Raw genomic sequence first — 576,716 nt, forward strand, 5'->3', positions numbered from 1 at the left:
CTTACCTACTCTCTGACAGAGGATCAAGAGTCATTTATGATCCTATCCCCACATCAGGCATCAAGGAGGGCTTTTCACAGAGCCTGAGACCTAGATTACCAGTGATGCTGGGGTAGGGGTGTGGCTGTCTTTCAACATTAAATAACAACAAGCTCCCCCAGAATCCCAATTCCACTTAGATTCAAAGTTCAAAGCAGAGCCTCTCCCATCAAGAGCAGACTGTGCTCTTGTTCAGGGGAATGCAATCCTATGATATAAGGCAAAAGATCCACTTCCTTATTTCCTGTTGCCTCTGTCAACAGGATCAAGAGGGAGCTTCAAGCACCCAATTGTTCCTGCCCAAAATACTCAGGCTGCTACCATTTTCTGCCTTGAATTATATAATAAGGGTGAATCTCACTATAGCCTTTAGCCTTGTATATGTTATCTCTACAGCCCCAGATGGCTAGGTACACCGTCATCTCCTACCTTTGAAACCCCATAAGGTTCTGCTAGCTCCTCATCTAGTCTCTTCTCCCAACCCTCCAGGAATCTTTTTACTAACTAGAGTTTTAGGACTCTATTATTGGCACGATCCCAAACATCCCCAGCCCCTTCTCTGATTCTCTCTCTTATCTTTTTACTCTAAAGGAAACCTGGCATTGTCCTAGGCTTCCCCTGTGGCTCAGCATTAAAGAATCCATCTGCCAATGCAAGAGCCACAGGAGACGCAGGTTCCGTCTCTAAGTCAGGAAGAGTCCCTGGAGGAGGAAATGGCAACCCCCTCCAGTATTCTTACCTGGAGAATTCCATGGACAGAGGAGCCTGGCAGGCTACAGCCCATGGGGGGTCACAAAGAGTTGGACACAACTGAGCACGCACACACACAGCACAGTCAGCACTGCCCTAAAGGCATTGCTTCCTGCAGAGCCCTTTGTCATGACTGCACAGGAAAAAACTGAGTCCTTATGTCCCTGAGCATGGGACTGAGGTGGATAGCCTCTCTGTTGCTTATTCCTTCCTCACTTCCATCTAAAAACCTTCAGCTGTATGTTTCATGACGTCAGATTATATTATCTCCTACCCCTCAATTCTGCTCTGTCTACAGATCTTCCACTACATTATTCACTCTTGTATCTCAAAGACTTTCACATCTGATTCATTGTCCTTCTCTCCAGACTATACCTTTCTTAATTTTTGGAGAGTTCAACATACATGTAGATAATCTTTTCAAGTCCCAAGCTTCTCAGTTCCCCGAACCTCTATCCTCTGGTGATACTGTTTTCCACATTATTCTAGCCATCTACTTCCATAGATTTTATTATTTTAAAACATAACGTAATAACATAGATGTTATTATAACTTTAGCCTCTCCATATTCATTATTTCATCTGTTTTACTATTGGATAACCACCTTCTTTTGTTCTTTTCACTTGATCTGCTCACAAACTGCAACAATCCGTTGGCCCCTCTAGGACTCCAGCCTTATCAGTTTCCACTGTATTTCACCTAATTGTTATTTCTCTCTCTTCTTTAACTAGCTTTACTTTCATAATCCTTAGGTCTCTCGTCCTTCTCCTTCATCATTATAAATACTTAGGAAATGTCTAAACCTGGTTAAATCTAACCTTTCAACCACCACATGTCTGCACCTCTGCAGCTAGATATGGCTTTTTAAAAAACCCACATAACTACCTCGATTGGCATCACTTTGAATTCATGATCATGAACCTCAAACAATCCCCTAATGCTCTCTTACTATCATCCTACACTTCTATAGCCTATTCATTTTCTACTCTACTAGAAATTCATTTTACTTTTTCTCATTTCTCCTCAAACTCCCAACATCTCCTGCATCCTCGTGCTTGATTATAATTTTGCTTCCAACTTCACAATGAAAATCAGGACAACATTTGCAAATTTCTACTACCACATTTTCCCAACTGCCAGTCTTGCATATGTCACCTGTTACCACAGCAGCTTTCTGACTTTCACAAGGAAATAGCTCAAGATAAAATGGACAGTTCAAATCCATTAAAAATTAACAAAAATCATGAAGATAAGTCCAAGAAGAAATTAAAACATTATTTAACGTAGTCCATGATTACTGGTTATTTTGATTTTATAGAGTTACTTTCCTAAATGTGACCAAGGCCTAATAATTTCAGAAATAAATTGCTTCAAATTTCTAAGAAATAAAATTCCTATTTTAGCTACATTGGAGTGCAGTAGGAAAAAAAGAGAAATGCTTCCCAGATCATTTATAAATTTAGATAGCACTGCTACTGTAATCATACAAAGATATCTTTAAAAAAGAAAATATAGGTTAATCCCACTTATCTAGTTATAGCCATTCCAGAAGGGCAGGAATGGATCAATATTAAGAATTCTATTAATAATATTCACCATACACTCATCTAGTGAGTGAGTGAAAATTGTTCAGTCGTGTCTGACTCTTTGTACAGTCCATGGAATTCTCTAGGCCAGAATACTGGAGCGGGTAGCCTTTCCCTTCTCCAGGGGATCTTCCCAACCTAGGGATCGAACCCAGGTTTCCCACATTCCAGGCAGATTATTTACCAGCTAAGCCACGAGGGAAGCCCTTATCTAAGTAAATAGCAAAAAGGCATTGAATATAATTTAATTATTTATAAAAGTTGGATTTAAATCAATTGCTTTTTATATTAAAAAATTTCAATAAAGTAAACATTCATAGTTAATTAATTAACATGATACACATACAATTCAAAAGACAGAATTATGCTTAATTTAGGTACTAGAAATAGAAATATTAAAGTAAGCAGCAGGGTGAAAAGATGCCTAACATTACCACAACAACTGTACTTTGCACTGGAAAAACACTGAAAACAGAGCACTGGACTAAGATTCAACAATAGAAAAAAAAAAGGCAAGTCATTACTATTTACAGGTATTTGTCTCTCTGGAAAGTAAAAGGGAAGCAACTTTAAAAGTACTAGCAGGAAACAAAATATTCAGCATAGAGCTGGATTAAAAATTAATATACAAAAATCAATAATTTGATATATTCTTATAAAACATAATGAAAATATGTATAATAGAAACAAAAAATACAAAATATCCTGGGAATATTGATCAGAAATACATAGTCCCTGTGAGAAAAAGTTAAATAAGCAGGGTGACAATATACAGCCTTGCTGTACTCCTTTCCCAATTTGGAACCAGTTTGTTGTTTCATGTCCATTCTAAATGTTGCGTCTTGACCTGGATACTCAGAAGGCCGGTCAGGTGGTCTGGTATTCCCATCTCTTTCAGAATTTTCCACAGTTTGTTGTGATCCACACAGTCAAAGGCTTTGGCATAGTCAATAAAGCAGAAGTAGATGTTTTTCTGGAACACTTGCTCTTTTGATGATCCAACGGATGTTGGCAATTTGATCTCTAGTTCCTCTGCCTTTTCTAAAACCAGCTTGAACATCTTGAAGTTCACGGTTTCACATATTGTTGAAGCCTGTTTTGGAGAATTTTAAACATTACTTTGCTAGCATGTGAGATGAGTGCAATTACACGGTAGTTTGAGCATTCTTTGGCATTGCCTTTCTTTGGGATTGCAATGAAAACTGACCTTGTCCAGTCCTGTGGCCACTGCTGAGTTTTCCAAATTTGCTGGCATATTGAGTGCAGCACTTTCACAGCATCATCTTTCAGGATTTTAAATAGCTCAACTGGAATTCCATCACCTCCACTAGCTTTGTTTGTAGTGATGGTTCCTAAGGCCCACTTGACTTCACATTCCAGGATGTCTGGCTCTAGGTGAGTGATCACACTGCTGTGATTATCTGGGTCATGAAGATCTTTTTTGTATAGTTCTTCTGTGTGTTCTTGCCACCTCTTCTTAATATCTTCTGCTTCTGTTAGGTCCATACCATTTCTGTCCTTTATTGAGCCCATCTTTGCATGACATGTTCCCTTGGTATCTCTAATTTTCTTGAAGAGATCTCTAGTCTTTCCCATTCCATTGTTTTCCTCTATTTCTTTGCATTGATCACTGAGGAAGGCTTTCTTGTCTCTCCTTGCTATTCTTCAGAACTCTGCATTCAAATGGGTATATTTTTCCTTTACTCTTTTGCTTTTCACTTCTCTTCTTTTCATAGCTGTTTGTAAGGCCTCCTCAGACAACCATTTTGCCTTTTTGCATTTCTTTTTCTTAGGGAAGGTCTTGATTACTGCCTCCTGAACAATGTCATGAACCTCCGTCCATAGTTCTTCAGGCACTCTGTCTATCAGATCTAATCCCTTGAATCTATTTATCACTCCCCCCGAATAATCGTAAGGGATTTGATTTAGGTCATATCTGAATGGTCTAGTGGTTTTCCCTACTTTCTTCAATTTAAGTCTAAATTTGGCAATAAGGAGTTCATGATCTGAGCCACAGTCAGCTCCTGGTCTTGTTTTTGCTGACTGTATAGAGCTTCTCTATCTTTGGCTGCAAAGAATATAATCAATCTGATTTTGTTGTCGACCATCTGGTGATGTCCATGTGTAGAGTCTTCTTTTGTGTTGGAAGAGGGTGTTTGCCATGACCAATGCATTCTCTTGGCAAAACTCTGTTAGCCTTTGCTCTGCTTCATTCTGTACACCAAGGACAATTTGCAAATTACTCCAGGTATTTCTTGACTTCCTACCTCTGCATTCCAGTCTCCTATAATGAAAGGACACCCTTTTTTGGATGTTAGTCCTAGAAGGTCTCGTAAGTCTTCACAGACCCATTCAACTTCAGCTTCTTCAGCATTATTGGTCAGGGCATAGACTCGGATTATTGTGATATTGAATGGTTTGCCTTGGAAACGAACAGAGATCATTCTGTCATTTTTGAGACTGCATCCAAGTACTGCATTTCAGACTGTTTTGTTGATTATGATGGCTACTCCATTTCTTCTAAGGAATTCTTGAGCACAGTAGTGGATATAATGGTCATCTGAGTTAAATTCACCCATTCCAGTCCATTTAAGTTTGCAGATTCCTAAAATATCAATGTTTCACTCTTGCCATCTCCTGTTTGACCACTTTCAATTTACCTTGATTCATGGACCATGAATTACAGGTTCCCATGCAGTATCGCTTTATAGCATCAGACTTTACTTCCATCACCAGTCATCCATCAGTTCAGTTCAGTTCAGTTCAGTTGCTCAGCCATTCCGACTCTTTGCAACCCCATGAATCGCAGCAGTGTTTTTACTTTGGCTCCATCTTTTCATTCTTTCTGCAGTTAGTTCTCCCCTGATCTCCAGTAGCGTATTGGGCACCTACTGTCCGGGGGAGTTCATCTTTCAGTGTCCTATCCTTTTGCCTTTTCATACCATTCATGGAGTTCTCAAAGCAAGAATATTGAAGGGGTTTGCCATTCCCTTCTCCACTGGACCATGTTTTGTCAGACCTCTCCACCATGACCTGTCCATTTTGGGTGGTCCTACACAGCATGGCTCATTGTTTCATTGAGTTAGACAAGGCTGTCCATGTGATCAGATTGGTTAGTTTTCTGTGATTGTGGTTTTCAGTCTGTCTGCCCTCTGATGGAGAAGGCTAAGAGGCTTATAGAAGTTTCCTGATGGGATAAACTGACTGAGGAGGAAATTGAGTCTTGTTCTGATGGGTAGGGCCATGTTCAGTAAATCATTAATCCAATTTTCTATTGGATTTTTCTGGATTTTCTGGATGAAGCACAAACTGGAATCAAGATTGCTGGGGGAAATATCAATAACCTCAGATATGCAGATGATACCATACTTATGGGAGAAAGTAAAGAAGAACTAAAGAGCCTCTTGAAAGTGAAAGAGGACAGTGAAAAAATTGGCTTAAAACTCAACGTTCAGAAAACTAAAATCATGGCATCTGGTCCCATCACTTCATGGCAAATAGATGGGGAAACAGTGGAAACAGTGACAGAATTTATTTTGGGGAGCTCCAAAATCACTGCAGATGTTGACTGCAGCTGTGAAATAAAAAGACACTTACTCCTTGGAAGAAAAGTTATTACCAACCTAGACAGCATATTAAAAAGCAGAGACATTATTTTGCCAACAAAGGTCAGTCTAGTCAAAACTATAGCTTTTCCAGGAGTCATGTATGGATGTGAGAGTTGGACTATAAAGAAAGCTGAGCACTGAAGAGTTGATGCTTTTGAAGAGAAGATTCTTGAGTGTCCCTTGGACTGCAAGGAGATCCAACCAGTCCATCCTAAAGGAAATCAGTCCTGAATGTTTATTGGAAGGAGTGATGTTGAAGCTGAAACTCCAATACTTTGCCTACCTGATGGGAAGAGCTAACTAATTTGAAAAGACCCTGATACTGGGAAAGATTGAGGGCAGGAGAAGAAGGGGACGACAGAGGATGAGATGGTTGGATGGCATCACTGACTCAGTGGACATGAGTTTGAGTAAACTCCGGGAGTTGGTGATGGACGGGGGGCCTGGCATGCTATAGTCCATGGAGTCACAGAGAGTCAGACATGACTGAGCAACTGAACTGAACTGAACTGATGAGAAAAACAGTATAAAATTCCAATGAAGGCCATAAAATAAGACTTGAAAAATGAGTTGCATTTTGTTTGGGGGTTAAAAGATTTGCTTACTTAAAGGTATCGTTTTTATCAGAGTGAAGTGAAGTGAAGTGAAGTCGCTCAGTCGTGTCCGACTCTTTGCAACCCCATGGACTATAGCCTACCAGGCTCCTCCCTCCATGGGATTCTCCAGGCAAGAGTGCTGGAGTGGGTTGCCATTTCCTTCTCCAAGGGATCTTCCCGACCCAGGGATCGAACCTGGGTCTCCAGCATTCCAGGCAGATGCTTTAACCTCTGAGCCACCAGGGATAAATCAGTGTTATAAAAATCAATATTGCAATTGTACTTTTAAATTTGGGTCTATAACTTGAACAAAAGAAAGTGGAAGGCCCTTTAAATATTCAAATATATTCAAGCTACAATAATAAAACATCCCAGGATTGCCGGGAGCCAGCGTGAGGAATTCCACCCGTGACAAGGTCATGCGGCAGAGCTCTGATGGCAAGGCTAATCAGACCTCAGGTTTTCCCCCTGGAATTTCCTGAGCATCCACCCTCCAAAAATAAGAATCTGCCTGCTTTTCCACTCTTCTGACATTCTCTGGAAAAAGTCAATTCAGGGCTTTAGTCTTCTGCATTTGAAAGAGTGTTTCAATCCAAAAACCCCTCTGATGACTTTCTAGCCTGCCTGCAGGACTGTACAGCTGCGCATGTGATTGTTTGAGGCCTCCTGACCGCAGGAGGCTCAGGAAGCTTAAAACATCCTAGGAATGTAGGGGCTTCCGAGGAGTCAAAATCATTAGAATAGGACTGATTAAAAGTTTCATTTGTTGAGCCAATACTTGCTGCCAAATTTTCATATCCTTTATTTTTAGATATAGTTGGTATATAGAAAAACAGGTAGTAGACCTTGTATTAGCAACATTAGATCTTTGAGTTAAGTACCTTCTTTGTTATAACCCACTGCACCTTTGTTCTATAGAGATGTAACTTTAATGCTTTAAGGAGATGCAGATTAAAGAAAAACACTTCAGGGGAAAAGAAATTAACATTCATTAAGGAAAAGAGCCAAAAAGTGTTAACAAGCCTCTTGGCCAGAAGATAATGTAAATCACCTGAGACCTTTTGTATACAAAAAGATATACAGAAAGAGTCTGGGCTGCGAACGCTACATAATTTTGTATTACCCACTGATCTCTATGTATAATCAAAAGTATAAAAGGCCTTGAAGGACAACAGAAGGAGAGCCAGTGGCTGGACTGGTTTCCCCCGTGTCTCCTCCTTACTCTGATTTCAGGCTGAATTCCCATCTGGGGCGTGGAGGCTCTCTATGTCTACCTACTTGTCCTGGCTTTTAAGATCCGTAAGAGAGAGAGCCCAAGGCGGGGCACTCTCCAATATTCAAATGGGCGCCGGTGGCCTAACGTAGATGGTGCAAGCTCCTTGTCTAGAACTTCATTGGTTTTCCACGTAACCCAAGTTAATCAGCCTCTTCTCTCCACTTAATTTTCCTACTACACTATTTCTTCCTAATCTAATCTTATATTAATAAATAAATAAGTTTTTCTCACGCCAACGCCGTCCCCACTTCGAATTCCCTGGATCCACCGGGGCTGGACCCTGGCACAGGATCAGCACAGAAATAGACAGAATAAAAGAAAATAGACTCAAGTATATGTAAATGTATTTGATAAGGATGGTATTTCAAATTAGTGGAGAGAAAAATGGACTACTGAAAGAAGAGGCTTGTACAATTATCCAGTCATCTGGAAAAGGACAGCAAATTGGAAAAGTGAATCCATGACTTATATCCATAATTTACACACAAGGCAAAAAAGTAAATTCACAAAAAACTAAAGGAAGCAATGGCTAATATGTGTCATAAACTTAGAATTCAGGAGGTATTTCCAAGCATGATATGATATCTAGAAGCAATAAAATAATAGACACATTTCACATGAAAATTTGAAACTTCTGCAAGGCAAAATATACCATAACAAAATAAAGAAGACAGAGTGATCAGAGAAAAGTACAGACAACACACAGAAAAGACAAAAGTCTAACATCTCTAATATATATTAATATATGTAACATATTTATATATCATATATATCATATATTAACAGATTAATATGATATATATTATATATTATATAATAATATATTTGTTAATATATTAATTAATATATATTATATATTATATAATAATATATTTGTTAATATATTAATTAATATATATATATTGTGTGCTCAGTCTTGTCAGACTCTTTGCAACCCCATGGACTGTAGCCCACCAGGTTCCTTTGTCTATGGAGTTTTGCAGGCAAGATTACTGGAATGGGTTGCCATTCCCTACTCCAGGGGATCTTCCTGACCCAGGGATTGAATCTGTGTCTCTTGTGTTGCCTACACTGGCAGGCAGATTCTTTACCACTAGCGCCACCTAGGAAGCCTATTAACATTATATAGAAGTCTGTATTTAAAAAGACAAATAACCAAATAGGGAAAAGATACATATCAACAGGCAACTTGTAGAAAAAATTCTGTGGGCCAATAAACTTATAAAAAGGAGCTGAACCTAACAATTAAAGAAATTTAAAGTAAAATGGAATTAACAAAGATTAATAAGGACCAATGATAGATTATAGACAGTATTAATGAATACAACTTTACTTGGCAGAGTAATTAATAATATATCAATTAGAAAAACATTTACTGACAATCTACTAAAATTCTGAAAGTTCAGAATCTTTGAACCAGCAATATTACAGGTATTAATTCAGAGGACAGAAAGAAAAGAAGAGTGGGGAATGAGAATGGGGGATATAGGGAAGAGGAGAATGAAGCGGAGGAGGAAGAGGAGGAGGAGAGGAGGACATCAGAGGAGAGGGAAGAGGAACAAGAGGAGAAGAATCTGATAAAAATAAAAACTAAATTCTGGAAGAGTATAAAGAATATAGACAAACTATTAATGGCACTTACTCCTGAAGGATGAGGTGGTACGGGAATTTCACTTACTGTTAAATGTTTGCATAGCACTTAATTTTTTAATAATAAGAAAATATTATTTTTGAAATCTAATATTTCAAAAGTGAAATGAAATTGCAAGCAAGCTTAGAAAGATGGCATTTCCTTTATATTGATTTTGTTGCTAGCTTTTTCTCATCAAGTTCATATCTAGAGCTCCTATAGATAAAATTTCCAATTTCCACCCTAGTAGTGACCATTCCACTCTCTCTGTTCATGCACTGTAAAAATACAGAATGGAATGGTCTTCATCAAAGCTTAATCCCTCAACACACAACAATGACACAATTTCTCCCCAAATTGCTCAGATTGTTGACTTTAAGAACCATTAGGCAAGAAATGCTGGAAAGCTAGCACAGAATTATATAAATAATGATCTGAAAGTAATGAAAATGATTGTACTTTGCCAAGTCAGAAATCTAAGAATTCTGTTGGGAAGCAAAAGAAAGTTGTTTTCATCAAGATAGTTTGTGATGTTTCCAATACAACTAAAAATCAAAGAACTTACTTGGACGGGCCTGCTCCTTAATTAACACTTTGGAAATGTCTTATCACCAAAAGGTTTCCTAGGAATCAGTATCCCTGCTCAGTGGAATGAAGAGGAGGATTTTCAACTTTTGACCTAAAATTTTTCAATCTTTCCAAGCATTGATTCAGTACCAAAAAATCCAATTTAGTATTGACTTTTACATAATAAACAACATATTAAATAGATTTATACATATTAATCTTCATGTCCCTTCATATTAATATTTTCACAGCCTAGGCAATAATAAAAATGATGAAAGGAACTTGGAATAATACAGTAACCAATTTTCCCAATCAATACACAAATTATTTCAGAGACAGAGTCAAAGTTCCCTGAGGATCTAATTTTCTTCATACTGAGAAGCACAGTGATGACTCAAAGAAACTGAAGTTAGCAACGACCCATTTTCTGTAATTTGGAGATCGTTTTGGGGTGTGCATAAGGGGCTTCCAAGGTGGTGCGGTGGTAAAGAATTTACCTGCCAATGAACCGACACAGGAGTTGTGGGTTCCATCCCTAGGTTGGGAATATCCTCTGGAGAAGGAAATGGCAACCCACACCAGTATTCTTGCCTGGAAAATTCCATGGAAAGAGGAACCTGGTGGGCTGCAGTCATGAGGCCATAAAAAGAGTCAGACATGATTGAGCATGCATCTCCTCCCCTCCTCCTCCTCCTCCTCCTAGGGGTGTGTGTATTGAATGCATACTTTGGATGGTCCTCTGTGTCTTCTATGAAGAAGAGCAACATGTGGCATCTCTAAATCATTCTCATCTTCTGGGTGACATCTCTCATAGTTGCTAGATTACTGTACTTCACAGTCATTTTCATTCAAACCTCATTTATGTGTTTAGAGTAAAGGAGTCCTTGTCTTTTGTAGTCTGTTTCAAGTTTAGTCTTCAAGTTGAAGTATGTGATCATCTTAAGACAGATTGAGAATTTAGGATGCTCTCTGAATAAAGATCCACCATAGCTGACCTGGGAAGAAAGAAATTTGGTACCAGGTGTTAAAGGGTTAAGATACGAGGCTGAGTATCCAAAGAGAATGTAAAAAAAAAAAAAAAAAAGATGGCAATTCACAAGATGTCTTGATCTCCTGCAACACAAGAGAACCTCATACTTTGATAGACATTATCAATGATCACTAGTATCCAGGTCTTCCTCCTGGACACATAATACTGTACCTCCAGGCATACTTGGGATTCAGTTCAGTTCAGTTGCTCAGTTGTGTCTGACTCTTTGCAACCCATGGACTGCTGCACACCAGGCTTCCCTGTCTGTCTCCAACTTCTGGAGCTTACTCAAACTCATGTCCATCGAGTCAGGCAGGGTCTAAAAACTAATTCTAGACAAAGTTATAAGTGGAAGTATTCATGCCTTTTTCCAGGCAGGCATATTTAATTATTGGCACAAGGCCCTTCAGAGTTCTCCACCTGCTATGCTGACTAGATAAACACATTATGAAATGAAAGTAGCATGAGATGGTAGTGCAGTCTTTACTTTGGAGCCATGAATAACTGTGAGGAGCAGAGGTCTACTGCTGGGCCTCATTGCGTGTATTCCTGTTTTAAGCCACTGAGATTGGAGCAATCTGGTACCAGCTGCATAACCCAACTTATCTTGAGAAATATATATACTTAAGCAATCATCATGGTAACAGATGAAAGATCTTTTGATGTCATCATTATGGTCAACAAAGATGAGCTGGGGTAAAGTGTTATCATTTCAATACTAGAATAAGTTCATGACATAGTTGGCTATGCACATAAATTAGCATGTATATAAATTGGTGGATAAAAAGATCTTTAAAATTTTCACAAACTAATATTTGGGTTTTCTGAATTTACCTTTTATTTCCAAATACCTTGGTTAATTTTTTAATGAATAATATTTGAAGGAGAGAGAAGATGGGGCTAAAAATATAAATTCACCCTCATCTATTAATAGTTAACAGCCAAGTATACAGGTAAGAAGAGTGATTTCTGTTTCAGTAGTGGGAAGATATATTGTTAAATCAACATGACATATTTATAAGCCACAAGTTCAAGTTTAGCCTGAGACAGTTCTATCCAATGAGACAAATAGTATACTGGTTATTTTATATTTGTTTAATATGGGCACCTTATCTCTCCTTTCACCCTAGTCTTACCCCACGAGCACTCATACATTTTGTGTTCAGCCAGTAAGGATGCTCAAGCAGAAAATGAAAAGAGAAGACAATATGGTCAGGATATTGCGTCCCTAATTCTCTCCTTGGAAAATCACCTCAACTTGTCTGTGGCCCTCAAAAGAAAGTCACTGGTTCTCTCAAGGAAGTATTAATACCCTCTCTCCCCCCGCCACCAACACACACACCCTGCTAATGTAGCTTCCAGCCTAGGGATGGGAACAGCTCCACTATTCCTAGCTTCAGGCTCCTGCGCTACTCTTGACAACTTACATAATTCTATAATAGAACAGACTTAATGAAAGAAACATTTAGGCATTGGTTCTTACTGGCTATTGAACCGGGGAATAAATAATTTAACGTTATCCTTTCCACTGAATCACAACACTTGATTTTAAAGACAGAAGAATAACATAACATATTGTTCATGAAAGAATCCAATTTGTTATTTTACTAGGGCTATCATTTCATGTTTATATAGTAAACTACTTTTGTAAAGAATCTTCAAGTAAAAAGAGCAATCAACTAGATGGGAGAACAAGACAACTTTGCAACAAAACCACAAAAAAGACCCCCACAAAAGACCCCCACATCCCTAAATAAAGCAGTAACAATAAAGTGACAGCATCCACAAGATCTGCATGTCATCAGTGTCTGTGTGGGAGAAGACAGAGAGAAGAAATGGGGTGTCTGTGGGTCTAAAAAATCAAAGAGCAAAACAGTGTACAGGTATCCCCTGGGGAGCAGGACCCACCAATTTGAAAACAGCACCCAAAACTGGAAGCTTTTTGACCAACTCAACAGTGGATGGGAACTTCCCTGGTGGTGCAGCGGTTCTGCCTTTCAATAAGGATCTGGCTTCCAATACAGAGGATGCAGGTTCTATCCCTGGTCGGGGACTAAGATCCCACATGCCGTGGGGCAACTAAGCCCAGGTGCTACAACAAAGATACAGTGCAGTGTAAAAACAAAAACAAAAACAAAACTATAAATGGCTGATGACTGCTGCAAGAGACCCTACAGTCAAGTCTGAAAAAGACTGAAGCAGTTTGGGTCACATGCATTGTCAAGATCAAACAGCCAGAATTTCCCTCTGAAAGTCCCACAGTAGGCAGAAACTTCTTGGAATAAAGTAAAAATTCAGTAAAAATTTGCGCACTGTAGAAACATGGAAGAGAGGACCCAGGTAAGTAGGGAAAGGGAAACAGAGCCAGGAAACCTCAAAGAGCAAGTGAGTATATGCCCTCAGATTCCCAAAACACAAAACTAAAGGGCAAGTGAGTATATGCCCTAACACCCCAAAACAGAAAACTAAAGAGCAAGTGAGTATATGCCCTAACACCCCAAAACAGAAAACTAAAGAGCAAGTGAGTATATGCCCTAACACCCCAAAACAGAAAACTAAAGGGAGCACTAAAAATTAAGAAAACTACCTTGAGTAATAGAGCCATAACTTCTAAACGCTTAGGAAAATTAGTTTCACATAAATATGAGCAACAGGTAAAGATCTAGGTCAAATCCAATACAAAGCTATTGAGGGGAAAAAGAGAAAAAGTAGATAATACTACCCTTTGGGACACTGAAAACATACTAGGAGACATAAGCACAAAACAGATCTAACTGTGACCTCCCAGAGCAAATAAAGCTGCTAAGAAAACTATATAACTTAAAAGAAGAACATTAATCAGAATTATAACTCAGAGTGTTAAGGGTTGATATACTTAAACAGAGCTATCGGGGCTCTGTAATCCCCAGTTAGCCACCCCCCACCACCTTCCTTCCACCAGTCTATGGGGGAAGGTGAGGACCACAGGGACGCGGCACTGGGGTCAAGAGGCTCCACGGGCTCCAGCACAGGCCTCCAGCACAGCATGTGGGAAGGAGCTTGTGAGAGAACCTGGCTATCCTCCGCAGAACCAGGGGTTCAGAGCTGGGATGACCACTCTCATCTGAGGACGTCAGCTGGCCCCTACTGAGGGTGAGCAAAGCCGCTGAGGGCAGCAGGCACACATACACCAGTGGCGGCAGGTGCTATACCAAAAGGAGCCTGCAGAGGACCCCCAAGGACTGGACCTGGGGGGAACCTAAAGGTATGAGCGAGAAAACCTGCCCCCCTGCACCAAGGAAGTGCAGAGGGAAGATCCCCTGCGGTGAGCCTTCCGAAGAACTCCCCAGGGGGAAGAGAGAGGAGGAGCAGCTCTGGCCCTTCAGATTCCGTGTCCATTCCCATCCACCCCCTCACAGGGGAGAAAGCACAAACAGCCTTGAGGACAGGGATAAACCTGTGGAAAGCTGAGGAAGCATAACCTTATTGGTCAAACTGTGCTCCCCTTGCCTACTATAGGTTTCACAAGAGCAAGCTGTGAAAGGGGAAACTTTTTAATTGAGAGATTGTTGTTCAGTCGCTCAGTCATGTCCCATCTCTTTGCGACTCCACGGACTGCAGCACACCAGGCTTCCCTGTCCTGCACTGTCTCCCAGAGTTTACTCAAACTCATGTCCATCGAGTCGATCACGCCATCCAACATCTCATCCTCTGTTGCCCCTTCTCTTCCTGCCCTCAATCTTTCCTAGCATTAAGGTCTTTTCCCGAGTCAGCTCTTTGCATCACGTGACCAAAGAATTGAAGCTTCAGCTTCAGCATCAGTCCTTCTAATGAACACTTAGGACTGATTTCCTTTAGAATGGACTGGTTGGACCTCCTTGCAGTCCAAGGGACTCTCAAGAGTCTTCTCCAACACCACAGTTCAAAAGCATCAATTCTTCAGCGCTCAGCTTTCTTTATCGTCCAACTCTCACATCCATACATGACTACTGGAAAAACCACAGCTTTGACTAGATGGACCTTTGTTGGCAAAGTAATGTCTCTGCTTTGTAATATGTTGTCTAGGTTTGTCATAGTTTTTCTTCCAAAGAGCAAGTGTCTTTAAATTTCATGGCTGCAGCCACCATCTGCAGTGATTTTGGAGCCCAAGAAAGTAAAGTCTGTCACTGTTTCCATTGTTTCCCCATCTATTTGCCATGAAGTGATTGGACCGGATGCCATGATCTTAGTTTTCTGAATATTGAGTTTTAAGCCAGCTTTTTCACATTCCTCTTTGATCTTCGGTTCTCTGGTGGCTCAGAGGATAAAGCGTCTGCCTGCAGTGCAGGAGACCTGGGTTCAATTCCTGGGTTGGGAAGATCTCCTGGAGAAGGAAATGGCAACCCACTCCAGTATTCTTGCTGGGAGAATCCCATGGACAGAGGAGCCTAGCGGGCTACAGTTCACAGGGTCGCAAAGAGTCGGACACTACTGAGTGACTTCACTTTCTTTTGATCTTCATCAAGAGGCTCTTTAGTCCTCTTTGTTTTCTGCCAGGGTGGTGTCATCTGCATACCTGAGGTTACTGATATGTTTCCCAGCAATCTTGATTCCAGCTTATGCTTCGTCCAGCTCAGAATTTTTCATGCTGTACTCTGTATATGTTAAATAAGCAGGGTGACAATATACAGCCTTGATGTATTCCTTTCTCAATTTGGAGCCAGTCCATTGTTCCATGTCCAGTTCTAACTGTTGCTTCTTGACCTGCATACAAGTTTCTCAGAGTGAGAGACAGATGTTTGCATTTATACAAGATTGGACTTTCTAATGGCTGAAAATGAGACTGTCTCTAATGTCTGAATGCAAATGATGAGATCTGTCCTAGGCAGTTTCCTGGAGTAGAAAAGGGAGGTAAGACACAAAGGGCAGGAGGACAAGGTGAAAATACATAATGAAATGAAGTTGCTTCTGCTGTTATCCTACCAATGAAATGGTTGAATGGTAACATTTCTGGAACCAGCACAGAAGAGCTACACTCTCTGGGAATGGAGGAATTAATAGATGGTGAGGACTGACAGCACTTTCACCCAATGTGTGCCCTTTGTCCTTAAAACCTAATGATTCAGTATGACTCACACATTCTAAATCTTACAGGTAAAGAAACTGAGACTGAGAAACTTTACATAAATGGCCCAAGGATAGAGCTGGTACAAGCATGTCTAGGACATTTGCTAAGTAGGCTGCTCCAGCTCTGTGGTGTGTTTTATACACATTTCTCATTTAATCCAAACAACTCCTTACAGGCTAGCTTCTATTTTTATGCCCAGATCAGGAAGTCAAATTAGTCTTTGGTGCCTCCTCCTGCTTCACTACCTTGGGCAGTAGGGGGATTTTAGGAATCCCAAGAAAAGCTTAGTGCAGTGTATCCTTTAGTGAGGAAAAGGTCCCACTGGCACCCTCAGAGCCAAAGAAAATATGTTCCAGATTTACTGCCCACTTTTCATGTCAGGTGCAGGTAGTTTCAACAAAATTATAGAACAGATTTTATTCACTATCCATTTGTATCCCAGAATTACTCGATTCATACCAATAGTTGCTGGGCTGTTTTAAAAATACTCCTTTTCTCTATTTAAAGCTGTCACACACAAACTCTTGGGATGCAGCCTGATGTAAAATTAACTACCAAGCATATTTCAACTGCCAAGAAAAAAAGCTCAGAACCATAAAATGTCAGTGGTTTACTGTGCTATAGTTGACTTTATAGTTAGCATTATTAGTTTTCTTCCTAAGGAAGAGCACAGCATGAGGCTTTAAGGACATACTGCTGTGTGCCAGACAGTCACAGAGAAATCTATTTCCTTCCAGGAGCCATTGAAACTGTACTGGCTGGAGAGAAAGGATAGATAATTACAGTAGACAAATATACAAATTACACGAGTCAGAAGGACAATGGAACAGACAGGAAGATGAGAATCCTGGTTTCCTTGGGGCAATATAGAATGTGGCGTTTGTAAATCTTAGTTACGATGGCACTGAAATCGACAAAGACACCCTCAGTCATCACCTCATTCCTTTTTTATTTTTAGCTACCAACCGAGGTTACGTTCTGCTCAGTTTCAGTAAGAAATGGGTTTTGTTTTACATTTTCTAGGCTCTGCTTTAATTAAGAAATCTTACTACACAGAGACTTGATTTCTACATATTAATTTGATAGCCAAATCTGTGAGCCCTCTGCCCTTTGGTTGAGCTTGTTTTTAGTAAAATGTATTCTGTAACCAACATCTTTTGTTCCTTTGCTATATCATGATTTGTTTTCTGGGTTCTTAGTACATAAGACATATACAAACTTGCTGCCATAGAATTGGTTTTCAAAGTGGACAAAGAAAAATAAAGAATTACAAAAAGGAGCCAAGAAACTTCATCAGATTTCTTAAATACTTTCAACTTCTTGGAATTTGTTCATGGTATCATCTCATTTCTTTCCCCCTTGTGATGACTAGTTCTTAAACCATTAAAATAAAAAGATCCTGTGTTCTGTCTTTGGGTATAGAAAGCAAAGGAGTTCTCAAAGAGCTGCATCTGAATCCTCAGCCAGGATCGTGGAAAGAGGAAAGACACACACACATACACACAAGAAGTGTATAGTAGCATCATCCAACCAGGAAGGTTTCCAGGTTCACTTAAAAAGAAACACCTTCAAGAAAGAACACCAGAGCCCTGGGTGCAGATCTGAGCCAGGCTGACAAGACCAAAAGACACTAAAGGATTTGCATTTAGGTAAAGCGCCATGTCACAGCTAGTATACCTAACCTAGCAAGGTCATGTCACACAAAAATCTTTCTCCATATTTTAATGGAGATATGGCCAGACCACTTCTCCCAACTAAGATGGAGTAGCGATATCATTGCATTTATTCTTCTCTGGTATTGCATGCCTACCAAGCCAAACTAAAAGCTCCCTTAAACTAAAGAGCTAAAGTAATTCTCCACAACTTGATGTGTTGAACAGTCTCAAAATCAAAAGAGCATGGATACCAGAATTGGAAAGTGAATAGGAGAAATGATAACTGAGAAGTTTCCCCTAATAGAAGTTTTCTTTAATAGCCCTCCCAAAAGCAAGCCTTCATGGAGAAAAGGAAAAAAAAACTTGTGTACTTTGCACATATTTGGATAGTCATATTTTGAACAGCTTTTGAAAAATCTCAACCAAATTACCACAGAAACCTGGATAAACTCTGGTAATATTTAAGATAATGACTGCTCCCTTCCAAACCAATCTCAGAAGCAACAAAATATGGTACTGCAAGGAATAATTCAGCAGTCCATAAAAACAATTCTGCTTAATGAAAGTGAGTGATTCGCAAGTATTGTGAGAAACAGGAAACATTCTCAGGAAGCATTTATGGTTCATGTGTTAGTATTTATACTAACCTGGATTATTCCCTCTTTAATTTCAGGCAATATAGTGCTTTGCAGGTGGCTCAGTGATAAAGAATCCGCCTGCCAGTGCAGGAGACACAGGTTTGATCCCTGGATTAGGAAGGTCCCCTGGAGGAGGAAATGACAACCCACTCCAGTATTCTTGCCTGGAAAATCCTGGAAAATGGACAGAGGAGCCTGCCGGGCTACTATCCATGGGGTCGCAGAGTCGGACACAACTGGGCCACTGAGCATGTGCACGAGTGCTATCTAAATTTAGGTCTCTTTTTTTCTTTGTCGCATTTTTCTTATGGCACATGTGCTTTTAGGTCAACATTAATGGTGCAGCCCAAAAGCACACATGCTGACAATTATGTTTTCCTTACTGTGCATCTCTGTTGTGGGTTAACTCTTATGATCTTTCTCATGAAAGCCAAGCAAATCAGATTTACATTCATGGAACTATAACAAAACTTTTGGGAATGTTGGTAATGGGTCCCACATGTTCTGTTTGCTTAGATTCATAAAGCTGGAAAGGGAATTTCAAGAGATCATGTGGGGATTTTAGAAACTGAATTTTATATGATCTGATATCATTTACTAATTTTCCAGAAGGACAGATTTCTGAGCAAATGGGTAGTTTCTGTTAGGCCCCTTGAGTTCTCACTTGTAAGACTGAACCCACTTTTGTGTGAGAGAATACACTGCTAACAGATAAAGGGAATTCTGATGTCACCCCTATGAAGACAGTAGGAGGCAAGTGGCAGAAACCACAGAACACCTTAAACAATTCTGGTACCAAGATAGATATATGACACCAGAATTCCAACCAATTAAAAGCATAAAAATATCTATGAAGCATGTATAAGTAGCCATTATTATTTCCTAAATGTACTAGTGATGCAACATGCAATATAAAATAAAATAATGTTTCAACGTATTTCTGCACTGCTGAATCTTCAAGGGATAATCCTGCTCAGTTACTCTTCAATCAGGAGATTCTTATATTAGTTGGTCTCTCAAATAGTTTGCCTTCAGGAAACTGAAAAATTTCAGTCATTTTGGCCAGCTCTCTGCTGCTGGTATCTATATTTAAATCACTCAGAATAGGTGGTTGCTTATCCAGTTTTTAAACCCTTTCTGAAACAGGGATCTCATAACCTTCTCATTACACCAAAATGCCTCCTACATGTAAATCTGCTCTTTGGGTCACCACTAAACTCACTATAATGAGTAGACCTTAACATAGCAGTAGATGGACTTCATAAATTGGTAAAGAATTAGTAATGCATGTAGGGAGCAGAATCAGCTGTAGGAAATAAAGAGCACGGCGGGGACTAGCTCACAGGCACAGGGTGCATGGCAGCAGTTCTCAAACTGCGGCCTGCATCAGAGTTACCTGGAGGGCTCACTCAACAGATTACTGGACTAGTACTTCTAATTCAGTAAGTCTAGTGTAATCTAATGTCTGAAAATGTTTTATTTCTAAAACATTTCCCAGTGAGGCTGATGTTGCTGGTCCAGGGACCACATTTTGAGAACCACTGGTCTACAGTATATATTCTTGCAAATAGCTCCAACTTCCTGAGATACAGGAATGTATACAAAATAAAGACAGAAAAATCTTAGAAAGAAAAAATTGCTTTCATTTCTCCTAGAAACATTTTTCACATAGATCTGCAACTATTTGTCTCCCTAATGATGGAGTTAACTTGTCTGTACCAAAAAGACCCCAAATGGTTACTGCCCAGCATAGAGTGTTACCTTCTGAGGTATTTAAATGTCAAGGAGGAATGAGCCCCCAAACTTGGAGATACTTCTTGGGTGGTAAAAGCCAAGAACACAGGGCATTCTGGCTCCTGGAGAGATTTTATTTATAAACGAAAGAGCTGAAGTAAGGATTTAGGCCCATTATGTTTCCAAGGAGACATTTTCAGGAGAGGAGGGGGATAGCTGTCTCCTTCCCTCTTACAAGCAGAGAAAAATCATTTTCCCTGTCTCTCACCTATGGAGTGTTCAGCCACTCAAGCAGTACACTTGTCCTTACTTTTATTACATCACACCAGAGGTAAGTTCTGGGACAACAGGAGTCGATGTGCTTAAAAACTCTCTCTCATACCCACAATACTTTATGTATGTATTTAGGATAAAATTTATAAAACTCGTATTAAAAACCTAACAGCATCCAACCTTAAATCAGTTCCACTGTGATTAGGGCACCTTGAAATTCCTGATAAAGGTTAAGACTGTACCCAACTGATTCTGTAAAAGGACTATTAAGAAATTTTATCCAAATTATTTCTTCCCGGTAGAAAAAATAACTCATATGTTTATTGCCTTTTAGACCATTAACCAGTTTCCAACTGCACTCACCATTCTCATTCTAAGATTCTCCTACTGGATTTCCTATAAATGCCGACTTTCTCAAAGCGTTGTTGTAATCAAGTTTTCATCTTACTGGTTCCTTCATTATTTGATAAGTTAAGTGAAATTGTGGGCAAGTTACCTCTATTTCTATAAGTTACACTTTTAAATTCAAAAACTGTGTTTACAGGAAGTTCCAACAGCCATCACTCTAACAAAGCCTGTAGCAACGGGGCTTGCCGCTCATCTGCGCTGCTGTCCCACCTTCACTACCGATTCATGGAAGTGCTGCCTTCTCTCTTGACAAAACAGGACTCAGTTTACTTAGACAAGCGCCATCATTCCTCGCTTGACATCCATGTGCCTTACGGTTTAGTCGCTAAGTCGTGTCTGACTCTTGAGACCCCAGGCTCCTCTGTCCATGGGATTCTCCAGGCAAGAATACTGGAGTGGGTTGCCATTTCCTTCTCCAATGTGCTTTATAACCTGCTTGAAATAGAGAAAAGCATTAACCTTTACACCCACTCTTTCTTTGACAAAGGTCCTCCTAGCGCGTCTAAGTAGCACAACTGGACGTGATTCACACAACCTCCATTTAGATGAGGCCATGCCCTATGGAGTTGTGCAATATGGTGGCTCTGGACCAGCAGGTCTTTTCTTGGGAGCATAAGATGGATCATAAAAATTATTTATATTTTATCCATACTCTATGAGCCACTCATCCAGAGGAAAAAGACTCCAGTCTAGTCCACATCTGGAATTATATAACTAATGAAGAAGAAAGAGGAAGTTCTAGGTTGCTTAAATGTATATAATGAGCATTTTCCATTTTTCTTCCTCTTATGCAGAAAGTCATTCCTTCTCCATGTAAGTAAATACATTTAGTTCCTTCGTCACTCTTAAGCACCGAAGAAGCCCAGATGGCCACAAAAGCAGAGCAGGCTCATCTGTCTCTACATCTTTCTTTCCAGAGCACAGTGGCTTCAGAAGCAGATTCTGGTTCTTCTATCTAGTTGTATACATGGTTTACAGTGTAACAGCTATTGGTAGGAGCGATTTTGCTGAACTGCTGTTGGATATGAAGCCACTGATAATTAACAACCCTGAGAAATGTATCAGAGTACCACAGAACTCTGCTGAGAATATCATTCATTACATCACAAGATGCCATCTCCATTAAAACTTCTCCTGCCTGTCCCCAACCTCAAGGATATATCTGTACCTCTGGAGCCACAAATGTTTGCATCTTATGTACAACTGGCCTCTTTTCTGAATAGCTTTTAAAATATCAGACATAAATATAACAGCCTTTGCAGACCTTTCTGGTTGACTTTTTAAATTATTATTATTATTAATGTTATTTCTTGCTCCATTTTAATATCCGTGCTTTTGTGTTGCTCACTTCTCATTTCCTTTAAACTTGTATCATTTTGCTTTCTCTTGTTCTCATTTCTCCCCAACTCTTTCTCTCTCTCCATCCCCTCCCCCACAACTATCATACAGTCATACACACACAGAGAGAACTATTTGGAAACATAAAATCTCTCTGTAACAAGTAGACAGTAGAAGAAAGAAACCCTGGATTCTCTAAGTCAAGGATTCAGTACTCTCCTCCTCCTTCTAAGTCGCTTCAGTCATGTCCGACTCTGTGCGACCCCATAGACGGCAGCCCACCAGGCTCCCCCGTCCCTGGGATTCTCCAGGCAAGAACACTGGAGAGGGTTGCCATTTGCTCTCCAATGCAAGAAAGTGAAAAGTGAAAGTGAAGATGCTCAATCATGTCCGACTCTTAGCAACCCCATGGACTGCAGCCTACCAGGCTCCTCCGTCTAGTCGTCTGTTAACATATGCCCTCATTACTCCACACACTATTCAACCGTGATCCCCTCAATCCTGAAGTTTCGATCTTTCTTCCCTTCTTTCATCAGGAACACTATCCAGCTTATCCAATGTTTGGTAAGTTTTCAAACAATGCAGTTTTTGATATTAGGTAGTTCTTTGAATGTTGTTATGGTAAGTTTTCAAACAGTGCAGTTATTGATATTAGGTAGTTCTTTGAATGTTGTTAAGAAACTGGGACATGTTAGTTAAGGGGAGTCATTTGTTTGGGGGAAGCAGTTTTTTTAAATTACTAGGCAGTATTTTCTATATTTCAGATAATACTAACAGAAGCAGAAGATATTAAGAGGTGGCAAGAATACACAGAAGAACTATACAAAAAATATCTTCATGGCCCAGGTAACCATGATGGTGTGATCACCCACCTAGAGCCAGACATCCTGAAATGTGAAGTCAAGTGGGCCTTAGGAAGGCCCACTACAAACAAAGCTAGTGGAGGTGATGAAATTCCAGTTGAGCTATTTCAAATCCTAAAAGATGACGCTGTGAAAATGCTGCACTCAAGGTGCCAGCAAATTTGGAAAACTCAGCAGTGGACACAGGACTGGAAAAGGTCAGTTTTCATTGCAATCCCAAAGAAAGGCAATGCCAAAGAATGCTCAAACTACTGCACAATTGCACTCATCTCACATGCTAGCAAAGTAATGATTAAAATTCTCCAAGCCAGGCTTCAGAAGTATGTGAAACCATGAACTTCCAGATGTTCAAGCTGGATTTAGAAAAGGCAGAGGAACCAGAGATCAAATTGCCAACATCCATTAGATCATCGAAAAAGCAAGAGAGTTCCAGAAAAACATCTATTTCCGCATTTATTGACTACAGCAAATCCTTTGACTGTGTGGAACAACAAACTGTGGAAAATTCTTCAAGAGATGGGAATACAAGACCACCTGACCTGCCTCCTGAGAAATCTGTACACAGGTCAGGAAGCAACAGTTAGAACTGGACATGGAACAACAGACTGGTTCCAAATTGGGAAAGGAGTACTTCAAGGCTGTATATTGTCACCCTGATTATTTATGTGCAGAGCACATTACGCAAAATGCCAGGATGGACGAAGCACAAGCTGGAATCAAGATTGCTGGGAGAAGTATCAATAACCTCAGGTATGTAGATGACACCACCCTTATGCCAGGAAGCAAAGAAGAACTAAAGAGCCTGTTGATGAAAGTGAAAGAGGACAGTGAAAAAGCTGGCTTAAATCTCAATATTCAGAAAACTAAGATCATGGCATCTGGTCCCATCACTTCATGGGAAATAGATGGGGAAACAATGGAAACAGTGACAGACTTTATATTCTTGGGCTCCAAAATCACTGCAGATGGTGACTGCAGCTCTGAAATGAAGACATTTGCTCTTTGGAAGAAAAGTTATGACCAACCTAGGCAGCATATTAAAAAGCAGAGACATTACTTTGCCAACAAAGGTGGGTCTAGTCAAAGCTATGGTTTTTCCAGTAGTCATGCATAGATATGAGAATTGGAGTATAAAGAAAGCTGAGTGCCGAAGAATTGATATTTTTGAACTGTGGTGCTGGAGAGGACTCTTGAGAGTCCCTTGGACTGCAAGGGGATCAAACCAGTCCATCCTAAAATAAATCAGTCCTGAATATTCATTGAAAGGACTGATGCTGAAGCTGAAACTCCAATACTTTGGCCACCTGATGCAAAGAACTGACTCATTGGAAAAGACCTTGATGCTGGGAAAGATTGAAGGCAGGAGGAGAAGGGGACAACAGAGGACGAGATGGTTGGATGGCATCACTGACTCTGTGGACATGAGTTTGACCAAACTTTAGGACATGGTGAAGGACACGGAAGTTTGGAGTCCTACAGTCCATGGGGTCGCAAAGAGTCAGACACAACTAAGCAAATGAGTTGACTGACTATCTGTATTTATGTCTCTGTACAGCAAAAATAAACTTTATTACTGCAGAATATGTCTCTGATTATTTTAAACTTTCACTGACCACCAACAGCATTTGAAGTATCAGAAAAAAACAGCATTAAACCTAATTACAGCCCAGTGGGCATACTGCCTAAAATGGTCATGTTCGAGCTTCTGTCTAATATAATTCTGTTTATTTGGCTTACTCTGTCAATTTAGGTTTTATTTGTCATCTTTTATTCATCATTATTCTTTAAAGACCTATATCTATCACTAAAAATTCCCAAGCAATTCTAATCATGTGAAGAAAAGAAAAATCTAATTTGTACAAATATCTGAGTCCCAACTTTGTTATAAATTCTGAGATTTATTTCTTTAATAATGTATCAAAACAATTTGAATAACAGTCTTTTCATAGGTTTTAATGTTGTAAATTCTGGATGCTAAAGTTTTTGCTTTCTCATTATGTCCAGAAACTCAAGTAATTTGGAAAATACTCCTTCAGGTACCTACCATACTAATGCATTACATTATGTATTATGATGACCCAAGTAAAATAAGAGCCAAGGATAAGGTGAAGGTACTATTTGCTTCCAAAGAGGCTGTTTTATTGAGATTTTTATACTTTGTGAGTGCTACCTAAATACTTGTTGACTGTGAAAAGAAGATACCCCTTCCACATCCATTTTTCAGTCCCTTCACTGACCTCAGGATGCTTACACTCTGCTGTTACAACTCTCACCTCCCCTAATGACTATTCCCTTTCAGTTTTCCGTGCTGTTTGGCTCATATGCAGACAAGGTAATGGGAAGCATCATTAACATCAAATACAGGGGAAAGTGAGGAAGCTGCGATCCCTTTCTTTATTTAAACTATATAAAGACTCACAAGGTAGTCACATAGAAAGAAGTAATATGTTTCAATGGAGAGTTGTAAAAGTTCTCACATCCAGGCAACAGAAAATGTGAAAAGTAATTCATTCCCCTACTCCAACCTGATTATATTCCAAAGGCGTCCTAGTTCTAGGGCTGGATCAAGAATTCACGCCTGTTGTTGGCTATTTTTAAAATCCCAGATACGTTACAGTCACTTGGATGTGCTTCCTTTCTTGAGAATCCAAAAAACAAGTGACTGAAATCTAAGGCCCAACTCCCAACCTTACCCCCTGGAGGCAGCTGAGTCATTCCAAAACATCAGAAAGTTATCTAGTCTGGCAAAATTTCAGTCCTCCCCTGCTTGCTTCATCATTATGGCAGTTGGAAACTTATTGCAGAGCTTCTGGTTATAGCTGAAGACCACATGCATTTACCTAGCCTAACTTGCAAAATCCCATTAAAATGGCATCAGTTCAGTTCAGTCACTCAGTTGTGTCTGACTCTTTGTGATCCCATGGACTGCAGCACACAGGCCTCCCTGTCCATTACCAACTCCTGGAGCTTACTCAAACCCACGTCCATGAGTTGGTGACGCCATCCAACCATCTCATCCTGAGAGAGTCAATTCCTAGGTAGGTTGATAAGAAGTCTGGGGGTCCCCAAGGAAGAGAAAGGGGTCTGGGGCTCTCAAAGTGGAGATTGGGGTCTGGAATTCTCAAGGAGGAGAAAAGGACAATTTTTTTTTTCCTCTGCATTCCTTAGTCTTAGTCAATTACACAACTCAGTTTAAACTCTGTACTAGGGATTATACAACAACAATGTATCTGGCTAGAGGACCGTTTCTCCTTCCTGAAAACCTTTTGACGAATCCTGATATCTTAGAATGTATATTATGGGAGTGGGTCTGGAGGATCTTTCTACTGTTAAATTTTAATCTCCTTATCCTAAAATGTAAACTGTGAGAGTGGGTCTGGTAAAATTTTCACAAACTTGAGACATTCTTTTGATTCATTGTAATAACTAATTAAAAGTATATAATTTCATTGCTAACACTAGCAAGGGGGTACTCTTTCTGGTCCTTTCTGATGTCAATGTCAGAAGCGTTCTCTATCCTTTTATACTTTAATAAAACTCTATTGCACAAAAGCTCTGAGCGATCAAGCCTTGTCTCTGGCCCTGGATTGAATTCTTCTCCTCCGGAGGCCAAGAATCCAGGCCTCTTTTGTGGCTCAGCAACAACCTTTCAATCCTCTGCTGTCCCCTTCTCCTCCTGCCTTCAATCTTTTCCAGCATCAGAGTCTTTTCCAAAGAGTCAGTTCTTTGCATCAGGTGGCCAAAGTATTGGAGTTTCAGCTTCAGCATCAGTCCTTCCAAAGAAATCCCAGGGTTGATCTCCTTCAGAATGGACTGCTTGGATCTCCTTGCAGTCCAAGGCACTCTCAAGAGTCTCCTCCAACACCACAATTCAAAAGCATCAATTCTTCGGCGCTCAGCTTTCTTCACAGTCCAACTCTCACATCCATACATGACTACTGGAGAAACCATACCTTTGACTAGATGGACATTTGTTGGCAAAGTAATGTCTCTGCTTTTTATTATGCTGTCTAGGTTTGTCATAGGTTTTTTTTTTTTTTCCAAGAAGCGTCTTTTCATTTCATGGCTGCAGTCACCATCTGCAGTGATTTTGGAGCCCAAGAAAATAAAGTCTGTCACTGTTTCCACTGTTTCCCCATCTATTTGCCATGAAGTGAGGGACTGGATGCCATGATCTTAGTTTTCTGAATGTTGAGTCTTAAGCCAACTTAAACAACTATGTCTTATGTTAGCCTCCTGAAGCTGCAATAACAAACTACCACAAACTCAGTGACTTAAAAGAAATGGACTCCCTTATGATTCTAGAATCTAGAGATATGAAATCAGTATCACTGGGTAGAAATCAGGGTGTTGGCACAGCCTCTGGAAACCCTAGAGAAGAAGCTCTTCCTGCCTCCTCCAGTTTGGATGGCTGCCACAATTCCTTAGCTTACGGCTGCATCATTTTAATTTCTGCCCCATAATCACATCCCCTTCTCCTGTCTGTAACAAATCTCACTCTGCCTCGTTCTTAAATGGACATTTGTGGTTATATTTAGGGCCCACCTGGATATCCAGGATGGTCTCCCATTTCAAGATTTTTAACTTAACCACACCTGCAAAGTCTTTACCATGTAAGGGAACACTCAGAGTTTCCAGAGACTAGGACATGGATATCTTTTGAGGGGGCCATTATTTACCCTACTATATGCCTAAAAAGATATGAGGAGAGGGATCAACAGCATCTAAGAAAGGACTTTTTTGATTATTAAAGTAGATGACGCAGCTCAACATTGCTAATCATCAGAGAAATGCAAATCAAAACTACAATCAGCTATCACCTCACATGTCAAAATGGCTATCATTAAAAAGAACACAATAACCACAAATAACAAATGTTCATGAGGATGCAGGGAAAAGGGAACATTTTCACACTGTTGGTGGGAATGTAAAGTGATCCAGTCACTGTGGAAAACCTTAAGGAAGAAAGAATATTAACAAAAAGTGATTTATCACTGCATTTATCTACTGTCTTTCTCCCAACCTGACGGGACAGCAGAGGTTATTCTCTGGAGAAATAAAGCCAAAAAGGCCTCACAGTTAAGGCCACCAAACAGAATGGAGGAGAGGAGTGTGGCATAGGATAAAACCAGAGGATGACAAGGTACGCTAGTGAACCAAGGGATATGCACCCCCCTTTCTCTGACCCACTCCCAAAATGCCACCATATGGCCCAAAGTCAAAGAAATAAGGAATTCCTCTCTGGGAGAAAATGAACCATTTCAGCAAAATGCATCTACAAGTAATAACATTTAGGAGCATTCCAAAGAAAAGACCAGGTCTTCCTTCTAAGACCTGTGGTAGCACATCTCAAATTCTGGTGCCTGTACCTCCTTATAGTCACAAAAATTACTGATAGCTTCAAATAATGCAAATTACAGGTATCAAATTGTGACATTTAAAAAGTAAATTGGGAATTTTAAAATATTTATTAATTTATTTCAAAATAACAATAACAAATCTACCATATAACATAAGTAAAATTTTTAATGAAAAATAATTATTTAAAACAAAAAATATTTAGTGGAAGAGTGGTAGTTTGAACAATCTTTTAAAGTCTGTTGTAATAAAATACATCTGGGCTCTCATATCTGCTCCTGCATTTAACCTGTTGCAACATTCTGGTAGAAGTATATGAAGAAACTGTAACCTCACACTAATATATATAGGTGGAAAATGGAAAAAGTATTTGAGTACCCTTTTTGGATAAGTGTAGACTGAAACTCCACCAAAACTTGAAAATCAGTAGTTTCTAAAGGTTATCTTTAGGCAGAATCTGAAATTATACCAGTGAACTTTTTGTATTCTGTTCCATTAAAGTCCATTGGTCTATCTCGCACTTTGAACATATCTTTTGATTTTGTAACATCATGCATTTATCATTTAGAAAAATCTTTGCTCACTGAGTTATAGAGGTCTTCCAAATGTTGACACATTTCATTATACAATATCCAAAAAAATCACATTTGTTAATATTACCACAGATATCATCAGAAAACTCTATAAGTATTGGTAAGCTGTCAAGTTCCTTATGGCCAATTTAAGTGTTTCAAACTTTTATATTTCTTGAAAGCTTGAATTTTATCATTGGCAAAAAGTATTGTGAGTTGTTTTCCTTAAAGTGACATGCTCACTTTATTGATTTTTAAGAAAATGTCTGGTAGGTATCTGATTATAGCTTTTCTATCATTCATTCTTGTAAATAAAAATGGTTTTCATGAAAAAAAAATCACTTCAACTTTCAACTCAGACAAGGGCAGTAATGCTTTTCCTTGAGACAGCTACTGTATACAGTATGTAGCAGAAATGTCCTCTGCAGACTTGCCATTTTCTTACACAGAATGTTAAAAAATGTGTACTCAATTCATAAATTTTACTATTTCACCAAGGTTAACCTTCAGTGAAACTAGCATGTTATACAATAGCTTGTGGTGGTGAATAATACTGGTATGGCTTGGTGCCATTACCTTTATTCATGGCAAGAGGTTTCAGCAGTTTCATCCACCAGTGCTTTGCACCATCTGTGTGAAAGTTAACACAGTGAAAAAGCAAACAGCTGTCTGATATTTAATATGAAAATAATTTTGACCTCATGAACTTCTTGCAAGTTTCTCTGAGATCTCAGGAGTCCTTGAACAACACTTTGAGAACCACTAATTTTTTTTTCTTTTTTTTTAATTTTTATTTTTACTTCATTTTGCTTTACAATACTGTATTGGTTTTGCCATACATGGACATGAATCAGCCATGGGTGTATATGAGAACCACTACTTTATAACCAAATGAACAAACCTGTCTTTATGATCTGAGAACTCTTTGGGCATTTTAGTCACTTACTGAAAAATATGCAGAGTTAAGTAAGAATCACTTTTGTGCTGGGGTTTTCTAGGACGACCCTCAGGCTCAGTGATTCACTAGAGGGACTTAGAGTACTAGAAAAGCTGTTATAGCTATATTTTATTACAAGAACAAAGATTAAATTCAGTAAAGAGAAAAGGTACATGAGGTAAAACCCAAGAAAAGCCAGGTATAAGTTTCCAGGCTTCCCATCCCAGTAGAGTCATACAGGGATACAGCTAATTCTCCCAGCAATGATCTGTGGCACGTGTAAAATTGTGCCAATAGGGAAGCTCGCTGGAGCCTGGGTACCCAGGGTTTTTACTGGGAATCAGTCATGTAGGCAAGCAGAACCTGCGTGAATAACCTCAGCTACTGAGCTTTCAGTCTCCCTTCCCCAGTACAAAACCAGGCAGTCAACATAAATCACTGTTTTAGCACAAACCATTGGATCACATTGGTTCAGTGTGGCCCAAGGTCTCAAGCATACAATATCAATTTTATCAAGTAGAATATTCCAAGGGCTCAGAATTTAGCCTCCAAGAGCCAGCCACGAGACAGTTCTGAAGGTAGGACTTTCTGTGAAATGTGTTGGGTTTACCTCAGGTGTGCTAAGTCAATCCTTTCCTGATCAGCTGAGGGTGGCTCAGTGGGGAATCCGCCTGCCAATGCATGAGACACGGGTTGGGTTCCAGGAGGACCCCACGTGCAGCAGAGCCATAGGCCCATGCACCACAACTATTTGAGTCCACGCTCTAGAGCCCAGGAAACCGCACCAACTGAGCCCTCGCATGGCAACTACTGAAGCCCAAGTGCCTAAGGCCCGTGCTCTGCAGCAGGAGAGGCCACCTCAGTGAGAGGCCCACGTGCCACACCTGGAGAGTGGCCCTGCTCTCCACAAGGAGAGAAAAGCCCATGCATCAGCAAAGACCCAGCACGGCCAAAAATAAATAAACTATAAAAAAAAAAAAAAGCTGAAAGGAAAAACAGAAGAGACAGGCAAGCCAGATGCAGAGCAAAATTCAAATAAGTTATAAATAATATCCCCAGTGACATAATACAAGATATTGCACTCATAAAACAATATGAGTAGCCTACACAATGATCAGAGGGTAAGAAAGAGCTCTTGGGAATTAGCCGTCATAAAATATCCAAAATAAATAGTTGAAAGTTAAAATAGAAGGAATCACCAAGAAGCCAGAATAAAAAACTAAAAAGTCAGAAAATACAAAAACAATGGTTAGAAAGAACCCACAAAAATCCTCTTTGAGTTGATCTAGGATGCCAGTGAATGAAAGGAGAATGAAAATGAGGGAGCAGAGACAATGGAGAGAAACAGCTCAAAGAAGGAACATAAGACACTGTTCCAGAATTATAAGGCAAAAATCTGTAGTTTGAAAGAGTCTGCTGAGTGACTAGAGCAATGAAAGAATATGCATCATTTCAAAATTTCAGAATGCCAGAGATAATGAGAAGAAGTTTCCAGAGAGAGAAAGCCTGTCAACATAAAGGAATGAAAATGAGAATGATATCAAATTTCACAACAGCAGTACTGAATGCTAATGACAGTGGAGTAGGGTGATGTTTCAAAATCTAAGGGATAATATTTTTTTACTTAAAATTTCGTCCAAGCCAAACTATAAAGGAAATGTGAAAATTAAAAATAGACTCAGTTTAGACTTTAAAAGTTTTTTAATGAATGTCTCATGCACCTTTTCGAAGGATATGCTTCAGCAAAAAAGGGGAGTCAGTCAAGAAAGCAAAACCTGTTCATTGTAAGCTCCAACAAAGTGACTGCATCAAAGGAGAGTAAGAGTGTCAAAGAAAGGTACAGAATTATTCCATCATCACTCTGTTTTTCCATACAAATAGGATGACTTCACAATAAACTGTGGAAAATTCTGAAAGAGATGGGAATACCAGACCACCTAACCTGCCTCTTGAGAAATCTATATGCAGATCAGGAAGCAACAGTCAGAACTGGACATGGAACAACAGACTGGTTCCAAATAGGAAAAGGAGTACGTCAAGGCTGTATACTGTCACCCTGCTTATTTAACTTATATGCAGAGTACATCATGAGAAACGCTGGACTGGAAGAAACAGAAGCTGGAATCAAGATTGCCGGGAGAAATATCAATAACCTCAGATACGCAGATGACACCACCCTTATGGCAGAAAGTGAAGAGGAGCTAAAAAGCCTCTTGATGAAAGTGAAAGAGGAGAGCGAAAAAGTGGCTTAAAGCTCAACATTCAGAAAACGAAGATCATGGCGTCCGGTCCCCTCACTTCATGGGAAATAGATGGGGAAACAGTAGAAACAGTGACAGACTTTATTATTTTGGGCTCTAAAATCACTGCAGATGGTGACTGCAGCCATGAAATTAAAAGATGCTTACTCCTTGGAAGAAAAGTTATGACCAACCTAGACAGTATATTCAAAAGCAGAGACATTACTTTGCCGACTAAGGTCCGTCTAGTCAAGGCTATGGTTTTTCCTGTGGTCATGTATGGATGTGAGAGCTGGCCTGTGAAGAAGGCTGAGTACTGAAGAATTGATGCTTTTGAACTGTGGTGTTGGAGAAGACTCTTGAGAGTCCCTTGGACTGCAAGGAGATCCAACCAGTCCATTCTGAAGGAGATCAACCCTGGGATTTCTTTGGAAGGACTGATGCTAAAGCTGAAACTCCAGTACTTTGGCCACCTCATGCGAAGAGTTGACTCATTAGAAAAGACTTTGATGCTGGGACGGATTGGGGTAGGAGGAGAAGGGGACGACCGAGGATGAGATGGCTGGATGGCATCACCGACTCAATGGACATGAGTCTGAGTGAACTCCGGGAGATGGTGATGGACAGGGAGGCCTGGCGTGCTGCGATTCATGCGGTCGCAAAAAGTCGGACACGACTGAGCGACTGAACTGAACTGAACTGAGGACGACTGTACAGCCTCTGTTTGTTGACAGTACCAGTTTATACAAGTTGGTCATAAAACCTCCTTTAACTCTCAGAAATGTCCAGGTTTGACAATAAATCATATAGTCACTTTAATTAAAAGCCATTGTATCAAACAGCTTAGCTAAGTTATTCTATGATAACAAATGGCCCTAAAATCTCACTGGTGGGCAACAACATGAATAGAATTACTTCTTTTTCATGGTCACTATGGGTATCTCTTCTCATCTTCATTACAAGATCAAGGCTGAAGATCAGACTCTAGCTGAGACATAAGAATTTTGTAGTAGAAGGAAAGAATAATGGCAGAACCACATTATGGCTCTTACAGTCTCTGCTGAGAAGTGGCACCTATCACTTGCACTCACATTATTGGCTAAAGCATGTTACATGGCCAAGTCTGAAACCACTGAGTTGAGAATTAAAAACCTTCTGTAGTGTGATTCTCAGTATGGAAAGGATCAGTTGGGGTTGATGTAAGCAAATTATTTCTGGAAAGTAATTTACATTATCACAGGTATGTAGAATTTAGTTTTAGAACTGCATATTTCAATTCAATCAAGATAAAGATTGACTTTAAAGTAGCAATTCATGAAAAAGCCTGATTCTTATCTAGACAGCAATCACTAGGAAAGGTGTGTATTAAATAATGGTATTCCTCAATATACCTAATGTTGATTTAGGAGTTAAAGTAGCATCAGAGCTTTCCAAGTGAACAGCACAAACTACTAGGTAAGACTCAAGTCACTCTTGACTTACTATGTCACCGGCATAAACTTTCTTCAGAGACACGTGGTGCCAAACTGACTTGTCTGCCCATTCATTCATTCCTACACACAGCACACATGTACTGAGCATTAGAAATCCAAATTCCGCTATTGAGCTACATAAGTTGTTCGTTTATTTTAGAAATTAATCCTTTGTCAGTTGTTTCATTTGCTATTATTTTCTCCCATCCTGAGGGCAGTCGTTTCACCTGTTTACAGTTTTCTGTGCTGTGGACATTATGTATACCTATGGCTGATTCATGCTGATGTATGGCAGAAACCAACGCAACATTGTACAGCAGTCATCCTCCAATTAAAAACCAGGTCTGTGTGTGTGTTAGTCACTCAGTCGTGTCTGACTCTTTGCCCTAGGCTCCTTTGTCCATGGAATTCTCCAGGCAAAAGAAAACTAAAAATGACATTTAAAAAATAGAAATCCAAATTCAAATAAGTTCTATAGTTTCCTACAAGGAGCCCTCAATCTTAAGGAATTGTGAAAATACTGATAATACGATGGGATATGTACTTTATGCTTTTACTAAAGTGCTTTGTGAGCACTTTATTACTCTTGGGTTGATCTTGTTCACTGGTCTGAATTTCACTGTCTCCCTCCTGCTGTGGCCTAGCTGAGGCACTTAGAAATATTTGTAAATTTTTAAACTATAAGGTATTTTCATAAAGTGGTTAAATATCCAAATATCCTACAATGACACACTTTTCCTTAAGCTCCATGCTAAGTAATTATCTCAGGCTATCTACACAAAGCATCTTTCTCTGGATTGATAGTCACTGCCTATAGTGTAAAGGAAATGACAAAAACACAGAGGCATTATTGTAGAAGATGATATTTCCCAAAGAAGATCTGATTCCAATTACGACCATTCACGTAAGAATTCTGATTAAGGGAACCTACAATTTCACAGTTGTAAAATCCTTAATTACCAGCTAACATGTAAACTTTCAGGAGTAAGGAAAAAAAAAAAACAGCAAAGTACAGTTGACCTTGAACAAAATGAGTTTGAATTGCACAAGTCCACTCATACACAGATTTTCGTCAACAGTAAATACTACAGTACTACATGATTCAGTGGTTGCATCTGCAGATGTGGGTCTGCAGATACAGAAGAATGACTGTAAAGTTTTACATAGATTTTTGACTGGTTCTGGGGGCTCCATGCCCCTAACCTCCACATTCTTCAAGGGTCAACTGTTGAACGAAAGCGTAGAGCATCTTAAATCAAGGCAGAAGGTGAACCAGATAAGAACCAGAATAGGGGAAATGTCAGGCTCACATTGATGCTGTTTCCCTAAAGGTAACTCCCTCCTCATGAATCCATATATTCCTTTACTGGGTTGAATATTCCTAGCGTTGTAATACATCTCTTCCATTTTTCCCTTAACATCTCCTCACTTTACAAGACTGTACAAGCCCGCTGCTCCTAAGAATCAAGTAGATGTCAGGCTCCATCTCCGTGATCTGGGAAGAAGGTATTTCCTTCCATTTTCCCAAAGCTAAGATCACTTAAGAGTAGAAAAAAATAAAGTGTCAGCAAAAACCTTCTGAGAGCTGTGCCTTATTGCCCACTGGAAATAGCTAAGTGCTTTGCACCCAACATCTCATTTTATCTTCTCATGAGACCCATGAGAACTTTTAAAAAATATCCATCTTACTGATAAAAAGAAATTGTGTAACAGAAAAGTTGATACTTTGTCCAATGTCACATTACTAACAACTGGCGGAGCTAGGATATGAGCCCCTCCAGGCTTCAGAGTCAATGCCTTAATTATATACTATACTATACCCACTCCATGGCCGCAAATGTGGAAAAGACTATAGTGACAGAAACTAAAAAGCAGCAAATACCTTGAATATGTGCCAGTCCAACAATCTGCAGATAGATCCCATGGAATTAGTTAGAAACTTCTGTACTATTTTATGTGGAACATCCACCTTTCCTATCAAGCAACCCCAGATAGAACAACAACTTGCCAAATCGCTTGAATGCAATAAGTGTAACCGAAAAATCTTAACAAGAACTTTTACAAAACTCATTTCACAATACATTAAATCGAGTTATCACTTGATATTGTCTTCAACTTATATAGTGATATATATCAATTGCTTCTCAATAAAACTAGAGAAAAAAGAAAAAAACTCTTAAAATCTGCAATGTTTTCATAGCTACTTCATAGAGTTAGTACAGCAGCTTGATTTTTAGTCAGCAATTTGTTATCTGTGGAAAAAAGAAATTATCATATACTAGGTTTCACATGCATAGTCACTCCAAGTTAGTATGAATTTTGAGCATAAGCACTGTGGGAGAAAACAGTCTTAACTTTACTTGCTTAGTATTTAATTTTAAAATATTTCATTTCTATTCACGTTGTAATTTGAACAACATATGCTGCTAAATATTAAAACAAAAATTGTCCTAATTTTTAACCATATTTTATAGAAAAAGTTTTTATTTATAGTTTTAACCTATTATCAATAAGGAAGAAGACATACAACAACACACATGATTTTTCACCAGAGATCAAAAGATTTGTATTTCAAATGTCATATATACTCCAAATTTCTAAGCCTGCTTGTATTTATTCTTTAAAAGCAAAAAGAAAGCAAAAAAGGTCAAATTCTAATTTCAAAGAATATTACTGTGTACTTTGAAAGTACTGATTTCGTCTCTGACAGAGTTATTTCACTCCATTAGAAAATTATGGCTTAGAGGTTACTAGAAGCTGTCTCCCTCATAAACAGAATTGAAGACTGTAAAAATAAGTTGCAAATAGAAAGCTCACTTTGCCATTAATAGACATTTATGTGTTTCAATTATATCTATGTTTTTCAAATATAAAAGCTTAAATATTACACGAGAACATCATGAAAATTATGTTGGAAGAAAAATATGGTCACCGCTTATCACACTGCATGTGGATCAACTGAAAACTAAATTTATAATGTTGCTTAAAAAGAGACCAAAAGGATGTCCTAAAGTAGGGACTCTGGTTGGTGGTATTATAAGCATCATTCATTTTTTCTTTATTTACTAATTTCATAATTTTATACTGCTAAAATGTAAAACATTTGAGATGAAATAAGGTTTACCATGTGTTTAGTCGCTCAGTCATGTCCTACTCTTTGCAACGCCACCGACTGTAGCCTGCCAGGCTCCTCTGTCCATGGGAATTCTCCAGGCAAGAACATTGCAGCTGGTCGCCATGCCCTTCTACAGGGAATCTTCCCAGCCCAGGGATCGAACCCAGGTCTCCCACCTTGCAAGCAGATTCTTTATCAGCTGAGCCACCAGGGAAGTCCCAAGGTTTATTAAATCTAATGTGGAAAGATAAAGGGAATATATGCTGATTTCAAAGCTACAGTAATTAAAATATGATATTGGCACAAGAATAGACATATAAATCAATGGAACAGAATTGAGAAACTAGAATAGGCCCTTAAATTTACGTTCAATTGGTTTCAACAAAGGTACCAGGACAATTCAGTGGGGTTTTTCAACAAATGATGCTGGGATAACCAAATATCTATATACAAAAGATGAAGGTGGACTCTATCTCATACCACATACAAAGATTAACTTAAATGTGAAAGTTAAAACTATAAAGTTTTTAGAAGAAAACCTAGGTATAAGTCTTTGGAACTTTAAAATTGTTTTGGAGACTTGGAATTAAGAAATCTTTGGCTTCTTACATGTAACACTAAAAGTATAAGCAATAAAAAAATAGATAAGTTGGACTGTATTAAAATTTTAAATGTTTATGCTTCAAAGGACACCATCAAGAAAGTGAAATGCCAACCCACAGAATGAGAGAAAACATTTTCAAATTATATGACTGATTAGGGATTTGTTTCCAGAAAATATATATAATATATATAAAGAATTCTTGCAACTCAACAATAAAAAGCAAATGTCAAATTTTAAAACGTGAGAAGAGTTTGAATATACTGTCTTTCTTCAGATATATGAATGACCAATAAGCACACGGAAAAGTGCTCAACATCATTAGTCATTTGGGAAATAACACAGTGAGATACCAGTTCAAAGATATACAATCATAAGTGTTGGCAAGGAGCTGAAGAAACTGAACTCCCATACATTGCTAATAGGAATATAAAATGATACCAGCATTCTCAAAACAGTCTGGCAGTACCTCAAGTTATGATACATAGAGTTACCATATAACCCAGTAATTTCACTCCTAGGTGTCTACATGTGAAACTTATGAAAGATTATGTCCCCATAAAAACTTGTACACAAATAGCAGAAACCCAAATATCCATCAACTGAGGAAAAGACAGACAAAATGTGGTCTGTCCAATGCAGCAACAGGATGAAGTACTGACACATACAGTAAGGATGAATATTGAAAACAAATGTGTTAAATGAAGGAAGTCAAACACAAAAGGTCACATATCACATGATTCTATTTACATGAAATGTCCAGAATAGGCAAATCTATAGAAATAGAAAGCAAATTGATTAGTAGTTTCCAGGCACTGAGGGAGAGGTGAGGTGGGGGTGGGAAGTGACTATTAATAGGTACAGGGTTTCTATCTAACATGATGAAATGTTCTAAAATTAAATTTTAGTGAGACTTTCAAGTAAGTTCAGTTCAGTCGCTCAGTCGTGTCCGACTCTTTGCGACCCTATGAATTGCAGCACGCCAGGCATCCCTGTCCATCAACAACTCCCGGAGTTCACTCAGACTCACGTCCATCAAGTCCGTGATGCCATCCAGCCATCTCATCCTCGGTCGTCTCCTTCTCCTCCTGCCCCCAATCCCTCCCAGCATCAGAGTCTTTTCCAATGAGTCAACTCTTCGCATGAGGTGGCCAAAGTACTGGAGCTTCAGCTTTAGCATCATTCCTTCCAAAGAAATCCCAGGGTTGATTCCTTCAGAATGGACTGGTTGGATCTCCTTGCAGTCCAAGGGACTCTCAAGAGTCTTCTCCAACACCACAGTTCAAACGCATCAATTCTTTGGCACTCAGCCTTCTTCACAGTCCAGCTCTCACATCCATACATGACCACAGGAAAAACCATAGCCTTGACTAGACGGACCTTAGTCAACAAAGTAATGTCTCTGCTTTTGAATATACTATCTAGGTTGGTCATAACTTTTCTTCCAAGGAGTAAGCGTCTTTCAATTTCATGGCTGCAGTCACCATCTGCAGTGATTTTAGAGCCCAAAATAATAAAGTCTAACACTGTTTCTACTGTTTCCCCATCTATTTCCCATGAAGTGATGGGACCAGATGCCATGATCTTCGTTTTCTGAATGTTGAACTTTAAGCCAACTTTTTCACTCTCCTCTTTCACTTTCATCAAGAGGCTTTTTAGCTCCTCTTCACTTTCTGCCATAAGGGTGGTGTCATCTGCATATCTGAGGTTATTGATATTTCTCCCGGCAATCTTGATTCCAGCTTCTGTTTCTTCCAGTCCAGCGTTTCTCATGATGTCCTCTGCATATTAGTTAAATAAGCAGGGTGACAATATACAGCCTTGACGTACTCCTTTTCCTATTTGGAACCAGTCTGTTGTTTCATGTCCAGTTCTGACTGTTGCTTCCTGATCTGCATATAGATTTCTCAAGAGGCAGGTTAGGTGGTCTGGTATTCCCATCTCTTTCAGTTCAGACTCAAATTGAAGAAAGTAGGGAAAACCGCTAGACCATTCAGGTATGACCTAAATCAAATCCCTTATGAATGTACAGTGGAAGTGAGAAATAGATTTAAGGGCCTAGATCTGATAGATAGAGTGCCTGATGAACTACAGAATGAGGTTCGTGACATTGTACAGGAGACAGGAATCAAGACCATCCCCATGGAAAAGAAATGCAAAAAAGCAAAATGGCTGTCTGGGGAGGCCTTACAAACAGCTGTGAAAAGAAGAGAGGTGGAAAGCAAAGGAGAAAAGGAAAGATATAAGCATCTGAATACAGAGTTCCAAAGAATAGCAAGAAGAGATAAGAAAGCCTTCTTCAGCAATCAATGCAAAGAAATAGAGGAAAACAACAGAATGGGAAAGACTAGAGATCTCTTCAAGAACATTAGAGATACCAAGGGAACATTTCATGCAAAGATGGGCTCGATGAAGGACAGAAATGGTATGGACCTAACAGAAGCAGAAGATATTAAGAAGAGGTGGCAAGAATACACGGAAGAACTGTACAAAAAAGATCTTCACAACCCAGATAATCATGATGATGTGACCACTAATCTAGAGCCAGACATCTTGGAATGTGAAGTCAAGTGGGCCTTAGAAAGCATCACTATGAACAAAGCTAGTGGAGGTGATGGAATTCCAGTTGAGCGGTTTCAAATCCTGAAAGATGATGCTGTAAAAGTGCTGCACTTAATATGCCAGCGAATTTGGAAAACTCAGCAGTGGACACAGGACTGGAAAAGGTCAGTTCTCATTCCAATTCCAAAGAAAGGCAATGCCAAAGAATGCTCAAACTACTGCACAATTGCACTCATCTCACATGCTAGTAAAGTAATGCTCCAAATTCTCCAAGCCAGGCTTCAGCAATACGTGAACCGTGAACTCCCTGATGTTCAAGCTGGTTTTAGAAAAGGCAGAAGAACCTGAGATCAAATTGCCAACATCCGCTGGATCATGGAAAAAGCAAGAGAGTGAGACTTTCACAATTTTATAAATATAATAAAAACGACTAAACTGTATATACACTTTAAATGAGTGAATTTTATGGTATTTATACACTAATAAATATTTTTTAAATAGTCATAGCAATAGTGTTTGTAACAATACATTATTTTGACAATAATCCAAATTTCAATCAACAGTAGAATAGGTGAATAAACTTGAATATTTTCACTCTGCCATGCCTATGGCAATGGAAAAAAGTGAGGTATATGCTGCTGCTGCTGCTGCTGCTAAGTCGCTTCAGTTGTGTCCAACTCTGTGTGATCCCATAGACCTCAGCCCCCCAGGCTCCCTCGTCCCTGGGATTCTCCAGGCAAGAACACTGGAGTGGGTTGCCATTTCCTTCTCCAATGCATGAAAGTGAAAAGGGAAAGGGAAGTCGCTCAGTCGTTTCCGACTCTTCGCGACCCAGTGGACTGCAGCCTACCAGGCTCCTCCACCCATGGGATTTTCCAGGCAAGAGTACTGGAGTGGGGTGCCATTGCCTTCTCCAGAGGTATATATTAGGGGATAAATAAAGAAGAATTTCAAAACCCTATCACTGAACAGTAAAAGGAAGGTACAGAAATACATAAAATGATTACATGTATAGAATTCAAAAACTAAACAAAATATCTTTTCTAATCTAATTACTCACTTAGAGGGGAAAAAAAATCAATGTTATGGTTAACAATTTGTCCATACTATAAAATCTTAAATTTTTAAACTTTAAGATTATTTTGCTGTGAAAGAAGCCCTCTCCTCTAAAAATAGATATCAATATCTTTATCTTCATTCTGCACTTTATTTTACCAAAATCTTATTCAAAGAAACTTCAAAGTTAAAAAAAAATTCTTGATACAAATGTCAACATAAAGGGTGCAAAAATACTAAACATTACAAAAACATCCACTGAACATCATAAACAAAAGGGTAAGTCTATATTTTATCCTGTGGTGATTGATGGCAGTCTTATGAGACTGCAATTGAGGACAACAGCATTTTTATTCCAATTAGTCATGAAGGATTTCATAGAACCTCATGACATGTTAAGATCTTCTGTTTCAAATAGGAAGAGGTGATGAAGTTGAAAACCTTTAAAACTAAACTGTCTTTTCTTAAGGCCATTTTCTCATTTTACAATTCTCTGCTCATATATTTAAAAGTCCAGTAAAATGAGAAATAAAGGTACAGTATCCCCATACTTACCACTTTACTATGTGGTTTATAAGATGATTTAGGTAGTACCATTTCTGAAAGAGTAGTGAGGGACAAGATTATTGGGTTCCTGGAGATTCTGATTCAAAATTGAATATTTGAATATAAACATCTGAATACTTTTAAAGGAACTATAAGAAATTTTAAGGGAACCCCTGAATTAGAAACTTCTTAAAGTCCCAATTCCAATTTTACACTGCAAAATACAACAACTATATAAGCAACTAGTTAGCAAAAATAGAATGGTACAAGACTAGTCAAGTTATCAAATCACAAACCTTGGAATATAAACACACTGCTTTGTGACAAGCAGAGCAGCTGTTTAATCAGGTAAGTAAAACTGAAATCACATCTCCTAGGAAGGCCTGATAGATACTGAACACAAAATCAGTAAACAGAATTCATTATTTTAATAATACACATTCTTCAAAGCACTTAAACTCACAAGGAAAATGGGAAAATACATGATAAGAAGTTCTAATCATCTAGATGTATGGTAATATTTTTCTTTTAAATATATGTAAACAATCTGTAATTAGATCTCAATTTTTACCCAAAGGTTTTCATATCTTTCAGCAAAAATGGATATTAGGAATCAAGAGAAAATTATTAAGATTCAGATTTCTCTAGTTCTTTAATTTGGCAATGAAGGAGTGGCATGGTATGTCAAAAACATCTAGAACTAAAGAATAAATTTAACTCTGCATACCTTATCCATCTGAGATTATAGTCATCTACAGCCTTCACAGAAACTTTAGAAGTCATCTGATTTTTATTAATGATTGTCTCATAATGTTCTTAAGTTCCTTTCAAAGGCAAATTCTCTCTTGGATTTCCAGGTTATGTCCTTTTTCTGCAAACACATGTCACTGAAAGCCAATGGTATTACCTAAATAGGACAGAGAGAGGGCCAACACAGCAGTCCAGGCCTGCGTCAGAATGGAGCTGTTTCTGCTTCTGCCAGTTCCCATTGCCACTCCCACCAGGAGCCCATTGCAGCATACACGACAGGTCTGCCTGTGGCTGATCACACATCATCAAGACAGAGCTTCTTTTTATTTCTACCTTGAGTTGACTTATTAGCTCAATTTCTCTAATCTTCTTTGGAAAAGAAGTTATATAAATAAGAACTTTCTTCTGGTTAGGACATTTGACTAGAACAAAGTTACCTTTGGTTCCTAATATATTTTGAAAGAATAAATACCAACAATTAAACATCAAACATCAATATGCCTTTTGTTTTTTACTCTTTTAAGAAGAAGAAAAATAATACAAGAATAAGAAAACAAACTACTAAAATATGGTCCAGGACATTAACAAACACCTCACCGAAGGAGATATACAGATGAAAAACAAGCATATGAAAAAATGCCCTACGTCATAAGCCATCAGGAAAAGCAAATTAAAACAACAGTGAGATTCAACTACATACCTATTAGAACGACCAAACTCTGGAACACTGACAGCATCAGATGCTGGTAAGAATGTGGGGCATTGGGAACTCTTGTTCATTGTTGACAAGAATGCAAAATAGTACAGATATTTTGAAAGACACTTTGGCTATTTCTTACAACACTAAACAAACTTTTAGCACTTGGCCCAGCTGTTGTGTCCCTTAATATTTAACCAAAGGAACTAAAAACCTATGTCCACACAAAAACATCCACGTCGTGCACATGGATGTTTATAGCAGCTTTTTTCTAATTACCAAAACTTGGAATGGATAAACCTGAATGGATAAACTCTGGAACATTCAGGCAATGGAATATTATTCAGTATTAAAAGAAAAGTGATATTCAGCTATAAAAAGACATGGAAGAAAGTTAAATACATATTACAAAGTGAGTAAGGACAATATGAGAAGCTCTTACAGTATGATTCCAACTTTATGACATTCTAGAAAAAGAAAAGTATGGAGATAGCAAAAATATCTGTGGTTCTTGGTGTTGAGGGGTGAATAAGCAGAGAACAGAAGATTTTTAGGGCAGTAAAAATATTCCATGTGACATTATTTACATGTATATATGCATTTGTCCAAACCCATAGGATGTTCAAGGCCAAAGGTGAACCCTAAGATAAACTATCAACTTAGGGCCAATTGAGGTGGGTCAATGCAGTCATGTCCAACTGTTTGCAACCCCATGGACTGCAGCACACCAGGCCACCCTGTCCATCACCAACTCCAGGAGTTTACTTAAATTCATGTCCGTTGAGTCGGTGATGCCATCCAACCATCTCATCCTCTGTTGTCCCCTGCTCCTCCTGCCTTCAATCTTTCCCAGCATCAGGGTCTTTTCAAATAAGTCAGCCCTTCACATCAGGTGGCCAAAGTATTAGAGTTTCAGCTTTAGCATCAGTCCTTCCAATGAATATTTAGGACTGATTTCCTTTAGGATGGACGGGTTTGATCTCCTAGCAGTCCAAGGGACTCTCAAGAGTCTTCTTCAATACCACAGTTCAAAAGCATCAATTTTTTGGCACTCAATTCCTTTATAGTCCAGTTCTCCCATCCATACATGACTACTGGAAAAACCATAGTCTTGACTAGATGGACATTTGTTGGCAAAGTAATGTCTCTGCTTTTTAATATACTATCTAGGTTGGTCATGACTTTTCATCCAAGGTGTAAGCGTCTTTTAATTTCATGGCTGCAATCACCATCTGCAGTGATTTTGGAGACCCCAAAAATAAAGTCTGACACTGTTTCTAACGTTTCCCCATTGATTTGCCATGAAGTGATGGGATCAGATGCCATGATCTTCATTTTTGAATGTTGAGCTTTAAGCCAACTTTTTCACTCTCCTCCTTCACTTTCATCAACAGGCTCTTTAGTTCTTCTTCACTTTCTGTCTTAGGGTGGTATCATTTGCATATCTGAGGTTATTGTTATTTCTCCTGGCAATCTTGATTCCAGCTTGTGCTTCATCCAGCTCAGCATTTCTCATGATGTACTCTGTATATAAGTTATATAAGCAGGGTGACAATATACAGCCTTGATGTACTCCTTTCCCTATTTGGAACCAGTTCAATGTCCAGTTCTAACTGTTGCTTCCTGACCTGCATACAGATTTCTCAAGAGGCAGGTCAGGTGGTCTGGTGTTCCCATCTCTAAGAATTTTCCAGAGTTTGTTGTGATCCACACAGTCAAAGGCTTTGGCATAGTCAATAAGCAGAAATAGATGTTTTTCTGGAACTCTCTTGCTTTATTTATGATTGAATGGATGTTGGCAATTTACTCTCTGGTTCCTCTGCCTTTTCTAAATCCAGCTTGAACATCTGGAAGTTCATGGTTCATGTATTGTTGAAGTCTGGCTTGGAGAATTTTGAGCATTACTTAATTAGTGTGTGAGATGAGTGCAATTGTGCAGTAGTTTGAGCATTCTCTGGCATTGCCTTTCTTTGGGATTGGAAGGAAAACTGACCTTTTCCAGTCCTGTGGCCACTGCTGAGTCTTCCAAATTTGCTGGCATATTGAGTGCAGCACTTTCACAGCATCATCTTTCAGGATTTGAAACAGCTCAACTGGAATTCCATTACCTCCACTAGCTTTGTTCGTAATGATGCTTCCTAAAGCCCACTTGACATTGCATTCCAGAATGTCTGGCTCTACGTGAGTGATCACACCATCGTGATTATCTGGGTCATGAAGATCCTTTTTGTATAGTTCTTCTGTGTATTCTTGCTACCTCTTCTTAATATCTTCTGCTTCTGTTAGATCCATACCACTTCTGTCCTTTATTGAGCCCATCCTTGCATGCAATGTTCCCTTGGTATCTCTAACTTTCTTGAAGAGCTCTCGTCTTTCCCATTCTGTTGTTTTCCTCTATTTCTTTGCATTGATCACTGAGGAAGACTTTCTTATCTCTCCTTGCTATTCTTTGGAATTCTGCAGTCAAATGGGTATATCTTTCCTTTTCTCCTTTGCCTTTCACTTCTCTTTTCACAGCTATTTGTAAGGCCTCCTCAGACAGACATTTGCTTTTTTGCATTTCCCTTCCTTAGGGATGGTCTTGATCCCTGTCTCCTGTACAATGTCACAAACCTCCATCCATAGTTTAATAGGCACTCTGCTATCAGATCTAATCCCTTGAATCTATTTGTCACTTCCACTGTATAATCATAAGGGATTTGATTTAGGTTATACCTGAATGGTCTAGTGGTTTTCCATACTTTCTTCAATTTAAGTCTGAATTTGGCAATAAGGAGTTCATGATCTGAACCACAGTCCGCTCCCAGTCTTGTTTTTGCTGACTGTATAGAGCTTCTCTATCTTTCGCTGCAAAGAATATAATCAATCTGATTTTGGTATTGACCATCTAGTGATGTCCATGTGTAGAGTCTTCTCTTGTGTTGTTGGAAGAGGGTGTTGGCTATGACCAGTGCATTCTCTTGGCAAAACGCTATTAGTCTTTGCCCTGCTTCATTCTGTACTCCAAGGCCAAATTTGCCTGTTACTCCAGGTGTTTCTTGACTCCCTACTTTAGCATTCCAGTCCCCTATTATGTAGGGTTATACTTGGTGAAAAAAAAAAAAAGTGTACCATTCTAGTGAATAATATTGATACTGGTGGAAGCTATACATGTGTGTGGTAAGTGAGTATAATGGGTAATTTTCTAACCTTTGTCTCAATTTTATTTAAAACTAACATTACTCAAAAAATAATAAGTTCTTAAATAAAAATATTAATAATAAAGAGGCTGAATAATTTATCTAAATATCAGTATGTGTTTTTTTATTCTCCCATCCACAGGTATTTTCCTCTCTCCATCCCAAGGAGGTTTTCTAAGCTTATTTGTTCCCTTGCCTTGACGCAAATGTTCTTGTGTCCAAATATAAAACAGAAGCTTGGGCATCCAGAAAATAACACCTCCTCTTGGATTTTATATGCAAAATCAAACTTATAAAGGGAATAATTGAAGAGAAAGTTGAGGACTTTGAGGTAGGGGGAGGAATAAGTAGGAGAGCTTCTCTTAAAGAGTTGGGGGACCACAGTTCACCTCCACATATATGATCCAAGCATCCTCTTTCTGAGGAATCTTAAAGGCAACTTGTGAATCATGTCCATGGAAACTTTGGGGAAAGGTCTTATGCCCAGTCTTGGCACAGAAGTGACAATGCTATTATGTAGCTTAGGACATGAGTCAGTTCAGTTCAGTTAGTTCAGTCGCTCAGTCATGTCCGACTCTTTGTGACCCCATGAACTGCAGCACACCAGGCCTCCCTGTCCATCACCAACTCCCGAAGTTCACTTAGACTCACGTCGATCGAGTCAGTGATGCCATCCAGCCATCTCACCCTCTGTCGTCCCCTTCTCCTCCTGCCCCCAATCCCTCCCAGCATCAGAGTCTTTTCCAATGAGTCAACTCTTCACATGAGGTGGCCAAAGTACTGGAGTTTCAGCTTTAGCATCAGTCCTTCCAATGAACACCCAGGACTGGTCTCCTTTAGGATGGACTGGTTAGATCTCCTTGCAGTCCAAGGGACTAGTAGTGGGCCTTAGAAAGCATCACTACAAACAAAGCTAATGGAGGTGACAGAATTTCAGTTGAGCTATTTCAAATCTTAAAAGATGATGCTGTGAAAGTGCTGCACTCAATATGCCAGCAAATTTGGAAAACTCAGCAGTGGCCACAGGACTGGAAAACGTCAGTTCTCATTCCAATCCCAAAGAAAGGCAATGCCAAAGAATGCTCAAACTACCGCACAATTGCACTTATCTCACACACTAGTAAAGTAATGCTCAAAATTCTCCAAGCCAGGCTTCAGCAGTACATGATCCGTGAATTCCAGATGTTCAGGCTGGTTTTAGAAAAGGCAGAGGAACCAGAGATCAACTTGCCAACATCTGCTGGATCATGGAAAAAGCAAGAGAGTTCCAGAAAAACATCTATTTCTGCTTGATTGACTATGCGAAAGTCTTTGACTGTGTGGATCACAATAAACTGTGGAAAATTCTGAAAGAGATGGGAATACCAGACCAGCTCACCTGCCTCTTGAGAAATCTATATGCAGGTCAGGACATGAGTAGTTGAGGCTAAAGATTGAGGTCTATAAAAAGAATGAAATAATGCTATCTGTAGCAACATGGATGGATCTAGAGAGTGTCATACTAAGTGAACTAAGTCAGACAAAAATAAATATCACATGAGATCACATATGTGAAATCTAAAAAAAAAATTATACAAATGAACTTTTTTGCAAAACAGAAACAGACTCCCAGACTTCAAAAGCAAGTTTATGGTTACCAAAGAGGAAATGTGTCAGGGGAAGATAAATTAGGAGTTTGGGATTAACATATGCACACTCCTGGTAGCATAGTGGTAAAGAACCCACCTGCCAAAGCAGGAGGCATGAGATGTGTGTTCGATCTCTGGGTTGGGATGATCCCCTGAAGGAGGGCATGGCAACCCACTCCAGTATTCTTGCCTGGAGAATCTCATGGACAGAGGAGCCTGGTGGGCTACAGAGTGAGATGTGTGCCAACACTATGGCAACACCATAGTGTTGCCAAGAATGAGACACAACTGAAGCAACTTAGCATGCACACACACATGTGAAAATGAGAGTGTTAGTCATTCAGTCATGTCAGATTCTGTGTGACCCCATGGACTGTAGCCCATCAGGTTCCTCTGTCCATGGGATTTTCCAGGCAAGAATACTGGTGTGGGTTGTCATTTCCTTCTCCAGGAGATCTTCCCAATCCAGGGATCGAACTCAGGTCTCTCGCATTGCAGGCAGACTCTTTACCGTCTGAGCCACTCAGTGAAAAAGTGAAAGTGAAAGTCGCTCAGTCATGTCTGACTCTGCAACCCCATGGACTGTAGCCCATCAGGCTTCTCTGTCCATGGGATTTTCCGGGCCAGAATACTGGAGTAGGTAGCCATTCCCTTCTTCAGGAAATCTTCCCAACCCAGGGATCGAACTCAGGTCTTCTTTACCAGCTGAGCTACCAGGGAAGCACACATATATAAAAGAGATAATCAACAAGGACCTACTGTATGGCACAGGTAACTCTACCCAATATTCTTTAAAAACCTATATGGGACACCTTATCTTTGACAAAGGAGGCAAAAATAAACAATGGAGAAAAGACAATGTCTTTAACAAGTGGTGCCGGAAAAACTAGTCAACCACTATTAAAAGAATGAAACTAGAACACTTTCTAACACCATACACAAAAATAAACTTAAAATGGATTAAAGATCTAAATGCAATATCAGAAACTATAAAACTCCTAGAGGAAAACATAGGCAAAACACTCTCTGACATAAATCATAGTAGGATTCTCTACGACTCACCTCCCAGAGTAATGGAAATAAAATCAAAAATAAACAAATGGGACCTAATTAAACTTAAAAGCTTTTGTACAACGAAGGAAACTATAAGGAAAGTGAAAAGACAGCCTTCAGAATGGGAGAAAATAATAGCAAATGAAGCAACTGACAAAGAATTAATCTCAAATATATACAAGCAACTCCTGCAGCTCAATGCCAGAAAAATAAGCGACCCAATCAAAAAATGGGTCAAAGAACTAAACAGACATTTCTCCAAAGAAGACATACAGATGGCTGACAAATACATGAAAAGATGCTCAACATTACTCATTATCAGAGAAATGCAAATCAAAACCACCATGAGGTACCATCTCACCCTGGTCAGAATGGCTGCTATCAGAAAGTGTACAAACAATAAATGCTGGGGAGGGTGTGGAGAAAAGGGAGCCCTCTTACACTGTTGGTGGGAATGCAAACTAGTAGAGCCACTATGAAGAACAGTGTGGAGATTCCTTAAAAATCTGGAAATAAAACTGTCATATGACCCAACAATCCCACTTCTGGGCATACACACTGAGGAAACTAGAATCGAAAGAGACATGTGTACCCCAGTGTTCATCACAGCACTGTTTACAATAGCCAGGACATGGAAGCAACCTAGATGTTCATTGGCAGATGAATAGACAAAAAAGCTGTGGTACGTATGTATACACAAGGGAATGTTATGTAGCTATTAAAAAGAATGCATCCACCTTCTAATGAGGTGGATGAAACTGGAGCCTATTATACAGAGCAAAGTCAGAAAGAAAAACACCAATACAGTATATTAACACATATATATGAAATTTAGAAAGATGGTAATGATGACCCTATATGCAAGACAGCAAAAGAGACATAGATGTATAGAACAGACTGTTGGACTCTGGGGGAGAGGGAGACGGTGGGATGATTTGAGAGAAGAGCACTGAAAAGCATATTATCATACATGAAATAGATCGCCAGTCCAGGTTTGATGCATGAGGCAGGGCGCTCAGGGCTGGTGCACTGGGATGACCCTGAGGGATGGGATGGGGAGGGAGGTGGGAGAGGGGTTCAGGATGGGGAACACAGGTACACCCATGGCTGATTCATGTGAATGTATGGCAAAACCCACCACAGTATTGTAAAGTAATTAGCCTCCAATTAAAATTTTTTTAAAAACCTATATGGGAAAAGAATCTGAAAAAGAATGGATAAATGTATATGCATAACTAGACCACTTTGCTATATACTTGAAACTAACACAACATTGTAAATCAACTATATTCCAATATAAAATAAAAAGGAAATTTAAAAAGACTACAGACTGAGGAATGAGGCTTCCCTGGCTCATTGGTTAAAAATCTGTCTGCAGTGAAGGAGACACAAGAGACGTGCATTCAGTTCCTGGGTCTGGAAGATCCCCTGGAGGAGGGCATGGCAACCCACTCCAGTATTCTTGCCTGGAGAATCCCATGGACAGAAGAGCCCATCAGGCTCCAGTCCATAGGGTCACAAAGAGTTGGACACAACTGAACCAACTGAGCATGCACACGTGCAAAGACTGAGGAATATAATGTTCTGAACTGTAAAGAACTCTTAAAACCTTTGGGTGAACGAGGTGGCAGGGAAAGAACCTTAGTAATGACTGAGATTTAGTTTCTTGGCAGTGCATCAGGGTGGGAGACTATCTGACCCGGAAAAATGGAGGGAATACAACATTTTATTATTGCCTGATGTCATAGAATAAATACTGAATTTTCTACAGTTTGGAAACATTCCTTGTATATACACCATACCTTTCCACCTCAAGGTTAGATGACCAGTCAGAATGCTTCCAGAAAACCACTAATCAGTTTTTTCAATTTAAGAAAAGTCTTCTATATAACCATCAGGATATCTGATGCACCAGCCAAGCAGAACCGTCTTGTATATGCAATGGAGAGAAAAAAGTAAAGCAGATTTCTCTGAGAAACACGTGAAGGCCAATTACTTCTTCTCACTCAGTGGGACAAAATGAGAAAGAAATGAACTATAAGAATGCCAAACTTCCAGAAGTATGTCATTTTGTTCTTCTCACATGAATGGAAATATCTAAACTTTTGAAGGGTAAACTCAGTTTTTTGTACTAATATTGATTAATAGGCTATAGTTTTTAGACATAATCTGAGTGAGAATTTATCTATATCTAATTTTAAAGTAGACATTTTCAAATTCACTCGACCACCTTTATAGGAATACTACAATATAGAAGGTAATCTTATAGGAACTTCAGTTCAGTTCAGTTTAGTTGCTCAGTCATGTCCAACTCTTTGCGACCCCATGGATTGCAGCATGCCAGGCCTCCCTGTCCATCACCAACTCCTAGAACTTACTCAAACTCATGTCCATTGAATCGGTGATGCCATCCAACCATCTCATCCTCTGTCGTCCCCTTCTCCTCCCACCTTCAATCTTGCCCAGCATCAGGGTCTTTTCCAATCAGTCAGTTCTTTGCATCAGATGTCCAAAGATTTAGAATTTCAGCCTCAACGTTGGTCCTTCCAATGAATATTCAGGACTGATTTCCTTTAGGACGGACTGGTTGAATCTCTTTGCAGTCCAAGGGACTCTCAAGAGTCTTCTCCAACACCACAGTTCAAAAGCATCAATTCTTCGGCGCTCAGCTTTCTTCATAGTCCAACTCTCACATCCATACATGACCACTGGAAAAACCATACCTTTGACTAGACGGACCTTTGTTGGCTAAGTAATGTCTCTGCTTTTTAATATGCTGCCTAGGTTGGTCACAACTTTTCTTCCAGGGAGTAAGTGTCTTTTAATTTCATGGCTGCAGTCACCATCTGCAGTGATTTTTGGAGCTCCAAAAAATAAAGTCTGACACTGTTTCCATTGTTTCCCCATCTATTTGCCATGAACCAATAGGACCGGATGCCATGATCTTAGTTTTCTGAATGTTGAGTTTTAAGCCAACATTTTCACTGTCCTCTTTCACTTTCATCAACAGGCTCTTTAGTTCTTCACTTTCTGCCATAAGGGTGGTGTCATCTGCATATTTGAGGTTATTGATCTTTTTCCCGGCAATCTTGATTCCGGCTGTGCTTCATCCAGCCCAGAGTTTCTCATGATGTACTCTGCATAGAAGTTAAATAAGCAAGGTGACAATATACAGCCTTGAAATACTGCTTTCCCTATTTGGAACCAGTCTGTTGTTCCATGTCCAGTTCTAACTGTTGCTTCTTGACCTGCATGAGATTTCTCAAGAGGCAGGTCAGGTGGTCTGGTATTTCATCTCTTTAAGAGTTTTTCACAGTTTGTTGTTCCACACAGTCAAAGGCTTTGGCATAGTTAATAAAGCAGAAACAGATATTTTTCTGGAACTCTCTTGCTTTTTTGATGATCCAACTGATGTTGGCAATGTGATCTCTGTTTCCTCTGCCTTTTCTAAATCCAGCTTAAACATCTGGAAGTTCATGGTTCACATACTGTTGAAACCTGGCTTGGAGAATTTTGAGCATTACTTTGCTACCGTGTGAGATAAGTGCAATTTTGTGGTGCTTTGAGCATTCTTTGGCACTGCCTTTCTTTGGGATTGGAATGAAAACTGACCTTTTCCAGTCCTGTGGCCATTGCTGAGTTTTCCAAATTAGCTGGCAAAATGAGTGCAGCACTTTCACAGCATCATCTTTTAGGATTTGAAAGCTCAACTGGAATTCCATAACCTCCACTAGCTCTGTTTGTAGTGATGCTTCCGACTCTTTGTGACCCCAGGGACTGGCCTAGTGGGTTGCCATTTCCTTCTCCAGAGGATCTTCCCAGTCCAGGGATCGAACCAGGGTCTCCTGCATTGTAGGCAGACACTTTACCATCTGAGCCACCAGGGAATGCCCTAAAGAGTTTATAACTTACCAAATCTGAAACTAGAGGCCAATCTCAGGAATAGATATACTGCTTGTATGTTTAGTTAATTCTTATGCCGTGCACTTCTCAAAGGCAATGGATCATTTACATTGTAACCCCATTTTCCCTAGAATATTGCCTTGAACATAGCAGGTGTTCAGTAAGTATGTTTTGAATTGAATTTAACTCTTTCCTCAAACTTCAGGTTCCTGCCCCAAAGTAAACAGTAATAGATGTTGTGGGTGCCTCTCATAAATTCCTTGATTAATATTCCCATCTCTAAACTTCTGAAATTGCTATTGCTAACAGTTTACACTTGTGACCTTATACCTCATTGGATGGGTATTAGGGAAGAGGATAGTGGAAGATTAAATAAATGAAGTGAAGAAAAACTACTTCTGCAGAGCATTGCCTCAGCAGGAGATGTCCTGGAAATTAAATCATAATCACCCCAATATATCCACCCCAGAGGATGGCCAAGGATTGGTCAGTATGGGGTTCAGAGCCTGGCCCTCTTGCGTCAAGGCAGGACAGCTCTAGGCTGAACCTAGATTCAGAGCACCCTATGAATCAGACTAAGGCGAGACTTTACCCAAGATGTCATCACTGCTCAATTTCTGCTTCTTTATCCTGCTTCCTTTACTTTGTCCTGAAAAGCACTTCCTCATCAACTGACACACACCTCAGTCTCTGAATTGGACTCTTCTTTTAACAATTGTGATCTAACACAGTAATTCTCGGCTCTCATCCTCTGCTTCTGTCTGTTTCTCTCCATAAGCATGCATCACTCCACTAATACAACCATGCCTTCCATAAATTCACTTTAGGTTTACTTCTGCTTAACTTTGTTTAGTAAATAGTGACCGCTGCCTGGACTTCACCAAACAAAGAAAAAGCAGAGCTTCTTGAAAAGGCCAAGGGCCCCAAATAGGCCTGAGATCTCTGTTGGTCAAGAGAGAATCTTGACATTTATTTGCTCCTGCAGTATGAAGACTATTGGAAAATGTAGTTGGCAATTCTGAATACAACCAAAAGCAAAATTCAACTAAAGTCAACTATTCAACACCAGAATATTACACTTCTGGTGTTACTGAAACGCAAGTTCCTATGCCCAACACACAGTGAGGCCACGCAACACCAAAATGTCAGAGTTTGGAACAGAGATTTATTGCAGGGCCATGCAACAAACCAGGAGGCTCATGCCTTAAAACCCCCAAACTTCTGGAAAGCTTTTTGGCAACGCCCTTTTCTAGGAAAGGTGAAGGAGGGGGTGTAATCAGTTGTTGCAAGCTCTTTGATGTCAGATCCTTTGTTCCAGAGGTTGGGTCTTGGTCAGGTAAGGACGTTCCTGTAAATCTCTGCCAACGTAGTGTTATTTTCACAAGTCTCTCTCTGTTTTGGGGATGTGTTGATACAACGGGGGAAGGAGAGGGTGGAACAAATTGAGAGAGTAGCGCTGAAACATATACATTACCATATGTGAAACAGATCAAGCTGGAAACGACTGAGCAACTGAACAACAAACAAAAGAGCAGAGCTAGCTAGTGGGAAGTCGCTGTAGAGCACAGAGAGCTCGACTTGGAGGCGTGGGATGGGGACGGGGGAGGGAGGCCCGCGAGTGAAGGGATCTATACACTCACGGCTGCTTCACACTGCTGTACGGCAGAAAACAACACAACAGTATAAGGCCATTACTCCTTCAATAAAAAATAAATTTAAAAACGAGAGTCATCCTCTGTCCAGACAAGAAAGGGTGAGGTCCCGAGGGATAAGTTTCCCTTCTGAGGTCCCGGTGCTGGCTAAAAGACAGGTCTCAGCTGGCGGCTCCCTCAGGGCCAGTCCCCAGGCCCTGCCCAGCTGTCGTTCCCGAGGGAGCCAGGTGCCCAGGACCCAGCGGCCCTCGGGCTCCTCAGGCTGCAGGGGTGGTGGGACCAGGTTCGCAGGCTGCGTCTCATGCAGACGGGCCACCACCATCAGGCTGCAGAGGCAGGTGGGCACGAGAGGGAGGTTCAGGGCCGCCTCACCGGCCTGAGTCCAGTCGGTGGGAGGCCTTGGCGAGGGCTCTGGAGCCCTGCAGGACACCACCCCCAGCCTGCTCCCTGCCCCCCGTTCACCTGCTGGCTGAGGCCTGGTGAACTGGAGAGCCCCCAGCAGAAGACCAGGATCCCTCTCTCACCTCACTCCCTGTCTCACCTCACTCCTTCTCTGCCTGAGGACCACCACTCTGCCCACCGCAGGCTGAATAGACCCACTAACGTCCCTCCTTGACAGCTGGCTGCTGGGGGAGAGGCCCAGGGCAATGCCCACGAGTGGCTGAGCAGGACCGCCGCCTGCAGTAACTGTGGGAGCCAAGGGCTGAGAGCTGGCCCCGCTGCGCTGTATTACACCGCCTCTGTAGGAGAGCGCTTCCCTGGTGGCTCAAGTGGTAAAGAATCTGCCTACAATGCAGGAGACCTGGGTTCAATGCCTGGATTGGGAAGATCCTCTGGAGGAGGGCATGGCAACCCACCCCAGTAGCCAAAGGCCTAGGTTACCCACCCCAGTATTTCTGGGCTTCCCTAGTGGCTCAGACAGTAAAGCATCCACCTGCAATGCGCGAGACCCCCTGGAGGAGGGCATGGCACCCCCCTCCAGTCTTCTTGCCTGGAGAATCCCCCTGGACAGAGGAGCCTGGCGGGCTACAGTCCATGGGGCCGCCAAAAGTTGAACACAACTGAGCAACTAAGCAGAGCACAGCACGGCACACTGCCTCTGTAGGAAAGTTCACACTAAAATGATTTATTACTAGTTATGACTTACAATTGTACAGTGACTGGAAAGACCACTAAGATAAGAATCTGGTAACCTGATCACCAATAAATATTTAGTTGGATTATTGTGTGAAAATTTATAGTAAACTTATATGTCAATACTATGCTGCTGCTGCTGCTGCTGCTGCTGCTGCTGCTGCTAAGTCGCTTCAGTCGTGTCCAACTCTGTGCAACCCCATAGACGGCAGCCCACCAGGCTCCCCCGTCCCTGGGATTCTCCAGGCAAGAACACTGGAGTGGGTTGCCATTTCCTTCTCCAATGCATGAAAGTGAAAAGTGAAAGTGAAGTCGCTCAGTCATGTCCGACTCTTAGCGACCCCATGGACTGCAGCCTACCAGGCTCCTCCATCCATGGGATTTATACTTACATGTAAAATTTGATATTTCAGTTAATATAATCTAGTGCTTTTTTATGAACATCTAAAAAACAGAAGAGCTGAGGTATAGTTTTTTATCAACAATAAGAATGATAAAATATATGACTACCTTCAAGAGCCAACTCAATCAGCAGCTTACACTTCCAGCTCTCAGTGTTGATAGATAACTTTAAGCTGCATCTCTATAGTTCTCTTGTTCTTCATGGTCTCACAATAAATACAGAAGCTCCAAATATCACATTTCCACCTCATTTTCAAAGACAAAAAGCATGGGGAAGGGTAGCTTTCTCTCACTGGAGAAGGATTCTTTCCCAGGAGCCCCCAACACATGTCCTCTGGCCAAAACTAGGTCTCATGACCTCTCTTAAGCCAAAGGATGGGCCTATTTTGCCTGAAACTCATTTCCTCTACCTCAAAGCTGAATAAAATTGGAGGAAATGATGCGAAAAATGTTTGGGGCCAGGCAACAGTTCTGCTAGAGTCAACATAAAAATCTCCTTTAGTAAACCTCTTTCTGAGTCTCCTCAAAGTTACAGAGTCATTTAACCGAACTCAAGGCTTTTTGATCTCAGACAAGATGTATTTGCATATTCTACACCGCTAGTTATAAGAGAGAGAGAGATTCATTATAATTCAAAGGTGTAGACAGTAACATCCTATAGCTTTTCTCAAATAGGGAAAAAGGCCTAAAAACAGAATTGCTTTCCTCTGTTCACTTGATAATAGTACATAATTGTCTACATATAACAGCCACTCAGTTCATGTTGTCCACTAGAAGGGGGCATGGGTATACAGTTAGAAGCAGAGAGCCAGATGGATGTGAATTCAATATAACCTCCTTCACTTACCAGCAATGGACCTTGGGTCAGACATTTTGCCTCTGTGTGCCTCAGTTTCACTATCCGCAAAAGGGCCCCATCAATCCTTACCTAGCTCTTTTGAAGATGAAGATTACTTTAAAAAAAAAAAAAAGCACAATTTCTGGGCCACACTAAGTAGTCAATATGTGAAAACTATTATTGTTAGTTCAAGAGTCTAAAAACTGAAATGATGGCAGTCACCTAGCCAATTCCCATTCTCCTCCTCAACTAGAGAAAAAAAGTATAAACAAGGATCAGCTTCATCCCTTTCCAATGTAAAGGTTTCTGAGAAGTAATGACCTACTGGTAAAAATTTACAGGTATGAATGTTCCCTTCAGAGAGATTTCCTAAAGCATACCTCTAGAACACTTCTGATTCACTAGATTTTGTTTCTATCATTCCCATGAATTGTAGTATGGAAATTTAAAAGGGGCCAATCTCATTTCAGTTCATTTTTTATTTTTCACTAATCGCTTTCTCATATCTTGGTCTGAGTGGTAGGTCTTATGTATCTGTTGTTTCAAATGTAAAATAACTGCATGATTAAAACAAACATAATTTTGATACTATAAGCCTCCTAGACAGCATCAGTTACCCATACTGAGAAGGAAACTCAATATTTGAAATGCCTTCCTACATTTCAGAAACACTGTCATGTGTGGTACAAGATATGTTTTTATTAGTAAAATTTTTCTATATGCTTTTTTCTCTGCAAAGGTACACCAACCACACATCACAATGAATGGCTTTTCTAACCGTACTAGTAATTTTATAATACAGTCTTAAACTTCTCTTTGCTTTTCTGATTCTTATACCAAGTAAACTATGTCATGAATTAACAATACTTGAGATATTTAAGTATTTAATTAAAGAATTATATGAGACAATCCTCACCTCCTAACTCATAACTATCCTTTTATTTGTATGGGTCCATTGGTAGAAGGAATCACAATGCACCTAGCATTAAATACCTGCTTTTGGGAACAAATATTTTCGGTTTACAGAAATAAAATACCATGATATAAAGACAATAGTTTCCAGAGACATTATGAAAAATATATCAAGTAAAGAAATTTAAATCTCTCTCATAAAAAAAAATGAATGAAAATGCATGACTACTTAACCACATGGAACGATATAGATGAATACACTGCATGCTTTTATACCTAGTAAAATATACAGTAAAAATATATGTCAGTTTCTGCTGCCTAGAAAACAACTACAAAATCTCAGCAATAAACAAAAATGGCACTTATTGCTTGCTCACTTGTCTGCAGGGTTATCTGGGCTTCAGCTAAAGGCCCAGCAAGGCCAGGCTTGATACAAAGCTGTGTGATTTCAAGTCCATTCTAGATTCTAAGTCTGTGCTTTTCCTTGTCCTGGGCTGGGCAGATTACCCAGGGCATGCTCTCATGGACATGGCAAAAGAGCAAAAAAACAAGTCTAATATATATAATACGAAACCATTCATGTAAAATTTTTAATAAACACAAAGCAAAACCATGTATTCTTTATAATAAAGAATAAAAATATGAATGGAAGTGGAACAATTTTAAAATAGTGGAATGGAAGGAGAAGAGATAAGCCTGGAGTTTTAGCTATGACCATAAACCCTAATTAAAAAGAAAAAGAGAGTCTACAAAAAAATATGCAAAATATGAACATCTCTTAAATCTCAGTGTGTGGTTAGTAAATATATGACTATTATAATTACTTGTATATTCAAAATAATAATTAGAAATTATGAATGATTGTATTTTTTTGAAAAGCAGCATAAAAACTAACCAATTGCCCATATTGTTTCTGGAAAATATTGTTTCATGGGAATCATCGATTCAGCCTGAAGAGTTTACAAATACCCTCAGTGACTTATCCATACATTAATAACTCTCACTATCTAAGACTTCCTCTCCTTTCACAACAGTCAGGGGCTTTGTTCAAAACACTTCCATAATTTGTGAGAAACCTTGATGTTTGATGGCAACTTTGTGCAGATGACCACACATGCTGAACAATCTGGTATTTTATGGGTTTTGTCATACTTTTAACTCCCCAGCGATATTTTCAATATATGGAGATTGAAAGTAGCTAATAGAATGACAGCCAAATCTGATCATCTTCTTTGTTTGAAGGACAGCTCTTACCAGGTTGCAAATAGAGACTGAATTAAAATCTGGATGTGCCTACAAAAAGAGAACATTCTAACCTGAAAATGGGGGTGTTCCACCAAATTTCAGCTGAGGAAAGAGAGTTACAAATATGAACACTGAGTATATATGTCAGGCATTTGTTTTACATGCATTTTCCTACATAATCTTTGTGGGCAGAGTATCTCTTCCCAGTCTCAGTTGAAATTACCCTTGCTGTGGTCTCAGCAAAGTGTCATGAAAACAATTTTAAACACTGAAAAGACTGATTTATACTAATATGTAACCAGTGTACACAGCCCTGGAAGCAAGTGTAAACGCAAAGTTATTATACCATGACTCAAAGTGAAGACTAGCTATAATTTCCTTCAAAAGACCTAAATAAAATATTAATAATGCTACAGTGTATAGATACATGGAGATAGTCTACAGAAATTCTATTTAATAAATAAATCAATTAAGCATATTACATTTATTTAGAAAATGATTACAATTGGATAGAATTCATGGATAGAATTAGTGAATTTGGAATTACTGCATCTTAGAAAAAATACAGCCAACCAGACAATTCAGGTATTCCTTGCCCTAGAGAAGCCAAATGAAGACACCAAGAGAGAACAATGGCCCCACAAGAGCAGAATCTCTAAATGACAACATTTTATGTAAGAATGGGCAAACGTATATTATTGGGCAGGAAGTTCTATTTCCCCTGCAGGAGGAATCCATTGAAGTCCCTAGACTAATGTATTCACCCAATTTCTCACTTTAAGCCCCAGAAGATATCAGCAAGTCTTCTTATCCCAAAGAAGAAATTAATATTTTCCCTTCTATGTAGGCCTATGAAAGTGAAAGTGTTACTCAGTCCTGGCAGACTCTTTGCAACCCCATGAACTGTAGCCTGCCAGGCTCTTCTGTCCATGGGGTTTCCAGGCAAGAATACTGGAGTGGGTTGCTATGCCCTCCTCCAGAGAATCTTCCCAACCCAGGGATCAAACCCAGGTCTGCCACATTCCAGGCAGATTCTTTACCATCTGAGCCACCATGGAAGCCCCACTGTAGGCCTATGCTGCTAAGTCGCTTCAGTCGTGTCCGACTCTGTGCGACCCCATAGACGGCAGCCCACCAGGCTCCCCTGTCCCTGGGATTCTCCAGGCAAGAACACTGGAGAGGGTTGCCATTTCCTTCTCCAGTGCATGAAAGTGAAAAGTGAAAGTGTAGTCGCTCAGTCATGTCCGACTCTTAGCGACCCCATGGACTGCAGCCTACCAGGCTCCTCCGTCCGTGGGATTTTCCAGGCAAGAGTACTGGAGTGGGGTGCCATTGCCTTCTCCGACGTAGGCCTATACCAACTACCTAAATAATACAACAAACTAGAGGAGTCATCTATCCATAATAGGATGGATTTTAAAAGCCTTCTAAGGCAAATAAGCCCCTTCTGCTAAGAAAACAAAGCTAAAGTCTATGGCAATACATATATGACTGAGTGGGGTTCCCTACTCAGGTTATGGACTCCAGTATTCTTGCCTTAAGAATTCCATTGACAGAGGAGCCTGGCAGGCTACAGTCAATGGGTTCCAAAGAGTCAGACACAACTGAGTGACTACCACTTTCCTTTTCTATATGACTGAGTACTCTATGGGCATTCAATAAGTATTTACTGAGTATCTACTATGTGCCAGACATAACACTAGACCCTGAGGATACAGCTGATGGTAGGCAGTCTCTTAGCTTATCCAGAATCCCTACTCCCTGTTATCCATCCTGTGTAACCCACTTCCCTTGAGTCACGAGACCTAGTGACTTCCTTCTAATGACTAAAAAGGGTAAAAGAGATTGGGTGTCACTTCCAAAATTAAATTATGAAAATACTGTAGCTTCTGTTTTGGGTTCATTCATATTCTCCTCTGTCTCTCTCTCCTACCAGTCTCCTACCAGGGAAAGTCAGCTTGCCATGTAAGGGAGGTGGCCCTGGTCTACATGAATTAGCTGAGAAGTAGATCATCTGGGCCTACCAACAGCCATAGGAGTGAGCTCAAGAGCAAACCCTTCAGCCCAACCTCAAGAGAGATCTTGAGCAAGAAGCCCTCATCTCTACCACCCCCGGATAAATCCTGACTTACAGAAATTATAACATAATAAATGTGTGCTGTTTTAAGCTGCTAGCTGTGGGGGTAATTTGTTAAGCAACAATAGAAAACTATTATTAATACATGATGGTTTATAACGCAAATGAAGAACTTGTCTAAGTGCAGCTTACAAATAAGTGGGCAGACACAGAAAATAAACAGATATATATAATATAATTTTCTATAATTATAAATGCTATGGGGGAAGTAAAACAAAGTAATGGGATATAGGGTGATTACCCAGGTGGGTGGAGAAAGAAGACTCCTCTGCAGAGACCGGAATGAAGTGGACCTGAGCAATGGATATGTGCTACTGTAATAATTTAAACGAAAAAGTAGATATGAGAACTAAGCCATCTTCTGTTAAGCCAAACATTAAAGAAATTTGCAAAAATGTAAAGCAATGCCACTCTTTCCAATAATTTTTTGTTTTGAAAAAGCTATTTTCATTAAAGATATGATATGTACTATTGGGTATTATTACTGTTTTTAAATAAACATTTTTCCATTTTTGATTTTGTTTTTATTTCTAATATAATAAATCTAAATAGCTATAACTCACACAGACAAAGACATTTGAGGATCCCCAATAATATTTAAGAGTGCAAAGGGATCCCAAGACCAAAATAAAGGTCATGGTATGAAGTATATATCTTATTCCAAGTTGAACAGGACTAAAATCCATTGAAGGATTTTTCAGCAAATGACATGACCTGAAGTAACTTTTTAAAAAGTTTATTTGGGGTTCCACAGGAGAATGGACTATGTGGGAGAGAAGCATGGACACCTGTCAGAACTTGGCAAACAATTACCCATGATGCTTTCAAGTGGACCTGAGAATAGCCATAAAGTTAGGCTTATATTTTAATGTAACATTTTCATGTTATCCCACATGAAAACAACATATCTCTGTTTTGCATCCAAATATTTGCTAGTGTCATATTAATAAAATGTTCGCTAGTATCATTATTAATAAAGGAGTAAATGAATCCTGGTGAGTTAGATTAGAACATGGAATTTCCTTTTCACTTGTTCCTCAGACCCCAGTGATTTGTTCCAAGCCTTTATGGTATGCTCTGTGGACTTTACCCAGGCACACCATATAATTTCTAAGCAAAACAGCAAATTTATACTTTGGTGACATTTCCTGCAAGATGAAACAATCAGAAAACAGGGCTACCTTCTGGCTACCTTCAGCTCTGCTTCTGCCATTATGAAATTCATGCTTCTATAAACTGGCAGTAATAGGATTTCACCTGTCTTATAAATAGCGCTTTTAGAGATGGATTAAATGTTCTCTCTAATAGCAGTATGACACAGAAATAGAATTCAAACAGACCAAATCAAAACACTTTAATTTTTGCATTGTTGAATGAAATGTGGTGGGGGTTTTTCTGCCAAATATTAACCTACAGAAACAACAGGATCTAATCAGAAGTTCTAAAATGTAAAAATTTCAAAGAAACTGAATTAGTATAGGTCTTTAAGGTATCTTTCCTGAATTTTTCTGCCAACACTAAGGAATATCTGGTGCTATTGATGACTAGTAATTCCTAGCTTGATTCTTCTCCCACAAGTAATACTTCAGGAAATATACTTAAAATGCTAGAAAAAAACAAAAATCATACATCTTTCTGAATTAAGTGAGTTTCTGATCTTGCTCATATCCTCCTTTGTGAATCAAGTCAAGCATCAAGGTAGGTACCTACCTAATGTGGTATAAATACAGTACTGCATGTTTCTCATTACCCTCACTAATTTCCCTTCCTCACAGGGAAATTTTAAAAAGGGGTGGGGGAAGAAAAGAAAAACCTTTATTAAGTTTTTTCCTGAAGATCAGAGACAAAATTGGACGGCATCAAAGAATAAAACGTAACAGCACAAAGAGAAGTGAAAATCTGCTATGGATTTGGTGCAGTATGCCTGATTTGGGCTACAGAGTACACTTCAAGCATAAACTGCTCATCCTGACTTTCAACAGAAACTCAAGCAAAAGAAAGATCAGATTTTTTCTCTTTGAGCCAGCTTCAGGAAAACAGTTTTAATATAACTATTGACTGATGGAAGGAAAGAAATTATTTGATATGTGATTATAAAATCAAATGTGGAATAAATTTAAAAAGTTGATACTTAAAAAGTACAGCTTCTATGAAATTAAAGTGTAATTATGTTTTACACATTCTTTGTAACTCAGTGGAATATACTAGAGCAAATTTTAAACAGTATGTTGGAAATAGCACTTCATTTGCAGAAATTCATTTATGCAAATTTTCAAAGGTATATTTAAAGGAAAGCACATCAGGTTTATTAAATTATTTCCCTGAAAGCTAGAACAAGGAAACCTTGGAAGTCAGTTTAATTTCCTTCTGTTTCTCTCCAACCAATATCCTTTTCCTTCACTCTTATTTGCAAGGTCTCAAGACCTGACTGTCCCTGCTCTGTAGGGTGGTAATTGCCATATGAAGCAGGAAGATGTAAACAGAAGAGGCATTAAGTATGCCAGCTTACATGTGGCAGCTGCCAGCAATAGGTAGTTTTAAAAGTTGCAAAAGCCTTACCTACCCCCTTGACTAATTTTTGCCCACTGACTTCTAACTTAGAGCCAGAAATTTCTAAAGGTTCTATTCTTTGACCCACGGAAGTAGGGACTTTTGCCTAAATGCCAATATTATGTAAGAGAAATAGACTAGCAAGATTTAAGTGGAAGGGAAAAGAACTGTGAGCTTGGCACATCAGTGTGAGACTGCAAAATCTAAATTTATTAGTCAAAATTTCATCTAGAATAAATTTGTATGAGTGAAATGAGGCAGGTGCAAGGTCACTAGGCTAGAACCTTGGTAGATAAGTAACATAGTGAGTACAGGTACTTACTGAGGAAAAATACTCTTCCCCTATTAAAAAGCAGAGACATTACTTTGCCAACAAAGTTCCGTCTAGTCAAGGCTATGTTTTTTCCAGTGGTCATGTATGGATGTGAGAGTTGGACTATAAAGAAAGCTGAATGCCAAAGAACTAATGCTTTTGAACTGTGGTGTTGGAGAAGACTCTTGAGAGTCCCTTGGACTGCAAGGAGATCCAACCAGTCCATCCTAAAGGAGATCAGTCCTGGGTGTTCATTGGAAGGACTGATGTTGAAGCTGAAACTCCAGTACTTTGGCCATCTGATGTGAAGAGCTGACTCATTGGAAAAGACCCTGATGCTGGGAAAGATTGAGGACAGGAGGAAAAGGGGATGACAGAGGATGAGATGGTTGGATGGTATTATCAACTCGATGGACATGGGTTTGGGCGGACTCCAGGAACTGGTGATGGACAGGGAGGCCTGGTGTGCTGTGGTTCATGGGGTCGTAGAGTCGGACACGACTGAGTGACTGAACTGAACTGAACTGATTGGACCAAAAATCCAGTCTTGAAGCAAAGGTGATTCAGGAACTACAGAGAAAGCCAGACTCCTAAAAAGCAAATCAGGGATAAGTCAGAGGATTTCTGCTCTGTGGGTGCATTAAAAGCATCATGCAACTTTCTGGCTGATAAAAAAAGAAGATGATCAGCTTTGTACAAAAACATGGCATGGAAAGGAAGTGGACTGTCCAGCAGGTTGGCACTAAGGGCCAGTAACTTAAGAAAGAATACTGGATTGGTCATTTAAATTCAAAGAATGATCCACAGAAAACTGATGGAAGACTGTGAAGAAGCAACATCACTAGCAAAATACATTAAAGAAAGTAGGACAGAGAGCACAGCTATGAAGATTAGGAGCAGGCACTGAACTAAAAAAGGGGCAAGAGAAGGGATTTAGGGATGAAAAGAGGAACCAGAAGGGTGTAGATAACTAAAGAGAGGAAAGAATTTAAAGAGAAAAAACATCTGTGAACAACAGTGACAGCAGAAAGAGAACAAACATGGTTATCAGGAAGGGTGGGAGGAAGGGATAGTCGGTGAGTTTGTGGCTGACACTTATACACTGCTATATTTAAAATGGATAACCCATCTGCAATGCAGGAGAAGTGGTTTCCATCCCTGGATTGGCAAGATCCCCTGGAGAAGGAAAAGGAAACCCACTCCAGTATTCTTGCCTAGGAAATCCCATGGACAGAGCATCCTGTGGTCTCAAAGAGTTGATCAAGACTGAGTGACTGAACTGAAGTGAACTGAACTGAGCAACTAAGACTTTAACCTTGGGTCTTGTCTACCTTTTCTCAAGGTCAGTTCAGTCACTCAGTCATGTCTGACTCTTTGTAACACCGTGGACAGCAGTATGCCAGGCTTCCATGACCATCACCAACTCCCAGAGCTTGCTCAAACACAAGTCTATTGAGTCAGTGATGCCATCAAATCATCTCATTCTCTGTCACCCCATTCTCCTCCTGCCTTCAGTCTTTCACAGTATCAGGGTCTTTCCAATATCTCAGTCCTCTGCATCAGGTGGCCAAAGTATTGGATTTTCAGCTTCACCATCAGTCCTTCCAATGAATATTCAGGACTGATTTCCTTTAACATTGACTGGTTTGAGCTCCTTGCAGTCCAAGGGACTCTCAAGAGTCTTCTCCAACACCACAGTTCAAAAGCATCAATTCTTTAGCGCTCACTTTATTTAGTGTCCAACTCTCACATCTGTACATGACCACTGGAAAAACGATAGCCTTGACTGCTGCTGCTAAGTCACTTCAGTCGTGTCTAACTCTGTGCGACCGCATAGATGGCAGCCCACCAGGCTCCCCCATCCCTGGGATTCTCCAGGCAAGAACACTGGAGTGAGTTGCCATTTCTTTCTCCAATACATGAAAGTGAAAAGTGAAAATGAAGTCTCTCAGTCGTGTCCGACTCTGTGTGACCCCATGGACTGTAGCCTACCAGGCTCCTCCACCCATGGGATTTTCCAGGCAAGAGTACTGGTGTGGGGTGCCATTGCCTTCTCCGACAGAGATTTATTGGCAAAGTAATGTCTCTGCTCTTGAATATGCTGTCTAGGTTGGTCATGGCTTTTCTCCCAAGGAGCAAGCATCTTTTAATTTCATGGCTGCAGTCACCATCTGCAGTGATTTTGGAGCCCAAAAAATAAAGTCTGTCAACTATGTCCATTGTTTCACCGTCTATTTGCCATGAAGTGATGGAACCAGATGCCATGATCTTAGTTTATTGAATGTTGAGTTTTAAGCCAACTTTTTCACTCTCTTTTTAAACTTTCATCAAGAGGATCCTTAGTTCCACTTCACTTTCTGCCATAAGGGTAGTATCATCTGCATATCTGAGGTTATTGATCTTTCTCCCAGGATTCTTGATCCCAGCTTGTACTTCCTCCATCCCAGCGTGTCTCATGATGTACTCTGAATATAAGTTAAATCAGTAAGGTGACTATATACAGCCATGACGTAGTCCTTTCCCAATGTGGAATGAGTCTGTTGTTCTATGTCCAGTTCTAACTGTCGCTTCTTGACCTGCATACAGATTTCTCAATAGGCAGGTAAGGTGGTCTGGTATTCCCATCTCTTGAAGAATTTTTCAGTTTGTTGTGATCCACACAGCCAAAGGCTTTGGTGTAATCAATAAACCAGAAGTATATGTTTTTCTGGAACTCTCTTGGTTTATCTATGATGCAACTGATGTTGGCAATTTGATCTCTGGCTCCTCTGCCTTTTCTAAATCCAGTTTGAACACGTGGAAGTTCATGATTTGCATACTGTTGAAGCCTGGTTTGGAGAATTTTGAGCATTACTTTACTAGCGTGTGAGATGAGTGCAATTGTGCAGTAGTTTGAGCATTCTTTCGCATTGCCTTTCTTTGGGATTGGAATGAAAACTGACCTTTTCCAGTCTGGTGGCCACTGCTGAATTTTCAAAATTTGCTGGCATACTGAGTGCAGCACTTTCACAGCATCATCTTTTAGGATTTCAAATAGCTCAACTGGAATTCCATCACTTCCACTAGCTTTGTTCGTAGTGATGCTTCCTAAGGCCCACTTGACTTCACATTCCAGGATGTCTGGCTCTAGGTGAGTGATCATACCATTGTGGTTATCTAGGTCGTGAAGATCTTTTTTGTACAGTTCTTCTGTGTATTCTTGCCACCTCTACTTAATATCTTCTGCTTCTGTTTGGACCATACCATTTCTGTTCTTTATAGTGCCCATCTTTGCATGAAATGTTCCCTTTGTATCTCTAATTTTCTTGAAAAGTTCTCTAGTCTTTCCCATTCCATTGTTTTCCTCTGTTTCTTTGCATTGATCACTGAGGAAGGCTTTCTTATCTTTCCTTGCTATTCTTTGGAACTCTGCATTCAGATGGGTATATCTTTCCTTTTCTCCTTTGCCGTTAAGCTTCTATTCTTTTCTGTCTATTTGTAGGGCCTCCTCAGACAACCATTATGCCTTTTTGCATCTCTTTTTCTTGAGTATGGTCTTGATTACTGCCTCCTGTATAATGTCCCAAACCTCTGTCCATAGTACTTCCCACACTCTGTCAATCAGATCTAACCCCTTGAATCTATTCGTCACTTCCACTGTATGATCATAAGGGATTTGACTTAGATCATATCTGAATGGTCTAGTGATTTTCCCTACTTTCTTCAATTTAACTGTGAATTTAATAATAAGGAGTTCATGATCTGAGCCACATTCAGCTCCCACGCAGTTTTTGCTGACTGTATAGAGCTTCTCCATCTTTGGCTTCAAAGAATAGAATCAATCTGATTTCAGTATTGACCATCTGCTCATGTCCATGTGTAGAGTTTTCTCTTGTGTTGCTGGAAGAGGGTGTTTACAATGACCAGTGCATTCTCTTGGCAAAACTCTATTAGAATTTGGCCTGCTTCATTTTGCACTCCAAGGCCAAACTTTCCTATTACTCCAGGTATCTCTTGATTCCCTACTTTGGCATTCCAGTCCCCTAAAATGAAAAGAAAATCTTTTTTGGATGTTAGTTCGAGAAGGTCTTATAGGTGTTAGGTGTAGAAGGTGTTGTAGGTCTTCATCAAGGTAGATGAGATCTAAAAGAGATGGTTTATCTTTATAGGGAACTGGAAAGCAAAAGTAGGGAGTCAAGAAACACCTGGAGTAACAGGCAAATTTGGCCTTGGAGTGCAGAAAGAAGCAAAGCAAAGGCTAATAGAGTTTTGCCAAGAGAACACACTGGTCATAGCAAACACCCTCTTCCAACAACACAAGAGAAGACTCTACACATGGACATCACCAGATGGTCAACACCGAAATCAGATTGATTATATTCTTTGCAGCCAAAGATGGAGAAGCTCGATACAGTCAGCAAAAATAAGACTGGGAGTGGACTGTGGTTCAGATCATGAACTCCTTATTGCAAAATACAGACTTAAAGTGAAGAAAGTGGGGAAAACCACTAGACCATTCAGGTATGACCTAAATCAAATCCCTTACAGTTATACAGTGGAAGTGACAAATAGATTCAAGGGATTAGATCTGATAGACAGAGTGCCTGAAGAACTATGGACGGAGGTTCATGACATTGTACAGGTCACTTCATGCAAGAAAAAGATGTGCGAAAAGGCAAAATGGTAGCCTGAGGAGGCCTTACAAATTGACAAGAAAAGAATAGAAGCTAACGGCAAAGGAGAAAAGGAAAGATATACCATCTGAACGCAGAGTTCCAAAGAATAGCAAGGAAAGATAAGAAAGCCTTCCTCAGTGATCAATGCAAAGAAACAGAGGAAAACAATAGAATGGGAAAGACTAGAGATCTCTTCAAGAAAATTAGAGATACCAAGGGAACATTTCATGCAAAGATGGGCTTGATAAAGGACAGAAATGGTACAGTCCAAACAGAAGCAGAAGATATTAAGAAGAGGTGGTAAGAATACACAGAAGGACTATACAAAACATATCTTCACAACCCAGATAGTCATGATGGTGTGATCACTCATATAGAGCCAGACATTCTGGAATGCAACGTCAAGTGGGCCTTAGGAAGCATCACTACGAATAAAGCTAGTGGAGGTGATGGAATTCCAGTTGAGCTATTTCAAATCCTGGAATATGATGCTGTGAAAGTGCTGCACTCAATATGCCAGCGAATTTGGAAAACTCAGCAGTGGACACAGGACTGGAAAAGGTTAGTTTTCATTCCAATCCCAAAGAAAGGCAATGCCAAAGAATGCTCAAAGTACCACAAAATTGCACTCATCTCACACACCAGTAAAGTAATGCTCAAAACTCTCCAAGCCAGACTTCAACAATACATGAACCATGAACTTCCAGATTTTCAAGCTGGATTTATAAAAGGCAGAGGAACCAGAGAGTAAATTGCCAACATCTGTTGGATCTTTGAAAAAGCAAGAGAGCACCAGAAAAATATTACTTCTGCTTTATTGACTATGCCAAAGTCTTTGTCTGTGTGGATCACACAAACTCTGGAAAATTCTTAGAGATGGGAATACCAGACCACCTGACCTGCCTCCTGAGAAATCTGTATGCAGGTCAGGAAGCAACAGTTAGAACTGGACATGGAACAACAGACTGGTTCCAAATAGGGAAAGGCACACGTCAAGGCTGTACATTGTCACCCTGCTTATTTAATTTGTAGGCAGATTACATCATGATAAACGCTGGGCTGGAAGAAGCACAAGCTGGAATCAAGATTTCCAGGAGAAATATCAATAACCTCAGGCATGTAGATGACACCACCCTTATGGCAGAAAGCAAAGAAAAACTAAAGAGCCTGTTCATTAAAGTGTAAGAGAAGAGTGATAAAGTTGGCTTAAAGCTCAACATTCGAAAAATGAAGATCATGGCATCTGGTCCCATCACTTCATAGCAAATAGATGGGGAAACAGTGGCTGACTTTCTTTTTCTGGGCTCCAAAATCACTGCAGATGGTGACTGCAGTCATGAAATTAAAAGACACTTACTCCTTGGAAGCAAAGTTATGACCAATCTGGATAGCATATTAAAAAGCAGAGACATTACTTTGCCAACAAAGGTCAGTATTGTCAAAGCTATGGTTTTTCCAGTAATCATGTATGGATGTGAAAACTGTACTATAAAGAAAGCTGAGTGCCAAAGAATTGATGCTTTTAAATTGTGGTGTTGGAGAAGACTCTTGAGAGTCCCTTGGACTGCAAGGAGATCCAACCAGTCCATCCTAAAGGAAGTAGTCCTGAATATTCATTGGAAGGACTGATGCTGAAGCTGAAACTCCAATATTTTGGTCACCTGATGCAAAGATCTGACTCATTAGAAAAGACCCTGATGCTGGGAAAGACTGAATGCAGGAGGAGAAGAGGACGACAGAGGATGAGATGGTTGCATGGCACCACCAACACAATGAACATGAGTTTGAGTAAACTCAGGTAGTTGGTAATGGACAGGAAGGCCTGGCATGATGCAGTCCATAGGATCACAAAGAATCAGACATGACTGAGCAACTGAACTGAACTGAAGTGAAAAGATATGGTAGATCTTATCTCCTTCTGGTTCTGAAGACAGTTAAAAGCGAGCATAAATATGCAAGAAGTGTTCTGACCACAGATCCCTCCGGAAATGGAACCAAGAGAAAATTAACTCCCTCTCTAAAGTAACAGATATTGGCTTCTCCTTTCGATACTTTAGTTAAGGAAAAGACGTTCCTCCAAATATACCCCACTCCATTCCATCCTTTCCCCCATCCACCCTGGGGACACTGTTTGCTTTCTAGCAGTTTCCCACCCACAGGGTCTCAGCTCACTCCTTTTCTGTACCAGGCCTCGTGGTAAGATTCACTGCTCATGCTTTTCTCTCTCTCTCTCTTTTTTTTGGCTGTGGCGGGTCTTCACTACTGTTCAGGCTTCTCTCTAGTTTTGGGGAGTGGGAGTTATTGTTCACTGTGGTGCAGAGACTTCTCATTTTGGTGGCTTCTCTGGTTCCAGGGCACAGGCTTCAGCTGCTGTGGTTCCTAGGCAATAGAGCAGAGGCTCAATAGTTGGGGCACTCGGGCTTGAATGCTCCGCGGCACGTGGTAATTTCCTGGGCCAGGGATGGAACCCGTGTCTCCTGCAGGGAGGCAGATTCTTTACCACTGAGCCACCAGGGAAATCCCCACCCTGTTTTCAGCTAAATCATCTACTTGCCTCTAGATGAAGGTTTCTTAACCTCTGTTCTACTGTCATGCTGAATCCAATAATTTCTGGAAGGGGTATGGATTAGGGGATCCTGTGCACTGTAGGATATTTAGTTGCATCTCTGGCCTCTCCCTAAGAGATGGCAGTACCATGCTCTCCTACAGTCCTAACAATCAAAAATGTCTCCAGATAATGCTAAATGTTCTTCTTGGGGCAAAATACCTCACTCCCACACTGAGAATCACTGCCATAGACACCTCTGTCCCCAGATTCCCCCTGAAGCCCAATGCAGACAACTTCTCCCATCCCAGTTCTCCCATACTGCCTGTCTCTGAAACAAGCAAATGACATTTCTTTCTTTGCAACAGTTTTTCTCTACAGATAAAAACTGATGAGGCTTAACAAATATAATCATGAAAAAAATCCCAGTTTCAAGAATGCTAACAAAGTGGCCATGCTCCCATATTCCACAGAAGCATGATGGGAATAACAGCTGCAGTTTACATGCCCCCTTCCTAGACCTCCTCCTTGGCTAAGCATGGGATATAGCTGCATCCCAACCAATCATGGTGAGACTGGATGCTGGACCCACGTCCAGGGTCACAGTCCTAATGGACATAGACCTAATGGACCACTTTCACTTGTACTTTCTAGAATTCTGAAGTGTCTTTTCATTGTATGTTCCAGGAATGTATACATAATATTAGCAACCTATGCCAATATTAATAAAGTACTACAAATGCCTCATTTGCTTAGAAGAAATAATCCAAATTGGTAGGAAAACGGTTGATTGTAGATATTTTACCTTAAAAAAAATGAAAGTATTTTTGAAAGACAAGAATCTTAATATGCCTCTCTGAGTACCTCTCTTTTACACAGGGAAAAACACCCCACAGATTCATACAATATGACATAAACTTATACAAAAATCAAGAAATTGTGTGTTCAGAAATTTTAAGAAAACTTCCAAGTGCCATCCACTCACTTATATACTGTAGAAAATAGATTTTAAAATATGAATTTTCTCTACAATCTTGAGACAAATTGATTCTACTTCTAGACAGGTTTATTATTAACACTGTTTTCTGATAGTAAGTATAGGTTTTAATTTTTCTTTCAAAAATCAATAGATGTATTCTCATTCATAAAAATAAATGTCATGGCCAGCTAAGGCGCCCCGGATAACGAGTTGCTTCGCGTACCTGTGCCTCCCTCCCTCCGCACTCCAGCCTGGGGCTCGTGGCTTCCACGTCTCCCTCAACACTTGGGACAAGCTTTCTTTCCCCTTTTGTTACCGGTATTTTTCTTCTCACGTGACGCGGGGCCGGCCCCCGCCTGCGGCGGAGGTTACTGAGAAGCTCCCGCCCTTCGACCCCTGCGGGCCCGGGTTGCGGGGGAGCGTCTCAGACCCCTTTTTCCTTCTCTGGGCTGCGTGCTTGCTTTGGGTGCGCTCCTCAGATACTGTCTGCGAAGGGGCAGTTCCTTTCCTGTGTTTCAACAGGGGATCTTCCTGACTCAGGGATTGAAACTGCAGCTTCTGCGTGTCTCCTGCATTGCAGGTGGATTCTTTACTGCTGAGCCATCAGGGAAGCCCTCATAGGCAATCAATCTCATCAGTCTCTGGATTACCCTCTCGGTGTTGTTTTCGCCCAGGAGAGGCTGCTGTCTATCAGAAGGGAACTTTTGTACCATTTGCCTCAGATGCAGCCTGTCTGCACGTTCTAGAGTTTTATTATTCAAAAAATAAATGCCACTTATTTGATGCACATGTATGCTACTGAGCTGAAGGATATTGGCATTTCTTAGTTTTGTCTGCTTCTAAGTAGACCAGTGAGAATAAGAATGCTCTTAATAGTCCAGTAAAACAAAGGCAGTTGTTTTATTAATATGCAAAGAAGTGATTCTAAATCTAAGCCCTTGAAGGGGTTCCTGTCTGAAGCGTTGAGCTGGAGGCCTCTGCTCGCGGCACCCTTTAAACAAGTGAAACTAGACTAAGCACAGAAGAAAAGTGAACCTCTTTGAGTGTCCCTCAATGTGGAGAGACTTTTCATCTTTAACCTAGATGTTTTATCATCGGTGCTGTATAGATGGAGAAGTCTAGAGGCTACTGTAAAAACTGAAGACCAGAAGCAGGAGGCTTAAATACAAAGCTTGAAAACATTAGAGAACTCTTGAATTCAGGGAACATTAAGCAATAGGAGCTCATCAAATGCCTTCATACTTACACTGAAACCAAGCTCCACCCAAGGGCCAACAAGTTCCAAAACAAGACATATCACTCAAATTCTCCAGCAACACAGGAACACTCCCCTGAGCTTGAATATACAGGCAGCTCAAAATTATTCCAAAACCTTTGATGTCTCATAACCCATCACTGGTCACTCCACTGCACTCCAGAGAGAAGAAACCCAGCTCCACCCACCAGAACTCCAACACAAGCCTCCCTAACCAGGAAACCTTGACAAGCCACTGATAGAACCCCACCCACAGTGAGGAAGCTCCATAATAAAGAGAACTCCACAAATTCCCAGAATATAAAAAGACCACCCCAAACGCAGCAATATAACCAAGATGAAGAGACAGAGGAATACTCAGCAGGTAAAGGAACAGGAGAGTTGCCCACCAAACCAAACAAAAGAGGAAGAAGTAGGGAATCTACCTGAGAAGGAATTCCGAATATTGATAGTGAAAATGATCCAAAATCTTGAAATCAAAATGGAATCACAGATAAATAGCCTAGAGACAAGGATTGAGAAGATGCAAGAAAGGTTTAACAAGGACCTAGAAGAAATAAAAAAGAGTCAAAATATAATGAATAATGCAATAAATGAGATCAGAAACACTCTGGAGGCAACAAATAGTAGAATAACGGAGGCAGAAGATAGGATTAGTGAAATAGAAGATAGAATGGTAGAAATAAATGAATCAGAGAGGAAACAAGAAAAACGAATTAAAAGAAACGAGGACAATCTCAGAGACCTCCAGGACAATATGAAACGCTCCAACATTCGAATTATAGGAGTCCCAGAAGAAGAAGACAGAAAGAAAGATCATGAGAAAATCCTTGAGGAGATAATAGTTGAAAACTTCCCTAAAATGGGGAAGGAAATAATCACCCAAGTCCAAGAAACACAGAGAGTTCCAAATAGGATAAACCCAAGGCGAAACACCCCAAGACACATATTAATTAAATTAACAAAGGTCAAACACAAAGAACAAATATTAAAAGCAGCAAGGGAAAAACAACAAATAACACACAAGGGGATTCCCGTAAGGATAACAGCTGATCTTTCAATAGAAACTCTTCAGGCCAGGAGGGAATGGCAAGACATACTTAAAGTGATGAAAGACAATAACCTACAGCCCAGATTACTGTACCCAGCAAGGATCTCATTCAAATACGAAGGAGAAATCAAAAGCTTTACAGACAAGCAAAAGCTGAGAGAATTCAGCACCACCAAACCAGCTCTCCAACAAATTCTAAAGGATATTCTCTAGACAGGAAACCGAAAAGGGTGTATAAACCCGAACCCAAAACAATAAAGTAAATGGTAACGGGATCATACTTATCAATAATTACCTTAAACGTAAATGGGTTGAACGCCCCAACCAAAAGGCAAAGACTGGCCGAATGGATACAAAAACAAGACCCCTCTATATGCTGCTTACAAGAGACCCACCTCAAAACAAGGGACACATATAGACTGAAAGTGAAGGGCTGGAATAAGATATACCACGCAAATAGAGACCAAAAGAAAGCAGGAGTGGCAATACTCATATCTGATAAAATAGACTTTAAAACAAAGGCTGTGAAAAGAGACAAAGAAGGCCACTACATAATGATCAAAGGATCAATCCAAGAAGAAGATATAACAATTATAAATATATATGCACCCAATATAGGAGCACCGCAATATGTAAGACAAATGCTAACAAGTATGAAAGGGGAAATCAACAATAACACAATAATAGTGGGAGACTTTAATACCCCACTCACACCTATGGACAGATCAACTAAACAGAAAATTAACAAAGAAACGCAAACTTTAAATGATACATTAGATCAATTAGACCTAATTGATATCTATAGGACATTTCACCCCAAAACAATGAATTTCACCTTTTTTTCAAGTGCTCATGGAACCTTCTCCAGGATAGATCACATCCTGGGCCATAAATCTAAACTTGATAAATTCAAAAAAATCGAAATCATTCCAAGCATCTTTTCTGACCATAATGCATTAAGATTAGATCTCAATTACAGGAGAAAAACTACTAAAAATTCCAACATATGGAGATTGAACAACACACTTCTGAATAACCAACAAATCACAGAAGAAATCAAAAAAGAAATCAAAATATGCATAGAAACTAATGAAAATGAAAACACAACAACCCAAAACCTGTGGGACACTATAAAAGCAGTGCTAAGAGGAAAGTTCATAGCAATACAGGCATACCTCAAGAAACAAGAAAAAAGTCAAATAAATAACCTAACTCTACAACTAAAGCAACTAGAAAAGGAAGAATTGGAGAACCCCAGAGTTAGTAGAAGGAAAGAAATCTTAAAAATTAGGGCAGAAATAAATGCTAAAGAAACAAAAGAGACCATAGCAAAAATCAACAAGGCCAAAAGCTGGTTCTTTGAAAGGATAAATAAAATTGACAGACCACTAGCCAGACTCATCAAGAAGCAAAGAGAGAAAAATCAAATCAATAAAATTAGAAATGAAAATGGAGAGATCACAACAGACAACACAGAAATACAAAAGATCATAAGAGACTACTATCAGCAGTTGTATGCCAATAAAATGGACAATGTGGAAGAAATGGACAAATTCTTAGAAAAGTACAATTTTCCAAAACTGAACCAGGAAGAAATAGAAAATCTTAACAGACCCATCACCAGCATGGAAATTGAAACTGTAATCAGAAATCTTCCAGCAAACAAAAGCCCAGGTCCAGACGGCTTCACAGCTGAATTCTACCAAAAATTTCGAGAAGAGCTAACACCTATCCTACTCAAACTCTTCCAGAAAATTGCAGAGGAAGGTAAACTTCCAAACTCATTCTATGAGGCCACCATCACCCTAATACCAAAACCTGACAAAGATGTCACAAAAAAAGAAAACTACAGGCCAATATCACTGATGAACATAGATGCAAAAATCCTCAACAAAATTCTAGCAATCAGAATCCAACAACATATTAAAGAGATCATACACCATAACCAAGTGGGCTTTATCCCAGGGATGCAAGGATTCTTCAATATCCGCAAATCAATCAATGTAATTCACCACATTAACAAATTGAAAAATAAAAACCACATGATTATCTCAATAGATGCAGAGAAGGCCTTTGACAAAATTCAACATCCATTTATGATAAAAACTCTCCAGAAAGCAGGAATAGAAGGAACATACCTCAACATAATAAAAGCTATATATGACAAACCCACAGCAAACATTATCCTTAATGGTGAAAAATTGAAAGCATTTCCCCTAAAGTCAGGAACAAGACAAGGGTGTCCACTTTCACCGCTACTATTCAACATAGTTCTGGAAGTTTTGGCCACAGCAATCAGAGCAGAAAAAGAAATAAAAGGAATCCAAATTGGAAAAGAAGAAGTAAAACTCTCACTGTTTGCAGATGACATGATCCTCTACATGGAAAACCCTAAAGACTCCACCAGAAAATTACTAGAGCTCATCAATGAATATAGTAAAGTTGCAGGATATAAAATCAACACACAGAAATCCCTTGCATTCCTATACACTAATAATGAGAAAGTAGAAAAAGAAATTAAGGAAACAATTCCATTCACCATTGCAACAAAAAGAATAAAATACTTAGGAATATATCTACCCAAAGAAACTAAAGACCTATATATAGAAAACTATAAAACACTGATGAAAGAAATCAAAGAGGACACTAATAGATGGAGAAATATACCATGTTCATGGATTGGAAGAATCAATATAGTGAAAATGAGTATACTACCCAAAGCAATTTACAAATTCAACTCAATCCCTATCAAGCTACCAGCCATATTTTTCACAGAACTAGAACAAATAATTTCAAGATTTGTATGGAAATACAAAAAACCTCGAATAGCCAAAGCAATCTTGAGAAAGAAGAATGGAACTGGAGGAATCAACTTGCCTGACTTCAGGCTCTACTACAAAGCCACAGTCATCAAAACAGTATGGTACTGGCACAAAGACAGACATATAGATCAATGGAACAAAATAGAAAGCCCAGAGATAAATCCACACACATATGGACACCTTATCTTTGACAAAGGAGGCAAGAATATACAATGGAGTAAAGACAATCTCTTTAACAAGTGGTGCTGGGAAAACTGGTCAACCACTTGTAAAAGAATGAAACTAGATCACTTTCTAACACCGCACACAAAAATAAACTCAAAATGGATTAAAGATCTAAATGTAAGACCAGAAACTATAAAACTCCTAGAGGAGAATATAGGCAAAACACTCTCTGACATAAATCACAGCAGGATCCTCTATGATCCACCTCCCAGAATTCTGGAAATAAAAGCAAAAATAAACAAATGGGATCTAATTAAAATTAAAAGCTTCTGCACAACAAAGGAAAATATACGCAAGGTGAAAAGACAGCCTTCTGAATGGGAGAAAATAATAGCAAATGAAGCAACTGACAAACAACTAATCTCAAAAATATACAAGCAACTTATGCAGCTCAATTCCAGAAAAATAAACGACCCAATCAAAAAATGGGCCAAAGAACTAAATAGACATTTCTCCAAAGAAGACATACGGATGGCTAACAAACACATGAAAAGATGCTCAACATCACTCATTATCAGAGAAATGCAAATCAAAACCACAATGAGGTACCACTTCACACCAGTCAGAATGGCTGCGATCCAAAAATCTGCAAGCAATAAATGCTGGAGAGGGTGTGGAGAAAAGGGAACCCTCCTACACTGTTGGTGGGAATGCAAACTAGTACAGCCGCTATGGAGAACAGTGTGGAGATTCCTTAAAAAATTGCAAATAGAACTACCTTATGACCCAGCAATCCCACTGCTGGGTATACACACCGAGGAAACCAGAATTGAAAGAGACACATGTACCCCAATGTTCATCGCAGCACTGTTTATAATAGCCAGGACATGGAAACAACCTAGATGTCCATCAGCAGATGAATGGATAAGAAAGCTTTGGTACATGTACACAATGGAGTATTACTCAGCCGTTAAAAAGAATTCATTTGAATCAGTTCTGATGAGATGGATGAAACTGGAGCCGATTATACAGAGTGAAGTAAGCCAGAAAGAAAAACACCAATACAGTATACTAACACATATATATGGAATTTAGAAAGATGGCAATGACGACCCTGTATGCAAGACAGGAAAAAAGACACAGCTGTGTATAACGGACTTTTGGACTCAGAGAGAGAGGGAGAGGGTGGGATGATTTGGGAGAATGGCATTCTATCATGTATACTATCATGTAAGAATTGAATCGCCAGTCTATGTCTGACGCAGGATACAGCATGCTTGGGGCTGGTGCATGGGGATGACCCAGAGAGATGTTATGGGGAGGGAGGTGGGAGGGGGTTTCATGTTTGGGAACACATGTAAGAATTAAAGATTTTAAAATTTAATAAAAAAAAAAAAGAATAAAAAATAAAAAAAAAAAAAAAAAAAAAAATAAATGTCATGACCTTGAAATATTTTTATACAGCTTTTTGTCCCTCTGATATAACTTTTTTTCTTTAAACTCCTTGAGCATGCAATGTTAAAGCTTCAAGATACTTTTTGCCCAGTTCCAATTAAAGATTCATTAGGTCATCATACCAGTAAATTTGAGCTGCAGTAGGCGTTTTTGTATTTATTACCAAGAAGCCTGTTGCTGATGGACAATTCACTAATCCACTTAAAGGGAGGAGAGACGGAGGGAAAGAGGAAAAGGGGGAAGAGGAGGCAAGAGAGGAGAGGGCAAGACAAAACACAAGAGGAAAGAGGAGAGAGGAATGGACCTATAAGAAAAGCATGTGCTAAAAAGAAAAGCATGAAGCACGTGCTAAATTCAATTCACAGTGAAATCAACCTCCTCTCAGATCATAGGGTGCTTCCTTTTGACCCATATTTATCCTTATGTGAGTCTTTACTGCTCTGTCAATTTGTACCTTTTATTGGATTAAACAGATCTTTTTATATTTGTAAGCACTTTGCGAAACTGGCATGACTAAATAGGCATATTTATATGTTTGCAGTTAAACACCTGTTCTTAAGTATGGATTGTTGTATAACAAAAGAATTATAGATGTTAAAAACATCTATTCATTTCAGAAAGAACATTTTCTGTGCATCTATTTATTGAAGAGTATCTTTTCTCTTTATGAGTTTCAGTTCCCATCACTCACCTTTGAATGTCTTTAAATATGTTTCTCAAACCCCCTTCTGTTGTGCAACTTTTCTCTGTGGCAGTCTCCTGTCTGCAAAGGTCATTTACTATCAAGTTTACTGTATATGTTTAATTTTATATTGTGCAATAAATCTTCAATAGCTCCTACATATGATAAGTCTGAAGGTTCAATCAGAGGTTGGATGTATCAATGTTTAACGCATTTCTCAATTAGAAAATTAGTATATGTTAACAAAAGGAAAGATGTATTGTCTCCTGTCTTCCTCATGTTTTTATCATCTTGAGGATGGTTACCATTGATTAAAAACAATTTATCCTTACCAACGCTTTCCATTCATTCCCAGATCAATCAACATGCCTGTAAATATTTTCCTTTCAGCCCTCTGCCCTCACATAAGCATCCAGAGGAATAAATGCCAATTTTTCCAACCACCTTCTGGCTAACACATTTAGTCCCTGCTCTAATAAATAAGCAGATACTTTCCTAAGGCTTTCATGAAAAGACCTTTCCAAATACTACTGATTCTCCTCTCCAACTATATAGCTTAACACAGCCACTGACTCTAGAATATGCCTAACTTGCTTCTAAAAAGAAAAGAAAAGGAAAAAAGGCTTCAAAAAGTCAATACAAGAGTCCAAGATATTCACCACGTAACCAAGAACTGAAGACACACTTGCAGAGGAAGCTCGGGTCCTTCTCTGAGCGAAGACGCTTGAGAATCTGAAGAATATACGCAGTGAATTGATCTCTTCACATCATGGATAAAACTGACAGGAGAGAGCCTTCAGGTTCTTCTACTCCATAACCTGCAAGATGAAGAGTTATCATGTACAATCATAATCTTTTCCCATTACTGAAAACTCAGTAAATATCAGTAAATACAACTCTTGGTTTGTACCAAAACTTTTTTATTTAACTGACCTAGGAAGGTTGATTAAAATTCCATTTGGTGTTATAATTTAAAACACAAGTGAGATGACACCTCTAAGAATATGTGTGTGTATATATGTGTGTGTATATTTTGAGTTGCGTGGAAGGATTATAGAAATAAATGAAATGCACAACAAAAACCATGGAAGTGAGACTCAGTCCCTGTGGGTGTACAGGGATTGAGTATAAGAGAGGAAGTGATAAACTAGGAAAGGAGAACAGGATGCATTTCTCTTCAGGATACAAAAATTAAAACAGGAAATCAGGGAAGAGTTCAGGGAGGGTTTTCTTCTACTTCTTTCCTCCTGCAGGAAATCACTAATACTTTCTGAGAAAAGAGATAAGCCAACCAATTTTTACCTATTAGTGAAATTTCTCAGTTTAGGCGTATTAGTGATTACTGTCCTTTATAATAGCTCAAGAAAATTCCGCTTAGAAAATACTTGACAGTAATCCCCATTGTTTCTAAAGTAAATTCACCATTTTAAGTGAAACCAAAAATGTGACTTTATCTAAAGAACACCAAGCAGATTAATAAAAGAAATGCTAAGATCCTGTTAAAACATCCAATGTAATATAATCCATATCCAGAACCAACTGAAGCAAAATGGTCAGTATGCAGAAAAGTATACTTTTCAGGAAACATTTTAAATTTGCCTATATGACATGCCAGCCTTTCTGAGAACCTTTCATAGAAGCAGCTAAGTGGAACCGTTGGTGTCCCCATCTCCTTCCTTGTATCCTCCTCTGTGACCACTATAGAAGCAGGTTCATCCTACTGGTCTGGCTTTCTTAATCCAGAGTGATCCTTTAAGAGACCTGGTCAGTTTTCATGAAGGATGAGGCTGGGACATCCCCCTTCCACCCTTCCCTTCTCCCATTCAGCACACTCCCTGAGCTGTCCCCAAAATTAACCTGGAAGACCAGCAATCATAGCAATAGATTTGATTGAGTCAAAATCCCCAGGATCAACCCCCAGGCTAACTTCCATTTCTAGAATTTCAGCACCCACCAGGGTTCCCTTAAGTCATTTCACTGGTCATGATGGAAAACAGTTCCGATCTCTAGTACAATCACAACTTCTAATTCAGAGGAGGAGATCATGGCATTAAAAATCCAAACTATTAAGAGTCTCATCTCATCTGCATAACAACTTCAAAGAAATAGGTTTGGTCTGTTTGACCATTTATAATGCGTTAGAGAGCTCTTGCTACATGTAAAGACTTGAAAAAATAGAGAAATTACATTGTTGACTCCCACATGGTAGCATATATTCAATATAATACTGTGCTGAAATGCTGTGATGGGCGAGAGCTGGTTTACATGAATGTGTTGTAATCTGAATTAAAATGCCTCTACATTATTAAAAAGAGTAACTTTCACTACCATTTGGTATGTAAGGCTCTGGAGGCTCTCCTTCCCCATTTCTGTTTTAGGATCTCTACTTTCCACACATTTGCTAACTCTACTTGCATTGTTTTCTTGACAAGCATGGGGGTAAACATCAAGGTTAGCTTTCTGACTGCTAGAAAACTAATATCACTATGCAGCATATCCATATGTTTCTCGTCTGATCATTCACATCTGTATTTTTAGATCCAAAGAATCTCAATATCCCAGAAATGCCACGTGACATCGAATATTTCTGTGTTCTTCTTTCACACTGTTATGGACTGAATTGTGTCCCTCCAAAATTCATATATTGAAGTCCTAACCTCAGAATGTGACCATATTTGGAGATAGGGTCTTTATAAAGGTAATTAAGTTAAAATAAGGTCATGACAGTAGGCCCCCATTCAATATGATCAGTGTCCTTACAAGAGGAGGGAACGTGGATACACATACAGAGGGAATATGAGGTAGAGACACAGGGAGATGATAGCCGTCCACAAGCTGAGGAGAAAGGCCTCGAACAAATCCTTTCCTCACGGTCATCAGAAGGGAGCAGTTTCGCTGACACCTTGATCTTGTACTTCAAGACTCCAAAGCTGTGAAAGTCCTTCATTTGTGTCCAACTCTTTGCTACCCCATGGACTACACAGTCCACGGAATTCTCCAGGCCAGAATACTGGCGTGGGTAGACATTTCATTCTCCAGGGGATCTTCCCAACCCAGGGATTGAACCCAGGTCCCCCACAAGGGAAGCCACAGTACTGGAGTGGGCAGCCAATCCCTTCTCCAGGGGATCTTCCCAACCCAGGAATCCAACTGGGGTTTCCTGCATTGCAGGTGGATTCCTTATCAACTGAGCTACCAGGGAAGCCCAACACTGTAAGACAATTAATTTCTGCTGCTTGAGGCACTTAATCTGTGGTACTTTGCTATGGCAACCCAAGCAAACTAATATGCTTACCAAAGGAAGAAGGGTGCAGGAAGTTTTAAGATGCCAAAGGGACAGATTGTAAAACAGTAGGAAATGGGGAAGTTCATTAAGATGACAAGTGGGAGCCAACAGGTTACATAAGAGTACAACTGTTAGGCATTCCCAGCAAAGGAAAGAATTAATTTAGGTCCTGCTGGACAATTCAAAAGGTGTAAATTAAAGAAAATTATCTGTTCCTAAGTTTAAAGAAAAAAACATAGAAAAACACTGAAATACACGAAGATGCAAAGTAGCAAAAAGAGATCCGCCATGTTGAAAATATATTAGGATACTGAGTTAAAATAAATAGTCCTAACATTTTAATACATAAGACATAATACAAAGACGTAAGTCTTTGAAGCTGCTTGGCAAACTCTAAGACTCCTTTCTAAGGCTTAAAAAAGTCTCTCACTAACCAATTTATTCACTGGAAAATGGCAATAGAAACAGTCCTAAGGTATTTATAGCACACTGCAACTTGGGCTGAGAAGTAGATTTCAGTTAAACCTATAGAATAATTGATAATAGATTTTTCCAATATTAATTTTTAATACATATGTTTACTTTTAATAAATGAGAAATAAAAGGCAACCTGAGGTATATTAATAATCAATTTTGGCTGTTTCCCCATTTATTAAAAATGGGAAATATGTAGTTTATAGCTCTATAAATATCTGACATAGTCAGACTGAACATTTTATCTTCCTGGAGAGGAGCTATCAGAGGTGGCTCAAGAAAAGGGCCATATACTATATTATAATTGACTTTATTTTTGTTCTCATCATTTCATTATAACATCTCATCCACTCAAGTAGAGAAAGAGACCATCTAATGTTTCACAAAAGATAAAGCATTTTCCATCTTTCATGTTGTGAAGAAGGCTGAATTCTCTTAATCTCACATTGTATTTTTTGTCTTAAGCATCAAGCCTCTCCTCGGTTTTCTGCCCACAAGCCAGAATATTGGGTGGATTATCATCCTTCAAGCACACTCTTTGCCAAGGTCTACCATTATTTTTCATTAGTTTTAATTCTGGAGAAAAGGAGCTGGAGCCTATACAGGTGATATATGGGGTTAAGGGCCCAAGGACTAACAGGATTGTGTAAGAAGCTACTGCTGGGTGATATATGGCCATATTGGAGCAACACACGCTAAAAGTGAGGAGGCAGCATGGAGCAGTTGGCAGGACAACAGGAAGCCTAAATTACATCATTCATTTAATAGGTCTAACATATGGCAGCTATTACATCTTCAAAACAAACGCAAGACTAACCAATACTCTCACAGAAAAGGAGCTTCCACTCTTATTTTAGATTATAAAAGTCCTCAGTCTGAGTTGCTGACAATCCAACACAATAACATGTTTCTAAAGGCAATAATAGTATAGATCGTGCCACGAAACGGTTTCTCCTGATAACGTACAGAATGTTAAATGTTCTTGCTTTCATCTTATACATTTTTTGAGAAGCTCTATAGTAACTCAAATGTATAATTTAATGGTTTTAAACAACAATTCAGTAACATATAAATCAGCTCATAATTGTTTTCAGAATGAACGATACAAATACTCTATATCAAAGCTGGTCTTTGCTCAAAGCAAGTGAAATATGTCTTCAATTTTTTCATTTTCTAATTAATCTCATTTTTGTGTTGCAAAAAAAAAAAAATGCAGGAAAAAGCTCCAGTGATCTTTGAGGACCTAATTTTGCCCTTGTTTTGCATGGTTTTCTAGTAGTCACCCTAATTAGGAGAAAGAGAGACAGTAAAAGAGTAAGGTAAAAGCATTATAACCTACTAATAATCATTGGAATTTCTTTTATCCTGCTTAAGGAAAACCATCCATCTAAATTCCAGCTCTTCTGGCGAGATACCCTTTAAGTCTCAGGCCCTCTGGAAACACTCCAGGAGGGAAATGGCTTAGGACTGACAGAGAAATACGAAACAACTTTGCACCAAAATTCAAACAGGGACCCATTAGTTCATTCCTCATTGCCTATGTCTGAACTCTATGCTTTATCCATGTCACTCCTAGGCATGACCCAAGATGCAATTCCTCCTACTTTCTTGAACTTAAACCCATTAGGTATAGTCCCCTGCTTCTTTGATTGGCTTCTTCCCATCCTACTTCCCTTTCACCAACTGTCTGAAGCTTTACAACAGAACATCATTCTTCTACCTAGAAATTTCCAACATTTTAAAGGTTTTTAAGAATGCCAATTTTCAGGACCTCCCTGGTGATCCACTGAATAAAACTCCACACTTCTAATGCAGGGGGCTTAGCTTCAACCCTGGTCAGGGAACTAGATTCCACATGTCAACAAGAGTTTGCATCTGCAATTAAAAAATCCTGCATGCCACAACTAAGACCCAGAGTAGTCAAACAAATCAATAAAATTTAGGGATTTCCCTGGTGGTACAGTGGATAAGAATCCACCCGCCAATGCAGGGGACACGGTTTTGACCCCGGGTCTGGGAAGATTCCATATTCCCCAGGGCAACTAAGCCCATGTGCCAAGACTACTGAGCCTGTACTCTGGAGCCCAGCAGCCACAACTGCTGAGCCCAGGAGCCACAGGTACTGAGCCCAGGAGCCACAACTGCTGATCCCAGGGGCCACAAGTATTGAGCCCAGGAGCCACAGGTACTGAGCCCAGGAGCCACAAGTACTGAGCCCAGGAGCCACAACTGCCAAGCCCAGGAGCCACAAGTACTGAGCCTATACTCTAGAGCCCAGGAGCCACAGGTACTGAGCCTAGGAGCCACAACTGCCAAGCCCAGGAGCCACAACTACTGAGCCCAGGAGCCATGACTACTGAGCCCAGGAGCCACAGGTACTGAGCCCAGGAGCCATGACTACTGAGCCCACATGCCCCAGAGCCCATGCTCCATAACAAGAGAAGTCACTGCAATGAGAAGTCCACACACCACAACTGGAGAGCAGCCCCCACTCCCCACAACTAGAGAAAAAGCCCATGCAGCAACAAAGACCCAGCACAGTCAAAGGATAAATAAACAAAACTACTTTAAAAAATAAATACTATTTTTAAAAAAGAATGTCATTTCTCTACCCTAGTATCCATTCACCTTTTTCTAGATTGCATTATCAATGTTTTCCTCTGAGAGACCAACTTCCTCCTCATTCTGTCTTCTTACAGACAGAACAGGTAGAGTTAACTCTACCCCTGACTCTAGAATTAAAATACAAAATTAAAACATAATCAATCAAAGAACTGCATTCTACTCTTACCATCCATTCCACTTTGTGGTGATGATGAGCTTAGAATGAGTATGTGAACCAACAAGGTCCAATGAGAAACCCAAGATGTTCTGAACTGCCAACAAGGACGAACTCTATTCCACTGGGCACCACCCGGGAGGACGTGACCTGGAGCACTAGCAGACATATTTCTAATGCATGAGCCCCAAGAATGAAGCCACAGTGAGTGACCCCAAACCAAGAAATGGCACAAGAGAACTGGAGACCTTTACACTGTCTTTCCCTTCTTAGCTGCTATTATCTCAGGAGCAGAACTGTGCACCCCTTGAGATCAAGCTCTTGGTTATTTCTTTATACTATTAACCACATCCAACAATGTCTGTACTTTTTCTACCAAGAGAGAGAATTATAATAAATGTAGCAAATAATGTGTACATCTTTGCCCCCATTTCATTTACAGCCCAAATTAAGATTAATCTGAGACGTAAAGTGCTCTTCCCTTAATTTACTTCTCATAGTGTGAGCACCACATTGAACATGATTACGGAATTTAAAGAAACTTTTAAAGTACACCACTGTCCCTAAAGACGGGTCATCTACTTCACATGAAGCTCAACTGAAGATTTGAGAAAGTTTCACGGTAGTTGTCATTGTCAATTATTGCTTTAAATGTTGATTTTACGACCAAACCAAAGTAATATGTGACTTTCCTTTGTGTGTTGTGTGACAAGGCTGGTGCAGACCATGGTCATACTAAGTCCAGAAGAAGGAGTGATGTGGAGCTTGGTAATGCCGTATCTTGATACACTGTAGGAAAAAACCTGTCTGTCTCAGAACCAGAACTCTTTACCTCCAAAAACTCCGTTGCACTGCTCAAAGAGCTGTTACTGTGAAAAAATTCAAGTTGACCACAAAGATAGGTACCTGGAGACCTCTGATCATAATTCACTGTCATGAATCCATGGGCTTGGGGGTGGGGGTGACTCAGAGAATTCCCAATATAAGTAAGAGAACACGGACACTGTATTCCCATAAAACATTTTTTCCCCCTTTTAGCAAGCTCTCATGCTTCTCTGAGGCTTACTGAGGTTTCTGCAGAGGAAAGCTGATGAGGAAGAACCCAAGAACCTGAAGGTCCCAGCACCGGGTTATCAGAGTGAGTAAGACCTCAGAGAGGTTTCAGGGTCTCAAATAGAGATTGACCTTGAGAAACACTGAGGAAGGTGGGACATGACTGCCCCCAACAGACATCTGTATCTAGCATGGTACACAAGCCACTCGTCTAGCCTGGCAGAGAGAAAAACTCAAGCGAGCACTACCTCAACCACGAGGGGCTGTGAAACTGCTCAGTGTAAATAATGGAGAGAATGCAGAGACCACATGGACAGACGACTGCAGGACAAGAAGGACAAGGTGTGGGCCCACAGGTGAGAAACTGTCTGCTGCTTCAAGGCTCCCTGGTGCGCAGGAACACATGGGAGGCTGTTTTGGTCCCACTCGCCGGGCATCCCATGACCACTCCTCCAGAACTGTACTAAGGCACCAGGGCTTGGGGCCCCTCTCTGAGGCTCAACCGGTTCCCCTTCTGCCCTCCAGCTGAGGGAATCTCTCTTTAATCTCAGGGGAAGACTGCTCTCTTCCTCCTGCTAAGTCACTTCAGTCGTGTCCGACTCTGTGCAGCCCCATGGACTGCAGCCTTCCCGGCTCCTCTGTCCATGGGATTTTCCAGGCCAGAGTACTGGAGTGGGGTGCCATTGCCTTCTCCACTCTCTTCCTCCTACAGCTCCTAAATATCTTGTCGATACCCCCAAATACTCTTATTTCCCTAAGGATTTAGGGTTTGGGAACACAGCTCTAGAGAGGTTCTTCCTACACTGTCACTTCCCTTCCTGGGGTGATGAGCTCAGAGCTGGCCATCTGCTCCAATGGGAAAAGGAAAGATGTGCCAGAAGAAATAAACTAATAAATCTCCACAGTATTATTCCACCATCTCCTCCTCCTGAATTAAATATTTACATCCCTGCAAAGCAAATTTATTCCATATGCAGGCATCACTCCTCACCCTCACCAAAAGCCCCCTTCAAACACACACACATGTGTGCATGTGCATGCATACACACACACACACACACACACACACACACACACACACATCCCACAGGCTCAGATCTGGGTCCAAATCCCAGAAGGATGAAAACTGCTGTGGACAAGTGGCCCGTGACCACAGGAGTAATATTTTCTCTGAGTTCCCAAAGGTGGTGGTGTTGTTATTTAGTCACTAAGTCATATCTGACTCTTCTGCAACCCCACCAGGCTCCTCTTCATGGGATTATTCAGGCAAGAATACTGGAGTGGGTTACCATTTCTTTCTCTAGGGGATCTTCCCAACCCAGGTATTGAACCCGCATCTCAATCACATTGGCAGGCAGATTCTTTACCACTGAGCCACCAGGCAAGCCCAAAGGTGAAGTAGGTAAAAATGTGCCCCGGGTGAGTTTTTCTCCTTTATAATTCTCCTTATCTGAGGTCATCCATAAAATTCTCCCATCTCCCATCAATAATCCCTTTGCCATCTGCCCCCCAAACCAACCCATTATTTCTACTGAATTAAGAAGCCCACTTACCCAAGAAGTGAAAAGCTGTTGACATCGTTGGTGACAGGTGTGTGATCAGACTCCTCAACCTCAATTCCCATTACCTCATTCCCAAAATCTCTGTTACAAGATCTCTGGACTCCAGAGGTCTGGAGAAAGGAGAGTAATAGGGGTTTACTGAGCCTAGACTCTCTTTTGTTTTTATTTAGTTTACTTATTTGGCCACTCTGTCCGGCCTGTGGGATCTTAGTTCCCCAGTTCAATTCAGTTCAGTTGCTCAGTTGTGTCTGACTCTTTGCAAACCCATGGACTGCAGCACTCCAGGCTTCCTTGTCCATCACTAACTCCCAGAGCTTGCTCAAACTCATGTCCATCGAGTCGGTGATGCCATCCAACCATCTCATCCTCTGTCATCCCCTTCTCCTACCTTCAATCTTTCCCAGCATCAGGGTCTTCTCCAGAGCCAGGTCTTCACATCAAGTGGCCAAAGTATTTGAACTTCAGCATCAGGCCTTCCAATGAATATTTGGGACTGACTTCCTTTAGGATGGACTGGTTGGATCTCCTTGCAGTCCAAGGGACTCTCAAGAGTGTTCTTCAACATCACAGTTCAAAAGCATAAATTCTTCTGCACTCAGGTATCTTTATGGTCCAACTCTCACATCCATATATGACTACTGGAAAAAACGTAGCTATTTTTAGTTCCCCAAACAGGAAATCAAGTCTGCATCCTCTGCACTGAAAAGTGACAGTGAAAGTCGCTCAGTCATGTCAGTCCTTTGCGACCCATGGACTGTACAGTCCCTGGAATTCTCCTGGCCAGAATACTGGAGTGGGTAGCCATTCTGTTCTCCAGGGAATCTCAGCAATCCAAAGATCAAACTCAGGTCTCCCGCATTGCAGCCAGATTCTTTACCAGCTGAGCCACCAGGGAAGCCCAAGAATACTGAAGTGGGTAGCCTATTCCTTCTCCAGCGGATCTTCCCAACCCAGGAATCGAACCAGAGTCTCCTGCATTGCAGGTGGATTCTTTACCAGCTGAACTACCAGGGGATCTTAACCATTGGACCACCAGGGAAGTCCCCAGACTCTTTCCTGAAGATAGAAAATGGCCCTACTCTTTGGTCCTGTCACTTTTCTGAGACCCTTTCCTCTTACCCTCACCAAGCAGACCTTACCTTCAGTATTAATGACCGAGGGTTTCCTTTAAGGCAAAGTCATTATTAAAATGGTCCTTTTTTCTGGCAAACAAAATAGCGGTGTTTGTGCTTCACTAGTCTTAGAAACATTCTCCAATGTAGAGCTGTGCCCTCTGGAGGCTTGTTAAGAAGTCCTATCTCCTTTCCTAAGACAGTATCTGACTCTGGCCCTGGCCATTGCATCAGTGCATTAAGCAGAGTAACAGGATCCTTCTGCCTTGCAAGCTATCTTACAAACAGCCTAGGTAAGGGCCTCCCAAAAGAGCTGCTGTGGTAAATACCCATCTACGCCATCTGGCAGGGTGAGAGCTCGTGTTGCTTGGAATCATTCCTTTCTCCTTACAGTCCACTCTTTACATCCAGAGTCTGAGTCTGAGAAGACGCCTTGAGAAGACGCCATGCTCCTTCCTTTGTCACTACCTTCCTGACACTTACAGAGCTCAAATTCGCCCGTTTATAAGGTTACATTTGTCCTCTCTTCTGCCCACCAGCCCTCACGTTGCCCCCCAATTTTAAAGTATTTTTGTAAAACTCTTGCAAACTTGATCTCACTACAGTCCACAGTTTTCTGATCATTGGTGTTTCTGGAGCACTTACCTTATCTCTGCATGGGTTCAGGAGTATTGCCCCCAAAGGGACTTTGACCCTATTTCTGGAAGGTATCTGCGATCTGTAGTCCAGAAATATGCTGCCTGAGGAATCACAGACATTCCAGGTCCCCATGGGTATCAGATGCAAGTCCTACCATCTCAAAACAGGTGTGCCATCAACATAGCTCTTCTCCGTGCTTCAGTCTACCTTTCAAGTTCCACGTCCCCAGATGGGTTAAAATTTAATCTGTTGGTTTGGCATTCTTCCTTTCATACTTTTCCTTTCCTGGGTCATATCTAAGTCTCCAGGGATCTACAGCGTCATGCCATTGGTTACTTTCTAAGGCATCTGATGTCCTGTCTGGTCCTCTCTCACCACATTAGGCCTCCCACACTTCTGTCCGCAGGGCCCTGGGGAGTTCAGTGACTCTTCCCTCTGCTTCTGAGCCCTGCCTGAGGGATCCAGGAACCTCTGTGAGGCCATCTGTGGCTGGCTGCCAAAATATACCGTGTGGCAGCTCCACTCGGGAGCTGATTCCTTCCCCATGGCCTCTCCTGGAAAGTGGGCATACAGCTAGCTATTCTTGGCCCCCACAAACCTATCTGAAATTGCATATCCTCCAGAATATCTGGAATTAAATCTCAGAAACACTAGTCATTCTCCATTGCATGCCTGGTCTGAAAAATTCTGTAGAATGGCCATTTTCCATCCAGGCATGGAGAAGCAAAAAAGTTTGCATGAAAAAAAGAATGAGGCAAGCTCCCATACAGAAGCAGAGAAATAAAGAACAAGATCCAGAAAACTACTACTTGAATCCTAATGGATTTTTGGTCATAGTCCAGTCCCTTGTGAGACAAGAATGAACCTTTTGCTTTCAAACTGTATCTTTCCATTTTGAGTAGGTATCTGTTAAAACAGATTCACATATTACTTCTAGGTTTGATTTTAAAGTCAGTTAAGTGAAGAAAATCATATACAGTATCATGTTTCCTTAAAATACTTTACACTGCTAAAAAGTATAGTGTGCATTTTTTACAGCTCTGTAAGATGCTTTACTGGCTCCCTAACCGATTTCCTATACATGTTCCACCACTGATATCAATTAATTCTTCATCTAAACAATACACTTCTGTCCATTGTCAGTGATAAAAATAATTTTTAAATGAGATCATTTTTGCATTACTTCCATAGGTTTTGTTTGACCAACCTGCACTGACCACTGATTATTTAAGTCTCCTGAATTATGTAATGGCTTCCCAGGTGGCGCTAGTGGTAAAGAACATGCCTGCCAGCACAGGAGACCTGAAATGCAAGTAGGATCCCCGGGTCGGGAAGATCCCCTGGAGAAGGGAATGGCAACCCACTCCAGTATTCTTGCCTGGAGAATCCCATAGACTCTTTCTCCCTCTTACTCTCTGGCTCTCACTCTTGAACTGGAGAAATTCTGAAGTTGAGTAAGTTAATTACGCATACGATAAAATTCTATTATACATGCAAACAAGGAGAGGACATAGGAGACCATACATTTAGGAGTACTCCTATATTTTGCCCACACAGAAACAAAGGCCCAGAGCACGCATGCTCACTTCAAAAGTATGGAGTAATGATTAAGAACATAACCTCTGAAATCAGCTAACTTCCTTTGGCTTTTCTTCATTTTCAGGTGTTCTGCAGGGAGCATGAATTACTTTTTTTTTTAATTAGAAGACACAAATAAACAATTTTATTTAATGATTAAGGACCTAAATGTGAACTGAATTCAAATGGAAGACTTAACTGGTGTTATTGTCAGTAATTCTTCATAATTCCCTAGGTTCATTATGAAATTTTTAATGAATTCAATGTGAACAACTTAAAGTTTAGTTTCGATTTACAATTAGCTTTGACTTAGCTTCGATTACAGTTAATAATTGTTCTACTTCTGCTCACATGTCAGCTGCTAGAAGCGGCACTATAGTGTTTGGGCTTAAATGACCTACAAGTGCACAGGTGCTATCTAGTTAAGAAATAAAGACTTTCCAAAGATTTTAGGTAGACCACATCTGGGGGTCAGAAATGTCACACGCCACACTGCATTTTCATGAGTTGCTGCTGCTGCTGCTGCTAAGTCGCTTCAGTCGTGTCTGACTCTGTGCGACCCCAGAGACGGCAGCCCACCAGACTCCCCTATCCCTCTGATTCTCCAGGCAAGAACACTGGAGGGGGTTGCCATTTCCTTCGATGTTATATACTCCTTAATGAATGAATAAACAAATATGCAAATGAATAATTATGAGATAGATATCATGTAGTATGTGATGCAATGTCAAAAGTTATTGCAAACAAAACATTTAATCCAGTGGGGTTTTGCTTTTCAAAGATTCCCCCTTCTCTTCTGCTTCTGTCCATCCTAGAGAAGTAAAGTGAGCAACTACAGTAGCAGAATTCTGGGTGTGGTAGGCAGCCTTTAAAATGGGCTCCAGTGATCCCGCCTCCCTTCATTCAGGCCATTCTATTGTCCCCTCCCCTTGAATGTGAGCAAAGGTGACAGGCTGCTACTTGTAAGATTAGGTTATAAGAAATCCTACAGTTTCCATCTGGGGCACCCCTCCCCCTGCCCACCCTGCTCTGAGGGAAGCTAGGTGCTGTGCTGTGCGCAGCCTATGACTGCTCCTTGCCTATGTCTGCATGCAATAGCTAGCAAGGACCTGAGGGTTATAAACAACATGCGTGTCAGCCTCTTCAGTCAAGGCTTCAGAAGATCACAGCTCCACCTGACCCCCTGACTGCACACTTGTGAGGGATCAGAGGCACTCAGTTAAGTCACAACCAGACTGCTGACCCATAGAAACCCTGAGATAATAATGTTTGTTGTTTTAAGCAACTAAGCTTAGGGGTAATTTGTTATGCAACAATAGTCCAGGGAACAAAAAGAAAGCTTAAATCAATACCATATAATGTAATAAAAAAAATAGTAACAATAAGACCCAGGAAAGCTAGAACAATTTGGGCAAAAAAATAAATAAATAATGTTGTTGTATTAGAGCATAACGTAGAACTGGATGATAAAGTAAATAGAAGTACATTTATACTGATATGCAGACTTCCCAGGTGGCGCTAGTGGTAAAGAACCCACCCGCCGATGCAGGAGACATAAGAGGTGCAGGTCCAACCCCAGGTCAGGAAGATCCCCTGCAGGAGGCCATGGCAACCCACTCCAGGATTCTGGCCTGGAGAATCCCAGAGACCGAGGAGCTTGGCAGGCTATAGTCCACAGGGCCACAAAGAGCTGGACATGCTTGAGTGACTAAATGCACATACATACTGATATAAATAAATGACTGAAGACAGGGAAGACAGAAGGGAGGCATACTTCTTACAGAAAAATTCCACATAATACCTACCATCCTCTCCCTGTTCCAAGCAGGTATAGCTTAATCTCCCCGCTACTTGAGTGTGGGCTGGACTTAAAGACTTACTTCCAAAGAACAGAGAATAGAAAGGGAAACTAGTAACTTCACAATGGAGAAACCTGGAAAACTCTACCACATTTAAATGATAAGATTAACATCAGCAGGGGCAAGTCATGCGGATATATACGCCCTTTAGGAAGTAATAATGAATGTGCCTCTTTCCTTCTCGGCAGGAAAGCTATGACAAACCTAGACAGTGTATTGAAAAGCAAAGACGTCACTTTGCTGACAAAGGTCCGTATAATCTTTCCCGTGGTCATGTACGGTTGTGAGAGTTGGGCCGTAAAGAAGACAGAGTGCTGAAGAATCGATGCCTTTGAACTGTGGTGCTTGAGAAAACTCCTGAGAGTCCCTCGGACAGCGATGAGATCAAACCAGTCAATCTTAAAGGAAATCAACGCTGAATATTCATTGGTAGGACTGATGCTACACCTGAAGTTCCAGCATTTGGGTCACCTGATGCAAACAGCCGACTCCTTGGAGAAGACCCTGATGCTGGGAAAGACTGAGGGCAGGAGGAGAAGGGGACGACGGAGCATGAGACGGCTGGACAGCATCACTGATGCAGTGGACATGAACTTAGGCAAACTAAGGGACACGGTGAGGGACAGAGAAGCCTGGTGTGCTGCAGTCCACGGGGTCACAAAGAGTTGGACCCGTCTGGGCGACTGAACAACATGATGTAACGAAAGAAGCACTGCAGCTTCATGGTACTCGTTCACAGAACTCACAATCCAGTCTAATCACGAAAAGAAAGAGGAGACAAACCCAGGGTGGGGGATACTCTACACAATATCCAACCAGCGCTGCCAAAACCATCAAGGTCAAGAAAAACAAACAATGGCTAGGAAACTGTCCCAGAACAAAGACTGTAGAGGCCTGACAAGCAGCACCATTTGATATCCTGGATAGGATCCTAGGTCAGAAAGGGAATATCAGTGAAAAAATGAGCCTTGCCCTCTTCTCCCTGTGTGTCCCTCCTCTTTGTGTCTTTTATAAGGACCTCTGTCACTGGATTTAAGGCCCCCTCAGATAATCCAGAACAATCTCATCTTGAAATGCTCCATTACATCAGCAAAGATTCTTCAAATAAGGGCACGTTCACAGATTCTTGGCTTTAGGATGTGGACGTGGATTCTGCAGGCCACCATTCCACCCACTTACGATGGCAAACATTAGGGAAAGATAGGTGAAGTGTATGTGAGAACTTGCTACACTTTTTTCGTAAATTTTCTGTGCATATAAAATTATTCCAAAATAAAAAGTGTACTCAAAAAATATTTAAGCAAAGTTGGCTTATGACATAAATATTCAGAGACTGAAACCATAAAAAGAAGCATCTACAGACAGATGCCCCTTTGCTGACAGCAAAACTGGTGGCAGCAGTTATCTATAACTTTGTAAAGAATAACATGTATATTAATAATAATATAGGAGATTATATAATCTAGAAGATTACATTGGTTTTTTGAAAGCATGTCCAAAACACCAGAGATGGAAAACCATCCTGATCTTTCAAATACCTTCAACCAGAACTTGAAAGTAAAGAATGCAAAATTGCTTTCATGTTTGGTTGCTTTTCCTTCCCTTTTTAATTACAGATTTAGAAGAAAGGTCAAACACTGCAAAATACACATGTAATACAAATTCAACAGCTCTTTGATTTCATCACATCACAGAAGAATTCCAAACTCTAAAATTTGCTCTAATTTACTCAGTGCTTTGAACAAATGCAAGATAAATGGTTCCAGTGGCTGATCTTTCCTCTGTATTTACCAACAAAGACATTCCTACAGCTCAAACTTGTGATTTAAAAGCTTAAAATGATTATATGGAGTTGGCCTACCTGAACTTAAAAAAAAATTTAGTCTTTTTTCTGAGACACTCCTACATGGCCATGGATCTGCTTTCTTTTAATTTCCTTGGGTTATTTTTCCTTTAACATAAAATGTAGTCTATTGTCTCAAATGGTTCATGCTGAAAACTGACTTCAGGCTTACACATAATTCTCACCCTCATGGTTAGACCCCTGCACCTTTTTGCTGAGGGGAAAGAGGCTACAGTCAGATGACTATAGATACAGACAAAGTCTCAGATGTGGAGTACAGGCATGTCAGGCCCCACAGCCCTGAGATCCAGCCTTGACTGCAGGCCAGATTTCTCTGATGGAGGCAGTCACCCAGTGCCAGAATGCAGACCAACAGACAAGAGGGAAAACAGATTCTCCGTTCAAAGTTTCTCTGTGTTTCTAAACACAGAATGCACAAACCTTAAATCACTTAGGAAAATTGTCAGGGAGAGTGTAATCCCTGTTTTGTTTCCTCCAAGGAGAACACATTATAGTTCTTTTGCTACCCTGTCTTTTCCTGACCACCAGATTTCAAAATCAGAACCTATTCTGGTATGAGATTGGCATCTTATCAAAGTAATGAAAAGAAGGTGAAGGTATAAGCTAATATGATGTTTAAAAATTATACATATGGCCTTTACCCCTACTAACCAATTTATAAGTCATAAAGCCATCTGCTTTCTCACCAATCCAAAGATGTCCTCTTACCTGTCCTCCTTCCCCTTCTCCTGTCTCATGTGAAACATTTGAACACTCCCTTTCTTATGCCCGTATCCCAGGGGTGAGTTCCAGTCATCCTGCATTGAACCAAATGAACTCCAAAATGTTTGCAAGCATTCAGTTCTACTCACTAGTGTTCCCTCCGAGAGAAGCCCTTATTTCAATTGCAGAAAGTTTCTAACAGTTGTTTTCTTTCATTTTTCACTGTTTGTTTCAGTACCTTGTTTGTTTCTATACAGTTTGTTTCTATACCTTCCTAATCTTCCTTCCTTCACAGCAATCATGCCTTTTAATCATTAAATTTCATGAGGTAAAGTTGCCTGTGTGGCCATCCCTTTCCATCAACACCCTTAGGACTGCTCTAGAGGAAGAATTATAGCACCCAGACTTTTAATGTAGGCGTCCACAGAGGGTTTGAGCTAATTATTTTGGTAGAGGCACAATATGGGACAGCGAGTCTTATAGCGCAACACCAGGCTCTTTGTACTCCATCCTTGAGAGAAGCCCTGGAGAGAGCTGCCTCTGGAATATGCATGGGGCCTTTCACACCAAGCTGCAAGATTCCCAGGTAGCTCAGATGGTAAAGAATCTGCCTGCAATACTAGATATCTGGGTAGGAAAGATTCCTGGGTCGGAAAGATCCCCTGGAGAAGGGCATGGCAACCCACTCCAGTATTCTTGCTGGGAGAATTCCATGGACAGAGGAGCCTGGCAGGCTACAGTCCATGGAGTCGCTAAGATTCGGACACGACTGTGCAACTAACGCTTTCACTTTTCACTGTTAAGATTCCTCAGCTTAAAGGACAACCACTACCACTTCTACCCTCTTCAGAATCCTCCAGGATTGAGGCTCACTGTCTCTCCTTTCCGCTTGACAGCCTTCTCTCTGAACAGCCCTCGTCAACTTCCAGTTTCCCACTTGCCTGAACTAAGTGTTCCCCCTCTATCAATCCAGGTCTCCCGCATTGCAGGCAGATTTTTTACCATCTGAGCCACCAGGGAAGCACTTATTATCTCTAAGTGTTACTATATTGTTCTTATTGTTTAGTCACTAAGTCCTGTCGCATTCTTTGCAACCCACCAGGGGCTCCTCTGTCCTCCACTCCTCTCCTGGAGTTTGTCAAATTCATGTCCATTGAGTTGGTAATGCTATCTAGCCATCCCATCCTCTGCTGCCCTCTTCTCCTGCCCTCAGTCTTTCCCAGCATCAGGGTCTTTTCCAGTGAATCAGCTTTTCGTATCAGGTGCCCAAAGTATTGGAGTTTCAGCTTCAGCATCAGTCCTTCCAATGAATATTCAGGACTGATTTCCTTTAGGATGGACTGGTTGGATCTCCTTGCCATCCAAGGGACACTCAAGAGTCTTCTAGAGCATCACAATTTGAAAGCATAAATTCTTTGATGCTCAGTCTCCCTTATGATCTGACTCTCAAATCCGGACATGACTACTGGAAAAACTACAGCCTTGACTATACGGACCTTTGTTGACAATGTCTCTGCTTTTTAATATGCTGTCTAGGGTGGTCATAGCTTTTCTTCCAAGGAGCAAGTGTCTTTTAATTTCATGGCTGCAGTCACCATCTGCTGTGATTTCGGAGCCCCCCAAAATAAAGTCTGCCACTGCTTCCATTTTTTTCCCATCTATTTTCCATGAGGTGATGGGACCAGATGCCATGATCTTAGTTTTTTGAATGTTGAGTTTCAAGCCAGCATTTTCACTCTCCTCTTTTATACTCATCAAGAGGACCTTTAGTTCCTCTTTGCTTTCTGCCATAAGGGTGGTGTCATCTGCATATCTGAGGCTGTTGATTTTTCTCCTGGCAATCTTTTGATTCCCGCTTGTGATTCATCCAGCCTCGCATTTTGCATGATGTACTCTGCATATAAGTTAAATAAGCAGGGTGATAATATACAGCTTTGTCGTAGTCCTTTCCCAATTTGGAACCAGTCAGTTGTTCTGTGTCTGGTTCTAACTGTTGCTTCCTGTCCTGCATACGGTTTCTCAGGAGACAGGGAAGATGATCTGGTACTCCCATCTGTTTAAGAATTTTCCAGTTTGATGTGATCCACAGTCAATGGCTTTAGCATAGTCAATGAAGCAGAAGTATGTATCTGTTTTTCTGGAATTCCTCTGCTTTTTCCATAATCCAGTGAATGTCGGCAATTTGATCTCTGGTTCTGCTGCCTTTTCTAAACCCAAATTGTACATCTGGAAGTTCTCAGTTCACGTATTGCTGAAGCCTAGCTTGAAGGATTTTGAACATAATCTTGCTAACGTGAAATGAGCGCAACTGTATGGTAGTTTGAACACTCTTTGGCATTGGAATGAAAACTGATTTTCTCCAGTCAGGGGGCACCACTGAGTTTTCCAAATTTGCTGACATATTGAGGGCAGTACTTGAACAGCATCATTTTTTAGGATGTGAAATAGCTCAGCTGGAATTCCATGACCTTCACTAGCTTTGTTCATAGTAATGCTTCCTAAGGCCCACTTGACTTCACACTCCAGGATGTCTGGCTCCAGATGAGTGACCACATCATATAGTTATCCAGGTCATTAGGACCTTTTCTTGTAGAGTTTTTCTGTATCTTCTTGCCACCTCTTCTTAATCTCTTCTGTTTCTGTTAGATCCTTTGAATTTTTGTCCTTTACCATACTCATCCTTGCATGAAATGTCCCATTGGCATCTCCAATTTTCTTGAGGAGACCTCTGGTCTTTTCCATTTCATTGTTTTCCTCTGTTTCTTTGCATTGTTCACTTAAGAAGTAAACAATCTCTCCTAGCCATTCTCTGGAACTCTGCGTTTGGTTGGGTATCTTTCCCTTTCTCCCTTGCCTTTAGCGTCTCTTCTTTCCTCAGCTATTTGTAAAGCCTCCTCAGAAACCACTTTCCCTTCTTGCATTTTTTTTTTTCCTTTAGAATGGTTTTGGTCACTGTCTCCTGTACAGTGTTACAAACCTCCATCCATAGTTGTTCAGACACTCTGTCTACCAGATCTAATTCCTTGAATCTATTCGTCACCTCCATTGTATAAGCATAACAGATTTTGTTTAGGTCATACCTGAATGGCCTAGTGGTTTCCCCCATTTTTTTCAATATAAGCCTGAATTTTGCAATAAAGAGTTCATGATCTGTGCCATAGTCAGCTCCAGGTCTTGTTTTCGCTGACTGTATAGAGCTTCCCCATTTTTGACTGCAAAGAACATAATCAACCTGATTTTGGTACTGACATCTGGTGATGTCCATGTGTAGAGCGGTCTCGGGCTGTTGGAGAGGGTGTTTGCTATGATTGGCATGTTCTCTTGACAAACAATTAGGCTTTGCCTTGCCTCATTTTGTACTCCAAGGTCAAACTTCCTGTACACTACAAGTTATTTTGTCTATTCTCCAAAAATAACACTTGGTATTTGAAATGATAGCTGTGATGCAAGTTGAAAATATGAACTCCCTTTTCTTGTGGATACAAATATGGATAATATGCTTGTAAGTATGGCTCAAGAAGACCTATTCATAGAAAATTAATACCTTTACTATAATAAGGAACTTGTCATAATAAGTTACAAGTCATTCAAAAGTGATCTAAGAATAGGACTCTAGAAACTATTAGTAATTAAGTTGTGACATCTGGACTGCATGGATCAATCAGCAAGACTAAAGAGAAACACTGAAACAGCAAGATTTTCAGTCAGAAGATTAAGGCTCAAATCCTGTCTCTAATGCTTATTAGCCATGTGACCTTGAGGAAATTTCTAAACTTTTGTAACGCACATAACCATTTTTTAGTAAATTAGCTGTGCTCCCATTTTTCCATGCCTGCCTATGCTCATGCCCTTTGGCTTCCAACTCCTCTCATTAAAAGCAGAGACTATTTCCTCATTGTCTGAGTCAGGGCTGGCCCTGTGCTTTGGCCAGTAGGAGGCAGCAGACGTAGAGAAGTGCCAGGGCCTGGTCTGGGCCTCGAGAGGACTTCACGCACCACTCACTCTCTGGGAAACCTGCAACGTCCATGTGAGCAAGCCTGCCTGATGTAGACACAGATACCCTTCCAGCTTCAGGAACACAGAAGTAAGAGCAATTTTCCTTACTGACTGCACTATAGGACAGCCTCCTAGACAAGGGCTCTTATTGGCCTTGTTCAGGTCATGTGTCGTATCTGAACCAACCACATAGACAGGTGAATGGAGCTCTAAGACTCTATTAGCTCTTGTGCTGATCCCTATATGAAGACAGGAAGTAGAATCTGCACTAAAGGAATAGAAAAGGAGAGGAAATATGCTGGGTTGCAGAAATAATAGTGCCAGAAGCCTGGAATAGTACTGCCACCCTACAACTTATTACATATACAATTGTCCCACACTATCACTGGACTACATCTTTAGACTGGGAGGCCATAGTCTAATACGGCAGAAAGCAGATACCCTGATCTCAGAAATAGAATTCAGTGCTCTTATTTCTCTCTATATAATCACTCTTTACAGTCCCTTAACCACCACAAATATGGAGCAGTTCTGGGAACATCAACTCAGATCAGTTCAGTCGCTCAGTTGTGTTCAACTCTTTGTGACCCCATGGATTGTAGCACACCAGGCTTTCCTGTCCATCACCAACTCCTGAACTTGCGCAAATTCATGTCCATCAAGTCAGTGATGCCATCCAACCATCTCATCCTCTGTCATCCCCTTCTCCTACTGCCTTCAACCTTTCCCAACATCAGAGTCTTTTCCAATGAGTCAGTTCTTCGCATCCAGTGGACAAAGTATTGGAGTTTCAGCTTCAGCATCAGTCCTTCCAATGAATTTTAGGACTGATTTCACCTCCTTGCAGTCCCAGGGACTCTCAAGAGTCTTTTCCAACACCACAGTTCAAAAGCATCAGTTCTTTAGTGCCCAGATTACTTTACGGTCCAACTCTGACATACATACATGACTACTGGAAAAACCATACCTTTGACTAGATGGACCTTTGTCAGCAAATTAATGTCTCTGCTTTTTAATATGCTGTCTAAGTTGGTCATAGCTTTTCTTCCAAGGAGGAAGCGTCTTCTAACTTCATGATTGCAGTCACCATCTGTAGTGATTCCGGAGGCCAAGAAAATAAAGTCTATCAACTGTTTCCATTGTTTCTCCATCTATTTGCCAAGAAGTAATGGTACCGGATGCCATAATCTTAGTTTGAGTTTTAAGCCAACTTTTTCACTGCCCTCTTTCACTTTCCTCTTTCACTTTTATCAACGGGCTCTTTAGTTCCTCTTTGCTTTCTGCATATCTGAGGTTACTGATATTTCTCCCTGAAATCCTGATTCTAGCTTGTGCTTCATACAGTCTGGCATTTCTCATGATGTACTCTGCATATATGTTAAATAAGCAAGGTGACAATATACAACTTTAACATACCCTTTTCCCAATTTGGAACGAGTCTGTTGTTCAATGTCTGGGTGCTACTGTTGCTTCTCCACCTGCATACAGATTTCTTAAGAGGCAGGTCAGGTGGTCTGGTATTCCCATCTCTTGAAGAATTTTCCACAGTTTGTTGTGATCCACACAGTCAAAAGTTTTAGCATAGCCAATGAAGCAGAAGTAGATGTTTTTCTGGAACTCTCTTGCTTTTCTGATGATCCAACAGATGTTGGCAATTTGACCTCTAGTTCCTCTGCCTTTTCTAAATCCAGCTTGAATATCTGGAAGTTCATGGTTCACATACTGTTGAGGCCTGGCTTGGAGAATTTTGAGTATTACTTTGTTAGCGTGTGAGATGAATGCATTTGTGTGGTAGTTTGAACATTCTTTGGCATTGCACTTCTTTAGGATGGTAATGAAAACTGACCTTTTCCAGTCCTGTGGCCACTGCTGAGTTTTCCAAATTTGCTGGCACATTGAGTGCAGTACTTTCACAGCATCATCTTTTAGGATGTGAACTAGCTCAGCTGGAATTCCATCACCTCCACTAGCTTTGTTCATAGTGATGTTTCCTAAAGCCCACTTGACTTCTCACTCCAGGATGTCTGGCTCTAGGTGAGTGATCACACCATTGTAGCTATCTGGGTCATGAAGATCTTTTTTGTACAGCTCTTCTGTGTATTCGTGCCACCTCTTCTCAATATTTTCTGCTTCTGTTAGGTCCCTACCGTTTTGGTCCTTTATTGTGCCCATTTTGCAGGAAATGTTCCCTTGGTGTCTCTCATTTTCTTGAAGAGATCTTTAATCTTTCCCATACTATTGTTCTCCTCTACTTCTTTGCACTGATCGTAGAAGGCGGCTTTCTTATCTCTCCTTGCTATTCTTTGGAACTCTGCATTCAAATGGGTATATCTTTCCTTTTCTCCTTTGCTTTTCACTTCTCGTCTTTTCTTTGCTATTTGTAAGGCCTCCTCAGACAACCATTTTGCCTTTTTGTGTTTCTTCTTCTTGGGGATGGTTTTGATCACTGCCTCCTGTACAATATCACGAACCTCTGTCCATAGTTCTTCAGACACCCTATCTATCAGGTCTAATCCCTTGAATCTATTTGTCACTTCCATTGTATAACTGTAAGGGATTTGATTTAGGTCATACCTGAATGCTTTAGTGGTTTCCCCTACTTTCTTCAATTTAAGTCTGCATTTGGCAATAAGGAGTTCATGATCTGAGCCAGAGTCAGCTCCTGGTCTTGTTTTTGCTGACCGTATAGAGCTTCTCCATCTTTGGCTGCAAAGAATATAATCAATCTGATTTGGGGATTGACTGTCTACTGATGTCCATGGGTAGAGTTGTTGCTTTTGTTGTTGGAAGAGAGTGGTTGCTATGACCAGTGCATTCTCTTTGGAAAACTCTGTTAGCCTTTGTTCTGCTTCATTTTGTACTCCAAGGCCATATTTGCCTGTTACTCCAGCTATCAGTATCTCTTGACTTCCTAGTTCTGTATTCCAGTCCTCTATAATGAAAAGGATATCTTTTTTGAGTGTTATTTCTAGAAGGTCTTTTAGGTTTAGAACCGTTCAACTTCAGCTTCTTCAGCATTAGTGGCTGGGGCAAAGACTTGGATTACTGTGATAATTGAATGGTTTGCCTTGGAAATGAATAGAGATCATTCTGTCATTTTTGAGACTGCACCCAAGTACTGCATTTCAGACTCTTGTTGACTATGAGGGAACAAAAAGGAAATTAAATGAACATACATGTATCTTCTAAAGAAAGGTACTTTATTATACTTAACTTTCCATTCTCTCTCAGCAACATACAAATATTCTCATGGCATTCTTACAGGGTTTTTGATGCTCTAAATACTGAGATTTTAGAGGCTTAAGCTGCCATGGCTGAATTTATACCTAGGATTTAAAGATGATGTCTCTTGAGCTGAATCAAAAGACTGTGGATACAGAAGAAAACTCAGCAATCACTTAAATCTAAATTGGACACAAACAGCAAAGACATTTCAGGTTACAGGCTTTACGCCATAAATGGGGCGATCGGTGGCATTAGGAGTTCCAGCAAAGAACTGAGTAGATTAAGATGTATGCTGCCCACTCATTCTCACTACTTTATGATGTTCTAATCAGTGTCTCATTTTCATTTGAACTGAAATGTACACCTTACTGCATAATTTTAAATAGCCCAACTAGTTAGAGAAATGATTTGTTTGTGCCAACCCTTTTCAGGGCCTGTCAGAGACTCTGACAGGAATTTACAGATAATTCCATCACCTTAGACAGCAGCTGTGCTCTGAAGAGACTTAAAATCCAAGGGCAAACAAGCCTAGTTGTTCTGCACACATGAGTAAGAAATGCAGAACTATCTCATCAATTCCAAGAGATCTGAGGGATTCTTTAATATTTAATTGCCCATTCCTTTTACATCCTTGAATGTAGTTTGCCTGTGCCTTTTCATCGACAAGATGTAAAAATCACAGGTAGACTGCATCAGCAGAATTAATATGGGTAAGACACTTCAAATGCATGTGCTCACAATGCCACATCTTACTAAAGCTTATCTATACTAAGTTTAACAGAGAGGAAAACTACTGGACAAACCAGAAACACAGAAGATAATCTTACCAACTACATTTAGGCACAAAACACAGTCAGCATGCCAACAGGGAAAAAACATCAAAGTTCAGTTAATTAAATCTTTTCTAGAAAAACTTCTGGATATAAATATTTATAAATACTAAATTAGATAGACAGACACACAGATACCAAAACTTGGTTGTGAAGTAAAATTGAAACAGCACTATAAAGCTAAAAGGAACTGGAGATCTTCTACAGGTGAAGAAATTTAGGAGCCAGAGACATAGGGTGACCTGTTATTGACACTGCTCTTTGGTGACAAAACCACAGAGAGAATCTAGCTGGTGTTTCCCGTCACTGCTGTAGCCAGCTCATCTGTTTATTAAGCTGCTCTGTTCAAGACGCACACAGAGAACAGCTTTATCCTCTCTTCCACTCTCTTCATACCTGCTTTCTGGACCCCTTTGCTCCCTTTGAATGGGAACTTAGGAAGGTCCCACAGTTCTCTAATCTAAGTTGCAAGAGTGGTCTTACTTGGGTATTTTATTTTATTTTATTTTTTATTTATTTTTGCTGTGCTTTTATTTTATTTTTTAAATTTTTATTTTTACTTTATTTTACTTTACAGTACTGTATTGGTTTTGCCATACATTGACATGGATCTACCACGGGTGTACATGAGTTCCCAATCATGAACCCCCCTCCCACCTCCCAGCCCATATCATCTCTCTGGATCATCCCCGTGCACCAGCCCCAAGCATCCTGTATCCTGTATCGAACATAGACTGGCGATTCTTTCCTTACATGATAGTATACATGTTTCAATGCCATTATCCCAAAACATCCCACCCTCTCCCTCTCCCTGAGTCCAAAAGTCCGTTCTACACATCTGTGTCTCTTTTGCTGTCTTGCATACAGGGTCATCATTACCATCTTTATAAATTCCATATATATGTGTTAGTATACTGTATTGGTGTTTTTCTTTCTGGCTTACTTCACTCTGTATAATCGGCTCCAGTTTCATCCATCTCATTAGAACTGATTCAAATGTATTCTTTTTAATGGCTGAGTAATACTCCATTGTGTATATGTACCACAGCTTTCTTATCCATTCATCTGCTGATGGAAATCTAGGTTGTTTCCATATCCTTACTTGGGTATTTTTAAAGCCTCTTTCATTTACTGTCCAAATTCCAAAATCTTTTCTGATGTAAATTGGCTCCTATCTTCCTAAGACTCGGGCTGGCAGGCGCATGGGGTTAGGTTCTTCTACCTTTCTTGCTCCACCTCTGCCCATGATCACACAGCAAATAAGTAGCAGGGCCCAGCTTTGAACCTAGTGGCCCGGCTCTCTAGGCAGTGAATCTCCTCTCACTGACTTCTTGTCAGTCTCCTCCACCAGCTCTTTATGGTAGTCCACCCTCCAGGCAACCTTTTAAAATGAACAGGCACGTTTGCCACACCTGCTGCATGATGGTGGAGCTGCTTCCACCAAATCGCGCTCGTCTGAGCCACTGCAGGCAGGGGCAGCTCCAGCCACGGTCTTTCTTAGCATCACAGTCCTCGAGTCTCCCAAACTTCCATACACACCAGGTTCTCCCAGCAGTTCCCCAGGTGGGGACAGTATTATACAGCAGGCCAATGACTCTAACAGTTTTCATCACCAGTGCTTAAGCTCCAACCCTAGAGGTTAGCAATGGGCCAATACAGGCTGAACTGGTTGCCCAACCATATAATACAATCTGCTCAGGTGATCTCTTTAGGATTTGGAGTACTTGGCACCTACTGTGTTTATCTTGCCATTGGAGTTTTGACCTTATCTCCTGGTGGCTCAGACAGTAAAGCATCTGTCTACAATGCGGGAGACCTGGGTTCGATCCCTGGAGGAGGAAATGGCAACCCATTCCAGTATTCTTGCCTAGAAAATCCCATGGACGAAGGAGCCTGGTGTCCATGGAGTCGCAAAGAGTCGGACACGACTGAGCGACTTCACTTTTTTTCTTTCTTTCTTTCTGAGATAAGAGGAATAAAAGTCACATTTAAAATCCTGATACTGTCTCTGCTGACTAAGACATTAAAAAGAAAAAATAACACATATTAGGATTATTGGGATAAATTAATATTGTTCAGTCTTTCAAGATGCCTTTTCTTAAGGAGTCTTGCTAGCTTAAGAAAAATATGCATTAAGAAAATAACCATAAACTCTCAGAATTGAAAGGAATTTTTTTAAGGCCGTACCATGTGGCATGCAGGAACTTAGTTCCTTGACCAGGGATCAAACCCGTGTCCTCTACATTGGGAACGTGGAGTCTCAACCATTGGACCACCTTGGAAGGGATTTTTAAATGTATTTAACTGTCTATCAGTTGCTAAGATATTTCTAAGCTGTTACCCATCCACGCTTGAACAGCCTCACGATGAAGAAATCACCATCTCTTCAACGGTGTGCTCCCATCTGGGCTTGCTTTCAACCATAAGAAAGTCATTATATGAAACTCAAAACTGCCTCTTTAAGGTTTCCACCCCTTGATTTTAACTTGATCCCTTGGGATGCCTCAGAACAAGTCTAACCCCCTCTCACAGGGCAGACTTCCAAAGACGTGAAGCCAGTGTCACTCACTGCACCTTCTAGTCCCCAGTTCCTTCAGCCACTTCCTTTATAGCACAGCCTCTAGTGCTCTTGTTACCTGGGTGGTCTTTTTCGTGAAGAGTCCTGAGCCTGCCTATGATGCACCTGAGGGACAGCACCTAGAACTGAAGACAGGATGGTGCAGCCTGGGGAAGAAGGAGCATCTCTCCTTTGCCATGGCACACTTTTTGATTAATAAAACCTAAGTTTACATTTACACTGCGGATTGCCATGGTACAAATGGATTTATATTATATTCACTGCCAACAAATTCCCACAAGTCTTTTCTAGGCATGCTACAGCTAAGTTACGACTTATCCTATATACATGCTGTTGATTTTAGGGCACAAGTAGTGGACTTTACATATATCCTCTTCAAAATCATTCTTTTAACACTCACCAAGTTCAACGCACCTAAGATTTTAGGATTCGGACTATTTAATTTATCCTCTTTAACTTTATATCTTCTCAAATTTTATAAGGGTGCTTCAACATCTTCATACAGACCAACAATAAAAAAGATTAAAGGAAAAGGCCAAGGGCATTCCTAGAAACATCCCTCCACTGAACACCAACCTGTTAAACAACATCCCCTTGGTAGCTATTAAATTACTTATCAACATACACAATGACAGAGGTACATAATAAGGGACTTAGTTGTGTCTTATTTAAATTCAGGTTGCTAGGTTCTTCTACCCAGCTCTTGAGGTCTGGAAACCTTACTAAAAAGAGAAATTTCAACTGATGGGTGTTAAACTCATTCTGGTTTCTCATAAGTAAGTGATGCAGCTTTTAAGGACTCACACCAATCACTTATTAGTACATTACGGAATTGTAACCACGCTAGTTATTATAGATCAGAGTTTATTGAAATTACTTCTTAACTTTTTGAAAGTTTGAAGGATCAGAACCCTCAAACTCCTCCCATCCTTCAGCTCCTCCTGGGCTCACCATGATGTTTCACAGATTCCTGAGGTTTTGTGTGATCAATTTCAAGCTGAGCCTCAGTACTCAGGGATTTAATTTATTCAGCTGTGAGACTTCAAATCTCTAATCGAGCAGCTAGGAATTCTCTTTCAGTGGCTAAAACAAACATTAACATTAATGCAACTAAAGCCACTCATTAGAAACCCAGGTTTGGGGGTTTGTGCTGTTGGAACTGTTCCGTGCCTCACAGGTGCACTCGTCTCACAGAGGACCTTCCAATGCTGTCTGCTACACCAAAGAAAGACTCTAGCACCACCAAAGAGGAAAGTTACTAATATGGAAACAGATGTTCCTATGAATACCCTTGGAAATGTATGGATATGAAACACATGCCACATATATTTAGTTACAAAAATTAAAAATCCTATTTTTATCTAGCAACTATATATTTCCAGAAAGTGACTAAGCACTGCAATCAAGTCATACCTGACTTAAACAAATTAAGACAGACTGAGCTGTCTAACCCACAAAAGAAGTATCTATTAATAATTCAACTCCAATTGCTATGTATATTTCCTGGCAGTCTGGATCCTGACTAAAAGCACCAGCTTTATTTTCCTAGTTGGCTTAAGACATACACTTCTGTGTCACAGGGAATTTTACCACTGAAAGATGTTTCATTTGTGTCCAGACTGGAATACATAAGATGTTCTTTTGAATTACTCAAAGTAGCGTATTAAAGCAGGTTTTTCTATGCAACTTGACCAGATATTAAAAAAAAAAAAAAAATGAAGTATCACCTCTGAAAAACATGTATAAAAACCCAGGTTTTAAAAACACCTCGAGAAGAGGGTGATTCTACTCCAATGTGGATATTTGATTGCTAATTTCATTCCAATTAAAGTATAACAACTGAGAATGCGTCTGTAAATCACAGTGAAGCTTTTGTGCTTGGCTTGTACTGCCACCTGGCGGCTTACTGCCTGTACTAATGTCAGACTTGCTTAAGGAATTTGATTTAACAGTCTCTGCAGTAGCACGAGACTTCCCAGGCGGTACTAGTCCTAAAGGATCCACCTGCCGATGCAGGAGAGGCAAGAGTCGCAGGTTCGATCATGGAGTGGGGAAAATCCCCTGGAGTAGGAAATACCAACACTCCACTATTCTTGCCTGCAAAATTCCATGGGCAGAAGAGGCTGGGTGGACTACAGGCTATGGAGCCACAAAGAATTGGACAGTTCTGAGCGACAAATCACTACTACTTGCAACATCACTGTCACCAACAAACAAAACATTTCTGTAAGATCTCTAAAATGGTGATGCAGAAGAGATTTCACATACAGGCTCTGGTAACCAAGTTAAGATAAACCACATCATTTGAACACAGTAAGCAAAATGATTAGTCAATTAATAATAAAAAATCCGTCAGGAAAAAAAGTTAGACCTAATCACACCCTAAAATAAGAACAAAATGAAAGAGACAAAGCTTCTCTAAACATAGACATACCTAGCTTTTAGTTAAAAAAATGAACATATGAAAATAAAACCGGGAATTTAGTTTACATGTATACAAATGAATAGGGTTACAAAAATATTTTTCAAAAAAAAATTCCTTACGGTATTAACACTTCTCGATATGTTTCAGAATCCATGCTTCTCCTTTGTGAAACATCTTTTCTTGGTTTAGGTCCTACTGGGTTATCAGCATTTATATGGGTTAACATGAATACTTTATTAAGTATTATATTTGTTAAAGTATATCTATTGTAAGAATCTGGCCTGCAGATACAAGGAATTTTCCCTTTAATATTTAAGATGTGTCTGCATGCTTAGTTGCTCAGTCGTGTCTGACTCTGCAACCCTTTGGACTGTAGCCCACTAGGTTCCTTAGTCAATGGGATTCTCCAGGCAAAAATACTGGAGTGGGTTTTCATGCCCTCCTCCAGGGGGTCTCCCCAACCCAGGAATCAAACGCACCTCCCTTATGTCTCCTGCACCGGCAGGTGGGTTCTTTATCCGCTGAGCCATTGGAGAAACCCTTAATTGTGTAAGATAAAGAGTTCCAAATTTTGCCAAATCAAATTATTTTCTTACTCCTTTCATTTATTTATTTTTAAAATAAAGATTATTATTTTGAAAGGTAATACTTCCTCACGGTCAAAAAGTAAGGAAAGTCTATGTCGCTATTCGTTGTAATCAGTTTCTTCCAGAAACAGCCATTAGCCTAAGGTTAAGTTTAGTAAGTCCTTTCTTCAGTCAAACATTTTCACTTAGCCTTTCTATTATTTGTTTTTTTCCCATTTAATTCTTTAAACTATGCAGGACTTATTTTGATTTATATCAGGTAATATTCTTTTTATTTCCAAAATGACAAATTACTCCTATCAGTGACATGCGTGGGTTGAAGCCCTCCCATCTCTGCTGATTTGTGATGTCTGCTTTAAGATACATTAAAATTTAGCATACATAACAAATGTTTATGAGTTATACCTTCCATTTCATTGATAGGTGAGTGCCTGTGCCAAACCCTTAATTATCTTATGAAATTGAGAATGTTGTAATATTTAATGTTGGAATATATATTAATATTTAGAGTTAGGTAAGGAGTTAGCCCTCCATCATTACTCTTCTTTTTCTAAATTTTTCTGGCTATTCTCATTAGTTTCTTGCTCTAAATGACCTTCAGAATAATTGTGTGAAGTTGCAAAAAAATTTAACCAAGTTACTTTAATAAAAAGACTGTGAGAATTGCTCTAAATTATAAATTATTTTGGGAAGAGTTATTACCTTTACAGATAGGTTGTTAGTAGAAAAAGCAGGATTAGTGATAAGCCTTCTGACACTCTTAAGCTGGATGGCTTTTCAAGGACCAAACTGATGAAGAAATGCAAATTCTTCTGTACCTGCAATGTGGCAGGAGATATGCAGAGAAGTCCCCTAATTCCAAAAATTTAAAATGCTGGATAAAATATTTTAACATATCTTTCTAAATGCATGGCTGAGTTGGCTAAAAAATAAGGGAAGTCCTCAGAGGCCACACATAAAAGATAGCATGAATCCAAAGTAAGTTCTGGAGCTGGTATGTGCCTGGGACATCTACCGACCTATCCCTGGTGGCTTACAGCTTAAGCTTCACAGGGTCAGTTGGAAGTTAGGAGACAGGACGCAAGGCCTGAGCAAGCGGGAAACAGAACTATGCATCCATATGTTAAGTGAACGAGGCAGGGTGGTAGGGAGTGAATCACCCTACAGAGAGAAATAGTGGAGACAGTTATCCCACTTTTTATTAGGAAGGATAAAACGGGGGAAATGTCTCCCTACAGAATGGCTAGCACCAGCTCTCCCTCATGCAGGAGGGCGCACAGCTGGTTCTCTGTGGAGCGGGTGGGACGGCCTGGCAGCGCCTCCTGAGCGGTAGTGGTGGCAGTGGATTAGTCCCTAAGTCACATCCGACCCTCGTGACCCTGTGGACTGGGGCCCGCCAGGCTCCTCCGTCCATGGGATTTCCCAGGCAAGAATACCAGAGTGGGTTGCCATTTCCTCCTCCAAGGGATCTTCCCAACCCAGGTCTCCTGCATTATAGGTGGATTCTTTACCAACGGAGCCAGCAGGGAAGCCCAGATAAAAGTACCCTAAATCCCCAGCAACACCACAAATAAATTTTTTCTAGAGGAACACACCCAAAAGATTACCACAGCTTAGTTTCCAAAGAACATATGCTTACAGTTAAAAAAAAAAAACCTATAAGAAAACATATAACATATGACAGTGAGTTGAAACAGACAACTTTAATTTCTAACCTTGAGAATATTGAACGAGTGTGTTTATATTTAAATATAAATCTCACATATATTTTTGAGAAATAAAAGGGGGTACATAACAAAGGAACAAAAGATATCATAAGTAACCTACATCTCTGAAAAAGAACCAAAGAGAAATGCTAGAAAAATAATTTCTAATAATTGACATCAGAAACTTAGTCTCAGCATCTGGCTCAAAACGGCAACGTAAGAGGCTCTCTGACCTCACCCTCCCAGAGACACACTGAATCAACAGCTGGACACAAGACAATTTCCTCTGAAGAAAATCCAAAAAATACTAGACTCCTACTCACTGGGCAAATGAGAGAAAACTCACATCAAACCAAGGAGAAGCTGAGAAACAATCTTGCCATAATCCCCAGCCCTGGTGCAGCAACACCTAACTAGGAGGGAACTCACACCTTTCAGCTTCTCCCTAAGGAGTGAAGGATTGAAACAGCCAATCTGATGCTAATTTTTAAGACCTCCACCTGAGAGATGAGTACCTAAAACATCTAGCTTTGAAAACCAGTGGGACTTGCATCCATGAGCTACACAACGCCACAGGGCTCTAAAAGACAGTCCCTAAAGGGCTCACACAGACTTAGCATGGCTAACCCCCAAGCCCAGCACAGAAGCAGCAGGCTGAAACCTGCCCAGTCTTTCCGTAAAAGAGGCCTATTTGCATATTTTGGTAACAATGATCTGAGGGGTAACTTCTAATTTAACAGATATCCAAGGGCTGACTTCATTTTTACCCCCCTTCTCTGGTGACTCAGACAGTAAAGCGTCTGTCTACAATGTGGGAGACCTGGGTTCGATCCCTGGGTCGGGAAGTTCCCTGGAGAAAGAAATGGCAACCCACTTCAGTACTCTTGCCTAGAAAATCCCATGGACGGAGGAGCCTGGTGTCCATGGGGTCACAAAGAGTTGGATACGACTGAGCGACTTCACTTTCACTTCACTTTCCCCTATAATTACTGTTTTTGACATCATATCTCACATCTTTTTGGTTGTGTATCCCTTAACTACTCATTGTGGATTAGATGATTTTACTACTTGTATTTTAACTTCCCTATGAGTTTTTCACATAGTTGGTTTACTATGTTTATGGTATATTTGCCTTTACCTATTTTTCCTATTGCAATAATTGTGTTTCTAGTTGTGGACTTTTGTTTTTCCCTTAGAGAAACCTCTTCATCATTTCTTGTAAAGCTGGTTTGGTGGTGCTGAATTCTGTAAGCTTCTGCTTATCCTTGCAATTTTTCATGTCTCCATCAAATGTGAATGTAAGCCTTGCTAGGTAGAGTACTCTTGGTTGTAGATTTTTCCTTTTCATCACTTTAAAATATATTGTGGCATTCCCTTCCGGCCCGCAGAGTCTCTGCTGAAAAGTCATCTAGCGCTTTAGGTGAGTTCCCTCGTATGTAACTTGTTGCTTTCTCCTTGCTGCTTTTACTATCTCCTCTTTATCTTTACTTTTTGCCATTTTAATAAAAAATGTGTCCTGGTGTAATCATCTCTAGTTTGATTTTGTTTGGGTCTATGTTTCCTGGATCAACCAATTTCAAATCACAGCAGAACGGAGGCAGAATGGATACACTCCTCAGAAGGAGGACTTAACGAAACTGACTAAAGAAGAAAAAACTTGAGTGGTTCAATCATTAAAGAAACTGACTCAGTAGTTTGAAATGTTCCTACAAAAAAATTCTAGGTCCAGATAATTCTTAAAATGAGGTTTATTTTTTACTTAAAAAACTTCTGACTTTATGTTAAATTCTTCAGAGAAGACAAAAAGAGGAAAAAGTCTCCAAGTAATTTTATAAAGCCAGTACTGTATAAGCATACTCCACAGAACATTTTCCTGATTAACGTTTTCCCAATAAATTAACTCTTGTATTTAATACTCCAATATCATATAACACATATATCATTCAAAACAACAGCAGAATGAAGTCAGAAAGAGAAACAAATAAATATTGTATATTAACGCATATAGATGGAAGCTAGAAAAATGGTACTGACCAGCCTGTTCACAGGGCAGGTATGGAGAACAGACTTGCGGACACAGCAGGGGAAGGAGCGGGAGGGCCATCCTGCGAGAGGAGCATGGAAACACAGACAGCACCGTATGCAGAACAGACAGCAGTGGGAAGGTTTAATTACACGGCAAAACACAAGGTGCTCAATCCTGCGCTCTGTGACAACCTAGAGGGGTGGGACCGGGGTGCTATGAGGGGGCTCAAGAGGGAGCGGCCACATGTGCGCTTATGGCTGGTTCATGTTGAATGGCAGAAACCAACATCTACAACAACATTGTAAAGCAATTACCCTCCAGTTAAAAATAAATCCTAAAAATTGAAAAAACTGACTATATACAAATATTATATTTAGGACCCAAAACACATTTTTACCAACAACAACAAAGGTATAGGGAATGCCCTGAGTTGCATTACAAACGCAACTGGAAAAATGTTCCCAGCTTCATCTGTCAGCAAATCACAAAGCATACTGAATTTCAATGAAAGGGGTATTCCACATAGACACCATTGGTGATGGAAGAAGCACTAGAGTACCATACCATCTTCAGTGTGTGTCATTTTCTGCCACATTTCCACACTGCTTTTCATATTTCATATTGCTTTTTTTTTCCCCCTAGTTTTGTATTCTGAGAAACAAAAAAGCTGAGGAAATGTTAAAGATTAATGGAGAAAGAAGCAAACCAAGCAGAAAAGCAGTAACAATAAAAGAGATTATGTTACTGCTGACAAAGCAACTATTTGCTCATAGCTATATAGTTTGGTGATCAGGAAGGAAAGTCGTGGATGTTACAGCCTATTGTTACAGTTTTTATTTCATAGAGCTTTGTTTAATATATTTTAGTTATATTTTATGAAACTAGTTTGGGTTAAGGACTAACTCATTATAATTGTACCATTTAAAACGAAGGAAATAGGCTCCCAGAAAATGTTTTTGCATAGAATATCTGTAATTTGTTCAGAGACAAGTTACTAATATTAAGTAGATATCTAGGAGGTTCCCAGCTAGAGCAATGGGAAAGAATCCAGCAGCCAATGCCAGAGTCAAGGAATCGATCCCTGGCTTGGGAAAATCCCCTGGAGGAGGAAAGGGTAACCTGCCCAGTAGTCTTGCCTGGGAAATTCCATGGACAAAGGAGACTGGCGGGCTATAGCCCATGGGACTGGGAAGAGTCGGACACAGCTGAGCAACTGAGCACACTGACAAGAAGAACTATCTGTATGAGTGAGCGAAGTCGCTCAGTCGTGTCTGACTCTTTGCGACCCCATGGACTGTCGCCTACCAGGCTCCTCAGTCCATGGAATTTCCCAGGCAAGAGTACTGCAGTGGGTTACCATTCCCTCCTCCAGGGGATCCTCCCGACCCAGGGACCGAACCTGGGTCTCCCACATTGCAGGCAGACACTTTCCTGTCTAAGCCACCAGGGAAGCCCCAAACTATCTATATAATTCGAGCCAAAACTATCAAAGAGGGGCTTTCCTGGTGGTCCAGTGGTTAGGAACCTGCCTTTCACTGCAGGAAACACCAGTTCAACCCCTGGTCTGGGAAGATCCCACATGACACAGAGCAGCTAAAGCCCCGTGCCACAACTACTGAAGCCTGTAAACCTGAGTCTGTGCTCTGCAGCAGAAGCTACTGCAGCAAGGAGCCTGAGCACCAGAGCTGCAGGGCAGCCCCTGCTCGTCACTACTAGAGAAGCCCCCGAGCACGGCAGCGAAGACCCAGCGTGGCCAAAAATAAATGCACAGGTGTCTAAACACAGAGATAAAAAAACCATCAAAGACGGTATGAGAAAGAGAAACACAATCCCCTCTTGTTCATACATATAAATGCAGTCATTCCAAACAGAACAGTTTTTGAAATTCCAAGTTTGGTTTCTCCCAGAAATGTAAGGCTGGTTCAACAATAGCAAATGTATTCACGCAATTCACCTCATTAACACATTATAAGAAAAAAACCTTGTGTTCATCTCAATAGAGGCAGAAAAAAAAATTTAATAAAATTCAATATCCACTCATGATATATTAAAAAAACTATTAGCAAACTAAAAATAGGACACTTCTCTAACCCAATAAACGATAAAATGCATTAAAATGTCATACGTCATACATACATGTTGAAACTTTACGAGCATTCCTTTAAAGCTGTGAACAAGACAAGGATGTCTATTATCATTCTATTCCACAATATCCTACATGTCCCAGTCTGGGCATGCATGCACACACACACACACACACACACACACACACACACACACAGTATAAGTAGAAAGGAAAAACACTTCCATAGATAATATGATTGTTTAAAGAGAAAATCCAAGAAAATTACAAATGATTTTAAATTGAGTATTCAAATTATTTAATATCTTTTGGATTTTATATCAGATCCCTAACTCCCAACATGAAGAAAATGTCAATCCTCTGGATTAAGCACTTCACAATGAAATGTGCATAGCTTATCTGCAAAATTTTACTGTGCTCCTGATGAGAAAATTGAAGCAGGACGAGGAGCAGGGGAAGAAAAACAGCCCACTTCTCCCTCTCCACCCTTACAGGGTTTATTAGTTTTCTTTTGCCACCGTAACAAATTAACACAAATTTAGCAGCTTCGAACAACACAAATTTATTATCACAGCTCTGTAGGCAGGAAGTCTGGCATGAGTTTCAGTGGACTAAAATCAAGGCATCAGCACGGCTGCGTTCTTTTCTGGAGACTCCAGGGGAGAATCTGCTTTCATGCGCACGCGGGTGGCTGGCAGATTCAGTGCACACAGCTGTAGACAGGAAGTCCGTGTTTGCTGGCTGGCTGTCAGATGAGGGCCATTCCCAGATTCTAGATGCTGGCCATCCAAAGATCTTCCTCCTCCATCTTCAAAGCTAGCAACGGAAGGTTGAGTCCTTCTCCTGGCTTCTCTTCTGCCACATCTCTCTGACTTTTTCTCTGCATTTTTTATCTCCTCATTGCACGATCCCTCATATTAATCACATCTGCAAAGCCCCCTCTTTACTACATAATGGAACATATTTACGGGCTCTGGGAATTAGGATGTGGACACCTTTGAGGGACCATTATTCTGCCTACCAATCAGAACAAGGAAACTGGGTTTGTTCCACGCTTGCATTAACACTGTAAGTAGCTTGTACATCTTTCCATAATGCCTCCACTCCAACAGCACAGGAAATACTCCCTCTCTTTTTCTCACGTCCTTTCTGCTTGTGTTGGCTGAATTATCAGGCTTTCCTTCCTAGGCAATGTGAGGTCGAAGCAGACGGGGAAGATGAAGAATTTAGAATTAATTTCCTGACACTAACATTAATCCAGTATTTGAAACAAATGCCTTCTATTCTTGAACTATCCAGTTTAGGGATGATTTACAAGGGGCAGATGAGAAAGAATGAGGTGGGAAGAAAATGTCAAGACACTAAAAGAAAAGTAGCAGCATAGTACCCGCCTTCCTTAAGACGTCAACCCAAGAAGTTTCCATACTTGGGATGGCAGCAAACAAGGAGAGTACAGCTCATCAGAGTCATTAATTGGGTATCACTATGTACTGTACAGCGTTAACTCATTCAACAAACCTTGCTTAAATCTTTAATCTACGTGGTCCATAGCAAACTCTGGGACACAGTGAAGGACAGGGATGCCTGGCATGCTGCAGCCCATGGGCTGCAGAGTCGGACACGACTTACGACTGAACAACAACAACGTGGCACGTGGGCTTCCCAGGTGGTGCAGTGGTCAAGAGTCTGCCTGCCAGTGCAGGAGACACAAGAGATGTGGGTTCAATCCCTGAGTCAGGAGGATCCCGTTGAGGAGGAAATGGCAACCCGCTCCAGAATTCGTGCCTGGACAGTTTCATAGAGGAGCCTGGTGAGCTACAGTCCACAGGATCACAAAGAGTGGACGTGACTGAGCAATGGAGCAGGCACCCATGCACGCATGTGGTACCCACGTAAAGGTATTATCCCATAAAACAGAACCCTGGGCTTAGAGAGGTGTCATTTACCCAAAAGCACTAAAGTCAAAGCAAGAAAGAAAGTCAAGTCGCTTAGTTGTGTCTGACTCTTTGCAACCCAGCGGACTGTAGCCCGCCAGACTCCTCCGTCCACGGGATTTTCCAGGCAAGAATACTGGAGTGGGTTCCCATTTCTTCCTCCAGGGGAGCTTCCTGATTCAGGGGTTGAACCTGGGTTTCCGTCTACTGCAGGTAGACTCTTCAACGTCCGCCCACCGGGGAAGCCAAAGGTCAAAGAGCTGGACAGGAACCTGGGTCGGCTGGCTCCTCAGCCAAAGGAAATATCCTCTCACTGACTTTCCCGAGCAAGAAGGCAAGATTGAAAGTTACCATAATCCCCAAACTGTACCCTTCAGAGTCTTCAAATAACACTCTTTGAGGAGACCTTCTCCTTCTCCAACCTTTCTCTCCCCAGATGTTCCAGAGACTTCCTCATGAAGGTCTTAGATTTATTTACCTTTTCATGGTCATTACACATTTACTTCCGTATGGTCCCTGCCCCTGTTGTCCCAGTGGTGATGTTATCATTCAGGCTAGTCCTTGTGGGATGACCACTGGACTACAGGCATTAAATTATCCGTTTCTTTTCTTCTTCCTTCCTTTCCTTCTTCTCTTTCCTCTTTCTGTTTCTTTTCTCTTTCCTCGCTTCTCTCTTCCCTCTTTCCCTTTCATTCCTTCCTTCCTTCGCTCCCTCCGCTCTCTCTTTCTTCCTGCAATAAGCTTCAAAGAAACAAAGGAAGGTGCTGGGCTGAAGTCTCTGGTGCTTCTCTACTAGAACTCGGAGGCGCAAGGAAACCACACAGTCCAAATTGCTACAGGCTTCATCCCTCCCATGTTATGGCCATCAGCAAGAAACCAATGAACCACCTCTACTTTCTTTCAGTGCTAAAAATCAATTTTAAAATTTCAGCATAAAATCCCAACACCTTACCACAGATAAAAGCCTAAAATCAATTTTAAAATTTCAGCATAAAATCCCAACACCTTACCACAGATAAAAGCCCCGTATGATTCGTTCCTGCCTGTCTCTTCCACTGCATCTGATGTCAGCCTGCACTTCTGCGGCTCTAGCCACGCTGACCAGGGCCTGCTTCTGAGTGCCAGAAACATGACTCGTCTGAATTGAAATGTACTAGAAATAAATACACTGGATTTCGAAGACTTCATAGGAATAAAAGAATGCAGTGTATATCATTAATAATTGTATAGTAACTACATGTTTAAATGATAATACTTAGCACAGGTTGCAACTCTGAATTTAATTTGTTCCTTTTTTTTTAACTTAAAAAAGGTTTTATTGAGATATAATTGACATCATACAATGCACCCATTTAAAGTATGTGATTCAGTGGTTTTTAGACATATTCACAGATACATGCAACCATCACCATTCAGAACATTTTCATCTCAAAAAGAAACCCCGTATCTTTAAGCTGTCACCTCCCTAGCCATCCATTCCCAGCCCCTCAGTTCTATGCTGCTGCTGCTAAGTCGCATCAGTCGTGTCCGACTCTGTGCGACCCTGTAGACAGAAGCCCACCAGGCTCCTCTGTCCCTGGGATTCTCCAGGCAAGAATACTGGATTGGGTTGCCATTTCCTTCTCCAATGCATGCATGCACGCATGCTAAGTCGCATCAGTCGTGTCCGGCTCTGTGCGACCCCATAGACGGCAGCCCACCAGGCTCCTCTGTCGCTGGGATTCTCTAGGCAAGAATACTGGAGTGGGGTGCCATTTCCTTCTCCTAACTTGTTCTTTTAACGTGCATTTCTAAGATTTAAGACATTCGTGGTTCGCACTCGATTCCTACCGGACTGCGAGGCTCTATGACATTTTCGCCTCCTTTGTTTCCGTCTTGGCACTTAACACTGATGAACTTACGGGGTGCACGTTACCTGTTTCGTGTCTTTCTCACAGAAACAGACTGTAAGACAGGAATTCTGTCTCATTCACACCTGGTTCTCAGGCATTTAGAATAGAGCGTGAAGCATAGTATATATGCAATAAATATTTCTGGAATTAACGACCTTACTCTTCCTCAGCTGGAGACGGTGAGCTCTGCCTCTCCTCGTCAGAACACGAAGTCTCCGGTCCTCTGGACTACACCCGCAGCTCAGCGCTGACCGCGTGCTCTTGACACTGGGAGGAGGGGTGGTTGAGTATCCACACTGGGAAAGAACTGCCCTCCCGCAGAAAGAGCCGCTCGCTGGGCTCCACCGGCGGGCGCCCGGGGAGAGCAGCCGCGCCCCTCACAACTCTGCCCGTGCCGCCCCGCCCCTCTGCCAATCACGGGGCAATTCGCCCTCCGGCCACACGGCGGCGTCTGGCGAGGGCGCGGATGTCGATGGTGCGGTCCGTGCTCCTCGCACCCCTCCAGCAGTGGGTCCTTCCAGTCGTAGAAAAGCATTGTGGGAAGGCGGCGCATCCTTTCTGGCCTCGGCTCGCGGTGGGGGTGTTCTTAGCTAGAGGTTCGGATGGCTCGGGTCGTCCCGCAGCCAGCCCTCTGAGGGCCCGGGCGCCGGGCAGGACCCTGCGGCCTCCCTGAGTCTTGGGAGGCTGCTGCCGCAAGCGGGCCGGGCAAGATGCTCCCGGCACCTGAACGCGTGGAGGGCAGCGGCCTGCTTTGGCCTCCGCCACGTTGTCGTTGAGACCTCAGGAGGCTCCAAGCGGCCCCGAGTCTGCTTTTCCATGCCAGGAGACGGGGCGATGGGGGTGGGGGCTTTTGAGTTCATCGACTGTGTGTCAGGGAATATCCAATGAGGGGATTTTGTGCGTGTGAAAGGGAAAGGCTTCATCGTGTAACAGCACGTATGCCGACCCTGTGGTGTGAAATCGGGTCAACGCGAGAGTGTCATTTCAGGTGTAGATCTTGATAACTATGTCATGGTGCAGAATTTGGCGGAAATGAGCAGCACCATCCTTGCAGGTGAGTTTTCATGTTCTTACAGAAAGGATCAGTTGCCTCGAGATTTTAATATTTTAGCCATCTAGTAGAGTAATTAAGCGTTCCTTATCCAGTTGGATTCTGAGTCGTAGAAGAAAATGTACAACTGGGCTTAGTTCCCCTCAGAACAGTGAATCTCGGCCCTTTTGTCTTAGGGTTAGCACCTCGGCGCCACGCAGCATTCCTTATGCGGTTTTCTAGCCTTTGTGTTGCCCATTCACTTTTGGAAACTAGTGGATGTGGTGTCAAAAAAGGCGTACACAAAACACTTTCGCAGCTTTTTTTCCTGCCCTTGTATTTGATGTCTTTGGTGTAGGAGCTGCGTAAGTAACATACACTCATAGTATTTACACATGTAGTTTTGATTCTGCAAAGTTAAGTGTACCTTTCTCTTAACCGGTTTTAATTTTTGTTCAGGTGAAAGATGGACGCTGAAGCATAGACTGCTGCCAGCTGAATACTTAACTATCTGGAAGCGTGAAGATGACCTAAGGTAGGGTGATAGTTTTGAATTATTGATAGTTGTCATAACAGCAGTTAACAGTAATGTGAATTTTATCTTTCTAGATGGGGGTCCTTCTCTGGTGGGTATTAGTTTATAATTGTTACTAGTTCATTAATATTAGTACTGCTGTAAACAGATTGTTAACTGCAAATGGGATACCCTCATCCCATTTATCATGAAATCTTCACATGGTTTTATGCGTAGTAGCTAAAATTTGAAAAACCACTTGGCCAGCTCTCAAGCATGTTTTCTGTTGATGTATGAAGTCCAGAAGTGCATGACTTAATCCAGGAAAGAAGCATACTGAGTTTATAAGTCTTGAAGTAAATGTTCACTTGTCAAATTGAGCGCCTTATTTTTTCTTTTAGGCTGTCCTTGGTGAGGAATTTGACAACTTGATCTTCAGGAGCTGCTTAGAGTATTTAAAATTTCCAGGATTGTTTAAAAAAAAAAAAGTGCTTTTGGACAGCCCATAAATGTACATATAAAACAGTGGGACTGTAAATAAAATAATGTGTTTCTTGGAGGTTTGTGTCTTATGATTTAACTGCTAGAACATAGCATTCTTTCACTGAAAGATCAAAAAGGGGCAGATCACTTAAGGCTCTGTTTAAAGCAAGGGAAAGCCATGATGGAAATGTACATTTGCAAGAAAAGCAGTGCCGTGGGCCAACTGGAGGCTACTACTGTATGCCATATTCTGTCTGTGCCAGAGCTGACCACCTTGGAGAAGGGTGGTGGTAAAGTTAGGAAAGAGGGAGAGTTAAAACTATAGCAGCCAGGAGTTAGTAATGAAGGATATGTCCGTAATGATGATGGTAATGATTGCTAGGTGTGCAGTCTTGTACATTCACAAGATGAGCTAGGGGAGCAGCTTTTTGAGCTAGTCTATTTCAATTGCCTTAGAAATCTAAGTGACTCCTTGATACTACACTGGTCTGTAGTCTGAAAGAAAGTGAAAGTCACTCACTTGTGTCCAACTCTTTGTGACCCCATGGCCTGTACAGTTCATGAAATTCTCCAGGCCAGAATATTGGAGTGAGTAGCCTTTCCCTTCTCCAGCAGATCTTCCCAACCCAGGAGTCAAACTTGGGTCTCCCGCATTGTAGGCAGACTGAGCCACGAGGGAAGTCTGTAGTCTAAGCTATGTGAATAAAACTTGGCCACGGGAATAAGTGTGGTCCATGAGGGTCTAGATTTTAGAGACTCAATTACTGATGTAGAATAGGGGGAGCTGGAAAGGACAGAATGGCAGGAGCAGTGAGAAATGCATTAAAGTAAAAAATACTGCAGGATAGCTTGAAAGTTAACCTTGTGATTTGGTGACGTGAAAGTCATGTCTGAGGTCTGCTTTAGTGGAACAGTGGGGAAGAATCCATATTTGAGATGGTTGGAGATAGCACATTAGGAGATCAGTTGAGCACATGTAACTGGAGAAGGGTCTGGTTGTGAGATTTGGCTGTCTTTACTAGCTGACAGGAAGAGGTTAAATACATGAGGCAGCAGGGATGAGAAGGCTGAGGGAGCTGGGCTCCAGGGCATGTCAGGTAGAGTGACAGGAGAAAAGGAAGGACATGGGTTGATGGCAGCCATGACGAGGTCTGTCTTTTGTATCAGCGGAAGATGAAAGCTCCTGTAGGAACATGTCTTCCCTGTAGACTGCAGTCATCTGCCAAGAGAAAGGTCTGAAATAGTGTTTTGGAAGAGTTAGCCAGGCAGACCTTTCAGGATGAAGGTCATGAATTCATAAGCTGAGGTCAAGTGAAATCCGCACATAACTTCTGACAGCACCAGACAAGGACACTAGAAATTAAAAGCAGCACTTTTTTTTTTTAACATTTGCAAATAGCCAATGAAACTTAATGCCACAAAATACAGTATTACAAAGAACATTAATGTGAATAAAAATATCTGCAGTGTGAAAGTGATCTCTAAGTCACACATTTGTGCACAGGCAGAGATCTACCTAGAGCAGGGAAGAATCTTTTCATTCCCCTTAGTGCACTGCTGCATAGCTACCTGGCCACAGTCCAGGCTTCCAGAACTTTGATCTGAAGCCTCTGGTCTTGATGGTGGCAGACAAGATGCTTGGGAGTTTCCAGGAAGGTAAACATGGCATCAAATGAAAAAGGTTTTATAAGACTACTATCTTTCCAGTTACCAAATAAAAAGGCCCTTAGGCACAAATATACTGTAATTAAACCTTTAAAAGACGCAATAGACTCCATTACTTTCTTCTGAAGAAACATTTCTGCAGGTCCAAGATATTTCAATAATTATAATTCACAGTTTCAAAGTAAAGGTGGCACACATACCCTCCCCACCCCCATCCCAAGCCCAGTGGGATTAAGTCTCTATCTTGAGGCGTGAAGCTTGGATAGTTTTTATTGTTTTTGCTGTGTGTTTTCCAGCCATATTGCTTGTAGATGTCTGAGATTTTTCTTCAATCAGGCTATCTTTAGACCCGTTTCTTCTCTGGAAAACAATATTTGAAAAAAGAGTAAGATTCAGAGAAGAAACTACAGCCAAGTAAATTTAATTAACACATTAGAAATAACTAAGTCATCAAGTTATATTTAGGAAAAGTGTGTGATACCAGGCTGTACCAATATTCCCTTTATTTAAATAATTAGGATAAATGTGTTTAAATCTTAAAAAGTTATATGTGCATAACAAATTTTGTTTAAGAAAGTTAGTAATAAATCTCAATCCATTTCCCCCAATTAAGTGTCTTTTCTACTGAGAGGCTAACCCAGCCTCTCAGGCCTCTCTTCAGAGGAGAGGCAGAGAGATGAAGAGAAAGGGGAGTTTGGGATAATTTTTAATCTTCCCTGATTATATTTTCAGTAGTCACTGAAGAAACTCCTCCAACACAATGCCCTGGGTGTCCTCATCCCTGAGGGCTGGAGCTCCCTGGCGGCTGGGGCGGGGGGCCCCTCAAGGAGAAGCGGGAGTGAGGACTGAGCGCCACACCCAGGGCTGCCGCTCGAGGCTCGCGTGCGCCCCCCACAGCCGCGGGGAGGCCGCAGTGGCCCCTGCCTAACAAGCCGGCCTACTCGTGCCTTCTGGGCTGCTGCTGCTGCTAAGCCGCTTCAGTCGTGTCCGACTCTGTGCGACCCCATAGACGACAGCCCACCAGGCTCCCCCGTCCCGGGGATTCTCCAGGCAAGAACACTGGAGTGGGTTGCCATTTCCTTCTCCAGTGGGTGAAAGGGAAAAGTGAAAGTGAAGTCGCTCGGTTGTGTCCGACCCTTTGCGACCCCATGGACTGCAGGCCACCAGGCTCCTCCGTCCATGGGATTTTCCAGGCAAGAGGACTGGAGTGGGGTGCCGTTGCCTTATAGATGGCCTAAGCTGTCAGTAGATCTGCGCTAAACAAGCATATTTACTTCCCCAAAAGTATCTCCCCACACATAATGAGCTACACTCCAGAATTCTATTATTCTGGGATTCCTCTGGACTGAAGCCACCCTCTAAAAAAGTTGTCTTTTATCTGTTGCGGGACTGGCTTAATTTTACTCATATTCAAAGCACTGATGGAATGATTTTGCTGAGCATAGGGAGTACAAATCAAGCTAATTTTGGAGCCAAACACCTGTTTGGGATAGCAGAGTTTTAGATAACCAGAGGGGTAGGAGGAGGACACCAGAGCATGAGTCAGGGCAAGGGAATATAGCGTTAAGACAGCAGAAGAATCACTACCGTTTAAGTTTGTTAGGCATTGAACCCCTCTCTTCTGCCTGCAAACCTTAAGGGAAATGAATCAAAGTTCCAAATCCATCCCACTTTAACCAGCCTTCATAAAAAGTGAGATGAGATGTAGGCTGGCCAGGCCACTGGCAGAACTCTGGCATCATCGTGGAACTTAGGAAATGCAACTTTCCCAGTTCCCCATGTCACCTGCATCCTTTTTCCACATGGCAACCAGATCAGCAATTTCCTTTTGGCACAAAGAATGATACAGAACGAAATCCAAACACACTCTTTTCCCACGGCATCTAAGGCTCTGTGTTATCTGCCCTCCTTCCCCTTCACTGGGCTCAGACCTCAAACACCCAGGCCCTTCCCAGCCTCAGCATGTTTTACCATGCTCTTCCTTCTGCTTCCATCAGCCTTCCACGAGTACTCACATGGTTGGCTCCTTCTCACCTGCGAGTTTCAATTTTCCAGGTTACTTTCTGAGATGGCCATATCTATCTAAAGTGAGGTCACCTGTCTATTTTCTAACTCAGACCTTTGTTTCTTCATAATGCTTACCTAGTTTTTGGTTTTGTTTCACCTGTTTACTGTTATGTGTCAAGGCCAAGAGTCACCATCTTCTATCAAGGGCAAGGTCATAGACTCCGCCTGTCTCTGGTGCATACTGTTTTTCCCTCCCTGCAAACAACCCTTTAAAAACAAAAGCAATTAGCTCCTGGACTGTACAGAAGCAGCTGCTACACTAAGTCGCTTCAGTTGCAGCCCATCAGGGTCCCCCGTCCCTGGGATTCTCCAGGCAAGAACACTGGAGTGGGTTGCCATTTCCTTCTCCAATGCATGAAAGTGAAAGTGAAGTTCTAAGTCGTGCCCGACTCTTAGCGACCCCATGGACTGCAGCCTACCAGGCTCCTCCGTCCATGGGATTTTCCAGGCAAGAGTACTGGAGTGGGGTGCCATTGCCAGCTGCAAACTAAATTTATGCTATGGGCTGTAGTTTGCTGACTGCTCCAGTGAGTGCCTTGTCATTCCTTAGATGTGCTCCCTAGATACTTATTGAATTCAGTATCAAAGGTGTCCCAGAGACAACCTTAGATTCAGTGCCATTGATCAGAAGATGCATATGAGTTGTTCCTGTGTGCAGCAAAGTGATAGCTATTCTTTCAACATTTCCTGTAAGTTTCTTGAGATTCCTAAGTGGTGATTGGGGGCTTCCTTTATAGCTCAGTTGGTGAAGAATTCGCCTATAATGCAGGAGACCCCGGTTCAATTCCTGGGTCAGGAAGATCCCCTGGAGAAGGGACAGGTTATCCATTTCAGTATTCTAGGGCTTCCCTGGTGGTCAGCTGGCGAAGAATCCGCCTGCAATGTGGGAGACCGGGGTTTGACTCCTGGGTTGTGAAGATGCCCTGGAGAAGGGAAAGGCTACCCACTCCAGTATTCTGGCCTAGAGAATTCCATGGACTGTATAGACCATGGGGTTGCAAAGAGTCAGACACGACTGAGTGACTTAGAGAGTCTAGTTGACAAAGCAGAAATACAATGAAATTCTCATTTGTATTGAAGCCAACTTAAATTTAAGACAAAAAAAAAAAAGCTCTGAAAAATAACAGTGCTTATTAATCCTCCTAGCAACTTCAAGAAGTAGTTATCATCCATATTCCAAAGAAATTTAGTTTAGAAGTTTAACAACGTTCAAAGCCACACAAGTGGTGTGTGGAGAAAAAAGAGACACCAGCGCAGGTCCTGTCTGAAGGTGAAGTCTAAACTACTAGTCATGAATGTCATTTTTTTTAATTGCTATTGACTTAAATTGTTTGGACAACCTATTAGCTCTCCCAGATTAATCAAAAATTATGCAGATTTTAGTGGAAGCTGTGGTTAACCACGCAGATCTCTATTTCAGACTGAGGCAGTCATTCCCCAGCAGCTTGAAGAGACAGCTGCCATACAGCTCAAAACTGAGCCCCACCCTGGGCTGAGAAGGCCACCTCATCCATGGTCAGGACCCCCTCCCAGGGCGCCCTTTATCCAGTCACTTGCTACATGGTGAGTGTTTAAGGTTCAGCCCCCTCATCTCCAGGTGGGAGGATCAGAAGGGCCATCTTGGCTCCAGAACTCCCCATGGGACCATCTGATGCCTTTACTGGGGCTTGTACCACTCAGTTCAACTCTTGCCTATCTTTTATACCCCAACAAGTATTGATCCTAAAAGCACTTTCCAATTAACTTCCCGAATGCAAACCTCCATCACAGAATCTCTTCCTAGGGAACCTAACCTAAATTGGCACAGGCTTTTACTGTCCTTGCTCAGTTCAGTTCAGTTCAATTCAATCACTCAGTCATCTCTGACTCTTTGCGACCCCATGGACTGCAGCACGCCAGGCTATCCTGTCCATCACCAACTCCCAGAGTTTACCCAAACTCATGTTCATCGAGTTGGTGATGCCACCCAACCATCTCATCCTCTGTTGTCCCCTTCTCCCACCTTCAATCTTTCCCATTCCAACACCACGGTTCAAAAGCATCAATTCTTCGGCACTCAGCTTCCTTTATAGTCCAACTCTCACATCCATACATGACTACTGGAAAAACCATACCTTTGACTAGACAGACCTTTACTGGCAAAGTAATGTCTCTGCTTTTTAACACGCTGTCTAGGTTGGTCATAGCTTTTCTTCCAAGGAGCAAGTGTCTTTTAATTTCATGACTGCAGTCACCATCTGCAGTGATTTTGGAGCCCAAAAAAATAAAGTCTCTCACTGTTTCCATTGTTTCCCCATCTATTTGCCATGAAGTGATGGGACCAGATGCCATGATCTTAGTTTTCTGAATGTGGAGTTTTAAGCCAACTTTTTCACTCTCACTTTCATCAAGAGGCTCTTTAGTCTTCTCTGCTTTCTGCCATAAGGGTGGTGTCATCTACATACCTGAGGTTATTGATATTTCTCCTGGCAATCTTGTTTCCAGCTTGTGCATCCTCCAGCCCAGCGTTTCACATGATGTACTCTGCATATAAGTTAAATAAGCAGGGTGACAATATACAGCCTTGACGTACTCCTTTTCCTATTTGGAACCAGTCTTTTCCCATGTCCAGTTCTAACTGTTGCTTCTTGACAACAGATTTTTAGGAGGCAGGTCAGGTGGTCTGATCAAAGACTTTGGCATATAAAATAAAGCAGAAGTAGATATTTTTCTGGAACTCTCTTGCTTTTTCGATGATCCAGCAAAAGTTGGCAATTTGATCTCTGGTTCCTCTGCCTTTTCTAAATTCAGCTTGAACATCTGGAAGTTCACGGTTCACATACTGTTGAAGTCTGGTCTGGATAATTTTGAGCATTACTTTACCTGTGTGTGAGATGAGTGCAACTGTGCAATAGTTTGAACATTCCTGGGCATTGCCTTTCTTTGGAGGCGGAATGAAAACTGACCTTTTCCAGTCCTGTGACCACTGCTGAGTTTTCCAAATTTGCTGGCATATTTGAATGCAACAGTTTAACAGCTTTGTCAGCATCAACAGAAAACTGGTCCTTGCTCAAGTCATCAACAAAAATGAATCAAGTTAAGCACAGTGAATGACAGATACACTGAAGTCAGGGTTCTTAAGATTGTCCATGAACTTCCTGAATCGTATGCTTATGTGCTTGAAATACACGCTTACACACATTTTTATGGGGAAAAGATAGTAGTTATAATTGCCTTTCAAAGGGATCCATGATCCAAACAATCCACTGCGAACAACAAGCTGATACTGATCCATTATAAACATCACAGATACAAATCTATCCAGTAAGCTTATATAGCCTCCATTTTTTTCTATCTTGTTAAATATACAGTGAGAGATGATGTCAAACACTTTGTTTGCTACAGCGTTCCTCTGGTATAGCTATCTAATTCAGCCGAGTGTTAAATTGATTTTGTTAAGGAAGCTAGATGCTTTGCAATGTCCTTGAATTCCTCTTTGACCACATTTTTAATACATCTCCAGAACAAGTGTAACTCTCCTTGACTGAGAAGACAGAAATAAAATGGCAATAAAACAGGACTTCAGTAATTCTGCCTGCTATCAGTTAACAACAGAACACGGGTCCCCTTATCCTTATTTCTCTGACTCAAAAAAAAAAACAACTTCCAATCTTTGTTTTCATTGGCTTTGCCCCAATTCTCACTTTAGAGTTTACACTACCTCTAGCTGTCACTTTGAACTTTCCAGGTTGTGCCTTGTCTTGACCACACACCCTTCCTTCCTTCTCCTTCCACGTTTTATACATGCTATTTTTTTTAAACGTGGAACCTCGTCATCAATACAATACCCACTTAAAACCTGATTATTTCCTACCTGATGAACTGTGGAACCACCAGAACCCTGAGCATCTGAAGAACGGGTCACAGGAAGTGGAGGTACAAGGTCGGTTTTTGAACTGCAGAGAGTGAGTTTTAGAATTAATGACTGAGACAGTACCTAGAAGGACAATTTGAGTTGGAAAAAGGCTATAGCAAAATAAACAGGTTTTACATATCTTGCGTTCCTTATAGTTACTACTACAGTGCTTTACACAGTGAGGCATTTAATAAATGTTTTTGAATTAAGTTCAATGGGTTAAGTAACTTACCTCAAATCACAGCAAATAAATAGAAAAACCAAGAATAAATTTTAAGTACTGTGATGTGTGTATAAATGGCTTTTTGATTTGTTCCTAAAGAAATACTTATTGGCCATGTATTCTTTTTCATTAAAAAAAAAAAACAAAAAAAAAACAGCTGTGGAGCTATGGACAGCAATGTTCTATATTTTACAAGCAAACAAAAAATTAAAAAAACAAAAACCTAACCTATATCTTTCTCCGATGGGCTAGTCTATCCCCAATTTATTAATGTTTATTTTAGTTTTGAGCCTTAATTCTGAGTTTAATGGTTAACATTTCTACCCTGCAATATCAAGTACATGAATTTCCATGGGGCTCCCTGGTGGCTCGGTGGTAAAGAATCTGCTTGCAGTGCAGGAGACCCAGATTCAATCCCTGGGTTTGGAAGATCCCCTGGAGGAGGAAATGACAACACACTCCATTATTCTTGCCTGGACAATTCCATGGACAGAGGAGCCTGACGGGCTACAGACCATGATATCATAAAGAGTCAGACATGACTGAGTGACTAACACACAGACAGCACTTTCATAAATGGATGAGTAATTATTTTGTTCACACATTCATTTAAAATATAGCACTTATTGTGTTAAGCTGAAATACGGATACTTTTCTCAAAAGAAACACTAAAGAACACAAAGAAACAAACTACTGTAACACGTAATATTTGCTATAGTAAAAGAAAAGATAAAATGCCATTGATTCAAAAAGAAACTGTTATGCCAGTTTCTCTCTAATATGGATGCATTTATTATTCAAAATAGAATAGCTCGTGCATTTTTTCTGCCTTCTAAAAGCTTCAGTGCATAGCTTGGAAGGGCAATGCATGCATGCTAAGTCACTTCATTCGTGTGCGACTTTATGCGACCCTATGGACTGTAGCCGGCCAGGCTCTGCTGTCCATGGGGTTCTCCAGGCAAGAATACTGGAGTGGGTTCCCATACCCTCCTCCAGGGAATCTTCCCGACCCAGGGATCAAACCTGTGTTTCTTATATCCCCTGCATTGGCAGGCAGGTTGTGTTTGTTTGTTTGACCACTAGAGCCAGCTGGGAAGCCCTTGGAAGGCCATAATTCAGTGTAATTATAGTCTACGTCTGTGCTATCCAATATGGTTGCCACCAGCCACACATTGCTGCTTAAGTTTAAATTAATTAAAATTACAAATATTAGGTTTCTAGTTTCTAGGTCACATAAGCCACATTCCAAATACTCCATGTCCACAGACACAGAACATTCCTATCACTGCAGACAGTTCTGTGCTCTGCTCCCTGGAGCTGTGATGGTGACGGCGTACTCACGCCTGCCCACTTACTTCACTTCTGAGAGCACGGACCGCTCTCCATCTGAGCACTGGGACCTGCGATGCTGGCGGTGGCTTCTCGGTGAATGAGAATGCCGGATGCGGACTGGGTCACCTTGAGTCCTGAACAAGCAGACAAACCACGGAGACAAACACGCCAGAAGTCAGAATGGGACTGAGCTGGGGTTTTCTTTAATATTGTAACTGTGAAGGAATATAACTGAGAGTTTTAAAAACTTGATCTCTCTGAGCTTGGAAAGCCTAAATGGCTTTCATTTCACAAGTTAACAAAAGAAAACTACCTCCATCATAACATGCAAATAAAACTTTATCATACAGTTGACCCTTGACTAATGCTTGCTTAGGGATACCAACCCTGAGCGAAGCTGAAAATCCCCATACCCCTTTACAGTCTATAGCACAGAGAGTGACCTCAGTGTAGAATGACAATAATTAATTATAATACACCCTTTTCTACTAAAGTTATTTTTACTTTTAGTTAAAATGTTAAGACAAAGCACTGAAAGGAACACCTCTGGAGAGTAAGAATGGATTACTCATTTACAAATATTAATAAAACTTTTTAAGAAAGGTTTTCAAAGACATACTCTATCTTAGTGTATGGAATCTCTTTTAATTGTTCTTCTGACAGTCCAGATGGATCCACAAGCTCCTTTCTAGAAGGGAATGAGCAAGAGAATGAAAGTTTTCACATAAATACGAACACCATTTACAGTTGGCAGGTGAGTTTTCACCTTTCTAATCTTGTCTCAGCTTTCTTTAAGAAAAAGAAAACCCTTCTTTTCTAAAGAAATCCGAGCACCAAAGAATTGATGCTTTTCAACTGTGGTGCTGGAGAAGACTGGAGAGCCCCTTGGACTGCAAGGAGATAGTCCATCCTAAAGGAGATCAGTCCTGAGTGTTCACTGGAAGGACGGATGCTGAAGCTGAAACTCCAATACTTTGGTCACCTGATGCAAAGAACTGACTCACTGGAAAAGACCCTGATGCTGGGAAACACTGGAGGCAGGAGGAGAAGGGGACGACAGAGGATGAGATGTTTGGATGGCATCACCGACTCGATGGACATGAGTTTGAGTAAGCTCCGGGAGTTGGTGATGAACAGGGAGGCCTGGCGTGCTGCGGTTCATGGAGTAGCAAAGAGTCAGACACAACCAAGCGACTGAGCTGAACTGAATCTTGTCTTATAACACAGTGTTAATACAACTAATAGAGATATAAGCCAGGAATGAAGAGTAAGAAAACTGGTGTCCATTTGGGACTTCCTTGACAGTGTTGGGAAGGGACTCTGCCTTCTAATGATGGGGTATGAGTTCAATCCCTGGTCAGGGAACTAAGATTCCACATGCTGCAGCCAAAAACTAAAACATAGACATAAATAAAACTTAAAAAAAAAATACTAGTATGTTTTTAAGGGGGAAATGGGAGGAAAACCTTTTCAGTAGCTCTTCTACCCTCTTGCAGTTTTTCTTTATTCAGGATACAGATGACTCGCCAGCATCTCCTATCTCCCTAAAAAGATCTGCTTCTCTCTCCTGTAGCAGATGTCTTTTCCTTGGTATTTATTTACACAGTGTTGGCCTCTCTGAGGCTCATTTACAGGCAAGGCTGACTGGCCTCAGGAGAGATGGTGGGGCTGCCTGCTGAGGCACCACCGCTGGGTGCCAGGCTCCACACAGTGACGGCAGTGAAGACCACCTCGCAGGCTTCAGCCCTAGGCTGCCTCTCTGTGTCCTTATATGCGCCTTCAAACCACGTGAGTTTTAAAAACAGTACTCACTGGATATGCTTCCATAGCTCTTCTTTTGCTTGGATATCGGGACTTCTCCTATAAATAGAAAGAACATCACTCATCTCAGCACACATGCTTCATCCAACGATCTAACCTCTAACTTCAGCAGAGCCACAATATTACCAGTTTCCAGACTGTGAAGTTCTTATCTGCCCGCTGATACCAGACAAGGAAAGGCTGAACAGGGAGAGCTAATGTGGGATGGTTAGCACAAAGATAGCAGACAATTTATCTGCTAGTCCACTAAAAAAAAAAGACAAGACATAAAAATCAGCCACAACCAGGGCTCCATCTAACGAAGAGCTTAGCAGTAGCGGGGCAAATCTACAGTCTCCAGTGGTGGTTTTACAACGAAGACTGATCTGAGGCTTCTGTTTCTGGTCCTTCTAACTACTTCTCAGTTAAATCAAAAGAATTAACCTTAATGTATTAATATGGAGAAGTCCCAGTGCGAGCTGTGATCACGCAGTAGAAGCAACACCACAAGGGGAAGGAAAAAGGTGGGGCAGCCAGGCTGGCAGACCGTGTGCCGCTGACTCGCTGTCCTTTCTCGCTGCATCTGACCTTGCATTTCTGGGCGAAGACCTGGGTTCACAAGGACTGGAGCATGTCTGTGGCCCATGCTGCCACCTTCCCATATGCCCGTCCCCACCCCGTCTATAGACGGTACAAATTTCTCCTCTAAGAACTACTTGAATAGAAACTGTACCACTATGTCTAACTTTCTAGAATGAGGAATTCAAAGCCAGCATTCGGGTGTTCGGGGTCCCCATAATAGCAGGGAGAACTAGAAATCTATGATCACAGCAACTGTTGCCACAGAATGATTTTTTTCCCCTACTGAGAAAACGATAAGCTTTCATCCAGTCCTTTCAAGAGAACCAAGTTCTAACAAAGGCCCAAAGAAAAGACCTAAACCCCAACAATTAAAATGCCTGCAGTTAAACAAAGCCACTGATATGCTCTCCTGTGGAATTTTAAATTTATAATCTTTATCAGCATTTCTGGGCTCAATATCACTTTCACCATATGATATTATCATCACTTTCATTTTTCTCAGTTAATAAGGGTACCACTGAGACATTCTGGTAGGTCTTTCTGGGCCCACAGAATATAATAAACAACTTTCTCACAACTGAATTGACTAAATAGTTTTTTCCTTTGTAGAGAAAGAAAAAAAAAAATCTGTAGACCTTTTAATCCACTCAAAAGGAGTCAAAACACAGAAGGTAAGGGAAATGGAATGCAGCCTTGGTCTCAGACATATAAAATACGGTATTGTTAAAGGCAGAGTTTGTTACCAAAAAGAAAACTGTAGGCTTGAAAAACTTAAAATGCTTCTTTGGAAGAATCTCCTGTATGGGATCTGCCTTTCCTACATGTGGCTGATCTAGTTCACTAGACAATACATTAGCCCAGTGAACTATACTGCCAGAGAGAAGGTACTAACATTGAAAAGCACTAAACTATTATTCTGTTTATATACAAAAAGATGAAAGGTGGTTCCACTGTAATTATACACCAGCATCTGATTCTCACAGGAAGTCACCCAAAATCCTCAGTATTACATAGCATCTAGGTTAGGAAGCGATTCTGCTGGGAATCACGCTTGTTTCAGGACGGTGCAGTGCTGAGGCTGTCCTAAGGACAGCATATGTTGCCCCCCCACTGCTGACTCTGGGGTCAGATGTCATCCGTGGTTGCTGGGGGCTGTCTTGACCACTGTAGGACGATTAGTACCTATGGACAGGGAGGCCTGGCACACTGCGGTCCATGGGGTTGCAAAGAGTCGGACACGACTGAGCAACTGGACTGAACTGAACAGCCTTAACACCTAGATGCCAGTAACACCTCCAGTGAGGCAACCAAAAACATCTCCAGACTTCACCAAATGTCCTCTGGGAGGAAAGACTATCCCAGGGTAAAAACCACTGGTCAAAGGTATGATACCATAGTACAACAGCCAAAGTCTGGTGACGGAAGGAAGAGGGCAAATGATCGTAAAGCTCCATTATGTGGGTGCTGAATAACGCTAGAGAGAATGACACTGAGACAGGAACTAGTTAAATCTTAGAAGAATGAAGGCAATGGCATAATTTGATAGCACAAGGGAGGAGGCGAGGAGAATGACAAAATGAGGGGCAAGGAGGACACATTCCCCAAGGCTGCCAACCCCAGGCCTAGTGGTAGATGTGAGCAAAATACAAACAGCTGATAACAACAGATATTCCTGAGTGTTGGAATTGCACCTAATTTTATTTTCTTATTTACATTTTCCTATATTGTCTGATTTTTTTTTCTTTTAGCCAAGAGAATTTCTTACCTTAATTATCAGAAAAGAAAAAAAAAAATAAGGTTATTTCCATGTTTTATACTTATGGGTGATTCAGATTGTTGTACAGTAGAAACCAACACAAAAATTGTAAAGCAATTATCATCCAGTTAAAAATTTAAAAATATTACTATTGGGGGGAGGAATAAATTAAGAGCTTGAGATTAATACACACATACTGCTATCAATAAAATAAACAAGGACCTGCTGCACAGCACAGGGAACTATATTCAGTGTCTTGTAACAACCTATAAGGGACAAGAATCTGAAACAGCACACATGTTACTGAATCACTTTGCTGTACACCTGAAACCAACACAACACTGAAATCAATGACACTTCAATTTTTTTAAAAAGGTATTAATGCTGCAATTCCACAAGAAACGTCTTTCATTCACATCTCAGAAAAACTGGAAAAACGTTATCTTAAAAGAGGGCTTCCCCGGTGGCTCAGCGGGAAAGAATTCACTTGTAATGCAGGAGACTCAGGTTCTATCCCTGGGTTGGGAGGATCCCCTAGAGGAGGATATGACAACCTATCCCGGTATTCTTGCCTGGAAAACCATAGGAATAGAGGAGCCTGGTGGGCTACAGTCCGTCCGTAGGGTCATAAAGAGTCAGGCACAACTGAGCTACTGAGCACTTATCTTTAAAGAACATTATGTCCTTCCAGACATAAATACTGGTCCTAAAAGACTCAGAAATTTAGTCTGCATGTTTAAATGCTATGGCACCATAACAGTCATGTATTTAACCAAACTGAGTTCTGAAATGCCAGCAGTTTCAAAAAACATTAAGTCAGGGAAACGTCCCAAAGCTAAAAGAAAAAAAATGCTAATTTCCTCCAGTTGCTAGACAACCTGTGATTTAATAAATGTAAACACAGGTTACATGCTAATGAGAACTGTATAATTTTTATGCTGACATCTGCATGCATTTCATCAATAATTTAGGATGATCTCATGATGTGCAACTCAACATTGATTTGTGGATTCTGAAAGCTGTGGAATTTCAACAGCCATTTTTCTTAACTTAAAGGCCCTTAATTATGCAGGTGTTTTACTTGAACTCACCAAATAAATTTCCAAGAAAATAGAACCATGAGTTTCCACAGGTACAATGTATATAAAACACATACATGCAGTCCAATATTAGCCCAATATTTTTCAAAAAACATCCCTCATACACACCTTATACCAATAACTCAAATTAATATTTACCTTTCAGAGAGATTTCTTTGATAAGACATCATAGAAATAATTTTTCTTTTTTCCATATAGTCTTCTTCTACATCCCCCAAACACTCTAATTATATTATCTAGAAAATAGTATAACATATAATAGGTGCTATATATTATAGTAGAGTGTTATTCACTCAGCTGTGTCTGACTCTCCGTGACCCCGTTATAACCCACCAGGCTCCCCTGTCCATGGAATTCTCCAGGCAAGAATACTGGAGTGAGCTGCCATTCCCTTCTCCAGGGAGCCAGAGACTGAACCCGGCTCTCCCACACTGCAGGTGAATTCTTCACCATCTGAGCCACCAGGGAAGCCCATATTATAGGCGATAATCTACTATATTTTGTGTACTGTATTATGCTGAAAAAAATACATCTGACAGCATTTGACTTATTTTTGTGATCACTGCCATAGAAGGAAATTTAGAGCTGAAAGTGTGTTACTAAAACAATCAATTTTATAAAATATCTTTATTTAAAACATTCAGAGCACTTAACTCAGTAATTGCTTATCAAATTCCTGAGTGGTCAGAATAGGTATGATTATGCAGTGTCTTAAATCTTCTCCTCCTTCCCTCTCCCCCTCTTGGAATTAGAGAAAGATTAGAAAACCACAGAGCCCAGAAACCTAGCTGCTGAAGATCACTCAGGAGTCACTTCCAGGGACTTCATGCTAAATCTTTATCTAAGGCATCAGACTTCCGTTTTACATCATTCCACCCTGACAACCTCATCTTTCAGTTTCTCGTAGAAGTAGTAAGACATTATTGCCACCAGAGGGAGCCTGAGCCTTCATGCACACACAAGTTGAACCTGTGAGAACTTACTGTTTCAACTTCCATGTCTTTTCCAAATATCCCAGTGAATAAAAAAATTCACCCATGTAGAAAAGAAATTTCATTTAAGTTTCCCAATGATATGTAATATCAATGTCTTGGCAATGAAGCTGAAAAATAAACTAGATAGGACCATTCCCACATTCAAGTAAATTCTATCCAATCATATTTCAGTTCATGTGTTTTAAGAGAGAGGATTTTGTATTTTCTACAACTGTGTATCTCTGGTATTAAATAGTGAACACAATTTTCTAGTTTTTCATTGGAGATTTAAAAAAACAATGAGTGAATCATGTGTGAATGATGTATCATAACATTCTAAATCCTCAGTGGATACCTCCATATGGGCAATTGACGCACACGACCACAGGAATTCAAGAATAGGGGAGTAACTGACAGATATGCGATTTACTAAATATCTTAAATGCTAAATATACGTACAAACATTGATACATTTAAAGAACAATTTTAATTACTTTCTTCAGATGCTGCTCTACGTTTTCACTTAAAAGAAAAAACAAAAGCTGTAGTGGTTGCTGCTGATGCTGCTGCTAAGTCGCGTCAGTCGTGTCCGACTCTGTGTGACCCCACAGACGTCAGCCCACCAGGCTCCCCTGTCCCTGGGATTCTCCAGGCAAGAACACTGGAGTGGGGTGCCATTTCCTTCTCCAATGTGTGAAAGTGAAAATTGTAAGTGAGGTCGCTCGGTCGTGTCTGACTCTTCGCGACCCCATGGACTGCAGCCCACCAGGCTCCTCCGTCCACGGGATTTTCCAGGCAAGAGAACTGGAGTGGGGTGCCCTTGCCTTCTCCGGTAGTGGTTCCTAGAGATTCCTAAATTCTCAAATTCTAGTTTTAATGTGAGTGACCTCAACCTGCTCTCTTTTCTCAGCTGTTCCCCATTTCAAGGGGAAAGAAATAAAGTAACTTATTTATATGGATACACTGAGACCTGGAGAATTTACTAATTATAGTAATTGCAATTGTGAGTATTTATGCTGTCACTTGACATATATGATTTGACTTAATGTTCAGCAAAATCTCTTCAGGATGGTATCATCCATGTTGTATACATGACACTAAGAAGTTCATGGAGATGAGGTAATAAGCTAACATTCAGAGGCCCAGAATGCAGACATAGGTCTGTTCTTAACAGCACCAATCAGATATTTTCTTAATTGTCAACAAACCTTGGGTTTTTGATGTCATGATCAAATAGCAGACAGAGCCCAGTCTGTCCTAAATAAAGTAATGAACAGTCTTGTAGAATTCTAACACTTCTATCTAGCAGCCTGCCTGACATTTCCATTTGCCAACTTGGTTTTTCAAACCTAATGAAACAGAAACCTTAACACTTCCCACAGATACCAGACCATCTCTCTCCACCTCATGGATGAAGTATGTAAAAAGCCATGGCTACTCACTTAATATGTCAACTCCAAAGTTCATCCACACTGTCTCTCACACTATGAACCCGTTAGCTCTCCTTCCAAAATGTGTATTCATCCATCACTTCCACTACCACAATCTTTTCTGAGTTAAAACCACCTCACACTTGGACCACTGAAAAATTTTTTAAATTGCTCTTCCTGCTTCCTTTCCTTTCTCAATCTGCTTTTAACTCAGCAGCCAGAGCAACTTCTGAAAGAATTACTCTTCAAATTGGTATTTTTTTTTGTTAACTGTACTTTGGCCATATCAGCTATACAGTCAAATAATCAAGTTCAATTAGAAAGTCATGCCACAAACATTTGCTAAGTCTTTTTCTGGTTTGTTTTAAAAACTAAATTCCAGAAAGGTATATATCATACTATTAACAGGATTCTCTCATACAATTGCATTGTTCTGAGATAACCCTCTCTCTGGTCTGATATTTTTATCATGTAAGTAAGATTTAAAAGAAAGTTTAAATCCCAAATATTAATAATTATAGGACCCATAAGTATCCTAAACACTCAATTTAAGTTATAGACGGTCAGACTAGATTTTAAAAAAATTTTTAAGACAAATTACTGCAATCTACAAGAGATCAAGAGATGGGCTTTAATCATAAAGATATACTTAGGCCTAAAATAAAAGTCACTTCAGTCATGTCCGACTCTTTGTGAGATGTCTATGTGACCCTGTGACCCACAGCTTCTCTGTCTATGGGATTCTCCAGGCCAGAATCCTGGAGTGGGCTGCTATTTCCTCCTCCAGGGGATCTTCCTGACCTGGGACTGAACCTGCGTCTCTTATGTCTCCTGCATGGGCAGGTGGGTTCGTTACCACTAGCGCCACCTGGGAAGCAGTAGCTCAGCTGGTAAAGAATCCGCCTGCAGTGTGGGATACCTGGGTTTGATCCCTGGGTCAGGAGGATCCCCTGGTTAGAGAATGGTTACTGACTCCAGTATTCTTGCCTGGAGAATTCCATGGACAGAGGTTACAGTCCACAGGGTCACAAAGAGTTGGACACAACTGAGTGACTTTCACTTTCATATACCATGTAAAAAGTGAGCATGAAGAAAGTATAATGGCTATATCTAAGTGCACACATACATATACACACACAAGTTTGTGGGTAAAATGGACATAGAGAAAGGAATATTACCAGAACAAAGGACATGTCACAATGATAAAAAGGTCAATTTATCAGGTAGGCCAAAAAAACACTTTTTCTCCCCCACAAATATGTGTGTACCTAATGGCAGAGCTTCAAACTAAGCTGAAATAAGAACTGACAGAACTAAAGGGTGAAACAGAAACATCCACAATTACTAGAAAGTTTAACATCTCTCTCAGCGACTGATTGAAAAGTAGACAAAGAAATCAGTAAAGTCACAGAGCATCCAAACAACTCTCAGTTAACTAGATTTTCCTGACATTTGTAGACTATACCCAACAACGGAGAGTGACTCTTTTCAAGTCCGTCAGATCATTCATCGCTAAAGATTACATGCTAGCTCTTAAGACAGAGCTCACTAAATTTGAAATGATTGAAATCTTACAGATTTTAACCAGAATACAGCAAATTAGAAATTAACAGTAATTTGATATGTAGAAAATCTCCAAATACTTGGAAATTAAATAACACACTACTGAAAAAAAAAAACACAAGGTCAAAGAAATCACGGATTTCAGTGTCCCCTTAAGATAAAAAAGAAAGAGCAAATAAAAGACAAAATACATAGAAGAAAGTAATAAAGAGTAGAAATCAATGAGTGGTTAACAGACAAAGAAAATCAACAAAACCCAGAATTGGTTCTTTGAAAAATCAGAAAACACAATTAAGGAGAAAATTAAAAGAAGAAACAATGTATTCACATCAGGAATGAAAGAGGTAATATCACAACAGATGTTCAAAAGACACTAAAAGAATTATTATAAACAATTTTTTTATTAAAAGATGACAACTTAGATAAAAGGAACAAATTGTTTTAAAAACACATACTACCAAAACCTACACATAACAAGTGGACACAATCTTAACAGCCCAGTATCTGTTAAAGAATTTCAGTTTGTACTTTAAGACTTACCACAAAGAAAGTTCATGGAAGGGTTGGTTTCCTGGGTAAATTATATCAATATTTATGGAAAGAATACTGTTAATTTTACCCTCTCAGAAAATAGAGAAAATAAGGGAAAGTAGGAATCCCTCAGAAGAAATGGAGTAGCCATCATAGTCAACAAAAGAGTCTGAAATGCAATACGTGGATGCAATCTCAAAAACGACAGAATGATCTCTGTTCATCTCCAAGGCAAACCATTCAATATCACAGTTATCCAAGTCTATGCCCCAACCAGTAACGCTGAAGAAACTGAAGTTGAATGGTTTATGAAGACCTACAAGACCTTTAAGAACTAACACCCAAAAAAAGATGTCCTTTTCATTATAGGGGACTGGAATGCAAAAGTAAGAAGTCAAGAAACACCTGGAGTAACAGGCAAATTTGGCCTTGGAATGTGGAATGAAGCAGGGCAAAGACTAATAGAGTCTTGCCACGAAAATGCACTGGTCATAGCAAACACCCTCTTCCAACAACACAAGAGAAGACTCTACACATGGACATCACCAGATGGTCAACACCGAAATCAGACTGATTATATTCTTTGCAGCCAAAGATGGAGAAGCGCTATACAGTCAACAAAAACAAGACCAGGAGCTGACTGTGGCTCAGATCATGAACTCCTTATTGCCAAATTCAGACTCAAATTGAAGAAAGTAGGGAAAACCACTAGACCATTCAGGTATGACCTAAAATCAAATCCCTTATGACTATACAGTGGAAGTGAGAAATAGATTTAAGGGCCTAGATCTGATAGATAGAGTGCCTGATGAACTATGGAATGAGGTTCGTGACATTGTACAGGAGACAGGGAGCAAGACCATCCCCATGGAAAAGAAATGCAAAAGAGCAAAATGGCTGTCTGGGGAGGCCTTACCAATAGCTGAGAAAAGAAGAGAGGTGAAAAGCAGAGGAGAAAAGGAAAGATATACGCATCTGAATGCAGAGTTCCAAAGAATAGCAAGAAGAGATAAGAAAGCCTTCCTCAGCGATCAATGCAAAGAAATAGAGGAAAACAACAGAATGGGAAAGACTAGAGATCTCTTCAAGAAAATTAGAGATACCAAGGGAACATTTCATGCAAAGATGGGCTTGATAAAGGACAGAAATGGTATGGACCTAACAGAAGCAGAAGATATTAAGAAGAGGTGGCAAGAATACATGGAAGAACTGTACAAAAAAGATCTTCACAACCCAGATAATCATGATGATGTGATCACTAATCTAGAGCCAGACATCTTGGAATGTGAAGTCAAGAGGGCCTTAGAAAGCATCACTACGAACAAAGCTAGTGGAGGTGATGGAATTCCAGTGGAGCTGTTTCAAATCCTGAAAGATGATGCTGTGGAAGTGCTGCACTCAATATGGCAGCACATTTGGAAAACTCAGCAGTGGCCACAGGACTGGAAAAGGTCAGTTCTCATTCCAATTCCAAAGAAAGGCAATGCCAAAGAATGCTCAAACTACTGCACAATTGCACTCATCTCACATGCTAGTGAAGTAATGCTCAAAATTCTCCAAGCCAGGCTTCAGCAATACGTGAACCGTGAACTTCCTGATGTTCAAGCTGGTTTTAGAAAAGGCAGAGGAACCAGAGATCAAATTGCCAACATCCGCGGCATCATGGAAAAAGCAAGAGAGTTCCAGAAAAACATCTATTTCTGCTTTATTGACTATGCCAAAGCCTTTGACTGTGTGCATCACAATAAACTGTGGAAAATTCTGAAAGAGATGGGAATACCAGACCACCTGACCTGCCTCTTGAGAAATCTGTATGCAGGTCAGGAAGCAACAGTTAGAACTGGACATGGAACAACTGACTGGTTCCAAATAGGAAAAGGAGTATGTCAAGGCTGTATATTGTCACCCTGCTTATTTAACTTCTATGCAGAGTACATCATGAGAAACACTGGACTGGAAGAAACACAAGCTGGAATCAAGACTGCTGGGAGAAATATCAATAACCTCAGATATGCAGATGACACCACCCTTATGGCAGAAAGTGAAGAGGAGCTAAGGAGCCTCTTGATGAAAGTGAAAGAGGAGAGCGAAAAAGTTGGCTTAAAGCTCAACATTCAGAAAATGAAGATCATGGCATCTGGTCCCATCACTTCACGGGAAATAGATGGAGAAACAGTGGAAACAGTGTCAGACTTTATTTTGGGGGGCTCCAAAATCACTGCAGATGGTGATTGCAGCCATGAAATTAAAAGACTCTTACTCCTTGGAAGAAAAGTTATGACCAACCTAGATAGTATATTCAAAAGCAGAGACATTACTTTGTCGACTAAGGTCCGTCTAGTCAAGGCTATGGTTTTTCCTGTGGTCATGTATGGATGTGAGAGTTGGACTGTGAAGAAGGCTGAGTGCTGAAGAATTGATGCTTTTGAACTGTGGTGTTGGAGAAGACTCTTGAGAGTCCCTTGGACTGCAAGGAGATCCAACCAGTCCATTCGGAAGGAGATCAACCCTGGGATTTCTTTGGAAGGAATGATGCTAAAGCTGAAGCTCCAGTACTTTGGCCACTCATGCGAAGAGTTGACTCACTGGAAAAGACTCTGATGCTGGGAGGGATTGAGGGCAGGAGGAGAAGGGGACAACAGAGGATGAGATGGCTGGATGGCATCACGGACTCAATGGACGTGAGTCTGAGTGAACTCCGGGAGTTGGTGATGGACAGGGGGAGGCCTGGCGTGCTGCGATTCATGGGGTCGCAAAGAGTCAGACACGACTGAGCGACTGAACTGAGCTGAACTGAAGGGAAAGTTCCTAAACTATGTTAAATGACCAGCATACCCTTGTTTAAAAAAAAAAAAAAAACTGACACAAATATTACAAGAAAATTGTAATCCAGAATCTCTCATGAACATATGGAAAACAATCTTAACAAAATATTAAATAGAAACCGGCAATATATGGAAACGATAGTAGGTTTATTGGGCATTTATCCCAGGAATGCAAGGATGTATCACTCAAAGCTCAGCCAGTGTGATTCCTCCACTGATGGAATAAAGAAAACCCACACCTGGGACACCATCTCTCCTTCTACAGGTAGGCAACACGAGGCATCCTACCACCCAGGATCATAAAGGGATATAGGTAGTTAGTCCTAGCTCACTTTTCATTTAAAAAATGTATGCTTTGGAGCTTCCCTGGGATGGTTCAGCTCTAAAGAATCCATCTGGCCATGCAGCAGGAGACACACGTTGGATCCCCGGTCCAGGAAGGTCCCGCATGTGGTGCAGCCATCAGGCCTGTGCACCACCACTCCCGAGCCTGTGCTCCAGGGCGCATGAGCCAGAAGCACGGAGGCCGACGTGCCCTACAGGCCACGCCCCACGGGAAGGGACGCTGTGCAATGAGAAGCCCGCTGCCTGCACCTGGAGTGCAGCCCCCACTCGCCACAGCCGGAGAAAAGCCTGCGCAGCAACAAAGACCCGCTACAGCCAAACAAACGATAAAGTTTAAAAGTACGCATTCTTTAAAAAGGCGTGATTGGGGGCCACTCTCACCTTTTAAAACGGGTCACAGTCTCTCTATGGAACATGCCCATCTCCCGGGGCCTCTCACCTTCTGGGGTGGCCCATCCTCAGTCTATGAAGTGTGTATCCAAGGCAGAACACATAAAGCTGCTTTCCCTCTTAGTTCCTGGGGCACAGTCCCCTTGTCTGCCCGCTTGTGTCTCTCATAAGTGCCCTATATTAATAAATCTACTTCTTGCTCATCAAAAAAAGAAAGAGATGCTCTGGAGCAAGAGGTGGGAGTGGGGAGTCTAAATCTGGATGATGCAATTTTTTTTTTAAGTATAAACATTATCAGTTCAAAAGAAAATTGATCTGGGGGACTGGCAATCTCATCATCATGGGATAACTGTGCTCACATCTGGCATTGCCTAGCTACAAAAGGAGCAGGCTGATCTCAAGACTGGGACGAAATGAATCACTCATTGAGAACTGCTCACAAATGGTAATCTGACGGGAAGTTAGTCATAGCTAGTCCAACTTGGACCAAGGCTTCAGAGGAGAGAAGCAGCAGGTATTTCAACAGTCTGGCTCCAGAACAAAGGAGGCTTCCTACTTACTCAGCTGAATATACACTTTTGTTTAAAAACAGAATAAAACATGATTGTGACAGCCTTGTGCTTATGACATTTTGCTTTGGCTCTGCTCCAACTTCTACCCCTTCAGATATAGTTGATGAGTGTCACAATAAAACAAAATAAATATGGCAAACAAATACTAGTATGATCATGATAGACCTGAACCACCATAGAAGACCTCAAAAGAGACAGCCCAATGTGCCCCAGAATCCACATGCTACCAAAAGTTCTGAGTTTTTCAATTCAGGCATAAAGAGGGAGCACATACGAGCGAGATCTGTGTCTGGATCGTCTATTGTTCGGGTCCGCCTGGTTTTTCTCCTTTTGTCTCCTTAATACAGCTTCCCACTGTGGCGCCGAATCAACCATATCATTCTCCTGCCGTATTCTGAAAAAAACAAGGTCCACCTAAAGTTAACACCCACACGTGTGTTACCTTTATCAGTTCATCCTAAATGTGCTGTCAAAAGTATTAAAGTTATCAAAAAGGTCAAAGGTGTCAAAGGTATCAAAAAGTTATTAAATAAGCTATTTAGAAGTTATTAAGAAATGAAATGCAGATGACACCACCCTTATGGCAGAAAGTGAGGAACTAGACAGCCTCTTGATGAAAGTGAGAGAGGAGAGTGAAAAAGTGGCTTAAAGCTCAACATTCAGAAAACTAAGATCATGGCATCTGGTCCCATCTCTTCATGGGAAATAGATGGGGAAACAGTGGAAACAGTGGCTGACTTTATTTTGGGGGGCTCCAAAATCACTGCAGATGGTGATTGCAGCCATGAAATTAAAAGACACTTACTCCTTGGAATGAAAGTTATGACCGACCTAGACAGCATATTCAAAAGCAGAGACAATACTTTGTTAACAAAGGTCCATCTAGTCAAGGCTATGATTTTTCCAGCGGTCATGTATGAAAGCTAGAAATTCAAACACTTAAATATGGTGGCATAATGCCTCGGCAGCGGGGTAGGCACAGAACATTCTGGTTACGCTGCTAGTGTGTTTAAGAGAGAATGAGGGCTGAGCACTCAGTGTGGCCAGGGTCCTGGCAGGGAAAACAAAATGAGGGAAAGCGAAGCTGAGGGGAGAGGGGGCTGGGGGTACAGGCACTTGTCATGTGAGGTCAGGGGACAATATTATCAATCCTGCCTGTTTTCGAAAGATAATCTACTAATCTGGATTTTTTTTTAATGAACTCTTTTATTTTTTAAGTAATGGCAATCAATTCTGAGTGTGAAGATACTGAATGGGCCTAGCAAAAACCATCATGGACCACACTCAGTCTGCAGATACATCAAGCCTTTCTAAAAACAAGGGTGAAGAGTTATAGGGGAGAGAGGGAAACAAGTACTAAATTAAAGCAAGTGCATACTTGATGTGTAAATAATGTCTAGAATGCACTGATGCTGTAGAGCCATGAGTATTTTTTGAAAAAATCAAAGAACTGTTATCTGAATCTTTAACTTTGAATCTATGTAAGTTCTCGAGGGAGCCACTCCAGGGTGTTTCTTTCACACTGCTGCTCCCAGGACATGGGAGAGCAGCGCGGCATCACACGGTAATCATCCCAGGACTGGGATTGCATGAGCATAACTGTTTCAAAACAAGTGAAAAGAATAGACCAGTCTGGAGTCCTCTCTTTCACTGATCAGATGTCTTCCGGTTGCCCTGTTACAGCACCGTGGCATGGCTATCTGGATTTGCTTATAATGCAGATCAGTGGACAGTGGCAAACATTCATTTCACCTCAACAGAGACAAAGGAAAGCAAATTCAAGCCAAAAAAAAAACTAAAATAAAGTAGCTTAAAAGGAAAAAGCTATTTAAATCTCTCTACATTAAAGAGGAATTGTGTTAAGTAAAAAATTATCTGTAACACACTTCAAGTCTTTGTATGTATTTCCTCACTAAAGCTTTCATTTCTATTATTTGAATATTAACAGGATACAGTCAAGGTATTTTTCACAAATTCAAGAACGTAGTTCCCTCTCTCATGATACATGCAAAGAAATTAAAATTGAACATATGTGGTTATGAATTTGAACATTAGAAATAGCTAAAGAAAAATATGAGAAGATACATGAATATTAGAAATAGCTAAAGAAAAAATGATATACGATTCAAAGTCATATGATTATTAATAATTCTTTGAAACAAAGTTATTTTTTATATTTTGACTACATATACAAACACATATGTATATGGATTTTCATAGCCAAGACCTACACCTCCGAGCCATTCGCTGTATCATGTAACAGCCAGTGACCAACCAGACCTGCTGGGGGAGAGCTGTCCTGTACACCCCCAGGACTGAGGAGCCCAAAGTTAGGAAGAGATGGTCAGTGGGAAGGTGCCAGGCTGGCAAGGAGATAGCTCCCTTCTCACAGGAACCCACACCTTGCAAAGCCCGGGGATACACATAAAACCAAGTCCATGCACCTCTCAAGCCTGGAGTCTTTTAGATGCAGCTTCCATTCTGAACTAAATCACTGCGTAGTTCATGGACAGGACTAAATTTCACTAATTTTATTTTTAATCAGTTAAGTCAGAACCTTTAACCATTTTTGAGGGGTCAGGTGTACCAGCAAGGGTGAAACCTGACTGAGGCAAACATACTTTTGCTAGAAGAACATTCCCTGGACAATTCACAGGAAGCACGAGGAGTACATGCTCATTCTTCTCTTGTGGACTTCAGCTAGCTGCCTTCATGCTGGGAACAGAAATGAAAACTCCTACCTCCAGTACCTTGCTAGTAATAAGAACTGTATCAGAAAGAATTCCGACCATGGCCTGTACATTTAACTTCTATCTTCCTAATCCAACAGTTGAAAGTGAGGGCAATGAAACCCTATCAGTTAATATCCTTGGGACCCACATATTCCAGAAACAGATGCCCTCTACCGGTGATGCAGCTTCATAAATATTCTAACAAGGTGCATTAAAAATGTAAGGCTCATTGCAGAGTCACAACAGAAGCACATTTTCCTGGGTAATGGGCGGTGTGGCTGCCTTAGTCTGTAATGAAGTTTGAAATTACACCCTTACAAAAGGCCTCTGGTTAATGGTACCTCATTACAAGAGTGAAAGTGTCATTTCTTCCATCACTGACCTACTCCAGAAAATACAGATGCTACTTGGAAAGGAAAAATCTTACCCTTAAAGGCAAGAATACTGTAATACTCAGTCCTTAGGAGGCAGAAATTAACTGTTTTGTTTATGCATAAGTAACTAAAGAAATCTTTATATGTACAACATGTATCCTATAATGGTTCTGTCTTGTGAGTCCCATTTCTCCTGAGACGGTGAGACACGCTAAGTATTGGGTTTTGCTTCTTTCCTGATAGATTTTAATTTTAATGCAGGAATTTAAATTATGAAGAATAAAAACACTGTAAGCATTATATTGATATAGGGCCTTTTGAAAAGTCAAAATGTTTTATATTTTGACTTTTTACAGTCATTAAAGTGTTAAGGGGGGAAAGAGTCCGTTGCATTTTTTACTGGGAATATATTCATTTTCAAATGTTATATTTAAAGTTGAACCTCAAAAATGCTAAACATTTCTTTCCTGTATCCACTAAGGCAATAACTCTACATATCATATTTTGTCTATTTCCTCAGTACAGCTAAGAAGACTTAACAGCTAGACCAAGAAGCCTAACCATACGGAGGCTTTTTTTTTTTTTTTTTAATTCTCCATCATTTTATTTTATGTTTTTTTGGCTACGCCACATAGCATGTGGGATCTTAGTTCCACAACAGGGATGGAACCCACAGCTCCTGCGGTGGGAGTGCAGAGTCCCAACCACTGGACCACCAAGGAAGTCTCAGCTTCTGTGTTTCGGTTAATGTATAAGAAGAGAGTTGTTCTAGACCAGAGCGTTTTCCAGTAATGTTTCAGAATAAGAGAGTTCTCATATCCTTCCTTCATATCTCACCAAACTTCAACACCCTACTTTTCCAGGCTATCCATGCAATTTAGATTTTAACTGCATCTGACACTTAATTAAAGTTTGTAAAAGATTGTGATGATGAAATGCCATATAATCATTTGCTAACAATAATGAAGATAATGACTATTCTTGGTCTCTTCTTTCCATCTTCCCAAAATAGTTCTGCTTCTTCTGCAAAATTCTTCACATTACCCAATGAATTCTTATACAAATCTCTGTGCATTTCACTCTGTCCTCTACCCTTACCGGGGCAGTTTCATTCCTAACAGGACATCCCTTTAGACCCGTTCCTAATTCATTTCTCCTTCACTGAGATAAAACACCATGTTTAATACAAAACCTGAGCAATCGTACAGAGCAAATGTAAAATGACACTTTGGATGATAAGGAGCAATACCCGTTGCTCCTGAGTTCAGCCTAGTTCCAGCTCTGTTGTTATCCAACTCAGAGATCCCTGGGCAAAACGTTTAACCTTCTTTGGTAAGTCTGTTTCTTCATCTACTGAATTTCTGTGAAGATCCTTTCCAGATTAAAAACTCTATGTTTTTCTCTTTGTGCTTCACTTACAAGGCAGCCAGACTCTTTGAAACAAACCTCCACTCTTCAGCCACAGCACAACTCTCCAGACAATTGCTTCATATGGCTACTCCATCGCTAACAGTAACTCTGTAGTTCCCAACCAATTGTGGACTTGTGTTTCTCAACAACAGCTCTCATTCTGGGATCACCTGCTATAAACCAACCTTCTTTTTTTTCAGTAGTTTTTCTTCCCTAGGGAAATTTCTATCAGTTCCAGGCATCTGTCAACATACTCCCTGAAGATCAGCAAGCAAAAAATTCATTTGCTTTTCCCATCTTCCCCCACCATCAATAAATTAATCTTATTTGCTCCTAAAGGTACTTCAGTCTCTTCCACTTACACCTTATGCTCTCCCTCCTAAAATGGGCTACCCTTGGCACAATTTCCTCTCCCCAACTCTGCTTCTGTTTTTGTAATCGTTCAACCTGCCTCGAGTTTAGCCCTCTGAGAACATTTCTCTGTTGCTGTAGCTTTGTGCTTCCATAGTCGTCTCTATCAATTTGGATTATGCTCTGGAATTCCTAAATTATCCATATCAAATGTTTAAATCTTAATACAACTTAATAAAGTAGAAATCAGAACCCTGTGCCATAGGTGTAGCACAGTGAGCATCCCTTCCAGTGGCTCTGTACAGACTACCCACTCCAGACCAGCAATTTGTACCTGGTTTGCAGCCCAAACACTTCTGTCAGGAACAGGAACCAGGCAGGAAGGCATGCTTGAGAGGCAACAGTTATCTATTTTCAGGCCATGTGGAATAAACACGCTTGGGTTTAAGTTTGCCATCATCCAAAACACATTCTCCCCTTAAGGCACAGGGACAGTAATGTTTTATTTTGTTTTATGACTCTAACAACAAGACCCTACCAAGGCCGTGACCTAGACCTGCCTGCCTCAGCCATATCATCCCTGTTAGCTGCAGCGCCACAGAGGATGGTTTCTTACTTTTCTCAGAAAAATAATATAAAAGACTTTGTGGAACCCATGTAAAATACTTCAAACCATCTTAATCCATTATTCAGATACAGATTCTAAGAGACACCTAAAAAGCAGGAGGAAACTCTAACATTTGTGGCAGGATAAACTCACAGGTTAGAAACACTGGCCTCTTTGTTGTTAAAAGGAGCGGCCCCCACTCTGTAGATACAATGGGGACTTCAGGTAACACTGAGCAGCACTGAGCATTCTCATCAGTCGAATGCAGGGCTCTTTTGCTTTCAAAGCACATCCATTATCTCAGATCTTCACAAACCTCATGAGGTAGGCAGGGCCGGGATGATCCCATTTAGCATGTAAGAAAATTAAAACTCGAGAGGGTAAAGGAACCAGCTTTTAGGCACGGAGCTCTTCAAAGCAGGGACAGATTCATAATGCACGGTCCCTGCTTCTTTGTTCCGTGCTCTATTTCACCCACACGCATGCACACATGTGCATACATATCGCCTCATGTACATAATTCATGTGATTATGAGGCAAACGGCTCAGAATGAAATTTGGGAAAGGTCCAAATGGCCCCCTGTTGCCAATTTATTCTAGTCCTGTTCTTACCCCCAGCTTCTCTCATTTCTCTTACTCTTTTAATTTTCGCCAGGCTCCAGAGTTACTTCCACTTTTATGCTTATGCAAAAAACACCAGACTGGTTCTCTGCCTCACTGCCCCCGACCTCCTCCAAATCTCCCACTTCAAATCCTAAAAGCCTAGCAACACATCAAAGCTGATGACTGAGTAATCCACAGATCCCAGTGAATGCCTAAAGGAGAGCTGATTTTCATCAACAGCACAAAGGATATTTTGCAGACCAGTTCCTTTGAATGTGAAGGATATTTTATTAAGCTCAAGGTATTTTCAGAGAAAGCTGGCTTAAGAAAGGCTTCACTGTGATAGATCTACTTCTTAGGTCCTCCTTCAACATACTCTGTGGGCAAGTCCCAAGCACGGCCCAGGGGTTCAAATCCACAAGGGAGGAGCCAACTGACCCTTCTGATTTTACGTGCAAGATTCAAAATTCTAACTAGTGAAAACTAATGCGATCTAATACTCACAAAGATCATTAATTTAACGCTTCTCTGTACTTGGTAGGTTTCTAATTTGATTAATTTAATTGAACCAATTTTTTCACAAATCGGTATAGAAAAGTTAGTAATCTCAAAAGAAATTTGCAGCCTTTTAGATTTCAACCTCACCAGTGAACTAAAATACTAACTCCATTTCACAGTATCAATCTGTCTCTCACTATTTAGATCATAATGACCACTTTCTAACTTTTTGGAGATCAGATACCCTCTTAAGAATCTGATTAAATCTACAGACTCTTATCACCAGAAAATCGTATGCTTGCAAACAGAGAATTTTACATTAAATTGCTTAAGATTATGATACCCCTAAAACCTACCCATCAATTAAAGGATAAAAAAGCCTGGTCTGAAAATACAAATGTGTAGATAGGGAAGATGGGGAAATGGAGGACAAAGTGAAAAGAAAAGTGGAAAAGGTTAGAAAGAGGGTGTAGGAGAGGTCGGGACAGCCAAAGAAGAGGCAGCGACACCAACATTAGATATCCAGCTCGGTCTGCCACAGTGCTCTCACCTCTTACAGCTCAGTTAGTCTCTGCAGTAAGTCAAGAAAACAGATCAGGCAGTACACACAGCATTTTAAGGATGAGAAAGCTAAGTTTAAATTGATTAAATGGTTGCCCGAGGTCAAACAGCAGGACATGGCAGAATCAAAACCCTGACCCACTCCCTTAGGGTTTTATTTTTGCTTTTCCTTTTTTTTTTTTTGGACATTTTATCACTGGTTCCTAAACAGAGACAGATGTCAGAGAGGAAAAGAAAGAAAGAGTGAGAAAGAAGCTAAGAAAAGAAAAGAATAGGGGGGACTTGGGTGAGGGAAAATAATGTGATTGAGTAAAAAAGGCAGAGAAGAGGAGAGATGGAGGCAAAGGTGTGCGTAGACACACCACCAGGCTTCCCCGGTGGCTCAGGCGGTAAAGCGTCTGCCTACAACGCGGGAGGCCCGGGTTCGACCTCTGGGTCGGGAAGATCCCCTGGAGAAGGAAATGGCGACCCACTCCAGTACTCTTGCCTGGAAAATCCCATGGACAGAGGAGCCAGGCAGGCTACAGTCCATGGGGTCACAAACAGTCAGACACGACTGAGCGACTTCACTCACTAGGGACACTGAGAGGAAAATAAGGACTCTATCATCTTAGATGTTATAACAAGAAACTGTTCCAACTTCCAGCTAATTATACAGAGGAAAAAAAAAAACAACTGCTTTCTCAAACCTCAAAATCTGGAAAACTGTAGGTACCCATGCAGATTATGAAAACAGTAAGAAGACCACTAAAGTAAAAGAGGATTAAGAAATATATAAACAATTTCCCAGACAAAGGAGGCTTAAGCCTCTGCTGTTGCAAATTCTGTGGAATGATACCCTGCAGTTACTGCCCAGTACTCACCCATCTGGCCTCACTAGCTCTCGACCCAAAGCTAACAGAGGAAGTTGCTTATCTACAGTCATGTTTTTCTAAAATTGAATCTAAACAACATCCTTGTTTCTAATACTAGCCTTCTCGAGTCAGTGTGGATTATGATTTTTTCCATGTTTGTTCAAAGCCACAACAACTGCCTTGAATAAAGCTGATTTGTAACACTGTCTTGTTAACTTGTGCGACTCTTCACACAAAATGAGAGAGACTGAAAGTGTTATCTATGGGAGCAGCAAAGCAGCTTGAGCTCCCAACAGGTAGACACTGTGACAAAACAGTATTGACACAGCATTGTCTTGAACCTAATGTGAGAGACTCTCCTTATGTTAAAAAAGCAAACACAGAAACAAACAAAAACAACAAAAATTGCAACAACAGCAAGAAGCACTGGCAGAGGAAATAACATCCTGAAGACCACAGGCAGTCTCCAGAACGTCTCTCCGGAGAGAGTCTCTCCAGAGCTCCACTGGACACATCATGGGCTTCAAAACGGTGCTTGAAAAGCTAATGTGCACAGTCTTTGTCCTTCTGCCCCATGGGGAGAGAGGAAAACGGGGTGTCTCGGGTGCAGGCTCTGACTTCCAAAGTGAGAAAGCATCGGAGCTGAATTTAGAGACCTTGCTGGCAGGAAGAAGAAAATCAGTGTGTTCAAGACTCACTTTGCCCCCACAGAGTCGGACACGACTGAAGCGACTTAGCAGCAGCAGCAGGGTTACCAGAATCCTTTAATAAAAGCACAAAGGATGCTGGTGAGAGCTTGGCTGGGTCACTCTGCTGATGGAAATAAGGAAAGGCAACTGAGGCTGAAGAGATTCATTCTCTCCCCCAAAGTTGATAGTCAGACATTGTTAGATAACCCTTCATTACAGACACAAGACATATTGGGACTATTAGCAGGGCCACAGTATAAATATTCAGACCCACATATCCCAAGGTAGAGTGAGTGGGTTCTGGCAAGATTTTAAAGGCTGATAATGGGATGGAGTGGGTAGTGGCAGCACTGTGTCATGGGGCCGTGGCCCCTGGGGCAGAGTGCTGTGCAGCACCACCCCGCACGCTGAGCCTCCAGCAGGATTCTCAGGCATGGGATTAGCCCTGCAAGACCTGCTGCTTCCTTCGCCCACTTTCGCTGTGCCTGAGAGCCAGACTCCAGACCTCATCGTCTACAGACACAGCAACCCTGTGTAAGCCCAGGGCAGTATCTCTACAGGCAGAGGAAATTATTTTTGCAAGTCTTTGTGTCAGTGTGCTTTGAAAGCAATTTCTCATTAATAGCCTTATAAAGTACTTTAGCACTTAAACATTCAGAACCTCCATCATTCTAAAATATACTATTTATACAGTACAAAAAAAGCCAATCTGAAAAATTGTTGATGAAACTGAGGTAGAGGCAGAAAACACCTATTAGGAATATGAAAGCCAGTGCTTCTAGATCAGTAATGAGCTATTTAGGAATTTGCTGGCAACCTTTAAATAGTGTTTCATTGTAACAGCAAATGTCAAGTTAGCACTTCTGGCTCAAAAAGACACTGTTCTTAAATAGGCTGGCTCTGAGAAGCTGAGAATAGCGCACCAGGCCCTGGTCCATAGGGTCACAAAGAGAGGGGCTAAAGCGACCTCGCATGCACAAACTCAGAATACACCCAGCAAAACAGAAATATATTTGTTAAGACACTGGCTTGATAAGTAGGTCCATAGAGATGGGGGGGAGGGGGTGTTTTTCAGTTTGATTTGTGTTGTCTGTGCAGAAATACTAGATTTTAGAGTGGGAAGAGGGTACCTGAGGGAAAGCTACCGTCCACACGTAGGTTTTTACAGATGAAGAAATTGGGATCATTTCCTTGAGAAAACTGTCCTAACACATTGAGATCTCACCTCTATCAAGAAGGCTCGACACAGAGTTTTCCTAAGAAAGTGGTCCTCTCTCACAGTGCTGGCTGAGCAGCTATTACACAGGTGTTGTAGTTAGAGAGGGATGATTCAGTGCATGCCACGCACAGGGGCTCTGAGCACGGAACAAGGACCCTGGGGATGGTCTCACGCAGCTTCCTCAGCAGGAGACAGCCCAGAAGAAGCAGCCCCGCCAGAGTCTACATCAGAGGGGCACGAGTTTCCTAAGAAAGTGGTCCACTCTCACAGTGCTGTCTGGGTGGTTATTACATAGGTGTTGTAGTTAGGGAGGCCGATTCAGTGCATGCTGCGCACAGGGGCTCTGAGCACGGAACAAGGACCCTGGAGATGGTCTCACGCAGCTTCCTCAGCAGGAGACAGCCCAGAAGAAGCAGCCCCGCCAGAGTCCACGTCAGAGGGGCACAGGTGTCCCCATGGTGGTGCCGTGGTGTTTGGGGGCCAGGTGCCCCATTGTGGCGTGCTGCTGTGCACGCTGTAGGGAGTTCAGCAGCAGCCCTAGTCAGCAGCAATCCCCCAGCGTGACAGCCAGAAGCTTCCCAAAACAGTGCCAGATGTCCTCAGGGAAGAGAGGGAAAACAAACTGTCCCCAGCTGGGAACCACTGGATTAGAAACTGGCATAACCAACAACTAGATCCCTCAGCTCCCCAACCTGGCGTTCTCTCATCATGGATTACTTGTTTTCAAATAAATCTTTCAGAATTAGGAAGAACTGATTAAATCAATGCATTGTCATCATTTATATTGATTACATGTCAAATCATGTTACTAACAAGCTCTTAAGACTAAGTCCTAAAAATACGAATTAATTACATTTACCCATCTAATTGTGTGTGCCTGGCACAAGTATAAACACATTTGCATTTACATACACATAAGACTAAAAGTATGCAACTATGAGTGTCTTGGGTTTTGGTTGGGCAAAGAATAATGATGTCATGTTAAAAGACACTTTAGGGAGAAATCTCTGTACAAATGATAACATTTCTTACCACTCTTAGGCAAATTCACTACATGTTGTACCTAAATATAGATCATTGCTTTTTTTTTTTTTTAATTAACAAGAAGGAACATCACTGTCAAACTGTTTAATCATCTTATTATAAAGATAAGAAACTCAGTTCAAAGAGCTGAGGTTCCTAAAATAGTACTTCAGAATCATTCCAGATTTCTTCTTAAATACAGCTGAAAAAAATCAGGTGTAAAAATTCATAGGACACACAGGTTCTACAATCAGTGGCAGCTGCTGATTTCAGCGGCTGATTTCCTGCTAACTATCATATTCCAACATTACCTGTTTCTCTTTTTCCGGTGCTCTCTGTTAGAATTTTCTGATTCACTACCACTGCTTGTGTTACAGCGTGAGCGTGACCTGAAAAGAAAGTAAGAGGAAAAAAAACCATAGTTATGACAAATGAAAAATTCCAGAAAGGTTCATGTAGATTCTTTAGAATTAATTTTGCAATAAAATTACCAATTCAAACATAAGTAGTTGTCATAGCCCTCTCCCAATCAGTTTCTCAGTTCAGCTAGCCATCTGAATGTCTACAGAAATGTGGAAGCAGACTAAAGTAAATGTCACCATGCTCCTAGAAAGGACCACAGAATCAAGTGCTTTCAACAGAACTCTGAGGTAGAAAAGCTATAAGTCCCTGGGGTGGACGAAATATGGACTCAAAGTCCTGTCAAACCCCTACCCCCACGAAGAGAGGGAGAGCTTATTTCCACTCCCCTTGAATTTGTGCTGATCCTACGACTGATTTTTCCAACAGAAGGAGGTGGAAGGGATACTCTGCTAGTTCCAGGACTATCTCTTAACAGAGCTGGTAGCTTCTGCTTCTTCCCAGCCGCCTAGGTTAACCGGGTGCAGAGATCATGGAGAGAGAGAGTTCCCAGGCAGACAGCCATTCTGCCAGGGACCAGTTAAACTAGCTAACAAACTGCTGTTCAATCAATAGAATCATATAAGATATATACGGTTGTTGTTATATCCAACCACCCAGGTCTGGATGGTTTTACTGTAGCCAGAGATAAGCGAGGGACTTCCCTGACAGCCCAGTGGTCAAGACTCCATGCTTCCACTGCAGGGGGAAATGGGTTCGATCCCTGGTCAGGGAACTAAGATCCCAAGTGCCACTGTGTGGTGTGGCCAAAAAGAAAAACTGAAAGAAAGAGAATAGAAAAGAAAAAAAGAAAGAGAGATAATGGAGAAAGCTCCTCTAAGACAAAAAGGAGCAGGAAAAAAAAAGAGAGAGAGAAACTCCTAAAGATGTTAAGGAATGGAAGACTGAGAACCAGTTGCAGCCAAAATTGTTATTTCAAAGTTTAAAAAATTACAATATCCTTGAAGCAGTGACTAATAAAACCAAACATTTCCCACACTCTCGCCTCAGGTCTGAGCTGCGCTGGCCTGCTAAGCCCTTTCCCTCTCCCTTGACCCTCCTTCCCTCTTGGCTTTTTTACCTCCGCCTTTGCTTTAGGTCTGAATCTTCACCACTGTTATGGGCCTTCCTATGGGGGGGGGGGGGGCGGTAAGAAAAAAGAATTCATTCAGGAGAACAGAAAATCATCAACTGGCTAAGGAAAGCATACCAGAATGAGTTTGACTTCAGTTAATGCACATTACACAGTCATCCATTCACGTCAGTCACCAAACACATGAGTCACACATACAGGCCCAGCTCTACAACAGACCCCAGAAACGATACCAACTGGCCTCAAGAAGCCAACAGGCTAGCAGGGGCTACAAACAGTCCATAAGTAATTATGCACACTTATCTGTGTCTGTAATTATCTATTAAGTAATTAACAGATGTAACAGTAATTATCTGTTAAGTTCCACTCATCCAATAACAGAGTCCAACTGCAGATCAGAGCACTAACCTACTTAGGCCCACCAAATCTAACCTGTCTCACTTGCTTTTAGTTGACTTTAAACTAACCACTCCCCAGCTTCCTTATGGATAACACCTCCGATGTATGGGTCACTATAGTAATGGTTGCTTACACTGTTTTTCAGGAATGTGGAGTTAGTTCTTGCCCAGTTCAAACTGGTTGAAACCACTGACCATTCAACCGGCCCTGCGTGAGTATCAGACGGATGATCTTTTGATGCTAGAGGGCCAAAACCTCTACCCTCAGAACACACTAACTCTGCCGTTTTCTGAACAGTTGCCATGAAGAACCATGAAGCTCGACCACTCTTGCAGAAACCACCGAGCACCTCCGTCTTCTTACCTCAGTCACCTCTCCCCACGCTTCATAGACCCTGCCTCTTTATCCTATAAATATCCCTAAGTCTGATCTTCAGGGAGACAAGTTTTAGATTTGTTCTCCCATCAACTTGCTTGATTATCTTGTGAATAAATGATTTCCCTGCTGCAAACCTTGGCATTTCAATGTCTGGCTTGCTGCAAGTAAGGCAAACAAACCCAATTCCATAACACAATCCACCAAGCCAAGTTCTGCCATAATCTGATGTCAGCTCTCATCTGAATGCCCTTTCCAACATCCCAGCCTATACGTCCCTTGTCATCTTCCCTAAGGACCTCTTTACTGCAACTCAGCAACTCCATCAGGGTCACCTTTGGACTTCATTATCTGTAACCACCTGCAAAAACCTTGTTCTCTAACCTCAATCTCCTCTCCTTCCTGAATACCACTTCCTATTTACCTTCAAACAGCTTCAGGGGGGCACCCTGTTAAATGTGTGAGTTCTGTAGTCCTGAATGTGAATCCCGTCCCATCTGATGATAAGCAGTGTGATTTAAACACAAGACTTCTCTCCTGAGCCTCAGTTTGAATAGTACTTCCCACACAGGGTTGTTACGGCTTCCCTGGTGGCTCAGGGGTTAGAGCATCTGCCTGCAATGCGGGAGACCTGGGTTCAATTCCTGGGTCGGGAAGGTCCCCTGGAGAAGGAAATGGCAACCCACTCCAGTGTTCTTGCCTGGAGAATCCCATGGACAGGGGAGCCTGGTGGGCTACAGTCCACGGGGTTGCAAAGAGTCGGACATGACTGAGCAACTTCACTTCACTTCACTTCAATTCACACAGGGTTGTTACGAGGATAAAATGAATCAATATATTTAAAATGCACACAGTAGGGCCTGGCCCACTCTAAGCACTCAATAAATGTTGGCTACTACCATTGTTGCTTCTTCAATGACTTCCATTCTACCTTTCTGTGACCTCAGTAGTACTGTCTGTCTATCAACCTTGCAACTTTCTGTCAGCTAACTTTTATTTCCTCCCTGACTCAGTTTGGATTTTCATCATCACAATAAGATGTATGCCAATACTTGAAACTTCCTCTGATCATGTTTTTTGTTCAGTCTTTATGACAAAACTCCAAAGTGGGTGAATCCAACTCTCCATGTTCTTTGGGCCAGCCCTCAAAAGCTGGCAAGCAGTGCTAGATGAGGTTACATAAAAAGGCATGTTAACTACACCACAAATCCATGTGCATACTCTCAGATCTACAACATGGCCCAGCAATCCTACCACCCTTCTCTGATCTAAGAACTCTCAGGTTCTTCAAAGTGCTTTCAACCTCCTTTCACCTGGCAGCGCTCTGACTCACTGCACCGCGGCTGCAGCAAATGACTGTGTGTTCTCCTTCCAAAGCAAAAAGGAGCGAGCCATTAGATGGGAACTCTTTCCTTCTCCTGTTACCCCAAATAGAACTCACCCACGTCACCCTCTCTTTTGCGGAAGTGTCCCTACAACTAAGGTCAACCCGCTCAGCTGTGCTGTGCGCCCCCGCTGCCTTTTAACCTCCTCGGTGACTGCCATTAACCACGTCTTGTCTCTCACATATGTTCACCGTGTCCTCAGAGCCGAGTCTCTTTCCCAGCCTTTCACATTCCCAACTCTCTCCTACTCAAACATACACACACCTACTTTGACTCCACATCCCCCGCGACTTTGTGCCCAGTCTCTCTCCTCTCCTTAAAGCCACACTTCTTGAGCGAGGCCTCTTTCTTGCTTTTGGGCTCCATGTCCTTATCCTTTGTTACGTGTGCCTTTCCGATCTAGGCAGGGCAGACGTGACTCTTTTAATGCCACATCCACAACTTTCATTCTCCCACCTTCCCAACATAATTATATCAAATAACATAATGGTGATAGAATTGTTCACTGTAAACACAATTACATAACTATTGTTCACAGATGACTGATCTAAACAGTGTTTTAGGAATACAATTTCTTGTATAGGTTTAAATTTTTCTTAGAGATGATAACTGCCTAGTTTTCTACTTAAGTTACTTGCTTAGTTTTCCTCGTACTTCTCACTAATACTTTATTCCGTCTCTGAGAGAGCTGCACAACTCGTCCTGAGATGGATAAATACACAGTATTGGCAAGTTCCATGTAAATCCCTCCTGGAGCACTCTGCCCTCCTACTCGCATTGGACAGTTTGCTGTCTAGCACTGCTGCATAGATGTCCCTTCACCCTGAGCCATGGAATTTCTTCTGCACCTTTGATGAATCCCATAGTCTTAGGTCTCATGGCCTCTTGTCATGACAGCTATATATTCATACACACACACACACACACACACACATACATATATACATACTCATATTTAAGTCACTTCAGTCATGTCTGACTCTTTGCAACACTATGTACTGTAGCCTGCCAGGCTCCTCTGTTCATGGGATTCTCTAGGCAAGAATACCAAAGTGGGTCACCACGCCCTCCTCCAGGGGACATTCCTGACCTAGGGACTGAACCCATGTCTCTTACGTCTCCTGCATTGGCAGGTGAGTTCTTTACCACTAGCGCCACCTGGGAAGCCCATACACACTATATATATATCTCAGTTCAGTTCAGTCGCTCAGTCGTGTCCAGCTCTTTGCAACCACATGAACTGCAGCACACCAGGCCTCCCTGGCCATCACCAACTCACAGAGTTTACTCAAACTCATTTCCATTGGGTCAGTGATGCCATCCAACCATCTCATCCTCTGTCGTCCCCTTCTCCTCCCACCTTCAATCTTTCCCAGCATCAGGGTCTTTTCCAATCAGTCAGCTCTTCGCATCAGGTAGCCAAAGTACTGGAGTTTCAGCTTCAGCATCAGTCCTTCCAATGAACACCCAGGACTGATCTCCTTCAGGACGGACTGGTTGGGTCTCCTTGCAGTCCAAGGGACTCTCAAGAATCTTTTCCAACACCACAGTTCGAAAGCATCTGTTCTTCGGTGCTCAGCTTTCTTTATAGTCCAACTCTCACATCCATACATGACTACTAGAAAAACCATAGCCTTGCCTAGGTGGACCTTTGTTGGCAAAGTAATGTCTCTGCTTTTGAATATGCTATCTAGGTTGGTCATAACTTTCCTTCCAAGGAGTAAGCGTCTTTTAATTTCATGGCTGCAGTCACCATTCTGCAGTGATTTTGGAGCCCAAAAAAATAAAGTCTGTTACTGTCTCCACTGTTTCCTCATCTATTTGCCATGAAGTGATGGGACCAGATGCCAGGATCTTAGTTTTCTGAGTACTGAGCTTTAAGCCAACTTTTTCATTCTCCTCTTTCACTTTCATCAAGAGGCTCTTTAGTTTTTCTTTGCTTTCTGCCATAAAGGTGGTGTCATCTGTGTATCTGAGGTTATTGATATTTCCCCCAGCAATCTTGATTCCAGCTTGTGCTTCATCCAGCCCAGCGTTTCTCATGATGTGCTCTGCATAGAGGTTAAATAAGTAGAGTGACAATACACAGCCCTGACGCACTCCTTTTCCTATTTGGAACCAGTCTGTTGTTCCATGTCCAGTTCTAACTGTTGCTTCCTGACCTGCATACAGATTTCTCAAGAGGCAGGTCAGGTGGTCTGGTATTCCCATCTCTTTGAGAATTTTCCACAGTTTGTTGTGATTCACACAGTCAAAGGCTTTGGTGTAGTCAATAAAGCAGAAATAGATGTTTTTCTGGAACTCTCTTGCTTTTTCAATGATCCAGCGGATGTTGGTAATTGATCTCTGGTTCCTCTGCCTTTTCTAAAACCAGCTTGAACATCTGGAAGTTGACGGTTCACGTATTGTTGAAGTCTGGCTTGGAGAATTTTAAGCATTACTTTACTAGCGTGTGAGATGAGTACAATTGTGCAGTAGTTTGAGCTATGTGTGTGTATATATATGCACATATATATGTATGTGTGTATACACTAAATATACACAATATATTATATCTGTGCACAAATATATGTATATTTATTTTTGAGAATGAAATTTCTGACCATGTCTTCTTTATACACATATAATTTGGTTTATCTGGGCACAGAATCCTAAATTGAAACTAATCTTCCTTCAGCATTTGGAGGCTATGACTCATTATCTTCTTTCCCTGCTTTTGCTGTGAAGCAGTCCAAGTCCATGATATTTATTTGTCATGATCTGTGTTTTTTCCTCTCACATTTTCCTTCCTGATGCCAATTTTTAAAAATTCTCTCTTGGTCTATAATGTTTTAATGATCTTGGTATGGATCTTACTTTTCAATTTACTATGCCAAATGCTCAGCGGGTTCTGTCTATCTATAAAGTTAAACCATTCCAACCTGGGATATTTTCTTATATTGTTTCTTTAATAGTTTCCTTTCTTGTAATTGTTTTTTCCTCAGAAATTTCATTAGTCAAATGACTGATATTCAGGTTTGATCATAATAATCCTTATTTCCATGGATTTGTTTTGGTTCTACTTTGGGGAAGATTTCCTTAATTTATCTTCCAATTCTTTAAAGTTCTACCCCACAAATTTAAAAGCTAAAAACTCTTATTCACTCTTTCAATACCACAGTTTCTACTTTTCTAAAGGTAATAAGTATATATTTTTTAGAAAATTTTGTTTCTTATACTGTCTCTATTTCCTGCGAGTTCCCCCCATACATACTCCTAATTCTTGGCTCAGTCTCTGTCTTTCCAAAGAGAAGCTATCCCCAAATGCTGGGTGATTATGGCTCTTTTCATATTCAGACACTGAAAAGACTGGACCCCTCTGGATGGTGCAGTGCATGGTAACAGACAGCCTCACTGCACTGCAGAGCTAATATGGGAAGTCTCGCCATTTCACTGGAGAATCTTTTGAAAGTTCCTATCAGTAGACCTTTTCCCTAATATCTTTCCATATCTTATAAGGAGAGTCTCTACTCTCATGCCTAGGAGATAGAAGCCTGGCTTCTAGCATTCTGGGAATGAGGACTTCAGTTCAGTTCAGTCACACAGTAGTGTCTGATTATTTGCGATCCCATCAATTGCAGCATGCCAGGCTTCCCTATCCACCTCACCAACTCCTGGAGCCTGCTCAAACTCATGCCCATCGAGTCAGTGATGCCATCCAACCATCTCATCCTCTGTCATCCCCTTCTCCTCCTGCTTTCAATCATTCCCAACATCAGGGCCTTTTCCAATAAGTCAGTTCTTCCTATTAGGTGGCCAACGTATCGGAGTTTCAGCTTCAGCATCAGTCCTTCCAATGAACATTCATGACTGATCTCCTTTAAGATGGACTGGTTGGATCTCCTTGCAGTCCAAGGGACTCTTTGCCAACACCACAGTTCAAAAGCATCAATTCTTCAGTGCTCAGCTTTCTTTATAGTCCAGTTCTCACATCCATACATGACTACTGGAAAAACCATAGCTTTGACTAGACGGATCTTTGTTGGCAAAGTAATGTCTCTGCTTTTTAATATGCTATCTAGGTTGGTCATAACTTTTCCTCCAAGGAGCAAGCATCTTTCAGTTTCATGGTTGCAGTCACGATCTTCAGTGATTTTGGAGCCCAAGAAAATAAAGTCTGTCATTGTTTCCATTGTTTCCCCATCTATTTGCCATGGAGTGATGGGACTGGATGCCATGATCTTTAGTTTTCTGACTGCTGAGTTTTAAGCCAATGTTTTCCCTCTCCTCTTTCACTTTCATCAAGAGGCTCTTTAGTTCCTCTTCACTTTCTGCCATAAAGGTGGTGTCATCTGTGTATCTGAGGTTACTGATATTTCTCCCAGCAATCTTGATTCCAGATCATGCTTCATCCAGCATCTCGCAAGATGTACTCTGGATAGAAATTAAATAAGCAGGGTGATAATACACAGCCTTGAAGTACTCCTTTCCCAATTTTGCGCCAGTATGTTGTTCCACGATTTTTCACGTAGATATAATATCTCTGTCTCTTTTACAAGTTAACCCTCTTCAACTAAGGCAAACAAATGCTGAAGTTTCCCACAGCTCTGTCATTGCCTTGCCTTTGCACTCTATCTACAGTTATCTATCTAGACAACCTCAACTCCATTTCATATTTCAACTAACATCTGTAAGAAATCTATATTTCAGTCCAGATAGCCAATCTAGCTCCTGACTTATATCAAACAATCCATGTAAATCCCTCACTTGGACTTCTCAATGGTACAACAAATTCAACTTATCAACAACCAAACTCAGTTTTCCTTTTTAAGCCTGTGATATCCAGGCATCACACCTCCATCCATGAAATTATACAAGTCTGGCTTTCATCTTGACACCTGTCATTCCTTCGCCCCCTCATTTTGATGCTTCTTGTCCCACACTTTTACCTCTTAAAGGGTCTTAAAACCATCTACTTCCTCCTATCTCCACATCGCCACCTTGGCACAAGTTCCCATCCTCTTTCTCCAGGACCTTGCTGTCTGGCCTATGTCCACCACCACCTTTCCCCCAGAGGCAGCAAGGACCATCTTTACCCAGTAAAAACGCAACTGTGTTATCACTCCCTTAGAAAAACTACCAGAATAATGACTGAAATCCTCAACAAAAGCCAGGTGTCCTATGAGGTCTGACTTCTCTCTCTTCCTTTCTCTCTTTCTCTCCAGGCTCATCTCTAACACATTTCTGTCCTCTCAGTGCTTGACAACACTGACCTTTCAGCCTTTCTATGAATACTCCCCATCTCCATTCCATCCCAAGGCCCCTACAGGGACTTTCTCTAGTGCTGATGAACACATGCCTTGCATAGAGACGTCCCCAATAAGCATTTTTGAGTGTGAAAATGGACTAGGGTAAAAATAAACTTGTATTGGCCAGGAAGTATAGAAGCTTTTCTGTTCTAAAACAGGACTGCTTAAACAAGCAGGCTTCAGGGTCTCCATGAACGTTGAAAAATTCTATGAAAATTTATGTAGTGGTGGTTTAGTTGCTAAATTATGTCCGATTCTTGTGACCCCATGGACTGTAGCCTGCAGGCTCCTCTGTCCATGGGATTCTCCAGGCAAGAATACTGGAGTAGTTTGCCATTTCCTCCTCCAGGGGATGTTCACGATCCAGGAATTGAACCCAGGTCTCCTGCATTGTAGGCAGATTCTTTACCAATTGAGCTGCAAAGGAAAATTTACACATGTATTTAATTAAGTACGTCCCCCTCCTCTGGAATGAATCCAACATTCCATCAGGCTCTCAGAGTTTCATCAACCCAAAAGGTTAAGGACCAGGGTTCTAGGCTCCACTCGAATTTGATAGATTTATCCATTTAATGACAGACAACTAGCAAAAATACAAAATTTTGATACGTTTTGCAAAAGATGTTATTCTGGCCATGCATTGCAAAGTAGAGTTTTCCACTATTAAATTTAAGCCTACAATATTCCTGCATGCTGACAGCAAATATTCAGTTTTCAATGTCAGAGTTGATTCAGCTATGCAGGGATTTGTGCTCAAGAGCAAGGTAAATACATGTGAAGATACAAGACTGAGAAGGACAGGGACAATTACAGGGTATTTAGAGTGGAAAGAAACAAAGAATGAGCTCTAGCTCTTGATGCCAACAGCCAGCAATGTCTAGTCTCCTCAAAACACACATGCCCAGTAAGAGACCTTTCCAGTACCACACAGAACCAGACAGAGGCCCCGATGCTCAGACAAAAAGATCCTCTACTCCATGAAATCAAAAGGGTCTTTCCTCTGGATGGTGCCCATGAAAGGATCCTGTGTCCACTCACCACAATTACGCCTCTGTATTGCACAGGAAGCCAGCAGAAACTGTATCCAATATGAACATTATTAAGTCTGGATTTGGGAATGTGTGTGCTCCCAACTATTTCCAGCAATTAGTTTAGGGGAAAAAATACAACAAATTCTGATATGTAATGTAAAAACTTGATAAATTCACTTCTAAACATTAAAATCAAAATGACCATCTGTTCAGTGTGTGTATTTTATTTAGGGACTGCTGAAAAAGTACACTAATAATTTAGGGTGAGAACCTATAAAAACCTATCTATTAACAATAACCACAGCATCACAGATTCTTAAAATATTTAGTAATTCCCACTCCCCACAACTCCTCAAGACACATATACAAACAAACGCACTTTATAGTGTTTCCCAGTGATGTTGACTTGTTTTTTAAGTGTTCTCCAAGTTGAACCAATTGTTGGAAGGGAAAGGAGAGCAGAAAATCTATTCCCCTGCCTGTTTTAAATGATGACTCATTAGCCCTGCCTTTTTCAGACATACAGACGTGGACCCAAATTCTGGATGTGTGCAAGGAATAGTTACTCTTTTCTCCTCAAGCCTGTTTTCTCATCTATAAAGTGAGATAATAATGCTGGGCCAGGTATTTTTCCATTGGTACTCAGTCCCATCCAAACCTAGTTGTAGTCTCCCATGTATTGCCAAGACGAGAGACCTGAAAATTACATCTTCCTAGGCTTCTTCACCACTTAGGTGCTCAGGTGAGACTTGAAGGCAGGAGAAAAAAGGAGGCAATTTTGCTTCTGGCAGCACCTGCAGCACTTACTGTTGCATTCCCCAAAAGTGAGGCTTCCACAGCATTAGACTTGGTGGTACCTTCTAAAGCAGCTGCAGCAAGTCTTTCCTACAGTGGTGGTGCCCCAGCGCCAAGCACAGGCTCCCAGGGGCCAGCTCCAAGGCAGAAGCAGCTTTGAATCTTTGGGTGACTTCCCCATCTCTCCCGCTATGCCTGCAGCCCAGGGGCAGCACAGCATCCAGGCCACAGACTCTTGGTCTTTTTGTTCCTTCAGTCCAGCTCACACCTGTGCACTGATCCCTGCCTTAATCCCTCTCTGCTGGAAAGGCCTAGTGACTGAGAGATACATTATGTCAACTTCTGTAGGGTACCATAAGGTTGAAACGAGATAATGCATAGCTAGTAAACTGCTCAGTACTTGGAACATGGTACATGCCAGCTATTTTTCCATTATTCTGTCTAATCATCATGGCTCCCCCTTCTCAGTCCTGCTGGGTGAAGATGACGGCCTTTCTTTTCTTAACTTTCAAAGAATTTTGGTGAAGTGGACCTGGTTTGAGAAAGTTATGGATGAAGACTCTAGGAAACTGGCAGAAGCAGAAGGAATCAAGCAGGGATGGACCAGCAAGTGAGTATGAACAAAGGGCAGAAAAAAGAGTTGCACCTCTGCTTTCTAAATCCACAGCACATACAAAAAGAATCTTGATGGTTATCTGAAAACATGACTGGAACATCTCATAATGTGGTTATTGTCATTGTTATTCAGTTGCTAAATTGTGTCCGACTCTTCATGATCCCATGGACTGCAACACACCAGGCTCCTCTGTCCTCCACTACCTCCTGGAGCTTGCTTGAATTCATGTCCACTTAGTTGGTGATGCTATGTATTCATCTCATAATTATAAGTCACATAAAATACCACTCATGTAGGCACCCAAAGTAAAAGAGTCCTCATCAGATAAAAATAAAGTGAATTTCACTAGTAAGTGATTTCTAGGTCTTCCTCTCTTGAACCTGTCATATTGCTCAGCCTGCTTTGCAGAGAGGGTTCAAAACCGCTATATAGGAATTTTTCTTTTTTTTATTAAGCACAAACACACAAGTATATTTATATGAACAATCTGACCTGCTGGGTAAAATGTAACAAGACTCATTTTCTTTCTTATTGAAAGGGGTTTTACTGAAGTTTAAGCAACAATATCAGTCTTGAGAGCCAATAATTCAGCCTCACCTAAGAGATATCTCTCTAAACATGATCTTGTCTTCCCAGTTCAGTTCAGTCGCTCAGATGTGTCCGACTCTTCGCAACCCCATGGACTGCAGTATGCCAGGCTTCCCTGTCCATCACCAACTCCCAGAGCTTGCTCAAACTCACGTCCATCAAATTAGTGATGCCATCCAACAATCTCATCCTCTGTCATCCCCGTCTACTCCCACTTTCGATCCTTCCCAGCATCAGGGTCTTTTCCAAGGAGTCAGTTCTTCGCATCAGGTGGCCAAAGTGTTGGCGTTTCAGCTTCATCATCAGTCCTACCTATGAATATTCAGGCCTGACTTCCTTTAGGATGGACTGGTTGGATCTCCTTGCAGTCCAAGGGACTCTCAAAGGGCTTCTCCAACACCACAGTTCAAAAGCATCAATTCTTCGGTGCTCAGCTTCCTTTAGAGTCCAACTCTCATATCCATACATGATTACCGGAAAAACCATAGCTTTGACTAGACGGACCTTTGTTGGCAATGTCTCCAACATTAAATGCTTAAATATTAAATGCTTTTTCATATGCTGTCTAAGTTGGTCACAGCTTTTCTTCCAAAGAACAAGCATCTTTTAATTTCATGGTTATAGTCACCATCTGCAGTGATTTTGGAGATCAAAAAAATAAAGTCTGTTACTGTCTCCACTGTTTCCCCATCTATTTGCCATGAAGTGATGGGACTGGATGCCATGATCTTAGTTTTCTGAATGTTGAGCTTTAAGCCAACTTTTTCACTCTCCTCTTTCACTTTCATCAAGAGGCTCTTTAGTTCTTCTTCGCTTTCTGCCATAAAGGTGGTATTATCTGTGTATCTGAGGTTATTGATGTTTCTCCCGGCAATCTTGATTCCAGCTTGTGCTTCATCCAGCCCAGCATTTCGCATGATGTACTCTGCATATAAGTTAAAAAAGCAGGGTGACAATATACAACATTGACATACTCCTTTTCCTATTTGGGACCAGTCTGTTCCATGTCCAGTTCTAACTGTTGCTTCTTGACCTGCATACAGATTTCTCAGGAGGCAGGTCAGGTGGTCTGGTATTCCCATCTCTTTGAGAATTTTCCACGGTTTGTTGTGATCCACACAGTCAAAGGCTTTGGTATAGTCAATAAAGCAGAAACAGATGTTTTTCTGGAACTCTTTTGCTTTTTTGATGATCCAGCGGATGTTGGCAATTTGATCTCTGGTTCCTCTGCCTTTTCTAAATCCAGCTTGAACATTTGGAAGTTCACAGTTCACGTACTGTTGAAACCTGGCTTGGAGAATTTTGATAAATTTTTTACTTTGCTAGCATGTGAGATGAGTGCAATTGTGCAGTAGTTTTAGCATTTTTTGGCATTGCCCTTCTTTGGGATTGGAATGAAAACTGACCTTTTCCAGTCCTGTGGCCACTGCTGTTTTCCAAATTTGCTGGCATATTGAATGTAGCACTTTCACAGCATCATCTTTTAGGATTTGAAATAGCTCAACTGGAATTCTATTACCTCCACTAGCTTTGTTTGTAGTGATGCTTCCTAAGGCCCACTTGACTTCACATTCCAGGATGTCTGGCTCTAGGTGAGTGATCACACCATTGTGGCTACCTGGGTCATGAAGATGTTTTGGGGGTCATTAAGATCTTGTCTTCTCAGGTAAAAACATTTAAATCTTTTACATATTAATGTATATCATTAATCCAATACATATCACATATACATATTATACATACAATATATTTTCAAAATATTATACATATTTTTAAAATTTTAGTCTTATCTACAATACAGAGAGTAAGTTCCCATCAATATTTTATGAAATCATCCTCTGAAACGCTGGCTTTTTAAGAGAAATACTTCAGGACCTCTAGCTTATTTCATCTCAAAGAAACAAAAAAACAACAACAACAAAACTCAGAAGCTCTCTGTTATTGTGAGGGGACAAACAGTCATGACACTATGAGAGTAACCTGGTTAAACTGCGCCTGGGACCTGGAACTGCTGCTGAAAATTTAAAACCGACGGCTGTTCTGCTTACCTCCTCCTGGTGGGCTGCACAGAGTCATTGTCGCTCCCACACGAGGGGTTTCGGCGGCGTGTGTAAGGGAACTTGGGGGATTTCGTGCGGTCGTTGGGGGAGTTATAGAGTCCGCTGGAGTGGAAGAGGAACGGTCAAGGATGTCTGCAGAGGGCCGGGAGGAGCAATACCCTAAGCTGGAGCCAGGGAAGGGCTCACAACTGCCCATTCTCTACTTTCAGGGGAATACTGGGTCTTGGGCACATGCTTCTCTTTCCTGACAAGATGTATTGAAAGGAGAGTAAGATCTAGTAAAATAAATCATGACAGTCTTCACTGTGCAGGAATGGGCTTGTCTCACTGGACTTCAAAAGAAATGAGCACACACAAATGACGGCAACAGTAACAACAATCTGCGTTTACGGTGAATCTACACATGCTAGCTGAGGGCTTTATACACATTATCCCAGTTTATCTCCAGGTCAACCCTAGTCACTGAAGTACAGTTATTAGACTCATTTAACAGAAAAGAAAACAGAAATACAGAATATTTAGTTAAGCAGCCAAGTACCCGGGAAAGAGGCAGAGTTAGAATCTGAACCATCGTGTGGTCAGACCTGGAACGATCATTCAACTTATCAATTAATTATGAAGCAGATCTGTCCCTGGTATGGTAATTGTGAACAAAATTAACTAAATATTTATTTATTTCTAGGAATAAAGGTCCTCTAAACGCACTATTCATCAACGGTAGTTTTCAACTTAAGTTTTAACAAGAATGGTGCAATTGGGGAAATTATCATTAATATGTCATTTCAAGTATCCAAATGACCACCTAAGCCATCCTCACCACCTTTCAGGCAGTTTCTTAGTATATGCAAGTTTTCCTTTCTGTCTTTCCAGGAGCAAGTTTCATGTTAGGACACATCCTGTTGACTTCTACTTCAGAAGTTCTCAGTCATGCTGATTTAGGAATCTGACTGCTTGTCCACAGTTAGTCATCACCAGCCACAAAGCAAATTCCATCGTTTAACAAGCTGCAATTGCCAACCCCATTTATACTGTTCTCCTTTATAAAAACAAGGATTCTCTTTACCTCTGGGGGCCGTTTTCTTCCCACGGTGCATGAGATTTACTTCTCTGGGTATCAGGGCTGTTTTCATTCTTTGCTTTCTTAAAGCTTTAATTTAAAAAAACAAACAAACAAAAAAGAGTGGAAAATAAATTAACTAGAAAATAAAAGAACATTAACTCACATACTTATTTCTTCAGTAAAATTATTTAACAAACGTTTTAAAATATGTGTTTTTATTCATACCTGTGACTCATTCCAGAAAAAAATGTAAAGTGGCTGCCTAAAAAATAATAATAATAATAAACTTTCCAGCTGTACCTTGGGGGTCTCTTTGCCCCTTCTTTCTTTCTTGTTTTACTGCTATAAGTCACCCAAATGCCAAGTCATCAATTGTTAAAAGAAACTTTCTGAAGTCAACCTCCAGTATGAGAAGGGGCTTCCCTGATAGCTCAGTTGGTAAGGAATCCACCTGCAATGCAGGAGACCCCGGTGCAATTCCTGGGTTGGGAAGATTTGCTGGAGAAGGGGTAGGCTACCCACTCCAGTATTCTTGGGCTGCCCTTGTGGCTCAGCTGGTAAAGAAGCCACCTGCAATGAGGGAGACCTGGGTTCAATCCCTGGGTTGGGAGGATCCCCTGGAGAAGGGAAAGGCTATCCACACTGGTATTCTGGACTGGAGAATTCTGGCAGGATGAGAAATAGGGGGAACCAGCAAGCCCAAAACACAAGGCTGATAAGAAAGTAAAGTTGAGTATTCTGGTTCATGTGGCTGGCTCCCTCTCTCAGCAGTGGTCAGAGACTGCTGGCTTTGGATCTGGGTCTGAATTTGTGCAGGCCGGTCAGCTCTGGGCAGGTTCAGGCCGCCCAAACTGACCTTCTCTGCCCCCAGCTTCCGCCATATCTTGGCTTCATCCTTCCAAATCAGAATGACTTTCAAATCTTATTTCCTGACCTAGTATCATCTTTCTGTCCTAAGAATATAAATATAACTGAGTTGTTACTCAACCTCAATAAATTATTTTAGAAACACTGGGAGACACAAGGCAGGGGCTCATCAAAAGCCTCCCATCACCAGGGGAGGAGAGAAAGTATGCCACCTCTCACTTCCCTGGGAGCCTCCACTTCAGAAAAAGATAGAGCTACTTAACTCCTAATCCATGTTTAACCCCAGCTTTCGGAGGAATCCTCTATTTAATTGTCCTGGAATATAGTCATAGCAGAGTTCTTTGTAACAGCAAAGAAAGAGGAGAGAAAAAATGGCAAGGTTATTTCAAAAACTGAAAATAAACTTGTACCCTGGTATATGATATTCATCTAGGGAGTTATAAAGCCTAAAATATTAGATATTTGACAGAGGCATGTTAAAGAGCACTAGTATTGATAGACGGTAGGTATATTTTATTTACGTTCTCCCTGAAAAGATTAAAAAACATTTGGAAGATCAAATTTCTAAAGTAAAACTTTAATTCTGAAAGGAGGAAAAGTAATAAATATGGTATGTAGAAAGATCCAGTAGAAAGTTTGGGTGTGTTTAGTAAATCAGAGAGAAAAGAGAGAAGGGAGACTGAGCAGTGCAGTAGGGAGATGAAAGAGGGACTGAGAGAGCAGCAGGAGAATAATGAAATCTCAGGGGGAAAATTAACTGAATGCAGTCTCTGAGCTGGTTCTCATCTGGAGCTTGAGTGGGCAAATTTGGCAGTCCTTCAGGTATCAGTCCTATCAGCAAGAATGCAGTTGTGGAGTGGACTGCACTCCTTCCATACACTCTAAAAAGGCTTGGGATCTGAACTTCATGCAAGATGAAGTCTTATGTCAGACTTACCATCAGCATACCCTGTACATACAGATTCAGCTGACTCTCTAGCCACAGCGACAAGGCTAAGGGAAGCACAGTACACGAAAGTGCATGCCACGCTAATATAAAATAGAGAGTGGAAAGCTGCTATAACACGGGGAGCCCAGGCCAGCGCCCTGTGCCAACCTAGAGGGACGGGGTGGCGGGGAGCGGGAGGAAGGCCCACGGGGAGGGGGTATACTTACGGCTGGTTCTTGCTGTTGTACCGCAGAAACCAGCACAACATTGTAAAGCAATTACCAACCAATCAAAACAAGAATGCAAAAAGAGAAAAGAGGAAGAAAGTGTACGTGAAAGCAAAGAACTTATCATTCCAAAAAGAGAATCTGTACAGGGAGCATCCTGTACCTACACAAAAGAAAATGAAGGCAAAACCTTGAGGGAAACACTGCAACTCTGAGAAATTTCATAACTTAGAATTATTTTGCTGAGAAATCATACACTATATTTCTCCAAGTAGCAACAATCCAATGGAATGAAAACACCATTATTTACTAACAACAGATGGAGTAGATGATCTCAGAAGTTTCTCAAGGGCACATATTTCCGACTGCTTGGACTTCTCTACAATGCGTATGGAGTACTCTCTCTAGAGAGCTCACTGCATGTGCGACATCCTGTTCCATTGAACATAATTGGAGACAGGAAAAAGTGACGCTGGAACCGTGTCTGCACAGAGAACAATGCTGATCTTTCAGGGCAACAATCCACATAATATATTAAGAGAAGGGCCTTCCACTGGGGGATGCTTCAGGGAAAACTGATGCAAAAGACCATGACAGTTCTTCATACATATGCAATCACTGCCTTCTGAAACCCTGCACCTCTGAACGCCATCAAACCTCCTTCCAGGGCCACAGTTGAGTGCACTGCTATAATGAACGTGGCACATTAAGCATGAATACTATCTGCTTTACTTCCCAGGTCCCTCTGAGTTAGTCCATTATATCACACCATTTAAAAAAATCACATGGGATTTTCACTGTGTTGTGGAGAAGGCAGACCACAGACTATCTATAACTTCATCATGCTATGACAGCAGGAGCATTTCCTTCAAATGAGAGGGACATGTCCTGATTCTTTACATTTTACTGGCATTTTAAAGTATTCTTTGGCCCACAGACTATTTTCATTAAAAGTACTAGTTAATTACCAGAGTGCTTCTTAACCTTGACAAAAGATTAAAAACATTTCTGTGACAGCAGATAGCAGCGTGTCCTTTCAGTTAACTAACTGACCTTTTTATTGGTGAAGGTGCGATAATTTTAGTTGTTCCTTCATTTTCTCCATTTTCCATATTCGCAGTTACCCGGTTCATGCTGTTTGATCCTAGTAGCAAAGCAGAGGAAAGAAAGAGACAGTGGAGAAGGAAAAAAAAAAAAAAGGAGGCAGTGGTCAGAAAAACACAGAAGAAATGGAAAAAAAATTTTAATGTAAACTTAGGGACATCATGACATATTGTATTGGTAAAACAGAATTCTAAATACATAATGAATTGCTCAATAAATCTGAGATAATATTTTCTGAAATGTACTAAACCCTGAATATAACAATGTCCAATGTCTAGGTTATGGCACCCTTTGAAAATAGGATGTTTTAAAACTTCAGTGTTTACAAAGTTCCCACATCATGGACATTCTTTAAACCATTAAATAAGAATCTAAGATATTTAGTACTATTATACTGGAATGTAAGCCATTCCAATCGGTTTTTGACAACTGTGTTGTGAAAAAATTACTGTTTCTTGGAATGCCGTTGACAGCCCTCATTCTCAATCAAACCTACCCCAAATATTTCAGACCTGAAAATACTCCAACTCATAATGCAAATAGTAAAAATAGACTAATATAGATATGATTTGTATTACATTAAAAAAAAAAGTTTCCAAGTGTGCTTTTTAATGTAAACATCCCTAAAAGGCTAAAACTAACTTTTTAAAAGCTGTTATTCCCCAGATTCGCACACATGCTAGATGGACCAGCAGAGGGCACCCCCAGCAGACACAATGATGGAAACTGTGATTAAATTAGCCCAGCAGCCAAGCCCATCCAGGAAATCTGGATCCCATTCTTGGGAAAGAGGCTGATAAGCCTGTAGGGGTGAGATGTGCAGGCACTGATGGCTAGTCTCCTCTCTAGTGGCACGCCCCCCACTCTGGGAGGATGGACGCCTGCACTCCTCGTTCAATCATGTGGCAAGCAGGCGTGTCCTCCTCAGAAAGCCATCTTGTATGTCCATGGGTCAAGTCCTTCAATCCAAAGTATAATCACAGCTAACAGTTTCCAAATTCTAAGCCAAGTCTGTAATACTAGTAAGAGCTGATACCTGTTGAGCACTTACTATGTGGTGGGTGCTGTCCCAAGTGAAAGTCGCTCAGTTGTCTCGGATTCCTTGAGACTCCATGGACCCTCTGTCTATGGGATTCTCCAGGCAAGAATACTGGAGTGGGTTGCCATTCCCTTCTCCAGGGATCAAACCCAGGTCTCCTGCATTGTAGGTAGATTCTTTACCATCTGAGCCACTGTCCTAAGTACTTCTGGTCTATTTACTTATATAATCCTCAAAATAATCCTCTAATATGGATACTAATATTTCCCCATTTTAAAGATAAGAAAAACAGGACTTTGCCAAGGTCCCACAGCTCATGAGTGAGGGCCCAGCTTTTAAACCCACCAGTCTGGCTCCTGAGAATTAGCTCGAGACCACCACGACGCACAGCCTCCCATGGCCATCTGTGCCTCATCCTCAGGAGCCAGTCTAAATTAAGGGTACACTGCGAGAAACAGACTCTTTGGAAGATAAGTGAAAAGAACGACCAATGAGAACATTTAATCGTCAGCTAAGAGAAGAACTCTCTGTCAAGGGCAACCAACCTTGAGAGATAACAAGAGGAACATGTGAGCACCCTGAAGTTGGCAATTCCCTCCAGGACATTGGGAGGCAGCCTTGGCTACTGATCAGGAATGATAAACATGAATGAATACACCTTAGACACAGAAAGCAAACAGGGGTTTCAAATAAGCACTCCATAAACTATTATTATGAGCAATTTGACATGCATTCAATACCTGAATTTTGTTCCAGTTTTGGAATCCTGAAGTGAAAAGGTGAATCTGAAGATATGTGGCATTAAACGCACGCTCATATGGGAGCAACATTCAGAATTCAGGCATTATAAAAGAGCATGGTTGGATGAATGGGACACAACCAACTCCCCCTGAACAACCCCCAATGCTATCAGACACTGTAGTGGCCAGTCACTGTCTACTTTGCCATAACCCTTAATAAAAATCACAAGGGCATATTCCCAAAATTGTAGGTGCAGATTTAAGAAGGAGCTACTTCTCAAAAGTGGGAATTCTGTGTGATATGGCCCTGGGACAGTGACAAGAGGGATTAATTCATTTGTGCCCCAGACAGCTGATGTGTCCCCATATAAATATTTTTAATAGTTTTAAATACATGTTTTTTAAATGCAGCATTGTTCCAAGCTGGTATTGCTAATTTATAATATAATGGAAATTCACATACCCAGGGCTATTTTCCAGGCTGGGGGAAAAAGGGGGCACAGCAGGGAATCCAGCCCAAGTGCCCAGTGGCAATAACAGCAGTGGAAGAAGCACCGAGTGAAAGCAAGCATCACTTAAGCTGAAGTCCTGTGCAGCTAGCTGGTGGATACACCTGGGTTTACCTCAAGTCTTATCACTTGTGACTGAGCTGCTGCTGCTGCTGCTGCTACGCTGCTTCAGTTGTGTCTGACTCAGTCCCCGTGGACTGCAGCCCACCAGGCTCCTCCATCCATGGGATTCTCCAGGCAAGGGTACTGGAGTGGGATGCCATCGCCTTCTCCGTTTGACTGAGCCGTCAGTCCCTTCTTAGCTTTTTGCGGGGGGCGGGGTGGATGTTGGTGTTTTGTTGTTTGTTTTGTGTTATTGTTTGTTTGATTTTAAAATTTTTATTAGAGTATAGTTGATTTACAATGTTGTGTCACTTTCTGCTGTACAGCAAAGTGAATCAGTTATACATACATACACCCACTCTTGGATTCTTTTCTCATGAAGGTCATTTCAGGGTACTGAGTAGAGTTCCTTGTGCTACACAGCAGTTCCCTATTATTTATTTATTTTACACACAGTAGTGTGTATGTGTCCATCTCAATCTCCCAATTTATCCCAGTCTTCCTCTCCCTAGCCCTGGTAACCGAGATACTGCTGAGCAGTCTTTTCTTAGTCTAACAGCTTTGGGGAAAGAGAGGCGGCTTGATCACTTTCTCCGAGTCTCTTTCCCAAGCTTGCAAAAGCTTAATGAACAGGCAGGCCAAAAACCGAGGAATATTTTCAAATAGAAAAATTTCAAACTATATATGTATATGTACTTCCTTAAAGAAACGAACACTTGGTTATTCACAATACCTAAGTCATAATTTTTAAGGTCAAACACTAGATCTATGGTTTTCTCAAAGAATTTCAGGGGAAAAAAATCACATACAAGTTCTCTCAGACAATCTCAAATAGGCAAATGTCTTCAAAATAAACTGCTTCACTGACAAGATTATTTTACTAACATAACAGTCAGATAACACACTCAAACACATAACTAGATAGGGTAATCCAATTTAATTTATGGTTCTTTATATTCAAAACAGCATACTACTAACCAAAAAAAATCTATTTATATGCATTCCCCTCTTCTGTAAGTATGTGAACTGGACAAGCCTGAAGTGTAAAAGACATACTAGGAAAACTAACTGTAAGAAAAAAAGTTACATATTAGCCTTGACTTAACTGGGAGAGTCTCTGCAGTATCCATTCATGTAATATTCATACCTTAATTATAAGTTACTCTTTTTATTCATGAATGTAGGGTTCTTTAAAAACTCTAAGTAGGCAATACTTATCAGCTTTATGTTAGTAAATATGCACTTAAAAGTAATAACTATACTTTAAAAATACTATATTTTAACCATTGTCCTAATTACGTCAAATGAGTGAGGTTTTTTTTTTTAATCATCTATCATTTAAAAAGAAAGCTAAGCAATTAAATATTGCTTACTGAAATCTGCAAAGGTGAGAGAGATGGTTATGCATCCTTTAGGCTTACCGATTTTCCATTTTGCTGACATGCACTAACTGCTTTCCTTTTCAAAACTCTTCCTCCCCTCGTTATCCTACCTTCCAGAACCAGCCCTCCTACATAAGCTCAGAGTCTTGAACTACAGAGAAGTGGTGATCTGACAAACCAACCACACTAAAGGGCTCACGTCTTCATGTATTAACTGGTCACAAAAGAGTTGCATTTTAAAGACAAAAAGGAGAAGATAAGTACTAACTAAAATAAATAATTGATAACAATGGAATTTTAGGCATTATTCTAGAAGAAATTTTGAGGCTGGAGAAATTGTTTTCAACATTCTTTTTTCATTGAAAATTATAACAGACCACCAGAAAAGAATATAACATACAAATGTAAACTGTTTAACAAACTATTATAAAGTGAATAGCTATTAAACTACTTCTCATGTTGAGAAATAAAACATTAAGGGCAGTTTCCTACACTATAGAAATCACTCCACGTGGGGCAACTCTTTCTTTTAGAGAAGGGCAAACAGTTGTTTTCCATCTAAAATATCCAGAAATACAAACGGCCACATATATATTTCAAAAAATATGTATAATATACACAATAAAATTATTAATAAAAGTGAATAAGGCCTCAAAATCTTAATAAAGTGAAGGGCGTATCACTGAGGCCCCATGATTTCCAGCACAGTGTTTTATACATGGCGAGTATTCAGTGAAGGTCTGTTATTATAGAGGATGTCTTTCTGTTTCTACTAGTTTTTCCCACTAGAAGGGAAAATTGAGGATAATAATGTTACGTTTAAAAAGTGTCAAAACTAAGACCAAAAAAAATCTGGATGTGGCAGTATGGAAAATCCAGGAGGTAAGGTGACATGCAGCCACATCCTACAAGCCCAGGCTACTTCTCAGGGCTTTACGGCAGCCTTCCGCTGTAGCATGCTCCTCCTTTCTAGTCTTTTAAATGAAAGCAGCAGATGACCTACAGCAAAAGTCGGTTATCCACATATGATTACCAAGCCTCCTAAGTAAATCTGTATTTTGCTTTACATGACATATTAACTCTAGCAAGGTCATTTAGAATTAGAAGCATACAGTTCAACTTACGTATCATTCACAGAAAAAGGCAAAGGCCTGGGATTTCCCTGGAGGTCCGGTTAAGACTCTGTCCTCCCACTGCAGGGGGCATGGATTCCATTCCTGGTCAGGGACCTGAGATCCCGCATGCCACATGGTGTGGTAACCCCCCTCCCCCAAAAGACAAGGGGCTTTACTCATGAGACTGGTCACAGGTAGAAGACTAAGTGTATCAGGAGACTGCTATAGTTTATTAAGGAGCCAGATCCAGCTCACGGTCTGCGATTATTTCCGCCTCTGGACTGGTAAACACCACAGCGTGGCAGGGGCCCGACAGTTCCCTGTGGGATAGGCAGCACCGCAGCGCCAGTGTTCAGCATTCCACGGTCTCCGTTCATTTTTTAACACCCCATATGCAAATGATCTCAGCCCGTGTGCAGCGGACTGTGACCACGCTATTGTGCAGTCTGGCTCTGCTCACAGTTCAGTGCCTTTATCTTAAGTGACCCTCGCCTTCCATTCAGGAAGAGTGGCTGTCAGAACCAACTTCCCCAGGATCTGTTTAGCCGCTTGACCTGGGGGAGATTCTTAAAAGTCATCCCTGTGATGTCCAGATTTCAAGATGCGGTACTGAATTCACATGGATGCTCAATTACAAAAACACTGAGCCTCACAAGGTCCCTCATAGCTCAGTCGAGAGAGAATCTGCCTGCAATACAGGAGACCTGAGTTCGATACCTGCGTTGGGAAGATACCCTGGAGAAGGAAATGGCAACCCACTCTAGTATTCTTGCCTGGAGAATCCCCGTGGACAGAGGAGCCTGACAGGCTACTGTCCATGAGGTCACAAGAGTCAGACAGGACTTAGCAACTAAAACCCCACCACCAAAGTTCATAGCTCAATTTGACACCTGTCAACCTTAGTTTAAATGTCTGATGTTACTTAAATGTTGCCACTGCTTTGAATTTAGAGTGGGCATGGAGGATGAACATGTGACATTAAAAGAAAAAAATATATATATATATATACATATTTATCAGAGTAATTTGACTTATTCTGTTTAATGGGGAAAAAGACAAATAGCCAGTAAGTAAAGTGAGACTATCATATATACATGATTTCATTTTTAAAACTCTCAAATATGATACATTTGTAAACTTTTAGGCTAAATTTTATCCCACTTATTCACATTTTCTTTTCTGATCTATATTTTTAAAAGCTACATCTAATGCTTGAGACAAATAATCAGGACAGAATAGATTTTAGCAGATTATTAGGTTTCATTAAAGACAGCCTAAGTTCATAGTATCTGACCTAGAATGACTTACAGAAGAAATATTATATTCATGAATTAAGAATGAGCTAGTAACTGGAAATATATTTTAGCTCTAGTTCTCACACTGATAGTACAGAATCACCTTGCCTTGGTTTTTCAACTTTATAAACTGGGTACTATGGGAAGAAATGGCAGATGACAGAACAACTTGGCAAAATATATTTTTCTAACATCACAAATTACAACAGTAAAATGGCCATGGAAACTTTATATATATATTTTCCTATCATCATAAAGGTTTTATATTTGCTAAAACTGATATTCATTAAATTAAGTATAATTTAATTAAATTTCAAAACACATGATTTGGAAAATAAAAAGTGTTTTAGTGTACAGTGGCTAATTCTTTAAAGTTCAAATGCCTGACCTCAGCCCATGCATCCCAAAGAGGTAGCCAGACCTCTGCCTTTCTGTTTCTCCATTCAAAACTCCTAAGAGTGGTATTTAAACACAGTTACCTCTTTACTACAAACATACAGACTTTTAAGACTGATTTTGCTACATGTCAACTGCAAGATCAAACAAAGCATTCTGCTAGGAAGCTGGAGGGTAGGTCATAAAGAGTGGGTGTGGATGAGAAAGATGCTAGGAAAATATGTCTATGCATGAAAGATCCCTTCCCTGGTTGGTCTGCTTCCAGTGTCTTCTTCCTTGACCCAGCACTCTCCTGGATCCCTCTGCTTTTCTCGTGACCAACATGGTCAACTTGGGACAAGAAGAGATGAAGGCATTTCACCCTCTGCCCAAGCTACCGAGGTACACACACCAAAAAGTAGGCACCAACACCCTTCTTCGTAGGTCAGAATACTGGTTCAAAACCAAAAAAAGGCACGTCCAAGCATTTGTTTTCTTCCCTAGGCCCCCAGAGTAGAACAAAGGGGCTGTGCTATCTGAAGGGCCTGCGATCCACACCTGTGCATGCTGGCGGGGCTGCCAGCCACGCTAACAGTAGAGGGGGCCTGTCTTTCCTCCCAGCCGTCCCAGGCCCAGAGCCAGCGTGGCTCTGTGAATGGCGGTCTGGAAGCAAGAGGTGTGGCAAGTCTCTTAGTCTCCAAGTTTTTCTTCCTGTGATATGAGAACACAGTATGACGGGGGAGAACTGAATCACATCCTATCCCTGCGCTGCTCTCCCGCTCCCGCTGCCCCGCGGCCCCCCATCAACAGGGCCACACAGTTCAGAGCAACCTTACAGCAAACCTTCTCCAGCCATCTTTTCTCAGGCCCCACATTTATGCTCAGCTGGTCCAGGGCAGGTGAACAGTTCCACACCAGACACAAAGTTGGTTCTGTTCCAGAAGAGTGTGCTAGACCACTGCTGAGCAGGTTTTATCTGATGTAATGACAGTGGTATATAAAGGGTGTGTGTGCTAAGTCACGTCTGACTCCTTGTAACCTCATAGACTATAGCCCACCAAGTTCTTCTGTCCATGGAGTTTGCCAGGCAAGAATACTAGAGTAGGTTGCCATTTCCTATCCCGGGGCTCTTCCCAACCCAGGGAGAGAACCCGCTTCCCCTGTGTCTCCTGCATTGACAGGTGGATTCTTTACAACCGTGCCACTTGGGAAGCCCCATATAAACTATATATAAACACAAAATACATATAATTGTATGTAAAGATCACATTAAAAAGGTTTATTTTGCTAAGGCAAAATTGAGAATATTTTTGGTTTTTCTGATTTTTCCATAGTTGAGCTCATATCTAGGAGGCCCTAACTCAGTGTTCTTTAAACTTTTTACACAAGTACTCACTCAAAGAATTTGGAAAGTGATTCACCTCAGAGCATGTTTCTAAGATATCTAACATCTTGCATCAGAAGTTTAAAGAGTATCAAAAGGATGTCATTTGCAACATACAGTAAATACTGACATTTTAAGTAACTATTTTTACATACACTTATGGCTGATTCATGTTGATATATGGCAGAAACTAACACAATATTAAATTAAAAACAAACAGTGTCTTGAATAATTTTTTAATATAAATTTATTTTAATTTGAAGTTAATTACTTTACAATATTGTATTGGTTTTGCCATACATCAACATGAATCTGCCACAGGTATACACGTGTTCCCCATCCTGAACCCCCCACCCTCCTCCATCCCCATAAAAAGATGTAACTGTTTTGAATCTTTTTATTCACAGAGAATAGACTGGTGGCTGCCGGGAAGGGGGTTGGGGAGGTATGAGGTAGGAGAGGTTAGGGTTAGCAGATGCAAACTTTGACACACAAATGAGTAAACAAGGTCCTATTGTATAGTAGAGAATAGTATTCAGTATCCTATGATAAACCATTATGGAAAAGAATATTTTTAAAAAGAACACACACACAACGGAATCACTTTGCTGTAAGTACAAATTAACACAACATTGTGAATCAACAGTACTTCATAAAAAATATTAAAACAAAAAATTAATTAAATGAAACTGCTTCATGACTCTCTTAAATATATCCAGTGTAATAGAATACCATAGAACTTTGATATCCACAGTCATTCATTTTAAAAACACATGAAATGACCTAGAGGGGTGGATGGGGGGTGTAGCAGGGAGGTACAACATGGAGGGGATATATGTATATATATAGCTGATTCACATTGTTGCACAACAGAAACTAATACTACATTGCAAATTAATCATACTCCAATTAAAAAAAATTTAATTATAAAAATAAGCAAACAAAAATACATGAAATGAGTTTATCAGTTGAAAATTTCACAGCAATCTTTCATTCTCCTTGTAGTTGCAATTCAATTTCATCTCCTCTGCAAAAATGTATCCCAAAGTAATGTTTTATGCTTGGAAGTATTTATTCATCACTATATCTTATTTTTGTGTTAGAAAAATAGAAATAAAGTAAAAGGTTTATTTCCCATGACCATAAAGCTCGACGTGGTAAAATTTTTTTCTAAAGTTATCATTACAATTACTAACAGCATGTTATTAGTATATCACATCAATGCTGATAAGTAATTATTAAATGTAAAAAGTACAATTATATTGAAAAGTAATTCTTAATAAGATAAACAGGATAGTCTTGTTTTCTCCATGATTAACCTAGATCATATCCATTCAAGAATATTATTTTGTGTTAAAATGAAACAGCTTAGCAACAATTCTATTCTTATTTTTATTTGAATAGATTTTCTTCTTCACATTAAGTAGAGGTTTATATTATTCTGTTAAGTATTCTGTTATAAGGACATCATCAGTGTCCCAAAGAACTTCCAAGTTACATGTATACCTATAACTCTACAAGTAGTGATATATTATCTAAAAGTATTTCAAATTTTCTATTAGGTGGCAAATCAATCGGGTCCTTCATCAATTCTGCTGAAAGTCAAAGTGAGAAAATGACATACAAGGAAGTGTCACTTGATAATCAAGGTCATTTTACTTTTCCAGCATCAGTCCAGGAGGTTGAACATTAAAACACAAAACAGTATAACAGATTCTGAGTGGGAAAAAATGACTACTTTTCTTTTGGAAAATAGGAAAAAGTCCTTTGGGAAGGGGCAAGCCTACTATTACAGGCAGGCTCCTTCCAGGAAAGAGAATCTGGAAATCTAGTCTATCAAAACTGCCTGGGTCTATAGAACCCTGAGAAAACCCTCCAGCATCCCCTCCTCACCAGTGGCTGGAATCTTCTGTCCTAGGCCACCAGTCATTGAGAATTTGCTTCCTTCACAACAGCATCATAGAACATACCATTAGTCAAGCAAACTACCTTCCTGGACACTTACAACAGAAAGTGCTCCACTCCACAATGCCTGACACATGTACCTGATTTCGGTAGGTCTTTTATCTCTTTGGTCTGACAAAGTGGTTAAGTATACAAGTCTTACAAACCCAGATTCGTTTCTAGCTATGCAAATTTACCCACTGTGTGATCTTCGACAAGTTATTATATCTCTTTGCATCTCAGTTTTTTCATCTATAAAATGAAGATATAATGAACTCCTTATATAGTGGATATGAGGATTACATCAGATAATTTCTCAGTTCAGTTCAGTTCGCTCACCTCAGTCATGTCCGACTCTTTCCAACCCCATGAACTGCAGCACACCAGGCTTCCTTGTCCATCAACAACTCCTGGAGTTTACTCAAACTCATGTCCATTGAGTTGGTGATGCCATCCAACCATCTCATCCTCTGTTGTCCCCTTCTCCTCCCACCTTCAATCTTTCCCAGCATCAGGGTCTTTTCAAATGAGTCAGCTCTTCACATCAGGTGGCCTAAGTATTGGAGTTTCAGCTTCAGCATCAGTCCTTCCAATGAATATTCAGGACTGATCTCCTTTAGGATGGACTGGTTGGATCTCCTTGCAATCCAAAGGGCTCTCAAGAGTCTTCTCCAACACAACAGTTCAAAAGCATCAATTCTTCAGCACTCAGCTTTCTTTATAGTCCAACTCTCACATCCATACATGACTACTAGAAAAACCATAGCCTTGACTAGACAGACCTTTGTTGGCAAAGTAATGTCTCTGCTTTTGAATATGCTGTCTAGGTTGGTCACAGCTTTTCTTCCAAGGAGCAAGTGTCTTTTAATTTCATGGCTGCAGTCACCATCTGCAGTGATTTGGGAGCCCCCCCAAAAAAATAGTCTGCCACTGTTTCCACTGTTTCTCCATCTATTTGCCATGAAGTGATGGGACCAGGTGCCATGATCTTCGTTTTCTGAATGTTGAGCTTTAAGCCAACTTTTTCACTCTCTTCTTTCACTTTCATCAAGAGACTCTTTAGTTCTTCACTTTCTGCCATAAGGGTGGTGTCATCTGCATCTCTGAGGTTATTGGTATTTCTCCCAGCAATCTGGATTCCAGCTTGTGCTTCATCCAACCCAGCATTTCCCATAATGTACTTTGCATATAAGTTAAGTAAGTAGGGTGACAATATACAGCCTTGACATACTCCTTTCCCAATTTGGAATCAGTCTGTTGTTCCATGTCCAGTTCTAACTGTTGCTTACTGACCTGTATACAGATTTCTCAGGAGGCAGGTCAGGTGGTCTGGTATTCCCATCTCTTTCACAATTTTCCACAGTTTCTTGTGATCCACACAGTCAAAGGCTTTGGCATAGCCAACGAAGCAGAAATAGATGTTTTTCTGGAACTCTGTTGCTTTTTTGATGATCCAGCGGATGTTGGCAATTTGATCTCTGGCTCCTCTGCCTTTTCTAAAACCAGTTTGAACATCTGGAAGTTCACAGTTCATGTATTGTTGAAGCCTGGCTTGGAGAATTTTGAGCATTACTGCACAGCGCTGAAGTGGCGAGCGGCCAAGGGGAAATACCCCACGGCCGAGGTCAGGAGCGGTGCCTGCACTTTGCTGAAGCAGCCGTGAGTAGATACCCCACGTCCAAGGTCAGACATGGCAGCTGCGCTTCGCTGGACCAGCGGTCTGGAGATGCCCCACATCCAAGGTCAGAGAAACCCCCGTAAGACAGTAGGCGCTGGAGCCAATGTGAGGAGATACCCCAAGTCCAAGGGCAAAGGAGAAGCCCCAGCAAGACGGTAGGAAGAGCAAATTCGCATTTAGAATCAAACCCCATTCCCGCCAGAGACGCTCAGAAGGCTCAAACAAACCTTATGCACAGCAGGACCCAGGGACCCCACAGAGACTGGGACAGAACTGTGTTTGAGCATCTCCTGCGGAGGTACAGGTTGGCAGTGGTCTGCTGCAGGGACAGGGGCTCTGGGTGTGGGTATGGCGTAAGCCCTTTTGGAGGAGGTCACCATTAACCCTACCACAGAGCTGCCAGAACGTACACAGGACTGGGAGATAGACTCTTGGAGGGCACAACAGAGCCTTGTGCACTAGGACTAGCAAGTGCTAAATAACTATTATATCCTTTTTATACAATGAAGTTCATCTAGATCAGGGGCAAGACTTGCTCCATGGGACAGGGTCTGCACTGGGTGTTGTTTCCAACACGATCAAGTAATTCTTCAGTTTTCAGCAGACACTGACTGGGTATCCTGAAATTCAGCTCTGTCCCGATACTATCTACCTGGGTAGCATCAGATCAAACAGGTTAAGGGCTCAGCTCCATAAGACTGCCCTCTTCTTTATTTTTAATTGGATGATAACTGCTTTACAACGTTGTATTGGTTTATGTCTTATATCAATATGAATCAGCCATAGGTATAACATCTGTCTCCTCCCTCTTGAACCTCCTTCCCACCTCCCATCCCATCGCAGGCTGCTAGGTTGTCACAGAGGACGAGGTGGAGCTCTCTGTGTTATATAGCAAATTCCCACTGTCTACCTATTTTACATATGGTTCAGCAATATGTGAACCGTGAACTTCCTGATGTTCAAGCTGGTTTTAGAAAAGGCAGAGGAACCAGAGATCAAATTGCCAACATCCACTGGATCATCGAAAAAGCAACAGAGTTCCAGAAAAACATCTATTTCTGCTTTATTGACTATGCCAAAGCCTTTGACTGTGTGCATCACAAGAAACTGTGGAAAATTCTGAAAGAGATGGGAATACCAGACCACTTAACCTGCCTCTTGAGAAATCTGTATATAGGTCAGGAAGCAACAGTTAGAACTGGACATGGAATAACAGACTGGTTCCAAACAGGAAAAGGAGTAGGTCAAGGCTGTATATTGTCACCCTGCTTATTTAACTTCTACGCAGAGTACATCATGAGAAACGCTGGACTGGAAGAAACACAAGCTGGAATCAAGATTGCTGGGAGAAATATCAATAACCTCAGAGATGCAGATGACACCACCCTTATGGCAGAAAGTGAAGAGGAACTAAAAAGCCTCTTGATGAAAGTGAAAGAGGAGAATGAAAAAGTTGGCTTAAAGCTCAACATTCAGAAAACGAAGATCATGGCATCTGGTCCCATCACTTCATGGGAAATAGATGGAGAAACAGTGGAAACAGTGTCAGACTTTATTTTTGGGGGCTCCCAAATCACTGCAGATGGTGACTGCAGCCATGAAATTAAAAGATGCTTACTCCTTGAAGAAAAGTTATGACCAACCTAGATAGCATATTCAAAAGCAGAGACTTTGCCCACTAAGGTCCATCTAGTCAAGGCTACAGTTTTTCCAGTAGTCATGTATGGATGTGAGAGTTGGACTGTGAAGAAAGCTGAGTGCAGAAGAATTGATGCTTTTGAACCGTGGTATTGGAGAAGACTCTTGAGAGTCCCTTGGACTGCAAGGAGATCAACAGTCCATTCTGAAGGAGATTAGCCCTGGGATTTCTTTGGAAGGAATGATGCTAAAGCTGAAACTCCAGTACTTTGACCACCTCATGCAAAGAGTTGACTCATTGGAAAAGACTCTGATGCTGGGAGGGATTGGGGGCAGGAGGAGAAGGGGACGACAGAGGATGAGATGTCTGGATGGCATCACTGACTTGATGAATGCGAGTCTGAGTGAACTCCAGGAGTTGGTGATAGACAGGGAGGCCTGGCGTGCTGCGATTCATGGGGTCGCAAAGAGTCGGACACAACTAAGCGACTGAACTGAACTGAACTGAATGTATATGCACCTGTGTGGAGCCGGAGTGACAGTGAGGAGATTCCCCACATCTAAGGGCAAAGGAGAAGCCCCAGCACGGTGGTAGGAGGGGTGAAATCACATTTAGAATCAAACCACATACCCAACAGAGACTCTTGGAGGGCTCAAACATACTTTGTGCTCACCAGGACCCAGAGACTCCACAGAGACTGAGAGAGAACTGTGTCTGGGTGTCTCCTGAGGAGGTACGGGTCAGCAGTGGACTGCTCCAGGAGCAGGGGCTCTGGGTGCAGTAGACCTGGGTATGGCATAAGCCATCTAGGAGGAGGTCACCATGAACCCAACACAGAGCCGCCAGAACTTACACAGAACTGGGGAAACAGACTCTCAGTTCAGTTCAGTCGCTCAGTCATGTCCGACTCTTTGTGACCCCACGAATCGCAGCACGCCAGGCCTCCCTGTCCATCACCAACTCCCGGAGTTCACTCAGACTCACGTCCATCGAGTCCATGATGCCATCCAGCCATCTCATCCTCTGTCGTCCCCTTCTCCTCCTGCCCCTAATCCCTCCCAGCATCAGAGTCTTTTCCAATGAGTCAACTCTTCACATAAAGTGGTCAAAGTACTGGAGTTTCAGCTTTAGCATCATTTCTTCCAAAGAAATCCCAGGGCTGATCTCCTTCAGAATGGACTGGTTGGATCTCCTTGCAGTCCAAGGGACTCTCAAGAGTCTTCTCCAACACCACAGTTCAAAAGCATCAATTCTTCAGTGCTCAGCTTTCTTCACAGTCCAACTCTCACATCCATACATGACCAACGGAAAAACCATAGCCTTGATTAGATGGACCTTTGTTGGCAAAGTAATGTCTCTGCTTTTGAATACGCGATCTAGGTTGGTCATAACTTTTCTTCCAAGGAGTAAGCGTCTTTTAATTTCATGGCTGCAGTCACCATCTGCAGTGATTTTGGAGCCCCCAAAAATAAAGTCTGACACTGTTTCCACTGTTTCTCCATCTATTTCCCATGAAGTGATGGGACCAGATGCCATGATCTTCGTTTTCTGAGTGTTGAGCTTTAAGTCAACTTTTTCATTCTCCTCTTTCACTTTCATCAAGAGGCTTTTTAGTTCCTCTTCACTTTCTGCCATAAGGGTGGTGTCATCTGCATATCTGAGGTTATTGACATTTCTCCCAGCAATCTTGATTCCAGCTTGTGCTTCTTCCAGCCCACGGTTTCTCATGATGTACTCTGCGTAGAAGTTAAATAAGCAGGGTGACAATATACAGCCTTGACGTATTCCTTTTCCTGTTTGGAACCAGTCTGTTGTTCCATGTCCAGTTCTAACTGTTGCTTCCTGTTTCTCAAGAGGCAGGTCAGGTGGTCTGGTATTCCCATCTCTTTCAGAATTTTCCACAGTTTCTTGTGATGCTCACAGTCAAAGGCTTTGGCATAGTCAATAAAGCAGAAATAGATGTTTTTCTGGAACTCTCTTGCTTTGGAGGGCACAAATAGAACCTCTGCACACAAGGACCCAGGAGAAAGGAGCAGTGACCCCACAAGAGACTGACGCAGACTTGCCCATGAGTGTGCAGGAGTCTCTGGTGGAGGCATGGGTCAGTGGTGGCCTGCTGCAGGTTCAGGGGCTCTGAGTGTAGCAGTGCATGCATGGGACCTTTTGAAGGAGGTCATCATTATCTTCATTACCTCCACCATAGTTTGGCCTCAGGTCAAATAACAGTGAGGAAACAGCCCCACCCTTCAACAGAAAATTGGATTAAAGCTTTACTGAGTAAGTGAGTGAGTGAAATTGCTCAGTCATGTCTGACTCTTTGAGACCTCATGGACTGTAGCCAACCAGGCTCCTCCATCCATGGGATTTACCAGGCAAGAATACTGGAGTGGGTTGCCATTTTCTTCTCCAGGAGATCTTCCCTACTGAGGGATTGGACCCAGGTCTCCCACACTGTAAACAGACGCTTTAACTTCTGAGCCACCAGGAGCCCTGCCCATCAGAACAAGACCCAGTTTCCCCCTGTTAGTCTCTCCCATCAGGAAGCTTCCATAAGCCTCTTATCCTTCTCCATGAATCAAGGTCCATGAATCAAGGCAAACTGTGGTCAAACAGGAGATGGCAGGAGTAAACATCGACATTTTAGGAATCAGCGAACTACAACGGACTGGAATGGGTGAATTTAACATAGATGACCATTGTATCTAATACTTTGGGCAAGAGTCCCTTCGAAGAAATGGAGTAACCATCATAGTCAACAAAAGAGTCCAAAATACAGTACTTGGATGCAATCTCAAAAGCGACAGAATGATCTCTGTTCATTTCCAAGGCAAACCATTCAATATCACAGTAATCCAAGTCTATGCCTCGACGAATAATGCTGAAGAAGCTGAAGTTGAACAGTTCTATGAAGACCTACAAGATCTTCTAGAACTAACACCCCAAAAAGATGTCCTTTTCATTATAGGGGACTGGAATGCAAAAGTAGGAAGTCAAGAAACACCTGGAGTAACAGGAAATTTTGACCTTGGAGTACAGAATGAAGCAGGACAAAGGCTAATAGAGTTTTGCCAAGAGAACACACTGGTCATAACAACCCTCTTCCAACAACACAAGAGAAGACTCTACACATGGACATCACCAGATGGTCAACACCAAAATCAGACTGATTATATTCTTTGCAGCCAAAGATGAAGAAGCGCTATACAGTCAACAAAAACAAGACAGGGAGCTGACTATGGCTCAGATCATGAACTCTTTATTGCCAAATTCAGACTTAAATTGAAGAAAATAGGGAAAACCACTAGGCCATTCAGGTATGACCTCAATCATATCCCTTATAACTATGCAATGGAAGTGACAAATAGATTCAAGGCCGTAGACTGTCACCCTGCTTATTTAAGTTATATGCAGAGTATGTCATGAGAAATGCTGGACTGGATGAAATATCAATAACCTCAGATATGCAAATGACACCATCCTTATGGCAGAAAGCAAAGAAAAACTAAAAAGCTTCTTGATGAAAGTGAGAGAGGAGAGTGAAAATGTTGGCTTAAAACTCAACATTCTGAAAACTAAGATCATGGCATCTGGTCCCATCACTTCATGGCAAATAGATGGAGAAACAGTAGAAAGAGTTGCAGACCTTATTTTCTTGGGCTCCAAAATCACTGCAGATGGTGACTGAAGCCATGAAATTAAAAGATGCCTGCTCCTTGGAAGAAAAGCTATTACCAACCTAGACAGCATATTAAAAAGCAGAGACATTACTTTGCCAACAAAAGTCCATCTAGTCAAAGCTATAGTTTTTCCAGTACTCATATATGGATGTGAGAGTTGGACTATAAAGAAAGCTGAGTGCCAAAGAATTGAAGATTTTGAACTGTGGCTGGAGTTGATTTCTGGTTGGAGAAGTTGACTTGTGGTTGGAGAAGACTCTTGAGGGTCCCTTGGACTGCAAAGAGATCCAACCAGTCCATCCTAAAGGAGATCAGTCCTGAATATTCATTGGAAGGACTGATGCTGAAGCTGAAACTCCAATACTTTGGCCACCTGATGTGAAGAGCTGACTCATTTGAAAAGACTCTGATGCTGGGAAAGATTGAAGGTGGGAGAAGAAGGGGTCGACAGAGGATGAGATGGCTGGATCACATCACCGACTCAATGGACATGAGTTTGATTAAACTCCGGGAGTTGGTGATGGACAGGGTGGTCTGGCGTGCTGCAGTCCATGGGGTCGCAGAGAGTCAGACACGACTGAGCGACTGAACTGAACTGAATGTATGTGTGTCAATGCTCTCTGTTTGTCCTACTCTCTCTTTCTCCTGCTGTGTCCACAAGTCTGTTCTCCACGTCTGTGTCTCTACTGCTGCCCTGCGTATAGGTTAGTCAGTTCCATCGTTCTAGATTCCATATGTATGTGTTAATATGCAAAGTTTGTTTTTCTTCTTCTGTCTTACTTCACTCGGTATAACAGGCTCTAGGTTCTTGCCTTCACTTTACATGCCTGTTGCAAGTCTAGGTAGCCATCTGTGCTCTGACCAACAGGCTACAGGTCAGAGATTCCCAAGACCCCTTTCTAAGATTAATCTGCTAAATTAGCTCACAGAACTCTGACCTCAGTTACTTACTAGATTGCTGGTTTATTAACCATAAAAGGATATAACTCAAAAACAGTCAGATGAAGAGAGACACAGGGCAAAGATGCATGGAGAGAGACAGAGACCTTCCATGCTGTAAGCACACCACTCTTCCCCCAGCTACATCTACATGTTCACCAGCCCCTCAGAAGCCTATCCTTTCTAGGTTTGGGAGGCTTCATTAATAGGCATGATTGATGAAATTACTAGCCACTGAGGACTGATTAAACCTGCAGCATCTCTTCCCTCCCCAGACATCACCAGATGAGATGGAATTTCTGAACCTCTGTTCAAGTTTAGTTCCCCTGGCAGTTAGCATCCCCTCCTTGTTTGGGGCTTTCCAGAAGTCATCTCATCACCATAAGCTCAGATGTGGTTAAAAGGAGCTTGTTATGAGTAACAAATGATGTTCCTTTCACGTTCTTACCACTTAGGAAATTCCAAGTGTTTAAAGAGCTCTGTGCCAGAAATGGGGATGAAGGCCAAATGATTAATTATTATTAATTACAACATCACAAGTCTTATGACAAACAAGTGTTCAATGAATTCTTGTTGAATGAGAAAGTAAGGGAAGAAAAATGTCATTTATGGTAACTCACTAAAGCTATGGTATTTAACTGGAATATACAATAGGCCTTTAGCCTTGGTTGCTTTTTTAATTTTGATAGCTATGCATGGAATGCTAAACACTCCCACAAAGAGTGGAAACATTAACTTTTTAGAGAAAATATAACCAGTCTGCCATATATTAAGACATTTTTTATAGAATGAAAATAAACATTAGCTTCAAGGCAGAATAGAAAAGGGTGTCAACAAAGGAAGACAGCCTTGAACAAACATACCCCAGACTCTGGGACCTAAAGCTCCTTGCAATTAACAGAGTTACTGTCATTTCCCCTCTTTGCTAGGCAAAATGTCCCAAAGAACTTAAATATTTTCTGTAAACAATTTGATGGTATAAAAAACAGAATGATTTGCTGCTACTCTATAAATGTACTATCTTCAAAAATACCTGCAGAAACAGCAGATCTAGTGAAGTAAAGAAATGATACGATAGTGAAAAAATAGAGGATGTATACTTATTTTCAAATTACTTTTCACTTTTTTTGTTTTTCATTTACTTTCCAAGGATGTGCCTTAATATTTCAAAAACTTCAGTTCAAATTCTGCTGCTGCTCTTACTATCTGTGTAACTCTGAATAAATGTTCAACGTTTTTGAGCTACAGTTTCCTTATGTGTAAGATGAGGATAACACCCACCTTCCTCACAGCTTTACCAAAATAATTGCTTCACTTCAGGGACAATGAGATGAAAGCTCAGCCATGCTGAATGATGTGTTACAAGTCAGAGTCCAGTTAGACCAGGAATTCAAGTCGACTCATATCAGATACTTTTTTTTTTTTTTTTTCCTGCCACTGTCCCACATGCCTTCTCAATGCAAGGGCTTATATCATCAGCTGCAGGAATTCTTAGGGTGAAGAGAAAGTGGGCTCACAGATTTGGACCACACCTCAATAGATGACCTAATTCCGATTTACCAGTTTGAAGCAGGAAAGTCATAGTCACACTTTCTCTAAAACAAAGTTAACACTCTCCTAAATTTTCTAGAAATCATCTCCAAAACTACCCACATAGTTGTTACACTCTTGGTTAGAATGCTTTTTCTAATGTCCTTATATGAGAATTTCTACTGTCTTCCCTTCCTGTCTTCAGCTGACCTAGAGAGAACAAACATGCAAAAACTTCACAATGCCTGTTAAGTGCACAATAGGTGTGAGAGCTATTTTCATCAATTTTCTCAATCTTTTCCCAGACAGTGCCTACTGATTCTCATCCAGATAACCTCCAGGTTCCAGAACTTGCTACACTTGCAAATCATTTCACCTCTTGGCCTTAGCCAGTGACTATCCTCTATTTCATCTAATCCAAAAACACATGTGGGGCCTACATAAGTCTTCCTCCTTTGACTTGATGATCTACAGTGCAATATCCTATACTTTAAGGCTTACATTTAAATGCACCGACATGAGTGTGTCTAATGTCTTTGCCTTGAAGACTTGGGCTGCATCTGTTACGGCACAGTAGAAATCCTAATATTTGAACTTGGATGGTCCATCTTGTATTGTTCTATTACATCTTTCATAAATGATCACGCACACATCCTAGCACATCAGTGTCCTCATCTGAGCTTTTCAGGAATCTATCTGCTGAAAACTTGAATGGACACTTGAAATTACTCTGTGAACTTAGGACACTCATGACAATTACCTGAAGGGCTTTTTTAAAGTACAACATGGTAAAAATGCAAATACTATTAAAGAATACAGAGTAAACATATCTCTCTCCCATTTCTGATTTTCTATTTTTGATCATATATCTATGCAATGGGAGTATATTGCCTGCTGCTACCCACTACTCCTGCCCTTTTTTCCCCCCTTGCTTATACTGTATCTTGGAAATCATTTCATATCGATGCCAATTTATCACTTTCTTTTTTGTTCCCTCTCCACAGTGACCTGGTTCATATCCAGCTCCGGGGTGCTGGACAAGTCCTTGCCTCTGACTTTTGACCTGTACACTGTGAGTCAGAGCATCTTCCAAAAGAAATGAGGGCAATACTACTTGCAGGGTGCCCAGTACACTGTAAGGCATACAGCGATGCTTAATGACTATTAGTTATTAACAATCCTCTGCCTGGGGAACTCCTCAGGGGATCTGACCTTTTGCAGCAGACGTGGAGGGACTACAGAGTCGGCCAACACAAATTCAAATCTTGCCCTCAGATTTCTTCTAAAGACACATGGTATTTCCCAAGGGTACACATCTATTATTTTATTAGGTCAGTTCCCTACTAGCGGACATTTAGGTAGTTTCCAGTCTCTCGTGACAACAAACATAGACACGGGCCTGCTCATATGGCAGAAGTGAGGTTGCTGCTGATCTAACAATATGTTGAGGGTGTGACTTGACTTATCAAATCACATATCCACAGCCATGACTGCTATTTCCTCTTCACTCAATAACTCTGATTCCCTCTCTGAGCCCTTTCAGCTTTGCACTTTATCTTCTGTTTCTATTGTCTGCTCAATGTGAAAAATGCACTTGGGTAGGCCTAGTGCCTAATTAGGAGAAGGCAATGGCAACCCACTCCAGTACTCTTGCCTGGAAAATCCCAAGGATGGAGGAGCCTGATGGGCTGCAGTCCATGGGGTCACTAAGAATCGGACACAACGGAGCGACTTCACTTTCACTTTTCACTTTCATGCATTGGAGAAGGAAATGGCAACCCACTCCAGTGTTCTTGCCTGGAGAATCCCAGGGACAGAGAAGCCTAGTGGGCTGCCGTCTATGGGATCGTACAGAGTCGGACACAACTGAAGCAACTTAGCAGCAGCAGCAGCAGCAGTGCCTAATTACCTCACATAGGGAAAACCACCTTACACAGATGAAATGATTAACTATGTGAACCTTAAAACCAGCATACAATCTCATCATTATTATGGGTTCACTATAAGGAGCACTGAAGAATTGATGCTTTTGAACTGTGGTGTTGGAGAAGACTCTTGAGAGTCCCTTGGACTGCAAGGAGATCCAACCAGTCCATTCTGAAGGAGATCAACCCTGGGATTTCTTTGGAAGGAATGATGCTGAAGCTGAAACTCCAGTACTTTGACTACCTCATGTGAAGAGTTGACTCATTGGAAAAGACTCTGATGCTGGGAGGGATTGGGGGCAGGAGGAGAAGGGGACGACAGAGGATGAGATGGCTGGATGGCATCACTGACTCGATGGATGTGGGTCTGGGTGAACTCCGGGAGTTGGTGATGGACAGGAATGCCTGGCGTGCTGTGATTCATGGGGTTGCAAAGAGTCGGAGACAACTGAGCAACTGAACTGAACTGAACTGAACTGATAAGGAGTTTGTTATTCTCAACTCACAGCCACAGACTATCCGGGGTGGGGGTGGGGGGCGGTTAGAGAGCCTGGAGAATGGTGAGCATGGAGTAGGGGCTAAAAATAAGTGGAGAAAAGTGATTACTCTGAGGAGTAGGAGCAGGGTAAGCAGGACAACCCCTAGCTCTGGGCTCCTAATACTGCCTGACAACAGCTGCCCTTGGGTGCCCAGGGATCTTTGGGCAGGCAAGGGAAGAAGGACGCAATACACTTGCCCCCAAAGGGGGCACTTTGACCTGCCCAATTCCTTCATATTGTTTATACCTAATCTTCTAGAATAAATCGGTACCAATCCAGTGGTAACCAGTTTCTTTCTGAAGCCCATTCACTGGACTTCAATGACTCTGTCCACGCATCACTCCCAAAAGGCCATGCCTCTTCCACGTGATAGTAACCGTTATATGTGAAACTGATGCTATATGATAAATATAATTCAAAGACTGCCAGGTGGACTCACAGATTGGTCCCCACTATGTATAGAAAGACTCCTTTTGATTTAGGAGAAAGAAACCAAAGAGAAGTTTGAAAGAGAAACTAAAGAATGTGGAAAGCACTCTTCCACATTCCCAACATGATGCTGTGTCCCATGACAACAACCTGTGAGGCAGGAGGTAAGACCACCACTGGACACACAAAGAAACTGAGGCTCAGGATGGTTAAGTGACTTCATAACATCGCACAACTAGTCCAGGAATCACTGAGGCTGAACCCAGATTTGGAAGATGGAGCTAAGTCTGATAACGCCAGTCTTTACTCACATAGCTGGTTTTTAGACTGCCTTAAAAAAAATTATTTAAAATATATTTTTGACCACAAGTCAAGCTGGGCTTCTGCTGACCTCACATCTGGCACATGTCAACCAGAGCAAGGGCTCAGTGAGTGACTATTACTTTCCTGACATCACCACTTCCCGGCAGCCCAGGGAGTCTTACTGCACCAAACTGGTAAAGGTGTTCTTCACTGTCTCTCCTGCTCGGGCTGCTCTCCTGCATTTCTCGGTCTCTCCTGCTCCGGCCTGCACCAGCTCAGGGCACCTGTAAGCGTCAGTCAGCTTCCCCCATGTGAATCATTTGCTAGGAGCTCCAGAGCTGTGTGGCACCATCAACCCCTGGAGCTGGCCAACTCACCTACCAGCTATAAAGCGCTCCTGCTGGGAGTCATGGGCTGTAGAATCTGATTTAGGGACCCTACAGGAGATGCTGCAGAAACCACAGAGACCCCAGGGCAGGTGGGCCAGTCATTCATACCAACTCTGTCAATCAGGTTCTGAAGAGGCAGCCCTCAAGCCATAGTGGCCCTTTAGGAATGTTTCATTTGGCACACAGAGACTTTCTTCAAAATGAAATTAATTGCCAATACTTAAAACTCTGGAAAGTTTCTATAAATACCCAGATTCCATGCTTTCCTTAAAACAGTGGAAGATTTGGCAGCACTGAGTCCTCTTTCCTGCACAGAAACACTGGCTTGGCCTAAGCAGGAGCTGTCTGCTTCCAGACCGTCCTCAATCACAAGTCCTTTTCACGAGCCCTCTTGCACTGTGTCGGCAGCGTCTTCTAGAATGCCAAAATGTCACCTGAACCAGCTTTTCAACTGCCTGAAGGACTACACTGCAACTATTTATTTCTCTGTTCATCAGTATGATATTCTTAAAAACTCAAAATGCTGCACCAGACAATCACAGCATTGTTTATCCACTGTAAATGGTTTCACCCATTACTTTTCAAATAGCTAATTACAGATTATAGCTAAACATTCTGTCTTTAAGGCCCTTCTTACAGCAGGAGCTCTTCTATGACATGAACCCACTTACACGAGGTGCCAAGAACTTGTCAGAGAAAGGGCTGGACAAACATGCACTTTTCCTTCCTGCCATCTGGCCTCTTGCTTTACCCAGAACGCCTCTGCCAGGGCAGAGCTGCAGGAATGCTCTGGATGCCTGCCCTGGCGCTGAACTCCCCTGGGTGGGGCAGCAGGCAGGCCGGGTGCAGGGCTCTTGACTCTGGAATGCACTTCCTCATAGAGGTGCCAAGGCCTAATCTCAGTGGATTCTAATCACAATGGCTTTTGAGCTACCAGGGCATTTATTATTCCTGATCAAGAAAAGAACAAACAGACTTTTAAAAATTATCAGAGAACTCAGACACAAGTTAAGAGGAATGGTGACTGAAATTGACTGAGTTACTTCAGAAGAAATAAAAGAATGTCTCCTGCAGTTCCAAGTCATGCAGTATAAATTAATGATATAAACTAACAAAAAGCCAAAGTTCCCTTTCTGTCTTGTTTTTTAGTGCCTATAAAATGTTAAATAAGAGTTAAAAATGTATGCCAATAACTCTTGGAACTGTAGTTCTAAAGTTTTATTTTAGAGAGAATACCAGAATTCAATTTATGAAAATTCAGAGCTGGTCTTAAAGAGTTTTGTCTTTTTTTTTAATCTATCTTCCCTTTAACCCACAGCTCCATTTTTGTGAAACGCAGTACAATCTAATAAAATAAACGTTCTCTATGCTTTAAAATAAGCTTTCTACCCTTTTAATTGTCAAATTTTTCAAATTAAAATTAAAGCAATTGTGACAAGAATTAAGGTAATACTTTTCCTTTTCTTCGGTTAGTTAAAATAATAATAATAATAATAATAATAATAAAAACCTACTGTTTTGAGCAATTGTTCCTTTCCTGCCCGGCCACCCATGAATGAGTCTCAGGAACAGGGAGCTTTGGAGGAGGCAGCTCTGGAGCTGGGAGTATGGAAATCAGAAGTGACAGGCCTAGGAGAGCTGCCTGGAGCAGTAGAGAAGGCTTGGTGGGGAAGGAGGTGGAGGCTGGAGGGCTGGGTGACCTAGTGACCTGCAGGCTACCCCCTCACAGCAGCCTCCCCTCCACCCCTCTCAGCAGCAGAGCCTTAAAGGGCAGGCTTGACTCTCAGCCTAGGAGGCTTCCAGCTCACCCATGACTTCTCGCCTCTCTACACACAGGGACCCAGATTCACACAGAAGTGCCCTGCTTCAAAGGACCTGGTGGATAGGATAAGGAGCAGAAAGTGACTGAAAACGAAGACAAGAGCGCCCTCTTAAAATGTTCTGCTCCAAGGCCGAACCCCACCATGACCTTAGACATCAGGTCTCGACCAGCTGGGTTCAATTGAGGCTCAAAGTAGAGCACATTTGAATTAGAGGAAAAAGAATATACAACGTTCAAAAACACGTACAACAACATCATCCCTGCCCCCAGAATAGTCTTCGTTTGTGCGTGACGGCAACTAAAGTAACACTGCATCACTGGCATTGCTAAATGGTCCTTTTCCACTCAGGCAGTCATGGTCTCAAGGGCAGGGTCACCTCTGGGTTCCCAGAACACATCAGTTTTGCAGCATACGGGATTGAAAAGCAACACTGATAGGTATATACAGTCACTCTTTTTTTTTGAATAGGCTTCCCTTGTGGCTCAGCTGGTAAAGAATCCATCTGCAATGTGGGAGACCTAAGTTCGACCCCTCGGTTGGGAAGATCTCCTGGAGAAGGGAAAGGCTACCCACTCCAGTATTCTGGGCCTGGAGAATTCCATGGACTGTACAGTCCATGGGGGTCGCAAAGAATCGGACATGACTGAGTGACTTTCACTTTTTTTTTTTAATAAAAAGATGCCACTTTTATAAAACTAGCATGAATACTTAGAGAGATCACCTCGAAGATATTCACTTTAGTTATATTTATATTCTTCAAGTTTTGAAACAGCTTAAATATCCAAAAACTAAAGACTAATTGAATAAATTATGTCACGTCCATGCACCTGTGTAGCAGGAAATCACAGGGTCATTAAAATGGTACTGTGTGAGAACATTTAACACTTGTTAGAATATTTTCACGACACAGTATTAAATAAAACGTAGGTTGTAAAACAATTCTATATCATTTTTGCAGAAAAGATATACAAATGACCAGAAGCCTATATAAAATAGTCTCAGCACTAGCAGATGCTGAAGCTGGGTAAGATGGAAGCCAAAAGGAGAAGGGGGAAGCAGAGGATGAGACGGTTAGAGAGCATCACTGACTCAATGGACATGAACTTGAGCAAATTCCGGGAGATAGCAGAGGACAGAGGAGACTGGTTTGCTACAGTCCATGGGGTCACAAAGAGTCAGACACGACTTAGTGACTGAACATTCAGAGAATGGAACTGAGTATGAAAGATTTTTTTTGAATGGGGAGGTTTGGAAGTTCCTAAATTTTCTAAAGCAAGCATGTACTTTTATAATAATAAAAGCGTAACAAGTGCAACCTTTGGAGAAGATGCTTGGCCTGACGTTGAGAGGCTGTCCCAGAGCACCCTGGGCTGTGTGCGGCCACCTCCTCAGCCCCTCCCCAGCTCGTGCTCCTTCTCAGTTGCTAGGTCCTGTCTGACTCTTTTGTGACCGCATGGTGCCTACCGTGCTCCTCGATCCATGGGATTTCCTAGGCAAGAATACTGGAGTGGGTTGCCATTTCCTTCTCCAGGAGATCTTCCCAACCCAAGGATCAAACCCCGTCTCTGCTTGGCAGGAGGATTCTTCACCTCTCCACCGCTGAGCCTGGGAAGCCCTCACCCTAGAAGGAATGTGTTTTAATGCAACACTACGCAGGAAGGGAGAAAACATGAGGCTCAATACAGTTTCAGGCAGGTTTGTCAAAATTGCACTTGGTTGGATTCTACATAAGCCAGCAAAGAAACAAACAAACAAAACCTCTGTCCCTAAAATAATCAGCTTTTGGAATTTAGGCTTACAAGGAGAGACAGACAGAAAGACAGAGTGCTATACAGGCAGATATTTTTCTAAGAGCATATGAAGAGAGGAAAAGAAGCAACCTGAGCAGGTTTGTGTAAAAAGCATGTGTGATTCCAGCATCTCAAGTGGAATGAAATGTTGATTTGACACAAGGAATGCTTTTGATATTCTCAGTTAGTCTCAGAATAAGTTCATGAGGCCTGGTGTTTCAGAAATGCCTGATGATATGAAAGTTTGCCTATCAATTATACCACACTGCACTTGATCCAAAGGATTAATACTGATCAGATACAAAGATAATCACAAAATATTAAGATAAAGATTAAATTTCAAGGTGAAAATTTCTGTCCTAAGTCACCTGCCTATTATGTAATCTTGGCTAAATTACCTTTATAATCTTAGTTTCCTCAACAGCTAAATGAGGATAATGATATTACTTATGTGGCACAGTAATCTATTGTAAAATTAAATCATGTCTAATTTTTGCCACTGTAGAAACATCAGAAAGAATTTAATTTCTGCTCAGCCCAGTGAGAGGAGGGGACCTACAATCAGATTTAATTTCACTCTAGAAACGCTAAATAAGTCAGGTGATATTCTCACAGCCAGCAGCAGTGGAGCAAACTTAAACATGTTCCTCATAGCCTTGGTATGAGGATTAAAAGAAACAACGGCTGTCATAATGCTTTGCCAGCTGTCATGCAATGTTCAGATGTTAATTACTGTTATTAAAAATTCCATTCATTTCATACAATATGGCAAAAAGACCCAGGAGGTCTGGGCTCTCATCCCAGCCTCACTCCTGTCTAGCTACTGAGACCATGTCTTTGTCATCTGTAAAATGAAAACACAGACTTTGCCATGCCCTCCCTTCCAGGATTACTGTGAGGCTCAAGTGAAATAATATATGTGAAAATCCTGTGAAAAGTGTTAGACAAGGGTGATCTGTAAGAAACAACAAACCAATGTTAGTACTATCACTTTAGAGTAAAATCTGTGAGCTCTGAGCATTGAACATAGGTTAAAACTGATGGATTAGGCGGCTTTATTAAAGAAGTGGTGTGCATTAAAAACAGAAAACCTGAATAACCCAATGTACATCAACAGTAGAATGGATAAAGAAGCTGTCATACAACAGAAAACTCACTGCAAGGAAAATGAATGCACTTTAAAAGAACACCCTTCCTGATTCATTTATACTACACTTCAAAAACAGGCAAAATAAACTACTTTGTTCAGAGAAGGCTACATAAGCAGTAAAATTATAGTGAAAGTAAGGAAATAATTATCACAAAGTCAGATGGGGGTTTTTGCCAGTTGGGAGAAGAGGAGATGGTGAGGCTGTGATCAAGCAAATAGCAGGGACTTCTGGGGCTACAGGCTATGTTACATTGTGTGTGTGTGTGCACGAGTACGCATATATATACATATATATACACACATGTGGGGACTCCCTGGTAGCTCAGCTGGTAAAGAATCCACCTGCAATGCAGGAGATTCCAGTTCTATTCCTGGGTTGGGAAGATCCCCTGGAGAAGGGATAGGCTACCCACTCCAGTATTCTTGGGCTTCCCTGGTGGCTCAGCTGGTAAAGAATCCGCCTATAATGTGGGAGACCTGGGTTCAATCCCTGGATTGGGAAGATCCCCTGGAGAAGGTAACGGCTACCCACTCCAGCATTCTAACCTAGAGAATTCCATGGACTATATAGTCTGAAAGTGAAAGTGAAGTCGCTCAGTCGCGTCCGACTCTTTGTGACCCCGTGGACTGTAGCCGACTGGGCTTCTCCATCCATGGGATTTTCCAGGCAAGAGTACTGGAGTGGGTTGCCATTTCCTTCTCCAGGGGATCTTCCTGACCCAGGGATTGAACCCAGGTCTCCTGCATTGTAAGCAGATGCTTTACCGTCTGAGCCACCAGGGAAGTGTATAGTCTATGGGGTCGCAAAGATTCGGACATGACTGAGTGATTTTCAGTTTCACACACATATGTATGTGTAATGCTCAGTCATACCTGACTCTTTGCGACCCCATGGACTGCAGCCTGCCAGGTCCCTCTGTATGTGGCATTTTCCAGGCTAGAATACTGGAATGGGTTGCTATTTCCTCCTCCAAGGGATCTTCCCAACCCAAGGACAGAACCGGCATCTCCTGAGTCTCCTGCATTGCCAGGTGGATTCTTGACCACTGAACTAGCTGGGAAGCCCTCAAACATAACACATTTATGTTTATGTGCATAGGTATATATGTTTGTATATTTTATGCACTTTATTATACTGCACAATGAAACAAAGTCCAACAACAATAAAAAACCAATTAAATTGTTCACAGACTATTACGCCAGCAGTAATTTTTTTAATGAGTTTTGCTAAGACTTTGTTTTAATTCTAATCTCAGCTACACCAAACTAAGAAATTGCTCAGTTGTGATTTTATTTAACCTCTTCAAAAAATGAATTATTAAGTATAGTCATTAAGCAAGTTACAGTGATTCAAATTGATTACCTGTCAACTTATGAATAATTTCTGATTGCTTGGACATTTTCTGGGTCAAATTGAAAACTCTAGTGTTAACAGTCAAAACCTTTCAAGGCTACAGTCACCACTTAAGTATATGCCATACCAACAGCCTAAAAGGAAATGCAAGGTTACACTGATGAGTTGGGGGCTCTGTGACTTACCAGCTGGCTGTGTTTGTGCTATTCTCTTAGGGTAAGTCTTGCTTCGACTTCTTGACACATTCTGATCAGGCCGGGGAAGTTGAATAGAAAGATCTCGACTCATCTGTAGTGCTGTCCTGCCACTTGAAAATACAACATTTTGAGTAACACAGGTAAGACCACACAGCCACAAAATTAAAGCACAGCTCATAAAGAATATCTGCAGTGTATGGAGAGAAAGAAAAAAACAAACAAACCCGACTCACGTAGATTATATAGGAGCTTCAAATGATTCTCATTGCAGTGTTAAGCAGGGAAGTAACAAAGTCCAACAGGAAAGGTTTGGTTGAGATATAAGTGCCAGCTGAAGAATGTCACCCATCATCTGGTTCTGCAAGAATGAAGCCACTAGCCACTAAGTTGCTGACCTTCGACATACTCTGAAAGGGATTCGGGACAGAGATTGGGACTGAGGCACTCTGTGCTCTGGGAAAAAGTGGCAAAACAGGCCTTCAGACAGACGTTTTCAGAATATTTTACGAGCTTGATCTCTTGCATCTTCTCATACTAGAGGAGCACTGCAATCACTAATGGAGACATCTGCTCCTGGCGACTAGCAGCAACCTTCTACAGAGGTGTGTGTTTGATTGCACACATTCCCTTAGGGGCAGGTCCTCAGAGCTATCTGAAAGACCATCTCTCAGCCTCTAGTCCTCTCTCTACAAGCACCAGTAAAGCTTGACTCACAGCTCTCATGTTGCACTTTTTTTTCCCCCTCAGCTGACATAAGGAAGATTTTTCAGAGAGAGAACCAAGAAAAAATTTATTAAAGGAGGAATCAGGTTTGGATTTAAGTAGAATGATAGGCTAGAAACTGAGGATGCTCATGTTGTCAGCTCCACAACTTAGTAATGAAACCGTGCTGGGCTGAAGTACTGAGGGCAAAGATTCCACATGAGTCGACATGTCCTCGTGCTGTACTTACAAGGCAAGTCATAGAGCCTCTGCCAGTGGGCCACTTGGTGAGACTGTACTCTGAACCCTGTGACACAATCAGCCCCTGATTCCGCACACCCCACCTGTGCCAGCAAGTACCCAGGAAGATTCAGAGCACCAGAATCCCCCGGCACAGCAGCACTTCCTTATGAGTCTATGAGGCAACAGGGTGAGCTTTCCCTGAGGAGAAACTAAACTTCTCAAGAACCATGTAACTTAATTTGCTGAATTTCAGTCAACATTCATTCTACTAAAAATTTATTCCACAGCTGCTGAATCCGAACCAATAAATGACTCTTGGATTTTAAGGAAAGTGTCATTTAGGTACAGAGAAAAGGAATTTCTCAGTGACTACTTTGATTCGCTATGAGAAGCTCCATCTAATGGGAAAAAGGTCTTTTAATGGCCTCAACCTATTTGCCCTCCATTTACAAGATACATACTGGTGGCTCTTTCCCCAAAAGAGATCAAATGAGACGGAAAAAGCCGAATTTACTTCCTACATACTTCTGTGGAAACTCCCCTCCTTACTTACTACCCCATTCATTTTCACAAGAAACAGAGGCCTGAAACATTCATAACAAGCAATTTCTCATCGGGCTAACTGGGGATACGACTTACTATGTGGAATGAAAATGACAGTTTCTATCCATGAGTGTACATACTCCACATTCAAGACTTCATGAAAACCAGGGGGAGGGCAGGGGGGTGGGGGGCACAGAGTGACAGGCTTGCTTCCACTTGAAATGTAACTATTTCCCCTCATATACAGTGAAAATGTATCATATAGAAATCTAATAACATGATAAGAAAATTGCCATTTATCAACTTTCATTTTGCTGTTTTCACATATTAGTATATTGTTAATAAGAAGCTCTGGACACTGGACTCAAATTTCAGCTATGTCATATCCTAGCTCTCTGACTCCGGGAAACATTACTCAAACTGTCTGTATCTCAGCTTCCTCATTACTAAAGCAACAATAATACCAATGAACACTTTATAGGCTTATTATGAATGTTAAGTATGAATGTTTCTAAATTTTCCACAACAATGCCAAGCACATAAAATGTTACATAATTATTAACTAAATACAAATAAACACATTTAAAAAATTATTAATTTGAGAACTTTCAACAGTTTTAGCTATTCTAAAGGTAGTACATAAGGTAATACAAATAGCAACATGTCTCCCCTGAAAATCTTTTTAAAATTCTATACAGACAGCAAAATTCCATTATTATAAATTATTTGAAGTATGAAGATAAGATCTCCTTGCAACAGACTTAATCTAAGACTTGGATAGTCTGTACTTCATTGCATGGAGGAAAAAATTTTTGGCCTAAAAACATAACCTAATATGTGGACTACTGAGGCATTTGATAATGAGATTTTATTTTATTATTCAACTTTTCCTCATGGCTTGTTTCTCAGGAATAAAGAAGAAATGAGAAAATCATATCACAAGACTAATAAAACTGAAGTCCAGGGACATAAGCTGACCTGGCAGAGGCTACACAGGACCCAGGACCGGAAGAAGCTTTCTATCCTCCAGCTGGCCGGGGTGGCACAGCCTGGCAGCCCAGGAGAAGAAACAGTGCACACAGCCATGTACTTTAAAGCTACAAGCCTGGCTCAAAGCTCAGCTCTAGCAGAAATGCGTGGTCTTCAGTAGGTTATTTTTTTAATCTCCTAGCACCTTATTCTCCTCGTCTGCATTTCCATTGTTCATATTATTTCCCAGCAGAAATACTCCTCTGTGGTGTTCTTAGTACTTCCTTGTAACAGAAAAGCACGGGGCCAATGCAGAGATTCTCAGTGTTGGTGTAAGCGCTCCTACACGCCTAGTGGCTCTTCACAGTGGCAGGATAGAGCTTTGTCCCCATGTCACCCACTTGCCCACCCCTCACCCTGTGGCACACATACTCCCATTCCATGCTGGGAGGCCCCGCCAGCAGCCCTTCTTCAGCTCCAAAGTGAGGCTACAAATAGCCATTGGTTGGGTAGAGGGAAGAGAACAAGACACCTAGGTTCAGATCTCAACTCTGCTGCTTACTAGCTAAAGGTCTGGTTCAATTACCTTAGACTTGGCGGGGGGCAGGGCGGGGGGGCTCAAATATCTTGTCTATACAAATGAGGATAAGGCCCCTTTGATGGGTCACTGAATGTATTTAACAAAGTAATACACATGAAAGCACTTGAGACAAAGTAAGTTCTCAGGAGGACTGGATCTCTTTCACACTTCAAGAAATGTGGCAACAAGGCTATCAGGGTTCTGCAGGCGAGAGGTGGTTCTCAGGTCGAAGTCTCATTGCTAGAGTATAAGCTCTACACAACTCATTCATTCATCCAAACCAAGAGTCCTCTACAAACTTAACAACAGGTAGAGGCAAGGTTAGTTTTTAAGGGGCTCAGAGGAAGAGAGAGCAGTGTATAACAAAATATTTAACCAAAGACTTAATCAGTCTCTATTTCAGATTACTGGTATCTGATAATAAACCAATAAATGACTTTGACTGTCACATTTCAGCTCTATCTTTTCCCAAAAATTTAATTTTGAATTTCTGAAAGGATTGCCTGTCACATACCACTAAAATTAAGTTTTCTCCTCTAAAGTAATGACTAGTTTTTTCTTAAAGATGTTGGAATCTCCTTGGTATTCTGCAAGCCCTAAGATGCAAAAGAGAAAGTAAAGACTAGAACTGTCTTTCTCTATCACACACTCCTACATACACATACTCCACTGTAAACACATGTAGAGTTATACACACAGACAACCACACTCACACACCACAGCCACTGGTTATGCCGTTCACTATCTCCCACGCTCTAAAAGCCTACAGGGTAAAGGAAGGAGCTTTCTGTTTCCAGAGTTCTTCCATCCTTCCTGCTTGTCTCCAGAATGTCTCAAAATAAAGGAACAGACGTACGATGTTTTTTAAAGATTGGCGGTTATTACTCTTGACAATTAACAGTCGTGTACTGGTGACCACCCAGTAGTCAGAGACCCATCCCTGCCTAAGCCTGGCTCTGGGTAGTGGGATGAAACATCCTTCTTCCAGGAATTGCATAATGTTAGTGCTTCCTACATACAGACATTGAGACTCGAATTTCATTAAGATTTACTAAGCAGTTAACACCACCCACAAAATTAGAACAGATTTAGCAGAGCTTCCAATTTGCAAAGGTTACCTTTAATTACTTTTGTGGAAGAAATTATACTTAATATGCAAAATCCAATAACTTCCTAATAATAATTCCCAGAGCGACAGCATTTGCATTTCAATAAATTTGAAAAATCAGGTATGGTAAATTTGTGGAAACCAGCTACAGTGTATGTTAAACAGCATAATTACAAATTTCGCATTATGAATATTAAGACAGATGCTTTTTCACTAGCTTCATTTCAGTGACAAAGAGACAGGTTTACACATTCACTCTATAACCCTTGAAATGTGTTACGTCCCAATGGGAAGAAGAGCCCAAATACTCACTATGAGCTGTTTTCTTTACTATAAAAGTAAATACTCTCACTATCTAGGGGAAAACCTTGATAACAAAGTTTAAATCTTTGGATTTCAATAAACACTTTCCTACAAATACCAAGAACATCTATAATATAATAATACTTAAGTGTTAAGTCAGCAAATGAGGAAACATCCAAGTGAATATGTAAAGATTAATGTACTGAACATTTAATATTAATCACTCCTTTACTGATTATCCCTGGTTTCAAAGCAAGATTTTAAAAAGTGGTTCATGAAAGAAAGGAATTAAAACCTGGCATATTATTATCTTGCAAACGCTTGACCTGGTTTGATTTTTAAGTCTCCTAAGTAAGCATTTCACTTGGAGATGTCTCAAATAGACTGACAGAACAGTGTCCTGCCTTCAAAGTGCCATTTCTGCACCCTGCTTCAGTTTTATAGGGCCTGGGACCATCTCACTGCTCTGTCATTGCTCACTGAATAATACTGTAGCTCTCTGAAGGCAGAGGTGTTAGTTGCTCAGTCGTGTCCGACTCTTTGCGACCCCATGGACTGTAGCCCGCCAGTCTACAGTCTCTGTCCATGGGATTCTCCAGGCAAGAATACTGGAGTGGGTTGCCATGCCCTTCTCCAGGGGTTCTTCCCAACCCAGGTATCAAATCCAGGTCTCCCACATTGCAGGCAGATTCTTTACGTCTGAGCCACTAGGGAAGCCGAAGGCAAAGGTGGTGAAATCTTATTCTATCTCTGGGCACCTATTATACTGTCTTCAACATCACAGGTTCTCCAGTTAACAGAATGAATTGAAACAAAACAAATTATTTTTCAAAACATAGAAACTTTCCATTTTCACAAGCACCTGCCTGGCTGCTTGACAATCAAGCTTTCCTCGCAACATGCGACAGTCTGACTAACCGGTAAGACACAGGCTCTGTCTGGAGTTAGACTGCCAGACAGTGGGCCCAACATCAACATTTCCTGGTTGGTTTCTCTGAAAAGTGACTTGTCTCTGAGCCTCAGTTTCCTCACATGGTATGAGGATAACATCAATAAGACTGCAATGATTAAAGAAGCGATATTGGGACACATTTAGCACAATATATGGCACTGGGTACTGCTCCATAAAGTTAACATATACTTGCTAGCATTACTATGTTGTAAGCATTATACTACAGAAAACATTTGACCCATGATGCTGCAACAGAGAATTAACTGAATATCCTAAGAATACCAATAGACTACTATTCAGAATATCTACTCTGTTTCATAATCACCACATAATTGGAGATAACTGATAATTGGACCAAAATGAATTTCTGAAGATAGTAAGCTCTACTACATTCTAAAAACTCTGTAGTTAATCAAGCTAATGTACTCTTTAAAGATCATTAAACCTAGAAAATCATTTTCGTCAAGAAAGTTTAATAAACTGTTATTGCCTATCAAAATAACTGGCATTATGAAAAAAAAAAAATCAAAAAAAAATGAGATCACAAACTTTAATATGCATGCATGCATCTGGATGGTTAGATTAAATATGCATTCATACACACATCCACACACCCCAAAGGAAAAGAATGCCATTTACCTATACCGGTGCTTATAACTCATGGATCCAAACTTGCTGAGTTTTCTTGACAATGAATTTGATTCATTTTCTGGCATTCTAATGAATTTGTAAAAGAAAATTAGAGAAAGACTTACAAATATACTTATGTAACATGAGCAAAAACTATGCAGAAATATGTAATAGTGCAATACTGCTTAACACATAGTTGAAATATTTTACTCAGTCTACATATTGGCAAAAAAAAATCATTGATTATTTTAAAGCTAATATTTAAAACAACAACCACATTCTACTATTTTATACAAGTATGATATCAAAATACTCATACTTCCTGAAGACTATTAAATATATCATCACCCTTACAAGGAAGATTTTGTTGTGAATAAATTTAATTTCTCTACTTAAATTCTCTTGGGAACTTTGCCACTGTGTTGATTAAGCCAAGCCAAGGTTCTCATGGCAGTTCATCATATCTAATGCTATGGTTCACTCTTCCTCATATTCCATTCTATGGTACATTCAACACACAGCTCCAAGTGGAGTTTCTTGGCCCCGCCCCACTGATGGAGAGGTAATGTCTCAGACATTTTGGGCTACATCCCTTTCTGGATACAAACTCCTCAAAAGATGTGGATCATTTTATACTACTACTCCTCTAGCATCATACTATTTGGAAAAAATGTTCTGTGTAAATCAAAAAGGAAAAAGGGGAAGGATTAATCTAAATTTGAAAACCAAAAACAGTTTAATGTATAACATTACCTGATAAAATTTAATCTTTACACTATAAGAATGTCAAACAAGCAGTACCCACACAACCCAACGGTCAGTGCTCTGCCTACATCTTTGCGACCTCCCAGGAGCACACAAGGCAGATGCCAGCTCCTCACTCGTCACAGCATCTGCCGCCCTTACTTCCCACTCCCCACGCTCCCGTCCTCTAAGCGCTGGGAGGGTCCCACAGCGCAGTCCCTTTCCTCTCTTTACTGTTTCCATAGGCGACTGTCTGCCTACTGCCTGCCTTATTACCTACAAAATTTACATGACCAACCTTGGTCTTTTCTGTAAGCTTTGCATACCTAGCCACCCATTCCATATTTCGAGGCTAGGCATTTCAATTTTAGTGTGTTCACAGCAGAACACTTAACTCCCACCAATACCAAAGCTATACTTTTACATAAACCCAAAAAGCAATCATCCTTGATCCTTTCCTATAGCATGAGCAAACAAACAAAAAATCTACATACATATGCATGTAAAGAAGTTAATAAAAGAGAAACACTTATAAATTTCTTCTAAGAATAGAATTCTTGTTATAAAAGCAAACACAATTTTCATTTATTAGGCAAAGGAACATACCTAAAAAATGTGTGATATTCTACACTACATTTCCAAAGATGCTTGCAAGCAGTTTTACTTCGAGCTTCAAAAAAGAATGAGGTTTCACTGCACTAAGAGAGAAAAAAAATGTGAGAATATAAATTACAGACCATAAGATTTTTCAGACAGCCACCTTCTAGGTACCAAAAATTCAAGCAAGCAGAGAAATCATTGTAAACACATTAAAAAAGAAAAAAAAGAACAATTATCTCTTGATAGAATTACAAAATGTAAGTGCCATGAAATTTTAACACCATCACCTCTACTACCTTTTTCTACATCACCCCATGACTGCAAATAATCACAGTGATGGCGTGGAAGCACTGAAAACTCTTCTGCCAACAACGTGCACCGGAACAGGAAAAATACTGACCACGTGGAAATCAAACCCCCCAAAAAAGAAGACACTCATAAATCCAGTTCTTAACTGTATTTTTTTCAGGGATGTACAGGCCACACTTAAATGAAAGAATCTCAAGAGGGGCTGCTAGGCGGGGCAACACCATCACAGCAGTGTAATCTGGGCAAGTTACCGAGTTTCTCCATTCTGCATCAAGTTATTGGGTGAAAGAAATTAAATGACATGACAGATGTAAACTGCCATATACTAGGTATGCAATTAATTTTCACCATTATTTTAATCTGGTAGTTCCTCATCTATTTTATACATATGCAATATCTATTTTATAGTTATATAGTTTAATACATAAGAAACAGAGGCAATATTAGATATAATTTGAATTTTACAGGAAAAGATACTATTTTTTAAAGTGACTTAATAGAAAACCAAGCAAAATACAGTATCTATACAAAAATAATAGTAAGCCACAAGCTCTGTGAAGTTACATAATTGCTAATTTAGTTTCAAATAAAAATCAAACTCAAGTCACAAATGCAGAAATGCCTGTGGAATAAGGTTCCCATGGCTTCATACACACAAAATCGCCAATGCAGAAGAATAATTGAGTGATTCCTCTCCCTTTACACATCCTTTTAGCAAGGACAGAACATTTACATGCAGGAGGTTTCTTCCCAAGTCCATCTAGAATGAAGCTGCCCAATTTAGGAGTTTATTTGCAAAATGAAATGGTGTGATGGAAACAGAGCCAACATATGCATGTTATAGCAAGACAACCTGTAATTCCAAACTTCGTGAGGTGGAGGAAGGAACTTGGGCAAGTCTAGGTTTCTGAGCTGGGTGCAGCAAAGTACTAAAATATAGCAAGTGGAAAAACCTGGGGACTTGGATGGCAGAGGAATGGACAATAGCTCACACTGTTTTGATTTTGAGGCGCCCATAGAATTGGGAACTCCACATGCCTAGCGGGCCGGTAAATATGCATGGGCAGGCTGAGGAGAGAGGTCGTGTCTGCTGGTATAGGTGATTTTACCCGAGAATCTAAAACAGTTTGCTCAGACAGAGAGTACAGATAATGATGGGATCACAGTGGAGATGCTCACGAAGGTGGAGTAAGACAGGCCAACATGGACCAGGAGGCAATGGTGTCAGGGAGGATGGGGGAGAGGGCAAGTCTCCAGTGACCCAGAAAGGTCACAGGGCTTGAAAAGAGGTCACTGCATTTCATGGGGAGAAATCTTCAGTGGCTTTCATGAAAGGGGTAAGGATTTAAAAGGTAGGGATGAGTAAGAAAAGGCAATGAATTCAGAATGTGTCTTCCTCAAAAGCAAAAGAAACCAGGGGGAGCAGTGGAAATCACCGAAGACCCTTGGAGGCAAAAGGAGACCAAGCATCCTGTCAGGAGATGGGGATGCTTAGAGGGGAATTTTTCTTCTTTCACTTTTCCTTTTTAAATACATACACGTGGTAAAAACACCAAAAGTTACCGAAGTGGTTACACAATGAGAACTAAACCTCCCTCTCACCATTGTCTCCAATTCCCCTCCCCAGAGGCAACCACTATTAAGAGCTTCTTACATAACATGCCAGTGTTTTGAGGTCACTGGATTATCCAACACATAATGCACAGGCCATAAATTGTAAAATACTGAGTCTCTGGCTGTGTATCAGGATAAATAAGATAAAGTCAGTATATGAGACTTCCCTGGTGGTCCCGTGGGTAAGACCCTGTGCTTCCACTGCAGGAGGTGTGTGTTCTATCCCCAGTTGGAGAAGTAAGATGCAGCATGGCTTGTTAAAAAAAAAAAAAAAAAATAGCCAGTATAAGACAGGGTCCCCCTGGTGTTTTAGTCACTAAGTCGTGTCCGACTCTCGCAAACCTGTGGACTGCAGCCTGCCAGGCTCCTCAGTCTATGGGATTCTCCAGGCAAGAATACTGGAGTGGGTTGCCATTTCCTTCTCCAGGGGATCCTCCCCACCCAGGGATCCAATCAGGTGGATTCTTTTCCAGCTGAGCTATCTGGGAAGCCCCAGGCTCCTCCCCTACTCCCCCAACTATCACCTTTCTCAATATCTCTCTCTGTCAGCAACTGAAGCACTAAGAGATGGTGGCTGCTGATGACTACTCTGTGACAGAGACACCTTCATGTTCTATCAAGAACATCCAAAACTAACGTGGAATTGACATATTAAATCGAATTTTCACAAAGTGATTTAATTACATATATTACCTAGATTTCCAAAAATGCAGGAAAAAAATTTTTTTAACTTGAAAATAAAATAAATCTCCTCAAACTTTTCTTGGACTGGTATTCACTCTATTCTTTAATAAACATCTGCATTCTTTTACTTTTCATATAGACACAAACTACCATCACCTAATGATCCAACCAGAATTTTAGGATCCAACCAGAATTGGGTTTTCCCAAGTTTCCTTGAGGATAAGGCAATGGCAACCTACTCCAGTACTCTCACCTGGAAAATCCCATGGACAGAGGAGCCTGGTGGGCTGCAGTCCATGGAGTCTCAAAGAGTCAGACATGACTGAGCAACTTCACTTTCACGCGTTGGAAAAGGAAATGGCAACCCACTCCAGTGTTCTTGCCTGGAGAATCCCAGGGACAGGGGAGCCTGGTGGGCTGCTGTCTGACTGAAGCGACTTAGCAGCAGCAGCAGCAAATTTCCTTGGGTACAAATTTATTAAAGGAACAAAAGAGTTTCCCGCAGCCCCCCTAATTACTTCTGCCCCATGCAATGACAAGTATAAACTCATTCCCCCATTCAAACAGGGCTTTAACACTAGCTGCCTGGACTTTGTCCCACTGTTAGCAGAATGATCCAAATACTAAAAGGTGAGTTGATACAAATAAATTTCTAAAAAAAGAGCCAGGCACTCTGAATAAATTCTATATATTTTTGCCACTTAAAATAACTGCTGACATTAATGTAACTGACGTGATATTTAAATGTCTTGCCTTCCCTTGTGGCTCAGCTAGTAAAGAATCCGCCTGCAGTGCGGGAGACCTGGGTTCGATTCCTGCCTGGGTTGGGAAGGTCCCCTGGAGCAGGGAAAGGCTGCCCACTCCAGTATTCTGGCCTGGAGTATTCCATGGGCTGTACAGTCCGTGGGGTCACAAAGAGCCGGGCACAACTGAGCGACTTTCACTTCTTTAGGGACTTTCCTGGTGGCTCAGACAGTAAAGCGTCTGCCTGCAATACGGGAGACCCAGGTTCGATCCCTGAGTCGGGAAGATCCCCTGGAGAGGAAATGGCAACCTACTCCAGTACTCTTGCCTGGAAAATTCCATGGACAGAGGAGCCTTATGGGCTACAGCCCATGGGGTCACAAAGAGTCGGACACGACTGAGCAACTTCACTCACTCACTACCTGCTAAACCTTTTCCAAAAGGACATGGACAATTAGCACCTTTCCATTCGTTCATATAAACACAAGCAGCTGCTTAACTTCAGAAGTTCATTACAACCAATTGCTAAAATACTTTATCCAAGAATCCAATGCATGCTTTTGGCAAAATTTTTCAAATACCTTCATAACTTCAGCCATTTCATGCCAGACGCAAAGCTATAGTCTCAATCTACTTTTTTTTATTTTATAAACAGACCAAGCTTAAGTCACCTCTAACTGAGATAACACATGGGGGTTCATCATACTGTGGCTCTCTAAGGAAACGGGGCTCAAAGTCCCAATCCCATCATTTGTAAGAATTCAGGACCCAGATCAAATGGATGAATTCCCAACCTAACTCCCTCTGTTTTTCTCACTCTTTTCCCATCTTTGCTGGCTGTTTCGCTTTGCAGCTTTGAAGAAATCAATCTGTTTTGAGCCTGACTTCTCTGAAGGGCCTTGAGTTTACTGACAGGGTCACGGAGGTGCTCACACTGCAAGATGCTCGGCAGTTTCCTCTCCCTGGGTCCCAGCTTCACTGCCTTTCCCGTGCCCAACAGCCTCGCCACACAAAGCCCTTCTCTAGCTGGTCCCTCACTGCGGCCTCGGACAGTTTGCCTTCCCCAGCTTCCCTAGAAGTGCGGCGATAAACATCTTCTCAATCCTGTCATTACATATTCATCCCATCTCCAAGGTCAATTGAAGTAACCTAAGGGACACTGCAAAGGTCAAATACTTGAAAGAGATGAGTACTTCTAACAATGGTAAAATGCAACCATTACACAAATATTGGAAAGGCCTACAGCAGAGAGGTTCCTTATCAATGATCCACAGAGACAGAGAAGAGGCTAAAAAGAAGTGCAAAGATTACAAGACTACAGTATTATGGGACCTTTTTTAAACATTTGATTTCTACAAGATTTATATGTACTTGGCAATTGTGAACTTACTCTAGCCACCAGACGAAATAAAAATCAGGGGACTAACAGCAAGTCACAAAGAACTTAAGTACTGATAAAGAAAAGGAAGGCAAATGGTAGAATGGAAAAAACTTTATTCTTGAACTAAAAATAAATACCAAAGAAATATCACAAAATTTTAGGTATTTTGAGAAATTTATCTTTATAAATGGTGAGTCTAAATGTAAAATTAAATTACATTTGTGTATGTCAGACAGTGGGCACAATATTTTAATCACTTTCCCCATATCTTCCACTGTTTTCTCATTCCAAGTGCAAAGCCATATAAAGAATTCAAGTAAGTTCTGCAATAAAAAAAACTATCAATCTTCCTATTAGTTGGAAAGGCAAGTTAGCATGGAATTTGAAAACACTGAATAAAATGTTATCTTGTTCTTTTAACATCTTGTTTTTTTCTTTACAGAGTGCTCTCTAAAAAGTGACTCTTAAATATTAATGTCTCGTGATATTGGCATAAAAAGAGTTCTACAGTAAAGTAAATTTGGGAAACATCGGGTTAAATGCTCAGACCTTTTAATGAGCCTATTTTACACTGTGACTCTCGAAGAGCTGCTAAGGTAGCTGGTCTTTCCTTGATTTATAAGAGCAAAACCTTTATTTCTAGAACTCTGGCTTTTATACACTACATATAAACACCCCTACACACACGTCAGTTATTTTTAAAATTCTTTCTGAAATGCACATAATATGGTTTGAATTAAAAATCACTGTGCATTTCAACAGAGCACTGGAAAAATAACATTAATTTCCATTCCAACATATATGTTGTATTTTATAATAAAACAACAAAAACAGCAAAAATATTCCAGAACTCTTGAACTCTTTTGTCTGCTATGTGGGTATTTCAAATTATACACTAAACATGAAAAACCTTTTTACCTCTTTTACAAAGAAATTAATTGCTTAATGAATAATTGTTTATAACTCTTTCTAGTTCTAGACTTCCCTGGTGGCTCAGACGGTAAAGTATCTGCCTACAACGCGGGAGACCCGGGTTGGATCCCTGGGTTGGGAAGATCCCCTGGAGAAGAAAACGGCAATCCACTCCAGTACTATTGCCTGGAAAATCCCATGAACAGAAGAGCTGCTAGGCTATAGTCCATGGGGTCGCAGAGAGTCGGACACGACTGAACGACTTCACTTACTTACTCTCTAGTTCATTGAAATATATATTACAGAATTTGAAGGGATGTGTTAGATTGTGTTGCATCTCCCCTTTTTCCTTTTCCTCCCAGGAATTTAAAGGAGAAAACAGGAGCCAAAACATTAGAGAATATTTACATCATGCTTCAGTAAACTTTAAAAACTATTTTGTTGAGCTTACTCTTCTTCCTATTTGAAAAAATTCACAGATGCAAATCCAGGATTCCAGATGGCTTGCTTTTTTTATTGTTTTTACTCTATCTTTTCTTCATCTGCTCTCTAAAGAAACTGTAGAATTTCCTTAAATGTCAGCATTTCCTTCTTATACTTGCAGGTTTCATTTTTTCATGAAAACTAACCCTTATTGCTAGTCTTACAAATGTTTGCAAGAATTTAATAACAAATGTTACTTAAGCTTGTTAAAATGAAGGCATATCTGGTACTATCTACTGATACTCTTAATGTAGAAAATTTTTATAGCAGAATTTAGACATTCCTTCCAAACAAATGGCTCCCTTAATTATGGAAAAACATACATAGTAGCAAACGAAGCTAAGGAAACTCCATGGGCCTGAAAAAGACCTGAGCTCCCCTTCCTGCTGTGGCATCAGCTATTCACCTTCCAAGAACAAGTGCTGCCTGAGCCCTTTCCAGGGCAAAACTTTAAGCGCATGAGGGCAAGACAGTTCCAACACAGAGACATGTACCCGGTGCTTGCTACAAGTCCAACTTTGGATTGGGTTCATTCACAGTACAACCTCACAACCCTGTAAAACAGATTTTATCATCCTCACTTCATAGACAAGAAAAGGGAGTTTCAATGTTGTTCAGGAAGTTGTCCAAAGTTGGAGAAGTGAGAGTTCTGAGCTTACGTTATGCTGTTTGACCACAAGTTTCGTAGTCCATCACTGAATCTGCAAGACTCCAAACCAAACTGTCCTATGGCCTCAGGATCCAAATGTGACCAGTAGAGTCACACATTTGAACATTTACAGGAAAGTACAAATAGTCCAGGTTCACTTATACATTGCAGGTGAAATGTACAATGGCACAGAAACTGCAGGTAACGGCTGGGGTATGGGAATAAGGCAACACCTAATATTCACACATGTACTTACCCTCTTAACTGAGCATCCTCACTCCTGAGAACACACCCCAAAGATAGTCCTCCAACAATATAAAAATACATTTGCACAAAGTTATTGACTGAAGGAAAAAAACATAATTGCCAACTATCAAGAACTATCAAATGATCCAGCATAAGACATTGGTTGAGTGAATGATTTTATAGACACTCAATAAAGTAAATGCAGCTGTACAAGAGAATCAGAAAGCTCTCAATGATCTGATATAGAGATATCTGGAGGTATTACTAAAGGAAGGGAAAAGCACAAGGGACTTTCCTGGTGGTCCAGTGGTTAAGAATTCACCATCCAAAGCAGGAGACACAGGTTTGATTCCTGGTCAGGGAACTAAGATACCACATGCCAAGCGGCAGCTAAGCCTGGGTGCCACAACTAGAGAGAAACAAAAGGAGCCTGTCAATTTCAGTGGTTTGCACAAAGGAATTCTGACACTGCTTGAGATGTAGTTTTAAGACCAAACAAACAAGTACATGTGTTACTGTCGGGAGCTAAGATTCTCATAGGCAAAGAAAGGTTATACAAATATGAAATGAGGAAAAGAAGAGCAAGCCCTGTGGGGCTAGACAGAAACTGGAGGTATGGTGTGAATTTACGATTTCTAAAATATGTAGAAATAGCTGTGAAAAGAAGAGAAGTGAAAAGCAAAGGAGAAAAGGAAAGATATAAGCATCTGAATGCAGAGTTCCAAAGAATAACACAGAGAGACAAGAAAGCCTTCCTCAGCGATCAATGCAAAGAAATAGAGGAAAACAATAGAATGGGAAAGACTAGAGATCTCTTCATGAAAATCAGAGATACCAAGGGAACATTTCATGCAAAGATAGGCTCAATAAAGAACAGAAACGGTATGGACCTAACAGAAGCAGATATTAAGAAGAGGTGGCAAGAATACACAGAAGAATTGTACAAAAAAGATCTTCACAACCCAGATAATCACAATGGTGTGATCACTCACCTAGAGCCAGACATCCTGGAATGGGAAGTCAAGTGGGTCTTAGGAAGCATCACTACAAACAAAGCTAGTGGAGGTGATGGAATTCCAGTTGAGCTATTTCAAATCCTGAAAGATGATGCTGTGAAAGTGCTGCACTCAATATGCCAGCACATTTGGAAAACTCAACAGTGGCCACAGGACTCGAAAAGGTCAGTTTTCATTCCAATCCCAAAGAAACACAATGACAAGGAATGCTCAAACTACCGCACAATTACACTAATCTCACAAGCTAGTAAAGTAACGCTCAAAATTCTCCAAGCCAGGCTTCAGTAATATGTGAACCGTGAACTTCCTGATGTTCAAGCTGGTTTTAGAAAAGGCAGAGGAACCAGAGATCAAATTGCCAACATCTGCTGGATCATGGAAAAAGCAAGAGAGTTCCAGAAACACATCTATTTCTGCTTTATTAACTATGACAAAGCCTTTAACTGTGTGGATCACAATAAAGTGTGGAAAATTCTTCAAGAGATGGGAATACCAGACCACCTGACCTGCCTCTTGAGAAACCTATATGCAGGTCAGGAAGCAACAGTTAGAACTGGACATGGAACAAAAGACTGGTTCCAAATAGGAAAAGGAGTACGTCAAGGCTGTATATTCTCACCCTGCTTATTTAACTTATATGCAGAGTACATCATGAGAAACGCTGGACTGGAAGAAACACAAGCTGGAATCAAGATTGCCGGGAGAAATATCAATGACCTCAGATATGCAGATGACACCACCCTTATGGCAGAAAGTGAAGAGGAACTAAAAAGGCTCTTGATGAAAGTGAAAGAAGAGAGTGAAAAAGTTGGCTTAAATCTCAACATTCAGAAAACGAAGATCATGGCATCTGGTCCCATCACTTCATGGCAAATAGATGGGGAAACAGTAGAAACAGTGTCAGACTTTATTTTTGGGGGCTCCAAAATCACTGCAGATGGTGAAAATTAAAAGAAATTAAAAGACGCTTACTCCTTGGAAGGGAAGTTATGACCAACCTAGACAGCATATTCAAAAGCAGAGACATTACTTTGCCAACAAAGGTCCTTCTAGTCAAGGCTATGGTTTTTCCAGTAGTCATGTATGGATGTGAGAGTTGGACTAAAGAAAGCTGAGTGCTGAAGAATTGATGCTTTTGAACTGTGGTGTTGCAGAAGACTCTTGAGAGTCCCTTGGACTGCAAGGAGATCCAACCAGTCCATTCTAAAGGAGATTAGTCCTGGGTATTCATTGGAAGGACTGATGCTAAAGCTGAAACTCCAGTACTCTGGCCACCTCATGTGAAGAGTTGACTCATTGGAAAAGACTCTGATGCTGGGAGGGATTGGGGGCAGGAGGAGAAGGGGACGACAGAGGATGAGTTTGCTGGATGGCACCACTGACTCGATGGACATGAGTTTGAGTGAACTCCGGGAGTTGGTGATGGACAGGGAGGCCTGGCGTGCTGTGATTCATGGGGTCGCAAAGAGTCGGACATGACTGAGCAACTGAACTGAACTGGACTGAACTGAAAATATGTAGAAACAAGTTCATTTGAGCACATGTGTATGGATGTATGTATTTATACCTGTATATATGTGTATATTCATGCATGTATTCCCTGGCATTGTCCACTAGTTAGTCCAGAAGCAAAGTCATCCCAGTAGCAATGACCACACTAACACCCAGATCTTGACCCTTCCCCACTAAAAGGAACCAGGGCTCTTTGGAGAAATGACTGATAAGAGTGTAAATGCAGGCTAGGTACAAGATGCACCTGAAATACCATGAGATGCCAAAAAAGGGAGAAAATAATCAAAACAGTGGCAGGAGGCATGTCAAAAGGTCTCCCATTGGCCATGTCTAGGACAATTACCAGAGAAGGTGATGGCAGCCCACTCCAGTACTCTTGCCTGGAGAACCCCATGGACAGAGGAGCCTGGTAGGCTGCAGTCCATGGGGTCACTAAGAGTCGGGCACGACTGAGCGACTTCACTTTCACTTTTTACTTTCATGCATTGGAGAAGGAAATGGCAACCCGCTCCAGTATTCTCGCCTGGAGAATCCCAGGGACAGAGCAGCCTAGTGGGCTGCTGTCTGTGGAGTCACACAGAGTCGGACACGACTGAAGTGACTTAGCAGTAGCAGCAGGACAATTACAACACCAGAATAGCTAGGTACAGTAGTGCGTGAGAAAACACTGGAAAAAATAGGAGTAAGTCCATGCTGATAACAGAAATAAATTAGAAAGAGAGAAGGTGAGGCTCTCACAGTGGACTGTCAAGGACTGACTGATAAATGTGGAGGGTATATGTATATATATACATACATATACATACCTAATCACGACTGATTGAAGCTTTACAGCAGAAAAAAACACAGCAGTGTAAAGCAATTTTCCTCCAATTAAAAATAAAATATTGAGGCAGTCAGAGAGCTAGAAAATCAGCATTTTGCAAGCATCACAGTAAAAGATCTAATCAGGAAAGAGTCCTAAGTCAGTTAGACCTAAGGGACATTTTCAAGAGCACAGTATTTGCACTGAATGACGTGATCCCTCCACAGATTTCCTATTAGTTGTAAAGGAGGGGAAAAAACCCAGCAATTACACTCATTTAATATAACCAACGAGAAGCAGATAGGAGTCTCCATGCTCCTCCAGATCTAACACCCCAGGAGAGCCACAACTTCACCTGGGCTGCTTTCCAACTGAGAATGCATAATCTCATCTGATTATAGTGAAATATCAGACAAATATGAAAGTCTACAGTTGACCCTGGAGCAATAGGGCGTTAGCAGCGCCAACCCCCACACAGTCGGCCCTCTGGATCCAGGGTTTTGCTTTCACGCGTTCAACTAAGCACAGATCAAGAAGTACCTGTAGCATCTATTTAGTGAAACAAATCCATCTATGGTGGACCCACGCAATTAAAACCACTTGATATTTAAAGGTCAAAAAGTGGCATAGAATTGTATTCTTCAAAAATCCCCCATCCATCATAAGAAACAAAAATGCTACTAAAATGTTCCAGATTAAAGGAGACTAAGTTGACTCTACACTGGAGCAGGAAAATCCTATTAATATAAAGAATGTTATTAGGTCAGTCAACAAAGTTGAAAAAGTATTTCTATATATTTCTATATATAAATATAGAAAAAGTAGATAATAGAAGTATTCTATCAACATACATTTATAAAGTAGATAAATATGCTGTGGCCACATGAGAAAATATTCCTATTCTTAGGAAATACACACTGAAGTATTAAGAGACAAATGACATGTGAAAAATACAGTCGAATCACTCAGAAGGTAGTATGTATGTATAGAGAAATAACAAAAATGGAAACGGAGTAAAATGCTAACAAATGAATGTAAGTAACAATATATAACCCTGTTCTTTGTAGTATTTTAATCTTTGCAACTTTTTATAAATTTGGAATTGTCCTCAAATAAAATCAAATTTAAAAACTCTGTAGTTCTACTTAAAGCATGAAAGGAATGCCTAGCTTGTGTAACCAAGACCTCTTGGGCTTGTTGACAAACAGTGTCAACTCCTGGCCACCGTCACTTCCCGTGTCCTCTTCCCAAAGCAGGCAGAGTTCAGCCACATTGGTCTAATTACTTGTGGCCAGAGCTGCCAGAAACCTTTTGGTTCTACATCCTGTCACACTGGGTGGGTTTAGCTGAGGTCAGTTCCACGATGTATTACATGTAAATATAATCACAGCATCATTTTTTCCCCTGTTTATTCAGCAGTGTGCTTAGTACATGCCAACTTCTGGGCCTACTGTGGAGACTATATTCTCCCCTGTTAATGAAACCAAGAAATTTGGGTATGATCCTAAACTCCTCCCTATTTTCACAAATCACTCAGTCTGCTACCAATCAGAAACAACTTTACCTCCTATTAATATGAAGAATGTTATTATACATGTCTCCCAAGTGTCCCCATTTAAGCATCTACCAGACATCTGAGATTCAACATGGTAACTTTACCTCCTCTGTGTCTCCCAAGGGTCCCCACTTAGACATCGACCACACATCTGAGACTCAACATGTTAACAGTGGGCCTCCTGATTTTCCCCTGAACCTCTCTACTCACAGCCTCCCCCACCTCCCTTGATGGCAGCTCCATTCTTGCTGCCATTGGTGCCAAACACATTTAAGTCACTCGTATTTCCCACATCCATAAAACCATGTGACTGCATCCAGATCCAACAGCTTCTCAGCACTTGAAATAGTACGACTCTGGTCCAAGTCACTATCTTCTCCCATCTGGATTTTTTAAATCAGCATTACTTACGGAATGAGTGAACAACCAGCAATCTTGGCTCTCAAGGGCATTCAGTGAAAATCAACCATTTCATCCAAACTTTTAAAAAATGTAAACTCCAGTAATGAACACATTATTAAAACAAAGAGCTAACATACATGTTGTAAAACAATAGTGGTGTTTTCATTAAAATAAAAAACCACATACTAATCAAATTAACAGAGATCAAACACAAAGAACAAATATTAAAAGCAGCAAGGGAAAAACAACAAATAACACACAAGGGGATTTCCATAAAGGTAACAGCTGATCTTTCAATAGAAACTCTTCAGGCCAGGAGGGAATGGCAAGACATACTTAAAGTGACGAAAGAAAATAACCTACAGCCCAGATTACTGTACCCAGCAAGGATCTCATTCAAATATGAAGGAGAAATCAAAAGCTTTACAGACAAGCAAAAGCTGAGAGAATTCAGCACCACCAAACCAGCTCTCCAACAAATGCTAAAGAATCTTCTCAAGAAAGGAAACACAAAAAGGGTGTATAAACTTGAACCCAAAACAATAAAGTAAATGGCAATGGGATCATACTTATCAATAATTACCTTAAATATAAATGGGTTGAATGCCCCAACCAAAAGACAAAGACTGGCTGAATAGATACAAAAACAAGACCCCTATATATGTTATCTACAAGAGACTGACCTCACAACAAGGGACATATACAGACTGAAAGTGAAGGGCTGGAAAAAGATATTCCATGCAAGTAGAGACCAAAAGAAAGCAGGAGTAGCAATACTCATATCAGATAAAATAGACTTTAAAACAAAGGCTGTGAAAAGAGACAAAGAAGGCCACTACATAATGATCAAAGGATCAATCCAAGAAGAAGATATAACAATTATAAATATATATGCACCCAACATAGGAGCACCGCACTATGTAAGACAAATGCTACCAAGTATGAAAGGGGAAATTAACAATAACACAATAATAGTGGGAGACTTTAATACCCCACTCACACCTATGGATAGATCAACTAAACAGAAAATTAACAAGGAAACACAAACTTTAAATGATACAATGGACCACTTAGACCTAATTGATATCTATAGGACATTTCACCCCAAAACAATGAATTTCACCTTTTTGTCAAGTGCACAAGGAACCTTCTCCAGGATAGATCACATCCTGGGCCATAAATCTAGCCTTGGTAAATTCAAAAAAATTGAAATCATTCCAAGCATCTTTTCTGACCACAATACAGTAAGATGAGATATCAAGTACAGGAGAAAAACTATTAAAAATTCCAACATATGGAGGCTGAACAACACGCTTCTGAATAACCAACAAATCACAGAAGAAATCACAAAAGAAATCAAAATATGCATAGAAATGAATGAAAATGAAAACACAACAACCCAAAACCTGTGGGACACTGTAAAAGCAGTGCCAATGGGAAAGTTCATAGCAATACAGGCATACCTCAAGAATCAAGAAAAAACTCAAATAAATAACCTAATTCTACACCTAAAGCAACTAGAAAAGAAAGAAATGAAGAACCCCAGGGTTAGAAGAAGGAAAGAAATCTTAAAAACTAGGGCAGAAATAAATGCAAAAGAAACAAAAGAGACCATAGCAAAAATCAACAAAGCCAAAAGCTGGTTCTTTGAGAAGATAAATAAAATTGACAAACCATTAGCCAGACTCATCAAGAAACAAAGGGAGAAAAATCAAATCAATAAAATTAGAAATGAAAATGGAGAGATCACAACAGACAACACAGAAATACAAAGGATCATAAGAGACTACTATCAGCAATTATATGCCAATAAAATGGACAACGTGGAAGAAATGGACAAATTCTTAGAAAAGTACAACTTTCCAAAACTGAACCAGGAAGAAATAGAAAATCTTAACAGACCCATCACAAGCATGGAAATTGAAACTGTAATCAGAAATCTTCTAGCAAACAAAAGCCCAGGTCCAGACGGCTTCACAGCTGAATTCTACCAAAAATTTAGAGAAGGGCTAACACCTATCCCACTCAAACTCTTCCAGAAAATTGCAGAGGAAGGTAAACTTCCAAACTCATTCTATGAGGCCACCATCACCCTAATACCAAAACCAGACAAAGATACCACAAAAAAAGAGAACTACAGGCCAATATCCCTGATGGACATAGATGCAAGAATCCTTAACAAAATTCTAGCAATCAGAATCCAATAATATATTAAAAAGATCATACATCATGACCAAGTGGGCTTTATCTCAGGGATGCAAGGATTCTTCAATATCCGCAAATGAATCAATGTAATGCACCACATTAACAAATTGAAAGATAAAAACCATATGATTTCATGTTTGGGAACACATGTAAGAATTAAAGATTTTAAAATTTAATAAAAAAAAAAAAAAGCAAAAAAAAAAAAAAAAACCATATGATTATCTCAATAGATGCAGAGAAAGCCTTAGACAAAATTCAACATCCATTTATGATAAAAAAAACCCTCCAAAAAAGCAGGAACAGAAGGAACATACCTCAACATAAAAAAAGCTATATATGACAAACCCACAGCAAACATTATCCTCAATGGTGAAACACTGAAAGCATTTTCCCTAAAGTCAGGAACAAGACAAGCATGCCCACTTTCACCACTACTATTCAACATAGTTTTGGAAATTTTGGCCACAGCAATCAGAGCAGAAAAAGAAATAAAAGAAGATTGGAAAAGAAGTAAAACTGTCACTGTTTGCAGATGACATGATCCTCTAAATAGAAAACCCTAAAGAAAATTACTAGAGCTAATCAATGAATATAGTAAAGTTGCAGGATATAAAATCAACACACAGAAATCCCTTGCATTCCTATACACTAATACTGAGAAAACACAAAGAGAAATTAAGGAAACAATTCCATTCACCATTGCAATGAAAAGAATAAAATACTTCGGAATATATCTACCTAAAGAAACAAAAGACCTATATATAGGAAACTATAAGCGTGGTGAAAGCAATCAAAGAGGAAACTAATAGATGGAGAAATAAATAGTGTTCATGGATCGGAAGAATCAATAAAGTGAAAAAGAGTATATTACCCAAAGCAATCTATAGATTCAGTGCAATCCCTATCAAGCTACCAAAGGTATTTTTCACAGTTCATTTTAGTCTAGTCATTCAGTTGTGTCCGACTCTTTGCGACCCCATGAATTGCAGCATGCCAAGCCTCCCTGTCCAACACCAACTCCCAGAGTTCACTCAAGCTCATGTCCATCTCATCCTCTGTCATCCCCTTCTCCTCCTGCCCCCAATCCCTCCCAGCATCAGGGTCTTTTCCAATGAGTCAACTCTTCGCATGAGGTGGCCAAAGTATTGGAGTTTCAGCTTTAGCATCAGTCCTTCCAATGAACACCCAGGACTAATCTCCTTTAGAATAGACTGGTTGGATCTCCTTGCAGTCCAGGGGACTCTCAAGAGTCTTCTCCAACACTACAGTTGAAATCTGTGGTACATATACACAATGGAGTATTACTTAGCCATTAAAAAGAATACATTTGAATCAGTTCTAATGAGGTGGATGAAACTGGAGCCTATTCTATATACAGAGTGAAGTAAGCCAGAAAGAAAAATACCAATACAGTATACTAACGCATATATATGGAATTTAGAAAGATGGCAATGATAACCCTGTATGTGAGACAACAAAAGAGACACAGATGTATAGAACAGTCTTTTGGACTCTGTGCAAGAGGGTGAGGGTGGGATGATTTGGGAGAATGGCATTGAAACATGTATATTACCATATGTGAAACAGATTGCCAGTCCAGGTTTGATGCATGATACAGAATGCTCGGGGCTGGTGCACTGGGATGACCCACAGGGATGGGATGGAGAGGGAAGACAGAGGGGGATTCAGGACCGGGGACACATGTACACCCATGCAAGATTCATGTCAATGTATGGCAAAACCAGTACAATATTGTAAAGTAATTATCCTCCAATTAAAATAAATAAATTTATATTTTAAAAAATAGAATAAAATACGGAGAGGTAGGAATTCCCCCATGATCCAGTGGTTAAGACTCTGCACTTTCACTGCGGTGAGTCCAGGTTAGATCTTGGTGGGAAAACTAGGACCCCACAAACAGGGCAGTGTGACACCCCCAAAAAAAGCCAAAACAAAAAACAAAACAAACCAACAAACAGAAAACAGTGAGGTGAGTGAAATGAGTAAACAAATGCAGAATCCCATTTTTATTAAGATTCTGATATTTTGTTCATCATGGGTTTTTGTTTGCATTGATTTTGATTTTTTATATTACTTAAAAATAACATTTATTTGCAAATCAAAATCACAGTGAGACACCACCTCACAACCACTGGGACAGTTCAATCAAAAAAGTAGAACATCACAAGTGTGAATGAGCATATGGAAAACCTGGAGCTCTGCTAGATGGGAATGTAAAATGCTTTAGCTGCTGTGACAGTTCATTAAAGAGTTAAACACAAAAAATAAAAAAAAATAAAATAAAAAACCAACCAAGAATTCTTTATATGGCTAGATCACTTGACACTCTTCTAGAAGTTGTGACCAATACTACAAAATTACAAAAGTTTATTAAATAACAGAAACAAGAGTATAAACATTTTTACCTGTGACTGATACAACTATATAGCTATAAAATGTATAAGTATCAAATTAAAACTCCTGGCTAGAACAAAAGAATTCAACAAAACACTCATATTTGAAATAAACATAAAATTCCACAGCTTTTACCTCTATCAGCAAAAACAAGTTATGAGATATCAGAAGAGGAAAAAAATGCTAACTGCAACATTAAGAAAAAATACATAACCAAATACTATGCAGGCACAACATGAATATATATAATAAAAGGAGAAATATTTGTGATATGCTATGAAGAATAAAAACTGTGTACAAAACCACCTGGAGATGAAATATATATACATGTCTATATACATATATTAAATGATCACTCTAACGGGGAAAAAATCTGAGACAGTGTACCAAAGTAATAATCATAATCACTACCTTTGATCTAAAGTACTAGATAATTTAAAGTTTCTTTTTCACAGTGTAACTCCCAGATTTCTACAATCATCATGTAAGATTTTTCTTTAAACCACAGTACCTATTAGGAAGCTTAAATAATGCATAAAAGCATTTATACTAATTAGCTTCTGAACCTGTCAGAGGGATAAACTTTTATAAAACCAATACTTAGTTACAGACAGCTATTTGCTATTTGCAAAGCAATACATAGACAGATCATCAGTACACATTAAATATTATTAATGTTTATTAAAATATGTCAATGTGTTATGTTGGGCATGGTTAACATTTAAAAGTGGAATTGGACAGCATTAGTGCCACAGCGCAACCCCAGGAAAATATTTTATCTACAGGACATTGCTATTCTTTTGAGAACTCAATCTCTGAATTTGGCCCTAACAGCACTTAACATACGTAGTTAAGTCTCTGGAACATTCAACCGGAAAACCAGCAGAATAAGACCCTTAATCATTTTTCAAATTTATGGTAAATTATTGTTCTAGGTGATAGGTTTCAGGGGCTTATTTAATCTGTGATTAACAGTTAGGCTTCCAATTAATATTGGAGAATATTAATATGAATCACCACCTCATAAAGAGATGCCCTGGTAGAGAAAGGAGAAAGACTATGCAAAGCCAGAATACTCTGGAAATGGTATGCTGTGGTTAATGTACTATTTAATAAAAAAAAATTTTTCTTTTTTTAATCAGAGGCTAATTACTTTACAATATTCTAGTGGTTTTGCATATATTGACATGAATCAGCCATGGGTGTACAAGTGTTCCCCATCCTGAACCCCCCTCCCACCTCCCTCCCCATCCCATCCCTCAGGGTCATCCCAGTGAACAAGCCCTGAGCACCCTGTCTCATGCATCGAACCTGGACTGGCGATCTGCTTCACATATGATAATATACATGTTTCAAGGCTCTCTCAAATCATCCCACCCTCACCTTCTCCCCTAGAGTCCAAAAGTCCGTTCTTTACATCTGTGTCTCTTTTGCTGTCTCGCATATAGGGTCATCGTTATCATCTTTCTAAATTCTATATATATGTGTTAATATACCATATTGGTGTTTTTCTTTCTGACTTACTTCACTCTGTATAATAGGTTCCAGTTTCATCCACCTCATTAGAACTGATTCAAATGCATTCTTTTTAATAGCTGTGTAATATTTTATGTACCACAGATTTCTTATCCATTCATCTGCTGATGGACATCTAGGTTGCTTCCATGTCCTGGGTATTGTAAACAGTGCTGTGATGAACATTGGGGTACATGTGTCTCTTTCAATTCTGGTTTCTTCAGTGTGTAGGCTGGGTCGTATGGCAGTTCTAGTTCCACTTTTTTAAGGAATCTCCACACTGTTCTCCATAGTGGCTGTACTAGTTTGCATTCCCACCAACAGTGTAAGAGGGTTCCCTTTTCTCCACACCCACTCCAGCATTTATTGCTTGTAGACATTTGGATCGCAGCCATTCTGACTGGTGTGAAAAGGTACCTCATTGTGGTTTTAATTTGCATTTCTCTGATAATGAGTGATGTTGAGCATCTTTTCATGTGTAAAACAAAAATTTAAATCCCTTTGATGCAAGCATGAGTTAAATGTGACCTGCTCTGTCACCTTACTAAAGACCACAGCCACTAAAAGAGCCAGGAGCACACGGTGCCTCCGGATGCACACCGACAAACGGTCAAGCTTTCTCAGAAATGCCAGGGCACAGGGAGGGAGCTGTGTGTGTAGGAAACCAGACCACCCCCGGAGACTGCCATTAAAAAAATTAAAAATCACACAATGACATCAATTTTAGTGTTGTTTTTACCTAATAATGAAGAAATGTAAGAAATTGCAAGTTCAAGTTAGCTGCAACTTTACCAAACATTTATCTCAAGGCAGCAGACGGCATTTTAAGGCAGTGTAGTAATAATGTACAAAGAGCTCACCAAAGGACCTCATTCACAAAAATAAGTTAGGTCTCAATGGGAAAATGACTTTGAATAATAGTAATGTTTCCATGAAAGTCTTACCATTTTATTATCATGTTTTCTTTTGTTTTTCCCTCTCAAGGCCACGTAGTTTGTGAGGTCTTAATCGTAGATCCCCCGACCAGGGACTGGACACGGGCCCTAGCAGATCCCCCGACCAGGGACTGGACACGGGCCCTAGCAGTTGGAAGTGTGGAGTTCTAACCTCTGGACTGCCAGGGAAGCCCTACTATCACATTCTCACTAAACACTCTGATGGCACGTCACATAATTCTGGGAGGGATCACTGCATTTTTTTCTAGAAGAACAAATGGTAGTACCAAGTTCTCTGCTTTGGCAGCCCACCACCCCAGTACATCCGTTCACTGATCAGGCGCCAAGTGCTTACTGAGCACCTGCTGCATGCCGGACACTGAGCCGGATGTTACGTTCCAACTGTGGTTGCAGCCACTTTTCTCCCCGTCTCTTAGTTCGTCGCTGCATCATCGGATTGGTTTTACCTCTTTTTACAACTATCTCACTAGAAAGTCAACTCAAGACCATTCACTTAAATTCTGTTCTGCAAAAAGTTAGTATCAAAGAGACAGAAGGGTGGATTCGCCTACGTCTTATTTTCACCTGTGTATCCCATAAACATGAATTATAGTAACAGCACTTCAAGGAAGCATTACTTTCACAGGGAGATTAAAAGGAAGCTTTCATATTCTTGTCTTCTTTTGCCTGGTTTCCCTAAAACTACTCGTCAAAGCACGAGAGCACCCTGAGGCTCTAACAAATCCTGTGCCTACTACCCAAGCAGTCCTGGAGGTCTCTGCCAAGCTGCAGCAGGGCAGTCAGCATTTTTGCACCCTTGGCTTGCACTCCCTTGAAAGCATCCAGAGTTTCTCATCTGGTTTACCTACCATGCTCAACTAGGGAAAGAACAGAAGTGTGACTTCCTGTAGATTGTTCAACTGACTTTGAGACAAAATTAGGACATGTTTTGTCCTGCATGAAAGCTGCACCCTTCTAATTACATGAATCTTACCTTCACAGACAATACTAAAAAACTAATAATGATAATCACCTCCTATTCTCTCCTGTGCCCAAGAAAGGTTATTTTTTCCCCTTTGTTAAAACTGAAGTGACATTTCTCCATTACCAACTCATTTATTTCTACTCACTTTCCCTTCCCTTCCTTGAAATGGAGTTGTTTATCTGAGTCAATTAACCTGGTTCCATGTGGCTGCAGCTGAAGAAAACATGGCAGTTTTACTTTACTAGGTCTTCTAAGTTATCAATGAGCAGACAAGGCTTCCCGTCTCAGGGAAGCTACGCACTAAACACAAACTTACGTCTTTTCCCAGTACTCTGAGTTCAAACTGGGTCTCCTTGAAGTGAACCTTTGTAATCCGAGGCCTGAAAAACAAAGCAGATGGTGGTGCTACTGCTGCTTTTAAGAATTAATCAGAAATTCAGAGAAGTATCCACTGGGAAAAAATATGGTTCCTACTGGCTCCTTCATAGGTTGCTACTGCTCTGGACACCTTCCTAAACTCACTCCCTTCTCACTCTCCTGGGCTTCTCCAGTGAATGCAGATGAGCTTGGCATCCCCAGGCCCTGGCAGTACAGACTTTCCAGATACAGTGTAGTGCTGTGGGCGCCCCAATCTCTCTCAGATCCTTCCTCATTTAGAGTCAGAACTCAGAGCAATCCTGGGCCCACAGTTCACCACACACACTGGAATGGATAGGAAATCCTACTATATACAGCCTCCATGGACGAGAGAGTCTAGAATCAAAATACCTCAAATTTACTGAGAACATATACACCGAGATGAATTAGCAGAAAACTCATACCCACTTTCACTCATTTATTATCAACCACTGGAAATGTCTGTTTGCTTTTTCCCAACACTTTCAACGACGTTCAAGTTCCATAAGCCCAATACATACAGTGCACAACTTTAATACCAATTCTGCCCTCAAGTTAAACTTACCAGAAATACTTTCCCACTTGTTTTTTATTCTTATAGACAACAACACCAACCGGAGTTAATCCTAAAAAATACTCAGATTTGTTTTCTCCCTGCAAAAACAAACATATGCTTGTAACCACAAATTTATTCATGTAAAAACTCTCTGTCAAACTGTAATTAGCCATATGCACATTGTCTGTTGCATAAATACTGGATCTGGTTTTTCAAAGACATCAGCTTAGAAAGCTAGTTAAGCTATCATGGTAGCTAACTTGCTGCTCATTTTTTCCCGAAGTTTTTAAGAAAACTGTTCTTAGTGTATTCTAACTGGTTACCTCAGTTCATTAAAAGAACCTGGACCACCTACCAATCAGGCCACTGACTGACTCACTCCATGTTGCTTCTATAGTGATGTTCAACCCTAGCTGCATATTAACTAGAATCCCCCATGGACCTTAAAATGCTCATTCCTGGGTACCATCAAAACAGGTTAAATGGGAATCTGTAATGATGGAATCCAGGTAACAAAAACACATAAATGTTCCAGGTGATTCTCCTGAGCAGCCAAGAACTGACAACCACTGGCTGCCCTCAAGGGCCCTTTTCAAGTTCACTTATCTTACTCTCTGATCTGGACAATCATGAGGCCTGGTTCACCACCATCCTCCCCAGAATCCTCAGTCAGCTGCCTGCATGATTTTCTGAGGTCTCCAGCATACACCTTTCTATTTTCATTTGTGACTTAAGACTGCTCAAAATTTGTAAAATATGATCTCTTCTGGTAAAGACTGGAAACCTTTCATTTCTGGACCAAAACAAATCCCAATTAAGAAAATGGGATTCTGGATTGAAAATGTCACAGAGTGCATACCAAACAGGAAATTGAGTTTGTATTCTTTTTTTTTTTTTCTATTCTAAGGTCAAATAACAGCCTGCAAAGCCAAATTCCCAAGGAACATAAGATAAATATATTTTCAAAGAAAATCAGCTGTAGCCTATTTTTAGTTATAAAAATTCAATTTTAACGCAAAGTATGGAAGATACTAATGAATCTGATTAATTTGGCATAAATTTCCACCTCCCACAAAAAACACGTTTTTTGAATTAGGATAAACATTACATAAACATAGAGGTATTTTATAGAAGACCCTCTTTATACATTTCCTATAAAATACACTTTTTAAAAAACTGAAAATCTAACAAGATTAATGTGGCAAGAAGAGAAAAAGAGAACTACTCCACAAAGTTTTATAAGTGGTTTTAAAGGACAGTAGGATGGAGCATTTAATGGTTTAATGATATTAGATTATAATTTATCCGGGAACAACTACTTCTACCAAATATGTAATTTTCATTGCCATATTAACAGTATACACAGGGATGCCTCTAGTTCTTTACAAATAATATGAGATGATTTGTTTTGGGAAACTCTGAGACTTACGTTGGACACAAGTGAGCAACTGAACTGAACTGAGACTCTTATGAGCAAAAGGCATATTACAAAATGAATACATCAGTTAGTGCCTGTGTTACAGTAAGTATATCAGGATTTCTTAAAAACTGAGTTGAGTCCATAATTCAATTGACAAGCATTCAATCTACATACACTCTTTAGCAGTTCATTTCATGTAAATAAAACATCTGATCCACTTTCTCAAATAATCAAATTTGTTTACTGCTAACTAAACTCACAAAACCAAAGACAATGACACTCCAGTCTCATGGGCATAGAAGAACCAACTGGTAACCTTAGAAAAGTGTCTCAAAGTTGAAAACCTGATCCAGAAAATTCAGTGCAGATTCAGTGTCAGTGTCCACTGATCCTATTCAGAAAGCTTTCATCAGCCACTGAGGAAAGTCTGCAAAAATGTTCCTATTTATGCAATGGCAATAACTGCAGTAGGCAGTAACCCGAATATTGATAACACCTGCACACCCAACATAGACCCACCAACACTTATACATGTACTGTTGCCGAAAGTCTACTTTGCCATGCAGGTGATTTTATGAATTCTTTTCAGCCATAAACTCTATTTTTGGAAAATCTTCCTGTTTTCTAATATAATCAATTATAAACTAATTTAAAACCGTTTTGACGTTTAGCTAACCCCTCTGGAATTATTATCCAGATTGTGTTTTCAAACCAGTTAATTGTTTTCTACCTACAGAAATACAATCACAGACTTTTATGCAAAACTCATTAGGATTTAAATGACGCAAAAGATTCTTTATGTTCAAAAACACAGATGAAAAAGTATCATCTGCTCACTAAACAATAGGACTGCTGCTTTCCTTTGGGAGTTTCAGTGACTTTTTAAGAAAATGTCATCAGCTTAAAATATTCTGTGTTAATTAAATGTTACTCACATAGACAGGATGGAGGTCAACACCATACATCTCCAGGGATTTGGCAGTCCTCAAGTAATTCAGCTCTGATTCAGAAGGAGCCTGACCCCTGCATGCAGCATAAGAACAAAACAGCCTTACTTTACTTACAGCTACTGCGCTCACAGGGAGTATAAACCATTTTCACTATATTCACTGGAAAAATAAATAATCCTTTGTGCTAATGCAAACTTAAGCCTTCATATTTCAAGAAGCCTCCTGCCTTCCTGGTGACAAAATTTTATATTCTGAGGTGATACTTGTAAGTTTCATTTACCAAATCTAGTTTTGCTCATTATAGCCAATTCCAATAGCTCCACACATATTAAAAAGTCTCAGTTTCAGAAACCCCAAAGAGATTATTGAGCATATAAGCACTCAAATTAAAAAGCACACCCCTTTGCAAAGAGTAAAATGTATGCTCCAGCAGCTCTCCATCGGGAAGTAAACGGAGGAGAGCTGTGGTGGGAGGAAAGAGAGTGGGCTCCTCAACAGCCAACTGGGCTCAACAGCACATGTGCAGTTCTTCAGAAACTGCAAAAATATCTGTCACTTTCTTAATACAAAATGCTTGTCACTTTTCTTAAAGTCTTCCCCAACTCTTCATCAGTGATAATATACAGAAAACAGCATTCATTCCTAACAGGATAAGCATCTGCCAATAATCTCCACAGATAAGTGGAACTCTGTGTGTGTACGTGCGTCAGAGAGAGAGAGAGTGAGAAAGAGAGAGATTTTTAATGGTTAACAAAAGGAGTTTTTTAATATTAAAAAATACTACTTCAAGGCAATCCCATGTTTCAGCCATGGTACTCTGGAAAACCCAGCAATGTAATACTTTTGAAATCTATGAAGAATGTTTACCACAAATTAGACACAAAAAAGCTACCAAATACTGATTGAGCTTTAGCCTCTTAAAAGTAACCACCATGCTGTCAGTGCCATCACATAAAGCAGACAAGGTGCTTTGCCAAAGTTCCTTGATGATTTCAAAACATAATTGTACTTGAGAACTCCTAGCACAATTAGTATTCTCAGAATGTGCCAAATACACTGCCCTTCATAATTTTGTAACAGGCATTCTTTCAGCACTCATTTCAGGTGAAACCTTATAATGCAGGACTCTAGAACAAGGCTAGAATACAAGGTGGAGAGCCTGGTTTCTCTGATTGCAATTTCTGCTGCTACTCATTGAAACAAATCCTTCAGGCAAACATTTTTTTGTTGACCAGATTAATTCTACATTTTTTTCTCTTAAGTATGGTAGATCTGAAACCAAGCAATTTCAAGAGGGAAAGTTACATGAGAGGCAATAAAGGCAAAGTTAATCAGTATAGGAAATTTAACAAAATAACTATAATTAAATTATAACTTCAATGCTGCAGGTCATTAATTGAAAATCCTACTTGTAGAGTGTGTATATTTCTCAGAAGTGCATGTGGTGTTAATATAATACCCTTTGAAAAGCCACACTGGTGTCATGATCTCCAGATTCATTGCTAAAGACTGAATAAGGATTTGCTCGTAACTGTGAATTTGCATACTTAAGACAGATCAAATCCAGAATACATTAAGGCTTTTGTGGTTATAAAATGCATTCATAGTTTAAAAAAATTAATTTCACGAGGTACTGGTGACTGAAAAAAAAACATAAAATTGTAAAATAGAGTATGTACAGAATGATTTCATTTATGTATTTCATACATACATAAATACATTTATATATTTCATTTCATACATATATAAATCTACATAAAATAAACCTTCGATATAAAATAAATTTTCATACAAAATAAATTATGCATAGAGAGGGATCTGAAAGGCCACTGACTAAAAATATACTTACTTTAAGTAAGGATTTACTTTTTTACATTTTTTTTTTCCTTTTTAAATTGTCTGGGTTTCCTATGAGCATTTTAGTGTTATAAGCAGTAAAAAAAAAAAAAAAAAAAAAACCTTTAAAAAGAAAAATGTTCAAGACATAGAATAAGAAACTTTTCTTTTCTTATGCCTGTCAATAGCATAAGATGATCGCTGATGCGATGTAAAGTGGGATTCTTTTTTCTCCAGCCTTACTGAGATATAATTGACATATAACATTACGTAAGTTCAAGGTGTATAAGATATTGATTTGATACATTTAAATACACATTGCGTAATGATCACCACCATAGCATGGCTATCATTTTTGTTGTGCTAACATTTAAGATCAACTCTCTTAGCAATTTTCAAGTATATAAATACACTGTGAGGGCATAATGCTAAGTGACATAAGACAGATGAAGACAAATACTGTATAATATATCACCTGTATGTGGAATTAAAAAAGGAGACCTCATAAAAACAGAGACTAGAATGGTGGTTACACGAGGGTGGGGGAGGGGAGGGGTGTGTGTATGTGAAACAGAGACATGTTGGTCAAAGAATATAAACGTCCAGTTATAAAATGAAGTTCTGAGGCTCTAATGTACAACATGCTGATTAGTGTTCATAAAATGGGCTTCTTACATTAGAGTCTTATGAATCCTTTCTATAGCTTCTTCAAGTTCTTCCTTTTGATCAGGAACAAATCGGTACTCTGACACATAGCCTGCAGTATGTTTATATGGATCATAATCTCCAAGTTCAGCTAAAACACAAAGACAATGTTACTGTTTTCCATTTTAGGATAATATACCTAAAAATACAGGAATAAAAGTATTCCTATCATGCTTAAATATTTTCTTCAAATGCTTTATCAATAAATTTATATAAGGTAATTAATTTTAGTTTAAAACAACTCTGATGAGCATATATAGAGATCAACAAAATCTTATCTAAAAAACATAACATTTTTGCTTTCTGTGAGACTATAACTATCATTTTCATTTAACTTATTCTTAGCAGTTTATATGAAGTACAATGTAAATAGAATTTAAAGCACATATAATGGAAATGCCTGAGGTGAAAAACAGCTAGATCCTCTCTCTGACAAGGACACCAAGAGATAAAGCATGTGGTTCAAAACATATTTGCCCCAAATAATGGTCATGGAAATATAATACGATGTTGCACATAACCCCATTACAGTTTACACAAAGAACAAAATGAAACCAGAGAATTCACTATGTTATGCTTATAAAAATTCTTCCTACATTAATCCAGCTTCCAAGCCCAACCCAGTTCCCCAGTTCATTTACAGAGCATTTTTCTGGGAATATTTTTTCTAGACTATCTCTGGTCTGCGAGAACTACACAGGCAAGGAACATTCTGTCTCATCACCCCATACCTAGCTTGATTCCTTGAAGGGGCTCAGTAATTATAAATACAAGACAGCCTCAGATTCAGCCTCCAAAAAGACAATGCCACCTGGAGCTGCTCCCTCAATATGGTGGCCACATTGATGCCAAGAGCTAATGGACAAGGGGTGTTGACTGCAGGCAACAAATTAAACTGGTGATGGCACCTGCCCATGTGGAGCCTTCACTGCAGCCACTTGGAATCAATGGGATCTCTGAGACACAGCAGCTACAAGGGATCGATCAACTTAGGCAGAATGTAGAACAGAACAGATTTTCAGACTCTCCACTGAGTCAAGAATCAATGCCACTCCCATGACTAAAACTCCATGGGACCTCCTATCAGGGATATGTAACCAGTTTCATTTTCACCTCTTCTGAAGCCATGTTGATTAAAACCGGAATTCTAACTAAATTCAATTTCTTTTTAGCAAAATGTCATTTATTTATAAACTTGCTTAAAAAGAAAAATTTAAACATCCTCCTCAAGACCTCTGAAGCAAGTCTGCTTAAGTGAAACCTACCCTGGATGGCATAGGCTCCCAGTTGAGCAGCAGTGTTAATGGGGCAGGGCAGCCGGCCCTGAAGGACATCTTGCTTCACCTGCAAGAAAAACTGATACCTAAAAGAAAAACAGAAGAGAGAGTAATGATCTCTTCCACTACTATCATCTGAATGTTCAGACCCTGAAACCTGTCACCTTTAATGAAAATGAAGCCGATTTTTGCTCTTTTGTGAGGGGGCTGTTGAGGGAACAGGGACTATTTAAACACACTGCAGAGGCAATCAGGGCAGTGACTAAGGAGTGAAGGGTCTCAAGTTCAACCAGCTGGATTGCATCCCAGCTCCAGGACTCACTAGCTGTTTGCCTTGAGTGGCTATTTCATGTAACAACCAGGCTCCACAATGGTAAAAGTGAGACCAGGAAGTATCCATACCTCATCAGGTGGATACAGACGTTACATACAAGCTATTCTTGCCATTCTCATCACTGCCAATGCTGCCGCCACCGTGACATGTTCTCCTTAGAATGAACATATTACAAGGACACACTCAATAAGCTATGTGCTCCCTACCGAGTCTAAAATCATGGGTACAGGACAGAAAGGTCATTATAATTCCATCAGTCCCCACATTTATTAAGATGCTGCCCATTATCTGAGGCTTTGCTCATTCCATCTGCTGAAAGAAAACTTTTTATAATAACAGTGCCACATATAGTAACAGAAAACTTATAAAAATGAGGTTAGTACCATTTTTACCTCCAATTTGCAGATGAACAAGTTAACAGACACAAAGAGATGAAAAAAATTTGTCCAAGATCTCACAATTAGTTATGTAGCAGAACTAGGACAGCAACGCAGTAGCAATTATGGCTCCAGGCTCCCTAAATCGGGATGCTATGCAAACGTAAACTACGGTTTCCCCCTTCTCCTTCCATTCAGGCTTTCTGCCAGTGGGTGATGATTGCGAAAAGTTTATGAAACAATACAATGAACAGTCAATGCCATCCTCGGTCACCACCACTCTCTCTCTCTCTCTCTCTCACTTTAGGCTGTCTTTTGTGATCTCTCTCTTTGCAAGGTGATTCCTGCTGTCATTGGGAAGGACAAGGAGAAAGCGCAGGAAATTAACTATAAAAGTCAGTTGTCGTATTTCTGTACCAAATGCTCACAATAAAGTTTTTAGAGAAAGAATTTTAAATGCTACTCTCATAATTCCGAGAAGTTCAATTCAGTTGCTCAGTCATGTCTGACTCTTTGCACCCCAATGGACTGCAGCACGACACGCCTCCCTGTCCATCACCAACTCCCAGAGATTACTCAAATTCATGTCCATTGGGTCGGTGATGCCATCCAACCATCTCATCCTCTGTCATCCCCTTTTCCTCCTGCCTTCAGTCTTTCTCAGCATCAAGGTCTTTTCAAATGAGTCAGCTCTTCACATCAGGTGGCCAAAGTATTGGAGGTTCAGCTTCAGTATCACTCCTTCCAATGAATATTCAGGACTGATTTCCTTTAAGATGGACTGGTTGGATCTTCTTCCAGTCCAAGGGACCCTCAAGAGTCTTCTCCAACACCACAGTTCAAAAGCATCAATTCTTCGGTGCTCAACTTTCTTTATAGTCCAACTCTCACATCCATACGTGACTACTGGAAACACCATAGCTTTGTCTAGACAGATCTTTGTTGGCCAAGTAATATCTCTGCTTTTTAATATGCTGTCTAGGTTGGACATAGCTTTTCTTCCAAGAACAAGCATCTTAATTTCGTGGCTGCAGTCACCATCTGCAGTGATTTTGGAGCACAAAAAAATAAAGTCTGACACTTTTTCCATTGTTTCCCCATCTGTTTCCCATGAAGTGATGGGACCAGATGCCATGATCTTCGTTTTCTGAATGTTGAGCTTTAAGCCAACTTTTTCACTCTCCTCTTTCACTTTCATCAAGAGGCTCTTTAGTTTCTCTTCACTTTCTGCCATAAGGGTGGTGTCATCTGTATATCTGACGTTATTGAGATTTCTCCCGGCAATCTTGATTCCAGCTTGTGCTTCTTCCAGGCCAGCATTTCTCATGATGTACTCTGCATATAAGTTAAATAAGCAGCGTGACAATATACAGCCTTGATGTACTCCTTTTCCTATATGGAACCAGTCTGTTGTTCCATGTCCAGTTCTAACTGTTGCTTCCTGACCTGCATATAGGTTTCTCAGAAGGCAAGTCAGGTGGTCTGGTATTCCCATCTCTGAGAATTTTCCACAGTTTGTGGTGATCCACACAGCCAAAGGCTTTGGCATAGTCAATAAAGCAGAAATAGATGTTTTTCTGGAACTCTTGCTTTTTCGATGATCCAGCAGATGTTGGCAATTTGATCTCTGGTTCCTCTGCCTTTTCTAAAACCAGCTTGAATACCTGAAGTTCACGGTTCATGTATTGTTAAAGCCTGGTTTGGAGAATTTTGAGCTTTATTTTACTAGCGTGTGAGATGAGTGTAATTGTGCGGTAGTTTGAGCATTCTTTGGCATTGCCTTTCCTTGTGACTGGAATGAAAACTGACCTTTTCCAGTCCTGTGGCCACTGCTGAGTTTTCCAAGTTTCCTGATACATTGAGCGCAGCACTTTTACAGCATCATCTAGGATTTCAAATAGTTCAGTTGGAATTCTATCACCTCCACTAGCTTTGTTCGTAGTGATGCTTCCTAAGGCTCACTTGACTTCCCAATCCAGGATGTCTGGCTCTAGGTGAGTGATCACACCATCATGATTATCTGGGTCATGAAGATCCTTTTAGTATAGTACTTCTGTGATCTTGCCACCCCTTCTTAATATCTGCTTCTGTTAGGTCCATACCATTTCTGTCCTTTATTGAGACCATGTTTGCATGAAATGTTCCCTTGGTATCTCTAATTTTCTTGAAGAGATCTCTAGTCTTTCCCATTCTATTGTTTTCCTGTTTCTTTGCATTTATCACCGAGGAAGGCTTTCTTATCTCTCCGTGCTATTCTTTGAAACTGCATTCAGATGGGTATATCTTTCCTTTTCTCCTTTGCCTTTCATTTCTCTTCTTTTCACAGCTCTTTGTAAGGCCTCCCCAGACAACCATTTTGCCTTTTTGCATTTGTTTTTCTTGGGGATGGTCTTGATCCCTGTCTCCTGTACAATATTATGAACTTCCCTCCATAGTTCTTCAGGCACTCTGTTTATCTAATCCCTTGAATCTATTTCACAATTCCACTGCATAATTGTAAAGGATTTGATCAAATTTGTACCCACGCTTAAGTGGAAATCTGCTTAACACCCTGCAGTTTCCCCACCGCTCAGTAATATCACCACAGTTCTTAGGCAATGGAAACCAATAACAATGTGTAATCTGTGGCACCCACGTTCAATCACAAAATCTGTTTTTTGGAGTCTATATACTTTTCACCATCTCCTAGTCTGGGTAACTAACCAGGAGAGTTCTAAAACTTTCACAACCCTGTCACTAATCATACTTATCTCTCTTACAAACAACCTTTCCAAGAAGTAAATGGGAGAATGTTACTCCCTTGATTAACCAAAAAAAAAAAAAAACAAACAAATAAAACAAAACAAACAAAACTTAAGAGATTTCCCTAAGCCTTCAGGATAAAGTTCAAGATCCCTAAGATAGCTTGTAAGACTTTTACTTACTTCTTGAGCCAAATTTCTTGCCATTAACTAATGACTACCCCCACTGCCTAACTTGCAATAAGTGAAAAAGTTGGCTTAAGCTCAACATTCAGAAAACAAAGATTATGGCATCTGGTCCCATCACTTCATGGGAAATAGGTGGGGAAACAGTGGAAACAGTGTCAGACTTTATTTTGGGGGGCTCCAAAATCACTGCAGATGGTGATTGCAGCCATGAAATTAAAAGACGCTTACTCCTTGGAAGAAAAGTTATGACCAACCTAGATAGCATATTCAAAAGCAGAGACATTACTTTGCCGACTAAGGTCCGTCTAGTCAAGGCTATGGTTTTTCCTGTGGTCGTGTATGGATGTGAGAGTTGGTGTGTGAAGAAGGCTGAGTGCCAAAGAATTGATGCTTTTGAACTGTGGTGTTGGAGAAGACTCTTGAGAGTCCCTTGGACTGCAAGGAGATCCAACCAGTCCATTCTGAAGGAGATCAGCCCTGGGATTTCTTTAGAAGGAATAATGCCAAAGCTGAAACTCCAGTATTTTGGCCACCTCATGCAGAGTTAATTCATTGGTAAAGACTGTGATGCTGGGAGGGATTGGGGGCAGGGACGACAGAGGATGAGACGGCTGGATGGTATCACTGACTCGATGGACGTGAGTCTGAGTGAACTCCGGGAGTTGGTGATGGACAGGGAGGCCTGGCGTGCTGCGATTCATCAGGTCACAAAGGACTGGACATGACTGAGCAACTGAACTGAACTGAACTGAACCCCCACTCCCTAACTTGCAATCACTTTTCCAGCCCTACTTAAACATTTTCCATTCCCTGAATGCTCATCTTAGGCATCAAATCCACTTTGTTATAATCATCTGGGTTCCTCTTGAAGAGAAGAAAAGCAGAGTAAAGTAACATTAGCAGAACTGAAATGCAAAAATATAGAGATATTTAACCAGAATTACTACAGATTACTGGAAACTTGTGTTAGCTTCACTCGCTTCCTTAATTGCTAACTTGGAATCTCTTTTCCCAAGGTGTGTTTTGTTTTTTTTTTTAGTAAATGGGTCATAGATGCATATTTGTCTTGCTCTACTAAGACTTTTACAACATTTGATTGAACAATAAAAATCTTTTGCCAAATAAATTTAGGGGCCTAACTCTATAGGCTTTGCTTCAGAGAGAAATGGAAAGAGAACCAAAGAGATGAGAAAACAAAGAGCTTAAACAGAGAGAAAAACAAGCAGGTAAAAAGGAGAAGAAACCAGATCCCACCGATGACTATATTTCTAGTATCTCAGGCTCAGCACACAACAAGTACACAGTAAATACCTGTTGACTTGATGGATATAAGAATGAACAGAAAGACAGATGGATGAAAACGGGGACAAATTAGCATCCTTTGTTGTCTCCGGGAAATTTATGAAAAAAAAAAAAAGGACATCTATTCAAACTTCCCTGGATAGCATGTCTTTTAAAGATACTGGAGATCTTTAAACCATTTTACTTTTTTAAAATTCACTAAAATCAAAGACAAATAAACTATTTTTAACTAATAATTTCATTAATCTCTATCATGGCAAGCATCACATTAGTTTTATACAAGAGAAACCTCTAATACAGCAAAATCATATTTTTATATGTTAAACACTTTATCTTATCTCAAGGTTTATTTTCAATATACATAACTAATTTTGTCCATTTATGAGACTTAGTGTACAATATAATATTTTATTTATTTAAAGTATCTGCCCGCAATGCAGGAGACCTGGGTTCGATCCCTGGGGTTTGGCAGATCCACTGGAGAAGAAAAAGGCTACCCACTGCAGTATTCTGGCCTGGAGAATTCCATGGACTGTATGTATAGTCCATGGGGTCACAAAGAGTCAGACACCAACTTTCTCTTTCACTTCACTTTATTTAAATTACAGATTTAGAGTTGCTAGGTCTTCCCTTCTACATCATTCTGATTAAGGCTATGATTAGATGCTTGAGTCCTTGTTTATCTCTGGTTTTAACCAGATAAATCCCATTTTGCCTAGGACAGTTTTAGCTTAAGCCTGTTATACATTCTCCATTATTAAGAACTTTTCTCATCATGCTCCAAGAGTTAGGGTTTGAACAGCAAATTATATGATGACCCGAGTTATATTATACCCTTACTGGAAAAAGAATGCTGATCCAGAACATATTCTGGTACAAAGCAGTGTCTGCATAAAGCAGTTACTTGTTATCTTTTAATATAAATCACTGTACTAATATATATGGAGAAGGAAATGGCACCCCACTCCAGTACTCTTGCCTTTAAACTTCCATGGACTGAGGAGACTGGTAGGCTAGAGTCCATGGGGTTGCAGAGAGTCGGACCCAACTGAGCGACTTCACTTCACTAGTGTATACGCACTGTCACCCCGGTGAGATTAAGAGCCCCAGAAGAGGGGGGCCCTCCATCTTTCACCCCAACCTCCCTCATGACAAGAGTACAACCAGTACAACACCAGAGAAGGACTTGAAATATTGGCATCGCCGTTTTCTGTTTCCGTGATGTTCATATAAAAGGGCTGACTTGACACCCCGGATGTACAAGCTGCTAAGGACCATCAGTGATTCAGCAAGTGTCAGGGATGAGAAGAACAGGCAAAGGAGACGTGCTTAAAGAAGAGGCAGAAAGAAACCATTCTTTCAGGGGTCCAAACAGGAGGTTCTGAGATTTCTGGGGCCAAAGACAACCAAAAATAAGCTTGAAGAATACCAGTGCAGCTTGAAGCAGACCTTCCCATGACTTAAGACCCTGCTGAGTTAACTGAAAGATGTGGGGACAAGTACAAGCCTGATTTCTGGTGCCAGCTGAACGTGACACCAAGAAACCTGAGAGAAGAGGTTTGCCTGCCTGCACAGGAGGACTGTCCTCTGAATCCAACAGAGAAGCCTACTCATTTGTATAAAACAATGTGCTGGACAGAGGGGAAGGTTCAAATAACAACATAATAGTAAACATGAGGGCGGAGGGGGAAACAGCATGCATGGCTTAAGAAAAAGAAAAACAGGAGACACGCCCACTGACTATCAAGGGAATATGGCAAAGACTGGGAATAACATTTTTGCAGCTTATAACTGATGATAAAAATACAAGAGCAAAGACTTGTAATATCACCTTATATTTCAGTTCAGTTCAGTCGCTCAGTCGTGTCTGACTCCTTGCGACCACAGGAATCGCAGCATGCCAGGCCTCCCTGTCCATCACCAACTCCCGGAGTTCACTCAGACTCACGTCCATCGAGTCCATGATGCCATCCAGCCATCTCATCCTCTGTCATCCCCTTCTCCTCCTGCCCCCAATCCCTCCCAGCATCAGAGTCTTTTCCAATGAGTCAACGCTTCACATGAGGTGGCCAAACTACTGGAGTTTCAGCTTTAGCATCATTCCTTCCAAAGACATCCCAGGGTTGATCTTCAGAATGGATTGGTTGGATATCCTTGCAGTCCAAGGGACTCTCAAGAGTCTTCTCCAACACCACAGTTCAAAAGCATCAATTCTTCGGCACTCAGCTTTCTTCACAGTCCAACTCTCACATCCATACATGACCACAGGAAAAACCATAGCCTTGACTAGACGGACCTTAGTCGGCAAAGTAATGTCTCTGCTTTTGAATATGCTATCTAGGTTGGTCATAACTTTTCTTCCAAGGAGCAAGCGTCTTTTAATTTCATGGCTGCAATCACCATCTGCAGTGATTTTGGAGCCCCCCAAAATAAAGTCTGACACTGTTTTAAAGGTCACAAATTTCTTCTGCATCCATACTGGAATGTGATCCAAACCTCAAATCTAATGTGTTGAGGATCATTATCTTCACTTAGATGGAGACAGGGACCCCGGAAGTGAATGTTTAACTGAAGGTCACTCAACCCATAAAAAAGCTAAAACACACTAGCCTTCACAAAGAGAAGAATATCAATTACCAGATATAATAATAATAATAAACTGACAAGCTTAATGTCAATCTCTGCTGCTGCTGCTAAGTTCTGTTGCTAAGTTGCTTCAGTCGTGTCTGACTCTGTGCGACCCCATAGACCTCAGCCCACCAGGATCCCCCATCCCTGGGATTCTCCAGGCAAGAACACTGGAGTGGGTTGCCATTTCCTTCTCCAATGCATGAAAGTGAAAAGTGAAAGTGAAGTCACTCAGTTGTGTCCAATTCTTTGTGACCCCATGGACTGTGGCCTACCAGGCTCCTCCATCCATGGGATTTTCCAGGCAAGAGTACTGGAGTGGGGTGCCATTGCCTTCTCCGAATGTCAATCTCTAACAAAGTACAATAAAATATTAAAAAACAAATGCTTATTTTTAGAAGTTATTCATCATGAACAAGTTATTTGGAGCTAACATGACACTCTCTTTAGGAAGAGTTAAAATTTCAATGGCAACAAGATCAGTGTCTCAGTCGTGTCCTGACTCTGTGACCCTATGGACTGTAATCCACCAGGCTAGTCTGTCAGTGGGATTTTCCAGTTAAGAATACCAGAGTGGGTTGAGATTTCCTTCTCCAGGGGATCTTCCCCAACCAGGGATCGAACCCACATCTCCTGAGTCTCCTGCATTGAAGGTGGATTCTTACCACTGAGCCACAGGGGGAAGCCACAAGGTTTGTCAGCAAAGCAACAGGCAGACTCCTTTACTCACTCATTCTCTGTTCTTTCTCTCCAGATGACTGAAACCACAGCTCTCTCTTGGTCACTACTAAATTTCATTGGTCCTCAGTGCAATGGACAGCAATGCTCCACATATTATTCAATGGGAGGGGAGTCAGTGAGTGAATTCTGTCTTTATGTACAAATTCAAGAAATGCAGGCTAGAGGATAGTGGTAGGATGTTCTGATTAATGGATTGACTTAACCTGGAAGACCTGTCTTCAGGGCTCCAAGCCAGTCTTTTCCTCACTAATCTGTGTGGGGGGGGCGGGGGGGGGGGAGCGGTGCTCTGGGCCTTCTTTGCTGCACGGGCTTTCCCTCGTCCCAGCAAGCAGGAATTACTCTTGGTTCCAGCGTGAGGGTTTCTATTGCGATGGCTTCTCTTGCTGCGGCTTCTCTTGCTGCTGAGCTCAGGCTCTAGGCAGGTGAGCTCAGTGGTGGTGGCTTGAGGGCCCTAGCTGCCTGCGGGCTCTGCAGCTGTGGCGCACGGGCTTAGCTGCCCTGCCACTAATGGATTCTTCCCAGACCAGGAATGGAACCTTTGTTCCCTGCACTGGCAGGGAGATTCTTATTCACTGTACCATCAGGGAAGTCCTCTTCCCTAATTTTTAATCAGTAAATTAAACACATACGATAATTCATTTTATCTACCCTTACCATCTACTGAACAGTTACATTTTTACACAGGTGGCATGGTGGTAAAAGAATCTACCTACTAAAGTAGGAGACTCAGAAGACCTGGGTTCGATCACTAGGTCAGGAAGATCCCCTGGAATCAGTTCAGCTCAGGTCAGTCAGTCATATCCAACTCTTTGCGACCCCATGGACTGCAGCACACCAGGCCTCCCTGTCCATCACCAACTCCCAGAGATTACTCAAACTCATGCCCATTGACTCAGTGATGCCATCCAACCATCTCACCCTCTGTCGTCCCCTTCTCCTCCTGCTTCAATCTTTCCCAGCATCAGGGTCTTTTCAAATGAGTCAGTTCTTCACATGAGGTGGCCAAAGTATTGGAGTTTCAGCTTCAGCATCAGTCCTCCCAATGAATATTCAGGACTGATTTCCTTTAGGATGGACTGTTTGGATCTCCTTGCAGTCCAAGGGACTCTCAAGAGTCTTCTCCAACACCACAGTTCAAAAGCATCAGTTCTTCGATGCTCAGCTTTCTTTATGGGCCAACCCTCACATCCATACATGACTATTGGAAAAACCACAGCTTTGACTAGATGGACCTTTGTTGGCCAAGTAATGTCTCTGCTTTTTAATATGCTGACTAGGTTGGTCACAGCTTTTCTTCCAAGGAGCAAGCGTCTTTTAATTTCATGGCTGCAGTCACCATCTGCAGTGATTTTGGAGTCCAAAAAAATAAAAGTCTGACACTGTTTCCACTGTTTCCCCATCTATTTGCCATGAAGTGATGGGACCAGATGCCATGATCTTAGTTATTTGAATGCTGAGTTTTAAGGCAGCCTTTCATTCTCCTCTTTCACCTTCATCAAGACACTCTTTAGTTCTTTTCACTTTCTGCCATAAGGGTGGTGTCATCTGCATATCTGAGGTTATTGATACTTCACCCCTGAAATAGGAAATGTCAATTCCCTCCAGTATTCTTGCTTGAAAATCCCATGGACAGAGGAGCCTGGTGGGCTACAGTCCATGGGGTCTCAAAGAGTCAGACACAATTGAGTGAGTGAACACACACACACACCCAAGTTTGCTTGTAATATCTAATATATTCTTCCTGTCCTCTTTTTGAAGAAATACAAGAATGCCATTTTACAGATGAGAAAACTGAGACTTTAAAAAAGGTTATGCAGTCTTCTCAAGTTAACACAACCAGTGAATGGCAGAGTAAGGCTGCAAAGCCCAACCTGACCCCACAGCCTGCCTTAACAAATATGTGTATTATGCTGATAAAATCTGCAGAAAATACTGAGCTATCGATGATACATAATACATGGAAGTTTTTTATAATATTTTGAATCAGAATTGAAAAAAGTTTAACAGATCCCACGAGGACACGAAGTATTTAAAGAACTGAAAAAGACAAAGAGTTTGGATCTATTTGCATAAAGCTAGAAAGAATACCTAGTGCTGAGGACAGAGGTTCGAGAGATCTCTTAGTTCTTATTGAACTTCCTACTGCTTTGTGAGGCAGCAAGGTTTCCTCTCTTAAAAATGTTTAAGAAGAAGCTGGCTGACATTTCAGGAACTTTTTATAAAAATGGAGTGTAGGATATATGACCTCAGAAGCCCCCAACTTCATTTACTATCAGAAAACATTTTAGAGCAAACAGTAGGTACTCTGAGTTGAAGCAATTCTATTAACTTATATTTTTCATAGTCTGGAACCTTATTTTTTAATGTATCTCACTCACCTAAAAAAAAAAAAATTTCCCCCTAAATACAATGTCCTTCATCTAATATGATCATTTATGTACTTAATGCAGCACTACCTATAATTTTAAAATGAAACAACAATAGCTATCCACAAGGGCAGGAGTATAACAAATGGGTTAGATGGTGAAAGAGGTCTGTAACAATATGTATGACATTGTGTGATTTTCAAAAGATCTATATATATAAAGAATAAGTAAAAGTGTGTTTACTATAGCTATTTTTCATATACAAATTGCAAAGTATATATACAAGATAGATAAACAACAAAGACCTACTGTATAGCATAGGGAAATATGTTCAGTATCTTGTAATAATCTATAACAGAAAAGAGTCTGAAAAAGAATATACATATATACACACTTGTATGTATGTATGTATAAATGAACCACTTTGCCATACACCTGAAACACTGTAAATCAACTACACTTCCAGTTTTAAAAATTAAATTTAATTCTTTTGGGGGATTTTGTCTTTTGGTTTCCTTTTTTGCTTTTGCAAAAATTATCTTGTGTAATTGACTCCCTTTTTAAGGTCTATTATGCCTAACCATTTAAGTTAGCATATTCATGCAAATCAGTGATTTTATCTTTAGGATATACTAAGAGGAGAAGGAAATGGCAACCTATTCCAGTATTCTTGCCTGGAGAATCCCATGGACAGAGGAGCCTGGTGGGCCACAGTCCATAGATGGTCACAAATAGTGAGACATGACTTAGTAACTAAACAACCAGAGTATATAATAGTAGCACATTAAATGCATATTTAACTTACCTAAATTTGACTGTATGTTTTTGCACAACAAAACCAAATTATCATAGATCATGGCCACTAACTGTAAGCTAACTATATCACCTGGTTATTACATGATCTGGTCTAAAACTTGAAAGAAAAAAGGTTTCATTCAATATATTGTGGGGTTGTACATTACAAACAAATCCATGTATTCTGCTAATAAGCCATTAGAAGATTCTGCAAGGAAATTTCTATGCATCATCAGTATTTGGTGAACAGCTCTGGGTGTTCTTGGGAAGGAATGATGCTAAAGCTGAAACTCCAGTACTTTGGCCACCTCATGCGAAGAATTAACCCACTGGAAAAGGGAGGGACTGGGGGCAGGAGGAAAAGGGGACGACAGAGGAAGAGATGGCTGGATGGCATCACCGACTCAATGGACCTGAGTTTGAGTGAACTTCGGGAGTTGGTGATGGACAGGGAGGCCTGGCATGCTGCGATTCATGGGGTCGCAAGAGTTGGACACGATTGAGCAACTGAACTGAACTGAACTGAACTGAATGCATTATTAGAAAACACTACTCTTTTTCTCCCTTAACACTAAATCAAGCACTCTTTTGGACTCTAACCCTCACTTAAGATGTAACTAACTGAACTGTCAGAGAAAAGAGAGAAGAAAATAGTAGTGCTAGCATTTATTACCCACTGAACTGTGAGCCAATACAACCAACTTAAAAGAGCTTCACATACATTATTCCATTTAATGCTTATAAAAACCTTACAAGACAGGTGGTAGAGGTGTGGTTTAGATGCTATGTCATGGCAGAGTCTTGCGACCCCATGGACCTTAGCCCACCAGGCTCCTCTGTTCATGGGATTTGCCAGACAAGAATATTGGAGTGGGTTGCCATTTCCTCCTCCAGGGGATCTTCCCCACCCAGGGACTGAACACAAGTCTGCTGCACTGGCAGGCGGATTCTTTACCTCTGAGCCACCAGGAAAGCATGAGGCAGGGACAGTTCCAATATTATAAGTGAGGAAACGGAGTCACAGAGAAGTTATTGATAACATCAAAATGAAGAACTTCCTTTGTATTTTCATAAAATGTTGTGCCCTGTAATCCCTGATCACTTACAGATACAAATCTGCCTCTATATCTCTTGGACTCAGGTTCCCCAGAAACCTCAACTAGAATCACTCTTGACTGCAGAGACTGTTCATGAAACTCTAGTGTAAATAGGACCCTCAGCTGAACCTTTCCCCAGCACATGTTGCTTCTCCCATAGAGGTTTGCTCAGAGAAAGCCTAGACGCAGTCCTGCCTTTCCAAGCGCTCACTAACAATGTAGCGATGCAAGACTGGAAAGCAGATGTCAGCACAGTTCTACAAACGAGGCCTAATTACAATACTTCAGAGCAGAATAGCAGAGGTCCCATAGCTGACCTTCTCTCTTTTCTGTGAGAGTGAGACAAATCAAGACAAAAGGAAGTCAAAGGAATAAGACTTCTAAGGAAGAAGAAAAAAGGACGGAACAGAAACAGAACCGCAGACTGTCTTCATAACCAAAGGTATGATTTCCAGTTCTTTGAATGACGCATTGGGTTCTACTCAAGCCCCAGATGGGTTCATTAGGAAAACTGACCATTTAAAGGTAAGTTAGGGAAATGCTTCTGTCTTTGTACCACATGTAGGCAGGTCAGGCTTCCCAGGTGGCCCAGTGGGTAAAGAATTCGCCTACAAGGCAGGAGATGCGAGTTTGAGTCCTGTGTCAGGAAGATCCCCTGGAGGAGGGCACAGCAACCCACTCCAGAATTCTTGCCTGAAAAATCCCATGGACAGAGAAATCTGGCGGGCTACAGTCCACGAGGTCAGAAAGGGTCAGACTCAACTGAAACGACTGAGAACACACGAATGCATGTAGGCAGATCATTAGCGGAATAAGTGAAAACAGGATGGTGTTGTCTGCTCTTTATAAGCCACTTTCAAACGTTGGCATGCACTGTTTTAACAATATAATCAATACCAATCAGAAAGTTTGCCTTAACTGAAATAAGATAGTCAATGATGAAGGTGAAGTAATACGTTATAAAATACTGGGTTTTCTCTCTCCCTTAATACTAAGAGCGATTATCTTTTCATTTTCCATAGAGATGAATGAAATCTCTGAACAGATAATGGTTAAGCTACAACAATTAAAGAGAACTAAGTAGCTCTTCAAGTTTGTATTTACATATGCAAGCTCAGCATCAAAATATCGTCCCTACATAAATGAATGTAAAACAAAACAGAAACAGACACAGAAAACAGGCTTGTGGTTGCCAAGGAAGAAGAAGGGCAGAGAGGGGTTTTGGGATTAGTAGACGCAAACTATTATGTATATTATAGTACGGATAAACAGTAAGGCCCTAGTCATTGCTTAGCACACAGGGATAGCACAGAGAGCTATATTCAACAGCCTGTAGTAAACCATGTGGAAAAGAATATGAAAAAGAATATAAACATATATGTATAATTGAATCATGGCTTCCCAGGTGACGCTAGTGATATATAGCTGGTAAATAACCAGCTTTCCAGTGCAGGAACATAAGAGATGTTCTATCCCTGGGTCGGGAAGATCCTCCGGAGGAAAAAATGATACCCCTCCCCCCCCCCAGTATTCTTGCCTGGGAAATCCCATGGACAGAGGAGCCTGGTGGGCTACAGCCCATGAGGCCAAAAAGCATCAAACACGACTGAGTGAGCAACAACAATAACTGAATCGACTTTGCTGTACAGCAGAAAATAACACAACACTGTTATTCAACTATACCTCAATAAATTTTAAGATATATTTATATCTTCCATTTACATATTCATACGGCTACTTTCACATGACTACAAAGGCTGACTGTATCCTTCACAGTAATGATACAGAAATATCCCATCACAGCAGATGCAGAATCTATTATCACGTCACCCAGTCCATGTCATTGTTCAAGCACGTCTATCATCAGACGCTGAACTGCCTCCTCCAATGCGAGTTTAAATTTAACTCTCACAGGAAATGCTTACAAAACACATGCAGACACCATCCCAACACTTGACTCCAATTTGTTTTAAATAAAGCCTTTTGTATATGCCATACATGTACTGATCAAAAGCAAAGTCAGTACTATACCTGGTTATTTCTTCTTTAAGTTTACATGGATCTTCGGCATAGAATTTAATACCAAAATACAAAGTATATGGAGGTCCAGCTAAAATAAGAAATAAAAATTAAATTTCACATTATAAATTTGCCAAAGTAGTAGTGTAGTATAACACAACTATTAAAAATTACACTCATCAAAAATATTTGCAAACCAAATACTGGATAAGGGGTTAATACAAAATATATAAGGAAGTCACACAACTCAATAGCAAAAGACAAATAACCCAATTAAAATATGAAAACTAAATAAATATTTTTCCAAAGAAGACGTTCAAATGCCCAAAGATATTCAATACAGGAAAAGATATTCCACATCGCTAATCATCAGGAAAATGCAAATCAAAACCACATTAGGACATTACTTCACAGCTATAAGAACGAACACCTATAAGAATGGCTATTGTCAGAAAGACAAAAGAGCTGGTGACGATGTAAAGAAAGAAGAACTCTGTACACTGTTGGCCGGGACATAAATTAATGGAACCATTAGGGAAAACAGTATGGAAGTTCCTCAGAAAGTTAAAATCAGAGCTACCATGTAAGCCAACAATCCCACCGCTAGGTGTTTATCCAAAGGAAATGAAATCAGGATCTCCAAGAGATGTAGGCACCCCCAAATTCACTGCACTCCTACCACTAACCACTGCAAAAAGTGCTCACTAAAATCAGCAAAAAGCTAGAAACAATTTAAATGCTCAGCAGCAGGTAGACTATTTAAGTCAACCACAGGACATATACATGGTCCTATGCAACTGTTTAACTGAGCAGTCTCGGGTACTGTATAACAGACATACAGTCTATTTTCATTTTTAACTAAGTAAATAAAGTTACAAATTAAAAGCTAGGGAGAGGAAGTTACATAGAACAACAGGTAACAAAGTCATAATACATTTATGATATATAAGTGATGTTATTATTTATTATTATTATGACACATATGCTATGGCACACACAAGACAACCAACACTAGGGTCCTCCCTCTCTCCCCAAGCCTACGCTTTCCTATATAAGGCCCTCCTTATGCTGGAGCTTCTTGAGAAACTAATTGTTAAAAGAAATTTTGTTATAATTTATCCCTAGAGTTGATTCCATATGTTCAATTTCTATGTTTACTTAATCACTGTGTTTTTATTTCTGACAAATATAACTTCACCCCTGAACACAGATGTCAAGGAGGCACCGATTATTAAATATTCAGAAGAGTAGGAAGTCCATCCTCCGCTAATCTGTGGCAATCAAGCTCTGTGTTACTAAGTAGGTGGGTCTGCCTATGCGTGCAGGGCCACAAGGGTTCACATATCTGGGGATGTGAGGAGCACAGATGCTGCTGACATGGTGTTCAAAGGGAAGAAGGCCTTGTCCAGACTCCAGAGCTGCTTTTATTCCCCAGAACATGACAGATTCCACACTATTGACCAAGCCTGCTGCTGCCAAGTCGCTTCAGTCGTGTCCGACTCTGTGCCACCCCATAGACGGCAGCCCACCAGGCTCCCCCATCCCTGGGACTCTCCAGGCAAGAACGCTGGAGTGGGTTGCCATGCCAAGCCTAGTCAGTACAAATGTGTTTGGTGATAAGCAGTTAAGCAGAAGTTTGAAAAACATATAGTTAAAAACATTCAGTTTGGACTAATTTTCTCTAAGGACTTTTGGCCAAAATCAGCCCTTCTTTATCCACTTACATATAAAATGTCTTATGTCCAAATACACAAGTTACTATTTGATTGTATCTGATAATGTTCAAAAATGTTTCCTTAACATGTGATTCCCAGCAAGCATCTGGTAACATGTGTAAGGCAGGAAAAGCTCCAAGGAGGTAAAGCAACTCACCCAAGATCCCAAAAGTGAGAACCACATTTGCTAAGACCGAGAGTTTAGTGCTTGCTGCCAACTATTGCATACAGGCTCTCAGGGAAAAAAATCATACAACTTCAGAGTAAGGTTAAATAATTCATACACACATCACTGTTTTGTACATCAACTGAAGGCTAAAGAAATGGAAATTCTGGAGCAAGGATATGTCTGCCCAGGTATTTTTCAGCTTCTTAATCTAAAGCTGACTATAAAAATCAGGTGCCAATGAAGCAAATTCCTAGATTATTATCTTGGTCTATGTCTTTCCAGGTCTATCTTTAAGAAATCATTTATGTAAAGTAAGTTAATAATGTTTCACTCTAGCAAAATAGAAGCCAGAAACTGGGAATCCTCTAATCTACCCTTTGTGAAGACTGATTTCAAGGCCTTTAATGATAATAGCCTCGGCAATGCCAAAGAATGCTCAAACTACTGCACAATTGCACTCATCTCACATGCTAGTAAAGTAATGCTCAAAATTCTCCAAGCCAGGCTTCAGCAATACATGAACCATGAACTTCCTGATGTTCAAGCTGGTTTTAGAAAAGGCTGAGAAACCAGAGATCAAATTGCCAACATCTGCTGGATCATGGAAAAAGCAAGAGAGTACCAGAAAAACATCTACTTCTGCTTTATTGACTATGCCAAAGCCTTTGACTGTGTGGATCACAATAAACTGTGGAAAATTCTGAAAGAGATGGGAATACCAGACCACCTGACCTGTCTCTTGAGAAATCTGTATGCAGGTCAGGAAGCAGCAGTTAGAACTGGGCATGGAACAACAGACTGGTTCCAAATAGGAAAAGGAGTATGTCAAGGCTGTATATTGTCACCCTGCTTATTTAACTTATATGCAGAGTCCATCATGAGAAATGCTGGGCTGGAAGAAGCACAAGCTGGAATCAAGATTGCTAGGAGAAATATCAATAACCTCAGATATGCAGATGACACCACCTTTATGGAAGAAAGTGAAGAGGAACTAAAAAGGCTCTTGATGAAAGTGAAAGAGGAGAGCGAAAAAGTTGGCTTAAAGCTAAACATTCAAAAAAATAAGATCATGGCATCCGGTCCCATCACTTCATGGGAAATGGATGGGGAAACAGTGGAAACAGTGTCAGACTTCATTTTTTGGGCTCCAAAATCACTGCAGATGGTGACTGCAGCCATGAAATTAAAAGACACTTGCTCCTTGGAAGAAAAGTTATGACCAACCTAGGTAGCATATTGAAAAGCAGAGACGTTACTTTGCTGACTAAGGTCCATCTAGTCAAGGCTATGGTTTTTCCTGTGGTCATGTATGGATGTGAGAGTTGGACTGTGAAGAAGGCTGAGTGCCGAAGAATTGATGCTTTTGAACTGTGGTGTTGGAGAAGACTCTTGAGAGTCCCTTGGACTGCAAGGAGATCCAACCAGTCCATTCTGAAGGAGATCACCCCTGGGATTTCTTTGGAAGGAATGATGCTAAAGCTGAAACTCCAGTAGTCTGGCCACCTCATGTGAAGAGTTGACTCACTGGAAAAGACTTTGATGCTGGGAGGGATTGGGGGCAGGAGGAGAAGGGGATGACAGAGGATGAGATGGCTGGATGGCATCACGGACTCAATGGAGATGAATCTGAGTGGACTCTGGGAGTTGGTGATGGACAGGGATGCTGCGATTCATGGGGTCGCAAAGAGTTGGACATGACTGAGCGACTGAACTGAACTTAGCTCAGGATATCTAAATCAAAATTTACCAATGAGAATTCTGGTGACTAGAAAATATTCTGTCATTTTTACAGATATTCCTTCTGACTTATCTGCTGGAGATGTGAGAGGCATTCTCCTTCATTAATTTTCAAACTATCTTATAAAATAATAACTTATGCATTATTCACTTGCTATGCTGCTGCTAAGTCGCTTCAGTCGTGTCCAGGGCTGCTCCTCTGTCCATGGGACTCCCCAGGCAAGAATACTGGAGTGGGTTGCCATTTCCTTCTCCATTCAATTGTAATATCAGTGTTTTATTCTTTCTGTACATCAAATTTTTGACAGGATGACATTTATTTAGGATGAGAAAGTTATAACTGCATTAAGAAATGCAGTTAAAAACTGTAACTGCATTACAGATTATAGATATTAAACATAATATTTTATACTATGTAAAGAAATAGGTACTTCAAATGCTCTTAAAGGAACACTTGAATAATATACTTTAAATAAAATAATTTACATTTTTCTCCACATTTGCATAGAAATCTGTTTTAAAATACTAAAATTTTTCTAATTTTTGAACTAGTATTTTTTAAGTAAGTGGCTGAAATGGATAAGAATTTATTGTATTTATTATTCTACCTGAATCTTTTGGAAAAGTGCAGATTTCTAGATCCTGAGGGATGAGACTTGTTAAACTGGAGCATCTACCATTCGTTTCAGGATACCTCATGGAAGTTATCTGCATTCACATCTAATCACATGAACCTCCTGCTTCCTCTCAGCTTTCAGTGGGCAGTTTGCTCACTCAGGAAGCACGAGGAATGAGAAGTCAGATGGTCAGGGCTTTGGTCATCCCTCCAATCCCGAGCAACTTCTCATCCATGGCAGGTCACAAACCCTTTCTGATTAGAACTTTCTCTTGAGTAGGCTGAACAGGCAGAACTTGATGTCTAAGGTATATAGTTTGAGGGTGCTTTCTAATTTCATAGGCCACCAGCCCCATCTCTGAAAACTGTTGCCCATTCTCATCCAGAATGCTGGCCCCCTACCAACTGTGTTTGTACTGACCTTGGAAAAGCCTAGACACAGCTGAGTGGACTGAAGTGAGCTACTAATGCAAACTGGCCAAACACCCTCCCAAGAGTTTGGAGCTGCAATTCAGAGACAGCCAGTTCGCCTCTGCTTGTGATTAGAGCTATAACTTGGAAACTGTGGAGGTTTCCACAGACATGGAGGGGCAAAAAGAGCCGGACCACAGAGAGAAACAAAAATGATGGTGATGTTCAGAGAAATGGTATGTGCTGAGTTCCTGACAATTTTGCAGCTCTTAGTTCCCAATTCCTTCCTGAGGCACAGCTCTGTTCCTGCCCGTGGGGTCCATAGAGCACCACGTGACCCATTTCACCCCAAGGAATGAATCAATACACAGGAAAAGTACAGACTCAGAATGGGGTAAGGAAGGCCAGCAGAATCCTCTAGGTCTTATCAGCAATAATTCAGCAAAATAGTTTAATGATACGGTTTCAGTTTGGGATAACAAAAAAGTTTCAGAGATGGTTACTGGTGATGGCTACAAACCAATATGAGTGTATTTAATGCTGCTGAACTGTACACTCCAAAATGGTAAACATGGTACGTCTTATGTTATACATTTTACTAATAATTTTAATAATAAAGATGATTTAAAAATAACTACTCTTCTACACACTTAAGGGCTGCAAGTGTGTGGCATGTGTACATTTATAAATAAAAATCTGAGTTATGAAAATTAATGAATATAACATTAATTAGACTTCTGAGTCAATTAGTAGACTCATATTGATAAAGTCAAAACCAAAATAGATGGATCCTTTATGAATTCATAGCAATCTTTCAGGTTATGAGGGCATTCCTTAATTATTGACTGAGTAAATAATGTGAAGGGCAATACCACTCTTTAACCCAAGAAACTCAAGCACTTTAATATATCCAATGCCCACTTGCTTTTCAAATCACTGCCTCTCTGCTTTTTCTTTTTTATTTATTTATTTATTTTTTTAATTTTAAAATCTTTAATTCTGTCTGAAGGTGAAATTTCAAAAGCAATGGAAAAATCACAGACAGAAGTCCAGGTCAGGTGCCCCTGAAAGCAAAATTCAATACTCACATCTCCTCAGAGTCCCTATCCACACAATCTAATCAGAGTCTCGAGAGACTGAGCAATGTATAAACACCCATTCCATACTCTGGCACTCAAGTGCTAATATTCACACCTGTGGTCTTAAAGCCTATTTCTGCACTCATCCAATCATGGACATTACATCATTTTCAAATTTCAACAAAGTTAAAATCAAATACCTACTGTTGATCAGTTCTTTGTGTTCAGACAGGGTTTTCGCAGGATCCAGCCAATACTGGTGTGAGGAAGAAAAGAGTAATTGCAGAAATTAGTTGCATTTCATTGGCCTTCTCTTCAAGAATATTTGCAAAGTGTTATTTTTTTAATTACATTTAAATAATAAGTAAAACTTTTGATTCATGATATATACACACAAACATACATAAGAATTTTCTGCTGCTAGAACATTAAAAGAGAAATGACATCAGTGCTGGGAGAGAAGAGAAACAGTACATGCTGGGTTCTTAGTTGAATTCTCATGTTGGTTATAAGATCAGCAACATCAAGATGATAATGAGTGAGTTTCTTACGGTCTTTGGCTGCAGAGAATGCCACCCAAATCTCTCTCCAGCATCCCCACAGCAACTCCCCTACAGACATGTCTCTCCGTAAAATTTTCTCTGTTCATTTCCAGTCCCATTCCTGACAAGCATCTCTGCCAGGTGTAAGGAAGCAAGCAGTCTAATCAAATCACATCCAGGAGAGGAGGCCCAGTTCAGTGGGTGAGGGTTCAAGTCTCAGAGCAGATCTATCTGGATTCCATGCTCTCTCCCCTCATTCATCACCATATAACCTGGAACCAGTTACTGGACATCTTGGGGCTTCCCAAGATGGGAAAGAACTGTGGTAAAGAACTGTGAGAGTCACTCAGTCTTGTCCGACTCTTTGTGACCCCATGGACTATACAGTCCATGGAATTCTCCAGGCCACAACACTAGAGTAGGTAGCCTTTCCCTTCTCCAGGGAATCTTCCCAATCCAGGGATCGAACCCAGGTCTCCCGCACTGCAGGTGGATTCTCTACGAGCTGAGCCACGGGGAAACCTGAGTACTGGAGTGGGCAGCCTATCCCTTCTCCAGAGGATCTTCCCGACCCAGGAATCGATCTGGGATCTCCTGCACTGCAGGTGGATTCTTTACCAGCTGAGCTATCAGGGAAGCCCAGTGGTAAAGAGCCTGCCTGCCAATTCAGGAGACATGGGTCTGATCCCTGGCTTGGGAAGATCCCCTGGAGAGCACGGCAACCCACTTCAGTCTTCTCGCCTGGAGAATCCCATGGGCAGAGGAGACTAGTGGGCTACAGTCGACAGAGTTGCAGACAGCCAGACAGGACTGAAGACTCAGCACACACACAAGCACTGGGCGTCTCTCTCTGAACCTTCTGCATAGGCTCGCTGGGAGGATGAAGTCAATTACGCCCTGCAGAGGCTTTATCAGAGCCCCTGCCTCACACTGAGTTTGCAACACGTGCTAGCGATGATTAGCATTAAGGTGTGATGGTCATTCTTAATAAGTATCATTAGCCAGTCTTAAGATACTTGCTTATCAATTCAAATTAATCTTCAGAGGACAGAATTTTAGACAGTAATGGGAGAATTTGGGGCCCTGTCGAGAGGCCTTCCTTTAAATCTCATCTTTGTGAAATAAAATCACTGAAAGGAAAAGAAACAAGCTTTCTGGCTCATCTGGAGGAAGAGCAGAGGAGGAGCAAACCAAGTACAAAGCGGGCGGAAGCACCCCGAGTTCCCACAGAAGCACACAGTCAAAGGGATCCCAGTGCCTGTTAAGTCAGGGGAGCGGGCAAGGTGGAACCTTCACCCCACTCTTCTTGCCAATGTTGGCGGTTCCAAGGGCCAAGCTAACCAGTTTCCACAGTTTCCATTTTATCGTGTTACTGGATGAAGAAAGGGAAACTCTCATAGCATGGAGGCAGGAGCTAGTCCAACCTGAACCACTGTATTCCTAACACTCCTGTGTCTGCCCAGGGAAAACACTCACAATGAAAACATTCACTCTCTCTTAATCACCCTGGGTCAGGAATAACAAACCACAAAAGGAGCCTCAGAGAACCTTTTGGCCCAGCACCCCTTTTCCTGCCGCTTCACAAGGGCAGAAATGCTCACTCTGCTGTGTAACAGTACCAGTAATTATAAATAGTTATTATAATATTTTATATAATCCCCTTCCCTTTTATTCCTATTTACATATAATAAAAATCACTCATCCTAAATGAGTATCATAATCATTTTATTACAGATTTTATCACAATACTTAACTCTATTCATGTATACATAATCCTATTTGCCACTCACAGAGCTGTTTCAAATTTTCTTACTTTTTCAAAAGGTAACCAATATAAACATATTTGATTACCCATCACCTTTGAGAAATAAAATCACTGAAAGAAAAAGAAGCCTTCTGCCTCATCTTATATATTTGACAAATATATATGCTTCCCTGGTGGCTCAGATGGTAAAGGATTTGCCTGCAGTGAAGGAAACCTGGGTTCAATCCCTGGGTCGGGAAGATCCCATGGGAGAAGAAAATGGCAACCCACTCCAGTATTCTTGCCTGGAGAATCCCATGGACAGAAGAGTCTGGCGGGCTACAGTCAGTGGGATTGCAAAGAGTCGGACACGAGTGAGTGACTAACACACAGACACATCAATATAAATGGGTAGCAACTTATAACCAGAGAAGGCAACGGCACCCCACTCCAGTACTCTTGCCTGGAGAATCCCATGGACGGAGGAGTCTGGTAGGCTGCAGTCCATGGGGTCGCTACCAGTCGGACACGACTGAGCGACTTCCCTTTCACTTTTCACTTTCATGCACTGGAGAAAGAAATGGCAACCCACTCCAGTGTTCTTGCCTGGAGAATCCCAGGGACAGGGGAGCCTGGTGGGCTGCCGTCTGTGGGGTTGCACAGAGTCGGACATGACTGAAGCGACTTAGCAGGAGCAGCAGCAGCAACTTATTTTGTTTTGTTTTGCCATACATTGACATGAACCCACCACGGGCGTACATGCGTTCCCAAACATGAACCCCCCTCCCACCTCCCTCCCCATAACATTTCTCTGGGTCATCACCGTGCACCAACCCCAAGCATGCTGTATCCTGCATTGGAAATAGACTGGCGAGCAGCAACTTATAACACAATGTCCATCATCCCACTCTTATCATGTCTTAATTTATGAAAGTCTAGAAAAACTTACTTTTAAAGTAAGGTGTTTGAAGAGCTCTAAGAGACTCCAAAAGAACAGTTGTCAAATGAAAGGTTGGATCCCGAGTTTAATATATATCTTTTGAAGGTTTGGATATTGATTTGCTGGACAGTGTTAGAGTTTAAAAATACAATTCAGAGACTGTTACATAGGAAATTGATGAAATTGAGACATGATCAGTCAAGGTGGGTGAAAACGCACTCGGGGCATTTAGCCAAGACTGTGAGAGTAGGAAGGACCTTGAACCCATCTGTCATTTTTCTTTGAGTTGCATAAATGCTGTTATTAAGATCGACAGGACTGAAGAGGTAAGTCCCTCTAACTATTGGAGTCTTACACCCTGGCAAAGAGTCATTGACGAGGAGCGCTTGTCATCTTAACTCCTTAGTGATTGGACTTTGGGATTATACAGAGGAGCCTGGCGGGCTCCAGTCCACGGGGTCACAAAGAGTCGGCCACAAGTGGCCGACTAAGCACAGCACAGCACACTGAGATTGTAGTCTGTTAATGTGCTCTTGTGTTAGGAAGCCCGCTGTAGAAATCGGGATGAGAGAGCAGGGTCTGTTTTGGTCAATTGTCACTTCATCTTCCTGCTGAATAGGATCCAGTCCAGCTTATGAGGATGCACGGAGCTACTGGACATGATTGAAATAAGTGAGCCAGAGGAGGCGGGGGAAGGTAAGGGGTGGAGTGAGCGATGGGTTTTCTTAGAGAGCGAGCTGCTTACATGCTGAGAGAGAATGAGAGAGATGGGCAGTCTCTCCTCTTGACTGTCTAGGTAGCAAGTACAGCTCAGGAAAGCTGTTCTGTAGCCCAGCACTGCAGTGGGCCCTGCTCGGCCCTCCGTTCCTCTTTTATCCCCCGCTCAGCACAGACAGAAAGACTGAATGGGCTGCTTTTTTTTTCTTTCTGGAAGTGCTTTAGAAACACATTTCTTTTTTCAAGAAATGTTTATTTATTTATTTGCTGGTGCCGGGTCTTAGTTGCGGTATGCGGGATCTAGCTCCCTGACCGAGGGTTGAACCTAGGGCCCCTACGTTGGGAACATGCAGTCTCAGCCGCTGGACCACCAGGTAAGTCTCAGGAACATTAATTTCTCAGCTGCATAGTTATAAGCTATCAGACGGCACTGACTTCAGTAAGTCCTCTGCTGTGAAGGACTTGGAGTACCTTGTTCTGTGTTATCACTGAAAAATAGACCCATCAGCTTTAAGAGCAGTTGAGCTGTTAGATAGCACTTTGGTAAAAACTTAGGGCTCGGTCTCCCTTTCTGTATTTTGGAGAAGTTTTTAATTTGTGAGCATACTGTTCAAAGATTTGCTCTTCAGTGATGCCTCTCTGTGCTTACCTTGAAGAGCTCCTTTTCTTTTTACATTTGTCTTACATGTATTCATCTTATACAGGCGATAGTCTCACTGCATTATACCTTATCAGTGATTCTGTCTGTGTGTCTGCTAGGCTGTGAGTGTCTCACGGTTAGGGAAAGTTCTCGGTCATTTGTGTTTTACTGCAATCCTCAGGGCAAGATTTGACATGCCGTGTAGAGAATATATGTAGTGGGTATGCCATAAATGTTGAGTGAATAAATGTTATCCCAATTTTAGAGCCTACATCCATTCTGGATAGAGGTGAATATTCGAACTTATACCCTAAAGCTAAAACGGGAATGCTGTGTTATTAGCAAATTTTGTGCCCTGTTTTCCCACTGGTTATGCAGCAGCTGCCTGCTGTGTTTCACGGTGATCACACACCTGCTGCATTTGATCTCTTGTTGATAATGGGTAATGGCAAGTGCCATTGGTTCCAAGGTCGTTTCTTTACCTTGGTTGAACGTTAAGTGGGTTTTACATTTTAAGATGCTGGCTTATGCAAACTGGTGGCTCATGTTTATTATGTGTATTCTGGGGCACTTATCACTGTCTGACTTCTGTAATTCCAGTTTCTCTTTGGATCAAGTGCCACGTGTGTGCGTATGGATGTATACCGAGGAAATTTAATGGCAGTGGGCAGCCTTTGGCTGAGTCTTGAGTCTTCCCTTTTTTGTTGCAAAATTGTAATTTCTAAGTCCTTGTAGACCCTTCATTATGCTTTTTCACCTCACAAGGAAAGATTTATTTTAAAAGTGTACAGATTACCATTAATTTGGAAAATTTTAATAGGTTAACTAGTTTTTCCTGTTACTGCGACTTAGCAGCAGCAGCAGCAGAGCTCTAATAGTAGAATAAAGCCTAAAACATTTTAGATAATGCATGGACAGCATGGAGTAAAAAGAGCTTTGCTACATCTTATTTCACACTGAGTATAATACTGACTCTTCTTTGGAGAATTTAAGAATACCACAATGGTATTTAATAATGTTTCCTGTAGATCCAAAAAAGGCTTTAAAGCGCACAGTCTGTATCAATATAACAAAATAACTTATTGATCTAAGGGAGTATGAAGAGTTGGCAATCTATAAGTGACAATGGAGCCAAAAAGATCTAAACAAATGATACTGCAAGTCATTCCTGGGGAGTTCCAGGACTGGACATAATTTGCACATACAATCCCAGAAATCCAGAGCTGCGATAATGCCTATTTCACTTTTTCCATGCCCATTTCCCAATGTCCCTATACAGACACATCTCAGGCCCTCTAAGCAACATTCACAGGATGTGATCTTAATTTGCTCCTTGGTATCAATCACAGAAGCCTTGGAACCTCAGGTAAAACCACCATTACAAAGCTACTCATAGCAGGGACAGAAACCAGGGCTTGCCATTAAGCCATCATGAGGGGATGGCGGGTGGGATGGGCCGGCGTGTAACTAGGCCTTATTTTTCAACAAAAGTGGATTCTACTGCACCATCTGACTACTCAAGAAGTGTCACTGGCCCCAGGAACAATTCCTCAGTTCTTTCCCACAGACCCTGGCACCAACTAAGGCTTAGAGAACTAACAACAGTAAGGGCTAACACCTACTAAACGCTCACCATGTGCCAGGCACTACTGAAGACTTTACATGTTCACTTATTTAGTCCCTCTAATTATGAATTAGAAACTATAAAAATTACCCTCTGACAAATGAGGAAACTGATTAAACAACCTGCCCCAAAATACAGAATAACAGATCCAAGGAACTGAACCTCCTTTTATTTTCGGTTCGAACCAAGCCACTCTTCAAGAATACTGTCTGAACAGGAACGCAAAACTTCAGTTTCAAGATTCACACGCTTGACTACCCAAATTCTTTTTTCCCAGCTCGCTCCCTCATATTCTGACTCCACCAGGACACAACTGAGACTTCCTACTACCTTTGCACCATCCTTCCTCCCTGTTCCGATGCACGTCCTCACTTTGCTCGTGATTCATTCTTCGTTCACTCACAATTGTCCTCAATTCCCCTGCACAATCTTCCCTCCATATATCCACTGGAAAAAAACAAAGAAACAACCTGCCAGCTCTCCACCTTCTCCATGCCAGCACCTGCCAGCTCTCCACCTTCTCCATGCCAGCACCTGCCAGCTCTCCACCTTCTCCATGCCAGCACCTGAGAGGCTAACTGCAACTGAAGACTCAAACTGCACGACCATAGATGGGCTCACTCTAAAGTCATTATTAAGAACCACTGACACCACCCAGAATCCTACTGCATATTATTCTTTCACTTGCCTGCATAACGCCTCCATACTTTCGCTTCCCCCTGTCTCACTCTCAGGTGATGATCCTTATCTCACTGAGAAAACTGAAGCCATCAGGTGAGAACACGTGTGCCTTCTCACAACATCCGCCAACCTGCCTGCATCTGTGCTGGTCCTGTCCCCTCTCCTACTGCTGTGGAGGAAGGGCCATGCTCCACTGAAGCCCATCCCTTCCCATCTTTCCAGGAATATAGTCCCCAGCAATTCTGTGCTCTCTTCCCTGCACCATGAAAGCTTCCCTTTCCACAGAATCATTCCTGGCCGAATGCATGCTTTTATTTCTCCCATACTGAAACACACACACCCTTTTGAGCCCATATCTGCCCATTTTACTTCCGTACTTCAAAACGAATCTCTGATGGGCGAGGGGAGTTCTATATTCTGCTCCCTCTCACCACATCGCTGCCCCCCTCCACCCTGGCTGCCACTTAGTTGGTTGTGATTTGCTGGACGCATCCCCTCTATACCCAGCAATGTCCTCTCTACTTTGGGATTTGCAGAGATGCAATTTAGGAGACATAAGACATGGACCATTAACAAAAAAATCTTAGAATTTACTTTGAGATTTAACAACTGTGTGTGTGTTCACTCATTCAGTTGTGTCCAATTCTTTGCAACCCTATGGACTGTAGCCCGCCAGGCTCCTCTGCCCATGGAATTTTCCAGGCAAGAATACTGGAGTGGGTTGCCATTTCCTCCTCTAGGGGATCTTCCCGACCCAGGGTTCAAACTCACACCTCTTGCATCTCCTGCACTGGCAGGTGGATTCTGTGCCACTGCACCACCTGGCAAGCTCCTTTAACATCTGCAGCTTACATTTATTGACCTTTCCTTATGTCTGGAACTATCTAAGCCCATTTCTGGATTTATTATGCCATTTAACTGGTTCAACTGAAAAGGTTCAAGTAGAACAGAAGTTTGATTTTTCCTCACATCAGGGTACGGGGCAGATGAATTAGTTGATAGGGCTTGTTATGAGTGGACAAATGTGAAATCATTTCCCAAATTATAAAATGCCATATGGACTTAAGGGAAGTGTTGGGAAGTTCATGTAGGCTAGGTGGGTAAGTTGCAGAGTAGACTCAGATTAGTGAAGACTTAGGGGAAAAAAAAGTGTGGAGCTTGGATTATGAGTCCCTACTTACAAATGGGGTATGTCAGTCTCTGAAAGGCCTAGTGATGTGCTCAACATATTGTAAATGAGTTAGGGAATCATTAAAGTTTCCTGATGCTGGGTCCAGCACCTTCAGGGCATGGAAAACTTTAATTTGTAATTTGAAAAAAAGGAAAATGAAACCAATGGTGTTTTACACGACCTGCATATCTACTATGTGCCCAGCACTGGACTAGATGTTCTGCCTATTATTTCTTCATGTTAACCTTTTGACAACCTCGTAAGAAAAGTACTTGTATCCCCATTTTATAGGTGGAGACAGAGTACTGGCCTACAGTTCCGCAATGGGTCAACTAGGAAGTAGAGATTCAAACTCAAACATGCCTGTATCCAAAATACATTCCATCTCCAATCTATGACTATGCCTTCACTCAGGTGGAATAAATCTGCTACGTGAATTGTTCTCCAGGATTATTTATTTTCCCCAAATTTGATCACAGCTGCTCATTCAACGGCTGAGCTTCCCACGGTCTCTTGAGAGCCCACTCTAGCACCAACAGCAATTGTTAACCCTAATGACAGGTGTGAGTCACCACCCACTGTCTTGAAATAGCTTTGTCATGCGCTCTTTCCCTCCGGCCTTTCTTCCTACTTCACTGACCACAGCTTCACAGTCTCCTCTATTAGGTGCTCACTATCTCCTTAACCAGGAAAGGCTGGATTGCCCTGGGCTCACACCTTACAACCAGGCTCCTGGCTTTAAATGTAACTGTGGAAAATTCTGAAAGAGATGGGAATACCAGACCACTTAACCTGCCTCTTGAGAAACCTGTATGCAAGTCAGGAAGCAACAGTTAGAACTGGACATGGAACAACAGACTGGTTCCAAATAGGAAAAGGAGTACGTCAAGGCTGTATATTCTCACCCTGCTTATTTAACTTATATGCAGAGTACATCATGAGAAATGCTGGACTGGAAGAAACTCAAGCTGGAATCAAGATTGCTGGGAGAAATATCAATAATCTCAGATATACAGGTAACACCACCCTTATGGCAGAAAGTGAAGAAGAGCTAAAGAGCCTCTTGATGAAAGTGAAAGAGGAGAGTGAAAAAGTTGGCTTAAAGCTCAACATTCAGAAAATGAAGATCATGGCATCCGGTCCCATCACTTCATCGGAAATAGATGGGGAAACAGTGGAAACAGTGTCAGACTTTATTTCTGGGGGCTCCAAAATCACTGCAGATGGTGACTGCAGCCATGAAATTAAAAGACGCTTACTCCTTGGAAGAAAAGTTATGACCAACCTAGGTAGCATATTGAAAAGCAGAGACATTACTTTGCCAACAAAGGTCGTTCTAGTCAAGGCTATGGTTTTTCCAGTGGTCGTGTATGGGTGTGAGAGTTGGACTGTGAAGAAGGCTGAGCGCCGAAGAATTGATGCGTTTGAACTGCGGTGTTGGAGAAGACTCTTGAGAGTCCCTTGGACTGCAAGGAGATCCAACCAGTCCATTCTGAAGGAGATCAGCCCTGGGTGTTCTTTGGAAGGAATGATGCTAAAGCTGAAACTCCAGTACTTTGGCCACCTCATGTGAAGAGTTGACTCATTGGAAAAGACTCTGATGCTGGGAGGGATTGGGGGCAGGAGGAGAAGGGGACGCCAGAGGATGAGATGGCTGGATGGCATCACTGACTCGACGGATATGATCTGAGTGAACTCCGGGAGTTGGTGATGGACAGGGAGGCCTGGCGTGCTGCGATTCATGGGGTCGCAAAAAGTCGGACACGACTGAGCAACTGAACTGAACTGAACTGATACATGACACCTCTCAAATGCATAGCCAGACCAGAATTGCCCCCTGAAGCCAACTAACTTCCTACTTAGATGCCTATTAGAATCTTTCAACTTTACATGTTCAAAGAGGAAATGATGATTCTACTCCCTTCCAGAAAAACCTGTTCTCCTGTAGTCTTTCCCATCTCAGTAAATGCTACAAAACGCTTCCACTGGTTCCAGTCAAAGCCTCTTTACCGTCTATCTCTTCTATCAATCTGCAAATACTGCTAGCTTATGTTAAAATACAAATAGAATCTGACAAATTCTTACCACTCCCAGAGCCAAGCAGTCATCACCATTCACCTGCATTTCTTAAACAACTCCTTTAATGGTGCCGCAGGTTCTACCTCAGCATTTAGAGAAATGCTTTAAAAATGCAGGTCAGATCAGTTTACTCTCCTTCTCTACATCCTCCAGTTGTTTCCCTTCTTACTCAAATTAAAATCCAAAGTCCTTGTGATGATCTGTAAGGCCCTCCCTGATCTGGCCCCGCTCCTGTCACTCTCCACTGTGTGTTTTGATGATGAGGTAGCAGGAAGGACCTTAAGAAAAGTGTTAGTGGAAGCCTTAGGCCCCCACGCATGAGTGCGAGTGAAGTCGCTCAGTTGTGTCCGCCTCTGTGACCCCATGGACTGTAGCCCGCCAGGCTCCTCTGCGCATGGGACTCTCCAGGAAAGAACACTGGAGTGGGCTGCCATGCCCTCCTTCAGAGGATCTTCCTGACCCAGGGACCGAACCCGCCTCTCTTAAGTCTCCTGCGTTGGCAGATGGTTTCTTTACCAGTAGCACCACCTGGGAAGCCCTTAGAGCCCCCAAGGGGGCCTAAAGAAAAGCAGAGAGAAACCTGTTGGAAGCAGGAAGAAAGACCTGACTCTTGAGGCAGAAAGTTTAGCAATGCTATTGCCTGGGGCATATGGAAAATAAAAGATGCACCTATTGAACTGGACCATCCAGACAAGGAGATTTCCAGGCAGACTGGAGAAAGTCTTGACTGGCTTCTTTTGCTCCCTATAATGAAAGCTAAGCGGAAAGAGATATGCTCAAAACTGACTGTGAAATATCAACTAGGACTTTGAACAGGTTTGAAAATAAAATTCTGTTACTTTTAGACTTATCAAAAGGCAAATGATGCTACAATTAAGAAATGGCTCCTGGGCAAAGACCAAATCCAGAGTGCTGTCAGGAAATTGTGAATGTAACCATAAAACTTAAGTCTTCAAAATATCTAATATGATATATTATCATGTATAAAACATATAGCTAGGAGGAAGCTGCTGTATAACACAGTGAGCTCAACTGGTGCTCTGTGACAACCGAGAAGGGTTGGATGGGAGGTGGGGTGGGAGGGAGGTTCAAGTAGGAGTTCAGTTCAGTTGAGTCACTCAGTCATGTCTGACTCTTTGCAACCCCATGGACTGCAGCAAGCCAGGCCTCCCTATCCATCACCAACTCCCCAAGTTTACTCAAATTCATGTCCATCGAGTCGGTGATGCCATCCAACCACCTCATCCTCCATCATCCCTTTCTCCTCCCGCCTTTAATCTTTCCCAGCATCAGGGTCTCTTCCAATGACTAGTTCTTTGCATCAGGTGGCCAAAGTATTGGAGCTTCAACATCAGTCCTTCCAATGAGTCACGTCCAACTCTTTGCAACCCCATGAATTGCAGCACGCCAGGCCTCCCTGTCCATCACCAACTCCTGGAGTTCACTCAGACTCACGTCCATTGAGTCAGTGATGCCATCCAGCCATCTCATCCTCTGTCATCCCCTTCTCCTCCTGCCCCTAAGTATTTAGGACTGGTTGAATCTCCTTGCAGGTCAAAGGACTCTCAAGAGTCTTCTCCAACACCACAGTTCAAAAGCATCAATTCTGCAGTGCTCAGCTTTCTTTATACTCCAACTCTCACATCCATACATGACTACTGGAAAAACAATAGCTTTGACTAGATGGACCTTTGTTGGCAAAGTAATGTCTCTGCTTGTTAATATGATGTCAAGGTTGGTCATAACTTTTCTTTCAAGGAGCAAGAGTCTTTTAATTTCATGGCTGCAGTCACCATCTGCAGTGATTTTAGAGCCCAGAAAAATACAGTCTGTCACTGTTTCCCATCTATTTGCCATGAAGTGATGGGACCAGATGCCATGATCTTAGTTTTCTGAATGTTGAGCTTTAAGCCAACTTTTTCACTCTCCTCTTTCACTTTCATCAAGAGGCTCTTTAGCTCTTCTTCACTTTCTGCCATAAGGGTGGTGTTACCTGTATATATGAGGTTATTGATATTTCTCCCAGCAATCTTGATTCCAGCTTGAGCTTCTTCCTGTCCAGTGTTTCTCATGATGTACTCTGCATGTAAGTTAAATAAGCAGGGTGACAATATAAGCCTTGATGTACTCCTTTTCCTATTTGGAACCAGTCTGTTGTTCCATGTCCAGTTTTAACTGTTGCTTCCTGACCTGCATACAGATTTCTCAGGAGGCAGGTCACGTGGTCTGGTATTCCCATCTCTTTCAGAATTTTCCACAGTTTGTTTTGGTCCACACAGTCAAAGGCTTTGGCATAGTCAAAAAGTACAAGTAGATGTTTTTCTGGAACTCTCTTGCTTTTTCGATCATCTAACTGATGCTGGCAATTTGATCTCTGGTTCCTCTGCCTTTTCTAAATCCAGCTTGAACATCTGGAATTTCACGGTTCATGTAGTGTTGAAGCATGGCTTGGAGAATTCCATGCATTACCTTGCTAGCATGTGAGATGAATTCAATTGTGTGGTAGTTTGAGCATTCTTTTGCATTGCCTTTCTTTGGGATTGGAATGAAAACTGACCTTTTCCAGTCCTGTGGCCACTGCTGAGTTTCCCAAATTTGCTGGCATACTGAGTGAAGCATTTTCACAGCATCGTCTTTTAGGATTCAAAATAGCTCAACTGGAATTCTATCACCTCTGCTATCTTTGTTTGTAGTGATGTTTATGTGTATACTTATGACTGATTCACACTGTTGTATGGCAGAAAGCAACATGACATTATTAAGCAATTTTCCTCCAATTAAAAAAAAAGATCTAAAACAATGCCTCATAAACAAAGAAAAGTTCCTCTAAGAATCTTAAGGGCGTTGTTTTCCAAAACTTTTACAAGGAATCTAAGGTTTGAAGAGCTTATTTCAAGAAACAGTGATTTCTCCCTAATTATTAGAAAACTGAAAATCAAAACTACAATGAGATATCACCTCTCAGCCAGAATGACTATCATCAAAAATCCATGAACAATAAATGCCAGAGAACATGTGAAGAGAAGGGAACCCTCCTACACTGCTAGTGGAAATGTACATTGGAACAGCCAGTATGCTTAGCAGTATGGAGGTTCTTTACAAAACTAAAAATAGGCCCTGCAATCCCACCCCTGGACATATATCCAGAGAAAACCATGACCCAAAAGGATACGTGCAGCTCGCTGTTCACGGAAGCACTGTTTACAGTAGTCAAAACATGGAAGCAACCTAAATGTCCATCAACAGAGGAATGGATGAAAAAGACGTAATACATACATATACAATGGAATATTCCTCAGCCATTAGAAGGAATGAAAGAATGCTGTTTGCAGCAACACAGACGCTAGAGAGTGTCACACTGAGTGAAGTATGTCAGACAGAGAAGGAGAAATATTGCATGACATCCCTTACAAGTAGAATCTAAGAAGAAAGGATACAAATGAACTACTCACAAAAAAGAAACAGAGAAGGTGGGGAAGGATGGGGAAGGGACAGTTAGGGAGTGTGGGATGGACATGCACGCACTGCTGTATTTACAAGGGCCTACTGTACAGCACAAGTAACTCTGCTTAATGTTATGCGGCAATCTGGATGGGAGGGGGGCTGGGGAAGAATGGATACACGTATAGGCGTGGCTGAATCATTTGCTGTTCACCTGAAACTATCACAGCATCGTCAGTCAGTTGTGCGTATGTGCTTAGCCGCTCAGCCGTGTCTGACTCTTTGTGACCCCGTAGAACGTAGCCTACCAGGCTCCTCTGCCCATGGGGTTCTCCAGGCAAGACTGTTGGAGTGGGACAATTCCCAACCCAGGGACAGAACCTGGGACTCCTGAGCCACCAGGGAAGCCCTGGATGATGGATACACATATATATATAGCTGAGTCCTTTTGCTGTTCACCTGAAATTATCATAACATTGTTAATCGGTTGTACTCCAATACAAAATTAATTTTTTCTAAGAAATAGCAATTTGTATGGCCTTTGTCAAGTAGAATTGACTATAAATTGATTCATAAGAAATCCACAAATTTTTTTGAAGAAATTATATCAGCTTTAGTTTAAAGGACAGAAATGATATACACTGAAATGGGGCCTTTGGAGCTCAACCTTCATCAGGCAGAAAGCAGACTGAAAATACTACTCAGCTGCAAACACACTTCACTTTTTACAGAAAGGGAAGGAAAACTCAGAGAACAGAATCAAAAGCCCAGAGGAAAGGGGCAACTGTCACATGCAGTTAAGACCAAGCTCTAATCAAAGAAACAGCTGCTGGCTAGATTTCAGAACTGTTAAGGACTAGTAACTGCCGTGTGCCTCCTGTTTTCCCTCATTCTAAATGCAACTGTCTATACCAATTATGGGCTTTCCCGGGGGAAAGCAGTAAAGAATCTGCCTGCCAATGCAGGAGACACAGGTTCAATGCCTGGGTCAGGAAGATCCCCTGGAGAAGGAAATAACAACCCACTCCAGTATTCTTGCCCAGGAAATCTCATGGACAGAAGAGCCTGGTAGGCTATAGTTCATGGTGCTGCAAAGAGTCAGACAAAACAACAGCAAATACCAATTATCCTGTCCCATGTGTGTCCTATCAGTATATGCTGAAAGATGATCTGGGATATGTAGATATATATTTCTTACCCTTCTAATTCACAGGTCTTCAGATCAAGAGGAACTATATTCACAAGGTTGAACTGCAGGTACTGAAGAAAAATACCCAAAGAGTCTGATTTGATGAACTCCTGTACCTTAAGTCTGAGTCCAATGCCATACTAAATTTGATTTGGAAAGGCCTTGGGAGGGAACATTTTATATGTAGGAAGAAGAGAAATAAGTTTTGGCTGGAAGATAAAACTTTCATGTTTTAAAACATGGGCAAATTTAGTTGGTGCTCCTCTCATCAAGTGGGAACATCTAATCTCTCTTCCGTTTAAATACAGACTGGCCGTTCCTCTCTTCAAATCAGCAGAATACAGCAAAAGTGATACTCTCTGACTTCTGGGCTTAGTTATAAAAGGTAATACTGCTTTGCCCTACGGAGAAGGCAATGGCACCTCACTCCAGTACTCCTGCCTAGAAACTCCCATGGACGGAGGAGCCTGGTGGACTGCCGTCTATGGGGTCGCACAGAGTCGGACACGACTGACGTGACTTAGCAGCAGCAGCTTTGCCCTTCCCTCCCTATCTTCCTCTGGATGCCTGCCCTGGGAACCCAGACTCTACCCTGTGAACAAGTCAAGCAACAACATGTCAGTTCCACATGTAAGTGTCCCACCACCAGCCAAGCTCAGGTCAGTGCCAACATCCACAATCAGACACACGGCTGAGATTTCAGATGACTGCAGCCTCCAGCCTTTGAGCCTCCCCAGTTGAAAATAGTGATGCAGAGATAAGCTATCCCTCAAAGCCCTGTCCTCATCACATTTCAAGAAGAGAGTCGCTTTTTTTTTTCTTGACTGTGCTTTGCAACTTGTAGGATTTTAGTTCCCTGACTAGGGATTGAAACCATATCCTCAGCAGTGAAAGCATGGAGTCCTAACCACTAGTCCACCAAGGAATTCCTAGAGTTGCCTTAATGTATTTATATTTTTTAAAAGAAAAAACTTCAAGTATGTATCTATGTAGCTGTGCTGGGTCTTCCTTGCCACGTGAGCTTTTCTCTAGTTGTGGTGAGTAGGGGCTACTCTCTAATTTTGGTCCACAGGTTTCTCACTGCAGTGGCATCTCATGTTGGGAATCACAGGTTCTAAGGCACACAGCCTTCAGTAGTTGCAGCTCCTTGGATATAGGACACGGGCTCAGAAGTTGTGGTACCCAGGCTCAGATCCCCTGCAGCACATGGGATCTTCCCAGATCAGGGATGGAACCCGTGTCTCGCACTGGCAGGCAGATTCTTTACCACTGAGCCACCAGGGAATTCCACCTTAATTTAAAGTCACTAAACTTGGAGGTGAATGTTACAGAGCCAAGATTAACAGGAACACATGCTAATTCATCAAGGTCTCTTTGACCCTCACTCCTGCATTCAACAGGCCTGCTGTTCCCTCTGTGTTTAAATCATCTGTGAACCTGATGAGCAGGCCCTAACCCTCTACAGCTTTATCCTAGGAGCTGATATCAATGCTGTAACCCCTAGGACATATCTAGAGACTTCCTTCTAAATTGATATCATGCAAAAATCAGTTCTCTCTGCTTAAGGCTTAGTCAATTAAACTATCTTTCAATTTAACCATCACTTTTTCACTGAATCCACAAATATATCAACTGTTCTATATAACTTTCTGAATTCTAAATATACTCGTTTTATCAGAAATAAAGCAGTCAGACATGAGTTGGTTTTCTGGTTATTAACAGAACCATGTTGGATTGTAGTGACCAGCTATTACACCTCCTTGTAGCCCACAGATCATCCCTTGGCCCTGCCTTCCTGTCAGGCTGTGACTATCTCCAGTTGGGCTTCTCCACACTGCATCCAGGCTGTTCCTAATCTCTAAGGGGCCAGGATATCTAATAACAAATGAGTTTGGATTTCTTCTTAAAGTAAAAATAAACAGTGTCTTAAGCATGACAGATTTCATGAGAAAAGTTCTGAATCCTTGAATGGACTTTAAGATATTACCTCAGTACTGGTGGCTCAGATGGTAAAGAATCTGCCTGCAGTGCAGGAGACCCAGGTCAATCCCAGGGTTGGGAAGATCCCCTGTAGAAGGAAATGGCAACCCACTCCAGTACTCTTGCCTGGAGAATCCCACAGACAGAGGAGCCTGGTGGGCTACACTCCATGGGGTCACAAGAGTAGGACACGCCTGAGCAACTATCACTCAAGCGACTTTAGTTTTTTTTTTTCAGTAAGTTTAGTATACCTTTTGGATAAATGAAGTTGCTACCTACACACTTCTAACATCTGAATAAGTGAGGCATCGTGATTTATCTTGAAATAAAATCTTGAATCTGCCATACTTTGAAACTGTAGTAATTGACCTGGAGTTTGTTTTTAAACTCTGCTCAAGCAACTGAATATAAAGTGAAAGTGAAGTTGCTCAGTTGTGTCCGACTCTTTCGACCCAATGGACTGTAGCCTACCAGGCTCCTCCCTCCATGGGATTCTCCAGGCAAGAGTACTGGAGTGGGTTGCCATTTCCTTCTCCAGAGGATCTTCCTGACCCAGGGATCAAACCGGGTCTCCCGCATTGCAGGCAGACGCTTTAACCTCTGAGCCACCAGGGAGGAACCATATAATTTGTCACAGAGGAGCCAAGCCAACCCAAGGGGAGTTATGCCATGAACTGGACACGGGTACCCTGCTCAGGACCACTATACATAGTTGTGCCCAACTCCAGGGGCCAGAATTGCATGGGTAGCCCAGATGTGTACGGCAGCCCTGCCCCTCTCCTTCTGCATTTACAGTCTATTTCTCCCTGCTGCTACTGTGTATATGCGCAGTCATGTCTGTATTTTTACAACCCATAGACTGTCATCCTCCAGGGTCCTCATCCATGGGATTTTTGGAGCAAAAATACTGCAGTGGGTTGCCACTTCTTCCTCCAGAGGATCTGGAGGATCTGAACCCATACCTCCACACCTTCTGCATTTCAGGTGGATTCTTTACCACTGAGCTACCTAGGAAGTCCCTGTTTCTCCCTAACAGACTCTAAAAACCTAGGGGATCCTAAGTGTGACACTGTCCTCTCAGGAGCCCAGCTACTTGCCTAACATCTCCACCTAGATGTCCACTGAGCATCTGAAACTTTACCCTTTCAAAACAGAACTATTGACTCCCCACTCCCAAAATCCAGCTCCTCAGTCAGATGCTATCACTTCTCAGCTTCAGCTTCCAAGAGGTTCCCACATACCCAGGCTCCCACATGCTGTCAGGCACTCTATACACCCCTCCTGCTGGTCAGCCTGTCACCCTCCTTCTCACTATGCTTAGCAGCACTGGCCTTTTTCTCACTTCTAGAAGGCTTCATATTTGTCCTTGTTTTAAGCCACCAAACAGCTGCTCCTGCCACGGCCCCTCCCTTCTTGTCTTTCAAGCCTCAGTTTAAATGGAATCTCAGAGAGACTTTTTCTGACCACTCAACAAAAGGAGCCTCCCAGTCACTCTGGCACAAGTCATGTTATTTTTAAAGCATTTGTCACTACATGATATTTGAACACATATTTACAATTTATCTCTCCCTAGAATATAAACTAGGGACCTTGTCTTTTGCTGACCATGGCATCCTAGTTGCTGAGACACAGTTGTGACCCAGTAAGAATCTGCTCCTTGACTCAGTGGAAATGAGAAATAGCATTTGCTCTTATCTCATCACAGTCCCAGGTCAGGTCTGGGACACCAACGAGAACAAGGATATCACACTGTAAACAAAAAGTTTTCTGAGTAAATATTCTCTTTAAAATATCCTGCAACCCAAAACAGTGGTGGGCATCATTCCTGCTCAAAAAATGCTTTAAAAAATTAAGTTCCTGTATATAATTGGCTTTTAAAGGGCATCCTTTGTTAACTCAAAAGCTACTCTGAAATTTCACAGTCCAAAAGAGAAAATGGGTAAATCTTGCCTCTGTCCCCGAAGAAAGTACCTGCCCCAACTTTGAACAATTTTTGGAGCACCTCTCTTACTGGAATAGGTTATACAAAAATGGTCAAACTAGTCATCTTAGCTTTTTTCCTTCGTTTTTTAAGTTTTTTTAAAATAACATTTATTTCTTAAAAGTTAACATGTGCATAACAGGAAACCAAAAAACACAAGAAGCAAAAAAAAAAGTCATTCATAATCATATGCAGTTTATCATTTGATGTGTCCTTCTAGGTCTCACTTGTGTATTTTCACAACTAAGCATCCATTTTTATGTAATCAAGGACATATAGTTATGCATCATGCTGTTTCACAAAAATGGCTCCATGTTTTTTACCATTTCAAAGTCCCAAAGCTATGAGTATTTTGATAACCAAGCATGCAATATATTTTAAATTTAATGAATTTCAAGATAAAATAATAGAGGAAATAATGCATTTTATCAGTAAGCTACTGGCATACTCCAATCAAATCTCTTTTTATATTCATGAAGAAAACCCTCTTAAGATTCTGAATAAGGTTAAATCAAGGTCAGTTTATCAGAGGTTTCTATCAGAACGCTAGATTTTAAAAAAACCCTTGTTTCCTATGATAATTAGAAAAATGTCTAGAAACATTAACTCTAAAACCACTGCTTTCCCATTATCCAATCAATCAATCAATCGTCTGAAATTCCATCCTGCACAGCTCATCCTGAGTCAACCAGGTAGAATACAGTCTAATAAAATGTTCATGGTAATGAAATTGGCAATATTCTTGTCATGCACTTAAACAACTAAGAAGGTGTGGGTCACAGAAACTGGTCACACAAAATCTGTTTTATTGACAAAAAGAACACAGCATACCTGCATACTTTGTTACATATGCAAATATATGTGGGTGTATATATCTAGTGACGTTAGTACCATTTCTGATAACTTTGTTTTAAAGTATTTTGTATCTTTACCATGTTCAACTGTTCCTCCTTTTAATCTATTTTTGATGAAAAAAGACACTACTTGCCATTAGTGAAGAAAGAACTGTGCAAGATAGAATTCAGTCCTTCATTTTACTCAATCTGAAAGACAAATTTATGGAAGCCATGGGATAATCTATTTTATTACATTTTATCAGTAAGCTGGCACATTCCAATCAAATCTCGTTTTACATTCATGAAGAAAATCCTCTTAAGAGTACATGACCCATGGAAGACACATTTGTGTCTATTATGATCAACCATCTGGGAGAGAAAAGGAATGGCAGGGGGGCGGAAGAACTACAAGAGGGTTAGGTTCAGATGAACCATGGAGCTGACCCTAGACAAATCTAGGTCCTTCAAAAGCATTTTTGAAACCATGTCAAAAAAATAAACAGACAGGCTTCCCTGGTGGTCCAGTGGCTAAGAATCCACCTTGCAATGCAGGGGATACAGGTTCGACCCCTAGCCAGGGAACTAAGATCCCACATGCCACAACTAAGACTCAATGCAAAAATAAATTTAAAAAAAAAATCAACACACACAACAAAGAGAATAATCAGAACATGTTCTGCTGGGGTTCTTTCCAGCAGGCCAGCTCCTGAATTCTTACTATGCAGCAAGTGACTGGACTCAGAAGAAATCAAACCCACTCTAAACAGAAACCAGTTCCAGAAAAGCATCATCACTTCCTTTCTTTTCTTTTCTCTTTTTGGCTGCACTGGCTTATTGTTGCTGCTTTCCCTAGTTCTGGCATATGGGCCTCTCCAGTTGCAGTGTGCTGGCTTAGTTGCCCTGAGGCATATGGGATCTTGGGCTTCCCAGGTGACTCAAGAACCTGTCTGCAATATGGGAGACAGGGCTTTGACCCCTGGGTTGGGAAGATGCCCTGGAGAAGGAAATGGCTACCCACTCCAGTATTCTTGCCTGGAGAATTCCATGGACAGAGAAGCTTGGTGGGCTACATCCATGAGGTTGGAAAGAGTCAGACATAACTGAGCAACTAACACTTTCACTTCATATGGGATCTTAGTTCCCCAGCCAGGGACCAAACCGGTGTCCTCTACATTGGAAGGCAGAGTCTCAATCACTGGACTTGCCAGAGAAATCGTATCACCTCCTTCCTTAATAGAAACTGTTCATAAACTACAAAGAAATAGAAAAACCTATTTTATTAAAAATACCATTTATTATGAACACATTCTTTAAAAAAAAATCATAGGTAACACAACTGTGTAGCCACTAGTGGCATTACCTGAACTCAAAATCTCATACACCTCCTTCTACTACACATTACACTACCTCTTACAAAAGAGGAAGATTCTGAATAGCACTTGGTAATCTCCAGCATACTAAGAATATCATTCATCTGTAACTTCCTGCAACTCCATATACTTCCAACATACCATCCTAATATCTCAGTAATGTTTATATATATATATATGAAGTCTAGTTAAAATGAACAAGAGGAAAGTCCTTTCTTAAGAGAGCCAAGGCAATAAATTCAAAGAACAGCGGGGAACGGAGGTAGCAAACAAAGAAAAACAAAGAGAGAAGCATTGTGCCCTTTCTCTGACTTGCCATTTGTCCAGGTGAGAGAGCACCTAGTTGGCAGTGGCAGAGGTGGTAATAGAGTGAGAAATGGGGCATAATCCCTACCATCAAGGAGTTTTCAATCAAGTGGGAGATATTATTTAAGAGAAAAACACAAGGTAGTATTCCTTACCTGTCTTCTGTGAAACCCGTACGCAGGTCAATAAGTGACAGTTAGAACTGGACATGGAACAACAGACTGGTTCCAAACTGGGAAAGGAGTACATCAAGACTATATATTGTCACCCTGCTTATTTAACTTACATGCAGATGTCACTCTGGATGAATCACAACCTGGAATCAAGACTGTCAGGAGAAATGACAATAACTTCAGATATGCAGATGATACTACCATTATGGTAGAAAGCCAAGACAAATTAAAGAGCCTGTTGATGAAAGTGAAAGAGGAGAGTGAAAAAGCTGGCTTAAAACTCAACATTCAAAAAACTAAGATCACAGCATCCAGGCCAATCACTTCATGGCAAATAGATGGGGAAACAATGGAACCAGGGACAGACTTTATTTTCTTGGGCTCCAAAAGCACTGTGGACAGTGACTGTAGCCATGAAATTAAAAGACACTTGCTCCTTGATGAAAAGCTATGACAAACCTAGATAGCACATTAAAAAGCAGAGATTACTTTGCCTATTAAGGTCCATCTAGTCAAAGCTATGGTTTTTCCAGTAGTCATGTATGGATGTGAGAGCTGGACAATAAAAAAGGCTGAGAGCTAAAGAATCGATGCCTTTGAACTGTGGTGTTGGAGAAGACTTTTGAGAGTCCCTTGGACTGCAAGATCAAACCAGTCAATCTTAAAGGAAACCAATCCTGAATATTCACTGGAAAGACTGATGTTGAAGCTGAAGCTCCAATACTTTAGCCACCTGACACGAGCCAACTCATTGGAAAAAGACCCCGATGCTGGGAAAGACTGAAGGCAGAAGGAGAAGGGGATGGCAGAGGATGAGATGGCTGGATGGCATCACTGACTGAATGGACATGAGTTTGAGCAACTCTGGGAGATGGTGAAGGACAGAGAAGCTTGGCATGGGGTCGCAAAGGGTCAGACACTACTGAGCAACTGAACAACAAGAATTTCCAATGCGTGGTAGAAGTAAGCCTAGGGCATTTCTGGGGGATGAGAGAAAGCTTTAGGAAAGACATCTCAATCAGATAGTAAGGAAGAGCAGGATCACCAGGTAAAAATCAGGCACGAAAGACAAGGATATTCGAGCCAAAGAAGCAGAGGGTACATCACGAGACACTACAGAACAGGCAAGGAGCTGCAGGTGGTTGAGTGTAGTGTTCAGCAACCTGTAGTGCAGGTTTGGGTGGAGGATGGCTGGGGGACTAAAAAGAAGAATTACAGTGCAAGAAAAGCTCTAGAACAACAAAGGGCCACATTTCTTCCAGGATCTTGTAAACCTTGTTACGGAATTTCTGAATTTTTCCTTAGGGATTCATTAAAGAATTTGAAGCTACAGAGAAGACATTCTTAAAGTAGTATTTCTGAAACAAAACTACAATTGCAAGGGGGAAAACATGGGAGGGAGCAAGAGAGAAGACAGGAAGACCAATCAGAAAGTTTTTACAGAAATCCAGGTTCCCAGGCTGGCACTTCAACCAGGATTCAGGGCTGGGAACTGGTGCTAGAAGGATAAGAGGTGACCACCGTCCTGCAGACACACTGCTCTCCCTGCTTAATTATGAACAGTGGTTCTTTTCACTCTCAAAAGTATCCTAGGTTGGATGGTTAATTACACAGTCACATTAGCCATTAAGAACTGACAGACTTGGTGACTCGTCAGCTCTGAGAAGGGAGATGATGGATTTGGGGATGACACCCTAGCCTGAAGTGCAGCATTCACCAAGGTATTCAAGAAGAAGGGCAGACACCTCTTATGCAACTGTAAGAACATCCTAAAGGGTACACAGACAACAGATAGTTTTAAGAGGCTTAATTCTAGGATCCTCAACTTCCATATACATTTTTATTCCCTCTTTTATTGAGAAATTATTGACATACACAACTAAGTTTAAAGCATTCAACACAATGGTGTAATTTATATACATTGTGAAATGATTACTGCAATAGGTTCAGCTAACATTCACCTTCTCACATACACACAATAAAAAGAAAGAAAAAATAGTCCACCTTTTGATGAGAACTCATGGGATTTGCTCTCTTCACACCTTCTTTGAGACCTGATCTACTGGGCACAGTTCTCCCCACCACGCACCCCTTTCACAAACACTCCTTTCCCATTTACAGAAGGAAGTCACCTCTCACCCTTTCAAATTCTCTAGAGCACACTGCCCCAGAATGTGGAAAATCCTCGAGCAGAAAAATACCAGTGTTTTAAATACCAGTGTTAGCAAAGTTTCCTTCAATAAAACACTCTTAAACCAGAAGATCAGGGCATTCTGTCTTTTTGAACCTTACATGTCCTTTTGACTCACACCAGTACTCTTTCCTGGAAAATCCCATGGATGGAGGAGCCTGGTAGGCTACAGTTTATGGGGTCACAAAGAGTCGGAAACAACTAAGTGACTTCACTTTCACAGACAAAGTAAGAGAAGTATGGTATTTTGTTCCTTGGCGAGGTTGTTCTAAACTCAGGTATATTATAGAACAAGGCAACAAAAGGAATGGCAATTTTTGTTTAATGATCTTGCAATTTCCACCATCCAGCTATTATCAAAACACATAAAAATATGGCTAGGTCAGGAGATAGGGATCCATAGAAAAAAAACAAATCAAAGCCCTGGAAAACCTATCACATCTAAGTGATAGGTTTATCACTTAGATAAGCCTTATCTGTCTATACTCATCCAGAAATCAAATTCCCAGGTGAAATACTTGTCACGGGACACACATTAACATTTTTATTTAAACTGACAAAATATAGAATACACGCTGGTTTAGCTGAGTGGTTTGATAACTGGTTTTGCAAAAGGGACTTCCCTGGTGGCTCAGACGGTAAAGCATCTGCCTACAATGCAGAAGACCAGGGTTCAATCCCTGCGTTGGGAAGATCTCCTAGAGAAGCAAATGGCAACCCACTCCAGTATTCTTGCCTGGAAAATCCCATGGACAGAGGAGCCTGGTAGGCTACAGTCCATGGGGTCGCAAAGAGTTGGACACGACTGAGCAACTTCACTTTCACTTTGCCAAAGTAAAAGTTGGACTGTCTTTATAAATTGGATGAACTAAATCTGCAGCTCCTATATTCTGATGAAAATACAAATACACAAGCAGATAAAAGCATTTTACCAAATATCACATATTGGCAAATGTTCATTAAAATGAACAATTTTTAGTTTGCAGGCGGCGGCGGTGAGTCAGCGCACTAAGCGCGGCCGAGAAGAGCTACACTACGTCCGAGGTCAGGGGCAGCGGCCGAGAGTGCCAGGCTGCGACGCCGCAGGAACGGCCGAGAGGAGCTACCCCGCGTCCGAGGTCAGGGGCGGCCGGGAGGAGACACCCTGCGTCTGAGATCAGGGGCGGCGGCCGAGGTCAGGGGCGGCGGCCGAGGTCAGGGGCGGCGGCCGAGAGGAGCTACCCCACATCCGAGACCAGTGGCGGCTGGGAGGAGACACCCCGCATCTGAGGTCAGGGGCGGCCAGGAGAAGCCACCTAGCGCCTGAGGCCAGGGGCGGTGACCCTGAGGAGCCACCCATGCCTGAGGCGGCAGCCGTTGGCCAGGAGGAGCATCCCGAGGAGCGGTGGCTGCGCAGGCACAGGAGGGCCTAAGGAGCTACCCCACGTTGAAGGTCAGGAACAGCAGCGGTAAGGAGATACCCCTCCTCCAAGGTAAGGAGCAGCGGCTGTGCTTTGCTGGAGCAGGCCATGAAAAGATACCCCACGGCCAAGATAAGAGAAACCCAAGTAAGATGGTAGGTGTTGCAAGAGGGCATCAGAGGGCAGACACACTAAAACCATACTCACAGAAAACTCGTCAGTCTAATCACACTAGGACCACAGCCTTGTCTAACTCAGTGAAACCAAGCCATGCCCTGAGGGGCCACCTAAGACAGGCACGTCATGGTGGAGAGGTCTGACAGAACGTGGTCCACTGGAGAAGGGAATGGCAAGCCACTTCAGTATTCTTGCCTTGAGAACCCCATGAACAGTATGAAAAGGCAAAGTGATAGGATACCAAAAGAGGAACTCCCCAGGTCAGTAGGTGCCCAATATGCTACTGGAGATCAGTGGAGAAATAACTCCAGAAAGAATGAAGGGATGGAGCCAAAGCAAAAACAATACCCAGTTGTGGATGTGACTGGTGATAGAAGCAAGATCCGATGCTGTAAAGAGCAATATTGCATAGGAACCTGGAATGTCAGGTCCATGAATCAAGGCAAATTGGAAGTGGTCAAACAAGAGATGGCAAGGGTGAACGTCAACATTCTAGGAATCAGCGAACTAAAATGGACTGGAATGGGTGAATTTAACTCAGATGACCATTATATCTACTACTGCGGGCAGGAATCCCTCAGAAGAAATGGAGTAGCCATCATGGTCAACAAAAGAGTCCGAAATGCAGTACTTGGATGCAATCTCAAAAACAACAAAATGATCTCTGTTCATCTCCAAGGCAAACCATTCAATATCACAGTTATCCAAGTCTATGCCCCAACCAGTAACGCTGAAGAAACAGAAGTTGAACAGTTTTATGAAGACCTACAAGACCCAAAAAAGATGTCCTTTTCGTTATACGGGACTGGAATGCAAAAGTAGGAAGTCAAGAAACACCTGGAGTAACAGGCAAATTTGGCCTTGGAATGCAGAATGAAGCAGGGCAAAGACTAATAGAGTTTTGCCAAGAAAATGCACTGGTCATAGCAAACACCCTCTTCCAACAACACAAGAGAAGACTCTACACATGGACATCATCAGATGGTCAACACCGAAATCAGATTGATTATATTCTTTGCAGCCAAAGATGGAGAAGCGCTATACAGTCAACAAAAACAAGACCAGGAGCTGACTGTGGTTCAGATCATGAACTCCTTATTACCAAATTCAGACTCAAATTGAAGAAAGTAGGGAAAACCGCTAGACCATTCAGGTATGACCTAAATCAAATCCCTTATGATTATACAGTGGAAGTGAGAAATAGACTTAAGGGTCTAGATCTGATAGATAGAGTGCCTGATGAACTATGGAATGAGGTTCGTGACATTGTACAGGAGACAGGGATCAAGACCATCCCCATGGAAAAGAAATGCAAAAAAGCAAAATGGCTGTCTGGGGAGGCCTTACAAATAGCTGTGAAAAGAAGAGAGGCGAAAGCAAAAGAGAAAAGGAAAGATAAAAGCATCTGAATGCAGAGTTCCAAAGAATAGCAAGAAAAGATAAGAAAGCCTTCGTCAGTGATCAATGCAAAGAAATAGAGGAAAACGACAGAATGGGAAAGACTAGAGATATCTTCAAGAAAATTAGAGATACCAAGAGAACATTTCATGCAAAGATGGGCTTGATAAAGGACAGAAATGGTATGGACCTAACAAAAGCAGAAGATATTAAGAAGAGGTGGCAAGAACATACAGAAGAACTGTACAAAAGAGATCTTCACGACCCAGATAATCATGATGATGTGATCACTAATCTAGAGCCAGACATCTTGGAATGTGAAGTCAAGTGGGCCTTAGAAAGCATCACTACGAACAAAGCTAGTGGAGGTGATGGAATTCCAGTTGAGCTATTTAAAATCCGGAAAGATGATGCTGTGAAAGTACTGCACTCAATATGCCAGCACATTTGGAAAACTCAGCAGTGGCCACAGGACTGGAAAAGGTCAGTTTTCATTCCAATTCCAAAGAGAGGCAATGCCAAAGAATGCTCAAACTACTGCACAGTTGCACTCATCTCACATGCTAGTAAAGTAATGCTCAAAATTCTCCAAGCCAGGCTTCAGCAATAGTGAACCATAAACTTCCTGATGTTCAAGCTGGTTTTAGAAAAGGCAGAGGAACCAGAGATCAAATTGCGAACATCCACTGGATCATGGAAAAAGCAAGAGAGTTCCAGAAAAACATCTATTTCTGCTTTATTGACTATGACAAAGCCTTTGACTGTGTGTATCACAAGAAACTGTGGAAAATTCTGAAAGAGATGGGAATACCAGACCACCTGACCTGCCTCTTGAGAAATCAGGAGGTCAGGAAGCAACAGTTAGAACTGGACATGGAACAACAGACTGGTTCCAAATAGGAAAAGGAGTACGTCAAGGCTGTATATTCTCACCCTGCTTATTTAACTTATATGCAGAGTACATCATGAGAAACGCTGGGCTGGAAGAAACACAAGCTGGAATCAAGATTGCCAGGAGAAATATCAATAACCTCAGATATGCAGATGACACCACCCTTATGGCAGAAAGTGAAGAGGAACTAAAAAGCCTCTTGATGAAAGTGAAAGAGGAGAGCGAAAAAGTTGGCTTAAAGCTCAACATTCAGAAAACGAAGATCATGGCATCCGGTCCCATCACTTCATGGGAAATAGATGGGGAAACAGTAGAAACAGTGTCAGACTTTATTTTTGGGGGCTCCATAATCACTGCAGATGGTGACTGCAGCCATGAAATTAAAAGATGCTTACTCCTTGGAAGAAAAGTTATGACCAACCTAGATAGTATATTCAAAAGCAGAGACATTACTTTGCCGACTAAGGTCCGTCTAGTCAAGGCTATGGTTTTTCCAGTGGTCATGTATGGATGTGAGAGTTGGACTGTGAAAAAGGCTGAGTGCCGAAGAATTGATGCTTTTGAACTGTGGTGTTGGAGAAGACTCTTGAGAGTCTGATGGCTATCAATTAAAACAGCAGTGTATTATACATTTTAATAATTCTTAAACTTAAAAAGTGAATATTTATTGGAAGTGCATCTTGATAAAATACTGGACTGCTTCTTCTCAGTTAGTTCACATACCCCTGGATGATTATAATATACTCCTGGTGTGAGACAGGGATCAGCATCAATTTTATTCCTATTTCTTGTCTTTATAAGGATGAGCACTGAGTAACCTTATCTACTGAAGGAGGTAGATTGAAAATGAAAGAGTTTTGATAAAGGAAGATCACTCAGTTTTTTTAACTCTCCAGAGTTATATGCCCCCCCCCAAATCACATAGTGATCTGTCATCTAAAATTACTTTCAGTAATCTTTAGGCATCTCAAATGCACTGTAGTCATCACCATCCCCTCTCAACCTGCTCTGAGAGCAAGGGTATCTCAGACCACTCATCAGGTTCTGCTTTAGTTTAGTTTGAAAGCAAGGGGTTCAAAACTTACTGAGTGGCAAACAGTTTGTAATCATTAGAGTAATTCAACTTCACAGTGTCTGGAGATGTATTAAAAATGCTTTACCAAGACTTACCAAAGCAGTATTTGTTATGTTTTTTCTCTTTTACTTAGAGGCACCTGATGTAATCTATTTTGATTTGAAAGGATTCAGTTCACTTCAGTTCAGTTCAGTTGCTCAGTCGTGTCCGACCCTTTGCGACCCCTTGAATCGCAGCACGCCAGGCCTCCCTGTCCAGCACCATCTCCCGGAGTTCACTCAGACTCACGAGAAGGCTGCAGATGCAGAAGCAAAATCCAGGAGAGAGGCACTGGGGCTCCTCCACTGAGAGGAGGAAAAAGGATGAATAAGAAGCAACTAAGAGTCCCTTGAACTGCAAGGAGATCCAACCAGTCCATCCTAAAGGAGATCAGTCCTGAGTGTTCATTGGAAGGGCTGATGTTGAAGCTGAAACTCCAATACTTTGGCCACCTCATGCGAGGAACTGACTCATTTGAAAAGACCCTGATGCTGGGAAAGATTGAGGGCAGGAGGAGAAGGGGACGACAGAGGGTGAGATGGTTGGATTGCATCACTGACTCAATGGGCATGAATTTGGGTAAACACCGGGAGTTGGTGATGGACAGGGAGGCCTGGTGTGCTGCGGTCCATGGGGTCGCAAGGAGTTGGACACGACTGAGTGACTGAACTGAACTGAAGTGTGTACAGAGGGTTAAGAAGCTGGGGAATTTCCATCTGATTGCTTTTATTGTCTCAGTGAAGAGAACAGTTCACTGGGGGAAAGGGCATTCATGTGCTGGCTGAATCTGTAATGCAAGGTGTCTCCCTCCTTTGACTTCTAAAGTTACAGGACAGCAGATCCAGCAAGTTGAATTCTATATTCTGAGAAAAGCTCTAACTAGGTAAAATCTGCATTTGAAGGAGTAATTTGTAGAGAAGCCTCAAGCTAACATTAAAATAGAATATGGGAACTCCTGCGGTGGACCGATGGCTAAGACTCAGCGGTCCCAATGCAGGGGGTCCAGGTTCCACCCCTGGTCTGGGAACTAGATCCTGCATGCCACAATGAAGATTAAAGATCCCATATGCCACACTAAGACCCGCACACCCAAATAAGCAAAACAAATAAATATTTAAAGTAAAATGGGACATGATTATAAATTTTAAAACCAGAAGTAGTAATAGGATATCACATTTAGTCTTATTACTGCTTTCAATATCAACAAAATGGATCTTCAAAAATCTCCAGAGGTGTTTAAGAGTCCAGAGCTTATAGATTTTCTCTCCTTTCCTCCAGACTGTTTCCTTCTTTCCTCTACTTCACCTTTTAAAAATATATTATCACCAGCAATATTTTCCTCCATCCTAGTTTCAACAGGAAAAGTGTCGAAATGTTTAAAACTGTATAATACACAATGAGCTTTCAAGTGTTCTCTAATTTGATCCTACAGCAGTCTTGAATGTCGGGGCAAGGAAAGCATCTCAGTATTCAGAAAAATGAAGTGATTTGACCTTTCTCAAGAGCAGACCTAGGGCTCGACCTGTCTTGTGACTCCAAAGGCAGTTATCTGTTCTGCTACTGCTCCACACTCCATTTACAATAACAAAGGCAGCTCATGCTTCTTTCAGCTTCAGAGTAATTTCAAACTTGCCCAACTATTAATGTGAAGAAGCCTATATTAAAATCCCAATTCTCTGCTTATCTTGAACAGATCTCACTCCCTCCCTCATAATAAGGAATCTAGATAATCCTTGCAGCAGCAACTAATGTACTTATAGACTTCTGCGACGTACACATGCAGTCCTAATCACAGAAATTCTGCACACCTGCAGGAGGATATATGCTAATATTACCCAGAGAGGTAACAGTGTCTCGGGTTTCTGCCTAATGCAGTGAACCCAAACAAGAAAGCCCTCATGTTTCCACTGAGCCAGCAAATAAAACTCTCCCCACAGTAACCACATGCACTGGTTTCTTTTTGATGCTGCAACAAATGACCATAAACTTGTGGCTTCAAACAGCAGAAATTTGTTATCTTACAATTCTGAAGGCCAAAAGTCCAAAACGATCTCAGTGGGTATAAGAGATTGAAGGTCTGTGCCCACTACAAGTTTACATGTTAAAGCCCCAATCCCCTATGTATCCGTGTATGCTCAGTCATGTCTAACTCTTTGTGACCCCATAGACTGTAGCCCACCAGGCTCCTCTGTCCATGGGGTTTTCCAGGCAAGAATACTGGAGTGGGTTACCAATTCCTCCTCCAAGGGATCCTCCCGACCCAGGGATCGAACCCCCATCTCCTGCATCTACTGCACTGGCAGGTGGGTTCTTTACCACTGAACCACCTGGGGTGATGGTATTTGGAGGTAGGGCCTTTGGGAGGTAATTAGGTCAGGGAGAAATGGGATTAGTGCTCTTACAAGAAAGCTCTTATACCACATGAAATTATGTGGTATACTTTCAGCCGTCATCTGTCTGAAACCTGGAAAAGGGCCCTCACCAGAATCCAACCATGTTGGCACTGTCCTTTCAGACTTTCAGCTTCTAGAGCTGTGAGAAATCAATGCTTCTTCCTTAAACCACCCAGCCTACAGTAATTTGTTAAAGCAGCCCAAACTGACTAAGACACTGGGCTTAAAACTTAAGTGCAGGCAGGGCTGTGTTCCTTCTGGAAGAACCCGAGGAGAACCTTGGCCTGCCTTTTCCAACTGTTGGAGGCCACCTGCCTGCCTGGTATCGAGGCCTCCTTTCAGTGCGTGCACCACTCTGACCTCTGTGCCCCCTGTCACATCTGCTCTGACCCTCTTGCCTTCTCTTTCACCTGGTCCCACCTGGATAGTCTCCCAATCACAAGGTCCTTACTTTAGTCGCATCTGCCAAGCCCCTTTTGCCATATAAAGTGACACACCCACAGGGGCTGGGATGAGGACACTGAGCAGAGAGAGCTGGTGCTCACTTGAACTGAAGCTGCGCCAAGCGGAGCTGCTGGCCACGGGCCATGAGGGAAACAGGAAGGAGTTCCCAATGAGCAGCCACTCAACCGGTGACAGGCAGGCCTAGAACACGCTGCAGGGCATCCACTCTCCTGAGAGGGCTGCTGTTCAAGACTGAGGGTTAATACTTGAAGAGAATTTTAAACATTTACACCTAGTGAGTGGCATGGTCATTAGACAAAACTGATGTGTTCTTCTAATCCCTATGACAGACTGCCTCACATCCAGCTTCCATCAAGACTGGTCCAGATATAAAAAGGACTTATTCCACACCGACCAGTCTGGATTAAGAACGAATCTGATAACCCAGTTCAGAGCAGAACAGAAAGGAGGTTCTAGATCCAGGCTAAGGTTAACTGCTTTCACCGTTGCCATTTTTAGAAAAAGAAACTGCAAGTACATGAACTCCATGGTGCATCTAAAGGAGAGCCTGAGGTAATGCGAGAAGCACTGTGTTGATTCAGTCTCAGTAAATGTGTCTTCATGAAGAACTATTTTTATTATCCTGAGATTCTTTTACAGACCCCTCCTGATAAGTAAAGAAATTACGAAGCCCAGAGTGTTCCAAATCAAGTCAGCTATACCTCAGAGAGACATTAGCCTTAACAAGGCGTGTTTCTATCCTGAATACCCATTGGAAGGACTGATGCTGAAGCTCCAATACTTTGGCCATTGATGTGAAGAGTCAACTCATTGAAAAAGACTCTGATGCTGGGGAAGACTGAAGGCAGGAGGAGAAAGGGGGCAACAGAGGATGAGATGGTTGGATGGAATCACCGACTCAATGTATATGAATCTGAGCAAACTCCGGAAGATAGTGGAGGACAGGGAAGCCTGGCGTGCTGCAGTCCAAGGGGTCGCAAAGAGTCAGACACAACTGAGCAACTGAACAAGAACAAGTACTCTTTACACATATAGAACGTCTAAATCTAGGCATTTGCTACATAAATTTCCCAGGACTTGGTTCCATGGAACATACAGTTTAATAAAATTTGAATTTTTTCATTTAACATTCCAGGCATGAAACTCCCTTTCCTCAGAATTCCTCATCTTACATGCATTCAAGTCAGGACATTATTGTACTGAATAACTGGAAGATCTTGAAAACATGAAGACTTGGGTTTGAATTCTGATCTTAATACTTGCTGGTTGTGTGACCTTGGGGACATTGTTTAACCATTTTAGCTTCCTTTTCTTCATCTCTGATGGTAAAGTAACAATATTTAACTTGAACCGTTGTTCTGGGTATGTAATGAACATAAGAATATGTTCAACAGTTGCTGGTGTATTGATGACAGTGATGGTGATGGCTGATACATCTGGATTGAGGCCTGTTGGTTATTTCTGTTCTCCAGGAGAGAAACTTCCCTGCGATGTGGGGTCTGCCTGTCACAGGGACATATTTATCAGGCATATATGTATGTACTAGTTGCTCAGTCATGTCTGACTCTTTGTTGACTCCATGGACTATAGCCCGCCAGGCTCCTCTGACCACAGAATTCTCTAGGCAAGAATACTGGAGTGGGTAGCCATTCCCTTCTCCAGGGATCTTCCTGACCCAGGGATTGAACTCCTGAATTACAGACAGATTCTTGACCGTCTCAGCCACCAGGGAAGCCCCCTGTTGCTGCCTAATTCTCTAGCATAGCTGCCCATCTTCTCATGCAACACACACCTATTCCCTGAGATGGGCATAAAGCCCTCCATAACCTTTCCTCATCAGTTCTGCAGCCACTGCCAGTCTAACTCACCTATAGATGCATCCTTACACTTTGACCACACCTGGATGACTAGCAGTGCTGCAGGCTGCCTCCTGCATTGCAGGCAGATTCTTCACTGTCTGAGCTACCAGGAAAGCCCTCTACTTCCCCCATCCCCAGCCAGTTCAGGCATGGCCCCAAAGCATGGTCCACTGCTGATGGAGGGAGGGGGAGGGGGAGCTTTTCTTCGATGCACTCATCTCTTTTTCCTATCCTCTTTCTTCCTTTCATCCCCAGTTCCTCTTCCCAATCTCTGCATTGGCTTCAAGAATTGATCTAAGCAGTCCCCATTAGGACCTCAAAGTCTTCTATGTAGGTCTTAATTACATACAAGATCCTTACACAGGCATTGTTCATTAAAATAAACTTCTGGGCACAGAAAAAGAGTAAAGCAATAAACAAATCCAATCTAATGGACAGTAATCCAGGCATATTCACAGAAATAACTCCTCTGTTTTTAAGACAAAGACTTTTCCCCATGTCCTGTGCTATTCTAGCATCGGGCTATTCTTAAACTCTTATTCACCATTAAGTAACTATGGGATACGAAGGGCTGTTTCTACTAGTATAGAGAGGAAGTAGGGAAATATGAAGTGAGGTTTACTGACAATCCCCTCAAAGACGTACAGCTGGGGGGCTGCCCTTCTAGAGTGAGGGAGGTCCCAACACCTATCTCAAAATCCAAGAGAAGCACGTCAGGAACGGAGTCATGTCTTCCCTCCCAGACACTCTACCAACCCTGCAGAAATGACAGGCTTTGATCAAACAGTTACCTAAGGGAAGGGTAAATTGTCATGACCTTATTCTCATAGCTTCCTACAATTAAAAGGAAAACAATGCGTTTAAACATGCAAAGACTAAGTCATGTTTACAAATCACCTCTATTTTTTCTGAGTTTACTATAAAGAAACAAATTCAGAAGACCAAAAAATCATGTGATTTACACATCTGATGTTTTTCCCACATAAAAAAACATGTCTTAAATAAGTTTTCTCCTTCATATTATGTATTTTCTCCTAAGCCTGTATCAGAAATGGCAACTCTTAGAAATAAAGGTAATGGAAAAATAAATTTTGATCTTAACAAGCCCTAGAAAACTTTAAATAAACTATCAATACCACCTTCTAATTCTTTTGCAATGATACAAGCCATTGTTTGAAATTCTCTAGCTTTTCACATTTTTTCCTTTGGAATGTTAAAAAAAAAAAAAAAAGACAGATAAGGTCTATACAGTTTTAGCAAGACAGTCAATCTTTCCAGGCAAGGTCTGACATACAAGATCAGAAACTGAATTTCCCTCTGCTGGAAAAATGCTATTTCAAAAATATGAAGCTAATACAAGATATTTTCTATGGCCTTCAATTTAATCTCTCAGTATAGATTTACAGTTTTGCTATGTTGATTTATAGTCGTACAAGACAGAATTCAGTGACCTGAATATGTCCATTCCCTTTGAAGCACGTATTAATGACCACTTGCCTTTAGAAAGCAATTCCTTCCTATGGAAAGCTAAGTAACACACCCAATTTTTTATTCCTACTTTGTGAAATCTTGTGAAACCAAACAAGGTTGTTATAGAAAAAGCTCAAGAACATATTGCCATCAACAGCATTCCATTTGCCTGCCTCTTCTCATCCTAGCATGTTCTTGAGAACAGAACAAGAAACCCCACTCAGATAATCAGTGAACCGCAATGAACAGACCCCAGACCCAGATGACTCAGTGGAGGCTAGGAGAACTAAGGAAGAAAGAAGAGAAAAGCTATTTTAACAGGCATATAAAAAAATGAAAGGTCAAATATGGTATTTTTAAGGTAAGCATTAAGCATTATAAGCATAAGACTTTCTAGCTCAGGTTAAGATCTGTCTTAGACTTTTAAGCCAAAAGTCATATTAATGAATATACTTTCATATCTCAAAACCCTCACCTTCAAAATCTTTCCTCTTTTCATCATCCAAGAGAGCTTTTCAACCTTATAACCAAATAGAATCTACACTAACCAATTTGCTAAGTTTGTTAATAACTCTCTACCATCCAACCAGTTAGGATGATCTTGAGTTAAATCCTCCTGAACAAACGACATCCAACAGCAAAAGCTTGGTTGCCTTTATTACTCTTACTTCAACAAGCTTATGAATGAAAACCTCTACTTAGTTTATCTTATAATTGCTTGTCCAACTTATAAAACTTAGATAGGCACCTTTTTACACTGTATTTCTTTTAAATACTCTTTAACCATTTACTTTCCTAAAAAGCAATAATAACCACAAGGAGCTTAGCCTGGCTTTCTGTGACAACCCAGAGGAGTGAGATTGGGAGAGGGGGAAGCGGGGTAGAAGGGAGGCTCAAGAGGGAGAGGATTTGTGTATATTTATAACTGACTTGTGTCGTACAGCAGAAACCCACACAGCATTGTAAGGCAATTATCCTCCAATTTAAAATTTTTTTATATTTTAAAAAGCAATAATACTTATCACTATAAGACATTAGTCATTTGGCTTCTAACACATTAAATGGCTAATTCAGTCCTCCTAACAACACAAAGGGAAAGTACTCTCTATAATATAATTGTAAAAAACAGAAACCATGTAAGCCACCTATCAAGAAATCTACACACACAAACTGTGAATCCTACAACTCTGCAGACTTTTGGCAGAAGAGGGAAAAAATTCAAAGAAATTAGCAATGGAAAACATGTTTAAGTTTTTCAGTTACAAGAGAAGGCAGAGATATGATGAAATTTACAAGCAGGAAGTTTAATATGGAGTCACTGCACTCACCGTTTGGTGGTTTCTGTCACAGTAACGCAGTCCAAAATAGTCCACCTCCACAAGGTTTATGTGACGAAACACGTGTTCAAGGACAACGGACCCTTTCGTTGACTTCTGCAAAAATAATTCACAGGTTGTGTCTTTTTTTTTTTAATAAGGTGTCTTGTCTTTCTCAGTGGGACACAGCCACAGTTCTCATCTTTTATTAGCTTTGTTCACATGGAAACAATTTTATTAGCCCATAGTTCCCTCTTTAAGTTTTGCCTCCATTACAAAGAGATTTAAGTATTAAATAAATACTTCTGAAAAACAATTTTAAATTATTATTTATTATAAATTAATGAGATGCTTTTCTTATGAGACTAAAATATCAAGACAAAATTATTATTTTAATAAAGATAATAGCTTATATGAAGTACGTCTAATAAATTCATCAAAAAAAAATTTACTTTGGTTAAAATCCCATACTTCTCTCACTTTAAAAAGCAATTTTCACCAGGATCATTACTCTCACAACTAATGCAGAAGATATATAAAGTTAAAATAGCAATTTTTAATAGGCTTCCCTTGTGGCTCAGCTGGTAAAGAATCGCCTGCAATGTGGGAAACTTGGGTTAGATCCCTGGGTTGGGAAGATCCCCTGGAGAAGGGAAAGGCTAACCACTGCAGTATTCTGGCCTGGAGAATTCCAGGGACTATACAGTCCATGGGGTCGGAAAGAGTCAGACACAACTGAGCGACTTTCACACACACAGAGCCAAAGCTTTTTGAAATTTTTATCTCATTTTGCTTAATAAGGTTTTATGTTTTATTTTTTAATTGAAATATAGTTGGCATACAATATGACATTAGTTTCCAGTATACTATATGATTTGACATTTGCATACATTATGAAATGATCACCATGATAAGTTTAGTAACCAACTAGTCCCACACACAGTTACAACATTATTGACCATATTCCTTATGCTGAATATCTCTGTGATTATTTATTTTAATTGGAGGAAAATTACTTATTGCGATTATTTTGCCACATATCAACATGAATTGGCCACAGGTATACATGTGTTTCTCCCATCCTGAACCCCCCTCCCACCTCTCTCCACTCTATCCCTCTGGGTTGGCCCAGAGCACCAGCTTTGGGTTCCCTGCTTCATGCATCGAACTTGCACTGGTCATCTATTTCACATAAGGTAATGTACATGTTTCAATGCTATTCTCCCAAATCATCCCACCCTCGCCTTCTCCCACTGAGTCCAAAAGTCTGTTCTTTACATCTGTGTCTCCTTTTGCTGTCCTGCATGTAGGATTGTTGGTACTATCTTCCTAAATTACATATATATATGTATACACATTAATATACTCTGTGATTATTTATTACATAACTGGAGGTCTATATCTCTTAATTCCTTCACCAATTTCACCCTCTCCCTTCTGGCAACCATCCATTTGTTCTCTGCACTACAAGTCTATCTTCCTTTTGTCTTAGTTCATTCTGTTTTTAGATTCTACAGGCATTTGTCTTTCCCTGTCTGACTCATTGCTTTTAGCACAATATCCTTTAGATCCATCTATGCTGTCACAAATAGTATGGCTTCTTTTTTTAATGGCTGCCTAGCATTCCACTGTGTATAGATGCACAACACATCTTTATCCACTCATGTATCAATTAACACTTAGGCTGCTTCTACATCATGGCTACTGTAATAATGTTGCAATGAACACTGGAGTCCGTATAGCTTTTCAAATCAGTGTTTTTTATTTCTTCATGTAAATACCCAGAAGTGAAATTGACGGATCATATGGCAGTTCTATATTTAACTTTTTTAGAAACCCTCATACTATTGTCCATAGTGGCTGCATCAATTTACACTCCCACCAGCAATGTAGAAAGGTCCCCTTTTCTCCACAGACTCATAAACACTTATTATTTGTTGCCTTTTTGATGGTACCCATTCTGACAAGTGTAAGGTGGAATCTCACTGTGGTTTTGATCTGCATTTCCCTGATCCTCAGTGATACAGAGCTAGTGATATAGAGCATCTCCTCACGTGTCTGTTGGCCATTAGCATGTCTTCTTTGGTAAAAGATCTATTCAGGTGTTCTGCCTATTTTTAAATTGGGATGTTTGTGTGTTTTTGACATCAAGTTGTATGAGTTTTTCTGTGCACCTTGGATATTAACCCTTATTGGATATATGGGCTGCAAATAACCTTCCCTCATTCAGTAAGCTTTTTATTCTGTTGATATTAATAATTTCCTTTCCGTGAAAAACTTTTTAGTTTGATACAGTCCCATTTGTTTATTTTTGCTTTTGTTTCCCTTACCTGAGAAGATATTTCCAAAAAGTATTTCTCAGACCAATGTTGAAAGGCACCTTGTCTATGTTTTAAGAGTTTTATGGTTGCAGGTCTTATATTTTTCATCTTTAATCAATTTTGAGTTTATTTTTGTATATGCTGGGAGAAAGTAGTCCAATTTGATTCTTTTCCATGTAGCTGTCCAGTTTAACAAAGATTATTGAAGAGGCTGTCTTTCCCCCGTTTTGTATTTTCTTGCCTCCTTTGTCATAGATTAATTGTCCATAGCTCAGGTTCATTTCTAGGTTTTCTATTCAGGTTCATCGATCCACATGTCTGTTTTGTGCCGGTACCATATTGTTTTGATTACTGTAGCTCTGTAGTGTAGTTTGAAATGAGGGAATGTGATTCCTCCAGTTTATTTCAAATGACTCCCTTTGTTCTGGGATTCAAAGTGTATCAGGTATTGCAGTCACTCTTTAAGAGTGGAGTCTTTGTTTTCTACAGCGCTTTAGCTCTCCTGTCTTCAAAACCAGATATTCTGGGGGCTTGTCTTCCCAATGCAAAACTGTGGGCTGGGGAGCTCAAAGTGGGGGCTGCACTTTAGGGAAAAATTCGGCAGTGGTGATTATCCTCCTGTTTGGGGGTCACCTTCCCAAGGGGTGTGGGTGTTAATTATACTGAAGCTTTGTCTCTCCCACCGTCTCATTGTGGTTCCTTCTTTACATCTTTACTTGCGGAAAATCTTTTTTGAAACTCTTCAGGTCATTCCCATAGATGGCTGCTCTGTAAATAGGTGGAATTTTCACGTACCCATGGAAGAGGTGAGCTCAGGGTCCTCCTACTCTACCATCTTGGCCACTACCACCAAGGCTTTCATTTTCAATCCTTACCTAACAAACCTACAATTAAAACCACCAAAGTCAATGTTCTGAAAATGTCTTTGTCTAGATATTAGACTTTATCTCTTTCATATAAACACAGACATAAGGAAAATATTTCCCTTGTCTGGTAAATGCTAATACCTATCTAAAACATCTAATCTCTCCCCTTCTCGCTACGTATTCTTTAAAGACTATCATCTAACATATTAAATATTATCCACACATAACCATTTAATCAGAAAACATTACTCCATATACACATTAATCTCAAAAAGAACCTATTTTGATGGTATACCTACAGATAGATTTTTTTCTTCCTTTTTTCTTATCAGTGACAGGAACAAGAAATTCCCAAGACATTACACATTATGAGGCAGGGCTTTGTTCAGTTGCACTTTCTTCAGAGAATTACCATTTCATACATACTCATGTAAGATGAGAACACTGCATTGTTTTGAGAAAATAGATTGTAATATAAGGGAAATGTTTTTGATTAAATATAAAATGGGTGATAAGAGGTGATAAAATCACACACTGGGAGAAGACAGTGCTTGTTACAAATCCCATAAATTACTTTGGTTAAACTTAACTGGTCTTTTGTTCAAAATCCCTTAGATAATCTATAAACAAAAAGCCTTGCTATGAAGTATCTTCAGGTTGTTAGACATTTTCTGCTATAATAACAATGCCACAACCCAAAAATGTCTCTTTGTGCTCATGTACCTATGTCTTTAACTACAGTAAAAATCTCCTAGTGAAACTACTCTTTCAAAGGATAGGCCTACTTAAATAATGGGCACTGCCAAAAAGACCATTACAATTCATGCAAGGAGAGTACATGTCTCAATACCCTTGCCAACATTTGGACTGAGCAAAATTTTTCCAATCTGACTGAGCAAGAAAGACGGAAGGACCAATTATTTTAATTTGTGTTTTCCGGACACTAATAAGTTCAGTTCAGTTCAGTTGCTCAGTCGTGTCTGACTCTTCACGACCCCATGGACTGCAGTATGCCAGGATTCCCTGCCCATCACCAACTCCCGGAGCTTGCTCAAACTCATGTCAATCAAGTCGGTGATGCCATTCAACCACCTCATCCTGTTAACCCCTTCTTCTCCTGCCTTCAATCTTTCGCAGCACTGTGGTCTTTTCCAATGCTTCTTAGCACTTTGGTTAGTTATTCTCTAAACTGAAGTTTATAAGCAAAGTCCCTCAAATACTTCTAATACCTGTACAATTTTACTTAGTTTATTTAGTTCTTCACTCCATCTGGAAACTATTTCTGTGCTTGGAATGAGGATCTAATTTTGTTTCCAAATGGATAGACAACTAAACCACTATTTACCTAGAAGGCCATCATTTCCCTTTGGACTGAAGCAAATTTATCATCTACTAAACAAATCCTCGTTCTATGCCATGGATTACTCCTAGACTAATCCTTCAAGATTTTATTAACTTTAGTTTAATACAGTCTGTTGATCTCTATCATTCTCTTTCAGATTTGTCTCTGCCAATTCTGAGACATTTCACTTTACTACAGGAAGTTTAGAATCAGCTTGCCAATTTAATAAAAAATTCTGTTAAGAATCTGACTGAAATTAAACTGAATTGACAGACTAGATAACTTGGGAGGTAATGATATGACATTTACAAAGTGAAACCTATATGATTTTCTTTTATATCCACCAAGGAAATTTTACACTTTTTTCATGTAAGTCTTACAAAATTCAACTTGGGCTCTGTGGTAGGTAGAAGTTATAAAATGTGCTCCCCTCCCCCGCAAAAAAAAGTCCTGCTCTAATCCCTGGAACCAGTAAGTATGATCAAATATAAACCTTCTTATTGTCTTATGTGTTTCAATTTTTACATTAAAATGGGAAGATTATTGGATTATGTTAGACGTAATCACTTGGGCCCTTATAAGCCAAGCACATTCTACAGCAAAAGAGGAAATCAGAAGGGAAATCAGAGATGTTTAAAGCATGAGAACAACTCCATAGGTCCTTGCCACTTGAAAGATGGAGGGGGCCATGTTAAACAGCCTCAAGAAGCTGAGAGTAAGCCCCAGTTGACAGCCAGGAAGGAAATGGGAACCTGAGGCCTATAACCACAAGAACTGGATTTTACTAAGTCCTTGAAAAACTCGGAAAGTCTGTTCTTCCCCAGATCCTTCAGATAAGAGGCCAGCACCTTGATTCAGTCTTATGAGCCTGAGCAGAGAATTGATTCACACCATCCTGGACTTTAGACCTTCAGAATGGTAAGAAAACCAATAGAACTATGTTTAAACCACTAATTAGTGGTAATTTGTTATGCAGCAATAGAACACTAACACAGGCTTAATGTTAGCTATTTTATAGTTGCTATATTATACTTGCTGACTGGCTATTGTTACTCTCTTGGTAAGCAACTGATTTTCTCCACTGCAGGCTCTGTAGACATCACCTGACAGTAAGTGAGGTCTTCTCCGCATCCTAGTATCACAGCCACTAAACCTGGAGGTTATTACACCCTCCTTCCATGATCCGCCTGCCCATGTGCTGGGCTACAGTATTCACTCTCAATTGTTTTCTACACTTGCCTTTTGCCTCAGTAATTTTTTTCAACCACCTCTGGTTAACTGCGATCAGCTTATTCTCCAGGAGGCTATGGAAAATGCACATGCCTCTTTCCTATTGAAAACAGTTTCAGAAGGCTGCCATTCAAGCCAGTGCTCCACTGTGATCTAACCTCTTCTCTGGGCCTGTTCTTCTATCCAGGTACAGACAGGAACAGGTAGAACCAAAGAACTCCACTTAATTCTTCCATCCCAAGCAGGTAAAGAAGTGCTTTGTGAACAAAAGAGGAATGATTGATGCTTAAAATTACATCAGTGAAATGGGGCAGATCTTTTAAAATATACATATAAATTAAGGCTGCCTTTATATAAAAACATTTTATGCTTCTATTTCTACAAGAAATGTTAGCCTTTTCACATATATCCTCTCACATACAGCCTTTTTATGCTACTCAAAAAGCATAAAAAAGATTAAATGCCCTACTAATGAAGAAAATACACAAAGACAAGCTTGGAAAAACAGCTTAGAAGTTTGGAAAGTATATGAAGATTGCAAAAATTTCACACAGGAATCACTGTTTCCAAAACTATCATTCCCAAAATACCAGAATGTAAGTCTGTAAATCCTCTGTGACAGTTTTGCATTTATATAGAATCTGATACTGAAAATACTTTACAAATATTATCCTTTAGCATATGTTATCCTCTACAGAGAAACCACAAGGAAAGCATGCAGTGTTAGGCAACGAATCCAGAGCTGACCAAAGGAAAAGCATGATGTTTCATGATTCCCTCTACAGCTTTCTGTACACTGCAGGTGTGTCTGCACATCCACCTGGGGAAGAGCCAGGTGGACCTCAGAAATACATTTCTGTCACTTCTTCAAGCAAACATGTACATGAAAAACTTTCAACTTCTCATCTATCATACTGCAATACGACAAGACTCAGAAAACTTGGACGCCAGCATTACATTAGCTACTGGGGTGGGGTGACACCACCAGCTTACATATCTGCCCATCCGGCACCAGCTGAGCCCCTCCAGTTCCCCGCCCCGTCATCTGTATTCCACAGCAATGTCTTCTGCTTTTACACTTATGGATAATTTCATTCTTCACATATGGGTCCTTCACAGAGATTGCCTGTGGGCTATATGTTGCAATTCACATTGAAAGTCTTCAAGTTCCAACACAGCCATTCTTGAATAAAGAAATTAAGAACTGATACAGAACTGATGAGAGCCCAAGAATAAACTAGAAATACCCTGGGCAAAGAACAGGCCAGTTCAGGATTTATTACTAAAAAAGGACAAGTAAGTATCATCAAGGATATTATGAAAGGATAATATCATTCATTTAAACATTTATTGAGGACCTACTACATGCCAGCAAGTGATTAACACTGATAAGACGGAAAAAGTACACTAATAAGAATGCCAGGGGAAAGTCAGACACACCTGGACCATAATACTAAGCACATCTCTATGGAGGAAGCAGGTGACTGGCTTCTCAGAACCACAGAGAAGCCAGGGGGTTATGGAGCAATAAGAAACTTCCAGAAAGTGAGACAGGGAAGGACTTGGTTTTCATCAGAAGTTTTTTTGTACATATGTCTGATAATTATGCACGTCTTACTTTTATAAAAAATTTTTAAAGAAAAATAAATCTAGTAGAAACTAGTCGTTTTGTAGATTTGGTTCACATGCCATGAGCTATTAAGTACAGAAATGTAGAGAGAAGAGAGAGCACTATGATGGTGAGTTGTCAACATGCTGACCACATATACACCAACAATTTATGGTCCCACCTGCCAAAACAGTGACTACAAGACTTTTTCATTTTAATTTTCCCCGAGCTCTCTGAGCAGGCAAACCTAACTATTCTAGGCCATCATATACGAGTATGGAGGTCATGTGCCCCTGTACTTGAACCGCTGGAGACGTATCTTCCAAGGGAGACAGTTCATTTCATCTGAAGTTTAATATAAACTTATTTTTTAACTTTAATTCCTTCAGCACTTAGCAAAGGAAACTCATAAATGTGATTGTATTTAGCACCCTTCCAGTTCTTTCTGAACATTTCTAGAAGAATCTCTGCCAAAATGAGAAAATCAACAGAGATGCCACAAAATAAGATCCAGTGACAACTAAAGTGCTTGGCAACATGCCCAAGGACTTTCTGAATAATGAATAAATTAAAATATTGTCATTGATAAAGAACATCAACTAATGAGACTTTCGAGAGAATGAGTTGAGTGCCAACACAAATAACAGAAAAGGAAATTTCACGAGGTCTCCCCGCATCTTGGCTTGTCTGCACTGTTCCCTTTTTGTCGAATATCTTCTCTCCTTTCTGTCCTCTTCAAAACTCCACTTATCCTTCAGAACTCAGCACAAATACCACTTTCTCCATAAGGCCTGTCTCTATCCCCTCAACCTCCTTATGACCTCAGCCATCCTGGACCTACAAAGTGTCTTGTTTTTGTCCATCTCTGAGACTTACGCTATTCTGCCTTTATTAAAGCAATCTGATATTTCTCTTAACTTTGCCACCGATATTTAGAAATTCTGAAGGCAGGTACCGAGCATTATACACCTCTTCCTTTGCATGCCAGTCCAATAATCCACACACAGTAGGAACTCCATAAAAGGCTACTGAATAAATACTAAGGGCCAGCAAACAAGGAAGGGAAAGAGGCGCTGTTGGAAATACGGTGGCCTATGAAAACGTCGCTTCCTATTTCTCGTGAAGATTTCCACTTTGCCTGCCCCATCAGACTTGCAAGCGTGAAGGAAGGTGGGCGGGTTCAGGTGTCCTGCTGACCTCAGTGCTACTTAGTTTACTTTTAATTTCAAAAATATACATTTGTTTCAGTGTTAATACAATTTCAAAAGGCTTAATAGGCTCTGAATTTGGTGTAAGTACTTTATATTTGAAATTTATGACACAAACAAATTAGAGGCTTGATACTCAACTTTAATGTATAAAATGTAAAGATACACAGTTTTCTTTATGTCATAAAATAAATCGGACAAGAATTGTGTTTCCTATCATCAGGAAAACAAAAATTATCAATATGAAGCAATTAAGAAGAAAATAAAGAAGTAAAGGAAGCTTCTGGCCTTTTATAACTCCATTCAGAAAACTTCATTTAATTGTCAGAATTGATTAACTTACCTTTCAAGTGACAGTAAATAAATGCCTGTGACATATTTCTGGATGGCAAATTATATGCCACTAAAATCTCAGCAAATAGAGAGAGATTACTTTCATTACTGACATTTTAACAATATTCTGGAAAGAACAAAGCTACAGGAGGCTTATGATCACAGAGAAAGACTCCTAGGCAGGACGAGTTTATTTGAAAATACCATCAGTGAGACTTTCAACCAGAACAAAGGATTCTTCAAGTGAGTAACAACACCTTTGCAGATTCACATGACATTGCAAACCAGAAAGGCAAGTTTTTCCCAGCTGCACAGAATGATAACTATTACATTCTAGACAAACAGCTTACTCCCTCACAAAGGGGAAATGAAGCCTTCAAAAAATTATTTAATCTCAGGCCTATAAAAAGTCACTATATTTTCATTCAATATTTTTGACAGAACAGATTTCAGGTTCTCTGAAAAAGCAGAAATTACATTAATTTTTCTCAGCTCAGGCCCGTTAGGATAAGGTGAAGCAGGGGCATGGAAGAGACATTCCTTAGGCACCAACGGTAACTGTTTCTCAGGTCAGGTACTGTTAACCATCATATGACGGCTTTTGACTAAGAGTTACCTTCACCCTAGGTGAGGAAATTTGTAAGAAAAAAACATTTTCTTAAACCTATTAAATAGCAGAGACATTACTTTGCCAACAAAGGTCCGTCTAGTCAAGGCTATGTCTTTTCCAGTGGTCATGTATGGATGTAAGAGTTGGACTATAAAGAAAGCTGGGCAGCAAAGAATTGATGCTTTTGAACTGTGGTGTTGGAGAAGACTCGAGAGTCCCTTGGACTGCAAGGAGATCCAACCAGTCCATCCTAAAGGAGATCAGTGCTGGGTGTTCATTGGAAGGACTGATGTTGAAGCTGAAACTCCAATACTTTGGCCACCTGATGTGAAGAGCTAACTCACTGGAAAAGACCTTGATGCTGGGAAAGATTGAGGGCAAAAGGAGGAGGGGACGACAGAGGGTGAGATGGTTGGATGGCATCACTGACTCGATGGACATGGGTTTGGGTGGACTCCGGGAGGTGGTGATGGACAGGGAGGCCTGGAGTGCTGCGGTTCATGGGGTCACAAAGAGTTGGACACGACTGAGTGACTGAACTAAACTGAACTGACATTTAATCATTAAATAAAATAAAATGTGTATTTTTCAAGGTACTATGTATAATTTTCACATATAAAAGCTTGCTCACATTGATGGACTTTTCTCAGACTTTCATCTAGTGTTTCTGTCTATCATTGTGTCACAAACACCTCCAGGGTTAGTGGCTTCAAGCCACCACAATGATTTGCTCACGATGTGCCCTCTGGGCAGGGCTCAGAAGGGATAGCTAGTGTCTACTCTGTCTAATGTTGGCTGGAGAGGTCACTGTGGACTCGTGATGGCGTCATTCAAGAGTGACATCTCACCCCAGGCGACTGGAGGGGCTGGAGGGCTGGGGGGCCTTTCTCCCCTCGCTCCCAGTCTCTCCTGCTCCAGGGCCTCTCCCAGCAGGGCAGTCTGACTTTATCACATGGTGATTAGGGCCTCCAAGAGGGCGAGGAGAGACGCTGTCCAATCTCTCAAGGACCAGGCCCAGCAAGACATCACTCTTGCTACACTCTATTGGTTGAAGTCAGTCCCAGGGCAGCCCAGATGGAAAGGAGGGAAGGAGACTCTGTCTCTTGAGGAGTCATGCCATGAAGGCACAGGGAGTGACTGGAAGAATCGCTGGTACTCAACCTTATAGACAGCCTACCATATTTTACTTCCTAGTCCAAGAGTTGGACACGACTGAGCGACTTCACTTTCACTTTTCACTTTCATGCATTGGAGAAGCAAACGGCAACCCACTCCAGTGTTCTTGCCTGGAGAATCCCAGGGACGGGGAGCCTGGTGGGCTGCCTTCTATGGGGTCGCACAGAGTCGGACATGACTGAAGCAACTTAGCAGCAGCAGCAGCAGCAGTCTCTCTTTACACCTATTACATTCTTCTCTTTCCCCCCTCTGGTCAACTTGTCTTCGCTGTAATGTTTCAAATGACAGACATGTCTCATTTAACGTACTTCCTTTTCTTGCGCTTTGCAGATACTGTGCTTTTCACAACACAGTAGAACACAGTGGAAGTTTGTGGCAACCCTCCATTGAGCAGCTCTCTCGGCACCATTTCCCTGACAGCATTTCCTCACTTCATGTCTCTGTGTCACATTTTGGTAATCCTCAAGAATATTTAAATCTTTTTCATTATTATTATATTTGTTATGGTGATCTGTGACACTGATCTTAGACGTTACACTGTAAAAAGAATTTGAAGGTTCAAATGATGGTTAGCATTTTTCAGCAATAAAGAATTTCCTATTTAAGGTATGTCCCTTGTTTTAGACATTATGTTATTGTACACTCATTAGACTATGGTATAGTATCAACACAAACTTTATTCTATCCACACTGTACACCTGTCATACAACCGACATTTCCGTTACAACTGAGCCATACCTGCAGCTGTGACTCCTCAGAACCATCACAAAGCAGTATCAGGGTTAAAACGCATCGCCCCAACATAAATGATGGTGTTTCCTTTCATGTCTCAAACTCTTAGAGGGGTGGAAGAAACTAACTCACCTTCTCTCCCTTCCTTCCTGAACAACTGAAACATTCCACTGAAAAGCCAGGGGAATCCCTCCCTTTTCTTCAACACTTGTTAGCGACAGACAGCAGACTCAGGGCTGAGCAGGGTGGTTGGGTGGTGGTGCAGCTGGAGGTTGAGCCAAACAGTTGTCTGGGCAAGGATGGCCACCGAGGAAGGCAGCGGCCAGAGTGGGCAGACTGGTCACACTGAGGGAAGTGAAGTAATAATAAGCAGATATATTGTGAAAACGGAGAAGGCAATGGCAACCCACCCCAGTACTCTTGCCTGGAGAATCCCAGGGATGGAGGGGGAGGGCTGGTGGGTGCTGTCTATGGGGTTGCACAGAGTCGGACACGACTGAAGTGACTTAGCAGCAGCAGCAGCAGCATATTGTGAAAAACAGGAGCCAGATTTCTTGTTAGAAAAAGGAGTTACACAAAGGAGAAAACAAGAATGAATCTTGTGGTGTAAATACATGGTTTAGTATTTTCAAATTAACACATGTGTGTGTGTGCATATACACCCCAGTTCTCTAGACTTTCCCACTAAGCAGGCACGGGAGCAGGGACACCTGGAGAGCAATGACCAGTGTTGTGCCTGGAACTTCAGTTCTAAGTATCATTCTCTACTCCTTAGAAAACAGACCAATTCAAGGCTTGGACAGGGAAGTAAAAGACCTAAAATGATTTTTTATTACAGAAAGGAATGGCATGCTCAAAGAATGATGGGGCCCTTCCAAAAGAACAGAAGTGTTAGTTTGAAGGGAACTCTTACCAATCAAATCAGGGACAATTTGAACACCACTATAAGTGAAAATATCAGATTATAATCCTCTGAGAGGAATCCCTGAGTTCATGTGAAACAGAAACAAATAATGAATAAACAGAAGAGAAAACACTTCTGTATAACAAAATGCCAACTTGTAAATGCTGGAAAAATGACAGAATTAGAAAATGACCATCATGGTTATGACTGATTCAACTGAGACGCATCAGCAATGATAAATGAGTGGGTGAAAAGCCAGAGGAGGAATAGAATATTTTACAAGGTCTCAGAATATCTCCCCACAAAATACTTATTACAAAGAATAAAAAAGAAACTTTACAGTGAAAAAAATCTAGCGTCTTTACCTTAATCAAACAAGTTTAATTTCTCCAGTAGTGGGACAAACTGACATCAAGTACCGCCTCAAACAGGATGCAACAAATAGAGCACCACTTCAGTGCTTTTCCTGCCAAAGCTATTTAAGGTGAATTTAACCCTGAGGAAGCAACAGACAAGCCCAATTTGAGGGACCTTGTACAAAACATCCGGTGTAGTCTCTTCAGAAATCATAAGGTCATGAAAGTACTGAGTAACCATTCCAGATTGAAGGAGAGTTGAACATGTTAGCAAAATGCCATGAATAATCTGATTTGGATTATTTTCTTCTAAAGGGGACAATGTTGGGACAACTGACAGAATTTGAATGAGGCTTTGTATTAAATAGCTAGACTATACCTCATTTCCTGATATTGACAGCTGTCCCAAGATTATGCTGCAGAGGGTCCCTGTTTATAGGTAATTGGCACTAATGCATTCAGAGGTAAGAAGTCAGGTTTTCAACTTACAAATGGTTCAATAGGAGAGAAAAAATCATGATAAAGCCTATGTTGTAACATGTTAACTGCATCTGTGAGTGAAGATAAGAGTTTATACTATTTACAACTCACTCGGCCTTCTAACTTTATGATTATAAGATTTTTTGACGAAATTTCTTCAATTGGGCAAAATTTCAAATTTAAGATAAAGTGGGTACTTCCCTGGTGGCACAGTGGACGGGAGTCTGCCTGCCAGTGCAGGGAACACAGGTTCGATCCCCGGTCTGGGAGGATTCCCCATGCTGCAGAGCGGCTGAGCCCAAGTGCGGCACCCACTGACAGCCTGCGTGCCCGCGTGCCCGAGGGCCCCAGCCAGTGAGCCCCCGCGTGCACGCCTGGAGCCCGCGCACCGAGGGCCGGAGCTCTGCAGCGAGAGTGAGACCTGTGAGCGCTGCGACGGAGAGCAGCCTCCGCTCCCTCAAGCAAAGAACGCCCACGCAAAGCAATAAAGGCCCAGTAGAGCTGGAAAGAAAATGGACAAAACAGTTTTAAACTTATCAAAAAATGATAAAGTGAGGCTTTGTTAATATTTTGTTCTGTCACAATAATTCAAAGTCACATAAGCCAAAATCACATAAAAAAAACTGCTGGCACTAACTTTCATTGGTGCATACTAGTACTTTACACGTATTTAACTCAGTGCTGACAGCAACCCTGTGAGCTGGAGGTGAGACCATAGCCAGTGCTTCCCATCTGCCACACACTTGACACTGACCTAAGAACACCACATCTTTCCATAACAATTGAATCCTCATACCAACTCAAGGATATCGGTGTTATCAGTTTCCTCGTTTTAGAGACAAAACAATTAGAACCCATAAGTAAAGCAAACTTCCCCGAGAGCACACAGACAGTGAATGGCCGAGTCAGGATTAAAACCTAGGCAGTCTGGCTCTAGAAGCCATGCTCCAAATTGCTGTCACACTGTACAGAGAAAGCGAGAAAAGAGGTGTGAGGCCAGAATTCTCTCAAATCTCCTACAGAGAGTTTCTCAAAATCTGTGTTATAGCCAAAGGATCCACCTGAGTTAACTGCCGATCTTAAAGCTCCCTAAAATGATCTGGCCAGAAATTTCAGTTCGTTCTATCTCGAAAGACACGGTGACTGGTCCTGGCAGGGCTTCTCATTCTAGTGGCCCCAGCAGACCTCCAGGGCCACTGTGCTGGCGAGGAGGGCCATTAGAGCATCTAGCAGCTCCTCCGAACACCGTGGTCGATGCGTCTCAGTCTGATGGCTTATACTCATCTATTCACACACACACACACTCACACACACACACACACACACACACGTACGTGCGCTGTTACCTTCCAGTACTTGATTTACCACAGCCCAGCAGCCCTCTTAGCCTCTTAGCCTGTCTGCGAATGAGGCATCCAGGGTAAAACAAACTCAAATTACAGCCCAAGTTAGAAGGCTCAGCCACTTGAGTGGGGGAACCCAAGATGAAAAACTAGAACAGTGTCTATTAAAAACAAACAAAAAATAATAAAGGAGAAAAGGTAATGGGGATTTTTAAGAAGATACTACTAGAACACACCAAGAAAAGGCTTTCTGAAATCAAACAGCATGACTTCTGAAATTAAGATGTCAACAGACACAATGGGCAAGAGCTCGATCACTACTGATCAGGAAGATCAGATAAGCATAAGTGAAAATAAGAGAGACATAAAAGATCTAATCAGAAGATAGAACATGCAGAAAACAGGTTCTCCTAGAAGAGTAACAATACCAGAAGAGAAATAAACTGGAAGGGAAAGCGGGAGGGGACAAAACAAAAGAAAACCTCCCTGAGCTAAAAGAAGGGATAATTCTCTAGACGGAAAGAGCTCACAGTAAGCTCAGGCAGTATTAATGAGGAATAAAGAAGACACATGCCTAGGCTTGTGAATACTTTAACTGAGAAGGGAAATCATCTGCAACCATACATCTTATTAAGTTATGCAAACATAACTCCGGAGAAGGCAATGGCAACCCACTCCAGTACTCTTGCCTGGAAAATCCCATGGACAGAGGAGTCCATGGGGTGGCAAAGAGTCAGACACGACTGAGCGACTTCACTTTCATTTTTAACTTTCATGCTTTGGAGGAGGAAATGGCAACCCACTCCCGTGTTCTTGCCTGGAGAATCCCAGGGACGGGGGGGCCTGGTGGGCTGCCGTCTCTGGGGTCGCACAGAGTCAGACATGATTGACACAACTTAGCAGCAGCAGCAAACATAACTTTACTATTTCAAGAAACTCTTACCCAGGAAGATGAAGCTACAATTTTATTGTTTTAGGACCTTTCAAAAACCCACTCATTTAAACAATAGATGGCTCAACTAACCCTTATTAAGATCATGTCACCCGGTCCCATCACTTGATGGCAAATGGGGAAACAGTGGAAACAGTGGCTGACTTTATTTTTCTGGGCTCCAAAATAACTACAGATGGTGATTGCAGCCATGAAATTAAAAGATGCTTACTCCTTGGAAGGAAAGTTATAATCAACCTAGATAGCATATTAAAAAAACAGAGACATTATTTTGCCAACAAAGGTCCGTCTACTCAAGGCTATGGTTTTTCCAGTGGTCATGTATGGATGTGAGAGCTGGACTATAAAGAAAGCTGAGTGGCAATGAACTGATGCTTTTGAACTGTGGTGTTGGAGAAGACCCTTGAGAGTCCCTTGGACTGCAAGGAGATCCAACCAGTCCATTCTAAAGGAGATCAGTCCTGAGTGTTCACTGGAAAGACTGATGTTGAAGCTGAAACTCCAATACTTTGACCACTTGATGCGAAGAGCTGACTCATTTGAAAGACCCTGATGCTGGGAAAGATTGAAGGCAGGAGGAGAAGGGGACGACAGAGGATGAGATGGTTGGATGGCATCACCGACTCGATGGGCATGGGTTTGGGTAAACTCCAGGAGTTGGTGATGGACAGGGAGGCCTGGCGTGCTGTGGTTCATGGGGTCACAAAGAGTCGGACACGACTGAGTGACTTAGAGTCAATATCCCTTAGTCAGCCTACCAGTCTTAAATTGTTTTACCAAAAACCTGGTCTAATTCTATGTCCTTGCTCTGAACAGGCTGTGTCAACTCAGACCCTAACAAACCTCTCAAATCCCCCATCTTTGTCCTCCCTCCTCTGAAAAACAGTCAGTCGTGATCTCTCTCATTGCAGTAAGCAATAAACTAAACCTTGCTTTATCTATGGGCTTCCCTGGTGGTTCAGATGGCAAAGAATCTGCCGGCAGTGCAGGAGACCCAGGTTCAATTCCTGGGCCAGGAAGAGCCCCTGGAGAAGGAAATGGGAACCCACTCCAGCATTCTTGCCTGGAGAATTCCAAGGACAGAGGAGCCTGATGGCTACAGGCCATGGGGTCACAAACAGCTGGACACAACTGAGCAGCTAACACTAACACCCTTGCTTTATCTATACTGTGTTCTTCAGTCTTCTCAGAATCAGCAGTCAGGGACTCAAGATTAGGAGAAAATCAGTCAGGCTGCCCGGGGTGGTAAAGAATCCACCTGCCAATGCAGGAAACACAGGAGACAAGGGTTCCATCCCTGGGTCGAGAAGAGCCCCTGGAGTAGGAAGTGGCAACCCTCTCCAGTACCCTTGCCTGGAAAATTCCATGGACAGAGGAGTCTGGTGGGGTACAGTCCATGGGGCCAGAGTCGGACACGACTGACCACAAATGAAGTCACTTACACAAGTTGAATAGAGGATTTACAGAAGAAAAAGGATTAGATTAGCATCAGATTTCTTGACTGCAGCACTGGAAACAAGAGCACGGGTATACAGTGACCACTGAAGAGAAAAAAGCCTAACCCAGCTGTTCTTCACCTGTCAGGAAAGACGAAAACCCTTTCTTTCAACATGAAAGAGTAAGAAGCTACTTAGCCAATGAACTCAACCTGAGGAAATCTTGGAGGTTGTGCTCTAACTGGAGAGAGAACTCAAGATGTGAAGGACAATGAAGAGGGCAGAAGTGGCACAATGTATCCACTTTGTGGATAAAGCATAAAGCTGATATGACTCAATTTATAGTTTATAACTTAAATGTTTATTATGTGACATACAATAAGCAGAAACGTAATAAATAGATGAGAACAAAAAAGTCTAACCTGTCTAGGTAAAACTCAAAGCGGGGGTACTCTCTTTAATTTTTGTTTGTTAATACAGAATTTTTAGTTATAGCAGCTCTCAAAGTATTCAGTGGGGAAAGAACCACTAAAAAAAACGGACAAGCAGAGAATGTCCATTTTCATGCTGAGGTGGGTAGAAAACTGAGCAGAAATGCGACCATGGGCCAAAGGAAGTGAAAGAGTGGACGTGACCAAGTGTAATAAAAGTAAGTAAAAGGTGGATGGAAAGGATGAAAGCAAACACAGCATTGAGGGTGATAAACGTGAGTTGTGCAAGAGTGATGGTCTTTTCGGACTCTGCGGGATCTATGTTACGGACATGAAAGCACCAGCGATACAGCCAAAGATGTTTACTGCTTCACTGTGAGTGGCAAAATAAAATCCCCCAGCTTAGGGGCCCACCAGCTGAAAAAGGAGTGAATAAACCACAGTCATCCAAAATCAGGAATTATGCAACAGTTAACAAGTTGAATTAATATGTACTGAGCTAAAGGGATGCTCATAAGGTATTTTACTTACAAAAGCAGAGTCATGTTTTAAGTGACTAATATGGAATTAAGTTTTTTTCTATGTATCTCTGCCTTTTGAATATTTTCTACAACAGTTTGTTTTACTTTTGCAATGTCAAATTTGAGAATTTCAAATTTTTTTAAATTTCAAAACCATCTAAGGAAAAGAAAAGAAAAGGTTATGGGGAGGTCATTCTTTGACAAGAGAATAGCAAAGAAGCAGCTGAAGGTGAGTCCAGGCCCCCGGTTTTGCCCAGCTCTGCTCCTGCCCCACCGTGTCATCTCTGGTGGGCCACTGAACCACTCAGGGGCCCAGTCTCTTCACTTGTGAAACGGGGTAAGCGAACTGAACTCTTTCCAGCTCTGGCAGGCAGTGAATACGCAACAAAAACTGTAGACTGAATCCTCTGGAAACCCCCACTGTCTGCCTCTTTCTCTGGGAACTTAGAGTTATCCAAAATCTGGTCAAGGGTCAGCGCTACCAATCCACCTTGAAGGCATGACCACCTCCCACTCAGTAGAAAATTCCTCCAGGAGGTTATCAAGAGAACTGTCAGATCTACACAGAAACCGGACAAAAACTGTTTCCTGGAGTCCTTTAGTCAAACAGGGCCCTCTCGGTTTCATAGGAGAGGCAATAAGCCATCTCCCTTGGGTATTACTGGCCAAGGGGTAATGCAAAATAATTAAGTACAAGATGTTTCTTTTCAGCTCAAATTTCTGAAAAAGGAAGAATACTATCAGAACCAAAGTTTTTTTTTTTTTTCTTAAGTTTTATAAATTGACTTTAGTCACTGAAAGCGTTCTACTTGCCATGCCTCTAACAGACAGGGTCTTGTTCCAGTCCCTGTTACTTCCTTTAGTGTTCTTACCTCCTGAAAAGTATGTGATACACAGCAGTTCACAGGGCAAAGGCTGGGACTCTCTCAACTCACCCTCTCTCCTCTATTTTCATCACTGCTTCCTTTTTCTTGTTTCTGCTCTCCACTCTTAAGGATCAACCTCACACCCCTACACCATGTAAGTTCTGCAGTCAATCAGAAATCTTCAGAGGCAACAGAGCACTAACAGCATCACAGAATCAAGTATTTACTCACTCAACAAACATTCGCTGGGCATCTAGTATACACCGCGCTAGAATTTACTCCCTCAACAAACATTCTCTGGGCATCTAGTATACACCGCGCTAGAATTTACTCCCTCAACAAACATTCGCTGGGCATCTAGCATACACTGTCTCTAGCTAGAGACATTCTGTACCTGATTTAACCCTCACAACCGCTGTGTAAAACAAGTCAGCGCAGCTTCAGTCTTACAGATGGGGGAAACTAAGGCTAAGGAAGGTCAGCTGAGTGACTTGTCAAAGTCACGGAACCAGCTGAGTGCTGAAGCTCAGATACGCACCTGGGCTCCCACGTTCACGGTCCTTTCTGAACATGACGCTCAGAAGAGCAGACACATTTCTGGCTAGAGTAATTTGAAAAGGCCTCCTCAAAGAAAAGAAATTCAATATATTATGGATAGCTTTTTTAAGAAGGAACCCTCCATGTTTAAATTTATTGATTCATAAGACATAAATATCTTTTAAAGCTCCTTTTAGGGCTTCCCTGGTGCCTCAGTGATAAAGAATCCGCCTGCCAATTCAGGAGACGTGGGTTTGATCCCTGAGTAGGGAAGATCCCCTGGAGAAGGAAATGACAACCCACTCCAATATTCTTGCCTGGGAAATCTCATGAACAGAGGAGCCTGGTGGGCTACCATCCATTGGGTCTCAAAAGAGTCAGATACAACTTAGTGACTAAACAATAACAAAGCTCCTTTTAAGGATATAAAATGTTAAAACTATCTATACCTACTTAGTAAGACATTTTTCTATTTAACAGAAATTGTAAGCTACAAACTTCAGCTGTAAATAGAAGCACCTTGAATACAGTGAACAATTAATAACTAATCCTCAATAACAGAAAGCGAGCTAGGAGGGCAGCACTGGATTTGAAATGGGGTCTGGCTGTCCAGTCAACCCACCCTTCACGTTCACTACAGTTCTACAGCTTTTGATTAAATGCCATCTCCATGTATCAGTTTATCTCTTCTTCATATGTTCATTGTATTTCTAATATTTCGGCAAGTTACAGTCCTTCAAAAAGATGCTGTAGAATACTGGAGAGAAAGATTCTACGTAACAAAACAATCTTAGTTGAATGCAACTTTCCCAAAGAAATAACATTATGAATAAAGAGTTGTAGTTCTTGAGCAGAAAAGGATTGTGTATCTGATAAATATTTTTTAACGGTTATATATAAACTGTTCTTTTTAATGAAGTGATTTGTATAGTTATATAAGTAGTGAAAAAGAGCTAACTTAAGAATTTGCCTCAGAATGGATTAATAACCAGAGTAGAGACTAGAATCCAATTCTCCGAACTGTTCAGTATTTATCCTGCTCATTTAAAATGTTGTTCACTCTGTAAACATTTTGTAAGCAACTAGTATTTCCCTAAAAAGTGGCAAAAAAAAAAAAATCAAATTTTCACCATTCAAACTAAACTGTACCACCAAGTTTTTCTGAAATTTTCTTATTTCCTCACTAATCCTCAAGTAGCAAAGCACCTAATGTGTGTGTGTGCTTAGTCGCTCAGTCATAACTGACTCTTTGTGACCCCATGGACTGTAGCCTACCCGAGTGGAGTGGGTAGCCATTCCCTTCTGCAGGAGATCTTCCCAACCCAGGGACTGAACCCCAGTCACCTGCACTGCAAGCAGATTATTTAATATCTAAGCCACCTGGGAAGCCAAAGCACCTAATAAAACTTCTCAATTCCTTGGATTTTGTGTGGGGCAGGGAGCAGACGGTAAAATAGTTAATATGTTAGAAGGAAATGCAAATGTACTAAAAGAATGAGAATCATCAACTCCTAAATCACAGGTCTTAGAACCTTAAATTCTTTTGTGGCATTTATTAAAGCATAGTTCATTCAGTTTCTCCATTCCAAGGGAGTTTAACCAAAATGCACTGTGAAACGTTAACAAGGGCCACGAGGCATGGTCTCTGTTTCAAAGCAGCCTGAACAATGAAAATTTAAGCAGCCCCAGTGCCCTGAGACCTATGCATCCAATATGGTAGCCACAGCCACACGCGGCTCCTGAATGCTTGATGTGTGTCTGGTCCAAATCAAGAGGTGCTGTAAGTGTAAAATAGACACTGGACTTTGAAGGCAATATAAAAAGAATAATTTTTATATTATATATGTCAAAATAATATTTTAGATCTATTGGGTTAAACAAAATGTTATTAATTTTTAAATGTACCTACTAGAAAATTTTAAATTAACTGTGTGTTTCACATTATATTTTTATTGGACACCTCTACACGGAAGCTTTTCTGGATAAAGGAACACAAATGCTGATAGCTGGTTTCCTGGGTTGGCAAGAGTTCTGACAGTCCTGATAACTAACTCTTTCATCACAAATCCTCCCAGTCTAGTCCTGGCTCTGCTTTAACTAGCTGGATGACCCAAAACTGCCACTGAACTTCTCCAGCTCTAAATCCTCATCCATAAACTCAGAGAACATTTAACACCAAGGCATCGTGTTAAACAATGAAGACACCGAGACCACATTTCCTGCCTTCCAGCTCATTGATCCTTTCACTGCACAGCTCACCACACCCACTTCCTGATCTTATCTACTCAGTGACCCCACAGTGCCTCTCTAATCCCAGGGACTGGCCAGAAATCAGGTGTCACTCTACAGGAAAGGTCTACAGGACAGGAGAGGATAGATGGATCTGAGTAGATCTATCACACAACAGGAGATCTTTTCAGAGCCCCCTCCCTCAGCTGAAAGTGAGAGGACCTTCCCACACCAGGTAGTCCACAGGATTATTTGTAATATCAAAGGGATGCAGGATACCGGGCATCTTCACAGCTCTAGGCAAGGCTGTGTGATCTCAGGCAAGTCTGCTGAAACATGGGCAAACTCCATTTCCTCATTTCAAAATGCATTAATAATATCTGTCCAACCCACATCATAGGCTGGTTTGGAAGATCATATAAAACCTCTTGAAAAGCACAAAGTACCACAAACACAGTCACGGTCTCATTCCTGTCACATAATGCTAGCCTGTGCGCAAGCACAGCGTGTTCTGGCGCTAACCAGGCTCCACAGCACTGAAAGATACCTGGCACACTTCGATACCTGGCTAAATTCACTTCTTTTTCAGGTGAACAAAAGAATAGATAGAGATCATGTTTTTTAAGTTTTTTTTAAAAAGGATGAAGCTAAGTAATAAAGAGCATACCTTCATCCTGCATATAGAATGCATCAGGCTTTGTTCCACACTTTGAATATTATCAGATTTAATCAGAACAACTTATTCTAGAGATGAGGAAACTAAGGTGCAGAGAGTGAATATTCTAATGCCCTTCCGTAAGGCAGGAAGAGACCAGACTTGACCCCAGGCCGAGTGGCTATGTGGCACATGCTGGCAACTGTGCTGTCCTGCCTCCACTGTCTTGGTATAAACTAAAAAGCCTAATATTCTTGGGTCTGTGTATCAATGTGTGTCAACACCTCCAAACTGATAACCTCTGGAGAGAGCCGTCAGCAGGATCGGTGTGTACAGGGTGAGAGGCTTTCATTCTATAGCCTCCTGTACTGGTTCAAGTTTCTGAACTTGTGCACCTTGTTTTTGTCCACAGACTATTTTAAGTAAGGGAAGTCATCCTTCAACACACCAAAGGAGCTGCCTTTCTAGTCTTACAAATCCTTAAACCAACATGGTAGGAAAGCCACAGCCTCTGCATCAGCAAACCCAAACCCAAACTCCAATTCCCACCACATAATACTTAGAGACATTTGGAGAAGTTCCTTAGCCCTCTGCTAAGGTTCCTTAGACCAGCTGCTTTTTACACAAGGACAAAACTCCACATTCCTCACAGGTCTGCTGTGGAGGTGGATGTACGCCAAGAATCTGGTCCCAAATTGGTGCCTAGCCATAACTCAAAACCATCACTTCTGCTCCATCCCCCTTTATAACTACTGAGATCCACTGGTTTTATACTTAAAATGGTGAATGTGTTGACCTGCTACACCAGACAAATGACCCCAAGCGAAAGTGAAAGTTGCTCAGTCATGTCCGACTCTTTGTGACCCCATGGACTACACAGTCCATGGAAATATCCAGGCCAGAATACTGGGGTAGGTAGCCTTTCCCTGCTCCAGGGGATCTTCCAAATCCAGGGATCAAACCCAGGTCTCCCACATTGCAGGTGGATTCTTTACCAGCTGAACCACAAGGGAAGCCCAAGAATACTGGAGTGGGCAGCCTATCCCTTCTCCAGCAGGTCTTCCCGACACAGGAATCAAACTGGGGTCTCCTGCATTGCTGGAGAACCGAGGGTCCTCTGTGGTTTCGGAGTCTGTGTGTCCTCTTCCCACTAACACCCTGAACCAAAGAAACACTGGGCATCCAGGGCCAGAGCAGCAGAGGGCAGGGGCCAGCTGGGCACAGCCCTCTGGAGACCGCTGCTGCCTCCTGACAAGTCTCATTAGAGCAAAGTTGTCAGCCTCCACTCCAGCACTGGGTCAGCAGATCCTTGAAGGCACAGCTACAGCAGTTGGCAGGCAAGGGGTTTCAGCCCCCAGGAGCAAACATCCCCTGTTCCTTAACCGATGTGGGCAACAGTAACTGGGGAGCTAACTCAACAGAAGATCTGCTGTCCATGGTATCCAAAGGGTGCCTGCCTCGAGGATGTGTGAGAACAACCTAAGTTTCTTTTTCAAAATACTGATCCTTCACCTCACGCCCTGTCCTGTCCATGTGACTACCAAGGACAGAAAGGCATCAGAATCACAGCAAGAATTTCTTATTAAGGATAGGATGCTACCAACCAGCTCTCCATCAAAACATGTGAACTGAGAATGGAAACTGAAGAAATCTAAGGGATCTAGTCTGTGGGACCAGGAATGAAAGCAAAGGCATTCATGACCTCCACTTGTATCCTCAAGGACATGGGCACAACGTTACAAGAGTTAAATTCCAAAATCTTAAGAAGATAAAAGCAAAACAGTCTTTTTGATTTTGCTCTCCATCCAATCTTGGTTTTGCTCTCCATCCGATCTCATTCCTATGGACTGTGACCCACACATACAATCTCATCAACTTTCCTTATTCTACTCTTTAACCATTCTTACTGCACACAGCCTGAGGTGCCAGTGGTACTACTTCTGTTATTCGGAGTAATCATCTGTTTGAGGGACCACCCAGGACCTTTTCAATGTGACAAGGTCTGCCAGGAAATAATGTCTTATGGGGTTCTTTTGGTTTTGTTTTACAGTCTGTAATAGACTCACAAAAATAGAAAACAGATTTATAGTTGCCAACCAGGGGTTAGGGGAGTAGGAATGGATTGGGAGGTTGGGGTTAGCAGGTGAAAACCAGTATGCTGCTACTGCTAACTCGCTTCAGTAGTGTCGAACTCTGTGCAATCCCATCAGTTCAGTTTAGTCGCTCAGTCATGTCCGACTCCTTGCGAACCCATGAATCGCAGCACGCCAGGCCTCCCTGTCCATCACCAACTCCCGGAGTCCACCCAGACTCATACCCATCAAGTCAGTGATGCCATCCAGCCATCTCATCCTCTGTCGTCCCCTTCTCCTCCTGCCCCCAATCCCTCCCAGCATCAGAGTCTTTTCCAGTGAGTTAACTCTTCACATGAGGTGGCCAAAGTACTGGAGTTTCAGCTTTAGCATCAGTCCTTCCGAAGAAATCCCAAGGCTGATCTCCTTCAGAATCGACTGGATGGATTTCCTTGCAGTCCAAGGGACTCTCAAGAGTCTTCCCCAACATCACAGTTCAAAAGCATCCATTCTTCGGCACTCAGCATCCTTCACAGTCTAACTCTCACATCCATACATGACTACTGGAAAATCCATATCCTTGGCTAGATGGACCTTTGTTGGCAGAGTAATGTCTCTGCTTCTCAATATGCTATCTAGGTTGGTCATAACTTTTCTTCCAAGGAGTAAGCGTCTTTTAATTTCATGGCTGCAGTCACCATCTGCAATGATTTTGGAGCCCAAAAAACTAAAGTCTGACACTATTTCAGTGGAAACAGTGGAAACAGTGTCAGACTTTATTTTTGGGGGGCTCCAAAATCACTGCAGATGGTGACTGCAGCCATGAAATTAAAAGACGCTTACTCCTTGGAATAAAGGACATGACCAACATAGATAGTATATTAAAAAGCAGAGACATTACTTTGCCGACTAAGGTCCGTCTAGTCAAGGCTATGGTTTTCCTGTGGTCATGTATGGATGTGAGAGTTGGACTGTGAAGAAGGCTGAGCACCGAAGAATGGATGCTTTTGAACTGTGGTGTTGGAGAAGACTCTTGAGAGTCCCTTGGACTGTAAGGAGATCCAACCAGTCCATTCGGAAGGAGATCAACCCTGGGATTTCTTTGGAAGGAACGATGCTAAAGCTGAAGCTCCAGTACTTTGGCCACCTCATGCGAAGAGTTGACTCATTGGAAAAGACTGATGCTGGGAGGGATTGGGGGCAGTAGGAGAAAGGGACGACCAAGGATGAGATGGTTGGATGGCATCACGGACTCGATGGACATGAGTCTGAGTGAACTCCAGGAGATGGTGATGAACAGGGAGGCCTGGTGTGCTGTGATTCATGGGGCCGCAAAGAGTCGGACACGACTGAGCGACTGAACTGACACTATTTCCACTATTTCCCCATCTATTTCCCATGAAGTGATGGGACCAGGTGCCATGATCTTAGTTTTCAGAATGTTGAGCTTTAAGCCAGCTTTTTCACTCTCCTCTTTCACTTTCATCAAGAGCCTTTAAGTTCCTCTTCACTTTCTGCCATAAGGGTGGTGTCATCTGCATATCTGAGGTCACTGATATTTCTCCTGGCAAACTTGATTCCAGCTTGTGCTTCTTCCAGCCCAGTGTTTCTCATGATGTACTCTGCATAGAAGTTAAATAAGCAGGGTGACAATATACAGCCTTGACGTACTCCTTTTCCTATTTGGAACCAGTCTGTTGTTCCATGTCCAGTTCTAACTGTTGCTTCCTGACCTGCATATAGGTTTCTCAAGAGGCAGGACAGGTGGTCTGGTATTCCCATCTCTTTCAGAATTTTCCACAGTTTCTTGTGATCCACACAATGAAAAGCTTTGGCATAGGCAATAAAGCAGAAATAGATGTTTTTCTAGAACTCTCTTGCTTTTTCCATGATCCAGCAGATGTTGGCAATTTGATCTCTGGTTCCTCTGCCTTTTCTAAAACCAGCTTGAACATCTGGAAGTTCACGGTTCACTATTGCTGAAGCCTGGCTTGGAGAATTTTGAGCATTATTTTACTAGTGTGTGAGATGAGTGCAATTGTGCAGTAGTTTAAGCATTCTTTGGCATTGCCTTTCTTTGGGATTGGAATGAAAACTGACCTTTTCCAGTCCTGTGGCCACTGCTGAGTTTTCCAAATGTGCTGGCATATTAAGTGCAGCACTTTCACAGCATCATCTTTCAGGATTTGAAATAGCTCAACTGGGATTCCATCTCCTCCACTAGCTTTGTTCGTAGTGATGCTTCCTAAGGCCCACTTGACTTTCCATTCCAGGATATCTGGCTCTAGGTGAGTGATCATACCATCGTGATTATCTTGGTCATGAACATCTTTTCTGTACAGTTCTTCCGTGTCTTCTTGCCACCTCTTCTTAATATCTTCTGCTTCTGTTAGGTCCATACCATTTCTGTCCTTTATCGAGCCCATCTTTGCATGAAATGTTCCCTTGGTATCTCTAATTTTCTTGAAGAGATCTCTATAGATGGCTATATAGAGAATGGTAAACAACAAGGTGCTACGGTACAGAACAGAAAACTAGAGTCAGTCAGTTCAGTTTCAGTTCAGTCGCTCAGTCGTGTCCGACTCTTTGCAACCCCATGAATCACAGCACGCCAGGCCTCCCTGTTCATCACCATCTCCCAGAGTTCACACAGACTCACGTCCGTCGAGTCCGTGATGCCATCCAGCCATCTCATCCTCGGTCGTCCCCTTCTCCTCCTGCCCCCAATCCCTCCCAGCATCAATATCCTGTGATAAACCATGATGGAAAAGAATACAAAAAAAGAATGTACATGTATGTATAAACAAATCACTTTGCTGTACAACAAATTAATACAACATTGTACATCAACTATACTTCAATAAAATAAACAAAGTCTGAATAAAACTCTGGGCTACAAAAGATGTGGGTACTGTTGCTCCCATATGACATACGGCCCTCTCTGAAATCACCCCTTCCACTCCCTAGTCCAGGCACTGTTTGGTTTTTTTCGGGTTTTGTTTTTTTTTTTTTCATTTCTGGTTATCTTTTAATTTACTTGCCTATTCATTTATTTTGGGTCTTCACTGCTGCACATGGGCCTTCTCCAGCTTCCGGGAGTGGGGGCTGCTCTGAGTTGTGGTGCACAGCTCTCTCACTGCAGCGGCTTCTCTCGCTGCGGAGCACAGGTTCCAGGTACACAAGCTTCAGCAGTTGAGGCTCCCGGGCTCCAGAGCGTGGGCTCACGGACTTCAGTTACTCCATGTTATGTGGAATCTTCCCAGACCAGGGATCAAACCTGTGACCCTGCACTGGCAGGGGATTCTTATCCACTGCATCACTGGGGAAGTCCCTCTGGTTGTCTTTCATTTCTCTTCTTTGAGCATTCTTCCCTTTCTAACTCTTATATTTTACTGCCACTACAATTTATATTTTAAGCCCTGAGCATGCTTAGAATAATAGAGATTACCAACAGGTAAAATTAGGAATGGAAAATATACATAGATATGATGGAACTATGGCTTTTAAAAAATTGACCTATTTTGCAGGTATTTCCTTGGTGGTCTAGTGGCTAAGACTCTACCCTCCCAATGCAGGGGGCTCAGGTTCCATCCCTGGTCAGGGAACTAGACCTCACATGCCACAACTAAGAGTTTGCATGCGGCATGTGCCCCTTACTAACCCTGGTGCAGCCATATAAATCAATAAAAGCATATTTTTAAAAACTGACATATTTTGTTTTAAAAGCACAGTTGTTTTTACAGTTTTGCTTATGTACTTTGTTGCTGTGTTCAATCTCTAAATCATGTCCAATTCTTTGCAACCCCATAGACTGTAGCAAACCAGGCTCCTCTGTCCTCCACTATCTCCCAAAGTTTGCTCAAATTCATGCCCACTGAGTCAACAATGCTATCTAACCATCTCATCCTCTGCTGCCCCCTTCTCCTCCTGACTTCAATCTTTCGCAGCATCAGGGTCTTTTCTAATGAGCTGGCTCTTCGCATCAGGTGGTCAAAGTACTGGAGCTTCAGCTTCAGCTCAGTCCTTCCAGTGAATATTCAGAGCTGATTTCCTTTAGAATTGGCTGGTTTGATCTCTTGCAGTTCAAGGGACTCTCAAGAGTCTTCTCTAGCACCACAATTCAAAAGCATCAATTCTTTGACATGAAGCCTTCTTTATGATCCAGCTCTTACATCCATACATGGCTATTGGAAAAACTACCTTTGACCATATGGACCTTTGTCAGCGAAGTGATGTCTCTGCTTTTAATACACTGTCTAGGTTTGTCATAGCTTTCCTTCCAAGGAGCAAGTGTCTTCTAATTTCATGGCTGCAGTCACCGTTGGCAGTGATTCAGGAGCCCAGGAAAATAAAATCTGTCACTACTTCCACTATTGCCTTCCTATTTGCCATGAAGTGATGGGATAGCATGCCATGATCTTAGTTTTTTGAATGCTGAGTTTCAAGCCAGCTTTTTCACTCTTTCATCAAGAGGCTCTTATTTCCTCTTCATTTTCTGCTTTTAGAGTGATATCACCTGTATATCTGAGGTTGTTGATATTTCTTCTGGCAATTTTGATTCCACCTTGTGATTCAGCCTGTCATTTCAAATAAAGTACTCTGCACGTAAATTAAATAAGCAGAGACAATGTACAGCCTTGTCATATTCCTTTCCCAATTTTGAACCAGTCAGTTGTTTCATGTCTGGTTCTAACTATTGCTTCTTGACCTGCATACAGGTTTCTCAGGATCTTGTGGCTCTTCACAAATAGTGGAAGGCTTTCTTCCTTCACTCTTTTAAAAGCAACACAACATACCAACCAAGAGATTAGCATCCAAAGTTTGGGGAAAGGTTTTTCATAGACTCAGATCATGCACAATGTGTGGTACATGGAGAACAGGGAGGTAGTAGGTAATATTTAAGCATCACTCACATTTAATACTATAGAGTCCCCAATGCCTGCAAAGGCTAAGAGTACTGAAATCATTAGTAGCACTTTGCTGAGCAGGAGGCCTAACTGTAGAACTGTTTTTCCTTCCATCAACTTAATACCTGAAACCAACACAATATTATAAATCAACTTACTTCAAAATATTAATAATAAAGTGGAGGCATCCCCCAAAGGCTTAAAGGTTTGGGAACAAGCCCCTGACTAAGGAGCTACATCCCTGAGCAGGCTGCCTTTCCCAGGCAAGACCCCTAATTCCTCCTGGTTCTGCCGGGCCCTCCTCTATAGGAAATGAACTGAGGAGTGGGAAGATGTCAAGCAAGGGGGATGGGACAACGGTAGGAGTGTGCATGTCAGCACTGCTGACCCGATAGCCAATTAAGGAGCCACAAGCTGGTCTCCACAGGAAGCTGCAGCCAGCCTCAGACAGAAGGATAACGGTTGTGACACCAAGCCCCAGGAGATGTGGTCCTGATGAATATTAAACAAACACACAGACAAAGTAGAGACAATCCAGGATGCTACGATTGCAGTCCCTCTTCTCAGAAATGGACAGGGTGGCCACAAGGGAAAGACGTGTCTCCCCCAAACTGCTTAACTTCCTCTGGTCCTCTTTTCTTCACCCACACTCTCCTGCATCTACAGGCTGTGGGAGATTCTCTCTCTGACTGTTACATATTGACAGCAATTCTGATCCCACTCTTTCCAGGACACATGTCACCAGCTCAGCTTTTGCATAAATCCTTCTCGGGCAACCTGGCTGCCTGCCAGGGCCCCTGATTAGCCTGGAGGGGTATCTCACGGAATTATTCTAAACTGATGTTGTTACCATCAGTTTCCCCTGTAAATATATGGAAACAGCTTGCTCAGCACCCACATCAGGTCATCTCAAGGACCACAAAACACAATTAATGGTGAGTCTAAGAAAACAAAAAGTAAGAGATGACAGACATCCCACCCGGCAAAGCCAAACATTAAATTTTGACAGAGAAAAGAACTGGAAAAAACGCATGTGACAAACAACCTTAGGAAACATATCATTAAATCCTGGTCTAGCATGGGATTTTTTCACTTCAATTAAGTTAACATAGAATAAAAAGAACCACTTTGTCATCAGGGGAAAAAAGACAGGGTGGCTTTTTGCACGGACTGGGCATAAAGGGGCCGGAACACAGGATGCCTTGTGAGGACCCAGCCAAAGCCCAGCCAAGAACAGAGGAGAGCAGAAACTTGAAAAGCACCTTGAAAAGCAGAAACTAAAAGCATCTCCACTAGAGTCTGAATCCTCCTGAGTACCAAACTCAGAAAAAGACCCTCCTTCTTCAGCAGTTCGAAATTGTTTCAGTCTTATAAGGAATTAATCATCTATGCTCTTTTTTCAACCAGGAAAATGTAAACATAATATAGAGTCATCAATGATCAGTGCAAAGAATTGAAAGAAAACAATATAACGGGAAAGACTAGAGATCTCTTCCAGAAAATTAGAGATACCAAGGGAACATTTCATGCAAAGATGGGCTCAGTAAAGGACAGAAATGGTATGGACCTAACAAAAGCAGAAGATATTAAGAAGAGGTGTTAGGAATACACAGAAGAACTGTACAAAATAGATCTCCATGACCCAGAAAATCACCATGGTGTGATCATTCACCTAGAGCTAGACATCCTGGAATGGGAAGTCAAGTGGGCCTTAGAAAGCATCACTACAAACAAAGCTAGTGGAGGAGATGGAATTCCAGTAGAGCTATTTCAAATCCTGAAAGATGATGCAGTGAAAGTGCTGCACTCAATATGCCAGCACATTTGGAAAACTCAGCAGTGGCCACAGGACTGGAAAAGGTCAGTTTTCATTCCAATCCCTAAGAAAGGCAATGCCAAAGAATGCTCAAACTACCGCACAATTGTACTCATCTCACACGCTAGTAAAGTAATGCTCAAAATTCTCCAAGCCAGGCTTCAGCAATAGTGAACCGTGAACTTCCTGATGTTCAAGCTGGTTTTAGAAAAGGCAGAGGAACCAGAGATCAAATTGCCAATATCTGCTGGATCATGGAAAAAGCAAGAGAGTTCCAGAAAAACATCTATTTCTGCTTTATTGACTATGCCAAAGCTTTTGACTGTGTGGATCACAATAAACTGTGGAAAATTTTGAAAGTGATGGGAATACCAGACCACCTGACCTGCCTCTTGAGAAATCTGTATGCAGGTCAGGAAGCAACAGTTAGAAATGGACATGGAACAACAGACTGGTTCCAAATAGGAAAAGGAGTACGTCAAGGCTGTATATTGTCACCCTGCTTATTTAACTTATATGCAGAGTACATCATGAGAAACTCTGGGCTGGATGAAGCACAAGCTGAATCCAGACGCCTGGGAGAAATATCAATAACCTCAGATATGCAGGTGACACCCCATCCTTATGGCAGAAAGTGAAGAACTAAAAAGCCTCTTGATGAAAGTGAAAGAGGAGAGTGAAAAGGTTGGCTTAAAGCTCAACATTCAGAAAACAAAGATCATGGCATCCGGTCCCATCACTTCAGGGCTAGTAGATGGGGAAACAGTGTCAGACTTTATCTGGGGGACTCCAAAATCACTGCAGATGGAGACTGCAGCCATGAAACTAAAAGATACTTACTCTTTGGAAGAAAAGTTATGACCAACCTAGACAGCATATTAAAAAGCAGAGACATTACTTTGCCAACAAAGGTCTGTCTAGTCAAGGCTATCGTTTTTCCAGAGGTCATGTATGGATGTAAGAGTTGGACTATAAAGAAAGCTGAGTGCCAAAGAATTGATGCTTTTGAACTGTGGTGTTGGAGAAGACTTGAGAGTCCCTTAGACTGCAAGGACATCCAACCAGTCCATCCTAATTGAAATCAGTCCTGAATATTCATTGGAAGGACTGATGCTGAAGTTGAAACTCCAATACTTTGGCCACCTGATGCGAAGAAATGACTAATTGGAAAAGACCCTGATGCTGGGAAAGACTGAAGGCAGGAGGAGAAGGGGACGACAGAGGGTGAGATGGTTGGATGGCATCACTGACTGGACGGACATAAGCTTGAGTAAACTCTGGGAGTTGGTGATGGACAGGGAGGCCTGGTATGCTGCAGTCCATTTGGTCGCAAAGAGTCGGACACAACTGAGTGAATGAATAGAACTGAATACAAATTCACAGGCAGAAAAATACCACCACTACCTTATTTTTGTTTGGGGTTTGGGAGTGGGTTATTTGTTTATTTTTCAGTTCAGTCAGTTCAGTTCAGTCGCTCAGTTGTGTCCAACTCCTTGCGACCCCATGAATCACAGCACACCAGGCCTCCCTGTCCATCACCATCTGCTGGAGTTCACTCAGACTCATGTCCATCGAGTCGGTGATGCCATCCAGCCATCTCATCCTCTGTCGTCCCCTTTTCCTCCTGCCCTCAATCCCTCCCAACATCAGAGTCTTTTCCAATGAGTCAACTCTTCACATGAGGTGGCCAAAGTACTGGAGTTTCAGCTTTAGCATCATTCCTTCTAAAGAACACCCAGGGCTGATATCCTTTAGAATGGACTGGTTGGATCTCCTTACAGTCCAAGGGACTCTCAAGAGTCTTCTCCAACACCACAGCTCAAAAGCATCAATTCTTCAGCACTCAGCTTTCTTCACAGTCGAACTCTCGCCTCTATACATGACCACTGGAAAAACCATACCCTTGACTAAATAGACCTTTCTTGGCAAAGTAATGTCTGCTTTTCAATATGCTATCTAGGTTGGTCATACCTTTTTTTTTTGTTTATTTTTAACCATATCTATAAAACCAAAGACAATGAGGAATATGAGAAAATCACTCAACTAGGTTTGGATACTTCTAGATATTCAAATATATTGACCCAGTCCCACAAACTGGCATTTTCCAGATGATTCATTTTACCCCACCACACCAGTTAGACACCTGGTGATAAGGACAAAATTTCCAGACACAAATCTATCCATGGCTCTCATCACCACCATCAGCCAGTCTGAACCTCAGTTGCCACCTAACTGGTCTCCCCACCCAAATACAGAAGGTAGCTCTCTCTCAGTCTCAAAGCCAAGTTATCAAACTCTGCTCCTCTCACTCCCAAATGTCCCATCTAACCTGTCTTCCAGTCAAACCAAATCTCTCCCTTTCCCTGAGCAGAGAGTCCTCTCATGCCCCGAGGCTCTGCACAGGCCCCCTCCTTTCCCCAGAAAGCCCTTCCTCCCTTGTCTGCTGGTGAGCTCCTGCCAACCCTCCCCTTGGCAACTGTCCCAGAGACCCTGCCACCCTTGCCCTTGTCACCTCAGCCCATCTGGCCTCCCTGCTGGTCCCTGAGCAAGATCAGCACACGGCCACGCCAGGGTCCCCGCATCAGGTTCCCGCCACCAGAAAGCCTCTCCCATCACAGGTTCTGTCGTCATTCCCCTACTTTCTCCAGATGAAGGGGCTTCCTCTTACAGCCTAGGTAGAAAAGAACACTCCTACACTTTCACACCCCGGCCTGCCTCATTCCCTTCACACTGCTTTACTCTCTTTATAGCATTTTATCACAACTTGATACACACAGAGAAAGACACACAGACGTATTTTACTGTGTATTGTTTATGGCCTATGTCAGTCTCCACAATGGGCTGGCCAACTATGGTGCATGGGCCAAATCTGCTCCCCCAACTCACCCCTCTCCCAGGCTTTGATTAGAACAAAGGAGCCCCATGATTTTACATGTAGTGTGCAGAAGAGTGGAACAGTTGAGACCTCATGACCCACAAAGCCACTTCCTACCTAATCCTTCACAAAAATATTTGCCACCCATGCTGTCCTGCTCTCCAGCGTCGAGCAAGCTGCCCCCTCCCCTGCTGTGCTCACAGTTTACCTCCAGATGCCCTGGTGCACAGTCTAGCAGGCAGCAGGCACTTAGAAACCATTTGTTAAATGAGAGAGGGAGACAGAGAGGAACATGTGAAGGAAAAGGAGTAAATGGAGGCGAGAGATGCTGGAGGAGAAATCCACAGGCCTGGCAACTGCATGGAGGTGCCAGGGAAAGAGGAGGAATCATGCAACAGAAGGACTTCAAACGTGGCTAGGTTCCTTGGTCAAAGGAAGAGGTGCTGACCAAGCACAAGCTCTGCATCAGGGCTGCTTCCCCACTGATGGGTCTGAAATGAAGGTGTCAGCTTCCTTCACAAGGTGAGTCAATGCCCCACAGACAGCCCCATTAATAAACTGGCTCCAGTGAAATGTACACTGGAAATTCAAATCTTTGGTAACCAGAGATGACATGCTTAAATCTGAACAGCTAACAACAGAGAAGTAAGTACATATAAGCCAATTTATAAATTCTAAATACATAAACGTTTACAGGCAAATAGAAACCCTTAGACCCGATGGAGGAGATCCTTTGCTGCTACTGCTAAGTTGCTGCTAAGTCGCTTCAGTTGTGTCCGACTCTGTGCGACCCCGTGGACTGCAGCCCACCAGGCTCCTCCGTCCATGGGATTTTCCAGGCAAGAGTGCTGGAGTGGGTTGCCATTGCCTTCTCCTGTAGGAGATCCTTTAATGGTTAGCAAATCTTACTCTCTGGGTTAACAACAAATGAGAAACGAGGGCTCGGACTAGTTAAGCTGGTTAAGAGGACGAGGCTAGAACAGAAGCCAGCACCTTGCCAGGTCAGGGGCTCTTCCCAGGCACCAGAGCCCACGGCAGCACAGGCAGTCGGGAGGGAGGGCCTGTCCGCCCCCTGCACTCTCAGGGAGCTGCTGGGGACAGGAGCAAGACCACACAGGACTGAGGGGGCAGGTGAAGGAAACAAAGGACTGCCGTGCAGGAATGCCAGTGGGGATCTCTGGCCCACATCTCACTTGACCTTTCTGTAATACGGTGCTTTTCAACATTTAGGTTGCATCGCAATCAACTGCTGGTCTTTTCAGATGGATGGCCCACCCCTAACGTTTCCTCCTCAGGTAGAATGGGGTGGGCCCAAGAACCTGCATTTTTAACAAGTCCCCATGTGACACTGATGCTGCAGGTCCAAAGATCACACTTCAGGAACTGCTGGGGCAGCACGTGACCATGACCCATCCTGCGGCTTTCCTGAGACATCTCTCACCTGGCTCTCCACCTCTCTCTCCAGCCACCAGTTTGAGAAGTCTGTCTATAAAAAGAAGAGTGGAGGGAAGGGTGGTGACTGCTGCAAGTTCATGAAAAATGAAAGAACCTGAGCTTGTTCACAACACAACGGAGCACAGAGGTGGGGACAGGAAAGAATGGCAGATGGCGGAGCAGACAGAAGGGCACAGAATCTACCCAGACACTAGTGACAAGCTCACTGCTCTGGACAGTGAGCAATGAATACCTTTACAAGTGTGTCAGGATGGACGTCTCAAAATGAACACGATCCACTTCAAAACAACTCCCGTGATTATTACACTATTATAGCACCACACAGTTTAGTGCTTCCTCTAGAACTTTCTTCTGAGAATGTAACACTTTTTAAAAATATCCTCAACATTTGCAGACGGTCATTTGAGGATCGCTTCCCTTGTAGCTCAGTCGGTAAAGAATCCGCCTGCAGGGCAGGAGACCTGGGTTCAATCCCTGGGTTGAGAAGATCCCCTGGAGAAGGAAATGGCGACCCACTCCAGTATTCTTGCCTGGAAAATTTCATGGACAGAGGAGCCTGGTGGGCTGTAGTCCATGGGGTCACAAAGAGTCGGGACGACTGAGCGACGTCAAAATTTATCTGCAGACCAGTCTTAGTAAACATGTTGAGTACAATGAATAACATAGTATTTCTTGGTTAAAAAAACAAGAAATAAATCTAAAGCAAGACTGATTTCTTTAAACAATAATGAGAATACAATTATATGTACAAAATGGGCTGAAAATATGCATAGGTACATGAGTTATGGTATTCTTAAAACTGGTCTCACAATTTTATAACCACAAGATTGACACTGAAGTCATCAAACAAACAAATATACAGGCAAAGAACAAATGACGAGACTAACTCACCATCACCGTCCTCTTGTTATAATCCTCCCATGATACCAAGAGTGTTGGGGCACTAAATCTAGGTCATCACATCCCTACCTCAGGAAGAAAAGATCTTCAGTTGTGAACCAGCTGCTGGGGAGGGGGAGAAATTGGCATGATTCCCCCATAGCTGGAAGCCCCTGCTCTGTAATCAGACAGATCTGAAGCGAATCCTGGCTCCACCACTTCCTCAACATGTAACTTTAGAAAACCAGCCTTCCAAAGCACAAGGTTTTCCGTCTCAGAAACACAGCTGGCAGTGAGAATCGCCTCACAGGAGGGCTCTGAGAGTGAACTGACGAGATCCTGTCCTCTGCGTGGCTGCACATGCTGCTTCCTCACAAGGCGTGCTCCAGGCTAGCCGCCACCGTCATTTCTCTCATGATCTGCTAAGGTCAGGCTGCCTCTGGGGAGCCTGGACGTGCCCTGTCCTCTGCCCACCCTCTATCCTATTATAAAGACTAAAGCCAGCTCCAGAAACCCAGGAGAATCAGTGGAGACTGTTACAAATCCTACTTCTTCCAAACAGGCTTTAGAACCATTCTTCAGCATCACTGAGGTTCCTGCTCCAGGGGAGTGCCGAGGAGCTGAGGAGAGCCATCTCCTCCCGAGAGCCCTTCCAGTCAGCGGCCTGCAGATCTGCCCCTTCTGCCCTATCTTGCCATCTTACCTTTTCCCTCCTAACCTGATTTTCTATTCCTCCTCCTACTACTAATGATGGCCAGAAATTGCTGAGCACTTAATGGGACCAGACACGCTTCTGGATCATTTTACAGGGAGCATCACACTTTATTCCCACAACAACAGTGTGAAGATGGAACTACTGTTACCCCAATTTTCAAAGGAGAAAAAACTGAGACAGAGAAGTCAGGTAACTTCCTCATACAGCCAAGAAGCCATGAAGCCACGGTTCAAAAATAAGCCAGGTCACGGAGCCTAGGCTCCTAACTTCACACCCCCTCGTAAAAACACATAACCAGATTTCAATGAGCCAAAGCCACAAGCATTCTAAAGCTGCCTGACCTCATCCAGCGATGACCCCAGCCTCCACTCTCAGTTTTCTATCTTCAGTATGAAAAAATGACCATACATCTTCAAATCTGGTTTTTTAGAAGACTTCACCTGATTACTTCCCTTCCCTCCCTCTGAAAGATATAATCTGGCCTCTTCTGAAGGCACAACCATGAGCTTGTTTTAGTCTCTCAGTGAAAAGGAAGTTTATTCAGTTCATTTTTCTCAAGTGTTAGAGCAGCAGTCTTGCAAAGTATTAACAAGCAGAAAATGGAAAATACATAACAGAGACAGCATTCCTGGAAAAGCATTACACTTCTGTCAGGGATTCTTCCACTGTGACATGTTTTATGTGGCTGCCATGTTGCCAAAAGTCACATTACCCATTTTAGATAAAGAAATCAATAACCAAGTACGAACTACCCATCAAATGTAGGGAGAGCATGAGCTGGTAAAGGCTGTGATCTAGTTGGGGTTTGTAGGTGCTGATATTTGCCTTCCTATATGCCTAACTATAACGGTGCCCAGACAGAGAAAGGATTTTAATGTTTATCTTCTCATTTTTGACAGCTTGAGAAGAAAACAAAATATTTCTTAATGCTTATATTATTAGTTTCCTAGAGTTGCCCTTCAGAGAAGCCGATGGCACCCCACTCCAGTCCTCTTGCCTGGAAAATCCCATGGACAGAGGAGCCTGGTAGGCTGCAGTCCATGGGGTCGTGAAGAGTTGGACACGACTGAGCGACTTCACTTTGACTTTTCACTTTTATGCATTAGAGAAGGAAATGGCAACCCACTCCAGTGTTCTTGCCTGGAGAATCCCAGGGACGGGGGAGCCTGGTGGGCTGCCGTCTATGGGGCCGCCCAGAGTTGGACACGACTGAAGCGACTTAGCAGCAGCAGCAGCAGAGTTGCCCTTACAAAGTACCACAAACTGAGTGACCTAAAGAACAGAGACCGATTGTCTCACAGTTCTGGAAGCCAGAAGTGCTAGATGAGGCCTGGTTTCTCGTGAGGGCTGTGAGGGAAAACGTATTCCATGTCTCTGTTCTAGTTTCTCAAAGCCTCAAGCTTCCCTTGACTTGTAGATGGCATTCTCCCTATGTGTTCACATCATCTTCCTTCTTTTTGCAAGGACACAGCCATACTGGATAAGGAACCACCCTAACGACCTCATCATAACTAGATCATCTGCAAAGACCCTATTTCCAACAAAGGTCACATTTACAGGGAGACACAATTCAACCCATTCCAATGCCTAACAGGGTAGTTTGTCTTAGACCGCTTCCTTCAGTAAGATTTTCTAATCCTCATATAAAGATGAAGAAGTAACAGAAACAGATCTATGCTCCAAAAACAATTTTTTCAATTCTATATACTAGCACATTAAGGTTTTATTTTCTCCTTTCATCTCTACTGAAAAAGGGAAAGTATCAGTACTAGTCATTCAGTCACGTCCAACTCTTTGAGACGCCATGAACTGTCTGCCAGGCTCCTCTCTCCACAGAATTCTCCAGGCAAGAATTCCCTTCTCCAGGGGCTCTTTCTGACCCCGGGACTGAGGCCAGGTTTCTTGCTTCGCAGTTATAATTTCTACCGTCTGAGCCACCAGGGAAGCCCTTCACCTTTACTAGTCCAATACAACTATATTTCTGCCAATGTTATTCTGTGATGTGAATTTTGCTTGGAAATGATCCACTTGAAAGGATGTACAGTTTGGACTTCCCTGGTAGTCCAGTGGATGAGAATTGGCCTGCAAACGCAGGGGACATTGGTTCGATCCCTGGTCTGGGAAGATGCCACATGCCACAGAGCAACTAAAGGCTGTTAGCTACAGCTACTGAGCCCACTGCCACAACTACTGAAGCCCGCATGCCTAGAACCTGTGCTCCAAAACAAGGGAAGCCATAAGCCCACGTACCACGACAAAGAGTAGCCCTCGCTTGCCACAACCACAGAAAGCCCACGAGCAGCAACAAAGACCCAGCATAACCGAAAATTAAAAAGGATGTACAGTTTATCCTGTATCTACTTCCTGGATAAAGATCCAATTTAGACATCAACCCCACAGCATTCATTCAGCCCTAATATAAACTTAAGTGTTGTTCATAAATAAGTATCTATTTACACATTCAGCAAGGACCTTCACACCTACTGTTCACTCTGCAAGACCACTTCTTTCTATAAAATAACCAGATGGTTTGCTTCCTTCATTCAAGTTTCTGTTCAAATGTTATCTCATCAAAAGTCTGCAACTAGTACTCTAAAACAATCCTCCCACACCCCACTACACTTACCCCCTTCACCCAACTTTATTCTTCTTCTTAACATTTAGTGTATTTATACTTAATTTTTCATTGTATAATTGGTCTCCGCCTGCAAGATGGGACTTTGTTTTAGTTCGCTGCTCTGTTTCCTGAGCTTGGGAAATATGGCACTCAATAAACTTCGACTGAATTTACTGAATAAATCCTTATCAGGCTCCAAAAATTCCACATATAATTGTGTTCAGTTATAATGCATTAACCTTCCTTCACAACCTATTCTTTAAGAAATAAGTTTACAAAAATACATGTGTGTGCATGTGTCTGTGTGTATACAGCAAATGATTTTAATAGTGGAGGTCATCAAATGCATCTCTGATGCATTAGCTGTCAACTGAAATATCATGGTAATAGGATTCTCTAATCCCTTTTTCATGACCTCACAAATGAACAAGGCATGTAAACTATTATAAACATCTTTGCTGATGGCTCACAATATGAAAAGAAGTCATTCTAAATATTTAATATTTTAATATTAAATATTAAAAACTATATTGTTCATCCATAACTACATGCCTAAAAAAAAAGGCACTCTAAAGACAGAGCCTGGTATCTTAAAAAAAAAAAAAAACTGAAAAACTATTTTGGACAGTAATCTAAAATTCTGTATATCAGTTTAGGTGAAGACAGTATACAAGATTGAATATGCAACTAATTATGTCAAAATTCCTTCAAATATCTTTATTTAAAGTCAAGTATCAATTCCATCCTATAGAACGAAACAAAATAATTCATAAAACACCATGCAAAGATATGTGCAACTGGAAAATATAAATTGTCAGAGAACTATATTCTTGGGAGACACTTAAATTAGAATTGTTAAAAACATCACTTAAAAAAAAAAATTTATCAGTAAAGTAACCCTTTCCATTAAAGACCATTTCCTTAAAGATACTGGGTAACAAAGACATGTAAAAGAATAAAATTAGAATACTTTCTAACACAAAACACAAAGATAAACTCAAAATGGATTAAAGACCTAAATATAAGACCAGAAACTATAAAATGCTTAGAGGACAACACAGGCAGAACACTCTCTGACATAAATCACAGCAAGATCCTCTATGACCCACCTCCTAGAGTAATGGAAATAAAAACAAAAGTAAACAAGTGGGACCTAACTAAACTTAAACGTTTTTGCACAGAAAAGGAAGCTATTAAACAAGGTGAAAAGACAACCCTCAGAATGGGACAAAATAATAGCAAATGAAACAACTGACAAAGAATTAATTTCCCAAATATATAAGCAGCTCATACAAGTCAGTATCAGAAAAACAAACCACCCAGTCAAAACGTGAGAAAAAGACCTAAACAGACATTCTTCTCCAAAGAAGACGTGCAGATGGTGAATAAACACATGAAAAGATGTTCTATGTCACTTATTATTAGAGAAACACAAATCAAAACTGCAATGAGCTATCATCTTACACTGGTAAGAATGGCCATTATCAAAAAGTCTACAAACAATAAATGCTGGAGAAGCTGTGGAGAAAAGGCAACCCTCATGCACTGTTGGTGGGAATGTAAATTGATACAGTCACTATGGAAGACGGTATGAAGATTTCTTAAAAAACTAGGAATAAAACCACCATCAGTTCAGTTCCGTTCAGTCGCTTGGTTGTGTCCGACTCTTTGTGACCCCCTGGACAGCAGCACACCAGGCCTCCCTGTCCATCACCAACTCCCAGTGTTTACTCAAACTCATGTCCATCAAGTAGGTCATGCCATCCAACCTTCTTATCCTCTGTCGTCACCTTATTCTCCTGCCTTCAATCTTTCCCAGCATCAGGGTCTTTTCAAATGAGTCAATTCTTTGTATCAGGTGGCCAAAGTACTGGAGTTTCAACTTTAACATCAGTCCTTCCAATGAACACCCAGGACTGATCTCCTTTAGGATGGACTGGTTGGATCTCCTTGCAGTCCAAGGGACTCTCAAGAGTCTTCTTCAACACCACAGTTCAAAAGCATCAATTCTTCAGCGCTCAGCTTTCTTTATAGTCCAACTCTCATGTCCATACATGACTACTGGAAAAACCATAGCCTTGACTAGATGGACCTTTGTTGGCAAAGTAATGTCTCTGCTTTTCAATATGCTATCTAGGTTGGTCATAACTTTCCTTCCAAGGAGTAAGCATCTTTTTATTTCATGGATGCAGTCACCATCAGCAGTGATTTTGGAGCCCCAAAAAATAAAGTCTGACACTGTTTCCACTGTTTCTCCATCTATTTGCCATGAAGTTGATGGGACTGGGTGCTATGATCTTAGTTTTCTGAATGTTGAGCTTTAAGCCAACTTTTCCACTTTCCTCTTTCATTTTCATCAAGAGGCTCTTTAGTTCTTCTTCATTTTCTACCATAAGGGTGGTGTCATCTGCATATCTGAAGTTATTGATATTTCTCCCGGCAATCCTGATTCCAGCTTGTGCTTCCTCCAGCCCAGCGTTTCTCATGATGTACTCTGCATATAAGTTAAATAAGCATGATGACAATATACAGCCTTGACATACTCCGTTTCCTATTTAGAACCAGTCCGTTGTACCATGTCCAGTTCTAACTGTTGCTTCCTGACCTGCATACAGATTTCTCAAGAGGCAAGTCAGGTGGTCTGGTATTCCCATCTCTTTCAGAATTCTCCACAGTTTATTGTGATCCACACAGTCAAAGCTTTGGCATAGAGAATAAAGCAGAAATAGATGTTTTTCTGGAACTCCCTTGCTTTTTTGATGATCCACACCCACCAACCCCTCTCCTAGGAATAGACCCTGAAGAAACAAAACTGAAAACGACACATTTATCCCAATGTTTACTGCAGCATTATTTATAATATCTAGGACATGGAAGAACCTAGATGTCCATCAACAGATGATTGGGTAAAGAAACTGTGGTACATACAAACAATGTAATACTACTCAGCCATAAAAAGGAACAGATTCGAGTCAGTTCTAATGAGGTGGATGAATCTAAAGCCTATTATACAAAGTTAAGTAAATCAGAAAGAGAACAACAAATATTGTATACTAACACATATATACGGAATCTAGAAAGATGGTACTGATGAAATTATTTGCAGGGCAGCAATGGAGACATAGACATAGAGAACAGATTTATGGACATGGTTGGGGGAGAGAAAAGAGAATGTGGGATATATGGAGAGAATAGCAAGGAAACATACATTACCATATGTAAAACAGATAGCCAGTGAGTATTTGGCTATGTATGCCTCAGGGAACTCAAACCAGGGCCCTTTAACAACCTAGAAGGGTTGGATGGGGAGGGAGGTGGGAGGAAGGTTCAAGAGGGAATGGATATATGCCTACCTATGGCTGATTCATGTTGATGCTTATCAGAAAGCAACACAATACTGTAAAGAAATTATCCTTCAATTAAAAATAAATAAATTTTTTAAACAAGACACTAGGCAACAAAGAGAAATGCCTCACAGTGTGCAAGAAAACAAGCAGGCTTACTGGGTATAACAAATGCTGTCCTAGAGGGCTTGCCAATTCCTTTCCTTCCCTTTCTTCATTCCTTTTCACTGTTCTTTCTCCTTCTGTATTTCTTCCCACTGAACTGAAGACATAAGAAATACACCTTATCACACACACACACAAAACTAACTATCACTAACATTTCCTGATAACTTTTCCATAGCACTGATTACCATGTATTTCTGAGCAGGCTGGCTTTGAGATGCCTGGAAGTCCTGAGTAGGTGGGCTGGCAAGGGGTTTTATAGGGTAGCCGTTGTACTGGGCACATTTTTCAGATCTGTTCATCAGCCAGGCCAATGTCCCCAAGTGCTGCCTTAGGTAGCAATTTAATCCAATACATGTGAAAAGATTTAGAGCTGAAGGCACACACCCCTCATTGGTGTGTTGAGTTGCAGCAGGCTCCACAGCCACCTGGGTTGAGGAAGGAAAGGGTGGTCTTGAGGGAAGAGCAGCCACTAAGATTGACAGAGATTAGCATGTAGACTTCTGTAGTTATCAGATCAGCATACAAAACAGGAAAGTTTCAGCACACATACACACTCAGGTTTTGGTATCAAGTTGCTATACTTCAGAGGCATTCAGTCCCAAGAGTGCATTTCAGAATTCCATCTTGTTGACACAGACAAATCTCTCCCAACCCAGATGAGAAAAACAATCTAGAAAATGCACGAGGCACCCTGAACAGACGAGTTTTTAAACAAGTTTCTCAGACGATTTCTATAATGTTTAGGGGACTTAAAATAAAAATGTCATATTCAGAATGCAGCCTATAGGAATAGATTCCATTTTAAAGTAACTGACACGCAAAACAGAAGTAGGAATCTGGGAACAGTAATCAGCTGACTTCATAAACAAGCAACAGTCTTTTATGTTACGGGTCCTCAAGTGCTTTCCAGCATAGCTGGTTTCATTCTCCCAATAGCTTCGGAAAGTCACTTGGTAAAATTTAAGTTCGTAATTTCAAACATGTTCAGGTTCCTAAGCGGCAACCAAGATGAAATTTCTCGTCCTGTGTGTTTAAGGGGAAATACAGAATGTAGCATGGTGTGTGCTTAGTTGCTTAGTTGTGTCCAGCTCTCTGCAAACCATTGGACTATAGCCCACCAGGCTCCTCTGTCCATGGGATTTTTCCGGCAAGAATACTGGAGTAGTTCCCATTTCCTTCTCCAGGGGATCTTCCTGACCCAGGGATCAAACCTGTGTCTCCTGCTTCACAGGCTGATTCTTTACCTGCTGAGCCATCAGGGAAGCCCACAGAATATAGCAGAGTGATAAAGAATTCAAACTCTGGGCCCAGCAGCCCCACTTTGAACCTTAATTTGGAATCAAACCTGGCTTTGAGTATAGCTTACACACCTGAACCTTGACTGTATCATCTATGAGTAGGAAACAGAATCTAGAAAGGACAAAATACCCGATATTTTCAACAAATAACTAACAAATTAGAAAAAAAGAACCTACAGTCTTGAAAACACACACATCTACCAATTGCAATATACTATTTCTGTATTCTGATCCAAACTATTACATACACAATTTATCAAACTTATGAAACAAGTGGAAATGTTAATGCTGACTAGATATTTGATAATATTAAGGAATAACTATTAAAATTATTGGCAAGCTAACAGGATTATGTTACATGAAAAGAGCTCTTACCTTCTTAAGTCATGGTCTCCAGTTCCATAGCCACTAACTACATGTGGCTACTTAACTCTCAACTAATTAAAATTAAACACAAGTAAAATTTTACTTTCTTCTTATGGCAGAAAGTGAAGAAGAACTAAAGAGTTTCTTGATGAAAGTGAAAGAGGAGAGTGAAAAAGTTGGCTTAAAGCTAAACATTCAGAAAACTAAGATCATGGCACCCGGTCCCATCACTTCATGGCAAATAGATGGGGAAACAGTGGAAACAGTGGAAACAGTGGCTGACTTTATTTTTCTGGGCTTCAAAATCACTGCAGATGGTGACTGCAGCCATGAAATTAAAAGACGCTTACTCTTTGGAAGAAAAGTTATGACCAACCTCAATAGCACATTAAAAAGCAGAGACATTACTTTGCCAACAAAGGTCCATCTAGTCAAGGCTATGGTTTTTCCAGTGGTCATATATGGATGTGAGAGTTGGACTATAGAGCTGAGTGCCAAAGAATTGATGCTTTTAAACTGTGGTGCTGAAGAAGACTCTTGAGAGTCCCTTGGACTGCAAGGAGATCCAACCAGTCCATCCTAAAGGAGATCAGTCCTGGGTGTTCATTGGAAGGACTGATGTTGAACTTGAAACTCCAATACTTTGGCCACCTGATGCGAAGAGCTCCATTTGAAAAGACCCTGATGCTGGGAAAGATTGAGGGCAGGAGGAGAAGGGGATGACAGAGGATGAGATGGTTGGATGGCATCACCGACTCAATGAACATGAGTTTAGGTGGACTCTGGGAGTTGGTGATGGACAGGGAGGCCTGGCGTGCTGCAGTTCATGGGGTTGCAAAGAGTCAGACATGACTGAGTGACTGAACTGAACTGAGTCTCACTAGCCATATTCCAAGTACTCAATAGCTACATGTGGGTAGTGGCTACAGAAAGAGAGTAAATACTTCTGTCATCACAGAAAATTCTGTTGGATAACACTAGATTAGAAATACATACCTACTGAGTCCTTTGTGAGTGAAACCTCATGATGACTAGGATTTGCTTCAAAATATAACAGGAAGGAAAGAAGTGGATGAAGGTATGAATGAGGTGAAATTGATTTATGGTTGTTGCAGGGAAAATGAGGGTACATGAGAGCCGTTCATTTAATATATTCTATGTGACAGTCACCTTTATGAGTCAACATGGATGGATGGGTGACAGTCTCCAGTTTTTCACAGTTATCTAGATGTTATGAAGGTATTTTGTAGAGCTAACAGACATTTCTTTGATTTCACTGATGAGGAAGATCAATTCATTTGCATAGAAAACTTAGGTTCCTAGGAACACAGGAACAAGACTGTTAGTCCCAACAATCCACAATTATTTTTGCTCTTTCCAAGATTTCCATTGCTTTGGGATGCCAAATCACTTATTCACAGATATAACTATTTGCTGTATTTCCATCAAACATCTGATAGGAAAGATCCTTCAAAGTCAGATAAATTAGATACTTTTCATCTAACAAAAGAAACCAAAAGAAAAAGGACTTGTCTAATCAATATAAATTGAAAGAAATCAAACTGTGAGAATAGATACTTCCTTCTGGTTCTCATTAAAAAAATGTTAGCCACAGAGGTTCATAATCAGAAACACGGCAGCGTACACTACACTGGAGAAGTATACCAATCTACCAACACTTTGTTATTTTATAGTCATCACCTAAAATAACCAAAAATAAAGGTTAGTGAAAGAAAACTCACATATCATCATCTCCCTGTTCCATCAGACAACCCAAGTTTTAGCCACTGAAATCCTCTCTGAGACCTCTCAGGCCACAGCTTTGAAAGGAAAGCTACATCTAGAAAAATTCTTTTTTTTAATATAAATTTATTTAATTGGAGGCTAATTACTTTACAATATTGTATTGGTTTTGCCATACAACATGAATCCGCCAAGGGTATACACGTGTTCCCCATCTGGAACCCCTCTCCCACCTCCCTCCCCGTACCATCCCTCTGGATCATCCCAGTGCACCAGCCCCAAGCATCCTGTATCATACATCAAACCTGGACTGGCGATTCGTTTCATATATGATATTACACATATTTCAATGCCATTCTCCCAAATCATCCCACCCTCTCCCTCTCCCACAGAATCCAAAAGACTGTCCTATACATCTGTGTCTCTTTTGCTGTCTCACATACAGGGTTATCAATACCATCTTTCTAAATTCCATATATATGTGTTAGTATACTGTATTGGTGTTTTTTCTTTCTGGCTTACTTCACTCTGTATAATAGGTTCCAGTTTCATCCACCTCATTAGAACTGATTCAAATGTATTCTGTTTAATGGCTGAGTAATACTCCATTGTGTCTATGTACCACAACCTTCTTATCCATTCATCTGCTGATGGACATCTAAGTTGTTTCCATGTCCTGGCTATTATAAACAGTGCTGCGATGAACATCGGGGTACACGTGTCTCTTTCAATTCTGGTTTCCTCAGTGTGTATGCATAGTAATGGGATTCCTGGGTCATAAGGCAGTTCTATTTCCAGTTTTTTAAGGGATCTCCACACTGTTCTCCATAGTGGCTGTATTAGTTTGCATTCCCACCAACAGTGTAAGAGGGTTCCCTTTTCTCCACACCCTCTCCAGCATTTATTGCTTGTAGACTTTTGGATCGCAGCCATTCTGACTGGCATGAAGTGGTACCTCATAGTGGTATTGATTTGCGTTTCTCTGATAATGAGTGATGTTGAGCATCTTTTCATGTATTTGTTAGCCGTCTGTATGTCTTCTTTGGAGAAATGTCTGTTTAGTTCTTTGGCCCATTTTTTGATTGGGTCGTTTATTTTTCTGGAATTGAGCTGCAGGAGTTGCTTGTCCCAGTGATCTTTACAGCTTTTTAACATCAAAGTGGAGGACGTGAGAGTGAATACCCAGTGTTTAGCATTTTGGCAGTTACAGTCCAAATAGCCAGCTATATATCTGATCCTAACCCCAAAGAGCCTGATGCTGGGAAAGATTGAGGGCAGGAGGAGAAGGTGGTGAGAGAGGCTGGGATGGTTGGATGGCATCATTGACTGAATGGACATGAGTCTGAGCAAACCCTGGGAGATAGTGAAGAACAGGGAAGCCTGGTGTGCTGCAGTCCATGGGGTGACAAAGAGTTGGACAAGACTGAGTGACTGAACAACAACAAACCCCAAAACAAACGTGGGCACAAACAGCACACTGCAAACCAACAGTGCCCTGAGCAATATGGATAGAACCACAGAGGCCTACACACAGTTTTGTAAGAAAACACTAAGCAAACAGCAAAGCAAGTGAAAGCCACAAGAAGCATCATCTCACCACAAAAGCAAGCTGGAATAACTGAAAGGATGGTTAGACATACCTACATACATACATACACACACACACCAGCATTTTCAAAATGTGATCCATTATGGGGGCCCACACTGTTTGCCTCTTTCACTTTGTTGACATTTGAACTGATGACAGAAAAGCAACAATGGGTAAAAAGATGAAAAAAATACAAAAGGAATACAAAATACAAAAGGAATCGGTTGAATTTTTAAAAACTGAGGCACACTTCACGAAGCAGTGTAGATAATTCATCTCTGCTTATTAAAATACAGAATTTAGGCAAGCACTAATGTTTTAATTACAGATTCTCCACTCCCTCAAATCCATCTCCTACAGGCATGAATTTCCAAGCATCTTGGAGCCATTAACGTGGTTCAGCTAAGAACATGTGGTTGCTGTGTTCATATCAAACATGCCTTTGGACCTTCATCCAGCTTTTGATAATCCATTTTGTAAATGGCTTCTCTTCTTCCTCCTTTTCACTGCTTGACCTTTGGGTATCCATTTAAAACATAACTGAATACTTGTGGAGAAGAGTGGTGACAGGAAGACTGAACTAGCAGAAATTTGGAGAAAAGCCTAAGTCTAAGAAGCTGAGCAGCCAAAGGCCACGGTTTCAAGTCTCAGATCAGAGTGGGGCACAGCCAAGGGGCAGCCTCCGCTTCCCATCACTCCAACAGGGTGAAAAAGAGAAGGCCCCAGTATCACAACGTCCCTAGGCTGGTCAACCAGCCACAGGTGCCCAGCTTCCACCCTCCAATAAACCCTCCAATTCACTTCTTGCTGCCAGAGCACCTTCCCAGCATCCCATCTTCACACTTTTCCTCTGACAAAAGTCCAGAAAGGCTCCCCACCACTTACCACATCTGCACTACTTTGGCTGGCACTTTATTCTGTGGCTCAAATTATCCTTCCATGTGTGTCTCTCAATACACCCTTGTATCAATCAAACTGAAATATCCAACATAAGCCAGCATATGGCTTACTTCTTACCGCCATGACTCAAGGTGCACCCTACCTGGACTGCTCCAGCCTCGCTCTCATCTCTACCCACTGAAATTCTCACCTGTCCTTCAAGGTTCTCAAGTCACCTCCTTCATGAACCTTTCTGTAAAATGCCCCACCTTTGCTCAATTACCATCTTGTGCCTGTATTAGAACTAAGTGGTACACATATACTCTTCTCAAAGTAGCTTATAATGACCTCAAAAGCCATGGTTTTCATGTTTTATTTAGTTCTCTTTATATCTATGAGAACAAAGACAGTCCCCATAAATTGCTAAAGAAGCATTTTCAGATATCAGTTACAATGGGCCCAAATCCTATTTCATGAAAAGTCATTTTTTTAGAAAATTTGACTTAAAAGCACAGTAGTCCTAAATGTTTACTGGCTGCCAATAATACCTAAAACATCCAGAAAGTCGCATGAATCCCTCTACAGGGGCAGTGGGGAGGCAGCTAGAGGCAGGTGTGAGGCAAGTGGTTGAGCTCAAGGCAGATCAGCAAAGTAAGACAGGTCACGAGTAATGTGACAGTGGTATTAACGAAGCGTTCAGGTGTTTTGTGGAGGGAGAAAGTAAATCTTGATAGTGAGTTCCCAAACATCTATTAGGGATTCCATCTCTCCATTCAGAAGCACACACATGCAAATCAAGAATGTGTTTCAAATTATCCCCAAACAAGGTATTTAGTCCCCATAGAGCATGCTAGAGCCTCATCCTCATTCATTAATGTTATTACTAAGTCTGTGAGTCTGTTTCTTTTATGTAAATAAGTTCACTTTTATCATTATTTTTTCAGTTTTTTGGAGGGGAGACTTGGCAAAGCCCCCATATAGCAAGATGGGGCTTGGGTGACCCACTGGAGAGGTGAGCTTTAGAAAAGAGTGAGGTCTCTCCTAAGATGAGGGAAGGGATGACGAATAGGTGCAGCTCCTAAGGAGTGTGAAGGTGGAGGTGAAGGAAGCACAGGAGTCTTTGTGGCTCTGCCTCCAGGTGAGAGGTGGGGGCATCTGCTGAGGCTGGCAGGGGTGGGCGATCGGGTGCCAGGGGTGAAAAGGTCGGTCGCAGCCACTGCAGAGGAAAAGAGAGAACGATATAGGAATGACTTAAAGGACTGCTGTGCAGATATGAGTTTCCAAAGGAGACAAAAATTAAGGCGACAGCTGTTTGAAGGCAGATGATTTTCTCTCGCAGCACTGGGACAGGAGCAGCAAGGAGTGTCCACAGCTCTGTGCCCAGCATCAGAGCTCCCGCCATGGGTACAGCAGGAAAGGACAGAGAAAATGGAAGACACAGAGGGAATGTCCAGGACATTACTGGTCATGGGGTACAGAACTGAATGGTAAAAAGCAGGAAAACCTGGAAAAAAGAAAAACCTGGGAAATGGCTAGGCGGAGAGGTTGCACTGGAAAGAAAACAGAATTGGAGGCTCAGGTCAAAGAGGGATTTATGAGTTAAAAGATTTCTGCAAAGCAGATGAGTTCCAGGGGATGACATGGTCAGGGTTTAGCCATGTCAGTGGGCCACTATAAGGAAAAGTGAAGGTCATGGGGTCAAGGAGGCAGGCAGTGTGAGGGATGAGAGGCATCGCCGTGCAGAGCAGCGCTGTCCAACAGAACTGCTCCTGGGACAGAAGTATTCTAATTCTACCTAGTCCGACACAGCAGTCACTAGCCACACTGGGCAATGGGGCACTTGAAATGTGCCAAGCGGGTAGAGGGACTGAATTTTCATTTTATTTAACCTTGGTTTATTTAAATTTAAATAAACACAAGCAGCTAGAAGCTACCATTCTAAGTGGTACGGATATAGAACAACAAGTTCTCAACTTGGTGCAATAAAGTCACTTGGGGAGACTTAAGTACAGCTACCTGGCTCCCACTCACCAGACATTCTTACTTAATCAGTTGGGCAACTGCCTCAGCCATCAGCACTTTTTAAAGGTCCTGGATTGTATTGGTTAAGAATATGAATTCTGGAATCAGGTTACCTGAGTTCAAAACCCACACTTACTAGTTGAATTCTGTGACTTCGGGCAAATAACCTCATCTATGAAATGGGAATGATGAGAGTACCTACTGACTTTCGCATAAACATGATTTAAAAAATAGTACCTGGCACAGAATAAGAACTCATTACATGTCAGTTATGATTCAAATGGATGTTGGAGTCATTAATGCTGACAGTTATAGGGGAAAAGAGTGGAGTGAACTGTCGAACTCTACACTGCAGAGGGACCCAGATGTCAGGAATAGATTAAGTTGAAGGTAAGGAGAAAGTAAGAGAGGACAATAAATGCAGGAAAGAGAAACAACCTGGACGGGACAGTGATAAACCAAGTTAATGTAGACCCCACTCCCTGACAAGTGACTCACTACCAGCAGGCAAGGGAGGACGGGGAGGAGGCGCGTCAGGACAAAGTCAGTAGAGTCAGGGTAAGGACGGGCATGGAAGAAATATTCATCTCAGTTCAACAAAATCTTACCCACTCCCCTAAAAAGGGGCACATAAGCTAACTATCAGTTAAGTAGTAGTTTTTTGTACTGGTGTTTGTTTTCCTCTGCCATATAGTTACCCTGCACACAAAAAAAAAACATCCAGGAAAGGTTTCTGATGAAAACCCCATTTTCTAATTAGGACTCCAAAACAAATAGCAAACTTGCACAAGTGAACAGAAAATACTTTATGATTCATACTTCAGTTCAGTTCAGTTGCTCAGTCATGTCCGACTCTGCGACCACATGAATCACAGCACGCCAGGCCTCCCTGTCCATCACCAACTCCTGGAGTTCACTCAAACTTATGTCCATCGAGTCGGTGATGCCATTCAACCATCTCATCCTCTGTCATCCCCTTCTCCTCCTGCCCCCAATCCCTCCCAGCATCAGAGTCTTTTCCAATGACTCAACTCTTCTCATGAGGTGGCCAAAGTACTGGAATTTCGCCTTTAGCATCATTCCTTCCAAAGAACACCCAGATCTGATCTCCTTTAGAATGGACTGGTTGGATCTCCTTACAGTCCAAGGGACTCTCAAGAGTCTTCTCCAACACATTGATGTTCAAAAGCATCAATTCTTTGGTGCTCAGCTTTCTTCACAGTCCCAACTCTCATATCCATACATGACCATTGAAAAAACCATAGCCTTGACTAGATGGACCTTTGTTGGCAAAGTAATGTCTCTGCTTTTGCATATGCTATCTAGGTTGGTCATAACTTTTCTTCCAAGGAGTAAGCGTCTTAATTTCATGGCTGCAGTCACCATCTGCAGTGATTTTGGAGCCCCAAAAAATAAAGTCTGACACTGTTTCCCCATCTATTTCCCATGAAGTGATGGGACCAGATGCCATGATCTTCGTTTTCTGAATGTTGAGCTTTAAGCCAACCTTTTCACTCTCCTCTTTCACTTTCATCAAGAGGCTTTTTAGTTCCTCTTCACTTTCTGCTATAAGGGTGGTGTCATCTGCATATCTGAGGTTATTCAAATCTAGCTGAATTGATGTTGGAAGTCTTTGCAAACTATATGTCAAGATTTTACTACAAACCTGTTTTATTCCCATTTTAACTATGTCATCTATAAGTCTCAGACTTACAACGCCATTAATAAGCACAGCATAGTACCATTAGGTAAGAAGAACTATCATGTATGACTAAAGAACAAAGGTACCAAAACAAACAAAAGAATAGGGGGCAAAAAACCTAAAATGGAATCAGAGAGATGTGGGAGGAAGGGAAATCTGACCACCAACAGATGCCTTAGGTTACAGGGTTTTTCCCTTTTCTCTGGAATTTCACATAAAGACATAAATTTAATGAATACAAATTTATACTCAAATTTCATCACCACTACTAGACAATCTATTTTATCAACTTGCAAAAGAAGCAGAAAGTAGTCACATTTATTTGCAACTAGTAAGGTAAGTTAACAGAAGTCAACAGTTATTTCAAAGACAGTTTCTATGCAGCACAAGTGGCTGAATTCAAGCAGTGCAATTCACAGAGCGCAACGATTCAGATGCATCAACTGTATTTAGATTTTCACCTAAGCAAAAAAATAATAACTCTGAAATTTCTTTATGGACTAGTTATTTCTCATAAGAAAAAGAAACACCGAACAACATCTTTTCTATAAGAGTGTTTCACACTTCAAAATGGTATTTCACTTGCTTGTGGAGCGCTAAATGTATTCATCTATGGCACAAGTTGAGTTTCACAGTTGAAACTCAATTTTCAATATAATGAAGGTCACTGCTGGTTCCTTACTAGAAAGCATTAAGAATGTGTGAAAACAAACACGGTCTTCCAAACCACCTCCTAACACAACTACAAGCTCTACAGGAATTATCTTTTGCAAAGACCACCGCCCACAACAAATTCCACTCCTTCACCTGCTAGCCCTTACCGACTCCTAGGATTACTCTTAGAGACACACTAAGTGATCTTGAAGCTGGAACACAAGCATAACCAAAACACATTCTACTTGCTTTGATTCCCTAGACAGCAATCCTTACCTTTCCACTTTTGAAAAGTTCAGTTCAGTTCAGTTGCTCAGTTGTGTCCGACTCTTTGCGACCCCATGAGTCACAGCACGCCAGGCCTCCCTGTCCATCACCATCTCCTGGAGTTCACTCAGATTCACATCCATCAAGTCAGTGATGCCATCCCGCCATCTCATCCTCTGTCGTCCCCTTCTCCTCCTGTCCCCAAATCCCTCCCAGCATCAAAGTCTTTTCCAATGACTCAACTCTTCGCATGAGGTGGCCAAAGTACTGGAGTTTCAGCTTTAGCATCATTCCTTCCAAAGAAATCCCAGGGCTGATCTCCTTCAAAATGGACTGGTTGGATCTCCCTGCAGTCCAAGGGACTCTCAAGAGTCTTCTCTGACACCACAGTTCAAAAGCATCAATTTTTCGGTGCTCAGCCTTCTTCACAGTCCAACTCTCACATCCATACATGACCACTGGAAAAACCACAGCCTTGACTAGATGGACAGCTCCACTAAATCCTAGTGACGTTAAATACCACTGTCTAACAGTCAAAGTGAAGTTTATTGTAGTCAGGTGAAACATATTTTGGCCTCCTGCATTTCACAGTGAGTCCAATAAATTCATGGACCCACCCTGTGGTTATTTTGCAGTTTCTGAATGTGTACTGAATAAACTTGTTTGACCATTGACACATTTTCCACAATGGCTCCATGACCAGGGAGTATAGGCCATTGTGACAGGAATGACCAAGTGACCTCCCTATTAGGATAGTAAACCAAAGAAAATATTACATCCATGGGAAAACTGTAGAGATTAACATCACTACCAAAAACTTGAAATTTTCAAGGATCACATTCATGTTTAACTTACCTCTTTGATCTGTGCAGAGAACAGACAGATCTCAGAGAATGGCTGTGGGTTATTGTAAACTCATCAACAGCATCTCCAGTGTGACTGGCTGTACCAAATGAGGTACCTTCTCTGGACCTGAGAGGAAGCTACTCATCTGCAAAATGCTTTAGCAATTTGCAGGGAACACAAGAATCCATTTGCTTTTATTTTAGGTCAAGGTTAAGAATACACTTGCAACACACTTGCCTCAGGGTTTGAACAAATCTCTGCTCTGCCATACTTACTCTACAGGACTGTGCTTAGTCTAAGACACCTTACAGATCGTCACAACTGGTCCACTGAACTGATTGCACCATGCAGAACAGACCTGACGAACAGGACATGACAAGTTCCTTGGTGTTTCAGTATAATGTGCCCAAGCTTCATGATGAAAAACACCTTGAAAATTCAAGGGCTGCTACATCAGTCAAGTTTCTGAGGATAGAACGTGTTGGAATATCCCCTCCAAAGTGAAATGCAAGTTGCTGAACCCAGACCTTCTTACTGTCAAAAGAAAGAGGCACAACACTTCATGGGCCACTTTACATTCTACTAAAGACAATGCCTACCACATTTATCAGGCTTCCCTGATGGCTCAGTTGGAAAAGAATCCACCTGCAATGCAGCAGATGCCAGTTCAATTCCTGAGTCGGGAAGATCTGCTGGAGGAGGGATAGGCTGCCCACTGTGGTATTCTTTGGCTTCTCTTGTGACTCACCTGGTAAAGAATCTGCCTGCAATGCGGGAGACCTGGGTTTGATCCCTGGGTTGGGAAGATCCCTGGAGAAGGGAAAGGCTACCCACTCTGGTATTCTGGCCTGGAGAATTCCATGAACTGTATAGTCCATGGGGTCGCAAAGAGCTGGACACAACTGAGCGACTTTCACCACATTGATTCACACTTAGAGGTATCTTATAGCAGTGAGGGTTAGTTACTTACTTAGAGGGCCCAGAGCAAAATGTGATTATATGCAGCATGTCCGGTCTGCAGTACCAAATGCTCTGCCACTTGGGTCTTAAGATGCAGCAAGTTGAATTAGTTGCCTCCAATAAAATCCAGAGAATCACAGCACAAATCTCTAAGGTTCTGGAACAAAGCCATTCCCTAAGAAAAGACTCCTGGCTTGCAACTAGGCTTTGGCAGAGCCTGAGGAAAAGATATCAAGTGACTTGTAACCTGAGCTGCCTATAAGGATCTGAATGTTATCTGACTCAACAGGCTATAAAGTTGGGCTTGCGCAGAAGCAATCAATCATCAAAAGACAATGGTGTAAAAGAGACTGGGCTAAATCAGATCTACACAAGGTAAGAAATCACACGAGCAGATGGTTCAGACACTTCTAATGCCCACTCTTACTGTATTACCCTACCTAGAGCTTCATGGAGAATTCCTTATGATCAGCTGACTGAGAAGGAAACTTCCTCAGTATCTGGCACCAAGCAAAAATGGACTGCCGCAGTCTCCCATCTCCAATAAAGAACATCCTTGAAACCCCTTGTGAAGAGAAGTCACCCTAGCGGACTACTGCTTTTGCTTGTCCACTTTATCAACACAGAGAAACAGCCAGAAGTATGGATCTATGGTGAGTCATGGGCAAGGGCTAATGGTTACCCTGGATGGTCAAAGTGAAAGTCACTCAGTCATGTCTGACCCTTTGTGGCCCCACGGACTATACAGTCCATGGAATTCTCCAGGCCAGAACACTGGAGTGGGTAGCCATTCCCTTTCCCAGGGGATCTTCCCAACCCAGGGATCGAACCCAGGTCTCCCACATTGCAGGCAGATTCTTTACCAGCTAAGCCACCAGGGAAGCCCAAGAATACTGGAGTGGGTAGCCTATCCCTTCTCCAGGGAATCTTCCCAACCCAGGAATCTAACCAGGATCTCCTGCATTGCAGGTGGATTATTTACCAGCTGAGCTACCAGAGAAGCCTTATGGATGGGGGACCTCTCTGGATGATCATAGTATGTGAAAAATGTTTTGCTCCAATGTGGATATACACTAAAGGGCAGAGGGTCCCCTCAGTAATCTAGTAAATAAAAGTACAAATCTTCAGATATCAGTTAGCCTGTCACCAGCCACCCCAGGACATCCTCAACAGACAGACTAGAAGTGGCCACAGTGACAGCAGCAGAGGCGATGAATGGATTTCACACAAGAACTTCTCATGAAGGCCAACCTGGCTCCTGCCAACAATGAGTACGTAACTTGCCAACAGCAGAAACTAATCCCCAGTCCTCAAGACAGCAACATTCCCCTTAAGAATCAGGCAGCCACTGGGGGAAGTTGCGGGGTAGGTGTATGTGTGTGGATGAGTAACACTGGACCCTTTCCATCAAGGAGGAGGTAATGAATCATCCTCACTGTTTAAGTCCAACTTATACACACACACACACACACACACACACACATATACACTATGATTTGCTTCTCCTCACTTCTTTCTCTATCTTTTCCAAGAAGGATTGGCCATGGTGTTTACCTTTACAATTTAGTTTTTAGATTAAAGAATATTCCACAGAATTGTAAATAAGTTAGGAGAGATGATAATATCACCCAGAGACAGATACTGTTAACTAACACCAACAATAAAGTTCTTAATCTGAAATCCTGATGGGGTGAGTACATGGTTAATCATTAGGAAAACTAAATCCACTTGCAATCAAACAGGGTAGGAAAAAAATCAACCATTAGTATAGCAAAAATTTACAAGACATAATACCGAGATTCGGCAAGCAAATGGAGCAACTTGAATTCCCATATATTGCAATTTGGAGCATAAGTTGGTATATCCACTTTGGAAAACTAGCAGCTACTCATATACCTACTCTGTGACCCAGTAATCCTATGTGTTAGCTATATACATGAGTGAGTACACACATCCCCACATGTCTAAGAATGTTCAGAAGTTTTACATATAATAGGTAAATACTATCAATAGAATGGATAAATTGTATTATACTCATGTAATGGAATATCACACAGAAATTGAAAGAAGCAAAGAACTTCTGCTACAGGCAATAACATGAAAGAATCCCAAAGCATAATGCTAGGTGAAAGAAGCTGCACACAAAAGAATACATATTTTATTATTCTACTTATGAAATGTCAAAAAGAGGATAAATTAAGGTATGGTGCTGAAAGTCAGAACAGTGGTTTACTTCTAGGCTTCCCTGGTGGCTCAGACATCAAAGTGTCTGCCTCCAATGCGGGAGACCCGGGTTGGGAAGATCTCCTGGAGAAGGAAATGGCAACCCACTTGAGTATTCTTGCCTGGAGAACCCCATGGATGGAGGAGCCTTGTAGGCCACAGTCCATGGGGTCGCAAAGAGTCAGACACGACTGAGCGACTTCACTACTCACTCCTCACGCTTCTGGGCAGGTCAGTGAAAGGGGAGAGAGGCACTGTTCGAAAAGGGACACAAGGGTCCCTCCCTCGAAACTGAAAATATTCTTAATCTTGATCTGGGCAGTGTTTACAGATTTTATTTACATGTAAAAATTCACCCAGCTATATACTTAAGATTTGTATATTTCACTGTACGTTATATCTGAGTAAAATTGTTTTTCAAATATTTATGTATACATACATATTCTTAAAATGAATCCAGAGTTGTTCTTTTTGTTTCCCCCCAGTTTCTCTAATAGGTCCAACAAAGGTAACAAAAACCAGAGATAAGTAATTCACATTTTCAGCTGAGTCCTTGCTTAGAGAAACTTCCATCTTTCTGCATAGCCAGAGGCAGCCAATTATCTGCTATAGCTGATTTCAGAAGCATTTACTTCATTATGCTCCCTAATCTTAATATTATTGGAATAACAATGATTTGAGTTTCAAATTTGAAACCACTTCAGTTCAGTTCAATTCAGTCACTCAGTTATGTCCGACTCTTTGAGACTCCATGGTCTGCAGTACGCCAGGCTTCCCTGTCCTTCACCAAATCCCAGGGTTTACTCAAACTCATGTCCACTGAGTCAGTGATGCCATCCAACCATCTCATCCTCTGTCATCCCCTTCTCCTCCCGCCTTCAATCTTTCCCAGCATCAGGGTCTTTTCAAATAAGTCAGTTCTTTGCATCAGGTGGCCAAAGCATTGGAGTTTCAGCTTCAGCATCAGTCCTTCCAATGAACATTCAGGACTGATTTTCTTTAGGATGGACTGGTTGGATCTCCTTGCAGTCCAAGGGACTCTCAAGAGTCTTCTTCAACACCACAGTTCAAAAGCATCAATTCTTCAGTACTCAGCTTTATAGTCCAACTCTCACATCCGTCCATGACTACCGGAAAAACCATAGCCTTGACTAGATGGACATTTGTTGGCAAAGTAATGTCTCTGCTTTTTAATATACTGTCTAGGTTGGTCATAACGTTTCTTCCAAGGAGTAAGTGTCTTTTAATTTCATGGCTGCAGTTACCATCTGCTGTGATTTTGGAGCCCCCAAAAATAAACTCTGCCACTGTTTCCACTGTTACCCCATCTATTTGCCATGAAGTGATGGTACCAGGTGCCATGATCTTAGTTTTCTGAATGTTGAGCGTTAAGCCAAGTTTAAAAACCTCTTACTTCCCTGCTTTAGTTTCAAGGATAAGTAGGAAAAATGTCCTTGAAAGCCTTGATGAGTTTATCTTATATATGTCATGTATCACATACTACCTTTTTAAAAGAACTTTATATGATACACCATCTTCCCTTTCTATCTCAATATACCATGTTTCAAATTTAAAAGTATATATTTGAATTCTGTGATTACTTAAAACTACATTTTATTTTTAAAAATTCCTATCCAGACTAGATCCAACAGAAATTTAATACATTTGTAAAAGTATAAACAGATAGGCAGGGGGGGTCCCCAGAGGAAGAAAACCAGGCATGGCTTTCTTGACCTAAGGTAAGTCATTTTTGGCCTAAACTACTGAGTGATTTAAGCCTGGCCACAAAGCTTGTCCTTAAACAGGTCTCAGTGAAAATTATTTTAAGGGAACAAAAGAATGCATAAACAGTCTTATCAGGCAAGAGAAGTAACAATAGCAAAGATAACAAATCAGTTGCAAAGACTCCAATTCTATATCAATTGTAAAGATTAGCCTAAAGCACTATCTGGAGCTGTACAGCAGAATTAAAAATCCCACCCCCTCCCCTCACCCCGGGGCAGGGGTGGGGGGCTCAACCCAGATCAACTGGAACCTAAGACAAGATGGTGTTCACCTTTTCTGATCCTCCTGACTTTATTCAACTAAAACTTGGACTCTGCCTTTCAAACTCAAGCCCCTTCATGAATAGAGATGTATCCTTAGATTAAAACTTCCCCAATTTTGCTGTTTGAGGAGACACTGCTTTGGGAAAGATCCCTAATGTCGTTCTTACTTGCTGCAATGAATAAATCCTTCCTTCTCCCAAACTGTGACTTGGTTTTGCCTTTTGACTCAACAACTACCAAGAGGCAAACACAGTTTTAGTAACATAAGCAATTAAAGAAAATCCAATTCTAAAAATATTTTACCATGTTGACATTTTTTTCTTCTTTCTTGATAAGCCAGGCTATCAAGGTAAACTTTTAAATTCTTGGGTTGTTTGCTATGCTAAACTAAATGGGCTAGTCTATTATTAGACTATTAAGTTTATAAAACCAGCAGACAGTTAATTTTAAAAGTCAAGCAGAACACTGACTTCAGTTTACCCTTAATATCAATTCCACTAGGGTTAACATTCACATTGCTCAAAATTAAACCTTGGAGAACAACACACAAGTCTTCAACTTAAGTTCCCTAAAGAAATTATTAAGAATGGTCTTTACCCTCTCTTCAATACATTACCTTCCCTAAGACAACTCAATTTTTGAAACAATAAAGGCAGTATAAATGGTATCAAGTGTGAGGGTTCATTTCAACTCTAATCTAATGCTTAACATATTTTCTAGAAGTAGTAGATGACTTAATCTGTATCTTTATTTGATTACTGACTCTCAAATTTTAAATATTAATTTTACAATTGAAAATTAAACTATTACCTAACACAGCTGTATGCACATTCAGCAATTTCTACTAAAAGTTCATGTTAGTGTCTTCCCTCTTCAATCAAATATTCACTTTCACCACTGAAACTATCTATGCTGCATTTGCATAAAAGTTTTTAGGGTAAAACTTTCATAAAATATATTGAATAATGAAGTTTTCGAAAAACAAATTCAGCATGGACTCAAGGTAGTACTGAACATATTATTTTATGCATAAATTTATTATATGTAAAACATTTATAAATGTTCATATCACAGTTGTAATTCTTTTTTTTTTTTCTTTTGGTTAATTATAATACATTTTTTTCCAGGTAATGAGTTCCTATTATTGACCATGTTCTGTTTGACATGTGACATATGTTATCTCACTTATTCTTTTTTTTTTTAATTTTTATTTTTACTTTATTTTACTTTACAATACTGTATTGGTTTTGCCATACATTGACATGAATCCACCATGGGTGTACATTCGATCCCAAACATGAACCCCCCTCCCACCTCCCTCCCCACAACATCCCTCTGGGTCATCCCCGTGCACCAGCCCCAAGCATGCTGTATCCTGCATCGGACATAGACTGGTGATTCAATTCTTACATGATAGTATACATGTTTCAATGCCATTCTCCCAAATCATCCCACCCTCTCCCTCTCCCTCTGAGTCCAAAAGTCCGCTATACACATCACAGTTGTAATTCTTAAATTTCAGTTTTATCCTACTGATCTGGAATCACTGCTAATACTATTTAGCTTTTCACTGGTAATATTGACATTATTGCTAAAATCCTACTTGACAAGACACCATAATATGAGCATATTCTCACTAGAAATAAGACAAATTAATGAGAAACTCAAAGAGGGAGAAGGGAGACTTTTTTCTTTCATATGTACAGTACTCAACGCAGCTCTTTTCTCCCTATCAAATTTATGTTTCTGACAAAATTTCTGATTTTTAAAGAACACCTTCTCTCTAAACCTTAACTCAGAGGAAACATCTAAAAATTCTTTCAGACTTTTAAGTACTTTTTTGTTTTAATTACTACTTCAAATAAATTTATAATACAAATATTTCCCAATTCATAATTTCAATCTGTAAGGTTAAGGTTAATCTCTGAATCTAGCCTCAATCTTTAAACTGAACATCATAAACTATAAAATCATACTTTTATTAGGTCTAAGTGTAATTTTTTAAATATACTCTTATATTCATAGAACTTTCAGCACTTAATGTGAGTATACAGTATTATGTGCTGAGACAAAATAAATCTGAGATACAGAATTAAGGAAATATCCACAACACAAAAGTTACCTAGTTCTCAATTGCAATGTTATCTGTCTTTATTACTCTTATTTCTAAAACCTAGTTCAGTTCCTGGCAGGAAAAAAAAAATGGTAATAATAAATGTTTGTTGAATTATGAATAAAAATTCCAAACAAAAACAAGGGATCTTAATAGGCCTGAACTGTGCAAAAGATTCATGAACTCCTCAGCAGAGAAAAATATCACATAAATGTCTTAAAGTATTTGATTTAATATCAACTTATTTAGATATTAAAGATTGATTTTTAAGGGAATTATTTATTTTAAAATACTTTTAGACTTAAAGAAAAGTGGCAAAGATAATAAACAGTTCCCATAAATCTGGCACCCCGTCGTCATCTCTGCTGCCAACACCTGACATTGCTATGGTATATGTGTTACAACTACAGAATCAACACTGGTACATTTCTATGAACAAATTTCCGAATATCCAAATTTCACTAGTTTTTCCTTCATGTCCAAAACTCTACCCAGAACATCATATTAAATTTAGTGATCATAGTTTCTTAGCTTTTGGTCTATGATAGTTTCTCATTCTTTTTACCTTAAGTTTGATGTCCTTGACAGTTTTGAGAAGCACTGAGTTGAGGAATGTCCCTATTTGGATATGTCTTGTGTTTTTCCTAGAAAGTTCTGGTTTTGAAAACATCAGATTTCAAAATATTCAGCTCAAAGACTTCTGACAAGACAAAGTACAAAGCAAAAATTTGGTCCTTCATCTCCCCATTAATTCCAACAAAAAATGGGAATTCAACAAAATTCCCACTGTTCTGGGAAGAAGCCATCTACAAGTTTAAACTACAGGCTGCAGATAGAGAACTCAAGCAATAGGAAATTAAGTTCAACAGTGTTGTTGGGGGACAAATCCAAGAACCCTGGAGAGAGCCAGAAAAAGTCTAAGAGCCAAGGGGAGAGCTGGAAGAAAATTCATCTGGCATCTACTCTGCCCCAGGCATCTCTATGAAGTCAGGGTTCAACTACAAAAACTGTACTGACTATTGCCCCCCTGCCACTCCCTACTTTTGCCTCAGTCTCCCACATCAATTCATTGCAGCCTATCTCTCCATATGGGTAAGCTGTCTATAATCATTTTCAGAAAAAGAAAAGAAAGTGGTCGGGTCCCAGCAGGAAAGAACATTACCAACAGAGTAACTCAGATTAATCAAGGAGCCTCTGCAAAGATGTAGGCAGAGAAGCCAGCCTGAGATGATGTACCTTGGGGTAGGCCAGCACTGGAAGCTGTTCCACACCGAGCTCCAAAGGACGAGGAAAGGAAGGCACTGCTAAAACCCTGGGAGAACTGTGATTAGAAAGAGCTACCTGATGAGCTGAAGGGAACAGACATTCTCACCTCACTTTCCCACCCTCCAACCCTGCTAGAGCCTTCCGTTGACCAGAACCAAGGAGACCAGAAGATAAATGAATTAACACACAAATCAGCATCCCGGAGCACAGAATGGATTAGGATGGGAAATGAATCTGGAGGGGCAAATAAAAGATAGGCAGTTCAGAAAGGAAGGCACCCTTCAGAGAATTGTTTTCATACTGATATTTGTTCTTCTGTCTTATCACCCCTGCTGTGCTGGGAACTCCTGGAAGGGGATTTACAAAAATAATCTTAAATCCCACGCAAACCTCCTGGTAAACCCTAGAAATCTATCTGAAAGAAGAGATGCAACAGGCCAATTTAGGTCCATCACAGCATGACTCTGCTGCAGGGAAGACTCACAAACACCCAGACTGACCACTCAGTTCTGCCCTAACCTCATGTCAATACAGAACAGAGTCTGCACCTGTGGTCACAGGGCAGCGACTATGTTCTCACTAGGAAGAACCTAACCATTGGATCATCCTGCCATAAACTTCAGGGCTGCACCTTGAATCTATACCTGATAGACTGGGAACAAAATGAAACTTCATTTACATTACACTCCAATTCTCCAAATAATTTGTCTTGCTTAATAGTCTGTAGACCAGTTGTCTAGAGACCTTCAATGAGGGACCACTAGAGCTGTTATGTTTATATAAACACCAGATTTATCTTTCCTTATCACCCACTACTTTACACGCTCTCCCCTCCCCATCCTTCCCCTACTCTCCTGCCTTGGGATCCTAGCCATCTTTCTCTGTGGAACTTTCTACTCCACATTTCGTTCCTGGCAGCTCCTTCCAGGAATGGCAGATGCCTCCCAATTTCTTCTCACTTCCTCCCAGACAAGCACTGTACTGGACAACAGAGTAAGTGCCTACGAAACTCATGAGCTGAATATGCTGTGCGCAAATGCCTTTGCATTTAATAAAAACGCCCATTCCTCTTTTCAGAGATGCGATGGAAACATGAAAGGTTGAAGGCCCACAGGAATGACATTTATCTTTCATTACAATTGCTGCCAATCAAGTTCCGAGCCCTGTTTGAACAAACCATGAACAGCTTGGGCTATCGTATAAGGAACACCAAATACCATCACCCACAAACAAGTCTCTGCTGTGGTATGGCAATGAATTATTATGTTCATCTTACCAGGAAAACAAAGCAGATGATTTAGTACTGGTCTTTATAAAAGGAGATGGTCAGTAATTGCATGTAATTTATCAAAATGGGATTGTACAGAGATTACTTAGTAGGAAAAAACAGCTCATAAGATGATATAAAATAATTTAAAAGCAGCAATGATTTTTGTACCTTTTAGGTCCTTTATTAACTTAGTACTTAATTACCATCTTTAAAGATACAAGGAGTCAACCTTCACAACAGATTGGCCTTCTAATGAAATGTCTTTATACCTATCTCATCCTTCTGCTTTCCCTTGTTAAAATAATTCTATTCCCTCTGCACCTTTGATCGAAGAGCACGGATTGTCTCTTGTTGGACTCCATTCCTTCCATAGCATGACTGACACCACCCTCTCACCTACCACCCTCTCACCTCCTTTGCCCGTCTGCTGTCCCCTCTCGTCTATCACCATCTTGTCCTCATTAGCTCTCTCTTTCTTTACAGCCTTAGTCACTCAAATTCTCTGAAAAAATAAAATGCAAATCTCCCTAGCCTCTCTAAGTCCCTCCAGTTGCTCCCCGTTGCTTTCTTCCTTCTCACTAGAAAGAATACCGGTGTTCTGGCCTTCTGCATCTTTACCCCCGGCCCCTCCTTTTCTTGAGCCAAGGCCAGACACCATCAATCTACTACGCCTGGATCCCACAAGGGACACCAATTTCTTCTAGATGTCAAACCCACTGAATACATTTCAGCCTGTGTCTTGCTGGCCTTCTCTGCCATGTTTGCTACCACTGACTTCTTCCTATGACTACTGTAACGTAAGTTTTTCATTTCTGGTTGTTCTGGATCTCTCTAACCATTCCTGCTTACTGTGCTTTCCTGGTGTTTCTCTGCCACTCTTTATGCACTGTAGTCCCTAATGGTTCTCTTCTGTTACTGTCTTTGTCTTTCTCTCTGCCTTCTCACCCCTCGGTCAATTCTCTTCCATCCCTCCCACTCTCCTGCCCTCTTTTCACTCTTTCCAAGCTCTCCTTGGAGTACACAGTCATATCCACTTCCACGATTCTCTCACATTTTACTAAAGGCTCTCTAAGTCTTTTCTCCCTAAGTCAAAGCTATGATTTTTCTAGTAGTGAGGTATGGTTATGAGAGTTGGACCATAAAGAAAGCTGAGTGCTGAAGAATGGATGCTTTTGAACTGTGGTGTTGGAGAAGTCTCTTGAGAGTCCCTTGGACTGCAAGGAGATCCAACCGGTCCATCCTAAAGGAAATCAGTCCTGAATGTTCACTGGAAGGACTGATGCTGAAGCTCTAATACTTGGCCACCTGATATGAAAGAACTGACTCATTGGAAATGACCCTGATGCTGGGAAAGACTGAAGGCAGGAGAAGGGGACGACAGAGGATGAGATGGTTGGATGGCATCACCAACTCGATGGACATGAATTTGAGCAAGCCCTGGGCATTGGTAATGGACAAGGAAGCCTGGCATGCTGCAGTCCATGGGGTCGCAAAGAGTTGGACGCGATTGAGCAACTGAACTGAAGTCTTTTCTCCAGCTACAGAAATATACTTAGATGGCAACTTCGATGTCCACAGTGTTTCCAAATCAACATAAATAGCCCAAGGGTACCCTAGCCACCATCAGTCTGGCAAGCCAGCATATCTGGAATCATCCTAACCTCTACCTCCTTCCTCAATTTCCAAATCTTGCAAGTCTTATCTCCTAAGTAGTTTTTAAAACTCATCCCCGTTTCCTTTTCAAACAGATCTCCCAGTACTCGTTCAAGTTCTTATTGTCTCTCACCTGGACCACTGCAAAGTCTCCCAGCAGAGCCTCCACGTTCTCCTTAATTTCGAACCTGTATGTGTTACGGGTGCTCAGTCATGTCCTACTCTTTGCAACTCCTTAGACTGTAGCCATCCAGGCTCCTCTGTCCATGGGATTCTCCAGGCAAGAATACTGGAGTGGGTTGCCATTTCCTTCTCCAGGGAATCCTCCTCACCCAGGGATCAAACTTGTGTTTCTTACGTTGTAGGAAGATTCTTTATCACTGAGCCATCAAGGCTTTGAACATGGTTCTCCTTAGTTCTGAATCTCCATTTTACTTCCCTGTCACAACCCGGCCAGATCCACTGCAAACACAAATGTCTATCAGTAGCCTAGTCACTCTACGTTTGCCTACAGCAAAGCCTGTGACTGTGTGGACCACAACAAACTGTGGGAAATTCTTCAAGAGATGGGAATACCAGACCACCCGACCTGCCTCCTGAGAAATCTGTATGCAGGTCAGGAAGCAACAGTTAGAACTGGACACAGAACAACAGACTGGCTCCAAATTGGGAAAAGAGTACGTCAAGGCTGTATACTGTCACCCTGCTTGTTTAACTTATATGCAGAGTACATCATGAGAAACGCTGGGCTGGATGAAGCACAAGCTGGAATCAAGATTGCTGGGAGAAATATCAATAACCTCAGATATGCAGGTGACACCACCCTTATGGCAGAAAGTGAAGAAGAATTAAAGAGCCTCTTGATGAAAGTGAAAGAGGAGAGTGAAAAAGTTGCCTTAAAACTCAACATTCAGAAAACTAAAATCATGGCATCCAGTCCCATCACTTCATGTCAAATAGATGGGGAAACAATGGCAACAGTGAGAGACTTTTGAGGGGAGGGGGTGCTCCAAAATCACTGCAGATGGTGACTGCAGCCATGAAATTAAAAGACGCTTACTTCCTGGAAGAAAAGTTATGACCAACCTAGACAGCATATTAAAAAGCAGACATTACTTTGCCAACAAAGGTCTGTGTAGTCAAAGCTATGGTTTTTCCAGTAGTCATGCATGGATGTGAGAGTTGGAGCATAAAGAAAGCTGAGCACCGAAGAATTGATGATTTTGAACTGTGGTGTTGGAGAAGACTCTTGAGAGTCCCTTGGACTGCAAGGAGATCCAACCAGTCCATTCTGAAGGAAATCAGTTCTGAATGTTCATTGGAAGGATTGATGCTGAAGTTGAAACTCCAATACTTTGGCCACCTGATGCGAAGAACTGACTCATTGGGAAAGACCCCGATGCTGGGAAAGATTGAAGGCAGGAGAAGGTGACAACAGAGGATAAGAAGGTTGGATGGCATCACCCACTCGATGGACATGAGTTTGAGCAAGCTTCAGAGCTGGTGAGGAACAGGGAAGCCTGTTGTGCTGCAGTCATCAGGTCGCAAAGAGTCAGATGTGACTGAGGGACTGAACTGAACTCAATTAAGCCTAGTCAAAACCCTTAAAATGACCTTCCATAACCCTGCACACAGAGCATAAAGGTTCTCCCATTCCAGGCCCACATGCTTCCCCAGGCCATTTATGGCCCATCTAATCTTTACTTTTTTTGTTTTAATGTGGACCATTTTTAAAGTCTTTATTGAACTTGTTACAACATTACTTTTTATCTGTTGGTTTTTTTGGCCACGAGGCATTTGGGATCTTAGCTTCCCAATCAGGGATCAAACCTGCACCCCCTGCATTGGAAGTGGTGAGTCAACCTCTGGACCGCCAGGGAAGTCCCATACCTAAGTCTACACTTGGCGTCAAGTTCTAGTAATCAGAACCAACTGCTGTCACCTGCACGTGTTCCCCAGGGCTATGCCACGGTTCATCTGTTTTCACGCTATTTGATCTTCTGTGGAATTCTCCTAACACTTCTTCCCTGAGAAAGTCATATTCTAGGTATTCTAGCCTCCTTGGCCTTATTAATTAAAATCATCTGTTTGTGTGCTGCCTCTAACAGGCTGTAAGCTGCCAGAGGGTAGGGACTCTGTCCTCTTCAGTGGTGTATTCTCAGTCTATAACAAGGCACAGAGGTGCAAGAAATGCTTACTGGATCAAAGAGCCCTAATTAAAGTAACTGGACTTGAAGCAGACGTTAGTATGCTTAAAAACATTTGAGGGGTATTTTGAATATCATCTGAATTTGGATCAAATTACCAGTAAATAACTTATGACCAACCAAGATAGCATATTCAAAACAGAGACATTACTTTGCCAACAAAGGTCCGTCTAGTCAAGGCTATGGTTTTTCCGGTGGTCACGTATGGATGTGAGAGTTGTACTGTGAAGAAGGCTGAGCGCCGAAGAATTGATGCTTTTGAACTGTGGTGTTGGAGAAGATTCTTGAGAGTCCCTTGGACTGCAAGGAGATCCAACCAGTCCCTTCTAAGGGAGATTAGTCCTGGGTGTTCTTTGGAAGGACTGATGCTAAAGCTGAAACTCCAATACTTTGGCCACCTAATGTGAAGAGTTGACTCACTGGAAAAGACTCTGATGCTGGAAGGGATTGGGAGCAGGAGGAGAAGGGGACGACAGAGGATGAGGTGGCTGGATGGCATCACTGACTCGATGGACATGAGTTTGGGTGAACTCTGGGAGTTGGTGATGGACAGGGAGGCCTGGCGTGCTGCGATTCATGAGGTCGCAAGGAGTCAGACACAACTGAGCGACTGAACTGAACTGAACTAGTAAATAAAGAGAACTTAAAGAATATTCTTGGAGGTAAAAGATGAGCCCTAAGAGCACTTATCTTTTCCTTCATTAAAACTGCAAACAAAGTAATACCAAAAATCTGATTAGCATATTTCATTGTCTCTGTTGCAATAGATTTTCAAAGGAGAGTTATTTCTCTTGTAGACATTCTTCTGTTCAGGGACTTGAAGAAATAGCTGCATAATCAGATCTAGATATATTTCTTTAACAAATGAATTAGAAAAACTTAGGGATGTATCTGAGAGTTTATTTGAAATAGCTATAAATCTTGTGCCTTTATTTTCAAATGCTGTTTATACTAAATGACTTATGACATGATCCTAGTTTAATGTTAAGAAACATGGCTCATAAAATGATCTCAGAAAAAGCTAAATTAATTCACTCATATGTGTTCCTCTACTTGAGAAAGGCCAATGTCCTCATACTACTTTACTTGTTTCTACATACCACTGAATACAGACCATTCACAAACCTGGGGGTCTTTATATAATGAGCACCATGTGCCATGCTGGGTTTTTTTCATTCATTTATTCAATACTTTCCAAATTCTTAAAATAGCTGTTTTCTCTCCATTGTCTACCTGAAGAAATGTTGAGAAACCACCAGCACTCCAGTGGCAACTGCTGGGAGCAGCAGGAATGCTGTCGGGAGGTGGGGCAGCTTACCCTCCGGAAGCCCCACGCTTTCTGATGGGACAGGAGCCTGCGCACAGACAACTTGGCCCACTTAGCCTGGAGCAAAAGCGACTGAAACTTGGGAAAGGCCCTGGCCTCTGAGCTCCGCGTGAACCTCCGGCGAACACCCCCGGATGCTGACCTGCTTCTGCTGCTTCCCTGTGTGCGATGTAGGTCTCCAGAAAGGGCTCTGAACCTACAGCAGTCTTTAGCCCCCTTTGACCACTTTTGCTCCCCTAGAGAACTGCGAACTTTCCCTTCTTTCAGGAGTTACTCTATAGCTTTAATCTGTCAGTGGCATTCTATATATTTCTTGGATTTTATGGATTTTCTCTTTTTAAAAGTTTATTTTTCTGTTGCATGGCTTGTGGGATCTTAGGTCTCCCACCAGGGATTGAGCCCAGACCTCCACAGTAAAAGTGCTAAGTCCTAACCACTGGACTGGTAAGGAATTTTAAATGTTTTTTCTGTCATTTTCACAGCATTTTTAGACGTGAATGCTAATGGATGTGTTTCCTATATTCATAAAATGGCCTCCTAAGCAAATTAGATACTTGACTGATAATCGAATCATCAACCAAATCATCTAGGTTAAACTAAAATATTCATGGATTTCTTTTAAAAGGTTTATTTTTCAAGTCACAAATCCTCAAAGTCTGTTATGCTCCAAAAGTCTGTACACTGGTTATAATTTCAACTATCACGAACTAAGTACTATTTTAAACGATTATCTAGGAAATCAAACAAAGAAGGCCCCATCTATTCCAGTTCCTGAAATTCAGGAAAACTTTGGTATAAACAATGCACACTGTGTATTTACATATTAGCTTATTGACACCCTAGCAGTTATTAGCATTTCGAGTTCTGTTATTGGGAGTTCACACTTCTGCTCAGCACTTTAAATATCATTATTTTAAAATACAACAAAAGGCTTATTCGTTAGTGAAAGGGCTGTTCGATATAATTTTAATCTGTGAAATGAGTGGTGTCTAAGATATGCGGTTCGTTCGACGACTGTACAGACTCCATCATCTCTGTAAGAACAAGGCACCAAAAACCTGGCAAAGTCAAAAATCTGCCACCCATATATATAGTGTGGAGCTCAAGATCTGGAACTCTTGTCCTGCTTCTCTTCACTCTTCTCCTGCTTCTCTTCACTCTTCAAAAGACTCTCCTGCTCGGCTTGAGTCACAACTAGCTGGCTTAAATCATCAGAACATCACCACTGCGTTTGTACCGGAGGATGCCCAAAGCGCCCAAGGACAGAGGGCAACAAAACGATACCTGGCTCTGGAACTGCCTTCTAATAAATGACTGCACACCTGGCAGAATTAAAACCAGAAATTGCTTTCCTTGTAATTTAACAGCTGGAAGCAAAAGCCTGGAGGGAAGGTTATAGAGCACTCACTTATTTCTAGACTCTGGAGGTCTCCAATATTGAACAAAAGAACACAACACAAAGCTGAAAGGCCAGACTAACTTAAGTCAGCCTGTGGCATGCCTTCATGGAGTTTATATTCTAGTGGAGGAGATGGACAACAGTAAGTAAAGAAACACATATCAACAGTGGTATTATTAGGAAGGAAATGAGCAGAACAATAAGGATAGCCGTTTCAGGAAGGTATATTTAAGCTGAGCGTGTACTAGTCTCGAGAGGAGAACATTCCAGGCATAGGAAGCTACAAGTACAAATTCACCTGTCACCCAATTTGGAATTGCTATTTTTTTCATATATGTCAAGTGTGCAGAAACTGGTAGCCACCTATACTTCAAGATCCATTTAAATAATAAAAGCAGCTGAATTATTTGAGCACTTGTTTATATATGTCGCTGTCAACTAAAAAAATATGACACAACCTGAAAATTGAGAATTACATTTTATTTGGCAGACAAAACTGAGGACTTAAGCCCAGAAGACAGTCTTTCAGACAGCTCTGGAGGACTGCCCTGCAGAGATAAAGGACGAGCCAGAATATACAGGAGTTTTGCAACAAAAATCAGGTAGTCGGACCATCAAAATGTTACTGTTATTTAAAGAAAACCAGATATCTCAAGTTAATGAATTTAGCCCTTCTCTACGTATGGGAAGATACAAGAGTCTGGGCTGATTGAAATCATTCCTTTGATATGCATCTTAACCATCCAGGGCCAGTATCCTACTTTTCTACATCCTGAATCCCCTTGGGGTGCACAGTTGGGGATGGCTGCAGTAAATGCTGGCTTGGTAGTTGCAACATTCTTTGCTTACTGATAGAGCAGGCATTTTTTTCATCCACACCATGAACTGTTTTACAGCTTTCCATGTATTAACTAATGTCATTCTCAGAAAATTCTACTTCCATTTTATAGAAGGAGAAATTGAAATACAAAAAAGCTAAGTAACCAGCAAGCAACAGAGGCAGTATTAGAACTAGCCAGTCTGCCCAGGGTCCCTATGTTCTTAGCCACTTGAGCTGCCTCTTCAAAACTTGTTTTACTCATTTTCCAGGAATAAATTTAAACAACTGCTGTCAACCACCAAAAGGTCCGTGATTCAATGTAAAGACAGAGTATCCACCTTATATTTTAATGGAGAAATGTTGAGGTGACAGTTTATATGGTTTCTATAGTGCTGAAATTACATGAGTTTGATTCCACCAAGTTTTGAATTACTGCCAGAAAATCAGGTTAATATGTGAAGAGGAGAAAACATTCATTTTTCACTGAGTATGTGGTAAAGAGAGCAACTCATGTACACACTTGTCTGTTTTGCCACAATGCAAGCCTGCAGAGGAGGAGGCACCTATCTTTTAAGAAAACTTCCCACAAAGAGAATTATTAGTGTGGACAGAGAGCTCAATTCAGAAATAAACGGCATTCTTCAACTGTCAGAAGGATCCCCACAGAATAGCAAAGGCCCCCAACAAGACTGTTAAGCTTGTGTTGCAAGCTGTGGCCATACAGAAAGGAGCTCATCTCCACTGACAGTGATGGGGGCCGGACGCAGAAAGGCTGAGAATGTTTCATGATCCAGTAATCCCCTCCTGTAACCCTCTAAGAATGAGCAGAAGTGGTTCAGACCAAAAAAAAAAATATTCAGGGGGATGAATACTCTTGACACCAAAAGATGATGAAAAAGGGTAAACTGTTCTAAACAAACATGATTCATACTATAAAACATCGCATTAGTCCAGTCACCTAGGTTACCTAACAATACGAGTTATAAACATCGCTCAGAGACAGCAGTATTTTGCCTCCCAGGCCTTCACCATGCATTTCAAAACAATTCCACCAAAGTAACCCCAGTTTAGAGAGCCCTGCCAACGCCCATCCATGGTGCTGGGGCTCACCACTAATGTGTACTTTCTCTAGAATCCTACCTAGTTTGGTGTTTTCTCTTAAAAATGCACGAAATTTTTATATTCTGCTCTTAAAAAAAAAAAATTTGTTTTGATTTTTTTGTCCTTTTTTGCAAGGTAATTTAAAACATGATTTTTCTATCAGGCAGAAGTGGCACTCCAGGAAGATAGTTCAAGTTTATTCTGTAACTTTTCACACCTCTCCTCCTTCCCACTCACCACTGAGAATGCATATAAACAAAACTTCAAGTTTGAGGCCAAGGCTTTTAAAAATCTAAGAATCTGTAATGTTATGGTCAACATTCAGGTTCTTTTTGTCTGCAGAAAGGTAGCTCTCAACTCCAGCTGCACATTACAATTAACTGGGGAGCTTTTTAAAAATAGCACTGCCTAAGCTTCACTCCATACCAACTGAATTAAAATCTCAGGGTAGAAGAGACCATCATGTACAGCTGCTGATTTTAGCTTCACTGGGTGACTTTAATGGGAAGACAGGGTTGAGAACCACTGCACAGAGGATGCTAAAGAAATATTAAGGCCCCAGAGTAATGGTAGAACACTAAACCCAAGCCCTAGGCTCAATCCTCTTGCTCCTTCTTCCTAAGAACGCCTTGGAAACACAGATATTAAGTAGGTGACAAGTTCCCCACTTGCCCTTTGGAGTGGGGTCAAAACCAGAAGGTTGTAATGGGATCCAGAATCTCACAACATAATACAAAAATGTCCAAGTTTTGTTCAAAAGTCACTCATCATACCAAGAATGAGGAAGATCTCCAACAGAATGAAAAAAGACAAGCAACAGATTTCCATATCAAGATGACAGAGATATTAGAACTATCTGACAGATTTTTCTGTACCCATGATTAAATTCTTCAAGGAGCCATTAGGAAGATGCTACATAAACTGGGGGAAATGCTCCCATCTTCCTCAGGCCCCTGAAGCTTAGCCCAGACAAAATCATGCAGGTGTGAGCTCGTGCAGGTTGGGAAGCTTGTTCGGGGAAGGATACCATGGGATACCATCCCACCTGTACACTAGCCTGCAATCTCCTAGGGGTCGTTCACTGTAAGTCACCTTTGTCTTAATGGATTTAATCTGACTTTCTGAATGAAACTGTTGAATGAAAGATGAGGACCATTAGAAGGGAGCTCCACTACTGGGGAATGACTGTCTCCAAAGGCTTCGAGTGTGAAGAAAGGACAAAAGGACTGACCTCAGGGCTGGTTTTGACTAAACATAGAAAGTAAGAATGAAAGTTAAAAATGACGTTCTATGGACGTCATTGAAATTAATAATTTCTGCTTAGCAAAACATCCTGTAAAGAGGATGAAAAGACAAGCTACAGTCTGAGATAAAATATTTGCAAACTACATATCCAAGGTAAGGACTGCCGCTGCCAAGTCGCTTCAGTTGTGTCCGACTCTGTGCAACCCCATGACGGCAGCCCACCAGGCTCCCCTGTTCCTGGGATTCTCCAGGCAAGAACGCTGGAGTGGGTTGCTATTTCCTTCTCCAATGCGTGAAAGTGAAAAGTGAACATGAAGTCGCTCAGTCGTGTCTGACTCTTCGCAACCCCATGGACTGCAGCCTACCAGGCTCCTCTGAACATAGGATTCTCCAGGCAAGAGTACTGGAGTGGGGTGTCATTGCCCCGTGAAGCACTAGAAAAATGCAACAGTAGCAAAACAAACAATCCAATTAGAATATCAGCAAAGATAAAAAGAGACACTTCACCAAAGAAGATACACAGGTAGCAAATAAGTACATGAAAAGACATTCCATATAATCAGCTACTAAGGAAATGTAAATTAAACCTACAAAGAACAATTTTCTGTTCAAAAAAACCAAAAACTACCATATCGTATCACTATATCCTGAGCAGGATAGCTAAATAAAAATAGTGACAACACCAAATGCTGATAAGGACACAGAGAAATTGGGTCACTCACACATTGCTGGTGGGACTATAAAGTGGTATTGGAAGGACTGATGTTGAAGCTGAAACTCCAATACTTTGGCCACTTGATGTGAAGAGCTGACTCATTTGAATAGATCCTGATGCTGGGAAAGATTGAGGGCAGGAGGAGAAGGGGACGACAGAGGATGAGATGGTTGGATGGTATCACCAACTCAATGGACATGGGTTTGGGTGGACTCTGGGAGTTGGCGATGAACAGGGAGGCCTGGCATGCTGCAGTTCATGGGGTCACAAAGAGTCGGACACGACTGAGCGACTGAACTGAACAGCCTCTTTGGAAAACAGTTCGGCAGCTTCTTAAAAAACTAAACGTGCATCTGCCATATGACCCAGTAATTGCACTCTTCAGTATTAATCCCAGAGGAATAAAATTTTATTTTCATATATAAAATGTATTTATGAATATTTGTAGCAGCTTTAATCATAAAGTCAAAAAGTGTAAATAACCCAGTGTCCTTCAGCAGGTGGAAAGGTAATCAAACTATGGTCACATCTGCACCATGGAATACTGCTTAGTAATAAACACTGATACATGCAAACCCTGGATGGATCAGCAGAGACTGACTCTGCATGGAAAAGCCTACCCAAATGACTCCACAGAACATTTCTGTAATGATAAGACTATAAAAAGAGACTTGTGGCAGCGAGTTTAAGGAGCCAGAGAAGCAGCCGAGGTGTGGCTGTGGCTATAAAAGGGCACTGAGAGAAAGTTCTGTGATGTTGGGAATGTCCTGGGTCTTGACTGCAACCATGTTGATACCCTGGCTATCATACTGGACTATATAGTTTTGCAAGAAGTTACAATGAGCAAAACTGAATAAAGGGACATGGCACCTCTCTGTGTAGTATTTCTTACAACTGCATGTGAATTCTCTCAAAAGAAAAAGTTTAATTAGAACAAAAAGGCTGCTGGCCCACTGAATATTGACTACAACGCATACAGCAAACAGCAAGAACCTGGAAATGACCTTTATGTGTGTTCAGCACTGTTATTTACTGGCCATTTTTAGCTCTAACATTTCATTCATGATTCATGAGTCTCAGCAACCTAACTAATTTTATTCAATAAAGAAGGACACCCCATAGCCTTGCCAAGACTAATATTTCCCTAGTGACATTCAACATATTAGCTATCAAGCCCACGACACAGCCCAGACTCCAGTGACCATTTTCTATGCTGATACTTGCTTTGTTCTCTACCATCTCTTTAGAGAAAGATGCTAAAATGCCCATCTACAACCTTTCCAGCCCTGTCTTTCAGACTAACATATTCACATGAACTGAGGGGGAAAAAAAAATCACTACTCCTAATGCTTCATCTTTCCTGTCACAAACCCAATTCTCAGGGGAAACCGAAAAGGGTTATTATTACTCTACAGTGTATTTAGGACACTAAGAATTCATCTGTAACTCAATTTCACATTTGAGAGATTTTAAATCCACATTGATTAGGTCCAAAAACAACAAAAAAACCTGCCACCTTCACTTTTCACCTATAAGAATAGCCCTTAAAGGGGTTTCCCAGATGGCACAGATGGTAAAGAATCCACCTGTCAAAACAAAAGACATGGGTTCAATCCCTGGGCGAGGAAGATCCCCTGGAGAAGGAAATGTCAAGCCACTCCAGTATTCTTGCGTGGAAAATTCCATGGACTGAGGAGACTGGCAGGCTACAGTCCACGCGGCCGCAAAGAGTCTGACAACTGAGCGACTGAGCATGCACACATAAACACTTATTCTGAATTTATAATGGTCCAGGGAGAGGAAATCTACAACCCATCCCAACACTTACTCTGATACTCCACAACCTTCATTTGTCAAGCCATGTTATCTTCAATATCACAACTTGGTAAAAATTATGTTTTTTTTCCTCTCATGATTAGAGGAATTAGTATCCACACAATGTTGCTGCTGCTGCTGCTAAGTTGCTTCAGTCATGTCTGACTCTGGGCGACCCCAGAGACGGCAGCCCACCAGGCTCCCCCGTCCCTGAGATTCTCCAGGCAAGAACACTGCAGTGGGTTGCCATTTCCTTCTCCAATGCATGGAAGTGAAAAGTGAAAGTGAAGTCACTCAGTCGTGTCTGACTCTTTGCGACCCCATGGACTGCAGCCTACCAGGCTCCTCCACCCATGGGAATTTCCAGGCAAGAGTACTGGAGTCGGGTGCCATTACACAATGTTAGCCACTCCTAAACATGCCAGGTTGGCTGGGTCTGAGAGCATTCAGCATTTGACTTTTGCACAATGAACTAGATCAATCTGAGAAACAAGGAAATTCCAGGGCCATTCCTGCTCCTGCAGCTTCAGTTCTGCAATGCCTCTCTCAACTGTGCTTCAAAACGGAGTCTGATCTTAGTGGTTCAGGTGCATTTTTTTTATTACAACACAAAGCCTCTTTCTTTATTTGTCTGATGCACAGTTGAACATAGAATAATAGGTCCTGAGCAAGAGGAAACATGGGCCATGTTTAAGAGCTGGTAAGGTGGCCTTTCTAAAAGTATTTTAAAGTCTAGTTCTGACTTAAAATTAAGCCTAATTTTGCATAAAGGGCTAAATATGGAAACCATTCCACTGTGATGTACTCCCTGAAAATCCTTACCTGTGGCTCAGGTGTGCGCAGGCGTGAGTAGGTGTGAGCATGCATGAACACCTTTACATAGTGGCAGAGCACACTGGGCCAGCACTAAAGCAGTGCCCCCTCACTCTTTCTGCAGACACTCGTTCTCCAAGGGGCCAGCACACTAGGGAAGCCACAGCAGCCCCTCAGCTTTCAATGGACATGAATGCAGGCAAAAGAACACATATATTTCCTCTCAAACATTTGGAAACGTCTTCTTAAAGTAATCAGAAGTTTGTTAAGCACTTCCTTTCATGTAATTAACTGATGAAACCATTGGCAGTGTCAAAATATCCACCACCACCACCACCACCCCACCCCCCGCACATATCCTGAATACCTAAAATTTTTTATTAAAAAAAAAAAAAGATGTGTCCTACAAATAAAGTTAGAGCATAACATCAAAATACTTCTCAAAGGAATATGAAAGCCTAAAACTGCCTTTCATAAGTACTGATTTGGGGGAAAGAAAGAGGTGAGGAACATAAAGGCCAGAGCATAGAGAAACATCCAAAAGAGCAGCAGAGCTGGCGGCAGGACCAAGTCGAAGACCACACACTGCCGCATCCTAGGAGTCTGCCCATAATGGAGAGCAGGGAGGGACACTGGAATGTTCACGAGCCTCATCACGCCTACCTTCTCCTCAAAGGGAGCAAGAGGTCTCGCCAGTGGCAAACTGCATGAAAAGACTCTACTCTGAGATGAAACCTAGCCATTCTGAAAAGCTATGAGCAGCATTTCTCATACTGACTGAGATAGTTTTGCTCTCAGGCTCACCCAAAGGCACAACAAATTCTCCAGCATTAACAGGAGAGTTGTCAAAATAACTGCTTAATGGAATCTGTCCAAATCTAGAACCAATCACTTTTGCCAACATATGATTAGTTACTGAAATTCTTCAAGATGTAAGACAGGCTATTTGAGTTGTCTTTTATTCAAAGCACTGACACAGTAAATTTTTGATTTAACTGTTTTAAGGAAATTAAAAGCCACAGAATTTCTCTAATTTATGATCTTCAGGTCAAAATGGAATCTACTCTTCCCAGTAGGTTAATCATTGTTACCTGAAAGAGAGGGCTATATAATCTAAAGCGACCCTACTAGTGGAGAGCTCAGTCCTAGTCCCAGGGAGCAGGAACCAGACAGGAGTAGTTAAGAGGGTGTCATGCTAAATAAGAATACAACATAACACTACTCTACCAATTCCTGAGTTTAAAAAAAAAAAAAAAAAAAACAGGTTAAGAAGTGACTGAAAACAACTAAGGGTCAGTAAGAAAATTTTCCCGGAGTATATTATTTATCTATGTTTAAATATAATGCTTCCTCTCTCCCTACTTGTTTTTTATTTCAGCAAAATATTACTTAGTTGTTATAACTTTACACATGATGTTCTGTAAAATAATGTTAAAATAACTATAAAGACAATTTGACCACGGATAACTTACTTTTCTCGTCCATAATGTTACCACCTGAAAATTCTTTGACCAATGGATGATTTTCATGGGAACCAACGAAACAAAAAAACCTTCCCTAAAAATTGGCATACTTGAGTAAGTTCTCAGAGAATAACCTCAAGAACCAAAAAAAACAAACAAAAAACCCTCTAGTTTCAGATAGTTTAACATACACAAAGAACAATAAGTCTCTCATTATGCAATGTATTACAAAGCATGGAAAAAAGACTTGAAATGTCCCCAACTAATTTTCTGATGTTGGCAGAAACAGCCAGAGAAACCATTCCCCTACACATACAGACACATGTACACACAAATGAGCCAAAGGAAAAGGAGAGGAAAGTGCCCGTCTCATTCACCCAGAGGACAGTGATTTTTTTTTAACAAATAAAAAAATTCCCCAGACCATTCTGACATGCTCTGACTGTGAATCAGTATAACTCAACAATCCTTCACAAATCCTTTATCCAAGACTCATGGGGCCAGATGTGCTTCAGGATTCCAAACTCCCCAGAAGGACACTATGGGGCATATGTAGTATATTTCACACACCTTCAGAGAGTCTGGGCAGCTACAATTTTTCTGCAGCAAAAGTAAAATAATGTGATAAATAAAAAATTTTAATTGCCTCTCACCATAGTTATTTTCTTCAAATATTTGCAAGTCAGGTCAAGTTCTACAATCAAATGAGTTATTTAAAAGTTTTCAGAACTTTTTGGATTTCAGAATTATGGAGAAAGGATTATTGACCTGTTACAGAACATTCTGTAAATAATAATGTTAATTACTGATAATGGATCAAATGCCTACTCTGAGAGATGATGCATTTGGCATATATTCTCTTTAATTTTTTCTACTATTCTGCAAGAATGAGGACATTCTGGGTGAATGTCCTCTGAACAAATGCAGTTCAGACAGGTTAAGAGATTTGCCCAAAGCCAGTTATGAAAGAACAACGACTTGAATCAAGATCTGTCCATTCACCAACAACAGGACTTGTGCCACGTCCATCCACTACGCTATTAAACAGTCAGGTTCTTGATTTCACACTACAGAAAGCAACTCGAGCAAACCTAAGCAGAGAAGCAATTTTCTGAAAGCATACTGATAGCTTACAGAATAGATGGGAAACCTGGAGAATCAAGCTCACCAAGCGAGCACAAGTTAAAGGAGGTCAAGCTGAAGAAGCCACTACCTACATCAAGCCCTGAATTTGGGATGCTACGATTGACAGCTCCCCCTCTACTGCTGCCTTCAGCCTGTCAAGGCCAGACACACATCACCATTGCTGCTGGACTCCAGATAACCAAGCAGAGCTACGAACATTTTCTAACCTGTTTGTCTTTGCAAATTCAAAGTGCCAGCACTTTGGTTAAGCGTCAGCCACGTATCTCCATGCTTTCATAATGTGAAAAAGGCAATACGCCCCATCAAGTCCACACCAAGAAGGGGCTCTTCCCTAATTCCACCAAACATTTCAAGGGGTGTTAGGATACTGGGCAATTTCCCCTAAAAGGGGTGGGGAGAACAGTGTTGTTATTCTAAATAAAATGTTTGCAAATCATACTCAATGGCATGCAGTAAGGTGCGTGTGTGTGTGCTTAGTTGCCAGTCATGTCCAACTCTTTCGACCCCATGGACTGCAGCCTGCTAGGCTCCTCTGTCCAAGGGATTTACTAGGCAAGAACACTGGAGTGGGTTGCCATTCCCTTCTCTGGGGGATCTCCCAGAACCAGGGATCAAACTCAGGTCTCCCTGCATTGTAGGCAGATTCTTTACTGTCTGAGTCACCAGGTAAGCAGGCCTTCAGAAATAAATTGCTTTAAGAAATTTATAATAGGGTAATTCACATTAGTAAAATTTAAATAAAGAAATCAACTGGTGGTTTTAAAAATATTTTATACAATTTAACATTCATTCTTCATTTTTAAACTCTTAATAAGTTAGGAAAAGAAAGCTCTTTCATTAACCTGATGTTCTTCACTTCAATTTAATCATATTTGAAAGAGCAAGACAAAAAGCATTTTAATCACTCACCGTCATTTCTCCATGTCATTCGAAAGCTCTAACCAATGGCTATCAGAAGAGAAGGGCTACAACTGCCAGAAAACAGGAAGTAAATTGTCGTTATCTGGCAGATGACAGGACATCGTATACCTGTGACAAGGATGAAGACTGCAACCCAGCATAGAGGCTGAAATCCACTCTTGTATGAATCCTGTCTGAGTCAAGAGGTTGGCTGTTCCTGGGGGAAATTTGGACCCGGGGAAGTAACTCATATGCAGTTATTCAGATTGGGCGTTAAATATTTCATTTTATAATACAAGATATCTCTTCAAGAATAATTATGATATTCTTTAAATGTTTGAGTTTCTTTTGAGCACATGAAACTTGATTGGTGCCCAGGGATTCAATAAGAAAGGAGAAGGGAGTCTTACCTGCAGCTACAAGACCAGCATATAGGAAGCAGGTGTATCTGATACACAGTTTTCAAATTTCCTTACCTGCCTTTTAATGCTTTTAGGTTATCCTCAATAAAAATATTGTATATATATGTGTGTGTATATATATACTACACTTATGTACATAATATATTAATATTATTCTGAATAAAATGTATTTTAGAAAGATTTACAACCAACCCAGACTTGAATTAGAAGTATCTGAGTGCAAAGAGGGAAATGCTTTGGACGAAGACTTGCAGAAGTATGACAAAGCAGTCTGAAGAAGCTAGAAGGGAACCATGGAGAAGCTGGAAAGAAAAGTCCAGAGTGAGAGCTGACAAATGCCAATCGAGGAAAGTCCATCTCTAAGACCAGATAGTTTCCCTGGTGAATTCTACCAAACATTTAAAGAAGATTTAATGCCAGTCCTTCTCAAACTCTTTCAAAATATTGAAGAGGAGGGACCACTTCAAAATATTATTATTTTTTAATAGTAAAGTTAGCCTTGGTTTGCGATGTTAATTGCAAAAGTGTTTTTTTTGCCTTTCAACTCAGGTTTAAGAAGTTGTGATATTTTCATGAAGGTATAACTGACACATAACACATAACATCATATTAGTTTCAGATGTAAAGCATAATGATTTTATATAAATATAAAATACTATATATCACTCAAGAGAGGAGACTTCAGTTTCACAAGTTCACGGTAGGCGTTCAAATTGGTACAATTTCTGAAAATAACGTGAGTAATGTGCATTGATTTCTTTTTAACTAGAACATTACTCCTTTTCTCCAAGCTTTATTGTCTCAGAAATGAAATTGTGAGCTCATTGTTAGCCAAATAATTAGCTTTCTAATATGGCTTGATTAGTCTTTTATTTCAGATATTTCATTTCATTACACATATCTCTAGCTACTTTAATAAAGAATTCAGCCCTAGCGCTTTTTATTTTTAAAAGGCAAAACAAGATGAAGCAATGCCTTGCATCCTCTCAGCTGTCAGGCCTGTCTGTATGAAGCGCAGCTGTTTGCACTAAGGCCTAACAAAGACACTATCACCCACGAATGGGCATCTTACGTTAAACCCTGCAAACACATAATGAAGAAATACATGGACCCTGAAGCACCAGCCTCGTAAACCCAGACAATAAAATTGCTCAGGCCTTACATAAAATATCAGTACAACAAATTACTCCTGTCTGATCCTAAATTATTTCCAGTGGGACATCAAACCTTCAGTAATACATTTTACTAGTTTAAAAATTAATAAATACTGTTCATTTTCATAGATTCTAAAAGGCTTACACATAAACTAATTATTTTAAGGAATACAAGGACTTCCCAGTTCATCTATATGGCCCAATATTGATTTAAAAGGATGCACAGGGAAGGAGTTTTCCGGGTAATTGAATTTTTCAGGTTGTTTTAATCCAATAAATGATTGTTGAATTTAACTGTCAGGCTGACTGTGAAAGATGTAACAGATTGGACTGAGCACTAACTTCAGAACATATTACAGAAATAAAATTTTAAAATAAATCTCTGATATCAACTTTCTTTTTTAACCCCATATTTAGGATAAAAATATAGGACAGATCTCAAAATTGAGATTATAGATTCCAGTCACTTTGACTGGACCGTGAAGGAAGATACTATAGATATAATATTGGAAGACTGAATAGATGAAAGGTTCAGTGAGATCAGAGAGTGAGTCTCCTGCAAGAAAGCAGAAGCAATTGAGTTAACAGACAACACACACTGGCAGTAGATCCCTTCCCCTTCCGCCACCCTACTTGACATTGACTTCACCATTAACAGAGCCTACCAGCGGGTCCCTGCTAAAAAGATTGAGGGGAAAAAAAGAAAAATTAAAGAAAAGAGCAAATTGCCACCTGGATACCTCAGTGTGTGTGTCCACCTGGAAGGCTCACATGTGCCCCAAAAGACATGGGACTCACAACTGACCGAGAAAACTAAAGTCCAGAGAAGAGAATTCCCATCCTACTGGGACTAATGATGGCATAAAAGCACTGACTTGCAAAGACATAGCCATCCAGACATGGAGGAGAAAGGCCTAAAGGCTGCTTGCCCTTCAGCTCTGTCAGTCAGTGCCCCAAGGGATGGCTGAGGGTCCTGCACCTAAGGATGTGCAGGATGAAGCTCACTAACCGGGAGGTTCCCAATGGCATCTCCTCTCAAACTCTGCTCAGAAAGGTCTCTAGGCTGACTCGCATGGTTGCTGACTTGGCCAGATCCAGATGCAACCAGGGATTAAGGTAGATGCATGAAGTCCTGGTATCTGAGGCCGACCATGTCCAACACAGGGGCTCTTCTGAGCCCACCCAGAATGTTATCGAAACACAAGTCTGTGTGCCCGACGCACAGTGAGGTCAAACAATACCAAAATGTTGGAGTTTGGAGCAGAGACATGTCTTAAAAACCCCAAGCTCCCCGAAAGCTTTCAGCAAAGCCCTTTGCCAGGAAAGGTGAGGGAGGAGCGTGGTTAGTTGTAAACTCTTTGGTACCAGATCCCTTGTTCTAGAGGTCCTCTCACAGTCCAGTAACGATGTTTCTGTACATCTCTTAACGAATGCTATTTTCTGTCCTGACAAGAAAGGGCGAGGTCCCAAGTGAAGCACAACTTTCCCCTCAGAGGTCCTCCTCCTGGCTAAGAGGAGGCAGGTCTCAGCTGGCGGCTTCCTCAGGGCCAGGTTCCCAGACCCTGCCCAGCTGTCACGGCCAAGGGAGCCAGGCGCCCAGGATGCAACCTGAGCCAGGAGCCTCAGGCTCCTCAGGCCGCCCATATGGTAGGGACCAGGTCCCCCAGGCTGCTGCCATCAGGTCGAAGAGATGGGATGAGGGGGAGGTTCACCATCGCCTCAAGGTCTGAGTCCAGTCGGTGGGAGGCTTTGGCGAGGGTTCTGGAGCCCTGCAGGACACAGGACACAGCCCCCAGCCTGCTCCCTGCCCCACCAGCTCACCTGCTGGCTTGAGGCCGGGTGAACTGGAAGAGTCCCAGGGAGAAGGCTAGGATCCTCCTCTTACCTCACTCTCCACCCAAGGACCACCACACCGCTGACTAGATCCCCTCACTAACAGTCATTCCTTGACAGTTGGTTGTTTGTGGGCGGGGCCCACTGTGGTGTCAACCAATGGGTGAGCAGGACCACTACGGTCTCACATTGACGGCTGGTAGCCTGGGGGAGCAGAGAAGGCAATGGCACCACACTCCAGCACTCTTGCCTGGCAAATCCCATGGACGGAGGAGCCTGGTGAGCTGCAGTCCATGGGGTAGCGAAGAGGTGGACACGACTGAGCGACTTCACTTTCACTTTTCACCTTCATGCATTGGAGAAGGAAATGGCAACCCACTCCAGTGTTCTTGCCCGGAGAATCTCAGGGACGGGGGAGCCTGGTGGGCTGCCGTCTATGGGGTCGCACAGAGTCGGACACGACTGAAGCAACTGAGCAGCAGCAGCAGCAGCAGCAGCAGCCTGGGGGAGGGGCTCTGTGCAGCACCAACCAATGGATGAGCAGGACTCGTTGCCTGATAATAGGGGGGAGGGGTACTGGCACACAGCACGGGCCATGTGCTAAGGGCTGCACTTGACCCCGCTCTATTACAAGACTACCATTCCCACAGGACACCCCAGCTTCCCTCAGGGCTCCAAAGCCTTCCCACCACTTTAAGTATCTCTAAAAGGTAATGAACTACCAACAGAAGGTAAGTGTCAGACTGCCCAGAAGTGAAGTGAAGTGGCTCAGTCGTGAAGTGGCTCTTTGTGACCTCGTGGACTGTAGCCCGTCAAGCCCAGAAGAGACCGTTAATATTAAGTTTCTTATCAAGTGGCTATATTTTAAAGACACTGTGCTAAGTAATTTGCAAATTTTTCCTTTGAGTTGCCCAAAAATACGACATTTATCGCAAAGTCCTCCAAACTGTAGATCTGAAGAGTTTCTACATTTTCAAATATATATTGTCTGTAAATGAGATTTTATATGAAGCAGTCCTGTAGACTGTAGGTTTTATTAGAATATAATCACACTAAAGAGAAAAATCAGAAATTCAGATTAACTCTTAAGTAACTGATTCAAAACTCATGAAATACATTCTTAATGTTCCACCTTCACTATGTTGAAAAGAAATGTAAAAGTTGCCCACCCAAGTTTTAACAACAGGAATAATAAAAAGGAAGTAAATCATCTCAATCTTATACCAGCACATAAGGACCAGCAAAGAGAAGTTTTAAGAAATCAAATACAAGAGTTCGTCACCAGGGGCTATGCCACAGAAGAGACTTGGATAGTCTAGTTGTCTGAGTAGAAATTCACAGATCATTAAATTAATTCAAAGATCAACAGGGAAGCAAACTAACAACGCACCCTTACCTGACCTGATTACAGACTGTGAATATTCACCAAAATAAATCACTTAAAGGGGCAAGCAGTCCAAGGTTGAAGTGCAGGACAGAGCTATTGCTAGAGCAACCCTTAAATATACAGACCGAAGGAAGGCGAATGGTAGGGAGGAGGTTGGAAAGGCTGTCTGGAAACAGATTGGTGGCTTGGGTTCCTGGTCATGGGGTGCACCTGAATCACAAAGGGAGGTTTTTTAACTTTATCCAAGCTCAGATCCCACCTAGACCACTTAAATCAGAACCTCTCTGGTTATTTTCAAAACTCCCTCCAAATGACTGTACTGTGCAATCAGGGGTCAGCCCCACTGGCCTGAGAAGGAGAGGAAGTCAGGGCTAGGAAAAGACAAACTGTGTTCTAAAAACTTCAAGTCCACAGGCTGCCCTAACATAAAGTGCCACTCCGTGACCACCTGGGCAGCAGAAGGCTCTCTCAGAGTCCCTTCCTAGGCTTCCATCCACCTGGTTCATTTCTGTACGCAGTCAACTGTCTCTAATCTTCGGAAGGGCATCTTGATGGAATCCCAGAAAACAGCAGCGCTGGGGAAACATTTCCGGTGAGGGGTCTGGTGAGCAAGCTGAGTAGGGAGTTGCCAGGCTCACTACTCTCCCTTTCAGCCCCTGCTATGAATTCTCAGAGGTAAACACACACTTAAGAGTAAATTATTGGTTTGTGGACCTCTGGTGCAGTTGCTTCTTAAATTAATTTAATGAGCTGTGAACTCACGCTAAAGTAACTTTTCATCCCAGAAGAGAACCTTTGGACATGAAAAAACAACAAATGTCTGAGCCTCAGCAAGAGTACGGGAAAAAACCAACGTACAAGAATTTAAAAAGCAGAACTCACATTTCCTAATGGAAGAAACTGACTTCATTCAAAGTTATCTCCCTGTATGGGGACAGATTTGAATTGGCATTTTTAATAAGCTGGGTGGTTCTGGCTCATGTTCTCTGATGAGGTTGTAGTCAGAATATTAGCCAGCGCTGTACCGGTTGAGCACATGAATGGGGCTATGAGCCCAAATTCCAAAATGGTTCACTCCCCAAGCCACTGGCAAGATATTTTCTTTTAAAATTAAACATGTATGTATTTATTTAATAAACCATTGATAGACTTGATCTTGGGTTCTTTTTACTGGCTCAGAGGTTAAAGCATCTGCCTGCAGTGCGGGAGACCTAGGTTTGATCCCTGGGTCGGGAATATTCCCTGGAGAAGGAAATGGCAACCCACTCCAGTATTCTTGCCTGGAGAATCCCATGGAGGAGGAGCCTGGTGGGCTACAGTCCATGGGGTCGCAAAGAGTCGGACACGACTGAGCAACTTCATTTCACTTCACTTCAGACTTGATTGAAAAACAATTTTTTACCGAAACAGAATAATCCTCACATATTATACACACATATGTTTTAAAAATCCATATGGTATCTTAAAAACCACCTGTGCATTCTTTGTGCTATGTTTGGTGATCTTAAGGACACCGAGTACATGTAAAGTGAGTGTGAATACAATATGGATTTAAACTTAGAAAAAGAAATCATTACCAAAATGAAGTAGTTTAAAACATTTTTTTTAAATGTAAATAATCATGAACATGAAAAAAGACACTCAAAAGTAATCAAAAAATATAAAAACTCCACATTTCCCTTATCAAATTGACAAGGATATTTTATATGCTAAGATTCTATGTTCATGAAACTCTGGAAGTACAAAGTTAAATAATCGTGATGATAATAGCAGCCAGGGTGCATTCTCAGCTAATTTTCATCGCTACCCTGTAAGAAACGTAGAACGAAATGAAGGGCAAGGGACCAAGTAAACTCAGGACATGGCTGGCAAGGGCAGATCCAGGACAGATCACAGCTATGCTAACTCAATAACCTAAGCATTAGCCATTATCCTAAAGGGCAGCCTATCTAAAAAATATTTGGCCCTATGAAACAAGAACCTCAAAAATCTCCAAGCATTTGGATCCAGAAATCCCCCTTCTAGAGTACTCAGACAATCATAAACTAAGTCACTAAGCTAAGGAATGCACGCAGCAAGTTCTTACAGTGGTGTATAAAACAAACCGGCCAGAGTGGAATATTTAGACAGAGCAGGATCATACAGCTTTCAAGATGGAAAGCGGCTTTAGCGATGGTTTAGTCCAACCCAGTCACCCTACAGGGGTGATTATTTAATATGAAAAAAATTTAACTGTTTTCCCCAATGTGGGAAGACACAGAGGAATCTTTTTATAAAAAAATAGCCTTTTCTTACTTTTTCGTAGGACTGCCCAATTTCTGTACTCAGGAGTTTGATGGGAGGGAAGGTTCTATCAGCGTTTACAATAAACAGCCCCACAAAAAACACATATTTAGAACTGGGTTTTCTTTCTTGCATGCATGGTCATCCCAGTAGGCCTATCTTTGCTAAAGAGGCAAAAATTACAATTAAGTTACATAACTGTTCATAAAATCAGACTGCTGATTTAAGTTCATGGGATCTGAGTAAAATGTACATTGTCTTTGAAACACAGGCTTTTCAGTGGCTCATCTAGTATCTCGGAGACCTTTTCCCCTTACTGTCACTGTGTTTTCCGAAAGGAAGAAGCTATCGAGAGCCTATCCTTAAAAGGGCGGGGGTGGGGGGAGATCACAATACATCATCATTAGAGCCAGCAGCACAATGAGTTTAGCCCATGTAAAAAAAGATGTTTATTCAATAAGTATTTACTGTGAGCCCACTACATGCCAGATGCTATAGTCAATGCTGAGCAGATCTCAGCGGACAAATCCTTAAAAAAAACTCCTGGCCTCATGAAGCACACATTCTAGTGGAGAAGACAGGCAACAAACAAAATCATCAAGTAAATTATCACTATGTTAGAAGTGGGGGTAGATATGGTGAAGAGAAATAAAGCTGAAGGGGCTTAGTGAAAGTGTATGCAGAGGGCTCAAGGAAGGTCTCAGAGGGGAGACACTTGAGCAGAGACTTGAAGGGGTGAGGTTAAGCCAGGCAGATTTCTAGGGAAAAGCATTCTCGGCAGAAAGAACAGCAGAAGCTGAGGCCCCAAGGCAGAAACAGGCTGTATGTATAAGAAACAAATAGACTTGACTCCTAACATCTTCATGACCCTTAAGCCTTAGAATGCAGAGTATTTAAGATTAATTATTTCACTGTCTTTTAAGAATGCTCTTTAAAAATAAACCTAAAACATTTTCCCCTTTGCCTCCAGGTTCAGCCAGCCTTCTCACTGTCCCAGGAGTTCCACAGGGCAACCCCTTGCTTTCTGTGTATCTATAGCCCACTTATCCTTAAAAGTCAAATTCAAGACACTTCTCCATGAGACCCTCAGGTCTCACACTTGAATATCATACTCCATTCTGTATTCCCCACAACAGGCTGACTAGTGTCAAAGAGAAGGAAAAGGTAACATTTACGGAAGATCACCAGGTATAACATCAACTGAATGGACTGGCTCACTTTTTCTTACGGGCAACTTTTAATGGCATATGGGCTTAATCTATGAAGTAGCCTTAAAGAAGAAAATAATAACCCTCTGCCACTCCCTACCCACACCCCCCCGGCCACCAAAATGAAGTAACCAAAAGTCCATGAGTAACCAAAATGCTCATGAGTCTGAGAAAAAACTGTTTCACTCTCTTTTCCCCACCAAATCATTCAGGTTGCTGAACACAGGAAATCGCATTGATTTTCCTGAGCCCTGTCTACTATATGCAGCGAACTGAACAAGCCGTAGTCATATGTGAAGCCTGGGTAATAAAGGTGATCATAGCTCCAGACTAGATAAAGCACAGACACAACTGCTAGAAATGAAAACTTGCACCTGTCACCAAAGCCACCTTCAACACAACACATCAGACTTTGAGAGCTAGAAGGAAACTCGGCTATTTACACTTATGGTCAAATGCCTGAGTCAAATATGCAGTTAACATGTTCACTACCCAGGGTCTGCAGAATACTTTCTTCATCCTTCATTCAGTTAAGAACCAAAAGTTCCTGTGTAAGGAAACTATTTCTCAATCAAGGTTGTCTCATTAATTTTGAAGACTTTTTTAAAAAATTACCCCTCCATGCACTGACACAAGCAGAAATAGCAGGTTCATGTAATAGCAAACATACTTGTGGACTGTGTATGATTTTCAGCCCCAGAGTTTTAATTTATGAGGAAGTGCACAATCTATTAGTAATTGGTATAAAAATTACAGATGTTTCCAACTATTTGAGTTCTTCCTGGCTCTTACTCCCTTTTCTTCCTGCAAGAGGAATCCAACATCCTAACACAAGAAAATGGCAATCAAATGGACCAGAGTGGTTTCAGTGCCTCTTCCATGAAGAGACTGGCCAACAAATGAGAGCCAAACTCTGACAGATGCATGCAGCGAGACTCAAAACATGCCAGTCTATGTCATTTTGTTCATCATCTTCAGTTGAACATACTTAGAAAGCTAGCGACTTGGCATGTCTAGTAAGCCACGGATTCCACTCAGAGCAGCAGAGTTTATTAAATGTAGGGGAAACGGTACATTTTGTTGTCACTTTGCTACCACAACCTCAGGCAGAAAGCACACAATTGTCTAACCATTTGAGGACAAAAGCGGACACATATACTAATGGTAAAGCCAAAACAGAGGGAGGCATGTGCTGAAACCACAGCAGCCTGTCAGGAACTTCGCTTTGCTCAACTCAGCACTGACTTGAACAAGTGGAAAAGCACAAGGAGGACCCAGTGATCTGTAACCAAGTTGACACATAAAATCACCCTTCCCTTGGGGAAAAAAAACTTCTATGTCATTTTTAACTTTCCAATTATACTAAATGAGAAGCATTTTAGAGCAAGAGTCAATTCACAATGAAATTCTTCAAAATAATGGTTTTTTTAAGTATAGTAATGTACATTCTGATGAATATGATACCTGTTTTCAGTAGCCACGATTTTCATATTAAAGAAAATGTTGTTTCAGTACATACTGATCATATTTTGAAAACATTTAAAAGTAAAAAAAATGATTTTCTAGACAGCAATGTCATACATTTACTCTTTTTTTAATTTACTTTAATGAAGTATAGTTGATTTACAATGCTGTGTTAGTTTCTGCTATATATCAAAGTGATTCAGTTATACATATATATTCTTTTTCATATTCTTTTATTTATGGCTTATTAAGAATATTCAATATAGTTCCCTGTGCTATACATAGGATCTGTCGTTTATCCATTCTATATATAATAGCTTGCATATGCTAACCCCAAACTCCCAATATATCCTTCCCAATACCCCCTCTCCCTTGGCAACAAGTCTGTCCTCTACATACATTTACTCTTAAACACAACTACCGAAATATTAAAACGGTAAACACTAGGTCATTTATCTTTCTTTCTCTGGCACAAGCACACTTGTGTGTGCATGCAAGCATACACGCACATATGGTTCAGCATTTTCTAAGCAGGGGGAAATCTCAAGAATTTTTAACCTGAAAACACACAAAAAAGCCCAAGGTTTTTCACTACCATTCACAAAGGAAATTTGTGACATAAAGCAATTGATCTGCTGTCAGCCTGGGGTCTGGTTTCCTTTATAGCTGTTGTTTGGGGGGGAGGGGGTGTCACTAAAATGCCAGTGTCAATACTGATGTTTCCATGACACTGTCACGGCTCACTCTCCCTGGGTGCATGTAATGGCATAAAGGCATCCTCAGGGAAAGTTCTTCAGGGTTTGCCAGACAAAGATTCTAGAAAATAATGATTTGTGGAAGTTCTCATGATCCTCAAAAGAAGGCTATTCAGATTCTTACAAAGATTAAATCATAACAAACTTGTCTTCATCACAGAAATCAACAAAATTGCAAGTCCTCATTTTTGACATGTAATTTAATCCAAAAAGGAATTTTAATGAGTAAATTCTTCCAGGCTTCCATATCTAAGCTTCATTTTTGAAACACATCTTCATCACGTGAACTCAGCTCTAAATTGAACTTAGTTCTTTCTGCTTGGACAGGTAATCTGACTACTGGATTACCGGAAAAGCAAAGGGATTTATTTTCAGCTATGACCTTCAAAATGTGAAAAGCTGTACATGAAGGTCAACATAAAAAAAAGAGATAAAGAGAGGAAAAGAAGGAGGAAGGAAGCTGCCAGTTGTTTTCAAAGTAATCTCTGTCCAACCCAATAAATCAGTTTTCTAGACAGCAAATGCAAAATAATAAAAAAGCATTTAAAGGAAAACTGTAATTTGTCTCATGGTTTCAAACTTTCTAAGGACATTCTAAATCATTTCATTTTTCTTTCAATCAATATAAGGCTTAGTACTATACTGTGGCTTAATACTATACTGTACTATACTTAGTATAAGTACTATACTATACTATATACTATATAAGTACTATACTGTACTAAGTACTATACTGACATAATAATAATAGTTAATATTTATTATTTCTCATGTTATCATGTGCCAGACACTATTCTCAGTTCTTACATGTTTTATTTCATTCAAACACCAGAGCAAATATGAAATAGACAGTATTATCACCCTCCTTTCACTGAGGCCAAAGGTCATTAGTTAATAAATGCCAAAACCACAATATAAAAATAATCAACACTCCAGAGCACCTTAAAATTTTGCAAGATTTTTTTTCAGCCATTATCTTCCTTTGAGCCTCACAAGGAACTCCAGGAAAACATCTACTTCTGCTTCATTAACTATGCCAAAGCCTTTGACTATGTGGATCACAACAAACTGGAAAATTCTTCAAGAGATGGGAATACCAGACCACCTTACCTGCCTCCTGGGAAACTTGTATGCAAGTCGAGAAAGAACAGTTAGAACTGGACATGGAACAATGGACTGGTTCCAAATTGAGAAAGGAGTATGTCAAGGCTGTATATTGTTACCCTGTTTATTAAACTTACATGCAGAGTAAATCATGTGAAATGCCAGGCTGGATGAATCACAAGCTGGAATCAAGACTGCTGGGAGAAATATCAATAATCTCAGATATGCAAATGACACCATCCTTATGGCAGAAAGCAAAGAAGAACTAAAGAGCCTCTTAATGAAGGTCAAAGAGGAGAGGGGAACAGTGGGCTTAAAGCTCAACACTCAAAAAACTAAGATCATGGCACCTGGTCCCATCACTTCATGGCAAATAGGTGGGGAAAGAGTGAAAACAGTGGCAGATTTTATTTTCTTGGGGTCCAAAATCACTGTAGACAGTGACCACAGCCACAAAATTAAAAGATGCTTGCTCCTTGGAAAAAAAGCTATGACAATCCTAGATAGTGTATTAAAAAGCAGAGATAGTGACATCACTTTGCCAACAAAGGTCTATACGGTCAAAGCTATGGTTTTTCCAGTAGTCATGTATGAATGTGAGAGTTGGACTATAAAGAAAGCTGAGAGCCAAAGAGTTGATGCTTTTGAACTGTGGTGTTGAAGAAGACTCTTGAGAGTCCTTTGGACTGCAAGGAGATCAAACCAGTCAATCCTGAAAGAAATCAACTCTGAATATTCATTGGAAGGACTGTTGCTGAAGCTGAAGCTCCAATACTTTGGCTACCTGATGCAAAGAGCCCAACTCACCGGAAAAGACCCAATGCCAGGGAAGAGTGAGGGCAACAGGAGAAAGGGCAACAGAGAAGATGGTGGAATGGCATCCCTGACGCAATGGACATGCGTTTGAGCAAACTCCAGGAGAGAGTGAAAGACAGGGAAGCCTGGTGTGCTGCAGTCCATAGGGTCGCAAAGAGTCAGCCACAACTGAGCAACTGAACAACAACTGAGCCTCACAATACTTTGATATGGATGAAATAACGTAACCACCGATTTCATTTCGCAAATGGAAAGAAAAAATTAAGGCTCCACAATATCGACTTTTGCAAGATAGGAAACGAAGGCGCTGGCAGAAAAATGCAGATTTTCTGAGTCTACACTCTCTCACTATGCAAGCTTTCTAACTAGGCTGTCTTTCTCAGTGTAGACAATACAGGTATCTTCAAAGCAAAACTCTAGAATTTTCTCAAATCAAAATTCTAGCTCCCGATGGTTAATAATGTATCTGCCTGTCTGCTTGCCTGCTAAGTCACTCTAGTCGTGTCCGATTCTTTGCAACCCCATGGACTGTAGCCTCCCCAGGCTCCTCTGTCCATGGGATTCCCAGGCAAGAATACTGGAATGGACTGCCATGCCCTGCTCCATGGGATCTTCCCAACCCAGAGATGGAACCCACGTCTCTTATGTCCTCTGCATTGGCGGGTGGGTTCTTTACCACTGGCACCACCTAATTCACCTCTTTATTCCCCACGTCAGGTACAGTGCCTGGCACAGAGCAGACCATGAGTCTATGTATTCCCTAGACGCTCTTCGTCCTCCTCCACCAAAGTCATTTCTCTATGTTTATGCTATCCTGCAGGCCTAGACCACCTTCAGAGCCACGGTTCATCCTCACAAATCATCACTTTGAGGAGGCCAGAGTCTATAGGAATTCACAACCAAAAAGATACAAAAACTGAAAACTTTATCTAAAGTTTGATGCCAAAACTCACTTGGTAACTATGGCAGTCCCTCTTCCAGATGTCTCCTAGTGATCTCTGCCTCCCAGTATTCACATCCTTATACAGTCCCCTCTCACTCCAAGATTGGCTAGTATGACCAACAAAATACCACACGAGCATAATAACAGATGTCATATACAACTAGGGCTTCCATCTTGGTTTTTCTGTCTAAGATTACTTGCTTTGGAGCAAGCCAGCTACCATGTTGTGGGGACACTCAGGCTCACGTGGTGAGGAACCACAACCTACCAACAAGCCCGTCAGCAGGCTTAGAAGTAGTCCCACCATCTGCTTCCCTTTGACTGATGCCTCAGACACAGTTTGAGTGCAGCCTCAGAAAAACCTGAACCAGAATCATTCAGTGAAGCTGCTCCTGGATTCTGGACCCAGAGAATCTGTACAGGATAATGTTTGTTCTTCTCAGCTGCTAAGTTTTGTTTGTAATTTGGCACACAGCAATAGATATACACCTGGGGCTTCCCAGGTGGCGCCAGTGGTAAGAATCCACCTGCCAGTGCTGGAGATGCAGGAGACATGGGTTTGATCTCCAGGTCAGGAAGATTCCCTGAAGAAGGAAATGACAGTATTCTTGCCTAGAAAATTCCATGGACCGAGAAACCTGGCAGGCTACAGTCCATGGTGTTGCAAAGAGTCAGAGAAGATGAAAGATGACTAGATAACAGTTAACTAATACAGAGACAAACTCTGGAAGAAGGCAACTTGAAGTCTCTATTTACCCCCACTTATTGTGAATATTCAAATGATGAGTTGTGCAAATATTACTGTGCTTGTTTTAAGAGGTATCACCCTAAACCTGCCCACGGATTTTGCATAATGGAGCATTTATATACCATACTACCTTGCTAGGGCTTCCCTGGCGGCTCAGAGGATAAAGCATCTGCCTGCAATGCAGGAGACCCGGGTTCGATCCCTGGGTTGGGAAAATTCCCTGGAGAAGGAAATGGCAACCCACTCCAGTATTCTTGCCTGGAGAATCCCATGGACAGAGGAGCCTGGCAGGCTACAGTCCACAGGGTCACAATAAGTCGGACACGACTGCACGACTTCACACATCACACCTCGCTAGAATCTGAAAGATTTTGAACCTTCAAACACATCTAGCCTCAAGGGTTTCAGGTGAATCTATATTCACTTCTTCTAAAATACCTTTCCTGATTAACCGATCCACCTCAGTATATAAGAAACATCATTTCTTATAAGGATGTCTGTACCTCTTAAAATCTCCACTATATAACCCAGTACTTATTTATGAATTGTATTGAATGCTGTTTTTATAAGTAAATATTTGTCTTTCCACCTAAAACTTAAATTTCTTTTAACTTTTTAAACTTAACTGTGAAGCAAACTCCATTACTCATATTAAACCTAAACTGTCATTTCTCACGACATTACCATTTTTAACTGAGAGGGTTAGTAAATATCAAGACAGAAAACCTGCTTCTGTCTTTCATCCCCTCCTCCAATTCGCCACCTAGGACTGCACTTGTCAGCATGGGGACTTTTCTGAATCATATTGGGGTACAATTTTAAAAACCTGGGTTTTTAAACACGACTTACACGTTCTGTATAACGTTCAGTTTGTAACTTTTTAAAGTGTGGATACATAAAGGGATAAATAGGAAATATAAGAATTGGTTATTCGGGGGGCTTTTTTTACTTACAGTATTTAAAAATTCAACAGTATGGATATAAAATTATGTAAATGTCATTCAAATGCTTATGAATCATATCATTATTGAACAAAAGACTTGTGGCTGTTTAATTACTATCTTTTATGCATCTGATAGAATTAAATATACCCATACTTATGTTTGAAGGAAAAAAAAAGGCTAGAGTCTTCCCTCAATTTCATATCCGACCAGAAATCCTGGGTGCTACTGGGTACACAAGCTCTGAATAAATTCTTATAAAAGAGAGTTCACAAATCCATACTTAAGATTACAGACACACAGCACTGGTCCAGACCACCATATACCCTCACACTCAAAACCTATTTATCTTCAAATAACTACCCCAGAACATTATGTAAAAACACTGTCTGAAAGAAAAAGAAGCCAGTTCCCTGAGGAATTCAGGAAAATTTGCACAACCTCAAAGTGCCCTTGTAAACAGCAGCAGATGCATGAAATAATCGTTATCGGGGGAAAGATCTATTAGCCTCCTGATGATTGGCCCATCTGAAACCTTTCAACGAAAGAGCAATTTTACCTTTCTACTTTCCTCTCTAGCACCCTCCCTCAGGCAATAAGAAGGGTCACTAATCAGTTTTTAATTTTCTTTCCTGGAGAGATACCAGAATGGAGCTATAAGCATTCAAGGTAAAGACTTTACAAAACAGAAACCAAGGAAAAACTCTGAGTGATACGAGCTCTAAAACCATGGCCATAACCATACGTTATTCTAAGCCTTTTAAATAAACAAGCATCTTCCAGAAAGTCAAAAAAAAATAAATAAAATGCAATGCAGCTAGTATCATTCTGAAAAGAAATTCCACATAAGCAAACTCCCAAATTGGGAGGGGGGAAAAAAAAGATTCTTTGAGACAAAAGAGTCTCTCCCTCATATAATCTACCCAGAAAGAGTTGCACAAATACAAATGCTGAGACTGCAGAAAGCACTCAAGCCAGATGCGGGCCTAGAAGGACTTGATTTAAAGAGGAGAGGGAGGAAACGGGGAGGGTTGGCAGCATGAGAGGACACAAGATTGGCAGCAAACCTGAACGATTTTCAATCAGTTCTGACCTCTTCCCCTATAATCAGCTCCCAGCTGTTCCTTGCACACTTCGAAGAAACTGAGGGCGGGTGAGCACTGAGAAATCAGCAGTCGGGAAACCAAAGACAGGGTTCCAGGACCACGTACTGGGCTCTGGCAAATCACTGCCCCTCACTGGGTCCCTGCCCCCTCAGCTGTCCGAAGGGAGGGCTGCATCAGATGATTCTAAATGCCTGCGCCTAGTCTGCCTTCCTAGGGTAAGTGAAGGTCAGTCTGTTGTAATGCATGCCATCTCTGCCACATCCTCCCCTGGTGTCTGCTGCACTTGGGGGCAGGCATTGCAGGGCTGCACTACCTGAGGACGTATGACCACAGTCAGGTTTGGGGCAGAGAACCAGACAAGAAGTTTCAATACCACTAAGATGTGCTACCACTTCCCTCGGCCATAGGGGATGTTAGCCCAGTTCCATGAAGCCACAGTTGCTCTCCAGGTTTTAACCTGCAATCACACTAGGAATCCTGGAAGTTCAAGGCTGAAAGAAAGCCATGAGGATGAGAGAGGGTGTGGGCGTTCAGAAGTGATGATCTTCCAGCCATCTACATCACTTTCCCAGGGGGAGAACACTGCATGTTCCACTGCTTAGGACCATTATCTAGCAATTTCTCAGTGTGTTGCAAGGTAATAGATGAAATCCACATACCTATTTAAATGACATTAACTTTCCTAACATACTACACCCTTAACTACCAAGACTGACAAAGTTATTCATAAAACATATGCTAATACTCTTTTCCAGCCCTCCATCAAGTAATTTACAGAAAGAGTCTGGAAGAACCAAAGGCAAATCCTTCACACAACATGAACAGCAACATTCAAAGCTTATACAGAAAAGGTTTTGGAAATCTAAATATTCAACAACCAAGGTTTCAATTTACAAATCCAACAACAGCATGACTAAACAATCCTTCTATCAATCCTTCCTCAAATATGACGAATATTTACTGAGCACCACCACGTGCCTGCCACTCTTCCCCGGGATTTAAGAGTGGATAAAATATACAATATTTTACTGCCACCAGGAAGTTTACAGGAAATTTTGCTCAAAATATTAAATGTCAAATTTGTTTTAACTGGGAGTGCTTTCTCTGCTGAATTATACACATCTACCCTACTAAGGAAGTAGTAAAAATAAACGAGAGGTATAGCTAGGTACGTCAAGGGGATAGAATCGTGAGTCCAGAAATTAACCTTTAATTTATTGTCAATTGATTTTTGATAACTGAAACAGTTAGTTTTTTCAACAAATGAGCTGGATATCCACATGCAAAAGAATGAAGAAAATATCATAGCCCCAAGTGTAAGAGTTAAAGCCATAAAAATCCTAGGGGGGGAAAAAAAAAAAAACAGAAGTAAATCTTCATAACCTTTGAGTAAGTAAGGGTCACTCAAATATGACTCAAATATGACCCCCAAAACACAGGAAACAAAAGGAAGATAATTGGACTCATCAAAATTTAAAACTTTTGTATATGAAAGAACATTGTCAAGAAAAAATTTTTAGATCCCACAGAATAGGAGAAAACATTTCCAAATCAAGAATCTGACAGAAAAAAAAAAACTTGCCATGGGGTCAAGAAGAGCTGGACACGCCTGGACAACTGAACAACAACATACTATACACATGTAGCAAACACTTAACGATAAAAAGGAAAATAACTCAGTTTTTTTAATGGACAAACTATAGATACTTCTCCAAAGAAGATATACAAATGGCCAACAAACATATGAAAAGATGCTCACATCACTAATTTTCAGGAAAATGCAAATCAAAATGACAGTGAGATACCACTTCACATCCAAAAGGTTAGTAATAATCAAAAAGATTAAAGCAAGTGTTGGTGAGAATGTGGGGAAAATTGGAACCCATAGACATTGCTGGGCTTCCCTGGTGGCTCAGACAGTAAAGAACCTGCCTGCGATACAGGAGATCTGGTTCGATCTCTGGCTCAGGAAGATCCCCTGGAAAAGGGAACGGAAACCCAAGGATTCTTGCCTGGAGAATCCCATGGACAGGGAAGCCTGGTGGGCTACAGTCCAGAGGGTCACAGAGTCACACACGACTGAGCAACTAACACTTTCACTTTCAGACATTGCTGGTGGGAATGTAAAATGGTGCAGCTACTGCGGAAAACAGTTTGCAAGTTCCCCAAACTATTCATTGCTGCTATGATCCAGCAATTCCACTCCTGGGTATATATGCAAGAGGAACTAAAACATTATGTTCACATAAAGACTTATACATGAATCTTCATAGCAAAATTATTTGTAGTAGCCAAAATCCATCAACTGATGAATGGACAAATATGGCGTATCTATGCAACGGACTATATTTCAGCAATAATACGGCATGAAATACTGATACATACCTTATGAGTGAATGCAAGGTTAGAAAGCCAGGCACAAAAGACCACATATTATATGAATCCACTTATGTCCAGAATATGCAAATCTACAGAGACAGAAAGATGAGTGCTTGCCTAGCTGGAACGGGTAGGAGGGTGGGAGGAAAGGAGGTGTGACTGCTAGTAAGATTTCTTTTGGGGTGATGAAATGTTCTAAAACTCATTTTGATGAAGGTTGCACAACTCTGCAAATACATGAAAAACCACTCAATTACACACCTTAAATGGGCAAATTATAAGGTATGTGATGTACATCTCCATAAAACTGTTTTTAAAAATTAAATAAGAAATTAGGAGTCAAGCAGGTTCACGTGTACCCAGGGAACCTAGAAAGTATCAAGGCGAAAAGATGTCTTTTCCTTCTCAGATTCATTGCTTATATTAATCTGGAAGTACCTTTCCTTATTCAGATTAATTCAGCCAGTCCACAATCATTCATTGATTCAACTCAGCTTGACCTGGGGATCCCATAAAAGAGATATAATCCCCTCCCTCAAGGCTTTCTTTGGAGAAGGAAATGGCAACCCACTCCAGTGTTCTTGCTTGGAGAATCCCAGGGATGGGGGAGCCTGGTGGGCTTCCATCTATGGGGTCGCACAGAGTCGGACACAACTGAAATGACTTAGCAGCAGCGAGGCTTTCTATGTCTATCACAACAGCTCCCACTCATTCGGCATGGGGCTAAGGGTTATGCATAGTACTCAGGATAAGGTGGAGAATTTGACCCTCGTTTTATAGAACAGGAAGCTGACTCTGAGGGTAGTGCCTTGGCTATGGTTACAGTACTAACACAGAGAAGGGAGACCTGAAGCAAGAGTTATCTATGACCAAGACCCACGCCCTCATCATCGTCCGATATTGCTCCCAGGGTGAGGTGTACAGAAACTCCTGCAGTGAAATGCAGGCGTAATTCAGATTAGGAGAGGGCCTTCAGAGAAAGTGGCACCTGAGCAGAACCCTGCTTGATGAGAACAGGGACTTCACTCAAACATGAGGAGGTGGGGTGAGGCTTTCCAAGCAGAAAAAGACCAGGATGAGAGGGAAGATAGAGAATTCAGACTAGAAAGCAGCTTGGCTCGGCCAGAATCCACAACAAGGATATGGCAGGTGGTGGGAGTAAGGTCAGATAGACATGCGGTCCCATCATGAAGGGCCAAGGTGCGGCCCTCGTGCTCAGGAATATAAACTAAGCCAAAGAGATTGAGAAGCTACAGCAGCCGTCCAGCTGAGAACTGAGAGCAACCTGGACCAGGGCAGAAGGCATCAGAAGAGGGGAGAAGAGACAAACCTGGAACATACTGAAGTGGTAGAATTCCAACATCTGGAAGGATGTGGAAATTTAAGGAAAGCCCAGGTGCCAGAATCCTGACAATCCTGACCACCTTCCCTCCTGCCTGAACCCCTCCCCCTTTCCCTTAGGAAAGAATTCCACCCCTACCCAGCCCCAAGCAGAATCTGTCACCCTGAAGGTGACCCCATCGCCACTGTGGTTCAAGAACGGCCACAAGACTCTTTGCTAAAAGACACAAGGGCAAGTCTGCTGGTGAACTTCGGGAGAAGGAGTCGTCCCTCCTACAACAGAACCTGTCTCCACTCCCATCTCACATACTGCCACGTACAAGTATCATCTCTAGAACCATTTACCCATCGGCTACCACCTGCATATGACCCTGATTCCCAGGATGACAGAGCACAGGAGAGATGAAGAGAAACCGGGAACCTGATCTGAGCAAACAAATCTCCTCATGTTAAAAGAATCTGCAATGAAATCTCTGTAACCGAGAATCAAAGCATCTTAACTCATCAAGACCGAGTGCGGCCTCCTTCACCAAACTAGGCAGCACCAGAAGACAGAGGCTGGAGGGAAAACAGGGCTGAGACATCGACTGTGACCTCCAGCAGGCAGTCAGAGACTCAAGTCAGATAAGAGGCAGGAAGTCTCACTAGGGGTACAGATGCGAAGTTTCAGCATCCCAGTGGTAGCTGAGGCAATGTGAGTAAAAATACAGAGATCTGAAAAATCACTGGTATCTATGGATATTGAACCGCTGTTTCCCTACTTCTACCAACCAACCCATCCATGCCTCTCAGATCCAGCACCACTTTGGGCAGGGTTGGGGAGGTAAGATATTCTAAACTGGAATTCAGCGGGGGGAGAAAGGCAAATAATAGACCATACATAATGACAGCTATCATTTTAGGGGGCTTCCCAGGTGACACTAGTGGTAAAGCACTCGCCTGCCAACATGAGCACCTTTTAGGCTATGTGCCTAAAAGTCTTTTCTCAAATTTGTAGCCATTCCTTGAGGCAGTTTTCTCACCCTACAGCTTACAGATGAGGAAAGAAGAGTCCTGTGATCCATCACGAGATCAGTTATTTCAGGATTTAAACACAGGGCATGGTAGGGGAAGCGGGGAGACCAAAAATGACCACACAGCACCCCAGTTAGTAGGATGGTTCCAGTACAATGTGGGAGCAGTGAGAATGGTGGATAAACACCAGTTTTGACAAGTGACAAGGCAGGAGAGGCTCCAAGATTGCTTCTCAAATACAGCCCTAAACGAAGGGCAAGGTGGGACCCGAGTGTTTAAAAACTCAAACAGGGGGACTTCTCCGCTGGTCCAGTGGCTAAGACTCTGCACTCGCAAGGCAGGGGCCCAGGTTCCATCCCCAGTCAGGGAACTAGATCCCACATGCAGCAACTAAAGACCCAGAGGGACACAACGAAGACCCAGCGCAGCCACATACATACATTTTTTGTTGTTGTTGGGGGTGGTGGTGGGGAGTTTTCTTTAAATAAATAAAAAAAACTCACAGTCTCCATGGGCTAGCTCAGGAACTTGACCCCCGACTCACGTCACTGTTCCTACGCAAAGATGTATTTTAAACAAGGTACTTTCTCGGCAACCTCCAGGACACCATGCCTACAAAGCTGGAGTGCTCAGCATCACTAACAGAGCTGCCTCATGTGCTCTGAACATGGTGTTTCTCAACAATCTGCTGCCGCATTTGGTTCCCTCCTTGGTCTCGTATGGCTCATTCCTCCTCTGACATCTGACCTTTCAGTCACTGTCCATAGGGTCTAGCACTCAGCACCTTTCAGGTCTCCCGGCCTGCATTCATCTCCACTTGGCATGTCACTATCCTTGAAAACAAATTTCTCACCCATTTGGAAACCACTGCCAGGCCCCCTCTTGACTTAGTGAATTACTTGCAAGAGCCATCTCAGCCTTTGGAGACTCAGCAAGAGTGTTCAGTTACAGAGAAATGGATTCACAATAGGCAGCACTAAGGAAAAGTGCCTATTTCACTTTAACAAAGAAAAGCAATAAAACAGGAAATACATGGTTCAGAGGGCAAGGAATGTAATCCACATTTTTCAGAATGCTACAGACTTTCCAAAATATGGTTACAGGCTTTGAGTCACAAACTAAACTGGCTGGTCCCTGACCTTAACACACCTAGTCTAGATCCAAACAAGTGATAACAGGGGCCTGGTTAAATTTAATATATGAGACTTAGAAACAAATCTTGTGACACAGGAGCAAATGGCAGTTACTCTTACCACCCAAAGCAGGCTGACTGGAGCGTTAAGGACGAGCTTTTCATGTGGCTAAAATATCAGAGACAAAGCTCGGCCAAAGAAGTCAATCCGAGAGAAGGCGGAGCGCGTGCGTGCTTAGTTGCTTAGTCATGTCCGACTCTTCGCAACCCTAGGGACTGTAGTCCTCCAGGCTCCTCTGTCCGTGGGATTTTCCAGGCAAGAACACTGAAGTGGGTTGCCATTCCCTTCTCTAAGGGATCTTTGCAACCCAGGGATCGAACCCAGGTCTCCTGCATTGCATGCAGATACTTTACCACCTGAGCCACCAGGGAAGCTTCCAGGGAAGCTGAAGGGTTATGGCAAATCTGACATCTGACCTGTCCTGTTTATAACAGGCCTGCAGAAAAGCCCATTGTGCATCAGAATGAAAAACTTATCATTTGTCATAAAAACCCAGTATTTAACCTTGACCCTGTCTTTTCCATTATGCCTCAGAGTAGTGTCAGATGAGGCTTATGCAGCTTTAGCAGTAAAATTGGCAATACAGCAAGATTAAAAATTATACCAATGGTCCCCAATTGTGTAAACCCACACTATGAAACCAACTGACACTATTGTCTGATGGTTTAAAGAATCAGAGACAAGGGAAGAAAAGCAACTGAAGTGTGAGGATCTATTATCCCATCTTGAAACAGGCCTTTCTTCCAAAAGACTCTTAAGCTGTAAGGGGAAAGCTACACTGCTAAAAGAGAGAGAGGAAAGATTCAGTAGTTACTTCCGTAACACACAAACGGTGTAGCTCATGTTTTCTGAAACAGTTCTTCCTCAGCTAGATCTTCAGCGTCCTGCATGCGCTCAGTTCACTGCACCATCTCACTTTCGACCCACTATCAGTGTGAAAATGAGAGTACCTTGGCAACAGGATTTCTCACAGTAAGATTCACTTTATTCTAGGATCTTTTCAAGTAAAAATAAAACGGCAAAGGAATCTCATTATCCAGAAGATTTTCAACGTGGCCTCTTCGGCCTACTCCAGCAGTAACACTCCATTCATTCTTCTATTCAAATTACAGTGAATATGCATCTGTTACACGTGTACAGCTCTAGCTGCTGGGGTCACAGGGAAGGGCTCTCGGGCTTCTGTGGGAGAGAGAGGCATCTAGAAATAACGTCTGCAGCGTGATAAGTGCGAAACAGGATGTAAGCAAGGCACAGACAAGCACTTAGCTTTGCCAGGGCAAACTGGCTTAACAGATGGGACGCTCAGTTTAAGTCTTAAAGGATGAGTTCAGATGAGTATGTGGCTAAGGAAAGGCCAAAGGGTACCACTCAGCAGCAATCCCAAGCAGAAGGTGCAAGAAAGTCAGGTATGTTTGGAAGACTGAGCAGTTCTAACCACAGTCACTTGGGCACACAGAACTGCTGCAGGTCTAGGTCAGGTAGAATGTTAACTCAAACAATGATGGTTGGACTTTATATGCAAACAGGAAGGGAGGACGCAAAGAAGGAGAAGAGGACGAGGAAAGAAGGAGGAGGAATCGAGACCAACAATTTCTGAGTGTTTACCACACGCAAGGCACCATGAATTCATGAAGTGGGTATTATTTTGTGTCCATTTTACAGATGGGGAAATTGAGATTCAGAGAAGAAAAGTAACTTTCTGAAGGCCTCACATCTAATAAGTAATCAGTGGAACCAGCATGTAAATCTCGTCCATGCTTTTCATCAATCCAGTATACTGCCTGCTGCCTTACTGTCAGCAAGTTAAAGATACAGATTTCGTATTGTTTTCACTAACCTATGAGGCATATAACTCTCTTTCAAAAGAGAAAAAAGAAGGCATCTGAAAGTTAGTCTGCATACAGTGTGGAAGGTTGGGTACCAAATTCAGAAGAAAAAGGGAAGCTGCTACCCTCCATGGCAGTGGTTTTCACCTGAGAGTGACTTCACCTATCAGGAGACATTCGGCAACATCTGGGGGTATTTTTCCTTGTTACAACTTAGGCAAGCGGTGGGACTGGCATCTCCTGGGTAGAAGCTACAATTACAGCTAATTATCCTCCAATGGAGCAGACAGCATCCCACAACAAAGAACCATCTGCCCCCACAAAGATACAACCTGACATGAACCACTGAACAAAAGATGAGCTTCCCATCTCATTTTATAATAAAAATAACCAACCACTGTCAATATATCTAATGAAAAGTCAATTCTGAACTTCTGACCCTGCAACTTAGATTTAATTTTATCACCATCTGCTATGGTCTAAATGTTTGGGTCCTCCTGAAATTCATGTTGGAAACGTAAGCCCCAAAGTGATGGTCTTTAGGAGGTGTGGCCTTTGGAATTAGCACCTTAAAAAAAAAAAAAAAAAAAAGGCCAACTGAGCTCCCTAGCCCCTTCTGCCACATGAAGACCCAACAAGCTTTCAACCTGGAAGAGGGCCCTCACTCAACCATGCTGGAACCCCTGATCTCAGACCTCCAGCCTCTAGAACTATGAGAAATATATTTCTCTTGTTTATAAGTCACCCAGTCTGTAGTATTTTGTTATAGCAGCCTGAATAGATTAAGATACCACCCATGCTCAAAAACAACAAAAACTGTGTGTTAAATTTAGTTCAAAGTTCAGTTCAGTCGCTCAGTCGTGTCCGACCCTTTGTGACCCCATGGACTGCAACACGCCAGGCCTCCCTGTCCATCACCAACTCCTGGAGTTTATTCAAACTCATGTCCATTGAGTCGGTGATGCCCTCCTACCATCTCACCCTCTGTCATCCCCTTCTCCTCCTGCCTTCAATCTTCCCCAGCATCAGGCTCTTTTCAAAGGAGTCAGCTCTTTGCATCAGGTGGCCAAAGTATTGGAGTTTCAGCTTCAACATCAATCCTTCCAATGAACAACCAGGACTGATCTCCTTTAGGATGGACTGGTTGGATCTCCTTGCAGTCCAAGGGACTCTCAAGAGTCTTCTCCAACACCACAGTTCAAAAGCATCAATTCTTTGACATTCAGCTTTCTCTATAGTCCACCTCTCACATCTATACTGACTACTGGAAATTAAACTAACTTAAAGTTAGTTTAAGCTTAATATTATAGAATTCAAGGACCATTATATTAACGGGGCAGCAAAAAGTATGATCTAGCATCAACCAAGAAAATTGTAAGCCCCTAGAAAAGGATAGCTAGTCATTATCTGCTAAAGGTAACAAACAATGCTTCCCCCATTAAATTGCTTTTAAATCACTTTAAAACCATGGATAATAAATGGCATTTTTAATCTTTTTTTTCCCAAGGAAAACGTCTTGTAAAATTGAGGGGGCAGTTAAGTCTAAAGATCTAAAGGTATGGCATGGTATCTATAGGGGATAAGGCTATAGTATATAACTGAAATTTGCTAAGACAGTAGTAGATCTCAAGTGTTTTCAATAAGAAAGAAAGGTGTGAGATGCGCATGTGTTAACATTGGTGAGATGTGGGAAGCCTTTCACAATATGTATGGGTATTATATCATCAAGTTGTACTCCTTAAACATGCTGCAATTTCATTTGTCAATTATACCTCAATAAAGCTGGAAAAAATACTTTCAATCATTTTTTTTTTAAATTTTTGAGGGAGCATTTATATAGCAGTTCATCTTAAAACAGTTACAACACAGATATCATGTTTGAGGTTTGGAAACCTAGACACAGTGTGAAAAAGGTGTACTATCCCAGTCACATGTAACTTACTAACCAGTCAAGACCCTAGGTCAATCTTTTATTACCCCAGAAATGCTTATACCCCAGAAATGCTGGGGTACGATTACTTGCTTCAACTTATGTTTAGAAGGTCCCTGACTGTGTACCTTATGTCATTGGTATTAAAAGATATAGCTATATGTGAATATAATACAATTTGCAAAAAACTACTGCTTTTCCCTTTTTCTCAGTCTTCTTAGATGTTTTATTTACCAATCTAAATGGAGTATAAGAAACAATTGTTGGTAAGAGAGATGCACGTAATTCAAGTCCCCAAGTTCTGCTTTTCTAATTTATTAGGAAGTTTCTGATCAAAGTATCAAAACTGATTTATAATATTCCCTCAGGAACCTCAGAATGATTTAGAAAGTAACTTCATTTAAAAGTTAATGGATGGGTTTAACTGTGTGAATTGGATGGTATATTTCAATAAAGCATTTTTTTTTTTAAGTTAAAGGAAATTCCATCTTACTGTCACATTGCTTTCATTAATTTAGTCAAATACACTGAGGGAGAAACAAGCACCTCAGTGTTTATTACATTACCACTCAGAGGACTAAAATCTTGCTGAAATGAAAATACTGATCTAGTTCACATTTGCAGCAGCAGTTTTGTGGACTAAATCATAAAACCTCGTGATTTTTTTTCCCCTAAAAATCTTTTGCTAATCAAATGACAAGTAATAAAAGTAGTCTGAGTCACATTCAAGTTTTGCTTTCCAAGAGAACAAAAAGAAAGATTTCTACCTCACCCAGCACAGAAAACTACAAAGGACAAAAAAAAAACGCTTTCCTGAACAAACACTGCTCAAAAAACTAAGAGACCAACCACAGCAGAAATTCCTACTAAAATAAACAACAGAGATAGCAGCGGAGAACAAACAGCTAAAAGCTATTGTGTGGCTCGACACACAACCAATAGCATTCAGTTTATATAAACTTGGGTTTTTAAATCTTGGATAAGGCTCAATCTACAATCTTTTGCATGCAAAAGACTTTCTGTTTGACAAGGTAAGGTTACCTCTAAAATAAGTTAAGAAGGCAAACAGCTATATCTTATTAGTATGAATATCACACCGGGTTTTATTTTTCTAATTATTTTTGAAACAGAAAACTATTTTCCATTTAAATGCTACTCATCTTAACAAGGGGCTTCCTTGGTGGCTCAGACGGTAAATCGTCTGCCTGCAAGGCAGGAGACCTGGGTTCGATCCCTGGGTCGGGAATATCCTCTGAATAAGGAAATGGCACCCCACTCCAGGACTCTTGCCTGGAAAATCCCATGGATGGAGGAGCCAGGTAGGCTACAGTCCATAGGGTTGCAGAGTCAGACAGGACTGAGCAACTTCACTTTCACTTGAATCTGAACATATAAGATGTGTAACTACTGTCCTCAGGCTGAAATGCTTCCTATGGGAACAAATATGTAGATTTTTTTGCCTAAAGTCAATGATAAACTTTGATCGGAGTTGCAGAAAAAAATCACTTTATAACTAACTTTTCAATGAGTAACCTGGTGTTTAAACAAATCCACAGTGTTTTTCAAAATAGTACAGGGGAAAAAAATGTTTTACAAAGCTTATTTCTATGCCTTCTACTTAAATTTACTTCAACTAATCTTTTTAATTTATAATGCATTATTATAATGGTAATGCAAGAAAATTATTAAATAACTGTTTAGGAATCAGTAAAATTTCTCCCATTAAGGGTTAAAATATGTAATTTTAACACAAGATTAGATGTCTTCATCTAAGACAGAATGTTAAAAAGGGTCATCTCAAAATAAATATTAGAAAATACTTTTGAAAAAATTCTATTTCAATTTCAGGGGAAAATGTCATATGCTTAGCTAACTTTAGTTAGCGATAATCAAAACTATCAAGAGTACTATCCTGGAAGGAAAACACTATAATAGTAGTTACTGGCTATTGACTTTGTAGTAATTGTTCACTATTTCATTTACAAACTAAAGTAGGAGTTAAAGAAAATGCCAAGTATGTACAAAACAATAATATGCATACACATAATATTCATTCAGTGTTTGAATATCATGCAAGATGCTGTTCATACATTACACCATATGTAAGCATATATGTGTGTGTTTAATTTAGTACATACCATTAGCAGATTGGAGAAGCAAATGGCAAACCACGCCAGTATTCTTGCCTGGAGAATCCCATGGACAGAGGAGCCTGGTGGGCTACGGTCCACAGGATTGCAAAGACTCAGATACGACTGAGCAGCTGAGCACGCGGGCACACAAGCAGATAGGTGCTTAACACATGCATTTTTATGGTAGCATAGTAGCTACAGATAATGTGGTTAACTTCAGCAGACATCTGTGTTATACATATGGCCATCAAAATAACTGTGGCGTGCTTCATGACACTGAAAGAGGGCATGCCTGCTGCAAAATGATTACTTTGAACAAAAGCATGCCTAAATTATTGTTTAGTTAAATGGCATATATCCAAAATAACAGCATTCTAAAGTTGTGAATGCCTTTGAATCACTCACCAATTTTCCACCTATTTGTAAAACAAGATAAGCACCATCAGGTTATAAAAAGTAATTATGGATCAGGATTTTTGATTCATGTTTCTTTGACAATATTATTCCATTTGATCCCAAGTCTTGGCTGCTCTCTTGACAGAATAATGTACAAGCTCCACAGCTGACAGGAATAGGGCTTTCATGATAAAATAGGAAGCTCACATACCAGATGACTTTAGACTTCAGAAAGATTGCTTTGTTGTTTTAGTATCAGATCATGAGTTATCTTTCTCTAATTGTCTCAAAGCCAAAGAGAATCTATGTGTTATCAAAAATGTATGATGTTTTTGTGAGTGTTGCCTATTTTATTTGCACAGTACACCAAAGAATGTTACATCATCTTGTAAGTTCTTTCCCTGATTTCATGTTGGTGGGGCGGGGGATGGGAGTTGGAACATAAAGAGCTAAAAGCATACAATGAATACTTGCCCAAAGTCTTTTATTGACCTTAAAAGGGAACACTGAGAATCTGATTGACTTTTGCTTATTACAATTACAGGGCAAACAATATTCAAAACAATTTGCTAAAGGGTTAACTTTATTTTGTGGCTTTAACTGATCATTTTTACCTTTCTCTGACGAAAAAAAAAAAAGCTGTAAAATCAGAATTCTGTACACCAAGAATAATACAAAGCTGAAACTTTTGACGGAGAACAGTTACTCTAGTGCGTATTAAGCTATATTAAAAACTAATTCACACAAGGAAATGCCCAGAGTCTACGCCATTAGGATTAAATTCTGCGGTGACAAGACAAGGACAACACAATTGGCAGCCTTAACTGTATTTTCCAGACGGCCTGCTGTACGAGAGAGAGGCGGGGGAAGGACGATTTCCCCTCCTCAGACTCAGCAGCTAAGGTATCTAAAATGCCGAAGCGATTTTAAACTGAAGGAGAAAGAAAAAACAACAAAACACTCGGGACTGCGATCATCTCTAGGTAGCTACCTTGTTGAGAGACAAAAACCAGCGCGCAGGCGCGTCCTTCAGGTTGTCAACCGTAAACACGAGCCCATCAAAACTAAGGAAGTGGATGTCTGCAGGCTCCCATATCCTTTTTGTTTGGGTTCTTCAGGTTAATAGAGGTAACTGCATTTTAATGACCTACTAAGAGGCACAAAGTTATTACCTAGTTTGGAGAGATATTTACTTAAACATGGGGCTAAAACCAGGTTGCTTTCGGAAAAGGAAATTATTTTCCGGCCAAACGTAACATTACCCAACCACAAACACAGGCGACACAATCACAACCACCTAATAAATGTGTTTCAACGAGTGAGCTATTTTCCTTTCCCAGTAATCCTATCAAGGGAAAAACAGTCGCTCAACAAAGCCGAGGATCGCCTGTATATTCATTTCTGCGCCTCTCTGGGAGCTCTGGGGGCCTTAGCTGCTTTGGGAGGAGAACGAGGTAGGGAAGAGTTTTGGGTCTCAGTTTCAGGACGGTAGTTTGCGGTTGAGAGCTGCTGCACGGACGATCCTGCCAGACGTCAAACTTACTCTGCTTTCTGAAGGACTCAAAGTTAACTCGGCCTGACACGTCCACCCCGCACCTGAGCACGAGGGTTACTGCCGCGCCTTCCCACCGCGCGGAGACACCGCGCCGCCCGCCCCGCCCGGGTGTCGGCGCTGGGACAAAGCCGCGGGCCCCCTCGCTCTCCCAGCCGCGCACCGCCTCCCCCGGCACACGCCCCCGACCCGCGCCTACCTTGATGCCCTGTTGCTGGGTTGTGAGAGTTAACTTGGATTCATTCAGAAGCAACACTTCGCAATAGAATTCTTCCGGAACCGCGCAGAAACAGCCCATGTCTCCTGTGGCGGGCCTCGGCCAGCGGAGAAAGCTGCGACCCAGCCGCTGAGCCACCCCCTGCCCTCAAACGCGAGGCATGAACGGACTGCCCGCGCCGCGGCGACGCCGAGAGCACCAGTCACCGGCGGGGTCCGGAGCGGCGCGGACGGAAGGTAAGGAGGGCGGGGAAGCCCGGGAACGCGTCAGCGCCCGGGAGCGGCCGGGGAAGCGCCGGCGGAACTGGGCGCGGAGGGCGGCGGCGAGTCCCCGCGCATCCTGCGGCTCCGGCTCCTCCGAAGGCGGGGGCGCCGCGGCCCCTCCAGCAGCCCTGCGGGCGAGAAAAGTCGCCTGTCAAAGGGGTCAAGCGGCCAGAAAAGAAAGGGACGAGCGCTCCGGGCCCTCCTCGGACTTGGAAGCCCCGCGACTCCCTCCACCTACGCCCGCCGGAGGGCAGAAGCAACGCACCGGCCTCCCCCCCGCCTCCGGGGTCCCCAGAGGGCGCGCGTTTGCAGCTCCGACCCCACCCCGCAGCCCCCGGTTCGGTTCGCCGACCCGGGAGCACTCGGCTGGCCCTTTGTGTCAGGGGTGCCCCCACCACGTCCCGGCCCCACCGCAGGGGCAATGGCGAGGGTCGTCCCTCAGTCCACTACCGCCGCCTGCCCAGCCCACCGGCACCGAGAAGCCGGAAGAGGGTCCGAAAGGGTTTCGGGCTCCCTACCGCGACCGACGAGAGGAGGTCAGATCGCCGCGGGGCACAGCTGCCGTCTGGGGATCCCCGAGTTCATCACGGGTGGCCAACTTGAAGCTCTCCCTCCGAGAGCCCCCTGCCCGGGCGGCGGAGTGCTGCTCCTCCAGGAGATTCGGAGAAGCGGGCGGTCGGGAGACTGGTGAGCGGAGGAGCCGGCGGCCCGGCTGGGAACGCGGCCGGCGGGCGAGCGGGGTGTGCCCCGGGGCGCGCCAGGCCGCGGCGGCTCCCGGGAAAGTTATCTCGGCGCTGCGAGGGGTGGCGCCCCGGGCGGGAGCGGCCCAGGTGCAGCCGGGCCAGGCCTGGGTGCCTGCGAAAGGCCCGGGAGCCAAGCCGGGACCCAGTGGCCGCGACGGGGGCGCCCCTTCTGGGGCGGGGTCTCGGCTGGGGATGGAGGGCGGAGCAGAGATGGTCAAATGGCGAGGTGCTGGAAGGTCCGCACGGGAACCGCGCGGCGCGGGAGCGGTCCGCCTCGCGGCCCCGGGCCCGGGCTCTCTTCGCTGTATCGGTTTCCCGGGGAGATCTGAGGCGTGCTCTAGGAAGGGGCAGGGCGCGGCTCCGCGCGGACCCCGGCGCTCGACGCTCCCAGTCCCACGCCCTCCGCGCCACTGGCTCTGTCCAGGACGGGCAGGCACCACAGCTCCGAGGCTGCAGTGCCCCCTGGTGGGCACTCCTGTCCGTGCACAAGCAACCAAGGCTGAACTGCGGGTGAGACGGGGCTCCCGCTGGCCTTCTGAGCAGGTGCAATCTGCGCTCTCCAGCTGGGAACCAGAAGTGAGTTAATGCAAGTGGAAGTTAGAGGAAACACTAGGGAGAGCTCGGGGCGTGGTTGACGGCAGGCCTGCCAGAAAGCTTCTCTACTTTATACTGAGTATTAGAAAGAGTGAGAGTTTGGGCGTCAGACAGTTTTGAGTTCTCTCCTCTACCGCTTTTAAGGTACGGAGCCCAAGTGTGAACAATTTACTTAAAGCCTAGGACGTTACTAGTTTGAAGAAAAAAAAAAAAAAACCTGGCATCCGCAGCACAGTAAAATGGAAATACACAATGCAACTTTGGAAGGAATTTCCTCCCATAGTGATTTGCTACAAAGAACCTTCTGTAGAAAGCCTCTCATTAGCACAACCCCCAAAGAGCAATAAATCCACTATATTTGGTGTGAACTTAACCTAAAGCTAAGAATCAAACCCTGTTTTTTCTTTCAAGCTCACTGTCCAATCTGAGTTTGAGTTTCTAACCAAACTGTGTGTCCAGCCTTGGATTTACACTGACAAAGTTTTGCCTCCCACGAGCTGACTTCTTCTTATTCTAGATTTTAGTGTATTGTCTTCTGGAAGCTTTTCTGTCATATAATATTCCTCACCCAAATTACCAAATATGATTGAAAGATTCTTTCCCACAATATCCAATAGAGCCACCTAAGCTTGAAAAAGCTGGCTTAAAACTCAACATTCATAAAATGAAGATCATGACATCTGGTCCCATCACTTCATGGCAAATAGATAGGGAAACAATGACAGACTTTATTTTCTTGGGCTCCAAAATCACTGCAGATGGTGACTGTAGCCATGAAATTAAAAGATGCTTGCTCTTTGGAAGGAAAGCTATGACCAACCTAGACAGCATATTAAAAAGCAGAGGCATTACTCTGCTGACAAAGGCCTGTCTATGGTGTTGACAAAGTCAAAGCTATCGTTTTTCCAGTACTCATGTATGGATGTGAAAATTGGACTGTAAAGAAAGCTGAGCGCTGAAGAATTGATGCTCCCTACAATGGCACCCCACTCCAGTACTCTTGCCTGGAAAATCCCATGGATGGAGGAGCCTGGTAGGCTGCAGTCCATGGGGTCGCTAAGAGTCGGACATGACTGAGCGACTTCACTTTCACTTTTCACTTTCATGCACTGGAGAAGGAAATGGCAGCCCACTCCAGTGTTCTTGCCTGGAGAATCCCAGGGATGGGGGAGCCTGGTGGGCTACTGTCTATGGAATCACACAGAGTCGAACACAACTGAAGCGACTTAGCAGCATCAGCAGCCCCTTCCTGGAGCACGCCTCCCGATCTCCCTGGGGAAACCGATACAGCGAGCAGAGCCAGGGCCTGGAACCATGAGACTATCCACTCATGTGCCCTGCAGTTCCTATGGACCTGCCCACACCTGGCCATTTTGAACGGTGGTGTTGGAGAAGACTCTTGAGAGTCCCTTGGACTGCAAGGAGATCCAACCAGTCCATTCTGAAGGAGATCAGTCCTGAATATTCATTGGAAGGACTGATGTTGAAGCTGAAACTCCAATACTTTGACCACCTCATGTGAAGAACTGACTCATTGGAAAAGACCCCGATGCTGGGAAAGATTGAAGGCGGGAGGAGAACGGGAGGACAGAGGATGAGATGGTTGTATGGCATCACTGATTGGATGGACATGAGTTTGAGCAAGCTCTGGGAGTTGGTGATGGTGAGGGAGGCCTGGCATGCTGCAGTCCATGGGGTCGCAAAGAGTTGGACATGACTGAGCGACTGAACTGAACTGAAACTTGAAAAAACAAAAGATAAGTTCCAAGCATAATGGCCCACTTGCCAGTTTTGAGTTTACTGCCGTCGGCCTTATGTTCTTCGGTATTGTGGTTTGTTAGCTCTACCGCCAGTGGTGATGGGAAAGCCAGCTTTTGGCGGTGGGACGGAGTCCTGTTCTAGGCTCCTCACAAGGGAAAGTTCAAAGCTGTGGAGTCCTGTACATATGACAGCCTTTTCTGGATGAGGCATTTTCTTTTCCATTTCTTTATCAAAATGGAGAAAAGAAAATCCACTTAACACAGAGCTGCCAGGAGAAAGCAGAAGTGCCACAGGTTTTCTTTGTCTAATAGCCTGTTGAGCTACTGAAATGAAGTAGGGCACTGGGTGGCCTTCCCAGGAGCAGTCCCCACCCCCGTGTCCCCTTGCCTCTTGTTTACAGAAAGGCTTTAGCCTCCTAGGCCTTCCAGGTTCCAAAGGGAAATTTTAATCAGAGAAGTGAGAAAATGCAGAAACACGGGAAAACAGTCAAGTGAGACCAAAGAATAATAGTTTAGCCAGGAGACCAAGTCACGGACTTTTAGTTCCTCCTTGAGGGCTATAGATAATGTTCTGAGCCACATCCTTGAGTTGTTTTAAAGGTACTAAAGCTCCTACAGGGTGGAACAAGTTAACTGCTGACCACTAGCGTTTAGACTCCAGACCAGTTAGAACCAGGGTTTTTTTTTTTTAATTAAAATTCATTTATTTTAATTGGAGGCTAATTACTTTACAATATTGTATTGGTTTTGCCGTACATCAACATGAATCTGCCATGGGTGTACATGTGTTCCCCATCCTGAACCCCCTTCCCACCTCCCTCCCCGTACCATCCCTCTGGGTCATCCCAGTGCACCAGCCCCAAGCATCCTGTATCATGCATTAAACCTGGACTGGCGATTCACTTCATATATGATATTATACATGTTTCAATGCCATTCTCCCAAATCACCCCACCCTCTCCCTCTCCACAGAGTCCAAAAGACTGTTCTGTGTCTCTTTTGCTGTCTTGCATACAGGGTTATCGATACCATCTTTCTAAACTCCATATATATGCATTAGTATACTGTATTGGTGTTTTTCTTTCTGGCTTACTTCACTCTGTATAATCGGCTCCAGTTTAATCCACCTCGTTAGAACTGATTCAAATATATTCTTTTTAATGGCTGAGTAGTACTCCATTGTGTATATGTACCACAGCTTTCTTATCCATTCATCTGCTGATGGACATCTAGGTTGCTTCCATGTCCTGGCTATTATAAACAGTGCTGCGATGAACATTGGGGTACATGTGTCTCTTTCAATTCTAGAACCAGAAGGTTTGTGATGTTAATTTTTGAAACACCACCCTGTTACTTCACCACTAACTAATCAGTAGGAGGTCTGCCTTCTCCCTCACCTAGTCTTTATAAAAACCCTTCCCTGAAAGCCACTGGGGAGTGTAGGACTTGAGTATGAGCCGCCAGTTCTCCTAACCTTTCCCTTATTTTAGGTGCCTTGCAATAAAACACCAAACTTTCCTTCACTACAAACCAATCAGATTGGCTTTACTTCGGCCAGGCTAGCAGACTCAAGTTTGGTCCAGAAATACTATAAGTGGCACACAGTAAACTGTGTGTATTTAAAGTACACAATTTGTAAGTTTTAACCCATGTATATGTGAAACCATCATCACGGTCAAGCTAGTAAACCTGTCTATTACTCCCTAGAGTTTGCTTCTGTATCTTTGTAATCTCTCCCTCTCACTCCTCACCACACCTCACCTCCCAGACAACCACAGATCTTTCTGTCACAATCGTCTATTGACATTTTCTAGAGTTTTATATAAATGGAATAACAGTGCCAAATCTTTTCTTTTTGGTCTGCTTTAGTTCCTGTAGCATAATTTTTTGATATTTATCCATGTTGTTGTGTATATCAATAGCTTGTTCATTTGTATTACTCAGTAGTATTGCTTTGAACATGTGTTTACCACAATTTGCTTATCCATTCATTTAAGTGGTTTCTAGATTTTTACTATTACAAATAATATAAATACTACAAATCCTACTGTGAGGACTATACCACTCAGCCCCGCCTGCCAAGACAAAAGGTTATAGACTGGGTGGCTCCAACAACAGACGCATATTTCCTCACAGTTCTGAATGATGGGAGAGTAAGATCGGGACGCCTGCATGATTGCTTTCTGGTGAAACCCCTTCCCCTGACTTATAGGTGACAGCCACCCCACTGCATGCTCACGTGACCTCTTCTTCGTGAGGAGCTCCTGGGGAGAGCATGAGCTCTGTGCGTCTTCTCTCACAAAAACACTAAACTTGTTTGATCAGAGTCCCACCCATGTGACCCTTTTAACCTTAATTACCTCCTGATAGGTTCTATCTCCACATACAGTTATCTTAGGGGTTAGAGCATCAGCATATAAATTTGGGCTTCCCTGGTTGCTCAGCTGGTAAAGAATCTGCCTGCAATGCAGGAGACCTGGGTTCAGTCCCTGGGTTGGGAAGACCCCGTGGAGAAGGGAAAGGCTACCCACTCCAGTATTCTGGCCTGGAGAATTCCATGGACTATATAGTCCATGGGGACACAAAGAATTGAACACAACTTTCATATAAGTTTGGAGGAGACAGAATTCAGTCTGTAGCAAGGATCCATGTTTTTGTGTGGACATGTGCTTTTAGTTCTTTTGAAATAAAAAGAGTGGAATCACTGGACCAGAAGATAGACAGATGGCAAATAAGCACATGAAAATATGCTCAATGCTACTTGTCATTAGGAAAGAGAAATTCAGATCACCATAAAATGCCAGTAGAGCTCTAACAGAATGGCTACTGCACCACCATAACAAACATTGGTGAGGGCGGGGGACCATTTGTGTTTCCATACACTGCTGGTGTGAATATAAGATGGAATCACCTTGGGTAACCCTTTGGTAATGTCTCAAAAATTTGAACATATACTGTCTACAGGATTTTGGAGGAAAACTTTCTGTGTCTATCCACAGATACAAATTAACAAGATACTACTGAAACATATTTTTCTCCCCAAGAAAATCATACAGATCTTTAACATGTGCATAACATAATACACTCTATTTAAAGCCTCATGTCGAAACCTTTGATCTCTCTTCAGAGATTTTTAGAAAAATATTTTCTTTGGTCAAGATGACAGTCTGTCATAAGAAGCCCATGTCGATGAGTCAAATGACAAACAAATTCAGAGTAGATATAATTTTATAGAAATATGTAGACCATCTGCGATGGACTGCAGGAATCTCATCCTGGAAGAAGCAGTTTCACTGTACATTAAACAGGCCCCCACCCTTTGCTGAAACATGCACTTCAAAATGCCAGACACCACATTCTGTTTAAAGCTCCATATTCCCTTCAGGAAGATGTATTTAAACAATCCATGTCTTCTGTCATCTTTTTATAATTTTACATTTTCCAAACTTCAGAAAGTTAACTAATTTGAAAAAAGAAAAAACACCTTCAAAACATTGACATGCATAATTTAATTACTTAAACCCCTGAAGGCTATGCGGAAGAACCACTAGGAAGACTTGTTAAAAGACAGATGCTGGCCCCGCCCCTGGAGTTTTGAATTCAGTAGGTCTGAAATGGGACCTGAGGAACTGCGTCTCTCACAGGTTCCCCGGGGCTGCTGATGGTGCTGGCTGGGAACTACACTTTGAGAATCACTGCTTTAGAATCTACCTCTCAAAAAAATAATCAGAGTTATTTCTAATTACCTATGAATAATTTTTTAAAAGGGGACAGTTCAACAGCCTCCCTCTTATTCTACCTCATACAGCAAAATAATGCCAGTCAGAAAAAAAGAGTGTTGAAGACCCTGCTGAGCAGGATACATCACAAAGAGTAGTTTTTAAGGAAGGGAGAGATTCCTGTTTGAGTTTCACCATAGTACCTACCACCTAGTCTGTTTGGATACCCTCCTCATTTTATTGTAAGATATTGAATATATAATAACATAGTATTTGTCTTTCTCTGTCTGATTTTATTCTCTAAACAATAATCTCTGGGTCCATCCACGTTGCTACAAAGGGCAATACTTCATTTTTTATGACAGAGTCGTATTCCTGTGTGTGTGTGTGTGTGTGTGTGTGTGTGTGTGTGTGTGTGTGACATCTTCTTAAGCCAGTCATCTGCTGATGGGCACTTGGGTTGTTTCCAAGTCTTGTCTGTTGTAAATATGCTGCCTGAACATTGGGGTGCATGTATCCTCTTGAATTCCTTTTCATGCTTTCTGACTGTATGCCCAGGAATGGGATTTTAGGGCCATATGGTAGCTCTACTTTTAGTTTTTCAAGGAACCTCCATACTGTTTTCCACAGCGGCTATACCAGTTAGTATCTTCACAGTGTAAAGGGTTTCCTTTTCTCCATACCCTCTTCAGCATTTATTATTTGTAGACCTTTTGATGATAGCCATTCTGACCAATGCTCATTATAGTTTGATTTGCATTTCTCTTTTAATTAGTGATGTTGAACATAGATTTACAGCCAAAAATATTTTTCCTGTGTTCTCTTGCAGGAGTTTTGTATTGTCACGTAGTCTATTTAGGTCTTTAAACCATTTTGAGCGTATTTTTGTGTATGGTGTGAGGGAGTGTTCTAATTTCATTGATTTGCATATAGCTGTCTAGCTTTCCCAATATCACTTGTTGAAGAAACTGTCTTTTCTCCATTGTGTATTCCTGCCTTCTTTGTCATAGTTGTGTCAGTTACACAACTACTTTGTGTAATTGATTGTAAGTGTGTGGCTTTATTTCTAGGCTCTCTATACTGTTCCATTGACCTATATGTTTGTCTTTGTGTTAATATCATTGTGTTTTGATTACTGTAGTTTGGTAGTATAGTCTGAAATCTGGAAGGTTTATGTCTCCAGCTTTGTTCTGTTTTTCCTCAGGATTGCTTCGGCAGTTCTGAGCCACTTTCGGCTGCATATAAATCCTAGAATTGTTTTTTCTAGTTCTGTGAAAAATGACACGGTTATTTTGATTGTGTTAGATCTATACATTGCTTTAGGCAGCATGGCCATTCTAACACTATTAATTCTTCCAATCCAAGAAAGCTTGCAGTATCTTTTCATATCCATGAATCAGCTTTAAATTCCTTTTTCAACGTTTTGTAGTTTTCAGCATGCAGGTCTTTTACATCTTTGGTTGTTCGTTACTAAAAATTTTTTGTTGACGTGATTTTAAATGGAATTTTTTAAAATTTCTCTTTCTGTTATTGCTTGTTGATGTAAAGAAATGCAACAGATTTCTGTATATTAACCTTGTGACTTACTGAATTTATTCATCACTTCTAGTAGTTTTTGTGGAGACTGCAGCCTTCGCTATATAGTGCATCATGTAGCCTGCACACGGTTTTACCTCTTCCCTTCCAATCTGTACACCTTTTCTTTCTTTTTCTTATCTGATGGCTGTGGCTAGGACTTCCAGTACTATGTTAACTAGGACTGATGAGAGTGGGCATCCCTGTTTTGTTCCTAAATTTAGTAGGAAGGCTTTCAGCTATTCACTGTCAAGTATTATGCTGGCTGTGTGTTTGTCATAAATGGCTTTTATCACGTTGAGGTATGTTCTCACTCTACTCACTTTGGTGAGAGTTTCTTTTAGGTAGGGATGTTGAAATTTTTCAACTGCTTTTTTTCCCTGCATTTATGAAGACGATCATATGGTTTTTATCTTAACTCTTGCTAATGTGGCATATTACATTGATTGATTTGCTTAAGTTGAACCATATCCCTAGGATGAATCCAACTTGATCATGGCGTATGATCCTTTTTATGTATTTTTGGATTGGTTTGTTAATATTTTGTAGAGTTTTGCATCCTTTTTCATAAAGATATTGACCCGTCATTTTCTTTCTTTCTCTGTCTCTCTGATTTTGGTACAGGATGATGGGAGCTTCATAGAATGAATTTGGGAGTGTTTCCTCCTCTCTTTAGTTTTTTGGAATCGTTTGAGAAGTATAGGTATAAATTTTTCTTTGTCTGTTTGGCAGAACTACTCAGTGAAGCCCTCTAGTCCTGGACTTCTGTTTGCACAGTTTTGTTTTATTATTATTAAAAATTGTATTTCACTAATGATCTGTTCAAGTTATCTGTTTCTTCTTGACTCAGTTTCAGCAGATTTTATGCTTCTAGAAACTTGCCTGTTTCTTCTAGGTTTTCCAGTTTGTTGACATGTAACTGTTCATAGTAGTCTCTTATGATTTTTTTTATATTTCTGTGGTATCTGTTGTTATTTCTCCTCTTTCATTTCTTATTTTGTTTATTTGAGTCCTCTCTCTTTTCTTCCTGGTGAGCCTGGCTAGAAGTTTGTCAGTTTTGTTTATTTTCAAAAAAAAAAAAAAATCAAGAAAAAAAGAAAATTGCTGTTGGTTTTATTGATCTTTTTTATTTTTTAATCTCTATTTTATTTCTTCTCTGGTCTCTATTATTTCTTTTCTTCTGCTGATTTTGGGTTTGTTTTTTCTTCTTTTTCTAATTATTTTAGGTGATGGTTTAAGTTGCTTACTTGAGATTTTTCTTTTTTATTGAAGAAAGCCTATATCACCATGGACTTCCTTCTCAGACCTGCGTTTGTCACATCTTATCAACTTTGTGATGCTGAGCTTTCATTTTGGTTCATCTCAAGGCATTTTCTAACTTCTTCTTTGATTTTTGTCATTGACCTATTAGTTTTTCAGCAGCGTGTTGTTAGTCTCCACTCTTCCTTCCTTTCCCATTGTTTTCCTTCTGTGGTTGATTTCCAGTTTCATGCTGTTGTAATCAGAAAAAATGCTTGACATAATTTCTATCTTCTTTAATTTGTTGAGGCTTGTTTTGTGACATAGTATGTGATTTATCCAAGACAAAGTTCCATTCATGCTTGAAAAGAATGTGTATTCTGGGTTTGGAGGATGAATTGTTGTATAGGCATCACGAGGTTACAGCTGCCAGTGTGAGGCTCTCTGCCCTGATTATTAGCAAGCCAGCACACATGCACTCTTTTTGAGTAGAGACTGTTTCTCTGACAATTCTATCTGTTTTACTGGATTTCTCAGCAGAAAAGAGGGCTGTCTCCTCTGTGCACAAACAGAGGACTGGGATGCCCAAATTATAGCTCACCCTGCTCACTCCCACACGTCCACCCAAGTGGGCCTTCTTGGCCTAACAAATCCCTCCCAGGAACAGTCATCCTGATTTGATTGGTGCCTTTTTCCCATCATCCTTGGTTACATGGCGATCTTTCTGGCAGCTGTGATGGTATAGGAGTCCTGTCAGTTTCTGGTTAATTTTCCATCAAAGCTGTTCTGTATGTAGATTTTGTGTGTGTGTGTTTGTGGGGAAGATGAGCTCCATGTCCTCCTGCTCCGTTATGATCCCTTCCCCTCAGTCTTAATTTATTTTTTCGTTTACAATTCACCATCACATGTGAAATAACATCACCCAAAACTCTAGGAAAGTATGGAATTAAGTTTTGTTGTATGTACTTATAATGTATATACCAGTAATATATATCTGAATATGCTTAGTTCAGCATATTGTAGACAGGATAAAGTGGTATTTAGGAGGGGATATATATCAAACCACAATCAAATTACCATATTTCATTGAATCTAAGATGCCACTGATTATATTAGTATCTTATTTACCGCCAAGAAAGAACTAATTGAAGAAAGTATCATTTATAAAATAACCCAATTTCAGAAATATTAACATGAGGTAAAAACATCATCTTGAAAATTGACAAAGTATAGTAGTGATAATTAGAATAGTTTATACTACTCTTTTCTGCTAAATAATTGATTCACTACTACTAATGTCTCTGTATTTATACCATGTTTATTGGTAAATATCTATGAAGGACATAGGTGTAAATATTTACAGGTAACAGATATATATAAGAAAGTATGCGTGTATATAATTTTATTGTAGATCAAATAATAGGGGGATGCTTTTGAAAACTGAACTTAAACCATCCTTTAGAGCAGAGTTTATTGCCTTGCTGACTACAAATTACATGTATCATTCAAAAACTGACTCTGATTCTCTGTGTCCTTTTACTTCTAATGCCTCCACATCCTAGTCTTTAGCTCAGCCTAACTTCTCTTGAAGCAATCAGATGCTGGAGAAATTCCAAGGCTCATATCTGTTGTCCACGCCACACAAAGGGAGGCAGTCATCCTAACTTTGTTAGTTGGAGGCCCCGGGTTCACTCTGATAGGCCAGCCTGAGTCACATGCAGTTCAGTGGAGTCATTAGGAGCATGGATTCCACAGCCAAACTGCCTGAGTTCAGAATCCAACCCAGCTCACTATTTATAGCTCTGAGATTCAGGGTAGCACCAAGAGAGGGTTATAATAGTCCCTACCTCTTGTGGTTGTTATAAGGATTAAATGGACTAACACAGTGCTTAGAACAGTGCCTGGTACTTAGTATATACTATGAAAATGTTATTGATGATGCTGGTGGTGATGGTGATATCATTCATTCCTGAAACAATTGCTGTGGCTAGAGGGAGACTGTACTGAATGGCTTAACCTAGGTCAGAAGTCACCTCCCAAGTGATAGGCAACATTTGCTTCTCTGGAATCACATGGATTGCCAAATAGGGGCTTTGAGAAGGAAAATTAGGCAACTGAGGCATAGAAAGAAGGTAGGAGTAACCAATGAATGTCTACTACCCAAATCATGGTTTAAATATACAGGGCTATTTGGCAAATCATATTCTGAAATGAAGACCATCTGTTCAAGGTAAATAATCACCCTTTGCCTTCTATCTTTGACAAATATCTATTTTCATGTACCAAGTTTCCATGTTGTATAAAGTATACACTTAAAAAATGATACCTGGACTCCCCTTTTCCTCATATATTTCCAATCATTTTACTACTCAGTCATAACTTGTTGACAGCCTACTGTGTGCCAGGCTTAGCAATGAGTAAACTGTGCATGGATTCTGGCCTCGGGGAATCTGCAGCCTTACAGAATGTTGTTAGCATGCATTAATCTTCCTTTAGCTAGATCCATATTACATAAGATAAAAGGGCAAATAAGACCCTAGAAAATCATGATGTGAATTTTTTGGTTGAGTAGATTATTTTTTACTATAGTATTATAATTTAAAATATTCTCCTATGTGCCTGTCTTCCCTATCAGACTACGAGGGGCTTGAAGGCAGAGGCAGCACCTTATTCAGTTTTTGACCTGTAACACTCAAGGTGCTGCCTGGAGCATCATACGTATTCAGAGCTTTAAGTAATTGATTTAGTTCCTTCACCAAAAAACTGCTAATAGTAAGGATGGGTGGAATGGATTCAAATTAGATAGAAAGAGGTAGTCCCTGCGTATTTATCCAAAGATATGTCTGATTTTGCTATTTATGATAACTTGAGGTATAAATTTACCTTCCCATTATCTACATATCAAAACAAAACACAGCATATAATCTACCTCTGAAACGAAACCCCAATTTTTAGCTGAGCCTTTTCCCCAAATTCCCTTGGAAGTAGGTATGACCATGTGGCTCAGACCTGACCAGTAAGATGTGTTACGTATTCAAGAATACTTCCCGAGAGCCCCCTTTCTGAGTTTTGTTTATTTGTTTTTAGCTGTGCTGGGTCATCACTGTTGTATAGGCCGCCCTCTTGTTGAGGAGAGCGGGGCTGCTCTCTGCTGCTGTGTGTGGGCTTCCCGTCACCGTGGCTTCTCTTACTGTGGGGCTCGGCGGGTGGGCTCAGCTCCAGAGCAGAGGCTCGATAGTAGCGGTGCACAGGCTGAGTTGCTCAGGGCCTGTGATATCTTCCTGGGTCAGGGATCATACCTGGGTATGATGGATTCTTTAAGGCTGAGTCACCAGGGAAGCCCCTGAGAACCTCTTTAAAATCTTTCTCAAAGTCTTTACCAAGAAGAAAGGAGACAGGCAACATCCGTCATCCCTGCTGCTGGCTGGCATTTGAATGGAATGGCTGGAACGCAAACAGCCGGGTAAAGACACTGGTGGGGAACAAGAAAGGAACCTCTGCCCAGCACGCATGGAAGCACCATGTCAGCCTGGGCAGCCTGTCTCAGCTTCTCTATGAGGAAGGAAGAAAGAAAATCACCTGTTCAAACCCTTGTTGTTTGTTTTTGGGGGTTGTTTGCCTTTTGTTAAAGGTGGCCAAATGTAATCCTGTGTGAAACTCACACCCATGTTTCTAACTGTATGGGATAGCCAGGAACCAGATAATCAACCTACATACCTATTTTTCAAGGACCACTTATTTATGAGCTCTATGCCATTTCTTGGAAACAAGTTTTATCTATTATTAAATGAAAATATTTAGCTTCTATGATTTTGTGTATCCTTAAAATGTGCAAATTCCGTTTCTTGGAGAATCTATTACTAAGAGTTCTTAATTCAAAAAGAATGAGGAGGAAAGAAGGCATTTCTTCCCCTGCAGAAGTCACCGTGGCTGCCGGGAGCCTGCCCTCTCCTTGCCCTTTCTGTGGCCACTCTGGGTGTGAGAAGCAGGAAGGGAGACAGAAACAACGGTGGGTGAGGGGGTGCTCCAGAGTTACTCCTTGTTACTCGGATATCATGGTAACTAGCTTTTCAAAAACTCACAGCCCTTTTCTCCAAGACTTGTTACATAATGAACTTCACTTAGGTTCTAAACCCTGTGACAAAACCAGGGCCAGGATTATCCTCACTGTGAGGTTGAGGGGTTCAGGGAGGTGCTAGGACTCCGCCAGCCAGTGCTTTTGTGGGGAGGGCACTGTGTAGCACTCGGGCATGCTGCTGTTTCCTATACACTCACGGGTCTGACCCATTAGAGTAAAAGCGCTCCTTTTTAAGGAAAAGGTGAAGTAACTCAAAGGTGTGCTCCTCCTGAGTCTGATTTAACAAAGGCTCCCAGGGGACCATCAGAGATTGGGCGATCAATAGCCATCCTACTTTTCCTTTTCTGGATTTCAGATTTCGCTAGTAGACTTCGGTGAAAGAATTAACGGAGTGGTGGATTAAGGCACCAACAGGAGAGCCTTACTGATATTTCAGTCTCTTCCCAGACTGTGCTTCTGAATGACTTAGGCCCTGCTTGCTGGCTGGTGGACCCCCTGACTATCAAACCTGCCAGCACACTTCAGCTGGCACCAAGCAAACATATGGTGTCAGGGTCAATATTTACCTTCATTTGACATGTACAATACTGCATCTATTTATTTATTTAGCAGGCGATTAGGCTTCACAGAGCAAAATCCCTTTGTTCTCTATTTGGGTTACTAGATATCAGAGCCTTGGCAAACAGCTTTCAGACAAAACCATCTAACCCTTAGTGTGCAGTCTTTGTGTACCATTGTTATTCCTATGAGAGGAAAAAAGAATATATAAACATATACACAAAGTATATATTGAGAATATGTTATTATATATAGAAGAATACATTATTAGTAATAAGGTAAATATTAACATATATTTTATATATTATTTGTATCTTTATATTTAATATATACATTTAGATAGAAAAAATATTTATATATACAATATAAATATATATTATTTGAGAAAGATAATGTTCTTTTTAATATAGGCATATATCATGTCAATGTGTTATATGTGGTTTTGGTACCTTGAGAGGCTTTTGCAAATAGGAAAGATTATTTAGGAACTTCATTTTTAATAAGTTATGTGTTAATATTAAAAGGAAAGTCTAGGCCTTTTTTGAGGTTTTAGTTCACTTACAAATATTATCATTTGGTTTTTACAGCTGACAAATTTTTACATGACTTTTAAGGAAGGCTTGATTAATATATTAAATTAATGTATAAGCTGAGTTAATTTAAAGAAATACCCTCAAACATTTTAAGCTGTATTTATGCAGTTTATTTCCATATTAAGTATCTCAACTAACAAGCCAACTATTTTAAGAATGTAAATTACTCTTATACTTTTTAATGTTTTAAGATTTTTAACCCTATTTTTAAACTTACTAACATATCCTTATATTTTTCCAACTTAAAGTCACAAATTAATAATTCAACTACAAATTTATATTGGAAGCAAGGTTACTTGTTTACTCTAATGGACTCAGTTCCATTAAATATTTATAGCAAGTACTTCAAGTAACAAATATGCACAAGTCTCTGAAGACAAGAATTATTGATATCCTAACTTTGTCTCTGTATTTAATTCTGAATCTTCCTGAGAGTAAAAGATGCCTTATAACTAAGGAAACAGTGTCATTGCAAATAATTGAGGGGTTACTGTCTCAACATGCTAACATTTCTTCAAGATTACAGATATTACCTGGAATATGAGGTTAGGGGTTAAAAATATGTGGCACCATCTTCCTCCGAGCCCTGACAATCATGCTGAGCCCCTTCTCAGAGTCACTTTTTCAATACCAAGTGACTGGGTTTAAGACTCTCCTGACCCTACATCGAAAAAGCAACAAAAACATCTATTTCTGCTTTATTGACTATGCCAAAGCCTTTGACTGTGTGGATCACAATAAACTGTGGAAAATTCTGAAAGAGATGGGAATACCAGACCACCTGACCTGCCTTTTGAGAAACCTATATGCAGGTCAGGAAGCTGGGCTGGAGGAAACACAAGCTGGAATGAAGATTGCTGGGAGAAATATCAATAACCTCAGATATGCAGATGACACAATCCTTATGGCAGAAAGTGAAAAGGAACTCAAAGGCCTCTTGATGAAAGTGAAAGAGGAGCGTGAAAAAGTTGGCTTAAAACTCAACATTCAGAAAATGAAGATCATGGCATCTGGTCCCATCACTTCATGGGAAATAGATGGGGCAACAGTGGAAACAGTGTCAGACTTTATTTTTGGGGGCTCCAAAATCACTGCAGATGGTGACTGCAGCCATGAAATTAAAAGATGCTTACTCCTTGGAAGGAAAGTTTTGACCAACCTACACAGCATATTGAAAAGCAGAGACATTACTTTGCCAACAAAGGTCCGTCTAGTCAAGGCCATGGTTTTTCCAGTGGTCATGTATGGATGTGAGAGTTGGACTGTGAAGAAAGCTGGGTGCCGAAGAATTGATGCTTTTGAACTATGGTGTAGGAGAAGACTCTTGAGAGTCCCTTGGACTGCAAGGAGGTCCAACTAGTCTATCCTAAAGGAAATCAGTCCTGGGTGTTCATTGGAAGGACTGATGCTAAAGCTGAAACTCCAGTACCTTGGCCACCCTGATGTTGGGAGGGATTGGGGGCAGGAGGAGAAGGGGATGACAGAGGATGAGATAGTTGGATGGCATCACCGACTCGATGGACATGAGTTTGAGTGAACTCTGGGAGTTGGTGATGGACAGGGAGGCCTGGTATGCTGTGATTCATGGGGTTGCAAAGACTCGGACGCGACTGAGCAACTGAACAGAACTGACCCTACAGGGTAGTGGGCTCTAAACAATGGAAGTGCTCAAATCTATTCTCTGCAGTCCCCACCCCTGCATTTGAGGCAGTAACTTGGAAGACGTCTCCTCTCTCTACCTCCATTGATAATCTAGCCAATCACCAGGTTATTCCATTTCTCTTACAACCTCTGAAATCTCTCTCAAATCTGCCCCTTTTCTCTGACTCCAGGCTTCATCATTCCTGCCTCCAGTTACTCAGCAGCCCCCCAGCAGTCTCAGCTGTCCAGGGGCTCTACCACAAGCCTCCTCCTTCGATCATATCAATAACGACTATCCACCATCACCGCCATTTACAAATGCCTTCTGCATACCTGGCAACAAGCTAGGTGTTCTACCTATGTTTTCACGTTGGCTTTCATCAGACCCCTGCATGAGACAAATTGTTCGCCTTATTTTAAAATGAGTATATCAATGCTCAAAAAGTTTAAGTAACTTTTTCGAAACCCTGGAGCTAGTGCAGAGATAAATCAGGATTCAAAGTCAGTGCTTAGCATTTCCCCAAACAAATCTTGTCTCCCTTTTCTACCTGTAACACTCGTACTGTTTTCCAAAACTATATTCATTGATGTCTTCTTTTGAAAAGACTGCCCTACCCCTGACGCCCATCTAGTTTAGGTATCTCTGCCTCGATCTTCCATAGTACTTATATACATTCCTTTGTCATTAAGCTCTAAGCACACTTTACTATGAATGACTCATTCATATTTCTTTACCCTTCCAGCACCAAAAAAAAAATGCCTGCCATGCTGACATGTAAATGTGAGTGGGGATAGGGTGGAGAGAAACAGCAAACAGCCCTTGCTGTGACTCAAGCACACGTTTTATTTAGAGAGCAGAAGATTCCATCGCTTACCAGTCCAGTGACCTTGGACAAATCATCTAACCTCTCTAATCTGAATGATCAAACAAGAATAATAATGCCTCTTACTGGGTTGTTGTGAGAATAAAATTAAAACATATAATTATGAAGCATATTGCTTGACCCATAAATAGCAAATAGCTTGCCATTACCATATGACCATTATGATCATATTGTTATGGTTACTGACTATCAAAGAGTAGTCAGTATTTCTGAGTAGATGATGTGAATGAGATGCATAAAAGTCGAGGATGTTGCAGGCCAAATCTTGGCCTCTCTGGGGACCAGCAATGAATCTGTGATTTCAGCATCTGCTGTACCTCTAGAGGCACCTCCCAGTCAGAGGACACTGAAACTCTCCTCTTTTCCATGGTTTACTCTAATTGAAATCCACAGACATTTACTGAGCTTCCATTGTACATCAAATACACAGCCTTGTAGAAGACACTCTAATGAGACACTCTAACTGCCCTCCAGGAGCTGGTTCTGCTGCTGACACGAAAGAGACTAACACACACCAGTGTGGACCCAGTGAGGACATTGCTAGCCTGGCCCCGGTGGTGCTGGGAGAATACAAAGTGGGTAAAGAAAGAGACAGTCAGATGAGTCACTCATCAGCCTGGAGCAGGTATGGATTGTGGAAAGGCCAAAGCAGCTACAATATGAAATACTGAAATTGTAGACCAAGCTAGAGAGTTCTCAAGTAAACTTCCCATGCTTGGGTATCACAGATTGATATACCTAAATCAAAGCCCTCAAATATACCCAGACTCAGACATTCTGTATGTGACTTTGTGTAAAGCCAGATAGTGTTGTGACAGACTTGAACCTCTGTTCCACTTTACCCTCTTCTAAACATTTTTTGGTAGATTATTTCATTGGATTCTCATAACCAAATGTGGCACTTTCTCTTGCCATTAAAAAAAAAAAAACAAACCCTAGTTAATACTCAGTTTTTGCCTGTGTTGTGTGCTTTAACAGTCCTGGGAGACATCAATTCCAGAAGCTCTCCATCTCCCAGAAATTTTACCACCACGAGTGCATTTCTTTGGGTTAAAGTGGACTCCAGGAAGCTCACATGTTAAGTTGCTGTCTTGTATGTTTTGGTGATTTAGTCAATTATCTTAGTAAATAAATGAGAGCGCAAAATAAGCAAATACTCATTGAGCACCTACTATGTGACAGATAAACTAGAGGGTGGGGCACAGTAAAGAATGGGATGCAATCCCTGCCCTGCGGCAGCTCACAGCTTAATGCTTAGAGACTTTTGAAGCCTGAAGCACTCCTGAGGGTTGCCCTGTGGTCCAGAGTTCTGGGTAATCCAGGATAGCAGGAGGGCTCAGACCAGAAAGGTAAGAGAAAGAGCTTAATGTAAGTTTGAGCTGTCTCACACTTTGATCTAGGGCAGATTGTTTCCTGGCTGCTTCAGTCCGTTCTGTCTCTGCCTCCTGAGACATCTGCATTGTACCAGCCCGCAGTTCAGTTCAGTTGCTCAGTCGTGTCCGACTCTTCTGCGACCCCATGGGCTGCAGCCCACCAGGCTTCCCTGTCCATCAGCAACTCCCAGAGCTTACTCAAACTCAGGTCCATCGAGTCGGTGATGCCATCCAACCATCTCATCCTCTGTCATCCCCTTCTCCTCCTGCCCCCAGTCCCTCCCAGCATGAGGGTCTTTTTCAATAAGTCAGCTCTTCGCATCAGGTGGCCTAAGTATTGGAGTTTCAGCTTCAACATCAGTCCTTCCAGTGAATTTTCAGGACTGACTTCCTTTAGGGTGGACTGGTTGGACCTCCTTGCAGTCCAAGGGACTCTCAAGAGTCTTCTCCAACACCACAGTTCAAAAGCATCAATTCTTCGGCATTCAGCTTTCTTTATAGTCCAACTCTCACATCCATACATGACCACTGGAAAAACTATATAGCTTTGATTAGACCAACCTTTGTTGGCAAAGTAATGTCTCTGCTTTTTAATATGCTGTCTAGGTGGGTCATAGCTTTTCTTCTAAGGAGCAAGCATCTTTTAATTTCATGGCTGCAGTCTCCACCTGTAGTGATTTTGGAGCCCAAATAAATAAAGCCTCTCACTGTACCACCCTACTCTTGGCTATTTGTGTAGGTGGCCTGTGACTTTGCATCCTGAGTGCTTTGATAATACCCACTCCGTTCAGGTCACTGCCCTCATGTCAGACCCTCATTTTCTTATGTCTGGACTTGTCTTCACAGCCAGTTACCCGTCTCCCTGTCTCCAGCCCTGTGACTGTCCATCACTGTCTACACTGCAGCCAGAGCATCCTTCTGAAGCACTACATCTGATCTTCATCACTTGCCACTCCCCAGGTAAGATTCTGCCAGGGGTTCCCACGGCAGATACAAGCTCCCAAGCACATACCCGATTCTCACCCTGTGTTCTTTTCCCTGCAAACACTCACTCATCTGGTTCTAGCCAAAATGAACCATAGCCCAAGGAAGATATGTATACTTTTATTTCTAATGGGCCCCTCCAGATTTCTTTCCCCAAAGTTGTAGCAGTTATTTCTCCCCATCCTCACTAGCCTTTTAAAATTCTGCCAACCTGATGTGTGAAACCAATATCTTGTTTAAATCAGTGTTTTCCTCTGACCTCCAGTGTAGCTGGACATATTTTTATAGGTTCATTGAGGATTGGGATTTCCTCCTCTTAAATTATCTTTCCATAATCCTTGCTCGACTTTCTGTGTTTTTCCTTTTCTCATTAATTTGTAGACGCTTCCTGTGATACTAACTTTTTTATTTTCTAGTAAGCATAATGCGTGCTAAGTCATCTCAGTTTTGTCTAACTGTTTGTGACCCCACGGACTGTAGCCTGCCAGACTCCTCTGTCCATGAGATTCTCTAGGCAAGACTACTGCAGTGAGTTGCCATGCCCTCCTCCAGGGGATCTTCCCGACCCAGGGGTCAAACCTGTGTCTCTTGTGTCTCCTGCATTGGCAGGTGGATTCTTTACCACTAGCATCACCTGGGAAGCCAGTAAACATAATAGCTAACCATTATTGAATACTTTTATGTACAAGGCACTATTTCCGCAGTCAATTCTAGGTCTTTGATTTTGTTCATGTTGTATTTGCCTAAATACAACATGAATTAATAATGTTTAACAAATGTTTAACATTAATAAATGTTTAACAAATAATGGATAAAGGAATGAGTGAATGAACTGAATGAATGAAATGTGTAAGTTTACTTGCCCTCAAAGACTAGCTTGTTGATCGGGGGCTATGTCATCCTAGGATTCTTCTGCATTGCCTTATGCCCCGTTGTCCCCTTTCGAATCACCTCTCTCTGCCTCTTGCTTGACTAGCTAGTAACTACGCTAGAGAGTTTGAATAAATGCTTTCAGAATGAGAAGAATGCCTTTCTCTCCCTTAAACATTGTGCTTTGGAAAAAGGCTCAGGAAACTCACTCAGGTGAGAGGAGGAAATGCTTCTTGTTTCATGAATTGTATAGAGAGAGCCATTATTAGTTACCAGAAAATGATATGCCTAGCATGTAGGAACATAAACAATCTTGGCAATGAGGCTACTAAAATTTTAATGTCATTTCTTTTATATACTGTATCCTTCTGGGAGGAGTTTATAAAATCTTTCCTGGCTTGTTTATGAAGCACCAACCAGCCTGCAGAACTCTAGAGGGATTTCTTCCTTGTTTGTACAAGGAAGCAAAGCCGCAGCAACTGAGCAAAACAGAATGGCCCCAAAATATTAAACCAGAATCAGAGAGGTTTCACCTCCAAAGCTCGGACTGAATGATTTTCTTTTAATTTTAGAAGAGCTTTTCCTTTGGATTTATGCCAGGCTACCCCACTGTAATTCTAGATTAAGTCATTCATTCGGTACCCTCTCCCCGTCCCTTCTTCTGAGACTATAAAACAGCCTCAACCTCCCCTTTCTTGTCTTCCCTTCCCTTCCTCCTCCCTCCCTGGCTTTCCTTTAACAGTTCTTTTTCTTAAATGACTCATAAATTAAAGTCCATACATTTGGGACCCATTGTGCGTTATTTGCAGATAAAATACTTAAGTGTTTCATTTGGAATCAAACACAGTTTCCTGAGGAAATAACTGAAATCACAGAATTGTTGAATATGCTGATAAGCAAAATCAGGTCACCAGGCAAAAGTTATCTTTCTTCTACCAAAGAATCTAAAGCAGCTTTATAAAAATACAGAAGCAATAAGGCCTTGGTCCAGAAATCACCTAGGTTGGACCTTAAATATAGGGCTGCAGCCTGTCAGAAAATAAAGGTTTCAATAAAAATGAAGAGCAACACCAGCTCCCATGAGCTCATCAGGTATTACTGCAAAAACTGCCTCCCTGATCTCAGGGGGAGGAGGGAGAGAAAGCATTGATTAAGCTCTCAGAACAAAAAAGGTGGAGAAACTCTATACAGCAAAATAAGACCAGGAGCTGACTGGCTCAGATCATGAACTCCTCATTGCCAAATTCAGACTGAAATTGAAGAAAGTAGGGAAAACCACTGGAGCATTCAGGTATGACCTAAATCAAATCCCTTACAATTATACAGTGAAAGTGACAAATAGTTTCAAGGGATTAGATCTGATAGACGGAGTGCCTGAAGAACTATGGATGGAGGTTCGTGACACTGTACAGGAGGCAGGGATCAAGACCATCCCCAAGGGAAAAAAAAATGCAAAAAGGCGAAATGGTTGTCTGAGGAGGCCTTACAAATAGCTGAGAAAAGAAGAGAAGTGAAAAGCAAAGAAGAAAAGGAAAGATATACCCATTTGAATGCAGAGTTCCAAAGAATAGCAAGGAAAGGTAAGAAAGCCTTCCTCAGTGATCACTGCAAAGAAATAGAGGAAAACAATGAAATGAGAAAGGCTAGAGATCTCTTCAAGAAACTTAGAGATGCCAAGGGAATATTTCATGAAAAGATGGGCTCAATAAAGGACAGAAATGCTGTGGACCTAACAGAAGCAGAAGATATTAAGAAGAGGTGCCAAGATTACACAGAGGAACTATACAAAAAAGATCTTCATGACCCAGATAACCACGATGGTGTGATCACTCACCTAGAGCCAGACATCCTGGAATGCAAAGTCAAGTGGGCCTTAGGAAGCATCACTACAAACAAAGCTAGTGGAGAAGATGGAATTCCAGTTGAGCTATTTCAAATCCTAAAAGATGATGCTGTGAAAGTGCTGCACTCAATATGTCAGCAAATTTGGAAAACTCAGCAATGGCTACAGGACTGGAAAAAGTCAGTTTTCATTCCAATCCTAAAGAAAGGCAATGACAAACAATGTTCAAACTACCACACAATTGCACTTTTCTCACATGCTAGTAAAGTAATGCTCAAAATTCTCCAAGCCAGGCTTCAACACAACGTGAACCATCAAATTCCAGATGTTCAAGCTGGTTTTAGAAAAGGCAGAGGAACCAGATATCAAATTGCATACATCCATTGGATCATGGAAAAAGCAAGAGAGTTCCAGAAAAACATCTACTTTTGTTTTATTGACTATGTCAAAGCCTTTAACTGTGTGGATCACAACAAACTATGGAAAATTCTGAAAGAGATGGGAATACCAGACCACCTGACCTGCCTCCTGAGAAATCTGTATGGAGGTCAAAAAGCAACAGTTAGAACAGGACATGGAACAACAGACTGGTTCCAAATCGGGAAAGGAATATGTCAAGGCTATATATTGTCACCTTACATATTTAACTTATATACAGAGCACATCACGTGAAATTGCAGGCTGGATGAAGCACAAGCTGAAATCAAGATTGCCCGAAGAAATATCAATAACCTCAGATATGCAGATGACACCACCCTTATGGCAGAAAGTGAAGAGGAACTCAAAAGCCTCTTGATGAAAGTGAAAGAGGAGAGTGAAAAAGTTGGCTTAAAACTCAACATTCAGAAAACTAAGATCATGGCATCAGATCCCATCACTGCATGGCAAATAGATGGGGAAACAATGGAAACAGTGACAAAATTTATTTTCTTGGGCTCCAAAATCACTGCAGATGGTGACTGCAGCTATGAAAAGCACTTGCCCCTTGGAAAAAAGCTATGATCAACCTAGAGAGCATATTTTTAAAAAAAGCACAGACATTACTTTGCCAACAAAGGTCCGTCTAGTCAAAGCTATGGTTTTTCCAGTAGTCATGTATGGATGTGAGAGTCAGACTATGAAGAAAGCTGGGAACTGAGGAACTGATGCTGTTGAGCTGTGGTATTGTGAGAAGACTCTTGAGAGTCCCTTGGACTGCAAGGAGATCCAACCAGTCCATCCTAAAGGAAATCAGTCCTGAATATTCATTGGAAGAAGTGATGCTGAAGCTGAAACGCCAATACTTTGGCCACCTGATGTGAAGAACTGACTCACTGGAAAAGACCCTGATGCTGGGAAAGATTGAAGGCAGGAGGAGAAGGGGACAACAGAGGATGAGATGGTTGGATGGCATCACTGATTCGAGTGACATGAGTTTGAGTAAGCTCCAGCAGTTGGTGAGGGACAGAGAAGCCTGGCGTGCTGCAGTCCATGGGGTCGCAAAGAGTCAGACCCAAGTGAGCCACTGAATTGAACTGAAGCTGGATTCATGATATCTGGCTTGAAGGTTCGCCTCTCTCCTGGCTGGAAGCAGAGGTTCGGGTAGGATGATCAAAACACTGGACCATAACTTATTCTAGCTTGAAGATGATCACTGACATCAGACTGTAGTGAACCCTGAGCAGGATCAGTTTATGCACTCATTCATTATTCAATGACTCTTTATCGAGCACATACTCTATCAGCAATAGAATAGGTCCTCATTGCAGGGGAAACAGTCTCTATATGAAATCTGACAGGGCTAGTCTAGTGCCGTGCTGACAGGAACAGGCAGGTAATATAAAGCATGCTGGCTGGGAGGAGCTGGGAACTGTACTGAATATCTTGTAATAATCTATAATGGGAAAGAGTCTGGAAAAGTATATGTGTATGTATATGAATATGTGGAGCTTCTCTGGTGGCTCAGACAGTAAAGAATCTGCCTGCAGTGCAGGAGACCCGGGTTCTATCCCTGGGTTGGGGAGATCCCTGGAGAAGGGAATGGCTACCCACTCCAGTATTCTTGCCTGGAGAATTCCGTGGACAGAGGAGCCTGGTAGGCTACAGGGTAGGTTCATGGGGTTAAAAAGAGTAGAACACAACTAAGCAACACTTTCACTTTTCATATGAATATATATATATATATATATATGTATATTAATAGATATATGTATGCCTGATTCACTTTAATGTACAACTCAAAGTAACACAACATTATACATCAACTACACTTCAGTTTTAACAAAAGAACCTGCCTTTATTCAGCTCCATTGATTATTTTCATAAGGGAGCATGAACTCAGTATTGTCACATTTTCCAAAGAAGAAAGCCTCAAATCCCAATTTTATTGTAAAATTTCTTCTGTTTAAAAACGGACAGCTAATTGCAATTTTTAAAAAATACTGTGTTAGCAAAATACGACTGCAAGGCCAAATTTGACGGAGCAGCCAGATAACAATCTCTGCGATAAACTGCTATATAGTATTTAAAATATATAGCAGTGAATTTCACAAAGTGTTGCCATGTCCCTGTTCTTGTCTCCTTAACTTTTGGAAATATCTTAAACATGCAACAGCTACTCTTACAATATGTTGACATAAAATGAGCTTTTCTAAATGTTTGAAATGTGATACTGGAAACCTCCCTCCACCCCAACCCTCCAGCACCATTTGGGACGCCTGGGGTTTTCTATGCAGTGACTGAAAGTTATAGGAACCTTTCTGATTAAGTGCGCTCATCACCTGTGCTTCATTGGTCTTCTTGTGGTGTTTCCCCCTCCGCATGGCTGTCTCAAGATCTACAAGGTACTCCTGTGCATATTCTAAAACTCAGGCCCTCCTGACACTGCAAACCCTCACTGATTTTTACAAAAGGGAAGGTCATTTTTTTCTCTTTAACCCCAACCAGCCTGTCACACCCAAAATATAGCTAATGCAGCTCTTACTGAAACTGTGTGCAAATTAGGGAAAGAGAGCTTTAACTCCAAAGCTCTTCACTAACGTTTGTTGGGAGAGTATCAGAACGTGCAAAGCCCTGACTTCCTCGTGAATGGGCTCCCTTACAGTTGGCAGCACACAATCTGTACACCAATAAGAGGTGGTCCTGTGTTAGTCCCCTCCAGGGACACCTTCTCACCAATCCACCCTCAAACTCCTTTTGGCATCTCATAAACCCATGGCCCTTGGTTTTCAACTTCCTGTCTTCAGAGTTACTCAACAGGCGATAGTGAGGACCTAAGCACTGTGTTCCCAGCCCTACATCTAAATCCTGTAGGGATTGACAAGCAGAGTCACCTTTGTTGGGCTGCGTGAGAGGAATGCTTGGAACAGCCTGGAACAGGGTGGCATGTGGCATCTTTCTAAGGATTCTTTCCAGGCTCCAGAAAAGAGCCTGAAAATTAATAGCCAGAACTGAAAACTAGTTCAATCTATCTTAAGACACATATTTTTGTTTACTCTTGTTTGGGCATGTACATTGTTTCCTAAAACTTGGATTTTAATGCTTCTAAGATTTTAACCATCCCTTTCAATTGACTTATATACTGTGTGAATTAAGAAGTAGATTCTGCTTGTAAAGCAAAAGGACCAAAGTAACAGTGACTTACATGGGATGGTTTGGGTTTTCTCTCATGTAATGTAGTTCTAGCATGAATAGTACAGAGCCAGGGTGACAGACCCATGGTGTCTGAGCCCCCGGCCCCTTCTGTGGTGTTCCTCAGCCAGCCCTGAGGTATGGTCCTTATCTGAGCAGCCTACAATCACTGACTACCGCCAGGAACAGGGTCCTGCTGATGAGAAAGAGAAAGGAGGAGGGGGAAGTGTGTGCATTCTCTGTAAGTGCACAACCCAGAAGTCACACCCGTCATCTCTGCTCATACATCATCGGCCAGAACTTTATTACGTGGTATCTTAGTCTTCTTAAGCTGCCATAACCAAGTACCGCAGGCTGTGCGGTGCAAATAACAGAATTATTTTTTCTCACAGTTCTGGAGGCTGGGAAGTCCCAGATCAAGGTGCTGGCTGATTCAGTTTCTGGTGATAGCTCTCTTCTTGCCTTGTAGACAGGGGTCTTCCCCTGTGTCCCCACCTGGTGGAGAAAGATCTCTTCCTCTTCTTAGAGGTTACAGTCCTGTTGGATTAGTAGCCCACCCTTAGAACCTCATTTACCTCTAATTACCTCCTAATGGCCTTTTCTCCTGATACAGTCACACAGTGCTGGTGGAGTAGGGTGGGGGCATACTGCTGCTGCTGCTAAGTCGCTTCAGTCGTGTCCGACTCTGTGCGACCCCATAGACGGCAGCCCACTAGACTCCTCTGTCCCTGGGATTCTCCAGGCAAGAACACTGGAGTGGGTTGCCATTTCCTTCTCCAATGCACGAAAGTGAAAAGTGAAAGTGAAGTCGCTCAGTTGTGTCCAACTTCGCGACCCCATGGACTGCAGCCCACCAGGCTCCTCCATCCATGGGATTTTCCAGGCAAGAGTACTGGAGTGGGGTGCCATTGCATTCTCCGGGTGGGGGCATATTAGGCTTCAAATTGTGAACTTGGGAGACACAATTCAGTCCATGGCACATGGCTTCACATAGTTGCAAGGAAGCCTGGGAAGTGCAGCGTATCTTCTAAGCAGGATTCTATTACTAATCCTGGAGGGCCATTAGTTGTCTCCTGTACAACTCAACTTTTACCTGCCTGGTTCTTCTAAGCATTTCCTTTGGCAATGCTGTTTGAATGTCTTTGTTACTTTATTTTCAGTTTTCTGAATCCCAACAACAGTCATATCTCTATTCAGAAATAAATACACTGTAAAGTCCACTGTAAAGATGTTCTTATTACCCACCACAGATCTCCCCATTGCTGTAGCTGAATGCTGTATTCAGCTGAATGTTGTTTTAGCTTCTCAGAGAACAAAAGTAGCCAATGAGGAAATGCTACTTGTATAAAGCTACTTTAATATAAGAAAGCTGTGCAAAACAAAGGAAAGCAGTGCCACCTTTTCTTTTCCTGTTCATGACTGACTCGGCGTCTGCTCTGGAGCCTGGTACTGTGACAGGAGTGGGCAGTGCTCAGAGACCCCTCGCTTGACTCAGAGAGCCAACCACATCCTGCAAAATCGGGTTTTTAAAATATGCAAATTAAGGTCAAACAGCCTCACATCGGAGATTTAATGGCTAATCTGTTCAGACAGCTGCTTCTTGGCCATTAAATTACAAGGTGACTGAGTTCATTAAGATTTTCACACACAACTAACTCCTCAAATTGTGTCTCATACCTTTCTAAGGCTTTCATGGACAAAGCTAGTCAGATGAGCTATGGTTATGGCAGAAAGAGCCAATCTGTCGCCATTTGTTTTACAATAGACAAAGAGGCATTATTTTCAGGTTGATTAAAACTGGTCACTCAAGCCAAATTCCAGGATGAGGTCATGAAGATCAGTCACTGTGGGGTTTATTGCCAAAGGCAACTGGGAAAAGAGTCCAGTGTTCTTTGCTGAAAGATATAGTGCCAAAAATTCAAGTTAAACTTCAAAATTATGTTACCTTTATCTGTATTATCCTGCACACACTAAAAATAACAATATTAAGTGCAGGTCCTTAAATATTAGTCTTACGTAAGGACATTGTTCCAAATTTATACACCACTGGGTTAGATCAGGCATGGTTTATTATTATTGCTATTCTCTTTCCTCTTCTCAGACAACTGAAACTTTATTTGTTTTATAAATACATTTATAAGCAAAATAACGTGTAACACATTTTATTCTGCTTATATAATTTATTTAATATTATTTGTTATTAAATATGAGGGAATTTTAATAAGTGATTACTTCATCACTCACACTTTCTCATGTGTAGTATGAATTACTTCCACAGAATTGTCTAGCTGATGAAATTACTTTGAATTCTTAAAGCAACTCTGAGTCTTTTATTAATACTATAAGAATGCTATGATAAAATCTCACAAATTGCCAACAATAAGGAAATGGCTGTTCTACCAAGTGAGAATTCTTAATCACAAAATATTTTAAAAGACAATTTACTCTTAATGTAGCACATATAATATGTAAATAAGGAATAAAATAAGCTAGTGTTTTTTTTTGGACAATAAACATAAGCCATTTAATACTAAAATAATGTATTGCTAAAAATCAAAAGTAGAAGACACAAAGAATAAATTGTTACTTTACGAGCTCTTGATTTGGAAAATTTTAAATATTGATCAATTTTGGACTAAACTGCCTTTTCTAACCAGTTCAGTTCAGTTCAGTCACTCAGTTGTGTCTAACTCTTTGCGACCCCATGAATCGCAGCACGCCAGGCCTCCCTGTCCATCACCAACTCCCAGAGTTCACTCAGATTCACATCCCTCGACTCAGTGATGCCATCCAGCCATCTCATCCTCTGTCGTCCCCTTTTCCCCTTGCCCCCAATCCCTCCCAGCATCAGAGTCTTTTCCAATGAGTCAACTCTTCTCATGAGGTGGCCAAAGTACTGGAGTTTCAGCTTTAGCATCATTCCTTCCAAAAAAATCCCAGGGCTGATCTCCTTTAGAATGGACTGGTTGGATCTCCTTGCAGTCCAAGGGACTCTCAAGAGTCTTCTCCAACACCAAAAGCATCAATTCTTCGGCGCTCAGCTTTCTTTACAGTCCAACTCTCACATCCATACATGACTACTGGAAAAACCATAGCCTTGACTAGACAGACCTTAGTTGGCAAAGTAATGTCTCTGCTTTTGAATATGCTGTCTAGGTTGGTCATAACTTTTCTTCCAAGGAGTAAGCGTCTTTTAATTTCATGGCTGCAGTCACCATCTGCAGTGATTTTGGAGCCCCCCAAAATAAAGTCTGACACTGTTTCCACTGTTTCCCCATCTATTTCCCATGAAGTGATGGGACCGGATGGCATGATCTTCGTTTTCTGAATGTTGAGCTTCAAGCCAACTTTTTCACTCTCCTCTTTTACTTTCATCAAGAGGCTTGAGTCCCTCTTCACTTTCTGCCATAAGGGCGGTGCCATCTGCATATCTGAGGTTATTGATATTTCTCCCAGCAATCTTGATTCCAGCTTGTGTTTCTTCCAGTCCAGCGTTTCTCATGATGTACTCTGCATAGAAGTTAAATAAGCAGGGTGACAATATACAGCCTTGACGTACTCCTTTTCCTATTTGGAACCAGTCTGTTGTTTCATGTCCCATTCTAACTGTTGCTTCCTGACCTGCATGCAGATTTCTCAAGAGGCAGTAAGGCCATAAAATTCACAGTACAATTACTTTCAATCATAATTAATAGGAATCGGTTATAACTTTGTCAAAAATTTGAAATGAAATGATCATGAGACTTAAGAGTGCCATTGGTTCTTGGAATATAACCAATCGAATTAAGGTTTAAAATATGTGGAAAGTCCTATCCACATGCTTTATTTATTAAAAAAAAAAAAGGTTAGTAATCAAAATATCTTTTTTTAGGATGTCGTTTTTTTAGTCATTTAAAATTACACTCAAAAGAAAATGAAATAATATAGAAAATAATTATGATATAACGTTAAGTATAAAAAACAAGTTCTTAGATTTTTTTTTCTCCTCAAGGAATGAATTATTGAGATGGGGAATAATTTTGGTTGTCATGGATAGAAACAATGAGAAAGAGCCGTATTTAATGCCTCGTGATCCAACTCTTGTGGCTTCCCCAGCGGCTCAGCAGTAAAGAATCTACCTGCAACGCAGGAGCCGCAAGAGACACAGGTTCAGTCCCTGGGTGAGGAAGATCCCCTGGAGGAGGACATGGAAACTCACTCCGATATTCTGGCCTGGAGAATCCCATGGACAGAAGAGCCTGGCAGTCTGTGGTCCATGGGGTCGCAAAGAGTCAGACATGACTGAAGTGACTTAGCATGCAGTACAATCTAACGCTATAATTTTAACAGTGAAAGACAACATTGCAAACATCAAGTCTGCTTATCTCCAGTGTGGCATTTACTTGAAATCTGTGCATGTTAGCTACTTCTTCCAGTTTCTCCTCAGTATTCCAAATGTAAAAGTTTTGTGGAATATTGTGGACTCCAGGAGGTGCAGGCAGCAGGAAGCACCTTTATTTTTCTCCCACTGTGATCTTCAGATATCTCCCGTCAGGTTTCCCTGCTCATCCCCTGGATGAGAGCTTAAGCAGATCCCATAGATTTGCAGTCCCTTTCAAAGCTAAAAAGGTTTTATTTTCTAGTACAGTATTAACAAATCCTGTATGATAAAATGAAAACTTTGATCTCTCCAGCTTCTCCCTATGACCACCCACAGCCTAACAGTGGGGAGAGGGCCTTGGTCTACTTCGTGCTTTCACAATCCCCAGCATGGCTTTTCCACTCTTCTTCTCCTACTCTGTACACACCTTTTGGTTCCTCCAAGGTTGGAGGAGATGACAGGGAGAGGAGATAGGTAAGGAATAAACACTGACTGGACAGATGCTGTTGTAACATGGTATTAGTGAGCCTTGCATGACAGATGCACCAAAGCTGGCTCCTTCTTTTGGAAGGTTCTTTGTGAAAGCTTGGGCTAGAGGATCTGCCTCCATGAGTCACTCAGAAGGCTGGAAAGTTCATGCTGGTCGTTGGCAGGGAGACTACAGTTTCTTTATACTTGGACCTCTCCTCAGGACTGCTTGAGTGTCCTTACAACATGACAGCTGAGTTCCCCAAGAGCAATCAATACAAGAGAAAGGGAGGCAGAAAGCTCAATGTATGTATAATTAAGATTCAGAGGTCATACGCTGTCAGTCTGTCAAGTATTCCATTGGGTATAGAGGCCAGGCATGATTTAATATGGGAGGAGACTGCAAGGCTAAGAGTGCTAGGAGCCAGGAATCCTTGGGTGCGGTCTTGGAGGCTGGCTACCATATGTACCGTCTTTAAAACATGGAAAAATTAAGTGAATGAAAGGCAAGCATAGTAGATAAAGTATAAATATGGGATTGACATGAAGCAAGTAAGCTGATAATCTTGGTGTATAATGTTGTGATCTGCTGCAAAAAAGACGTAGCATCATAGTTTTATGAAAAATAAGCCTATAGATAGACCTTAGTAATATTCTAGGATATTTTTTTAGGGTTTTTTGAATTTTACACATTGACTTTATTATTATTAGTGACTTAATTAGGGGATCGGTAAACAAAGGTACACATGAATGGAAAGGTGCAAAGTTTGAACCAATACATATATGAGGTGTGTGTGAATAAAAGATTTGGGTAAACCCTGTAACTCTGAGGTCAGAGACCTAGTTAATGCCTGTACAACAGAAGTTAATGCTCAGGATTTTGTTCTCAGGCTATTAATATTCATAGGTCTGGGTGGTATTACTATAAGTGAATTAATGAATGAGTAAGTATATCTATATAGAAGACAAGGAAAGCCATATGTGGTCCAATTATGAGTATTAAATATATTTTTGCTATTAATACATTTCTAAAGTGCTCAATTCCAATATAAATCTATTTGGATAAATGGCATACAGAGATAAATACCTGGAAATCAATGTTCTGCATTATTTGAGAAGTGCTGACTGTTTATTGAAAATAAGATATGATCTAATTGGTTATGTCTGGGAGTAATGACGAAGAAGACAATGGCAACCCACTCCAGTACTCTTGCCTTGAAAATCCCATGGATGGAGGAGCCTGGAAGGCTGCAGTCCAGGGGGGCGCGAAGAGTCAGACACAGCTGAGCGACTTCACTTTCATTTTCACTTGGGAACTCTGCCCTGAAATAACAGGAGTGCTGTGTATGCACTGATGTGGGCAGTGCATTCTCCAGACGACTGCTTACCCCCACCTCCCTAGATCCTGTTTCCAGTAGAATACCTCACACTGGCCACTCTGGCTCAGGGGATCTACTGTCCCTCTAGGGAAGGACAGCCTGCATTGCCTCCACTGCAGCAGTTCCCCTTGCCTGCTTCAGGGACAGGCCCAGAGAACCTAAAACCTTTGAGGTTTCCAGGCAGGAATCAAGCCCCAGATCCTGGTCTTCTGTGAACACTCTCACCAGGGGCCACTCTAGGACCATCGCTTTTTATAAGGGCTTACGGAGGAGCCCCACTCACTTGGCTGGAGTTGGGAGGGGGTAACTCTGTCTCCCTTCCACTGGAACGGGAGACCCATGCCACAGAGTTCAGCACCCACCAAACTTCCAAGAAATCCTTATTCTCAGTCCTTTTCATTAAACCTTGAAGAGGCATCAGGGCCAGTTTGGCCTCTTGCCAAGTCCTGTAGAGATGGTCCAGCTCCTCTATTTAAAACATGGGTCTATCTGCCATGAATTGTTCTCAACTTTGTGGTCTCAGTTGAAATGAAAAATCCTGTTTGCTGTTATACAAAATACCCCTTGCTCATTAATAAATAATAGTCCTCTACTATTTCTACTCAATTCCAACAGATTACCCTAAAAATCAAATGGCAAGTCAGTTTCAAGAAGTCTTGGTTTTCTGCTCAATCACTCCAAGATGCTAAGGCTTTTTGAAATAGATTATATGAATATTCAGGTCAGTCTGTTTTCTGCAGTGACTCATAATTGGGATTCAGACAGGACCAGACTTGTCTGCTGATGTGGTATGGCAGGCCTGCCAGAAGGCTTGCTTTATTTTGTTGGTTGAAAAGGAAAGAGGCAGGCGCCCAAGTCCCAAAGGGAAGCAGCTGTAGGGTAAAGGGTTAGAATTTCAGCAGCGTTCCTTGGGCAGCCCCGTGGGTGTGGGGCTGAGTCAGTGGAGAGAGCAGCTGCAGGCAGAAGCTGAAGGAACTGTTTTTATAGGGCCCTCTGTGTGACACCCTGAGACATGAGGATGTAGGCAGTGCCATGATTATGCCCAGGTAAGGGGAAGCTTCTTTTCCTCAGTTAGGCATAGGTTCCGTGGGCCTTCACAACTCTGAGGACTCGGGAAAGGGCGGCATAGCCATTCAATTGCAGCTTTGTAGACCAAGAGGCAGCCCCTTTGGCCAACACACCAATAGAGGGCTTCCCTGGTGGCTCACTGGTAAAGAGTCTGCCCAGCAGCGCAAGAGACAAGGGTTTGATCCCTGGTCCGGGAAGATCCTACATGCCAGGAAGCAGTTGAGCCCATGTGCCACAATAATTGAGCCTGTTCTCTAGAGCCCAGGAGCCGAAACTACTGAGCTTACATGCCACAGTCACTGAAGCCCATGCACCCTGAACCCCATGCTCCGCAACAAGAGAAGCCACCACAGTGAGGAGCCTGCACGTCGCACCTAGAGAAGAGCCCCCCCTCTCTGCATCTAGAGAGGGGCCCCCACTCTACATCTAGAGAGGGGCCCCCATTCTGCAGCTAGAGAGGAGCCCCCACCCTGCAGCTAGAGAGGGGCCCCCACTCTGCAGCTAGAGAGGGGCCCGCACAGCAGTGAGGACCCAGCGCAGTCAGAAATGAATAGATACAGAAATATCTTAAAAAGGAAAAAAAAAAAAAGACCCGACTCAGCCACAGTAAATAAATGTTTTTTCAAGAAGACGTCAGGAGGGTTCCAGTGAGCCTCTGTGATGGCGGCAGCGGGGAGGTTAAGCCATGTGTGTTTCCACCAGCTCCAGTCCCGGCTCTCTGGGTGCTGTCCAGCCCCCTTCAAATGTAGCTCTCCATGTTTAAGCAAGTCAAGAAACTCTTTATTTATAAATAATATTTGTATATACTATTTTTTTAATATTTATTTATTTATTTGATTGTGCCAGGTCTTAGTGGTGGCACACAGGATCTGCAGTCTTCATTGCAGCCTGCAGGATCTTTTAGTTGGGGGGGGGTGGGTGTGGAACTGTTAGTTGCAGTGTGTGGGATCTACTTCCCTGACCAGGGGTGGAACCCAGGCCCCCTGCCTTGGGAGTGCAGTCTTAGCCACTGGACCACCAGGAAAGTCCTTAATATTATTTTTTAAATAATAATACTTTAATAGTAGAGAGGAAACAGAATAACTTCAATGACAACCCTCATTTGGGAAAAGAGAACACAGTAGTCCCTGGACTATAGCATATATTCGCTCCTGCTGGACAGAAATAGCAAGGAGTAGTTCAGCTGGTAAAGAATCCACCTGCAATGCAGGAGACCCCGGTTTGATTCTCGGGTCGGGAAATTCCCCTGGAGAAGAGATAGGCTATCCACTCCAGTATTCTGGGGCTTCCCTGGTGGCTCAGATGGTAAGGAACCTGCCTGCAATGCAAGAGACCTGAGTTTGATTTCTGGGTGGGAAGATCCCCTGGGGGAGGGCATAGCAACCCACTCCAGTGTCGTTGCCTGGAGAATTCCATGGACAGAGGAGCCTGGCGGGCTACAGTCCATGGCGTTGCAGAGTCAGACACACCTGAGCGACTAAGCACACCCGGGCTGTCCTTGGTGTACGTGCCAGCTGCCCCAGCTTCTGATCTTGGGGAAAATCTCCTTTGCTCATAGATTTTCATGATCACCTGTCCAGCTTTCTGAAGATCTCCCTTGTTTAATAACCTAGAACAACAATGGAAGGCCATTCTGGTGGCTGCATGTCTTTCTGAGACCTGTTTCTGCTGGTGTGAATTTTAAAGATTCAAGAAAGTTGAGTTGTAGTTAAGGGTTTCCTGGCTGTGTTATTCATTAGAATAATGTAGTAGGCTTCAATTCATGGGCTATTAACCAATGCCTTAAATTCATTCAAGTCATAGACTTTGGGCATAGAACCTAGAATTCAAAATTTTTTATCCTACCAATAGACTGGGGTGCCTGTGCCAGTTTTATGGTACCCCTTTGGCCTCGACTCCAGGACAGTTGAGAACAACAGAAGTAAGACAGCAACCTTAACCTGCCCCTCCTCTCTTGCCACATCCAAGGAGACATCCATAGTGAGAGGGATCGTCCCTGTTGCAGAGGGCAGGAACTGCTTGAAAGGGCTCAGGGAGTCAATTTTCCCCCAGGTTCTATATAACTCAACCTATGGCTCTTGCTTCTCTGCTTTCCTCCGGACTGACATCAGATTTGAGAGAGAATTTATTAGTAAGGTTAAAATTTGAAATTATTAGCATGAATTATTGCCATTCATTTTTATATTGTGTGATGCAAGTTTTAAATGCAAATATAAGGGCATATAATTTATATATGGGATTACAGAAATTATACCATTTGTGTTTTGTAGTTTATACATGTATATGCATTTTGTACATACCTGAACAGTGGAACACTGCACAAAACTAACTCAACTGTTTTTATTTAACTTCTTGATACTTACATATTCTACTAACATTCTTTACCTAAGGCTTCAGTTGAAGGAAGGAAAACTGCAAGGAAAAGCAACTATGGGTTGCCCTATACTTCTCTTTCCTTCTGTGTCATAATTTTCAGTGTAGGTTGGTTCAATTCAGTTCAGTTGCTCAGTCGTGTCTGACGCTTTGTGACCCCATGGACTGCAGCTTGCCAGGTTTCCCTGTCCATCACCAACTCCTGGAGCTTACTCAGACTCATCTTGTTTGAGTTGGTGATGCCATCCAACCATCTCATCCTCTGTCATCCCCTTCTCCTCCCACCTTCAGTCTTTCCCACCATCAGAGCCTTTTCAGATGAGTCAGTTCTTCACATCAGGTGGCCAGAGTATTGGAGTTTCAGCTTCAGCATCAATCCTTCTAATGAATATTCACTGATTTCCTTTAGGATGGACTGGTTGGATCTCCTTGTAGTCCAAGGGACTCTCAAGAGTCTTCTCCAACTCCACAGTTCAAAAGCATCAATTCTTTGGCACTCAGCTTTCTTTATAGTCCAACTCTCACATCCATATATGACTACTGGAAAAACCTTTGACTAGACGGACCTTTGTTGGCAAAGTAATGTCTCTACTTTTTAATATGCTGCCTAGGTAGGTCATAGCTTTTCTTCTAAGGAGCAAGCATCTTTTAATTTTATGGCTGCAGTCACCATCTGCAGTGATTTTGGAGCCCAAGAAAATAAAGTCTGTCACTGTTTCCATTGTTTCCCCACCTATTTACCATGAAATGATGGGACTAGATGCCATGACCTTAATTTTCTGAATGTTGGGTTTTAAGCCAGCTTTTTCATTCTCCTCTTTCACTTTCATCAAGAGGCTCTTTAGTTCCTCTTCACTTTCTGTCATAAGGGTGATGTCATCTGCATATCTGAGGTTATTGATATTTCTCCTGGCAATCTTGATTCCAGCTTGTGCTTCATCCAGCCCAGCATTTCGCATGATGTACTCTGCAAATAGGTTAAATAAGCAGGGTGACAATATATAGCTTTGACATACTCCTTTCCCAGTCTGGCTGGTTAATACCAGTAAAGAAGAAAGATATGATAGAATTCCTTGAGAGTGAAAATTGCACAGTCATGTCTAATTCTTTGTGACCCCATGGACTATACAGTCCATGGAATTCTCTAGGCCAGAATCCTGGAGTCGGTAGCCTTTCCCTTCTCCAGGGGATCTTCCCAACCCAGGGATCGAATCCAGGTCTACCACATTAAGGCAGATTCTTTACCAGCTGAGCCACAAGGGAAGCCCAAGAATACTGGAATAGGTAGCCTATCGCTTCTCTAGGAGATCTTCCTGACCCAGGGATTGAACTGGGGTCTCCTGCATTGCAGGTAGATTCTTTACTATCAGCGGGCTATCAGGAAAACCCATAGAGCTCCTTGGTTGTTCTTGTCTTAGAATGGCTTTCCCTTCTTTCTGCATAAAGAAAATCCTGGTTCAAACAGAAAGCATGTTTTCCTGAGGTTGTCAATGCCATCACTTACTCCGTTGTAGAAGCAGCATGCTTACTCTGTTCTTGCTTGGAGACTGGATCAACTCCCATGCACAGTGGGCGGGTCCACCAGAGTTCTGTGCTCATGGGGTTTCACAGGGCCAACATGCAAATGGGGCAGCAAAGAGTGGGAGAGACACAAATTCACAAGTATCACCTCTGCTCCTGTGTGTGCTCTACTGGTCCATCAGAGTTTGTTTACAATACAAGGATTTAAAGATAAAAGTTTTAAGAATTTCAAGATGGCAGCAACAGAGCATTAAACCAAGCATGGTACCCTTCTGAGCACAGGGCCCTGTGTGGCTCCACACGACGTGTGAGGCTGGCTTGGTTGTGTTATGCAGTAGGCATTGTCCTGTGTGTTTCCCCTATTGTAATGAATTTAACCCTCTCAGCGTGGTGCACAATTCACATTTGGTCTATGTTACGGTGTCGCACTGAATTAATTCCCACAAACACCCAGGATTATGAGAGCGCAGGGAGAGCTCCTGCAAGAGCAACTCCCTGAGAAAATGTTGAGTGCATATTTATTGAGAACTTATCTGGCATTCAGTAACAGAGCTCAGCAAAGCGATAGTAAGGCTTTGAAGATAAGGAAGTTTGTTCTGCGTACAGAACAACATCTGCTGAGGCTGACATGTCAGCCAAGGTATTTGTTTTAAGAGCGTGAGAAAGAGCATGTAAGGAAAGGGAAAGACAGAACAGTCTATAGAAAACAGAGCCTTGAAAAAGTAACAACATTTATATTCCCATAGGTGTATATGATATTCTGTGACTTAACATTTTCATGGTCAGGATTTATCAGAGTATGTCTTTGTCTGAAGCTGTAATGTCAAAATGTCCCTTCTTACAGTATATCTGCTTAAAGCATTTGGAGTGAAAAAGTTATGAAGATGACAAAAACAACAAAAGAAATCTTAATTAAAAAATGGATGACTTTTAAAGAGCTATATGGTTAGAAAAAAAAAAGCACCAACTGAATAGTCATTATTTGAGGTGAGTCATTAATTTCATTGGCCAAAAATCTTGCTAAGTGTAATAGAAACCAAGCTTCACCTATTGTTTTGCTCTATCATCTTTAGCACAGAAAATTCATCCTGATGGTCAAAAGATAACCATTCCAACTTCAGGCATCATGTTTATAGTCTAAGGAGAAAGGACAATAACTCAACCGTAGGGATTTCTAAAAGTCTCTACATTTCAGTACCACAATTATCTTTTCTGTAGCTGCAAGGGAGCCTGAAAGATGTGTGTTTTTAGCTTTCGGTCTCTTTAGTAGAGAAAGGCAAGGAAAGGGTATTTGTGAAAGGCTCTTGGGTAGCCCATCCAGGGTGTCCACCTCAGTCCATCCTCTTGGCAATGCATAATTCATATGCTTCCTTATTTTCATAGACTCATTTCATGTGGAATACATTTACTTCTCTCTATGAGTACAACTCTAGTTGTTCAGGCCAAAGCCCAGTATCTCCGCTTGAGCTCTAGTCCTCTTCAATAGTTCTGGCTGTGGTTCCATATGACTTGGTAAACTTAAGATTAAAAGTTATGATATCTGATCCAGATCCACCCAGTATATGATGATGGAGGAAGAAACAGGATAACTGCAACTTTAAAAAACTCCCATTTGATAAGGTACAGATGAGGAACACACAGTCCACATCACACCCTGCTGGACAGTAAGAACACGAATGAGGCCCTTGTGCTTAGGCAGTGGAGTTGCTTTCCTCTGGCCCTGGCTCTGCCTTCTGGGGAAATCCTCTCTGTTTATTTTCCTTTGTCCCATAGCTGTACGTTTGGAGAAGACCTTGGGAACTCATCTGACCTGAGCATTTAGGAGGATGCTCTTCCTAGAGGCTCCTCAGCCTTTGAAAATCTTTCTCTATGTTTGAATTTAGGTTAAGGGTCCAGTTAGGGACCAGCTGTCAACCAATCTTGAGTTTGTTTTTTTTTGTTTCATTGTGTTATTGTTGTTGTTGCGATAGAATTTCACCATGAAATAGTCTTCTACATTAATTTCTATCATTTGCCCTCCAGACCCATCTGTACTCATCTCAGCCCTGCTCTGTGCTCTGGGAAGCTGACCTGTATGCATGGCCTCGATGATTCTCTTGCTGTCAGGCTTTCTGCTGGGCTTGGTCAATGGTAGGGGGATTCTGGTAAAGATAACCAAGAGGGGAGAGAGAGATCAGGGTATCTTTCCCCTAGATATCTTTCTGCTGGGTTCCATGGGCCTGTCGATGGTCATGTGCTGTGCTGTGCTTAGTCAATCAGTCATGTCCGACTCTTTGCAACACCGTGGACTGTAGCCTGCCAGGCTCCTCTGTCTGTGGGGTTCACTAGACAAGAATACTGGAGTGGGTTGCCATGCCCTCCTCCAGAGGATCTTCCCAATCCAGAGACTGAACCCAGATCTCCTGTATTGCCTGTGGATTCTTTACTGTCTGAGGCACCAGGGAAGCCCATCAAATGGCCTCTGACTTCTGATAACCGCTCCCTCTCCTCACCCTTCAGGTTGAAGAGTGGCAGTGAACTGACACGTATGCACTACTGTATGTAAAACAGACAGCTGGTGGGTAGCTGCCGAATAACACAGGGAGCTGAGCGTGGTGCTCTGTGATGACCTAGGGGTGGAATGGGAGAGTGGGAGGGAGGTTCAAGGTGGAGGGGACGTGTGTATACACATAGCTGATTCACGTTGTTCTAGAACAGAAACTAGCACAACACTGTAAAGCAATCATCCTCCAACTTTAGAAAATTTCGTTTAAAGAGTGGCACTGGCTCTGGCAACCCACTCCAGTGTTCTTGCCTGGAGAGTCCCAGGGATGGGGGAGCCTGCTGGGCTGCCGTCTATGCGGTCGCACAGGGTCTGACACGACTGAAGCGACTTAGCAGCAGCCGCAGCAGCAGCTCCCTGCCATGACTCCACCCCACTATCCTCTGTGATTTTCCTACACCCTCTCTGCATCTGTGTCGATAGTCCTTTTCATTTATTTATTTTTGGTTCTTACTGTTTTCCTTTTGGCTGTGCGGGGCCTTCGCTGTGGCACACAGGCTGTCTCCAGTCGCCATGCAAGGGCTGTTCTTTGTGCAGCATCTGATTTAGTTGCCCCGCGGCTTGTGGGATCTTAGTTCTCTGACAAGGGATCAAACCCATGTTCCCTGCATTAGAATGTGGTTTCTTATCCACTGGACCACCAGGGAAGTTCCCAAAAGTCCTTTTTAAAAATTCTCCTCAGATTCCCCAAATGCATATACTCTCCGTTTCCTGCCAGAATTCTAATTACAACTTTCAGTTTATTTGCTTCTGGTGAAATGTGTTTACAGGTATGTATGTTTTAGAAAATTGCATAGTGTCGTGATAAGTTGCATGAAAATTTTGAGAAATTTGAAATTTCTCTTATAGAGTGGGTAGAAAATAAAATCAATTGTGGATCACCATTATCATACAATTGAGGATATTATTATTATTATACAGCTAAAGGTCATGTAAATGTTTGAAAGTAATAGGATAAGAATGCAGTGACGTAAATGCTATAGCATTTAAAAGCATGAGTGGTTTCAGAAATCAGTGAGGCATAGTGTATCATAATTACTTCCACTTTACAGTTGGGGATAGTAAAGTCTCAAGAGGTTAAGTAACTTGGCAATTAACAAGCAGCTGCTGCTAAGTCACTTCAGTCGTGTCGAACTGAAGTCTGTGCAACCCCATAGACGGCAGCCCACCAGGCTCCCCCGTCCCTGGGATTCTCTAGGCAAGAACACTGCAGTGGGTTGCCATTTCCTTCTCCAATGCATGAAAGTGAAAAGTGAAAGTGAAGTAGCTCAGCCGTATCCAACTCTTAGCGACCACATGGACTGCAGCCCACCAGGCTGCTCCGTCCATGGGATTTTCCAGGCAAGAGTGCTGGAGTAGGATGCCATTGCCTTCTCCATAACAAGCAGCGGAGCTGAGATTTTAATTCAAGGAGTCTGGCTCCAGATTTTTGCTCTTACCTTCACCCACTGATTCTCACGGAAGTACCTGGAAATAGTTGGACCTCAGGCAGGTTCAGGTGATATTAGAAATGCCAGATTGTAAATTTAAAGCTGCATGGTGTCCTGTAATTTCTCAGTTAAGTAAAGAGACCACTTTAGAATGGGAAACAAACTCAGATTTTTTGAAAACCACAGGATTCTGCGACTCTTAGAAACTAGCCAGAACACACAGGTTGAGTTAGTTTCTCCTTTCTCTCTGTTTTCATAACACCATGAGCACACCATTGTTACAGCTTTTATTACAGTGTTGTAATTGTTTTTATGTGTCTACCTGCCAGTCTGTGAGTTCATCAAAGAAAAAAAATTATGTTTTAGTCATCTTCATTAATGTCCTATAATATGGAATATTAATGAAAGACTAATTAATATCTAATCTATAAATGCCCATCTAATTATATCTTAATTTAGCTGTCTGTGCAGCTAGCCACAATGTAGGTGCACTTCTATTGATTTGATTGTCACTAGCCATTACAGCTTTTAGGATCCAATTAGTATTTTTACTCTCATCAGTATTGAGAGAGTTATTAATGTAATATGGGCATATATAAAAAACTAAAGGCTGAGCAGCAACAACAAACCACATCAAAAGATTCAAAACCTGATTTCCGTAAGTTGAACCTTAGAAGCATGGATCAGAAGAAAGACTATTACTAATTATGTCCTAAAAATGTTTTGGTTTCTGTCCAGCTCAGTTAACCCCTTTAAGGGTCTTCACCCAGACTGGGGAAGCACATAAACAGCACAGCAAGAGAAAACAAAGACACTTCTATTCAGTTCTGGGCATCCCTGGTGGCTCAGACAGTAAAGAATCTGCCTGCATGCAAGAGACCCAGGTTCGATCCCTGGGGTAGGAAGACACCCCTGGAGAAGGGAACGGCTAACCACTCCAAGATTCTTGCCTAAGAAATTCCATGGACAGAGGAGCCAGGCAGGCTATAGTCCATGGGGTTTGCAAAGAGTCGGATACAACTGAAGCAACTTAGAATGCACTTATGCCATGTTGGAACATTGGATTTTTATAAACTTCCTGCTGAGTTATATTGTATCACAACTTTCTTCTCAGCTTCTCCAAGCAGGAGAAGGATTATTGAGATATATACTTTAGCTCACCTCTTCCTTCAGCACTCAGTGGGGTGGCAGGTGGGTTGAAGATGGATTATCTAGGCATGGGTATTGGGGCTGCTCTGTGCTACTCTGTTTCCTTAGTAACTGCAGGGATGTTGTCAGTGCTCAAAGTGTATCTATTACCCAGATTCCCTGCATCTAGCCAGAGAAATGATCAAGTCTTACGCTTATAACTACCTGTCCTAGGCACAGCAGAGCATTCACTCAACAATATTCATTCACCCAGCTGTCTTAACATGTACTTTGTGCAAACTCATGGCAGAGATCACAGTGGTGAGATAGTTCTTATGTCAGTAGCTTAAAATCTGTTAGGGAGCTAAGATGATCTTACTTGGAACCAACAGTGGAAAATAAGGAAGAGATTAAAATATATGATCAGTCAGTCAATCAGTCAGTTCAGTCGCTCAGTCATGTCTGACTCTTTGCAGCCCCATGAATTGCAGCACGCCAGGCCTCCCGATCCATTAACAATTCCCGGAGTTCACTCAAACTCATGTCCATCGAGTCAGTGATGCCATCCAGCCATCTCATCCTCTGTCGTCCCCTTCTCCTCCTGCCCCCAATCCCTCCCAACATCAGAGTCTTTTCCAATGAGTCAACTCTTTGCACAAGGTGGCCAAAGTACTGGAGTTTCAGCTTTAGCATCAGTCCTTCCAATGAACACCCAGGACTGATCTCCTTTAGGATGGACTGGTTGGATCTCCTTGCATTCCAAGGGACTCTCAAGAGTCTTCTCCAACACCTCAGTTCAAAAGCATCAATTCTTTGCCACTCACCTTTCTTCACACTCCATCTCTCACATCCATACATGACCACAGGAAAAACCATAGCCTTGACTAGACGGACCTTTGTTGGCAAAGCAATGTCTCTGCTTTTCAATATGCTGTCTAGGTTGACCATAATTTTCCTTCCAAGGAGTAAACATCTTTTAATTTCATGGCTGCAGTCACCATCTGCAGTGATTTTGGAGCCCAAAAAAATAAAGTCTGACACTGTTTCCACTGTTTCCCCATCTATTCCCCATGAAGTGATGGGACTGGATGCCAAGATCTTAGTTTTCTGAATGTTGAGCTTTCACCCAACTTTTCGCTCTCCTCTTTCACTTTCATCAAGAGGCTTTTTAGTTCCTCTTCACTTTCTGCCATAAGGGTGGTGTCGTCTGCATATCTAAGGTTATTGATATTTCTCACAGCAATCTTGATTCCAGCTTGTGCTTCTTCCAGTCCAGCGTTTCTCATGATGTACTCTGCATAGAAGTTAAATAAGCAGCGTGACAAAATACAGCCTTGACGTACTCCTTTTCCTACTTGGAACCAGTCTGTTGTTTCATGTCCAGTTCTAACTGTTGCTTCCTGACCTGCATACAGATTTCTCAAGAGGCAGGTCAGGTGGTCTGGTATTTCCATCTCTCTCAGAATTTTTCACAGTTTCTTCTGATGCACGCAGTCAAAGACTTGGCAGAGTCAAAGCAGAAATAGATGTGTTTCTGGAACTCTCTTGCTTTTTTGATGATCCAGCAGATGTTGGCAATTTGATCTCTGGTTCCTCTGCCTTTTCTAAAACCAGCTTGAACATCTGGAAGTTCACAGTTCACGTTTTGCTGAAGCCTGGCTTGGAGAATTTTGAGCATTACTTTACTAGCGTGTGAGATGAGTGCAATTGTGTGGTAGTTTGAGCATTCTTTGGCATTGCCTTTCTTTGGGATTGGAATGAAAACTGACTTTTTCCCGTCCTGTGGCCACTACTGAGTTTTCCAAATTTGCTGGCATATTGAGTGCAGCACTTTCATAGCATCATCTTTTAGGATTTGAAATAGCTCAACTGGAATTCCATCACCTCCACTAGCTTTGTTCGTAGTGGTGCTTTCTAAGGCCCACTTGACTTCACATTCCAGGATGTCTGGCTCTAGGTAAGTGATCACACCATCATGACTATCTGGGTCGTGAAGATCTTTTTTGTACAGTTCTTCCATGTACTCTTGCCACCTCTTCTTAATATCTTCTGCTTCTGTTAGGTCCATATGATTTCTGTCTTTTATCGACCCCATCTTTGCATGAAATGTTCCCTTGGTATCTCTAATTTTCTTGAAAAGATCTCTAGTCTTTCCCATTCCATTGTTTTCCTCTATTTCTTTGCATTGATCACTGAGGAAAGCTTTCTTATCTCTGCTTGCTATTCTTTGGAACTCTGCATTCAGATGCTTGTATCTTTTCTTTTCTCCTTTGCTTTTCGCTTCTCTTCTTTTCACAGCTATTTTTAAGGCCTCCTCAGACAGCCATTTTGCTTTTTTGCATTTCTTTTTCACAAGGATGGTCTTGATCCCTGTCTCCTGTACGATGTTATAAACCTCCATCCGTAGTTCATCAGGCACTCTATCTATCAGATCTAGGCCCTTAAATCTATTTCTCACTTCTACTGTATAATCATAAGGGATTTGATTTAGGTCATACCTCAGTGGTCTAGTGGTTTTCCCTACTTTCTTCAATTTAAGTCTGAATTTGGCAGTAAGGAGTTCATGATCTGAGCCACAGTCAGCTCCTAGTCTTGTTTTTGCTGACTGTATAGAGCTTCTCCATCTTTGGCTACAAAGAATATAATCAATCTGATTTCGATGTTGACCATCTGGTGATGCCCATGTGTAGAGTCTTCTCTTGTGTTGTTGGAAGAGGGTGTTGGCTATGACCAGTGCATTCTCTTGGCAAAACTCTATTAGCCTTTGCCCTGCTCATTCTGTATTCCAAGGCCAAATTTGCCTGTTACCGCAGGTGTTTCTTGACTTCCTACTTTTGCATTCCAGTCCCCTATAATGAAAAGGACATCTTTTGTAGGTGTTAGTTCTAGAAGGTCTTGTAGGTCTTCATAGAACCATTCAACTTCAGCTTCTTCAGCGTTCCTGGTTGGGACATAGACTTGGATTACTGTGATATTGAATGATTTGCCTTGGAAATGAACAGAGATCATTCTGTTGTTTTTGAGATTGCATCCAAGTACTGCATTTCAGACTCTTTCATTGACCATGATGCCTACTCCATTTCTTCTAAGGGATTCCTGCCCACAGTAGGAGATATAATGGTCATCTGAGTTAAATTCACTCATTCCAGTCCATTTTAGTTCGCTGATTCCTAGAATGTTGACATTCACTCTTGCCGTCTCCTGTTTGACCACTTCCAATTTGCCTTGATTCATGGACCTGACATTCCAGGTTCCTATGCAAATTTGCTCTTTACAGCATCGAACCTTGTTTCTATCACCAGTCACATCCACAACTGGGTATTGTTTTTGCTTTGGCTCCATCCCTTCATTCTTTCTGGAGTTATTTCTCCACTGATCTCCAGTAGCATATTGGGCACCTACTGACCTGGGGATTCCTCTTTCAGTATCCTATCATCTTGCCTTTCCATACTGTTCATGGGGTTCTCAAGGCAAGAATACTGAAGTGGTTTGCCATTCCCTTCTCCAGTGGACCACACTCTGTCAGACCTCTCCACCATGACACCCCTGTCTTGGGTGGCCCCTCAGGGCATGGCTTAGTTTCATTGAGTTAGACAAGGCTGTGGTCCTAGTGTGATCAGATTGACTAGTTTTCTGTGATTATGATTTCAGTGTGTCTGCCCTCTGATGCCCTCTTGCAACACCTACCATCTTACTTGGGTTTCTCTTACCTTGGACATGAGGTATCTCTTCACAGCTGCTCCTGCAAAGCACAGCCGCTGCTCCTTACCTTGGATTAGGGGTATCTCCTCTGGGCCCTCCTGTGCCCGTGCAGCCACCACTCCTTGGATGTGGGGTAGCTCTTCCCAGCCACTGCCCCTGGCCTCAGGCGTGAGGTAGCTCCTCCCGCCACCACCCCTGACCTTGGGCGAGGGGTAGCTCCTTTGAGTTTAAGAGTTCTTGTCATAGTGTAGATACTACTGCTTTTTTTGAATATATAGTTTGCAAATATGTTTTCTCAGTCAGTAGCTTTTTTCTCACCCTCTTACCAGGGTCAGGTATAGAGGAAAATTTTTTTAATTTTCTTTTTTTGGCCACACTGTGAGACTTTCAGGATGTTAGTTCCTCAACCAGGGATTAAAACCTGGCCCTGGCAGCAAAAGCACCAAGTCCGAACTACTGGTGTACCAGGGAATTCCTTAAAGTTTTTAATTTTGATGAAGCCAAATTTATCAATTTTTTTTTTGGTCTTGTACAGATCATACTTTTGGTGTCAAGCTAAGAAGATTTTGCCAAGTCCTAGTACCAAAGATTTTTTCCTATGCTTTTTTCCTAGGGCTTTATAATTTTACATTTCACATTTAAGTCATTATCCATTTTGAGTTATTTTTTGCATTAGGCATAAGACTTATGTCACATTTCTTCTCTTCTCATTTATTTATTTTTGGCCTATGGATGTCTCCTTGCTCCAGCACAATTTACTTTGCTATCTTTTCTCTGCAGAATTGTTTTTGCGCCTTTGTCAAGAAACAGTTGGGCATATTTATGTAGGTCTATTTCTGAGTTCTCTATTTTGTTCCATTGATCTATGTGTTTATCTCTCCTCCAATATCATATTGGATAGACATTCTCCAATCTCTATAGAATTAGGGACGGTTCCTCCCACTTTATTGTTCCTTTTGAAAATTTTTCAATTACCTGTTCATACAAACGTTAGAGGGACCTTCTCTGGTAGTTCAGCTGGTAAAGAATCTACCTGCAATGGAGGAGACTCCAGTTCAATTCCTGGGTTGGGAAGTTCCCCTGGAGAAGGGATAGCCTACCCACTCCAGTATTCTTGGGCTTCCCTGGCAGCTCAGACAGTAAAGAATCCACCTGCAATGTGGGAGACCTGGGTTAGGAAGATCCCCTGGAGGAGGCCATGGGAATCAACTTCAGTATTCTTGCCTGGAGAATCCCCATGGCCAGAGGAGCCTGGCGGGCTACAGTCCACGGGGTTGCAAAGAGTCAGACATGACTGAGCGACTAAGCACAGCACAGCACAGCATAAAATTTGAAACAATTTTATCTTTGTCTGCAGAAAGTCTTACTGGGATTTTAAAGGAATTATGTTAAACATGTATGTCAGTAGGAGAGAACTGACATCTTTATCATGTTGAGTCTTCTAATCCATGCTCAGAATATATCCCAATACATGTTTTGCTAGATTTACACCTAAATGTTTCTTTTCTTTTCTTTTCTTTTTTTTTGAGCATTTACAAATGGTATTGCATTTTTAATTTTTATTTTCATATGTTCACTGCAACAGGAATGGCCTCATTACTGTTGGGTAATAATGAAAGTCTTAACTCTGTTCTAGGACTCCTCTGAGACCTCTGCAGGGAAAGGGAGATGGGTGGAAGCCCAGGTTCCCTAGCTGACCTTCTCTGACACCAACCCCCTGCGAGTGTTGGGTGTCTCATTACAGCCTTACAAGTGTGGAAGCCAAGGCTCCCCATTCGCCCTTTTCTGGCTTTGGTGGGAGTGAAGCCCTAGTGTTTTCTGTGGTATTTGGCTGGAGTAGAGCTGTTATTGTCTAGAAGTTTTCTGTCTCACCAGTTTTCCCCTTTCTCGGTCCCTTGGATAAAGAGTCCTTTGGATATAGTCTTTTGTTGCTGCTGTTATTGTTGTTTTTTCTCTGCACCTTTGGCATTTCTAAATTACTTGTTTCTTCACCTCTAAGTTTAGGATATATGGGACATAAAGAAAATCCAGTAAAGTCACCACAGTATTATTCTTTGTGTCCCTAAGTCTTTAGCTGTTGTGCCTTTTTTCCTCTAATTTTCAGAGTCTTCTGATGTGTTGGAGAAACACATCTATTCCTTTTCCCTGAAAGTGAAATTAACATTTTCAGTATAAATAAAATGCTGTCCACAGAGAAGCAGGTTGGGTTAATGAGGACTGAGATGGTAGAAACAGGTCTGAATCTAGTTTTCAAAAATGGTAAAGAAGGAAAGAAGAGGAAAGGGGAAAAAGAGAAGAGGAAAGAAAAAGGAGAAAGAAGAGGGAAAGGGGGGGAGCATTTTCAGGAGGATGTGAGACCGGGAATGCATCTCAACTGTGAGCAGATGAACTTGACGAGAATGGGGAGTTCATATTAGAGTAGAGCAGAAACGATATTAAGGGACTATTTGTTTGGTACTTAGTACCTTCATGTATTCAGCTAAGAACTTGAGACATATTGTCTTATTTATCCCTCATAATTCTTTGAGGTGACTTGAATTTTTTTGGTGAGGGAAATGAAGCTCAGAGAAATAACATCATGCATCCAAGATCACATATTTAGTAAACAGTGAAGCCTGGGTTGAACTCATGTCTTTTCAATGTCGTAGATTATTTTTAAAAATTACTAGATCTTACTACATAATAAGATAGCGTACTCACACTATAAGCTCATGGAAACCCAAACAATGAGTTTAAAGTCAACACCTTGGAAGAATGAATAAATTGATAAAATTGATGTTAAAGGAGCTTGATCTATTAGTGAAAGGCAGAATATATTAAAGCTAAAAAATGAAATCACTCCCTAGCTATAGAAAACTTACTTGTTTGTTCATTTTGCATTTAATTAATTCATTCAATAAATGTTTGTTACATGCTACATTATTAATGATTCCACCAGAGCAACAGAGCCAATAGGATATATCCAACAGGAGAAAAAGAGAGACAGAGAGATACACAAATAGGGTCTTTGCAGATGTAATAAAGCTAAGATGGGGTTATACTGAATTAGGGTGAGTCCTAAATCCAGTGTCCTTATAAGAAGAGGGAAATTTGGACACAGACAGAGACACAGGTGAGAAGGCCATGTGACAATGAAGGCAGACGTTTTAGTGATGCATCTGTGAGGAGAACCAAGGACTGGCAGCGGCCCCCAGAAATCAGAAGAGGCAAAGAAGGGTCCTTATGAAGTCTTTGGAGGCTCTGCCAACACCTTGGCTTTGGACTTCTAGCCTTCAGAACTGTGGGACAATACATTTCTGTTATTTTAAACCACACAGTTCAGTTCAGTTCAGTTCAGTCGCTCAGTCGTGTCCAGCTCTTTGCGACTCAATGAATCACAGCACGCCAGGCCTCCCTGTCCATCACCAACTCCCGGAGTTTACTCAGACTCATGTCCATCGAGTCCGTGATGCCATCCAGCCATCTCATCCTCGGTCGTCCCCTTCTCCTCCTGCCCCCAATCCCTCCCAGCCAAAGTCTTTTCCAATGAGTCAACTCTTTGCACGAGGTGGCCAAAGTACTGGAGTTTCAGCTTTAGCATCAGTCCTTCCAAAGAAATCCCAGGGCTGATCTCCTTCAGAATGGACTGGTTGGATCTCCTTGCAGTCCAAGGGACTCTCAGAGTCTTCTCAAACACCACAGTTCAAAAGCATCAATTCTTCAGTGCTCAGCCTTCTTCACAATCCAACTCTCACATCCATACATGACTACTGGAAAAACCAGAGCCTTGACTAGATGGACCTTTGTTGGCAAAGTAATGTCTCTGCATTTGAATATGCTATCTAGGTTGGTCATAACTTTTCTTCCAAGGAGTAAGCATCTTTTAATTTCATGGCTGCAGTCACCATCTGCAGTGATTTTGGAGACTAAAAAAATAAAGTCTGACACTGTTTCCACTGGTTCCCCATCTATTTGCCATGAAGTGATGGGACCAGATGCCATGATCTTCGTTTTCTGAATGTTGAGCTTTAAGCCAACTTTTTCACTCTCCTCTTTCACTTACATCAAGAGGTTTTTTTTAGTTCCTCTTCACCTTCTGCCATAAGGGTGGTGTCATCTGCATATCTGAGGTCACTGATATTTCTCCCGGCAATCTTGATTCCAGCTTGTGTTTCTTCCAGCCCAGCGTTTCTCATGATGTACTCTGCGTAGAAGTTAAATAAGCAGGGTGACAATATACAGCCTTGACGTACTCCTTTTCCTATTTGGAACCAGTCTGTTGTTCCATGTCCAGTTCTAACTGTTGCTTCCTGACCTGCATACAGATTTCTCAAGAGGCAGGTCAGGTGGTCTGGTATTTCCATCTCTCTCAGAATTTTCCACAGTTTATTGTGATCCACACAGTCAAAGGCTTTGGCATAGTCAATAAAGCAGAAATAGATGTTTTTCTGGAACTCTTGCTTTTTTGATGATCCAGCAGATGTTGGCAATTTGATCTCTGGTTCCTCTGCCTTTTCTAAAACCAGCTTGGACATCAGGAAGTTCACGGTTCATGTATTGCTGAAGCCTGGCTTGGAGAATTTTGAGTATTACTTTACTAGCATGTGAGATGAGTGCAATTGTGCAGTAGTTTGAGCATTCTTTGGCATTGCCTTTCTTTGGGATTGGGATGAAAACTGACCTTTTCCCGTCCTGTGGCCACTGCTGAGTTTTCCAAATTTGCTGGCATATTGAGTGCAGCACTTTCACAGCATCATCTTTCACAGTGTGTGGTAATTTCTTACAGCAGCCCTAGGAAACTAATACAGAAACCAGGTTCCATGAGTAGTGTGAAAGACGGATGAAGATTCAAGTGGAGACAAAGTGTAAGGCTAAGGGGCTTCCCCTGGTGGAGGGAATGGCAACCCACTCCAGTATTCTTGCATGGTGAATCCCACGGACAGAGGAGCCTGCCAGGCTACACGATGGGGTCGCAAAGAGTTGGACACGACTGAGCAACAAACACACACACGCGAGGGGCTTCCCTGGTGGCTCAGCGGCATAGAATCCTGCCTGTCAGTGAAGGAGACATAGGTTTGGTCCCTGGTCCAGGAAGATCCCATATCTTAGTTATAGAGCAACTGAGCCCGTGCACCACAGCTACTGAGGCCACGCGGCCCAACTACTGAAGCCGCTCACCTAGAGCCCGCGCTCTGCAACAAGAGAAGCCACTGAAATGAGAGCCCTGAGCACCACAACTGTAGAAAAGCAGCAATAGAGACCCAGCAGAGGCAAAAGCAAATACACATAAATATGTAAAAATATTGTAAAACCTGAGAGCTAAGAATGAAGTGGAAATGGCTAGTGCAGGTTGAGGGAGATGTGATGAATCTTCTTGGTAAAGAAATACGAGAACTTCCATGTCTGTGCCTTGCATTATTGTCCTGACTGTTGGTGTGACAGAATAGCTTAAGGCCAAAAGGTCAGCGAAATCAAGGGAATATGCATTTTTTTGAAGATTAATATTTAATGGCCTTTAGTAGAGAAGTGTTGGGAAATAAGGACAGAGGGATGACTGATACCCAGTATTAATTGAATATTCTAGAAGGAAGGGGAACCATCAGAGGAGACAGAGAAGGGACCTGAATGAGATGGATAGATAATAATAATAATTTACTAACACAGGAGATGGGGGAAGAAAGGACAAGGGCATCTGTTAACTAGACCACAAGCTCCTTGAGGGCAAGGTGTTTGTACTTTCAGCAGCCATAAGAGTGCCTGATCCAGTCTAGGCATTTAATAAATGTTTATTTTTGTTCAGTCACTCAGTCATGTCCAACTCTTTGTGACCCCACGGACTGCAGCATGCCAGGTTTCCCTGTCCATCACCATCTCCCAGAGTTTGCTCAGATTTGTGTCCATTGAGTCGGTGATGCTATCTAACCATTTTATCCTCCATCCAATGAGTTGGCTCTTCACATCAGGTTTAATAAATGTCTACCAAATTAATAGTCATTTTCTAATATAGGAGAAATCAATAAAAACGAGAGAAAAAATGGTGTATGACTTAAGCAAATACAAGACCCTAAAATCCTAATTTAAAAGTTATCTGCTGATTCTTCAAAATCAGAAAAAACTCAAAACTTTCAGTAGTCTACCTCCTCATTTTACCGATGAAGAAACTGAGGTCCAGAGAGATTGCTTTTGTGACTCTGGGGTTTTTGCACCAAGATGCCTTCTGTAACCAGCAGATGATTTTGTGTGTTGTAGCTGACACTAACCCCTTTCAAGTATCAGTATTTCTGGTTAATTCTTTTTCTATCCTTTGAGGAAAGTATCAGTCAGACAGAGATTGTTAAAAGCAAAACTGAGAATTTAGGGGCTAAAGAGCTAAAATATGAAAGTTCTGATTAGAGGAAAGAATGGTAAAGGGTTAATCTCATGATAGTAATTTGAGGTCATCAGGTAGGACCCAGACTCCTTTTGGAGGGTGGATAGGGTCACATGCAGGGTATTTAACATAACCCTCAGGGCTTAGAGATGAGGGTAGCTGGTTTAGAACTACTTGAGTTTCCAACCAGAAAGTGAAATTTAACAACAATTGAAAGGACTGTTGCTGAAGTGGAAGTTCCAACATTTTGGCCACCTGATGCGAAGAGCTGACTCACTGGATAAGGTACAAAAAGCTGACTCATTGGAAAAGACCCTGATGGTGGGAAAGACTGAGGGCAAGAGGAGAAGCGGGCTACAGAGAATGAGATGATTAGACAGCATCACCAACTCAATGGACATGAATTTGAGCAAACTCTGGGAGACAGTAGAGGACAGAGGAGTCTGGCATGCTGCAGTCCATGGGATTGCAGAGTCAGACATGACCTAGCAAAAAGGTTCATCCCAAGTTAGATGTTTTCATGGCTCCTTTCTGACATCTTTGCTGGGACTTGCCAAAGTCCCTGCTGCCAAGCAGATCACCTCACAGGGGACCATTAGACAGCAGGACCTGTAGTGGCAGCAAGAGGACACAAACCTGAAATCCACCAGAGAAGACAGCTCTCAACTGAGAAAACCCTGCTAGCACAGGTCGGCTTCTGGAGCCAAGCACCACAGCGTGTTTATTAACTTGCTACAGAAGAGTATAAGCGAGCCTTTGAAATGTTGACCATCTCTCAAGGTGTATTTTTGGTCTCCTAGGATTGACTCATCTATTTCTCCACCTTTTTTTCTTTCTTTAGTTTTTCACATCCAGGAGATAGGTTATTCTGCTCTGATACAAACCTGCAGTGAGTGAATAATCTGACTAATCAGACACTAAAATAGGTTCTGCTTACAAAGCAGTTCTAGATTGGAGGCTATTATCCCAATCTTGTTTCAATCAAGAATTTCAATTGATTTTGTTTTGAACTTTAGTTTCTTTGATTAGAGGTCTTTTAAAAAAAAAAAAAAAGAAATTAAAAAAAAAAATAGGCTTATGGAGGTGTGCCCAGGCTTCCCGTCTTTCTGAGAAGGCAGTCAGCTTTCTGCTTCCTGGGGGCTCCAAAAGCATAGGGCTCGAACAGAGTCGGACACGACTGAAGCGACTTAGCAGCAGCAGCCTTGAGGAAGAAAAGGAAGATGCCAATGAAGGGTTTTCTAGGACCACTCATTAAATGAGTTGGTTGGAGGAGAAAAATCTCTAAATGTAACAAAGTAAAGAACTGCCCCATGAGCACCAAAAGTTCAACCAGGTCCACATGCCAAAAAATACATATAGTATTCTATTCTATTTTCAAACTTTTTTTTGCAGTGTAAGGTATTCAAATTAGAAAATAACAGAGGCAATTATCAAAATCACCCATTTGACACCAATCCTATGACAATACACTGCCCTTGACTTGCTTTTCTGGATTTCTCAAGATTAAAAACAATTTAAATCTTCCTTTTTGTACTTTATGTTTGAATATATCTTTCAAGTACTTAAAGTGACTACTGAGACATAAAATAGGGACAAAAAATAGAAACAATGATCATTTTTATTGAAAGTTACCAATAAACAGCTATTTCAATGACTAACTGGAAATGATGGAAACAAGAAATCTGTCTGATTTAAGAAAATGTACTGTCTCCATTTAGGCTGGATGAAGCACAAGCTGGAATCAAGATTGCTGGGAGAAATATCAATAACCTCAGATATGCAGATGACACCACGCTTATGGCAGAAAGTGAAGAAGAACTAAGTAGCCTCTTGATGAAAGTGAAAGAGGAGAGTGAAAAAGTTGGCTTAAAACTCAGCATTCAGAAAACTAAGATCATGGCATCCGGTCCCATCACTTCATGGCAAATAGATGGGGAAACAGTGGAAACAGTGACAGAATTTATTTTGGGGGGCTCCAAAATCACTGCAGATGGGGACTGCAGCCATGAAATTAAAAGACTCTTGCTCTTTGGAAGAAAAGTTATAACCAACCTAGACAGCATATTAAAGAGTGGCGACATTACTTTGCCAACAAAGGTCCGTCTAATCAAAGCTATGGTTTTTCCAGTAGTCATGTATGGATATGAGAGTTGGACTGTAAAGAAAGCTGAGTGCCAAAGAATTGATGCTTTTATTTATTTATTTATTAGAATTGATGCCTTTGAACTGTGGTGTTGGAGAAGACTCTTGAAGAGTCCCTTGGACTGCAAGGAGATGCAACCAGTCCATCCTAAAGGAAATCAGTCCTGAATACTCATTGGAAGGACTGATGCTGAAGCTGAAACTCCAATATTTTGGCCACCTGATGCAAAGAGCTGACTCATTGGAAAAGATCCTGATGCTGGGAAAGATTGAGGGCAGGAGGAGAAGGGGTCGACGGAGGATGAGATGGTTGGATGGCATCACCGACTCAATGGACATGAGTTTGAGTAAACTCCGGGAGTTGGTGATGGACAGGGAGGCCTGGCGTGCTGCAGTCCATGGGGTTGCAAAGAGTCAGACATGACTGAGCGACTGAACTGAACTCTCTCTTATAAAAGGCAGAAAGAGACACATTCAACTAGTCAAACACCTGGCAACCCCTGAATCCATCTTACTGACCAAGAGAGCAACTGCCACATTCATCACCACCAGAATCCTTTGCATAATAAAAAATGACTTATGGTTACCAGTTAGAAATATCACATGAAATAATGAAATGATAAGCCCATTCAGGAGAAATTAAAATTGCCTGGAAGATTTAAAATAGCTACTAGGCTTACTTCTCAGTACATAACCAGGAATGACCCTATGCGTGCTTCACAGGACAGACCTCTCCTTGTGTCCTCTGCCTGCCTCTTGTAGAACAACTTTAGCCTCCTAGGCCTTCCCTGAGTTTCAAAGAATACATTTTATCAGAGTAATGAGAAAATGCAGAAAGAAAGGAAAATAGTCAAACAACAAAAATAATAATAGATTAGCCATTAAACAAAGTCCTCCTCAAGGGCTACAGATAATATTCTGAGCCACATCCTTTGCGCTGTTTTGCAGATACTAAAACCCCCACCAGGTGAGAAAAGTTAACTGTATGCTGACCACCAGCAGATAGACCCCAGAATGGTTGGAACCTAAAGACTGAGGATGTTGACTTCCAATTACCTCACCATCAACCAATCAGAAGGATATCCACAAACTGATCACATACCTCACAACCCTTCTCCCTCCCCTGTCTCTGAAAACCTTTCTCTGAAAGCCATTGGGGACTTTGGGCCTTTTGAAAACTAGCTGCCTGCACTCCTTTCTTGGCACCTTACAATAAACACTGCACTTTGCTTCACCAAAACCCAGTGGCAATAGATTGGCTTTACTGCTCCCAGGCGAGCAGACCCAGTTTGCTTTTGTAACAAATACATGGCTGTATGGAGACCATTGCCATTTGTCATTTAAATGCAAGACTAGTTATGTTTAATGTGGCTTATTTTCCAGTACATTGCTTGATTTATCCTAGCCCATACAATCAGCATTTGTCATACATTTTACAAAAAGAACCAATTCATGTTTTTTGTTGCAAAAAGATTTAAATGATCAATAGCTTGGAGCTGAAGAGGCTAATCAGTTTTACAAATCAAAATAATACCTTGTAAAGCTAAATAGCATGTGTCTCCACAGTTGAATTGTGTCAGATTCTGTAGCACAAGAGACAGTCCATTGCTGGCCTGCTAGATACCTCCTCAGAGCTTTAGGCAGATCACTTCAGCTAGAATCTACGGTTTATAATAACAAAGAGAAGTCAAGCATATGCAAAGGGGAGTGCGTATTTCAAGAATGTGCTTCTGGCATTTAATCCACTAAATTATCTCCTCAACTATTCGTTTGCTATTTTAAGTAGGTGCTTTGGGGACCCATCAATATGATTTGTGGATATGTGAAGCAGTTCAGGAAACGGCAGGAAGTGCCCGATTACCTCTAGATGTTTTTGTTGCCCCTGAAGTGCTAGAGATCACACTCACAGAATAAGGTTTGTCAGATAAATTAGACCCTTCTCTACTCTCTCTACTGTTGCGTGCTGCACCCCCAGTCATCTCCTGTAGCCCCAGTTTTATGCCTACGTGGCTCTAGCTTTGGCATCGGCCTACCTGTGTCATCTGTCTCTCTAGATCACCACTTTGCACATACCAAAGGGTGCCTGCACACTCATCTTCAAGGACCAGTCATCAGGTGGAATAGGAAATATCCCAGGATGTCTAAGGCTCTTAGACCAGTGTTCCAAATGTGCTTCTGTTTCTAGAACATTAGAGCTCCAAACTCTAACCCTGGTTCAAAGCAGCGTTCATTCCCAAAATTAAAGTGGCAAGACTATCAGACTGAATCAAGAATTAAGTTTCAGTCTCTAGGGCATCAGCTCCAGGAAACTCTCACACTCCCTGCGTGTGACCTTTCACATGCACTTACTTTTTTATCAGTTTTATTGATGCATAGTAAGTTTCTAATTTAAACTATAGAAATTGATAAGTTCTGTCTGACTCTACATCTGTGAAACCAGCACCATAGTGAAGATCATAAGCATAGTTATCAGCTCATGCCCTCTTAGCCCTACCTCCCTGCACAGGTAACCATTGATCCTCTTTCTGTCACCATAGATTGGTCTGCATTTGCTAGAATTCTATATAAATGGAATTATGAAGTGTACCCTTGTTTTGAGGTCTGGCCTTTTACTCAAAATAGTTACTTTGACGTTCATCCACATTATAGTATATATCAATAGTTGGCTTCATTTCTGAGTAGTATTCCATGGTATGTATATGCCATAATTTGTTAACCTTTACCTGTTGATAAATGTTGAGGTTGTCTCCAGTTTGAAACTATTTTCTGTGAATATTCATGTACTAGTCTTGTGTATGGATATGTACTTTCATTTCCCTACAAGTGGGATGATTGGATCGTTTAACAGTGCATATTTAACACTTTAAGGAACTGTCACTATTTTCCAAAGTGATTATGCCATTTGATGCGATCAATGTACTAGTTCCTATGACTAGTGAAACAAATTCCTGTGAATCTGGTGTCTTAAAACAATAGAAATTTATTCTCTCATAGTTCTAAAGGCCAGAAGTCCAAACCAGTATCGCTGGGTTGAAATCAAGATGTTGATGGGGCCGCACTCCCTCTGAAGCTGTAAGAGAGACCGCTTTGTGCTTCCTCCACCTTCTCGTGGTTGCCTGCATTTGACCTCTGGCTACATCATCCACGTCCACCTCTGTGGTCACATTTCTTCCTCCTCTTCCGTCTGTGGAATCTCCCTGTGCCTCTCTCTCATAAAAACACTTGTGATGACATTTAGGGCCCACCTAGTGAATCTTCTCAAGATCATCAACTCAGTTACATCTCCAAAGACATCCTTCCCCTTTTATGATCAAGGAAGGTAACAGTCTCAGGTTCCATGAACTAGGAGGTGGATAGCTTTTGTGAGGGGGCATTTTTCAGCCTACCCACAGCCAGTCTTTTTATTTTAGCCAGTATAGTGGGATTTGTGAGCAGGTTGGGGGGGGGGGCAGTTATTGTTGTGGGTTTTTTTGTTTTGTTTTGTTTCGTTTTTGCCACACTACAAGGTTTGTGGCATCTTAATTCCCCGGATAGGGATTGAATCCAAGTCCTTGCCAGTAAAAGCATGGTCCTAGCCACAGGACCACCAAGGAATCCTCTTCATTGAATGCTTAATGTTCTTTTCTTCCATTCGTTACTCATCTTTTTCATAAGGTTATGTTTGAAAAACAGAGTTTCTCACATCGTTAACATAATTTTAGTGCAGTCTATGTTGTGTGTGTGTGTGTGTGTGTGTGTGTGTGCGTGCTCAGTCATGTCCAGCTCTTCGCAACCCCATGGACGGTAGCCTGCTACACTCCTCTATCAATGGGATCTCCCAGACAAGAATACTGGAGCAGGTTGCCATTTCCTACTCCAGAGGATCTTCCCAAGCCAAGGATCGAACCTGTGTCTCTTGCATCTCCTGCATTGGCAGGCAGATTCTTTATCACTAGTGCCGCCTGGGAAGCCCATGTAATATGCTGTTGTTGTTCAGTTGCTCATTTGTGTCCAACTCTTTGCGATCCCCTGGACTACAGCTCCCCAGGTTTCCCTGTTCTTCACCGTCTCCCAGAGTTCGCTCAAGCTCACATCCATTGAGTTGGTGATGCCATCCAACTATCTCATTCTCTATCATCCTGTTCTCTTCCTGCCTTCAATCTTTCCCAGCATCGGGGTCTTTTCCAGTGAGTCAGTTCTTGGCATCAGGTGGACAAAGTATTGGAGTTTAAGCTTCAGCATCAGTACTTCCAAAGAATATTCAGGGTTGATTTCCTTTAGAATGGACTGGTTAGATCTCCTTGCTGTCCAAGAGACTCTCAAGAGTCTTCTCCAACACCACAGTTTGAGGGCATCAATTCTTTGGTGTTCAGCCTTTTTTATGGTCCAGCTCTCACACTTGTACATGACTACTGGAAAAATCATAGCTTTGACTTACATGGACCTTTGTAGGCAAAGTGATATCTCTGTTTTTTAATAGACTGTCTAAGTTTGTCATTGCTTTTCTTCCAAGTGTCTTTTAATTTCATGTCTGCAGTCACCATCCACAGTGATTTTGGAGCCCAAGAAAATAAAGTCTGTCACTGTTTTCATTGTTTTCCCATCGATTTGCCATGAAGTGATGGGGCCAGATGCTGTGATCTTCGTTTTTTGAGTACTGAGCTTATTTTATATTTTATTGAGATATAACTGGTGGTTTAGTCACTAAGTTATGTCTGACTCTTACAACTCCATGAACTGTAGCCCTCCAGGCTTCTCTGTCTATGGGATTTCTCAGGCAAGAATACTGGAGTGGGTTGCCATTTTCTTCGCCGGGGATCTTCCCAACCCAGGAATTGAACCCGGGTCTCATGTATTGCAAGCAGATTCTTTACTGACTGAGCCATTGAGATATAATTAACAAATCATAAAATTCACCCTCTTAAAGTACACAATTCATAAAGTTGGGCAACAATCACCACTGTCTAATTACAGAACATTTTCATCACCACAGAAAGGAACACCATGCCCATCAGAATCACACCTCATTCCCTTTTCTGCCCTCCCCACTCCATGACCCCGGGCAGTGTTAATTTATGCCCTGTCTCTCTGGTGTTGCCTGTTCTGGACATGTCATATGAATGAAGTCCCAAGTCCCATGGTCACTGTCTACAAAATGGAGACCCAGGAAAGCCAATGGGGGTAGTTCAGTCTGAATCCAAAGACGTGAGAACCAGGGAAGGCAGTGGTGCAATTTTCAGACCAAGGTCAAGAGAAGACCAATGCTTCCGTTCACCCAGTCAGGCAGAAAAGCAAAGCCTTCCTTCCTGTGCCTTCCTGTTCTAGTCAGGCCCTCAGTAGACTGGATGATGTCCACCCACGCTGAGAAGGACAATCTGTCCTTTACTGTCTTTACTGTCTACAATTCAAATGCTTATCCCACCTGGAAACACTCTCACAGACTCATGTGAAAAGAATGTCTAGCCATATATCCTGGCACCTGTGATCCTGTCAAGTTGACACTTAAAACTATCATAAAGATCACCCATGTTGTATCATATACGAGCCCTTCTTTCCTTTTTATGATTATATAATATTCTGTTCTATGCATATAGCACATTTTGTTTGTCCATTCGTCAGTTGATGGATATATGGCCTGGTAGGGCACTATACGTGATGATGCTATCAACATCCATGTAAAATTTTTTGCTTTAGTATATGTTTTTAATTCTTTTGTATATATACCTTGAAGTGGAATTGTTGGCTTGTACAGTAATGCTATGTTAAACATTTTGAGGACCTTTCAACTGTTTTCCAGAGTAGCTGTACCATTTTACATTACAATCAGGAATATATGAGGAGTCCTATTTCCCTACATTCTCGTCAACATTTATTATTACCTTTTTTATCATGGCCATCCTAATGGGTATGATTCTTTAGATTTGCATTTCTCTAACAACTCATAATGTTGAGCATCTTTTCACACATTTATTCGCTAATACCTGATTTGAAGTCTCCGGTGGTTTTAACATCTGAGCTTCCCCAGGGACAATTCCTATTATTTGCTATCTTCTTTCCTGTTTAAAGGCCCATGTTTTCTTATTTCTTGGCACACTTGTAATTTTTTTGTTAAAAATTGGAACATCTAATAATCAATTGTGGCAACTCTGGAAATCAGGTTCTCTCCCCTTTCCGCATCTGTTGTTGCTATTTGTTTGTTTTAGTGACTTTTCTGAAAAACAAGGTCTGTGTTCTTTGTTGTACGTGGTTGTTGCAGTCTCCTTCAGTACCTGGAACCAAAAAAATCTCCCAGTCTTTGCCAACAAGCTCTCTGTATGTGGGAGCATGCCTTCAATGCTCATTCAGGAAGTTAACAACTCTACCTTAGCCTGCACTTTCTATTTCTGCAGGCCCTCAAGGTTATCTAGAGCTGAAGCTAATGTTGGGCCTTGCCACAGCATTCATGGAGTTCTGGGCATAAATAGCCCCATACATGCATGACTTTCTAGATTCTTAGGAATATGTCAGAGCTTTTCAAAGTCCCTATGGACATCTTACTCCCTATATTTTCCTTTAAAGCTTTTTGGTTAGCCTATTGTTTATCCCAATTTCTTCTATCACCCCTCATAGTCAAAAAGTTGAACAACTGTCACTAACTGTAGAAATACCCCTGTGGAAAATGCTCTTCCCACTAGATGAATTCCATACTGAGTCATGTCAGATATAGATAGCCTTGCAAGTAGGGTCTTCCGGGGACCACCAGATCAGTTCAGTTCAGTCGCTCAGTCGTGTCCAACTCTTTGCGACCCCATGAATCACAGCACGCCAGGCCTCCCTGTCCATCACCAACTTCCGGAGTTTACCCAAACTCATGTCCATCGAGTTGGTGATGCCATCCAACCATCTCATCCTCTGTCGTCCCCTTCTCCTCCTGCCCCCAATCCCTCCCAACATCAGTCTTTTCCAATGAGTCAACTCTTCACATGAGGTGGCCAAAGTACTGGAGTTTCAGCTTCAGCATCAGTCCTTCCAATGAACACCCAGGAATGATCTCCTTTAGGATGGACTGGTTGGATCTCCTTGCAGTCCAAGGGACTCTCAAGAGTCTTCTCCAACACCACAGTTCAAAAGCATCAGTTCTTCGGTGCTCAGCTTTCTTCACTGTCCAACTCTCACATCCATACATGACCAATGGAAAAACCATATCCTTGACTAGATGGACCTTTGTTGGCAAAGTAATGTTTCTGCTTTTCAATATGCTATCTAGGTTGGTCATAACTTCTCTTCCAAGGAGTAAGCGTCTTTTAATTTCATGGCTGCAGTCACCATCTGCAGTGATTATGGAGCCCAAAAATATAAAGTCTGACACTGTTTCCACTGTTTCCCCATCTGTTTCCCATGAAGTGATGGGACCAGATGCTATGATCTTCGTTTTCTGAATGTTGAGCTTTAAGCCAACTTTTTCACTCTCCTCTTTCACTTTCATCAAGAGGCTTTTGAGTTCCCTTTCATTTTCTGCCATAAGGGTGGTGTCATCTGCATATCTGAGGTTATTGATATTTCTCCTGGCAATCTTGATTCCAGCTTGTGTTTCTTCCAGCTCAGCGTTTCTCATGATGTACTCTGCATATAAGTTAAATAAGCAGGGTGATAATATACAGCCTTAACGTACTCCTTTTCCTATTTGGAACCAGTCTGTTGTTCCATGTCCAGTTCTAACTGTTGCTTCCTAACTTGCATATAGGTTTCTCAAGACAAGTTAGATGATGATAATTCTCTGGAAATAAGGCTTTGAAGGATGTCCAGCTCCATTCTGCAACTTCCAGCGGCTTCCAGGGGGCTAATTATCAACATGATTGCAGGCTGTTGGTTTTCAAGGCTACCATGGAGCTAGAGAAGGGGCGTTGGAAGAGGGCAAGTTACAATGCCACAAATCTTACTGTTTTTACTTAGACTGGGCCATTTTTCCTGAATAAACACTCCTTAGATTGCTGCAAGCCTTGGGTTTATATATAGAGTTTGGGAAAAGTTGGCTGAAAAGTTTTAGCTCTTTTCTTATTCCTTTTATAAAGAATTTTTGGAGTTCCTTAGTCTGCCATTTTCTCTAACATTACTCCTCTGTAGCTTATTTAAGATGACATATTTTGCACTCAAATGGTTATATCCAAATGCCATATTTTTGCAAGGCTAACTCCTATACATCCTTAAGACTCAGCTCAAGAGTCCCTTCTTTAAGCAATGGAATACTTTTCTACAAATTAAATTGGATGCAGAAGCTGATTAAGTGAATCAGATGCTAACCCAGCTGCTCTTGTTCAACGAGTGAATGAGGACAACTGGATCTATGCCAGGTTAGCATTCACTTTCCCCAGTCCCCCCCACCCACCCACCCACCCACTTCCTCCCTATAGTAACCCTTGAAACACTGCCTCTGAGAGCCTGGGGCTCTGCAGATCATAGCATGAAATTCTAAAGTGGAGGAATGCTTAGTAACAATTTCAAAAAGCAAATTCAAGCTTTGGCTCTCATTTGGACTGGATAACATCAAATCCTTTCTAACTAGAAATTATATGTTTTCTTGAATGCAAAAGATGAGCAGTTACTCTGATGATTCACTAACAAGGTCATAGTATTTTTTTTTTACAAAATTATAGAAATATGTAAATTACTGATATGTGTCCCTCACAAAGAACAGTCACTACCTACCAGAAATATGAATATCAGAAAAAATTTCTTAATCTATTATGGAAATTCTTGTGGAGAAATGTTGGCTAAAACTTTTGAATACCATTGGCCCAGGTATATTGATATTACCACTGCTTTGGATCACATCTAAATTTTTCAAATTAGACAGTGTGAATCAGCCTGAACATATCCTGGAACATGTGGATCCTATTTTGGAGACCAAAGCATTACATTTTTTATTTTTTTTATTTTTATTTTTATTTTTTAACTTTTTTTTTAATTTAATTTTAAAATCTTTAATTCTTACATGTGTTCCCAAACATGAACCCCCCTCCCACCTCCCTCCCCATAACATCTCTGTGGGTCATCCCCATGCACCACCAAAGCATTACATTTTTTAAAGGACTGTAGTGTGTTTCTAAGTGGATTTAGAGCATTTTAAAAATACAGAATTAAGGAAATCAGCCATTATTTGGCTTTATGTAATTTATTATATAATATAACATATGTATAGACTGGTATAACATGTGTTGTTGAAAGAAAAACCTTTTGGGAAAACTGATACAAATAGCTGTTAATTATGGCACTGCTGATATTTTAAACAGCTCTCTTCATATACTATTTAGACAAAATATCCAAAAATGTTGACTAATAGGATTATTGTGAAAACATTCATTATTTATACCTGAAGTGCTAAAGCAAAGCAAAGAGAAATTGAGACTGCCCTATTAGCCTGTGAGGTTTTTCACTGAAGAACTCCAGCCTCTGTGGCTCAGAGGAAATAAAAGGCTCTTCCTCTAATAACAGATATTTTTGCTCAACTAATTCAAACAACTTCCTTAATATTTCAGTTAGCGTTATCAATAAAATCATTTAAGAGGTCTTTAAGTTAGAACCTCTAACTGAGGCGTTCAAAACAAAAGATACAACATTTTAAAGCAAAATGAAAATTTGTCATGTGACCGTTTGAAAAATAACTTTAGGAACTTCCCCAGCAGTTCAGGGTTTCCATCCCTGGTCTAAGGTCCTGGATGCCATGTCATGCAGTGTGGCAAAAAAAAAAAAAAAACACCTCATATTTTGAAATAGTTTAAGAGTCACAAGAAATTGCAAAAATAGTTCAGAGATGCTCATGTAGGCTTCACAAAGCTTTATCCAGTGTTAGTATCTTAGGTAGCCACTATATATGTCAAAACTAGAATTGAGTAACTCTCATCCATGTTGAGCATATGAAAGCATCCAGTTGCTGGAGATCAAAATTAAGGATTTTTTTAAATTAACGATTTTTGAAGAGTGATACTTCTTTAGAAAGAATTTGGGGTGTGCTGTGGGTCCCTCCTAGTGCTCCATCCACAAGTAACCACAGATCTATAGCAAATAGTATTTTCTATTTCCAAGAGGCCCTAACTGTCTGATCTGAAAAACTATAAGAGAAAAAAGCCTTAAGGTAAACACATGGGTTTTGGTTTGGCTTTGGTTTTTTCCTTAAAGATTGGCAGCCTTTACAATTCTGTAATTCCAGGAGAATATTCAACAACAACAAAAAATTGTCTCCAGGTAACTGAGATACAAACTTCAAAGGCAAAATTTCTCTTTCTTTAAATCTCTCATGAGCACATCTCTAACTTTATTTCTACTTTTGAAGCTCTCTCATTTTAGTAAAATTGTCATTGAAATCTACTTGGGAGTGAAGAGGAATGGCCGTCGTGCCCAGCATGGTCTTTACCTGCCTGAACACAGACCTGGTGCCTGCAGGTCTGCACCTTGGCAAGTCCTGCCCCGCCTCTGAGCAGCCTTTGTACCTCACTTCGCTGCTCAGCACGTGCCTGGTCCACCTCCTACCGAGTCTGCATCACCCATCTCTCTGCACAGCTGAACTTGTTTTGCTCCATCTTTCCAGTTTGGGCTTATACCTGGGATTTTTGCAATCCCTCAAATCTTAGATTTGGTCCACTAAAACTAGGGCATATATATCCATTCTTCATCTCATTTCTTTTGAAAAAAATTAGTCATTTTCTTTCTTATGTTAATATTGTTGATCTTATTTTCAGTTCATCTCTGCATTTCCCACTTTACCGATTAGAGCACCTTGGACTTAGCGACTTCCCTTTCACTTTTCACTTTCATGCATTGGAGAAGGAAATGGCAACCCGCCCCAGTGTTCTTACCTGGAGAATCCCAGGGATGGGGGAGCCTGGTGGGCTGCCGTCTATGGGGTTGCACAGAGTTGGACACAACTGAAGTGACGCAGCAGCACCTTGGACACAGAAGAAAATGAGTCTATGTCTAATAAATGGATGGAATCCTTCCATAAAGAAAGGAGCTGAAAGGATGACTAATTAAGGCAATTATCCAGATAATTTGAAACAAAACATATTTTTCTAATATTTGGAGATTTCAGCGAGATTTTTTGTTAATTGTACAGATAATTACTTTACTATACCATAGCACTCTTGCACGTGTATGGAACCCAATATTTATATACCCATATAGTTTTGCAAAAAGTAGATAACTTCAGTTGGATTAAAAATCACATCCATGGAATATTTCTAAATGAATACAAAAGTTACTGTTACCAGTATTATTTCTGGAGAGTGAGGAAAGGGAGTTGGATCAATGAGGTCACCAGACATATACTTTTTACTGTATACACTTCTGTTTTTTGTGGGGCTTTGGCTTTTTTGTCTTGTTTTGTTTGGGGCCATGCTGCTCGGCTTGTGGGACCTTAGTTCACTGATCAGGGATTGAACTCAGGCTCTTGCCAGTAAAAGTGCAGAGTCCTAACTACTGGACAACCAGGGAATTTCCACTTCCATATGGTTTTGATTTTTTATGAGCATGTATTACGTTTCAGTATTAATTTTTAAGGTTATATTGACTAAGCAGAAAACTAAGCAGAGGTGCTGTGGCCCTGAACTGTTGAGCTTACCGCCTTGCCTTCGTTTTCTCATAGTAGGGGATATACAAAATCAAATGCCCCCAGGGCACAGGCAAGTCACATAAGTAAGCAATTTGGGTAGCAAATGGGTGAGGAAAGGGGACAGTGCCTGTGCTGTCCCAAATAGCTGGGTGCTACCCAACTCTCAGTAGCTGCTGCTCTGCAGGAACATGCATCCAGTGCTGTCAGAGTCCTCAATTTTCAAAGGAAGTTAGAGGTCTGGAAAATTTTTGGTGAAATTTCTTGATTTTTAAATGAAAGTAATTGATTTAAAAGTTTTGTAATTTAAGATGCAGACCAAACAAAACGTGTCTTTAGCCCAAATCCAACCTGTGGATCCGCAGTTTGCAAGCTCTGACTTAGGTGGTAGTCTAGAGTAATTTGTTTATCCTTTTAAAAACAGATGAAGATGTTTCAAGAAATTTACTCATCTCTTGCCTGTTTTCCTCCTATCCAAACATCAGCCAATGTTCCAAAGCATACACAAGGCTCTAGATATTTCCATGATGACTGAACTATTAGGACCCAGAAACTGCCAAGCCTCCATAGGCTTGCTAACTGATTGCCAATCAGCATACCATTATGGGGCCGGGCACAAAGAATAAGGTCTCGGGTGTGGTAGCAGCTTTTCCGGAGAAGACTATGAAGGCCAGGAACTGAAATAAGGTTAATAGAAAAGAATCAGATTGGAGTGGTTTTCAAGCCTTCATATAGAGTTATGGCCAGTTGGATAGTCATAAAAGCCAGAATTAAGATATGGACTTCCCTGGTTGCTCAGATGATAAAGCGTCTGCCTGCAATATGGGAGACCCAGGTTCAATCCCTGGGTTGGGAAGATCTCCTGGAGAAGGAAATGGCAACCCACTCCAGTATTCTTGCCTGGAGAATCCCAGAGATGGAGGAGCCGTAGGCTACAGTCCATGGGATCGCAAAGACTCGGACACGACTGAGCAACTTCACTTCAATGTGATATTTGGGTATGAGCAAGGGTCAAGACAAGCTCAGAAAGTAAGGAATCTGCCTGCAGAGCAGGAGACCCGGGTTCAATCCCTGGGTCAGGAAGATCCACTGGAGAAGGGAATGGCTACCCACTCCAGTATTCTTGCCTGGAGAATTCCATGGACAGGGGAGCCTGGTAGGCTTCAGTCCATGGGGTTGCAAAGAGTTGGACACCATTGAACAATTAACACATTCCACATAAAGACATTGGGAGGTGGATATACAGGTGTAAAGATGAAGTACCTCCCAGCTTCAGGCTTAGTATTCTAAGTATTATAGGCAAGTTGAGCTGTAAGGGAAGAATAATTCAGAATAGCCCAGTGGAGTTTGATTTTCCACTTAAAAATGTCTGTAACACTATTCAATAAAGACCATGAAAATAGTACAGTTACCCTGCAAATGAATTCTGACAAGCCACTTGCTTAATTAAGATTTCATACCAAGTATTTTCCCCTTACAGATAATAATATCTGCCATGCTACTTACCAACACTATTAAAAACTTGACTGAAAATCAAGAAACAAATGAACATTAACCAACAAAAGACCTCAAAGCACCCCAAATCACCTTGGCAAGGCCAACCAATAAAGACAGCAAGGCTGATTAGAGGGTCATCTGTCTCTCCATGCAGCACATGTTAAATTCTAGCTGGCACACAGTGCTGGGAAATGGGCTAGTTCTTCCCTTCAAGGATGTTGGAACCAGCAGACACATACGACAGAGCACCTAGTAGGCACTCCATGTGTTTATCAAGTGATAAATATGAGTACTGGAAACAAAACCCAGCTAAAATTACCAGCCAACTGCCTGACAGTGAGAAAGAAGGCAGATATCCTGAAAAGTTGACACAAGACTTAAAATAACCCCTTGGTCTGAAAACATTAGGGGTGGGAGTAAAGCTCTTAAAGCCTCACTCTACTCTGCACAGTATCAAGAGGTTCCTTTTCCCTGTTTGAGAGGGTCTGCTCAGGGGCCTGGATGCCTGGGTTCCATTGTTACCAGCTGGCTGGGTAAAGTGGGACAAGTAGCTTAACCTCTCTTTTTTTAAATTGAAGTATAGCTGATCTACAATGCTGTGTTAGTTTCAGGTATACAGCAAAGTGATTCATTTTCTATGCATATGTGTGTATTTTCTTTTTTAGGGTCTTTTACAAAATATTGAGTATAGTTCCCTGTGCTATACACTAGATCCTTGTTGGTTATCTATTTCATATATATTGATACGTGTGTGTGTGTGTGTTTATTAACCTCTCTTAACTTAGATTTCTTCATCTATAATTGTCTCATATGGTTATGAGGATTCAAATGAGTTAACATTTGTAAAAAAGAAAAAAAGACTTCAAAGATTGCCGCGTACATAAGAAGTATTCAATAAGGTTATCTTGGGATAAGGTACTGTGTCATCCTTGAAAAAGAATAGATTATGTTCAGTTGTGACAAACCTAGATCACATATTAACAAGCAAAGACATCACTTTGCTGACAAAGTCCACTTAGGTCAAAGCTATGGTTTTTCCAGTAGTCATGTACAGATATGAGAGCTGGACCATAAAAAGGCTGAGTGCTGAAGAATTGATGCTTTCGAATTGTGGTGCCAAAGAAGACTCTCGAGAGTCCCTTGGACTGCAAGGAGATCAAAATAATCAATCCTAAAGGAAATCAACCCTGAATATTCACTGGAAGAGCTGATGCTGAAGCTGAAGCTCCAGTACATTGGCCACCAAATATGAAGAGTCAACTTATTGGAAAGGACCCTGGCATGCTGCAGTCCATGGGGTTGCAGAGTTGGACATGACTTAGTAACTGAACAACAACCAAATATTCAGAATAATCTATTAATTAATAAGGCAGGAAGTAAGTAACAAATATAAGGCAAATGTTCTCCCAAAATTATTAAAACAAAAAGTTTTGGTTTGTAGAAAGTTCCTTTTTTAGCTGTCTGGAAAAGTCAAGTGAAACACTTCACTGATGAGCGTGTCAGCCCAGCTCAGCTCAGGGCTCCATGGAGCACGGGAAGCAGGCTTCCTGACCCGAATCTCAGCTGTCATCACCAGCCAAACACTAGCAAGTACTTAAGCATGCTTCAGTTTTCTCTTCTATCAAATTAGATAATAGTAGCATTCTTACTAGAATTGTATTATGATTTTCATGGGGCCTACATAATGGATTTGGTATTCGCCTTGCCTTCCTGTTGTGTACTGATGTCAGGCTAACTCACTCTTGGACAGTTATCACCTTCCCTCTTACTAGTGCTGGCTACATAATCTGTTGAGCCCAGTGAAAAATGAAAAGGTGAATCTTCTTGCTTAAAAATCAGAAAAGGAACTTCCCTGGAGGTCCAGTGGTTAAGACACTGTGCTTCCACTGTGGGAGGTATGGGTTTGATCTCTGGGCAGGGAACTGAGTTCCTGGATACTGCAAGGTGCAGCCAGAAAATAGAAAAAAGAAAAAGCTTTTTCCCTTCTGTTTCTGTGGTCCCTCTCTTGACTTGTCATGGCGTTTTTATTTGCTGATTGATGTTGCACTCCATCGTGCTTGAGGACACCTGAGGCATGGATATGACCCAGTCCCACAATTCAACAGGTGGCCCCTGTGTGGCATGAGCTTGCCTGACACCAGCCCTTCCTGCTTCACACCCAGGCCCCAACCTATGGTTGCTGGGAAGGCTGGAGAACTAGGGGGAGCTGCCAGCTATGAAGCAGTTAGCAAAAGGTGATGAAAAGCAAGATCACTTAAGAGCTGAGGCCCCAAGTCCCTGACATGCTCCACTGTCCCATCCAACTTCACTTATAAAACAAATTCAAAACTACAGTTCAGTTCAGTCGCTCAGTCGTGTCTGACTCTTTGCGACCCCATGAATCGCAGCACGCCAGGCCTCCCTGTCCATCACCAATTCCCGGAGTTCACTCAAACTCATGTCCATCGTGTCAGTGATGCCATCCAGCCATCTCATCCTCTGTCGTCCCCTTCTCCTCCTGCCCCCAATCCCTCCCAACATCAGTCTTTTCCAATGAGTCAACTCTTCGCATGAGGTGCCCAAAGTATTGGAGTTTCAGCTTTAGCATCAGTCCTTCCAATGAACACCCAGGACTGATCTCCTTTAGGATGGACTGGTTGGATCTCCTTGCAGTCCAAGGGACTCTCAAGAGTCTTCTCCAACACCACACTTTAAAAGCATCAATTCTTCAGCGCTCAGCTTTCTTCATAGTCCAACTCTCACAACCATACATGACCACTGGAAAAACCATAGCCTTGACTAGACAGACTTTTGTTGGCAAAGTAATATCTATGCTTTTGAATATGCTATCTAGGGTGTTCATAACTTTCCTTCCAAGGAGTAAGCGTCTTTTAATTTCATGCTGCAGTCACCATCTGCAGTGATTTTTGAGCCCAAAAAAATAAAGTTTGACACTGTTTCCACTGTTTCTCCATCTATTTGCCATGAAGTGATGGGACCAGATGCCATGATCTTCATTTTCTGAATGTTGAGCTTTAAGCCAACTTTTTCACTCTCCTCTTTCACTTTCATCAAGAGGCTTTTTAGTTCCTTTTCACTTTCTGCCATAAGGGTGGTGTCATCTGCATATCTGAGGTTATTGATATTTCTCCCGCCAATCTTGATTCCAGCTTGTGCTTCTTCCAGCCCAGCGTTTTTCATGATGTACTCTGCATAGAAGGTAAATAAGCAGGGTGACAGTATACAGCCTTGACGTACTCCTTTTCCTATTTGGAACCAGTCTGTTGTTCCATGTCCAGTTCTAACTGTTGCTTCCTGACCTGCATACAGATTTCTCAAGAGGCAGGTCAGGTGGTCTGGTATTCCCATCTCTTTCAGAATTTTCCACAGTTTATTGTGATACACACAAAGACTTTGGCATAGTCAATAAACCAGAAATAGGTGTTTTTTCTGAAACTCTCTTGCTTTCTCAGTGATTCAGCAGATGTTGGCAATTTGATCTCTGGGTCCTCTGCCTTTTCTAAAACCACCTTGAACATCAGGAAGTTCACGGTTCACGTATTGCTGAAGCCTGGCTTGGAGAATTTTGAGCATTACTTTACTAGCATGTGAGATGAGTGCAATTGTGCAGTAGTTTGAGCATTCTTTGGCATTGCCTTTCTTTGCAATTTGAATGAAACCTGACCTTTTCCAGTCCTATGGCCACTACTGAGTTTTCCAAATTTGTGGGCATATTGAGTGCAGCACTTTCACAGCATCATCTTTCAGGATTTGAAATAGCTCTATTGGAATTCCATCACCTCCACTAGCTTTGTTCGTAGTGATGCTTTCTAAAGCCCACTTGACTTCACATTCCAGATGTCTGGCTCTAGGTGAGTGATCACACCATCATGATTATGTTGATCGTGAAGATCTTTTTTGTACAGTTCTTCTGTGTATTCTTAATATCTTAATATATCCTCTTAATATCTTCTGCTTCTGTTAGGTCCATACCATTTCTGTCCTTTATCAAGCCCATCCTTGCATGAAATGTTCCCTTGGTATCTCTAATTTTCTTGAAGAGATCTCTAGTCTTTCCCATTCTGTTGTTTTCCTCTATTTCTTTGCATTGATTGCTGAGGAAGGCTTTCTTATCTCTCCTTGCTATTCTAAGTTATTAAAAAACTTCAAAATGGCGGCCACAGAGAGTTAGACTTGAGACATGGGGTCCTTCTGAGCGGAAGGCCCATGCATCGGCACTGGTTGCCTGCTCACAAAGCATGCGCCCCGCCTGCCACGCTGGAATTCTAAACCCCGTCTCCTCTTGGGTCCCTCAGCCAGTGCCCCGGTCCTCTGAGAGGAAGTCTAACTCAAACGCTGTCCTTCACCATGCAAACTCAAGGCCAGAACCCAGTCAGCTTATTCCCTGTGCCTCGTGCTTTCCTTTGTGTGTCTGGCTTCCCTGGATCCATGTACCCAACGTGAACAAGTACCTCAAGACAAGAAATGAATAGGCTATATTTGTCCCATCTAGTCTTTGCTTTCCTTTCTAGAATCATTTCTAAGCACCTGGGCTCCTAAGAAGAGTCTTGGACCAGATCCCAACACACACACTACAACTAACAGGACCCCCTTCATCCGAGACCTTTTTCTTTTTTTCCTTTTTACCTTTCTCGAGCTGCAGCTTCTTACTCATATTTCAAGTTAGGTTGTGTTGAGTATAGGAAGTCACTGTTTATTCTTAAAAGAGGCATTCTGATCCAGCCATTACAAGACAGAGGCTCAAACAGAACCGACTGTAATGCCTTTAGAGCAATCCAAATAGGCTGTATGGATTTTATAGTAAGCAGCCATGTGCTCTGGCTGCCAGCTCCCAGACTGAATTTCTCTGCTACCAGTAAATATTGGAGAGATCTTTTGCCAATTTTCTGGAGAAATAGAAACAAGATGTACTGAGATCAGATATACTATATTTATTTCAGATGAATTGATGGTTGCTTTGTCTTGAGCATTTAGAAAAATCTGTTAGGCTCAAAAGAATTTGAATTTAAATATGAAAGTTATGTTGTCCTTGGCTAATTAAGTCACTGCCTTATCCTTTTATCAGACCCATCATATGGAATCATATCATTTGTCATTTCCTGTCATAGTTTTAAAGTGAGAAAGACCTTGAAATCCTCTCATCTACTCATTTCATTTTACAAATGAGGAAACTGAGACCCAGAGAGGTTATGCCCAGAGTCACACACAGTGTGTTAAGTAGTGTTGGAAGCACAGCTGGAACTGGCTTATGACTTCCTACCAGCTCTGCCCTGACTCCATAGTACAATGAAGTATCAGTTCAGTTGAGTTCAGTTGCTCAGTTGTGTCTGACTCTTTGTGACCCCATGAACCGCAGCACGCCAGGCCTCCCTGTCCATCACCAACTCCTGGAGTTCACTCAAACTCATGTCCATGAGTCAGTGATGCCATCCAACCATTTCATCCTCTGTCATCCCCTTCTCCTCCTGCCCTCAATCTTTCCTAGCATCAGGGTCTTTTCCAATGAGTCAACTCTTTGCATGAGGTGGCCAAAATACTGGAGTTTCAGCTTTAGTATCAGTCTTTCCAAAGTAATCCCAGGGCTGATTTCCTTCAGGATGGACTGGTTGGATCTCCTTGCAGTCCAAGGGACTCTCAAGAGTCTTCTCCAACACCACAGTTCAAGCGCATCAATTCTTCGGCACTCAGCCTTCTTCACAGTCCAACTCTCACATCCATACATGACTTCTGGAAAAACCATAGCCTTGACTAGACAGACCTTAGTCAGCAAAGTAATATCTCTGCTTTTGAATATGCTATCTAGGTTGGTCATAACTTTTCTTCCAAGGATACTGTAGTCATCTACAAAAAAACTTGGGATCTGCTAGAATAGTGGAGACAGTTAAAGCTTCGTCAGTCCTAAAGGAAATCAACCCTGAATATTCATTGGAAAGACTGATACTGAAGTTGAAGCCCCAGTACTTTGGCCACCTGATGCAAAGAGCCTACTCGTTAGAAAAGGCCACAATGCTGGGAAGGATTGAAGGCAGAAGGAGAATAGGGTGACAGAGGATGAGATAGTTGGATGGCATCATTGACTCTATGGACATGAGTTTGAGCAAACTCAGGGAGATAGTGAAGGAAGAGAAGCCTGGCATGCTGCCATCCATGTGGTCACAAAGGGTCAGACATGACTGACCGACTGAACAATAAAACCAACAACAAAATAGATATACAGATATTTAGTCTTCACATTAATCTCCAGCAAAAATCTCGACTGTTCCTGTGTGTACTTTTAGCAAGACTGCTGGATTCCCAAGAACGAGCACTTGGAACCAACTAAGCTCATTTAGGAGAAGGCAATGGCAACCCACTCCAGTACGCTTGCCTGGAAAATTGCATGGACGGAGGAGCCTGGTAGGCTGCAGTCCACGGGGTCGCACAGAGTCGGACACGACTGAGTGACTTAGCAGCTTTGCAGAAGCTCATTTACATTCACAAAAGGCTTTACAGCATGCCTGTGGGTAAAACAGGGAAATGATGAATGAATGAGGATCACAGTCTTGGTGTGTAAATTTGCTTTTTTGGAAGTAAGGGGAAAGTTTGAGGCCTTGTTGGTGCCTTAGTCAGTGGGTTTCAAAAGGCAAAGCGGAATGCAAATCTAAGTTTTCATCATCACTGCCAGGCAGGCTCCTCCTGTGCTTCCAGGATGATGAGTCCGGGATGGAATAAAACCAACAAGGAAGAAGTCATCTAGGTGATCCTGAGCATCAGATAGGGAAGGTACGGCAGACCTGAAGATTATTACTAGAGAGATGAGATAAACTTATCAGGCCTTGCCGTCATGTGTTCCTTTCTAAGAGAGGAGCTCCAGGTTCCTCTTTGCATCCCTGTCTCCAAGTGGTTAGGGCTTCTCTGATGGCTCAGTGGTAAAGAATTCTCCTGCAATGCAGGAGACATGGGTTTGATCCCGAGGTCTGGGTCGGGAAGATCCCCTGGAGGAGGAAGTGGCAACCCACTCCAATGTTCTTGCCTGAAAAATCCCGCAGACAGGGGAGCCTAGTGGGCTGCAGTCCATGGGGTCTCAAAGAGTCGGACACAGCAGAGCATCTGAGCACTCCAGGTGGTTAAGGTGGTAATCTCTGTGGTCATTTGTTGGTTTCACCATCAGCATCCATTCATCCTCTTCTGGCGGCAGTTCCTTTATCTTTCTTTGCAGGAACGTACTTTGCTTCATTCTTTGTGAATATCAAGAGCTCCCACTGCCACTCCCAGCATGGAGTGAGCATGGAATCCAAGCCAGACCAATCTGATTCTCTCTGCTTATAATTTGATCCCTGAGCAGAGACAAAAGACTAAAAGCAGTTGTTGCCGAAACAATAGCAGCACCTTGAAAAGACTGTCCATTGGTTTCTGCTGTTTGGATTCCCAAAGCTGCCTCTTTTCTATTCTTTCCAGACCTGATTCTTCCACTGCCCCTTCAAGTTACTGAGCTGCTCCGTTTGTCTCAAATAGATGCATGCTTTGCCAGGGCTTTTGTTCATTAGTTTGCTTGCTTGCAGCTGAGAAATCCTCCCTGACTCCATGATTTGTGCTAGTAACGGAAAAATCTAAAGCTTCTCTACAAACTGTAGAAGACTCTCCTATAGGAAAAAAAGCACTGTTCTTGTTCTACACTGTTTCCAGTTGCACATACCCACAGCAAAGATACAGGGAAGCAGATTTTAACTTCTGTACCTCCAGGGACTGAGTTCATTTTGTTCACCACTAGATCTGAAATACCCAGCACAATCATAGGTGCTAAATAAATATCAGTTACATGAATAAATGGAAATAGAGAAGGAGCTTTCCAGCCATTAGTTTAATAATGGAATTGCTATGTCACAGAATAATGAGTTCCTTGTCACTGCAGAGATTTTTTTTTTTTAATTGAAGTGTAGTTGATTTATAGTGTTGTCTTGTTTCTGGTATACAGCAAAGTGATTCAGTAATACATACATTCATTCTTTTTGAGATTCTTTCCTCATATAAGTTATCACAGAATGTTAAGTAGAGTTCCCTGTGCTGTACAGTAGGTCCTTGCTGATTATCTATCTTATATTGGATTGGCCAAAAAGTTTGTTAGGGTTTTTTTGTGTAAGCTGGGTAGGAAAAATCCAAGTGAACATTTTGGCCAACCCGATATATGGTAGTGTGTGTTAACTCCAAATTCCTGATTTATCTATCCCTCTCCCCTACGTTTCCCCTTTGGAAAACATGAGTTTGTTTTAGATACCTGTAAGTCTGTCTCTGTTTTGTAAATGAATTCATTTGTATCATTTTTTAAAATTAGATTCCACAAAAGAGTGATACCATATGTTTGTCTTTCTATGTCTGACTTCACTTAGTGTGATAATCTCTAGGTTCATCCATGTTGCTGCAAATGGCATTATTTCATTTATATCACATCTTCTTTATCCATTCATCTGTTAATGGACATTTAGATTGCTTCCAGGTCTTGACTATTGTAAATTGTGCTGCAGTGAACATTCGGGTGCTTGTATTTATAGACTTTATGATGATGGCCACTTTGATCAATGGAAGGTGATAGCTCACTGTAGTTTTGATTTGCATTTCTCTGATAATTAGTGATGTTGAATATCTTTTCCTGTGCCTCTTGGCCATCTGTATGCCTTCTTTGGAGAAATGTCTATTGAAGTTTTGTGCCCATTTTTTGATTGGGTTGTTTGCTTTCTTAATATTGAGCTTCATAAACTTTTTATATATTTTGGAGATTAATCCCTTGTCTATTGTTTCATTTGCAAATATTTTTTTCCCATTCTGTGGATTGTCTTTTCATTTTGTTTATGGTGTCCTTTGCTATATAAAACTTTTTAAGTTTAATCAGATCTCATTTGTTTATTTTCATTTTCATTACTCTAGGAGATGGATCAAAAAAGATATTGCTGCAATTTATGTCAAGGAGTATTCTGCTTATGTTTTCCCATAAGACTTTTATAGTGTTTAGCCTTACATTTAGGTCTTTGATCCATGTTGAGTTTATTTTTGTGTATGGTGTTAGAGAATATTCTAATTTCATAGCGGTCCAGTTTTCCCAGCATCACTTATTGAAAGTACTATCTTTTCACCAAGGTATTATATATTCTTGCCTCCTTTATCATAGATTAATTGACGATAGGAAGTGTGGGTTTAATTCTGGGCTTCTGTCCTGTTCCATTGGGCTATATTTATGATTTAGAGCGAATACCCTACTGTTTTGATGGCTGTAGCATTGTAGTATAGTCTGAAGTCAAGAAGCCTGATTCCTCCAGCTCTGTTTTCCTTTCTCAGGATTGCTTTGGCCATTTGAGGTCTTTTGTGCTTCCATACAAATTTTGAAATTTTTTGTTCTAGTTTTGTGAAAAATGCCATTAGTAATTTGATAGAGATTGCGTTGAATCTCTAGATTACTTTAGGTAGTATAGTCATTTAGGCAATATTGAGTCTTGCAATCTGAGAACACAGTGTATCTTTCCATCTGTTTGCATCATATTTAATTTCTTTCATCAGCATCTTATGGTTTTCAGGGTACATATCTTTTACCTCCTTAAGTATGTTTATATCTAGGTATTTTGTTCTTTTTGTTGCAGTGGTAAGTGGGTTTATTTCCTTAAACTTTCTGTCTGAACTTTCATTATTAGTATATAGGGATGCAAGAGACTTCTGTGTATTAATTTTGTATCCTACAATTATACTAAATTCATTGATGAACTCTAGTAGTTTTCTGATAGAATCTTTAGAATTTTCTATGTATAGTATCATGTCTTCTGTGAACAGTAACAGTTTTACTTCTTTTTCAGTTTGGATTTCTTTAATTTCTTTTTTTCTCTAATTGCCGTGGCTAGGATTTCCAAAACTGTGTTGAATACAAGTGGCAATAGTGGACTTTGCCTTGTTTCTGACTTTAGAGGAAATGCTTTAAACTTTTCACAATGAGAATGATGTTAGCTATGGGCTTGTCATAGATGGCCTTTATTATGTTGAGGTAATGTTCCCTCTTTGCCCACTTTCTGAAGACTTTTTATCATAAATGGGTGTTGAACTTTTGTCAGAAGTTTTTCTTGCATCTATTAAGATGAATATATGGTTTTTAAGTAAGTGAAGTAAGTGCTAGTCACTCAGTTGTGCCCGACTCTTTGCAACCCCATGGACTGCAGCCCTCCAGGCTCCTCTGTCCGTGAGATTTTCCAAGCAAGGATACTGGAGTGGGTTGCCATTTGCTTCTCCAGGGGATCTTCCCAACCCAGGGATTGAGCCCGGGTCTCCTGCACTGCAGGCAGATTCTTCACCAACTGAGCTACAAGGGAAGCCCCCATAAAAATACCTCCAGTTTGTTGATGTGGTGTATTCCATTGACTGTTTTGCATATATTGAAGAATCCTTACGTCCCTGGGATAAGTCCCACATGATCGTGGTATATAATCCTGTTAATGTATTGTTGAGTTTTGTTTGCTAGTATTTTGTTGAGGATTTTTGTGTCTGTGTTCATCAGTGATCTTGGCTCTTAATTTTCTTTTTCTGGTAGTGTCTTTGTCTGGTTTTGGTATGAGGGTGATGGTGGCCTCATAGAATGAGTTTCAGAGCATTCCTTCCTCTGCAAGTTTTTGGAATAGTTTCAGAAGGATAGGTGTTATCACTGTAGAGATTTAAAAAGAGCCTAGATCTCTTAGGATGACAAAAAAAAAATTCCTGGATTTTCCTGCTTGAGTAGATGGTTTTCAAAAGTTATTCTAATTTTGGCTTTGTAATTTCATAGCTATTTCTTATTCATTCTTAGAAAATACACTTTAAAGTAAAGATAGAACACTATATGCTTTAAGATAATATCTAGAGCATAGACTATATGGCTAGAACAAAAGATACATGATGCATTTTCAGTGTTAGGAGAGCATTTCTTCACAGGCTCCCCAAAAGCTAGCAAAATTTGTAGCAGGAGACATAAACTACTGCTAAACTTTTTTGCAGTGACCTACACTTGATCTATTTTTAGTCTCAAGGAAAGTGAAATTTTAAAAAAAAAAGGATAGTTGCCATGGTTATTCCCATCCACCAACTCATCTCACCACCCATTTTCCATCATTTCTAATAACCTCGTTTCCCGGAGTGGTATTTTAGGAGCCTATAGCCAAGTCTCTTCATTAAATGAGTTCCCTTGGTGCCACCCTTATCTGGCCACTTTTCACAGCTTCCCTTTGTCTTAGAGTCTTCAGCATGGCTGGAAAATGGAAAATACCCAGCTTAAGGCTACTAAGATTTTTCAGCACAGCTAATATTGTGCTTGGTTGCAACCACTTAGGGGTCTAAATGGTTCATGAGTTCCTATACCTTGAGGATGCATCCTTCCTTATGTCACCGGGATGAAAAGCAGCTGAGATAGTGGAGTACTGTTTTCTTTAATTTCACTTATTCTATAAGCAGCACATCTTGAAGGAGGAGGCAAGTGGAATTTAAGAAAACAGTCTGGAGACTATGCTACTTGGTGAAACTGAGCTTGACAGCTCTCTTGGTTGCTTGGAATTTCTTTAGTAGCTAACAAAGACAGTATCACAGCTTGGCAGAGGCCCATGAGACTGGAACATTCAAGAGACATGTTGTGGAGAATTGTGCTCCACTGGTAAATTCTGGCCTTTGTTATAGCAAGTTGTGGAAGTGCAGATTCATTCTTGCCAGTGCCACACAACTACACATCTAACACTAGGTGGCAACCTTGCCTTTTGTGTCACAAGTCATGGCCATGCTAAAATGCCATAGTAATTAAGGAGATAAGTTAGACCATCAAATCTCAGCCTTCCTCTCCCATGATTTAATTTAGTACTGGCATCCAGAAATTACAAATAGTCAAAGGCCATTCTTAAAGGCAGAACCAATAATGTGTATAGACTTGATTTTTTGGAAACATTTGCCCTAATGACTGCAGCCTCATGATTGTTAGAATTCCCTCACCATTCTAGGGGCAGACATTCATGGATTAAACCTTTGTCCCAGGAATGAGGGATGCTGTGGTGAACAAGAGATAAGGGCCTTGCTTTTGCGAAGCTTGCATTGAAGTGGAAGAGGCAGTAACAAGAAATGAGCAAGTAAATGAAATTAGAGAATTCCTACTATGGAATTGAGAGCTGGAGTATAAAGAAAGCTGAGCACCGAAGAATTGATGCTTTTGAACTGTGGTGTTGGAGAAGACTCTTGAAAGCCCCTTGGACTGCAAGGAGGTCCAACCAGTCCATCCTAAAGGACACCAGTCCTGAATATTCATTGGAAGGACTGATGCTGAAGCTGAAACTCCAATACTTTGGCCACCTGATGCAAAGAACTGGCTCATTTGAAAAGACCCTGATGCTGGGAAAGATTGAAGGCAGGAGGAGAAGGGGATGACAGAGGATAAGATGGTTGGGTGGCATCACCGACTCAATGGACATGAGTTTAAATAAACTCCAGGAGGTGGTGATGGACAGGGAGGCCTGGTGTGCTGCAGTCCATGGGGTCGCAGAGTTGAACACAACTGAGCAGCTGAACTGAACTGAACAATGGAAAAACGAGGGTGTAATGTGAAAAGTTGGGTGTAAGTGAAAAGGGATGATGGTCAGGAAAGACCTCTGAGGGGGCGAGTCTGCCACCTGAAGCCAGAAGAGGGAAGCAGTCAGCCAGGCCAAGAGCTGGTGGAACTGTGGTCCAGGGCTGGGACAAGCCATGGCGGGTTAAGAATCAGAAAGAATCTATCTAAGAACTGGAAATTAGGCCTGGAGCCCAGAAAGGTCACGGAAGAGTGGGACAATTTGAGGCTGCAAGACGTGCAGGGGTCAGACTGCATAACAGCTGGCCGAGGGAGAAGATGAAATTGAGTCCAAGCTGAGTAGAAAGCACTGGAGACAGAAGAGCAGAGGGAGCAGAGCTCCCTGTTAATCTCATCACCAGAGGATGGGCCATGCTCTTGACAGCACTCACAGTGGACAAATCGTTAGTGAATTTAATGGAACCGAGTCTCACCCTAGGACCTCCCAACCCAGAACAGGCCTTGGAGGCAGAGCACACCCCAGTGAAGCATCGTTCTGAGTGTGGATCCCTGCAAGGAGAAGGCAGAAGCAGAGGAAAAGAATCAGTTTTTAGAAACACTAAGCACTGGGACAAGCATCCATTTGCCCACATTCCACCTTTATGGAGAAAGTGAAGTGAAAGAGGTAGACTGTTCCCGTCATGATAGGCAAAGATCCAATTCAGGCTCTAGGACAGCTGAGCTCTGCTTGGCTGTCTTTGCCTGGCATCTAACAGAGAAGCTCTATGATAAATGATGATGGCAACACATGGATAAGAAATGGTTTATTTGGTCACTAACTGAGGCATTCTAGTCAGAAAGCAAACATTCTAAAATAAATCAGCCTTGCTCAGCTAGTCCCAAGACCTTTTTTTTTTTTTTTTTTTTTTTGATGTAGCCACACCCAGAGCTGTTTATGGGCAACCGTGCACACTTAGCCTCACGGCTTGGTACTGAGCAATATCTCAGGAAGCTGTGAGCAGAAGGCCAAGGAGGAGCCTTTGTCCCACCACACCTGTGACCAAACAAAACAAGGATGCATTTTCCTGCCAACTGCATGCATGCATAGACAGATACACCACCCTTTTATGTCTCCCCCCACCTCCAGGTTGCTCTATATCAGTGTCATCAGCTGAGAAGCTGGCCCATTCAAGTAAGGTAAATGTAGAATGCGTGTCTAGTGGGTCTGTGTCCAAATGGAGAGGACATGTCCCGCTGGGAGGGGACAGCCACTCCCTAGCTCTAGCCAAATATTTCCATGTAAGAATGTGGTGCCTGATATTGAATCTCTTTCAATTTTTCTAGGAAAAACTGGAAGTCTAGATTTTTATTTGAAGTCTCTTTCCCTTTAAAATGTTTGCAACTGATTGAATTTTTTACAAAATTTTACTTTACAATACTGTATTGGTTTTGCCATACATCAACATGAATCCGCTATGGGTGTACATGAGTTCCCAATCCTGAAACCCCCTCCCACCTCCTTCCCCATACCATCTCTCTGGGTCATCCCAGTACACCAGCCCCAAGCTTCCTGTGTCCTGCATCAAACATAGACTGGCGATTCGTTTCTTACATGATATTATACATGTTTCAATGCCATTCTCCCAAAATCATCCCACCATCTCCCTCTCCCACAGGGTCCAAAAGTCTGTTCTATACATCTGTGTCTCTTTTGCTGTCTCGCATACAGGGTTATCGTTACCATCTTTCTAAATTCCATATATATGTGTTAGTATACTGTATTGGTGTTTTTCTTCCTATATAATTGGCTCCAGTTTCATCTACCTCATTAGAACTGATTCAAATGTATTCTTTTTAATGGATGAGTAGTACTCCATTGTATATATGTACCACAGCTTCCTTATCCATTCATCTGCTGATGGACATCTAGGTTGCTTACATGTCCTGGCTATTATAAACAGTGCTGTGTGAACATTGGGGTACACGTGTCTCTTTCAATTCTGGTTTCTTCGGTGTGTATGCCCAGCAGTGGGATTGCTGGGTCATAAGGCAGTTCTATTTCCAGTTTTTTAAGGAATCTCAGTTGCTTGTATATTTTTGAGATTAGTTGTTTGTCAGTTGCTTCATTTGCTATTATTTTCTCCCATTCAGAAGGCTGTCTTTTCACCTTGCTTATAGTTTCCTTTGTTGTGCAGAAGCTTTTAATTTTAATTAGATCCCATTTGTTTATTTTTTCTTTTATTTCCAGTATTCTGGGAGGTGGGTCATAGAGGATCCTGCTGTGATTTATGTCTGAGAGTGTTTTGCCTATGTTCTCCTCTAGGAGTTTTATAGTTCTGGTCTTACATTTAGATCTTTAATCCATTTTGAGTTTATTTTTGTGTGCGGTGTTAGAAAGTGTGCTAGTTTCATTCTTTTACAAGTGGTTAACCAGTTTTCCCAGCACCACTTGTTAAAGAGATTGTCTTTAATCCATTGTATATTCTTGCATCCTTAGTCAAAGATAAGATGTCCATAGGTGTGTGGATTTATCTCTGGGCTTTCTATTTTGTTCCATTGATCTATATTTCTGTCTTTGTGCCAGTACCATACTGTCTTGATGACTGTGACTTTGTAGTAGAGCCTGAAGTCAGGCAGGTTGATTCCTCCAGTTCCATTCTTCTTTCTCAAGATTGCTTTGGCTATTTGAGGCTTTTTGTATTTCCATATGAATTGTGAAATTATTTGTTCTAGCTCTGTGAAAAATACCGCTGGTAGCTTGATAGAGATTGCATTGAATCTGTAGATTGCTTTGGGTAGTATGCTCATTTTCACTATATTGATTCTTCTAATCCATGAACATGGTATATTTCTCCATCTATTAGTGTCCTCTTTGATTTCTTTCACCAGTGTTTTATAGTTTTCTATACATAGGTCTTTAGTTTCTTTAGGAAGATATATTCCTAAGTATTTTATTCTTTTCGTTGCAATGGTGATTGGAATAGTTTCCTTAATTTCTTTTTCTACTTTCTCATTATTAGTGTATAGGAATGCAAGGGATTTCTGTGTGTTGATTTTATATCCTGCAACTTTACTATATTCATTGTATAGCTCTAGTAATTTTCTGGTGGAGTCTTTAGGGTTTTCTATGTAGAGGACATATCATCTGCAAAGAGTGAGAGTTTTACTTCTTCTTTTCCAATTTGGATTCCTTGTATTTCTTTTTCTGCTCTGATTGCTGAGGCCAAAACTTCCAGAACTATGTTGAATAGTAGTGGTGAAAGTGGGCACCCTTGTCTTGTTCCTGACTTTAGGGGAAATGCTTTCAATTTTTCACCATTGAGGATAATGTTTGCTGTGGGTTTGTCATATATAGCTTTTATTATGTTGAGGTATGTTCCTTCTATTCCTGCTTTCTGGAGAGTTTTTATCATAAATGGATGTTGAATTTTGTCAAAGGCTTTCTCTGCATCTATTGAGATAATCATATGGCTTTTATTTTTCAATTTGTTAATGTCGTGAATTACATTGATTGATTTGCGGATATTGAAGAATCCTTGCATCCCTGGGATAAAGCCAGGGTCATGGTGTATGATCTTTTTAACGTGTTGTTGGATTCTGATTGCTAGAATTTTGTTACGGATTTTTGCATCTATGTTCATCAGTGATATTGGCTTGTAATTTTCTTTTTTTGTGGCATCTTTGTCAGGTTTTGGTATTAGGGTGATGGTGGCCTCATAGAATGAGTTTGGAAATTTACCTTCCTCTGCAATTTTCTGGAAGAGTTTGAGTAGGATAGCTGTTAGCTCTTTTCTAAATTTTTGGTAGAATTCAGCTGTGAAGCCGTCTGGACCTGGGCTTTTGTTTGCTGGAAGATTTCTGATTACAGTTTCAATTTCTGTGCTTGTGATGGGTCTGTTAAGATTTTCTATTTCTTCCTGGTTCAGTTTTGGAAAGTTGTACTTTTCTAAGAATTTGTCCATTTCTTCCACGTTGTCCATTTTATTGGCATATAATTGCTGATAGTAGTCTCTTATGATCCTTTGTATTTCTGTGCTGTCTGTTGTGATCTCTCCATCTTCATTTCTAATTTTATTGGTTTGATTTTTCTCCCTTTGTTTCTTGATGAGTCTGGCTAATGGTCTGTCAATTTTATTTATCCTTTCAAAGAACCAGCTTTTGGCTTTGTTGACTTTTGCTATGGTCTCTTTTGTTTCTTTTGCATTTATTTCTGCCCTAATTTTTAAGATTTCTTTCTGTCTTCTCGGGGTCAACAGCAGTCCTTGCCCTGGGTTTGCTCTCCAGTCCCCACACTCCAGCTCCCAGCCCCCAGGCACACTGGTGGACACAAGCCCCAGGCTGGCACATGTACCCTATCATGTGTGCAACAGATTGCTAATGAGAAGCTGCTGTATAACACAGGGAGCTCACCTTGGTGGTCTTTGATGACCTAGAGGGGTGGGATGGTGGGGATGGAAGGGAGGTTCAAAAGGGAGGGGATATATGTATGCATACAGTTGATTCACATTGTAGCAGCAGAAACTAACATAACTTTGTAAAGCAATTATAATGCCAATTATTTTAAAAACTCTTATACAACAAACTAGTGAATATAACAAAGACAGGCAGACTCACAGATATGTTGTTGTTGTTGTTGTTGAGTTGCTATGAAGGTCTAACTCTTTGCAACCTCACAGACTGCAGCATGACAGGCTTCCCTTCTTTCAGTATCTCCTGGAGTTTGCTCAGGTTCATGTCCCTTGAGTTGGTGATGCTATCTTACCATTTCATCTGCCACCTTCTTCTCTTTTGGCTTAAACCTTTGCTAGCATAAAGATCTTTTCCAGTGAGTTGGCTGTTTGCAACATGCGGCCAAATATTGGAGCTTCAGCTTCAAAATCAGTCCTTCCAATGAATATTCAGGGTTTATTTCCTTTAGGATTGACTGGTTTGATCTCCTTGCTGTCCAAGCGACTCTCAAGAGTCTTCTCCAGCACTGCAGTTCAAAAGTATCAATTCATCATCTCTCATCTTTATTTATGGTCCAGTTCTCACATCCATACATAACTACTAGAAGAACCATAGCTTTGCCTATGCAGAAATTTTCCTAATAAATATTGGAAAGGATTTGACTGAAGTAGCATTTGCAAATGGGTGACCCACAGGCCATGTAAGGTTCAGTTCAGTTCAGTCACTCAATCGTTTCTGACTCTCTGTGACCCCATCAACCACAGCACACCAGGCCTCCCTGTCCATCACCAACTCCCTGAGTTTACTCAAACTCATCTCCATTGAGCTGGTAATGCCATACAACCATCTCACCCTCTGTCATCCCCTTCTCTTCCTACCTTCAGTCTTTCCCAGCATCAGGTCTTTTCAAATGAGTCAGCTCTTCGCATCAGGTGGCCAAAGTATTGGAGTTTCAGCTTCAGCATCAGTCCTTCCAGTGGACATTCAGGACTGATCTCCTTTAGGATGGACTGGTTGGATCTCCTTGCAGTCCAAGGGACTCTCAAGAGTCTTCTCTGACACCACAGTTCAAAAGCATCAATTCTTTGGCACTCAGATTTCTTTATAGTCCAACTCTCACATCCATACATGACTACTGGGAAAACCATAGCTTTGACTAGATGACCTTTGTTGGCAAAGTCATGTCTCTGCTTTTGAATATGCTATCTAGGTTGGTCATAGCTTTTCTTCCAAGGAGCAAGCGTCTTTTAATTTCATGGCTGTAGTCACCATCTGCAGTGATTTTGGAGCCCCCCAAAATAAAGTCAGCCACTGTTTCCCCTGCTTCCTCATCTATTTGCCATGAAGTGATGGGACCAGATGCCATGATCTTAGTTTTCTGAATGTTGTTTTAAGTCAACCTTTTCACTCTCCTCTTTCACTTTCATCAAGAGGCTCTTTAGTTCTTCTTTACTTTCTGCCATAAGAGTGGTATCATCTGCATATCTGAGGTTATTGATATTTCTCCTGGCAACCTTGATTCCAGCTTGTGCCTCATCCAGCCCAGCGTTTCTCATGATGTATTCTGCATAGAAGTTAAATAAGCAGGGTGACAATATACAGCCTTGACCTACTCCTTTCCCTATTTAGAACCAGTCTGTTGTTCCATGTCCAGTTCTAACTGTTGCTTCCTGACCTGCATACAGATTTTTCAAGTGGCAGGTCAGTTGGTCTGGTATTCCCATCTCTTTCAGAATTTTCCACAGTTTATTGTGATCCACACAGCAAAGGCTTTGGCATAGTCAACAAAGCAGAAGTAGATGTTTTTCTGGAACTCTCTTGCTTTTTTGATGATCCAGTGGATGTTGGCAATTAAGATACAGACATGATATATTTGACCATCACACTTTTATTTTTTTTTAATTTTTATACAGTGGTGTTTTTTTTGTTTTTTGTTTTTTTTTTTTTTTGCTTTTCATACTGGCCAAAAAAACATTGTATTAAAATTTTAAAAAATCTTCATGGCCAAGTAAATCATATCTGGACCATACATGGCCTGTGAGCCATCCATTTATAAACTCTACTTTGGTCATTTATTTCCTAATATTTATTAGGAAAACTTCAAATATGTAGAAAACTTGAAATAATTTTACAGTGGATACTTCTGTATACCTATTACCTAGAGTCCAGTTGCTTTATTGCCTATCTATTTAGTGACTTCCTGTAATCAAAGTTTAGCTGTGGAAATTTGAAGGTGCAGGGAAGAAGAAAAGAGAGGGTAAGTCCTATAGAGGTCACTCTCGTCTATTAACTCATTTCTTAAAATTCACTCTCAAGGGTAGAGAGAAATAGGAAACTGCTAATCAACATGTATTATGTTTCAGCTGTGCAAAATGAGCAAGTCCTAGAGAACAGCCATACAGCCTTGTACCTAGAGATAGCAACTATATTGTACACTTAAAAATCTAAGAGACTAGATCTCATGTTAGGCATCCTTACCACAATAAAACTAGTAATCATAATGAAAATAATAAATTTTTTTAATTTCTTTTTTTTAATAATACATTTTTAGGAATTCAGCTTATTCACCCAGTTTTCTATTTGGCCATGATTATTTTGTTGTTGTTTTTTCTTTTTTAAAAAATTTTCATCTTTATATTCAAATTTTTGATAAAATTTTATATAGTTGTTGAAGGTTACTTCCCATTTCCAGTTATTGTGAAATACTGGCTATATTTTCCATGTTCTATTACTGGCTATATTTCCATGTATATTATACCCAGTAGTTTATGCCTCCCACTCCTTCACCCCAACCTGCCCCTCCCACCCCTCACCGATAACCACTAGTTTGTTCTATCTGTGAACAAACTATCTGCTTTTCTGTTATACTCTGGCCATGGTTTTAAGATGGACCTTAGGACCTGATGAAGGCCGTCAGCCCCGGGCAAATCCAGTGTGCCCCTCAAAGTGATGTCACCAGGAGGGAGCCCGGGCGCTTCACTGGAGAGAGCACGCGTTCTTCCAACGCCTCCGAAGTGAACCCTGGATGGTCCAGGTGGAGCACTGCCTGCAGTTTAGTCAGGGCCGGCCCCGGCCCCCAAGACCCCTACGAGGGATCTTGAGCATGCAGGTGAGTGGTGTCACTTGCTCCGAGTGCCAGTGAGCTGGCCTCTTTGGACGTGGGATGCTCATTTTGGGTAGGGGGTTAGAGTCAAAAGCCTTGGCTGTGAAAACGCATCATTTTAATGAAGTCCCAAGAGACTTGCCGCGGAGCGCTTTTCCTGGGACTCCCACCTGTGTGCTGGTACCCAGGGAAGGTATTTCCGCCCTAACAGCACCTCTCACGTTGGCTTGTCTTCTTTGTGGTGACGGAGTAGCACCCAGGGACAGAGAAGGGAGAAAGCTTTTATATCTACTCCTGTTACCTGACTCTTACCACCACGTTTAAAGAAAATTACATCCCCATTGCGGTAGCAGCTATATCATTAAGGGATGGTAATCACCATGGTAACCAAGGATCGTCTGCTACAAGCCAAAGGAAAGAGAAAAACCCATGGAGCCAGAGCTTGCTACACTCACAGTAGCTCAAACTGCCCAGGCTTTTAAGTAATATGGAAAAGGAATACATTTCCTAGACAGACAGCTTGATCGAATTTTAAGATCATTAAACTGTAAAATGAAAGGAGCCTTACAGAATGACTACGGGGCAGCTGGTCAGGTAAATAATCAGGCTGGTGACGCCATGGTGGTGTCACCATGGGGGTCAGGGGATCGGGCCTGCACACTGGGGCCTGGCTCTGAATGAAGGGACCGCTGCTTCTGCAGCTGCAGCTAACTGTACCAGTGGGAGAGGCCAGACCCTTAGGTCACACTGAAATTTTCAAAGGTAGCTGAGAATGCAGATTTTTACGTGAAGTATCCCAGTTTTTACTACTAAGTAAAAATAATTTCAAGCAGGCCACATGAAGCACATCTGTGAACTCCAGTTTATGACATTTGATTCAATATGTGTGACCCACTCTTTTTCTTAAACCCTGGGGCTACTGAGGTCACACAGTGAGGGACCTTGTGTAGGTCACACAGTCAGTGAGCAAGTCAGGCCTCTGGGGTCTGGACTCTGGGGACAGTGCTCTTTCCCTTTTAAAATGTGATGACGAGACAGCCTGGCTCAAGGAGGCACAGTTTCACTATAATTCGTCATAGATGCTTCTGGGAGTCAAGACTTCCTATAGACAAAAAAGGTAAAAACCATAAAAACAGTTCTCAGAAAGTATGAAATGTGTGAATCTATTTTTCATTCCTATCCATTCCTTGTTAGATCATTCCCTGAATGGTTTGTGTTTACTGTTATTGTAAATGGAATTTTTAGAATTAAAACTTTAATAAGTAGCTATTTCCATATCAGTTCAGTTCAGTCGCTCAGTCGTGTTCGGCTCTTTGCGACCCCATGAATCACAGCACGCCAGGCCTCCCTGTCCATCACCAACTCCCGGAGTTCACTCACACTCACGTCCATCGAGTCGGTGATGCCATCCAGCCATCTCATCCTCTGTCGTCCCCTTCTCCTCCTGCCCCCAATCCCTCCCAGCATCAGAGTCTTTTCCAATGAGTTGACTCTTCTCATGAGGTGGCCAAAGTACTGGAGTTTCAGCTTCAGCATCATTCCCTCCAAAGAAATCCCAGGGCTGATCTCCTTCAGAATGGACTGGTTGGATCTCCTTGAAGTCCAAGGGACTCTCAAGAGTCTATAGAAAGCTATTAATTTTTTCATTGCATTTGTAATACCCACTGTACTGAACTTTCTTATTTTTCTCTAATCAACTCATTGTGGTGGAATTTCTAAATAAAGAATCAAATCTTCCACAAGTAATTGTTGTCTTACAAATTCATTTCTTTGTCTTTTCATTAATTAATAATTATATAGGATAGTATTATCTAAGAACTAAGAATAGTTTGTGGGCATCTATGTCTTAGTCCCAGATTTAGCAAAAGTTATTCTTTTATCTTGCCTTTAAGTATGATGCTGGCTTTTTATTAAAAAAAAAATTTAATTGAAATATATCTACTTTACAATGTTGTTTTCTGGTGTACAGCAAAGTGATTCAGTTATACATATATGTATATTCTTTTTCATATTGTTTTCCAGATGGTTTATTACAAGATATTGAATATAGTTCCCTGTACTATACAGCGGGACCTTCTTGTTTGTCTATGTTATACACAATAGTTTGCATCTGCCAATCCCAAACTGCCAATGAATCCCTCCTCCACACCCTTTCCCGTAATGCCTACACCAGTTTACACTGATGCTGACTTTTTATATATATCTTAAACATATTAACAAAATTTCTATTCCTATTTGATTAAGCACAGTTTAAAAAATAATGAAATATGTCACATTTATCCTTTTTATTTTTTTAGCACCAATGGTGATGACTGATTTTACTCCTTTGAGAAACATGGGAAATTATATTACTGCATTTCCTAGTATAGAATGACCTTTGCCTTCCTGGAATGAAGTCTATTCTTTTAAAGTTCTGCTGGACTCTGGTGACAGACATTTTGTCTGTGTTGCTTATATTAATATATGGTCTATAGTTCCTTCTGTTTTGATAGCTTTGAAAAGTTTTGTCACAAATATTGTTCTCTATAAAATACTGTGGAGCCTTTACTTCCCTCATCTACATGCTTGAGTGGTTTAAATACATGTGGGTTTCCTGGCCTTTAAAGATCTAATTGACTTAAACTGTTAAAAGTTGAAGTCCCCATGGCTCTGTCCAAGTCTTACTCCCGCTCTTGCCCAGTGACCAATTCTCTTTCCTGCAGGAGCATCTCTGTCCTTCCTGTCCTCCACCCCACAGTGTGCCTCTTCATGTAAAACAGCTGTGTCTCTTTTCCTTTAATCCATTTCTTAATCCTGGTGGCTGAAAACCCCATATTTCCTTCAGAGTGTCTCCCAGGTGGCCTAGGAGACTTTGAAGGAACTAGAATCTACAACCCAGATGGCCAAGGTGTAAATCTAGATTAGTTTCATTTAGCCTGCCCCTTTCTTTCTGCTTGAAAGAGGCCCAGACCTGGGGTTCCTGCTGCATTTAATTACTGATCTTCAGTATTTGTTAAAGCCCATGTATTAAGTGTGATTGTACCAGGCCAGCAAGGTGATATCTCTTCTCTTGCTTTGTGCAATTCTTATTCTCTTCACTTCTTCCCTTACTTTCTTTTCTAGGCCTTTCCTCCTGCTAATGGCGGAGGTATGCATCGAGTAGATTCCAAGAGCAAGAGACATTCCGATCTGTCTTAGCTTAGATTACATCCTAGATTCTAGCTTTTCACCAACATTTTTATTGTAATAAAACCAGTTCTTTGCACAGTATTTCCTAGTCATCCCAAATGAATCATATCAGTAATGAAACTTAAATAATTTCATTTTTTCCCACCATCCTTCACATAGATAAACCATGATTGGAATTAAATACATATGGGCAGAAGAGACCTTTTGCACAAAGTATCCATTCTTCATCCTGCTACTCCCAAGCTAACATGCAAGCACAGGAGTTTTCTGACCCTGTGAATATTTGTGATGGGAAAGGATGGGGGCCAGAGGAAAAAAGCTCGAGGACTTGATCACATGCCTGTTAAACAATTAGTCAGTTCAGTCGCTCAGTCGTGTCTGACTCTGCAACCCCGTGGGCTGCAGCACGTCAGGCCTCCCTGTCCATCACCAACTCCCAGAGCTTATTCAAACCCATGTACATCGAGTCGATGATGCCATCCAACCATCTCATCCTCTGTCGTCTCCTTCTGTTCCTGCCTTCAATCTTTCCCAGCATCAGGGTCTTTCCAATGAGTCAGCTCTTCGTATCAGGTGGCCAAAGTATTGCAGTTTCAGCTTTAGCATCAGTCCTTCCAATAAATATCCAGGACTGATTTCCCTTAGGATGGACTGGTTGGATCTCCTTGCAATCCAATGGACTCTCAAGAATCTTCTCAAACACCGCAGTTCAAAAGCATCAATTCTTCAGCGCTCAGCTTTCTTTATAGTCCAGCTCTCATATCCATACATGACTGCTGGAACAACCATAGCTTTGACTTCTGTTGGTAAAGTAATGTCCCTGCTTTTTAATATGCTTTCTAGGTGGGTCATAGCTTTTCTTCCAAGAAGCAAGTGTCTTTTAATTTCATGGCTGCAGTCACCATCTGCAGTGATTTTGGAGCCAAAAAATACAGTCTATCGTCATTGTTTCCCCATCTATTTGTCATGCAGTGATGGGACAAGATGCAGTGATCTTAGTTTACTGAATGTTGAGCTTTAAGTCAACTTTTTCACTCTTCTCTTTCACTTTCATCAAGAAGCTCTTTAGTTCTTCTCTTTCTGCCATAAGGGTGGTGTCATCTGTGTACCTGAGGTTATTGATAATTCTCCTGGCAATCTTGATTCCAGCTTGTGCTTCATCCAGCCTGGCATTTCTCATGATGTACTCTGCGTATAAGTTAAATAGGCAGGGTAACAATATACAGCCTTGACATACTCCTTTCCCAATTTGGAACTACTTCATTATTCCATGTTTGGATCTAACTGTTGCTTCTTGACCTGCATACAGATTTCTCAGGAGGCAGGTCAGGTGATCTGGTATTCCCAACTCTTTCAGAATTTTCCACAGTTTGTTGTGATCCACACAATCAAAGGCTTTGGCATAGTCAATAAAGCAGAAATAGATGTTTTTCTGGAACTCTCTTGCTTCTTCTGTGATCCCAATGGATGTTGGCAATTTGGTCTCTGGTTCCTCTTCCTTTTCTAAATCCAGCTTGAACATCTGAAGTTCTCAGTTCGCATATGGTTGAAGCCTGGCTTGGAGACTTTGGAGCATTACTTTGCTAGCATGTGACATGAGTACAAGCACTGCTACGCTCAGTGCCCCCGACCCTGCAGCAGGCCACCGCAGACTCAGGCCTCTGCTGGAGAATCCTGGACACCCACGGGCAAGACTGGGTAAGTCTATTGTGGGGTCACTGCTCCTATTAGAGATACCAAGGGAATTAGAGATACCAAGGGAATATTGCATGCAAAGATGGGCTCAATAAGGGACAGAAATTGTATGGACTTAACAGAAGCAGAAGATATTAAGAAGAGGTGGCAAGAATACACAGAAGAACTGTACAAAAAAGATCTTCATGACCCAGATAATCACTCACCTAGAGCCAGACATCCTGGATTGTGAAGTAAAGTGGGCCTTAGAAAGCATCACTATGAACAAAGCTAGAGGAGGTAATGGAATTCCAGTTGAGCTATTTCAAATTCTAAAAGATGATGCTGTGAAAGTGCTGCACTCAATATGCCAGCAAATTTGGAACACTCAGCAGTGGCTGCAGGACTGGAAAAGGTCAGTTTTCATTCCAATCCCAAAGAAAAGCAATGCCAAAGAATGCTCAAACTACCGCACAATTGCACTCATCTCACATGCTAGTAAAGTAATGCTCAAAATTCTCCAAGTCAGGCTTCAACCGTATATGAACTATGAACTTCCAGATGTTCAAGTTGGATTTAGAAAAGGCAGACGAACCAGAGATCAAATTGCCAATATCCACTGGATCATGGAAAAAGCAAGAGAGTTCCAGAAAAACATCTACTTCTGCTTTGTCGACTATGCCAAAGCCTTTGACTGTGTGGGTCACAATAAACTGTGGAAAATTCTTCAACAGATGGGATGGGAATATCAGACCACCTGACCTGCCTCCTGAGAAATCTGTATGCAGGTCAGGAAGCAGCAGTTAGAACTGGGCATGGAACAACAGACTGGTTCCAAATAGGAAAAGGAGTACGTCAAGGCTGTATTTTGTCACCCTGCTTATTTAACTTATATGCAGAGTACATCATGCGAAACACTGGGCTGGGTGAAGCACAGGTGGGAATCAAGATTGCCGGGAGAAATATCAATAATCTCAGATATGCAGATGACACCACCCTTGTGGCAGAAAGTGAAGAAGAACTAAAGAGCTTCTTGATGAAAGTGAAAAAGTTGGCTTTAAGCTCAACATTCAGAAAACTAAGATCATGGTATCTGGTCCCATCACTTCATGGCAAATTGGGGGGTGGGGGGTGGGGAAGAGTTGAAACAGTGACAGACTTTATTTTCTTGGGCTCCAGAATCACTGCAGATGGTGACTGCAGCCATGAAGTTAAAAGACATTTGCTCTTTGGAAGAAAATTTATGACCAACCTAAACAGCATATTAAAAAGCAGAGACATTACTTTACCAACAAAGGTCTGTCTAGTCAAAGCTATGGTTTTTCCATTAGTCATGTGTGAATGTGAGAGTTGAACTATAAAGAAAGCTGAGCGCTGAAGAATTGATGCTTTTGAACTGTGGTGTTGGAGAAGACTCCTGAGAGTCCCTTGAACTGCAAGGAGATCCAACCAGTCCATCCTAAAGGAAATCAGTGAATATTCATTGGAAGGACTGATGCTGAATCTGAAACTCCAATACTTTGGCCACCTGATGCAAAGAACTGACTCATTGGAAAAGACCCTGATGCTGGGGAAAATTAAAGGCAGGAGGAGAAGGGGACGATAGAGGATGAGATGGTTGGATGGCATCACCGACACATGGACGTGAGTTTGAATAAACTCTGGGAGTTGGCGATGGACAGGGAAGCCTGGCATGCTGCAGTCCATGCAGTCACAAAGAGTCAGATACGACTGAGTGACTGAGCTGAACTGAGATGAGTGCTAAGGTGTTGTAGTTTGAACATTCTTTGGCATTGCCTTTCTTTGGGATTGGAATGAGAACTGGCCTTTTCTAGTCCTGTGGCCACTGCTGAGTTCTCCAAACTTGCTGGCATATCGAGTTGTAACACTTTCACAGCATCATCTTTTAGGATTTGAAATAGCTCAACTGAAATTCCATCACCTCCACTAGCCATGTTCGTAGTGATGCTTTCTAAGGCCCACTTGACTTCAAATTCCAGGATGTCTGGCTCTAGGTGAGTGATCACACATTTGTGATTATCTTGATCGTGAAGATCTTTTTTGTACAGTTCTTCTGTGTATTCTTGCCACCTCTTCTTAATATCTTCTGCTTCTGTTAGGTCCATACCATTTCTGTCCTTTATTGTGCCCATCTTTGCATGCAATGTTCCGTTGGTATCTCTAACTTTCTTAAAAAGATCTCTAGTCTTTCCGATTCTATTGTTTTCCTCTACTTCTTTGCATTGATTACTGAGGAAAGCTTTCTTATCTCTCCTTGCTATTCTTTGAAACTCTGCATTCAGATGGGTATATCTTTCTTTTTCTCCTTTGCCTTTCACTTCTCTTCTTTTCTCAGCTTTTACAGCCTCCTCCCACCACCATTTTGCCTTTTTGCATTTCTTTTCCATGAGGATGGTCTTGATCCCTGTCTCTTCTACAATGTCATGAACTTTCGTCCATAGTTCTTTAGGCACTCTATCTATCAAATCAAGTCCCTTGAATCTATTTCTCACTTCCATTGTATAATCATAAGGGATTTGATTTAGGTCATACCTGAATTGTCTAGTGGTTTTCCCCACCTTCTTCAATTTAAGTCTAAATTTGGCAATAAGAAGTTCATGATCTGAGCCACAGTCAGCTCCTGGTCTTGTTTTTGCTGACTGTATAGAGCTTCTCCATCTTTGGATGCAAAGAATAAATCAATCTGATTTCGATGTTGACCATCTGGTGATGTCCATATCTAGAGTCTTCTCTTGTGTTGTCAGAAGAGGGTGTTTGCTGTGACCAGTGCGTTCTCTTGGCAAAACTCTGGTAGCCTTTGCCCTGCTTCATTATGTACTCAAATTTGCCTATTACTCCAGATATTTCTTGACTTCCTACTTTTGCATTCCAGTCCCCTATGATGAAAATGGCATCTTTTGGGGGTTTTAGTTCTAGAAGCTCTTGTAGGTCTTCATAGAACTAACCGTTCAACTTCAGCTTCTTCAGCATTACTGGTTGGGGCATAGTCTTGGATTACTGTGATACTGAGTGGTTTGCCTTGGAAACATACAGAGATCATTCTGTCGTTTTTGAGATTGGATCCAAGTGCTGCATTTTGGACTCTTTTGTTCACTATGTTAAACAATAGGCACATTGAAAATCCAATGCCCCAAACGTGAGAACCAGAGTTCTCCTTCCTGCAAGATCTTACTCTCAACAGGAAAAAGGTACATGGTTTTCTGGGGCTTGATCCTTTCCAGATCAGGCAAAACTGAGCCACATATTTCCAGGGATCTTGGTGCTCAGTGCCATGCTTCTGCAGCCCATCATCCTAGATGCATTTGGGGCAGCATTACAACCAAAGAAAGAAATTTGCCAGTGGCAGGAACATGGTTCTCCCAGGAATAAATGTGAACAGGTGGTTAAGCAGCGGGTTCTTAAATACTGTGCCACTACAAGAGAGTGAAAAGAGAAGATACAACATTTGCACTTGCAAAAATATCCTGCCCTTAATAACAACTTTACACTGTAAATGCAAATGATACGTTAAACTGATTGGGGGCATGGCATGCTATTGCTGCTGTTATTTGGTAGGACAATTAAACAGTGTTAGCAGGAGCCCTGCTGGGCACTTGTATGGTACTTAACACTTTCACAGACCCTGACAGGCAGCAATTCATTGTATGGCTTTTCATGTGCTTTCTCTGGCCTGACAGTGCTTTAGAACCATGTAAATAACTCTTATGCACACAGATACCTTAATGCAGTAGCTAGCTTGGTTTATATCCTCAACTGACAGGTTTTAAAGGTGCTATAACCATGTAGGAGGTCAAATTATGAACTAGTTAGCAACCTAATCCTTAGCTTGAGAATCTAACCTTAAGTTATGGAGAATAAATAATTATTTATAATTAATTATATGTATAATATAATTAATTTCTCTTCAGAGTTTTTACTTTTTTGTGCCAACATACCCCATTAGTGAAACCCCAGAAAACACAAAATCTTTAATCACATTTTAGAAATGCATGTGTACCAACCTTGTCAATAATAAGAAAAGCTTCAGGAGCCAAAAAACAGTTTTATCTTTGCTCCCTTTTCCATGGAATTTAACATCCATACTATCAACAAAATATGTGAAAGAATTCTATAAATGATTTACCACACATTTTTATTGGTTCAAGGCACATCTTTCTTTTGAGGATGATACGTCAAGCTCTCTTGGATTATTTTTCATAGTTATGATGACTTCCCTGGTGGCTCAGACAGTAAAGAATCTGCCTGCAACGCGGACCTAGGTTTGATCTGTTGGTTGAGAAGATCCCCTGGAGGAGGGCATGGCAACCCACTCCAGTATCTTGCCTGGAGAATTCCTTGGGCAGAGGAGCCTGGAGGGCTACAGTCCATGGGGTCACAAAGAGTCAGACATGACTGTGCAACTAAGCACATCACAATGGTGTTCCTTCTCTAGGTTGTGACAAAGATTCTGTTCTTGACCAAACTTTAGTGAGGCTCCTGAACCTTCTCCTAGGCCCAGCTGTAAAATCTAGTTGTAGCCAGAACCCTGCTAGGTCAGTTAGACAAGAGCTCCTCATTCTCCATGTCTGATCACCCTCCACATCTAATCAGGTTCCTCATCCTCCCTTATCCTCCAGGAGATGTCTCTTCACCCTGGCCTGTCTTCAGCAGAGATCAGTTATAGGTCAGTTTAGCCAGAATGCCCTTAACCCCTCACGTACCCCTCAGTGATTTTCCATCCGATGATGGCTATCCTGCTTCTTGGCTACAAATTTCCACTTGTCTGTGATGTATTTAGAACTGAGTTCCAAATATGTTTTTACCACGTTACCTTCCATCCAGTTCTGGTTTCTCTTTGACCATTAAACAACTACAGCCATACATTTTAGGAATATTGCTCTAACTAAATATAAATACCTGTGGACAAGTTAGAAAAAAAGACTTTCGATTTTTTTATGCTAAAAAACAGCACAAAAACATAAATGTTTAAATCAGTGCAGCGTTAATTCAGCATTACTTTCTATACACAGAGCATGAGTTAGACATACAGATACCATGGTGAATGAAGTGTGATTTTTACCTTTAAATATTTCATCTGGGTGGGGGAAAATGTGTAAATGGAAAAAAGTATAATGGTGTTTAAAATAGAGATGTGCTATGGAAAGAAAGAAAGGAGGAAGGGAAGAAAGAAAAAAGGTAGAAAAAACAAATATGAAAGACACAAAGGAGAAAACACTTCATCCACTCGAGAAAGTGGGCTGAGCAGAGAAAGCTAGAGTGAGAGATATTTTAACATAACTATGAAGGTTAGGTAAGCAGTCAGCAGTTAGGTGGGACTGCTGAGGGAAGGTGGGACCATCTCAGCCACCAGGGAATCCCCAGGCAGAGGGCCGGGTGCCACAAAAGTAAAGACGGAGAAGTAAGAAGATGCACGTCACTGCCCCCCAATACTCCTGGAACCCAAAGATATGAGCACAGTATGAAGTCAGTGCTCAGAAAGCCTTTGCTGAATGCACAAATGAATGCATGATGGAGGGATTCCAGGGAAGAAACATAAGCCATTGATCTCAAAATTGAGACAGTCCTGAGAAGCTGGTCTAGTTAAAGTGTGTCATTGGACAGAAGGCAGTGGGTGGACTAGTGAGTTTGTCAAAGGTAAATGAGAGGTCTTAGAACTCTAACAGCATTTCTCACTGGATGAGGCTTTTCACCATGGGCAGATTTTCAGCAGAAAGACATCAAAACTGAAAGACATTAGACAGCTTTCTATCCCAAGAGGTTACAATGGTGGACTCAAGCTCCAGATTCTGTGTCCAGCGGTGGTCCTCCCAACAGTCAGCTGATCCTTCACAGCAAGTCCTGTGACCACACTGAAGGAAAGAAGCACATAGGAAAAAGGGAGCCGGGAGTATAGAAGGAAAAGCAGGGCTTCCCTGATGGCTCAGAGATAAAGAATCTGCCTGCAATGCAGCAGACACGGGTTCTAGCCCTGTGTCAGGAAGATCCCCTAGAAGAGGAAAGGGCTACCCACTCCAGTATTCTTGCCTGGAGAACCCCCTGGACAGAAGAGCCTGGTGGGCTGCAGACCATGGGGTCGCAAGGAGTCGGACACAACTGAGCCACTGAGCACGCAAGCATGCAGGAGGAAAAGCCAGGGAGAAGACAGGACGGCTGGCTTGTGGACCCCAGCTTGAGATCTGGCCAGCATTTGGTTTATTCTGCACATCTTGCTGGAAGGGAAACTCCCTTGAGCCCAGTTCCCATCAGAGCAAAGGAAGGGCTTTTCACAGCCTGCTAGACAGAAACAGGCTGCCTTCAGTCGCTCTTGGGGAGGACCAGCCTTTGTGGTACTTCAGCAGGGTCGTTGGTCCTTTTTCCTCCACTTCACCAGTTACAAGTTTCCAGCCCAGCCCTTCAAACTCTTACAGGAAATTCCTAGAGACTAATTAGTCTGGCTACAAAGTCTTTGGCAGCTCAGCTCTGAAGCCCTCCTTTGAATTCTAAAGGGACCAGCGGGGGCATCTGGGCTTTCCCCAGCCTTGACCCAGAGAACCGGGGGGGACGAGTTTCCCAAGTGGAACAAAATTGACCTTTGATTGCTTTGCTTCAGCTTTTTCCTACACCAGGTGTCCTGAATTAAATATTCTCCCTACAGAAGAGTTGTTCTGTTTTGTTTTTTAAACCCAGCGGTTCTTAAACATTAGCATACATCAGAATCACTGGGAAAGTGAAGAATCACTGCTAAAGTGCAGAATGCTGGTCCTCACCCCCAGTTTCTGATTCAGTAGCTTCAAGATAGAGCCTGAACGTACATTTCCAACAAGTTCCCAGATCATGCTAATGGTTACATGTCATGGCCCACCCTTTGAGAATCATTAAATCAGGAATCAGATCTTGTATTTTTTTTTTCTTACAAACTCGTTGTTTTCTGCCCATCTATACTTCAAAATTGCCCTCTGTCCTTATCCTTGGAAACAAAATCATTTCCTTGAGTAATTACTGCTCAATCTACTTATCGTTGCAACAATTTTGTTCCTGGTGTCCAGAGACATTCCTAATTTTATTTCCTGCCCTTCTTATCCAGAGCAGAATCTTTATAACCTCTAGGCCCAAATGCATGTATAATAGGAACAGCAAAACAATACACCCCAGAGAACAATGACAGTGTTCTTTTCTAAGAAAAAGGAGCTTCATTTAAAAGCTTCTGCAAGTTTTAGACAAAAATGGGATTCTGTGCACGTGTGGTGAGGGTAAATTTCCTGCTCGCGTTCTGAGAGGCTCTGTTAGGGAGGGAATGTTTTCTCTGGAGAAGGTTAGAAATTGGTGCCAAGATTAATTAAGGCATAAAGGTGAGTGAGTCTTCTGTGTTGAACAGAGTCTGTTCCGTGTGGCCTTGCTTGCTCTAGTAATGCCAGACCAGGTACAGTGTGAATTTCCCTACCGGTGCCCTGAACCCTCCTGTAACAGCACAAGGCCCTAGTGGAGAGAGAGGGCCGCAGATTCCTGCTCAGAGTTGTTTTTCACATGTTGGACTACTTCTGAAGAGGGAAGAAGGAAGTTCCATGGGCAGTATTTCTGAGCTCATGAGAAGACCCAATTAGAAGCCAGTTTGGAGGTGGTCATTTGGGGCCCTTGGATGGATGACCTGGGGGTGGGGATAGAGGGATGTGGTCCACTCTAGAGGTTGTATGAGGGTGAAAGTGTTAGGCACTCAGTCGTGTCCGACTCTTTGCAACCCCATGGACTCTAGCCCACCAGGCTCCTCTGTCCACGGGATTCTCCAGGCAAGAATACTGGAGTGGGTTGCCATTCCCTTCTCCAGGGGATCTTCCCGACCCAAGGATCGAACCCAGGTCTTCTGCTTTAGCAGGCAGATTCTTTAACAACTGAGCCACTGGGTGCTCAGCCACTCCGGATATGACCAGATAACAAAAGCTGCAGTTATCTGCAGACAGCACAGAGCTGGGGGAAGGGCAAGAGAACGGGAACTACAGCTTCATGAGGTGTGGATTGAACACGGCAGAGAACATCTCCAATAAAGACAAAGGGTTGTGGAGAGCTGGGATGGGTAGACACGAATTTTGGGAAGAGACTGTTCAACCCACTACGGCATGGAGTGGAGGATGAGGGAGATGTTAGCTGACAGAGAAAGTGGCTTGTGGACTGGGCAGGTGAAACATGGGTCATGCTGAAGAGACACGGTAGGTTACCACCTTAGGTCCACCATTCTGGATGCAACTTATTCTATGGGAATATTTCACCTAAACCGTGAGCATTTTCCACAATTCCATGCTATAATGGAGCAGCTAACGGCCCTGCCATTTTGTTGCAAAGCATATTACTCCTCTTTCCATATGCTTGGTGCTGAGCTAATGCAAAAAAATGACCAAAATAAAATCACTGAAGAAAACAAGTAGAAAGGATAGCGCTTCCCAACTCTGAGATCAGTATTTGGTTAGGCGATCTCCATCTTTTATGTGTCCTTGGTTCTCTTTGTTGCTTTACACCTGACTCTATTCTGTTTGTTTCTCACCACTTCATTGTAGAAATCCAGACATCAGCCTAGAAGCCAAACTCTATGAGGGCAGAACGTCTGACTGCCTTGTTCTCAACCGTATACCAATGCCTAGTGCCTGCCTGGCATAAGTTTGTGTTCAGTAAATGTTTGTTGAATGACTAAAGAGAAGGAGGAGAGCAGGGCAAAACTGGGGGAAAGGTGAAGAAATATGTCTAAATAGTGAGTCTGGCCTTGTTTTTGTTGTTTAGTCATTCAGTTGTGTCCGACTCTTTGTGACCCCATGGACTGCAGCAAGCCAGGCTCCTCTGTTCTCCCAGGCAAGAACACTGGGATGGGTTGCCATGCCCTTCTTCACGGGAGTCTGGCCGAGAGTCTCTGTAACTGATGCTTCCATTTTGGATGATAGAACTTAAATTCTCATAACTGCACCTTGCTCATCTGAATAATAGGGGTAACTAGGCCTGTCTTGCAGGCTTGTTTGGGGGATTTGCAGAATGTATGTAAAATACCTACCTGTGCACCTGAGGCAGAGTAGGAACTCAATAAATGATAACCATTATTGTCAGTATTCATTTGTTTATTCCACACATTCAGTAACTCTGCATGATTTCCATGATAGCCCAGAACATCCTATGAAAGTCAAGCCTATGTTAATCCATGTGTAACAGTTTGCAATTTGGTGTTTTTAAACTCAGCAATATATTCTCAATTGAAAAGAAGCCCAGAAGCAAAAAAACTAGCCACATATGGGTGGGACAGCAGTTTTCAACCAGTGCACAAATATTCTGCTCATGCATTTAGCATCCAAATCAATTGCACACTGGATTTTCAAGCAGACTGTAGGCCTTGTGCATCAAGAGGATTATACTTGCTGCCTACGCTCTCTAGCTGTGCTGTAGTGAGGATTATTGGTTGATATGTATTAAGTACTTTGAGCAGCTGGGAGGAAAAAGTGTCACAGGAACACAAAGTAATGTTAAATGCCAAACAAATTGCTTTAACTCAATGGCATGGTGGGGATTTTAATCCTCCCCCACGCATCTCCACCCCTCACTAAAAAAAGTGTAAAGTGAAAGCCACTCCGTTGTGTCCGTTTCTTTGGGACCCCATGGACTACTACAGTCCATAGAATTCTCCAAGCCAGAATACTGGAGTGGGTAGCCTTTCCCTTCTCCAGGGGAGAAAAAAAATCATAAAGAAATAATAAATCATAATTTACACAGATCCCTTATGGTTTTTCATGCATTGGTGAATTAATATACAAAATAGAGAATAATTTGAAAATTTTTGAGGTTGCTCCTGGCAACCAGAGATCAAATTGCCAACATCCACTGGATCATGGAAAAAGCAAGAGAGTTCCAGAAAAACATCTATTTCTGCTTTATTGACTATGCCAAAGCCTTTGACAGTGTGGATCACAATAAACTGTGGAAAATTGTGAAAGAGATGGGAATACCAGACCACCTGACCTGCCTCTTGAGAAACGTGTATGCAGATCAGGAAGCAACAGTTAGAACTGGACATGGAACAACAGACTGGTTCCAAATAGGAAAAGGAGTACATCAAGGCTGTATATTGTCACCCTGCTTATTTAACTTCTATGCAGAGTACATCATGAGAAACGCTGGGCTGGAAGAAGCACAACTGGAATCAAGATTGCCGCGAGAAATATCAATGACCTCAGGATGGCTCCACCCTTATGGCAGAAAGTGAAGAAGAACTAAAAAGCCTCTTGATGAAAGTGAAAGAGGAGAGTGAAAAAGTTGGCTTAAAGCTCAACATTCAGAAAACTAAGATCATGGCATCTGGGCCCATCACTTCATGGGGAATAGATGGGGAAACAGTGGAAAGAGTGTCAGACTTTTTGGGGGGGTGCTCCAAAATCACTGCAGATGGTGACTGCAGCCATGAAATTAAAAGATGCTTACTCCTTGTGAAGAAAGCTGAGCGCCGAAGAATTGATGCTTTTGAACTGTGGTGTTGGAAGAGACTCTTGAGAGTCCCTTGGATTGCAAGGAGATCCAACCAGTCCATTCTAAAGGAGATCAGTCCTAGGTGTTCTTTGGAAGGACTGATGATAAAGCTGAAACTCCAATACTTTGGCCACCTCATGCGAAGAGTTGACTCATTGGAAAAGACTCTGATGCTGGGAGGGAATTGGGGGCAGGAGGAGAAGGGGACGACAGAGGATGAGATGGCTGGATGGCATCATCGACTCGAAGGACGTGAGTTTGAGTGAACTCCGGGAGTTGGTGATGGACAGGGAGGCGTGGTGTGCTGCGATTCATGGGGTCGCAAAGAGTTGGACATGACTGAGCAACTGACCTGAACTGAACTGAACCTTTAAATATCTCAAAGCTAATTAGTTGTTTGGTTTTCCTAAGTTCTAACGACAACACTTCGTACATATGTTGGATCTTCATAGCACAGTCAAGATTCATCAAATGTGACTGCATTTCTGATCAAGGTAAAATGCCTTAATTAAACAAGTAATTCGGAGAGAAATGAATACAAAGTCCAATTAGTAAGTCTTTTAACTGTTCCTCCCAGTGACAAACCAATAGCCATTCCTATGTAGTCAGTTGTTTTGATCATGAGAATTACATATGATCCTTTGAAATGCACAACAACAAAAGTAAAAATGCTAAGGAAAAGTAGTGAATACAATGTAGTAGAATAATGATTAGACGGGGAGCCAGGAAACCTGGGTTTTGGTTCAGGCTGCTGCTCATAAGCTGGGTGACATAGGATAAAGTACCTTAACCTTCCTTGGCCTCAGTTTCCTCAATTATTAGTTATGGAAGCTAGACGGCATGAATTCCAAAGTCCTTTCCAGTGCTGACATTTTTCAAGCTTGTGTTGAGGAATTCCTCCCTTTCAATTCTTATTTTGGAAGCCACTTGCTTCCTAGCACTGTGCTTGTCAAATAGCATCGCTGCCAGCCACTTGCAAGGTAGATCTGTCAGTGCAAGAGAGCAGCTTCTGTCTGATCCAGTTTTGTTTACAGTGGCAGCATTTCAGCACATCCTCTGTGCTTTCAGCAGGAAGCAGCCAGGCAGCAAAATTGCTCTAGCATAAAATAAATCCAGCTGCAGGGCATCTTCAAAATGCTCCCTATGTGTTTTTCAATTTAGCCTACTATTAAAATTTTAAAGGACAATTTAGAGCTACAGTGTGCAGTCTTCTGTTACAAAATGAATCCAGGTTTCTCATTACTGGATTTGGGGTGGTGGGGGAGGGTGGGAGGTAAGGCACGTGTTTGGAAAGAGGAAGTATTTTGGAACGTGTAGGCTGACTGCCTTCGGTCCCTCCTATGTCAGCACTCGCCCCTTGTACTTCATTCAAGGGCTTCCGATCACTTCTTTTTACAACTGGCCAGTTCAGAACAGCAGGTGAGCTGCAGAAGGGGATCGGAGCGGGGCTGGCCTGACATGCAGGTGCCGTGGGTGGCTGGGTGAGAGGTCTCATTTGCGAAGCTGTGAGTCTGGGCTTCTGGAGGAGTGGGAGCAGTGGACAGACAGGACATCCTGAGCAGAAGGAACAACGCGACAAGGCATGGAGGGTGAAGGAGAGCGGTATATTTGAACAATGTAACTGTGTTTAAAGAAGAAAAAAAAAACAACAGATGAGATGGAAAGAGAGGCAGGGACCCATCCTGTAAAGTCCTCTAGGACCGTGCTGTGCTGCTTAGACACCGGCTCTAGCACGCTATAGCTGGTACTCAGCTGAGGTCACACCCCACCCCAAGGGCCGCCAAACCTAATAACCGGTCAGTGTTAGGTGATCAGGCATACAGAAGGCTCCCAAGGACACTTCCTAAATTATTTCCTACATGTTCACCTGCAAGTCCAATTCTGCTTCTCAGGGAGTCCAGTCCTCAACACTCTGCAGGAGAGTCTGATGGTACCACACTTGGCAATAGTGAGACACCGAAAGGTGATAAACGGGGGTTCACCCTGATCAGATGTGCAGTATTTAAGGGTTACTCTATGGTAGTACATGGAGGCTGTGTTGAAGTGGCAAACACAGAGGAATAGTGTCCTGAGGGAAAGGACTCGGATATAATGTACCCCCCAAATACACACGCATGAGAACTCTCCCACCCCACAGAACACTCACAGTGCTGATGAAAAGGCTCAAACCACACGCCTCATGAAGTCAACGCAAACCCCCAGTGAGAAGCCAGGGAGGGATGTTAAGAGTCAGGTTAGGCAGCAAGCGGGTGAAAGGATTGTGCTAGTCAGGTTATGTCCGTCAGCCCTGCCCCATCTCCTCACCTTGCATCAGCCTTTCCCCCAATGATGCGGTTACGACAGGACGAGAGCTGAGATTGGGGCAGGAGCCCCACGAGGGACGTTGCCTGAAGCCAAAGACACACTCGCTCTACTGAAGGGGAACAGAGCGAGTACATAGGCCAGAGCTGCAGCTTTTCAAACTTGAAGTTACAAGTTTTTTACAAGCTACAAACTTGTAGCTACAAGTTTTCTTCTGCACTTCTGCATAGGGCCAGTAGGGAATCGTAATCATACAGGGTTTCACCACTGGGTGACTGATTAGGAGTGACGGATCACGCTCACCCCACTGAAAGCACTTTCTCTCTGTAAGCCACTCTCTTGTTTGCTATATCTCCTGTTTATTCTATGTATCCTCTGTATGTCTCAGGCAGATATAACTTACTATATCTATTTTTAACACATCTGATGAATTCCAGCTTCTATGGTGGCTCAGATGGTAAAGAAACTGCCTGCAATGCAGGAAACCTAGGTTCAATCCCGGAGTTGGGAAGATCTCCTGGAGAAGGGAATGGCAGCCCACTCCAGTATTCTTGCCTGGAGAATCCTATGGACAGAGGGGCCTGGCGGTCTACCTAAGTTTCGCATACTACTTGTTTAATCATTCTCTATTCTTAAACATCCTATGAGTTTTGCCTATATTTCAAAAGTTCTTCCTTTACTTACTATCAATACTTCATCCTTCTTTTTTTGAAAAACAATTATTTATTTGGCTGCACCAGGCTTTAGCTTGGGTGCACAGTATCTTCTGTCTTTGTTGAGACATGAGAGAGATTTAGTTGTAGCGTGTGGGGTCCAGTTCCCTGACAAGGGCCCAAAGCCAGGCGCCCTGCACTGCCACCATGGAGTCTTGGCCACTGGGCCATCAGAGAAGTCCCGGTACTCTAGCCTTTTAACAGTTACATGCATCCAGTTTGTTTTGTCTCTTAGAGCAAAACTGAACATTCTCAAATACTACAGCAAATGCACATTATGAATAAAGACTGTTCAGGTTTGGTTTTTGTTTGTTTTTGCCAAACTGGAGGCTACAGTGTGGTTTTGATTTAGAGAAGTGGCTATGGAGAGTCAAGAGCAATTTCATCAGGTGAAGTGAGCAGAAATGATGACTGATTAGCTGTAGTAGGTGAACATGATGGACGGATGCTATCAGCTGGCTGACCCAACATCCATTCCATCCCTCTTCTCCCTCCTAGTATAGAAGCTAGAAAACCTCCATACTCATTAGCAGACTCTCTTGTTCCTGGAGATGGCCAGAAGTCACAATTATAACCCATGAAATACGTATATATGGAAGTCTGGTAAGCAATTTTGTGAAAGTGGTTGCTTCTCTTAATATTAGAAAAGACAGAATAGCTCGAGCCATCCCTCCCATCATCTTCGTGTCTTGCACAAAGTCGCTGGTGCTTGGAGCTGTGACAGCCATTGTATTAGCTACCATGATGTGGGAAACCACTATGCTAAGAGTAGCAAAGTGGAAATAGAAGAAGAGCCTGGGATTGACATCTTTGAGTTTCTTCTTCCCCCCTGGGCTACCAGCCTTCAGATTGTTATGGGAGAAAAAAATGAACCCGATGATTAAACCACCATGAGCTGGGTTTTCTGCTCCTAGTAGCCAAATATATTCTAAATTCTCAGTGAAAAGGTGAGAGGAGGCAGGATAACTTAATCAAGTGGCCAGACCTTGATGCAAAGACATTGTGAAACACAGCCTTTGTTTTAGATGACCATGAACCAAGCTAGAAATCGGAAAATCTCATGCTAATATAAGGGGACAACCAGCAGCATTTTCCGCAGGAGGATCCAAGTTGCTGGTGCTCAGCAGAGCAAAGTCAGGTTTCCCCTCCCCCATGGTTCTCTATGGTTATTGTTTAGTCACTCGGTTGTGTCCAGCTCTTTGTGACCCCATGGCCTGTAGCCTGCCAGACTCCCTGCCCATGGGATTTCTTATGCAAGAATACTGGAGTGAGTGGGTTGCCGTTTTCTTCTCTAGACCATCTTCCCGACCCAGGGATTGGAGCCACGTCTCCTGTCTTGCAGGCAGATTCTGTGTTGTTGATCCACCAGCGAAGCCCTTCAGGGGTCTCCAGCATCCCACAGCTGCAAACAATTTCAGACGGATTAAACTAGAATTTTGGAAGTGGTGAGTCCCGAGATCAACATTTTTAAAAGCATCTTGGATGATTCTAATGAGCAGCCAGTGTTGAACACCTCTGCTTTTAATGAATATGCCTGTTTGGGGTTAAGAGTACAGGCACCACTTCCTCCTCCTAAACTCTCTGTACTGATGAGCTTAGTTATTTGCTTCTCTGAGCAGAAGTGAGAATTACCAGAACATTAGGAATTTACAAATCCCTCTTTCCTCCTGTAGATTCATTATAATACTGTGTATCTTAAGTACAAACGATGAACCCATGCTTCCTAGAGCATCAAAATGAAGTAAATGGAGTGACATATTGCCATTCTACTACATTTTTCTGTCAACTGTTGGAAGTGTCACCAAAACTCTCATTCATACTCATCCACACAGCAAAGAGAAACCATCCCACTTCTCTCCTTCTGTCTGCAGATTTTTCTATGGTCTAGAATCCCTTCTAAGACTGAAGCTTTTTTTAGTTTGTTTCCAGAGTGGAAAACATTTCCAGTCATGCTTTTATCAAAGGCCTTTGCTGATGTCTCAGTTCGCTTTATCTTTGTAGTGGTTGTAATATTTCTGACCATAAAATTCAGGTATGCAAAAGTGTGAGAACCTATATTTCCATAACTGACTCCAGTTTGTCTTGAGGCCCCATTCTACTTGACGGCAGAACTGGAAACAAGTCATTCCAGGTAAACTCAGTCCACTCAGGGTTTTTCTCCTCCCCTTCCACCTTTGCCCTGGGGACTTGGCCAGAGATGGACAGAACATCTGGACGTGGAGGGGGCTCGTCTGGCCCTTGGTTCTCATCTGTCCATGCTGGCATAGTCTGCCATGTCCTCGTTCCTTGGAGTTGCCAGTTGTCAGCGTCTCTCCCTGCTGGCATCCACAGAGGCAGCTGAGTTCCCATCTGGCCTTTGATATCGGGACAGCGCTGACATCTGCTCTTGGGCTACTCTTCCCAGTACGAAGAAGCGTCTGTTAGTCTGCCAGGCCTCCTTGAGGTACTCCTGTATCCGTCTCAGACAATTATGGATACACTCCAGGCCACTCTGGGCTCCCAGAGCCTGCCACGCTGAGATTCCTTCTTGCGGACTCGCCCACTAGGGCAAAGCATGAGACCTCCTCAGACTGTCATCATTTTCCTGGGATGCCCCCCGAGAAGACAAAATAAGGCTCTCAGCCCTTGAGCCCCACTCTATTCCCATTAGCTCACAGAGGAGCCAGCGCAGGGCTGACCCTTGAAGACACACGGCAGTGTTTCCCCTTTTTCCCTCATCCCCAGCCCATGGTATTGTCACCTGTCAGAGTAAACAGGACAAATGCTGGCCCACAGTGTGGCAACAGACGTGGGGCAAAAAACATTAGTGTTTAAACACATATTAATTACTTTAAGGTTTGGTTAGTAAGTTTAATAATATGCTTTAATTAAACATATTAAACTATTTATGTTAATTAATATTACATTACATTAATTCTTTTAAAATGTTATTCTACCACGCCTTGTTGTACACTGGGGAAGTCTACCTCCAGGTCACTCATCATCAAGAAAAATTGATGCATTAAAACACTAGACACAACAAAGCAGGGTTATTTTCTAATAATGGGAATATCAGTGTTCACTGTTTCTCTTGTATCCCCTTTTCTACACTTTTCAAATTTCTACTTTGAGCTTTTCTGCTGTATATTTCTATAGTAAACACATCTGGAAAATTATCCAACTAAACATCTGCTGAAGAGAGAAGGCATAAAGCAAAAGACTGATAAATCTGATCACATAATAATGTAAAATTTAAATAAGGCCTCCCCAAAACTCTGCCTAGACAAAATAAAAAGATGAAGGACAGATTAAAGAAAAATTTTTCAAAAATGGTAAAGTGGAACCTATTTGCAGGGCAGGAATGGAGACGCAGGCATAAAGAACAGACTTGTGGACACAGGAGAGGAGGGAGATGGTGGGACGAGCTGAGAGACTAGCACTGAAACATATACGTCACCATGTGCACAACAGATGGCTAGCGGGGAGTCTCTGTATACCACAGGGCGCTCAAGTTGGTGCTCTGGGACAACCTGGAGGGGTGGTATGGGGTCGGGGGGATGGGAGAGAGGTTCAAGAGGGAAGGGATATATGTATATTTATGACTGATTCTGACTCGACAAACACGAGTTTGAGAAAGCTCCAGGATGGACAGGGATGGCTGGCGTGCTGCGGTCCATGGGGCCGCCAAGAGTCAGACATAGCTTAGTGACTGAACTGAGCTGATGGATGATTCACGTTGTTGTACTGCGGAAACCAATACAACATTGTAGAGCAGTTATCCTCCAATTAAAAACAAATTTAAAAACTTCTCACCTGTAACAGAAAAAGGATTCATGAAAAAATTAATACAGCAGGCAAGCTGTATAAAATTGTATAACGTATACAATAGTGTATCAGAAAATAAAAGCAAATGGCTGAAAACATAATAAGAACCTCACTCTATTACAGAAATGCAAGACAAACTGAAATATCATTATTATGTAGATTTGCAAAGTGAAAAAAATATATAAACCACAGTAAATGGTTAGGGCAAATAGACATTACATTTCTTGGAAATATAAATGAATAACTTTCTAGGGGAGAAATTTGACAAATTGATCAAAATTTTAAATGTATTTCTAGGAACCTCTTGCAAAACTATGTATATCAACTCAATAAGGATATGAACAGGGTATCAACAAACACGATCATCTCAGAAGTGTCTGCAACAGTAAAATTAAAAAGGATGAAGAAGTGGAAGCCAAGGACCATCCAAAGGAGATTGGTTAGATAAATCCTTGTATGTTGATTTAATTGAATGCCATACAACTATTTGAAACAAGCGTGATGTGTCATATTCTAATATAGAAAATCCTCCAAAATATATTGTTATTTAGTCACTAAGTCGTGTCCAACTCTTGTGATCCCATGAACCCACCAGGCTCCTCTGTCCATGGGATTTCCCAGGCAAGAATATTGGAGTGGGTTGCCATTTCCTTCTCCTCCAAGATATATTAATATTATTAACTGAAAAACCAATAGGACAGAGTGAATAGTATAACAATTGTTTCCTTATTAATAAACTACATTATGTAAATATCAGTTTTTATGTATTCTCAGAAAATATTTGGGGAGAATAAACAGAACTGTTAATAATTTCTCTACTGCTTGAAGACTCTAAACAAGTTCACCTTTAAAATTTAATGTTTAATGTCATCCACAATTGCCACAATTCTAATTGTGGAATTACAGATAATTCTATTTTCATGTCGAATTTGAGTTTAAAAAAATAAGCATTTGGTTCATAAAATGAGCATTCAGTTCATAAAAATAAAAGCAATAATATACAGGATTTCATGAGTACATCACCCTGTTCATTGGCTCTTAATGAGTGTGATAAACATTCCAGCCATGAGCGGCCCACCACTGTAGAGCACTTGGAATGTCTCATCCCAGTTGCGATCGGCTTCATGTGTGTAACACACCAGATTCTAAAGACTTACTAGAAAAAAAGAATGTAAATGATCTCTGACTAGTATTCTATATTTAGTACATGCTGAAATAATACTGTACAAAAAAGATAAATGTACAAAAAAGATCTTCACAGCCCAGATAATCACAATGCTGTGATCACTCACCTAGACCCAGACATCCTGGAATGGGAAGTCAAGTGGGCCTTAGGAAGCATCACTTCAAACAAAGCTAGTGGAGGTGATGGAATTCCAGTTGAGCTATTTCAAATCCTGAAAGATGATGCTGTGAAAGTACTGCACTCAATATGCCAGCACATTTGGAAAACTCAGCAGTGGCCACAGGACTGGAAAAGATCAGTTTTCACTCCAATCCCAAAGAAAGGCAATGCCAAAGAATGTTCAAACTACGTCACAATTCCACTCATCTCACACACTAGTAAAGTAATGCTCAAAATTCTCTAAGTCAGGCTTCAGCAATATATGAACCGTGAACTCCCTGATGTTCAAGCTGGTTTTAGAAAAGGCAGAGGAATCAGAGATCAAATTGCCAACATCTGCTGGATCATGGAAAAAGCAAGAGAGTTCCAGAAAAACATCTATTTCTGCTTTATTGACTATGCCAAAGCCTTTGACTGTGTGGATCACAATAAACTGTGGAAAATTCTTCAAGAGATGGGAATACCAGACCACCTGACCTGCCTCTTGAGAAAGCTGTATGCAGGTCAGGAAGCAACAGTTAGAACTGGACATGGAACAACAGACTGGTTCCATATAGGGAAAGGAGTACGTCAAGGCTATATATTGTCACCATGCTTATTTAACTTATATGCAGAGTACATCATGAGAAATGCTGGGCTGGAAGAAACACAAGCTGGAATCAAGATTGCCGGGAGAAATACCAATAACCTCAGATATGCAGATGACACCACCCTTATGGCAAAAAGTGAAGAAGAACTAAAAAGCCTCTTGATGAAAGTGAAAGAGGAGAGTGAAAAAGTTAGCTTGAAGCTCAACATTCAGAAAACGAAGATCATGGCATCCAGTCCCATCACTTCATGGGAAATAGATGGGGAAACAGTGGAAACAGTGTCAGACTTTTTTTTGGGGGGGGGGCTCCAAAACCACTGCAGATGGTGACTGCCGCCATGAAATTAAAAGACGCTTACTCCTTGGAAGAAAAGTTATGACCAACCTAGATAGCATATTCAAGAGCAGAGACATTACTTTGCCGACTAAGGTCCGTCTAGTCAAGGCTATGGTTTTTCCTGTGGTCATGTAGGGATGTGAGAGTTGGACTGTGAAGAAGGCTGAGCACCGAAGAATTGATGCTTTTGAACTGTGGTGTTGGAGAAGACTCTTGAGGGTCCCTTGGACTGCAAGGAGATCCAACCAGTCCATTCTGAAGGAGATGAACCCTGGGATTTCTTTGGAAGGAATGATGCTGAAGCTGAAACTCCAGTACTTTGGCCACCTCATGAGATGAGTTGACTCATTGGAAAAGACTCTGATGCTGGGAGGGATTGGGGGCAGGAGGAGAAGGGGACGACAGAGGATCAGATGGCTGGATGGCATCACTGACTCGATGGACGCGAGTCTGAGTGAACTCCGGGAGTTGGTGATGGACAGGGAGGCCTGGCATGCTGCGATTCATGGGGTCACAAAGAGTCGGACATGACTGAGCGACTGAACTGAACTGAACTGAAATAATATTAGGGTATATTGGATAAATAGAAGTAATTCACCTGTTTCTTTTTAAAAATGTTATTATATTGAAATAGAGTTGATTTACAATTTTAGTGTCTGCTGTACAGCGAGTATTTCAGTTGCACGTATATACATATATATTCTTTCCCATTATGATTTATCATAGGATATTGATTATAGTTCCCTGTGCTATCCAGGAGGACCTCATTGTTTATTCATTCTGCATATAATAGTTTGCATCGGCTGCCCCCAGACTCCCAATCTATCCCTTGCCTACCTCCCCTCCCCCGTGGCGACCGCAGGCTGTTCACTAGGTCTGTGAGTCTGTTTCTGTTCCGTTGGTAAGCTTATTTATCTTATATTTGACATTTCCACCTGTTTTTTTTTTTCTTTTTACTTAAAAAAATGTAGTTATTGAAAACTCACAAATTTTTTAAAATTTGAAAATTATGAATGTCATTAGCATTATATTTGTAATATTTCTACTGACAGCACTACTATGAAATCTCTCACCATATGCTCAAGGTGTTATTTACACTTTCAATGTATATTCACATTCCCAAGGCCATCCATGTACCCTAAGTTAGACACCCCACTTCAAGTCAGACCCTGACTTGATTCAGCGTCACTGTTATCAACATCCCTTTGGAGTTTGTTTTAGCTGATAATGGATATTTTGATGACTTTTATCACAGAATCTTTATAGACGACCTTTATAAGCAAGGTAGAGTTATGCATCTGCTAATTATTTTGTTACTCTAGTAACCAGTATTTATCGAGCCTTTCTGTATGCCATAGACAGTTTCAAGTTCTTTACATCTCTTACCTTCCTTAATCCTCACAACAACTTGCTGATATAAGTGCCATGGTTTTCCCCACTGAGAGCTGAGACACGGAGTTATTGCTCCACAGTGAGTGAGCCCATAAAAGGCAGCTCTGACCCCAAAGCTCGAGTTCTGAATCTCTATACTATCTTCTATGGATGAACTCTGTGAACAAAGACCCATCCAGCCTTTCCTTTGGTGGTGTCTGGAAATGGCACCCCACTCCAGTACTCTTGCCTAGAAAATCCCATGGACGGAGGAGCCTGGTAGGCTACAGTCCATGGGGTTGCAGAGAGTCGGACGCGACTGAGCGACTCCACTGTCACTGAGGAAACCTAGAGCATAAGAAGTATGTAGATGTGGCAGCCTTAGGCTCGCCTCTTTCCTGCTGTGCTGTATATCTTTACACTCTCTTTTCCAATGACTATATTCAATTACATGGGAGTATTATAATTCATATCACTAGTCCCAATTTATGGACACTGAAGTTAGGTCCAGTCTTTTGCTACTATGAACAACTGGAAGTATCATTCATTGCTGGGTCACCCAGTAGCAGATACCTATTTTGATTGCAGTGCCAAATGCCCTCCACAGAGTTGCGCCAGCTTACACTTCCTCCAGGAATACCTGAAGATGTGTATTTCCTCATGCTGTTGCCATTACAATACGTATCAAGCTTTTGAATCATTGTCAGTCTGATAAGCCAAAAATTGTTCTTAGTATATGTTTATTTTATTGTAAATAATATTAACTATCTTTTCCAGTTTTACAATCCATTTATCTAACATTTTCTGTAATCAATCTGTTACATACTTTGTCCATTTTGCCACTGGATTTTTTAATTTATTGATTTGTAGGAGATCTTTATGTATTAGGAAAATTGCTTTTCAGGGAAAGCATGAAAGAAGTGAGGGAAGCAGGATGGGGAAGAGGAAAGAATGGAGCAAAGGAGGCCTTATGTTGCTCATCCACCTCCTTGTAGATCTGTCCCCTATTACGACAGACTGTCCTGGTGTTGCAGGAACAGGGACCCATTTCAGGGCCTGAGAGTGGGCTCTTATCTAACTTTCCCACATGCTGACAAAGCCAACACCTGGGGCACCTAGGCCCAGAGCAGCAAGGCGTGGGAACCCAGGAGCATTGCTCTGCCGCCTGGTTCACAGCCTCAGGCTTTAGGCGATGGAGTCAGTTTCAGGTTGTCTGGCCGTTCATCTTGCTTGGCCGGTAATTGGTCTGATTCAGGGTCCTTCCTAGTGGCACATGCATCTCTCAGCCAAGATGGATTCCAGCATGAGAGTTTCTGGGAGGTAGGCAGAACATGTCATCTCCTCCCTCCTCCATTTGGTCCCTTCCAAATTCTTCCAGGTTAGTTTTACAAGACGTATTATGGGCTGGCAACTCCTCCCTGCTTTTGGCCCGTCCAAACTTCTCCTGGTTCATTTTCAAAAGCAGCATCCCCTTCTTTATCGGGACCTCCTGTTATGAGACAACTCATGCCAACGGTTTCCATTGTGCTGGCCAAGACAGGCAGTTTCAATCCATGGTTCCCTAAATGGTATCAGTGAGTGGTTGATTTTGAGGATACCTTCCAGGATAAGGTGGGTCACTTCATCTGAAGGCAATTTTCCAGACGCTGTGGGCCATCAGCACTCAGCGCTCTGACCTGGTCACAGGGATTGTGTGACCCCACAAAGTAACACCTGCCACATAAGGTGAAAACAAGTGTCTCAATTTGGACATAGTAAGTTTGACATATTTGAGGTATTAAGGGTCAAGTAGGCCGTTGGAATGGAGGAGGAAATGGCAAACCACTCCAGTATTCTTGCCTGGGAAATCCCGTGGACCAGAAGGGCTACAGTCTATGGGATCACAAGGAGTCAGACACATCTGAGCTGCAAGCATGGCATGGCAAGCAGTTAGAAAGTCTATAACTCAGAAAAGAGGTCTTTACTGAATGTACAAATTTAGTCATGGTCAACATACAGATAGTATTTGTTAAATTATATGGATATCTCTTTACTGATACAGAAAAGCTCTAGCATAAAGGGAAAGGGAAAAAATCAAGAAACAGGATAATGTTTGATTCTGCCTTTGGTGTAAGAAAAGGGACAAATAAAAATACACACATGCTCATATGTATACATTTGCACAAACAAAAGGAAACACTGAAAGAACACACAAGGAAGAAAGCAAAAGGGTTTACCTGAAGGCTAAATGGGTAAGAGGAGATGGGGACAGAAAGCAGACGTGAAACCTATTTTAATATAATTTCCATTGTCATGTTATTGCCTAAAATAAATGCATTGTTTTTTAATTTTTACAGGAAAGAAAACCATGTGGATAGTTGAGATCTTCTGTGAAGAAAGGAAAAGATAAAAGGCCCTAGATCCAAAACTTAAAGAAAATCAACGTTTAGAATTTAAACTGTGGAGGAAGGACCAAAAAAATGCAAGAAGCAGGTAAGAGGTTGAAGGAGAAAACTAGGAAAAAGTCGTGTTAGGATTCCGTCCATGGAAGCAGTGATATGTGAGCCATTGTTAAACCATTGAGAGCTTGATATTGGCCACAGTAGGAGTATTTATTTACACTGTGAAAAGAGGGAAATGCTCCAAATCAGGGTTTTTCCCCTCATTGGAGCCAGTTTACCAGGATACGACCACTGCATGGAAGTCAGGAAACTTCTGAGAATGGGAGAGAGTTTTTGGCTAACCAGAGGCCAAATGAGACAAAGACAAGTATCCACCATTTGCAGGCTATCAACACAGCAGTCACTGATGATTCACAAGAGCAGTGTCAGTGGAGAGGTGGGACTGCAAGCCTGCCCCAGAGGGAAGACTGAGTGAGCGGTAAAAAAGGTAGAGACACTAAGCACAGGCAACTCTTCTTATCAGGTTCGCTGGAAGTTCAGTTCAGGTCACTCACTCAGTCGTGTCCAATTCTTTGCGACCCCATGGTCTGCAGCACGCCAGGCTTCCCCATCCATCACCGACTCCCAGAGTTCACTCAGACTCATGTCCACTGAGTTGGTGATGCCATCCAAACATCTCATCCTCTGTCATCCCCTTCTCCCACCCTCAATCTTTGCCAGAATCAGGGTCTTTTCAAATAAGTCAGCTCTTCGCATCAGGTGGCCAAAGTATTGGAGTTTCAGCTTGAACATCAGTCCTTCCAATGAACACTCAGGTATGATCTCCTTGCAGTCCAAGGGACTCTCAAGACTCTTCTCCAACACCACAGTTCAAAAGCACCAATTCTTCAATGCCCAGCTTTCTTTATAGTCCATCTCTCACATCCATACATGACCATTGGAAAAACCATAGCCTTGACTAGACCTTTGTTGGCAAAGTAATGTCTCTCCTTTTTAATATGCTGTCTAGGTTGATCATAACTTTTCTTCCAAGGAGTAAGCATCTTTTAATTTCATGGGTGCAGTCACCATCTGCAGTGACTTTGCAGCCCCCCAAAATAAAGTCTGTCACTGTTTCCATTGTTTCCCCATCTATTTCCCATGAAGTGATGGAACCAGATGCCATGATCTTCGTTTTCTGAATGTTGAGTTTTAAGCCAACTTTTTCACTCTCCTCTTTCACTTTCATCAAGAGGTTCTTTAGTTCCTCTTCACTTTCTGCCATAAGGGTGGTGTCATCTGCATATCTGAGGTTATTGAGATTTCTCCCAGCAATCTTCATTCCACCCTGTGCTTCATCCAGCCCAGCATTTCTCATGATGTACTCTGCATATAAGTTAAATAAGCAGGGTGACAGTATACAGCCTTGATGTACTCCTTTCCCTATTTGGAACCAGTCTGTTGTTCTATGTCCAGTTCTAACTGTTGCTTCCTGACCTGCATACAGATTTCTCAGGAGGCAGGTCAGGTGGTCTGGTATTCTAATCTCCCTCAGAATTTTCCACAGTTTATTGTGATCCACACAGTCAAAAGCTTTGGCATAGTCAATAAAGCAGAAATAGATGTTTTTCTGGAACTCTCTTGCTTTTTCCATGATCCAGCAGATGTTGGTAATTTGATCTCTGATTTCTCTGCCTTTTCTAAAACAAGCTTGAACATCTGGAAGTTCGCGGTTCACGTATTGCTGAAGCCTGGCTTGGAGAATTTTGAGTATTACTTTGCTAGTGTGTGAGATGAGTGCTATTGTGCAGTAGTTGGGCATTCTTTGGCATTGCCTTTCTTAGGGATAGAAATGAAAACTGACCTTCTCCAGTCCTGTGGCCACTGCTGAGTGTTCCAAATTTGCTGGCATACTGAGTGCCACACTTTCACAGCATCATCTTTTAGGATTTGAAATAGTTCAACCGGAATTCCGTCACTTCCTCTAGCTTTGTTCATAGTGATGCTTCCTAAGGCCCACTTGACTTCACATTCCAGGAAGTCTGGCTCTAGGTGAGTGATCACACCATCATGATTTTCTGGGTTGTGAAGATCTTTTTTGTACAGTTCTTCTGTGTATTTTTGCCACCTCTTCTTAATATCTTCTGGTTCTGTTAGGTCCATACCATTTCTGTCCTTTATTGAGCCCATCTTTGCATGAAATGTTCCCTTGGTATCTCTGATTTTCTTGAAGAGATCTCTAGTCTTTCCCATTCTATTGTTTTCCTCTATTTCTTTGCACTGATCATTGAGGAAGACTGTCTTATCTCTCTTTGCTGTTCTTTGGAACTCTGCATTCAAATTGGTATATCTCTCCTTTTCTCCTTTGCTTTTTACTTATTTTCATAGCTGTTTGTAAAGCCTCCTCAGACAGCCATTTTGTTTTTTTGCATTTCTTTTTTAATGGGGATGGTCTTGCTCCCTGTCTCCTGTACAATGTCACGAACCTCCGACCATAGTTCATCAGGCACTCTGTCTATCAGATCTAGTCCCTTAAATCTGTTTCTCATTTCCACTGTATAAGGGATTTGATTTAGGTCATACCTGATTGGTCTAATGGTTTTTCCCTACTTTCTTCAACTTCAGGCTAAATTTGGCAATAAAGAGTTCCTGATCTGAGCCACAGTCAGCTCCTGGTCTTGTTTTTGCTGACTCTATAGAGCTTCTCCATCTTTGGCTGCAAAGAATATAATCAATCTGATTTTGGTGTTGACCATCTGGTGATGTCCATGTAGAGTCTTCTCTTGTGTTGTCGGAAGAGGGTGTTTGCTATGGCCAGTGCATTCTCTTGGAAAAACTCTTATCAGCCCTTTGCCCCACTTCATTCTGTACTCCAAGCCCAAATTGGCCTGTTACTCTACTCAAGTGTTTCTTGACTTCCTACTTTTGCATTCCAGTCCCCTATTATGAAAAGGGCATCTTTTTGGGGGTGTTAGTTCTAGAAGGTCTTGTAGATCTTCATAGAACCATTCAACTTCAGCTTCTTCAGCATTACTGGTTGGGGCATAGACTTGGATTACTGTGATATTGAATGGTTTGCCTTGGAAATGGACAGAGATCATTCTGTTATTTTTGAGATTGCAGTACTGCCTTTCAGACTCTTTTGTTGACTATGATGGCTACTCCATTTCTTCTAAGGGATTCCTGCCCACAGTAGTAGATATAATGAGCAGCAAGCAGCATGGCACTGGCATAGCTGAGGAGATACCCCACATCCAAGGTCAGAGAAACCCCAGCAAGACAGTAGGAGGGGTGAATTTGCATTTAGAATTAAATCCCATTCCCACCAGAGATGCTATGAGGGCTCAAATAAATGTTGTGTGCACCAGGACCCAGGAACCCCTCCGAGATTGAGACAGAACTGTGTTTGAGCGTCTCCTGTGGAGGTACGGGTCAGCAGTGGACTGCTGCGGGGGCAGGGGCTCTGGGTGCAGCAGACTTGAGTACGGCATAAGCCCTCTGGGAGGTGGTCACCGTTAACCCCACCACAGAGCTGCCAGAACGTACACAGGACTGGGAAATAGACTCTTGGAGGGCGCAAACAGAACCTCGTGCACCAGGACCCAGAGAAAGGAGCAGTGACCCCACAAGAGACTGACCCAGACTTGCCCGTGAGTGTCCAGGAGTCTCCAGTGGAGGCGGGGGTGGGTGGTGGCCTGCTGCAGGGCTGGGGGCACTGTGTGTAGCAAGGCCTGCATGGGACCTTTTGAAGAAGGTCACCACTATCTTCATTACCTCCACTATAGTTTGCTGCTAAGTCGCTTCAATCTTGTCCAACTCTGTGCGACCCTATAGACGGCAGCCCACCAGGCTCCCCCATCCCTGGGATTCTCCAGGCAAGACCACTGGAGTGCATTGCCATTTCCTTCTCCAATGCATGAAAGTGAAAAGTGAAAGGGAAGTCGCTCAGTCGTGTCTGACTCTTCACGACCCCATGGATGGCAGCCTACCAGGCTCCTCCATCCATGGGATTTTCCAGGCAAGAGTACTTGAGTGGGGTGCCATTGCCTTCTACAACCATAGTTTAGTTCAGTTCAGTTCAGTCGCTCAGTCATGTCCGACTCTTTGCGACCCCATGAATCACAGCACGCCAGGCCTCCCTGATCATCACCATCTCCCGGAGTTCACTCAGACTAACGTCCATCGAGTCCGTGATGCCATCCAGCCATCTCACCCTCGGTCATCCCCTTCTGGCCCCAGGTAAATAACAAGGAGGGAAGACAGCCCCACCAATCAACAGAAAATTGGATTAAATACTTACTGGTCCTGGCCCCGGCCCTCAGAACAAGACCCAGTTTCCCCCTCAGTCTCTCCCATCAGGAAGCTTCTATAAGCCTCTTATCCTTCTCCATCAGAGAGAAGATAGACTGAAAACCGCAATCACCGAAAACTAACCAATCTGATCACATGAACCACAGCCTTGTCTAACTCAATGAAACTATGAGCCATGCCATGTAGGGCCACCCAAGACGGACAGGTCATGGTGGAGAGTTCTGACAAAACATGGTCCACTGGAGAAGGGAATGGCAAACCACTTCAGTATGCTTGCCTTGAGAATCCCATGATCAGTATGAAAAGGCAAAAAGATAGGACACTGAAAGATGAATTCCCCAGGTTGGTAGGTGCCCAATATGCTACTGGGGATCAGTGGAGAAATAACTCCAGAAAGAATGAAGAAAGTGAAAAAGTGAAAGTGAAGTCACTCAGTCATGTCCAACTCTTTGCGACCCCATGGACTGTGTAGCCCGCCAGGCTCCTCTGTCCATGGGATTTTCCAGGCAAGAGTACTGGAGTGGCTTGCCGTTTCCTTCTCCAGAGGATCTTCTCATACCTGGGTCTCCCGCATTATAGGCAGACGCTTTACCATCTGAGCCTCCAGGAAAGCCTTAGAATGAAGAGGAGAATGAAGAGACGAAGCCAAAGCAACAACACCGCCCAGTTGTGGATGTGACTGGTGATAGAAGCAAGGTCCGATCCTGTGAAGAACAATATTGCATAGAAACCTGGAATGTTAGGTCCATGAATCAAGGCAAATTGGAAGTGGTCAAACAGGAGATGGAAAGAGTGAACATCGATATTTTTTTTTTTTCCCTTGCTTAAAAACAGTCCATTTCTGTATCTGACTGGGTCAGGTCTTAGTTGAGGCACAGGGGAGCTTCCATTGCTGTGCATGGACTCTCCAGTGGCACACGGGCTTCAGCATAAGCTCCAGAGCACAAGGGCTCAATAGTTACTACGTGTGGGCTTAGTTGCCCCATGGCATTTCGGATCTTTTCCCCAACCAGGGATTGAACCCACGTCCCCTGCTTTGCAAGGAGGATTCTTAATCACTGGACCATCAGGGAAGTCCCAGAAAGTTCTTAATCCTGTACTCTGATCTGATTACTCCAGGGGAGAAAATGTTGAAGAGAGAAGGAAAAGACTAGTCCATCATCCTTGAGACAGAAATCCCAGCACACAGAGGGACTCTCGTTTGACAGGAAGGACATTGCTTCCGTTAGAGAAGAGGTTTCCAAGCAGCATCTGAGATGGGGCGATGCCCAGACACACAGGCCCTGCCAACTCCTTGCCTGAGAGAGTTCATTACCAGCAACCTGACATTCTTAAAACAGACTATGCACATGTCTCTCTCTGAAACGTGTAACCAATTAGTAAATACATTTCTTCTTGCCCTCAGTGTCTCAAAGGAAGCTCAAGTACATACCTAAAAACTCAGAATTCCAGCCATGGAAAGAGGAAAACTTGCCAAAGAGTGTAAATGGGCTTCCCTGGTGGCTCAATCGTCAACAGGAGACACAGGTTCAATCCCTGGGTCAGGATGATCCCCAGGAGAAGGGAATGGCTACTCACTTCAGTATTCTTCCCTGGAAAATCCCATGGACAGAGGAGCCTGGCAGGTTACAGTCCATGGGGTTGCAAGGAGTCAGACACAACTGAGCGACTAACACTCACACTTTCAAACAGTGTAAATATCCTAGGCAAATGAGTTCCCCCCGAAAAGGGTAGAGGTAATTACGTGTCAAGACTTCACTGTCTGCCACTTCTAGATTACAGTTGACTTCAGAAAAGTGCTAGTGTTTGATTAATGTTTTCTTGCTGTTAGTAGCTCAGCTAAAAGCACAGCTTCTAGTGAACAGGTGGTACATTAATTGAAATATAAAAGAAAGAGACTAAAGATGCTTGGGATGAGAAGGAGAAGGGCCTTTAGAAGATGAAACTGATGATTACCTTAAGTGTTTCAAAAAGGCAAGGACTGATCATTTAGAGGAAGATGCTCCAGCCATCGTAGCAGTTTCCCACTGTCTTCTAACTATTTTGCAGCTATAGAGACAAAGGCCTTTGATGAATCACATTTGAATGGGGTTCTCACTATGCTCACTGGGTGTTCATAGTTATATAGTGAAAATAACAAGGTGTTTGGATAAAATACCTAGTACCCTACCTGGGATGAATAAATACCAACTTTTTTATTACTTGTATTATTTAGCCACTTATTTCTGAAAATTCTTTTGTTACTGTTATTACCTAAATGTGTGAGCATGACATGTGACTTGCATCCTTTTCCAACCCATTATCAGAGATGAATTTTCCAATGGTTAATAACTGTAACTGTTGCATGAATGATGAGTTCCTATTTCAACTCAGCTGGGTTTTAGTATATTTCCATTCAAATTCAAACGAAGACATCTGTCTGTGTACATTGTATCCAGATCTATGTCTGTTGTAACTGCATCTGACCAGTTGGCAACTTCTTATATTTCAAGTGGCATTTTAAGTGCATCTGAAGAGTTTTTAATACCTTGTTCTCAATAGCAATATATCATTGAGGAAGATATCTCTCACTCTGTTTGGAAAGACATCTTAGGACAGGCTCCTAGGGAGCAAGATTGGGATTCTTGGGTAAGCAATTTGTTGACAGAGTGAGAGAGCAATCTTGGGAAAAATCTGTAAGAGAGTGAGGGCAGCAGAACTGGGGAGGGGAGACTGTTAGGGAAAGGTGTGGTTTCAGGAGAAGTCTAGCCTCAGTCGTATCTCATAGGGAACTATGGAACTTGACTTGTACCGCAGCTTGTTCTGCCTCAGGCACGAGGTTGGACTTGTATACCACTCTCTGAGTCAGTCACAGGTCACAGGCCGTCCTCCCCAGGTGGCTGGTGGCTATGCCCTTTGGCTTCTGTGGACAAGGGAGTGCCCAGTAGCTAAGGGAAAGTACCCAAAGACAGAGGCAGCTGTGAGCAGCTTTGAACAGCCAACACCCGCAGCAAATGGAGTGGGCTGGGAGCTTCAGCCTAGAAAAAGAGGATTTGGGTGGGATACCAAGAGCATCTGCCTCAGTGGGCAAATGGCAGCAGTGATTCCAATCCCGGAGCAGATCCAGCAGTGACTCCAGTCTAGGAGCAGAGCCAGCAGGGAATGCAAGTTCCCTTAAGCCATGCCATTTCGATCGCTGTTGGCAGTTCTTGAATGCTCAGTCATGGGACTTCTCGGTAACGAAAACAGAACTGCCAAGTAATACCAACTGATCCAAGAGCTACAGTTACAGAGATGTTCAGCCCACAAGCTCACTGTTTCTGCAGCACTGTGTAATGGTTGTGAAACACTTTTTTAGGGGAGCTCTAGGTAGAAAACAATACATCAAATGCACAATTCTTATGCTATTAACAGAAATACAGCATGCACTTCACAAAGTTTAATGCCATTAGGAGCTGTCCATATAAGACAATAAAGATGACAGCATGATATGAGCTTAGCTGTCTGTTTTAGAAGTAACGTCTTGGAGGGCAAAACCCTGTTAGCATGAGTAATATGAGGAAAAGCACAGGACTGTTTGCTAGGTACATGCTGTTGTATTGTTCGGAGAAAAATAAGTACAGTGTGGGCTGTGTTGTCAGTGACTGAAGGTCACTTGAGTCACCATTCCCCGAGGTTAGCAGATGAACTTCCGATGAGCAAATAACACAAATCAGTGCTTGCTTCTCTGGCACGTTAATCACAGAGTGAGATTCCCTGCAGATTTCCACCTTCTCATGCTATCTGCTACTGAAAATGCTTTCTCAAGCCATGGATCTCATGACCTGAAAGGTCCATTATGAAACTTCTTGTTCATAATTCACGCTCCTGGCTGGGTGGGACTAGGACATCGAATGCGGAACCTGAATTTAGCAGCTTGGCCACTGTGTAGTTGCTGAGTGGTGAGACCTCCAGGCAGGCAGGCAGTACGCTGAAGAAGAAACCCGGGCTGAGAGCCCCAGGGTGAATTCAGGGTTGAACGGAGAGAATGTTTTATCTTGCTTCTAAAACAGTACTCTCTATGAGACAGGAATCAAGGGTTCCAAAGAGAACAAATGGGGAGAAAGATGACTGGCTGCCTAAAGAAATGATAGCAGGCAAACCGTGAAAGTGTTTGGAAGACAAGAACTGTGTCATTTATTTTTCTTAAAACTGCCCATCTCTGCATATGAAGGGATAGGGCCTGACTAAGCTGGATCTTCGGCATATTTGATTTTTCCATTGTCTTCCAAAGTGCTTGATGTTTTTAGGAAGAGCTTGCTGTAAGTACATGTTGACTTACTATTGGGTTGTTATTAATGTTCTACAGGCCGGTTAGTTTTAACTTATTCAGATTGAAACAGGGGATATTAACTGGGTACCTGTGTGAAAAGATAGCTTTTTGAGAAATAGCATGTTTATAAATCACCTCAAGAAGCCTTTAAGTTTCTGCGTTCTCACCCCTTTAATGAAATGATTCAGTGAGAAATTTTGTTTCCTGGTTCCTTTACAGTCCCAAATTTCCCAGAACAGTTTTGTGTTTTTTTTTGTAGGCCAATGTAGCAACTCTGTGGGTGCCAACCTACTGCTCTTTCCACGTTGACAAAAATAGCATGATGATAAATGCTGTAACCCAGTCGTAAGCATGAGCATCTCCTGGAGATCTTGGTAAAATCAGATTTATAAGAACAAGATGATGAGTTATTAGGTCTAGGGTGGGGCTCAAAAATCTCATTCATAAGCAGCACTTGTCTAGTTCCTTAGTTGTTGTTCTCATTTTATTCCTTTATTTGTAAACTTTTTATTGTATTGGGCTGTAGCTGATTAACCATGTTGTGATAGTCTCAGGTGAACAGTGAAGGGACTCAGCCATGCATGTACATGGGTCCACTCTCCTCCAACCTCGCCTCCCATCCAGGCTGGCACGTCACACTGAGCAGAGTACCCTGTGCTGTACGGTTATCCCTTTTAAACATGGCTGTGGAGCGCTCATTTGGCTCTGAGGCAGATGTGTTTCCGTAGGCTATTGCCACAATGATACTGCATCACAAACCACTGGAACCTCAGTGGCAGACAACAGTCAACATCTGCTCCCACTCGTGTGTCCACAGGGAAGCTGGAGTACAGATTAGCTGGGCTCCAGGCTCTGGGCTGCGTCCAGACCTGCTGCACGTGCCTCTCATCCTCGAACCAGCATCTACCTGAGGCAGGCTCTTGTGGCAAAAAGCAGGAGATGAGGTGGCGCACCAAGCCTCCACTGTGTCTCATCTCCTGATATCCCGCTGGCCAATGAAGTGACTGAAGCAGAAGCCAAGGGAGGGGAAGCATACTGTTTTTGTGGAATCCTGGTGGAAGAAGTAAATATTTGCTGAATGATAACTGATCACAAGGTCATACACAAATTCTGTACATTAAAAAGTGCTAGACTCTCTGGGACCACCCAGGAAGGGTGAATGCAAGGTCACTATTTGCTTGTAGAGAAATAGAGGAAAACAACAGAATGGGAAAGACTAGAGATCTCTTGAAGAAAATTAGGGATATCAAGGGAATATTTCATGCAAAGATGGGCTCAATAAAGGACAGAAAAGGTATGGACCTAACAGAAGCAGAAGATATTAAGAAGAGATGGCAAGAATACACAGAAGAACTGTACAAAAAGGATCTTCACGACCCCGATAATCATGATGGTGTGATCACTCACCTAGACCCAGACGTCTTGGAATGTGAAGTCAAGTGGGCCTTAGAAAGCATCACTATGAACAAAGCTAGTGCAGGTGATGGAATTCCAGTAGAGCTATTTCAAATCCTGAAGGATGATGCAGTGAAAGTGCTGCACTCAATATGCCAGCAAATTTGGAAAACTCAGCAGTGGCCACAGGACTGGAAGAGGTCAGTTTTCATTCCAATCCCTAAGAAAGGCAATGCCAAAGAATGCTCAAACTACCACACAATTCCACTCATCTCACACGCTAGTAAAGTAATGCTCAAAATTCTCCAAGCTAGGCTTCAGTAATACGTGAACCATGAACTTCCTGATGTTCAAGCTGGTTTTAGAAAAGGCAGAGGAATCAGAGATCAAATTGCCAACATCTGCTGGATCATGGAAAAAGCAAAGAGTTTCAGAAAAACATCTATTTCTGCTTTATTGACTATGCCAAGGCCTTTGACTCTGTGGATCACAATAAACTGTGGAAAATTCTGAAAGAGATGGGAATACCAGACCACCTAACCTGCCTCTTGAGAAATCTGTATGCAGGTCAGGAAGCAACAGTTAGAACTGGACATGGAACAACAGACTGGTTCCAAATAGGAAAAGGAGTACGTCAAGGCTGTATATTGTCACCCTGCTTATTTAACTTGTATGCAGAGTACATCATGAGAAACGCTGAGCTGGAAGAAGCACAAGCTGGAATCAAGATTGCCGGGAGAAATATCAATAGCCTCAGATATGCAGATGACACCACCCTTATGGCCGAAAGTGAAGAGGAACTAAAAAGCCTCTTGAGGAAAGTAAAAGAGGAGAGTGAAAAAGTTGGCTTAAAGCTCAACATTCAGAAAACAAAGATCATGGCATCCGGTCCCATCACTTCATGGGAAATAGATGGGGAAACAGTGGAAAGAGTGTCAGACTTTTTTGGGGGGGGTTCCAAAATCACTGCCGATGGTGATTGCAGCCATGAAATTAAAGGACTCCTTGGAAGAAAAGTTATGACCAACCTAGATAGTATATTCAAAAGCAGAGACATTACTTTGCTGACTAAGGTCTGTCTAGTCAAGGCTATGTGGTTTTTCCTGTGGTCTTGTATGGATGTGAGAGTTAGACTGTGAAGAAGGCAGAGCACCGAAGAATGATACTTTTGAACTGTGGTGTTGGAGAAGACTCTTGAGAGTCCCTTGGACTGCAAGGAGATCCAACCAGTCCATTCTGAAGGAGATCAGCCCCGGGATTTCTTTGGAAGGAATGATGCTAAAGCTGAAACTCCAGTACTTTGGCCACCTCATGCGAAGAGTTGACTCATTGGAAAAGACTTTGATGCTGGGAGGGATTGGGGGCAGGAGGAGAAGGGGATGACAAAGGATGAGATGGCTGGATGGCATCACTCACTCGATGGACGCGAGTCTGAGTGAACTCCAGGAGTTGGTGATGGACAGGGAGGCCTGGCGTGCTGCGATTCATGGGGTTGCAAAGAGTCGGACATGATTGAGCGACTGAACTGAACTGAACTGATTCAGCAAACATTTATCAACAACAGCCAAATGCCAGCCAGATGGTTATTAGTTTTTGTTTAATATTAATGATTAATTAATTAATATTTTGTTTAATTTTGATAATAATTAGTTGTTGTTTATCTGAAAGGAGTCCAATCCAGAGAAAGATAAGCACATAGATAACTACAGGCAGTGCTTCTCTGATGGCTCAAGCAGTAAAGAAACTGCCTGCAAATCCAGGAGGCCCAGGAGATGCAGGTTCCATCCCTGGGTTGGCAGGATTCCCCAGGAGGAGGAAATGGCAACCCACTCCAGTATTCTTGCCTGAGAAGCCGCACAGACAGAGGAGCCTGGTGGGCTACAGTCTACGGGGTCGTAAAGAGTCGGACATGATTGAGCATGCAAGCAGGTGTGGGGGTGCCAGTTACCAAATAAGAGAAATGATAAGATTTTTTAAAAAATCTAAAACCAACCTGAGAAGCAAAATGTGATGCTCTCTGTGAGGCAGCAATTGTAAAGTATCCTTAAAATATGGGAAACACATAGAATTGGATTATAAGATGAAATCAGGGCCCAGGGTACTCTCTGGAGAAGACTGCTGAAAGTAATAATAGTGGCTTCTGGAATGTTTCAGGCTCACAGTTTGCAGACACAAAGGCAAGAGAAAGCCTGGGGAACCATTCTCTTAGCAAACAACAAAAGTCTTGGGGATGATGTTGATCGGCCAACATAGGGGCACCATTCCTGTGATGCTAATTGGTGCATATGAATCTTAGTCTGGCTTCTAGATGGAGTTCAGTTCAGTTGCTCAGTCATGTCTGACTCTTTGCAACCCCATGGACTGCAGCACACCAGGCCTCCCTGACCATCACCAACTCCCAGAACTTACTCAAACTCATGTCCATCACATCGGTGATGCCATCCAACCATCTCATCCTCTGTCGTCCTCTTCTCCTCCTGCCTTCAGTCTTTCCCAGCATCAGGATCTTTTCCAATGAGTCAGCTCTTCACATCAGGTGGCCAAAGTATTGGTTTCAACTTCAGCATCAGTCCTTCCAATGAATATTCAGGACTGTTTTCCTTTAGGATGAACTGGTTGGATCTCCTTGCATTCCAAAGGACTCTCAAATATCTTCTCCAACACCACAGCTCAAAAGCATCAATTCTTCGACACTCAGCATTTCTTATAGTCCAACTCTCACATCCATACAAGACTACTGGAAAAAACCATAGCTTTGACTAAACGGACCTTTGTTGGTAAAGTAATGTCTCTGCTTTTTAATATGCTGTAATATGCTATCTAGGTTGGTCCAGATGGAGAAGAGGAGCTTATTAGACCCATGGACAAACAGTACAGGAGGTGGTTTCCTAAGAAAATATCATGATACTGTCAAAAGAAATATGTCCTTCATGCTAAAATACTATGTGGCTAAAATAGAGATTTATTTTTCTGACATGGAATACCTTTCAGACATATTGTTGGATAAAATAAGAAAGTTCCAGGATATTTTACATGTGAATTAATTCTATATTTCTGTGTATACATTTGTGTATATGGAAATGTGCCGGGAGCCAGTGTGAGGAATCCCGCCCGTGACAAGGTCATGAGGAAGGAAGCTGACATACGCAAGGCGTGCTCAGACTTCAGGGGCCCCTCTGGAAATTCCTAAGCATGGACCCCAACAAAAATCTGCCGGCTTTTGTGCTCTGCTTTTCCACTCTTCTGACATTCTCTGGAAAAAGTCAATTCAGGGCTTTAGTCTTCTGCATTTGAAAGAGTGTTTCAATCCAAAAACCCCTCTGATGGCTTTCTAGCCTGCCTGCAGGACTCGTACAGCTGCGCGTGTGATTGTTTGAGGCCTCCTGACTGCAGGAGGCACAGGAAGCTTAAAACATCATAGGAATGTAGGAGCTTCCGAGGAGTCAAAATCTTTAGAATAGGACTGATTAAAAGTTTCATTTGTTGAGCCAATACTTGCTGCCAAATTTTCATATCCTTTATTTTTAGATATAGTTGGTATATAGAAAAACAAGTAGTAGACCTGGTATTAGCAACATTAGATCTTTGAGTTAAGTACCTTCTTTGTTATAACCCACTGCGCCTTTGTTCTATAGAGATGTAACTTTAGGGCTTTAAGGAGATGTAGATTAAAGAAAAACACTTCAGGGGAAACAAAATTAACATTCATTAAGGAAGAGAGCCAAAAAAGTGTTAGCAAGCCTCTTGGCCAGAAGATAATGTAAATCACCTGAGACCTTTTGTATACAAAATGATATACAGAAAGAGTCTGGGTTGCGAACGCTACATAATTTTGTGTTACCCATTGATCTCCATGTTTTATCAAAAGTATAAAAGGCCTTCTGAACAATAAAGGATGGGACCAGCTTCTCGGACCAGTTTCTCGAACTGGTCTCTCGGCCTGGTTTCTTGGGAATCTGGCTCCCCCCGTGTCTCTCTCTCTCTCATTTTCTCTCCCTTTCCCTCTCTCTGCTCTTTACTTTAATTTCAGGCTGAATCTCCACCTGGGGCGCAGAGGCTCGCCAGGTCTACTTATTTGCCCTGGCTGTTAAGACCCGCGTGAAAGGGAGCTTAAGGCGAGGCACCCTTAGATATTCAAGCAGGCGCCGGTGGCCCAACGTAGATGGTGCAAATTCCTTGTCTGGAATTTTATTGGTCTTCCGCGTAAACCAAGCTATTCAGCCCTCTTCCTCCACTTAATCTTCCTACTACGCTATAGTTTCTTAATCTAATCTTATATTAATCAATAAACAAGTCTTTCCACGCCAACGCCGTCCACCCTTCGAATTCCCTAGATCCACCGGGGCTGGACCCCGGCAGAAATGCATCAAAATGTTATAGATACACACCAAAGTCCTAAAAATAGTCCTTACGTTGTGGAGGAGCCTGGGATTTGAGGATAAAGCGTAATAGAAAGGAACATTGAGTTTTCCTATATTATCTGATGCTGGTTGCCTTTTCCTCTCACTGGGTATCCAAGACAATAGAGACTTGACTTTGCCTGTCTTGCTCACTACTGTATCTCTGCAGCTTTGAGGCACAGCTGGCATATTTTTAGTGAGTGCTTAGTCAATGTTTATGGAATGAATGAGTGGAGAGCATGCACGTAGGGATGAAGGTGTGAAGTGTCATGGACCAGTTAGGAAACTTTGAGTAGTTTAACATGATCAGAGTGCTTGGTACAAAAGAAATGGCAGAATGTGAGTCTGAAAAGTCAGCCGGAATCCACTGATATTCGATGCCAAGGGATTGGATTACTCACTGCAAAACAGAGCCATTAGACAGGCGAGAGCCATGAAAGAGCTCGCATTTTAGAAAGGTGCCTTGTGCAGCCATCTGAAGGATGAAAGAAAGCAGATGGAGAACTGAACACCAGTCAGAGAAAGGCTGTTATCAGAGCCTGGGTGAAAAATGACAAATCCTGAAATAAGGGTGGGGCAGGAGGGATACAGTTAGACTATAAAGAAGGCTGAGCACTGAAGAATTGATGCTTTTGAACTGTGGTGTTGGAGACTCTTGAGAGTCCCTTGGACTGCAAGGAGAGCCAACCAGTCCATCCTAAAGGAAATCAGTCCTGAATATTCATTGGAAGGACTGATGCTGAAGCTGAAACTCCAATTCTTTGGCTACCTGATGCGAAAAGCTGACTCATTGGAAAATACCCTGATGCTAGCAAAGATTGAATGCAGGAGGAGAAGGGGGCGACAGAGGATGAGGTGATTGGATGACATCACTAACTCTATGGACATGAGTTTGAGTAAGCTCCAGAAGTTGGTGATGGTCAGGGAAGCCTGGTGTGTTGCGGTTCATGGGGTCGCAAAGAGTCGGACACGACTGAGCCACTGAACTGAGAAGGGATAAGGAGCAGATGATGGTTTTGAGAGATAGGCAGACCTTACTGACCCTTGGAATGTGAGCAGGGTGGGGTGGGGGGTGTAGGTCAATTCCAAGTGTCTGGATAAACCACCATGGGGATGCTGGTGCCATTCACCAAGAGAGGGGACATGTGAAAAGAAGTCTGTGGGTGAAGGATAGGAACCCATTTTTTGGTAAACATTGATTTATTCCCAGTTCCTCATTTTTTCTTTTTTCTCTGTATTTTAAATTTTTTTCATTTTATATTGGAGTATAGTTGATTTACAATGTTGTGTTAGTTTCAGGCATACGGCAAAGTTACACATGTACACATGTCTGTCCTTTTTCAAATTCTTGTCCCATTTAGGTTGTTACAGAACTCTGAGCAGAGTTCCCCGTGCTATACAGCAGGTCCTTGTCGGCCACCTATTGTAAATACAGTAGTGTGTATCTGAACAAGTCCATCTCTGGACATGCTGATTTCCAGGGAACAGTGGAGCCTCCAGGTAAAGATGTCCCACAGAAAACCTGGGGTCTGGAATGAAGTCTCACTTTTCTTCTGCCCAAGGAGAGCCTTTCATATTTCATTAAACATTTTTAAAAGGAGTCAATGCTCAGACAATAGAATGCTTAATGCTTACCAACTTAACAAAAGAGAGGCAGCCCAACAGGGATGGTTTTTTTCTCAGGGCCTAGGATTTCAGCTCACCCAGCTCTGTCTGGTATACCTTATCCTCCTGCTTCATTAGCCAAAATAGCAATAATTCTGCAATTAGTTACAAGGAAAGACTATAATATGTACACCTGGAGAATTAGAAATATTAAGGCACACAGAGAGACGTTTGGGGACACAGGCTGCCTCCAGTTTAAAGGGCTTATCTGGCCAGGGGTTGCTAGGGGAGAGACAAAGGAACGCACAGCCCCTCAGCTGAGGTTCTATCTGGCAAAAACCTCTGCTTTCTTGCATGCTCTGAAATCCAGAGCATCTATTTCTTTCAGTGGCCTGTGCATCCCTCTCTTTCATCTGTTTCAAGGCTCAGAGTTGGCAGTAGCGATAAACAGTAAGAATCGGGATCAGTGGCCGTAAACAGAAAATGATGATCTGACTCCCCTGGGAACCCGGTTCCGCACCTGGCACTTCAGCGCAGGAAGCGCAGGAGTACAAAAGAGGCTCCCACCCTGTATTCTTCCCCACCCGTCCCCCCGCCTCCCGGCCCCGCTCTGAAAAGGTGAGGTCTGGGATGAGGAGAACTTTCTTCTGCCACAACAAAAGCTGAAAACTTAAACCCACCTTGTGCCTAACCACCGGCCTTTCTGGAAAACCTTCCCCTCTTTGTCTCTTTGTGTTTCTCAGCCGTTGGAACTGGAGTGCTCAAAGAAGTACCTGACCTTGTTTGTCAGAAAAGAAACAGGAAATGCTGACCCTGAATTCTCTGATTTGCTCCTGCTGCTAACCTAGCAGTACTGCAGAATCTCAGACACTTCAGCAGCCTTGGCTGGCTGGGGCTGCAGAATAATGAGTGCATAAAGCTCCTGGACAAGAGCCTTCTCTTCCCTCTAGAGGGAGGGAGGCCATTAGCAAGGAGTGAGCACAGAGGGAGTGGCATGCAGGCGCGCCCAGGATAAAGGCCCGTTTCAGCCAATACTGATGACCTACTAGAACCGTTCCTACTCAGAATGGCTTATCTGCTTTGTTGCATTGTCTGGGCCCTGCCATTAATTTTGTGGGGGTTTTTTTGTTTTTTAAATTTTTATTTTTACTTTATTTTACTTTACAATACTGTATTGGTTTTGCCATACATTGACATGAATCCACCATGGGTGTAAAGAAACAGCCCACAGGGGCAGAGGCAGTATCTCCTTCATTGCCAGAACCGAAGACAGAACCTAGATTTAGAGAGGCAGAGATTATGGGGAAGACATCTTTTGCAAATTTGAAAGCTTTTACATTCAATTTGCAGAAGAGAAACACAGCTTTGGAGATGTTAAGAGACGGGATTCATGTTGATGTATGGCAAAACCAATACAGTATTGTAAAGTAAAGAAAACTAAATGCTGGAGAGGGTGTGGAGAAAAGGGAACCCTCTTACACTGTTGGTGGGAATGGAAACTAGTACAGCCACTATGGAGAACAGTGTGGCGATTCCTTAAAAAACTACAAATAGAACTGCCTTATGACCCAGCAATCCCACTGCTGGGCATACACACCGAGGAAACCAGAATTGAAAGAGACACGTGTACCCCAATGTTCATTGCAGCTCTGTTTATAATAGCCAGGACATGGAAGCAACCTAGATGTCCATCAGTAGATGAATGGATAAGAAAGCTGTGGTACATATACACAATGGAGTATTACTCAGCCATTAAAAAGAATACATTTGAATCCGTTCTAATGAGGTGGATGAAACTGGAGCCAATTATATAGAGTGAAGTAAGCCAGAAAGAAAAACACCAATACAGTGTACTAACACATATATATGGAATTTAGAAAGATGGTAATGATAACCCTGTATGCAAGACAGCAAAACAGACACAAATGTATAGAACAGACTTTTGGACTCTGTGGGAGAGGGCGAGGGTGGGATGATTTGGGAGAATGGCATTGAAGCATGTATACTATCATGTAAGAAACAAATCGCTAGTCTAGGTTCGATACAGGATGCTTGGGGCTGGTGCACTGGGATGACCCAGAGAGATGATATGGGGAGGCAGGTGGGAGGGGGGTTCAGGGTTGGGAACTCATGTACGCCTGTGGTGGATTCATGTCAATGTATGGCAAAACCAATACAGTATTGTAAAGTAAAAAGATAAAATTTAAATTTAAAAAATCAATAAAATAATTAAAAATAAAAAATAAAAATAAAACTACAATCTTAAAAAAAGAAAAGATAAATTAAAAGCTATATATGATACACACAAAAATTAAAAAATAAAATAAGAAAAAAAAAGAGACTGGTTCAAGACACAAAGCTCATCAATAGCAGTGTCTCAATTGGGCACCTTTGCAGATAAGCATCAGAATACAGCTCTGGCATATTTAACCAAAAAACTGTCATTTTTTAGAGGGATAAAAAGAGGATGGAAATCTAGAAACCCGAATCAGAAAGAAACTCCTGTCCCAACAGGAGACACATATAAAGAAAGAAGGGGTTTTCAACCCCCTCACTTAGGAGTCAGTTTGAACCAACATTTTTTTAGCATCTTTGCCTTCACTCTGCTCAAGATGGTCCATGTCCTAAGAGAAAGTGCTAGATTGACCAAGCTCAGTTCCACATGTCCACCAATTGGAGGTGGTGGGTAAGACAGTGTCTCCAAGATTTAGAGACCCATCAAGTCAACATACAATGGGGAAAGGTTATTTCCCCAAAAGAAAATGGGATACTGTTAGCAAAAGAGAATGGGTGAGGAGTGGCTACCAAATTCAAATGTCCTCTAGCTCATGAACATCTAAGACCAAAGCCTGCATTCTTTCTTTCCCTATTCCTGCATGGCATAGGCAGAGGCTCTTAATCAGTGGTGATCTTGTCCTCTACTCCTAGAGACATTCAGCAATGTCTGAAGACATTTTTGGTTGCTGGGAAGAAGTGTGGTTGGCATCCAGTGGACAGCAGCCAGAGATGCTGTTGACAGTCCTGTCATGCACACGACAGCCCTCCAGAGGAAAGAATAATCCAGGCCACAGTGTCAGTCAAGCCAAGCTGGAGAAACTCTGGTATGAGCAGACAGGGAACTGAGCTAATACACCATGTGTTTAAGAAAATTCAATAATTTAATTTGGTGAAAGTATGGGATCACATATAGAAAAGTTGGAGGGGAAAAAACTTCTTAAAAATAGTTTCAGATCAGACTTTGTGGGGTCTTGAATCACAGGTTAAGTTGTCTATAGGCTATATTTAATAGGACTGGGTACTTTGTAGCACAAAATGAAATCTTGGTTGCCTGGGCCTGGCAGATCTCTGTTTTTGTCTGGAGTTTACCTCTAGGAGACTTTTGGAGAACAGGACTGGATGCCCCGAGGCCGCCGTGATGAGACCCCGTCGGTGCACCCTGCCCTGGACAGACTCGGGGGGCCTCTCCCAAGAGCTGTGCCTCTCTGTGCTGCTCTCTGTCTCGGGTGTGTGATTTCGGAAAGGTCGTTGCTTCTTAGAGTGTATATTCCTGCTAAAGAGATTAACACTAGTATCAACATTCTTTCAAGTATTATAGCTGCCAAATGATCTTTCTTATTTCAGAACAAGCTGTTTTTAAAATTGGCATATTTCATTGGTTCATTTTTTTCACACCTCTGAAATGAAGATGTATTTACAATCAATACTATGTCCTACTTTAATCAGTAGCACTTTTTTCTTTCTCAGGGATATATACAATTATGGCACTTAGATGCCATGACCCTTTAAATTCAATGAAATATGATACATTTATTATTGTTTAAATTTTATTCATACTCATTTCAAAGAACTGGGATTGTATATGGGTATTAGGCAGAATATTCTTAATATTCTGACAGAATATTAAGAACTATACAGAATATCATAATGGAACTGGTCATTCTCTGTCATCATTGTTTTATAATTAGAAATACAGCTCTTATATTGAACAGAAGAGGTTTTGTAACCACGCAACCATCTCCCCAGTGGGAGCATCCAGGGCCTGACCCCAGTGAAATGTTTCATCTGTGTTTCAGAGCTTTTCAAGAGTATTTGACAGAAACATTCATTCAGGTCAAATTGCGCTGACATATGCTTTGGGGCTGTTCTTATACAGACTTCCTTGGTCCATCATTAGATAATTGTATTTGTACAAAGGAAATGGAGTTAAATTTCCTTCTGCATCTTTTCTGTGTTTCTCGTCTTTTTCTCTAAGAGAACTTTCGCCCTTCCTTTGTCATCTGTGTGTATGAATACGTAATGACATCCACCCTCCTGCAATATTATCAGCCCAAGAAACAAAGGCTTGAAGTAAGACTGAAGAAGAAGAGCTGGAAATGAAGAGTGGTGAAGCTTAAGCAACTGTGACTTTCCAAGAAATATTTATGAGCTGATTTAAATACTAATAAGCTGTCGTCTGACAGCAGCAGCAAGAAGATGAAGATACTGGAGCTCAAAGTCTCAGCTGAGCCATGGGCGCTCTCATATCTACACAAGCTGCACAGCAGAGCGGCCACATTTTAAGCCTCCTGCTAAACAGACATTCCAAAATGCTGTTAAGCGAGAAATTGACATTTTCCCACTGATTTCGATTATTTATTTCTGCCATAGTATTTACCAATCAATTTGAATCCCATCTTAAAAAAGTATCTAGGGCCTAAATGTAAAAATTGCTTTGCCCAAACCTTTTATCTCAATGACTACTATATTAGGAAAAACGCTTTCAATTTCCTTTTCTGTCCACTTTAAGAATCTGCCAAATAGCCTCTCCTTGCAAGTGCCGATGAAGCAGCATGAACGATGTCTCCAGAGTGTAGTGAGAGGTAATTTATCTGAAAATGTCTCCTGTCCCAGTCTGAATGCAGAAAATACTTCAGTTGCCTATGGGTTAGAAAAGATAAAAACACTTGCTATTGTAAAAAAATAAATTTAACTTCCAAAGAGCATTTTACATATATTGCCTTGGGTCTGACAATCTGCTGACTTGATCCAAAATAAACAACTGGCTTTTGCATTTCTAAATCATAATTCAAAGTTCCACACACAGAACTGCTGTCAGGGTTTATTCAGAGAGATTTTTTTTGAGAGGTGGGGTGGCCAAGGGGGTGGATGTAGGATGCAGGAGGCTTTTTTCCAAACATGTAGATGCTGGGTAAGGCAAGGAGAAAAATAGAAAGAGGGAACCCAGAATGTTTCTGGGAAACGAGTCACCTTTAGAATTGAGAGGCTGTAAATCCCCAAAGCTGGACAGCAGAGAGTCGGGCCGCACCATCTAGAAACTTTGCCAATGACACCCTGCCCTAGAGACATGGTGACCACAGGGCCTGGGACTGGAAGAAGGTGAGTGAGGTTCTCAGGCGCAAAAATTAAGGCAGCACCAAAAAACTCAATAATCAAGAAAAATACTATTCTTATGCAGTATTTTAAAAAAATCAAGATTAATGCAAAAATAAATAATGAACCTAGCACAATTTTAAATAATTACTGGATTCAACAATGCCGGGCTGGGCCGAGCCATGTTGAAGCCTGAGGCAAAAGGAATAAGGTGCACCTCTATATAAACAGTTTAATGTTTTAAAAAAAATTTTTGAGATATAGATTGTGAATATATTGCTGATATTTTGCTCCATTAAATACAGGAAAGTAAAATTATAAAACATTCTGCTTGGAATATAAGTCAAATGTTTAAACTTAATATAATGTGGGTTTTTATACACCCGTTTCCAGTTTTTGGTATTTTTTCAATTTCATGAATGTTCTGGTCAAAACTCTGTTGTGGTAGCATTGCACTGAGCTTGCCCAGAAGACATATTATAAACACTAATATGCAAGCCTGAGCAACAAACCTGAAGACACAGTTAGGAACTTTTGTCAGGGGTGTGTGTTTGTGTCTGTGTGATGTGGATTTCATGGTATGTGCAACACTTGTGGACCACTGGATTAGGATGCTCCAATTAAAAGACAACTCATTGCTCACTACTGAACAATGAAGAGAAATTATTTTCATCTAACAAGAAGTCCAAAAGAAGAGTGGCTGCAAAGTGGTTAATTCAATATCTCGATGACAGCAACCAGGATTCAGATTCTTCTTATTGTCCTGCTCAGCTAAACACAGCAGCCAACTTCATCTTTGACAGGCTCCTCTCACAGGTAGAAGGTGGCTGTCTCTCTCCCTGGCATGCATGCTAAGTCGCTTCAGTCATGTCCAACTCTTTGGGATCCTGTGGATTGTAGCCTGCCAGGCTCCTCTGTCCATGGAATTCTCCAGGCAAGAATATTGGAGTGGGTTGCCATGCCCTTCTCCAAGCACTCTCAAGTAAACACAATGGAAGAAGAGGGATTGTTCTCTTCCCTCTTGGTCTCAGTTTAAAATAGAGGAAAATTTTCTCAGAAGCCTTCCAGCAGACCTTTCCCACATCTCATTGACCAGAAAGAGGTCACATGCCACCACTGAAGCCAGTCCCAGAGAGGAAGAACAGCAGGCTTAGGTTAGTGACCCTAACACATCATGGAGGGCTAGTTATCCAAGCCAAGTTAGGGCCTGTGGCAAGGAAAATGGAGGCAAGAACTATCAGCTAGGCTGCTGCTGCTGCTGCTGCTAAGTCGCTTCAGTTGTGTCCAACTCTGTGCGACCCCACAGACGGCGGCCCACCAGGCTCCCATCCCTGGGATTCTCCAGGCAAGAACACTGGCTGCTAAGTCACATCAGTCATGTCCGACTCTGTGCGACCCCACAGACAGCGGCCCACCAGGCTCCCGTCCCTGGGATTCTCCAGGCAAGAATACTGGAATGGGTTGTCATTTCCTTCTCCAGTGCATGAAAGTGAAACGTGAAAGTGAAGTTGCTCAGTCGTGGTAGCGGGTTGCTATTTCCTTCTCCAATGCATGAAAGTGAAAAGTGAAAGTGAAGTCGCTCAGTCGTGTCTGACTCTTCGCAACCCCATGGACTGCAGCCCACCAGGCTCCTCCGTCCATGGGATTTTCCAGGCAAGAGTACTGGAGTCGGCTGCCATTGCCTTCTTCGGATCAGCTGGGCAGTCTGTTACAAATGTCAATTATGAGTGGAGAGACACTGGGTAGAAAATGCATCACAAAACTTTGTACCAGGCAAATTATTCATGAGTGCAGGAAATGGCCATGATGTGTGCAAGACAAACTGCAGAAATCTTCAGTGAAACTATATTTGTTGTTGTTCAGTCGCTCAGTCATGTCTGACCCCTGGTGACCCCATAGACTACAGCATGCCAGGCTTCCCTGTCCTTCTCTATCTCCCTGAGTTTGCTCAAACTCATGTCCATTGAGTCAGTGATGCCACCCAACCATCTCATCCTCTGTTGTCCCCTTCTTCTGCTGCCCTCAATCCTTCCCAGCATCAGGGGCTTTTCCAGTGAGTCAGCTCTTCACATCAGGTGGCCAAAGTATTGAAGCTTCAGCTTCGCGTCAGTCCTTCCAATGAATATTTAGGGTTGATTTCCTTTAGGATTGAATGGTTTCATCTCCTTGTAGTCCAAGGGATTCTCAAGACTCTTCTCCAGCACCACAGTTTGAAAGCATAGTTAGATTCATACCTCCCAGCTGGCAGCAGGAGAAATTCCAAGTAGATCATAGAATTAAATGTGAGAACTTTACTCCTAATAAATGAACACATTGGCGAGCTCTATTACAATCTTGGAGTAGGAGAAGGCTTTCTAATTTTGACTTAAAATCAAGAAGTTGTAAAGGGAAAAAGAATCAGTGTGGAATGAAAACACCAGAAGTAAAGTCAAAAGATACTTGGTTAACTGAGGGGCAGAGATTGTAACTCGAATCCTGAGCAATAAGTTCATCTCCCTATTGCATCAGAGCTCCTACAAATCAAGAAAAAATAAAAGATATCAGCCTATAGAATAACATAGGATGATAGGCAAAGGGGATAAACATTTTTCCACTGGAAAAAAAAAGCCCACAAATGTCCCTTACACATATGAAAAGTTGTTCAGTTTCACTTCATTCATATTAAGAAACATGAAAATTAAAAGTATCCTGAAATATTATTTTTCGGCTATCTGATTGGCAAAAGTTTGATAACACTCTGTTGACAAGGTTGTATAAAAAGATCCAGTGAGAATATAAATTGGCATAACTCCTATGAAGGACAGTTCGGCAGTTAGTCCAGCAATTCTGTTTCTGAGACTACATCTGTGGATTCTATAGATTCCACAATCTACAGATATATTTGATTATATACAAAAAGATTTTTCAGGGCTAATATTTAACTGGAACATATACATAAAACCCAACTGGTTAGTTCATGGCCAGTATCTCTCCTAAAATGTCAATGTCCCTGTTTACTTAAATTCGAAAATTTTAAAGATTATTCTTTTGGGTATGTAGAACTCTATTGTTTGTGAAAAAAAAAAAAAATTTAGGGACAATCCAGCCAACCATAGTGAACTAATTAAATAAGCTTTGGTGATCCTTACAATGGAATATTATACATCCGTACAAAAAGGGGAGTATACTGAGGCTTCCCTGGTGGCTCAGTGGTAAAGAATCCACCTGCCAACGCCTCCAGGAGACACAGGTTCTATACCTGATCAAGAAGATCCCGCAGGGCACAGAGCAACTAAGCGAGTGCGCCGCAGCTTTTGAGCCTGTGCTTTAGAGCCCGGAAGCTGCACCTGCTGAGCCTGTGAGCCATCACTGCTGGAGCTGCCAGCCTTAGAGCCCGTGGCCTGCAACAGGAGCAGCCCTGCAGTGAGGAGGAGCCCGAGCACCACACCTGGGGAAAAGCCCGCACAGCAACCAGACCCAGCCCTGCCGGAAACACGTGAATAAATATGTCAAAACGGAGGACCACCATTAAAAACAAATGAGGATACATATCTGTAGGTAGGGATACGGAAAATTCTCCCAAACATAAAGTTGGGGGGAAAAAAGCAAGATGCTGATCAGTACTTGTAATACTCCAGTTCGGTATAAAAAGAAAAATAACCATCATTAATATATCAAAAGCATTCATCATGATATTTGATTATAAAAATGTAAAGAAACTGAAGGAAATACTAGAAAAATAACAGTGGTTCCCTGTATTGGGGAGATGCAAACAGAGGATGAAAAGTTTTCATTAGATATCATTTATTTTTCTTTCAGTCTTGAGCTATGGTAATGTATTTGCTCAAAGTTTTTTAAAAATTTATTAAACATCTACAATTGTTTACCATCGCATGCAGTTCCAGTTCCAAATCTTTAACTTGGGATTCAAGACAAATCATAATTTAGCTCAAATCAACCATTTCATGGTGAATTCCTACTAATTTCTCCTAATGTCTACTTCCACCCCTACTGCCCGCCCGACCCCCACCCCACCCCCCCACAGAAACACAAACACACATACACACACAGCCTTCCCTGGATCTTCTCCCTAAAGATAATCACTGTTAACAGTTTTCACTTCAGAAAAAAATGTCATATGCCTATGCCTACTTTTATATTAGCTATATAACATTTTTGAAAAAATGTATACCTGTGATCATGTTTTTATTTATTACATGTTTTAAGCATTTTTATATAGCATGAGTTTTTTCCACATATTTATGTATTTTGTAATTTTTCATGGCTTTTTTAATGATTAGATAGCATTGCATCATCACAAGGATACATCTTAATTTAGCTTATTTCCCTTACACAGTTAGATGGTCTCTATTATATTAATAATCGTTGGTACAAGCTATGCTGCAATAGACATCTTGTCATTTTTTTGCCATAATATCAAAGTACAGTTGTTAAGGAAATGTTATGTGTTTTTGTAAATTTGATTGATAGTGTCAAATTGACTTCACAAGTTATATGATGTACACTTTCAACGAGTATATGAAAATGCTCCTTCTTTCCTCATTCTTTCACCAATATTATTTGAAACTTCCAAGAGTTGCCTGATAAACAAAAAAGTATTCTCTTTATTCTTAATCATCATTTCCTTAATTATGAGGTTGTGAGTATATTTTTTAGGTATATAGGAATTTTTTTTATGAACTGTCTTTTCTACTTTCATGGATCAGATGAAACCATCTTTTCTGGTATGACTCCAGGATTTAGAGTTGTGTTAGAAAGGCTTCTCTGCTTCCACATGCCCCTCTTACACACACAGAAGTTCTCCTGTACCTGCTTCTAGTCTCTTACATATCTTTAAATATTTAAATCTTTAATCCATCGAAATTTGACAAGAGTGGGAGAGAGCTGGTATATCCTAAAAAGTAGCATTGTAATTAATTTTTTCCTCAAATATCTCAATTTAACCTCCTCTACAATCTATATCTTCTCCACTGATTTGAAATACAATGTTTGTTATATGCTGAATTCCCATAGGCCATATGGGCATTTTTAAAATATTTATTTATTTATTTATTTATTTATTAGGCTGCATCAGCTCTTTTTTTAAAAATTTTACTTATTTTGTATTGAAGGATAATTGCTTTACAGAATTTTGTTGTTTTCTGTCAAACCTCAACATGAATCAGCCATAGGTGTACATATGTCCCCTCCCTTTTGAACCCCCCTCCCCTCTCCCTCTCCATCCCACCCCTCTAGGTTGATACAGAGCCCCTGTTAGAGTTTCCTGAGCTATACAGCAAAATCCTGTTGGCTATCTATTTTACATATGGTAATGTAAGTTTCCATGTTACTCTCTCCATACACCTCACCCTCTCCTCCCCTCTCCCCAGGTCCATAAGTCTGTTCTCTATGTCCGTTGCTCCATGGTTGCCCTGTAAATACTTCAGTACCATTTTTCTAGATTCCATGTATATGCATTAGAATATGATATTTATCTTTCTCTTTCTAACTTGCTTCACTCTGTATAATATGTTCTAGGTTCATCCACCTCATTAGAACTGACTCAAAGGCGTCCCTTTTTATGACTGAGTAATATTCCATTGTGTATATGTACCACAACTTCTTTATCCATTCATCTGTTGATGGACATCTAGGTTGCTTCCATGTGCTAGCTATTGTAAATAGTGCTGCAGTGAACAATGGGATACATGTGTCTTTTCCAGTTTTGGTTTCCTCAGGGTATATGTCTAGAAGTGGAATTGTTGAGTCATATGGTGGTTTTATTCCTGTTTTTTTAATGAATCTCCATACCGTCTTCCATAGTGGCTGTATCAGTTTACATTCCCACCAACAGTGCAAGAGCATTCCCTTTTTTCCACACCCTCTCCAGCATTTATTGTTTGTAGACTTTTTGATAATGGCCATTCTGACTGGTGTGAGGTGATATCTCATTGTAGTTTTGATTTGCCTTTCTCTCATAATGAACGATGTTGAACATCTTTCCATGTGTTTGTTAGCCATCTGTATGTCTTCTTTGGAGAAATGTCTGTTTAGGTCTTTTATCCACTTTTTCATTGGGTTGTTTGTTTTTCTGGTATTGAGTTGTATGAGTTGCTTGTATATTTTGGAAATTAATCCTTTGTCAGTTGTTTCATTTGCTATTATTTTCTCCCATTCTGAGGGGTGTCTTTTCACCGTGCTTATAGTTTCCTTTGCTGTCCAAAAGCTTTTAAGTTTAATCAGGTCCCACTTGTTTACTTTTGTTTTTATTTCCATTACTCTAGGAGGTCGGTCATAGAGGATCTTGCTGTGATTTATGTCAGAGAGTGTTCTGCCTATGTTTTCCTTGAAGAGTTTTATAGTTTCTGGTCTTACATTTAGGTCTTTAATCCATTTTGAGTTTATCTTTGTATATGGTGTTAGAAAGTGTTCGAATTTCATTCTTTTACATGTAGCTGTCCAGTTGTCCCAGCACCATTTATTGAAGAGGCTCTTTGTCCCATTGTATATTCTTGCCTCCTTTGTCAAAAATAAGGTACCCATAGGTGCATGGGTTTACTTCTGGGCTTTTTATCTTGTTCCATTGGTCTATATTTCTATTTTTGTGCCAGTACCATACTGTCTTGATGACTGTAGCTTTGTAGTAAAACCTGAAGTCAGGGAGCTTGATTCTTCCAGCTCCATTCTTCTTTCTCAAGACTGCTTTGGCTATTTGGGGTCTTTTGTGTTTTCATATGAATTGTAAAATTTTTTCCTCTAGTTCTGTGAAAAATGCCATTGGTAATTTGATAGGGATGGCATTGAATCTGTAGATTGCATTTGGTACTATAGTGATTTTCACAATATTGATTCTTCCGACTCAGGAACATGCAATATCCCTACATCTGTTTATGTCATCTTTGATTTCTTTCATTAGTGTCTTATAATTTTCTGTGTACAGTTCTTTCATCTCCTTCAGTTAAGTTCAGTTGCTCAGTCATGTCCAACTCTTTGCGACCCCATGAATCGCAGCATGCCAGGCCTCCCTGTCCATCACCAACTCCTGGAGTTCACTCAGACTCACGTCCATCGAGTCAGTGATGCCATCCAGCCAGCTCATCCTCGGTTGTCCCCTTCTCCTCCTGCCTCCAATCCCTCCCAGCATCAGAGTCTTTTCCAATGAGTCAACTCTTTCCATGAGGTGGCCAAAGTACTGGAGTTTCAGCTTTAGCATCATTCCTTCCAAAGAAATCCCAGGGCTGATCTCCTTCAGAATGGACTGGTTGGACCTCCTTGCAGTCCAAGGGACCCTCAAGAGTCTTCTCCATGACCATAGTTCAAAAGCATCAATTCTTCGGTGCTCAGCTTTCTTCACAGTCCAACTTTCACATCCATACATGACCACAGGAAAAACCATAGCCTTGACTAGACAGACCTTAGTCAGCAAAGTAATGTCTCTGCTTTTGAATATACTATCTAGGTTGGTCATAACTTTTTTTCCAAGGAGTAAGCGTCTTTTAATTTCATGGCTGCAAGTCACCATCTGCAGTAATTTTGGAGCCCAATAAATAAAGTCTGACACTGTTTCCACTGTTTCCCCATCTATTTCCCATGAAGTGATGGGACCAGATGCCATGATCTTCGTTTTCTGAATGTTGAGCTTTAAGCCAACTTTTTCACTCTCCTCTTCCACTTTCATCAAGAGGCTTTTTAGTTCCTCTTCACCTTCTGCCATAAGGGTGGTGTCATCTGCATATCTGAGGTTATTGATACTTCTCCCGGCAATCTAGATTCCAGCTTGTGTTTCTTCCAGTCCAGTGTTTCTCATGATGTACTCTGCATAGAAGTTAAATAAGCACGGTGACAATATACAGCCTTGAAGTACTCCTTTTCCTATTTGGAACCAGTCTGTTCCATGTCCAGTTCTAACTGTTGCTTCCTGAGCTGCATACAGATTTCTCAAGAGGCAGGTCATTAGGTCAGTTTATTCCTAGATGTTTAATTATTTTTGTTGCCATGGTAAATGGGATTGATTCCTTAATTGCTCTTTCTGATTTTTCATTGTTAGTATATAGAAATGCATATGATTTCTATGTATTGATTTTGTATCCTACAACTTTTCTAAATTCACTGATTGGCTCTAGTAATTTTCTGATACTATCTTTAGGGTTTTCTATGTACAGTATCATGTCATCTGCAAACAGTGAGGGCTTTACTTCTTGTTTTCCAGTCTAGATTCCTTTTATTTCTTTTTCTTCTCTGATTGCTGTAGCTAGGACTTCCAGAACTATGTTGAATAATAGTGGCAAAAGTGGATACCCTCGTCTTGTTCCTGATTTTAGGGGGAATGCTTTCAGTTTTTCACCATTGAGAATAATGTTTGCTGTAGGTTTATCATATGTGACCTTTACTATATTGAGGTAGGTTCCTTCTATGCCCATTTTTTGAAGAGTTTCAATCATAAATGGGTGCTGGATTTTGTCAAACGCTTTTTCTGCATCTACTGAGATTATCATATGGTTTTTATCTTTCAACTTGGTAATATGGTGTATTCCATTGATTTATTTGCGTATATTGAAGAATCCTTGAATCTCTGGAATAAACCCATTTTGATCATGATGTATGAATTTTTTGATGTGTTGCTGAATTCTGTTTGATAAAATTTTGGTGAAGATTTTCGCATTTATGTTCATTAGTGATATTGGCCTGTAGTTTTCTTTTCTTGTGTTATGTTTGTCTGGTTTTGGTATCAGGGTGATGGTGGCCTTGTAGAATTAGTTTGGAAGTGTTTCTTCCTCTGCAATTTTTTGAAAGAGCTTTAGAAGGATAGGCGTTAGCTCTTTTCTAAAGTTTGATAGAATTCTCCTGTGAAGCCATCTGGTCCAGGGCTTTTGTTTTTTGAGAGATTTTTGATCACAGCTTCAATTTCAGTGCTTGTAATTGGGTTGTTCATAGTTTCTATTTCTTCCTGGTTCAGTCTTGAAAGATTCTTTTTCCCCAAATGTCCCAGTTTAACCTCCTGTGCAATCTATACCTTCTTCACTGATTTGAATTACAATATTTATTATATACGGAATTCCCATAGGCCATATGGGAATTTTTTAAATATTTATTTATTTATTTACTTTATTTGTTAGGCTGCATCAGCTCTTCTTTTTCTTAATTTGGAGGATAATTGCTTTACAATGGTGTGTTCGTCTTTGTCATACAACAATGCGAATTAGCCAAAGAGGGAGGAGATATATATAAACTCATGCACCAGGTCTTAACTTGCGGCATTTGGGATCTGATCCAGGACTGAACCCAGGACCCTGCACTGTGAGCACAGAGTCTCAGTCACTGGACCACCAGAGAAGTCCCTGTCATATCTATTATGTTCTGGTCCCTGAAAATCTCTTCTCACCCAGTATCACCACATTTAACTTACTATAGTTTTGTAGCATGTTTTTAATCTGATAAGACTGTCTGGTCCCTACCTCATAAGTCTTTTTTTTTTTTTCTAAAAAACTCTCAGCTATCACAGCTCATTTAGTCTCTATAAGAAGAATGTATAGATTAATTTGAGGGAAAATATATTTTTATAATATGGAGTCCTGACTGTAAGTCCAGTGCTCAAAATGTCACATGAAATCACTAGATTTTCACTTAGAGAATCTGAGACCAGATCCTTGAGGACATTTCTGACCAGATTAGTTGTGTGAGTCATCTGAATCTATGGCCTTATTGTGCATTTCTCCCCTTTCTCGGGAAAACCCATGGGAACTACATGGGTATCAAGAAAACCAGGCCCAGAGCAAAAAAATAAATAAATAGTTCCTCCATATCCTTCAGGAATTCTTTAATAGAAAAATTAATCATTCACATCCTGTCCACAGTGAGAACGGAGCTCCAGTCACAATCAATACCGCTGCTCATGTGTGCTGCAGGCTGCCTGCGTTTTGGGTGTAGAATTCCTGGCTTGTGGCCATAACCAATACAGGAGTAAATGCCATTTAATTCCACCCAGCTGTTCCTGGGGCCTTCCATGGGTGGGTGTGCTGAGGGGTGTTTCATTCGATTCACAGGAAAAAATGTGCCCCTCAATTGCTTGGCACGGAGCCAGATTTGCTAGGACTTTCCCAGCACACCACTGTCAGGAAGCCATGGAAGCCGTTCGCATCGCCGCCCAAGCAGCCCAGGACGCTCTGCGGGCTCCGGCAGTCTGTCCAGTGCTCTCATCTTGCGCTTCAGTTCACGCTGAAAACCCAGCACTTTGTGTTCAGCTTAAGGTCTTCCCAACGTGTGAGGTTAAGAAGATATCTTTACCTGTTTAAATCAATGAAGCAGTGGACATGATTAAATAGAAATTATGCTTTACGTAGTATTAAAGGTGACATCCATCTATGTAAATTTAGTGTAATGGAAGACTTAGTTTAAGAATGTAATATTCTTAACCCAAAAATAAAAACCTGCTTTGCTTGACATAGGTTACTGAATTGATGTTTTGTAGTGTGTTTAGGTGCCAAAAAAGCCATTTTGGTTTCAACAAAGAATAGTCATTTTCCAATTCACATCATATAATTCCAGTGTTGGGAAGATCCTTCTTCCCTTGAAAAACAAAGACAAGGGACCCTGTATGGTTTGCTCTTGTGTTGTTGTTTTATTTTGTTTTGATGCATCCCAAGATTTCTGCTTTATTGACTATGCCAAAGCCTTTGACTGTGTGGATCACAATAAACTGTGGAAAATTCTGAAAGAGATGGGAATACCAGGCCATCTAACCTGCCTCTTAAGAAACCTGTATGCAGATCAGGAAGCAACAGTTAGAACTGGACATGGAACAACAGACTGGTTCCAAATAAGAAAAGGAGTACGTCAAGGCTGTATATTGTCACCCTGCTTATTTAACTTATATGCAGAGTACATCATGAGAAATGCTGGACTGGATGAAGCATAAGCTGGAATCAAGATTGCCGGGAGAAATATCAATAACCTCAGATATGCAGATGACATCACCCTTATGGCAGAAAGTGAAGAGGAACTAAAATGCCTCTTGATGAAAGTGAAAGAGGAGAGTGAAAAAGTTGGCTTAAAGCTCAACATTCAGAAAATGAAGATCGTGGCATCTGGTCCCATCACTTCATGGGAAACAGTGGAAACAGTGTCAGACTTTATTTTTTGGGACTCCAAAATCACTGCAGACGGTGATTGCAGCCATGAAATTAAAAGACGCTTACTCCTTGGAAGAAAATTTATGACCAAACTAGATAGCATATTCAAAAGCAGAGACATTACTTCACCAACAAAGGTCCGTCTAGTCAAGGCTATGGTTTTTCCAGTGGTCATGTATGGTTGTGAGAGTTGGAGTGTGAAGAAAGCTGAGTGCCGAAGAATTGATGCTTTTGAACTGTAGTGTTGGAGAAGACTCTTGAGAGTCCCTTGGACTGCAAGGACATCCAACCGGTCCATTCTAAAGGAAATCAGCCCTGGGTGTTTTTTGGAAGGAATGATGCTAAGATGAAACTCCAATACTTTGGCCACCTCATGCGAAGAGTTGACTCATTGGCAAAGACTCTGATGCTGGGAGGGATTGGGGGCAGGAGGAGAAGGGGACGACAGAGGATCAGATGGCTGGATGGCATCACTGACTCGATGGACGTGAGTCTGAGTGAACTCCAGGAGTTGGTGATGGACAGGGAGGCCTGGCGTGCTGCGATTCATGGGGTCGCAAAGAGTCGGACACGACTGAGCCACTGAACTGAACTGAACTGAACTGAAGATTATGATGGAGGAGGAAATGGCAACCCACTCCAGTATTCTTCCTGGAGAATCCCATGGACAGAGGAGCCTGGTGGGCTACAGTCCATGGGGTCGCAAAGAGTGAGACATAACTGAGCACGCAGTTCACAAGGTTGTGATAATGTGTTAGTCGGGGCTTCTCTGGTGGCTCAGTTGGTAATGAGTCTGCCTGCAGTGTAGGAGACCTGGGTTTGATCCCTGGGTCAGGAAGACCCCCTGGAGAAGATCCCATTCTCCAGGAACAGAGGAGCTTGACAGGCTGCAGTCCCTGGTAATGCAAAGAGTCAGACACGAGTGAGTGACTAAACACCACACGCACCATTAGATAGATTATTATACAGGGTTTAGGAATTGTGTGCCATGTTCAAAGTTATACCAAAAGAGGCTAATGTGGCCAAATCCATGTGACATAGTAGAGTTGGTGGTTCTTTGGGCTTGAAATATGGCTAAATGTGTTTGGGACAGCTCCAAACCAAGGGGTCCCTCCATCTTTGGCTCTGTTAGGCAGAAACTATATGGGATAGGACAGAAAAAGAATCTTTATTGAGAACCCGCTTAATACAAGGTGCATATTTGATCATAGTTTAACCCCCACCAGATCCTGATTTGAGAACTAAGTCTCACAATTTAAATTAGCTGTATGCATGTTAACTGATTTCATCAGAGTCAGTTCTAACATGAGAAATCTGTCGATTGGCCAACCCCTGTTTTAGGAAAGGAAACACATTCACAGAGTACCTACTGTGTTTAAGTTTAAAACTGTGGTTCACATTCCTGGCCTACGATATTAGCTTTTCAGTGTTTCAAATTCTGTGGGAGAAGGCGAGGGTGGGAGGATTTGAAAGAATAGCATTGAAACATGTGTATTATCATATGTGAAACGAATCGCGAGTCCAGGTTCTATGCATGAGACAGGGTGCTCAGGGCTGGTGCACTGGGAGGACCCTGGAGGATGGGAGGTGGGAGGTGGGAGGGGGGTTCAGGAAGGGGAACACGTGTACACGTTCATGTCAATGTACGGCAGAAACCACCACAATATTATAAAGTAATTAGCCTCCAATTAAATTAATTAATTTTTAAAATTTACATATTTTAAAATGTTTAGTTAAAAAGTATGTTGGATAATCTATAACACTTTGAGAAAAGAAAGTTGGGAATTTCTCCAAAGGAGTTGTTTTAAATACAGAGAAGAATATCTGTGATCTAGAAGCTCTTATTGAAAGGGTTTTAGAATGTTTCTCAAGCTCTACAGTGCAGCCCATCATAGGAGGGGATATTCCTTCTAAGGGACATATTTCAAACAGCAAATAACAAGGTGCCGGAGAGAGACTGGCTTGGATATGGTTGACTTGGATATGGCTGATTGAATGCTGCTCACCATTCAAGTCTCTTGTCTGTGCTTCCCCACAGCAGAGGCTGGAAAACTGAAATCTACATTTTCCCAGACTCTCCTGATGCCAGAGTTCTGGATGCCTCATTCGTGCTGGTGACTGCATGCACTTTGATTTGATTTGGAGACCGGAAGTGAACCTGAGATCATATTCCTGTGACTTTCTACTGACAGACAAGGCAACCTGTCAAGAGGGCAGGTAGTGGCTGAACACAGACGTTGGATTTCTAGGCTCCAGCTTGAAGGGACTGGAGAGGAAGTGGTGTTCACTCTGCCAGCACTTCCTGGTCTCTGGAGCCACACTTCAGCAGTGTGTCCTTGAACTCCATCGTTCAGTTGCTGCCACTGTGTGTTGGTCCCTCAGTCATTTCCGACTCTTTGTGACCCCACGGACTGTATGTAGCCCACCGGGCTCCTCTGTCCGTGGGATTCTCCAGACAAGAATACTGGAATGGGTTGCCATGCCCTCCTCCAGGGGATCTTCCCGACCAAACCCAGGGATCAAACCCAGGTCTTCTGCATTGCAGGTGGATTCTTTACTATCTGAGCCAGGGCCAGGAAAACAAGGAAACAGATTCTCCCCTAGAATCTCCAAAACAGATGTAGCCCTGCTGACCCATTTTAGATTTCTGACCCCTAGCGCTGTAAGGGAATAATTTCTCTTATTTTAAGCCACTCAGTTTGTGGTCATTTTGTACAGCAGCAATAGGAAGCTAGTACAAACATTTCATAAATAACTATTGAGATCCTATCATGTGGTGCTGGGGTAGTTGTAACAAAAGTAAGTGCCTGTCCTGATAGTCCAGCTTGCATTCTTGCCCAGAGTGAAGCAGAAGCAGGACTCCAAGCCCAGACCTGTCCCTCTTGCAAGCCTGTGCTCTTAACGCTGTCTTCCTCCACCCTCACCAGACCAGGCCCCAGGCAGGCGTCCAAGCCTGGGGTCTCTTCTGTTCTAAAGGGATCTAGTGAGTTTTATTCCTGATTGGATTCTCAGAAGTTGATATAAAACATCTTTTCTCATTTGTAGGAACCTGGATGAGTCTCTTCCTTCTGAGGATCACTGTGGTATTTTCTGTAAAGAACTCCACCCACCCCTGCCACCACCCAAGTCCATTTCTAGACCTTTGATTTGTCTCCTGATATGAGGGGTTTGTTAAAATGTTCAGCTTCTAGAGTTCTAATTCCATACATCTTTATGGGGCCTGAGGATGTACACTTTCACAGCCTAGGTGATTCTGAGGCACACCAGGGACCTCACCTGGGAAATACTCTTTATATAAAATTATAGAAAAGCCTTACTTTCTGAATCCTTAGAGACACAGTTTCCAACATTCCAATTGCCTTAGTTCTTCTAGAGGTCTTTCAAGTAGATATTCTTTTCCTGATGACACATTTTGCAATGGCATTAGAAAATAGCAAAATCCCACATTGACTAATAATATGGGTTGTATTGTTTCATGTTTTATTTGTGGTACAGTAATGCTACTAGAGTTATCTTTCTTTTTAATATTATAATGATATTATTAATATTACAACTACTAAAAAGTCATGTTGCAATAGCCAGTGTATTTCAACATTCTCAGACATACTCCCGTAGGATTTGATTTTTTTTTAATGTCATTGAAATTCAGTTACAGATTGTTTCACTGAAATTGCTACTTACTGGTCTGTGGTTTAAGAATTCCTTCTAAGTGACAGCTCAGAAGCCAACTTTGCTTCACTGGAAACAACAGATTATACTGGCTTCCTTTAGATATTTACAATATTTCTGTGAACCAGAGAATTTTCTTGCTCTAAATAGCACCAGTTATCCAACCCAGCCCTGTCATTTTACAAATGAGGAAAATGAGGTTTAAAGGAGGGAAGTTACTTGCCTACAGTTACACAAGTAGTTACTGTGAGGTTAGCAGCTGCTTTCCTGATTCCTGGTCTATTCAGAGTCTTGGTGACTATAATTTTATTTCTAAATCCACTTACAGTATTTCGATCACTTCCAGTATAAGTTGAATAATCTGAAGAAGATACATTTAAAATATTCATGTATTTGTTTTGCTAGTTTTTTCTTTGAAGAAATAAATTCACAACCTCTTCTATGTTAACCCCAATTTCTTTTCCTGTAAGTATTCATTATTTAAAATAAGATTATTAAGGACTTAGAGAAATTTTTGTGGCTCTCTACTTCATTAGCCTTGTCCTGATAACTCTCCCATTCAAACAGAGACAATGTTGTTGGGGGGGGAGGGGGGGCTCCAAATGAGACCTAGAACACCAACCTCACTCTGTTTAATGCACCATTAATTTAGTATGTCATATCCAGCCCTACCCACAAATCCTCTCCTACCCCCAAATCCTCCCTTTCTTAGCAACAAGGAAATGGTTTCACACAATTGACTCAAGCGAAGTTCTTTGAACAGTTGTTAGGGTGGGAAACTCAACACCCCAGAACAGTGACCACGGAGGTGGTAGTGGAACAGCTGGGGGATTGCACTGCCAGCCACCAGCAGACGTGCTGTGGGTCTGACTCTCAAATCACCATTACTCAGATTTGGATCCAGGAGCAAAAAGCTTAGAATGGTGAATACCTGATTCAGTGTGAAATTCAGAGACACCCATCCCACAGTTTAATTAGTATAACCAAATGACCCCTGAAGTCTTGCTGTTTGCTAATTCTTCTGGCCTAAATGCCTTTCCCCTGCCAATGGAAAAGCAAGGGGAGGGCAGTGCTGACCAGCAGGGTATGAGTTATACATAGCAACTGGATATCAAAGGGCGGAGGGAGTCCTCTTTCTTTCGAAAGAGGAAGGAGAAGGGAGGTGGATAGGGGCACAGTGCAGCTAATACTGTTCTGACTTTACCTCCATCCTGTTGAAGTCATGTTTCTAAAACAGCCACACAGAACTTCCGGTTTCAGCTCCAATATGTAAAACAGTCATACTCAGATTATCTTGACATGAAGCAGAGCAGGAAATTGAAGTGGGGGAGGGAGTTCTCATTGTGTCTCTTGGCAGCAGGGCTGACAACAGTCAGAGGTGGAGGTAGTAATTTTGTGGGAGAGGCTTAAGATAAGTGTTGTGTGTTTTCACATGTCTTTTACAGATTTTCAGTTCAGGCATGAGAAACATTGGGTTGACACTTAACTTTATTGTCTTGAATTCCAGCCCATTTGGGACAAAGTCGTCTTGTTTGGTTACATCCCACTGGAAAACTAGTTCAATGTCTTTTTCTTCCTCCAGGACACAGATTTTCTTTGTAACAGTTCATTTATTCACTTGTTTATCCTTTCAACAAACAATTATTTCAATGTACAATACTTGCTAAGTTCTTAGGATATAAGGGTGATTATAGCTGCCTTCATAAATAAAGCTTAAGGTCTTGTGAGGGAAGCATGCAATCAAGTTATGACAATAAATTGTATTAAGATTTACAGTAAAGGAAGTGAAGGGATGAATAGCTGAAACACCAATCCTGCCTACTCCCCCCCCCCCCCCCGAAAAAAAGGCATGATGAAAAGAATGTCTACCTCTGGGGCAGGCATGTGGACCAGATGAGATGGTGTGGCTAAAATCTCTGTTAAGTGAAATGACTCTTAGTTCTACTTTCTAGTCAAATCCTCTGTTGAAATCGTTTAAATGCTGCCAAGAAAGATTCGTCAGAACACTTCTCTTATTTTAAGCGTCCAGGCTCTGTTTCCATAAGATACAAGAGGCTGGGCAGGCATCCTCCACCGCATGCTAAACACGACTTATAGCAGCCTGTGTGGATGAGTTACTCCCCGTGAAGGCCCTGCCCCTCTCTGTGTCCATGTCCAGAGCAGGCTACATGGCCCAAAGCAGGGCCCAGCAAAGTGCAAGGCACAGAGGAGTGGTGTCCATGGGTCTGAGCTCACCGTGGACCTGCCCGGCCCGCCTCTACTCTCCTGGCTCCCTGCCTTTCAGTTAGCGTTTCTCGCAGTTGTATTCATCTGTTTGTGAGATCATTTTGATCCATCTCTCTCTTCCCTGGTAGATAGTGTGCTCCAGTACAACAGTCCAGAACTCTTTTGCTTCCCACTGTAGATGCCCCTGAATATTCATTGGAAACACTGAAGCTGAAGCTGAAGCTCCAGTGCTTTGGCCACCTGTTTCAGAGAGCTGACTCACTGGAGAAGACCCTGATGCTGGGAAAGATTGAGGGCAGGAGCAGAAGAGGGTAACAGAGAATGACATGATTGGATGGCGTCCTCAACTCAATGAACATGAGTTTGAGCAAGCTCCAGGACATAGAGGGAGGCCTGGCATGCTGCAGTCTGTGGGGTCGCAGAGAGTTCGACACGACTGAGTAACTGAACAGCCAGCAACGTAGATGCCCCAGCCCTTGCCCCAGAAGGGTGAGTAGCACTGCCTGATTATGGGGCCTGAAGGAGCGACAGCAGGCGCGCTACTTACTCCAACTTATACTCTTAGGAAAGCATCACTTTCTATCTGAACAGTGGTTTCCACCTGACACTACTCTATAATGAAATCCCTATAAGACTATTCCTAGAAGATGCTAAAGCAGGATGAGGCAGTGACCCAAAGTGAAACTCAGGTTGAAAGGGGTCAGGACAGTCACCGAGAGTGCCTTTCAAGTGCCTTCAGCAGGATATTCTAAAAAGAGTCTCACAGCCCATCTCCAGCTGGGAAATATTTCCAGAAAGGAGGGAAATGTGTCCTTTTAAAAACAAGGTATTTAATGCCCTTTTGGGTTTGGAGAGGCACTGGGCTCGGCACCCTACAGTGAGGAGGTTTCTTCATGCCAGAGCTCCCCGTATGTTCTTCAAGGAAAGAATGGACATGCGGCCTCAGCTTCTGGTGTCCATTTTTATGCCCTGGTTGTGTGTAGGGGAAATGGGAATATATTTTCAGTATGTGTGTTTTTTTTCCTGGTGTCTGCTGACCCCCATGGAGGCTGTAAATCCCCAAATCCAAACACAAGAAGTCCATGTCAGGAGGCAATGACCCACCACTTTGGACTCTATTCAATATCTACCCAGAGAATATCCTTGGCAAAGAGCAGTGACAGCAGAATAGTGGTAAAAATAGCAATCATTCTCTCAGTTGTCAACTAAATATAACTCCTAATGGCTAAAGTTCTATAAACTACTCAATTTTTTTTGTTCTAACAAAATAGTTTGAAAATCAATGTTACCTTGGACACACAAATTCCGTATGACATCAGATATTCCAATTATCATATAATTAGTTGTTTTACATCATTATCTTAGAATTTCCAGTGTTGCAATGCTTTCTATACAGAGTGAAGGGAGAATAGAAGAAATTGGATTTACTGTTCACTTTTCTTTCTGTAAGAAATTATATATTCTGTATACACTGAAAAAGATGATGCTGAACAGTCTATAGATAATTTTAAAGAGAAAATAAGTTTAGTAAGCAATGGAGAGGACTTCCCGGGTGGTCCAGGGACTAAGACTGCATGCCCCAACGCAGGGGACCTGGGTTTGATCTCTGGTCGGGGAACTGGATCCCACATGCTGCAGCTAAGACCAGCAAGCCAAATCAGTATTAATAAATGAAACAATGGAGAATATTGGAGCCTTGGTTTCAGGTAAACCTCCTGGGGAGGCCAAAGGTTGAAGGGAACTTGAAGTTAGTCAACTGGCTGCCATGTGGTTTTGTGAAGCTAAGGGGGAGCAGCATCGTTGACAAATGAGTGCTTCAGTAGACACTTGCCCAGTGAGAACCTGTTACTGAAGAGAAAGGAAAGTGACTTAGGATGCACAGTGCAGGGAAAGTCGCCCAGAACTAGGAGAAGTAAAGTTGAAACTAGAACAGACGAGGGAGGGTAGAAAGGCAAAACGTCATGCCCATTGTAGTTCTCTTTTCAAGCTCCTCTAATGAAAAACAGACATGACTAACATGTCTGCAAGATTTATTCATTCAAGAACATCAGAATCAACTCTGCCTTTCCCCTGAAAGGGGCCATGCATGAAACCTTTGCTCTACACAGTTCAACCAGGAGATAGGCTAGGCTATATACCGTTTTCCCCTATTATACTGTTTCGCGCCTCAAGACATTTTCCTTTACAGCACTAAATAGGGGTTGTCATGTGAAATTTACATATATGATTGTTTGATAAAGGTTACTCTCCCCCATTAAACTACAAGTTCCCCAATGACAAAAATTTTGTCTTCTTTTTTCACTAACCATTGGTTCCTAGTGTTTGGCATGTTGCGTAACACGTAGGAGACACTCATTTATTGAATGAATGGATGAAGCCCACTTGACCTTCCCCTTTTGTCTCCTTTCTGTCTTCCTTTCCTGCGCAGTATTTTCTGGCTTTCCTCTATTCATTTTACTTCCAGATCAAAACCAAAATTCATCTCAGTTCAGTTCAGTCGCTCAGTCGTGTCCAACTCTTTGCGACCCCATGAATCGCAGCACGCCAGGCCTCCCTGTCCATCACCAACTCCCGGAGTTCACTCAGACTCACATCCATCGAGTCAGTGATACCATCCAGCCATCTCATCCTATGTCATCCCCTTCTCCTCCTGCCCCCAATCCCTCCAAGCATCAGAGTCTTTTCCAATGAGTCAACTCTTTGCATGAGGTGGCCAAAGTACTGGAGTTTCAGCTTTAGCATCATTCCTTCCAAAGAAATCCCAGGGCTGATCTCCTTCAGAATGGACTGGTTGGATCTCCTTGCAGTCCAAGGGACCCTCAAGAGTCTTCTCCAACACGACAGTTAAAAAGCATCAATTCTTCGGCACTCAGCCTTCTTCACAGTCCAACTCTCACATCCATACATGACCACAGGAAAAACCATAGCCTTGACTAGACAGACCTTAGTCAGCAAAGTAATGTCTCTGCTTTTGAATATACTATCTAGGTTGGTCATAGCTTTTCTTCCAAGGAGTAAGCATCTTTTAATTTCATGGCTGCAATCACCATCTGCAGTGATTTTGGAGCCCCCAAAAAAGTAAAGTCTGATACTGTTTCTACTGTTTCCCCATCTATTTCCCATGAAGTGATGGGACCAGATGCCATGATCTTTGTTTTCTGAATGTTGAGCTTTAAGCCAACTTTTTCACTCTCCTCTTTCACTTTCATCAAGAGGCTTTTAGCTCCTCTTCACTTTCTGCCATAAGGGTGGTGTCATCTGCGTATCTGAGGTTATTGATATTTCTCCCAGCAATCTTGATTCCAGCTTGTGTTTCTTCCAGTCCAGCGTTTCTCATGATGTATTCTCCATAGAAGTTAAATAAGCAGGGTGACAATATACAGCCTTGACGTACTCCTTTTCCTATTTGGGACCGGTCTCTTGTTCCATGTCCAGTTCTAACTGTTGCTTCCTGATCTGCATACAGATTTCTCAAGAGGCAGGTCAGGTGGTCTGGTATTCGCATCTCTTTCAGAATTTTCCACAGTTTATTGTGATCCACACAGTCAAAGGCACAGAAAACTAGTCAATCTAATCACACTAGGACCACAGCCTTTTCTAACTCAATGAAACCAAGCCATGCCTGTGGGGCAACCCAAGACAGGTGGGTCATGGTGGAGAGGTCTGACAGAATGTGGTCCACTGGAGAAGGGAAAATTCATCTCAACTCTTCCATATATTAGGTTCTTTTCATCAACAGCCCAGAAGAACCCAATCAAGCTAGGAGTAGTCTCTTTTGCCTCCAGACTACTCATATGTCTATCCCTTAGGACAAAAATTAGAAGGCTTAGATGCTCCTATACCAGCAGTAGTCCTGGGAAAGGTGAGCAACATAGTGGTTCCAAGTGCAGAAACTGGGTTTGAGTTACACTTCGGTACAGTTCACCAAATGTGATCCTACATGAGCTGTTTAATCTTTCCAAGTCTTAGTTTCTGCAACTATAAAATGAGGATGATAATAAAATCATCCACTTCCAATGGTCATTTTAATGATATAATGACTTTCTTAACAAACATAAAGTGTCTGGTGCTGGAAAGCCCTATAAAGTATCAGCTATCAGAATCTCAGTGACCACAAGGCCTAAACATGGACCTTGTTACATATTTTTGAATCTGGTTCCCAATTTGCACCCCTAAACTGGACAACAGAGCTAAATGTTAGATCTTTCTGCCCTGCTGCCTGTTACGTTTTACTGGCAGTCTCCTTGCCCAGGTATCCAGGCTGCAGAAATGTCTGCTCTGGGATGGGGGAGCTGGGGCAGGGGTCATGGGGTCACAGGGTCATGAAGAACCCCATGAAAATCAGAGCCCAGTGGCCAGTGGTTGTTCCAGGGCAGAGGTTTCTTTGTTTCCACTCTTGGTCTTCGGGCATCTCTGTGATGGCTGTGCCTTGTCTCTCCAGGGAAGTCGTCTGTGCCTAGACGGACAGCCTCCTTCCAAGAGCTCTCCTCTCTTACAGCCCCCTTCCCAACACCAGCAGGTTCCTGTGGTTGAATTCCTGTGTCACTGGAGAAGGAATGCTTTATAACTCTTCTTCAGGCATCTCAAGTTTTCTCTCCAAATCTGGAGAGACAGAGGTTTCTGTGATGCACAGCTCAGCAGGCAGAAATGGTTGGGGCTTTGCAGGGAGGGGAGGTGGGAGGCTGCCCAGAGCAACTAGGGGGCCAGAGTACCTGCACCCACCAGCCACTGCTTGCAAGAGAGCTTTTCTGAGAGAAATGGGAAAGTGTGGATACACTGTCAGCATTTCTGCATTTTGTTTCCAGACAAGCCTAAGAAATCAGAATGACAGGTAGAGTCCCCTGCTGGGGGAAAGCGGCTCTTTGCAGTCCAGTTTAGACGGTTGCAGCGGGGAGGAAAATGGAGCCACCTAGGCCCACGTCTCCTTGTCCAGGAGGTGGGGAGGAGTGAGGAAGAAGCAGCCCTCCAGCCTGTCTCCCAGTCGACGCCCCCGAGACTGGAAACTGATCTGGGTGGGGAGAGAGGTGGGAGGGAGGGTCAGGATGGGCAACACATGTACACCCATGGCTGATTCATGTGAATGTATGGCAGAAACCACCAGAATAATGTAAAGTAACTAGCCTCCAATTAAAATAAATTTTTTAAAAACTGCTCGTGGAGAAGACCAGCAATGTCCACAAAGCCGCACTGCAGCTTTCTAGTCGGGGGTTGGTGACTGTAGAGATGGAAACTGAGTTGTCAGGGACCCTAGGGGGTGCTTAGAAACCACAGACCAAAAGAGCTGAGAGATGGGGAATGTGCTGAGAGAGATCCTGCTTGCAGAATTGCACGGGGAAGAGAAAGCCCACAGAGGTGCTGCATTCTCAGCCACGACGGGAGGACTGCTGCCAAGGGGCCTGTCGCTTAAAAGCAGGCACCCTGAGCTGTGTGTCCAGGCTCAAATGCCAGGGCAGAGAAGTCTTGTGGATCAGTTTTGTGTATGAGGTGTGGAATCAAACTTTCACACAATTAGAGAACCTCCTTTTTCACAGTCGAGTCACAGGGCAGGAACTCTGTATTTTCCTAAAGTTTCCAGTTTGTGGGAAATGAGAGAGAGGGAAACAAGAGTTTGTCATCATTTTCATCCCCACCTGGTTTTTCTTCTCTGGGCCTGGTTTCAAAACCCACACATATAATCCTCACCTTTGAAATTAACCTTACTTTTCATTTCTTGGGGCTTCCCTCATTGCTCATTCGATAAAGAATCTGCCTGCAATTCAGGAGACCCAGGTTCGATTCCAAGTCAGGAAAATACCCTGGAGAAGGAAATGGCAACCCACTCCAGTATTCTTGCCTGGAGAATTCCATGGACAGAGGAGGCTGGTGGGCTACAGTCCATGGGGTCGCAAGAGTCGGATATGACTGAGTGACTAAACCACCACTTTCATTTCTTACTGCTTTTTTTTTTTCTCTAAGTTTCCATTTAGATAAATCTCTTTCACCAATGGATGTCTAATGAAAGATGTAGGGGGTCTAATTTGGGAACATTTTCTTAATGGTTATACCTCTTGGGAGGAAGGTTGAAAATACTTAAAATATTGGCAAATTTAACATTTTTTTTCCAAAACTGACAAATAATTAGAACTCCAAAACAAAACAACAACAAAAAAAGAAGTCTTGGGGCTTGGGGAGGGACCCTTACCCTTTATTTAAATGGAAAAATTAATTTCCAGAAGAGAAATTTTAATTTTTGTGGAACCACCAGTTTTACTAAAATTACTCCCAAAGTGTGAGCTAGTCAGTTGTGTCCAGCTCTTTTGGACCCCTATGGAGTCAGCCAGACTCCTCTGTCCATGGGATTTTCCAGGCCAGGATACTGGAGTGGGTTGCCATTCCCTCCTCCAGGGGATCTTCCCAACCCAGGGATTGAACCAGGATCTACCACATTGTGGACAGATTCTTTACCATCTGAGCCACCAGGGAAGCCCAAACTGAGCCGCTAATACTCCAATACTACTTCCTAGCTTCAGTCGATACTATTGTTAACGTTACCATTGTTAGGCAAATACTCTAAAGCCATAGTGATTTACTTCAGCAACCATGTACATCTCGAACTTATAGATCATGAAAACCAAACACTCATTAAAAAAATTTTTTTAATTTGTTTACTTTTAATTGAAAGATAATTGCTTTACAATATTGTGTTGGTTTCTGCCATACAACAACATGAATCACCCATAGGTATACATATGTCCCCTCCCTCTTGAACCTCCCTCTCACCTTGCACCCCACGGTTGTCAACCTCTAGGTTGTCAAAACACTCTTATTTTTAAAATGTATGTTTATTTTTGATTTCGCTAGGTCTCTGTTGCTGCTCCCAGGCTTTATGGATCTGTGGTGAGGGGGGACCGCTTTGGTTGTGGTGCAGGCGCTTCTCACTGTGGCGGCTCCTCTTGTCTCAGAGCACGGGCTCAGGGTGCAGGGGCTCAGGAGTTACGGCTCACAGGCTTAGTAGCTCCACGGCAGGCAACCAGGGACCAGGGATTAAGCCAGTGTCCCCTGCATTGCCATTCTTAACCACTGGGCTACCTGGGGGCCCCAAACACCCTTATTTTAATAAGGCATTACACTGATGCAGCATTTTCCAACCTTCACTATGCTCTTAGATACATTATCTCACATCTATTTCTCAAAATGGTCTTCTGAAAGCAAGCATTATCATTGTTTGTTTTGTTTTTAACTAGCTTATTTCTTGAAAAATACACTCCCACACACAGCAACAAATTCAAGTAGAAGAGCACAGACAGAAAGTTAAAGCTCTCAAAACCTGTCCCCACTCATTTCCTCCTGACCTTAGACATTCTTTCCAAGCCAGGCTTCAATAGTACATGAACCATGAACTTCCAGATGTTCAAGCTGGATGTAAAAAAGGCAGAGGAAACAAAGATCAAATTGCCAGCATCCACTGGATCACTGAAAAAGCAAGAGTTCCAGAAAAACATCTACTTTTGCTTTATTGACTATGCCAAAGTCTTTGACTGTGTGAATCACAACAAACTATGGAAAATTCTTTGAGATGGGACTACCAGACCACCTGAACTGCCTCCTGAGAAATCTGTATGCAGATCAAGAAGCAACAGTTAGAACTGGACGTGGAACAACAGACTGGTTCCAAATAGGAAAAGGAGTACGTCAAGGCTGTATATTGTCACTGTACTTGACTTATATGCAGAATACATCATGAGAAATGCAGGGTTCAAGAAGCACAAGCTGGAATCAAGATTGCCGGGAGAAATATCAATAACCTCAGATACACAGATGAAAGTGAAAGTGAAGTCACTCTCATTACGACCCTGTGGACTGTAGCCTACCAGGCTCCTCCCTCCATGGGATTCTCCAGGCAAGAATACTGGAGTGGGTTGCCATTTCCTTCTCCAGGGGATCTCCCTGACCCAGGGATCGAACCTGAGTCTCCCGCATTGCAAGCAGACGCTTTAACCTCTGAGCCACCAGGGAAGCCTGATACACAGATGGCACAGATGACACCACCCTTATGGCAGAAAGTGAAGAGGAACTGAAGAGTCTCTTGATGAAAGTGAAAGAGGAGAGTGAAAAAGTTGGCTTAAAACTCAACATTCAGAAAATGAAGATCATGGCATCCAGTCCCATCACCTCATGGCAAATAGATGGGGAAACACCGGAAACAGTGACAGACTTTATTTTTTGGGCTCCAAAATCACTGCAGGTGGTGACTGCAGCCATGAAATTAAAAGACGCTTGCTCCTTGGAAGAAAAGCTATGACCAAACTAGACAGCATATTAAAAACTAGAGACATTACTTTGCCAGCAAAGCCCATCCAATCAAAGCTATGGTTTTTCCAGTGGTCATGTATGTGTGAGAGTTGGACTATAAAGAAAGCTGAGCGCCGAAGCATTGATTCTTTTGAACTGTGGTGTTGGAGAAGACTCTTGAGAGTCCCTTGATCTGCAAGGAGATCCAACCAGTCCATCTTAAAGGAGATCAGTCCTGAGTGTTCATCGGATGGACTGATGTTGAAGCTGAAACTCCAATACTTTGGCCACCTGATGTGAAGAGCTGACTCATTGGAAAAGCCCCTGATGCTGGGAAAGATTGAGGGCAGGAGAAGAAGGGGACGACAGAGGATGAGATGGCTGGATGGCATCACCGACTCAATGGACATGAGTTTGGGTGAACTCCAGGAGTTGCTGATGGACAGGGAGGCCTGGTGTGCTGCAGTTCGTGGGGTCACAAAGAGTCAGACACAACTGAGTGACTAAACTGATACACATAGCAACCCAAATCTATGTGTTCTCTTTAAAGATAAAGTCACACACATGGCAGCAGGCTCTCCCCTGGTTTGTGCCTTGCTCTTTTAATTAACCAATGACTTGGAGATCTTCAATAAGAATATACAGAGCTGTGCCTCATTCTTATTTAATGGTCTATGTAACTGGTTTCCTACTGTTTGTAATGGAAAATAGAGTTTTCCGTTACAAACAGTTCTACAATAAGCAATATTAGCAAAAACTTACATAGTTCTTACTTGGTGTTCTTCATGCACAGAAAGTCAGTTAATCCTCATAACTGTCCTATAACAGAAACTGTCATTACTTCATTTAAAGATGACAAAATAGGCACAAAGATAAGTAATTTCCCCACAGTCACACAGCTGCTGCTGCTGGTGCTGCAAAGTCACTTCAGTCGTGTCCGACTCTGTGTGACCCCATAGACAGGAGCCCACCAGGCTCCCCATCCCTGGGATTCTCCAGGCAGGAACACTGGAGTGAATTGCCATTTCCTTCTCCAATGCATGAAAGTGAACAGTGAAAGTGAAGTTGCTCAGTCATGTCCGACTCTTAGCGACCCCATGGACTGCAGCCTACCAGGCTCCTCCGTCCATGGGATTTTCCAGGCGAAAGTACTGGAGTGGGGTGCCATTGCCTTCTCCAGTCACACAGCTAGTAAGTGGCTTTGATTTGCACATGTTTGAATTTAGATAGTCTGGCTCTAAGACTCAAGCACAGTGTCCTGCCCCTCGTGTTTGCCCTGTGCATTTAGACCTGAAAAGCCCAGCCACACTTCACAGGGTGGGGAGATTGAGCCCAGAGGGGCAGAGTCTGCTCAGCCAGGCGGCGGCAGAGCCTGGGCTGGAGACCAGGCCTCCCGGTTCCCAGAGCCTGGCTCCTTCACTGTCCGTCATGCCCTGCCACTCCTGCAGAATGTTATCTCTGGATTCTCGAGAGCTTCTGAGCGCTTTAGACATGAATAGAGCAACTACACTGAGAAGTAGTTTAGGAAAAGTGGTTCCAGAAGAGACTTGGGACTGTGATGAAGGAGTTCAATTCTCAGGTCTTTCTACTACTCACTTCCTGTACTAGTAGCCACATACTTAGAGCGAATGTTGCCGCAGTGTTTCTCTAATGTAAAAACGTACTTTTTGAGTTGCAAGTTTAGAGATACATTATGTAAAATTTTATCCAATGTTATCCCTCTTTTTTTTTTTTTTGCAATTGCCATAAAACAAAAACTGTATTAAATCATGAAAGTTTAGACTAAAGAGAGTACGCCCCATTTAATCCTACATGGCTACTCATTAACCACAGAGAAAGCAGCATGGAACCAACATTCTGCCCCCAGCTTGGGAAAAGTACAGCTGTACTCTATCTGAAACCTGCTTCCAAAGTGCTGGGCAGCCCTGAAGAGTTGTAAGCAAAACTATTTTCAGGGACCCCTTGAGTTTAAACAGTTCAAGAATTTCCCATAGATCCTCCCAACACCCTGGCCCTGGCCCTACTTGGTTCTGAATGCCTTTGATTCACAGACTGGAAGACTCCTTAGAAGCATCTAGTTTCATCTTTCACCACGATGTGGCCTCACATTTGCCTCATGCTTTACTGTCTTCCGATTATTTTGCCATTTACGTGTTTCTGTGATCCCCATGACCACACTGTGAGAGCAGGTTCTTTGTCTTCACAAGTTTTGTATCCCCTTCACCCAGGCAGGACTTAACCTGGCATGGAGGCTCTACAAGTTTTGGTTGCATCCTTCCCTGTTTCTCTGTTGTCCTTAAATTTCCCCCCACTATTATCCAACTGTTGCCCAGGCAGCCTGAGCTCTTCCACCAGCAATGCAGGCTTGACAGAGAACCAGGCTCCTTGGCTTTGCTGCCAAAAGCAAGACTTGAGACAGGTTTCTGGGCTACACGTTTAGCTTTATCATTTTTCTTCATTCATTCGTCAGTTATGTACCTGCTGAGGGCTAGGTATACTGCCAGGGCCTCGGTGTACAGAGATGAACAACTCTGTCGGAGTTACCTTCTGTGTGAATGACCGATTCAATGTGAGACACACAAATACAGAATCAGCGCTCCTGGCATGGGCACTGAAGGCGCTATGAGAGGGACTGCCAAAGCAGACATAACCTAGACTGGAGGTCAGGGGAGGCAACTCTGAAGAAGTGAAATCTAAACTGAGACTAAAGGCTATGGCAGGGATCCAGGACTCACAGAAGGGGGAGGAGAAGGAGGCCCGTGTAGGGAACCACGTGCACAGTCTCCAATGCAAGACAGAGTTTGGAGGAGGAGACTCTTCTGGAGCCCCATGATACATATTCTCAGCCCTCCTCTATTTCAACCACAGCTATGATGGACACTCCCCTGACAACTCAAACTTGCATCCATCAGACAGCCACCTCCCCCCCCCCCAACCCCAAGCCTCTGAGCAGCTTTCTCCTTTCTCTGACAATGGCTCAAGTGCAGCCTAGAAACCCCAGGAAATTAGTGCTGCCCCCTTCCCAGTCCTCACCAGGCAACCCTCAGCAGTGGGGCCACAAGCTGGTATACACATGTCCCAGCTTCCCTCCTTTCAGTGAACATCACTGGGAGGCATTCTGTATTCTTCTCAGCAGAAGAGAGACATGTTGCTTAGAACAGCAACCTCCAAAAAAGGCTCTCTTTGTTTTTGCCTCCTTTTCTTATTCTTCTCATGCCGTCACTCCTTTCAGATCCCTGATCTGGCCCCCACTTCCCATTTGCCCCTACGTCATTTCAAGGAAACTCAATCTAGGATATACACACATTAGAGGAGCTGGAAGAGGGTCTTAAAGGGAGTGGGCAGAGAGGAGAGTAAAGCAGGGTGAGGCCAGAATTGTAGGGTGGGGCAGGCTATGCAGAGCTGAGAATGTTACACTCTGTGGCTCCATGGTTCTGGGTGCAGACTGGGTGGTAGTAGCTGAGCAGAGCAGGAGGCTCACACAGTAGCCCAGGCAACAGAAGATACTGTCTTGTAGTGTGATGTTAGACATCCCAGGTGGCACTACTGGCAAAGAACCTGCCTGCCAGTGCAGCAGACATAAGAGACACAGGTTTGATCCCTGGGTTGGGAAGATCCCCTGGAGGAGGATCCAGGTCAACTCACTCTAGTATTCTCTCCTGGAGAATCCTCATGGACAGAGGGACCTGTCCACAGGTGGGCTACAGTCCAGAAGGTTGCAAAGAGTCAGATACATCCAAAGTGATTTAGCACGCATGCATACATGCACTGTAATGTTGGCAGAGGCGATAAAAAAGATACAGACAGGACTTCCCTGGTGGTCCACTGAAGAAGAATCCAGCTACCACTGCAGGAAACACAGGTTCAGTCCCTAGTCTGAGAAGATCATGCATGCCACAAGGCAGCTAAGCCCAAGTGCCACAGCTCCTGAGCCCGTGATCTAGAGTTTGGGAGCCACAGCTACTGAGCCCACAGGCCAGAGAGCCTGTGCTCTGCAAAGAGGGAAGCCCACGCACCTCAACTGGAGAACAGCCCCTGCTCACCAGCAACAAAGAGCCAGCACAGCCAAAAAGAGATACAGACAGGTTGGAATACGGTTTTGGGGGACGGGGTTGGTTGCGCTGGGTCTGCACTGATGCTCACAGGCTTTCTTTAGTGGCAGCAAGCGGGGGCTACTCTTCGTTTTGGTGCACCGGCTTCTCACTGCAGTGGCTTCTCTTGTTCCAAAGCACAGGCTGGAGGCACACAGACCTCAGGAGCTGCTGTGTGCAGCTCTAGAATGTGCCGCCGTCAGCAGTTGTGGCACACGGGCTTAGTTGCCCATATAGCATGTGGAATATTCCCAGACCAGGGATCAAACCCCTGTCCCCTGCATTTGCAGGCAGTTTCTTATCCACCGTACCACATCCCAGGGAAGTCCTGGGATGTGTTTTAAAACTAGAATGATCTGCACTTGCTGATGGGTTGGGATAGAGAAAGGAAGGGATTAAGGATGCCTTTGCTTGGGTTACTGAGTGGATGGTGGTAATGTGTAACTGAGAATGGAAGGATGGCGAAGGAACAAGATTGAGCAGGAAAATTTAGTACTCACGAAATCTAAGATGTCTGTGTGACATCCAGGGAGAAAACATTAATTAAGCATTTGTTTACATGAGTCAGGAACTCAAGGGTGGCCAGCAATGTGGATCTGGGATCATCTGTTTATGCACGGTGCTTAAACCAAGGGACTAGATAGGAAGAGAAGACGAGGATTCACAGTGAAGCTCCGAGGGACTCCATCATTTAGAATTTGAAAAGACCCTGATGCTGGGAGAGATTGAAGGCAGGAGCAGAAGGGGACAACAGAGATGAGATGGTTGGATGCCATTACCAACTCAGTGGACATGAGTTTGAGCAAGCTCCGGGAGATAGTGAAGTTCAGGGAAGCCTGGTGTGCTCCAGTCCATGGGGTGGCGAAGAGTCAGACATGACTGAGCAACTGAGCAGCGATGAAGGGGGCAAAAGGGCAGCAAATGACATTCAAAAGTAGCCAGCAAAAATAGAAGAGACTATGATATCACACAGTCCAAGAGGGGAGAGAGTGTCACGAAGGAAGGGGTGGTCAACTCTTCTGAATGCTGCTCAGAAGTGGGATAATTTGAGGATGTAAAACTACCACCTTCTCTCATATCTTTCATCAGCATTAATCACAAAAGGCTCACACCCTTAGGCCAGGAGTCCCAAGTGCAACCAAGCTACTTTTAAAAATCAGCAGATGACTCGAGGCAGAAACTAAATGCTTTGTCTGGCTTAGGAGACATCTCACTCAGAGATCCTTAGATCTGTGTGCCCCCGTCTGCCTTGGTCTCTCTCTTCTTACCTGTTTCCAAGCTGCTGAACTTCTAGATCTGATCCAAGTCCTTGAGTTCTTCTAGCCCCGAAAAAATGATTGTATGAGTTTTATAGAGCACTGTGTTGCTTTTCTAGGACTGGATGACTTGAACAGCAAAAATGTAAACCACTCTGGAGGTTAGAAGTACAAGCGCAAGGTGTCAGCAGAGCTGGTTTCGTTCTGAGGCCTCTCCTTGCCTCGTAGTGGCCATCTTCATCCTTGTGTTCATGTGGCCTTCCCTCTGCATGCATCTGCTTCCTAATGTCTTCTTTTAAGGACACCAGTCATATTGGACAAAGGCCCACCTTAATGACCTCATTTTACCTTGCTGTTGTTGTTCCAAGTCATGCCCAACTCTTTGCAGCTTCATGGACTGCAGCGGGCCAGGCTTCCCTGTCCTTCACTATCTCCCAGAGTTTGCTCAAACTCATGTCCATTGAGTCAGTGATGCCACCCAACCATCTCATCCTCTGTTGTCCCCCTCTCCTCCCATGCTAGGGATTGAATTCTGAGGTGCTGGGGATTAGGACATTAACATATGATTGGGGGGACACAGTTCAGCCAATAACTGATATATTAGTCTCTCTTCAAGTCTTAGACATGATTTAAGAATCTTACTGCGATAGGCTTACCTTTCCTAGGTCTCAGATCCATTCACTTAGTCAATTTCTAATGATCCTCTTGATTTCCTATCTTTCTCTTACTTAGTGCTTTTTAAAATTCTTTGTTTTTAATTTCTATAATTTTAAAGGTTACTTTCCATTTACAGTTATGACAAAATATTGGCTGTGTTCCCCATATTATGCAGTAGGTCCTTGAGCCTGTCTTACACCCAGTACTTTATATCGCCCCCTCTCTCACCCTTCTGTTGCCCCTCCTACCTTCCCACTGGTAACCACCAGTCTGTTCCCTATTCTTGATACATTCATTTGATTGTTGTTGTTTTTGTTTAGTTTCCACATATAAGCAATACCATACAATATATATTTTCCTTTGTCTGACTTATTTCAATTACCATAATGCCCTGCAAGTCCATTCATATTGCTGCAAATGACAAAATTTAGTCCTTTTTTGTGGCTGAGTAGTACTTCATTGTATGGGGCTTCCCAGGTGGTGCTAGTGGTAAAGAACCTGCCAGCCAATTCAGGAGACATAAAGAGGTGTGGGTTCAATCCCTGGGTCAGGAAGATCCCCGGAGGAGGGCATGGCAACCCACTCCAGTATTCTTGCCTGGAGAATCCCATGGACGGAGGAGCCTGGCGGGCTACAGTCCACGGGGTCGCAGGGTCTGACATGACTGAGCAAGCAAGCAAGCGAGTATTTCATTGTATGTGTGTGTGTGTGTCTGTGTGTGTGTGTGTCTGTGTGTGTGTGTGTGTGTGTGTGTGTCTATGTGAGCTGTACCTGCTTTACCTATCTGTCTGTTGATGGACACTGAGGTTGTTTTCGTGCATTGGCAACTGTAAGTAGTGCTGCTGTGAATGTAGGGATGCATGTGTCTTTCCCAGTTATAGTTTTATCTGGATATATGTCCAAAATGGATCATATGGCAACTCTATTGTCACTTTTGTGAGCCACAGTGGCTGCAACAATTTACAGTCTCACCCTCCCAGCGTGCGAGAGTGGTTCTCCACATCCTTGCCAATGTTTAGTATTTGTAGACTTTTGATAATGGCCACTCTGACAGGTATAAAGTGATACTTCCTTGTGGTTCTGTTTTGTATTTCCCTAATGATTAGCAATGTTTAACATCTTTTCATGTGACTATTGGCCATCTGCATTTCCTCTTTGGAAAAATTTCTATTCAGTTTTCCTGCCCATTTTTAAATCAGGCTATTTGTTTGTTTGTTTTTTCTGGATGCTGAGTTGTATGAGCTGTTTATATATGTTGGTTGTACCCTTATCGGTCATATCATTTGCAAATATTTTCTCCTATTCAGTAGGCTGTCTTTTCATTTGTTGATGGTTTCCTTTGCTGTGCAAAAGTTTTTAAGTTTACTTAGGTCCCATTTGTTTATTTTTGTTTTTATTTCCGTTACTTTAGATGACAGATCCAAAAAAAAAAGTTGTTGTGATTTATGTCAGATTGCTGCTGTTTCACATAGCCTTTAGCTTTGTTTGGCTGTTGAGACTTGCTTTAATCACTCGGGTTTAAAGTTACCACACCGTTGGCCTCTGTACACAGTAATATGTATTCATCAGGAATACATAGACTGGTCCCAGGAAAATTCACTGAGATGTATACGACCTTTCTTCACTGAAGGTTAGTGCTCTATGCCTTAGGAGGTTAGCTTTCCAGAAGTAGTCCTTTTTTCCCAGCAGCTCTTCAGTTCAGATTAGCCAGCAATGGCTAATACTCTAAGATTGTTATTGGGGGTGGGGAGATTTATTTCATGGCTATCCCCTGAGAATATATGATCATATAATTAGAGAACTGAAAGGATTCACATTGTGCAGCTGGATTTTCAGGATAATCAGAGATGCTCTCCATCTCCCAAGTCACCCCAAGTACCTTCAAAAGTTGACCACCCCTAACTCCCTCAAGTCATCTCATTTGTATTAGATCTTGCCTGTGCTCAAACATTTCCGTGTCTCTTTCTTGCTTGTTTCATCGAGCTTTCCTCCTTTGGTAAGCCAGCCCTACCAGTCTACCATCCGTATGATAAAATAATGCAGCCCTTTCTGGAGCCCTTTCTCCCCACGGATGCAGCCCTTTCTCCTCGTGGTTGTGGAAGCTGACCTTGCCTCTTCCCACCTGTCCCGTAGTTCTCACTCGGAACACCATCCTCCATACAGGCCTCACCCCTTCCTGGAGCCCTGCCTGCCACTGTATGCCAGGTTTTGCATTATTCTCTTCAAAATCCCAGAAGCCTTGATATCCATCCATAATTCAGCATTTTACCTTACCTTCTTTCCCTTTTTTATTGAATTATAATTGATTTACAATATTGTGTTAGTTTTAGATATACAGCAAAGTGATTCAGTTATATATATATTCTGATTATTGATTCAGATTATTTTTCATTATAGGTTATTGTCATTAATAACCTATAGGTTATTCATTATGTATTTATTATAGGTTATTATATTATAAAATAGTGAATATAGTTCCCTGTGATCTATAGTAAATCCTTGTTGCTTATCTATTTTGTATACAATAGTTTTTATCTCTTAATTCCATACTCCTAA

General features: G+C 41.6%; 1 protein-coding gene, 1 long non-coding RNA gene and 2 other non-coding genes across 4 annotated transcripts; 2 read left to right on the top strand and 2 right to left on the bottom strand.

Annotated features, from left to right (window-relative positions):
* Nucleotides 1-6,753: 6,753 nt before the first annotated feature.
* On the bottom strand, nt 6,754-6,825 carry TRNAS-GGA (transfer RNA serine (anticodon GGA)). Its single transcript has one exon. It is a non-coding gene; the product is annotated as a tRNA-Ser (tRNA).
* Nucleotides 6,826-120,305: 113,480 nt separating this feature from the next.
* LOC138074292 (uncharacterized) lies at nt 120,306-121,807 on the top strand. The gene is made up of 3 exons (XR_011144444.1): nt 120,306-120,782; nt 121,218-121,293; nt 121,674-121,807. It is a non-coding gene; the product is annotated as an uncharacterized lncRNA (long non-coding RNA).
* LOC138074751 (small nucleolar RNA SNORA13) lies at nt 121,000-121,136 on the top strand. The gene has a single exon (XR_011144563.1). It is a non-coding gene; the product is annotated as a small nucleolar RNA SNORA13 (small nucleolar RNA).
* Nucleotides 121,808-123,651: 1,844 nt separating the features above from the next.
* EPB41L4A (erythrocyte membrane protein band 4.1 like 4A) lies at nt 123,652-405,533 on the bottom strand. The gene is made up of 23 exons (XM_068964938.1): nt 405,435-405,533; nt 294,487-294,591; nt 258,590-258,641; nt 252,671-252,749; nt 238,058-238,155; nt 236,763-236,883; nt 234,237-234,324; nt 231,891-231,979; nt 231,246-231,309; nt 210,569-210,660; nt 209,228-209,305; nt 203,177-203,298; nt 173,891-173,981; nt 170,819-170,902; nt 169,744-169,857; nt 157,207-157,254; nt 156,038-156,115; nt 145,080-145,199; nt 132,750-132,797; nt 131,557-131,625; nt 130,961-131,071; nt 129,341-129,422; nt 123,652-123,780 (listed from the first exon to the last, which is right to left on the bottom strand). Exons 1-23 carry the CDS (start codon nt 405,531-405,533, stop codon nt 123,652-123,654), a joined length of 2,061 nt encoding a protein of 686 aa, XP_068821039.1.
* Between the last annotated feature and the right edge of the window lie 171,183 nt (nt 405,534-576,716).

This window comes from Capricornis sumatraensis, chromosome 2 (genome assembly GCF_032405125.1).
Source record: "Capricornis sumatraensis isolate serow.1 chromosome 2, serow.2, whole genome shotgun sequence".
Taxonomy (NCBI): Eukaryota; Metazoa; Chordata; class Mammalia; order Artiodactyla; family Bovidae; genus Capricornis; species Capricornis sumatraensis.

Bases quoted from the DNA above. Each gene is read 5' to 3' on its own strand.
- EPB41L4A (XM_068964938.1), bottom strand. From the start codon at position 405,533: ATGGGCTGTTTCTGCGCGGTTCCGGAAGAATTCTATTGCGAAGTGTTG. The intron at 294,592-405,434 runs GTAGGCGCGGGT...TTATTTTTGCAG, and splicing joins CCCAGCAACAGGGCATCAAG to AAGTCAACGAAAGGGTCCGT. The intron at 173,982-203,176 runs GTAAGTCACAGA...CTTTGCTACTAG, and splicing joins AGCACAAACACAGCCAGCTG to GATCAAACAGCATGAACCGG.